Raw genomic sequence first — 568,947 nt, 5'->3', positions numbered from 1 at the left:
TATTTACTCTTTTATTAGACTTTTAGTGATTACTATAATTATTATGACATTTGTGATTTATCAAAATGTGATATATATTTGTACTTTCACCATCTTTCTAGAAAATGTTAAACTCTTAGGACACTGTAACAATATTTTATCTTTCCTAAATACTATTATTCTTTACTTTCTCCATATTTTAAAGACCAAAAGTCATTATTATTGTTTATGCAGTAAATATTCATTTAGATTTACTCAAATGTTTAAATCCCATTGCTTTCTCTGCTATATACATCTCCAGTTGGGATCATTTTTTTCTACCTAAAGAATACCCAATAGTATCCCCTTTAGTGGAGATATGCATGTGACTAATTCTTTCAGTTTTTGTTTGTATAAACATGTCTTTATTTCCCTTCATTATTGAAGAATATTTTCACTGCATGAATTTCTGGTTTTGTTATTTTCTTTCAGTGCTCTGAAGTTATTGTACCATTGTCTTCTGGCTTTGATTGTTTCTGTTGAGAAGTTAGTTGAGAACTCTTACTCTAATTATTGCTCCTTTGACAGCTATCAGTCTTCTTTTTCTCTGGCTGCTTCCTCCAAATCCTTGATGGATTTGTTTTCCTCTTTATCTTTTCACACATTTGTCTGTGATAAACCTAGGTATGAATTTCTTCTGGTTTATCCTATTTAGTGTTGATAGGAAATCTTGAATTTTAAACTTAATCTTTCATAAATTTTGGGACAATTCTCAGCTATCATCTCTTTAGATCTGTCTCTTCTTAGTCTCTCTCTTCTTCTTAGATTCAATTATATCTATGTTTGCTTTTTACAATTTATCCTCTATGACTCTTACACTTTTGCGTATAATTTTCACCCTTTTGACTCTTGGTACTTCATCCTCAATATACTTTTTGTTCTGATGTGTCTAGACTGAGTTTTAATTCCAGTTATTAAATTCTTTTTATTTCTTGGATTCTATTTGAAACATTTTCAAGTATTTTATTTTCTATATCTCCCAAAACTTTTCATCTTACCTTCTTAAAGATGGTAAATATAGTTATTTTAAAGTTTATTTCTGATAACTATAATGGATCCTGAGGACCCAATTCTGTTGTCTATTATTTCTGCCAGTTCTGAATTATGTTGTCACATCCTTTGGGGTACCTGGTTATTTTTTATTGTATGCTAGATATTGTATTTGAAAATGCTTATACCAATAATTTGATGCTTACAATAATATTATTGTACTGCATAGTAAATTTGTTTTTCTTCTGCCAAGCTCTGGGATACTAGCAATCTTAAATAGTCTTAATCAAATTCTAGGGATTAAGATAACACAAAACCTAGTCCCTGAGAACTGATCTATATTCTCTTCATTAGTTTTCCCAGGGTTTAGCCTTTGAGATTCCAGCCCAAACATGGAGAGTGGTTTACCATGGCTACTCCTCCCTTGCAGATCCTTCCAGATCTTGGACTCCAACTTTTGTCATCCCAGGTCCATGAGGCTAATAAAAGTACTGATCAGACTCTTGATTTGTCTTCTTTAATTGGCAAATGTTTCCAGGGAGAAAGTAACTATGCATAACAAACTTACCCTGGATTTTCAGCTTTTCTCAGATATTGTCCTTAAAGTCTTTATTTGAATTTGATGTTTCCAAACAAATTTATTCTGAAGTTTTGTTTTATTTATTTATTTTGTTTGGTTTCATTTTAAGCATTTTCCTAGCATTTTAAGTTATCCTCAGTGGGAGAACTGGTACGAATTACTTAGTTTCTAATTACTGCAGGCAGAACTTAATCTCGTAGTTAGGCATTTTAGACACAATCAGCTAAAGACAAATATGGAAATTTTAAGTCCACCAATCATCACCTCATTCTCAATCTAACATATTTTCCTAGAGACTCCTAGTTACTTAGGAATGCAAGTTGATTTAAGACCAATCAACAACTTTGGTTTTGCTCTAGAATTTACACATTGTAGGTAGAATGTCAGATCTTATGATCACTGTAGAATGATCACTACTTATGATCACTGTAGGACATCCAAAACATTGGATGTTTTGAAATGTCTATCTATGTGTTTGGTGTCCTCTGTGTTAAAACTGTCTGCAAGAAATGTATATAGACTTTGCCCTATGGGTTTGCCTCATAAAATTGAAGTCTAAGTTGATTATATATTTACACAGGGGTTTCTCTGATAAATAAATGAACTCAAAATAAGTCAAAGACCTAAATGCAATAGCTAAAATAATAAAAATTTAGAAGATAGAAGTAAATCTTCATGACCTTGGATTTGGTAATGTTGTCTTAGATATGACACCCAAAGCATAGGCAGCAACAATAACAAAATAGGTAAATTTAACTTTATCAAAATTAAGAACATTTGTGTGTCAAACCAAACTATCAAATATGTGCAACAACAGCTCACAGAATGGGAGGTATATTAGCAATTCATATATTGGACAAGGACTTTTATAAAGTACACCTACCACTCAATAACAAAAAGCCAAATAACCCTGTGGGTTGTGCATTGTCTCATAGACCAAAAGGTCACCGGTTCAGTTCCTAGTCAGGGCACATGCTTGGGTTATGGGCTGGGTCCCCAGTTCGGGGCATGCAGGAGGCAAGTGATTGATGTTTCTCTCACACATCAATGTTTCTCTCCCTCTCCCTCCCTCCTTTCCCCTCTAAGAATAAATAAATAAAATCTCTTAAAAATTGGGCAAATGATATGAATAATTATGTCTCTGAAGAAGATAAGAAGTACATAAAAAGATGCTCAACGTCATTAGTCATCAGAGAAATGCAAATTAAAACCACAAAGAGATATCACTTCACACCCATTAGAATGGCTATAATAAAAAATACAGATAATGAAAAGTGTTGGTAAAGATATGAAGAAATCAGAACCCTTTACAGCTGATAACAATGCATAGTGATACAGTTACTTTGAAAACAGTCTGACAATTCCTCAAAAGTTAAACATGGAGATGCATCTTGAGTCTGGCCAAGATGAAGGCCTAGGTAGATAAACTTCACTTCCTTGCACAGCCAAAAGAAGGATATCTACCAATTTGAAAACAAAAAACAACCAGAACTGCTAGAAAATTGAACTGTATAGAAGTCTGAAAACCAAGGAATTAAAGAAGAAACATTCAATCAGACTGGTAGGCAGGGTGGAGACAGGCAGCCATGCAAAGAGGATACATGTGAGGCAGCATCTGGAGGACCAAGATGTCCCACATTCATGTGGAGATAAAAATCAGAAGGAACAACTGGGCAGTGAGCAATATTAGCCCAGGAGAGACAGAGCAACCCAGGGTTCTAGTGCCAGGAAAATAAAGCCTCATAACCTCTGACTGTAAAAAGCTGTGGGGGCCACAGAGGTAGAAGACACTGCCAGTCTCTCAAGAGAGTCTGTTTCAGGGGCCCACGGGGTCCTAGAACACACACAAGCCCACCTACTCAGGGAATCAGCATCAGGGCAGAAATTGGAAGGGTGCCAGTCACTTGCAGAAGTAGGGCAAGTGACTGAAACTTGAGTGAGAGCCGAGCAAGCAGCATTGTTCCCTCTCTGACCCCTCCCCCACATACAGCGCCACAATACAGCTGCCTGGGTTGCCCTGCCCTGGTGAATATCTAAGGCTCTGCCCCTTACAATGTAACAGGTGCTCTGAGACAAAGAAATATGAAGGAACATATCAAAACTTCAGAAAAAGAACTAAGTGACAAGGAGATAGCCAACCTATCAGATGCAGAGTTCAAAACACTGGCAACCAGGATGCTCACAAAAATGATGAGTATGGGTGTAAAATAAAGGAAGAAGTGAAGGCTATGCAAAGTGAAATAAAGGAAAATGTACAGGGAACCAACAGTGAAGGGAAAGAAACCAAGACTCAAATCAACGATTTGGAACAAAAGGACAAAATAAACATTCAACCAGAACAGAATGAAGAAATAAGAATTCAAAAAAAATGAGGAGGTTTAGGAACCTCTAGGATGACTTTATATGTACCAACATCCAAATCATAGCGGTGCCAGAAAGAGAGGAGGAAGAGCAAGAAATTGAAAACTTATTTGAAAAAATAATGAGAGAAAAGTTCCCCAGTCTGGCAAAGGAAATAGACATACAAGTCCAGGAAGCTCAGAGTCCCAAACAAGTTGGACCCACAGAGGACCACACCAAGACACATCATAATTAAAATGCCAAATGTCAAAGATAAAGAGAATCTTAAAAGCAGCAGAGAAAAGAAGAGACTTACCTACAAAGGAGTTCCCATAAGACTGTCAGCTGATTTCTCAAAAGAAACCTTACAGGCAAGAAGGGGCTGAAAAGAAGTATTTGAAGTCATGAAAGGCAAGGACCTCCATCCAAGATTACTGTATCCAGCAAAGCTATCATTTAAAATGGAAGGGCAGATAAAGTGCTTCCCAGACAAGGTAAAGCTAAAGGAGTTCATCATCACCAAGCCCTTAGTATATGAAATGTTAAAGGGATTTATCTAAGAAAAAAAAGAAGATCAAAGCTATGAACAGGAAATGACAACAAACTCACAACTATCAACAACTGAACCTAAAGAAACAAACTAAGCAAACGACTAGAAGAGGAACAGAATCACAGAAATGGAGATCACATGGAGGATTATCAGTGGGGCGGGGCAGAGGGGAGAATAGGGGAAAAGGTACAGGGAATAAGAAGCATAAATATTAGGTACAAAATAGACCAGGGGAGGGTAAGTATAGGAAATGTGAAGCCAAAGAACTTATATGTACCATCCATGGACATAAACTAAGGGGGGGAATGCTGGAGAGACTGGGGGTACCGGGTGGAGGGCAACAAAGGGGAGAATAAAAATGGGATAACTATAATAGCATAATCAATAAAATATACTTTAAATTAAAAAATTTTTTGCATTTTTTGTTTTGAATGCAAGGTAAAAATGAATTTGAATGCTTCTATGAACATGACAGATGGTTTAACTTTGAGTCATTTAAGTATATTATAAAACAAATACAGTACTTTTTGTAAGATTCTGATCTGATTTTTCACATCCAGCTGTTGATGTTGGTTTGATATTTTAAACAAAATTGTAAAGTGGAGATACGTAAATTCACCCATCACATGGAAAACATAAGTGTGTATGAAGAAAGTGACTTCTTCAGGAGTCAGAAGAGCAGCCTGCACAGGGACGTGGAGGCTGTAATCGGGATTCCTTGATCTACCAGAAATAATCTCTTTCGAGGGATCCGAGCCAAGGTTCTTTTTTAAGGCCTTGGTGTATCATCATGTGGGCACATCACTGCAGTCATTGTCTAGTATCCAAAAGTATTTCCTGCTTTATCCTGAGTGCTTCATATTAGAAGATTTATTCATAGAAGAAAATTTAGATAATTTTTGGCTAATAAAGACCAGGAATTGTTTTCACTGAGGACACTGGTAGGATACAAGACTAAACATAAAATGTTATCAAAATTTTGCAAACTAATAGTGCTGGAGATTCCTGTATGTATCCTGGCAACCCATATCTATTTTCATAAATGAAGTTACCACTTAAATGTAACTGATTTCATCTGGAATTTTTTCAGGGTGATTATTAGGAGAGACAACGTGGAGCCTGAAAACAGGATTTGACGGGACGGCTCAGCACATGGTGAAGCCTGTGCTCTGCTGTGGTTTCCACACTTAACTTTCCCATTCCCGTTCTCTCCTTTTATTGCCTAAGTATCCTTTCCCTGGTGTCCGATTTAGACTCCATGCTGCCCTTTGTTTCTGTTTCTGTTTTGGGGGAGAATCTCTAATAAAAGAATTCACTTTAAGATGCCAACAACCTGAAATTGTCCCTCTGGAAATCTCTGTATGTTCGAAAACGCAGTCCCCTCCCAAGGAAAAAAATATGAGTTCAGACTTATGTGGGGAACATAATTCAAGCAAAATCTTGGCATATAATTTCTTTCTGCTTAAGAAGTCAATTGGTTCGTTGCCCAGCATAGTAAAAGAATCACAATTCATTAATATATCTAACTTTATGAAATGCTTATTTTGATATTTAAGTTATTAAGTGGTTAAATAAGAAAATACCATCAGCCTAGAAATAAATACACCACAGAGATAGGTTAAAAGTAGAAAGAAAAGGGTAACAATGGTGCATTGGCCACACTTTCCTCCATGTGGCAATCAAAAGCAGGATAAAGACAGGAAAAGTAGCATATTCATTATGTATGGTGACTTTCTTCCCACTTGTTTATGAGGAAGGGAATTGAAGACATTGTTGAATTACTAGTGAAAACCAAAGGGGTAGACTCATAGGAGTAGATCTGAGGAGGAAATAAATTGGGTTAGTGACCTGTGTTTTCCAATCGGGTATGTGAAGTTCTTTCATGCTCTGATTTCATTTTGAATGTCTGCAATTACCAAGAAAAGTTTGAACACTTTTTCATATGTTTATGAACCATTTCTGCTTCATCTTAACAAAATTTCTGGCCATTTCTATTAACCATCTTTCTATGCAAGCATCTGTATCTTTCTTATTGAGTCACAGAAATTCTTTGTACATTTTGGACTAATTATTTGTTGCTTGTATGAGTTTCAACTGATCTTTTCATTCTCCTCATAGTGTCTTTTGATGAACAGAACTTCTAAACTTTAATGTAGTTGGTCCATTATTTCTTCTGTGATTATTGGCATTATTTTTTTTTAGCTGAATATGATTTGCTAATGGTTTGCTTAGGGTTTCTGCATTTTAAGTAATGAGTGTCATTGGCCTGACTGGAGATCGAACCCGCAACCTTTTGGTGTACAGGACGATGCTCCAAGCAAATGAGCCACCCCTCCCGGGTAAACGTAGTTAATTTTGGTATTTTGTTATCTGGCTGTGCAACAGTAGAAAATTGTATCCCACCCCACCATTCTTTTGAGGTTGTTTCTATAAGTGCTGACTGTGACTCATAATGTAGCTTGTAGATGAGCACGTTTGTATAAGAATCCTAGGACTAGCTTCAAAAGATAGAGGCTCAGACCTTCAGGCATCCCAGCTCCAGGAGATTTGCTGAGTTTCAACCGTGGAGCCAGGATGACGTGAAACCAGAATGTGGTGGAGTCAGGATGACATGAACAAGACCACCACTTGCCTTACCGAAATGGACTGTGCTCGTCTGCACAGAGGGAACTTTTCAACCCCCTCCATTGATCTCTGCTCTGTTCCCCTCTCCCTCCTTATAAACACCTCTGCCTCCACTGAGAGGTGGAGATGGGCTTGGAGTCATGAGTCCCCCATCCTCCAAGTGGCTGGCACCTGAAAATAAACCACTGTCCTTTACATCAGCACCTGCCTGTTCAGTATTGGCTTTCGTAGCAGCAGGCAGCCGGACCTGTGTGCGGTTACAGTTAGAGTTTCAGTCTGCTGGGAGTTTATGCTGGGAAAGAAATTTTTCCATATCTTAAGCTACAAAATCATGTTTTAAGAAGCAATGTTAGCTAAGTAGACACTTAAAATCTAGTGACAATTGAGGGGAGTAAAATAAGCCCTGAAACTACTCGTTTATTGATGAGAGAGGAGAAGTGCTTTTGCCCATTCTTGCAGCAATGCCACAGCGGGCCACCCTACTCACAGGCTCTTTAGGGTTGTTCCTAGAGGCAAGAGAGACTACGAATAAGCTGGGTTAATCCTATCGTAAGCCTTTCAGACGTCTGTCACAGCATGGCTTATTGTAAATCGCTGGCCTTCAGCATGGAGAGCTAACCCCTCTGAGGCAGCTCACAACTTCTGGCTTTCTCATGGTCATTGCAGTCACCAGTGGGTTAGTAATGTTGCAGCAACAATTTCCCAGAGCAGACATCACTTTAATAGTGCTTTCTGGGTGGCAGAGGTCATTTACTTCAGAGACATTTTGAAAGCATTCATTACTGTATTTTTGTTTTGAAGGGTGGAAGGGCGAACTGCCTGAAGGCTGTACAAATCACTGTGGTTAACGAGCAGAGGGATAGCCAAGGCCCCCAGGAGAACTAACAGCATGTTAGAGGCATCTAATGATATACTGTATGGGATGTTGGACATACATAAGTACTAAACTTGTCATAAACATTAGTTTTTCATTGTTCCCATGTTTACTAAGGAAATAATCTCCATAAAACTTGACAAGTGTAGGAACAGGACTTCTGGTTGGGACAGAGGTGTAGGGAAACACAGCTCGTCTCCTCACACAACCACAGCAAAAATTACAACTGGACTACAAAACAACTATCACCCAGGATCATCAGAAAACTCAGCTATATGGAAGTCCGACAACCAAGGAAATAAAGAAACCACATTCATCCAGACAGGTAGGAGAGGGGGAGATTCCGAGAGGAGCAGAGGCACGGAGATGTGGAATGGGCAGTCCCACACCCATGTGTGGTGGTTAAAAATTGAGCAGAAGCAAGGGATCCCAGTCCCACACCAAACTATCCAGCCCAGGGTTCTAGCACCAGGAAAATAAGTCCCCATAACTTCTGGCTGTAAAAACTAGTGGGGGGGTGGGGCAGTGGAAGAAACTGCGAGACTCTCAGGATTCTTCTCTTAAAGGACCCACAATGGACTTAGGACTTTCATAGACTCACTCACTCTAGGCTTCAGTACCAGGGCAACAGCTGCAAGGGCACCAATGGCATATGGGGAGATACTAAAGTGTCTGGCATCAGGGCGAGTGCTGGGAGACAGCTTCCTCCCAGACAAAACTCCAGAGGCCAGGTGAGCGGCATTGTTCCTTCTCTGAGCCCTCCCCACACAGGGCCACAGAGCTACAACAAGCTTACCCCACCCTGGCAATTAACTAAGGTTCAGCTCCACCCAACTTACCAGTGGGTTCTTCTACATAGGCCGTACTACTAAGACAGGGAATCAAGCAGCTCTACCTAATACATAGAAAGAAACACAGGGAGGCTGCCAAGTTGAGGAAACAAAGAAATATGGCTCAGATGAAGGAAAAGAACAAAACTCCAGAAAAAGAACTAAATAAAATGGAGATAAGCAATCTATCAGATGCAGAGTTCAAAACACTGGTTATTAGGATGCTCAAGGAACTCACTGTGTACTTCAACAGCATAAAAAAGACCTAGGCATAAATGAAGGTACTAAGGGCACCAAGTTAAATAAAGAAAAATTTACAAGGAATCAAAGTGGAGTGAGTGCATAAAGCTTAGAATCAAATCAATGATTTGGAACATAAGAAAGAAAAAAACATTCAATCAGAACAGCAAGAAGAAAAAAGAATTAAATAAAATGAAGATAGTATAAGTAGCCTCTGGGACATCTTCAAATGTATGAACATTCAAATCATAGGGGTGCTGGAAGGAGAAGAAAAAGGGCAAGAAAGTGAAAATTTATTTGAAAAAATAATGAAAGAAAACTTCTTTAATTTGGTGAGTGAAATAGACATACAAGTCCAGGAAGCTGGGAGAGTCCCAAACAAGATGGACCCAAAGAGGGCCACACCAAGACACATCATAATTAAAATGCCAAAGATTAAAGATAAGGACAGAATCTTAAAGAAGCAAGAGCAAAGCAGGGAATTACCTACAGGGGAGTTTCCATAAGACTGTCAGCTTATTTTTCAAAAGAAACTTAGCAGACAAGAATGGACTAGCAAGAAGTATTCAAAGTGATGAAAAGCAAGGACCTACATCTTAAATCACTCTATCCAGGAAAGCTATCATTTAGAAGTGAAAGGCAAATAAAGTGCTTCCTAGACAAGGTAAAGCTAAAGGAGTTCATCATCATCAAGTCATTATTATATGAAATGTTAAAGGGACCTATTTAAGAAAAGGAAGATCAAAACTATGAACATTGAATGGCAATAAATTCACAACTATCAACAATTAAATCTAAAAACCAAAGTAGGCAAACAAGCAGAACAGGAAATGAATCATGGATATGGACATCATTTGGAGGGTTATAGCTGGGAGGGGAAAGGGAGAAAATAGGGGAAAAGGTACAGGAAATAAGTAGCATAATTGGTAGGTACAGAATAGACAGGAGGATATGAAGAACAGTAGAGGAAATGAAGTAGCCAAAGAACTTATATGCATGACCATGGACATGAACTAAGGGGAGGGGGATGCTGGAGGGATTGGGGAGTACCTAGTGGAGGGGGGCAAAGGAGGAAAATTGGGACAGCTGTAATAGCATAATCAATAAAACATATTTTTAAAAACTTGGCAAGTAAAAATGTTCCAAGATCCTTAAGTGGGCCTGTACTTATAATGATAGTTACGGGTAAAAGACAATGCTGATGATCGAGAGAGAAGGTTATGCCCTTTGGATTTCAGATCTCATGTGTGTGTTTTAATAGGCAATTTTATGTCATGTTTCAGTATTTTAAAGCAGTGTTTCTCAAGATGTGGCCCAGTGATATCCTGCATTAAAATCTCTTGTAGTATTGCTAAAATAATGCATACTCCTAACCTTGCCTCATTCCTAGAGAATTAAAATCGCACGTAGGAGGGTAGGAGAGGGAGAACCCTTCCTTTTGCTTTGTCAGGTCCCCCAGGTGAGCCCATGCTCATGGAAGAGCTACACAGGCATGCCTCAGCTTTATTGTGCTTCACTTTGTTGTGCTTCACAGGTGGTGTTTTTTACAAACTAAAGGCAAGACCTTCCCCTAGCAAACGAGATTACAACTCACTTTATTGCCGTACTCACTTTATTAGGGTGGCCAGGAACCAAACCCACGATATCTCTGAGGTATGCCTGTATTAGATTCTCAGGAAGGTATTCTTTAGCATAAAGAGGACTGTAAAATGATTTAACAAATTCTGAGATTTTTTCTTTTTATTTAATGCATTTACTGTATATATTGAAAGTGCAGAACAGCATACTAAGTGCTGGTGGGACATACAGCGTGGAAGTTCCAGTACTGAAGGCGATTCTTCTAAGGCAGGGGTGTCAAACTCATTTGTTAAGTTTGCTGTTATGCAAGACAGTTAACTGTAACTTAACTGTAACTGCTCCTTAATTGTGAAGCTAGAACTTGGCACTGCTGCCGGGTAGAAACAAGGTGGAGGGCCAGATTCGGCCTGTGGGCCTTGTGTTTGCCACACAAGTTCTAAGGTGAGAATTGAGTGTCCCTAATAGCTTGATTAGAAAAAAAATCACTGAAGGTTCTAATTGGAGTTGTGATTTGGAATGAATGTATCTCAGGTCCAAATGTTTAATGGGTTTCTTGAGGTATCTGATGTCAGAAAAAAAAAAAGTTAATGAGAGACTATATTATAGATCCATCTCAGAGGTATGTATAATATCTGAGACCCACAAAAAGAATAGAATTCTAAAAGAGGCACTGGCCAGGTAGCTCAGTTGGTTAGAGCATTGTCCTGGTACACCAAGGTTGTGGGTTCAATCCCCGGTCAGGGCACATACAATAATCAACCAGTGAATGCATCAATAAGTGAAACAACAAATTGATATTTCTCTCTTGTGCTCCCTAAAAAAACCAAAAAATAATTTTAAAAAACTGTTTAAAAAAAGGATTCCAAAAGATATTTTAAAATAAATTTTCTATGTGTCGATTGGGTTCCTAGAAGCAGAGCCTAAGACAGAGATTCATGTACAACTGGTTTACTGAGAGAGTCCTTTCTTGAGACTGAAAGGGAGCGAGGGCAGCAGGAGAGGACAGGAAAAGAAGCCAGACTAAGGTGTATTTCAGAAAGGGGTCTAGTCTCAGCTTTGCCTGAGTCTACAGGGAATATTCAAGCAAGCTGGGAGCGAGAGTGAAACACTTGCCACACAGGCCTTCATTCACACCCACACAGCCACTGATCGGCTATGAGCCGCCTCCAGCCTCCTGTCAGCCAAGGGCAAGGCTCCCCCAAAGGGTGCGTGCAGCTGTGAGCCAATAGCAGCCAATATTCACGGTGGCTGGGATGGATACACTGCCCACTAAGGGTATCAGGGAGGACACTGAAGGCATCTGTCCCATTCACCCAATGCCTGAAATGGTTCTTCCTTTATGCTGCACTGATTCTTCTACTCAGGATGTTTAGGAAGAGCCCCTGGGTTCAAACCTCAGCTTCATCCCTCACTGGCCATCCTACATTACTTTGTAGGACAAAGCCTCTTTGAACTTCAGCATTCTCACCTTTTAAACGTAATTTATGAAGTTAACTATAAGAAGACTACAGAGAAGATAATCGGATAATTCACACCAAGTTGTCTGCACAGTGCCTGGCAAATAGTAAGCACTCAATGTATTTTAGCAAATAGTAGCTATTATTTTCATTCCCTTACTATACTCCTGATTAAGACCTTGATTAATCTGTGTCTAGGATTTTCCATGAGCCTCCTGCCTGGTTTCTCTGCCTCAGACGCTGCTCCCTGTCCACCAAAACACACTAAATAGACATACATCTTTTTCAAACTGTCCTACATACATAAGCATATATACCAGAGTTCACTTCTTAAATTTCCTTTCATCATATTATCTCTCTGCTCAAGACTTCATTGCCTCTATGAAAAAAATCCTCATTTTAGCCAGCAATCCAAGTAGCTCCAAAGGGCGGCTGTCATTGCTTTTCCAGTTTTTCCCATGTCTATTCTTTTATATACCAATGGTTCTCAAAATGTTGGTCTCGTGACCTCTTTTTGTTTTTAAGAACAGTTTCTATCTTTTGATATTTATCATATTATAAATTACAACGGAAAAACATGGAAAAGATTCATTGATTGATTCATTTAAAAATAACAATAATAATGGTTTTATGAAAAATAAAACCAGTTTCCAAATTAAACAGATTTAGTGAAAAGAGTATCACTCTCACTTTTTCCAATCTATTTAAGAACTGGCTTAATAGAAGACAGCTGCATTCTGAGCCCTGTTTCTGCATTCAATATGTTGTTTTGGTTCAAGTGTATGAAGAAAACCTGGCCTCACGCAGACATGTAGTTGGAAAAGGGATAGGTATTTTAAAAGCTTTCCAGATAACTGTCGATATTCTTCTAAGATACAATACCAATATTCAGGAAGTGGTAGGTAGTCTCAAAGATCAGCTACAACGAGCGGTCTGACATCACATCAATGGCCTTCTCCTTGTTACCTTAAAAGCCACTGGGCTATGGCACTCTGAGAGGGCCTTTTTCTCAAGCATAATTTTTTTTACATGACTTTTATCTCATTCTGAGATCAACTTCTTTATATACCCTTTGCATTCTGCATCTTTTGTTTTTAAAATGTACCTGGGAGTTTGTTTTCACTCAGGTATGGTGAGGCCAACTGATCAGCAGACAACTGCCGTTCAAAAGAGTTGGTAACTCGCAGTTCCTGGGAAGAGGGCCTGCCACGCCATGCAGGGCTGCAGGAGCACCCGGGTCCGCCAGGAGGCAGAACTAGCGAGGGCCAAGGGTGGGCTAAAGTCTTTGTGGTGGTTTTCATGGGAAGGAATGCATGAGGCAGGGTAAACTGCGGAGCATGTTTAGGATCAGGTGGTTTGAATAATTTCTCTGGGCTCCAGGCTCCAGGGGTGGTCGTTAGCTGTCCAATGCCTGACCCTGGGATGATTTAGAGCAGGGCGGTAATGTCCTGGGCTTCAGGAGGCCGATAAAAGGAAACGGAAAGGGGTGTGGACAAGAGGTTTGTTGGTTTGAGTGTGAAAGGTGTGCTTGTGCTGCAAGGCAAGCTCTGTGCCATCTCTAAGAATGAGCCGCTCCTGCCAGGGGCTGTCCTTCTTTCACACAGCTAATGCGTCTTATCTGAAAGATCATTAGGAAACAAATATTAACCCCTCATAAATGTCGTATAACTAAAGACCACAATATTATGATGGAGTATTAGGAACTATATTTTCCTTTCTTCAGTTCTGACTTGATATCACAGCTTAATTTGTAGTACAGGTAGGCTGGATGTAGTCAATAAACAACAACAACAACAACAAATTAACAGGGATTTTGAGACTAGCTAAAACAAAAGATACATTTTTCATTTGTCTCTGCTTAAACCTCCAGATCATTTTATGAACATACAAAGAGCATGAACATTTTATTTTCTAGTTGGGGCAAGATTAGGGAACACATGTATTGAGTATAGAAGTGGTGAAATTACTCATTAATTACACGTAGGGCAGGGGTATCAAACTCATTTTCACCGGGGGCCACATCAGCCTTGTGGTTGCCTTCAAAGGGCCAAAATAATTTTAGGACTGTATCAATGTGACTACTCCTTAACTGTTAAGGAGTGGAAATTACATATGGCCCTTTGAAGGCAACCATGAGGCTGATGTGGCCCTGGGTGGAAATGAGTTTGGCGCCCCGACTTAGGGTTTCATTTCGCCATTTCTCTAATAACTGCTATGCCTGGATGCTGCTAGTGTGCTAATGAGTTTGGGAAGCAAAGATCACTTCATTTTAAGTGGAATATGGAAGATGTTCATCTTATGACCAAAGTTAGTCCTAGAAGAGTAATTTGGTACTGGATTAAGACTCCCATACAAGATATTTAGAAAAATACAGCAATTTATTTGGATTCATGCGAGAGTTGTTTTTAGCATCTAAGATTTCACTCGGACTGTGGGGATGCTTTGTGGAAGAATATTGTCCTCTATTTTCTTCTAAGACCTCATTTTGGATATATCATCTACAAGTTGATCTTAGTCTTCTTTAGAACCACTTAACTTTGAGGACTTAACCTTACTGAGTTTAAAAACATGTTTCAAGTTTATCGTCCACTATATAATGTTTTACGGTCATTATGCTCATTGTCTTAAATGGCTGTCTTACAAACTACAAAGAAATGTCCCCACTTATAATACATTAATATTCAGTTAAGAGGTATATTATCATTTACCAATTCCCTTCATAGTTTTACATGCTGTTTATTTTTATTTGATCTTTGTTGTATTTTTTCCATTACCATTTAGTCCTCTTATACCCCCTCCCCCCAGCAATCACCACACTGTGTCCATGTCCATGAGTCCTTTTTCCTTTTTGCTCAGTCCCTCCACCCCCAACCCATCCAACTAGCTGTCATCTGCTCTCCATCTATGACTCTGTCTCTGTTTTGCTTGTTAGTTCAGTTTGTTCATTAGATTCCACATATGAGTGAAATCATATGGTGTTTGTATTTCTGACTGGCTTATTTCCTTACCACAATGTTTTCCAGGTCGGTCCACACTGTTGCAAAGGGTGAAATTTTCTTCTTTTTTACAGCTGAGTAGAACCCCATTGTGTAAATGTTCCAAAGTTTTTATCCACTCATCTATTGATGGACACTTGGGCTCCTTCCATATCTTGGTGATTGTAAATAATGCTGCAGTAAACATAGGGATGCTTATGTTCGAACTAGTGTTTTGGGTTCCTTTGGATATATTCCCAGAGGTGGGATCCCTGGGTCAAAAGGCAGATCCATTTTTAATTTTTTGAGGTATCTCCATACTGCTTTCCACAGTGGCTGCACCAGTTACTTTACCCTCAACAATGTAAAAGGATTCCCCTTTGTCCGCACCCTCACCAGCACTTGTTTTTTGTTGATTTATTGATGATAGCCATTCTGACAGGTGTGAGATGGTTTCTTATTGTGGTTTTAATGTTCATTTCTCTGATGATTAGTGATGTTGAGCATCTTTTCATATTTCTATTGGCCATTTGTACGTCCTCCTTGGAGAAGTGTCTACTCAGGTCCTTTATCCATTTTTTAATTGGGTTGCTTGTTCTTTAGGTATTGAGTTTTGTAAGTACTTTATAAATTTTGGATATTAATGCCTTGTCAGATGTATCAGCGAATGTGTTCTCCCATTCTGTGGCTTGTCTTTTTATTTTGCTGTGCAAAAACTTTTTAGTTTAATATCATCCCATTTGTTTATTTTTTTCTTTTGTTTCCCTTGCCAGGGGAGATCTATCTCATAAAAAGTTTCTACAAGCACTGTCTGAGACTTTGCTGCCTATGTTTTCTTCTAGGATTCTTTTGGTTTCAGCTCTAACATTTAAGTATTTGATCCATTTTAAATATATTCTTGTGTGTGGTGTAAGAAGGTGGTCTAGTTTCATTTTTCTGCACATATCTGTCCTGTATTTCCAATACCATTTATTGAATAAACTATCTTTAGTCCATTGTATGTGCTTGCTCCCTCTGTTGAATATTAATTGACTATTAATGTGTGTGTTTATCTCTATTCTGTTAATTGATCCACATGTCTGTTTTTATGCCAGTACCCTGCTGTTTTGATTACTATGGCCTTACAGTATAGTTTAATATTAGGTAGCATGATTCCTCCAACTTTGTTCTTCTTTCTCAGGATTATTGTTGCTATGTGGGGTCGTTTTGGTTCCATACAAACTTCTGAAATATTTATTTCAGTTCTTTGAAATAGGTCATTGGAATCAGGGTAGGAATTACATGAATCTCTCAATTGCTTTGGGTAGTATAGACGTTCTAATTATGTTAATTCTTTCTATCTGTGAACACGGTATATGCTTCCATGTATTTGTATCTTCCTCAATTTCTTTCTTCAGTATCTTATAATTTTCTGAGTACAGGTCTTTTACATCCTTGGTTAGGTTTATTCCTAGGTATTCTATTCTTTTTGAAGCAATCGTGAAAGAGATTGTTTCTTAATTTCCCTTTCTGTTAGTTTATTATTGGTATATAAAAATGCAACTGATTTTTGGATATGTATTTTGTATCCTGCTATTTTGCTGAATTCATTTATCAGTTCTAGTAGTTTCTTGGTGGAGTCTTTGGGGTTCTCTATGTACATAATCATGTCATCTGCAAATAAATACAATTTTACTTCTTCCTTTCCAATTTGGATGCCTTTTATTTCTTCTTGTCTGATCGCTGCGGCTAGGGCTTCCAGTACTATGTTGAAGAAGAGAGGTGAAAGTAGACATCCTTGTCTTGTTCCTGATCTTAAGGGGAATGCTTATGGTTTTTGCCTGTTGAGTGTGATGCTGGCAGTGCGTTTGTCATATATGGCCTTTATTATGTTTAGGTATGTTCCCTCTATTCCAACTTTGCTGAGAGTTTTTATCATACATGGGTGCTGGATTTTATTAAATACTTTTTCTGTATCTATTGATATGATCATTTGGTTTTTATCTTTCAACTTGTTTATGTGGTGCATCACATTTATTGATTTGTGAATGTTGTACCAACCTTGCATTCCCACAATAAATCCCCCTTGATCATGGCATATAATCTTTTTGATGTATTGCTGTATTCAATTTGCTAATGTTTTGTTGATGATTTTGGCATCTATATTCATCAGGGATATTGGCCTATAATTTATTTTTATGTAGTGTCTTTGTCTGGTTTTAGAATTAGGATAATGCTGGCCTCATAAAATGAGTTTGGAAGCCTTCCATCCTCTTGAATTTTATGAAATAGTCTGAGAAGGAGAGGTGTTAGTTCTTCTCGGAGTGTTTGGAAAAATTCAGCTGTGAAGCTATCCAGTCCAGGGCTTTTGTTTGTTTGGAGTTTTTTGATTACTGCTTCAATTTTATTAGGTGTAATCTGTCCATTCAAATTATCTTATTCTTCCTAATTTATTTTTGGAAGACTGTATGTTTCTAGTAATTTATCCATTTCATCCACATTGTCCAGTTTGTTGGCATATGATTGTTCATAATATTCTTTTTACAATCCTTTGTATTTCTTTTGTGTTAGTTGTTATTTCTCCTCTTTCATTTCTGATTTTATTTACTTGTGTCCTTTCTCTTTTTTTCTTGATGAGTCTGGTTAATGGTTTGTCAATCTTGTTTATCTTTTAAAGGACCAACTCTTGGATTCATTGATCATATTTTTAGACTCTATTTCATTTATTTGTGTTATAATCTTTATTATTTCCTTCCTTCTGCTCACTTTGGTCTTCATTTCTTGTTCTTTTTCAAGTTCCTTTAAGTGTGAAGTTAGATTGTTTGTTTGAGTTTTATCTTGTTTTTGTAGGACAGGCCTCTATAATGCTATAAATTTCCTCTTAGGATTGCTTTCCCAGTGTCCCAAAGATTTGGGATTATTTCTGTGCTCATTTTCATTTGTTTCAAGGTATCTTTTGATTTGCTCCTTGATTTCATTGTTAACCCATTCATTGTTTAATAACATATTATTTAGCTTCCATGTCTTTGTATGTTTTTCAGTGTTCTTCTTGTGATTGATTTCTAGTTTCATAGCATTGTGATCAGAGAAGATGCTTGATATGATTTCAATCTTCTTAAATGTATTGAGATTTGTTTTGTGTCCTAACATGTGGTCTATCCTAGAAAATATTCCATGTGTACTTGAAAAGTCTGTATGTTCTGCTTTAGGGTGAAGTGCTCTGAAGATACCAATTAAATCCATTTGATCTATTGTGTCATTTAAGGCTGTTGTCTCCTTATTGATTTTCTGCTTGGATGACCTATTCATTGAAGTAAATGGGGTGTTAAAATCCCCAACTATGACTGTGTTTCTGTCCATCTCTCCCTTTATGTCCATCAGGATTTGCTTCACATATTTAGGTGCTCTTGGATGCATAAATGTCTTCTAGGGTTATATCCTCTTGTTGGATTGTTCACTTTACCATTATGTAGTGTCTTTCTTTGTCTCTTACTATAGCCTTGGTTTTAAAGTCTATTTTGTTGGCTATAAGTACTGCTAATCCAGCTTTTTTGTCTTTTCCATTTTTATGAAACATCTTTTTAGTCTGTGTTTATCTTTCAATCTGAGACAGGTCTTTCTCTTGGAGGCAGCACATATATAGTTCTTGTTTTTTTAATTCATTTCAGCTACCCTCTGTCTTTTGGTAGGAGCATTTAAGCCTTTTACTTTTCAGGTGATAATTGATAGATTCATATGTAGTGATATTTTATTGTTAGACTGTTGTCCTTTCTGTTTTCTTCTTCTCCATCTCCTCTTTCCCCTCCTTCTCTCCTCCTCCTCCCCCTCCTTCTCCTTCTTCTCTTTCTCCTTCTCCTTCTCCTTCTCCTTCTCCCTCTCCTTCTCCTTCCAGCAAGCTATTTAACATTTGTTGTAGTACTGGTTTGGTGTTAACAAACTCCTTTAGCTTTTTCTTGCCTGGGAAGTTCCTTATTTCTCCTTCAATTTTAAATGATAGCCTTCCTCAGTAAAGTAGCCTTGGTTGTAGGTCCTTGCTTTTCATCACCTTGAATATTTCATGCCACTCATTTCTGGACTGAAATGTTTCTGTTGAGAAATCAGATGTCAGTCTAATTGGTGTTCCCTTGTAGGTAACTCGCTGATTTTCTCTTGTGGCTTTTAGGATTCTCTCCTTGTTTTTAAGCCTTGTTATTTTAACCATGGTGTGTCTTGGTGTAGGCCTCTTTGGTTCCAACTTGCTAGGGACTCTCTGAGCTTCCTGGACTTGTGTGACTTTTTCCTTCACCAGATTAGGGAAATTTTTGGTCATTATTTCTTCAAATAGGTTCTCGATCCCCTGCTCACTCTCTTCTCCTTTGGGTATTCCCATGATGCAGATGTTATTATGCTTCGTGTTGTCCAAAATGTGCCTTAAGCTGTCCTCATTTTTAAAAATTCTTTTTTCTTTTTGCTGCTCTACCTCAGTATTTTTTCTACTTTGTCTTCCAAATCACTGATTTGATCCTCTGTTTCATCTAACCTACTGTTTATTCTTTCCAGTGTATTATTTATTTCAGATATTGCATTCTTTATTTCTGACTGGTCCTTTTTAATAGTTCCTATGTCTTTTTTCATGAACTTGAGTATCCTTGTAATCATTACACTAAACTCCTTGTCTAATAAATTGCTTGCCTCCATTTCATCTAGTTCTTCTGGAAAAATCACTTGTTCTTTCATTTGGGGTCTGATTCTTTGTCTTCCCAGTTTGGCTGTTTTGTATTTTCCACCTTAGCTGTTAAACTAATCAGCCGCCAAGCTAAGCAGCTGTTAATCTAATCATGCTGTGATCGGCAACCTAGCTTAAGCTCCACAGGGTGGGGCATAGTAATTTCTGCAGGTGGGGGTATTGTTTCCCCTCGGGCTGATGCCATTCAGACAGGAGTGCTCTGCCTAAGAGTAATTACTCCTACAGTATAGGGAATGACTCAGCATAAGGATGCTGGTGGCTGTTCCTTCAATTTTCTCCTCAGAGCCACCAACCCTGGACTCTCCTCAGGTGTCTCTAGTCCCCTCTGCCCTCCCTTTGGTGGAGCTCAGGGTAAGTGGTTGCAAATAGAATATTGTGCTTTGGCCTTTTAAGAGGATCTCTGAGTCTCCAGCCATCTCTCCCTGGCAGCCCGAAACCCTACTGCTTTTTACAGCTGGATGTTATCTGGGTTCCCTTCTGTCTCTGGTGCTGTAGGGAGCCCAGCTTGTGGTTTAGACCCCACTCTCAGGGGGAATCCTTTTGGCTGCTAAAATATCCCTGTGGCACTTCAGCAGCTGCCCATGGGAGCCCAGCCAGGCTCTCGTGCTTCCTCACACTCTTTACCAGTCTTGTTGTGGTGAAGTGGTTTCTTCTGTCTGTCCGTGGTTCCAAGCTTCTCATGAGCTAGTTAGTGTTCAATTGGTTATTCAGGATGATTTCTTTACAGTTTAGTTGTAATTCCAGATTGGTCATGGGAGGAGGTTAGCGTAGCTTCCACTTCCTCCTCCACCCTCTTGGATGCAATCCACATGTTGTTTATTTTTAAAATGAAGATCATAATGCTTAATTTTTACTAAATTTTTGTAAGCAAATGAAATAATGTGTGACAGTGTTTTGAAAAATAGTGCCATATATGTGTGAGCTATAGTTTAAAAACTCCGATCATGCACCTTAACATCTGTCTTTCTTAATCATTTGGCTTGTTTTCAGAGGGGAGGCCCCAATATAATTTATCATTCTGATGATGCCTTTCTGGATTTTTTTTGAAAGTTATTATATTCTTCAGGTATCATATAACAGGAACATAAAAGATATTTCCACAGCATAGAAAAGTACAATGTTTTCTGCATTACTCTGAATGTCTTCTCTATTTAAAAAATCTTAAATATTTCAAAAATTCTTAAATATTTTACCGTGGAGAGTGATCCACCACTTTATTTTCTTGTCTTGCAGTTCAGCAGTGTGACCTGTTACTTCTGGGAATCCAATCATATTTAAATTAATTTATTTTTCAACTTATTGAATAAAGCAATTTAACCTTGTATAGTGATAAATAAAAATAGTACAATGTCCCCCTCCTTCCTAAAAAAACTTATAATTCTTGCCCTCATCTTTTCCTAGAGCAACTGCACTTTCATCTCAGGATTGCACTGTTATCTCTTCGATGTGCCCTCCTTTATTATGTTGGCCTTATGATAATTCCAAGTTCTTCCCTTATTGTTTTTTAAATTAGGTCTGTCATCATTATAGATTTCCCTTCTATATCTAGTGTAATTATTTCAACTACTGAAGTCATTAATAATCTATAATACATTGTTAAAAATGTTGTAGTTTATTTTTGCATTTACACATTTTCCCTGAATTTTCTTGAGTTCCCCAAGAAGGGGCTTGGTGAGCTAGGGCTGAGTTACTGTGTGAGGGTAAGAGCATTGGATGTCCAGGGAGATAGAAAACAAACCTGACAGCAAAGCTGGAACAAGCCTGGCAGAAAGTCAAACTGATGAGAATGTTGAATTTGGTTTTTTACCAACTGAAGCAGCAATTAGAAGGGGCACAGCAGAAAAGAGGATGCTGGGAATAATGTGTAGGCTGGGAATCAGAGACACTGAGCAGAATACGAGAAAGCAGGAGGAAGACGCCCAGAAAGATTCCACATGGGGCTTGAGGATAGCCACGGGGACTTGGAATAGGGCATCGGAGGCCTGCCTATTGATGGAACTGTAGTAGTTCAGGACACCAAGACTGTTCAGGTGCATCCATTCATTAATTCAACCAACAATTTGCACATCCACAAGCCAGGCGCAGGTAATATAAAGAATACTAAGTCATAGCTTTTGGTACATTATTTGAGAGTTATTATTTGATATTATGTGTAACTTTTTTTTGACACAAAGAAAACTTAATCCTCCTTTAGGATGTCCTCTTCATGTTTAATCTGAGACCTACACAATATCCTATTAAAAGCATGAATGTACTTGTGGAGAATATAATGAATCCCTGCAACAAATGTGGTTTCTTATTTGTATAATTCTTTAACATGTTTTTCAAACTGACAATTGCCCTTAACTAGAAAAAAATAGATAAACTTCAACTAATGTTAACAGTAAGATAAGACATTTGGGGAAAAACAACCTAAGCTGCATGAATGCTGGGTTAGAAGGCATGTATTATTATGAATTAGAAATTTGAAATTGGTTTCCTAAAGGAATTAATTAGTTCATGCTCAGTATCTTCGAGAAATTGTTGGAAACCAGGAATGGAAATTTAATACTGCCTGGTATGAAACCCTGTTACGTCTCCACTTGGAGTGTTCCACTTCAAGTAAACACTGCAGTGACTGTGAAAAGAACCAAAACAGGAAACCCAAACTGGACAGGAGATAAAGACAGCTATTTTTTAAAATAATTCTGTATTTCAGAAAAAGAAAGATTTTAAAAGATAAGATCTTAGGAGGATATAGCTGTGTGCAAATATTGAGTAAATCCTGATTCCTAAATTTAGGCTGTACCCTTTAAAGCTAAAAGAGGTAAATTTTAGGACGACTAAAAGTAACTACTCCATAGCATGTGTAAGTATGTCCACATATTGCCTTAAAGCAACATTTTCAATCTCAAATATATGTCGAGATTTCACCTGTTTCAGTGCCCTGCCCAGAAAACTGCTCTCCTGATTGTACCTTTGCAGAATTCATGGAGTTCTGGTCATCATAAGCATAACAAACATTGTTATCATGAATGACCAGCACACAGGAATTATGTAGAAATAAATACTATATTTACATTAAAACTTTAAAGGAGACAATTTATTAAATTCTCATGATAAAAATCAAGTAAATATTAATTTTAAAATAGCACACGCTGGTTTATTGACATTCATTGGTAAAATGAATTACTCAACAAATACTATACTATAATATTGATGTAGAAATGTAAAAACTTTGTATATATTTTTTTGAGAAAGTTTAATTAGAAAGTCACAGAAATAGCCCTGACTGGTGTGGCTCATCCCCCAGACCGAAAAGGTCACGGGTTTGATTCTGGATTAGGGCACATGCCCCAGTTGTGTGCCAGGTCCCCACGTGGGGGCATGTGAGAGGCAACTGATTGACGTTTCTCTTGCACATTGATCTTTCTTTCCCTCTCTTTCTCCCTCCCTTCCTCTCTCTCTGAAAATGAATAAAATAAATAAAGTCTAAAAAAAGAAAGGAAAATCACAGAAGTAGAAGTGAGCCATAGAAGAAACGGGCTTCAGGAAACAGGTTACAGCAAAAGAAGGGTCCTTGGAGCTGAGGAGAAAGAAGAGAGGCAAGGAAAGTCGCCAGGGGAGAAGGGGATGGGGAAAAGCACCATTGCTCCCTAGAGAGAGCTGCCAAATTTGGTAGACTATTATGAGATATTATTCATATGACTGTTTAAGGTAGATAGAAAGGACAATGTTTTTAATTTTGGCCAAATTAGGTCCCCAAAATTTGTTTCAGAGTTTGCCTGCATGTTTCACAGTTAAGGCCGCGCCAGTTGATTCCAGGAGTGAAGCAATGGCGCCACCTACTGTGAATAGCATGGCAATGACGACGATAAAGGGAAAAATAATTCTGTTCTAAATAAATTACAAAGTAAAAATTAAGCTAATTTTTAGTGTAATTACATTACACCATTTTTCAGTTGTATTTCCAGTCAACAGAGTTACTGAACAGAGTTAGCTAATTCCTCTAGGAGTCCTATCAAGTGAGATTTTTAGTTGTGGGCTTTTAAGAACCTTCATCTCAATTTTTTTTTAAAGCACACACACGTGTGCACGCACACAATTTCCTGAATTTGTGCATTTTTTTCTTTTACAATATGGCCTTTTAACATTATTATTACTCCTGTTTATCCTTTACTTTTCCATGTTATCTTTTTCATGAGTTGATTTCCAAAATGATTTTTTGTCCGCACTGTCCATACATAGTTTCCCTTTTCGTTTGGCTAAGGATCAAATCTATTCAATTTATTAGAGTTCAGATTTTACATTACAAGAAGAAGCATTTCTAACACCAAATTTGTTGGGCTAACTATTCTCAACTGGGCAACTAAAATATTTTGAATGGGTGCATACCGATACACCATTGCTCTTCATTCAGCGAGCGCTTGGACTTCCCTTTCTCCTAACCTTCAATGAGTCGTTTGCCTCAGTTCCTCCATCTGAATATAACTCATTAGAGGGCAGCTGTTATGTAATTTCCATGCCCACCACCATCAACCCATGCCTTTACCACGAGTCTTTTGCAAATAGCAAGCACCCAATGCTTACTAAATGGAACAGGAAAAGTACAGTGTACCTGAAAAGTATTTTTATTCATGTACAGGAGTAGGGAAGATAAAGTAACGCAAAGGAAGAAAAAGGAAAAAATAATAAGTATTTTATTGGTTATTTGGACACTTGTTCTTTGTAACCAACATTTGGAGGCTGGTGTTGGAGACCGAAAGGCAAGAGGAATGAATCAGAGAGATAAAGGACAGGTAATCAATCCAACGTAGGATTGTTCAGTGTGTCTTCATTCACACTGCTACAATCAAGTACCATAGACTGGGTGGTTATAAACAACAGAAATTTACTTCTCACCATTCTGGAGACCGCAAGTCTGAGATCAAGGTGCTAGCGCGGTCAGGTTTGGGTAAGATCATTTTCTGGGTTAGAGACTGACAACCTCTGGTATTTCACAGGGCAGGGAGAGAGTGAACTAGCTCTGGCCTCTTCTTATTAAGGACACTAATCTCATTAATGAAGTCTGTGCTCTCATGACATAACTACCTCCCCATGGCCCCACATCCAAATATCATTTACATTGAGGGTCAGATTTCAGCAAATGAGTTTGGGGGGGAAACAAATATTCAGTCTATCATGTAGTGTTTGCAGTGTTCTAAGTAATAGGTGAAATGCTTGGGAGGGGCATGAAATGACAAAACCACACAGATCCTGGTGCTGTGCTCTTGGGGAGTTAGAACAATCACACAAGGTAAGTCACAGGAATATTAAGGACTGAGGAGTGCGATGTTGACTATCTGTTCAATAAAAGTTTCAGAGAAGTGGAAGACAGATTGGGATCACTGAGGAACATTTCTGGAGAATATGGGTGTTGAATTGAATCTTAAATTTGCAGCTGTGAAAAGTAAGAAGAGGTAAAAGAAGAAGATAGGTGGGAGAGGAAAGCATGTGTGTTTGGAAAGTGAAATATCATTGAGACACAAGTGATGCAGACAAGACACTTCTACTTCTCCTTCAGCTGATTTTTTGCAATGATTTTTGCAATGTTGTCTGATTTTGCAATTAGTGCTGCACCAGTATGCTAGCCACTGGCCTCCTGTGGCTATTTAAGTTTAAATCAATTACAATGCAGTAAAATTAAAAGTTCAGTTCTTTATTTTCACTAGCCAGATTTCAAGTGATCAATAGCCACAGGTGGCCAGTGGCTACTGTACTGAGCAGTACAAATATAAAACACACTCATCACTGCAAAAAGCTCTTTTATAAGTGCTGTTAAGCCCTACAGGGCACTTACTGTATGAAAAGCTCTCATGATCCTACTTCATCTTCATGGCAAACTTATGAAGCATATACTTGCAGATAAGAAAACTGAGGTTCCTAGAACTTAACAATTTTCCCAGTCACAGAGTCAGTGGCAGGGCTGTGATTTGAAATTTCATCTGAATTCAAAAATTGATGCTGCAAACCATGGAAAATAAGGTTACTGGACAGGGACAAATGAGTTATTTACCAAGACAATGACATCCCAGATTGAACTTCTTTGGGCAGACAAATTCCAGTAGGTTCTTGAGTAAGGGAACAAAACCATGAAGGTGGCGTTTCAGGAAAATTGTTGTGCATGTGTATAGGACTATGCTAGCCCGTATGATATCTGCAGAATAAAAAGACTCTCTGAGATAAGTGCAGCCTCATGGACTCGTGACCCAGTTAGTGGAGCATGTAGGTCCCGGCCCCTTCTCACTCCTACATGGGTGCCCCTTTCTTGTGTGTGATATTTATTTATTTTCTCACCGTTTTAATAGGTGTGTCATGTTACCTCATTGTGGTTTTTAAAAACACTTAATTTTTTTATTACAGTTGACACGCAATATGTTAGTGTCAGTCACACAGCGTGGTGGGCACCCTTTGGCAAAGGGAAGAGTGGGAAGGTGTGGAGAAAACTAGAACCTGGCACACACTGGAGGCGATGCCCTGGGAAGGGAGGAGGGGAGAGGAGCAGAAAGAGTGTTTGAACAAAGAAGTAAAAAAATTGTTTTAAAGAAATTGGAAAATTAGAAGCAGAGTTAGAGCCTATTCCAAGGTTTCTGGCACATGGGCCCAAACCATTTGGTATTTATGATAGAAAAGAGGCCAAGAAAGCCAACTTCTGGTTTCTGGTGCAGCACCTAAGGAGTTTGGAAGTTGTCCCTTCTATCCACACAACAAGAATAGAGTGCTGAACTGAAAACCAACAACTCTTCATAGATGCATCAGAGAAGGGAGTTCACAGGGCAAACAGCGGCCCCCACACTGGAGAGACAGACGGGCAGACATAGAGAACCACAACGTACTGGAGCAGAAATCGCCACTGTAATCGACAAATTGCTTGAGGCTCAGTGAGTACAAATCTGAGTTTAACATTTCAGAGGGACCCGGACATAGGCAGGCCCCCCAATTTTTGGGAGTTTTACCTCTAGAAGCCCCACCAGATTCTCACAGTGAAGGTCTAGAGAAAATCCCCTTATGCTTCCTGCAGGGGGAGGGGGAAGCAGCCATTAAGGCCAGAGAATTCTGTTCTTAATGAGGCCTGACCTCAGGAGAAATATGTTACTACAGCCTAATTGACTAGGGTTTTACCAGAGCCTAACCAACCTGGGGGAAGGAAAATACCCAAACGCATCCCCCTCTAGCCTTCCTGTCTCACCTAAGAAGGGAAGGGGTAAGACTGCAAAGCACTCGTGAATGGTGCCAAATTTTGAGAACTACTTCTGTAGCATCACCATTACTAAGACCGTGGTAAATTGGAGTTGGGTATAGGTAGAAGGGCATGCTCTGGCTTCTATAACAGCTCTGGCACTTGAGAAAGATAAAGACAATTACAAGGACTGTGAGGTTGGTTGGTTGATTACTAGTAATGTACTGCAGGAAGGAAATGACAAGCTCAGGTTAGCCAGTACACTCAAGGCACATCATAAAAGCTAGAAATCTTCTATGGTAGCCTTTAAAGAGACCTTCAGAATGAGGGTTCTTTGGAGAAATGGTTGATTCAAAGACCGGGGCAGAGAATATATGAGATGAGGCTAGACCATCTTGTAATATAAGAAAGTAAAGCTATGCCCCCCAAAAGAAAAAAAGGGTAGAGATGCATCAAAGGGACATAGAAGTCAACTGAAAGAGCTTCCAGCTACCAAAGCTGGAACAATTTGAGCAACAAACCGATGATAACAATAAATGCATTATTGGATTACAGCCCAAATTATAAAATATGAGTTCATACTGTTAAAAATAATTGAACAAGTAAATAGAAGAGATAAATTTTCCTTACAGAATTGCAATAATATATTTTGATACTCCCCTCTATAGGTAGAACTTAATTCCCTTGATGATGGGCTAGACCCAATGATCTGCTTCCTAAGAACAGAGTGAGGAAAGGGAAAAATACTAACTTTAAAGTGGAGGAACTTGGCAAATGTTACATTTACTAAGTGTGGAAAGCTACCCTCACCAGATATCAGGTAAATATTCTGTATACCCCCTACAATGATGTTATAAGGACACTGCATCTCTGTGGAATTCTTTCTAAAACCCTGTAACACCCGCCCAAGCACGAGAAAGCTGTAAGGCCAACCTAGATTCAGGGACAGTATACAAGATATGTGGTCTGCCCTTCTCCTTGAGATTGTCAAGGACATGAAAAACCAGGGGGACTAAGAAACGGTTACAACCAGAGGAGACTTGGGAAACATAACTAAGTGGAATGTGGTACCCTGGTGTGCAAAAAAGAGTTAACGTAGCAGGTGGGTTGCCAGCTTGGCTCTTGACTGGCGTCTGGGAACTTAGATTTTAAGAGTTCCCATAATTCCCTGATACGAAGAGCTCATGGTGCCTAAACTATTTGTACAAAGTATGTAGGTTGTGCTGAACACCAGCTTTTCTTTCCAGAGTCTGTACATTAGGTGCATGTTAGGGGAAGGGTGCCTGGGTGACCAGCCCTCAATAAAACCTTGGGCACTGAATCTGCAAAAAGCTTCCCTGGTAGACAATGCTTCACGTGTGTTGTCACAACTTATTGCCTGAAGAATTAAGCATGTCCCGTATGACTCCACTAAGAACTCGTGGAAGCTTGTGCTTCCAGATTTTACCCCCATGTGTCACTTCCCTTTGCTGATTTTGTCTTGTTTCCTTTTGTTGTAATAAATCATAGTCATAAGGATACTATGTGCTGAGTTCGGTTGAGTGCTAGCAAATCATTAAACCTGGGACTGACTGGTCTTGGGGACCCCGACACACCTGGATTGGATCCTGGGGACAAAAGATGACATTAATGTAAACACTGGTAAAATTCAAGTTAATAACAAAGAATTGATGTTTATTCCTTACTTTTGATAAATGTAGCACGGGAATATAAGATTTTAACAATGGGAGAAAAAGGGTGAAGGGTAAATGAGAACTGTCCATAGTGTCTGTAAACCTAAGATTATTCCAAAATAAGAAGTTTATTACAAACACGCAAACCAAATGTTTTGGAAACTCATGAAAAATAACATAACACTCGTCCTAAAGAGAGAAACTATCCAAACTGAAACATAATGAGAAAAATGAGAAGGCAAGAAAGCAAGAGAGAGCGTACTTTATTTTCCGTAGCCGGAGGGGCATTGATTGTGGTTAAAAAAAAAAAAAAAATCAGACTCAAGACCTGATTGTGAGAGTAGCAGAATTTAAAAGAAGGTTTAATCAATAACCCATAACATATCTAATAAGTCAGGGCCCTGAAAGGGGAAGAATAAGACCAAGATCTAGAGTGTGGATATCTGGGTGGATCCTCTTGAGAACTTCGAGCTGATAAGATTTGCTGCGATCCTCCGGACCAAGAGAAGTGGAGCACTTCCCTTGCTATAGCATAGTGGCCTGCCTTTGCCTGAAGACCAGGCAGAAATCTCACCCGAGGAAGATGCCTTCAAGATGCTACTTTCTCTTCTCAAGATTTGCCACAACTGCCTCCAGTGTTTCTAGAAAAATAACTAGGGTCAATTGTCATTTGCACTGGCAGCATTGAAAGAACATACCTGGGGATGGATCTTGGTCTAGGTTTGGTCTGAAGTAAAGATACCAGATTTGTTGAGTGTAAACCCCAAACCAAGAAAACCCTAAAGGGACAAAATTTAACTAAATTTAAGATTATTTTCTGCCCTGGCTGGTGTGGCTCAGTGGATTGAGGGCTGGCGTGTGAACCAAAGGGTCACCGGTTCAATTCCCAGTCAGGGCACATAACTGGTTTGGAGGCCAGGTCCCCAGTGGGGGGTGCACGAGAGGCAACCACACATTGACATTTCTCTTCTTTCTTCCTCCCTTCCCCTCTCTCTAAAAATAAAAACGATTCTTAAAAGTTATTTTCTGTTATCAGGGAGACAGGGGTTCAAAAGAGATTATATGACAACATGGAAAAAGTTGCATTTCTTTGCACACTAGAATTTGTGGACTGCCACTGACATATCTTTTAACTTTTCAATAACTTCATTAGATCAAGTAATAATCTTTGCATCCTCTTGTTTCTAACACAAGGTCTGGCCCTTAGTGACTTAAAATTTTTTGTTAATGGGAGGACCTCACCAAGAGACTGAGTACACACACGGAAAGGGAAACACCTACAGGTTTTTGAGTATGCTTGACATTAAAGATGAGGAAGAGCTAACTAAAGCAGTGTCTTCAAAATGTGAATGCTTTCCAAAGGGCAAAGGGCTAATCCTCAGCCCTTTGCCCTTATCTCAGTACAGGCTCCTGTACATGACTCCTTCTTATGGCTTTCAAGTGAAGCAATAGCCTCCTAAACTGTTCTGCCTGGGTCTGCTTCCTCAAATACATCATGACTCTAATGTCAGATTAGTATCTGCAAACTTTTTTTTATTGTTGTTCAAGAACAGTTGTCTCCATTTTCATCCCACCATGGCCCCCCACCAGACACATCCCCACGGAAACTTTTAAGAAAACTATTCTGCTGCTGAAAATCTTTAAATGATTTAGCCTTATATGCTAAAGTTTGTTAAAAAATAGCTTGCTCTTAGGGTTCTTCCCTAAGAACAATCTGCATCCTCTTATCTCTATCTAGCCTTGTTTTCCGTTCCAGCACTAAGCCTTGATCCTAGACACATCCATCCAGTCTCCAAACCTATTTTGAACATCCTAGGTTCAATTTTTTAAATTTAGTCTTTATTATATTTTTTCCCATTACCATTTAGTCCTCTTATAATCCCCTCCCCCAGCAATTACCACTGTTGTCTTTTTTTTTTCAAATCAGCTCCTTTCACCTGCAATATTTATTTGTGCATCTATCTATATAGTATAAAATGCAGCCACCTTCCTGATCTATACCTGGTGTAAGGATTCTCTCCACTGTATCGTCTTCGTACCAGAGGTTGTAAAATGATGTTGTCTGATTCACTGTTAAAATGTTAAAGTAATTCTTAACATTTAAAAGTCATCTTAAAATTGGAAGCCCTAGTATGGCCCACACTTCAACAAATAAGGTTCCAGTAACCTTTATTTTACTTCCTCATGGACTGAAAGCCATTGCGATACCTTTGATTACAGTATATTACAATAACTTCAATTTTGTTAATGATCTCTTACTGTGCCTATGATAGTTTAATTTATGAATTAAACTTTATCATAGGTATGTATGTGTAGGAAAAAACATCAGTAACCTCCAAGCCTTCAGGAATCCAATGGAGGTCTGGGACTGCATGCCCTCCGATAAGGGGGGACTACAGTATATCAGGATCGTTACATACTGTCCTGTCTATGCTATCGTCAGCAACTTGAAGGCAGGGAGTGTGCCCCATTCCTCTCCCGACTCCCAGAGTACAGACAGCAATGAGACTGACGGTAGCAAAACGTTAGGAGTCCCCAGAGGCAAAGTTACGTTGACCACCGCATCCCACAGTGGTTATTCATGTGGGGTTTAAGCACTAAGGAAAGTGCAACACCATGAGCCCCCGAGAGAAGAGCCAACCTCTTGGCCACTTTTAAAGCCATCTCTATGACGAGGCTCGATCCGTTTCCAGGGCAACAGGATTTTCCCGAGAATCCAACGGCGGGTCCACAGCCACTCGGAGGAACCAGCCTGCCGCTTAGTAACCAACTATTTATCTGTTTGAAGTCGCAGCCCCACACAGGAAACCCCTGACAACCCCGTCCCCTACAGCACCGCTGCCGGCACCGCAGCCTCCGGCAGCTGGCCTCGCCCTGGTCTGGGCGTGACAACTTCCGGCCTCGAAGGCCCCCGCACCCCGTGGCTTGGTGGTGTCCTACAGCAATGGAAAGGTGCCCGCGGCGAACGCCTGACCCACACAAGGGCCTTGAACAAGGGCTGTCTCTTCCTCCTGGCAGGCGGCAGTGACAGAGGCACTGAGAGGATGTCCCCCCGGATGGTGGGACCTTGGCACTGGGGCACAGTCGTGGGCGGAGCTCAGGCTCGGAGCCGGGGCGTCAGGCGGGATTCGGGCTGGTGCGGTGGCGGAAGTAGCCGAGGGACCTGAGCCATCTAGGAAGGCGCGGCCGCGGGTCACCTAATTTGGAGCAGCTACCTGTCTCAGCCAGTCCGCAGCCACTAGGGCTCCCCTGTCGGCGAAATGCCTCTGTTCGCCGCCAACCCCTTCGAACAAGACGTGGGTAAGTGCTGGCTCGGGGGCCAGGCTGCTGTTTGTGGCACTGGAAGGTGGGCAGTGGCGACTCCCGGGGCTGGAATGCCAAAGCAGAGGGAGAGCGAAAGGGGGCGGCGCCGCTGTCTCGCAGCCGGAAGGGTCACTTCACCCTGGAGAGTGCTTTCTGTCCACCCCCCCCCCCCCCGCCCCCGTCCCCCGCAAGGTTGGGGATCCCGAAAGAGGACCATTCCCCTCGCCAAACTCAGGCGAGGGAAGAAAAACCTGGGGCTTGCTGGAGACAGGGCTAACTAAACAATTAGGAAGTTGACAGTATAAACTTTCTGCTCCCCCTAGAGCTGGTTAAGCAACCCCTACCCTTTTAAGAGATGATGCAAAAGTGGAGATTCTGCTGTCTAGGGCAGTCCAACCCTAGAGACCTTGCCCACATTCAGTAGGAGGAACCTATTTCACCTCGCTTACATGCAAATTTATCCAAGCTCTGATAGCATAGATTCAGGATTTATTTACACGGGATGGAGATGTTATTCTCTTATTAGTGGATGGAGCAAGTGCTATGAAATGTTGTTTTGAACTATGAAAAGGAAAACAGTACGGAACAACTAATATCTCTTTGTTGGGGGTTATAAGAGTGCCTTTGTCTCAGTGACTATGAAGTGAGAAAAAATGGACGGGATAAGAGAACTTGTTTTTTACTTTGGGTACTAGAATAATAGTAAAACAAACTGGCTAAGTAAGATTTTTGTAGCAGTTGTTAACAGAACCCCAGGTAGAGTTTTAGGACTTAGTGGAATGAAAAAACACATGGCTGAAAACCACCAGAGTCACACAGATACTTCACATTACAGCAGTGAAAGCCACCTGTTTCATAGTTACAATTTTCTAATTATAAGGAGACTAGAAAGGGCCCAATTTTGATATATTATGTGATTCCAAAAGTGTGCTCAAAAGTCAAATACAATGTATAAGTAGCTTCCATTCCCAGAGAGCGAAAAACTTTTATAACATCTTGATCCTAGAGTCTTCAAATATGTATTTCCATAATTTTGTTCAACTTCTTTTTCTTAGTAGCTTAATGCAGATGACTGGCATTAATCTAGGAAGCTTCTGCTTTCAGAACACCTAATGACGTTTTCCTTAATTGCAGTGAGACTTGTATTTTTTATTGCTGGTGGGAAGACTTTCATTTTGTCCTAGTGAAATAAAACAGAAAGGGCAAGATAGAAAAGACAAATGATTTTCAAATTTAAAAACTGTGGGACTCTTTCTTCAAGAGAAATCTTTCCTGGAAACTTATTTTTTTATTGAAAACTTCTAGAAGTAGGTTGAGTTACTCTGCCTGTTTAGCTTCCCTAACCCTTCAGTGGCTTCTGAGGTCCCCATCCGGTGTAGTGGGTCACAGTTTAGGACCAATGTAGTAAAAAAAGAGGCAGTGCTGTTCAGATATATAAATACCACTGTGTATATATTATTTCATGGGCAACGTCATTAAACAGAGCATCAAGTACTTATTTGTTAACTATGACTAAGGCAGTATCCAAAAGGCAGTTTAAAGGTGAAAGAGCAAATCTGATTGAGGCCCATCTGTAACAACTCTTAAAGTGAATGGAATTAATAGGAAACGTGGAATGAAATACTCAGGAGTTCAAATTATCCTTAGACCTTTATCATAGGAGGAGAATTATATGACGCATTTTTTATAACTTAAAGCTCCTTTCTTTATTTATTTCTTTACTTATTTAAAGCTCCTTTTAAAAAAAAGAATTTATTTATTTTTAGAGAGAGGGGAAGGGAAGGAAAAAAAGGGAGAGAAACATCAGTGTGTGTTTGCTTCTGGCACACCTGCCAGCAACCCAGGCATGTGCCCTGACTGAAAATCAAACCGGTGACCCTTTGTTTCCAGGCCGGCACTCAATTCACTGAGCCACACCAGCCAGGGCTAAAGCTCCTTTAAATTTGAAATAGTTAAGTAATGCAAGCAAGTCATTATTTAACTTTTGATGTCTACAGAAATGTTCCTATGCCATGTCATTGCCTGTCGGGGAGCTTTAACGCAGCCCCCGGTCCTCCACGGATGAAGAATAAGACTACCAAGACATGATCTGCTTGGGGAGGAGAGGTGGCCAATCTGTCAAAGGAGAAGGGTCTGGAGCCTTTCCCTCCATGGGCTTTTATTAGGTTCATTCGCATAGGAATACAGATAAAGCTCATCAATCATTGTCAGCCAGTAAGGGTTAAACAATACAGGATTTACAGAGAACTTTGAGGGCTTATTCTGAGTTACAGCCAATTAGTTAGAGGGCCATACAACTTTAGGCGCCAGACTCATCTCAGGTCTGGACCCTTATCTTTTAAGCTGAGGGTACAGATTAAGTAGATTTCACAGGAATCTACTTAATTTTCCTTAGTATTTCCTTAGTATGTAGTATTTTCCTTAGGCCTGATTCCCCAGGGAATCCGCCCCTCCTAGCACAGGACTGCACTGCCCTCTGTTATTGCTTCAGGCTTAAATCAGGCAAGGGAAGTAAGGCAGCCAAGAGATTAGGACACTTCTTGCAGACAGAATGAGGACTCAGGCTATTTCAAAGCCAAGGGGCAAGGGTCCATCACCCCCTTTTTCCACAGCCCCCCAAGTCCTTCCCTGTGAGTTTATTCCTGGTGACCAGAGCCTGTCATAGGTTGATCCTCCCTTGAGGATTCTTACCCGTCATTGGCTAACTGGTCAAGCTCAGGGCCAAGCAGGGTGAAGTGGGCAGAGGTGGCACTTCTGCCAGGGAGATAAGCTTTGTCTCCTTAGTGGCTTATGGTCCCAACTCTGTCTGACTCAGCCTTAACCATGAGGGGTTACAGCCTCTGAAACCAGGCAGGGCGGTTCCCAACAATTGCCTTTCACCTACTCTCTTTGATTCAGTCGGATTTTTACTGTTGCTTCTTTTTTGTCATATCTTTGTTCACCTTTCATTCCACAAACATGCATTGAATGATTACTGTGTGTCAGACATTGTATTAAGTTCTGGGGGCACAACAATTTAATAAATGGACTGCATTCCTGCCCTCAGGGAAGTCAGTCCAATGGAAGACACATATGCACATAAAAAGGCAATTGCCATATAGTGTGATTATTATAGTACTAGAAATACATTGACATGCTTTGTTTACGTGCTCCCTTTGTTTAAAAGTCATTGTCCCTGAAAAGAAGACAAGAACCTCAGGGCAGACTCATTCTCTGTAAAGGTGTTGACACTGTCCTCTCTTTCTCCCCCACTTTTCTGAGAGTACTTCTACCTGCAGGAAGTAACTTTACCTTTTACTGTATGTATGATATGGCCATTTTACAGTTAAAGGCCTTTAAAGATGAAACTGCGTTCCTTTGGTCCATGCAGTCTCACCAGAGGGTGAGCAGCCGTTCTGACATTTATTTAGGGAAGAAACCCTTTACTCAGATTCAGAGAAAAGGCTGTAGTAGGTCAGAATGTCTAAGAAGGCATTCCTGAGTTGATTATGTATAAGCCCTGTCAAATGGAAGCAGGCCAGAGGCTAGGAAGTTCTTACTTTTTTCAGAGTCAGAACCTAAAACCCAGATAGGTATGCTAGGAATGGTAGCGCTAGAACACTTTAAATATTTATTGGATTTGTTTAAGTCTGGATTGATTTATTTTTTGTTCAATAACATTCCTTTGAAGCTCTGCTGAGGAAAAAATAAAAATAGCACATACCCCAGCATCTTAAAGGGAAATGTAGGGCTCGTGATGTGGAGCCTGGTTGGTGCCGCCTTCGTAGGCCCTTCCATGGGGAAAGTGAAACAAGGGAGAGAACCATAGTAGGAAGGTTTAGAGGTTAGTGTGAAAAGGGATGTCATTTCCTTATATTCTGGATCAGCCTTTCTAGTTTCACTACATTGATTCCTCACTCATGACTTGTCTGTTCTGCTCCCTAACTCCAGTTCTTATTTGCGTATCTTTTTTCTGCGTATCTTTTTTCTCCTTACCTGGTCCATGTGATCTTTCTTGCCAGGTTCTGCCTCTGCCATTTAATATTCACTGATAGACTTGCTTTTCCCAACAACCTTGGTATCTCCTTCCTTAAAGATATATTTCCTGTGTCCTCAAATTCTACCTCTGTAAAATTCTGGCACAGTGGATTGAAGTGTGAACTTTTATCTGAAAAGGAGACTTTCCAAATGAAATTTGATTCTGTGTATTACTGTGTCTTTGTTATGTTAGAACTTGACAATGAGGTAGCTTGGGGCTTTTATTTTATTTTATATTATTTATTTTACTTTATAAGAAACCTTAACATAAAAATAGGTTTTGATAGCACTTCAGTAATACAAATTTGTTTTATATGTTCAAATTTATAACATTTATGTACCAAAGTCAATTCTTGAACACAGTGAGTTTCTATCCTATTTATTTGCCTCCCTTCTCAGATTTAAACTCTCCAAAAGTTAGAAACTCTATAATATATAATAAACCCTATTTTATAATATACTGTTGACCATTGAATAACATGGGGGTTAGGAAAACTGACCCGTTGCACAGTCAAAAATCCTCGTATGACTCCCCCCAAACTTAACTACTACTAATCTACTGTTGATTCGAAGCTTGATAATAACATAGTCAGTTAACACATTTTGTATATGTATTACATATTATATTTTTACAGTAAAATAGAGGAAAAATGTTATTAAGACAATTATAAGGAGCCATGACTGGTGTGGCTCAGTCGGTTGGGCATTGTCCTGCCAAGCAAAAGGTGGTCAGATTGATTCCTGGTCAGGCCCATGCCTGGGTTGTGGGCCAGGTCCCTGATTGGGGGCGCATGAGAGGCAGCAGAGGGATGTGTCTCTCTCTTCGTCCCTTCTCCTCTTTCTAAAAATAAATAAAATCTTTAACAAAAAAAACCATAAAGAAGAGAAAATACATTTACAGTGCTGTACTGTATTAGTACTGTTTATGTCATGTTTTAAGTTTTGTGGTTCATGTGCAAGTTTTTTCAAATTGTCAATGGAAAAAAAATCTGTATATGAATGGACCCATGCAGTTCAGACTGATACTGATTGAGGGTCAACTGAATGTACTCTGCATATAAGTATACTGTATTGTTATGACTTTTTGCATGTTTTTAAACTTCATAAAAAGTGTTAATTGTTTGCATTTCATTTGCAACTTGTCATTCAGCATTTTTTGATAGTTTTAGCTCTAGTTCATTAATTTTAAGACCTATGTGGTGTTCCACTGTATGAATATACCATATTTTTTATCTATGCTACTATTAATGGACACGAAACTTTTTCCAGTGTTTTGCTATTACAGACAGGTATTGCAGTGAAAATTCTTATCCATGTTTTCTTGTTCACATGACTGAGAGATTCTCCAGGGATTGTACCTTGCAGAGGAATTTCTTACTAAAAGTGTGGATAGTGCAGAGTTGCAAAATACTGATTTTTCAATAGCAGAATTACCCTTTTAAGTGTTTTGGGGAGATTTTACTCCCACCAGCAGTGGAAGTAAAGTCCCTGTTTATTTGACATTCTCATTAACACTGGGTGTTGTCAGATTTTTAAATTTATGCCAGTGTGATGGGTGTGAAATAGGGTATTGTCTTCATTTTATTTCAACCTCATTGCTAGTGAAGTTTAGCATCTTTTCATATATTTCTTGGTCATTCCATTTTCTTTTTCTACAAAAAAATGTTTATGGCAGCTATTACTGTTCCATTGTCCACTACTTTTACTTACTCTGTAGGATTATTTTTTCTTCATTTTTAGTGTACCATATACGTTCTCTACTAATCTTTCATTGGTTATAAAAATTGCAAATATATATCCCAGTTTGTTGTTTCTTTTTAAAGTTTCTGATGTCTTTTATTGTTAAGAAAATTTGTTTTAATTTAGTGATACCATCTTTCTCCCTTGTTTTTATTTTTCTTGTTTAGGAATTCTTTCTCTAACCTGAGTTTATAAGGATTTTGTCATATTTTCTTCTGAAAGTTTCATTAAAGTTTTGATTTTCACAGTTAGGTCTTTAATCCACCAGGACTCAGTATTCATGGAAGGTCCAAGGAAGGATTTGATTGGATAGTCAATTGACAATAGACACTGATCAGTTTATCTAATCACTACTTACTGATTGTCTATTTTTTCTCCACTACTTTGGAGAACTCTCTCCTTCATACAGTATTTCCTTTTATGAGGCCCGTATCTGTGCTTCAGTTCTACACTGTTCTCTTTAGCTGCTGTGCCCCAATACCACATTCTAATCTCAGTGACCTTTATAAGTGGTAGAGTAAGTCCCCTGTCTTATTGTCTATCATTCTGATAGTCTTACCTGTTTTTTGCCTTTGTTCTTTCATATCAGTTTTTGATCAGATTGGTCAAATCATAAAAGGGAATTTCTTGTAGGCTCTTTTAGGATTTAAGAGAAAAAACATTGTAATTGATATTTTGTTTCATATGAACTGATGTTATTTAAAACATTCCCTTTTATTCCTTAGTAGTAACATTTAATTCTAAGTTTACTTAGATTATAGTTGGAAAGTAAGGCAAGAGGGCAAGAGGATGATTTTTCTACAAGAGAATAAGTATACGATATAATAGTACTGTAGCAGTGTACTTAGGTGGATATGTCTCTGTGTTGCTTTTTTGTTTGTTTGTTCGAATGAAAGGACCTGAGAGATGTTCTTAATGTTAAAAGACTACATCTTGTTTATAAGTGTGTCAACAAGACTATCAAACACCTGTCATTGACAGCTGATAGTTCTAACCATCTATCATCCAGGTATCAAAACAAAACTTAAGGATATATCATTTACCTCCTGTTTTTTTTTCCCCCTTGGTTGTCTTGTGTGTCCAAATCTAACCTCCCTCCCCTACCTTGGTTTTTTTACTTTTCATTTTTTACAAAATTTTTAAAAGTATTTTTTCTTGCAGGTTTTTCCTGTTTTAAATAGCCAGTCAGCGACATTGGTGAGAATATTGTTTCTAGAAACCTGAGATATTTTGGCATTGTCCAAGTATTCATTTCCCTTACCCTTCCTTTTTAGCACTGAATTTCACACTGGCTTGTTGGCATTTCCAGGTCTTCCTTCGGAGTCATAAACATTGCTCCCACCTTCTAGACTTCCCTCATGTTATTTTCTTAATGGACCTATACCTGGCTGTGCTTAAGGGATAAGCTCGTCTCTGTTTCTGTGACGCCCTGCAGAACACTTAAGGGTTTTTACTCTTGAGACCTGTTTGTGACAGCTATTACTGTTCCACTCAAAAAGGACTTTTTAAAATTTCTTCTAGTTAAGGAATGTTGAAAATTGAAGATCCCGGGGAGTAACAATTCTGGCTGACTTTGAATGAACCTCAGAAGTTGTACTTTTAGGTCTCCTATAAAAGCATGAAGGGAAATAAATGATTTTGAAATTTTGTTATGCATAATATCCCTGTTGTTTAGTATAATTTTTAAATGGTAGCATATAGAATAAAATATTGTTACAGAAATTTTTTTGTAATTGAAAACTCGCAAACTGTCTTTCTTAGTCAATGCACTCATATGAAGCACTTGTTTACCAGTTTTCATTTGCATTGTGAAAAATGTAGTGACTCAATTTCAGTTCATTTAAACTAAAAGGGACTTTTATTGTTATCTGGAGCAGCTTCTTTTGCTTTTATATGTCATAAGATGAATGATCTTAACATCCTTTTCTAAAAGCTATGCTTAAATACTTAAAAGAGATGTAGCACGCTCAGTGTTTTGTTTTTCCTACTAGTACTAAGCACTTGAGGTGGAGGGTTGAAGGTTGACAGGGGAGACCTTTTTTTTTTTTTTTAACGTTATTGCCTTATTAGGCTGTTACTTTACTTGAGTTAAAAAAAATTCAGCTGAGTAAATTTGAATATCTAATTGGCCTTATTAAACAATTCATCAGTCAGGCAGCATCTCATCTAGCAAGCACAGAGATACTCAGACAAGTTATACAAAATGGAAGGCTTTTATAGGAAAGAGGAGCAAGGAAGTCATAAGAAAAAGAAAAGTGAAAGTTCATTGGTGGAAAATAGGAGGTCAGGGTGATGATGGCTTCTGATTGGCTGAATTGTGGTGTTTTCCATTGGCCAGGCTTGTTGCTGGGCTTGAAGAAAATCTCCTGCCAGGGTAGTCAAGTAGAGACGACTTCCTGTTGGAGGTGGACTGCTTGTTCGGGGTAATCAACACAAATGATGGGGTGTGAGAGCTCCCTCTAAAGGCCTTCCCAACCCCAACTTCAGTTGAGATTTCATTTATTACAACATTTTGCTCTGTGTAGTGGGGTTTTTTTGCCCAAATTTTTTAGGGAAAATAAGGATGGGCTTTATACATGGGTATAATAATCACATACCATGGGTATAATAATGGGCATAATAATCCCATGTATGGTGTGCATTATATGTGGGAGCGTATTAATTTTCACACTTGATAATGAATGCATATTTGTATTTAGTATAGGGATTGAACCTAAGAACGGCAGTGTATCAAATATCAGACATTGCCCCCTGAAGATTATTGGCATTCTGAACTTATTTTTAGCTCGTATTACTTTAGTTTCATATCAGAAATTTGTCAGTACATGGTGGTATAGTTTTAAGAATTTTAGCCATTTTAGTGGTATCTCATTGTGGTTTTAAAATGTATTTATCTGGTTACTGTTGCTGTTGGATACCACCTTTAAATATATTTATTCACCAAATGATTGTCCTCTCTTTTGAAATATCTATTTAGTCTTTCATCCCTTTCTCTTTTCATTTAATTTCTACAACACTTTTAAGCCTGGCAGCCATCGTGGCCTTCATTTTACAAATGAGAACATGGATTCAGATACGATTCAGAGCTGAGGTGAATTCACTCCCTAGAGACCTTAAGCTAGTAAGTAAGTCTCAGCGCTGGGTGTGGAGAAGGCAGGCCTTCCTTGCTCAGTGGGTGATGTGTGCACTCTGCATGTGCGCACAGAGTGCGCATAATGGTTTCCTCAACCCGCAGAGGTCATGTGATCACCTGCCCAGTCCACAGCTTCTGATTTTCCATCTGTGACATTTGGGCATGGCTACGGGTACTTTGTTGACTCATTTTTCCCCAGCTATGGGTAAGTGTCTTATGCATGAAGCTTCCTGAGTCTGTTTCAGTACAAATTATCCTTACTGCATTTATGCTTCTGCCTTGTTGTCCAAGGTAAGGGTGGTGTGGAAATGGGGATCTGGTTTTTGAGGGAGTTGGGAGGGGCGTGGCTCTCACCTGACAGGATTACAGCAGGCATCTTGGAAGTATTAGCCAAGAAGAAAGTGAACTTGCAGGAATATAAGGCTGGCCCTAGACCTTTTGCTTTTTTAATACATGATTTACAGTATTAAGAGGCAATAACAGGTAATTTCGATGTGTTTTTTTTATCCTCCTCCTCCCTACCTGCCCTATACGCCCAACTCTCCCAAAATGGTGGTGACATGTGAAATGAAAAAAGAGCTGCAGTCACTATTCTGTATTCAACCAGAACCAAAGGCTCTTAAATATATGTATTTTTAGATGATGTAATAAATGAAGTTAATCTTGGCATCCTGGTTGGTTCTTTCCTTATAAACAAGAGTTGAACTTGCATTTGTCTTATTTGCCCTATTCAGCATGTTTAAAATGTTTGGGAAACTGAAAACTAACTTGTTGGCAAGCGTTAATTTAGCCGTTTTGAACAAAAATTGCATTCAAGAGGCAGTTTGATATAGTTTTTAAACTTAGAGAATACACACTGAGGCAGACTGCTTCTATTGAAATTATCGTTTTACTACTTACTAGCTGTATCGCTGACCTTGTGTTAGTTACTCTCTGTGTCTCAGTTTCCCGATGTTTAGAATGAGGAATTCTTACTTTATTGGATTGAAGTGGAATCCACTTAGCATATGTACAGTGCTTTGAAGCTGTTAGTTGTTGTTGTTTTAAATTAAATTGTTATTTATAATTCAGTACTCAGAACTGTAGGTAGGTTTTCATTGTAGGAGATAATGAACAGCATAGTTTAAAGTAGAATTTATGTTTCTGCTTTCCCCAAGAGAAAACTGAAGATTTGCATCGATAAAAATGTACCCACACAAATCAGAACATTAAATGAGGAGGAGGATTGAAGGAGAATATGTGTGTGAAACCCAGGCAGTCTAGAATGCTAACCATGGTTTTTGTCATTGGACTCAGAGAAGCAAGTGAAAAATATTTTTAATCTATCAGGGTGAGGTAGTGGGCATTTCAATATTTTAATCTAAATTTAACTACACAAGATTTATATGGTGTAGAAATTTAATAAGTGTATCATTATTTTAATAATGTAAACATATAAATTATTTATAAACTAGAAAAATAGGCTCACCTACATTTTCAAGTAATTTTTTAATTTATAATAAATTGGTCCAAAGAACGAACATTTTTATATTTTTAATAAAAGCTGTCAGCTGTGATTTCCAATATGATTTCTACTCATTTACTTGCTTTTCATTTTCTAGCTTATTTTTGCTCTAAAAATTTCTTTTTGCCAGTTTTCCCAGTTCTTCTATAATTTTAAGGTATAAAAATAGTTGTTTTCTTCCTATTAATACATAAAAATGATTTTTCCTTTAAGATCTAAGCATTGCTTTAGTTACATACCAAGATAGTAATATGTAGTATCCTAATTATAATAAATTTTTATATTGCTTTCTATTATACTCTTAATTATCTATATCCTGATCATTAATTTCTAGGTGATTATGTTTTACATTTGGTCTAATAAATGTGTATTGTATTCAGAGAATATAGTGTGTATATTGTCCTAAATTATTTCTAGTTCTAGGTAGCTCCATGCACATTTGAAGAAAGATTTAACCTCTACTTTAATGTACAGGAAGTCTTCACATAATTCCAATGTGCATGAATTTAGTTACAGTGTTTTAGTTAAATAACATCAAATCCCCCCCCCCCAAAACAAGCCTTGTAATATCTTAAGCAAAGAACCCAGGCAAGATTTTGAAATACAGAACTATGAACTAATAGCAGGTGGTATTCTAAACCACTTAATTGGCAATAATTTGTTACATAGCAAGTTTAAAAAACAAATAGGCTGATACTCTGTTCAGGTTTTTAATCTTTATTCTCTTTTTCAAATTTGATTACTTTTATTGACTTTTCTTCATGTTCACTGTTTCTGTAGTCTTTAATCTGCTTGTAAGCTCATCCAGTGAATATTTTTAGCTGAGATCCTGTCCTTTTCATTTCTATAAATTCCATTTCTCTTCTGAACACTCACCACCTGCTCAATTATTATGACCATCTTTTCCTTTAAGTTCTTCAGAGAATATATAATACCAGCTTTAAAGTACATTTCTACTAATAATAACATTTGGGTAACAGTTATTGGTTTTTATCTTGATTGTGGTACACTTTTGTGTATTAGTAATTTTTTATATTATATTGGTCATTGTAATTATTCTTTGAAAGGAGGCTAGATTATGTTGTCTTCCTTTAAAGAGTGTTGAGTTTTGTCAGGTAGTTATATTATTGGAGAATCTTTCAGGCTTTTGTCAGGCTTAGTTTTCTTTGTGAGGCCGGCCTATTTTGATATTGAACTTAAGGGGCCTTTACTCTTAAGGTGTGGCCTTTTGGGGGTTTCAATGGATGCCTGAAATTTTCTCTCTGTTCTAGTTGGGTGGAGTATTGGTCTGTTTGGCCTGCCATAACTAAATATACCAGGTGGCTTAAACAACAGAAATTTGCTTTCTCACAGTTCTAGAAACTGGAAGTTCAAGATCAAGGTCCCAGCAGGGTTGGTTTCTGGGTTGCAGATGGCTGCCTTGTCACTGTGTGCTCACAGGACCTCTTTGTGTGTGTGAGGAGAGAGAGCCTTCTGGTGTCTCTTCCAAGGACACTTAGTGCTGCTGAATTAGGGTCCCATTCTTACGATCTCATTTTACCTTAATTACTTTACTTGAGGCGCAGTCTCCAAATACAGCTACACTGGGGATTCGTTGCATATGAATTTTGTGGGGACACAGACATTTAGTTCATAACAGGCAGGAATTCCAGAGACTCTCGGCACTGTACTACCTGTGAACCCCATAGTAGGTGATCTGTGCTAGTCCTCATAGAGCCTCACTCTGTGTGTGTGTGTGTGTGTGTGTGTGTGTTTCCCAAAGAGGTGGGACAGCCCTTGATCACCAAGGGATATGTGCTCAGGAATCTGGTGTCTGTCCCCCAGCTGCTCCACTAGGGCTGGGTCTTCCTTATGTTTGGACAGAAAACTGTTTCTAGGTAGAAAGCTGGGGCCATCGTGAGGGTCATTTCATATTTACTTTCCCTTAAAGACCTCAGACCTGCACTGTTATTAATTTTTTGAACACAGTTGCCGCATATATTTTGGCCTCTTTCATACATGTTTTTTTGTAGAGTAGCAAATCGGGTACCAGATACTCTGTTATGGTTGGAAGCAGATCAATTATGAGTTTTTATTTCCAAACATAGTTGGAGAAGCTTTAAAGATCTCTTGTGGGCATTCTTGTTTTATATAGTTCATTTTTTTATTACTTACAGAGCCTATTTTATTAAAAGTTTTATAGGTAGACTTGAATTCCTTTTAAAGCTATATGTTGAACATAATGGACTGTGTGGAGTGGGAGCCTTTTTTGATGGGCTGCTGCTTTATGATATTGTTAGAATCTCTGAAGTATTTCACTGGGTATATGAGGCTCTCTATATGCAGTAATCAAAACCTGGTGATGACTTACACCCACCAAACCCTGGAAATTTAGCATGTAGGCCCCAGGAGAGCTCGTTTAGCTCTCTTACTTTCGGTGCATTAGACATAGGATAATGTGAGATACGGCTCCAACGCTGGGCAAAGTGACATGCTGTAAAAGAATGGTTCCTTAATTATAATATTTAAAATTTTTCCAGGAGTTTAAAATACTCGTAAGTACATAATTTAACTGTTATTTTGTTCACTTGAAAAATGAAATCCTTTTTGGCAGGCTATTATAAAGTGTTCGGATTTTATACTTTTTATAAAGAGTAATCATGAGCCCTATATTTGTAGGGAGTAATAGTCTATTGGATAAAGTATTCAAATCAGGACTTTTAATTTTCTACAAAATTAAATCAAGTAAAAATATTCTGTTTAGTTTTGAAATGACTGGAAGGGGTTTGGGGGGCATTGCATAGGCTTCACATTTAATTGTGTATCACATGGCCAAAATTGTGTGTCAGAATTTGGTCATTTATGATTCTGGTTTCTCAGATCAAAGAGGAAAGGATAAATTCTTAGATATTAGGACTACTGAAAATATTTTATAGAAATAGTTCTCCTGCCTCACACCATGTGCCGAATGAAATTCCAGAGTAGACTAAGGATTTACCCATAAAAGAGAAATGATATCTACACAAAAGAGAATATGAGTGAATATTTAATCTTAATGTAGTTCTAAACACTGTGCTGAAAGATACTATTTTAAAAAAGAATGAGAGATCTGTACAGCAAAAACAAAACTTTGTAAGCAAAGAGCAAAGATGAGCATGAAGTTGGAAGTCATATGTAATATATGTGATTTGCTCTTTAGATTCCAGATAGAAAATTAGTGACTTATGTATCACTGTACAAGAAGTCCTTTGCCTCTCTCTTTAAAAAAAATAAGCAACAGGTATTTATTTCTCACGGTCTCTAGGCTGGGAAGTCCAAGATCAATGTGCGGGCAGATTCGATGTCTGGTGAGAACCAGCTTTCTGACTCATAGATGGTCGTCTTCCTGCTGTGTCCTCACATGGCTCAGGTGGTTCTGAGGTGGCTCTCTGGGGCTCTCTTTTATTTTCTTAAATTAAATTTGTTGGGGTAGTATTAGTTAATAATACAATGTCAGTTTTAGGTATACAACTTTATAATACAGTATTTATATACTCTGTTGCAGTGATTTTTCAACTGGTGCGGCACAGCACATGGGTGTGTCGCAAGAATTTGTAAAACATGCAGTACTTGACTGGTTAGTCAGGGGCACTGACCTCTTTTTCCCTTAGATTGTCAAATTTAAAAATGACAGCAGCCAACACAATAGCATTCCCATGTGTATGAATCAAAATGATTCCTATTTTTTGTCAGATCAGCAAAAAATGTAATATATTTTTTGGTGTGCCACAGAATTGTAGTAATTAGTTTATGTGTGCCATGAGATGAAAAACATTGATTGGTATGGCCAGGGACTTCCAGTACTGTGTTGAGTAAGAGAGCTGAAAGTGGACACTCTGTCTTGTTATGATCTTAAGAGGGAGTAGAGGGAACATACCTAAACATAATAAAGGCCTTATATGACAGACCCACTGCCAGCATCACACTCTACTGGAAGAAGGTTGAACGTTGCTGCTCTATTGTGTTCCCACCACCCAAAGTCTGGTCTCTTTCCGTCACCTTGTATTTGACCCCCTTTACCCCCTGTGTCCTCCACTCGCCACCCTCTCCTCTGCTAATCACCATTCTGTTGTCTGTGTCTCTGAGTTTGTTTTTGTTTAAAATTTTATTTGTTCATTTGTTGCCTTTTGTTTTATATTGCACATATGGGTGAAATCAATTCTTGTCCTTTTTCATCTGACTTACTCACTTAGCATAATACTCTTAAGGTCCATCCATGTTGTCACAAATGGCAGCATTGGTCTTTTTTATGGCTGAGTAGTACTCCATTGTATGTATGGAGCACATCTTTATCCAGAGTTGTTTCCATGTCTTGTTTCGCCTTTGAAGGCATTTCCTTCTACCCTATTTACCCTATCTCCCTGTGAGACCCCCAGAGGTATTGTCATTCCTTTTTAGTAAAACAAGAAGAGGACTGGGATCTCGGAAGCCCACTGGTGCTGTTGCCTTTTGTTGTCACATGGGGTTGCTGTTGCAGCTTGTTCCCGCGCAGTACCTTGGATGTGTGTCTGCTCAGGGGTGAAGCTCTTGCTGCTCCAGAGCTTTGCACAGACTTCACTGGGGCCACACTGGGCATCATAAAAGCTCTTACAGTTCACATACTTAGAAGCTCTGTTATTGTTTTCCAGATTACAATACTGTGCCACAGTGATAGGATATGGAGGAGTGACCAGCATCATTCATTCATTGAACAAATACTTACTGAGCACTTTGTGCCCAGATACTGTTTTGTTCACTTGAAGTAAAAATAATGAATAAAATGAAACAAAAAATTCCTGCCATAATGGAGTACATTCATTCCAAGGGTTGGAGGGAGGGAGAGAAGTGGTGGCAGAGATAGACAATAGACAAGGTAAAGTATTTATTCTATGAAACATCTATAGAAAGGCCTGTGCATGAAATCCTGACATTTTAAAATTATTTTGTATTTGTTCCATGTGAAGCATCAATACAATTCTACTGAATATAACAAAGAAGAGAGTCTGGGTACCTGATAGATTTAAAACCACAGTTTGCTGATACCTTCTTACTAGATTGTATAAGCACTGTGGCCACTGTATGTACTGGTACATCATGTGGCTATTCAAATATTGGTATAGACATGTATTTATGAACATGGAGATATGTTCATGGTAAGTGGAAATGCAGGTTGGGAGATGATACATTTAATGTGATTACACTATTAGTGGGAAATACTTTTTCTCTACCCCTGAGGTTTCCTTCCTGAAGAGGGAGTTCCATGAGTGTCACCTGACTTCCCCTGCTCCTGTATTCTCTCCCATTTATGGTGTAATGATGTTTCTGATTGGTAAACTTGCAGTTAATTGGCCCTGTTGATGCTCTTTGTCCATGTAGGAGCTAGCTAGTCTTTCCATAGCCATTGAGTGATTTTTCATCTATTTCTTGTTGGAATAAGTTGCACAGGGGCTCCGCCCTGCAGGGGGAGGTCTGCCCCTGTGTAGTGCTAAGGCATGCCCACCTCTGGGGTTCACTATTAGCAAGCCCATTTGTCCAGAATACCTAGACCTCCATTAGTAATAACAGCAGTATTTTATTTTTTTTGTTTTGTTTCTCAACATATTTGTAATTGGCAGGGAAGGGGTTATAGTTTTGGGGTGCAGTCTTTGGACATCTCATACCTGTGGACCTATTTTATTTAGTTGTATTGATATTTTTATTTTTCTATTTATGTATATAGAAGAAAGTCTAGAAATATATGTGTCATAATTTTCAGAGGTTGGTAGAATTACAAGATTTTTTCTTGTTTTTCTTGTACTTTTGAATTCACTAAATTTCTTAGATATGTTATTAAATGGTTAAACATTTTAAACCTCTGGGAAAAAATACATCCTGGTCTGACTTTACAGGTAGAAGAATTAGTCATCTCTGTACAAGGGAAGAAGCTGGACCTGGGTAAGCTATATTCAAAGCTTGGTGCTTGAATATAGAACTTAATGCAAGGCAAAAAATCTGTTACTTTTCTACAACGTCTGGCTTGTCATTTCTTCACACGTGTGAGAATAATTACTTTCTATCCATAGTGTTAGGCAATTCCCATGGTTTTATAAAGTGAGTTCCAGCATTTAACTGAGGTTAACTGGATTCTTTGTTTTTCTTTCTACTTGCCAAATATAGCTGTTTACTTAAGCCTGTTTATTTTTTGGCTTTTATTATTTATTGCCTTTAAAAAAAAAGAACTACTTTAGATTCTTACCACTGTGATAAGATTGTATGTATCTAATGTCTTGCTTTGGCTATATTTGCAATTATAGGAGATAAAGGGGAAAAGACATAAAAAGTTCCTAAAGTATAATTTTTATAACCTCACTTCCTATACTAGCAGAAAAGAGTTGTATCTCTTGATATTGAAACTTTGAAAAAGAGTAAAAATATTACTAAATTCAGTCGTTAGATTCTGGTCATGCTCTTCAAAAATTTACTTTAAAATTTTTATTTTGATCATAAATTATTTCAGACCACAAAAAGATAGTAAGAATAAGAATAATTTCTGGATACTTACTTTAGAACTTAAAAAAACAAAACTTTATATATAATTAGGTCCTTGTTTACCCCATTTTGATTCTCCATCTTGTTTGATGTTTTTCATTTTCATGCATATGGTAATGTTTTTAGTACTTACATCTCAAAATATAGTGTATTTTTTGAGTGTTTTATAACTGTGTGTGAAACATTCATGTATTGCTGGTGGAATGTAAAATGGTACAGATGCTTTGGAAAACTGCCAGATTCTAAAAAAAAAAAATAGAGCTGCTGTGAGACTCAGTGGTTCTCCTAGGTATATACCAAAGAGGTGTGAAAACGTACATCACGCAGAAATTTGTGTGCAAGTGTTCATAACAGCATTGAATTATTAATTTTAACCAAAAAGTTAAAAAAATACCCAAATGTTCATCAGCTGGTGGAGAAATAAAATGATGCTTATCTGTACAGTGGAATAATACTTAGCAATGAGAAGAAGTGAAGTACTGAAACGTGCTTCATCATGGATGAACCTTCAAAACATTGTACTACATAAAAGAAGCTAGGTCATGACATGCCATATGTTGTATGATTCTGTTGATATGAAAAGTCCAGAACAGGAATGTATAGAGAGACACAAAGTAGATCAGTGGTTGTCTAGGGTGGGAAGTAGGGAGGGAGAGTGGACTGTGACTGCCAATGGGTATAGATTTCTTTTTAGGTTAATGAAAATGTTCTAAAATTAGATAGCAGTGATAGTTGCACAGGTCTTTAATTATACTAAAAACATTGAGTCGTGTACTTTAAGTGGGCGAATTGTATTGGAATGTGAATTATATTTCAATAAAGCTGTTTAAAAAGTTCACATAAATGTTATATATTCTACTATGAGCTTTTTAATATAAGCCAAAACAAATCATTGTATTTTGAGATTTACACATTTTTGTACATTTAGCTCTGTAGAACTCATTTTTACATTTCATCGTATGAACTTTTTATATTTTATCAATCCATTTTTCTTTTTGCTCTTAAAAGCAATGACTCAGTGAACAGTTTAGTTCATATTTCCTTATATGATGACACATTTTAAAGGCTTTCTTCCAAATTGGAATTTGATGGGATTGATAGTTTGTAATTTATTTATTATTAACTAAATTTAGAAGATATTTTATTGGTGTAACTTAGAACATTTAATTCATTTAAGTATACAGTTTAAAGTTGAAATGAGCTAAAGTACTCTATCTTCTGATGTTTTTTCATAGTTCTTTTATATTTGGCAAAAGCAAAGGTAGGGCTTCTTCCGTGCCTTTCTTGTTATGTCAGTGTTACATAAGGTATGTCCTAATTTGGGGGTATGCTAATATCTTTTAGAAAAAGCCACAAATGAGTACAACACCGCGGAAGACTGGAGTCTTATCATGGACATATGTGACAAAGTTGGAAGCACTCCTAATGGGTAAGATGCCCGTCATGCTCAGTAAATGTCCAAGGACACGATAACTGGTGTCTCTTTTCTTGATGTCACTTTGAAAAGTTACTGGTTACTTTGAGGGGAATAAAAACAAAGAGATCACGGTGGGGGATTTATGGGATTAACCTTGCCCTGAAAGAACAGATGGGAAAAGTTCAACTGAAAGTCTGAGATAGATGAAAATACATAAAGCCTTGACACGATAGAAACGCATATTAACAATGAGTAGACTAGATGTTGAGAAAATTCTCTTGTAACTTAGACACTTATGGGAGTCTTTTAATAATGAGATAAATAAATATAATAATTTAATAGGTAACATGCTGAAAAAGCCTTTCAGTAATCAATAGGTAAATATAATAGCATCATAATGAAAAAAGTGAATATAAACAGGAGGCTTTGGGGGGTAGATGCAGTAGTTAAGCTGAACTGATTATACTTTAGAAGTTGAGAAGACTGAAGAAAGCATTTGTTTTAACATTATAGCTTCTCAAAGTGCATTCATGCATGTTTATACTTAAACCTTTTAAGACTATATATCCTGCTCTTTTTTTTTCAAGATAAGAATTTGCTGTCTGAAAGCTAAGTCTCTCTTGAACAAATGAAAAGATATTTTTTATATGATATAGTTCTCTTGTTTTGACTGACCTTTTACGTTTTGATTTTGGAATATACAACCTTCGGAATAAGCTTTTTTTTAAAACTTCTACAAGTCTGTGAACAAAAAGATTGTGTAAAATCATTTTAGGTAGTGAAATAAAGTTTGCAGGATTTTATTTTTTAATTTAAAGTTATTTAGTAGTAGTATAACTCATATTTTTAACATTTGATTTGAAATTCTGAATACTTAACCTTCTTTATTTTTTTCTCAGAGCAAAAGATTGCCTAAAAGCCATAATGAAAAGGGTAAATCATAAGGTTCCTCATGTTGCTCTGCAGGCGTTAACTGTAAGTAAAAGTCATGTTGTTATTTGATCCAAATTTTATGTGTATGTTTGTTTTAGTGAGTTATTATCTCAACATATGTATATTGATTTTTATTTTAATTAATAGCTTCTTGGGGCTTGTGTGGCAAACTGTGGAAAGATATTTCATTTAGAAGTATGTTCCCGTGATTTTGCAACAGAAGTACGTGCTCTGATAAAAAATAAGGTAAATTTTTAAAAGAGAAGAAATTTAAGTTATTAAAAAAATTCATGCACTCTATGTCATTTTAACTATACATAGCATTAATAAAGTATTATAAATGAAATCATTTTTAGATAAATTTGAAATGAAATAAAACTTCCTGTTCTAAAATTTGATGTTTTTATTTGTAGCACCAAAATCTGTTTTCCTCCCCAAGGCATATAAGCTAGTGATAATAGCTAATCTTTACTGATGGTTAGTTACCAGTCAGTGCTTTAAGCATTTTACTTCGACTCTCTTGTTTAATGCTCTTAACACTTAGAAGTTAGATTCTCTTGTCATTCTTATTTTATAGATGCAGAAACTGATGTTTAGATGTTAAGTAACTTGTCCAGGGTGATGCCAGCTAGTAAGTAGCAGAGCTGAGGTTCAGATGCAGGTTTCTGTGACTCCAGGGTCCAAAATAACCACCATTCTGTACTGATTTCCCATTGGAGATGAAGAGCAAAGGTGGAGCAGGGCGGAGGGGGCTTCACCATAGGGGTGTTGTTACTGATTTCTTTTAAGATGGAAACTCCAAAGCACCATTCTCATGCTACTAGTGGCAGAAATCCCAGAATTGTAGTTTAGTTGACACAAAAAGCTTATAAGAAAACATTGAAGAAATAACCTCTGGATATAAAAGACTTGTTGTTATAGAAAGACTTAGAAATTGATGTTCAAAAAGGGTAATTTTGCAAGAAGTAACTATTTTAAAACGTAAATAGGCATTATCAAGTACTTGCCTAGGCTAGGTGTTGCTGGACTTCTGTCGATGTTCATGTGATTAAAGAAAATTTGCATGATAATTCTCTTTGTTATTACATAATTCAAGTACTTTTAACCACAGTGTTTTTTTTCTTTGCCTTTTCTTTGAAAGGCTCATCCTAAAGTATGTGAAAAACTGAAATCTTTAATGGTGGAGTGGTCAGAAGAATTTCAGAAGGACCCCCAGTTTAGTCTGATATCTGCAACTATTAAATCTATGAAAGAAGAAGGGATTACTTTCCCTCCAGCAGGTTCTCAGGTAAGAAAGTCAGTTAAACTCATGGTTGACCCTGTATGATTTTGAGGGTATGTATCTTATGTGAAATCTGGGCCAGGTCTATTTTAATTGTCACCTACCTCCACTGTCCACGCACCTATCTGGCACACTGTCTTATATTTAGTAGTTATGCTAATTGTAGTGAATTTCCTCTGCATATCAGAACTTTGAGAAGTGACTCAGCCATAAATAATCTGTTTAATGCTACTCTGGAGTCACGCAGAAGGCATAGGTGGATGAGAGAGCCTTATGTTCAAGAAATTTATAGTAAATTTGAAGGGTAGCTATGTACATGTGAAAAATAACTAAATTATAAGTGACAAATATGGATGAGGGGTACAAATGCTATGTGCCAGGACAGAGAGGTAACTACAGACTGGGCTGGTGAAAATGAAGAGGTAGAATTTGGGGATTGGAATGTATTCAAGAGGTAGAGAAAGCTCAAGACCTGTTTGTTAAGGAGTGAATGTGCCTGAAAGGAATGGTTTATATATAAGATGGGTGGAACTATAAGATGAAGTTTCTTTGGGGAGGTAGGGGATAGCTTTAGTAGGACAGAGTGGAGGCAGGAGAGATGAGTCACTGTATGGACTGTTCAAGTCTGTGGGAGAAAAACATTATATCTTGGGTTTTACACTCAGTACTTCTTGCCCTCCAATTAATATATGGGTTAGGGAAAGAGACTAGGAAGAAGACTGTATATCCATCTATCTCTATATGTATATCTATCTCTATATCTCTATATCTATATAATTTTATTGTAGACTCTAAACTACAGAGACAAAAAGAATCTTTACAACTGACCAGGTCTAAGGATTCTAGGTGGATTTGGGGGATAGAAGTCTTATAAGTAACAAAAAGCAAGCATTTTCCTGCTCTGTCTGTTATGCACATCATTCTCAGAAATCTCTGTTAAAGAACTGGTTGATGATTCAGAATCCTGGACATCTCTGTCTTCCATGCCTTCAAATTTAAGCCTGACCTTCCTTAATCCTCTGCTGTGCCTGAAGAGCCACCACCATTCAAACACAATGAGTAGTAAAAGAGGGCTTAACAGGCATTCCTAGACCACACCCTTTGAGTTTGTCCTCCCTCCTCTTCAGTAGTCATCATGGCTTCTGGCTGCCACTTCCCTTGGAGCTGTACGCCTATAAGGATATAGCACCTCTCACTGAGTTAAGAGACCTTGGACAATATAGATCAGGAAGTGCAATCAGGAAAGACTCTTATTTAAGTACCTTCTGTATGCCAAGTTCTGCGTTGGATACTAAGATTTATGCAATGTATAAGCCAGTTCGTGTCCTTTTTGAGTTGATAATATTTTCTTAAAAATTCTGATGTTTTATTTTAGTATTTGAAAACAACTACTTAAAATTATCATAAAGAACTTCACTTTCAAATGAAACTCATTAGTTATCATCAGTTTTATTTTAAGTTAGCATGTGTGAGTAATTATAGAACTTGTGTTTTCCTTGAAAGGGTAGTTGTGTTTATTTTATTTGTACACTTACAGACTGTCTCAGCTGCTGCCAAGAATGGTACATCATCGAACAAAACCAAAGAAGATGAAGACATAGCTAAAGGTAAATCATGAAACGTGTAATTTAGTGTTAACTGGAAACATCCTTGCCGGAACAATTTATTGAAAAAAAAGTTATAATAAAATTGAGTATACTTTTAGTATTTTACCTTAAATATAGGCACTAATAGGGTCTGAAAATTAAGTAAAACAATTGACATGATCATAAGATTAATTCATTATCTTTGTCAATAACATGTATTTAATGTCCTACCTTTGGAAAGCTTACATTTCACCTTTTCTTTAATGCCAAAGTTATGAGTCAACCACAGAAATATATGTTCCCAGCTTGTCCTATATGGAAAGCTACCCATATTAAAATGTCACAATCTGTTTGCTATAAAAATAATAGCTGCTGTATATGACAGACTGTTATAATCAGGAATGAGCAAAAACTATTTAAAAAATGTCATGATTCTCTGCCCCTCTAGAAAGTTAACTGCTTAGTGTTTATTTGGACAAATAAAATACTCACTTGATTTACCTTATTGAATATAACGTTAATGTCTCTTTTTAAACTTTAAAAAAAATCAGAATTAATTCTGGTTACATTTTTTTTTTTGCATTTTAATTTTTCAACTAGCTATTGAATTATCCTTGCAAGAGCAGAAGCAGCAGCACACAGAAACAAAGTCCTTATATCCATCTGCAGACGTTCAGTTAAATAATAAAGTTGCAAGAAAAGTGAGAGCTTTATATGATTTTGAAGCTGTTGAGGACAATGAACTTACCTTTAAACATGGTGAAATTATTATTGTTTTGGATGACAGGTATGTTTTCAATCTTTATTTCTGGAATATTTTGAAGTTAAAGATAATACCCTTAATTTAGAATCCTGGATGTCAGCTCTTTGACTTTGTGTATCATAGAACCTTTTCATATCTTAATTACTTTTTTCTAAAATAAAATTTATAAAAGAGACTAGGTAATGTGATTTTCTTAATTATTATATTGAATTTGGTTTTTCTTTTTATCTTGGATAAAAGATGTATTAAATGATTGATTATGACAATCAAGAAACATAAATATTCAGTCAGCCGAATATTTACTTTAGCAATTTTGTATACCAAAATTACTAACAAATAAACTTTAGTAAGAAATATAGCTGTGTTATCTTTGATCAAAGCAACCAAAAGGTATGCTCAGCTCCATAATTCTAATTTGTTACTCAACTCTCTCTCACAATTTCTCTATCATTTAAACTTGTAATACAGACTGCATCCGTCTATATTGGGCATAATTCCAGCCTCTAGTTTGCTTTTAAATGAAGTTGATGAAATGTAACAAGAGTGAGACCTAACAGCTTGTTGCTATGAACAAAGATTGTAAATGTATCCGGTATCCATTATAAATAGCTTACTAAAGATACATTAGTGTAGCATATTTTTATTTACTTATTTAAATATATTTTATTGATTATACTATTAAAGTTGTCCCATTTTTTTCCTCCTTTATTCCCCTCCACCACCCTCCCAGCAGCATTCCCCCACCTTAGTTCATGTTCATGGGTCGTACATATAAGTACTTTGGCTTCTCCATTTCTCTTACTATTCTTAAGCTCCCCCTGTGTATTTTTGTACCTACCATTTATGCTTCTTATTCCCTGTACCTTTCCCCCATTCTCCCCTCTGCCCCACCCCACTGATAACCCTCCATGTGATCTCCATTTCTGTGATTCTGTTCCTATTGTAGTTGTTTGCTTACTTTGTTTTTGTTTTATGTTCAATTGTTAATTGTTGTGAGTTGTCATTTTACTGTTCATATTTTTGATCTTATTTTTCTTAGATAAGTCGCTTTCACATTGCATATAATAAGGTCTTAGTGATGATGAACTCCTTTAACTTGACCTTATCTGGGAAGCACTTTATCTGCCCTCCCATTCTAAATGATAATTTTGTTGGATAGAGTAATTTTGGATGTAGGTCCTAGCCTTTCATGACTCTGAATATTTCTCCCCTTTGTGCCTGCAAGGGTTGTTTTGAGAAATCAGTTGATAGTCTTATGGGAACTCCTTTGTATGCAACTCTCTCCTTTTCTCTTGCTGCTTTTAAGATTCTCTCCTTATCTTTAATCTTGGGTAATGTAATTATGATGTGCCTTGGTTTGTGTTTCCTTGGGTCCAACTTCTTTGGGACTCTCTGAGCTTCCTGGACTTCCTGGAAGTCTATTTCCTTTGCCAGATTGGGGAAGTTCTCCTTCATTATTTTTTCAAATAAGTTTTCTATTTCTTGCTCTTCCTCTTCTCCTTCTGGCACGCCTATGATTCAGATGTTGGAATGTTTAAAGTTGTTCCAGAGGTTCCTAAGCCTCTCCTAGTTTTTTTGAATTATTGTTTCTTCATTCTGTTCTGGTTGAATGTTTCTTCCTTCTCCAAATCGTTGATTTGAGTCCTGGTTTCCTTCCCTTCACTGTTGTTACCCTGTCCATTTTCCTTTATTTCACTTTACATAACCTTTGCTTCTTCCTCTCTTTTGCGACCATACTCAGTCATTTCTGTGAGCATCCTGATTACCAGCATTTTGAACTCTGCACCTGAGATGTTGGTCATCTCTTCATAGCTTTGATCTGTTATTTCATTTGGGCCCTTTTTTTTTTTTTTTTTTTTTTGTCTTGGTGCTCCCGTTACATAGTATGGCATGGAGCCTTAGGTATTTGCCAGGGTAGGGCAACTCACATCACTGCATTGTGGTGCTGTATATAGGGGAGGGATCCAAGAGGGAACAGTGTTGCTTGGTCAGCTCTTGGTGGGCTTTCAGTCACTTCCCCCACTACCCATAAGCAAATGGGGCCCTTTTGGTGCTGATTCCCGGGTGGGTGGGTTTGTGGACGTTCTAAGACCCTGTGGGTCTCTCCAACAAACTCTTCTGTGAGGCTGGGAGTTTCTCCTGCTGCTGCAGTGCCCACAGATTTTTACAGTCAGAGTATTGAGGCTTTATTTCCCCATGCTGGAACCCTAGGTTGTGTGATCTGTCTTGCTCCCCAGTTGTTCCTCCCAGTTTATCTGTACACAAATGTGGGACCACCCAGTCTGCCAGCCGCTGCCTTGCCACGCATCCTCTTCATCCCAGCTGCCTGACCCCGCCCCTCCTGTTGGTCTGGATGAATGTTTCTTCTTTAACTCCTTGGTTGTCGAACTTCCATACAGTTTGATTTTCTGTCAGTTCTGGTTGTTTTTTGTTTTTAAATTTGTTGTTGGCCTTTTTTTGGTTGTGCGAGTAGGCAAAGTGTATCTACCTACGCCTCCATCTTGGCCGGAAGCTTAGTGTAGCGTATTTTTTAAATGGATAGTACACAAAAATGGTTTTACTGTGTCGTGGTAAATATTGAGAAACTGTTATGTAATAGGTTCTGTTTAGTTCTGCCATCTGAAACCTAGAATAAAGTGTGGGAGTTAAAATTACTGTACAGGCGATTGTATGGAATGCAGAATGTGAATGGCATAAAAGAAGTCATGTTGGGGTCCAAAGGGAGCAGATTAGCCTGTGGTGTGAGCACCTGGGAAAGAAGGCCTATCCAGGGTCCATTTCAGGTGAACTTTGATTGATTTTGACAGGACAGGAAAGATTTTGCAATAACCCAGAATATGAAAACAAAGGTCTCCTAGGCAGTCATATAACACTATGTTCACAGAAGTTTTTTGCTTTTTTAAAAATAACCATTTGTGATGAAGCACATGATCCTTGAAGGAGAGTAAACAGATACGAAGATAAAGAGGTAGTGTGGGCCTTGAACACTGACAGTCTGAACGCTCAGGCTTCTGAGTGTAGTTTTAGTTAGAATATGTACAAAATCACTTACATTTACACTTCTGTTACTCTTAAATTTTAACACATTTGTAAAATAGAAACAAAACTAAAACGGAGTAGTTTTTGCTCTGAGATTCAAATTTTGAGCATTGTTTTAATAACAGATTTTTCTAAAATTAATTGCTCCTGTAGTAAGTAAATTACTAATAAATGGCCCAGTACCTCATCACTCTCTGTAGCAGGTCTTGTATTGCCCTGCGTTGTGATAACTGCATCTCTGAGTTTTTCTTTTGTAACTGTGTGACTCCTTCATACGTATGGTATCCCTTGATGTCACTTGGTGTTGGCGCAGCATTGTGTACCTGTTGCAGGCTATGGGCTCGCAGTGAGTAAAGGGTTATGTTACTGTGCTGCATGTGTTATTTTCACTGATGTCTAAGTAAAGCACAAATTCATTAAATAACTTAGACTCATGCAAAACAATTTTCAGTTGATACTATACCGAAGAACTTTATTCTTTGTAATTGCTGAGAGAGTGCAACATGAATATGATGGAATGTGTAAGTTGATTGCCCTCATTTTGAGGATAGGATACCCAGTCTTAAAATTGCCATAGACATATGTATCAACATGTATAGGTTAAGTGTTGTCATTCTGGGTGGTTGGTTATCATTGCAAGATTTTAAACGGAAAGACAAACTTGGTTACTAAAGTTAAGTGGCAGGCTTAGGTTAAATGGAGGTAATCTAGATGATCTAGAATATGACTATGTTCCTTGTATTTACATTGCCATGGAAATGAAAATACAAAATTAAAAATTTCACATGTAGAACTTGAAAAAAGTCCTTGAAAATGCAGCGTTCTTGGACTTCACCTTAAGAAACGTGGAGCTGATAGAAAAGGCGCACATTTCTTAACAGTGTGCCAATAAAGCTTTTTACTCTCTCCATTTTTAGCTTTATCTCGCCACTCCTTGTTTGTTCTGTATGTACCATTTCAAATAATTAAGTGGAATTCTTGCAGCTCCAAAAATGTCATGTTGTGATTAGACTTTTGTGGCATTGTACATTTGGTTCTCTCTGCCCAGAAAGCCCTGTCAAAGAAGCAAACGCATTTAGAAAAGAAAAGGAACTTTACTTGCAAGGAAGGTTTGCAAGGGAGTCCAGGCCAAGCATTCGTTCCCCAAAATAAAAAATAAAACAGATAATTTGAGGAAAAGACCCCCACAAGATTACCTAGTGTCCAGGTTTACTATATGCATGTTTGTGGTAGAAATAGCACTGTTCTCACATGATTGTCAAATCTGTAAAGGACATCACTTGTCTTCAGCCGTTGTCATTGTAAGAGTCAGCAAGTAAGTTGTTTTGGTGAAGAAGTCAGAGGCTAGATTTTCATTTATGTTGAGACCTAAAATGAGACAAGATAACTTTGTTTTGTGTTTACCTCAGTGGGTAAAGTATTTTATTTCTTAATATTTTTTATTTTCTTGCTTATCCATAATGGAGAGGGGCATTTTTATGTCCGCAGCCCTCATTTCCTTTTCCTCCTGATGAGTGCCTACTAAACCTTCAAAACCCATGTCAGATTTTTTATCCACTGAGAAGCCTTTAAACCCTTCCCTGCCTTTACCTGTAAATTAGGAGTTCTGTCTTGGTGCTGCTCCAGCTCCCTGAATGTAACTGATAGCATTTCTCATATTGTACTATAATTACTTTTTCACATGTGTCTCTCCTGCTAGATGAATTGATTCTGCAGAGGGTCAGCACTTCCCTGGGTGGGAGGAAGGGGGAAGGAGAAAACAAATCCCAGAAGGTAAAGCAAGATAACATGTCTTAGTTGGTAGGGAGGGTTGAAAAGTATAGTACTAAATTTTAAATTTCTTGAGGGCAGAAACTGTTTCTTAATTATCCTTGTAACTCCAGTGTTTAGTCCGGTGTCTGGCCCCTCTTTGGTGGGCTTTCATAAATGTTAGCTGACTAGTCAATTTGTCGAAGGTAAAATTTATGTCTCTTATATTTGCATCATTTTTCACTCAACTGTGACTGACTTTCTTAACATAAACATCTGTAAATATAAATGCTGCAATTTTCCTTAATTATCAAATGGTTTATGTGAAACTACAGTGCCAAATTACCCTAATTTAGGAATTTACATACTTTGTGCCATTAACATTCCATACAATCAACTGATTGTCAATGGAGAGCATATAGAGCTGGATTAGGGCTGGGAAGGAGTCGTCATGCTTTCACATGGCATTTGGGTGTCTTGACTACTTTTATATTTCATCAAGGTGTTTGCAGTAGAGGTCGGGAGGGAAATTATCCTGCAGTAGTAGAACCACTAAGGAATGCTACACATAAAATTGTTGATAGGTTCGAGTAAAATCCATGCATCAGTTTCACAGGTTTGGGTTCTCTGGTTTTATCTAAAAATTCCTTTAAGTTCAACTTCCCTTTTTAAAATGGAAAGTTCACCTTAAGAAAGTATGTGAGCATAAGGGAGAGTTTCTCATCCTATAGATACAATACCTTAGAACTGTCAGTATGTCAGTTATTTTCTGGCTTTAAGAATTTGGGCAATACATAGCTCTTTCGTATTTTTGTAGCACTTCTTTTTTACATCAGTGCTAAATTTTATTAAAATCACAGTACTAGTGGGCCCCCAAAAATGAAAGAAACAAAGCCTTTGTTGCACGTCTCCTTCACAACAAGCGCAACCTTCATGGAAAGAGACACCTGTGATCCGACCGACGAGCATCATTCTCAGGGGCACGAGCCATCAGCATGTGAATGATGCCTTAGTAAATTCTCCTTGTACTTTTTAATGAAATCATGTTTCGGAGTCATAGAAGTTAATTAATCTTTAAGTTTCATTTTTAAGAATGCTTGCTCAATAAGTCAAATTTTAGATAAATTACCATTATTTCTAGATTTTATGATTACCTGTAGAGAAAGTTCAAGAGAATCAATGGGCAAACTATTAAAACTGGTAAGAGTTCATTGAGGTTGTTGGGTATGAGCTCAACATACAAAATCAGTGGTATACTTTACTGTAATTACAACTACTTAGAAAATGTAATTGAAATATTCCATTCTCAGTAGTAACAAAAATTAAAAATAATCAAGAAAAAATAAATCTAACAAAGATGTATAAAGCCTTTATGGAAAAAGAATATGTAAAATTCTTTGAAAGATATAAAGGAATGTAAATATATATGACATATACATAAATATAAATGGAGGGAGATACTGGTTTCATGGTAAAGAAATAATATTGTTTCTTTACCATGAAGCCAGTATCTCCCAATGTAGATTTAATTTTTCCCATATGAATGCATAAATTCAGTGCATTTCCAATTAAAGTCTCAACACAGTTTTTTAGAGAGAACTTGAAAACACTTTAATATTAATGTAGAAATGTGAAGGTGCACAATGACAGAGAGGGTCCTTGCCTTGCCAGGAATCAAGGCATATTAATAAGCTCTAGTAATAAATATATAGACTTGCAACAGAATAGAATCCAGAAATAGGTTCATGAATGGATAGCAGCTTGCTGTTTGAAAGATAGGAAATGATAAATCAGTAAAAAAGGAATGCTGTTATTCAGTAAATTTTGCTGGGGTGAATGGCTCTTTATACAATCCAAATAAAATTTGATTCAGATTCACACAGTACATAAAATTTCATTCCAGAAGACTTAAAAGATCTAAACATGGAATGGAATGAAAAAGAAAACTGGAACTATTACAAACAAGTATATAGAAAAGATTTAAGAATTCAAGGATAGAGAAAGATTTCTTTAAAAAGTTGTAAGTCGTAAAAAAAAAAGATTGTTAAATTTGATAGCAGTGAACAAAAAACACGGAATAAAAAACCCCAAAACATGTTAAAAGACAAGTTTGAGAGAAGGCATTTTCATAATGAAGCTCAGACAAACAGTTGCTATCCAGGACACAGAAAGAACTCCTACAGGTCCATGAAAAAGACAGAAGACCCCGTAGGGGCAAAAGTGGACAGAAGACGTGAATGAGGCAGTTTACAGAGGAGGCCTTCCGAGAGGCCAACAGTCACATGGCTACTTGGGAGTGCAAATGAGACGATTTCTCTCCTCTCTGATACCAAGTGTTGCTTGGACAGTTGACACACATGAGGGGAAATGACATTCTGAATTGCTGCTTAGGGAAGGAGGGTAGTGAATTGCCTTGACCCCTTTAGGGAACATTTGACAATATCTAGTAAAATCAGAAATGCTTATATCTTGTGACCCAGCAAGTCCATGTTTGTGCATAAGCCTAGAGAGTTGTTGCATGTGTGCCCCAGAATCTGGAGTGATCATTACCCCAATCTCTATAATGGTGAAAGGCTGGAAATTCCTAAATGTCCATGTGTATGGGAATAGATAAATCAAATATGCCCTGTTTGTGTGATGGAACTTTGATTTAAAAAGGATAAACCTCTGAATCAAAGATCTGAAAGTATTAATGTATAAAATTAAAAAGATCTATAATGATTAACATCTAAATCCATAGAGTTAGGCTTAAAGATACTTATAAGTGAATAAAAAATGCACTGGCAGGAAAGCTACATACTAGCATGGTGTGGTGGTTGATAGAGGGGACTTCAGTGTTATCTATAATCTTATTATTTTAAAAGCCTAGAATAAAATGTGACCAGTTACTAATTGGTTCTAAATGTAAGTATGGGAATATGGATTTGTTTTATTTGTGCTTTTCTATACCTTTTATTAAATTAAGAACTACTTTTAAATATAGTTGCATGTGAACTAATATTTTTCAAAGTAGGCTAAATTTCATTTTTATTTTAATTCATCTTGACATAAATGCACTAAAATGTATAGAAACAAATGACATTTTTGCACTGTATTTGCAGTGATGCCAACTGGTGGAAAGGAGAAAATCACAGAGGAGTAGGACTCTTCCCATCTAATTTTGTAACAACAAATTTAAACATGGAGTCTGAGGCAGGTAAGTTAAATCTTAGGAAAGGTTAAGTTTATTAAAGCTTTTTGTACTTGAATTTATAGTTTAATTTTGACTGTAAAGTAAATTAGCATTTAACTCTTGTTCAAAAACATTTATAGGCAATACAATTTAACCTACTTTATTTTAAAGATCTTATTTATCTTTTAGAGAGAAGGGAGGGAAAGAGAGGGAAATATCAGTGTATGGTTGCCTTACTTCTACTGGGGACCTGGCCCACAACCCAAGCATTTCCCCTAGACTGGGAGTCGAACTAGTGACCTTTTGATTCGCAGGCTGGCACTCAACCACTGAGCCATACCAGCCAGAGCAACTTTAACTTACTTCTTAACCAGATTAAGGGGTTAATTTAACCAGGTCAATCCCAAGAATTATTTCCTTAATATTTTAAATCCTTTGACAACTAACATATGTAGTTACGTGTAAGACATAAAATAATCTGTGATCAAGTAAACATTTAAATCAACCTAATTACAATTTAAGAGGCCATTTGTGTCTGTTCATTACAAAGAATGCTGGTTTTATTCATCACTGAACCACAGTGTGGAAGGAGGGGCTGTGGGGGGAGGGGCTGGTTGACAATTGCTGTGCCAAGTGTGATTACCGGGGTTAGAAGTACTCCTAAGTTTTAGACTTCTCTCTACCTTGATTTGGTCCTAGGGTGCTCCAGACAATATTAAAGTAATGTACTCAAGATAGTAGGTTCCCTCACTCAGTTTCGTAACTACAGACAGGTCCCCTCAGCTGCTGTCAACCGTGCAGAGAAAGTTTTTATTTTTTATGCCAGCGGGGAGGTGACCAGAGCTGAATGTAAAGGTCAGGTAATAATAATATGAATAATGGTGGTGATCAGAAATAAAAGAGCTCAGTGGTGTTTGAGCCGTCATGTATCATGCATTTTGCTAACTCCTTTGCTTTCACTGTTAATATAATCCTCACAAGTCTGTGAGAAGAGGTACTTTTGTTACTCCATTTACAGGTAAGGAAACTGAGGCTCAGAGGTCATGTGGCTACTAGGTGAAGTAGCTGGGATTCTGAAGTCAGCCAGTCTGTCTCTATAACGACTCCTTGTGGGACACGTTGGTCCTTACCAGTTCTGGAAGACTCCAGTCGAAAGCTCTGTGCATTGTATATAACAGTGATTTTCAACCTTTTTCATCTCATGGCTCACATAAACTAATTAAAATTCTGTGGCACACACAGAATACACTTTTTGCCAATCTGACCAAAAAACAATTGGTGTGATTTTTTTATTTATTTTTTAATTTTTAAAAAACATTTATTGATTTTTTTTTATTATAGTTCCTCTTTTTCCCCCTTTACCCCACTCCATCGAGCAAACCCCACTCCCTCGGGCAATCCCCACACCATTGTTCATGTCCATGGGTCATGCACGTAAGTTCTTTGACTACATTTTCTATATGGTACTTTACATCCCCATGGCTATTCTGTAGTTACCTATTTGTACTTTTTTAAAAAAGATTTTATTTACTTATTTATTTTTAGGGGAAGGGAGAGAGAAAGAGAGGGAGAGAAACATCAGTGTATGGTTGCCTCTTGCATGTCCCCTACTGGGGATGAGGCCTGCAACCCAGGTGTGTGCCCTGGACTTGGAATCAAACCAGTGACCCTTTGGTTCGCAGGCCAGTGCTCAGTCCACTGAGCCACACCATCCAGGGCCCTATCTGTGCTTCTTAATCCCCTCACCACTTCACTGGTTCCCCTACAGCCCCTTCCCATCTGGCAGCCATCAAAATACTCTCCTTATCTATGATTCTGTCTCTATTCTTATTTGCTTAGTTTGTTTTTTAGATTTGTTGATAGATACATATTTGTTGCCATTTTATTGTTCATAGTTTCGATCTTCTTTTTCGTAAATCCCTTTAATATTTCATACAATAATGGTTTGGTGATGAAGAACTTTAGTTTTTTCTTGCCCAGGAAGCTCTTTATTTCCACTCGAGTTCTAAATGATATCTTTCATGGGTAAAGCAGTCTTGGCTGTAGGTCCCTATTTTTCATGACTTCGGATATTTCTTGCGCTTCTAGCCTGCAAAGTTTCTTTTGAGAAATGAGCTGACAGTCTAATGGGAACTTCCCTGTAGGTAACTAACTACTTTTCTCTTGCTGCTTTTAAGATTTTTTCTTGCCCTGGCTGGTGTGGCTCAGTGGTTGAGTGTTAGCCTGCAAAGCAAAAGGTCACTGATTCAATTCCCAATCTAGGGCACATGCCTGGGTTGTGGGCCAGCTTCCCATTAGGGGGCATGCAAGAGGCAACCACAGGTTGATGTTTGTGTCCTTCTCTTTCTCCCTCCCTTCCCCTCTCTAAAAATAAATAAATAAAATCTTTAAAAAAAAAAAGATTCTCTATCTTTAACCTATGATGTGTCTTGGAATGGGCCTCTTTGTATCCATCTTGTTTGGGATTATGTGCTTCCTGGACTTGTATTCTATGTCCTTCCCCAAATTAGGAGAGTTTTCTTCATTGTGTTTTCAAATAGATTTCCAACTTTTTGCTCTTTCTCTTCTCCTTCTGGCACCCCTGTGATACAAATTGTGGAATGCTTGAAGTTGTCCCAGAGGCAACTTATTCTACCCTCATTTCTTTAGATTCTTTTTTCTTCTTGTTTTGCTTGGTTGCTTTTTGTTTTCCCATGTTTCAAGTCATTGATTAGATTCTGGGCTTCATCCATTCTACTGTTGTTTCCCTGTAAATTGCTCTTATTTCAGTTAGTGAATCCTTCGTATCTGATTGGATCTTTTTATGCTGTTGAGGTCCTGAGTTCCTTGAGCATCTTTATAACCATTGTTTTGAACTCTGCATCTGATAGGTTGCTTATCTTTACTTCGTATAGCTCTTTTTCTGGAGTTTTGATCTGTTCTTTCATTTAGGCAATATTTCTTCGTCTATTCATTTTGTCAGCCTCCCTGTGTTTCTATGTATTAGGTAAGAGCTGCGAAGACTCCCTGTCTTGGTAGCATGGCCTAATGTAGTAGGTGTCCTATAGGGTCCAGTGCCACAGCCTCCCCTATCACCCAAGCTAGGTACTCAAGGTGTACCCTTCGTGTGGACTGAGTACACCCTCTTCTTATAGTTGAGACTTGTTTGCTGTTGTCAGGTCAATGGGAGGGACTTACCCAGGTCAGTCAGCTGCAAGGACTGGCTGTGAACACCGCCCACCAACCTCCGCCCACCGTGGAGGATCAAATGAGGGGCAGGGTGATGGTGCTCTGATGTGATCTGTAGCTGTCCACTTGGAGCTCAGGCTCTGGGGTTTCCTGGGTGTTGCAGGCCAAGGTCAGCCCCCACCTGTGTTCTGCCTGTGGCTACCCTGTCCAAGTTATAAAGCAATCTGAGATGGCTGCTACTTGTGCTGGGCTTGGAGGTTCTCAGGCAAAGCCAAGCTGTGAACCTAGACTGGCTGCTGCTAATGTCAGGCCTGTGGCCACTTAGCAAGAGGTATGGGGGTCTGAAGGCTCACTGAGGCCGTCTGTTGCTGGTTTGAAGGATTTAGGAAGTTGTGAGGCATGAGCCAAGACCAGACATTCATATGGAAAAGTCACTGTTAATAGTTTGGGTGGACCCATAAGTTGGGTGGGATGGAGCCTCTGGATCTTTTGGGTAGGGCAAACAGTGTTAACCAGGTTGATGGAGTCTCAGATAGGGCTCCCACTTACCAACTCTGTGGCTCTGTGTAGGACAGGATCAGAAACGGGATGGTGGCCTTTTTCTTTCTTTCTCGGAGAAAGCGGTCCTTTAGCTCTCTTCTTGATGCCAGACACTTTAGTTTCTCCCTGTATGCCACTGGTGCCTGGTCCTGGAGCTTGGAGGGAGAGAGTTTGAGTAAGTCTGTATGTGGGTTCTTTAAGAGGAACTGCTTGGGGCCCCAGCTATTTCTTCCACCAACTGAATCCTCCCTGGTTTGTGCAGCCAGAAGTTATGGGGACCTGTCTTGCTGCCACTGGAACCCTGGGCAGGAAGCCTTGGTGTGGGTCACCCTGGTGTGGGTCACCCTGGTGTGGGTCACCCTGGTGTGGGTCTGGGACTCCTCATTCCCGAGATATCCCTCCCCATTTTTACCCACTATGCGTGGGTATGAGACAAGCTCATTCTGCCTCTCCATCCCTCCTACCAGTGTGGATGGATGTGTTTTCTTTAACTCCACAGTTGTTGCATTTCCATTCAACTTGATTTCTGATGGTTCTGAGTGATGGTGGTTCTATAGTTTAGTTGTAATTTTGATGTGGTTGTGAGGAGGCGAGCTGTGTTTACCTACACCTTCATCTTGACCAGAAGTTGCCATTTATGTCTTTAACCAGGTTTCTGGTAATGACATTTGGGGCAGGACACCTTTTGGAACCTGCAGCACAGCACTAGAAAGCACCCTCCTGCCTGGTATTTGAAACATTAGTAGGCATCTTATGATTGTTCTGACACTTGTGAATCCGTCTAACTATCCCACAGTCTGTATTTTTCCCTCTTGTGACTCACTCTGTCAAATGGCTTGATGAATTCTACCTAGAATTTTTTTTTTGTAGTCACAACAGAAGAGAAGAACATTGAAACCAGGGTGGATACCTTACTGTCCACCATCCATGCCATGCTCAGGGTCACTTTTTGGTTTCCTTTTTTATTCTTTCTCCATGAAAGCTCGCTCACACACGCGCTCTCTCTCTCTCTCTCTCTCCCCCTCACCTTTTACTTATATTCCTGGTACTCTTTCATGGCCAGAACAGTTCTTCCTCCTCCAAGAAGCCAGCACCCATCTTGTCCCCATTAATTCCAGGCATTCATAGCTGCTGTATAAGGCACTTTAGCCCCCAACCTTCAGGTGCGTGGTGTATTACCTGTACACCCAGAATGAAACACACACTTGAGAAATATTAGCTGGAGGATTGAAGGTTAGTCTTCATCTTGATCAGGCCGTAACCATAAGGTTCTTGAGGGGAGCTGCTAGTCTAACAATCACTCCCTTTTTTATTGAGGTAGAACTCATACCATATAAAATGAACCTCTTTAAGGTGAACATATCAGTGCTTACAGCTCCTTTAAACGCTCACACAGTGCATGGCGCACAACTGGGCACACAGGAAGGCTCAAATAGGCATTTGCTAACGATCCCTGATGTAATAATCGATCTGTTTCCTCCATAATCATGCTGTGACTGATGACCACTTACCCAGATCCTTTGAAATGGGTTTATAAACATAGCCAGTGTTTTATTTTTGGAAACTCTAAGTTGTGGACTAAAGGAAGTTTTATTCTGAAAATATTAGACTCTTCCATGCTGTTATTTAAGAGATAAAGAATTCTTCTGGATGAGCAAGTAGCACTTAGAAAGTAGATTTCAGCTTTCTCTGTGTGCAGAGGTTTTTTGTGTTGCTTTAACTATTATCAAAGTTAGGTTTTGATCAACTATTTTTTTTGTTCATATAGAAAATACATTTTTATAGCAAAGGTAGACTGTTGAAAGAACTCATAGGTTTAACTGGAATTAGCTAACTAGATAATGCCCTACTCTCTTCTGTATTTGTTCACTCTAATGGAAATACTCCGTTCTCCAGAAAATGCCTGTGATAACTGTTGTTAATACTGCCTGCTTGTCCGCCAGAATGTAAGTTCTGTCAGGGCAGGTGTGGTCTGTTTCACTCACTGTTGTAGTTCCCGTGCCTGGAACAACACTTGGCACATTGTAAGGACTAAATGAATGTTTGTGACGTGAATGATCGAACATGTGTAATGTTACTGATATGAAATTGTGATGACTATACTATTTGAAGAGTTTCCTTTTTTTCTTATGGATGATCATGGACTACTTATGAATTAGTGACTAAAATACCAAAGTGAATGCCGAGGAACTTAAAGTTGACTTTGTTTTCATAGCAGCTGTGGACAATTTGAATGTAATTGATGAGGAGGAGGAAGAAATTAAGAAATCAGAGCCTGAGCCTGTTTATATAGATGAGGTAGAGTCCTTCTTTTGTTTTATAGTTAAATTATCAAGACTTTATAATGTATTATCCTTAAATGCTTGGAAAGAGTCATTTCTGTAGTCACCAAATTAAAACTAGTGAGTTTTTAATGTGTTCCATCGCTTTTTCAGGAGAAGATGGATAGAGCCCTGCGGGTGCTCCAGGGTATAGATCCAACTGACTCAAAACCGGACTCCCAAGACCTTTTGGACTTGGAAGGTACTTAGTGAATAGTAGGGATTACTTGAAAGTCCTTTAATATTTTAGCTGTCTATAATGTCTTAAGCTTTCTTCTACCTTGTGTTTGCTTGTAGAGATTAGAAATCTCTGGTGGGAAACAGACTAGTATAGTTAGGTAGTAAACACACTATTTGGAAATTGTTGTTACAGGCCTGCCTATCCCGTTCAAGAAGGAAGTCTTTGTATGTCATTAGTGGGCTAATGAAATTTGCAATCCAAAAAAGGACAGAGAATATTAGACTATTAGTCTAATATTTCTAATAGGCTATTAGAAATAATAGCCTATTAAATTAATTGAGTCAAAATGTTAGAAATTCTTATTCCTCTTTTAATTTCTTGTATCATAGTTTTAAAGGTCAAAATAATACATGATCTGTGTTAACTTAGTAATATGGTCATTAGATGCGTGCTGGTGTGTTGTCTTAGCTCCCAAGATATTTGAAACAAATAAAACAAATGTTTTTATGCCTGTTTAAAAAAAGTCCTTTGGTAGAAAAATCTGTGATAAATGGACAAATCTTAAATCTTTTATTAGAAGAAAGTTTAGTTATGAACATGGAATATTGTAGTGTTCATTATATCAGTGCATTTGAAAATACACATGTTTAATTTTGAAATGGCTTCAGTAAATGAAAATGTTCGTATCTCATCTGTACATAATTACATATTTTACACAGTGACGCAAGTCCATTTGACTTAGCTAATAAGATTTTGTGGTGACTCCAAATTTCACAGTCTATAAAACTTAGTACTTTCAGAGAACACAGTGAGATTTCTGTTTGTTGACTTCGGTCACATACTAATATTGGTGCTGAATAGTATTAAAATTAGGTGCTTTATAGTCCTCTCTCTAGCATAATGTTAATTCTCTTTGTATCCATGGTATTACATAATGGTGCTCTGTTCTCAAAAATTGTTGAAATTTACTTAAACTGGTTTAAGTTTAAAGATTTTAAAGTATTTTTATATTTACAGATACCTGCCAACAGATGGGTCCAATGATAGATGAAAAACTTGAAGAGATTGACAGGTGAAGTTTTTTTGTGCAGGAAATAAAAAGTATAGTTTTCCTATGTTTACTTTTTTTGGATAGAATTTTAAACTAGGAAGTGTTTATGAATCTGTTCAATCTGTTGAAATTATTTATCAGGTTCCCAAACTCTTACAAACTAATAGGAAGGTGGTACTTTTTATTTTGGTAACATGTTTTGGTTTTTTTTGAGGGGCAGTAGATTATATGTAGAACCGTGGACCCTTGCTCTTAGGGTGTCCTCATTTTCTACCTTGGGCTGGAATCGAGGGGTAATGAGTAATGAAGAATAAATTTGTATAGAGTACGAAATGAGAACAGAGATCTTAGGCAAGCATTGTCTTGTTATGTGGTGAGAATTAGTATTTGTAAAACTTTCAAATGAAATTTGCCTTTTATTTTTGAAGCAAAATCCAAAGTGCACACCTTGTTTTTCTTCCTTCCATTTCTGTTGGGCTTTTAATTTCATTATCCCACCTAGTCTTACTCTTCCTTAGAATTGGTAACAGCACCAAAGGATAGACTAACAGGGTTCTGAGCTCTTAGTTTTGCTCCTTCTCCTGTTCCTCAGAACTGTCTGTCCAACGTCAGAAAGAAGCCATAGTGAATGGAAGACTAGGATCAGGCTTTAGTGTTCTGTAGCCACCCCTTTCTAGTTGCTGTTTACTGAACCACTGTGTGCAACAGCACAAGCAGAACAGGAACTACTTACCTGCCTTTACCAGAGAAGGGTAGTGGCAGCATTTTTTCTAGTCACTTAAGATTATAATTTTTGTTCCATTGGGTATTTTAAGTAAATTCTTTGTATTTTCTACAGAAATGAAAAATAAATCTGTTGCACTTAAATGGTGGTGGTAGTCTCATTACACTTTATTGTTCTTATTTTGGAGAAGGCGTTAACTATCTACTTAAACATCTGCTTTGGTTTTAGTGCAGGGATGATAATGGTCAATGAATAATCAAACTGGGATCAGTAATAATGAATAATCAATAAAATACATGCATATGGTTATTCTTAGTCAAACTTTTGTTAGCATGGACACTCGTTTCTGAAGCTTCCTGTATGTTTGACTGATATTTCTGAAAACAGTTTGACCTCATGCAGTCACACATACAAGAGGGGAAACAGCATGTTTTTTTTTCCCCCCAGACATAACATTCTAATAGAGGAGAGGTGACAAGTCCCAACAGGTCTCAGAGCAGGTCATTTGTTTGATAGTCCTGTGTATAGTTGCCTACCTCTGCCTCATGTCTCTTGAGCTTCTTGCATATAGAGAGAAAGAGCTACATTTAGTAAACAGGCTTGTTGGGTGCCCTAGGCCAGAAAAAGTGGCCATTTAGGTTTTATGAACTGGTCAGCTGCAAAGGGCATTCTTTATCACTCCCAGAGAAACAGACAAAAGTGTGCCAGGTCAGAGGGATTTGCTCTGGAGTTCCTTGGGCAAATTTGAAAATACTCTTATTTACACTTGTTCTTACCCAATAAAGTATCTGGTTTTACCCACTTTCTCAAAACAAATCAACCAGTAAAAGCAGTAGGTAATAATTTATATAGACATTTTCATTTTCAAGGATAATTATTAAACATATTTTTCAGTTGATCTTTTCATGAATATAACCAAATGAAAGTAAGTATGATTTTGTTCTGAATGTGTTTTTATTTGTCATATTGTATTTCACAGCAGGTTCTGGGCCTGAGTATTTTCTTCTACTAAGATGTTTAATTAAGGCCTGGACTCTTCCTAAATTGAGAATTTTTTCTTAAATTGAGTTTCCAACAGAAATCTATAACATATGGAACAAAATTCTCCTAGCACCAAAGTTATGAATTTGATTATATTTTGATTATATTTGATTATATTTTTGTGAGGTGTGGAAAGGACTTTCCCTAATTTTATGAAGTCATATTATCTAGTTATTATAAGAATTAAATAATTCTGCCCTGGCTGGTGGCCCAGTAGATTGAGTGCCAGCCTGCGAACCAAAGAGTTGCTGGTTCAATTCTCTGTCAGGGTGCACGCCTGGGTTGCGGGCCAGGTTCCTAGTTGAGGGCATGCAAGAGGCAACCACACACTGATGTTTCTCTCCCTTACTCTCTCCCTTCCTTCCCCTTTCTCTAAAAATAAATAAAATCTTAAAAAATAAAAAATATAGAATTAAATAATTACTCCTCCACTTTTCCCTTTGTGAATATTCTTTCATCATACAAGGTGGGGGAAAAGGAGGTTTACGATTGTGAGTATATGAAATATAGCTTACTATTGTATTAATAATTATTAATTATTGTATTATTTTTCCATATGAACAACTGTAAACCTACTTTGTCCTACCTTGTATATAAAGAACCATTTAAAATATGAATAGAAAATGTGTTAAATCTAAAAAATAATTTATGTTGCTAAATACAAACTTAAAAACTTTAAAGAGTATTTAAGTGCTTTTCTTCTGTATCAGGAAGTATTCAGAATTGTCTGAATTGAATGTAAAAGTCTTGGAAGCTCTGGAATTATATAACAAATTGGTGAATGAAGCACCAGTATATTCAGTTTATTCAAAAGTCCATCCTCCAGCACATTACCCACCTTCATCAGTTGGGGTTCCAATGCAGGTGAGCATGTTTTCTGAGAACATTTTTCAAAATTAGAAAAAATTAATTACCAGTAAACAGTTTTAAAGTATAGTATTAAAATTGCTACTTTAAATGGTTCTAAAACTCATTTTTGATAGAAAAATAGTGTCTAGTCCTGGCCCATGTGGCTCAGTTGGTTGGAGCGTTGCCCTATAAACTGAAAGGTTGCAGGTTCGATCCCTGGCCAGGACACATACTGAGGTTGTGGACTTGGTCCCCAGACGGGGCATGTACAAGAAATAGCTGATTGATGTTTCTCTCTCTCTATCCCTCCCTTCCCCTTTCTCTAGATATCAATAAGCATGTCCTCAGGTGAGGATATATACATATACATATACATATACATATATATGGTAAATGATTAGTGGTCACCAGGACAAATTAGATACTGGTATTGCCCAAATACATTTTAGTTCATTTTTAACATTAATAAAGTGACCACTAAATATACTTGGGGACTTCTGGTTCTTTATATGTGCTTTTGTAAATATAAAGCATAAGTCCTTTAGGTAAATAGAAAAAATAAATATACTTTTTATTAGTATAAATCCATTGATTTAGGATGCTGTGACATAGCTGATGCTGTTCCTATTGTTCAAGAAGGAAGATTGAACATTTCTGTTGAGTGTAGTTATTAAAAGGCTTAGTTAACGAGCTTCATTTGTTCTCAGATCGTGTTGTCTGTTTTCTTAGATGCATGACTTCAGTTGGTAAAAATCCAGGTACGATAAGGTTATGTTGCAAGCCCATTGATGCAGGTTCAGTAAGCTGTTCATGAACCCCATCTTTCCCCAAGACTTTACACCGTATCTGTTATTTCCAGCAGAAATACTTACTTACCAGTGTCCCATATTCTGAGGCCTTTTTCAAATTTCAGCCAGTTAGTGATTGAATTTAGAATGAGCTCTGATGAGCAGAATTTATGTTAACTTATGAAAACTGGTATGTAAAGGAGTGTGTGAAGGAGCTACCAAGGCGAGAAGATAGAATGTGGGTGCATAATCTTGACGACTTGACATAACATAACATAATTGTTAAGTAGAAAAAGAATAGTTACCATGGTAACTGTCACATCAGACAAGATGCATTTATCAAATATGCTATGCCCTGAACTTTTGAAAACACTAAAGGAGTCATTACAACTGAGGGTAGAAAGGGTTTCTGGGTGCAAAAGACATCTTGAGTTTTTTCAATATTGCTTCTTTTTTCAAAGAGTTCTTTGCTGCTGCTCTGAGAACAGAACAAAGTAGAAGTGTTTGTACCATTGTATGATAGAATTGTATGCTATATTTGCTGCTTTGTGTGTCTGTAAAGGGCTGTCGTCTTATGTCAGGTTTTTGTGTTTAGTTGCATACTATTTACAGTCTATTGTGCTCAGCACAACTCATTTACTGAAAACACTAGCTTTCTGTCATTTTGATTTCTCACTTCTTTCTACACCATTCATAACAGCATTTGAAATATTCAAAGTTTCTATTCTAATTTGGAAAAAAAAAGCTTCTGTACTACAAAAAACTTGTAGTAACGTACCATTAGTTGTGTTGGTGAAGGCCACTAGAAACCGTCACTGCAAAAGAGCTCCATTCGCAAGGTCTCAGCCTGCTGCAGTGAGTCCTTACATGTCTGCTCAGGAAGTGATATGATCGCACTTACTGTGGCTGATGTGGCATTTGTAGCATTCTGAATTTCCATGTCACTGTTTTTTGCTTAAAAAATCTTTGTTTAAAACTGGAGTGATGATAGTTACGAGATATGATATTTATTAAATGTACATTGTTTTGAATGCTGCATTTGGTAGACAGGTAGTAGGTCCTGTCCTTAAGGAGATGTTACCCTGAACATTAAGTAGGGCACATATAAATATCCAAAGAGACTTAGACCATTTTGCTATTTTGTGAAGATATATCTTCTCCTTTACCCCCCAAATTATTCTTTACTTTTGTCCGGTCTATCCTAAAGGCAGGAAGTAAAGGAGACACTGCCAGAAAGGACCCGCACCCCACCAAATACCATTTATTCTTCCCCTGATTGTCCTACACATCATTCTTAGGCAGGATTTGAATAAGTCATCCTGGGATGAGGGCAAAGAAGGTCATTGCTCTGATGGCTGCCTTTCAAGGGAGTTAGTTTTCTGTGGTTCTATAGCTACACACGTCACTGAGTAATGGACAACCTGGATGGACTCCAATCTGCTACTTAAAAATACACTACCTCCCTTCCTTTCAACCCCCTGCAAAATAAAAGAACCACCGACTAAATAACAAATTTCCACAGATTTGGTACTACGATTTGGAAGCTCTCTACTTTTTATACTAGGTCAAATGGATTGGTGAAACCAGATTGTTCTCCCAAGAAGTATAACATTTTACTTTATTTAAGTCCTTTAAAGTTTTCAATACATTGTTAGGCAGATGTTTGGGAGTTCAGTGAGTCACCTTTTTCTCTTTGGTTGATAGACATATCCAGTTCAATCACATGGTGGAAATTATATGGGTCAAAACATTCACCAGGTTACTGTTGCCCAAAGCTACAGCCTAGGACCAGATCACATTGGTCCACTGAGGTCTCTGCCTCCAAATGTGAATTCCTCAGTGACAACCCAGCCTGCTCAAGCTCCATATTTAAGGTAAGGTTTTGGCAATTGTAACTGAATAAAAATTTTAAAAAATAAATAAAAATTTAAAAAAAATGAAAACTAACAACTGCCCATAACTTTTCTTTTTATAGAAAACTTTTTTTTGCTAAAACATATTCCAGGGCATATTTAAAATTAAAAGTATACATCTTAGTCATTATCAAAAAAAAAAAAAGTAAGTTTTTGGGAGCTGTGTTAATTTTGTAATTCCATACATTAAATATTCACAGACTTTCACAATGAGAATAAATAGACCCTTCTCTTTGTAATATTGCTGTCTTTTACTCTTGGCTGAAGTTTATAGCGCTGCCCATTTATAATCCTGTGAAGTAAGAATTGTGCTGCTCTTAGCTTTGCTCCCATACTGGTTATCCCTGGCTTACAGTCTGGGTCCCTGGAACGGAATAAAGGTAACTGTCCCTTACTGGAACCTAGCCCTTGATCTATTCTAACATACATGTACCGAAGCATTGTGCTGTGATCAGCCTAGCAAAGTAGTCCCAGACATATTTATCAGTATGCACACCGAAAAGTCAGAAAACTTGTTATTTTGACTCTTAAAAGAAGTGTGTTTGAATTGTGGAATTTGTGGTCTAATTTTTTATACTAACACTTCTATTCTGAAAATCGTATTTAAACCATGCCTTCTGTTACCTTTGTTAGCCACACAAAATGTTCATTCAGTACAGTCACATGTAGATGATCTGTAAGATCTCTCCCCACTCTTAAATTCCATCAGTATAACTTTCAGATATCTGAAAATTAAATAAACCTGTTCATATTGGTATTCAGTTAAAATGTAAAGTTTTATCTTGGAGGAGACTTAGGAATTCTGGAGAAGAAACGGTAATGTAAACATTAGTCCTCCTATACTGTAAGCAGGGTATTTGATATAATATAAGATTATATGTCTTTTAAAATAAATGTATGTAGTTACAGGAACAAACAGAAGTCCTACAATTTGGTGTGATTTTTCAGCTTGTGTTTTTTTTTTAAAACATTGTTAATAAGTAAACTCTAGGTCAGGACTGTCTTGCAGGTAGATTAAGGATCTTATGTGGAGTACACCATTCTCCTTGCCGTCACTGATTTTATGTAGGTATTTAGATTAGGCTATTAGGGCAGCTTTGAGAGTTCCCTGCCAAAGGAAGGTGTAAGGACTGTGAGGAGAAGAGGTGGATTGAGAGGGGCAGGGAGAGTATAGGCTGACGGCGTACTTGAGCTGGGGTTTGTTCTCATTGAAGTTGGCCTAAGATACCACTATCAGAAATAACCAGCATCTCTTAAAAGATTTTTAAATGATTTCAGATTAAATGGGTTTTATAGTCTTAAATTTTTTACTTTTTAACACTTCCTTCTTACCAGGTGTAAAAATTACATTAACAGTGTTGGATAGGTGGAGTAAATCATTATCAGAATAGCACAGCTGGTAAACTTAAAAAGAAAGAAAAGGCATTTCTTATTTTCTCAGGATGATTTGATCTCTGACCATAACCTAGATAATGCAAAGTAAACGTGATTTTCTTTTTAAAATTTTGTTTGTAGCACTGGACAGGACACTCTTTCCAATCCTGCTTACATGGACCAGAACTCTACCCTTCACGCAGCTGCTGGCGCAGCTGCCTACACACAGCAGAGGGGGCTGGCTGTGGGCCTGCCCTCTTACCCGAACACCGCGTCCAGTCTGCCACAGCTGGCAGGCTTTCCGGTGGCGGTTCCAGCTCATGCAGTTGCACAGCAGCAGACAAATTACCATCAGCAGCCTCTCCTTTAGAAATGAACCAAGCATTTCGTTCGAAGCCTTCATATGTGTATTCGACCATTATGATTCTAATGTGAAAATACTGAAAGAAATTTTTTTCATAATTCAAAAGGACAGACCATGAATAAATAAAGCACAAAATCTTCTTACTCTACTAGGCCATCAAAAGGTTTTTTTCCCACTCGTTTGTTTGAAGTCAGACTTTTGAACAGAGGCGGCTTCAAGTTGTTTCCCGTTGGTTTTGTCTTAATTCAAATTTCCCTACACAGATCTGGACACTTGTGGGTAGCCTTATGACACTAAGCAGCATGAGATACGTACATTTTATAAAGAACCCACCCTGTACCCCCAAACATCGTGTTCATGTGGAGAGCACTGAAACCCTTAAATATATTTTGTATGCAAACTTTTTTCAGTTTCCTACACACCATTATTTTAAAAGGTGGCCATCTTTTTTGTGCATTTAGCTCCCAGCATATTTCCTTATGGCTCCTTAAATTGCAGTTATAGTTGCAATACTTTCAGTTTTGCTCTCAGTGTATGTTGAGTAATAATTAGCGTGGTGTTGTCTGCAGAAGAGCATTTGGAAGGAACACAAATGTTTTATTAACAGTGAAGACCATGTCAGTGCAGATGTGTGACAAAACGTTTAGCTAGTCCCCCAGTCATGCCAGCAGTGGGCTAAGAAGTGGCCGTAAACCACTTCCATTACCTGCAGAACAACATTTATTTTCCTACAAGGGTCCCTGGTATTTAGAATTGCCACTGCATTGACCTTTTCAAATGACTTAGGTCATTCTGTAATGAAAATAGGGTCTGTTTGTGTTCCCTCATGCCGTGTGGTGTGCAGAGATGCTGCATTTCCTTTTTACGGATGACATGGGAATTTGAGCCATGAGACAAGCCTAATGATTTGACGTGATGTAGGCCAAGTGTGGATGTAAAGTGTGTTTTTATTGATGCATTGCTTCTTTACAGAGGTGATTCGAGTACCATTGCTCTGCCAGGCTGTCAAAAAAAATTGGCCATTCTTTTCAGGAGTAATTCTGAGTGTGGAATAACAGCCGGCAATGGATTGACAGGGAAGCTATCCAGACAGATTTTCTGAAGCCTACATGTTAAATTAGTTCATAGTGCTAATAGATTCCACTCCAGAAGTCAGTAACTCAGTAGGGACTATCTTCTCTCCTAAACATTTGCACACTACTGTATCATCTGGCACTTTCTAAATAACCCAGAATAGAAAACACGCCGTAGTGGAGCAGTAGCTGTACGTTACAGAGACACCAACAGGCCCCCCGATGTTATTGCAGGAACAGTTGATGGTAAAACTATATTCAGATTACGATTTAAGAATTTTTGGGATGTATTCAAACTACCCAAGTTTCTTTGTATAAAAGAGGCAGCATCAAGAGTTCTAACTTTCTTGATATAGAAGACTATTAAATTTACATCTGAAAAAAAATGCAAATACATATGCTTACAAATATATAACTGGAAATAACCATGGACATAAGTTTATTTTTTTTAATGATAATTATATGGAAACAAGATTTTTGTATGTTTTTTTTATCGAACTCTGTATTAGAAAGATTACCCTTAATCTTTTGTCATTTACTATTTAAAGAAATTTGATTCTGAATATATTGTTTTTTTCTCAAAGAAACTGTATCCTAGAAGAAGATAGTCTATATACTACTTGGTCTACATTTAAAGGGAAAAACAAGCAGTATTGGGAAGCCCAATTTCTGTCATTCTTATTTCAGGTACAGGGAACAGGAAAGAAAGTTTTAACCTTTAATGCTTCGTGTTCCTGTTTTTCATCCCATATTTCTTTTCCTTCTATGTGAATTCAATTATATACTTACAAAAAATTCTAAAATGGCACCTTACTTTTTGGAAACAAGTCTATGCTTTTTTAAAGACTACAAAGCATAAAAAACACTTACAAAGCTGCTCTTGATAATAATGTTTGCATATATATGGAAAATCCTTTTTCTCCCAAACAATATTTAATAAACAGTTATTTTAATATTTGTGTAAATATTTCATGTATAATTTTGGTTGGAATTGTAAAAGCTTAATTTTGCATAAGTCTTGAGCTAGTATGGATACTGCACACTCACTAAATCGGGATCAGTCCGTTGAGTTCACCTAATGTAGTTTTGGAATAATGTAATATGCAACATGTATATAAATAGTATATATTGGCATTTATCTGTGAAATTTTATATATTCAGAAGTTTCTTCTCCCTCTTAAATTAAAAATAATTTTATTTTTGTCATACTGTAATGAAGTTTGTGTTGCAGGCTGTTGATAGTATAAAAATGTTATTAAATCAGTGTAGTGAGATATTTTTAGTGTTAAGAAATACAGGGTTGTTATTTTTCCTTCTTTTCCATAATCTAATGGATTGTATTTATTTTCAAACCTGTTTATAATTAAATGTTTTCTGCCAAAGGAACTGTCTAACATCCGATTTCTACACTGGGTTCATACTTACTGTTTTTATATAAAAATAAAAATAACTTCTGCTTTTTCACATGAAATCTTGGTACATGAGAAGGAATTCCTGAAAATTAAAATAAAGTTTTCATTAATGTAGAAATTCCCCTGGTGTTAAAGTATGTGAGGTGGGTGGGATGTGCGCTCACAGAGTGGAAATGCAGTCTACCAGCACTTTCTTGGGGTTTGGTGACTTATTTATAAATTTACCTGAACATGAAATAATTATAACATTAATCAGTTAGGATTTGAAATTATTTGCAGATACATTGTCATCATATGCTACTTCAATAGTTGATTTTTGACCACATAAATTTCACTTACATTTTGAAGATTTGATGATTACTTGTAAAACTTTGCCTTCAAGATTGTAAAATACTTGATTTTAAATGTTTAAAATATTATGGCATAGAGATTTTTTAAAAAGTCTTTCCTAGTACAATAAAAATTGTATGCCAAGGCTCCTAACTTCTAAGAGAGGATGAATTTATTGAATTGTTACAATGACAAAGCTGAAGTTATTTTTGTAGGTAACAGGTTATAAAGAATATAGTACCAATTTGTCTGTGATGCTTAGTTTCTGTCAAAAGACATTTTTCTTATTTGCTTACATCAGTTTTAGTGAACAAATAAAGGGAGGACTCAATTCTAAGGATTTGATTTTTTTCTGATTAGTTTGATTTAGCTTCTTTTGAATATTACAGATTTATTTTTTAAAGTTTTTCCAGAAGAACTACTCAAATTTTACGAAGCTAAATTTGAATTAGACCTTTTAAAAAACATTACTGTGTCAGAAAGAAATCATGTTGCTTATTACGTAGTCTAATGGGATGAACAGTGTCCCTCCAAAATTCATGTTTACCTAGAATGTCAGAATGGGACCTTATTTGGAAAAAAGAGTCTTTGTAGGTGTAATTAGTCAAGGATCTCGAGTTGACATCATCCTGGATTTATGGTGGCCCCTACATACTGATGTCCTTATAAAAAGAGGACACGCAGACACAACGAGTAAGGCAATGAAGAGGGTGGCGGAAAGTGGAGTTATGCCGCCACAAGCCAAGGACTGCCTGGGGAGACCAGCAATCTGGGGAAGAGGAAGTAGGAGTCTTCCCTAGGGCCCTAGAGGGGGTGCGGTCCTCCTGACACCTTCAGCTCTGATTTGTAGCCTCTGGAACTAAGATAAGAAATTTATGTCATTTGAAGCTGCACTTGAGGTGCTTTGTCATGGCAGCCCTAGGAAACTAATAAACATAGATAAAAGTGTACAGCAAAATCTGAGTACCAAGCTTTCCAACCCTTTATAAGATTGGTTAAAATCGTCACAAGAGTTCTGAGAAATGTCCAGTAACAGTTACTATGTTTTGTAAACTATAATCAAATTGCATGGATAAATGAAACCAAACCCTGGGTTACTCCCATAATCCCATTTTTACTAATTTTTTAATATCTCATCTGCATTTCAGTAATTGATTTCCTTATGCCAGAGGTGTTAACAAATTACAATTTACACATTTACTACCCACTCTTTTGCCCATCTTGAGTAGTGGGTGTTGCAGGGAGGCGTTCGAGGGCAAGCAGAGGAACAGAAGGACTGGATGAATGTTCCTCAGAAAGCCTATTGAAGAACGGAGTTGACTTTGTTTTAATTTTACACCATTTGATATAAAGAGGGAAATAAAGGCCTTTCAGTATCTTAACAGCAAGTCAGTGACCACTACTGATTACATTTTGGTCAAGAGAGCCAGCTAACTTTTTTTAAAAATTGAGGTGACATCATATGACATAAAAGTAGCCATTTTAAAGTGAGCATGATTCAGGCGTTTAGTACATTCGCAGTGTTGTGTAACCACCACCTCTAGTTCCAGAATTAGATCTGCGTGTGTCTTTTTTTCACTTAGCCTAATGTCTTTGATGTTCATCTCCACATAGACCACATTAGATGAGGTTTGCATACCACAGTTTGTATATCCATTCATAGGGTGGTGGCTACTGGGGCAGTTTCTGTGATTTGGCTGTTGTGCATAGTGCTGCTATGAGTGTGTGTACATGTATTTGAATACCACTTTTCAGTTCTTTGGGATATGTGCTTAAGTGGAATTACTGGGTCATATAGTAATTCTGTTTAATTTTTTGAGGAACTGCCAAACTTGCACAGCTGAACCATTTTACATTTCTACCAGCAATGACGAATGTTCTGATTTCTCTACATCCTCACCAAGACTTCCTTTTTTCTTTTTTTTCTTACTTCCCCCCTCTTTATTACCCTCTGCCCTGCATACTCCCTTCCACCCACATTCCCCCCCTTTAGTTCATGTCCATGGGTCGTACATATAAGATCTTTGGCTTCTACATTTCCTATACTATTCTTATCCTCCCCCTATTTTCCACCTACCATTTATGCTTCTTATTCTCGGTAGCTTTTTCCCCCTCTCTCCCTCTTCTGCTCACCCACTGATAACCCTCTATGTGATGTCCATTTCTGTGAATCTGTTCCTGTTCTAGTTGTTTGCTTTTTTTTTTTTTTTTTTAAGGTTTGGTTGTTAATAGCTGTGAGTTTGCTGTCCTTTTACTGTTCATATTTTTTATCTTCTTTTTCTTAGATAAGTCCCTTTAACATTTCATATAATAATGGTTTGGTGATGATGAACTCTAACTTAACCTTATCTGGGAAGCACTTTATCTGCCCTTCCATTCTAAATGATAGCTTTGCTGGATAGAGCAATCTTGGATGTAGGTCCTTTCCTTTCATGACTTGGAATACTTCTTTCTAGCCCCTTCTTGCCTGTAAGGTTTCTTTTGAGAAATAAACTGATAGCCTAATGGGCACTCCTTTGTAGGTAACTGTCTTCTTTTGCTGCTTTTCAAATTCTCTCCTTATCTTTAATCTTGGCTAATCTTGGGTAATTACTATGTGCCTTGGTTTGTTCCCCCTTGGGTCCAACCTCTTTGGGACTCTTCTGAGCTTCCTGGACTTCCTGAAAGTCTATTTACCTTGCCATATTGGGGAAGTTCTTCATTATTTTTTCAAATGAGTTTTCAATTTCTTGGTCTTCCTATTCTCCTTCTGGCACCCCTATGATTCAGATGTTGGAATGTTTAAAGATGTCAAGATGTCCCGGAGGTTCCTAAGCCTCTCCTAGATTTTTTGAATTCTTGTTTCCTCATTCTGTTCTGGTTGGATGTTTCTTTGTTCATTCTACTCCAAACCATTGATTTGAGTCCTGGTTTCCTTCCTGTCACTGTTGGTTCCCTGTAGATTTTTCTTTATTTCACATAATGCAACCTTCATTGCTGCCTGGGTCTTTTTTATGCTGTTGAAGGACCCAGTGAGTTCCTGGAGCATCCTGATAACCAGTGTTTTGAACTCTGCATCTGATAGGTTGGCTATCTCTTTGTTGCTTAGTTGTATTTTTTCTGGAGCCTTGAACTGTTCTTTCATTTGGGGCATTTTATTTATTTATTTATTTATTTATTTATTTTTGTCTCAGTGCATCTGTTATGTAGTAAGGGGTGGAGCCTTAGGTGTTCACCAGGGTGGGGCAGCTCACATTGCTTCATTGCTTTGTTGTGATGCTGTATGTGGGGGAGGGGTCCAAGAGGGAACAATGCCACTTGCTCTGCTCTCTGCCGGTTTTCAGTCACTTTCCCTGCTAACCACAATAAAATGGGGCCTTTCTGGTGCTGAGTCCTGTGTTGGTGGGTTTATGTATGTTCTAGGATCCTGTGAGTCTTCCTTTTTTTTTTTTTTTTAATCCTCATCTGAGGACATTTTTTCATTGCTTTTAGAGAGATAGGAAGGGGGCAGGGGGAGAGAGAATGTGAGAGAAACATGACTGGTTGCCCTCTTGTACATGTCCCAATTGGGGGTTGAACCTGCAACCTGGGCATGCACCCTGACCAGGAATCAACCCTGCAACTTTTCAGTCTACAAGACAATGCTCCAACCAAGTGAGCCACACTGGCCAGGGTGTTATTTTCTATGTTTTAAAATTATAGCCATCCTAGTAGATGTTGAAGTGGTACTTCATTGTCATTTTAATTTGCATTTTCCTAATGACTAGTAATGTTGACCATCTTTTCCCATATTTGTTTGGCAATTTGTATATGAGGGGGGACCTAAAAATTACCTGAACTATCTTTTGGAGGGCAGGCCCATTGTAGTTAGGCTTCTCCCATTAGTTGAGTGTACTAGGAACCCATCTATATCAGTGCACCAGCTGGCGTTGTTGTGAGAGGCTGAGTTTAGCTTCAGTGAATTTTTTTGGAAGACTTTCCGTGTGCTTGCCTGTTACATGATGGGTGATTTACAAGTGTACCTGCCCACACTGCACTGAGTGTTCAGCAGTTTTTGACCAAAACCAGCATGACCACCCCCTGCCCGTGCCCCAGCCTCCCTATTCACCTGATCTCACCCCGAGTGACTTTTGTTTCCCTGGATGAAAAAAGTCCTCAAAGGGAAACTTTGCCAATGTGGAAGAGGTGAAACCAAAAACAGAAGCACTAAAAGGCATCAAAATCGACGAGTTCAAAAACTGTTTTCAGCAATGGACAAAACATCTAGATAGGTGTCCTGAGTCAAACGGAGAGTACTTTGAAGGTGACAGAAGTTTAAACATGTAAGAATAAATACAGAATTTTTAATAAATACATTCCAGTTTTTTGGGGTCCCCCCTTGTATCTTTGGAGAAATATCTCTGTAAGGTCCTTTGCAGTTGTTTGTCTTTTTGTTGTTGTCTTTGTTCTTTATATATTCGGAATACTAGACCTGGACTAGATACATGATTTGCAAATATTTTCTTCCATTCTGCAGGTTGTCTTTTTCTTGATGATGTTCTTTTATACACACAAGTTGTTGATTTTGATGAAGTCCATCTATTTTTTTCTTTTGTTGCTTATGTTTTTGGTATATCTAAGAGTCCATTGTCAAATCCAGGGTCATGAAGATTTTCTCATTTTCTTCTAAGAGTTTTATGGCTTTAGCTCTTATAATTAGGTCTTTGATCCATTTTGAGTTCATTTTTATACATGGTATGAGGGAGGAATCCAGCTGCATTCTTTTGCAGGAGATAGTTATCCCAACAGCATTTGTTTTTTTTTTGTTTTTTTGTTTTTAAAAAAATTTTTTTTGTTATTCAATTACAGTTGTATGCCTTTTCTCCCCATCCCTCCCCCCCAACCCCAGCTGAACCCACCTCCCTCCCCCACCTCCACCCTCCCCCTTGATTTTGTCCATGTGTCCTTTATAGTAGTTCCTGTAATCCCCTCTTCCCACTGTCCCCACCCCACTCCCCCCTGGCTATTGTTAGATTGTTCTTAACTTCAATGTCTCTGGTTATATTTTGTTTGCTTTTTTCTTCTATTGCTTATGTTCCAGGTAAAGGTGAGATCATATGGTATTTGTCCCTCACCGCCTGGCTTATTTCACTTAGCATAATGCTCTCCAGTTTCATCCATGCTGTTGCAAAGGGTATAAGCTCCTTCTTTCTCTCTGCTGCGTAGAATTCCATTGTGTAAATATACCATAGTTTTTGGATCCACTCGTTTGCTGATGGGCACTTCGGTTGCTTCCAGTACTTGGCTATTGTAAATTGTGCTGCTATGAACATTGGGGTGCACAGGCTCTTTTGAATTGGTGTTTCAGGGTTCTTAGGGTATAATCCCAGCAGCAGAATTGCTGGGTCAAAGGGCAGTTCCATTTTTAGTTTTCTGAGGAAATCCCATACTGTTTTCCACAGTGGCCTCACCAGTCTGCATTCCCACCAACAGTGCACTAGGGTTCCCTTTTCTCCGCATCCTCTCCAACATTTGTTTGTGGATTTGTTTATGTTGGCCACTCTGACTGGTGTGAGATGGTACCTCATTGTGGTTTTCATTTGCATCTCCCTGATGGCTAGTGATGCTGAGCATCTTTTCTTATGTCTTTGGACCCTCTGTATGTCTTCCTTGGAGAAGTGTTTGTTCAAGTCCTTTGCCCATTTTTTAATTGGGTTGTTTGTCTTCCTGGAGTGGAGTCGTGTGAGTTCTTTATATATTTTGGAGATTGGGCCCTTGTCTGAGGTATCATTAGCAAATATGTTTTCCCATACTGTTGGTTCTCTTTGTAATTTGGTGCTGTTTTCTTTAGCCCTGCAGAACCAACAGCATTTGTTGAAGAGACTGTTTTTCCACCTGCCACTTTTGGACACTGCTATAATATACCCGAATGGTAGTCCGTTCTGAGTTTTACAGCTGCGGTGGATCAGCCCCGTAGCTGTATAGTTTGCAGCTTTAGACAGTCTTGTCCTCATCCGATCATTTCAGTCACATATCTAAAGTGGGGGTCAGTACTATCTTGTTAGGATGTAGCTCGCAGTGGTGAAAATCTCATGAATAGATGCCTTAGGTATCAATATAGAGATGGTTTTTAGCTGTTTTTTGTCCCTCCAAGGAACTTCAGACAAATATTTTGAAAAATGCATTGTTTAAAAAGAAAAATCAGACTGAAAACCCCAGCCCCAAATAATCATATTTCTTTCCTGGGAACCCCCCCAGGGATTTTTACCTGCATGTCATTGGTCAGAACCAGGCCAAAAGGCTACTTACTTAGTGGCAAGTGAGTCTGGGAAAGTGAGTATTTTGCTTACCAGCCTGTGAACAGAAGGCAGAGGAGAAGATTGGGAAGGAAAACAGAGTTCCATTAGGTAGCATCTGTCCTGTCCAAGCATGTTTCCAGTGTGGTCAATACAAAGTCAGGTTGCTCTGTTGCTATTCCACAGTCAAATAAGCTCTTGTTAAGATTCTCTGTAGCATAAGCATACCATCGCTTTTAGTCAATAAAGACTAGAATTAATATAATTGCATATGACCTGATTGTTACAACAGGGGCATTTTTAAAAATTGGATTAATTTATTCTAACAAAAGTACAAAGTATGGAAAATTAGTGTGTTTGAATCACTTCAGAGAGTAGAGAAAATTTCACGCCAGCAGACTGGACTTTCAGCACCTTTGAGCGGGGAGACTCAGAGTCGAGACAAGTGGCGGTCCAGGCCTTCGGCGGCCCAAGGACAACGAGTCCTCCGACGGAGGGTGTGCTGATCGCAGAAATGTGTGGTCATTTGGGTTTCTTCTCTACAGTTTTAGTGCCACATAAAACACAAAGAGAATAGGAAGGTGTTCACTGAGTTCAGGGCTGGTGGCTAACAAAGATGGAAGAGAAATGCTGAGACAAAAGGAGGAGGAGCCTGGGCAGATAGGGAGGTCAGGTGGACAGTCCACAGGCGCTGAGGGTGCAGCGCATGGCCGCCTCCTGCCAGCACCGGTGCAGCTCCCGCAGCACAGCTGTCCCAGAAGCAAGAACTGGCCTGTGTAACCTTGTTCTTCTGCATAATTACACAGGTCACAATGTACTTAAATGGTTTTCCCAGCTTCGTGAGTTGGCTTAAAGTCTGTTCTACCAGATTTGTGGTCCACTGATTGACTTAGCTGTGCTGATAGGTATGGTATCACCATCCATGTCCCTTTCTGTAGCCTCTTTTACAACGTGGCTCACTTCATCAACAACAAAAGCAGTCTCTTCCGCAGCCTGGAAGTCTCCCATCTTTTCTCTGGCACGTCGCCTCCCTAAAACAGACCTATTTTTAAAAAACCTTCTCAAGAGAGACACAAAGTAGGCCCTATAAGTGGAGATGGGGATAAAAGTTTCAAACTGCTGTCTCTCCTATTTTGAAACAGATGAAGAAGTTAAAGATTTATTAGCAGTCATTAATTCATTCAACAACACTATTATATGCTGGGAATACCAAGAACTTGAGTTTCCAAGCCTGAGTTGTATTTGGATAACGGTAGCAACTGCACTTTGACTTGATGGAAAACCACTTTCATGCACCCTGTCATTGCATTCTCATAGCACTTGTTAGGGAGAGAGGCCCACAAAGAGAGGAATCGTCACAAACTGTAAGTGGCAAAGCTGGGGTTCGACACCAGGCTCTGTCTGATGTGCTAGTATGTGCTTTGACTCACTATACCAGTGTGACTATTACGTAGAAATACTTGTGTAATAAGCTGTCAAGTAATGTCTGTAACAGCTTCCTTCCCCACAAAACCCTGAGGCGAACGGGGTCCCGACGGGCTCCCCGGGGTGGAAAATGCCCGCAGTGGTGAGCGGACTCCTGTAGGAAGAGCACAACGGTGGCTGGCACTGCTTAATGTGTAGTGCAGTGCAAATAGCTGTCACACACGTGGGCTGACGGGACCAGAGCTTGATGTAAACAGACGGGCTCTGCGAGTCTGTGAGGAGGAGGGGGTCAAACATCAGAGAAAGCAACTAAAGGAAGCTTAGAGAGTTCTGTATTTGGTGAATAGAAAAGAGCAAACTTCGAGGAATTGCTCTGAAGAAAAACCCAGTGATAACTACATGAGGCTGTTTTGAAAAGGAGAGTGTTCTGACTTGAAGCGATGGGACCCGGGCTGACACACACAGCCCGGTTTCTCCTGCATCAGAGTTGCTGAGAAAAGCACCCAGCCTGAGCTCGGGGTTCTGTTAGGCTCTGGATTGGATCCAAACTCTTCAGAATCACGTATTAGTTAGGATCTTCATGATCCCACCATTGGCAGCCCTTCTAACCCCTCCAGTTTCCTGCATACAGCTAGATTCCAGTCCACAAACCTAAAATTCCTCAGGTGCCAATTTTGCTTTTTCACACCTATGCTTGGCCCTGTTATTTTTCCCTGCCTGAAATTCTTTCGTCCATCAAACAAATTGTCTTTTTAAGTGTCAGCCCAAATTTCCCTGATTCTGGCTCCTAGTAACCATGCTGCACTTCTGTGGCATCTTTTGACTAAAACTTTGCAGGAAAAGGCATTTGGTGCTTTCCCCTTCTCCTGGCTTAGAAGGCAGGTGCAATATTAGGAAATAAAGCAATTGTTTTGTGACCATGAGGAAGAAAGTTATGATGGCTCAGGAAGATTAAAAGTACCTGGCTACTTTTGGGGGAGGGTTAGAACTAGCTTATTTATTTATTTATTATTTTAAAAAATTTTATTGTTGTTCAAGTACAGTTGTCTGCATTTCCCCCCCACCACTGCCCCCGCAACCCAGCCATCCCCTGCTCCCTCCCCTGATTCCAACCCCCCTTGGTTTTGTCCATGTGTCCTTTACAGTTGTTCCTGAAACCCTTTCCCTCTTTCACCCCCATTATCCCCTCCCCTCTCCCCTCTGGTTACTGTCAGATTGTTCTTAACTTCAATGTCTCTGGTTATATTTTGTTTGCTTGTTTGTTTTGTTGATTAGGTTCCAGTTAAAGGTGAGATCATATGGTATTTGTCTTTCACCACCTGGCTTATTTCTCTCCAGTTCCATCCACACTGTTGCAAAGGGTAGGAGCTCCTTTCTTTCTGCTGCATAGTATTCCATCATGTAAATGTACCATGGTTTGGCTCCTTGGTGACAATTTTGATAGTTGATGGTCAGTTGTAGACTATCTTCCTCTGGACTTCTTATGTGAAAAAAAAACAAACCCTTGATCTGTTACCCCTGTTTGTCTAGACTACTGTTGGTAGGGTTCTGCTATTTGTATCTGAAAGCATTCCTACCCCCACTAGGTCTGTAAAATTGTTTAGAATTTGGAGCTGTGCTTATTCATTGGTGTGTCCCTAGGGCCCAGCTTAGGCACATGAAATGTTTGTGAGATGAAAAATAAAAATGGATTTAGCAGAAAGCTGCATAGCCCCTTACAGTGCCCGGCGTTCAATAAATGTAAGTTTTGTTTGACCCGTTTTTATCCTTGCACTTGTTGTTTATCATCGTCATTCCATTGTAATGCGTAACATCAGGGTGTATTTTACAGTGGATCGGCATGTATTGTGAGATTTCATTTTATTCCCTTAAAGCTATTCAATCAATGATGCATCTTAAACTTAAAGTTGTCTTAGAACTCAGGGAATATGGCATTATTTTAACTAACAAGAGACAAGGGAACTAAGGTCCAGTCTAAGTGTCAAAAAGGCCAATGGCTCTGGTTAAAAAAAAAATCTTAGTGTCTCCAGTGCTCACCAAATGATATTCCTGGATGCTTTCCAGAACAGGGTGCCACTTCTCCACTCTGAGGCCAGGGTTGCCGCAGAAGCAGAAGCACACTGAACATTTCTTTCTGACTCGTGGCAGGAAACTACACCGACCCTTGCTGTGGGCTGGGGGATTTGAAAAACACTCAAAAAGGAGTCACCTAGAAGGTTGAAAGGTCATAGATACTCAGGCAGGTGATGTTAGCAAGAGGCATTGAAAGAGGACATGGGGATTAAGGGCAAAGCAAATTCTATACAATGGTCCTGACAATGCTGGATAGATAGCTCAACTTTGACATCCCACCTGTTTATTATTCTGGTTGCAAACCACTAGTATGGATTAATTCAAGTCCTCCAACTTTGCATTTGTATAAGCCTGTGTTCTTCACTGGGCACAGAGGAAGAGAAAAACTAGAATTTGAACATTACTTGGAGTTTATTTACATCATTTGGCATCTTAATGTGAACTTTTAGAAGAATACTTTAAACTTTGTAGGAAGCATTAACATAATTTATGACAACCACGAAAAATGGCAGAGCGAAGGTGAAGGACAGAGGTGATCAGATTGTATAACTGCCTACATAGGAAAGCTATCCTTCATGTGCAGGACTGTATTGTATTTTTTTACTCTCCTTTCCTCTGAGAGGATTATACACATCTGCCCGTGCCCCTGACCCTGGAGTGGCATGCTCCCATTCAGGGATTTTGGTACTGGTTGCACGTCATGCATTGCCGATGGATATGAGCAGATGCAACAGAGAGGCCCACAGCTAAGCAGAGGCTTAAAGAGGCCGCATGAAATCCTGAGCAATTTGGTTTCTTCCTCTCCAGAGATGGCATGTCTCAGACCAGGGCTGCTGTTTCAACCTAGGCCTGGGAGTGGAAAGAACTGAGCAACAGCCTGGACCAGAACCAAGGGCTTAGCTGATGCTGTAATCCACTAAGATTTTAGGATTGTTTGTTGCCAAAGATGACAAATATGCCAGATAAAAGAAAGAAAGTATAAAAAATTTAAATTAGTTACTAGGTAGCATCTCAATACAATTCTCTATTTACAATATGTGTATGAGTCGTCTTAATAGTGATCGTGCCTAATACTTAGATTTTTAAAATTTACTTCCATCGCCATCTGAATCATTGGTACCCTTTAAAATTGTACCCTTTTCACTAGGTTTTATATTATATAATTTTTTAAAAATTTCTTAAAGACTTATTTATTCTTAGAGAGGGGAAGGGAGGGAGAAAGGGAGAGAAACATCAATGTGTGGTTGTCTTTCACACGCCCTCCAATGGGGACCTGGCCCACAACCCAGGCCTGTGCCCTGACTGGCAATCGAACCAGCGACCCTTTGGTTTGCAGGCCAGCACTCCATCCACCGAGCTACACCAGCCAGGGCTATAGAATACACATGTTTTTTAGGCTCAGAAAGTAAACACTTTTTGAATCTGATTTCTAAAAATATTACAATAGTCTTTAATATCCCAAAGGTGCATGGTTTATGTGCCTTTTGAACAGATTTTCAATCAATACTTGAACCAGAGCATTGGGAGACAACGGAAGGGGGAGAGATAATTCTGGAAAAACTCTTTAGAAATGGAGAAAGTAGATCCCCCAAGAAAATAACTCATAAACTTGTACCAGGGTTGTCTGAGCATAAATGCAAAAGGTTGCTTCCACAAACCCGTAATGTGCAGTTGCGCACACATGCCACTGTGGTGATTTTGTATGCTCCTAGCTGAAAAGTACAAACAGTGTTCTCCTAGATGCATAGACTCCAGACAAAGTGTATTATGATTTGACTTTTAAATATGAAATGCACTGCCATCTTACGATCATGAGCTCTGAGAGTTCTGTAAATCACGTCTTTTTTTTTTTTTAAACAGCACCTTGGACAGGACTTCATCTGTAGGAAGCACTTAACAAAATGTTTATTAAGCGACAGAATAAAGTGTATGAAGAGAGCATTTGTTGCCGGCAACGTGATCCAACACTGTTCACTGTTTTGGGGAAGAAAGCGGAGTATAATAGTGGTCACCTGCTCCTGAGCAGTTCAGTCTCTTGAGAGCAGAGTCCTAATTTGCTAAATGTGGGGTTTGTTCTAGGTCTAGATGGTTACTGAATTCCCTTCCAGGTATAAAATTTTTTAAATGTTTAAAAATAAAAATATAAAATAAAATTTTATTTGGGGGTACTTTTAGATTTACAAAAAAATTGTGAAGATAGTACAGAAGTGTACATTTAGTTTCCCCTATTGTAAATATTTTTGGTACATTTGCCACAGATTTTAAAAGATTTTATTTACTTAGTTTTACAGGGAGGGGAAGAGAGGGAGAAGGAGCAGGAGGGAAACAGGGATTGGGATCGGTTGCCTCTGGCACGTTGCCCAACCCAGTGGCAGAACCACAACCCAGGGATGTGTCCTGACTGGGAATTGAACTGGCAACTTCTCGTTTTGCTCAATGGTGCCCAGCCAACTGAGCCATTTGTCAATATTTTGACATCAGTCAGGGCCATTTGTCACAATTTTTAAACCAATTTTAATATTTTACTAAAGTCCATACTTTATTCAACTTCCTTAGTTTTTACCTCATGCCCTTTTTCTGTTCCAGGATCCCATCCAGGATACCACATGTTTAATTGTCAGGTTCCCTTAGGCTCCTTTTGCCTGGGACGGTTTCCCAGACTTTCCTCGTTTTTGATGACTTTCACAGTTTGGAGGATTAAGTAATCCCCTGTGCTTCACCTAGTCAACCCTCCTCCTGAATCGACTTTGTACAGTCTTTATAGCTTTGCCTCTTCCAGAAACTCATGTAATTGTATAGTATATATCCGCAGACTGGCTTTCCTTCACTTAGCAATATGCTTTAAGGTTTATCCATGTCTTTTTACAGCTTTTAGCTCATTCCCTTTTATCAATGAATAGTATTCCATTGTATGCTTTTACCATTTGTTTCTCCACTTACTTATTGTAGGACATCTTGGTTGCTTCCAGGTTGGGGCAATTATGAATAAAGCTATTATAAATATTTGTGTGCTGTTTTTGAGTGGACTCGAGTTTTCAAATCAACTGCTTAGATACCTAGGAGCAGCCTGATTGCTGTATTGGATGGTAAGACTGTGCTTAACTTACTAAGAAGCCAGTGAACTATCTCCTAGAGGGGCTGTACCATATAGCATTCCCATCACCGATGAATACTAATTCCTCAGTTAGGAAAAAAGGTAGCCATTGTGATAGGTGTATAATGGTATTACATTATCACTTTAAATTGCATTTCCCTAATGACAAGTGATGTTGAGCATCTTTTCATATGCTTATTTGCTACCTATGGATCTTCTTTGGTAAGGTGTCTGCACAATTTTGGTCTATTTTAAACATTGGGTTGTTTTCTTATTGTTGAGTTTTGACAGTTATTTTTATATATACATTTTTTTAAAGATTTTATTTATTTATCTTTAGACAGAGGGGAAGGGAGGGAGAAAGAGAGGGAGAGAAACATCAGTGTGTGGTTGCCTCTCACACCCCCACAACTGGGGACCCAGCCCGCAACCCAGGCATGTGCCCTGACTGGGAATCGAACCAGCAACTCTTTGGTTCACAGGCTGGTGCTCAGTCCACTGAGCCACTCCAACCAGGACTGAGTTATTTAAATATTTTGTTTATGAGTTCTTTATGATATTTGTTTCATTTCTATGAAAACATTGTGTCTTGCCAATATTTTCTCTCAGTCTATAACCTGTCTTTTCAATCATTTAACAGAGTCTTTTACAGAACAGAAATTTTTAATTTTAATAAAGTCCAATATATCGATTTTTACTTTCTTGGATCATGCTGTTCATGGTGGTGTTTATCTAAAACTCCATTACCAAACCCAAAGTCTTGAATATTTGCTCCTAGAAGTTTTGTAATTTTGCATTTCACACTAGGATCTATAATCCATTTTGAGTTAAATTTTATGAGGTCTGAAGATTGTTTTAAAATAACAGCTTTACTGAGATAATTCACATACCATGCAATTCATCTATAATATTTAAAGTGCAGAATTCAGTGGTTTTTACTGTGTTCACAGGAACATACAACAATCACTACCATCAATTTTAAAACATTTCCTTCACCTCCCAAAGCAGCCCTGCCCTGTTCGCTGTCACCGGACCACCCCAGCCTCCCAGCCCTGGGCAACCACTCATCTGTTGTTAGTCTTTATAGATTTCCCTATTCAGGACATTTCATCTAAACGGAATCATACAATATGTGACCTTCCATGATTAATTTCTTTAACTTAGCATAATATTTTCAAGGCTCATCCATGCTGTAGCATTGCAATATCAGTACCTCATTCATATTTAATGCAGTAGGGTGTTCCACTGTACAGATATACCACATTTTATTCACCCATTCTTCAGTCGATGGACACTGAGGTGGTTTCCACTTTGCCTGCTATGCACATTCTTGTACACATTTTTACATGGACATATGCTTTCATTTATCTTGTTTATATACCTAGGAATGGAATTGCTGGGTCATATGGTAACTCTGTGTTTAACTTGAGGAACTGCCAAAATGTTTTCTACATCAGCTGTATGGTTTTACAGTCCCGTCAGCAGTGTATCATGGTTCCAATTTCTCCACATCCTTATCAACACTTGTTCTTATCCGACTTTTTGAGTATAGCTATCTCATTGCGGTTTTGATTTGCATTCCTCTGATGACTAATGATGTCAAACATCTTTTTCATAGATTTATTGACCATTTGTGTATCTTTTTTTTTTTGAGAAATGTCTATTTAGACTCTTTGTCTAACTTTATTTTTAAAAATCTTTTAAGGGTTTTATTTATTTATTTTTAGAGAGAGGAATGGAGGGAGAAAGAGAGAGAGAGAAACATCAGATTCTGGCACGCCCCAACTTGGGGCCTGGACCACAACCCAGGCATGTGTCCCAACTGGGAATCAAACCTGCCCGACCTCTCAGTTTGCAGGTGGGCACTCAATCCACCAAGGCACACTGGCCAGGGCTCCTTGTCTAACTTTAAAATTGGGTTGTCTTTTTATTATTACTGAGCTGTAAGATTTCTATATATATACACATACATACATTGTAGCTAGGACTTCCTTATTAGATATATATATATATATGCTTTGCAAATATCTTCTCCCTTTCTGTGGGTTGTGTTTTCACTTTCTTGATAGTGCCCTTTGAAGTACAAAGTTTATAATTTTGATAAAGTCCAATATGGGGTTTTTTTTGTTGCTTATACTTTTGGTGTCATATCTAAGAATCCATTGCCAATGTTTTCCTCTAATAGTTTTACATTGTTAGCTTGTTCACTTAGATCTTTGGTCTATTTTAACTTTTGTATGGATCCCAGTTCATTCTTTGAGTTCTGGTGCTGGATGCAGTGACAGCTCTCTCTGAGTGCCAGCCCTAATGCAGGAGCTGAGTGCTTGGTAGAGAGGGGCAGGAGTCTCAAGGTCCTCTGCCATGCCTCTCTAGGGGCAGATGGGACCCCGGTATTCTCAGAGGCGCTGTGCCCACTCTAGTGCCTCCATCCCATGAGTGGGTGGGGCTGGGCTAAAGAAGGCAGCCCCCACCTCTCTGCTCATTTGATGGGAACTTAGCCTCAGCAACAGGGGTGTTGGAGCAGGATGCTCAGTGCTGATGTCCTTTACCTCCCAGGAAGATGACCCTCCCAATGGGAGCTGAGGGCAGAGGGAGGCCTGTGCTGTAGGCTGCAGCAGTGTGGTGTGGCATTTCCTTCTCGCTGAGCTGACTTTGGAAGCAGGGAGGGAGGTATTTGTCTCAAATACCACAGACTCTCACTTATCTTATTGACCTTTAGTGAACAGCCTAGAATAAACGTTTCTTCATTTGCTGAGTATCCTTTGGACCACTTCGGAGATTTAAACAATTAAAAATAATAATTTTCAGCAATTTTGCCATAGGGTGGGTACAGAGAGGGCCTCACTGTCATGCTGCTATAGACTCTTTTTTGATAACTTCAAGTCAGTGAGACTGTGGGCAGTGGAAACCCAGAAAACGCAACTTCCAGTGCCCACATAACAATTCATTCTATAGATATTGATTAAGAAATATAGATATTGACCTATGAAAATGGCTCAGAACTAAAAATGGATTGAGCTGACCATAACCAAAGCAGAGTTCTGTATTGGCAGACACACCATTAGCCATAAACTTCATGATATATCTACTATATGTGAGGTAGAAGAATAGACGATGAAAAGCTAAAAATCCATTTTAGAAACTAGGAGATTTTTACAAAAAGGGAACAAACCAAGGCAGCCTATATTTAATGCCCAGAAAATAAATGCGTCTGGTTTTCAGGGGCACAAGAAGCTCTCCAGGACTAGAGGGGTCAGTCTTGGAGGAAGAATGAGTTCAGCCAGGTTTGGAGGAGGAGGAGGATCCAGCTGTGCGTGTGTGTGTGTCCTGGTAGTGGGTGTATTCCAGGGCAGAGCTGCTGAAACGGGATGGTGTTTGGTACCCTGGAGCAATGATGTGCAGACCTGCCTGCTTGCCAAAAGGTCTGTGTAGACTAGAGATCAAGTTGGAGAAATGAGGTGGTGACCAGAAAAGCAGAGGAGAGGAGGGCTTGGGTGCTGGGACCGCGGAGTTTGGTCCCTATCGTGTGGGCTGTTAAGAGCAATAAGTGCTTTTTAGAGAAGAGTGACTTAGAGAAGTTTTAGGAAAATAGCTTTGCCTGTAGGAATGAAGTGTGTGTGGTGGGTCTGTGCAGGCACAAGCACACACGCAGGCATGCTTGTGCCTGGAGGCGAACGAAGAGACCAGTTATCAGCCTGTTAGAAAGAAATGAAGGTCTGGGTTAAGTGAACGGGGTAGGAATGGAAATGAGTGGTGAATGGTATGGTATAGTCAGGACTTCGATAATGCCAACCAATTTTTAAAACAAACAGGGCAGTTTCCATTAAAAAAAAATCCTGGAATGCAATGTGATTTAGAGACTTAAGGTTAGCGTTTTAAGATACTATGCATATTTTAAAGATGGATTTCTCATGCAGTAACTATAGTTAACGGTTCTTTTTATTTTTTCAATTAGAATGTATTTTTATTCTCTTTTATTACTTTAAATTCCACCACTCCACAATTTGCTTAATTTGATCCCAAATTAATCTCTTGTATGTATTTGCAGAAGGAAACCCAGAATTACAAAAACGGCAAAGGTTTCATGGATGAGTTTCCTTCCTTGAAAACAGCTATCCACGTAGAAATGGGAGGCACGTGGCCAACTCTTGCTTTTTTAGCAGGTCTAACGTGACCTTCAAAACTCCTTAGGACAAGCTGCTCTCCTGCGGGGCTGCATCTCCCATCAGACTCGGGCTGGCACTGTCTCCGGTGCCGCCTGGATGTCTGTGGCTCGTGGTTCTGAGGCCAGAGTTGGCAAAAACAATACAAAAACACGGACAAAAAACCAAACCACAAAACCCCTTGCCTTACCACAGCTGGCTGCTGAGTGAAGTCGCGGAAGGTTCTGCTCTTGCCCTTTTAAAATTCCAGTGCAGCAAACACACGCGCGCGCGCGTGCACACACACACACACACACACACTCGCCGGTCGGCTCGCCCCACTCTCTGCCACGCTGCACCAGCGGCCCTCCCCAAGTCCTGATTCATGAACCGTGCCACCTTTGTCTCATTTTAAACTGTGCAGACTATTTTAATCCTTCCACCCCCACCGCAGATTTCCCCCTCCCTTCATCCTCTGGAAAGCTCTGCCGCAAGGCGCTCGCTAGGTGAGAGCGCGCTTCTCCCCATCGGCTCCGGTGGGCGACCTCCGGAGAAGCCCCTCCGCAGGACTCCGCCTGCGGGGCCGCGGCCCCGAGCCGCTGCGGGCGCGGAGGAAGCGCCTCGGGCCCTTTAAGGGGTCGCGCTCCGAGAAGTGCAGGCAGGGAGCGGCCGGGTGGGGAAGTCCTGCCGCCCTCCCCGCCCCCGCTTCCGAGCCCTCGGGGGCCCGTGGGCCCCGCGCCCCCCCGCGCCGGACAGGCCATGCACCTGTGAACCATGTCCTCCTCCTACGGCAAGAACGGGACCGCGGACGGGCCGCACTCGCCCACCTCGCAGGTACCGCCCCTCCTCCGCCTCCCGCCTCCTCAGCAGCCCCGGAGCGCCCCGCCCTCGTGCCCGGCGCTCGGGGCCGCCAGTCCCGGGAGTCGGGGGCCTCTCTCCCGCACCCTCCTCCGCGGCCCTTTCTCCTCCCGCTCCTCCTCCTTCTCCTCCTCCTCTTTTCCCTCCTCCTCACCTCGTCCGGTCTCTGCGCTCCCGCTCCGGAGCCCGCAGCCTTCCCCAGCAGAAGCCAGGGACTCGGACCGCGCGCCCCGAGAGTCTTTGTTAATGGATGTGGTGGGTGCTCGCGGGCTGCTCCTTTCGGGCATCTTTTCAGCTGTCGAGGATTGGAGTGGGTGGGTGGGGGTGGGGGCTGGATCTGGGGGACCCCCGGGAGCTGGTCGGGGAGCGGACGGTAGCCGGGGGTGGCCGCCCGGGTCCACGCTGCGGTCCTCACCCGACTCCCTTTGGCCCCCGTGTATCGAGTGCAGGTGGCCCGAGGCACCACGACCCGGAGGAGCAGGTTGAAAAGATCCGATGGCAGCACCACTTCGACCAGCTTCATCCTCAGACAGGTAGGAGGCAGGTGCGGGACAGAAGCGGGGGAGCAGTGTCGGCGGGAGGCCGAGCGCAGCCTCCACGTGCGGGATCCGCGGGTCGTGTCTCCGCGCGCGCCTCTTTCCCACCCGGGCAGGCGCCTCGGCTGCGTGCTTTTCGCTCTGCCCTCCGCTCGCGGAGTCTTCGGTCCCGGCGCCTCAGATCCGCCCAAGGAAGTTAGTTTGTGCGTGTGGGCGCAAGTCAGCGGGGACCCGGTTTAGCGCTGGGACTCTGAATTTAAGACTGGAGTGTTTCTGGTTGCGTTTTCCGTGCGTGGGGAAACGTTTTTAAGTAGTGTCACTTGACTTTGGATAACCAAAGCTCGTGGGGCCCGGCACCTGGCTTGATTCGGCGGAGAGTTGGGGTCTCTTCTATTTTGAATACTCTTCTTTGTCTAGGTCTTGCGAGGAGATCTGCGAGCCCTAGTGAAAAGAAGGACACTTTGAGCAGAAAGTTTGGTCTCCCTTTGGGACCGCTTCCTTGGTTCTCTAAATTAGGGAAGGAGCGCGAGATCAGTTTAAGTCGAAATAAGCAAAGGTTGGTACTCAGTTCCCGGGGTCTGGGTGGTGATACACTTAGTGTTTGCTCCTTAGTGGTTGTTTTTCTTCTGCATGGTTCCTGGGCGCGCTGTGTGTGCTGAAGATCGCAGGTTATGCGGGATACTTAGGTGCATTTATCCTGACCCAGGAAATTAGTCCTTAATTGTCGTTCCGTCCATGTGTTGTAAATGACACTGCCCCTACAAAGCTGCTGGGTGCTGGGAACATCATGCCAAAAAAAAAAAAAAAAAAGTGAGTCACCTTGGTCTCTTTTTGGAACAGAAACGGTCAAGGTGTGTGTGTTAGGGGTGACCTGGGGAGGACGTTGGTCATTGCACCAAGATGCTATTGTCCCAGGCTCCACTGTGGACTGCTGGAGTGACCTTGGCAAGTTTTTTTTTCTCTAGGTCTAGGTCACTCGGAGCACCGAGCATTGTGTAATCTGCTTCTAACCTATGATGACAGCTTTGCTGTGTTTCCTTAGAGATTATCTCATCAACTTGAATAGGTTATGCACGACGAATGGGCGTTAGACTCAAATTGGACTCGAACCCTTCCTAAACGGTCCATAAAGCGTAATTAGATAGTATGTAGACATTAATTTTCTACATTGACAAAAATTGTTACTACTTCTCTTTAATTCATTGAGCAATAAGATGTACATTATTAAAATAAATATATTTTGGGTTCTGAATTAATTCTAAAAGTACTACTCTCCATTCCCTTTGCTGTGCTTAGATTTCTCATGTGTTTGATGAGGCAAAGATACTCTTCATCTTTAAAAAAGATTTTTTTAGTTATGTGACAGATCTTATTCTTGTTTATTTGGTAGGTACCTATTTTTGGTAGTGTTTTATTGTTGCAAAATCCTTAGAAATACCAATTATACAGCAGCGTTTGACTAAATGCTTTTGAATTCATCTACACCATCACTTCACTGATGCTTTATTTTACTGAGTACAAACAAAATAATCAATATTCTTTCTAATCTTATTCTGTCCTCAATTTGCTCCAATAAATGATTGAGATAATACATGTATACGTTCTTGCTTAATATGCTGGTATGTGTTGCCATAAAAATATGAAAAGTATTGCATGGTGCAGTAAATAATTTTGGGAGTAATTTAAACCAATGCAGAGTTTTAGCACAAACATTATTTCATAAGTCTTTCTGATACTGGGATTTGTTAGTTTGATAAAATGGTCCCATTTAAGTTGAGGAATTGGTTCTAATTATATCACATACACAATCTTCCCATATTTTCTTCTGTAAAAATACATAATTTTTAAGTACTTACAGTTCAATAAATCTCTCACACACGATCTCATCTCAATGGCATAACACAGATTTCTATAATGGCTACAATAAAAATAACTGAGGGATTTTCATTTCTTTGAGAAGATTTAAAAATGACTGCAAATAATATTTAACACTGTATTTTTGAAATAAAATTGAACAGTTTTTACCCAAATGTCAAAACAAATTTAAAGCACAACAGCTCTTTATGTTATTAGAGCTTCATTATTTGTGAAATGACCAGTGATTTATTATTTTTGAATTCTTGATGCATTGGAGTGCTGGAATTTCTTGGTGATATATCCCAGGCTGTGCGATGCTTTTGCACGTGAAGAAGATAGTGACAATACCAATAAAAATAGTGCTGCTAATTTCTCTGTCATATTATTTACAAATATATGGGAAGGAAACTTTCACCACAAGAAAAAAATTGATTTGTCAAATCAGGCTGGTAAGACTGGGCTGGTGGTAAAGAGCAGAGGACAGTTGGCAAACTCACTTAGTAAAACAATGTCTATTCTTTGAGCTGGTGAAAATGTCTGTTTTGTGTGTATACATGCACAGCTGTGTGTCGGTGCACATACCTACACATGCACACATGTGAGTTGGCCTGAAAACAAGCAGAGTGAGAAGGAGAGCCTGCCTCCGAGGACTGTCCTCAAAGTCCCTCAGGCATTCTTGACCTTGTTTCCTGATTTACTAGATTGCTGGCCTCCACAATTTAGGAGAGATGGAGGTTTTGGAATGAATCCAGAAGCAACTAAGTGGTTTCTTTGAGGAAAGGTGAGAAGATTTAGTATTTTGCCAGTGAAAGGAGAGAGGTGCAGGTGACCCAGTAATGATCCTCAAACCAAGGCCTTCTTTGGAAGTGATGTGGGTTGCTCTCCGTGCTCACTGAGGATGGAACTCAGGAACGGGCTCCAATTAGAAAGAAATGAGGTTTTACAGTAAGACTCTCTAAGAGTGCTGCTGTCATTGGAATGGCTTCCCAAGGGAGGCTGTAAAATTTTCTCCCAGGAGGTTACTTCTGACAGGCTGTTTAAGAATGGATTGTTTATTCATGTTTTACGGTTTAAGGAAACACTTAGTAAACATTTGCTATGTGCCCAGCAGTCTGCTAGATACTATGAAGGAGGAATGAAAAAGATGAATGAGACATAGCCCCCATACTCAAAGGATTTTATAAACTAGTTATGGAGACACAGATGTATAGAAAGAAACTATGTGTAGCGTAGTGTATAGCAGCGATATTGCGAGGAATGAGGGCGTGTCCAAAATGCCTCTGTGCGCTGACTCTTGAGGCGCCCGCGGATGTCACTCACTGCACATACAGTTTGTATGGTGGAGCAGTCCAGGTTGCTCTCACTGGGGTTACTGCCAGTTTTCTCCCCACTGGGGTTTAAAGAGAAAATCTGGTCAGAGTGGGATTGGTTTGGTGACCTCTCCTTGTTAAGTCTGCCCTTATGGGGACTGCAAAGTTTCAGAAAACCTGACCCCTACCGGCCTCATCTTGAGCCCAGAGCTCTCAGTTCTGAACACACCACCCTCCCACCTGCCCCAGGCCTTTTGCACATGCTGAGACCTCTCTGTGGAGGGTTCTTGCTCTTCCCTCTGCCTACTTAACTTTTCGTCTTCCTTGCGGTGTAACTTCAGTCATCACCCTGTTCTGACCTCTTTGATGAGGTCAGCTCCCTAATCATGCACCTCATCCGAGAGTGCATTACGCCTGTGCTCAGTAGTCCCACCACTATTATAATTTAACATGTACTTAGATGTCTCTGTTAATGTCATCCTCCCTGTCCAGATAATAACTTCCACTTGGGCAGGGACATTTTTGTGTTTGGTCTCCTTTGCATCCGCAGCATTTAGCGTAGTAGATATTCAATAAATACAGGGGTAGCCACGGTCGTCTGGAAAAATAATACAATAATTAATACATAATAATACAAGAATAAACTCTGTGTTTTACATTCTCACAACTGTAACCTAACTTTTGCCCACCTCTCTATTCATTGGCATGAATGAAGGAACAGATGGATAGAGAACTAGTGTGATATATTTTAGGCATGGAGTTATGCTTCCACATTAAACTCTTTGTTTCATGGTGAGAAATGGCTTCCTAACAAACCTTTGCAAAGTCTGCAGGGGTGTGCGACCTTTTGGTGTCTCTGGGCCACACTGGAAGAAGAAGAGTTGTCTTGGGCCACACATTAAATATATTGTGCCATGTAGTCACACAAAAAAATCTCGTAATGTTTTAAGTAAATTTACAATTTTGTGTTGGGCCACATTTGTGGCCATCCTGGGCCACATGTGGCCCGTGGGTTGGACACCCCTGGTAGTGGCTTAAAACAACAACACTTAAAAAAAAAAGTTTCTGTATGCTGACTAGACAGTTCTGCTTTATGTGATTTTCTCGGGGCACTGGCATGGCTGATAGGTCTAAAATATTAATTGCTCATGTGGTGGGGCAGCTGGTGCTGGCTGCTGGCTGAGAGCTGATCTACAGCTTTCGGCAGGGGGCTCAGTTTTCCTCTACCTGTGTGTTTGCTTAAGTTCCAAGGTGGCTGGATTCCTAGAAGGACCATCCCCAGAAGTGAAGGCTGAAGCTGCAGATTTGGTAAGACCTAGCATCAAAAGCTATCCGACACTACTTCTGTTCCAATCGCTAAGTCAGAACAGACCAGAGGGCCCGCCTAGTTTCGAAAGGAGGGTAAATTGACTCTATATTTGGATAGGGTAGAGAAAGGTCACCTTACAGAAGAGCATGTAGAGTGGAAGGTACTGCTGCAGACATCTTTGGAGCCATCTATCTTGAGCAAGGCACCTTGTTTTTTTAAGGTATGCTAATCCAATGATCATTACAATAATTCAGGGAACCCACACTGTACTTAGACATCTACTAAGTTGATACTATAACAAAACAGGTTGGCAAAAAAATTCTTTGGGTTGTAATTTGAGCACCAATTATAGACACCTTTTTCTGATGAAATGCAAAGTTTTCCCCAATGAAATGCAAATTCATCAAGACAAGGTGGATATACTTTGTGCCTAGCTCTAAGAATAATCATCTGCGTAGAGGCATATATATGCAAAATTTGTCCATAAACTTAGACTCGCAGAATTTTAGAACAGGAGGAGATTGCAGAGGGAAAGTGCTTCAATTTCCTGTTTTCAGAAAAATAAAACAGAAACCAAAGGACATGAAGGCCTTACCAAAGTCACACCAATTGATGGTGAGACGGTCTCAGATGTTACAGTTTTTCCACCACAACACTTTCATCCCTGAAGAATCAAGGCAGACATACAAACACACAGCCATGTGGACGCAGGAAAGGACATACGGAGCTTCTTCCTCTTAGGTCCTAGAGCTATTCTTAATTTATATGGTTACTGTGAGGAACAAAGCAACAACTGGAGGATCTGGAGGCAAGAGTTTGTTTTCACAATTTTATCACGGGAGGGAATTTTTGTTTGCGTTGTTCATGGTTACACGGAGGCTTTTTTGTTTGCTTGTCCTGGTGTATTTATTTGCTAGCCACTGTTTTACCCAGAGTCTAACCAAGAAGCAAAACTACTTGAGTTTTTACAGCTGAGGGACTTGACTGAAGAGACTTGGTTAAACAGTTGATGGGATAGAGAGGCTAAACCTAGATGTGGGCAATAGTGAGAAGCCACTATCACCTCTAGGCTGGAAGGACAAGGAGAGGAAACTGTTATAGGGGCCCAGGGGCCAGAATCACCTGGCAGATGCTGGAATCACTGGGGTACTGTTTTGCAGCAGCAAGAGACACACAGGGTATTACCTCACACCTGTCAGGATGGCTGTTATCAAAAAGACAAGAAATAACAAGTGTTGGTGAGCATGTGGAGAAAAGGGAACCCTTGTACACCGCTGGTGGGAATGTACATTGGTACAGCCATTGTGGAAAACAGTGTGGAGGTGCCTCAGGAAATTAAAAAAAGAACTGCCATGTGATCCAGCAATTACACTTCTGGAAACAAAACTACTACTAACTCAAAAAGATGTCAGGGAATTAAGAAGTACAAATAGCTAGTTATAGAACAGCCGTGAGAATATAAAGTACAGTATAGGAAATGGAGTAGACAAAGGACCTACCTACCCATGACCCATGGACATGAACAATGGTGTGGGGACTGCCTGAGGGAGTGGGGGGTGCTGGGTGCAGGGGGGGAAAAGGGGGAAAATTGGGACAACTGTAATAGTATAATCAATCAAATACTTTTTAAAAAGAAAAGATCCATGCATGCTTATGTTCACTGCAGCGTTATTTACAATAGCCAACATAAGGAAACAACCAAAGTGTGTATGGATGGATGGGCGGGTGAGGAAATCGTGGTGCATGTGTTATGGTACATTAGCCGTAAGAGGAGGGAAACCTTGCCATTTGCAACGACAATGTGGATGGACCTCGAGGGCATTTCACTAAGTGAAATAAGTCAGAGAAAGACAAATACCATATGATCTCACGTTTATGTGGAACCTAAACATAAAAACAAACACCCCCTCCCCTCCCCCCGCCACCCCCAAGCTCATAGATGCAGAGATCTGATTGGTGGTTCCCAGAGGCAGGGATGGGCGAAATGGGTAAAGTGGATCAGAGGGAACAAACTTCAGCCAATTATAAAATAAATAAATCCTGAGGATGTAACATACAGTTAGTAAATAATACTGTTTCGAATATTTGCAACTTGCAAATAGAGTTCATCTTAAAAGTTCTCACCACAAGAAAAAAATTGTATCTGTGAATGTTGATGGATGTTAACTAGACTTGTGGTGATCATTTTGCAATATATACAAATACCAAGTCATTATGTTGTACACCTGATAAGGATATTGGTCAATTATATCTCACTTAAAAGACAGAGAGAGAGACACAGAGGAAATGCAGCCTCTGCCAAAGAAGCCACTTGAGATGGAGAGAATGGGAGGGAGACGCTCCGGCTTCTTGCTTTTTTCCACCCTCAACCCACACCCTCACTCCCCCAGCCCCCCAGAGCGCCTCCCAGTGGCTGAGCATAGGTACGTGGAAGCCAGCTAACATGGGAGCCTGGGAAATAGCCCGTAGGCCTAGGACCCCCTGAGATAGAAAGCACAGCAGGGAAAGGTGAGGAATAAATCTAAGGGAAACAGGCCAGGACTGGCACAACCATTTATTATATTTTAGTTGCATGGAAGACAATAATGAATCATTTTTCATCAGCAAAATTGAAAGGTTTTTTTTGACCTGTAAGTAGAACTTTCTAGCTAAGTGGTATAATCCAATTACAACTAACTTTAAGGAAAAGTTTATGCCTGTTTCTGAATTTCTCTGTAATGCATCTTCCCAAATTGAGACCTGACAGAGTAAGAAAGAACTCTGCCTCTCATGGCAAATTCTTGCTGTTGGCTTTGAATAAATGGAACTGAATTGATCAAGCTCCTGATTGACAAATCTAATTATTGGGCAGTGAACCTGTTAACCAGTAATTTTTGCCTTTCTACAAGTCTCTGTTTTTGGCACACAGAGTTCCCTAAATGTTATTTTTATAGAAGAAAGGACTCCTTCCATTTAGGATGGTAACATTTTATTGAAACTTAGATAAATTCTGATTCAAATCTTGATCTCTCTAGAAAGTCATAGGGTGCTGTGTGGAAACATAAGGTGAGAATGCCCTTGGCTTTGCTGTGCTCGCCCCTTAATGCTGCATGTGCAGACGGTGTGGCCCCTGGGCATCAAGGAGCAGAGACTGCTCCTTGTCGAGGGACAGAGCAAAGATGGAGCTGAGAGAATGTAGTTTAGTCAAACCGCGTGCAGTAGTTGCAGAAACTGGTCTCCCCAGTCCCGGTGAGTCTACTAACTCAGTGGGGTTAGCTGGGCCCAGCAAATCTAGATCTGACCCATCTTTTCTGGCTGAGGCCGTGACATCGTCCAAGCTCACCATTGTCCTCTGAGCTTGGACTGTTCTTGGTCTCATTTCTGCAGTTCAGACTCAGAAGAAAGCATAAACCCTAACCAGGGCAAGCAGGCTTGCAAGTCACCCAGATTCACCGACAAGTGAGGGAACCATCCACAGACATGTGGGGAGTGGGCATGAGGCCCCATTTCTCTCTGTAGCTCTCCGTGTTTGGCCTCTGCATGCTTTTTAAGCAACATTTTGAAATGAAGTTCTTCCTAGGACCACAAGCTGTGCCACTCTCTGCTTGCTCCCTCTTCACTGGAGCTTCCTTCCCAGGAGCAGTGTGTTTACTCAGAAACATAGATCCTCTGAGCCCTTGCAGGCAGAGCCCGTGGATATTTTCACTTGCTTGGAACCCAGGTGTTGACCAGCATTCCCTCTGTGGGCTAAGCAGAGCACTTCCGTAACCATCTGCAATCAGCTCTTTAGAATAACTCTCCAGATGACAAACTATGAAGTCAGTAAGTCTCAAAAAGAGTTAGGTTTTTATTTCCAAAGAGCCCCCTCATTCTCATTCTCTGACTTAAACACTCATTCTCTGACTTAAGCAGCCGGTATTGTCCTGCCTTCACAGTTACAGGCTCTGGTACTTCATGAACCAGGAACACGTTGAGGTAGAATTCAGCACTCTGTCCTAGAAAGAAGGTAAGTTACAGACTACAGAGCAAAACATCCTGAAGTTTACATGGATGTAACCATGTGAACTGGGCAAGGAGAGAGTGTAGGATTAGAACTAGAAGCCTGAATTAATGAAAGGGCTAAATCAGAGATTCAGTTTTAAGGAAATACTTTCATTGCTTTCAAGTAACAATAGTGATGAGCTGTGTGCTACGGCAGCCAGTTTTCCGAAATACATGAGGCTGGTGTGCGATCAACACCTGGCCTGTGCGTAGGTCGAGATTGGCAATTCCTTGAAGGTGGTTCTTATTCTAACCAGCGTAAACATGGCCCTCTGCAAACTTCCCTATTTTCTTGGACGTATCCTTTCTTATTACATAGAGCAGAGGTAAATCAACTTGATTCTGAAGGGATGGCATTCAGCACGGGCACTTCAGCTACAAAAAGCATTACGAGAGAGGGGCTATAAAACTTAGGCTACGTGACTGGGTCTTTCTGATCATTTCACTGCAATCGTTTGGATGACAAACCATTCCTGTTTTATTCTTCATTTTATGTTTTTTTCTGTTGCTGGAGTATCTTTGTCCAGGGTCGCAATTTACTTGCTATAGTACACAGGTGGCAAACACAAGGCCCACGGGCGGAATCCAGCCCTCCACCTTGTTTTATCTGGCTGGCACCTTGTGTCTACCCGACGGCAGTGCCGAGCTCTCGCTTAACTGCTAAGGAGCAGTTACATTTATACCGTCCTAAAATTACATTCGGCCCTTTGAAGGCAACTGCGAGGCTGATGTGGCCCCCGGTGAAAATGAGTTTGACACCCCTGCTATAGTAGTTATCTTGAAAAGAATCTGCATTTTTCCTGGTTATCAGAATCATTAGAAATGGTAAAGTTTTTCAGTGTTCACTGGGTTTGAATATTATATTAATTGTTTTTAAATTTGGAAAAAATATTTAGGAATTTCTTTTTTAATACAGGAAAGACCAGCGGTAATGGAAATGCGTAGTAATTTATGAAGATGAATTTATCATACTCTCCTACTTTCTGCTCAAATGGCCCAGTGCCAGTGTTAGCAACTCAAATGCCGATTGTGTTTCCAGGTCAGACAGGTGGGTAAAACGATCACTGTGGAGGTTGGAGTGCTCTGCAGGCACGACTTCTTATTTGGCCTCATTGTGTGCGTGTGTGTAGCAGAAAGCGGGAAGTCATTCAGGAATTCTGAGGCTGTATTTTGTTACCACTGTGATCCAATTTTAGACCACTTTCATCCCCCCAAAAGAAAGCTGGTACCCATTAGCAGTCATTTCCCATCCTCCTCCCTGCCCCAGCCCCAGGCAACCCTTAATCTACTTAGTCTCTGTGACTATAGATTTGCCTGTTCTGGACATTTCCTGTAACTGGCGTCATACAATAATTTAAGTACTTTGTGACTGCCTTCATATTTTTTCATTAGCATATTCTCTACACCAGCCGAGGGTTCCCAGTTGTAGCCCCTGGCCGAGATGTGCAGATGTTGGCCTGTGGGTGGAGAGGAACTTGCATCGAGCCCACGTCCCAGATGGCTTTTCAAGAGTCGTGTTGAATGGGGTGTCTCATGTTTACATTTATTTTGGAGCTATAGCCTTAGATAGTTTTTAGCAGAATTTTTTAACCTGCATGGAAATCACGCCCCTGACGTTGTCCTCCTTGTTCTCAGAGAGCCACTCTGTGAAAACAGAACTGAGTGGCTCTCATCTATAGGAAAGGACATTATGGGGCGAGAGCAGCGGGATTCCTGCAAACTGTCAGAGCAACATGAGTGGCTACTGCCATCATTTTCAGTAGCTTTTAGTAATAGAAATGTCTTGGGTCCTAGACATAATTCAAAATATTTCTTTTCTTTTATCTAGATCTTCATAACTCAGCTTTGGTAATTATAATATTTCTTCCTTGAGAGATACAGTTCAGAAGAAAGCAGAGTGTTTGAGTCTTAAGCCAAGTGCAACATTTATGGGAATTATTGGGCGCATAGAACTGCACTCTCTGTGTGGCAGGTGCCGCTCAATTATGTTTGAGCACCTCCCTGGGGGACAAAAGTCAATTATGAACACAGGCGTGTGGCAGAGAAATAGGTCAGCTGCAAACATTCTCCGCTAATTTTAGGAAGATTGAGGAGCGATTTAGTTTGCAGGATATGTTTTATTCTGTTTGTCCCGTGTTGTGTGGAGACCTTGCAGTAGTGAAGGCTCAGTGTTTCATTGGTCTTGGTTGTTACGCTCACTTACTTTCATATAATGTAAGTGTTTCTTTTGATCTGTAGTACAGAAACTAAAACAAATAATATCTTTTTTAAAACTATGTAAATTGCTTCTCGGCCTTTTGGCTAAGATCAAGTGAAGTATCTGTTCTTATCAGTTTGATAAAACTGTGTCAAATATCCATTGTAGGAGTAATAATGTGTACTGTGGTTATTGTTATTATTTTATTGCTCTTTCTACATGAATAGTGATGCTCAAGGTTTAAACTAACCCAATAAAATGCAAATTTCATGTTTCTAAGTATTTTGTTTACCTACCACTTCTACATACAAAGAATTAATTGTAAAAAAATGGAAGGACAACGGTGTTTTTTAAAAATTATGCTTTTTTACATTGTGATAAAATACACATGTTAATTTTACCATTTTAATCATTTTAAGTGTATAATTTACTGACATTAAGTATATTCACTGATGTTTTTATTTTTTTAAATGAGTGTGGCAGGTTATTTAAAAAGTACAAGCAGACAAAACTTAAATATATCCGTCTTACAAATACGCTAAAAATATCCACCATTATCCAGGCCTCCTACCCCAACTGTGGCCTTGTTTAAAGCAACAGAAACGACAGAAAACAGGCCTCGGAGTGTTCTCCAAGCAATGGGCCCCCAAGCTGAGAAGAACCAGGACACACTGTGGAAGCTGCTCAGACCCTCAGGGTGGGCCTCATGGGAAGTTAGGGCTGGGGGGACCCTGCGCAGGGTGGTGCCCTGCCCCAGAATTCCTGCTTTCCCACCCTGAACGCGTTTCTTCTTCCTCCACTGTCTGAAATCCGAACAGTTTGAAGATGATTTGGGTTACTGAGCAGTCTATTTTTAAAATGTGAGCGCTCCCAGGAGTCTTCAGGGGTGCTAGTCATTCATACATTACTGTCATTTGACTCACCGCTCACAGATATGCTCATCTTATCGTCTTACAAAAGCCCAGCACAACAAAGCAGAGGTGCTTCCCAGCAATGAAGACCCCGGGTCCCTGGGGCAGTTTGTCCTTCCACACAGTGTCCTCCCCTCACTTCTCTAACCAAGCCCGTACTCCCTCCCCTCCATTCTTCTCCCCGCCCTCTCTGTCATGCCACTCTTCCTTGAAGAGGTCTCACCATTTCCACCTGATGACGATCTTTCCATCTGTCAAACCCTTCTAGCATCTTCTCCTCCGTGAATCTCTGTAATATGGCTCCAAATCTTTTTCTCTGGCACTCCCTGACGTCCTGTTTTGACTGTTAATCTATTACATTCTCCTTGGTGTAACTGGAGGTCCCCATGACTCATCAGCCGGTGGGTGTACATGGACATTGTCCCTAACGCATCATGTGGGACAAGAGCAAAGAGGAGCAGAAGAAGTGGTAAGGGATTGACGTTAACAATCCACAGTTTGCTTGTTCATCTTTCTTCACTGTCGTCATAGGAACGCAACACCTTCCCTACTTTCTGTGAGTCCAAGGGGTGCTCATTACTCTGTCCCCCATTGACATCTGCTGCCACAAGCCTTTGGAGAAGGCTTCTCCCACTCCAGTTGCTCTGCCTTCGTGAGAACACCGCTTCCCTCTAACTGTGGGGCTGTTTCTCAGTCAAAACCTAGAAGGTGGCAAAGGGCCCCATATTGTCAGCTTCTCCGTGCAAGCTGTATTCCAGACATTCTCAACTCTGGGTCACTTTCTGTCGCCCAGGCCCTTGAATGGCACCTCCTGCGTCCTGCATCTCGCAGATTCCCTCAATAAGCCAGACTTGCGTGCCTTCAGCCAGCACCTCTCTTTGTAGGGTTGCACTGGGGGACAGACCTCATTCTGCCTCTGCCCTGAGACTGTCCACAAGACTCGCTTCTAGCAGTGACTCGAATACAAGTTGACCTACACGAGCTGATGTAGACAAACTTTGAATCCCTTTTGCCTCAGCTGCAACATACTCTTAATAATTTATGCTTTTTTTTTGATTTTTGCTTTATGAATTTGCATGGGGGTCCATGGTGTTGAAGGAAGAGGAAAGGGAAAGGCGATGTTGGGGCCGAAGCGCTTTGGGAGTTAGTGTGGGCCTGGGGAGGGTGTCAGAATGGAGACCTTGGGACAGACGGAGGGCACTGGATGCCCGGGGACAAAAGACAGTGGCGGGTGGGAGTTGGTTTCAGAAAAGGTGGGTGAGGGTCAAACTTGGTCTTTTTCAGACTTTGTTCTGGGACTGTGTTTGTTGGGAATCTTTCACTGGCAAATAAACAGAAACTCAACACCAAGTCGCTAAGGCAAAATACTGAATTATTGGCTGGTGCAAGTGAAAAGTCCCGGAGCAGGTCTGGCTGACTTCAGATGTGGCTTATTCCATGAGTTCATGACTTCATTGGGGTTTCTGCTCTCCCTCTCTGCCCACCTCTCTCTCTCTGCTGTTCTTTCAGCATTGCCTGCTCTTCCGTGCTCAGTTCTGTGTGCTGGCTAGGCCTCGGGTTAGCACCTGTCATGGCGGCAGCAGTGGCCACGCTGGTTCAGGATCTCCCATTCATCTATTGTCCTGTCCTTAGGAGGAGATACCGTGTCTCGGGGTGGCTCCAGCAGAACAAACAGGGTTTTCGTTTTGTAGATATGCTCTCCTCCCTCTGCAACACACACACACACACACACACACACACACACACACACTCACATCCTTCTTGAACCTTATTGGCCTGAAATGGCTCATGTATCAACACTGTGCCAGCCAGGGGACTGCCTGAAGCCAGTAGGTGGCCACCCCTAGAGAAGAGATCGGGGTCCGTGCTGCCAAGGCTGAGAATGGGGAGGACCAGTTCCCTGAGGGAATTTTGGGAGCTAGTGGTAGATGGAGGGGAATATGGTTATTGTAGAGGGAGTTAGCCAGACATTGACTGGGAGAAGACCCCACAAGCAGAGCCAGGCACGGTAGTGGGGATTTCTTCCTTCTCTTGCTCTTTCTTCCTCATGTACCATGTTTCAACTGCTTTGTGGGTTAAGTAGGAATTTTCAAAAAACTGTGGTAAAATACACATAAGACAAATTTTACCATTTTAACCATTTTTTAGTGAATAGTTCAGTGACACTAAACACATTTATGTTGTGCTCTCGTCACTACCACATATCCTAGGTATAATTTTATAGGCTCATCTGGAGTCTGACTTTCTATTGTAATATCGTTTCTTAGTAAGAAAATATGTATCAAGTCTCAAATAACTGCCTGAACAGTGGATTTCTGGTATTCTACGCAAGTATTAATACAGGAGTGACTACCTGAATTAATATTTCTCTGTTTACCTGCCTGCAAAATGGGGGTTTGAGTGGGGTGGGCTCAGTGACCTCTGAGGTTCATTCAAGTTCTGGTATTACAGAACTTTATGTCTGTGTCCACAGTTGTGTGTGGTCAACGCATTTGTCTTAGAAAATGCTGTTCTGTAGTTTTCGTGGAAATCCTGGGACACTTAGCTGCTGAAATGAACTCATACAACACAGAGTTATCAAAAATTGTTGGAAGTATTAGATGAAGGCATTCTTTTAAGAATGTAACCAAGAGCTGATGTGGAGAATTTCACAAGAGGAAAGATAATTTGGATGGAGCGTGAAGTTACAACTCTCTCAAGCATATGCATGCAGAATGAAAGGATATGCAAAGAATAGAGTGGGCTGTCAAGAATGAAGTATTTGTGAAATGTGAGGAGACGGTTCTCAGACGTGCATCCTGGAAGCTATTAAGAGGAAGTCAGCTGAGGAGTAGTGTGGCTCCTGCTGTTAAGATTATTAAAGCCACCAGGAAGAGCAAGGAGCTAATGGGGCTTTACATCTATAATAAGAATAACAAAGGTTGCCAGATTGAAACTTTGCTCTAGGTGAGTAGACCCACAAGATTGATTTTCATCATTTGAAAGCACTGCATTAAAAGCTTTCAGTACTGACTCTTCTGCTTATCCCTGGTTTCTTGGAACGTGATATTTTGCGTAGGTATTTCAGCACGGCTTCCTGTATTCCAGTAAGTGAGGCAGGAATTTCTGTTTGTAAGTGAAATTAAGTAGTGGGCTCTGGGGCGTCTGTTTACAACAGACCTTGTGTGTTCAGGTTGTCTTGGGTAAGCTGGTGCAATTTGACTGTTTTTCTTCACACTCCTCTTACATTCAGTGGCACATGCTCCTTACTTATTATTTACAAACACATTTATATACGGCTTTGTTCTGGACATGGTTTAAGTTACCTTGTGTGTTATCACAAATTAATAAAATGAACCAAGGAGAAAATAAGGGTAAGTAAGACAGTGTACTGAGTGGACAAAGTGTGTGCCAATGAAATCCTAGCCACTTGCTCATTGGGGGCCTCAAGTTTATCCCTGAAGCTTCGAGGAACTACCCAGAGAGGACAGCGAGAGCATCTACAGGCTTTGCAAAGTCCAGTGGTAAAAGGAAAATCACAAATACTTCCCACACTGAGACTAGACAGAAGTTTCTCTCATGTTCTCATAAAGTTGACACTGTGTAAGGCAGTAAATTAAACCTTATCATAATTCTGGAGTTATTTCTTACAATATCATTCAGCATATAGATGATATCCATCATCATGGTGGAGTACAGTGCAATAAAAGCAATTATTGGGAGTCATTGCAATATGGTCCACAGACATCCGTGATTCTTAACCTTGCCTGCATATTAGAATCACTGGGGCAGTATATAAAAGTCCCCACGCCCAGGCCACATTGCAGCGTAATTAAATCAAAATTTATGGGGGATGAGGGAGACTCAGGCATCAGTATTTCCCAAACTCCCCAGGTGATGGATGTGGTGCTCTGGTGTCATGTAATCCAGAGGGAGATTTTAGAACAGCTGTTTTCAACCAGGACATATTAATTAGGATAGGTTAGGTGATGGTTAGGATAGGCTAGGAATCAAACTTCCTCAAAACAATAGCAATAACAACAGCCTATTTTGTACTCACACTTCAAGTATCTCCTGAATTAGCTGGGGGCTTGTCCTCTGTTATCCTCATTCCAATAGATCAGCCGCTCTCTGGAACATTTCTGCTTGCTGCAGAAAAGGGAGCGAGACCCATGGTGGATCATACTTTGGCTGTGAAGCTGCATGAGTATATGCTGAGCTGCTGTAACACTGAAAGTAAAAGATTCAGTGTGTATTTCTGACACTTAACAGCCCAGAGGTAGGTGGGCAGTTCAAAGTGGGTAGATGGCTCTTTGAGTTCCAAGAGTTCGGTGGTCCAAGGTGGGTAGGCTCTGCCATTCTTGATATTTAGCTTCCAGTTTGGAGTCCATTGTGGCTGTTACAGTCGTCACCATTTCCTAGGCAGGTCAAGGGGGAAAGAGGAGAATAAGTAGCTTCATTTTTAAGGGGAAGACCTGGAAGTTAACCATGTTTCTTCTGCTCACAACCTATTGGCCTGAACTTTGTTATGAGGCCACATCTGGCTTCAGACGAGCCTGAGAATGTGGTATCTAGGTGAGTAGCCATGTGAAGGCTGAAAAATGTGAGGGCTTTATTTCTGGAAGGAAGGGAAGAATGGATATTGGGGCCAGTTAAGCAGATTCTGCCTTATTACAATAGTGGTTTTCAAAGTTTGGTTTTATCATGGAAACCCCTTCTTCACATGAAATTGAAGACACCATTCTTGGTAATCAGCATATTTGGAGACTCTGACTGGTGAGGGGTGCTACATCTGGAGCCCTCCCAGTTTCCTCCTCCTGCTCTCCACAGCAGCCCTAGTGGGATCTTAAAGGATCATGAAAATCATTGATGTAGATGAACTGGTGGTTTCATAGACCACTCCCCCAAAAATACTGTTCTTCTTCTTTTTTAAATCCTCACCCGAGGACATTTTCTCATTGCTTTTAGAGAAAGGAGGAGGAGGAGAAGAGAGAGAAACATCGATATGGGAGAGAAAGAAACATCGACGTGAGAGAGAAACATTGATAGGTTCCCTTCCACACACACCTGGTCCAGGGATTGAACCCACAACCTAGGTATGTTCCCTGACCAGGAATCGAACCCGCAACCTTTTGGCTATGGGATGATGCTCCAGCCAACTGAGCCACACTGGCCAGGGCCCCAAATACTGTTCTTCATAGCAGAACTTTGGAATGGTACTGAAAGGATGGATCTGAATAATTCTTCCAGCTAGTTGTATCTCAAAAAGCCATCTCAAATCCACACATTTCTCTCCATCTCTCCTGTTGCCTTCTTACTTCCTGCTCTGATCCACCACCATCTCTCTTTTGGTCTACTGGGTTTCCCTGCCTCCATTCACCACTAGGTCCACACAACTTCTTTTATTTCTATTTTCTTTTTTTTTTTTCCTTAATTTTTATGGAATTTATTGGGGTGACATTGGTTAATAGAATTATATAGGTTTCAGGTGTACAGTTCTATAACACATCATCTGTATATTGTATTGCATGTTAACTTCCCCAAGTCATGTCTCCTTTCATCACCTTTCATCCTACCTTTACCCTCTTCTACTACCCACACCCCCTTTCCCTTTAGTAATCACCACACTGTTGTCTGTGTCTAGGAAGATTTTTTTTGTTAAACCCTTTTTCATCCAGACCCCCCCAAACCACTCCCCTCTGATGCTGTCAGTCTGTTTTCTGTATTTGAGTCTGTTTCTATTTTGTTTATCTTATTTTGTTCATTAGATTCCATGTATAAGTGAAATCGTATGGTATTTGTCTTTCTCTGACTGGCTTGTTTCACCTACTGTTATACTCTCTGGGTCCATCCATGCTGTTGCAGAAGGTAAGATTTCCTTCTTTTTCAGGGCCTAGCAGTATTCCATTGTGTAAAGGTACCAGAGCTTTTTTATCCACTCATCTACTGATGGGCATTTAAGCTGCTTCCAAATCTTGGCTATTGTAAATAACACTGCAGTGAACATAGGGGTGCATATGTTCTTTTGAATCAGTGTTTTAAACTTCTTCAGATATATTCCCAGAAGTGGGATTGCTGGGTCATAAGGCATTTCCATTTTTAATTTTTGAGGAAACTCCATACTGCACCAAAGTGGCTGCATTTCCACCAACAGTGCATGAGGGCTCCCTTTTCTCTACATCCTTGACAACACATTGTTAGTTGATCTGTTGATGACAGCCATTCTGACAGGTGTGAGATGATATTTCATTGTGGTTTTAATGTTTGTTTCTCTGATGATTAGTGACATTGAGCATCTTTTCATATATCTATTGGCCATCTATGTGTCTTCTTTGGAGAAGTGTCTAAGTTTACTCATTTTTAAATTGGATTGTTTGTTTTATTGGTGTTAAGTTGTGTAAGTTCTTTCTAAATTTTGACTGCTAACCACTTATCAGAGGTATCATTGGCAAATATCTTCTCCCAATCGGTATGTTGTCTTTTCATTTTGTTGATAGTTTCCTTTGTTTCCTTTGCTGTACAAAAACTTTTTAGTTTGATATAATTCCATTTGTTTATTTTTTCTTTTGTTTCTCTTGCCTGAAGAGATAATCAGGAAAAAATATTGCTACAAGAAACATCTGAGGTTTTATTGCCTATGTCTTCTAGGACTTTTATGGATTCAAGTTTTATATTTAAGTCTTTCATCCATTTTGAGTTTATTCTTGTGTATGGTGGAAGAAGGTGGTCGAATTTCATTTTTTTGCATGTATCAGTTCAATTTTCCCAATTCCACTTATTGAATAGACTGTCTCTACCCCATTGTATGTTCTTGACTCCTGTGTCAAATGTTAATTGACCGTAAAGTCATGGGTTTATTTCTAGGCTCTCCATCCTGTTCCATTGATCTATATGTCTATTTTTGTGCTGGTACTATGCTGTTTTGATTACTATGGCCTTGTTGTATAGTTTGATATCCAGTAGTGAGACTCCTCCTCCTTTGTTCTTCTTCCTCAATATTGCTGTGACTATTTCAGGTCTTTTATGGTTCCACATAAATTTTTGGAATATTTGTTCTAGTTCTGTGAAATATGCCATTGGTATCTTGATAGGAATTACATTGAATCTATAGAATTATTTGGGTTGTATGGATATGTAAATGATGTTAATTCTTCCTATGCATGAACATAGTATATGCTTCCACTTATTTGTATCTTATTCAATTTATTTCTTCAGTATCTTACAATTTTCTGAGTGTAGGTCTTTTACATCCTTTGTTAAATTTATTCGTAGGTAATTTTTTTATTCAATAGTAAGTGGGATTTTTTTTTTTTTTAGTGTTTCTGATAGTGCATTCTTGGAATTTAAAAATGCCAATGTTTATTTTGTATCATGCTACTTTACTGTATTCATTTATCAGTTCTAGGAGTTTTTTGATGCAATCTTTAGATTCTTTATAATACAGTATCATGCCATCTGCAAATAATGACAGTTTTACCTCTTCCTTTTTGATTTGGATACATTTTATCTCTTCGTTTTGTCTGATTGCTGTGGCTAGGACTTCCAGTACTATGTTGAATAAGAGAGGTGAAAGCAGACATCCCTGTCTTGTTCCTGATCTAAGGGAAACACTTTTAGTTTCTGCCCATTAGTGTGATGTTGACTGTGGGCTTGTCATATGTGGCCTTTATTATGTTCTGTCTATTTCCACTTTGCCGAGAGTTTTTATCATAAATGAGTGCTAGGTTTTATTAAATGCTTTTTCTGCATCTATTGATATGATCATGTGATTTTATCCTTTATTTTATGTGGTATATCACATTGATTTGTGGATATTGTATCAACCTTGCATCCCCAGAATAAATCCCACTTGATCATGATGTATGATCATCTTAATGTTTTGCTGAATCCAAGTTGTTAATATTTTGTTGAGGATTTCAGCATCAATGTTCATCAGTGTTATTGGCCTATACTTTTCTTTCTTTCTGGTGTCTTTATCTGATTTTGGAATTAGGATACAGCTAACCTTGTACAATGAGCTTGGGAGTCTTCCTTCCTCTTGAATTTTTTGGTAAAATTCACCTCTAAAGCCATCTGGTCCAGGACTTTTGTTTGTTAGGAGTTGTTTGTTTACTGCTTCAATTTCATTAGTTGCAGTCTGTTTATTCAGACTTTCTAATTCTTTCTGATTCAGTTTTTAAAGATTGTATGTTTCTCAGAATTTATCCATTTTGCCCAGATTGTCTAATTTTTTGGCATATAGTTGTTTGTAATATTTTGTTACAATCCTTTGTATTTCTGTGGCATCAGTTGTTTCTCCTCTTTCATTTCTGGTTATACTTATTTGGGTCCTCTCTTTTTGATCTTGAATCTGGTTAAGGGTTTATCAGTCTTGTTTACCTTTAAAAAAAAACAGCTTTTGGTTTAATTGACCTTTTGTCTTTCTAGACTCCATTTCATTTATTTCTACTCTGATCTTTATTATTTATTTTCTTCTACTCACTTTGGGCTTTGTTTATTGTTCTTTTTCCAATTCCTTTAAATGAAAAGTTAGGTTGTTCATTTGAGATTTTTCTCATTTCTTGAGGTAGGCCTGTAATGCTATGAATTTTCCTCTTAGGACTGCTTTTGCTGTGTCCTATAATTTTGGGTTGTTGTGTTCTCATTTTCATTTGTTTCAAGGTATCTTTTGACTTCTTCCTTGGTCTCATTGTTCACCTATTCATTTTTTAGTAACATGTTGTTTAGCCTCCATTTCTTGTGTGTTTTTCAGTTTTTTTCATGTAATTGATTTCTATTTTTATAGCATTGTGGTCAGAGAAGATGCCTGATATGATTTCAATCTTCTTAATTTATCAGACTTGTTTTTTGTTCTAACATGCCGTCTGTTCTTGAAAAGAATATATAGTCTGCTGCTTTGAGGTGAAATACTCTGACGATATCAATTAAACCCATCTGATCAGGTGTGTCATCTAATCCCCTGTTTCCTTGTTGATTTTCTGTCTGGAAGATCTATCCATTGATGTCAGTGGGGTGTTAAAATCTCCTACTATGACTATGTTACTGTTTATCTCTGTCTTTATGCCCAAGACTTGCTTTATGGTTTAGGTGGTCTTATCTTGAGTAAATAAATATGTACAAGGGTTGTATCCTCTTGTTGGATTGATCTCTTTAGCATTTTGTAATGTCTTTCTTTGTCTTTTTTATGGCCTTTGTTCTGAAGTCTGTTTTGTCTGATATAAGTATTGCTACCCTAGCTTCTCTTTTCATTTCCATTTGCATGAAATATCTTTTTTTCATCTGTTTACTTTTAGTCTGTGTGTAACTTTCATTCTGAGGTGTGTCTCTTACAGACAGCATATATATGGTACTTGTTTTCTTATCCATTCTGCTACCCTATGTCTTTTGATTGGAGCATTTAAGCCATTTACATTTAACATGATTAGTAATAGGTACATGTTTACTGCCATTTTATTCTTTATAACTATGTTCTGCTGCTGTTTATTTTTCTTTGTCATCATTGTCATCATTGTCTTCATCTTCATCTTCATCTTCTCTGTCTTCTAAGAGTCTTTAACATTTCTTGGTGGTAATGAACTCCTTTGGCTTTTTCTCATCTGGAAGCTCCTTATTTCCCCTTCAATTTTAAATGATAGCCTTGCTGGATAAAGTAGCCTTGGTTGTAGTGGAGTTACCTTTTTACAAAGGAAATCGTATGTCATTTTTCTGTTTAGAACCCTCCAATAAATCTTAATTTCTTATTGTGGTCTACAAGGCTCTGTAATGATCCAGCTACTGCCAAACTCTTATATTTCTTCTTTAACTCTTCTGTTTACTGCTCTGTGGTCTTTCTCCCACCCCATCCCTATATCTCTGGCCTTCTTTATGTTCTTTGAATCAGCCAAGATTAATTTGGTCTCCAGGCCTTTGTACTTCTCTTCTCTCATCCTGGAATGCTCTTTTCCCAGCTCTTTACATGGCTGGGCTCCTTCTCATTCTTCTTATCTTAGCCCAAACATCTCTTTCTTAGAGAGACCTCCTCCAGCTGCCCATTTAAGGTAGACTTCTCTCTTCCCATATTGCTAGTACATTCCTTTACTGTGAGAAGTCATCTTATTTATGTAGTTTTCTTTTTACTTATTCATCTTATCAATCCTCACTGGCATGTAAGCTTCAAAAAGGCAATGAACTGGTATATCCTTGTCACTGAACATTCCAGGAGAACAGAATAGGCATCTGACACCTTAATGAGTGTTTAATATTGATTGATAAATGAATAGAAATGACAGCGATTTTGTGATTCAGTAGCTGGCTAAGAGTCTGGGTATGATCTAGACTTTGTTGTCACTTAAGTGAGAAATCATGCTAAGGATAGACTTGATGTTCTCCTTTAAGAACTGAGGTATCTAAGAAGGAAAGTTTCCTGAAAAGAAGGCTTAGAGGTGATCCAAGCCCTGAGGCACCTCCTTGAAAGTAAGTTTGGAGTTTACTCAAAAAACACACGAATAGATGTTCATGGACCCATAGTTTCAAGCTCAAAGACATAGCTGCAGTGATTTTGGCTTGGGAAGACTATTAAAGCAGCTGTGGTCACATGACACCTTAGCCCCTACCATGGCACATCTAGGTTTAAGCAATTCCCTTCCTACTTTCCAAAAAGACCTCATGACAAACTATATACCACAGCATGGCCTTACAGGGTTGACGTTAGGGACATGAGCTACAATTTGGTAAAGTACAGGTGAGCACTCTGTTTCATTTGGGTGTTCCATTCTGGATTTGCATCAGGACAGTTTCTGCCTTAATGGAGGTCATCTGAGGGGCCTCTTGGTCATCAGCAACTAACCAGCACTCAGCCTCAGCTCTTAATCTCCTTGTAGCTGATGCTTTGGTCTGGTGCCCAGTGTTGGGCACCTGAATTCCTGCAGATGAGAACCTTTTGTCCCAGATTCCCTTTGGAGGCAGCAGGACTCTTGGACTCTGGAACTTGAGCCAGAGTTAAGACAGGGTGAGATGAATGTCTGTGTGTATGGCTGAGGTGTGTACAGCCCCCTAGGAGTAAAGAAACAAGCAGATAGTTTGACCAGATCAGAGGGGAGCTGTCACAGTCAGGCCAGAGGCCAAATTGGGAAAATCAGCACAGCCAGTGGAAGTAAGTAAACACCGCCTGTGTCCTCCTCATCTTCTCTTCTCACACTCCACCGCAGTGCTTCTCCCTCCACTGCTTTTTCTGGAGAACTCCTACTCCTTTTCCTCACGACTGCATAAACGTCATATCCTCTGTAAAGTCTTCTCCAGCACTGGTGGGCAGAAGTAGTCTCCTCCTCCCTTAGTATATTTGGAGCACTTTCACATTGTTTAGAAATTATCTGTTGACAGGTCTCTCCCATTACCAGTGGACACCTCAAGCACTTGGCTCACTCTTAATCTTCTTCAGAGAGGCCATGCAGCAGAGCTGTTAATGGAATCAGCTCTGACTCGGGTGGACAGGAGTGTGAGGACCGGCTCCATCGCTCTCTACTTGTGTGACCTTGGGCGAGTAACATCATCCCTGAGTCCCATTCTCCTCCCCCACAGAGTGGGGGTAACAATACCTGCCTCATGGAGTGCTATGGGAATTTTGAGAAATAAGATATGTACTTCCTGGATGAAAGTTATTTTATTTAAAACCATAACCTGCTGTTGCTGTTCTGCTTTTTAAGCAGGTCAGTGGCCACAAATCGTATCGGGACTGCTGCCTTCCATTTTTAGAGACTGGTGGGGAAGGCTGACATCTCAAAGCCTCTGCCAGTTCCTCTGTGCTTGTGAAGGGGACATTCTAGAGGGATGCTGGTCAAATTGGTGATAATGATGGTGGCTGTGCTGATGGTGGGGTGGGAATGTTCGCAGTACCAGTGGTGGTGCTAGTGACGGTGGGGGTGTGGACGGGGTGGCGATGCTGAAGGTGGCTGGAAGTGGTGGTGAGACGACAGGGTGGTGCTGTGGGGGTGGAGATGATGGTGCTGATGGTGATGGTGGTGGCGGTGGTGGTGGAGATGATAGTCATGTTGGTGATGGTGACAGTGAGGACAGAAGGTGGGGATGACAGCTGTGGTAGATCTGGCGGTGGTAGCATTGGTAGTTCTGAATGTTTTGGGGAAAAGGTGGTTTCTGACACTTATTCTGGGTTCTTCGCCTGTTGCTCAGCCTGCCAATTGGAATTCATGATCCAGCCCTTGGAGTGATGACCATGCAGCTTTGTGGTTTTTTTTTTTTTTTTTTTTTTTTTTTTGTCCTCTGTCTATTTGCTTTATTCTGAACTCAATGCCCTCTACATGGGCTTACCTGGGGCTCTTCACCTGGCTCCCGGCCCTTGACTCTACCTGGATGCTAGTTTTGGAGGCAGTTTCCTGAATCTAGCATAGACTTCTAGGCAATCTGTGCCCACCCTGTAGTCCTAGAGCCCTGCCTCTTCTGGTCCCAGGTCCCTGCTCGTCACCTGGGAGCCAGGGACATGTCCCCAGTAAACTTGTCCTTTGAGTTGCTTGTCAAGTGAGAGATTTTAATGCGAGAGGAAGGCATTTCTTGCTGAAGGGAGTGCTCCAAGTTCTGAGAGCCCCACTCTGGAAGCTGTTTTGAAGCTGTGTTTCTTCAAGCTGTTTTCTTGAGGGAAACAGCTGGGAGTAATGGAGATCGGGCTTTCTTTTCAGCAATGACAGCAGATTGACATAAATGCCCACAATGATCTGTTTTTTGTTTTCAAAATCTATCCTTATTTTCATACAGTTTTTGTTATCCTACACTGTGTTCCAATCTCTTAACATCACCTCATTATTTGTTTGTTTATTTGTATATTTAGCACCTCATTTGTTTACATTTCTATCTCAGCTTCTTCAAAATTCATAATAATTCCATTCTCCTGCCAACTTACACCAGGCTTGGTGATGGCACTGGAATCTGAGGGCGGTGGCTACATTCTCATGTAAACATAGTGAAAACATGATTGCCAGCTTACTACACAGGGGAAACAGCATTGAGCTACGAAGCAGCCACTTCAAGGGGGAGGACACTTCCAGGTGTGCTGAATTTGGTGCAAGGCTGAGGGGTGGAAGGTGGGATAGGAGACTTTTTTGGGCCTTTGATAATGAGGAAGAAGGTCTCTTCCTTAAGGAAATCACTGTTTTGACATTGTGACATTTGCATTTTCTGACAGCTGACTATCCTCTCAGCTCTCTGGACCTTATTGATTCTTTGCCAGTTGCACAAAGCAGGTATGTATAGATTTCTTCCAAAGACCAATAGCGTTTGTGATAAATCGCCCTGTGAGAGCATGTCTCTGTTGTTGCATTAAAAAAACCACATTAAATTGGCACTAAATTCTGGTCTATTGGAAAGAGCATAATAGTTACAGCAAAAACTCAAGTTCAAGGTGTAGCTTTACCATTTCCTACACCTGGAGTAAGTTGCATCACTTCTTTGAGTTTAGTTGCATCTTTGTAATATGGAGCTAATAACTGTACTGCCTTTATTGTAAGATTTTTATAAGCCTGACTGAGATATCATCTGTGGAAAAGGTTTATAATATTAAGAGTTTACTATTTTACTTTTATATTTAACTTACAACACTTACCTTGAGGAAGGAATGCTCTTTAACTGGGAAGTTTGCTGCTTAGGAAAATTAATACAAATAGCACAGATATTTGTGAAAATCATTACACTTTAAAACCACTTTGCATATAAAATTATCCTAACATTTAACATTTATTAAGCCGTTCTAGCCATGTTGACTTTCTCAAGTTGTCTTAGAGCTGTGAACTAAGACACTGGAGGCAGACATTCTCCAGATTTTTGCCTCCACACTGTGCTCTCATAGCCTGGAATGACTGTCCCCATTCCTGCCTGTCGTGTGCCTACTCTTCTTTCAAGGCCCAGCTCAAAAGTCACCCTTCTGGAATGTAACTGCTCTTGGCAGGAGTCATTTTTGTCATTTTAGGGCTCCCCATAAACTGCCCCTCTCAGTTCCTGTCATCTAATTGTAGATGACACCTGAATGTAAGCTCCAGGAGGTCAGGGATTTTTGTTGCTTTTGATACCTGTGCACCTCCCAGTGCCTACAAACGTGCCTGGCTCACAGCGTGGGTGCATAGTGAACCTGTACGGAATGAACAGATGGGTGACTGAAGCAGATAAGTCAAGCCTTCAGTTTCTTAAGGGCACGAACTGGCTTACACAGATGTTTTTTGTGCCTTCATCTTAGTCAGGGTTTAGTGCCAACTAAGTTGGCGTATTTGTTGAATGAAGAAATTTCTGGATTAGGGACTCATATATCTAAAAAACAGAAGAGAAAGGCTAAATATTACAAGGTGCTAAAAATGTCATTGTACTTTCACTCCATAGTTGTTTAAAATGTTTTTAGCTTATCAATGACATTACTGCTATTTTTATAAGAATCTGTGATAAACATCTGGAGCAGTTTTTAAAACCAAACAAACTGAATAGTTAGGCTTCCCTGGACTTGTTTTTAATAAAATTTTTTAATTTTTCCCCTAAAAATAATGTAAACATCATTAGCATAGAACATACCAAAATATGTTTTCAATCTTTAGTATCCTAATATACAGATAATAATAGTTGCCTCTAAATAAGAATTATTGCAAATTCATAGTTAGTATCAAAATAATAAGAGCCAGATTTTTGCAGATGGGCACTTGCCAGATTTTTTGTAACTTCCTCCCCCCTACTGTGTTTGAGGAAGTCTTTCTCATAGTAAGGTTTTTAGAATTATACTTACAAAATTTTATATCCTTTTCAGCAGATGAGCTGACCGACTTATAGTCTCCATGGTAACAAGGTTTCTGCATCTCCCCCAACTCTTTTTAAAATAGCCTAAAGTCACAGAAGGGAACTTAGATATTAATAGCCTATGAAATTTCAGCATGAACAACAGTTATTAAATATGCAGCTTTTGATTATTTATTTCTTGATCCAGAATTATCATGATATATAGCAACTATGACTAAGCATATATGAATGTAATTTTAATACTCATGCAGATTAGGATGTTGGTTTGCTGAAATGATTAACTGTGGGCAACCGGTTTAAATTAGCCTTCACTTCCCAACTTCCTTTTCGCTAGTCAAGTCAGATTGGGTGCTGTCCTCCATTTAGGAGAGAATAGCATAGTAATAATGCTTTAAGTTACTTTAACATCTATGTGAAAGACAAAAACAGGGCTCTTTTGTTGCTATGCAATTTCTGTGAGCACCCATTTATGTTAGGCGTAAGTGTGGTGTTTGTGCTAAATAAAGAAAAAGCAAGGATGATTTCTTGGGGCTGCAGACTCTGTTGACTTGTTTGGGTTCTTTGACACCCATAAAAAATTTCAACCTCAAGCCCAGCTTGTGCATAAATGATTCTCTAAGCCTAGTACCCTAGCAAATCATGACAAGATATTTTGAAAGAGGGTTGTATTTAGTTTCTTCAAATTTTGTTTTTTTCCCCCCAGAAGTACCCTATTTTTGATACAGCATGAGCTGGGCATCACACAGAAAAAAAACCTGATTTTTATTTTTGGGCCTACTTCTAAATATTTATTTTTGAGAAGTCATAACATATTCTTGCTTGTTAGCTGTAAACATTGACATACATTGTTATTCCATCAAAGATCTAGAGTAAAGGATACATTTTTCTTTAAAACAGTGGAAATTTATTAAGAATATCTGGACTTCCTGACATTTTGAAGGGCTTTTAAAAATGTTATTGGAGCTAAAATCCTGTTACAAGATTGTTTGAGATTCATACCTATAAAGCCACTAACACTATTTCTGCCTCTCTTTCCACTGTCATACCTCCAGGTAGTCACCTGATCAGGTAGAGCTGTGTAGGACTGAGTGTGGAGGGCATGTGTGAAAGTAGCATCTGATTCTGCTAAAAAAAGAAAAAGGTGTTGCTTATATGCTTGTGACTGAGCTTTGTTTGGGGTTGGTGTCTGCTGATGAGGCTGTTGTCATCATTGCAACTCCTGTTGTGGGACCAATCTCCTAGGAGCCTGAGGGCCTCCTCTACTCCCTGCCTGCAATGATTGGTCTTTGTTTTATCCAGGGTTCCTCTTTACACTTTTGTGAAGGTGGTTTTTTGGGGAAGTGATCTCAGAGAGCAGGAGTGGAGAGAGTGCAAGGCCAAGACCAGAATGTGTTAACAAGTTGGCTGGTACTGGGAGCAACTAGTGGTTGATGACCCCACCCCTCCCTAAGGAGCCTTATGAACTGCATGTCAGAACTGTCCACCTGGACCACAAAAGGGGGAAGCATTTCTCCATGGACATCTGTCCCCCACTGGTCAAGGGTGGCCCCACAGGGTTGGCTCCCTCACACTACCAGGTTGCGCATGCGTGAGTATCAAGTATCCTGCCCCTCCTGGTCAGAGAAGCCGGGACTGGAAGCCAAAGGCCCAGGGCGCAGGCAAGGCCGGGCGCTGTCGGATCACACTCGTGTGGAGCTGGCGGAAGGCTGGGTGGCACTGATCACTGCAGTAGTGACAGCAGTAAGAGGTGGAATCTAGAAGACGTGGAGTGGCTCCTGAAAGGTACAAGTGTGCATCTCAAAGACACCAGTGCCTCCCTCATCAGTTCATGGCTCATTACCTTGTGGAGGGAGAATTCTCTGCATCCTTCCAGGAAACAAAGGTGGTGGATTCTTCAGTCACATGTGACAGATCCGTGCTTACAGTCCCAGTGCCGGATCCTTCTGATCCCTTCCTCAGCCTGGCACCTCCACCTCAGTGAGAGGAAACCATCATCATGTCCAAGCTTCATGGAGCCATTCCAGCTGGATGTTAGGACAGTCTCAGGTGTCCTTGACAGGACTTTGAAACCAGAGTCACAGGAGAACGCTCCCATGGCAATGTTACTCTTTACCCAGATTTGTATTTTCCACCTTCCAGTCTGAAGCCCTTGGGATCCGTTCAAACAATCTTCTTCTGGCTCTTGCTGATATACATTCCTTTGATGCTTCGATGAATAAACAGTTTATTTCCATTTAAAAAGTTTTTTATTGATTGATTTGAGAGAGAGACATCAATTTGCTGTTCCATCCATTTACGCATTCACTGGTTGCCTCTTATATGTGCCCTGACTAGGGGTCAAACTCACAACTTTGGTGTGTGGGGATGACACGCTAACAAACTGAGCTGAAAAGAAGTTTACGTCTGAATAAGCAGTTTGCTTCTGAAGAAGGAACTGTATTTCCCTGTTTGGGCTGTGCCAATATTTGACTCTAGTTATCAGCTCAGAAGCAATGAGATGAGGTAGCAGCAGATTTTAAAAGGACAGGAATTACCTTGTTAGGCACCTACCTTGTGTGAAGACTTTGCAGGGTCTCTGGGAAAGGGGAGGCTGCTCTCCTCCAGCAAGAAGGAGAGAGCCGCTGTTACTGGCTGGGAGGATTCAGGGATTTAACATTCTTAGGCCCATCCACCCAAACGTCCAGATTGCAGGTCAAATAATCACCTGACTGGGTGATTTCCTATCAGGGCCCTGACTTCAGCCAAGGAGACAGGTTGAGACTGCAGTCAGCCTCTTTGCAGGCCTTTTGGCGGTACAGTTAGCTCCTGAGCCTGATTTTCCGCACTCTGCCTGGTGGCTGCAGGAGATGAAGGTCAGCCTGATGGCTGTCAGAGAGGCCTTTCACAATGTGCCTTGTGTTACTAGCTGACGGACCTGGACGTGTAATTTTAATGTTACCTCTTCAAGCCTCCCAAAGCAGTTAACAAAAGCCAGACGACTCTGTGATTCTTACAATCACCGTTGACCCCCATGTCATTCAAGTACCACAGCTACCACTTAATTCAGTATTTCATGTTCCAATTGCGCCTCATCCTAATCCACCGAAGTTAAGAGCAGTACTAAGTGTGATGATACTGCATGGCGGGGAGTCACCATCCTATTACTACCAGCAAAGGGGTGAGCGATTCAGCTCCATTATCCAGAGGGTCTGCTTTTCAAGCCCACTTCCTTAGCTTGGGTCCACAAGGAAGCAGAGCCTGAGATAAACACTTGCATGCAGGTAGTTTATTTGCAATGTGACCCCAGTTGGAGCAGAGGACCTAGGAAGAGAAAAGGGGAGGAGGGAAAGCCAAAACATGCATACATTATCAAACTGACCACTGCTGAGGGCAGTGGGTATCCCTGTACCTTTGGCTCCTGTCCCTGCTGGTCAAGAGTGACCCACAGGTGATGACTTCCCTGCACTTATGGGTTGGAGTGGATACCTGTGGGTGCCTAAGCCTTAGTTGGCATGAGGAAACTGGAGCAGGAGGTAAAGGATATGTAGAGGGGAAAAAGAGAGTCAGAGGTGAGGTGCTGTCAGATTATACCTGCACGAATCTGGTTGAAGCCTGTTTGGATAGCCTTGCCTCCGCAGGGCTGGAGTGGGATGTGGGGCTCAGAGGTTGCGAAGTGATGGGTGAGGGATGTCTAACAAGGCTTCATTGGTTAATTGGATTCATTTGTTATACTCACTAATGGTATGCATTTTCTCTTGATTCTCTTTTTCTAATGTGAAAATAGTTAACTTTTGTAATCAAGAATAATGTTAGGGGAGTGGGGAGAGGGGTTTTCAGGAACTACTATAAAGGACACAGGGAGAAAACCAAGGAGGAGGGTGGGGGCAGGGGAGGGAGGTGGGCTTGGCTGGGGTGAGGTGGAGGGGTGGGGAGAAAATGCAGACAATTGTAATTGAACAACAATAAAAAAAATAAAAACAAATAAAAATAAGGACACATTCTTTATAGGCAAAAAAAAAAGAATAATGTTATTAAAAATATTATCCCATTCCTTAAAAAAAATAAATAGTGTAGTCTTAAAGTGAGGTTATGTAGGACTGCCTGGGGGAAAGGACAAGTGAAGAATGTAGAGAAGCAAATAACTTGGGAAATTAGATTACTGCTTGCTGTTGCTTTGCCAGTGGAGTGTGGGGAAGTTACACACGATAGCAAAGAGCCTGCACTTACACTGTGTGAAGTCCTTGAACTGCTGGTCAGAATGGCTCGTTGCTAAGAACTCCTCTTTCTAGTACTTCCCTTACCTCTTAGGAGGATTATCTGTGCGTCGTTAGCAGATCTAATAACTAAGTCTTCAAAATAGATGTTACCAGCTAGTGAACTTGCCAGAAGTGAAACTCCATGGAAGAAAGCTCATTACTTCTCTTCAAATTGGCACTATCCTATGGGTCAGGGTTGGAGGACGACACATACGCAAGTAAATAAAATCTACTACTCAAGCAAGGATATACATTAAGTGCCTGCTCTTGCTGCTGGTGGAAATTATGTTCTTTTACAGGCTCTCGAGGAAAGCATTCTGAGAGACCCACCAGTGGGGTTGTGGTGTGGTAAGAATAGAAGGCTGCCCCTGGGTGCCCAGTGTTTCATCTCCATCCATCCTGTCATGGAAAAAGTCCAGCCTCGTCTTCATCAAGACCAAAACAAAGGCCAGTGTCCAAAGATTCTGTGCCATTAGTCCGGCATCAGCAGTCTCCTTTGTCATCCGGGCTGCTTAGCGCTGTTCCTGGCTGTGATTGATTGCTGTGCTGCTGTACCCAGGCTCCCCCATGGGGCTTGCATTTGGAGTCTGTGTGACTGCTAAGGCCACATGGTTGCTAAGGAGACAGACCGCACTGAGTGAACAGGGTGAGCACGTGTTACTCAGTGAGAGAGAGAGAAGGTACAAGGTCTTTGCTAGCTGTAATTATATTATCTTGGCCAGTCTCCCTTTTCAAACTAACCAATCAATTTCCCAAGATTTCATGGGCTTCTGATGGGTCCATCCCCTAACCAATCTATTTCCTAAATCTTCCAGGGTTGTGTCTCTTACCTGATTTGATTCTTTTCTCAGGTTAGACTAACAGGCCTCTATGATCACCACCTTGGTTCCTATTACACATGTGCTTCCCTCCCCCTTTATTGTTCCATCCCTTCCCATTGTGATCTGTGGGAAGTGGACTGGTGGGAAGTTGTAACTTCCCAGGGAAGCAAGCAGGCTTATGCTCCCTATTGTATTATGTTTAATAATGTCTGATTTCCTTTGGTCCCTGCCTTTATTAATAACTAGCTAAGTACCTACACCAACACTCTGTGCTAGGCACCTGGCACAAGAATGTAAATAAGAATCATCCCTTGCTCTTAAGAGCCATTCCTTCTGCTATTCCTGATTTCACAGGAGCACTACTGAGTAGCAGTCAACTGGGGACTGATGTGTTTTGGTTTAATGCTGAATTGTTGGTGAATTCTCTATGTGACTTGCAGAGAGAGGATATCTTGGATTTCATGACTATATAGATAGGATGTTTCGGATTTTATGATCTAATTTCTCTGCCTGAGTACATTTTGATGCCGGTGTGGGTGTAATTATCATAGCCAACCATTTTGAAGAAGTTTGTTTTCTTTTTAATGTATATCTGTCATTTGAAGAATGTATGCATGGGGTTCTTGAAAATATATAGACATTATGATGCACATATAAAAATACAAATTTAAAAGAATAAAAAATAGAAATATAACTTTGACTATTTTCTTTCTGCACCCTAGTGGATGTTCTCGCCCACCACTTGGAGTGCCTGACATCCACTTTGGAGGGGCTTGACTCAGATGGCCACGACTACTTCCATATATGACAACAGGGGTGAACCTTGGAAGATGTTAAAACTCATGTACTTGCCATCCAGACCTAAGCCAACCTCTCTGATACTTGCATATTGAAGACCGTCTTCCTAACATTTCAGAATTTTTACCAATTTCCAGTTCTCTGCCATTTGGAAGGCCATATTGCATTGTCTGCTAGAATCTAGAGCAGAGGGGGCAGCCTGTGTTTGCAGATAGATTTTGTTGGCTCGTCATTCACAGAAAAATAATTTTGAGTGAGTGCCAAGACTTGAAGATGGGGGGAGTTTTGCACAAGGTACTGAATTTTTACCTTGTCTTTAAAAACAGAAGTTACAAAACTTAGTTCCGCATTCGTCTACGGAGACAATTGTCTGGAGATAAATGCTTTAGATAGGCATTTCCTCTCTCTGTCCTTACTGGCTCCCATCCCCCGCCTCTCATCGTCTCCTACCCAGCATGCTTCCCTCAGTCATGCTATCTGTGTGTCTTCTGTGGAATCTGAGCTGTCTCCTTTGATCCAAATTTTGAAAATGATTAATGTTTAAAAACGTTTCTTGAAATTATGGAGTGTGCAGAAAATCTATTCAAGCCTTATTCTGCAAGGAAAACTGTTTGCCTAGTTTATTCACTCAAAGCCCCAGAATCTACATTACGTAGGCAGGTTGGAGTTTGCTCGGTATAGTGTGGTTATTATAGTCTAGTGGTAACAGCACAGCCTCTAGACCGAGATTACCAGGTCCAGATTCTGTCTGCCGTTTCCTAACTGGGACCTCAGGCATATTACTTAGCCAAGTCCTGCCTCAGTTTCCTCATCTGCAAAATGGAGATAATAACAAATGGAGAGATATAAAATAACTGTCAAATAACATTGCTTAGCATGTAGTAAGCAAGCGTTGGCTGTTATCTTATCTTGAATTTACCAATTCCTTTAATTTAGTATTTAATGATGATATTTCACAATCTGTAACTGGATGAGAATAAAGTAAACCCACAATGTGGAATGATCTACATGCAGTTTATTGAACATAAATATTCGTACAATAGATTCCCATTAGCATTCTGATATGTCTGATATTAAATCCAATAGTCTCCACTAAGGAATTAGTAAATTCCTTAGTGTGAGGCAGCCATGGGCATTGTCTGTGACCTGGTCCATATGGATACTTCTCAACTCATCTGCTGCTCCTCTCCTTTGTGGCTTACTGGCCCAATCCCTAAGGCCCACTGGAGTTTGTTCACAGGGACACTTTTCATCCCCAAAGCAGAAACGCTAATTTCAGAGAAGTGCCAGCCTTTCTGTCTAAAACTGCTCATAGTTCACACCTCATATCCTGCCTTCTGCTCGTTTCCTTTCTAATTCGTCATTACACAGGTCTGAGGAAAGTTAGACTTCAGGGAAGTTCTCTCCTCTCCTGTGTCGTCTGCCACATGCCTGCAATCTGCTTTGCCGTGCTGCTTCAAGCTCAGTGCTCCTTGACCAGCCTCCTTCACTGCTCAGAGATGAAGAGATGACCGCTTCTGTGGCACTTCCAGTCTGGCTCAGACACAAGGGTTTCCTGTTTGAATTTCATGCCCATACCGGGAGTATGCCACTTTCGTTTGCTTTAGGGATGCATGTGTCTTTCAAGAATGCTGTTTTGTGAGTTCTTTATTGCGGTGTTTAAAGCAAACTCACCTATACAAATGCACGGATGTGAAAGGAGTGAATCAAGGCTAGAATGAAGTGACTTAGGAGAGTGGCCAATGAAACGTCCCGTCAGTGTCTGTCTCAACTCTGCAGAGTGGTCAAGACCCCGGGCTGGGGGAGCGGGGACTTTGGTGTGTGCTGTGCGGCGTTTCCACTCCCTGAATCGTTTTTCTTAAACTCTCCGTCTGTTCTTTTTAGGTCTACTTGTTTTGGTGCATTAGGAGTTCTATACGTTGATGGGCCTGTGCTTATTTGTAGGACTGATAAAAGAATAGTGAACCAAAATTTTCAGAAACTTTTCCAAATAAGACAACTTGAAAAATGAATGTATCCATTAATCTTCAGTATTTGCTAAAAAAGAATTACTCAGGATATTAAAGTATCCATAAACTATTCTTAATCATTATTTTTATAACTATTTTTATTTTGCTATTTGAAATGACCAGCTGCATCTGGAAACATTCCTAACATTGTCTTCCCTGCTTTGGGAGTCAGAAGCCATAGCCTGTGCATCTGGCTTTTTTACTTTTCCATGTGTGACTTGAGCAAGTCATTTACTACCTGTAAATATACTTAATAAGCTCTTTCTACTTCACAGTTTTGGGAGGCCCCGATAAGCCTACTTATTTAAAGTTGCTTTTAAAAGTAAAATGTGATAATGTTAGGTGCTTTCACATTCCAGATAGTAATTTAGTACATCTTCAGTGGGCAGTCCATGTTTGCTAATTTAATACTAATTAATTCTAACTAGTAGTAATAAAACTAATTAATTCTTTTCTCTATTTTTAAACAGTTTTAACATTTTCGATTAAAAAGAAGCACATGGTCATTGCAAAACATCAGAGAAATATAGAAAAATATAAAGATCACCTATAATGTGATAACTGCTATCTGTTAGCATTTTGGTGTGCAGCCTTCTACGTTTTTCCGTGCATCTGTATGCAGAGATACAGGCAAGTGCACTGTTACCAACATTTACACATTGCTTTGTTACTTGCTCTTTTCATGTAAGACTGTATCGTAGACCTCTCTCTCAGTTAATAAGTGAGAGCTAGTTTATTGCCTTGGGTGCATATACCATGATTTACTTAACTTACCTCTATTGCCGGATATTTGGTTTCCCAATTTTTTACTTTAAAAAATAATGCTGATGTTTTATTCTTTTATGATAAATTCCTAGAATGGGAATTCCCAAGCAGTTGTTTTCTAAGCCCCAAAATCTAACATACCGCCACCCTGAGTTACAGAAAATCTAGTAACATGGAACACTCGCCTTTAAAACAGTGTTTAGTACAGTTTGGGTCTCACAGCGTGCTCCAGAGTCAGATTTATCAGAGCAGTAGTTTGTCTTTCACGTGTTTAAAGGAGTCACACAGCAGCTATTCGAAGTAGCTGAGGATCTTATTATAGGATAGCTTTACTTGTAGCCCAGTACAGTGGTTCTCCTGTGCATTCATAATGTATTAATAATTATTTTTAAAAGTAGTTATTTTAGTGTAACGATGTGTAATGCATACACATTTAGCAAACATTTACTGATTCCTGAGTGTTTAATTAACTTTTTGTCACACACTGGGGATATAAAGTTGAATGAATTCCAGTTACTTTTCTTGAAAAACTCAGTCTAGTGGGGGAGACAGACATCTAAACAAATAAACATCATAAGTTGTATTATATTTATGCTAAGTCCTTGGAAAAATAAAAGTCCATCTCCCCGCTGCCTGCCCTAGACAGAGATTAGAGAGAAGAATGGTCCCCCTTCTGTCTCTATATTTTATATATAATATATATTAATACATATTTTTATATATTTTATATATTATACATTTTTTCAGAGTTTTACCCTAAGATAGAAGGTGTCATGCAGGAGGAAGGAGAGAAGAGCGAGAGAGGCTGAATAACACAGTGGAGTAGCCAAGGGGTTCTTACAGACTAAATGTCCAGTATTCAGCTTTATGTTTTTAGGATTTTTGTGCTATAAAGCCTCTCTGTTTCCTAAACCATGCATAAAGTCTCCTGTACACACAGAATTCCCAAGTGAATGGGGATCTTTGTTTATTTGTTAGGTTTTTGTATTAGTCATCCATTGTTGCATGAACGAACCCCATTTATTATCTCACAGTATCTGTGGGTCAGGAATCTGAGCCTGGCTTAGCTGGGGCCTCACCTGCAGTCTCAAGGCTGCAGTCAAGGTGTCAGACAGGCTGGGGTCTCATCTGAAGTGTCCGCTTCTGAACTCACCTACATGATGGTGGCCGGATTCAGTTCCTTAAGGTCTGTTGTACTGAGGGTCTCAGTGCTTGGCTGGCTGTTGACCGGGGACCACCCTCCGTTCCTTGCTACGTGGGCCTCTCCAATCCATGAAAGGGAGTCTGCTAAGAAGGCAAGAATCATCTTTTGTCATCTGATCATGAAAGTAGCATTGCTCAGTGCTGCCAGATTCTATTGGTTAGAAGGAAGTTACTCAGGGGGAGGGAATTGTACAAGACCAGGAATACCAGGAGGTCGGGATCATTAGGGGCCATCTTACAGGATGCTAACCATTGTTTTCAGTAGAATTCAGAATAAGGAATTGATGAACTCCTTATGCTGAAGCAAGGTTTAGCCACAAGGCACAGAGCAGAAAACAAGAACTGGGTGGAGGTAGAAAATCAGAGGCAACGGTAGCCACAAGGATGGAGCACCATTTCCCCTTCATCCTCTAGGAATTTCAGAAATCTTAGATGGGTATTGAATTTTCCCCAGGATGGAATTATAGGATAGGCTAGTCATAGCTAGAACAGAAAGGGCAGGGTGATTCCAGTTGCTCCCTTCTGTTATAATAATAACAGAACTATGGAGAAAATGCTGAGGATGTCGAAAAGGTAGAATATATTAATTACCTGGCGGAGTTAGGCAGACTTCACCAGGAAGCAACACTTCTGGGTCTTCATGCATGCGTAGGAGTCTGCTCTGTGCAGAAGGAGAGCACATTTGAGAGCAAAGGCAATTTTAGGTGTCCAGTGGTTTTTGGATAAACAGAGAAATTTGAGAAGCCTTGAGTGTGGGAAACATGGGAGATAATCGTGTCAAATAAGACAGAGAAGCATGTGTGGACCTGAAATTTCTGATTTCTGAGAATTTCTGATGTCAGAAAAATCTCTCAGGTATGATGTGCCGATTGATACGATCAGATTTCAGATAAGCTTCCTCTGGCTGGGGCGTGGTGGGCGGTCAAGTGCGCGGTGGTGGGAGTGAGTGGGGACACAGAAGAGGAAGCTCCGAGTGCCCTGACTTGCAGAGCTCCTTGACTTCATGGTCACATCTTGCCCGGTTTCTCTTTCCCTCCTCCTTTCTAGTCAGAGTTAGAGAATTTCAGAGGTTAGAGTTTCTCTGAAGAAAGTTACTTGTCTTTGTAACAACTTCTTAATTATCTTCTCTTTGAATGGGGTGGTGGGAGAATCACAGCTATAAGTATTAATTAATTCCGAAAGCCTCTAGAAGCCGAAAGCCTAATGTGGATGTGTGAGGGCTCAGTAATAATCACAGTCACAATCAGAGAGCAGCAGGACTCGGTGGGTGTGGAATCCACTCACGTTTCACGCCACCTGCGGGCTGTGCGGTCTGCTGGGTCTGCCTGTGTGAGGGAGTCAGGCCGAGGGGAGGCCCTGCTGCTAAAATGGAGTGGAATCACTGCCTGAGGCCGAGAGACACAAACTGAAAAAAGCTTGTTAGAAAGAAGTTCATCTTAACATATGACACCAAAGTACAAATAACCCATAAAAAACAGATGATTTGGATTTCACTACAATTTTTTAAAACTTTTGTGCTTCAAAGGACACTACCAAGAAAGTGAGAAGACACTCCAAAGAATGGAAGAAAATATTTGCAAATTATATATCTGATAAGGGACTTGTCTCTAAAATATATAAAGAACTCTTACAACTAAAAAAAACCCCAAATAACTCAATTAAAAAATATGCCAAAAAATGTCTGAAAAACATTTCTCCAAAGAAGATATACCAGTGGCCAGTGATCACATGAAAAGATGCTCAATGTTGTTAGTCGTCAGGAAAACGCAAATCAAAACCAAAATGAGATGCTTCTTTATGCCCACTGGAATGGTTATAATCAGAAGACAGAAAATTTTTTCTAAGGATGTGGAAATAATGTCGTGTGAGAATGTGAACTGTGCTGGTAGGAATGTAAAATGGCCAGGAGGCCTTGGGAAATAGTTTGGTAGTCCTTCAAAGGTTAAACATAATGAGTTACCTTAGCAATTCCATTCCTCAGTATATACCCAAGAGAAATAAAAGGCTATGTCCACATAAAGAAATTCTATAAAGAATGTTTATTGCAGCATTATTCAAAATAGCCCAAATGTGGAAACAACCCAAGTATCCATCAGAGAAGAGGGAGAGAGAGGCTGGGGAAATGAGGAAGTAAAATACGGTATAGCCATACAGTGGAATATTATTTGGCAATTAAAAGGAATTAACTACTGATATCTGCTATAATATGAATGAATCTTGAAAACATTATGCTAAATGAAAGAAGCCAGACCAAAAAATAAACCTCCACATATTATCCGAGCCCTTTACATAAAAAGTCCAGAATAGGCAAATCTCCACAGACACAAAGGAGATTAGTGGTCGCCCAGGGCTAGAAGGGGCGGGGAGCCTGGGGAGTGACTGCTGAGGGGAAGGGACTTCTTTCTGGGGTGATGGAAGTATTCTGAAATTGTGACAGTTGCACGGGTCTGTGATTATACTAAAAAAACATTGAATTGGACACTGAAATGGCTAACTTGAGTGATATATGAATTGTATTTCAAAAAAGCTGTAACAAAAAATAAAAAAAAAAGAAGTTAATAGTAGAAGGCCAGAAGGGAAGCTGGGTACCTCAGTAGGAATGGGGGAAGGTCAAGAAAAAGGACTTTATTAGACAAACTTCAGCAGTCACCTGTCTTTACGTCGTCATTCTGTGTGTGTGTGTGTGTGTTTGTTGTTTTTGTTTTGTTTTTAGAAAAAATGGATATACCTACATTTTCTTTCCCACCCTAGATTAGGCCTGGCCCCATTTGCTTGTTAAAAAAGCAGTGAACATTGTTGGAATGTTAATGGTCTGAACTACATAAACTTTCCATCTGGCTGGTACTCTCCAGGAAGTGTCTTTTTATTTTATTGTGACGGACTGATTAGGCGGTTTGTTCATGTTTCATGTGCTGATTTGGCTCATTTAGAGTAAGTCTAGTTTGTGATTTGCCCTCCTCCCTTTGCCCAATATTCCCAAAAGCCTTCATTTAGAGACTGTGTTCTTTTCGTAAATAGAAAGTGATGATATTTCTCACCAGCCAGTGTGAGAAAAGGATTGAGGGGACAGTGAGGGTTGGAGCTGTGTGTGGGAGAGCCCAGACACTCTCTTCCCTGGTCTCTCTAAAGGACAGGCAGCAGGCTCAGCACAGGGCATTACTTTGGGAAGCCCTTTCCCTGGCTCACAGCATTTCACTGGGGAACCTGTGGCCCTCCCCCACCTTGTTGCCTCCTGGAGCAGCAGCAGCTCCGCCAAGATATGTCCACATGGCACAGGCGGGCTCACACTGGGGCACTCCAGGCAAAGTACGACGTTTGGGTACCCCACTCTATCTTGTGGCCTGGTTGTTTTAAGCAGGTCGACACATTTGGCCTTCACTAGGAGTTCCTCGCCTGAGGTTAATGATGGTCATTTGCAAACATAGCCTTAACTGGAGTCCTACAAAAGAATAAAATGCTTCCCTGTTTATCATTCATGTGTTACAGCAGGAACTTAGCATGTGGAAACCTCATCCTTCAGGATGCAATTTGGCTTTCTTTCTGTAGATCTAAATCTTTTGAGGAGGTGGAATGTAGGGCTGTGGCTGGTAACCTACTTCCCTCTTATGATGAAGGTCAGGGAGAAAGGGAGAAAGAATGAAAGAGGGAGGGAGTGGAAGGAACCGAAGGCAGAGGGGAAGAGAGGGAGAGAGCAAGCAAGAGCGCCACAGAGAATCACAGAAGGAAAAGATGTGAAGGGATCTGAGTAAACGGGGAGAAAGGAGGAGGTGTGAGCTTGTGAGACAAGAGGGAAGAATGCACGTGGAGGAGAGTGGTATCAGAACATGAACTAGACCAAAGAATGACTTAGGAAGGGTAAAGCTGCAGGCAGTGCTGAAAAATATATAAGTAAAGTGCTACTTATTATTGATTCTTCCTTCTTTATGTTCTAGAAATTGCATTCAATTGTTCCTGGCCTTAATTCTCCGACTCTGAAAACCTTAGCTCAATGCCCCCTCGTGCACACCATACAGCCACCTCCGAGTTTTCCATCATTTCTTTGGTTCCTTTGCCTCCTCTTCTCTCTACTTCTTTCCTGTACCTTCCCCAAGCACTTGGCCCCTAAAATAGTAGCACTTTAAATCTAGAAGTCACCTCAAGGAAAGTCTAAGAGATTTAGCTCTTTCACTTAACAGAACAAGAAATCCAGAAAAGTTAAATAACTTGCCCAAGGTCTTATAACCAGCGGGTTGCAAAGCTGGACTAGCTTTCACTCCAAGGACACCTGGCAGATCCAGGTGTCTCCATTTGGCTCAAGCCCTGCAGTGATGATGTCATGGATAGATCTGGTGTCAGAGGGGAGGGTGGGAGAGAGGGCCAGCCAGTGAAGTGCTAGCCTTGTCAGCTTCTTTTATAGTTGGAGGGTGGGTGGGTACTTCTTATTTTCTTCTTCACTTCATTTAGCTTGGGGATTGAGGTGGAGGCCAGTTGGTTTCCACTTGGACAAATTGTCATCCTTTCTAACCTGGGTCTAGCTGGGCTGCCTGGAGATGTGCCTTCCCAGATCTATCCCTTGGTCTCTGGAGGGGTGGAGAGTGGAAGTGGGTGGGGAGTGGAAGTGGGGAGGAGCATTCACTTTGAAATCTGTGATGGTAGTGGGAGTGGGGCAGTAGGATGGAATCTCATTTTACCCCAGTGGTTCTCAGTTGGGGTGGTTTTGCCCCCAGGAAGACTTTTAGCAATGCCTGGGGACATCCTGGAGACATTTTTGGTTGCCCTTTCTTGTAATGGTTAGAGACCAGGGATGCAATGAAGGTCGAGTAATGACAGCGAGAGCGAGAGGGTTGCGGGGGGTGCGTAGAGAGAGAGAGACAGAGGAAGAAGCACTGACTGGTCGCCTCACCCCCACACGCACCCAAATGTGACATTCGAACCTGAAATCCGGGTATGTGCCCTGACGGGATCAAACCCACAAGTTTTCAGTGTATGGATGACACTTTAATCAACTGAGCCACCCAGCTAGGGCTGACCTAATCTCTGCATAACAGAAGCTCAGTGGTGCCCACGGCCCAGGACAGAGACTCTTTTTCCTAACTGGGTGGAAGTACCTGGGGACAGTTTAGTCCAGATACCTGGGGCTCAGGCAAGCTGCTTGAGATGATAAGCTGACTAGAATTTCTGGGTTAATTAACTTAATTAAAAAAGCTGAGGTTTGATGAAAAGCAGGCAGAATTCTCATCTCCTTTTGAGATGCTTACAGCCCAGCAGGCATAGCTCAGCTGCTCTCATCGAAGGCCTCTTGCCCAGGGTGACATCTTAAAAAGGCAGAAATAAGGGCTCTCTCAGATGTAGCCTCCAGTGGTCCAAGTGTGGCGTTGAAGAGATTTAACTGCCAGTCTTGGAGAATTAAATGGGAAAGGAAGTGAACGTGAGACCGAAGGGTGAGGGACAGATTTTAAAAAGGGCAAAATACCCGTATTTTGCCATGTGTAATGCACGCCCACATTTTTGGTTCAATCTTTCAGGAAAAAAATCTTTTGTTTCAATTTTTTAATTAATTAATTAATCTTTAGATATTTGGTTTTTTGTATTATAAAGGAATTTTAGCATTTATTTTTGAACATATTATGGTACAAGAAATTTTATGTAACAAATAATTGCAAAACACAGGAACAGATACAAGAAATTGTATGTACTGGTAGCAAATTTACGATATTTATGCATCATAGAAGACCAAGAACTCTTTGTCACTGTCAGTATCAGAAGTATCGTCTTCTTCAATTTCTACATAACCTATGTCTTCTGAAGTCACTTTCCTCATCCCGTAAATTTCATCGTCCGCAGTTCCATCCATAGCGTTGCTGAAGCCGCAGTTTTCAAACAATTTCACAACCACTTCCTTCTTGACACCGTTCCATGATCTTAGGATTCGATCACAAATCTGGGTGATGGATGCTTTCTTGGTCCTGCCTGTAGGTGTGAAATCATTACCAGCTGACTGGATCCACGACATCCACTCTTCATTAGGGCCTTAACAGGCTTGTTTACTGACATGTCAAGAGGTTGCAGTTGGCTGGTTAGCCCACCAGGTATCACAGCAAGTTGGGTTTTCAAGTCCGCTGTGATTGCTTTTGCACTTTGTCTAACAGGAGCTTTGAAGTGATCAAAAACAAGCAAAGCTGGTTTTTAAAGTACCGGTAGATTGTGCTGTTCGCTGCAGGCAAGTTGAAACCAGCCACTGCTGCGGGGAATTTCATCATCTTAGGGCTTGTTCTAGGCCAAAGGTGTTTGATTTAACACACTTATAACTTAACCTCGTTTTACCTTGTTGAGCCCCAGAGTGTGTTTGTATCCCTACCATACCTTCTTTCCCCAGGGAAAAGTTGTTTCTTCCTGTGGTTGCATCTGAGAAAGTGGGTACTCTGTGCTTTGGGACGTTCTAGTCTCTGCTCAATGGACAGTCCACAGAATATAAAACTATATATACTCTTGTGTAATCAGAGTTTCCAGTTGAAAAGTTGCCATTTTCTTCTGATAACTCATTTCTCTATTTTATTAAAAAAGCTAACTCAGGTTGACCACCTGTGACTTGATTTCTTCTTTCCCCATTATTATAGTTGTTGTTACAGAAAATGTGTCCCACCTTTTCAGTGGCTCTCGGTTACTCTGAAGACTTGCTGATTTTTAATCTTTCGTTGAATGTTTTAATCCCTCTATTCCAGTCTCTGTTCCAAAAAAAAGGGAAAAAGAATTCTTTTAATTGTTCATTACCGGTGGGATTTTTTTCCTCTTCAACGAATCTGCAAAATTTTAACAAATCCCTGCTCGCTTCAAGTCTGTTTGGAGTTGTGGGCTCTACAGTTACGGAACCAGGAGAGGGAATTCACAGGAATGGGCTTTTCCTGCCCATGGGTGTGAGCTCACGGGGCAAGGCCGGGGGGGGGGGGGCAGCCCGTGTTGGAAGGATGGGAGGGGAGGCTACTTGTAAACCTGTAGACTGTACACTGCATCCTCTCCCAATCCTTTTTTTAAATTGATAGAAATGTACCGTTGAAACCATTTTTCAATGGTAAAGTACAATGGTGTATTGTAAAGTGGTGTTAAGTGCATTCACACGTTTGTGCAACCATCCCCACCATCCGTCCCCAGAACGCATGCTTCATTCCACATTCTGTGTCCGTGAAACAGCAGCTCCCGACACCTGCCTCCGGCCGCCGGTAACCTCTGCTTGGTTTCTGTCTTTGTGAATTGACTGTGCTAGGTGCTTTATGTCAGTGGAATTACCCAGTATGTGTCCTTTTGTGCCTGGCTTATTTCACTTAGTGTAATGTTTTCGCGTTCACCCCTGTTGTAACATATATCAGGATTTCATCCCCTTTTCAGGCTGAGCAGTATTCCACGTATGTAGGATCACGTTTAGTTTATTCATTCATCTGCGGATGGGCATTTGGGCTGTTTCCACCTTTTGGGCCCTGCGAATAATGCTGCTGTGAACATAGTTGTACTCCCAATCCTTTTCTTTTAAAGCATATTCAGAACTCACCTGCCTTGTTAAAGCGCTGTAATGATAGCCGTCTTCCCAGATCTATACATATAACACCTATATTTGTGTATTTATCCATACGTATGTCGGGGAAGAGTTACATAGTGGAAATGGATTTTCTGGCCTGAAGTCCTGAACCAGAACAGTATCCTTTCATACTCTTGCTTTGTGTCTCCCTTCATGTCACCCTGTCTGTGTCTCCTTCTCCCACTCACTATTACCGCCTCTTTCCTAACTCTCCTTTCTCTCAGTTCAATTTAATTTAATCAGCATCCTTTTATTGTTGAAAACTTTTTGGGTACAAGGTGCTCTGGGAATTTCGAAGAATAAAATTGCCCTTGAGTTCTCCTGGCCTGGCGGCTCAGGTGGTCGGAGTGTCGTCCCATACACCAAAACGTTGCAGGTTTGCTTCCTGGTCATTCCTAGGTTGTGGGCACATATGGGAGGGAACCGGTTGATACTTCTCTCTCTCTCGCTCTCTCTCCCTTCCTCTCCCTCTAGAAAAATAAAAACAAAACAAGGTAATATCTTCAGGTGAGAATTAAAAAACAACTGTCCTTGAGTTGAGTTGTTTATAGTCTCTGGTTGGAGACTAGACCCGTGATACCAGTGGCATGAACCTGCCGCAACGCGGGGCTTTCTGAGGGACGGCAGAGATGGGGAAACGCGTTTCGGCCAGAGGAAGTGACCCTGGTGGAGGCCGAGCAGTGGGAAATGCTGGGAATGTTTCGTTTTACGTGGGTTTTCTTGGTAATCTACTTGAAACTTTTCTTTAAACGTCTTTCATTACTCTACCTGGGAGCAATAGTGATTTCTAAACTCTGTACGGTAGATTTTATGTGGGGAGTTTCTCATTCATAATTTTGTTTTGAAAGAAGTGCTTTGGTGTGTTTGTTTGATATAATCTTAACAGACACTCTCCATGGTTCCAGTTGAGGAGCGAGTCATGTTTTTAGTATATTTTACATCGGTCATTTATTTTGACTTTTTTCAGATAATTTTATTTTTTATTAAATTCATCTGATTGAATCAAATGTTTGCGAAGCCTCTCAATTTAGTTGAATATTTGAAGAATGGGTGTTGCTCAGTTGAATGGTTTATATTTGGAGAAAGAAGGCATTTATGTTGATTTATTTAACAAAAGAAATGAATTCTAGATATTTTTCCACAAATTCATAAAAAACTCAAGTATGTGACTTTACAGAGGTATGTGTATATGTGGTCTGTCTGGAAAACGTCCAGCAGTTGCTAATATAATGAGAATGGTTTGTGCAACAACTATGTAACCTGGCAGCCAAGGAGAGTGGACTGGAACGCACATGTGTGAACAACGGCGACTTCACTGTACTAGTCAGTGGGGCCAGTAGACACCCTTGAGTGAGTGTGTGAGTACTGTGGTATCTACTGTGAGTACTGGAGTACTGTGTGACTGTCACATTCGAAATGACTGAGCGAGTAGAGCAATAAATCTGCATCAAATTTTGCATTAAGCTTGAACAGCTTAAACATTCCTCCACAGAAACTATTCAGATGATTCAGAAGGCCGCAGCTCTGGGCAACTGCTGATTGGCATCTTTATCATGACAACACACCAGCTCATGTATCACGTCTCGTGCAGAGTTTTTTGGCAAAACATCAAATCACCCAGGTGACTCAGCCCCACTACAGCCCAGATTTGGTGCCCTGTGACTTCTGGCTTTTCCCAAAACTAAATTACCTTTGAAAGGGAAGAGATTTCAGACTGTTTGATGAGATTCAGGAAAACATATCATGGTAGATGATGGCAACTGGGAGAACTGTGTGAAGTCCCAAGGTGCCCACTATGAAGGGGACTGAGGTGTCATTGTCCTATGTACAATATTTCTTGTACTTTGCATCTTTTTAAATAGTTGTCTCTATTTTTTTAATATTAGATGGCTGGATACCTTTCAGACAGACCTCGTATGTATATGTTTATGTATATTCTCTCTCTCTTTTAATTCTAAGTGTAAAGGTAAAAAACATTAATACTTTCAGCCAAAAGGGAAAACCTAAGATATACCATTTTCCTTTCCCTTAATCATCTTGTAATGATTAGCTGCTATTAGCAGATGGCCACACAATAGGAGCAGTAAATAATGTAGTAAATTTAGCTGGTGTTTCTGGCCAATGGTACTGCCAGTCTAGCTCCTTGGATATCAGCCGGACTTTGAAGAGTAAGTCTAGTCTGTGGGTCTCACTCAGGAAACCTCAGAGGCTTGAGAGGTCCAGGCCTCTTCTTCATCAGGAGCCTGAGAAATACAGTCCAATCCAATGCACTGGACAGCCACAGACAGATGAGAATAGGGCCTGGGAAGGGAGCAGGTAGAGGAAAGGAAATGAAATTGGACAGCATTCCCAGGGTCAGAAGGGAACAGGAGCAGGGTGCTGCTACTTGAGACTGTGCTGGTGACCCCAGATTAGGTGGTAGGACGACCCAAAAAGGCATTCTTACCATTGTAGCAGCAAGTAGTTTGGAGCTTCTGGGAGCTTGGCCCTTAGAAAGTCATTGCCCTGGCCCTGGGTGCTGGGGACAGAATACTGCTTCAGAAGCAGGACTTGGCCCATTCCAGCCCTGTGTTGCGGTGAGGTTCGCCTAGAAGAGGGGTGGGCTGAACAGATTACAGTTTACTCATCCGTTCACACATCCCACTAATATTTATTGAGCACCTACCATGTGCCAGGTGTTATTCCAAATGCTGGTGATGATGAAGTGAACAAGGCAAAGGCCCTGCATGTGACTTATATTCTGACGGAAATGTTTTATTTGATACATGTGAAGTGATTACCACAATGAGGTTAGTTAACATACCCTTCACCTCACATAGTTACAACTTTTTTCTGTGGTTATAACACTTAAGAAGTACTCTCTTATCAACTTTCAAGTATGTAACTCAGTACTAATTATTGTCACCATGCTGCACATTATTAGAGCCTCAGAAATTGTTCCGTCAGGCCAAGGTTGGGGTCACAGTTGTCACTCTGCTGCCATGGACATTGAGGGCTTCCCTGAGATGGTCAACAAGGGGATTTGATCACAGTGCAATTTTGTTCATGTGGACATTTTCCACTAGGTAATTGTCCTGAAGATACCAATTCATTTCACAGAAAATACCAACTAGTGGCAAATTACCACTGCTTGGCACAGGGAGTGTACGTATTTGGGCATGAACTAAGGGCCAGATTTTTAGGTAAGGCCTACATTTCTCTGATATTGAAAAATTCTTTGTGAACTTAATGATTTGAAAGAAATGGTAGTGAAATATGAGAGCTGGAGTAGGCATGGAATCATTTGTTTTGATTCCATCTTTTTCTGAGCTAGACTTGATAATAGGAATTTATACATTTGAAGGTTCTAGATGTTACTGAATTCTTTTTAAAATGTTGGAGTTAAATATCATGACAAAGAAGAATTAAGAACTTTCTGATACAGAAGGTGTGTGAAATTCTACACTTTAATTAGTATATGGGTTATACCTCTTGGTATTTTGGATACTTAAAAAAACAATCTCCCAGCTAATTCATTCAGAATAACCCTTAAATGAGACATTCCCATGTAGCTGCAGAGAAAGTAGGGGGCTATTGTTTATCAGCCAGGGTTGTTTTTGCAGAAATAGAATGTGGAATTAGAATTCAAATTCTGTTTGGACATAAAATGTATTCATTTCCCTAATACAATGAAGGAACTTTGATATTTGCCAACTGCCCAAAGTGTGCACAGGATACATAGTGTCATAAACACCTTCTTCTTATTTCCTGTTCAAATAGATGCTATTTTATATATGTTCAGGTTCAGTGACTACTCTGTGTCTACAATTTTGTTGCTAAGGCCTTAGTTTTCTCAGAGCTTCGCTCTGCTTGTCCAGTGTCGAAAAGGAATTCCCGCATTTCTCTGAGCAACACTGGTCCCACCCTCCTTCTTTGCCCTAAGCACCCTGCCGGAGGCAGAATTATCAGTCACGTATTTTCACTGAGAGATGGAAAGCAGTGTGAAACAAGACTGCTCTCAAAGAGCGGTAGTATGGTTGGGAAGGTCTGTGAAGACGATTGTGAACATTCTAGGGCTCCATATGCTGTTTGGCAAGTGAATAGAGTAAGAATACTGTAGGCTTTCCGCCACAGGCTGGTCAAGGAAAGGTTTGGGTTCAGCATTGGGAGATAAAAGTTTTTTAAATAGGTAGAGTGATTGGAAAGCTTTATTTCTTGATTTTCTTTTTAGTACAAGAAAATATTAGCTCATATAGCTAAACCTTTTTTAAAAAAATGCTGTTTAATTACCCCCATATAAACTAACCTTCAGTTTTGGATTAGTTTCTTATCTTTCCCCTGTGCTGGTCCAGGGCTTTTACAAAGGGCTGACGGGGAGTCATCTCTGGGTGGAGACCTCTTCAGGAGGGGACGCACAGACCTGGGAAGACAGTGGGAGTTTCTCTTCAGCCCAGGAAGTGCCTGGGCTGCCGTCCCTCTGCACCACTAACTTACTGTGTGACCTCAGCCAAGTCACAGCACCTCGCAGGGCCTGTGTCTACCTGTGTGGCAGCAACTTCTCGGTGTCCCACTCCTGGAGTCCCTCAAATGTCTGAGTTTGTAGCTGGTCCTGCCTTTTATTGCCCGTGTCTTTCATGGAGAGATTCAGAAGGAAAGGAAAGCCCCGGCCTCTGCTGTTAATTTGGTCTAGAAGATGCTGGGCTGTGGTGAGGGGCCTGGCTGAGGCAAGGCCTGCCTTCCCCTGCTGTGCCTCCCAGCTCCCTCACACCTCTCCACTGAAGTCAGTCAGGGCCCCGGGTGAAGTCCAAAGTGCTCTCTCTGCTGAGCGCACTCATTATGTGCAATCAGGCCGCACATACCAGCCAAACCCCTGTTGTCTGCAGTATAAGTCGCGTGGGGGATTTGCAGTCTGAATTCACCCCATTAGGCCAATGCAGACAGCAGAGGCATGAGATCAGCAAAATCCAGTATTCCAAAATCACCAACCTCTTGCCTTATAAGGTTATTTATTATGTTCCCATTGCAGGAGAGCATCCTTGATTCTTTAAAGTGTTTAGGAACATTGCCATCAGCAGGATTTACGAAAGCAGCCAGCACTCCCAGTTCCTGCTCCCAAGTACAGTATGGTAGGTCACAGGTTCCTGACATGCATTTGTGTGGGGACTCCTCTGATCATCCCCAGTTTTCCCTGCTACTATGAACCCTGAACAGATTCCCTGGGGCCTGCATTTTGTCACAACATCTTTGGGGGTCCTTGCCTTTCCCATCCAGCTGCTGGAGCCTGGCTCCATCTTCCTTATAGTTTGGGGTGCTGCCAGGTCCCTGCTGTAGCACTGGGCAGGCAGCTCTGAGGATGGGGGAGCAGGTGGCTCTGAGGATGGGGGCAGGCAGCAGTACTGCAGGCCTGCTGATGTCTTGACTGCAGGTTGGCCAAGCTGGCTGACTTTCAACCAACTGGGAGAAGAAAATTCTGTCTGGCAAAGTACCCCCTCCCTTTGGGTCTCAGAGGTAAGGTGTGGCTGCCCTGTAGCAGTTCTTCCTCCCTGCTATCTCTAGGAAAAGACTGGTGTCATCCTCAGTGCTGTGCCTTCACCTGGGAGGGGTTAGGTGCTTTCGGAGAAAGCAAGAAGGAGAGAAACGTAGCTCCAGTCAGGGTCGGAATGTGTTAGATACGTTTCTTGCCTTACCACATATTCCCTGCTTCTTTTTTTGCTTTGAAATGCCTAAATCAAGATGTCAGATGTGCAGGCACTTGCAGAACTGGGCTTACGTAAACTCCACAACAGCGTGATTCCTCTGTCATGTCTGTAGATGCATTTCTTTAGCAAAGACTGAGGTTTGGGCCCGAGCAGGATTTATTGTTTTTGGAACACCTCAGCTTGTAAATCAGTGGGATGCAGATTGCCACACAAGCACTGATTCTTACTCAAAGGAGGAGAGTCTTGTTACAGTATTAGGAATAGTAAGTGTGTTATTATAACATCTGCTTTAGAACTTTCATCAAAGGGGGGTAAAATGGGAGGTTAGCATTATTTCTGCCTAGACCAAGACTCTCAGATATGACTCATTGAGAAGGTACCAAAACAGAAGGCCAGGATAAAGACCACAAGGAAACCCTTGGGAACCTATTGCTATTTGCTCCCAAGAATTACTGGTGGCACTATCAGCAGGTTGCAGTATGTTCTAACAGCGCCCTCTTGTGGCGTAGGTCATCATAAATATTTTGAGATAGAAACATCCAAATAAGGATTCTGTCTAGGTTTGTTGCCCTTTTGTGCTTTCCAGGGTCTAGTGCAGTTGTGGCATATTCAGTATTTGTGAAACTAAACTTTGTGGAGGGACCTCATGTTGTGGCAGAGGACGCTTGTTCTGTGTTAAACTAGAAAGCATAGCCAAGACTTTGACATTTTGTCTTTCAGCCGTCGTTCCTAGGCCGTGGGGTCCGTAGTGAGACGGAAACTCTGCATCTAGTCTGGACGGCCCAGGGTGTCCCCGGGCCTCACTTCCCACGGTCTGGGAACTACCTCCGCAGGTTGACCTCCTCATTGAAATCCACCCTTCCTTCCACTTAATTCTTCGATTTTCATTCATTGAAATCCACCCTTCCTTCCACTTAATTCTTCGATTTTCATTAATGTGATGAGGTTTAAAAATCTTCTGGAGAATTTAACTTATTTTTGAAGTTTTAAACTCAAAAGAATGCTTGAGGGAACAAGCTTGAGGGAAATTTTTATTGATTAATCTGAGTGAAGTAATCCTGTGATTTGTCAACAGAGACAGTCTGAATCCACGTTAGATCCCTTCTAATACTCTAATATTTCAAAAGTTATCTTAAGTAATTTTTGGAGCAAGGAAGGGAATAAGCATGCAAACAATGGCGCATTTAAGAAAGTCTTCTCCTCCCAGGAGGTGTTTGGATACTGCCTGTCATGTAGTGGAGACGGTGTCAGGCATTGTCTCTAGCTGGGAATCCAGACCGTCCATCTCCTTCTCGGAGATTTCGGATTGTGCCGGGCGCTGGATTATAACGAGGACCAACCCGTTTGTGGTTAGGACAGGCCGTTGGAAATTCATTCATTCAACAAGTGGGACCCGTCATTAACAACTGACGACACTTTGCCGCAGCCTTTCGGGACTACCACCTACCCACGTGGTTCCTTTGGTCACCTTGTCTGCCTCGACCCTGCTGTTGGTTCACCTTAGGATAGAAAATGGAAACAAGGTAGCCCCATTGAAGCAGCACCACACAGTGCTCAGTGAAAATGAAAGGGCCAGGGACACTCTTATCCCCAGAACATTTTTTTCCTTATTCAAAGGTTAGCTGTGTCTGCACACATGTTGCTGTGGGGATGCCACTGCTGCAGAAAGCAGCAGCTCCGCAGAATGCCACCCCCACACTCCGAGAGAGGGCGCTGGGCCAAGAGAGAGCCCCCGGGAGAGACTGAGCCCTGGCCACAGAGGCTCCAGTGGCTGCCCCTGGCTCCTGCCCTGGGGCCTGGACTTGCTGGCTCCAGCCCAGGTTCACCAAAGATGAATGCCTTTCACAGATACCAAGGACAGGAGGCCGCCGATTCCCTCACGGAGAAGGGGGCGCGAGCAATAGGTGATGAGGGCAAAGCAGTCACACTATATTTTAGGATGGCTTAGCACAGACTTTAGGGATTTGAAGTCGCTCAGTCAACGTTCACCGTCTCAGGACAGGGTACCGGAGTTTCAGCCAAAGTCAGAGAGTTGGCCGCCTAGGCATAGGGCCGGCCTGACTCCCCATGGGAGAACCCAACCATAGGCTTGGGTCCCGCCCAACCAAATCAACTCCACCAGGTGCCAACACTGGCCGGACCCCGTCCGGCTACAGGTATCTAGTTCAACCCTGGGCACACTGCCTGTGCAGGGATGGGACACATGCTCGGATGTGTGGTCTCCGGGAAAACACACCGTCCTCTGGACTGTGGGGAAAGCCTCATGTTCCACGGAGAGGACCGTAGGGACCATATGAACCTGGTCTCAGATCTCAAGAGTGGGGCAAGTTGCCCCGAGGGAGACTTCTGGTGGGGGGGGGGCCGACCCGGCCCCTACCGGGCCCCCGGTCTTAGCCCGAAAGCAGCCAGCCGCGGCTCGGACAAAAGCCATCTACTGGGGGGCTCCACCCTCTTCTTCCATCCGTAAAGGGGGTCCCCTTTATGGATGAAAGAACAGGGGGATCTTCGTAGTGGGCTTGACGGGACGGAGGGGTCTGTGGGTTTGCCGCCACTTACGCCAGTTGCTCACACCGCGGCCGCTGGGGTCTGAGCCCCATGGAGGCAGAGGGCCGCTTATCGCGGGATGCAGGTGTCCTGCGGGGGTCAAGGGACGGCGTGGGCACTCCCCGGGCGAGAGAGGGGGCCTGGGCCCCGAGAGATCCCCGGCAAAATCCCCAGCCCCGGCCCCCGTGGCTCCAGTGGCCTCCCCAGGCTCCTGCCATGGGGCCTGGTCCTGCCAACCCGGGCCCAGGTTTGCCGCAGGTGAATGCCTTTTGCGGACACCAAGGGCAAGAGGCCGCCCCGGCATTCACAGATAGGGGGGTTGGAGCTCTGGGAGACCGAGGTTGCAGGGGTCACAGTCCCGTCTCGCGTAGGTAGCACAGACGATAGAGTGGAAGCCTCCCGGGCCAAGATTGCCACCTCGGGGCAGGGCGGGCTGTGTGAGCCAAAGCAAGACTCTTAGCCGCCAGGGCTGGGCCCAGGCCTGAGACACCACAGAAGAACGGGTCCGAGGGCGATGGTCCTGCCCGCCCAGACCCGCTCCACCTGGCGTGGAACCTTGGCAGGCCCCCCGCCCAGGCCCCACGTCCGCAGGTCTTCCCTGGGCACTCTGCCTGTGCGGGGGTGGCAGAGCTGCTGGATAGTGTGGTCCACGGGAAAACGCACGGTCCTCTGGGTGGCAGGGAAGACTTCCGTTTCCCCGAACACGACCCCAGGGATCCTGTGAACCTGGCCTGAAGTCTCAAGGGTGGGGCCCGTTGCCCGGAGGGGGCTTGTGGTGGGGGGGCCTGCGTGCGCGTGCGCGGCCCCGCGTCTGGACCCGATACTAACCAGCCGCGGCTCGGACAAAAGCCATCTCCTGGGGGGCTCCCCCCTGTTCTTCCATCCGTAAAGGGGGACCCCTTTACGGATGGAATAACAGGGGGATCTTCGCAGTGGTGGGGACTTGACGGAGGGGTCTGCGGGTTTGCCGCCACGTAGGCCCGTTGCTCGCCCCACGGCCCCTTGTGTCCCAGCCCCGTGGAGGCAGAGGGCCGCTTATCGCGGGATGCAGGTGTCCTGCGGGGGTCAAGGGACGGCGTGGGCACTCCCCGGGCGAGAGAGGGGGCCTGGGCCCCGAGAGATCCCCCGGCAAAATCCCCATCCCCGGCCCCCGTGGCTCCAGTGGCCTCCCCAGGCTCCTGCCATGGGGCCTGGTCCTGCTCACCCGGGCCCAGGTTCGCCGCAGGTGAATGCCTTTTGCCGACACGAAGGACCGGAGGCCGCGCTTGCCTTCACTGCGAGGGGGGTTGGAGCTCTGGGGGACCGAGGTCTCAGCGGTCACAGTCGCTTCTGGCGGAGTTTAGGCCAGACTTTAGAGAGTGGAAGTGGCCAGGTCCATGTTTGCCGCCTGGGGGCAGGGTGGGGCAGTTTGAGCCAAAGCAAGAGTCTTAACAGCCCAGGCAGGGCTCAGGCCTGAGTCCCCCCGGCAGAACCTGTCAGTGGGCGTGTGTTCCGCCCACCCGGGCCGGATCCACTGGCGCTGAACAGGGAATGCCCCCCGCCCGGCCCTAGGTCCCCAGGTGTTCCCTGGGCACTCTGCCTCTGCGGGGGTGGCAGAGATGCTGGGAAGTGTGGTCCACGGGAAAACGCGCGGTCCTCTGGGTGGCAGGGAAGGCTTCCGTTTCCCCGGACACGACCCCAGGGATCCTGTGACCTGGCCTGAAGTCTCAAGGGTGGGGCCCCTTGCCGGAGGGACGCTTGTGGTGGGGGGGCCTGCCTGCGCATGCGCGGCCCCGCGTCTGAGCCCGAAACTAACCAGGCGCGGCTCGGACAAAAGCCATCTCCTGGGGGGCTCCCCCCTGTTCTTCCATCCGTAAAGGGGGACCCCTTTACGGATGGAAGAACAGGGGGATCTTCGCAGTGGTGGGGACGTGACGGAGGGGTCTGCGGGTTTGCCGCCACGTAGGCCCGTTGCTCGCCCCACGGCCCCTTGTGTCCCAGCCCCGTGGAGGCAGAGGGCCGCTTATCGCGGGATGCAGGTGTCCTGCGGGGGTCAAGGGACGGCGTGGGCAACCCCCGGGCGAGAGAGGGGACCTGGGCCCCGAGAGATCCCCCGGCAAAATCCCCAGCCCCGGCCCCCGTGGCTCCAATGGCCTCCCCAGGCTCCTGCCATGGGGCCTGGTCCTGCCAACCCGGGCCCAGGTTTGCCGCAGGTGAATGCCTTTTGCGGACACCAAGGGCAAGAGGCCGCCCCGGCATTCACAGATAGGGGGGTTGGAGCTCTGGGAGACCGAGGTTGCAGGGGTCACAGTCCCGTCTCGCGTAGGTAGCACAGACGTTAGAGTGGAAGCCTCCCGGGCCAAGATTGCCACCTCGGGGCAGGGCGGGCTGTGTGAGCCAAAGCAAGACTCTGAGCCGCCAGGGCTGGGCCCAGGCCTGAGACACCACAGAAGAACGGGTCCGAGGGCGATGGTCCTGCCCGCCCAGACCCGCTCCACCTGGCGTGGAACCTTGGCAGGCCCCCCGCCCAGGCCCCACGTCCGCAGGTCTTCCCTGGGCACTCTGCCTGTGCGGGGGTGGCAGAGCTGCTGGATAGTGTGGTCCACGGGAAAACGCACGGTCCTCTGGGTGGCAGGGAAGACTTCCGTTTCCCCGAACACGACCCCAGGGATCCTGTGAACCTGGCCTGAAGTCTCAAGGGTGGGGCCCGTTGCCCGGAGGGGGCTTGTGGTGGGGGGGCCTGCGTGCGCATGCGCGGCCCCGCGTCTGGGCCCGAAACTAACCAGCCGCGGCTCGGACAAAAGCCATCTCCTGGGGGGCTCCCCCCTGTTCTTCCATCCGTAAAGGGGGACCCCTTTACGGATCGAAGAACAGGGGGATCTTCGCAGTGGTGGGGACGTGACGGAGGGGTCTGCGGGTTTGCCGCCACGTAGGCCCGTTGCTCGCCCCACGGCCCCTTGTGTCCCAGCCCCGTGGAGGCAGAGGGCCGCTTATCGCGGGATGCAGGTGTCCTGCGGGGGTCAAGGGACGGCGTGGGCACTCCCCGGGCGAGAGAGGGGGCCTGGGCCCCGAGAGATCCCCCGGCAAAATCCCCAGCCCCGGCCCCCGTGGCTCCAGTGGCCTCCCCAGGCTCCTGCCATGGGGCCTTGTCCTGCTCACCCGGGCCCAGGTTCGCCGCAGGTGAATGCCTTTTGCCGACACGAAGGACCGGAGGCCGCGCTTGCCTTCACTGGGAGGGGGGTTGGAGCTCTGGGGGACCGAGGTCTCAGCGGTCACAGTCGCTTCTGGAGGAGTGTAGGCCAGACTTTAGAGAGTGGAAGTGGCCAGGTCCATGTTTGCCGCCTGGGGGCAGGGTGGGGCAGTTTGAGCCAAAGCAAGAGTCTTAACAGCCCAGGTAGGGCTCAGGCCTGAGTCCCCCCGGCAGAACCCGTCAGTGGGCGTGTGTTCCGCCCACCCGGGCCGGATCCACTGGCGCTGAACAGGGGAATGCCCCCCGCCCGGCCCTAGGTCCCCAGGTGTTCCCTGGGCACTCTGCCTCTGCGGGGGTGGCAGAGATGCTGGGAAGTGTGGTCCACGGGAAAACGCGCGGTCCTCTGGGTGGCAGGGAAGGCTTCCGTTTCCCCGGACACGACCCCAGGGATCCTGTGAACCTGGCCTGAAGTCTCAAGGGTGGGGCCCCTTGCCCGGAGGGGCGCTTGTGGTGGGGGGGACTGCCTGCGCATGCGCGGCCCCTCCGTCTGGGCCCGAAACTAACCAGGCGCGGCTCGGACAAAAGCCATCTCCTGGGGGGCTCCCCCCTGTTCTTCCATCCGTAAAGGGGGACCCCTTTACGGATGGAAGAACAGGGGGATCTTCGCAGTGGTGGGGACGTGACGGAGGGGTCTGCGGGTTTGCCGCCACGTAGGCCCGTTGCTCGCCCCACGGCCCCTTGTGTCCCAGCCCCGTGGAGGCAGAGGGCCGCTTATCGCGGGATGCAGGTGTCCTGCGGGGGTCAAGGGACGGCGTGGGCAACCCCCGGGCGAGAGAGGGGACCTGGGCCCCGAGAGATCCCCCGGCAAAATCCCCAGCCCCGGCCCCCGTGGCTCCAATGGCCTCCCCAGGCTCCTGCCATGGGGCCTGGTCCTGCCAACCCGGGCCCAGGTTTGCCGCAGGTGAATGCCTTTTGCGGACACCAAGGGCAAGAGGCCGCCCCGGCATTCACAGATAGGGGGGTTGGAGCTCTGGGAGACCGAGGTTGCAGGGGTCACAGTCCCGTCTCGCGTAGGTAGCACAGACGTTAGAGTGGAAGCCTCCCGGGCCAAGATTGCCACCTCGGGGCAGGGCGGGCTGTGTGAGCCAAAGCAAGACTCTTAGCCGCCAGGGCTGGGCCCAGGCCTGAGACACCACAGAAGAACGGGTCCGAGGGCGATGGTCCTGCCCGCCCAGACCCGCTCCACCTGGCGTGGAACCTTGGCAGGCCCCCCGCCCAGGCCCCACGTCCGCAGGTCTTCCCTGGGCACTCTGCCTGTGCGGGGGTGGCAGAGCTGCTGGATAGTGTGGTCCACGGGAAAACGCACGGTCCTCTGGGTGGCAGGGAAGACTTCCGTTTCCCCGAACACGACCCCAGGGATCCTGTGAACCTGGCCTGAAGTCTCAAGGGTGGGGCCCGTTGCCCGGAGGGGGCTTGTGGTGGGGGGGCCTGCGTGCGCATGCGCGGCCCCGCGTCTGGGCCCGAAACTAACCAGCCGCGGCTCGGACAAAAGCCATCTCCTGGGGGGCTCCCCCCTGTTCTTCCATCCGTAAAGGGGGACCCCTTTACGGATCGAAGAACAGGGGGATCTTCGCAGTGGTGGGGACGTGACGGAGGGGTCTGCGGGTTTGCCGCCACGTAGGCCCGTTGCTCGCCCCACGGCCCCTTGTGTCCCAGCCCCGTGGAGGCAGAGGGCCGCTTATCGCGGGATGCAGGTGTCCTGCGGGGGTCAAGGGACGGCGTGGGCACTCCCCGGGCGAGAGAGGGGGCCTGGGCCCCGAGAGATCCCCCGGCAAAATCCCCAGCCCCGGCCCCCGTGGCTCCAGTGGCCTCCCCAGGCTCCTGCCATGGGGCCTTGTCCTGCTCACCCGGGCCCAGGTTCGCCGCAGGTGAATGCCTTTTGCCGACACGAAGGACCGGAGGCCGCGCTTGCCTTCACTGGGAGGGGGGTTGGAGCTCTGGGGGACCGAGGTCTCAGCGGTCACAGTCGCTTCTGGAGGAGTGTAGGCCAGACTTTAGAGAGTGGAAGTGGCCAGGTCCATGTTTGCCGCCTGGGGGCAGGGTGGGGCAGTTTGAGCCAAAGCAAGAGTCTTAACAGCCCAGGTAGGGCTCAGGCCTGAGTCCCCCCGGCAGAACCCGTCAGTGGGCGTGTGTTCCGCCCACCCGGGCCGGATCCACTGGCGCTGAACAGGGGAATGCCCCCCGCCCGGCCCTAGGTCCCCAGGTGTTCCCTGGGCACTCTGCCTCTGCGGGGGTGGCAGAGATGCTGGGAAGTGTGGTCCACGGGAAAACGCGCGGTCCTCTGGGTGGCAGGGAAGGCTTCCGTTTCCCCGGACACGACCCCAGGGATCCTGTGAACCTGGCCTGAAGTCTCAAGGGTGGGGCCCCTTGCCCGGAGGGGCGCTTGTGGTGGGGGGGACTGCCTGCGCATGCGCGGCCCCTCCGTCTGGGCCCGAAACTAACCAGGCGCGGCTCGGACAAAAGCCATCTCCTGGGGGGCTCCCCCCTGTTCTTCCATCCGTAAAGGGGGACCCCTTTACGGATGGAAGAACAGGGGGATCTTCGCAGTGGTGGGGACGTGACGGAGGGGTCTGCGGGTTTGCCGCCACGTAGGCCCGTTGCTCGCCCCACGGCCCCTTGTGTCCCAGCCCCGTGGAGGCAGAGGGCCGCTTATCGCGGGATGCAGGTGTCCTGCGGGGGTCAAGGGACGGCGTGGGCAACCCCCGGGCGAGAGAGGGGACCTGGGCCCCGAGAGATCCCCCGGCAAAATCCCCAGCCCCGGCCCCCGTGGCTCCAATGGCCTCCCCAGGCTCCTGCCATGGGGCCTGGTCCTGCCAACCCGGGCCCAGGTTTGCCGCAGGTGAATGCCTTTTGCGGACACCAAGGGCAAGAGGCCGCCCCGGCATTCACAGATAGGGGGGTTGGAGCTCTGGGAGACCGAGGTTGCAGGGGTCACAGTCCCGTCTCGCGTAGGTAGCACAGACGTTAGAGTGGAAGCCTCCCGGGCCAAGATTGCCACCTCGGGGCAGGGCGGGCTGTTTGAGCCAAAGCAAGACTCTTAGCCGCCAGGGCTGGGCCCAGACCTGAGACACCAGAGAAGAACGGGTCCGAGGGCGATGGTCCTGCCTGCCCAGACCCGCTCCACCTGGCGAGGAACCTTGGCAGGCCCCCCGCCCAGGCCCTACGTCCGCCGGTCTTCCCTGGGCACTCTGCCTGTGCGGGGGTGGCAGAGCTGCTGGATAGTGTGGTCCACGGGAAAACGCGGGGTCCTCTGGGTGGCAGGGAAGGCTCCCGTTTCCCCGGACACGACCCCAGGGATCCTGTGAACCTGGCCTGATGTCTCAAGGGTGGGGCCCGTTGCCCGGAGGGAGGCATGTGGTGGGGGGGCCTGCCTGCGCGTGCGCGGCCCCGCGTCTGGGCCCGAAACTAACCAGCCGCGGCTCGGACAAAAGCCATCTCCTGGGGGGCTCCCCCCTGTTCTTCCATCCGTAAAGGGGGACCCCTTTACGGATGGAAGAACAGGGGGATCTTCGCAGTGGTGGGGACGTGACGGAGGGGTCTGCGGGTTTGCCGCCACGTAGGCCCGTTGCTCGCCCCACGGCCCCTTGTGTCCCAGCCCCGTGGAGGCAGAGGGCCGCTTATCGCGGGATGCAGGTGTCCTGCGGGGGTCAAGGGACGGCATGGGCACTCCCCGGGCGAGAGAGGGGGCCTGGGCCCCGAGAGATCCCCCGGCAAAATCCCCAGCCCCGGCCCCCGTGGCTCCAGTGGCCTCCCCAGGCTCCTGCCATGGGTCCTGGTCCTGCCAACCCGGGCCCAGGTTTGCCGCAGGTGAATGCCTTTTGCGGACACCAAGGGCAAGAGGCCGCCCCGGCATTCACAGATAGGGGGGTTGGAGCTCTGGGAGACCGAGGTTGCAGGGGTCACAGTCCCGTCTCGCCTAGGTAGCACAGACTTTAGAGTGGAAGCCTCCCGGGCCAAGATTGCCACCTCGGGGCAGGGCGGGCTGTGTGAGCCAAAGCAAGACTCTTAGCCGCCAGGGCTGGGCCCAGGCCTGAGACACCACAGAAGAACGGGTCCGAGGGCGATGGTCCTGCCCGCCCAGACCCGCTCCACCTGGCGTGGAACCTTGGCAGGCCCCCCGCCCAGGCCCCACGTCCGCAGGTCTTCCCTGGGCACTCTGCCTGTGCGGGGGTGGCAGAGCTGCTGGATAGTGTGGTCCACGGGAAAACGCGCGGTCCTCTGGGTGGCAGGGAAGGCTTCCGTTTCCCCGGACACGACCCCAGGGATCCTGTGAACCTGGCCTGATGTCTCAAGGGTGGGGCCCGTTGCCCGGAGGGAGGCATGTGGTGGGGGGGCCTGCCTGCGCGTGCGCGGCCCCGCGTCGGGGCCCGAAACGAACCCGCCGCGGCTCGGACAAAAGCCATCTCCTGGGGGGCTCCCCCCTGTTCTTCCATCCGTAAAGGGGGACCCCTTTACGGATGGAAGAACAGGGGGATCTTCGCAGTGGTGGGGACGTGACGGAGGGGTCTGCGGGTTTGCCGCCACGTAGGCCCGTTGCTCGCCCCACGGCCCCTTGTGTCCCAGCCCCGTGGAGGCAGAGGGCCGCTTATCGCGGGATGCAGGTGTCCTGCGGGGTTCAAGGGACGGCGTGGGCACTCCCTGGGCGAGAGAGGGGGCCTGGGCCCCGAGAGATCCCCCGGTAAAATCCCCAGCCCCGGCCCCCGTGGCTCCAGTGGCCTCCCCAGGCTCCTGCCATGGGGCCTGGTCCTGCTCACCCGGGCCCAGGTTCGCCGCAGGTGAATGCCTTTTGCCGACACGAAGGACCGGAGGCCGCGCTTGCCTTCACTGGGAGGGGGGTTGGAGCTCTGGGGGACCGAGGTCTCAGCGGTCACAGTCGCTTCTGGAGGAGTTTAGGCCAGACTTTAGACAGTGGAAGTGGCCAGGTCCATGTTTGCCGCCTGGGGGCAGGGTGGGGCAGTTTGAGCCAAAGCAAGAGTCTTAACAGCCCAGGCAGGGCTCAGGCCTGAGTCCCCCCCGGCAGAACCCGTCAGTGGGCGTGTGTTCCGCCCACCCGGGCCGGATCCACTGGCGCTGAACAGGGGAATGCCCCCAGCCCGGCCCTAGGTCCCCAGGTGTTCCCTGGACACTCTGCCTCTGCGGGGGTGGCAGAGATGCTGGGAAGTGTGGTCCACGGGAAAACACGCGGTCCTCTGGGTGGCAGGGAAGGCTTCCGTTTCCCCGGACACGACCCCAGGGATCCTGTGAACCTGGCCTGAAGTCTCAAGGGTGGGGCCCCTTGCCGGAGGGACGCTTGTGGTGTGGGGGCCTGCCTGCGCATGCGCTGCCCCACGTCTGAGCCCGAAACTAACCAGGCGCCGCTCGGACAAAAGCCATCTCCTGGGGGGCTCCCCCCTGTTCTTCCATCCGTAAAGGGGGACCCCTTTACGGATGGAAGAACAGGGGGATCTTCGCAGTGGTGGGGACGTGACGGAGGGGTCTGCGGGTTTGCCGCCACGTAGGCCCGTTGCTCGCCCCACGGCCCCTTGTGTCCCAGCCCCGTGGAGGCAGAGGGCCGCTTATCGCGGGATGCAGGTGTCCTGCGGGGGTCAAGGGACGGCGTGGACACTCCCCGGGCGAGAGAGGGTGCCTGGGTCCCGAGAGATCCCCCGGCAAAATCCCCAGCCCCGGCCCCCGTGGCTCCAATGGCCTCCCCAGGCTCCTGCCATGGGGCCTGGTCCTGCCAACCCGGGCCCAGGTTTGCCGCAGGTGAATGCCTTTTGCGGACACCAAGGGCAAGAGGCCGCCCCGGCATTCACAGATAGGGGGGTTGGAGCTCTGGGAGACCGAGGTTGCAGGGGTCACAGTCCCGTCTCGCCTAGGTAGCACAGACTTTAGAGTGGAAGCCTCCCGGGCCAAGATTGCCACCTCGGGGCAGGGCGGGCTGTGTGAGCCAAAGCAAGACTCTTAGCCGCCAGGGCTGGGCCCAGGCCTGAGACACCACAGAAGAACGGGTCCGAGGGCGATGGTCCTGCCCGCCCAGACCCGCTCCACCTGGCGAGGAACCTTGGCAGGCCCCCCGCCCAGGCCCCACGTCCGCAGGTCTTCCCTGGGCACTCTGCCTGTGCGGGGGTGGCAGAGCTGCTGGATAGTGTGGTCCACGGGAAAACGCGCGGTCCTCTGGGTGGCAGGGAAGGCTTCCGTTTCCCTGGACACGACCCCAGGGATCCTGTGAACCTGGCCTGAAGTATCAAGGGTGGGGCCCCTTGCCCGGAGGGGCGCTCGTGTTGGGGGGGCCTGCCTGCGCATGCGCGGCCCCGCGTCTGGGCCCGAAACTAACCAGCCGCGGCTCGGACAAAAGCCATCTCCAGGGGGGCTGCCCCCTGTTCTTCCATCCGTAAAGGGGGACCCCTTTACGGATCGAAGAACAGGGGGATCTTCGCAGTGGTGGGGACGTGACGGAGGGGTCTGCGGGTTTGCCGCCACGTAGGCCCGTTGCTCGCCCCACGGCCCCTTGTGTCCCAGCCCCGTGGAGGCAGAGGGCCGCTTATCGCGGGATGCAGGTGTCCTGCGGGGGTCAAGGGACGGCGTGAGCACTCCCCGGGCGAGAGTGGGGGCCTGGGCCCCGAGAGATCCCCTGGCAAAATCCCCATCCCCGGCCCCCGTGGCTCCAGTGGCCTCCCCAGGCTCCTGCCTAGGGGCCGGGTCCTGCTCACCAGGGCCCAGGTTCGCCGCAGGTGAATGCCTTTTGCCGACACGAAGGACCGGAGGCCGCGCTTGCCTTCACTGGGAGGGGGTTTGAGCTCTGGGGGACCGAGGTTGCAGGGGTCACAGTCCCGTCTCGCGTAGGTAGCACAGACGTTAGAGTGGAAGCCTCCCGGGCCAAGATTGCCACCTCGGGGCAGGGTGGGCTGTTTGAGCCAAAGCAAGACTCTTAGCCGCCAGGGCTGGGCCCAGGCCTGAGACACCACAGAAGAACGGGTCCGAGGGCGATGGTCCTGCCCGCCCAGACCCGCTCCACCTGGCGTGGAACCTTGGCAGGCCCCCCGCCCAGGCCCCACGTCCGCAGGTCTTCCCTGGGCACTCTGCCTGTGCGGGGGTGGCAGAGCTGCTGGATAGTGTGGTCCACGGGAAAACGCGGGGACCTCTGGGTGGCAGGGAAGGCTTCCGTTTCCCCGGACACGACCCCAGGGATCCTGTGAACCTGGCCTGATGTCTCAAGGGTGGGGCCCGTTGCCCGGAGGGAGGCATGTGGTGGGGGGGCCTGCCTGCGCGTGCGCGGCCCCGCGTCTGGGCCCGAAACTAACCCGCCGCGGCTCGGACAAAAGCCATCTCCTGGGGGGCTCCCCCCTGTTCTTCCATCCGTAAAGGGGGACCCCTTTACGGATGGAAGAACAGGGGGATCTTCGCAGTGGTGGGGACGTGACGGAGGGGTCTGCGGGTTTGCCGCCACGTAGGCCCGTTGCTCGCCCCACGGCCCCTTGTGTCCCAGCCCCGTGGAGGCAGAGGGCCGCTTATCGCGGGATGCAGGTGTCCTGCGGGGGTCAAGGGACGGCGTGGGCAATCCCCGGGCGAGAGAGGGGACCTGGGCCCCGAGAGATACCCCGGCAAAATCCCCAGCCCCGGCCCCCGTGGCTCCAATGGCCTCCCCAGGCTCCTGCCATGGGGCCTGGTCCTGCCAACCCGGGCCCAGGTTTGCCGCAGGTGAATGCCTTTTGCGGACACCAAGGGCAAGAGGCCGCCCCGGCATTCACAGATAGGGGGGTTGGAGCTCTGGGAGACCGAGGTTGCAGGGGTCACAGTCCCGTCTCGCCTAGGTAGCACAGACGTTAGAGTGGAAGCCTCCCGGGCCAAGATTGCCACCTCGGGGCAGGGTGGGCTGTTTGAGCCAAAGCAAGACTCTTAGCCGCCAGGGCTGGGCCCAGACGTGAGACACCAGAGAAGAACGGTTCCGAGGGCGATGGTCCTGCCTGCCCAGACCCGCTCCACCTGGCGAGGAACCTTGGCAGGCCCCCCGCCCAGGCCCTACGTCCGCAGGTCTTCCCTGGGCACTCTGCCTGTGCGGGGGTGGCAGAGCTGCTGGATAGTGTGGTCCACGGGAAAACGCGGGGTCCTCTGGGTGGCAGGGAAGGCTTCCGTTTCCCCGGACACGACCCCAGGGATCCTGTGAACCTGGCCTGATGTCTCAAGGGTGGGGCCCGTTGCCCGGAGGGAGGCATGTGGTGGGGGGGCCAGCCTGCGCGTGCGCGGCCCCGCGTCTGGGCCCGAAACTAACCAGCCGCGGCTCGGACAAAAGCCATCTCCTGGGGGGCTCCCCCCTGTTCTTCCATCCGTAAAGGGGGACCCCTTTACGGATGGAAGAACAGGGTGATCTTCGCAGTGGTGGGGACGTGACGGAGGGGTCTGTGGGTTTGCCGCCACGTAGGCCCGTTGCTCGCCCCACGGCCCCTTGTGTCCCAGCCCCGTGGAGGCAGAGGGCCGCTTATCGCAGGATGCAGGTGTCCTGCGGGGGTCAAGGGACGGCGTGGGCACTCCCCGGGCGAGAGAGGGGGCCTGGGCCCCGAGAGATCCCCCGGCAAAATCCCCAGCCCCGGCCCCCGTGGCTCCAGTGGCCTCCCCAGGCTCCTGCCATGGGGCCTGGTCCTGCTCACCCGGGCCCAGGTTCGCCGCAGGTGAATGCCTTTTGCCGACACGAAGGACCGGAGGCCGCGCTTGCCTTCACTGGGAGGGGGGTTGGAGCTCTGGGGGACCGAGGTCTCAGCGGTCACAGTCGCTTCTGGAGGAGTGTAGGCCAGACTTTAGAGAGTGGAAGTGGCCAGGTCCATGTTTGCCGCCTGGGGGCAGGGTGGGGCAGTTTGAGCCAAAGCAAGAGTCTGAACAGCCCAGGAAGGGCTCAGGCCTGAGTCCCCCCGGCAGAACCCGTCAGTGGGCGTGTGTTCCGGCCACCCGGGCCGGATCCACTGGCGCTGAACAGGGGAATGCCCCCCGCCCGGCCCTAGGTCCCCAGGTGTTCCCTGGGCACTCTGCCTCTGCGGGGGTGGCAGAGATGCTGGGAAGTGTGGTCCACGGGAAAACGCGCGGTCCTCTGGGTGGCAGGGAAGGCTTCCGTTTCCCCGGACACGACCCCAGGGATCCTGTGAACCTGGCCTGAAGTCTCAAGGGTGGGGCCCCTTGCCCTGAGGGGCGCTTGTGGTGGGGGGGACTGGCTGCGCATGCGCGGCCCCGCGTCTGGGCCCGAAACTAACCAGCCGCGGCTCGGACAAAAGCCATCTCCTGGGGGGCTCCCCCCTGTTCTTCCATCCGTAAAGGGGCACCCCTTTACGGATGGAAGAACAGGGGGATCTTCGCAGTGGTGGGGACATGACGGAGGGGTCTGCGGGTTTAGCGCCACGTAGGCCCGTTGCTCGCCCCACGGCCCCTTGTGTCCCAGCCCCGTAGAGGCAGAGGGCCGCTTATCGCGGGATGCAGGTGTCCTGCGGGGGTCAAGGGACGGCGTGGGCACTCCCCGGGCGAGAGAGGGGGCCTGGGCCCCGAGAGATCCCCCGGCAAAATCCCCAGCCCCGGCCCCCGTGGCTCCAATGGCCTCCCCAGGCTCCTGCCATGGGGCCTGGTCCTGCCAACCCGGGCCCAGGTTTGCCGCAGGTGAATGCCTTTTGCGGACACCAAGGGCAAGAGGCCGCCCCGGCATTCACAGATAGGGGGGTTGGAGCTCTGGGAGACCGAGGTTGCAGGGGTCACAGTCCCGTCTCGCGTAGGTAGCACAGACTTTAGAGTGGAAGCCTCCCGGGCCAAGATTGCCACCTCGGGGCAGGGCGGGCTGTGTGAGCCAAAGCAAGACTCTTAGCCGCCAGGGCTGGGCCCAGGCCTGAGACACCACAGAAGAACGGGTCCGAGGGCGATGGTCCTGCCCGCCCAGACCCGCTCCACCTGGCGAGGAACCTTGGCAGGCCCCCCGCCCAGGCCCCACGTCCGCAGGTCTTCCCTGGGCACTCTGCCTGTGCGGGGGTGGCAGAGCTGCTGGATAGTGTGGTCCACGGGAAAACGCGCGGTCCTCTGGGTGGCAGGGAAGGCTTCCGTTTCCCTGGACACGACCCCAGGGATCCTGTGAACCGGGCCTGAAGTATCAAGGGTTGGGCCCCTTGCCCGGAGGGGCGCTCGTGTTGGGGGGGCCTGCCTGCGCATGCGCGGCCCCGCGTCTGGGCCCGAAACTAACCAGCCGCGGCTCGGACAAAAGCCATCTCCTGGGGGGCTGCCCCCTGTTCTTCCATCCGTAAAGGGGGACCCCTTTACGGATCGAAGAACAGGGGGATCTTCGCAGTGGTGGGGACGTGACGGAGGGGTCTGCGGGTTTGCCGCCACGTAGGCCCGTTGCTCGCCCCACGGCCCCTTGTGTCCCAGCCCCGTGGAGGCAGAGGGCCCCTTATCGCAGGATGCAGGTGTCCTGCGGGGGTCAAGGGACGGCGTGGGCACTCCCCGGGCGAGAGTGGGGGCCTGGGCCCCGAGAGATCCCCTGGCAAAATCCCCATCCCCGGCCCCCGTGGCTCCAGTGGCCTCCCCAGGCTCCTGCCTAGGGGCCGGGTCCTGCTCACCAGGGCCCAGGTTCGCCGCAGGTGAATGCCTTTTGCCGACACGAAGGACCGGAGGCCGCGCTTGCCTTCACTGGGAGGGGGTTTGAGCTCTGGGGGACCGAGGTTGCAGGGGTCACAGTCCCGTCTCGCGTAGGTAGCACAGACGTTAGAGTGGAAGCCTCCCGGGCCAAGATTGCCACCTCGGGGCAGGGTGGGCTGTTTGAGCCAAAGCAAGACTCTTAGCCGCCAGGGCTGGGCCCAGGCCTGAGACACCACAGAAGAACGGGTCCGAGGGCGATGGTCCTGCCCGCCCAGACCCGCTCCACCTGGCGTGGAACCTTGGCAGGCCCCCCGCCCAGGCCCCACGTCCGCAGGTCTTCCCTGGGCACTCTGCCTGTGCGGGGGTGGCAGAGCTGCTGGATAGTGTGGTCCACGGGAAAACGCGGGGACCTCTGGGTGGCAGGGAAGGCTTCCGTTTCCCCGGACACGACCCCAGGGATCCTGTGAACCTGGCCTGATGTCTCAAGGGTGGGGCCCGTTGCCCGGAGGGAGGCATGTGGTGGGGGGGCCTGCCTGCGCGTGCGCGGCCCCGCGTCTGGGCCCGAAACTAACCCGCCGCGGCTCGGACAAAAGCCATCTCCTGGGGGGCTCCCCCCTGTTCTTCCATCCGTAAAGGGGGACCCCTTTACGGATGGAAGAACAGGGGGATCTTCGCAGTGGTGGGGACGTGACGGAGGGGTCTGCGGGTTTGCCGCCACGTAGGCCCGTTGCTCGCCCCACGGCCCCTTGTGTCCCAGCCCCGTGGAGGCAGAGGGCCGCTTATCGCGGGATGCAGGTGTCCTGCGGGGGTCAAGGGACGGCGTGGGCAATCCCCGGGCGAGAGAGGGGACCTGGGCCCCGAGAGATACCCCGGCAAAATCCCCAGCCCCGGCCCCCGTGGCTCCAATGGCCTCCCCAGGCTCCTGCCATGGGGCCTGGTCCTGCCAACCCGGGCCCAGGTTTGCCGCAGGTGAATGCCTTTTGCGGACACCAAGGGCAAGAGGCCGCCCCGGCATTCACAGATAGGGGGGTTGGAGCTCTGGGAGACCGAGGTTGCAGGGGTCACAGTCCCGTCTCGCCTAGGTAGCACAGACGTTAGAGTGGAAGCCTCCCGGGCCAAGATTGCCACCTCGGGGCAGGGTGGGCTGTTTGAGCCAAAGCAAGACTCTTAGCCGCCAGGGCTGGGCCCAGACGTGAGACACCAGAGAAGAACGGTTCCGAGGGCGATGGTCCTGCCTGCCCAGACCCGCTCCACCTGGCGAGGAACCTTGGCAGGCCCCCCGCCCAGGCCCTACGTCCGCAGGTCTTCCCTGGGCACTCTGCCTGTGCGGGGGTGGCAGAGCTGCTGGATAGTGTGGTCCACGGGAAAACGCGGGGTCCTCTGGGTGGCAGGGAAGGCTTCCGTTTCCCCGGACACGACCCCAGGGATCCTGTGAACCTGGCCTGATGTCTCAAGGGTGGGGCCCGTTGCCCGGAGGGAGGCATGTGGTGGGGGGGCCAGCCTGCGCGTGCGCGGCCCCGCGTCTGGGCCCGAAACTAACCAGCCGCGGCTCGGACAAAAGCCATCTCCTGGGGGGCTCCCCCCTGTTCTTCCATCCGTAAAGGGGGACCCCTTTACGGATGGAAGAACAGGGTGATCTTCGCAGTGGTGGGGACGTGACGGAGGGGTCTGTGGGTTTGCCGCCACGTAGGCCCGTTGCTCGCCCCACGGCCCCTTGTGTCCCAGCCCCGTGGAGGCAGAGGGCCGCTTATCGCAGGATGCAGGTGTCCTGCGGGGGTCAAGGGACGGCGTGGGCACTCCCCGGGCGAGAGAGGGGGCCTGGGCCCCGAGAGATCCCCCGGCAAAATCCCCAGCCCCGGCCCCCGTGGCTCCAGTGGCCTCCCCAGGCTCCTGCCATGGGGCCTGGTCCTGCTCACCCGGGCCCAGGTTCGCCGCAGGTGAATGCCTTTTGCCGACACGAAGGACCGGAGGCCGCGCTTGCCTTCACTGGGAGGGGGGTTGGAGCTCTGGGGGACCGAGGTCTCAGCGGTCACAGTCGCTTCTGGAGGAGTGTAGGCCAGACTTTAGAGAGTGGAAGTGGCCAGGTCCATGTTTGCCGCCTGGGGGCAGGGTGGGGCAGTTTGAGCCAAAGCAAGAGTCTGAACAGCCCAGGAAGGGCTCAGGCCTGAGTCCCCCCGGCAGAACCCGTCAGTGGGCGTGTGTTCCGGCCACCCGGGCCGGATCCACTGGCGCTGAACAGGGGAATGCCCCCCGCCCGGCCCTAGGTCCCCAGGTGTTCCCTGGGCACTCTGCCTCTGCGGGGGTGGCAGAGATGCTGGGAAGTGTGGTCCACGGGAAAACGCGCGGTCCTCTGGGTGGCAGGGAAGGCTTCCGTTTCCCCGGACACGACCCCAGGGATCCTGTGAACCTGGCCTGAAGTCTCAAGGGTGGGGCCCCTTGCCCTGAGGGGCGCTTGTGGTGGGGGGGACTGGCTGCGCATGCGCGGCCCCGCGTCTGGGCCCGAAACTAACCAGCCGCGGCTCGGACAAAAGCCATCTCCTGGGGGGCTCCCCCCTGTTCTTCCATCCGTAAAGGGGCACCCCTTTACGGATGGAAGAACAGGGGGATCTTCGCAGTGGTGGGGACATGACGGAGGGGTCTGCGGGTTTAGCGCCACGTAGGCCCGTTGCTCGCCCCACGGCCCCTTGTGTCCCAGCCCCGTAGAGGCAGAGGGCCGCTTATCGCGGGATGCAGGTGTCCTGCGGGGGTCAAGGGACGGCGTGGGCACTCCCCGGGCGAGAGAGGGGGCCTGGGCCCCGAGAGATCCCCCGGCAAAATCCCCAGCCCCGGCCCCCGTGGCTCCAATGGCCTCCCCAGGCTCCTGCCATGGGGCCTGGTCCTGCCAACCCGGGCCCAGGTTTGCCGCAGGTGAATGCCTTTTGCGGACACCAAGGGCAAGAGGCCGCCCCGGCATTCACAGATAGGGGGGTTGGAGCTCTGGGAGACCGAGGTTGCAGGGGTCACAGTCCCGTCTCGCGTAGGTAGCACAGACTTTAGAGTGGAAGCCTCCCGGGCCAAGATTGCCACCTCGGGGCAGGGCGGGCTGTGTGAGCCAAAGCAAGACTCTTAGCCGCCAGGGCTGGGCCCAGGCCTGAGACACCACAGAAGAACGGGTCCGAGGGCGATGGTCCTGCCCGCCCAGACCCGCTCCACCTGGCGAGGAACCTTGGCAGGCCCCCCGCCCAGGCCCCACGTCCGCAGGTCTTCCCTGGGCACTCTGCCTGTGCGGGGGTGGCAGAGCTGCTGGATAGTGTGGTCCACGGGAAAACGCGCGGTCCTCTGGGTGGCAGGGAAGGCTTCCGTTTCCCTGGACACGACCCCAGGGATCCTGTGAACCGGGCCTGAAGTATCAAGGGTTGGGCCCCTTGCCCGGAGGGGCGCTCGTGTTGGGGGGGCCTGCCTGCGCATGCGCGGCCCCGCGTCTGGGCCCGAAACTAACCAGCCGCGGCTCGGACAAAAGCCATCTCCTGGGGGGCTGCCCCCTGTTCTTCCATCCGTAAAGGGGGACCCCTTTACGGATCGAAGAACAGGGGGATCTTCGCAGTGGTGGGGACGTGACGGAGGGGTCTGCGGGTTTGCCGCCACGTAGGCCCGTTGCTCGCCCCACGGCCCCTTGTGTCCCAGCCCCGTGGAGGCAGAGGGCCCCTTATCGCAGGATGCAGGTGTCCTGCGGGGGTCAAGGGACGGCGTGGGCACTCCCCGGGCGAGAGTGGGGGCCTGGGCCCCGAGAGATCCCCTGGCAAAATCCCCATCCCCGGCCCCCGTGGCTCCAGTGGCCTCCCCAGGCTCCTGCCTAGGGGCCTGGTCCTGCTCACCCGGGCCCAGGTTCGCCGCAGGTGAATGCCTTTTGCCGACACGAAGGACCGGAGGCCGCGCTTGCCTTCACTGGGAGGGGGGTTGGAGCTCTGGGGGACCGAGGTTGTAGGGGTCACAGTCCCGTCTCGCGTAGGTAGCACAGACGTTAGAGTGGAAGCCTCCCGGGCCAAGATTGCCACCTCGGGGCAGGGTGGGCTGTTTGAGCCAAAGCAAGACTCTTAGCCGCCAGGGCTGGGCCCAGGCCTGAGACACCACAGAAGAACGGGTCCGAGGGCGATGGTCCTGCCCGCCCAGACCCGCTCCACCTGGCGTGGAACCTTGGCAGGCCCCCCGCCCAGGCCCCACGTCCGCAGGTCTTCCCTGGGCACTCTGCCTGTGCGGGGGTGGCAGAGCTGCTGGATAGTGTGGTCCACGGGAAAACGCGCGGTCCTCTGGGTGGCAGGGAAGGCTTCCGTTTCCCCGGACACGACCCCAGGGATCCTGTGAACCTGGCCTGATGTCTCAAGGGTGGGGCCCGTTGCCCGGAGGGAGGCATGTGGTGGGGGGGCCTGCCTGCGCGTGCGCGGCCCCGCGTCTGGGCCCGAAACTAACCCGCCGTGGCTCGGACAAAAGCCATCTCCTGGGGGGCTCCCCCTGTTCTTCCATCCGTAAAGGGGGACCCCTTTACGGATGGAAGAACAGGGGGATCTTCGCAGTGGTGGGGACGTGACGGAGGGGTCTGCGGGTTTGCCGCCACGTAGGCCCGTTGCTCGCCCCACGGCCCCTTGTGTCCCAGCCCCGTGGAGGCAGAGGGCCGCTTATCGCGGGATGCAGGTGTCCTGCGGGGGTCAAGGGACGGCATGGGCACTCCCCGGGCGAGAGAGGGGGCCTGGGCCCCGAGAGATCCCCCGGCAAAATCCCCAGCCCCGGCCCCCGTGGCTCCAGTGGCCTCCCCAGGCTCCTGCCATGGGGCCTTGTCCTGCTCACCCGGGCCCAGGTTCGCCGCAGGTGAATGCCTTTTGCCGACACGAAGGACCGGAGGCCGCGCTTGCCTTCACTGGGAGGGGGGTTGGAGCTCTGGGGGACCGAGGTCTCAGCGGTCACAGTCGCTTCTGGAGGAGTGTAGGCCAGACTTTAGAGAGTGGAAGTGGCCAGGTCCATGTTTGCCGCCTGGGGGCAGGGTGGGGCAGTTTGAGCCAAAGCAAGAGTCTTAACAGCCCAGGTAGGGCTCAGGCCTGAGTCCCCCCGGCAGAACCCGTCAGTGGGCGTGTGTTCCGCCCACCCGGGCCGGATCCACTGGCGCTGAACAGGGGAATGCCCCCCGCCCGGCCCTAGGTCCCCAGGTGTTCCCTGGGCACTCTGCCTCTGCGGGGGTGGCAGAGATGCTGGGAAGTGTGGTCCACGGGAAAACGCGCGGTCCTCTGGGTGGCAGGGAAGGCTTCCGTTTCCCCGGACACGACCCCAGGGATCCTGTGAACGTGGCCTGAAGTCTCAAGGGTGGGGCCCCTTGCCGGAGGGACGCTTGTGGTGTGGGGGCCTGCCTGTGCATGCGCGGCCCTACGTCTGAGCCCGAAACTAACCAGCCGCGGCTCGGACAAAAGCCATCTCCTGGGGGGCTCCCCCCTGTTCTTCCATCCGTAAAGGGGGACCCCTTTACGGATGGAAGAACAGGGGGATCTTCGCAGTGGTGGGGACGTGACGGAGGGGTCTGCGGGTTTGCCGCCACGTAGGCCCGTTGCTCGCCCCACGGCCCCTTGTGTCCCAGCCCCGTGGAGGCAGAGGGCCGCTTATCGCGGGATGCAGGTGTCCTGCGGGGGTCAAGGGACGGCATGGGCACTCCCCGGGCGAGAGAGGGGGCCTGGGCCCCGAGAGATCCCCCGGCAAAATCCCCAGCCCCGGCCCCCGTGGCTCCAGTGGCCTCCCCAGGCTCCTGCCATGGGGCCTTGTCCTGCTCACCCGGGCCCAGGTTCGCCGCAGGTGAATGCCTTTTGCCGACACGAAGGACCGGAGGCCGCGCTTGCCTTCACTGGGAGGGGGGTTGGAGCTCTGGGGGACCGAGGTCTCAGCGGTCACAGTCGCTTCTGGAGGAGTGTAGGCCAGACTTTAGAGAGTGGAAGTGGCCAGGTCCATGTTTGCCGCCTGGGGGCAGGGTGGGGCAGTTTGAGCCAAAGCAAGAGTCTTAACAGCCCAGGTAGGGCTCAGGCCTGAGTCCCCCCGGCAGAACCCGTCAGTGGGCGTGTGTTCCGCCCACCCGGGCCGGATCCACTGGCGCTGAACAGGGTAATGCCCCCCGCCCGGCCCTAGGTCCCCAGGTGTTCCCTGGTCATTCTGCCTCTGCGGGGGTGGCAGAGATGCTGGGAAGTGTGGTCCACGGGAAACGCGCGGTCCTCTGGGTGGCAGGGAAGGCTTCCGTTTCCCTGGACACGACCCCAGGGATCCTGTGAACCTGGCCTGAAGTATCAAGGGTGGGGCCCCTTGCCCGGAGGGGCGCTTGTGGTGGGGGGGACTGCCTGCGCATGCGCGGCCCCGCGTCTGGGCCCGAAACTAACCAGCCGCGGCTCGGACAAAAGCCATCTCCTGGGGGGCTCCCCCCTGTTCTTCCATCCGTAAAGGGGGACCCCTTTACGGATGGAAGAACAGGGGGATCTTCGCAGTGGTGGGGACGTGACGGAGGGGTCTGCGGGTTTGCCGCCACGTAGGCCCGTTGCTCGCCCCACGGCCCCTTGTGTCCCAGCCCCGTGGAGGCAGAGGGCCGCTTATCGCGGGATGCAGGTGTCCTGCGGGGGTCAAGGGACGGCGTGGGCAACCCCCGGGCGAGAGAGGGGGCCTGGGCCCCGAGAGATCCCCCGGCAAAATCCCCAGCCCCGGCCCCCGTGGCTCCACTGGCCTCCCCAGGCTCCTGCCATGGGGCCTGGTCCTGCCAACCCGGGCCCAGGTTTGCCGCAGGTGAATGCCTTTTGCGGACACCAAGGGCAAGAGGCCGCCCCGGCATTCACAGATAGGGGGGTTGGAGCTCTGGGAGACCGAGGTTGCAGGGGTCAAAGTGCCGTCTCGCGTAGGTAGCACAGACGTTAGAGTGGAAGCCTCCCGGGCCAAGATTGCCACCTCGGGGCAGGGCGGGCTGTTTGAGCCAAAGCAAGACTCTTAGCCGCCAGGGCTGGGCCCAGACCTGAGACACCAGAGAAGAACGGGTCCGAGGGCGATGGTCCTGCCTGCCCAGACCCGCTCCACCTGGCGAGGAACCTTGGCAGGCCCCCCGCCCAGGCCCTACGTCCGCCGGTGTTCCCTGGGCACTCTGCCTGTGCGGGGGTGGCAGAGCTGCTGGATAGTGTGGTCCACGGGAAAACGCGGGGTCCTCTGGGTGGCAGGGAAGGCTCCCGTTTCCCCGGACACTACCCCAGGGATCCTGTGAACCTGGCCTGATGTCTCAAGGGTGGGGCCCGTTGCCCGGAGGGAGGCATGTGGTGGGGGGGCCTGCCTGCGCGTGCGCGGCCCCGCGTCTGGGCCCGAAACTAACCCGCCGCGGCTCGGACAAAAGCCATCTCCTGGGGGGCTCCCCCCTGTTCTTCCATCCGTAAAGGGGGACCCCTTTACGGATGGAAGAACAGGGGGATCTTCGCAGTGGTGGGGACGTGACGGAGGGGTCTGCGGGTTTGCCGCCACGTAGGCCCGTTGCTCGCCCCACGGCCCCTTGTGTCCCAGCCCCGTGGAGGCAGAGGGCCGCTTATCGCGGGATGCAGGTGTCCTGCGGGGGTCAAGGGACGGCATGGGCACTCCCCGGGCGAGAGAGGGGGACTGGGCCCCGAGAGATCCCCCGGCAAAATCCCCAGCCCCGGCCCCCGTGGCTCCAGTGGCCTCCCCAGGCTCCTGCCATGGGGCCTTGTCCTGCTCACCCGGGCCCAGGTTCGCCGCAGGTGAATGCCTTTTGCCGACACGAAGGACCGGAGGCCGCGCTTGCCTTCACTGGGAGGGGGGTTGGAGCTCTGGGGGACCGAGGTCTCAGCGGTCACAGTCGCTTCTGGAGGAGTGTAGGCCAGACTTTAGAGAGTGGAAGTGGCCAGGTCCATGTTTGCCGCCTGGGGGCAGGGTGGGGCAGTTTGAGCCAAAGCAAGAGTCTTAACAGCCCAGGTAGGGCTCAGGCCTGAGTCCCCCCGGCAGAACCCGTCAGTGGGCGTGTGTTCCGCCCACCCGGGCCGGATCCACTGGCGCTGAACAGGGTAATGCCCCCCGCCCGGCCCTAGGTCCCCAGGTGTTCCCTGGTCATTCTGCCTCTGCGGGGGTGGCAGAGATGCTGGGAAGTGTGGTCCACGGGAAACGCGCGGTCCTCTGGGTGGCAGGGAAGGCTTCCGTTTCCCTGGACACGACCCCAGGGATCCTGTGAACCTGGCCTGAAGTATCAAGGGTGGGGCCCCTTGCCCGGAGGGGCGCTTGTGGTGGGGGGGACTGCCTGCGCATGCGCGGCCCCGCGTCTGGGCCCGAAACTAACCAGCCGCGGCTCGGACAAAAGCCATCTCCTGGGGGGCTCCCCCCTGTTCTTCCATCCGTAAAGGGGGACCCCTTTACGGATGGAAGAACAGGGGGATCTTCGCAGTGGTGGGGACGTGACGGAGGGGTCTGCGGGTTTGCCGCCACGTAGGCCCGTTGCTCGCCCCACGGCCCCTTGTGTCCCAGCCCCGTGGAGGCAGAGGGCCGCTTATCGCGGGATGCAGGTGTCCTGCGGGGGTCAAGGGATGGCGTGGGCAACCCCCGGGCGAGAGAGGGGGCCTGGGCCCCGAGAGATCCCCCGGCAAAATCCCCAGCCCCGGCCCCCGTGGCTCCACTGGCCTCCCCAGGCTCCTGCCATGGGGCCTGGTCCTGCCAACCCGGGCCCAGGTTTGCCGCAGGTGAATGCCTTTTGCGGACACCAAGGGCAAGAGGCCGCCCCGGCATTCACAGATAGGGGGGTTGGAGCTCTGGGAGACCGAGGTTGCAGGGGTCACAGTCCCGTCTCGCGTAGGTAGCACAGACTTTAGAGTGGAAGCCTCCCGGGCCAAGATTGCCACCTCGGGGCAGGGTGGGCTGTTTGAGCCAAAGCAAGACTCTTAGCCGCCAGGGCTGGGCCCAGGCCTGAGACACCACAGAAGAACGGGTCCGAGGGCGATGGTCCTGCCCGCCCAGACCCGCTCCACCTGGCGTGGAACCTTGGCAGGCCCCCCGCCCAGGCCCCACGTCCGCAGGTCTTCCCTGGGCACTCTGCCTGTGCGGGGGTGGCAGAGCTGCTGGATAGTGTGGTCCACGGGAAAACGCGGGGTCCTCTGGGTGGCAGGGAAGGCTTCCGTTTCCCCGGACACGAACCCAGGGATCCTGTGAACCTGGCCTGATGTCTCAAGGGTGGGGCCCGTTGCCCGGAGGGAGGCATGTGGTGGGGGGGCCTGCCTGCGCGTGCGCGGCCCCGCGTCTGGGCCCGAAACTAACCCGCCCCGGCTCGGACAAAAGCCATCTCCTGGGGGGCTCCCCCCTGTTCTTCCATCCGTAAAGGGGCACCCCTTTACGGATGGAAGAACAGGGGGATCTTCGCAGTGGTGGGGACGTGACGGAGGGGTCTGCGGGTTTGCCGCCACGTAGGCCCGTTTCTCGCCCCACGGCCCCTTGTGTCCCAGCCCCGTGGAGGCAGAGGGCCGCTTATCGCGGGATGCAGGTGTCCTGCGGGGGTCAAGGGACGGCGTGGGCACTCCCCGGGCGAGAGAGGGGGCCTGGGCCCCGAGAGATCCCCCGGCAAAATCCCCAGCCCCGGCCCCCGTGGCTCCAGTGGCCTCCCCAGGCTCCTGCCATGGGGCCTTGTCCTGCTCACCCGGGCCCAGGTTCGCCGCAGGTGAATGCCTTTTGCCGACACGAAGGACCGGAGGCCGCGCTTGCCTTCACTGGGAGGGGGGTTGGAGCTCTGGGGGACCGAGGTCTCAGCGGTCACAGTCGCTTCTGGAGGAGTGTAGGCCAGACTTTAGAGAGTGGAAGTGGCCAGGTCCATGTTTGCCGCCTGGGGGCAGGGTGGGGCAGTTTGAGCCAAAGCAAGAGTCTTAACAGCCCAGGTAGGGCTCAGGCCTGAGTCCCCCCGGCAGAACCCGTCAGTGGGCGTGTGTTCCGCCCACCCGGGCCGGATCCACTGGCGCTGAACAGGGTAATGCCCCCCGCCCGGCCCTAGGTCCCCAGGTGTTCCCTGGTCATTCTGCCTCTGCGGGGGTGGCAGAGATGCTGGGAAGTGTGGTCCACGGGAAACGCGCGGTCCTCTGGGTGGCAGGGAAGGCTTCCGTTTCCCTGGACACGACCCCAGGGATCCTGTGAACCTGGCCTGAAGTATCAAGGGTGGGGCCCCTTGCCCGGAGGGGCGCTTGTGGTGGGGGGGACTGCCTGCGCATGCGCGGCCCCGCGTCTGGGCCCGAAACTAACCAGCCGCGGCTCGGACAAAAGCCATCTCCTGGGGGGCTCCCCCCTGTTCTTCCATCCGTAAAGGGGGACCCCTTTACGGATGGAAGAACAGGGGGATCTTCGCAGTGGTGGGGACGTGACGGAGGGGTCTGCGGGTTTGCCGCCACGTAGGCCCGTTGCTCGCCCCACGGCCCCTTGTGTCCCAGCCCCGTGGAGGCAGAGGGCCGCTTATCGCGGGATGCAGGTGTCCTGCGGGGGTCAAGGGATGGCGTGGGCAACCCCCGGGCGAGAGAGGGGGCCTGGGCCCCGAGAGATCCCCCGGCAAAATCCCCAGCCCCGGCCCCCGTGGCTCCACTGGCCTCCCCAGGCTCCTGCCATGGGGCCTGGTCCTGCCAACCCGGGCCCAGGTTTGCCGCAGGTGAATGCCTTTTGCGGACACCAAGGGCAAGAGGCCGCCCCGGCATTCACAGATAGGGGGGTTGGAGCTCTGGGAGACCGAGGTTGCAGGGGTCACAGTCCCGTCTCGCGTAGGTAGCACAGACTTTAGAGTGGAAGCCTCCCGGGCCAAGATTGCCACCTCGGGGCAGGGTGGGCTGTTTGAGCCAAAGCAAGACTCTTAGCCGCCAGGGCTGGGCCCAGGCCTGAGACACCACAGAAGAACGGGTCCGAGGGCGATGGTCCTGCCCGCCCAGACCCGCTCCACCTGGCGTGGAACCTTGGCAGGCCCCCCGCCCAGGCCCCACGTCCGCAGGTCTTCCCTGGGCACTCTGCCTGTGCGGGGGTGGCAGAGCTGCTGGATAGTGTGGTCCACGGGAAAACGCGGGGTCCTCTGGGTGGCAGGGAAGGCTTCCGTTTCCCCGGACACGAACCCAGGGATCCTGTGAACCTGGCCTGATGTCTCAAGGGTGGGGCCCGTTGCCCGGAGGGAGGCATGTGGTGGGGGGGCCTGCCTGCGCGTGCGCGGCCCCGCGTCTGGGCCCGAAACTAACCCGCCCCGGCTCGGACAAAAGCCATCTCCTGGGGGGCTCCCCCCTGTTCTTCCATCCGTAAAGGGGCACCCCTTTACGGATGGAAGAACAGGGGGATCTTCGCAGTGGTGGGGACGTGACGGAGGGGTCTGCGGGTTTGCCGCCACGTAGGCCCGTTTCTCGCCCCACGGCCCCTTGTGTCCCAGCCCCGTGGAGGCAGAGGGCCGCTTATCGCGGGATGCAGGTGTCCTGCGGGGGTCAAGGGACGGCGTGGGCACTCCCCGGGCGAGAGAGGGGGCCTGGGCCCCGAGAGATCCCCCGGCAAAATCCCCAGCCCCGGCCCCCGTGGCTCCAGTGGCCTCCCCAGGCTCCTGCCATGGGGCCTGGTCCTGCTCACCCGGGCCCAGGTTCGCCGCTGGTGAATGCCTTTTGCCGACACGAAGGACCGGAGGCCGCGCTTGCCTTCACTGGGAGGGGGGTTGAAGCTCTGGGGGACCGAGGTCTCAGCGGTCACAGTCGCTTCTGGAGGAGTTTAGGCCAGACTTTAGAGAGTGGAAGTGGCCAGGTCCCTGTTTGCCGCCTGGGGGCAGGGTGGGGCAGTTTGAGCCAAAGCAAGAGTCTTAACAGCCCAGGCAGGGCTCAGGCCTGAGTCCCCCCGGCAGAACCCGTCAGTGGGCGTGTGTTCCGCCCACCCGGGCCGGATCCACTGGCCCTGAACAGGGTAATGCCCCCCGCCCGGCCCTAGGTCCCCAGGTGTTCCCTGGGCATTCTGCCTCTGCGGGGGTGGCAGAGATGCTGGGAAGTGTGGTCCACGGGAAACGCGCGGTCCTCTGGGTGGCAGGGAAGGCTTCCGTTTCCCCGGACACGACCCCAGGGATCCTGTGAACCTGGCCTGAAGTCTCAAGGGTGGGGCCCCTTGCCGGAGGGACGCTTGTGGTGGGGGGGCCTGCCTGCGCATGCGCGGCCCCGCGTCTGAGCCCGAAACTAACCAGGCGCGGCTCGGACAAAAGCCATCTCCTGGGGGGCTCCCCCCTGTTCTTCCATCCGTAAAGGGGGACCCCTTTACGGATGGAAGAACAGGGGGATCTTCGCAGTGGTGGGGACGTGACGGAGGGGTCTGCGGGTTTGCCGCCACGTAGGCCCGTTGCTCGCCCCACGGCCCCTTGTGTCCCAGCCCCGTGGAGGCAGAGGGCCGCTTATCGCGGGATGCAGGTGTCCTGCGGGGGTCAAGGGACGGCGTGGGCAACCCCCGGGCGAGAGAGGGGACCTGGGCCCCGAGAGATCCCCCGGCAAAATCCCCAGCCCCGGCCCCCGTGGCTCCAATGGCCTCCCCAGGCTCCTGCCATGTGGCCTGGTCCTGCCAACCCGGGCCCAGGTTTGCCGCAGGTGAATGCCTTTTGCGGACACCAAGGGCAAGAGGCCGCCCCGGCATTCACAGATAGGGGGGTTGGAGCTCTGGGAGACCGAGGTTGCAGGGGTCACAGTCCCGTCTCGCGTAGGTAGCACAGACGTTAGAGTGGAAGCCTCCCGGGCCAAGATTGCCACCTCGGGGCAGGGCGGGCTGTTTGAGCCAAAGCAAGACTCTTAGCCGCCAGGGCTGGGCCCAGACCTGAGACACCAGAGAAGAACGGGTCCGAGGGCGATGGTCCTGCCTGCCCAGACCCGCTCCACCTGGCGAGGAACCTTGGCAGGCCCCCCGCCCAGGCCCTACGTCCGCCGGTCTTCCCTGGGCACTCTGCCTGTGCGGGGGTGGCAGAGCTGCTGGATAGTGTGGTCCACGGGAAAACTCGGGGTCCTCTGGGTGGCAGGGAAGGCTCCCGTTTCCCCGGACACGACCCCAGGGATCCTGTGAACCTGGCCTGATGTCTCAAGGGTGGGGCCCGTTGCCCGGAGGGAGGCATGTGGTGGGGGGGCCTGCCTGCGCGTGCGCGGCCCCGCGTCTGGGCCCGAAACTAACCAGCCGCGGCTCGGACAAAAGCCATCTCCTGGGGGGCTCCCCCCTGTTCTTCCATCCGTAAAGGGGGACCCCTTTACGGATCGAAGAACAGGGGGATCTTCGCAGTGGTGGGGACGTGACGGAGGGGTCTGCGGGTTTGCCGCCACGTAGGCCCGTTGCTCGCCCCACGGCCCCTTGTGTCCCAGCCCCGTGGAGGCAGAGGGCCGCTTATCGCGGGATGCAGGTGTCCTGCGGGGGTCAAGGGACGGCATGGGCACTCCCCGGGCGAGAGAGGGGGCCTGGGCCCCGAGAGATCCCCCGGCAAAATCCCCAGCCCCGGCCCCCGTGGCTCCAGTGGCCTCCCCAGGCTCCTGCCATGGGGCCTTGTCCTGCTCACCCGGGCCCAGGTTCGCCGCAGGTGAATGCCTTTTGCCGACACGAAGGACCGGAGGCCGCGCTTGCCTTCACTGGGAGGGGGGTTGGAGCTCTGGGGGACCGAGGTCTCAGCGGTCACAGTCGCTTCTGGAGGAGTGTAGGCCAGACTTTAGAGAGTGGAAGTGGCCAGGTCCATTTTTGCCGCCTGGGGGCAGGGTGGGGCAGTTTGAGCCAAAGCAAGAGTCTTAACAGCCCAGGTAGGGCTCAGGCCTGAGTCCCCCCGGCAGAACCCGTCAGTGGGCGTGTGTTCCGCCCACCCGGGCCGGATCCACTGGCGCTGAACAGGGGAATGCCCCCCGCCCGGCCCTAGGTCCCCAGGTGTTCCCTGGGCACTCTGCCTCTGCGGGGGTGGCAGAGATGCTGGGAAGTGTGGTCCACGGGAAAACGCGCGGTCCTCTGGGTGGCAGGGAAGGCTTCCGTTTCCCCGGACACGACCCCAGGGATCCTGTGAACCTGGCCTGAAGTCTCAAGGGTGGGGCCCCTTGCCCGGAGGGGCGCTTGTGGTGGGGGGGACTGCCTGCGCATGCGCGGCCCCGCGTCTGGGCCCGAAACTAACCAGCCGCGGCTCGGACAAAAGCCATCTCCTGGGGGGCTCCCCCCTGTTCTTCCATCCGTAAAGGGGGACCCCTTTACGGATGGAAGAACAGGGGGATCTTCGCAGTGGTGGGGACGTGACGGAGGGGTCTGCGGGTTTGCCGCCACGTAGGCCCGTTGCTCGCCCCACGGCCCCTTGTGTCCCAGCCCCGTGGAGGCAGAGGGCCGCTTATCGCGGGATGCAGGTGTCCTGCGGGGGTCAAGGGATGGCGTGGGCAACCCCCGGGCGAGAGAGGGGGCCTGGGCCCCGAGAGATCCCCCGGCAAAATCCCCAGCCCCGGCCCCCGTGGCTCCACTGGCCTCCCCAGGCTCCTGCCATGGGGCCTGGTCCTGCCAACCCGGGCCCAGGTTTGCCGCAGGTGAATGCCTTTTGCGGACACCAAGGGCAAGAGGCCGCCCCGGCATTCACAGATAGGGGGGTTGGAGCTCTGGGAGACCGAGGTTGCAGGGGTCACAGTCCCGTCTCGCGTAGGTAGCACAGACTTTAGAGTGGAAGCCTCCCGGGCCAAGATTGCCACCTCGGGGCAGGGTGGGCTGTTTGAGCCAAAGCAAGACTCTTAGCCGCCAGGGCTGGGCCCAGGCCTGAGACACCACAGAAGAACGGGTCCGAGGGCGATGGTCCTGCCCGCCCAGACCCGCTCCACCTGGCGTGGAACCTTGGCAGGCCCCCCGCCCAGGCCCCACGTCCGCAGGTCTTCCCTGGGCACTCTGCCTGTGCGGGGGTGGCAGAGCTGCTGGATAGTGTGGTCCACGGGAAAACGCGGGGTCCTCTGGGTGGCAGGGAAGGCTTCCGTTTCCCCGGACACGAACCCAGGGATCCTGTGAACCTGGCCTGATGTCTCAAGGGTGGGGCCCGTTGCCCGGAGGGAGGCATGTGGTGGGGGGGCCTGCCTGCGCGTGCGCGGCCCCGCGTCTGGGCCCGAAACTAACCCGCCCCGGCTCGGACAAAAGCCATCTCCTGGGGGGCTCCCCCCTGTTCTTCCATCCGTAAAGGGGGACCCCTTTACGGATGGAAGAACAGGGGGATCTTCGCAGTGGTGGGGACGTGACGGAGGGGTCTGCGGGTTTGCCGCCACGTAGGCCCGTTTCTCGCCCCACGGCCCCTTGTGTCCCAGCCCCGTGGAGGCAGAGGGCCGCTTATCGCGGGATGCAGGTGTCCTGCGGGGGTCAAGGGACGGCGTGGGCACTCCCCGGGCGAGAGAGGGGGCCTGGGCCCCGAGAGATCCCCCGGCAAAATCCCCAGCCCCGGCCCCCGTGGCTCCAGTGGCCTCCCCAGGCTCCTGCCATGGGGCCTTGTCCTGCTCACCCGGGCCCAGGTTCGCCGCAGGTGAATGCCTTTTGCCGACACGAAGGACCGGAGGCCGCGCTTGCCTTCACTGGGAGGGGGGTTGGAGCTCTGGGGGACCGAGGTCTCAGCGGTCACAGTCGCTTCTGGAGGAGTGTAGGCCAGACTTTAGAGAGTGGAAGTGGCCAGGTCCATGTTTGCCGCCTGGGGGCAGGGTGGGGCAGTTTGAGCCAAAGCAAGAGTCTTAACAGCCCAGGTAGGGCTCAGGCCTGAGTCCCCCCGGCAGAACCCGTCAGTGGGCGTGTGTTCCGCCCACCCGGGCCGGATCCACTGGCGCTGAACAGGGTAATGCCCCCCGCCCGGCCCTAGGTCCCCAGGTGTTCCCTGGTCATTCTGCCTCTGCGGGGGTGGCAGAGATGCTGGGAAGTGTGGTCCACGGGAAACGCGCGGTCCTCTGGGTGGCAGGGAAGGCTTCCGTTTCCCTGGACACGACCCCAGGGATCCTGTGAACCTGGCCTGAAGTATCAAGGGTGGGGCCCCTTGCCCGGAGGGGCGCTTGTGGTGGGGGGGACTGCCTGCGCATGCGCGGCCCCGCGTCTGGGCCCGAAACTAACCAGGCGCGGCTCGGACAAAAGCCATCTCCTGGGGGGCTCCCCCCTGTTCTTCCATCCGTAAAGGGGGACCCCTTTACGGATGGAAGAACAGGGGGATCTTCGCAGTGGTGGGGACGTGACGGAGGGGTCTGCGGGTTTGCCGCCACGTAGGCCCGTTGCTCGCCCCACGGCCCCTTGTGTCCCAGCCCCGTGGAGGCAGAGGGCCGCTTATCGCGGGATGCAGGTGTCCTGCGGGGGTCAAGGGATGGCGTGGGCAACCCCCGGGCGAGAGAGGGGGCCTGGGCCCCGAGAGATCCCCCGGCAAAATCCCCAGCCCCGGCCCCCGTGGCTCCACTGGCCTCCCCAGGCTCCTGCCATGGGGCCTGGTCCTGCCAACCCGGGCCCAGGTTTGCCGCAGGTGAATGCCTTTTGCGGACACCAAGGGCAAGAGGCCGCCCCGGCATTCACAGATAGGGGGGTTGGAGCTCTGGGAGACCGAGGTTGCAGGGGTCACAGTCCCGTCTCGCGTAGGTAGCACAGACTTTAGAGTGGAAGCCTCCCGGGCCAAGATTGCCACCTCGGGGCAGGGTGGGCTGTTTGAGCCAAAGCAAGACTCTTAGCCGCCAGGGCTGGGCCCAGGCCTGAGACACCACAGAAGAACGGGTCCGAGGGCGATGGTCCTGCCCGCCCAGACCCGCTCCACCTGGCGTGGAACCTTGGCAGGCCCCCCGCCCAGGCCCCACGTCCGCAGGTCTTCCCTGGGCACTCTGCCTGTGCGGGGGTGGCAGAGCTGCTGGATAGTGTGGTCCACGGGAAAACGCGGGGTCCTCTGGGTGGCAGGGAAGGCTTCCGTTTCCCCGGACACGAACCCAGGGATCCTGTGAACCTGGCCTGATGTCTCAAGGGTGGGGCCCGTTGCCCGGAGGGAGGCATGTGGTGGGGGGGCCTGCCTGCGCGTGCGCGGCCCCGCGTCTGGGCCCGAAACTAACCCGCCCCGGCTCGGACAAAAGCCATCTCCTGGGGGGCTCCCCCCTGTTCTTCCATCCGTAAAGGGGCACCCCTTTACGGATGGAAGAACAGGGGGATCTTCGCAGTGGTGGGGACGTGACGGAGGGGTCTGCGGGTTTGCCGCCACGTAGGCCCGTTTCTCGCCCCACGGCCCCTTGTGTCCCAGCCCCGTGGAGGCAGAGGGCCGCTTATCGCGGGATGCAGGTGTCCTGCGGGGGTCAAGGGACGGCGTGGGCACTCCCCGGGCGAGAGAGGGGGCCTGGGCCCCGAGAGATCCCCCGGCAAAATCCCCAGCCCCGGCCCCCGTGGCTCCAGTGGCCTCCCCAGGCTCCTGCCATGGGGCCTGGTCCTGCTCACCCGGGCCCAGGTTCGCCGCTGGTGAATGCCTTTTGCCGACACGAAGGACCGGAGGCCGCGCTTGCCTTCACTGGGAGGGGGGTTGAAGCTCTGGGGGACCGAGGTCTCAGCGGTCACAGTCGCTTCTGGAGGAGTTTAGGCCAGACTTTAGAGAGTGGAAGTGGCCAGGTCCCTGTTTGCCGCCTGGGGGCAGGGTGGGGCAGTTTGAGCCAAAGCAAGAGTCTTAACAGCCCAGGCAGGGCTCAGGCCTGAGTCCCCCCGGCAGAACCCGTCAGTGGGCGTGTGTTCCGCCCACCCGGGCCGGATCCACTGGCCCTGAACAGGGTAATGCCCCCCGCCCGGCCCTAGGTCCCCAGGTGTTCCCTGGGCATTCTGCCTCTGCGGGGGTGGCAGAGATGCTGGGAAGTGTGGTCCACGGGAAACGCGCGGTCCTCTGGGTGGCAGGGAAGGCTTCCGTTTCCCCGGACACGACCCCAGGGATCCTGTGAACCTGGCCTGAAGTCTCAAGGGTGGGGCCCCTTGCCGGAGGGACGCTTGTGGTGGGGGGGCCTGCCTGCGCATGCGCGGCCCCGCGTCTGAGCCCGAAACTAACCAGGCGCGGCTCGGACAAAAGCCATCTCCTGGGGGGCTCCCCCCTGTTCTTCCATCCGTAAAGGGGGACCCCTTTACGGATGGAAGAACAGGGGGATCTTCGCAGTGGTGGGGACGTGACGGAGGGGTCTGCGGGTTTGCCGCCACGTAGGCCCGTTGCTCGCCCCACGGCCCCTTGTGTCCCAGCCCCGTGGAGGCAGAGGGCCGCTTATCGCGGGATGCAGGTGTCCTGCGGGGGTCAAGGGACGGCGTGGGCAACCCCCGGGCGAGAGAGGGGACCTGGGCCCCGAGAGATCCCCCGGCAAAATCCCCAGCCCCGGCCCCCGTGGCTCCAATGGCCTCCCCAGGCTCCTGCCATGTGGCCTGGTCCTGCCAACCCGGGCCCAGGTTTGCCGCAGGTGAATGCCTTTTGCGGACACCAAGGGCAAGAGGCCGCCCCGGCATTCACAGATAGGGGGGTTGGAGCTCTGGGAGACCGAGGTTGCAGGGGTCACAGTCCCGTCTCGCGTAGGTAGCACAGACGTTAGAGTGGAAGCCTCCCGGGCCAAGATTGCCACCTCGGGGCAGGGCGGGCTGTTTGAGCCAAAGCAAGACTCTTAGCCGCCAGGGCTGGGCCCAGACCTGAGACACCAGAGAAGAACGGGTCCGAGGGCGATGGTCCTGCCTGCCCAGACCCGCTCCACCTGGCGAGGAACCTTGGCAGGCCCCCCGCCCAGGCCCTACGTCCGCCGGTCTTCCCTGGGCACTCTGCCTGTGCGGGGGTGGCAGAGCTGCTGGATAGTGTGGTCCACGGGAAAACTCGGGGTCCTCTGGGTGGCAGGGAAGGCTCCCGTTTCCCCGGACACGACCCCAGGGATCCTGTGAACCTGGCCTGATGTCTCAAGGGTGGGGCCCGTTGCCCGGAGGGAGGCATGTGGTGGGGGGGCCTGCCTGCGCGTGCGCGGCCCCGCGTCTGGGCCCGAAACTAACCAGCCGCGGCTCGGACAAAAGCCATCTCCTGGGGGGCTCCCCCCTGTTCTTCCATCCGTAAAGGGGGACCCCTTTACGGATCGAAGAACAGGGGGATCTTCGCAGTGGTGGGGACGTGACGGAGGGGTCTGCGGGTTTGCCGCCACGTAGGCCCGTTGCTCGCCCCACGGCCCCTTGTGTCCCAGCCCCGTGGAGGCAGAGGGCCGCTTATCGCGGGATGCAGGTGTCCTGCGGGGGTCAAGGGACGGCATGGGCACTCCCCGGGCGAGAGAGGGGGCCTGGGCCCCGAGAGATCCCCCGGCAAAATCCCCAGCCCCGGCCCCCGTGGCTCCAGTGGCCTCCCCAGGCTCCTGCCATGGGGCCTTGTCCTGCTCACCCGGGCCCAGGTTCGCCGCAGGTGAATGCCTTTTGCCGACACGAAGGACCGGAGGCCGCGCTTGCCTTCACTGGGAGGGGGGTTGGAGCTCTGGGGGACCGAGGTCTCAGCGGTCACAGTCGCTTCTGGAGGAGTGTAGGCCAGACTTTAGAGAGTGGAAGTGGCCAGGTCCATTTTTGCCGCCTGGGGGCAGGGTGGGGCAGTTTGAGCCAAAGCAAGAGTCTTAACAGCCCAGGTAGGGCTCAGGCCTGAGTCCCCCCGGCAGAACCCGTCAGTGGGCGTGTGTTCCGCCCACCCGGGCCGGATCCACTGGCGCTGAACAGGGGAATGCCCCCCGCCCGGCCCTAGGTCCCCAGGTGTTCCCTGGGCACTCTGCCTCTGCGGGGGTGGCAGAGATGCTGGGAAGTGTGGTCCACGGGAAAACGCGCGGTCCTCTGGGTGGCAGGGAAGGCTTCCGTTTCCCCGGACACGACCCCAGGGATCCTGTGAACCTGGCCTGAAGTCTCAAGGGTGGGGCCCCTTGCCCGGAGGGGCGCTTGTGGTGGGGGGGACTGCCTGCGCATGCGCGGCCCCGCGTCTGAGCCCGAAACTAACCAGGCGCGGCTCGGACAAAAGCCATCTCCTGGGGGGCTCCCCCCTGTTCTTCCATCCGTAAAGGGGGACCCCTTTACGGATGGAAGAACAGGGGGATCTTCGCAGTGGTGGGGACGTGACGGAGGCGTCTGCGGATTTGCCGCCACGTAGGCCCGTTGCTCGCCCCACGGCCCCTTGTGTCCCAGCCCCGTGGAGGCAGAGGGCCGCTTATCGCGGGATGCAGGTGTCCTGCGGGGGTCAAGGGACGGCGTGGGCACTCCCCGGGCGAGAGAGGGGGCCTGGGCCCCGAGAGATCCCCCGGCAAAATCCCCAGCCCCGGTCCCCATGGCTCCAGTGGCCTCCCCAGGCTCCTGCCATGGGGCCTGGTCCTGCCAACCCGGGCCCAGGTTTGCCGCAGGTGAATGCCTTTTGCGGACACCAAGGGCAAGAGGCCGCCCCGGCATTCACAGATAGGGGGGTTGGAGCTCTGGGAGACCGAGGTTGCAGGGGTCACAGTCCCGTCTCGCCTAGGTAGCACAGACTTTAGAGTGGAAGCCTCCCGGGCCAAGATTGCCACCTCGGGGCAGGGCGGGCTGTTTGAGCCAAAGCAAGACTCTTAGCCGCCAGGGCTGGGCCCAGGCCTGAGACAGCACAGAAGAACGGGTCCGAGGGCGATGGTCCTTCCCGCCCAGACCCGCTCCACCTGGCGTGGAACCTTGGCAGGCCCCCCGCCCAGGCCCCACGTCCGCAGGTCTTCCCTGGGCACTCTGCCTGTGCGGGGGTGGCAGAGCTGCTGGATAGTGTGGTCCACGGGAAAACGCGGGGTCCTCTGGGTGGCAGGGAAGACTTCCGTTTCCCCGAACACGACCCCAGGGATCCTGTGAACCTGGCCTGAAGTCTCAAGGGTGGGGCCCGTTGCCCGGAGGGGGCTTGTGGTGGGGGGGCCTGCGTGCGCATGCGCGGCCCCGCGTCTGGACCCGATACTAACCAGCCGCGGCTCGGACAAAAGCCATCTCCTGGGGGGCTCCCCCCTGTTCTTCCATCCGTAAAGGGGGACCCCTTTACGGATGGAAGAACAGGGGGATCTTCGCAGTGGTGGGGACGTGACGGAGGGGTCTGCGGGTTTGCCGCCACGTAGGCCCGTTGCTCGCCCCACGGCCCCTTGTGTCCCAGCCCCGTGGAGGCAGAGGGCCGCTTATCGCGGGATGCAGGTGTCCTGCGGGGGTCAAGGGACGGCGTGGGCACTCCCCGGGCGAGAGAGGGGGCCTGGGCCCCGAGAGATCCCCCGGCAAAATCCCCAGCCCCGGCCCCCGTGGCTCCAGTGGCCTCCCCAGGCTCCTGCCATGGGGCCTGGTCCTGCTCACCCGGGCCCAGGTTCGCCGCAGGTGAATGCCTTTTGCCGACACGAAGGACCGGAGGCCGCGCTTGCCTTCACTGCGAGGGGGGTTGGAGCTCTGGGGGACCGAGGTCTCAGCGGTCACAGTCGCTTCTGGCGGAGTTTAGGCCAGACTTTAGAGAGTGGAAGTGGCCAGGTCCATGTTTGCCGCCTGGGGGCAGGGTGGGGCAGTTTGAGCCAAAGCAAGAGTCTTAACAGCCCAGGCAGGGCTCAGGCCTGAGTCCCCCCGGCAGAACCCGTCAGTGGGCGTGTGTTCGGCCCACCCGGGCCGGATCCACTGGCGCTGAACAGGGGAATGCCCCCCGCCCGGCCCTAGGTCCCCAGGTGTTCCCTGGGCACTCTGCCTCTGCGGGGGTGGCAGAGATGCTGGGAAGTGTGGTCCACGGGAAAACGCGCGGTCCTCTGGGTGGCAGGGAAGGCTTCCGTTTCCCCGGACACGACCCCAGGGATCCTGTGAACCTGGCCTGAAGTCTCAAGGGTGGGGCCCCTTGCCGGAGGGACGCTTGTGGTGGGGGGGCCTGCCTGCGCATGCGCGGCCCCGCGTCTGAGCCCGAAACTAACCAGGCGCGGCTCGGACAAAAGCCATCTCCTGGGGGGCTCCCCCCTGTTCTTCCATCCGTAAAGGGGGACCCCTTTACGGATGGAAGAACAGGGGGATCTTCGCAGTGGTGGGGACGTGACGGAGGGGTCTGCGGGTTTGCCGCCACGTAGGCCCGTTGCTCGCCCCACGGCCCCTTGTGTCCCAGCCCCGTGGAGGCAGAGGGCCGCTTATCGCGGGATGCAGGTGTCCTGCGGGGGTCAAGGGACGGCGTGGGCAACACCCGGGCGAGAGAGGGGACCTGGGCCCCGAGAGATCCCCCGGCAAAATCCCCAGCCCCGGCCCCCGTGGCTCCAATGGCCTCCCCAGGCTCCTGCCATGGGGCCTGGTCCTGCCAACCCGGGCCCAGGTTTGCCGCAGGTGAATGCCTTTTGCGGACAACAAGGGCAAGAGGCCGCCCCGGCATTCACAGATAGGGGGGTTGGAGCTCTGGGAGACCGAGGTTGCAGGGGTCACAGTCCCGTCTCGCGTAGGTAGCACAGACGTTAGAGTGGAAGCCTCCCGGGCCAAGATTGCCACCTCGGGGCAGGGCGGGCTGTTTGAGCCAAAGCAAGACTCTTAGCCGCCAGGGCTGGGCCCAGACCTGAGACACCAGAGAAGAACGGGTCCGAGGGCGATGGTCCTGCCTGCCCAGACCCGCTCCACCTGGCGAGGAACCTTGGCAGGCCCCCCGCCCAGGCCCTACGTCCGCCGGTCTTCCCTGGGCACTCTGCCTGTGCGGGGGTGGCAGAGCTGCTGGATAGTGTGGTCCACGGGAAAACGCGGGGTCCTCTGGGTGGCAAGGAAGGCTCCCGTTTCCCCGGACACGACCCCAGGGATCCTGTGAACCTGGCCTGATGTCTCAAGGGTGGGGCCCGTTGCCCGGAGGGAGGCATGTGGTGGGGGGGCCTGCCTGCGCGTGCGCGGCCCCGCGTCTGGGCCCGAAACTAACCCGCCGCGGCTCGGACAAAAGCCATCTCCTGGGGGGCTCCCCCCTGTTCTTCCATCCGTAAAGGGGGACCCCTTTACGGATGGAAGAACAGGGGGATCTTCGCAGTGGTGGGGACGTGACGGAGGGGTCTGTGGGTTTGCCGCCACGTAGGCCCGTTGCTCGCCCCACGGCCCCTTGTGTCCCAGCCCCGTGGAGGCAGAGGGCCGCTTATCGCGGGATGCAGGTGTCCTGCGGGGGTCAAGGGACGGCATGGGCACTCCCCGGGCGAGAGAGGGGGCCTGGGCCCCGAGAGATCCCCCGGCAAAATCCCCAGCCCCGGCCCCCGTGGCTCCAGTGGCCTCCCCAGGCTCCTGCCATGGGGCCTTGTCCTGCTCACCCGGGCCCAGGTTCGCCGCAGGTGAATGCCTTTTGCCGACACGAAGGACCGGAGGCCGCGCTTGCCTTCACTGGGAGGGGGGTTGGAGCTCTGGGGGACCGAGGTCTCAGCGGTCACAGTCGCTTCTGGAGGAGTGTAGGCCAGACTTTAGAGAGTGGAAGTGGCCAGGTCCATGTTTGCCGCCTGGGGGCAGGGTGGGGCAGTTTGAGCCAAAGCAAGAGTCTTAACAGCCCAGGTAGGGCTCAGGCCTGAGTCCCCCCGGCAGAACCCGTCAGTGGGCGTGTGTTCGGCCCACCCGGGCCGGATCCACTGGCGCTGAACAGGGGAATGCCCCCCGCCCGGCCCTAGGTCCCCAGGTGTTCCCTGGGCACTCTGCCTCTGCGGGGGTGGCAGAGATGCTGGGAAGTGTGGTCCACGGGAAAACGCGCGGTCCTCTGGGTGGCAGGGAAGGCTTCCGTTTCCCCGGACACGACCCCAGGGATCCTGTGAACCTGGCCTGAAGTCTCAAGGGTGGGGCCCCTTGCCCGGAGGGGCGCTTGTGGTGGGGGGGACTGCCTGCGCATGCGCGGCCCCGCGTCTGGGCCCGAAACTAACCAGGCGCGGCTCGGACAAAAGCCATCTCCTGGGGGGCTCCCCCCTGTTCTTCCATCCGTAAAGGGGGACCCCTTTACGGATGGAAGAACAGGGGGATCTTCGCAGTGGTGGGGACGTGACGGAGGCGTCTGCGGATTTGCCGCCACGTAGGCCCGTTGCTCGCCCCACGGCCCCTTGTGTCCCAGCCCCGTGGAGGCAGAGGGCCGCTTATCGCGGGATGCAGGTGTCCTGCGGGGGTCAAGGGACGGCGTGGGCACTCCCCGGGCGAGAGAGGGGGCCTGGGCCCCGAGAGATCCCCCGGCAAAATCCCCAGCCCCGGTCCCCATGGCTCCAGTGGCCTCCCCAGGCTCCTGCCATGGGGCCTGGTCCTGCCAACCCGGGCCCAGGTTTGCCGCAGGTGAATGCCTTTTGCGGACACCAAGGGCAAGAGGCCGCCCCGGCATTCACAGATAGGGGGGTTGGAGCTCTGGGAGACCGAGGTTGCAGGGGTCACAGTCCCGTCTCGCCTAGGTAGCACAGACTTTAGAGTGGAAGCCTCCCGGGCCAAAATTGCCACCTCGGGGCAGGGCGGGCTGTTTGAGCCAAAGCAAGACTCTTAGCCGCCAGGGCTGGGCCCAGGCCTGAGACAGCACAGAAGAACGGGTCCGAGGGCGATGGTCCTTCCCGCCCAGACCCGCTCCACCTGGCGTGGAACCTTGGCAGGCCCCCCGCCCAGGCCCCACGTCCGCAGGTCTTCCCTGGGCACTCTGCCTGTGCGGGGGTGGCAGAGCTGCTGGATAGTGTGGTCCACGGGAAAACGCGGGGTCCTCTGGGTGGCAGGGAAGACTTCCGTTTCCCCGAACACGACCCCAGGGATCCTGTGAACCTGGCCTGAAGTCTCAAGGGTGGGGCCCGTTGCCCGGAGGGGGCTTGTGGTGGGGGGGCCTGCGTGCGCATGCGCGGCCCCGCGTCTGGACCCGATACTAACCAGCCGCGGCTCGGACAAAAGCCATCTCCTGGGGGGCTCCCCCCTGTTCTTCCATCCGTAAAGGGGGACCCCTTTACGGATGGAAGAACAGGGGGATCTTCGCAGTGGTGGGGACGTGACGGAGGGGTCTGCGGGTTTGCCGCCACGTAGGCCCGTTGCTCGCCCCACGGCCCCTTGTGTCTCAGCCCCGTGGAGGCAGAGGGCCGCTTATCGCGGGATGCAGGTGTCCTGCGGGGGTCAAGGGACGGCGTGGGCACTCCCCGGGCGAGAGAGGGGGCCTGGGCCCCGAGAGATCCCCCGGCAAAATCCCCAGCCCCGGCCCCCGTGGCTCCAGTGGCCTCCCCAGGCTCCTGCCATGGGGCCTGGTCCTGCTCACCCGGGCCCAGGTTCGCCGCAGGTGAATGCCTTTTGCCGACACGAAGGACCGGAGGCCGCGCTTGCCTTCACTGCGAGGGGGGTTGGAGCTCTGGGGGACCGAGGTCTCAGCGGTCACAGTCGCTTCTGGCGGAGTTTAGGCCAGACTTTAGAGAGTGGAAGTGGCCAGGTCCATGTTTGCCGCCTGGGGGCAGGGTGGGGCAGTTTGAGCCAAAGCAAGAGTCTTAACAGCCCAGGCAGGGCTCAGGCCTGAGTCCCCCCGGCAGAACCCGTCAGTGGGCGTGTGTTCGGCCCACCCGGGCCGGATCCACTGGCGCTGAACAGGGGAATGCCCCCCGCCCGGCCCTAGGTCCCCAGGTGTTCCCTGGGCACTCTGCCTCTGCGGGGGTGGCAGAGATGCTGGGAAGTGTGGTCCACGGGAAAACGCGCGGTCCTCTGGGTGGCAGGGAAGGCTTCCGTTTCCCCGGACACGACCCCAGGGATCCTGTGAACCTGGCCTGAAGTCTCAAGGGTGGGGCCCCTTGCCGGAGGGACGCTTGTGGTGGGGGGGCCTGCCTGCGCATGCGCGGCCCCGCGTCTGAGCCCGAAACTAACCAGGCGCGGCTCGGACAAAAGCCATCTCCTGGGGGGCTCCCCCCTGTTCTTCCATCCGTAAAGGGGGACCCCTTTACGGATGGAAGAACAGGGGGATCTTCGCAGTGGTGGGGACGTGACGGAGGGGTCTGCGGGTTTGCCGCCACGTAGGCCCGTTGCTCGCCCCACGGCCCCTTGTGTCCCAGCCCCGTGGAGGCAGAGGGCCGCTTATCGCGGGATGCAGGTGTCCTGCGGGGGTCAAGGGACGGCGTGGGCAACACCCGGGCGAGAGAGGGGACCTGGGCCCCGAGAGATCCCCCGGCAAAATCCCCAGCCCCGGCCCCCGTGGCTCCAATGGCCTCCCCAGGCTCCTGCCATGGGGCCTGGTCCTGCCAACCCGGGCCCAGGTTTGCCGCAGGTGAATGCCTTTTGCGGACAACAAGGGCAAGAGGCCGCCCCGGCATTCACAGATAGGGGGGTTGGAGCTCTGGGAGACCGAGGTTGCAGGGGTCACAGTCCCGTCTCGCGTAGGTAGCACAGACGTTAGAGTGGAAGCCTCCCGGGCCAAGATTGCCACCTCGGGGCAGGGCGGGCTGTTTGAGCCAAAGCAAGACTCTTAGCCGCCAGGGCTGGGCCCAGACCTGAGACACCAGAGAAGAACGGGTCCGAGGGCGATGGTCCTGCCTGCCCAGACCCGCTCCACCTGGCGAGGAACCTTGGCAGGCCCCCCGCCCAGGCCCTACGTCCGCCGGTCTTCCCTGGGCACTCTGCCTGTGCGGGGGTGGCAGAGCTGCTGGATAGTGTGGTCCACGGGAAAACGCGGGGTCCTCTGGGTGGCAAGGAAGGCTCCCGTTTCCCCGGACACGACCCCAGGGATCCTGTGAACCTGGCCTGATGTCTCAAGGGTGGGGCCCGTTGCCCGGAGGGAGGCATGTGGTGGGGGGGCCTGCCTGCGCGTGCGCGGCCCCGCGTCTGGGCCCGAAACTAACCCGCCGCGGCTCGGACAAAAGCCATCTCCTGGGGGGCTCCCCCCTGTTCTTCCATCCGTAAAGGGGGACCCCTTTACGGATGGAAGAACAGGGGGATCTTCGCAGTGGTGGGGACGTGACGGAGGGGTCTGTGGGTTTGCCGCCACGTAGGCCCGTTGCTCGCCCCACGGCCCCTTGTGTCCCAGCCCCGTGGAGGCAGAGGGCCGCTTATCGCGGGATGCAGGTGTCCTGCGGGGGTCAAGGGACGGCATGGGCACTCCCCGGGCGAGAGAGGGGGCCTGGGCCCCGAGAGATCCCCCGGCAAAATCCCCAGCCCCGGCCCCCGTGGCTCCAGTGGCCTCCCCAGGCTCCTGCCATGGGGCCTTGTCCTGCTCACCCGGGCCCAGGTTCGCCGCAGGTGAATGCCTTTTGCCGACACGAAGGACCGGAGGCCGCGCTTGCCTTCACTGGGAGGGGGGTTGGAGCTCTGGGGGACCGAGGTCTCAGCGGTCACAGTCGCTTCTGGAGGAGTGTAGGCCAGACTTTAGAGAGTGGAAGTGGCCAGGTCCATGTTTGCCGCCTGGGGGCAGGGTGGGGCAGTTTGAGCCAAAGCAAGAGTCTTAACAGCCCAGGTAGGGCTCAGGCCTGAGTCCCCCCGGCAGAACCCGTCAGTGGGCGTGTGTTCCGCCCACCCGGGCCGGATCCACTGGCGCTGAACAGGGGAATGCCCCCCGCCCGGCCCTAGGTCCCCAGGTGTTCCCTGGGCACTCTGCCTCTGCGGGGGTGGCAGAGATGCTGGGAAGTGTGGTCCACGGGAAAACGCGCGGTCCTCTGGGTGGCAGGGAAGGCTTCCGTTTCCCCGGACACGACCCCAGGGATCCTGTGAACCTGGCCTGAAGTCTCAAGGGTGGGGCCCCTTGCCCGGAGGGGCGCTTGTGGTGGGGGGGACTGCCTGCGCATGCGCGGCCCCGCGTCTGGGCCCGAAACTAACCAGGCGCGGCTCGGACAAAAGCCATCTCCTGGGGGGCTCCCCCCTGTTCTTCCATCCGTAAAGGGGGACCCCTTTACGGATGGAAGAACAGGGGGATCTTCGCAGTGGTGGGGACGTGACGGAGGCGTCTGCGGATTTGCCGCCACGTAGGCCCGTTGCTCGCCCCACGGCCCCTTGTGTCCCAGCCCCGTGGAGGCAGAGGGCCGCTTATCGCGGGATGCAGGTGTCCTGCGGGGGTCAAGGGACGGCGTGGGCACTCCCCGGGCGAGAGAGGGGGCCTGGGCCCCGAGAGATCCCCCGGCAAAATCCCCAGCCCCGGTCCCCATGGCTCCAGTGGCCTCCCCAGGCTCCTGCCATGGGGCCTGGTCCTGCCAACCCGGGCCCAGGTTTGCCGCAGGTGAATGCCTTTTGCGGACACCAAGGGCAAGAGGCCGCCCCGGCATTCACAGATAGGGGGGTTGGAGCTCTGGGAGACCGAGGTTGCAGGGGTCACAGTCCCGTCTCGCCTAGGTAGCACAGACTTTAGAGTGGAAGCCTCCCGGGCCAAGATTGCCACCTCGGGGCAGGGCGGGCTGTTTGAGCCAAAGCAAGACTCTTAGCCGCCAGGGCTGGGCCCAGGCCTGAGACAGCACAGAAGAACGGGTCCGAGGGCGATGGTCCTTCCCGCCCAGACCCGCTCCACCTGGCGTGGAACCTTGGCAGGCCCCCCGCCCAGGCCCCACGTCCGCAGGTCTTCCCTGGGCACTCTGCCTGTGCGGGGGTGGCCGAGCTGCTGGATAGTGTGGTCCACGGGAAAACGCGGGGTCCTCTGGGTGGCAGGGAAGACTTCCGTTTCCCCGAACACGACCCCAGGGATCCTGTGAACCTGGCCTGAAGTCTCAAGGGTGGGGCCCGTTGCCCGGAGGGGGCTTGTGGTGGGGGGGCCTGCGTGCGCATGCGCGGCCCCGCGTCTGGACCCGATACTAACCAGCCGCGGCTAGGACAAAAGCCATCTCCTGGGGGGCTCCCCCCTGTTCTTCCATCCGTAAAGGGGGACCCCTTTACGGATGGAAGAACAGGGGGATCTTCGCAGTGGTGGGGACGTGACGGAGGGGTCTGCGGGTTTGCCGCCACGTAGGCCCGTTGCTCGCCCCACGGCCCCTTGTGTCCCAGCCCCGTGGAGGCAGAGGGCCGCTTATCGCGGGATGCAGGTGTCCTGCGGGGGTCAAGGGACGGCGTGGGCACTCCCCGGGCGAGAGAGGGGGCCTGGGCCCCGAGAGATCCCCCGGCAAAATCCCCAGCCCCGGCCCCCGTGGCTCCAGTGGCCTCCCCAGGCTCCTGCCATGGGGCCTGGTCCTGCTCACCCGGGCCCAGGTTCGCCGCAGGTGAATGCCTTTTGCGGACACGAAGGACCGGAGGCCGCGCTTGCCTTCACTGCGAGGGGGGTTGGAGCTCTGGGGGACCGAGGTCTCAGCGGTCACAGTCGCTTCTGGCGGAGTTTAGGCCAGACTTTAGAGAGTGGAAGTGGCCAGGTCCATGTTTGCCGCCTGGGGGCAGTGTGGGGCAGTTTGAGCCAAAGCAAGAGTCTTAACAGCCCAGGCAGGGCTCAGGCCTGAGTCCCCCCGGCAGAACCCGTCAGTGGGCGTGTGTTCGGCCCACCCGGGCCGGATCCACTGGCGCTGAACAGGGGAATGCCCCCCGCCCGGCCCTAGGTCCCCAGGTGTTCCCTGGGCACTCTGCCTCTGCGGGGGTGGCAGAGATGCTGGGAAGTGTGGTCCACGGGAAAACGCGCGGTCCTCTGGGTGGCAGGGAAGGCTTCCGTTTCCCCGGACACGACCCCAGGGATCCTGTGAACCTGGCCTGAAGTCTCAAGGGTGGGGCCCCTTGCCGGAGGGACGCTTGTGGTGGGGGGGCCTGCCTGCGCATGCGCGGCCCCGCGTCTGAGCCCGAAACTAACCAGGCGCGGCTCGGACAAAAGCCATCTCCTGGGGGGCTCCCCCCTGTTCTTCCATCCGTAAAGGGGGACCCCTTTACGGATGGAAGAACAGGGGGATCTTCGCAGTGGTGGGGACGTGACGGAGGGGTCTGCGGGTTTGCCGCCACGTAGGCCCGTTGCTCGCCCCACGGCCCCTTGTGTCCCAGCCCCGTGGAGGCAGAGGGCCGCTTATCGCGGGATGCAGGTGTCCTGCGGGGGTCAAGGGACGGCGTGGGCAACACCCGGGCGAGAGAGGGGACCTGGGCCCCGAGAGATCCCCCGGCAAAATCCCCAGCCCCGGCCCCCGTGGCTCCAATGGCCTCCCCAGGCTCCTGCCATGGGGCCTGGTCCTGCCAACCCGGGCCCAGGTTTGCCGCAGGTGAATGCCTTTTGCGGACAACAAGGGCAAGAGGCCGCCCCGGCATTCACAGATAGGGGGGTTGGAGCTCTGGGAGACCGAGGTTGCAGGGGTCACAGTCCCGTCTCGCGTAGGTAGCACAGACGTTAGAGTGGAAGCCTCCCGGGCCAAGATTGCCACCTCGGGGCAGGGCGGGCTGTTTGAGCCAAAGCAAGACTCTTAGCCGCCAGGGCTGGGCCCAGACCTGAGACACCAGAGAAGAACGGGTCCGAGGGCGATGGTCCTGCCTGCCCAGACCCGCTCCACCTGGCGAGGAACCTTGGCAGGCCCCCCGCCCAGGCCCTACGTCCGCCGGTCTTCCCTGGGCACTCTGCCTGTGCGGGGGTGGCAGAGCTGCTGGATAGTGTGGTCCACGGGAAAACGCGGGGTCCTCTGGGTGGCAAGGAAGGCTCCCGTTTCCCCGGACACGACCCCAGGGATCCTGTGAACCTGGCCTGATGTCTCAAGGGTGGGGCCCGTTGCCCGGAGGGAGGCATGTGGTGGGGGGGCCTGCCTGCGCGTGCGCGGCCCCGCGTCTGGGCCCGAAACTAACCCGCCGCGGCTCGGACAAAAGCCATCTCCTGGGGGGCTCCCCCCTGTTCTTCCATCCGTAAAGGGGGACCCCTTTACGGATGGAAGAACAGGGGGATCTTCGCAGTGGTGGGGACGTGACGGAGGGGTCTGTGGGTTTGCCGCCACGTAGGCCCGTTGCTCGCCCCACGGCCCCTTGTGTCCCAGCCCCGTGGAGGCAGAGGGCCGCTTATCGCGGGATGCAGGTGTCCTGCGGGGGTCAAGGGACGGCATGGGCACTCCCCGGGCGAGAGAGGGGGCCTGGGCCCCGAGAGATCCCCCGGCAAAATCCCCAGCCCCGGCCCCCGTGGCTCCAGTGGCCTCCCCAGGCTCCTGCCATGGGGCCTTGTCCTGCTCACCCGGGCCCAGGTTCGCCGCAGGTGAATGCCTTTTGCCGACACGAAGGACCGGAGGCCGCGCTTGCCTTCACTGGGAGGGGGGTTGGAGCTCTGGGGGACCGAGGTCTCAGCGGTCACAGTCGCTTCTGGAGGAGTGTAGGCCAGACTTTAGAGAGTGGAAGTGGCCAGGTCCATGTTTGCCGCCTGGGGGCAGGGTGGGGCAGTTTGAGCCAAAGCAAGAGTCTTAACAGCCCAGGTAGGGCTCAGGCCTGAGTCCCCCCGGCAGAACCCGTCAGTGGGCGTGTGTTCCGCCCACCCGGGCCGGATCCACTGGCGCTGAACAGGGGAATGCCCCCCGCCCGGCCCTAGGTCCCCAGGTGTTCCCTGGGCACTCTGCCTCTGCGGGGGTGGCAGAGATGCTGGGAAGTGTGGTCCACGGGAAAACGCGCGGTCCTCTGGGTGGCAGGGAAGGCTTCCGTTTCCCCGGACACGACCCCAGGGATCCTGTGAACCTGGCCTGAAGTCTCAAGGGTGGGGCCCCTTGCCCGGAGGGGCGCTTGTGGTGGGGGGGACTGCCTGCGCATGCGCGGCCCCGCGTCTGGGCCCGAAACTAACCAGGCGCGGCTCGGACAAAAGCCATCTCCTGGGGGGCTCCCCCCTGTTCTTCCATCCGTAAAGGGGGACCCCTTTACGGATGGAAGAACAGGGGGATCTTCGCAGTGGTGGGGACGTGACGGAGGCGTCTGCGGATTTGCCGCCACGTAGGCCCGTTGCTCGCCCCACGGCCCCTTGTGTCCCAGCCCCGTGGAGGCAGAGGGCCGCTTATCGCGGGATGCAGGTGTCCTGCGGGGGTCAAGGGACGGCGTGGGCACTCCCCGGGCGAGAGAGGGGGCCTGGGCCCCGAGAGATCCCCCGGCAAAATCCCCAGCCCCGGTCCCCATGGCTCCAGTGGCCTCCCCAGGCTCCTGCCATGGGGCCTGGTCCTGCCAACCCGGGCCCAGGTTTGCCGCAGGTGAATGCCTTTTGCGGACACCAAGGGCAAGAGACCGCCCCGGCATTCACAGATAGGGGGGTTGGAGCTCTGGGAGACCGAGGTTGCAGGGGTCACAGTCCCGTCTCGCCTAGGTAGCACAGACTTTAGAGTGGAAGCCTCCCGGGCCAAGATTGCCACCTCGGGGCAGGGCGGGCTGTTTGAGCCAAAGCAAGACTCTTAGCCGCCAGGGCTGGGCCCAGGCCTGAGACAGCACAGAAGAACGGGTCCGAGGGCGATGGTCCTTCCCGCCCAGACCCGCTCCACCTGGCGTGGAACCTTGGCAGGCCCCCCGCCCAGGCCCCACGTCCGCAGGTCTTCCCTGGGCACTCTGCCTGTGCGGGGGTGGCAGAGCTGCTGGATAGTGTGGTCCACGGGAAAACGCGGGGTCCTCTGGGTGGCAGGGAAGACTTCCGTTTCCCCGAACACGACCCCAGGGATCCTGTGAACCTGGCCTGAAGTCTCAAGGGTGGGGCCCGTTGCCCGGAGGGGGCTTGTGGTGGGGGGGCCTGCGTGCGCATGCGCGGCCCCGCGTCTGGACCCGATACTAACCAGCCGCGGCTCGGACAAAAGCCATCTCCTGGGGGGCTCCCCCCTGTTCTTCCATCCGTAAAGGGGGACCCCTTTACGGATGGAAGAACAGGGGGATCTTCGCAGTGGTGGGGACGTGACGGAGGGGTCTGCGGGTTTGCCGCCACGTAGGCCCGTTGCTCGCCCCACGGCCCCTTGTGTCCCAGCCCCGTGGAGGCAGAGGGCCGCTTATCGCGGGATGCAGGTGTCCTGCGGGGGTCAAGGGACGGCGTGGGCACTCCCCGGGCGAGAGAGGGGGCCTGGGCCCCGAGAGATCCCCCGGCAAAATCCCCAGCCCCGGCCCCCGTGGCTCCAGTGGCCTCCCCAGGCTCCTGCCATGGGGCCTGGTCCTGCTCACCCGGGCCCAGGTTCGCCGCAGGTGAATGCCTTTTGCCGACACGAAGGACCGGAGGCCGCGCTTGCCTTCACTGCGAGGGGGGTTGGAGCTCTGGGGGACCGAGGTCTCAGCGGTCACAGTCGCTTCTGGCGGAGTTTAGGCCAGACTTTAGAGAGTGGAAGTGGCCAGGTCCATGTTTGCCGCCTGGGGGCAGGGTGGGGCAGTTTGAGCCAAAGCAAGAGTCTTAACAGCCCAGGCAGGGCTCAGGCCTGAGTCCCCCCGGCAGAACCGGTCAGTGGGCATGTGTTCCGGCCACCCGGGCCGGATCCACTGGCGCTGAACAGGGGAATGCCCCCCGCCCGGCCCTAGGTCCCCAGGTGTTCCCTGGGCACTCTGCCTCTGCGGGGGTGGCAGAGATGCTGGGAAGTGTGGTCCACGGGAAAACGCGCGGTCCTCTGGGTGGCAGGGAAGGCTTCCGTTTCCCCGGACACGACCCCAGGGATCCTGTGAACCTGGCCTGAAGTCTCAAGGGTGGGGCCCCTTGCCGGAGGGACGCTTGTGGTGGGGGGGCCTGCCTGCGCATGCGCGGCCCCGCGTCTGAGCCCGAAACTAACCAGGCGCGGCTCGGACAAAAGCCATCTCCTGGGGGGCTCCCCCCTGTTCTTCCATCCGTAAAGGGGGACCCCTTTACGGATGGAAGAACAGGGGGATCTTCGCAGTGGTGGGGACGTGACGGAGGGGTCTGCGGGTTTGCCGCCACGTAGGCCCGTTGCTCGCCCCACGGCCCCTTGTGTCCCAGCCCCGTGGAGGCAGAGGGCCGCTTATCGCGGGATGCAGGTGTCCTGCGGGGGTCAAGGGACGGCGTGGGCAACCCCCGGGCGAGAGAGGGGACCTGGGCCCCGAGAGATCCCCCGGCAAAATCCCCAGCCCCGGCCCCCGTGGCTCCAATGGCCTCCCCAGGCTCCTGCCATGGGGCCTGGTCCTGCCAACCCGGGCCCAGGTTTGCCGCAGGTGAATGCCTTTTGCGGACACCAAGGGCAAGAGGCCGCCCCGGCATTCACAGATAGGGGGGTTGGAGCTCTGGGAGACCGAGGTTGCAGGGGTCACAGTCCCGTCTCGCGTAGGTAGCACAGACGTTAGAGTGGAAGCCTCCCGGGCCAAGATTGCCACCTCGGGGCAGGGCGGGCTGTTTGAGCCAAAGCAAGACTCTTAGCCGCCAGGGCTGGGCCCAGACCTGAGACACCAGAGAAGAACGGGTCCGAGGGCGATGGTCCTGCCTGCCCAGACCCGCTCCACCTGGCGAGGAACCTTGGCAGGCCCCCCGCCCAGGCCCTACGTCCGCCGGTGTTCCCTGGGCACTCTGCCTGTGCGGGGGTGGCAGAGCTGCTGGATAGTGTGGTCCACGGGAAAACGCGGGGTCCTCTGGGTGGCAGGGAAGGCTCCCGTTTCCCCGGACACGACCCCAGGGATCCTGTGAACCTGGCCTGATGTCTCAAGGGTGGGGCCCGTTGCCCGGAGGGAGGCATGTGGTGGGGGGGCCTGCCTGCGCGTGCGCGGCCCCGCGTCTGGGCCCGAAACTAACCCGCCGCGGCTCGGACAAAAGCCATCTCCTGGGGGGCTCCCCCCTGTTCTTCCATCCGTAAAGGGGGACCCCTTTACGGATGGAAGAACAGGGGGATCTTCGCAGTGGTGGGGACGTGACGGAGGGGTCTGCGGGTTTGCCGCCACGTAGGCCCGTTGCTCGCCCCACGGCCCCTTGTGTCCCAGCCCCGTGGAGGCAGAGGGCCGCTTATCGCGGGATGCAGGTGTCCTGCGGGGGTCAAGGGACGGCATGGGCACTCCCCGGGCGAGAGAGGGGGCCTGGGCCCCGAGAGATCCCCCGGCAAAATCCCCAGCCCCGGCCCCCGTGGCTCCAGTGGCCTCCCCAGGCTCCTGCCATGGGGCCTTGTCCTGCTCACCCGGGCCCAGGTTCGCCGCAGGTGAATGCCTTTTGCCGACACGAAGGACCGGAGGCCGCGCTTGCCTTCACTGGGAGGGGGGTTGGAGCTCTGGGGGACCGAGGTCTCAGCGGTCACAGTCGCTTCTGGAGGAGTGTAGGCCAGACTTTAGAGAGTGGAAGTGGCCAGGTCCATGTTTGCCGCCTGGGGGCAGGGTGGGGCAGTTTGAGCCAAAGCAAGAGTCTTAACAGCCCAGGTAGGGCTCAGGCCTGAGTCCCCCCGGCAGAACCCGTCAGTGGGCGTGTGTTCCGCCCACCCGGGCCGGATCCACTGGCGCTGAACAGGGGAATGCCCCCCGCCCGGCCCTAGGTCCCCAGGTGTTCCCTGGGCACTCTGCCTCTGCGGGGGTGGCAGAGATGCTGGGAAGTGTGGTCCACGGGAAAACGCGCGGTCCTCTGGGTGGCAGGGAAGGCTTCCGTTTCCCCGGACACGACCCCAGGGATCCTGTGAACCTGGCCTGAAGTCTCAAGGGTGGGGCCCCTTGCCCGGAGGGGCGCTTGTGGTGGGGGGGACTGCCTGCGCATGCGCGGCCCCGCGTCTGGGCCCGAAACTAACCAGGCGCGGCTCGGACAAAAGCCATCTCCTGGGGGGCTCCCGCCTGTTCTTCCATCCGTAAAGGGGGACCCCTTTACGGATGGAAGAACAGGGGGATCTTCGCAGTGGTGGGGACGTGACGGAGGGGTCTGCGGGTTTGCCGCCACGTAGGCCCGTTGCTCGCCCCACGGCCCCTTGTGTCCCAGCCCCGTGGAGGCAGAGGGCCGCTTATCGCGGGATGCAGGTGTCCTGCGGGGGTCAAGGGACGGCGTGGGCACTCCCCGGGCGAGAGAGGGGGCCTGGGCCCCGAGAGATCCCCCGGCAAAATACCCATCCCCGGCCCCCGTGGCTCCAGTGGCCTCCCCAGGCTCCTGCCATGGGGCCTGGTCCTGCTCACCCGGGCCCAGGTTCGCCGCAGGTGAATGCCTTTTGCGGACAACAAGGGCAAGAGGCCGCCCCGGCATTCACAGATAGGGGGGTTGGAGCTCTGGGAGACCGAGGTTGCAGGGGTCACAGTCCCGTCTCGCGTAGGTAGCACAGACGTTAGAGTGGAAGCCTCCCGGGCCAAGATTGCCACCTCGGGGCAGGGCGGGCTGTTTGAGCCAAAGCAAGACTCTTAGCCGCCAGGGCAGGGCCCAGACCTGAGACACCAGAGAAGAACGGGTCCGAGGGCGATGGTCCTGCCTGCCCAGACCCGCTCCACCTGGCGAGGAACCTTGGCAGGCCCCCCGCCCAAGCCCTACGTCCGCCGGTCTTCCCTGGGCACTCTGCCTGTGCGGGGGTGGCAGAGCTGCTGGATAGTGTGGTCCACGGGAAAACGCGGGGTCCTCTGGGTGGCAAGGAAGGCTCCCGTTTCCCCGGACACGACCCCAGGGATCCTGTGAACCTGGCCTGATGTCTCAAGGGTGGGGCCCGTTGCCCGGAGGGAGGCATGTGGTGGGGGGGCCTGCCTGCGCGTGCGCGGCCCCGCGTCTGGGCCCGAAACTAACCAGCCGCGGCTCGGACAAAAGCCATCTCCTGGGGGGCTCCCCCCTGTTCTTCCATCCGTAAAGGGGGACCCCTTTACGGATGGAAGAACAGGGGGATCTTCGCAGTGGTGGGGACGTGACGGAGGGGTCTGCGGGTTTGCCGCCACGTAGGCCCGTTGCTCGCCCCACGGCCCCTTGTGTCCCAGCCCCGTGGAGGCAGAGGGCCGCTTATCGCGGGATGCAGGTGTCCTGCGGGGGTCAAGGGACGGCATGGGCACTCCCCGGGCGAGAGAGGGGGCCTGGGCCCCGAGAGATCCCCCGGCAAAATCCCCAGCCCCGGCCCCCGTGGCTCCAGTGGCCTCCCCAGGCTCCTGCCATGGGGCCTTGTCCTGCTCACCCGGGCCCAGGTTCGCCGCAGGTGAATGCCTTTTGCCGACACGAAGGACCGGAGGCCGCGCTTGCCTTCACTGGGAGGGGGGTTGGAGCTCTGGGGGACCGAGGTCTCAGCGGTCACAGTCGCTTCTGGAGGAGTGTAGGCCAGACTTTAGAGAGTGGAAGTGGCCAGGTCCATGTTTGCCGCCTGGGGGCAGGGTGGGGCAGTTTGAGCCAAAGCAAGAGTCTTAACAGCCCAGGTAGGGCTCAGGCCTGAGTCCCCCCGGCAGAACCCGTCAGTGGGCGTGTGTTCCGCCCACCCGGGCCGGATCCACTGGCGCTGAACAGGGGAATGCCCCCCGCCCGGCCCTAGGTCCCCAGGTGTTCCCTGGGCACTCTGCCTCTGCGGGGGTGGCAGAGATGCTGGGAAGTGTGGTCCACGGGAAAACGCGCGGTCCTCTGGGTGGCAGGGAAGGCTTCCGTTTCCCCGGACACGACCCCAGGGATCCTGTGAACCTGGCCTGAAGTCTCAAGGGTGGGGCCCCTTGCCCGGAGGGGCGCTTGTGGTGGGGGGGACTGCCTGCGCGTGCGCGGCCCCGCGTCTGGGCCCGAAACTAACCAGGCGCGGCTCGGACAAAAGCCATCTCCTGGGGGGCTCCCCCCTGTTCTTCCATCCGTAAAGGGGGACCCCTTTACGGATGGAAGAACAGGGGGATCTTCGCAGTGGTGGGGACGTGACGGAGGCGTCTGCGGATTTGCCGCCACGTAGGCCCGTTGCTCGCCCCACGGCCCCTTGTGTCCCAGCCCCGTGGAGGCAGAGGGCCGCTTATCGCGGGATGCAGGTGTCCTGCGGGGGTCAAGGGACGGCGTGGGCAACCCCCGGGCGAGAGAGGGGACCTGGGCCCCGAGAGATCCCCCGGCAAAATCCCCAGCCCCGGCCCCCGTGGCTCCACTGGCCTCCCCAGGCTCCTGCCATGGGGCCTGGTCCTGCCAACCCGGGCCCAGGTTTGCCGCAGGTGAATGCCTTTTGCGGACACCAAGGGCAAGAGGCCGCCCCGGCATTCACAGATAGGGGGGTTGGAGCTCTGGGAGACCGAGGTTGCAGGGGTCACAGTCCCGTCTCGCGTAGGTAGCACAGACGTTAGAGTGGAAGCCTCCCGGGCCAAGATTGCCACCTCGGGGCAGGGCGGGCTGTTTGAGCCAAAGCAAGACTCTTAGCCGCCAGGGCTGGGCCCAGACCTGAGACACCAGAGAAGAACGGGTCCGAGGGCGATGGTCCTGCCTGCCCAGACCCGCTCCACCTGGCGAGGAACCTTGGCAGGCCCCCCGCCCAGGCCCTACGTCCGCCGGTGTTCCCTGGGCACTCTGCCTGTGCGGGGGTGGCAGAGCTGCTGGATAGTGTGGTCCACGGGAAAACGCGGGGTCCTCTGGGTGGCAGGGAAGGCTCCCGTTTCCCCGGACACGACCCCAGGGATCCTGTGAACCTGGCCTGATGTCTCAAGGGTGGGGCCCGTTGCCCGGAGGGAGGCATGTGGTGGGGGGGCCTGCCTGCGCGTGCGCGGCCCCGCGTCTGGGCCCGAAACTAACCCGCCGCGGCTCGGACAAAAGCCATCTCCTGGGGGGCTCCCCCCTGTTCTTCCATCCGTAAAGGGGGACCCCTTTACGGATGGAAGAACAGGGGGATCTTCGCAGTGGTGGGGACGTGACGGAGGGGTCTGCGGGTTTGCCGCCACGTAGGCCCGTTGCTCGCCCCACGGCCCCTTGTGTCCCAGCCCCGTGGAGGCAGAGGGCCGCTTATCGCGGGATGCAGGTGTCCTGCGGGGGTCAAGGGACGGCATGGGCACTCCCCGGGCGAGAGAGGGGGCCTGGGCCCCGAGAGATCCCCCGGCAAAATCCCCAGCCCCGGCCCCCGTGGCTCCAGTGGCCTCCCCAGGCTCCTGCCATGGGGCCTTGTCCTGCTCACCCGGGCCCAGGTTCGCCGCAGGTGAATGCCTTTTGCCGACACGAAGGACCGGAGGCCGCGCTTGCCTTCACTGGGAGGGGGGTTGGAGCTCTGGGGGACCGAGGTCTCAGCGGTCACAGTCGCTTCTGGAGGAGTGTAGGCCAGACTTTAGAGAGTGGAAGTGGCCAGGTCCATGTTTGCCGCCTGGGGGCAGGGTGGGGCAGTTTGAGCCAAAGCAAGAGTCTTAACAGCCCAGGTAGGGCTCAGGCCTGAGTCCCCCCGGCAGAACCCGTCAGTGGGCGTGTGTTCCGCCCACCCGGGCCGGATCCACTGGCGCTGAACAGGGGAATGCCCCCCGCCCGGCCCTAGGTCCCCAGGTGTTCCCTGGGCACTCTGCCTCTGCGGGGGTGGCAGAGATGCTGGGAAGTGTGGTCCACGGGAAAACGCGCGGTCCTCTGGGTGGCAGGGAAGGCTTCCGTTTCCCCGGACACGACCCCAGGGATCCTGTGAACCTGGCCTGAAGTCTCAAGGGTGGGGCCCCTTGCCCGGAGGGGCGCTTGTGGTGGGGGGGACTGCCTGCGCATGCGCGGCCCCGCGTCTGGGCCCGAAACTAACCAGGCGCGGCTCGGACAAAAGCCATCTCCTGGGGGGCTCCCGCCTGTTCTTCCATCCGTAAAGGGGGACCCCTTTACGGATGGAAGAACAGGGGGATCTTCGCAGTGGTGGGGACGTGACGGAGGGGTCTGCGGGTTTGCCGCCACGTAGGCCCGTTGCTCGCCCCACGGCCCCTTGTGTCCCAGCCCCGTGGAGGCAGAGGGCCGCTTATCGCGGGATGCAGGTGTCCTGCGGGGGTCAAGGGACGGCGTGGGCACTCCCCGGGCGAGAGAGGGGGCCTGGGCCCCGAGAGATCCCCCGGCAAAATACCCATCCCCGGCCCCCGTGGCTCCAGTGGCCTCCCCAGGCTCCTGCCATGGGGCCTGGTCCTGCTCACCCGGGCCCAGGTTCGCCGCAGGTGAATGCCTTTTGCGGACAACAAGGGCAAGAGGCCGCCCCGGCATTCACAGATAGGGGGGTTGGAGCTCTGGGAGACCGAGGTTGCAGGGGTCACAGTCCCGTCTCGCGTAGGTAGCACAGACGTTAGAGTGGAAGCCTCCCGGGCCAAGATTGCCACCTCGGGGCAGGGCGGGCTGTTTGAGCCAAAGCAAGACTCTTAGCCGCCAGGGCAGGGCCCAGACCTGAGACACCAGAGAAGAACGGGTCCGAGGGCGATGGTCCTGCCTGCCCAGACCCGCTCCACCTGGCGAGGAACCTTGGCAGGCCCCCCGCCCAAGCCCTACGTCCGCCGGTCTTCCCTGGGCACTCTGCCTGTGCGGGGGTGGCAGAGCTGCTGGATAGTGTGGTCCACGGGAAAACGCGGGGTCCTCTGGGTGGCAAGGAAGGCTCCCGTTTCCCCGGACACGACCCCAGGGATCCTGTGAACCTGGCCTGATGTCTCAAGGGTGGGGCCCGTTGCCCGGAGGGAGGCATGTGGTGGGGGGGCCTGCCTGCGCGTGCGCGGCCCCGCGTCTGGGCCCGAAACTAACCAGCCGCGGCTCGGACAAAAGCCATCTCCTGGGGGGCTCCCCCCTGTTCTTCCATCCGTAAAGGGGGACCCCTTTACGGATGGAAGAACAGGGGGATCTTCGCAGTGGTGGGGACGTGACGGAGGGGTCTGCGGGTTTGCCGCCACGTAGGCCCGTTGCTCGCCCCACGGCCCCTTGTGTCCCAGCCCCGTGGAGGCAGAGGGCCGCTTATCGCGGGATGCAGGTGTCCTGCGGGGGTCAAGGGACGGCATGGGCACTCCCCGGGCGAGAGAGGGGGCCTGGGCCCCGAGAGATCCCCCGGCAAAATCCCCAGCCCCGGCCCCCGTGGCTCCAGTGGCCTCCCCAGGCTCCTGCCATGGGGCCTTGTCCTGCTCACCCGGGCCCAGGTTCGCCGCAGGTGAATGCCTTTTGCCGACACGAAGGACCGGAGGCCGCGCTTGCCTTCACTGGGAGGGGGGTTGGAGCTCTGGGGGACCGAGGTCTCAGCGGTCACAGTCGCTTCTGGAGGAGTGTAGGCCAGACTTTAGAGAGTGGAAGTGGCCAGGTCCATGTTTGCCGCCTGGGGGCAGGGTGGGGCAGTTTGAGCCAAAGCAAGAGTCTTAACAGCCCAGGTAGGGCTCAGGCCTGAGTCCCCCCGGCAGAACCCGTCAGTGGGCGTGTGTTCCGCCCACCCGGGCCGGATCCACTGGCGCTGAACAGGGGAATGCCCCCCGCCCGGCCCTAGGTCCCCAGGTGTTCCCTGGGCACTCTGCCTCTGCGGGGGTGGCAGAGATGCTGGGAAGTGTGGTCCACGGGAAAACGCGCGGTCCTCTGGGTGGCAGGGAAGGCTTCCGTTTCCCCGGACACGACCCCAGGGATCCTGTGAACCTGGCCTGAAGTCTCAAGGGTGGGGCCCCTTGCCCGGAGGGGCGCTTGTGGTGGGGGGGACTGCCTGCGCGTGCGCGGCCCCGCGTCTGGGCCCGAAACTAACCAGGCGCGGCTCGGACAAAAGCCATCTCCTGGGGGGCTCCCCCCTGTTCTTCCATCCGTAAAGGGGGACCCCTTTACGGATGGAAGAACAGGGGGATCTTCGCAGTGGTGGGGACGTGACGGAGGCGTCTGCGGATTTGCCGCCACGTAGGCCCGTTGCTCGCCCCACGGCCCCTTGTGTCCCAGCCCCGTGGAGGCAGAGGGCCGCTTATCGCGGGATGCAGGTGTCCTGCGGGGGTCAAGGGACGGCGTGGGCAACCCCCGGGCGAGAGAGGGGACCTGGGCCCCGAGAGATCCCCCGGCAAAATCCCCAGCCCCGGCCCCCGTGGCTCCAATGGCCTCCCCAGGCTCCTGCCATGGGGCCTGGTCCTGCCAACCCGGGCCCAGGTTTGCCGCAGGTGAATGCCTTTTGCGGACACCAAGGGCAAGAGGCCGCCCCGGCATTCACAGATAGGGGGGTTGGAGCTCTGGGAGACCGAGGTTGCAGGGGTCACAGTCCCGTCTCGCGTAGGTAGCACAGACGTTAGAGTGGAAGCCTCCCGGGCCAAGATTGCCACCTCGGGGCAGGGCGGGCTGTTTGAGCCAAAGCAAGACTCTTAGCCGCCAGGGCTGGGCCCAGACCTGAGACACCAGAGAAGAACGGGTCCGAGGGCGATGGTCCTGCCTGCCCAGACCCGCTCCACCTGGCGAGGAACCTTGGCAGGCCCCCCGCCCAGGCCCTACGTCCGCCGGTGTTCCCTGGGCACTCTGCCTGTGCGGGGGTGGCAGAGCTGCTGGATAGTGTGGTCCACGGGAAAACGCGGGGTCCTCTGGGTGGCAGGGAAGGCTCCCGTTTCCCCGGACACGACCCCAGGGATCCTGTGAACCTGGCCTGATGTCTCAAGGGTGGGGCCCGTTGCCCGGAGGGAGGCATGTGGTGGGGGGGCCTGCCTGCGCGTGCGCGGCCCCGCGTCTGGGCCCGAAACTAACCAGCCGCGGCTCGGACAAAAGCCATCTCCTGGGGGGCTCCCCCCTGTTCTTCCATCCGTAAAGGGGGACCCCTTTACGGATCGAAGAACAGGGGGATCTTCGCAGTGGTGGGGACGTGACGGAGGGGTCTGCGGGTTTGCCGCCACGTAGGCCCGTTGCTCGCCCCACGGCCCCTTGTGTCCCAGCCCCGTGGAGGCAGAGGGCCGCTTATCGCGGGATGCAGGTGTCCTGCGGGGGTCAAGGGACGGCATGGGCACTCCCCGGGCGAGAGAGGGGGCCTGGGCCCCGAGAGATCCCCCGGCAAAATCCCCAGCCCCGGCCCCCGTGGCTCCAGTGGCCTCCCCAGGCTCCTGCCATGGGGCCTTGTTCTGCTCACCCGGGCCCAGGTTCGCCGCAGGTGAATGCCTTTTGCCGACACGAAGGACCGGAGGCCGCGCTTGCCTTCACTGGGAGGGGGGTTGGAGCTCTGGGGGACCGAGGTCTCAGCGGTCACAGTCGCTTCTGGAGGAGTGTAGGCCAGACTTTAGAGAGTGGAAGTGGCCAGGTCCATGTTTGCCGCCTGGGGGCAGGGTGGGGCAGTTTGAGCCAAAGCAAGAGTCTTAACAGCCCAGGTAGGGCTCAGGCCTGAGTCCCCCCGGCAGAACCCGTCAGTGGGCGTGTGTTCCGCCCACCCGGGCCGGATCCACTGGCGCTGAACAGGGGAATGCCCCCCGCCCGGCCCTAGGTCCCCAGGTGTTCCCTGGGCACTCTGCCTCTGCGGGGGTGGCAGAGATGCTGGGAAGTGTGGTCCACGGGAAAACGCGCGGTCCTCTGGGTGGCAGGGAAGGCTTCCGTTTCCCCGGACACGACCCCAGGGATCCTGTGAACCTGGCCTGAAGTCTCAAGGGTGGGGCCCCTTGCCCGGAGGGGCGCTTGTGGTGGGGGGGACTGCCTGCGCATGCGCGGCCCCGCGTCTGGGCCCGAAACTAACCAGGCGTGGCTCGGACAAAAGCCATCTCCTGGGGGGCTCCCCCCTGTTCTTCCATCCGTAAAGGGGGACCCCTTTACGGATCGAAGAACAGGGGGATCTTCGCAGTGGTGGGGACGTGACGGAGGCGTCTGCGGATTTGCCGCCACGTAGGCCCGTTGCTCGCCCCACGGCCCCTTGTGTCCCAGCCCCGTGGAGGCAGAGGGCCGCTTATCGCGGGATGCAGGTGTCCTGCGGGGGTCAAGGGACGGCGTGGGCAACCCCCGGGCGAGAGAGGGGACCTGGGCCCCGAGAGATCCCCCGGCAAAATCCCCAGCCCCGGCCCCCGTGGCTCCAATGGCCTCCCCAGGCTCCTGCCATGGGGCCTGGTCCTGCCAACCCGGGCCCAGGTTTGCCGCAGGTGAATGCCTTTTGCGGACACCAAGGGCAAGAGGCCGCCCCGGCATTCACAGATAGGGGGGTTGGAGCTCTGGGAGACCGAGGTTGCAGGGGTCACAGTCCCGTCTCGCGTAGGTAGCACAGACGTTAGAGTGGAAGCCTCCCTGGCCAAGATTGCCACCTCGGGGCAGGGCGGGCTGTTTGAGCCAAAGCAAGACTCTTAGCCGCCAGGGCTGGGCCCAGACCTGAGACACCAGAGAAGAACGGGTCCGAGGGCGATGGTCCTGCCTGCCCAGACCCGCTCCACCTGGCGAGGAACCTTGGCAGGCCCCCCGCCCAGGCCCTACGTCCGCCGGTCTTCCCTGGGCACTCTGCCTGTGCGGGGGTGGCAGAGCTGCTGGATAGTGTGGTCCACGGGAAAACGCGGGGTCCTCTGGGTGGCAGGGAAGGCTCCCGTTTCCCCGGACACGACCCCAGGGATCCTGTGAACCTGGCCTGAAGTCTCAAGGGTGGGGCCCGTTGCCAGGAGGGAGGCATGTGGTGGGGGGGCCTGCCTGCGCGTGCGCGGCCCCCGGTCTAGGCCCGAAACTAACCAGCCGCGGCTCGGACAAAAGCCATCTCCTGGGGGGCTCCCCCCTGTTCTTCCATCGGTAAAGGGGGACCCCTTTACGGATCGAAGAACAGGGGGATCTTCGCAGTGGTGGGGACGTGACGGAGGGGTCTGCGGGTTTGCCGCCACGTAGGCCCGTTGCTCGCCCCACGGCCCCTTGTGTCCCAGCCCCGTGGAGGCAGAGGGCCTCTTATCGCGGGATGCAGGTGTCCTGCGGGGGTCAAGGGACGGCATGGGCACTCCCCGGGCGAGAGAGGGGGCCTGGGCCCCGAGAGATCCCCCGGCAAAATCCCCAGCCCCGGCCCCCGTGGCTCCAGTGGCCTACCCAGGCTCCTGCCATGGGGCCTTGTCCTGCTCACCCGGGCCCAGGTTCGCCGCAGGTGAATGCCTTTTGCCGACACGAAGGACCGGAGGCCGCGCTTGCCTTCACTGGGAGGGGGGTTGGAGCTCTGGGCGACCGAGGTCTCAGCGGTCACAGTCGCTTCTGGAGGAGTGTAGGCCAGACTTTAGAGAGTGGAAGTGGCCAGGTCCCTGTTTGCCGCCTGGGGGCAGGGTGGGGCAGTTTGAGCCAAAGCAAGAGTCTTAACAGCCCAGGCAGGGCTCAGGACTGAGTCCCCCCCGGCAGAACCCGTCAGTGGGCGGGTGTTCCGCCCACCCGGGCCGGATCCACTGGCGCTGAACAGGGGAATGCCCCCCGCCCGGCCCTAGGTCCCCAGGTGTTCCCTGGGCACTCTGCCTCTGCGGGGGTGGCAGAGATGCTGGGAAGTGTGGTCCACGGGAAAACGCGCGGTCCTCTGGGTGGCAGGGAAGGCTTCCGTTTCCCCGGACACGACCCCAGGGATCCTGTGAACCTGGCCTGAAGTCTCAAGGGTGGGGCCCCTTGCCCGGAGGGGCGCTTGTGGTGGGGGGGACTGCCTGCGCATGCGCGGCCCCGCGTCTGGGCCCGAAACTAACCAGGCGCGGCTCGGACAAAAGCCATCTCCTGGGGGGCTCCGCCCTGTTCTTCCATCCGTAAAGGGGGACCCCTTTACGGATGGAAGAACAGGGGGATCTTCGCAGTGGTGGGGACGTGACGGAGGCGTCTGCGGGTTTGCCGCCACGTAGGCCCGTTGCTCGCCCCACGGCCCCTTGTGTCCCAGCCCCGTGGAGGCAGAGGGCCGCTTATCGCGGGATGCAGGTGTCCTGCGGGGGTCAAGGGACGGCGTGGGCAACCCCCGGGCGAGAGAGGGGACCTGGGCCCCGAGAGATCCCCCGGCAAAATCCCCAGCCCCGGCCCCCGTGGCTCCAATGGCCTCCCCAGGCTCCTGCCATGGGGCCTGGTCCTGCCAACCCGGGCCCAGGTTTGCCGCAGGTGAATGCCTTTTGCGGACAACAAGGGCAAGAGGCCGCCCCGGCATTCACAGATAGGGGGGTTGGAGCTCTGGGAGACCGAGGTTGCAGGGGTCACAGTCCCGTCTCGCGTAGGTAGCACAGACGTTAGAGTGGAAGCCTCCCGGGCCAAGATTGCCACCTCGGGGCAGGGCGGGCTGTTTGAGCCAAAGCAAGACTCTTAGCCGCCAGGGCAGGGCCCAGACCTGAGACACCAGAGAAGAACGGGTCCGAGGGCGATGGTCCTGCCTGCCCAGACCCGCTCCACCTGGCGAGGAACCTTGGCAGGCCCCCCGCCCAGGCCCTACGTCCGCCGGTCTTCCCTGGGCACTCTGCCTGTGCGGGGGTGGCAGAGCTGCTGGATAGTGTGGTCCACGGGAAAACGCGGGGTCCTCTGGGTGGCAAGGAAGGCTCCCGTTTCCCCGGACACGACCCCAGGGATCCTGTGAACCTGGCCTGATGTCTCAAGGGTGGGGCCCGTTGCCCGGAGGGAGGCATGTGGTGGGGGGGCCTGCCTGCGCGTGCGCGGCCCCGCGTCTGGGCCCGAAACTAACCAGCCGCGGCTCGGACAAAAGCCATCTCCTGGGGGGCTCCCCCCTGTTCTTCCATCCGTAAAGGGGGACCCCTTTACGGATGGAAGAACAGGGGGATCTTCGCAGTGGTGGGGACGTGACGGAGGGGTCTGCGGGTTTGCCGCCACGTAGGCCCGTTGCTCGCCCCACGGCCCCTTGTGTCCCAGCCCCGTGGAGGCAGAGGGCCGCTTATCGCGGGATGCAGGTGTCCTGCGGGGGTCAAGGGACGGCATGGGCACTCCCCGGGCGAGAGAGGGGGCCTGGGCCCCGAGAGATCCCCCGGCAAAATCCCCAGTCCCGGCCCCCGTGGCTCCAGTGGCCTCCCCAGGCTCCTGCCATGGGGCCTTGTCCTGCTCACCCGGGCCCAGGTTCGCCGCAGGTGAATGCCTTTTGCCGACACGAAGGACCGGAGGCCGCGCTTGCCTTCACTGGGAGGGGGGTTGGAGCTCTGGGGGACCGAGGTCTCAGCGGTCACAGTCGCTTCTGGCGGAGTGTAGGCCAGACTTTAGAGAGTGGAAGTGGCCAGGTCCATGTTTGCCGCCTGGGGGCAGGGTGGGGCAGTTTGAGCCAAAGCAAGAGTCTTAACAGCCCAGGCAGGGCTCAGGCCTGAGTCCCCCCGGCAGAACCCGTCAGTGGGCGTGTGTTCCGCCCACCCGGGCCGGATCCACTGGCGCTGAACAGGGGAATGCCCCCCGCCCGGCCCTAGGTCCCCAGGTGTTCCCTGGGCACTCTGCCTCTGCGGGGGTGGCAGAGATGCTGGGAAGTGTGGTCCACGGGAAAACGCGCGGTCCTCTGGGTGGCAGGGAAGGCTTCCGTTTCCCCGGACACGACCCCAGGGATCCTGTGAACCTGGCCTGAAGTCTCAAGGGTGGGGCCCCTTGCCGGAGGGACGCTTGTGGTGGGGGGGCCTGCCTGCGCATGCGCGGCCCCGCGTCTGAGCCCGAAACTAACCAGGCGCGGCTCGGACAAAAGCCATCTCCTGGGGGGCTCCCCCCTGTTCTTCCATCCGTAAAGGGGGACCCCTTTACGGATGGAAGAACAGGGGGATCTTCGCAGTGGTGGGGACGTGACGGAGGGGTCTGCGGGTTTGCCGCCACGTAGGCCCGTTGCTCGCCCCACGGCCCCTTGTGTCCCAGCCCCGTGGAGGCAGAGGGCCGCTTATCGCGGGATGCAGGTGTCCTGCGGGGGTCAAGGGACGGCGTGGGCAACCCCCGGGCGAGAGAGGGGACCTGGGCCCCGAGAGATCCCCCGGCAAAATCCCCAGCCCCGGCCCCCGTGGCTCCAATGGCCTCCCCAGGCTCCTGCCATGGGGCCTGGTCCTGCCAACCCGGGCCCAGGTTTGCCGCAGGTGAATGCCTTTTGCGGACACCAAGGGCAAGAGGCCGCCCCGGCATTCACAGATAGGGGGGTTGGAGCTCTGGGAGACCGAGGTTGCAGGGGTCACAGTCCCGTCTCGCGTAGGTAGCACAGACGTTAGAGTGGAAGCCTCCCGGGCCAAGATTGCCACCTCGGGGCAGGGCGGGCTGTTTGAGCCAAAGCAAGACTCTTAGCCGCCAGGGCTGGGCCCAGACCTGAGACACCAGAGAAGAACGGGTCCGAGGGCGATGGTCCTGCCTGCCCAGACCCGCTCCACCTGGCGAGGAACCTTGGCAGGCCCCCCGCCCAGGCCCTACGTCCGCCGGTCTTCCCTGGGCACTCTGCCTGTGCGGGGGTGGCAGAGCTGCTGGATAGTGTGGTCCACGGGAAAACGCGGGGTCCTCTGGGTGGCAAGGAAGGCTCCCGTTTCCCCGGACACGACCCCAGGGATCCTGTGAACCTGGCCTGATGTCTCAAGGGTGGGGCCCGTTGCCCGGAGGGAGGCATGTGGTGGGGGGGCCTGCCTGCGCGTGCGCGGCCCCGCGTCTGGGCCCGAAACTAACCCGCCGCGGCTCGGACAAAAGCCATCTCCTGGGGGGCTCCCCCCTGTTCTTCCATCCGTAAAGGGGGACCCCTTTACGGATGGAAGAACAGGGGGATCTTCGCAGTGGTGGGGACGTGACGGAGGGGTCTGTGGGTTTGCCGCCACGTAGGCCCGTTGCTCGCCCCACGGCCCCTTGTGTCCCAGCCCCGTGGAGGCAGAGGGCCGCTTATCGCGGGATGCAGGTGTCCTGCGGGGGTCAAGGGACGGCATGGGCACTCCCCGGGCGAGAGAGGGGGCCTGGGCCCCGAGAGATCCCCCGGCAAAATCCCCAGCCCCGGCCCCCGTGGCTCCAGTGGCCTCCCCAGGCTCCTGCCATGGGGCCTTGTCCTGCTCACCCGGGCCCAGGTTCGCCGCAGGTGAATGCCTTTTGCCGACACGAAGGACCGGAGGCCGCGCTTGCCTTCACTGGGAGGGGGGTTGGAGCTCTGGGGGACCGAGGTCTCAGCGGTCACAGTCGCTTCTGGAGGAGTGTAGGCCAGACTTTAGAGAGTGGAAGTGGCCAGGTCCATGTTTGCCGCCTGGGGGCAGGGTGGGGCAGTTTGAGCCAAAGCAAGAGTCTTAACAGCCCAGGTAGGGCTCAGGCCTGAGTCCCCCCGGCAGAACCCGTCAGTGGGCGTGTGTTCCGCCCACCCGGGCCGGATCCACTGGCGCTGAACAGGGGAATGCCCCCCGCCCGGCCCTAGGTCCCCAGGTGTTCCCTGGGCACTCTGCCTCTGCGGGGGTGGCAGAGATGCTGGGAAGTGTGGTCCACGGGAAAACGCGCGGTCCTCTGGGTGGCAGGGAAGGCTTCCGTTTCCCCGGACACGACCCCAGGGATCCTGTGAACCTGGCCTGAAGTCTCAAGGGTGGGGCCCCTTGCCCGGAGGGGCGCTTGCGGTGGGGGGGACTGCCTGCGCATGCGCGGCCCCGCGTCTGGGCCCGAAACTAACCAGGCGCGGCTCGGACAAAAGCCATCTCCTGGGGGGCTCCCCCCTGTTCTTCCATCCGTAAAGGGGGACCCCTTTACGGATGGAAGAACAGGGGGATCTTCGCAGTGGTGGGGACGTGACGGAGGGGTCTGCGGGTTTGCCGCCACGTAGGCCCGTTGCTCGCCCCACGGCCCCTTGTGTCCCAGCCCCGTGGAGGCAGAGGGCCGCTTATCGCGGGATGCAGGTGTCCTGCGGGGGTCAAGGGACGGCGTGGGCACTCCCCGGGCGAGAGAGGGGGCCTGGGCCCCGAGAGATCCCCCGGCAAAATCCCCATCCCCGGCCCCCGTGGCTCCAGTGGCCTCCCCAGGCTCCTGCCATGGGGCCTGGTCCTGCTCACCCGGGCCCAGGTTCGCCGCAGGTGAATGCCTTTTGCGGACAACAAGGGCAAGAGGCCGCCCCGGCATTCACAGATAGGGGGGTTGGAGCTCTGGGAGACCGAGGTTGCAGGGGTCACAGTCCCGTCTCGCGTAGGTAGCACAGACGTTAGAGTGGAAGCCTCCCGGGCCAAGATTGCCACCTCGGGGCAGGGCGGGCTGTTTGAGCCAAAGCAAGACTCTTAGCCGCCAGGGCAGGGCCCAGACCTGAGACACCAGAGAAGAACGGGTCCGAGGGCGATGGTCCTGCCTGCCCAGACCCGCTCCACCTGGCGAGGAACCTTGGCAGGCCCCCCGCCCAAGCCCTACGTCCGCCGGTCTTCCCTGGGCACTCTGCCTGTGCGGGGGTGGCAGAGCTGCTGGATAGTGTGGTCCACGGGAAAACGCGGGGTCCTCTGGGTGGCAAGGAAGGCTCCCGTTTCCCCGGACACGACCCCAGGGATCCTGTGAACCTGGCCTGATGTCTCAAGGGTGGGGCCCGTTGCCCGGAGGGAGGCATGTGGTGGGGGGGCCTGCCTGCGCGTGCGCGGCCCCGCGTCTGGGCCCGAAACTAACCAGCCGCGGCTCGGACAAAAGCCATCTCCTGGGGGGCTCCCCCCTGTTCTTCCATCCGTAAAGGGGGACCCCTTTACGGATGGAAGAACAGGGGGATCTTCGCAGTGGTGGGGACGTGACGGAGGGGTCTGCGGGTTTGCCGCCACGTAGGCCCGTTGCTCGCCCCACGGCCCCTTGTGTCCCAGCCCCGTGGAGGCAGAGGGCCGCTTATCGCGGGATGCAGGTGTCCTGCGGGGGTCAAGGGACGGCATGGGCACTCCCCGGGCGAGAGAGGGGGCCTGGGCCCCGAGAGATCCCCCGGCAAAATCCCCAGCCCCGGCCCCCGTGGCTCCAGTGGCCTCCCCAGGCTCCTGCCATGGGGCCTTGTCCTGCTCACCCGGGCCCAGGTTCGCCGCAGGTGAATGCCTTTTGCCGACACGAAGGACCGGAGGCCGCGCTTGCCTTCACTGGGAGGGGGGTTGGAGCTCTGGGGGACCGAGGTCTCAGCGGTCACAGTCGCTTCTGGAGGAGTGTAGGCCAGACTTTAGAGAGTGGAAGTGGCCAGGTCCATGTTTGCCGCCTGGGGGCAGGGTGGGGCAGTTTGAGCGAAAGCAAGAGTCTTAACAGCCCAGGTAGGGCTCAGGCCTGAGTCCCCCCGGCAGAACCCGTCAGTGGGCGTGTGTTCCGCCCACCCGGGCCGGATCCACTGGCGCTGAACAGGGGAATGCCCCCCGCCCGGCCCTAGGTCCCCAGGTGTTCCCTGGGCACTCTGCCTCTGCGGGGGTGGCAGAGATGCTGGGAAGTGTGGTCCACGGGAAAACGCGCGGTCCTCTGGGTGGCAGGGAAGGCTTCCGTTTCCCCGGACACGACCCCAGGGATCCTGTGAACCTGGCCTGAAGTCTCAAGGGTGGGGCCCCTTGCCCGGAGGGGCGCTTGTGGTGGGGGGGACTGCCTGCGCATGCGCGGCCCCGCGTCTGGGCCCGAAACTAACCAGGCGTGGCTCGGACAAAAGACATCTCCTGGGGGGCTCCCCCCTGTTCTTCCATCCGTAAAGGGGGACCCCTTTACGGATCGAAGAACAGGGGGATCTTCGCAGTGGTGGGGACGTGACGGAGGCGTCTGCGGATTTGCCGCCACGTAGGCCCGTTGCTCGCCCCACGGCCCCTTGTGTCCCAGCCCCGTGGAGGCAGAGGGCCGCTTATCGCGGGATGCAGGTGTCCTGCGGGGGTCAAGGGACGGCGTGGGCAACCCCCGGGCGAGAGAGGGGACCTGGGCCCCGAGAGATCCCCCGGCAAAATCCCCAGCCCCGGCCCCCGTGGCTCCAATGGCCTCCCCAGGCTCCTGCCATGGGGCCTGGTCCTGCCAACCCGGGCCCAGGTTTGCCGCAGGTGAATGCCTTTTGCGGACACCAAGGGCAAGAGGCCGCCCCGGCATTCACAGATAGGGGGGTTGGAGCTCTGGGAGACCGAGGTTGCAGGGGTCACAGTCCCGTCTCGCGTAGGTAGCACAGACGTTAGAGTGGAAGCCTCCCGGGCCAAGATTGCCACCTCGGGGCAGGGCGGGCTGTTTGAGCCAAAGCAAGACTCTTAGCCGCCAGGGCTGGGCCCAGACCTGAGACACCAGAGAAGAACGGGTCCGAGGGCGATGGTCCTGCCTGCCCAGACCCGCTCCACCTGGCGAGGAACCTTGGCAGGCCCCCCGCCCAGGCCCTACGTCCGCCGGTCTTCCCTGGGCACTCTGCCTGTGCGGGGGTGGCAGAGCTGCTGGATAGTGTGGTCCACGGGAAAACGCGGGGTCCTCTGGGTGGCAGGGAAGGCTCCCGTTTCCCCGGACACGACCCCAGGGATCCTGTGAACCTGGCCTGAAGTCTCAAGGGTGGGGCCCGTTGCCAGGAGGGAGGCATGTGGTAGGGGGGCTGCCTGCGCGTGCGCGGCCCCCGGTCTAGGCCCGAAACTAACCAGCCGCGGCTCGGACAAAAGCCATCTCCTGGGGGGCTCCCCCCTGTTCTTCCATCGGTAAAGGGGGACCCCTTTACGGATCGAAGAACAGGGGGATCTTCGCAGTGGTGGGGACGTGATGGAGGGGTCTGCGGGTTTGCCGCCACGTAGGCCCGTTGCTCGCCCCACGGCCCCTTGTGTCCCAGCCCCGTGGAGGCAGAGGGCCTCTTATCGCGGGATGCAGGTGTCCTGCGGGGGTCAAGGGACGGCATGGGCACTCCCCGGGCGAGAGAGGGGGCCTGGGCCCCGAGAGATCCCCCGGCAAAATCCCCAGCCCCGGCCCCCGTGGCTCCAGTGGCCTCCCCAGGCTCCTGCCATGGGGCCTTGTCCTGCTCACCCGGGCCCAGGTTCGCCGCAGGTGAATGCCTTTTGCCGACACGAAGGACCGGAGGCCGCGCTTGCCTTCACTGGGAGGGGGGTTGGAGCTCTGGGCGACCGAGGTCTCAGCGGTCACAGTCGCTTCTGGAGGAGTGTAGGCCAGACTTTAGAGAGTGGAAGTGGCCAGGTCCCTGTTTGCCGCCTGGGGGCAGGGTGGGGCAGTTTGAGCCAAAGCAAGAGTCTTAACAGCCCAGGCAGGGCTCAGGACTGAGTCCCCCCCGGCAGAACCCGTCAGTGGGCGGGTGTTCCGCCCACCCGGGCCGGATCCACTGGCGCTGAACAGGGGAATGCCCCCCGCCCGGCCCTAGGTCCCCAGGTGTTCCCTGGGCACTCTGCCTCTGCGGGGGTGGCAGAGATGCTGGGAAGTGTGGTCCACGGGAAAACGCGCGGTCCTCTGGGTGGCAGGGAAGGCTTCCGTTTCCCCGGACACGACCCCAGGGATCCTGTGAACCTGGCCTGAAGTCTCAAGGGTGGGGCCCCTTGCCCGGAGGGGCGCTTGTGGTGGGGGGGACTGCCTGCGCATGCGCGGCCCCGCGTCTGGGCCCGAAACTAACCAGGCGCGGCTCGGACAAAAGCCATCTCCTGGGGGGCTCCGCCCTGTTCTTCCATCCGTAAAGGGGGACCCCTTTACGGATGGAAGAACAGGGGGATCTTCGCAGTGGTGGGGACGTGACGGAGGCGTCTGCGGGTTTGCCGCCACGTAGGCCGGTTGCTCGCCCCACGGCCCCTTGTGTCCCAGCCCCGTGGAGGCAGAGGGCCGCTTATCGCGGGATGCAGGTGTCCTGCGGGGGTCAAGGGACGGCGTGGGCAACCCCCGGGCGAGAGAGGGGACCTGGGCCCCGAGAGATCCCCCGGCAAAATCCCCAGCCCCGGCCCCCGTGGCTCCAATGGCCTCCCCAGGCTCCTGCCATGGGGCCTGGTCCTGCCAACCCGGGCCCAGGTTTGCCGCAGGTGAATGCCTTTTGCGGACAACAAGGGCAAGAGGCCGCCCCGGCATTCACAGATAGGGGGGTTGGAGCTCTGGGAGACCGAGGTTGCAGGGGTCACAGTCCCGTCTCGCGTAGGTAGCACAGACGTTAGAGTGGAAGCCTCCCGGGCCAAGATTGCCACCTCGGGGCAGGGCGGGCTGTTTGAGCCAAAGCAAGACTCTTAGCCGCCAGGGCAGGGCCCAGACCTGAGACACCAGAGAAGAACGGGTCCGAGGGCGATGGTCCTGCCTGCCCAGACCCGCTCCACCTGGCGAGGAACCTTGGCAGGCCCCCCGCCCAGGCCCTACGTCCGCCGGTCTTCCCTGGGCACTCTGCCTGTGCGGGGGTGGCAGAGCTGCTGGATAGTGTGGTCCACGGGAAAACGCGGGGTCCTCTGGGTGGCAAGGAAGGCTCCCGTTTCCCCGGACACGACCCCAGGGATCCTGTGAACCTGGCCTGATGTCTCAAGGGTGGGGCCCGTTGCCCGGAGGGAGGCATGTGGTGGGGGGGCCTGCCTGCGCGTGCGCGGCCCCGCGTCTGGGCCCGAAACTAACCAGCCGCGGCTCGGACAAAAGCCATCTCCTGGGGGGCTCCCCCCTGTTCTTCCATCCGTAAAGGGGGACCCCTTTACGGATGGAAGAACAGGGGGATCTTCGCAGTGGTGGGGACGTGACGGAGGGGTCTGCGGGTTTGCCGCCACGTAGGCCCGTTGCTCGCCCCACGGCCCCTTGTGTCCCAGCCCCGTGGAGGCAGAGGGCCGCTTATCGCGGGATGCAGGTGTCCTGCGGGGGTCAAGGGACGGCATGGGCACTCCCCGGGCGAGAGAGGGGGCCTGGGCCCCGAGAGATCCCCCGGCAAAATCCCCAGCCCCGGCCCCCGTGGCTCCAGTGGCCTCCCCAGGCTCCTGCCATGGGGCCTTGTCCTGCTCACCCGGGCCCAGGTTCGCCGCAGGTGAATGCCTTTTGCCGACACGAAGGACCGGAGGCCGCGCTTGCCTTCACTGGGAGGGGGGTTGGAGCTCTGGGGGACCGAGGTCTCAGCGGTCACAGTCGCTTCTGGAGGAGTGTAGGCCAGACTTTAGAGAGTGGAAGTGGCCAGGTCCATGTTTGCCGCCTGGGGGCAGGGTGGGGCAGTTTGAGCCAAAGCAAGAGTCTTAACAGCCCAGGTAGGGCTCAGGCCTGAGTCCCCCCGGCAGAACCCGTCAGTGGGCGTGTGTTCCGCCCACCCGGGCCGGATCCACTGGCGCTGAACAGGGGAATGCCCCCCGCCCGGCCCTAGGTCCCCAGGTGTTCCCTGGGCACTCTGCCTCTGCGGGGGTGGCAGAGATGCTGGGAAGTGTGGTCCACGGGAAAACGCGCGGTCCTCTGGGTGGCAGGGAAGGCTTCCGTTTCCCCGGACACGACCCCAGGGATCCTGTGAACCTGGCCTGAAGTCTCAAGGGTGGGGCCCCTTGCCCGGAGGGGCGCTTGTGGTGGGGGGGACTGCCTGCGCGTGCGCGGCCCCGCGTCTGGGCCCGAAACTAACCAGGCGCGGCTCGGACAAAAGCCATCTCCTGGGGGGCTCCCCCCTGTTCTTCCATCCGTAAAGGGGGACCCCTTTACGGATGGAAGAACAGGGGGATCTTCGCAGTGGTGGGGACGTGACGGAGGCGTCTGCGGATTTGCCGCCACGTAGGCCCGTTGCTCGCCCCACGGCCCCTTGTGTCCCAGCCCCGTGGAGGCAGAGGGCCGCTTATCGCGGGATGCAGGTGTCCTGCGGGGGTCAAGGGACGGCGTGGGCAACCCCCGGGCGAGAGAGGGGACCTGGGCCCCGAGAGATCCCCCGGCAAAATCCCCAGCCCCGGCCCCCGTGGCTCCAATGGCCTCCCCAGGCTCCTGCCATGGGGCCTGGTCCTGCCAACCCGGGCCCAGGTTTGCCGCAGGTGAATGCCTTTTGCGGACACCAAGGGCAAGAGGCCGCCCCGGCATTCACAGATAGGGGGGTTGGAGCTCTGGGAGACCGAGGTTGCAGGGGTCACAGTCCCGTCTCGCGTAGGTAGCACAGACGTTAGAGTGGAAGCCTCCCGGGCCAAGATTGCCACCTCGGGGCAGGGCGGGCTGTTTGAGCCAAAGCAAGACTCTTAGCCGCCAGGGCTGGGCCCAGACCTGAGACACCAGAGAAGAACGGGTCCGAGGGCGATGGTCCTGCCTGCCCAGACCCGCTCCACCTGGCGAGGAACCTTGGCAGGCCCCCCGCCCAGGCCCTACGTCCGCCGGTCTTCCCTGGGCACTCTGCCTGTGCGGGGGTGGCAGAGCTGCTGGATAGTGTGGTCCACGGGAAAACGCGGGGTCCTCTGGGTGGCAGGGAAGGCTCCCGTTTCCCCGGACACGACCCCAGGGATCCTGTGAACCTGGCCTGAAGTCTCAAGGGTGGGGCCCGTTGCCAGGAGGGAGGCATGTGGTGGGGGGGCCTGCCTGCGCGTGCGCGGCCCCCGGTCTAGGCCCGAAACTAACCAGCCGCGGCTCGGACAAAAGCCATCTCCTGGGGGGCTCCCCCCTGTTCTTCCATCGGTAAAGGGGGACCCCTTTACGGATCGAAGAACAGGGGGATCTTCGCAGTGGTGGGGACGTGACGGAGGGGTCTGCGGGTTTGCCGCCACGTAGGCCCGTTGCTCGCCCCACGGCCCCTTGTGTCCCAGCCCCGTGGAGGCAGAGGGCCTCTTATCGCGGGATGCAGGTGTCCTGCGGGGGTCAAGGGACGGCATGGGCACTCCCCGGGCGAGAGAGGGGGCCTGGGCCCCGAGAGATCCCCCGGCAAAATCCCCAGCCCCGGCCCCCGTGGCTCCAGTGGCCTCCCCAGGCTCCTGCCATGGGGCCTTGTCCTGCTCACCCGGGCCCAGGTTCGCCGCAGGTGAATGCCTTTTGCCGACACGAAGGACCGGAGGCCGCGCTTGCCTTCACTGGGAGGGGGGTTGGAGCTCTGGGCGACCGAGGTCTCAGCGGTCACAGTCGCTTCTGGAGGAGTGTAGGCCAGACTTTAGAGAGTGGAAGTGGCCAGGTCCCTGTTTGCCGCCTGGGGGCAGGGTGGGGCAGTTTGAGCCAAAGCAAGAGTCTTAACAGCCCAGGCAGGGCTCAGGACTGAGTCCCCCCCGGCAGAACCCGTCAGTGGGCGGGTGTTCCGCCCACCCGGGCCGGATCCACTGGCGCTGAACAGGGGAATGCCCCCCGCCCGGCCCTAGGTCCCCAGGTGTTCCCTGGGCACTCTGCCTCTGCGGGGGTGGCAGAGATGCTGGGAAGTGTGGTCCACGGGAAAACGCGCGGTCCTCTGGGTGGCAGGGAAGGCTTCCGTTTCCCCGGACACGACCCCAGGGATCCTGTGAACCTGGCCTGAAGTCTCAAGGGTGGGGCCCCTTGCCCGGAGGGGCGCTTGTGGTGGGGGGGACTGCCTGCGCATGCGCGGCCCCGCGTCTGGACCCGAAACTAACCAGGCGCGGCTCGGACAAAAGCCATCTCCTGGGGGGCTCCGCCCTGTTCTTCCATCCGTAAAGGGGGACCCCTTTACGGATGGAAGAACAGGGGGATCTTCGCAGTGGTGGGGACGTGACGGAGGCGTCTGCGGATTTGCCGCCACGTAGGCCCGTTGCTCGCCCCACGGCCCCTTGTGTCCCAGCCCCGTGGAGGCAGAGGGCCGCTTATCGCGGGATGCAGGTGTCCTGCGGGGGTCAAGGGACGGCGTGGGCAACCCCCGGGCGAGAGAGGGGACCTGGGCCCCGAGAGATCCCCCGGCAAAATCCCCAGCCCCGGCCCCCGTGGCTCCAATGGCCTCCCCAGGCTCCTGCCATGGGGCCTGGTCCTGCCAACCCGGGCCCAGGTTTGCCGCAGGTGAATGCCTTTTGCGGACACCAAGGGCAAGAGGCCGCCCCGGCATTCACAGATAGGGGGGTTGGAGCTCTGGGAGACCGAGGTTGCAGGGGTCACAGTCCCGTCTCGCGTAGGTAGCACAGACGTTAGAGTGGAAGCCTCCCGGGCCAAGATTGCCACCTCGGGGCAGGGCGGGCTGTTTGAGCCAAAGCAAGACTCTTAGCCGCCAGGGCTGGGCCCAGGCCTGAGACACCACAGAAGAACGGGTCCGAGGGCGATGGTCCTGCCCGCCCAGACCCGCTCCACCTGGCGTGGAACCTTGGCAGGCCCCCCGCCCAGGCCCCACGTCCGCAGGTCTTCCCTGGGCACTCTGCCTGTGCGGGGGTGGCAGAGCTGCTGGATAGTGTGGTCCACGGGAAAACGCGCGGTCCTCTGGGTGGCAGGGAAGACTTCCGTTTCCCCGAACACGACCCCAGGGATCCTGTGAACCTGGCCTGAAGTCTCAAGGGTGGGGCCCGTTGCCCGGAGGGGGCTTGTGGTGGGGGGGCCTGCGAGCGCATGCGCGGCCCCGCGTCTGGACCCGATACTAACCAGCCGCGGCTCGGACAAAAGCCATCTCCTGGGGGGCTCCCCCCTGTTCTTCCATCCGTAAAGGGGGACCCCTTTACGGATGGAAGAACAGGGGGATCTTCGCAGTGGTGGGGACGTGACGGAGGGGTCTGCGGGTTTGCCGCCACGTAGGCCCGTTGCTCGCCCCACGGCCCCTTGTGTCCCAGCCCCGTGGAGGCAGAGGGCCGCTTATCGCAGGATGCAGGTGTCCTGCGGGGGTCAAGGGACGGCGTGGGCTCTCCCCGGGCGAGAGTGGGGGCCTGGGCCCCGAGAGATCCCCTGGCAAAATCCCCATCCCCGGCCCCCGTGGCTCCAGTGGCCTCCCCAGGCTCCTGCCTAGGGGCCGGGTCCTGCTCACCCGGGCCCAGGTTCGCCGCAGGTGAATGCCTTTTGCCGACACGAAGGACCGGAGGCCGCGCTTGCCTTCACTGGGAGGGGGGTTGGAGCTCTGGGGGACCGAGGTTGCAGGGGTCACAGTCCCGTCTCGCGTAGGTAGCACAGACGTTAGAGTGGAAGCCTCCCGGGCCAAGATTGCCACCTCGGGGCAGGGTGGGCTGTTTGAGCCAAAGCAAGACTCTTAGCCGCCAGGGCTGGGCCCAGGCCTGAGACACCACAGAAGAACGGGTCCGAGGGCGATGGTCCTGCCCGCCCAGACCCGCTCCACCTGGTGTGGAACCTTGGCAGGCCCCCCGCCCAGGCCCCACGTCCGCAGGTCTTCCCTGGGCACTCTGCCTGTGCGGGGGTGGCAGAGCTGCTGGATAGTGTGGTCCACGGGAAAACGCGGGGTCCTCTGGGTGGCAGGGAAGGCTCCCGTTTCCCCGGACACGACCCCAGGGATCCTGTGAACCTGGCCTGATGTCTCAAGGGTGGGGCCCGTTGCCCGGAGGGAGGCATGTGGTGGGGGGGCCAGCCTGCGCGTGCGCGGCCCCGCGTCTGGGCCCGAAACTAACCAGCCGCGGCTCGGACAAAAGCCATCTCCTGGGGGGCTCCCCCCTGTTCTTCCATCCGTAAAGGGGGACCCCTTTACGGATGGAAGAACAGGGGGATCTTCGCAGTGGTGGGGACGTGACGGAGGGGTCTGCGGGTTTGCCGCCACGTAGGCCCGTTGCTCGCCCCACGGCCCCTTGTGTCCCAGCCCCGTGGAGGCAGAGGGCCGCTTATCGCAGGATGCAGGTGTCCTGCGGGGGTCAAGGGACGGCGTGGGCACTCCCCGGGCGAGAGAGGGGGCCTGGGCCCCGAGAGATCCCCCGGCAAAATCCTCAGCCCCGGCCCCCGTGGCTCCAGTGGCCTCCCCAGGCTCCTGCCATGGGGCCTGGTCCTGCCAACCCGGGCCCAGGTTCGCCGCAGGTGAATGCCTTTTGCCGACACGAAGGACCGGAGGCCGCGCTTGCCTTCACTGGGAGGGGGGTTGGAGCTCTGGGGGACCGAGGTCTCAGCGGTCACAGTCGCTTCTGGCGGAGTTTAGGCCAGACTTTAGAGAGTGGAAGTGGCCAGGTCCATGTTTGCCGCCTGGGGGCAGGGTGGGGCAGTTTGAGCCAAAGCAAGAGTCTTAACAGCCCAGGCAGGGCTCAGGCCTGAGTCCCCCCGGCAGAACCCGTCAGTGGGCGTGTGTTCCGCCCACCCGGGCCGGATCCACTGGCGCTGAACAGGGGAATGCCCCCCGCCCGGCCCTAGGTCCCCAGGTGTTCCCTGGGCACTCTGCCTCTGCGGGGGTGGCAGAGATGCTGGGAAGTGTGGTCCACGGGAAAACGCAGCGTCCTCTGGGTGGCAGGAAAGGCTTCCGTTTCCCCGGACACGACCCCAGGGATCCTGTGAACCTGGCCTGAAGTCTCAAGGGTGGGGCCCCTTGCCCGGAGGGGCGCTTGTGGTGGGGGGGACTGCCTGCGCGTGCGCGGCCCCGCGTCTGGGCCCGAAACTAACCAGCCGCGGCTCGGACAAAAGCCATCTCCTGGGGGGCTCCCCCCTGTTCTTCCATCCGTAAAGGGGTCCCCCTTTACGGATGGAAGAACAGGGGGATCTTCGCAGTGGTGGGGACGTGACGGAGGGGTCTGCGGGTTTGCCGCCACGTAGGCCCGTTGCTCGCCCCACGGCCCCTTGTGTCCCAGCCCCGTGGAGGCAGAGGGCCGCTTATCGCGGGATGCAGGTGTCCTGCGGGGGTCAAGGGACCGCGTGGGCACTCCCCGGGCGAGAAAGGGGGCCTGGGCCCCGAGAGATTCCCCGGCAAAATCCCCAGCCCCGGCCCCCGTGGCTCCAGTGGCCTCCCCAGGCTCCTGCCATGGGGCCTGGTCCTGCCAACCCGGGCCCAGGTTTGCCGCAGGTGAATGCCTTTTGCGGACACCAAGGGCAAGAGGCCGCCCCGGCATTCACAGATAGGGGGGTTGGAGCTCTGGGAGACCGAGGTTGCAGGGGTCACAGTCCCGTCTCACGTAGGTAGCACAGACTTTAGAGTGGAAGCCTCCCGGGCCAAGATTGCCACCTCGGGGCAGGGCGGGCTGTTTGAGCCAAAGCAAGACTCTTAGCCGCCAGGGCTGGGCCCAGACCTGAGACACCAGAGAAGAACGGGTCCGAGGGCGATGGTCCTGCCTGCCCAGACCCGCTCCACCTGGCGAAGAACCTTGGCAGGCCCCCCGCCCAGGCCCTACGTCCGCCGGTCTTCCCTGGGCACTCTGCCTGTGCGGGGGTGGCAGAGCTGCTGGATAGTGTGGTCCACGGGAAAACGCGGGGTCCTCTGGGTGGCAGGGAAGGCTCCCGTTTCCCCGGACACGACCCCAGGGATCCTGTGAACCTGGCCTGATGTCTCAAGGGTGGGGCCCGTTGCCCGGAGGGAGGCATGTGGTGGGGGGGCCTGCCTGCGCGTGCGCGGCCCCGCGTCTGGGCCCGAAACTAACCCGCCGCGGCTCGGACAAAAGCCATCTCCTGGGGGGCTCCCCCCTGTTCTTCCATCCGTAAAGGGGGACCCCTTTACGGATGGAAGAACAGGGGGATCTTCGCAGTGGTGGGGACGTGACGGAGGGGTCTGCGGGTTTGCCGCCACGTAGGCCCGTTGCTCGCCCCACGGCCCCTTGTGTCCCAGCCCCGTGGAGGCAGAGGGCCGCTTATCGCGGGATGCAGGTGTCCTGCGGGGGTCAAGGGACGGCATGGGCACTCCCCGGGCGAGAGAGGGGGCCTGGGCCCCGAGAGATCCCCCGGCAAAATCCCCAGCCCCGGCCCCCGTGGCTCCAGTGGCCTCCCCAGGCTCCTGCCATGGGGCCTTGTCCTGCTCACCCGGGCCCAGGTTCGCCGCAGGTGAATGCCTTTTGCCGACACGAAGGACCGGAGGCCGCGCTTGCCTTCACTGGGAGGGGGGTTGGAGCTCTGGGGGACCGAGGTCTCAGCGGTCACAGTCGCTTCTGGAGGAGTGTAGGCCAGACTTTAGAGAGTGGAAGTGGCCAGGTCCATGTTTGCCGCCTGGGGGCAGGGTGGGGCAGTTTGAGCCAAAGCAAGAGTCTTAACAGCCCAGGTAGGGCTCAGGCATGAGTCCCCCCGGCAGAACCCGTCAGTGGGCGTGTGTTCCGCCCACCCGGGCCGGATCCACTGGCGCTGAACAGGGGAATGCCCCCCGCCCGGCCCTAGGTCCCCAGGTTTTCCCTGGGCACTCTGCCTCTGCGGGGGTGGCAGAGATGCTGGGAAGTGTGGTCCACCGGAAAACGCGCGGTCCTCTGGGTGGCAGGGAAGGCTTCCGTTTCCCCGGACACGACCCCAGGGATCCTGTGAACCTGGCCTGAAGTCTCAAGGGTGGGGCCCCTTGCCCGGAGGGGCGCTTGTGGTGGGGGGGACTGCCTGCGCATGCGCGGCCCCGCGTCTGGGCCCGAAACTAACCAGGCGCGGCTCGGACAAAAGCCATCTCCTGGGGGGCTCCCCCCTGTTCTTCCATCCGTAAAGGGGGACCCCTTTACGGATGGAAGAACAGGGGGATCTTCGCAGTGGTGGGGACGTGACGGAGGCGTCTGCGGATTTGCCGCCACGTAGGCCCGTTGCTCGCCCCACGGCCCCTTGTGTCCCAGCCCCGTGGAGGCAGAGGGCCGCTTATCGCGGGATGCAGGTGTCCTGCGGGGGTCAAGGGACGGCGTGGGCACTCCCCGGGCGAGAGAGGGGGCCTGGGCCCCGAGAGATCCCCCGGCAAAATCCCCAGCCCCGGTCCCCATGGCTCCAGTGGCCTCCCCAGGCTCCTGCCATGGGGCCTGGTCCTGCCAACCCGGGCCCAGGTTTGCCGCAGGTGAATACCTTTTGCGGACACCAAGGGCAAGAGGCCGCCCCGGCATTCACAGATAGGGGGGTTGGAGCTCTGGGAGACCGAGGTTGCAGGGGTCACAGTCCCGTCTCGCCTAGGTAGCACAGACTTTAGAGTGGAAGCCTCCCGGGCCAAGATTGCCACCTCGGGGCAGGGCGGGCTGTTTGAGCCAAAGCAAGACTCTTAGCCGCCAGGGCTGGGCCCAGACCTGAGACACCAGAGAAGAACGGGTCCGAGGGCGATGGTCCTGCCTGCCCAGACCTGCTCCACCTGGCGAGGAACCTTGGCAGGCCCCCCGCCCAGGCCCTACGTCCGCCGGTCTTCCCTGGGCACTCTGCCTGTGCGGGGGTGGCAGAGCTGCTGGATAGTGTGGTCCACGGGAAAACTCGGGGTCCTCTGGGTGGCAGGGAAGGCTCCCGTTTCCCCGGACACGACCCCAGGGATCCTGTGAACCTGGCCTGATGTCTCAAGGGTGGGGCCCGTTGCCCGGAGGGAGGCATGTGTTGGGGGGGCCTGCCTGCGAGTGCGCGGCCCCGCGTCTGGGCCCGAAACTAACCAGCCGCGGCTCGGACAAAAGCCATCTCCTGGGGGGCTCCCCCCTGTTCTTCCATCCGTAAAGGGGGACCCCTTTACGGATCGAAGAACAGGGGGATCTTCGCAGTGGTGGGGACGTGATGGAGGGGTCTGCGGGTTTGCCGCCACGTAGGCCCGTTGCTCGCCCCACGGCCCCTTGTGTCCCAGCCCCGTGGAGGCAGAGGGCCGCTTATCGCGGGATGCAGGTGTCCTGCGGGGGTCAAGGGACGGCATGGGCACTCCCCGGGCGAGAGAGGGGGCCTGGGCCCCGAGAGATCCCCCGGCAAAATCCCCAGCCCCGGCCCCCGTGGCTCCAGTGGCCTCCCCAGGCTCCTGCCATGGGGCCTTGTCCTGCTCACCCGGGCCCAGGTTCGCCGCAGGTGAATGCCTTTTGCCGACACGAAGGACCGGAGGCCGCGCTTGCCTTCACTGGGAGGGGGGTTGGAGCTCTGGGGGACCGAGGTCTCAGCGGTCACAGTCGCTTCTGGAGGAGTGTAGGCCAGACTTTAGAGAGTGGAAGTGGCCAGGTCCATTTTTGCCGCCTGGGGGCAGGGTGGGGCAGTTTGAGCCAAAGCAAGAGTCTTAACAGCCCAGGTAGGGCTCAGGCCTGAGTCCCCCCGGCAGAACCCGTCAGTGGGCGTGTGTTCCGCCCACCCGGGCCGGATCCACTGGCGCTGAACAGGGGAATGCCCCCCGCCCGGCCCTAGGTCCCCAGGTGTTCCCTGGGCACTCTGCCTCTGCGGGGGTGGCAGAGATGCTGGGAAGTATGGTCCACGGGAAAACGCGCGGTCCTCTGGGTGGCAGGGAAGGCTTCCGTTTCCCCGGACACGACCCCAGGGATCCTGTGAACCTGGCCTGAAGTCTCAAGGGTGGGGCCCCTTGCCCGGAGGGGCGCTTGTGGTGGGGGGGACTGCCTGCGCGTGCGCGGCCCCGCGTCTGGGCCCGAAACTAACCAGGCGCGGCTCGGACAAAAGCCATCTCCTGGGGGGCTCCCCCCTGTTCTTCCATCCGTAAAGGGGGACCCCTTTACGGATGGAAGAACAGGGGGATCTTCGCAGTGGTGGGGACGTGACGGAGGCGTCTGCGGATTTGCCGCCACGTAGGCCCGTTGCTCGCCCCACGGCCCCTTGTGTCCCAGCCCCGTGGAGGCAGAGGGCCGCTTATCGCGGGATGCAGGTGTCCTGCGGGGGTCAAGGGACGGCGTGGGCAACCCCCGGGCGAGAGAGGGGACCTGGGCCCCGAGAGATCCCCCGGCAAAATCCCCAGCCCCGGCCCCCGTGGCTCCAATGGCCTCCCCAGGCTCCTGCCATGGGGCCTGGTCCTGCCAACCCGGGCCCAGGTTTGCCGCAGGTGAATGCCTTTTGCGGACACCAAGGGCAAGAGGCCGCCCCGGCATTCACAGATAGGGGGGTTGGAGCTCTGGGAGACCGAGGTTGCAGGGGTCACAGTCCCGTCTCGCGTAGGTAGCACAGACGTTAGAGTGGAAGCCTCCCGGGCCAAGATTGCCACCTCGGGGCAGGGTGGGCTGTTTGAGCCAAAGCAAGACTCTTAGCCGCCAGGGCTGGGCCCAGGCCTGAGACACCACAGAAGAACGGGTCCGAGGGCGATGGTCCTGCCCGCCCAGACCCGCTCCACCTGGTGTGGAACCTTGGCAGGCCCCCCGCCCAGGCCCCACGTCCGCAGGTCTTCCCTGGGCACTCTGCCTGTGCGGGGGTGGCAGAGCTGCTGGATAGTGTGGTCCACGGGAAAACGCGGGGTCCTCTGGGTGGCAGGGAAGGCTCCCGTTTCCCCGGACACGACCCCAGGGATCCTGTGAACCTGGCCTGATGTCTCAAGGGTGGGGCCCGTTGCCCGGAGGGAGGCATGTGGTGGGGGGGCCAGCCTGCGCGTGCGCGGCCCCGCGTCTGGGCCCGAAACTAACCAGCCGCGGCTCGGACAAAAGCCATCTCCTGGGGGGCTCCCCCCTGTTCTTCCATCCGTAAATGGGGACCCCTTTACGGATGGAAGAACAGGGGGATCTTCGCAGTGGTGGGGACGTGACGGAGGGGTCTGCGGGTTTGCCGCCACGTAGGCCCGTTGCTCGCCCCACGGCCCCTTGTGTCCCAGCCCCGTGGAGGCAGAGGGCAGCTTATCGCAGGATGCAGGTGTCCTGCGGGGGTCAAGGGACGGCGTGGGCACTCCCCGGGCGAGAGAGGGGGCCTGGGCCCCGAGAGATCCCCCGGCAAAATCCTCAGCCCCGGCCCCCGTGGCTCCAGTGGCCTCCCCAGGCTCCTGCCATGGGGCCTGGTCCTGCCAACCCGGGCCCAGGTTCGCCGCAGGTGAATGCCTTTTGCCGACACGAAGGACCGGAGGCCGCGCTTGCCTTCACTGCGAGGGGGGTTGGAGCTCTGGGGGACCGAGGTCTCAGCGGTCACAGTCGCTTCTGGCGGAGTTTAGGCCAGACTTTAGAGAGTGGAAGTGGCCAGGTCCATGTTTGCCGCCTGGGGGCAGGGTGGGGCAGTTTGAGCCAAAGCAAGAGTCTTAACAGCCCAGGCAGGGCTCAGGCCTGAGTCCCCCCGGCAGAACCCGTCAGTGGGCGTGTGTTCCGCCCACCCGGGCCGGATCCACTGGCGCTGAACAGGGGAATGCCCCCCGCCCGGCCCTAGGTCCCCAGGTGTTCCCTGGGCACTCTGCCTCTGCGGGGGTGGCAGAGATGCTGGGAAGTGTGGTCCACGGGAAAACGCAGCGTCCTCTGGGTGGCAGGAAAGGCTTCCGTTTCCCCGGACACGACCCCAGGGATCCTGTGAACCTGGCCTGAAGTCTCAAGGGTGGGGCCCCTTGCCCGGAGGGGCGCTTGTGGTGGGGGGGACTGCCTGCGCGTGCGCGGCCCCGCGTCTGGGCCCGAAACTAACCAGCCGCGGCTCGGACAAAAGCCATCTCCTGGGGGGCTCCCCCCTGTTCTTCCATCCGTAAAGGGGTCCCCCTTTACGGATGGAAGAACAGGGGGATCTTCGCAGTGGTGGGGACGTGACGGAGGGGTCTGCGGGTTTGCCGCCACGTAGGCCCGTTGCTCGCCCCACGGCCCCTTGTGTCCCAGCCCCGTGGAGGCAGAGGGCCGCTTATCGCGGGATGCAGGTGTCCTGCGGGGGTCAAGGGACCGCGTGGGCACTCCCCGGGCGAGAAAGGGGGCCTGGGCCCCGAGAGATTCCCCGGCAAAATCCCCAGCCCCGGCCCCCGTGGCTCCAGTGGCCTCCCCAGGCTCCTGCCATGGGGCCTGGTCCTGCCAACCCGGGCCCAGGTTTGCCGCAGGTGAATGCCTTTTGCGGACACCAAGGGCAAGAGGCCGCCCCGGCATTCACAGATAGGGGGGTTGGAGCTCTGGGAGACCGAGGTTGCAGGGGTCACAGTCCCGTCTCGCGTAGGTAGCACAGACTTTAGAGTGGAAGCCTGCCGGGCCAAGATTGCCACCTCGGGGCAGGGCGGGCTGTTTGAGCCAAAGCAAGACTCTTAGCCGCCAGGGCTGGGCCCAGACCTGAGACACCAGAGAAGAACGGGTCCGAGGGCGATGGTCCTGCCTGCCCAGACCCGCTCCACCTGGCGAAGAACCTTGGCAGGCCCCCCGCCCAGGCCCTACGTCCGCCGGTCTTCCCTGGGCACTCTGCCTGTGCGGGGGTGGCAGAGCTGCTGGATAGTGTGGTCCACGGGAAAACGCGGGGTCCTCTGGGTGGCAGGGAAGGCTCCCGTTTCCCCGGACACGACCCCAGGGATCCTGTGAACCTGGCCTGATGTCTCAAGGGTGGGGCCCGTTGCCCGGAGGGAGGCATGTGGTGGGGGGGCCTGCCTGCGCGTGCGCGGCCCCGCGTCTGGGCCCGAAACTAACCCGCCGCGGCTCGGACAAAAGCCATCTCCTGGGGGGCTCCCCCCTGTTCTTCCATCCGTAAAGGGGGACCCCTTTACGGATGGAAGAACAGGGGGATCTTCGCAGTGGTGGGGACGTGACGGAGGGGTCTGCGGGTTTGCCGCCACGTAGGCCCGTTGCTCGCCCCACGGCCCCTTGTGTCCCAGCCCCGTGGAGGCAGAGGGCCGCTTATCGCGGGATGCAGGTGTCCTGCGGGGGTCAAGGGACGGCATGGGCACTCCCCGGGCGAGAGAGGGGGCCTGGGCCCCGAGAGATCCCCCGGCAAAATCCCCAGCCCCGGCCCCCGTGGCTCCAGTGGCCTCCCCAGGCTCCTGCCATGGGGCCTTGTCCTGCTCACCCGGGCCCAGGTTCGCCGCAGGTGAATGCCTTTTGCCGACACGAAGGACCGGAGGCCGCGCTTGCCTTCACTGGGAGGGGGGTTGGAGCTCTGGGGGACCGAGGTCTCAGCGGTCACAGTCGCTTCTGGAGGAGTGTAGGCCAGACTTTAGAGAGTGGAAGTGGCCAGGTCCATGTTTGCCGCCTGGGGGCAGGGTGGGGCAGTTTGAGCCAAAGCAAGAGTCTTAACAGCCCAGGTAGGGCTCAGGCCTGAGTCCCCCCGGCAGAACCCGTCAGTGGGCGTGTGTTCCGCCCACCCGGGCCGGATCCACTGGCGCTGAACAGGGGAATGCCCCCCGCCCGGCCCTAGGTCCCCAGGTTTTCCCTGGGCACTCTTCCTCTGCGGGGGTGGCAGAGATGCTGGGAAGTGTGGTCCACGGGAAAACGCGCGGTCCTCTGGGTGGCAGGGAAGGCTTCCGTTTCCCCGGACACGACCCCAGGGATCCTGTGAACCTGGCCTGAAGTCTCAAGGGTGGGGCCCCTTGCCCGGAGGGGCGCTTGTGGTGGGGGGGACTGCCTGCGCATGCGCGGCCCCCGCGTCTGGGCCCGAAACTAACCAGGCGCGGCTCGGACAAAAGCTATCTCCTGGGGGGCTCCCCCCTGTTCTTCCATCCGTAAAGGGGGACCCCTTTACGGATGGAAGAACAGGGGGATCTTCGCAGTGGTGGGGACGTGACGGAGGCGTCTGCGGATTTGCCGCCACGTAGGCCCGTTGCTCGCCCCACGGCCCCTTGTGTCCCAGCCCCGTGGAGGCAGAGGGCCGCTTATCGCGGGATGCAGGTGTCCTGCGGGGGTCAAGGGACGGCGTGGGCACTCCCCGGGCGAGAGAGGGGGCCTGGGCCCCGAGAGATCCCCCGGCAAAATCCCCAGCCCCGGTCCCCATGGCTCCAGTGGCCTCCCCAGGCTCCTGCCATGGGGCCTGGTCCTGCCAACCCGGGCCCAGGTTTGCCGCAGGTGAATGCCTTTTGCGGACACCAAGGGCAAGAGGCCGCCCCGGCATTCACAGATAGGGGGGTTGGAGCTCTGGGAGACCGAGGTTGCAGGGGTCACAGTCCCGTCTCGCGTAGGTAGCACAGACGTTAGAGTGGAAGCCTCCCGGGCCAAGATTGCCACCTCGGGGCAGGGCGGGCTGTTTGAGCCAAAGCAAGACTCTTAGCCGCCAGGGCTGGGCCCAGACCTGAGACACCAGAGAAGAACGGGTCCGAGGGCGATGGTCCTGCCTGCCCAGACCCGCTCCACCTGGCGAGGAACCTTGGCAGGCCCCCCGCCCAGGCCCTACGTCCGCCGGTCTTCCCTGGGCACTCTGCCTGTGCGGGGGTGGCAGAGCTGCTGGATAGTGTGGTCCACGGGAAAACTCGGGGTCCTCTGGGTGGCAGGGAAGGCTCCCGTTTCCCCGGACACGACCCCAGGGATCCTGTGAACCTGGCCTGATGTCTCAAGGGTGGGGCCCGTTGCCCGGAGGGAGGCATGTGGTGGGGGGGCCTGCCTGCGCGTGCGCGGCCCCCGCGTCTGGGCCCGAAACTAACCAGCCGCGGCTCGGACAAAAGCCATCTCCTGGGGGGCTCCCCCCTGTTCTTCCATCCGTAAAGGGGGACCCCTTTACGGATCGAAGAACAGGGGGATCTTCGCAGTGGTGGGGACGTGACGGAGGGGTCTGCGGGTTTGCCGCCACGTAGGCCCGTTGCTCGCCCCACGGCCCCTTGTGTCCCAGCCCCGTGGAGGCAGAGGGCCGCTTATCGCGGGATGCAGGTGTCCTGCGGGGGTCAAGGGACGGCATGGGCACTCCCCGGGCGAGAGAGGGGGCCTGGGCCCCGAGAGATCCCCCGGCAAAATCCCCAGCCCCGGCCCCCGTGGCTCCAGTGGCCTCCCCAGGCTCCTGCCATGGGGCCTTGTCCTGCTCACCCGGGCCCAGGTTCGCCGCAGGTGAATGCCTTTTGCCGACACGAAGGACCGGAGGCCGCGCTTGCCTTCACTGGGAGGGGGGTTGGAGCTCTGGGGGACCGAGGTCTCAGCGGTCACAGTCGCTTCTGGAGGAGTGTAGGCCAGACTTTAGAGAGTGGAAGTGGCCAGGTCCATTTTTGCCGCCTGGGGGCAGGGTGGGGCAGTTTGAGCCAAAGCAAGAGTCTTAACAGCCCAGGTAGGGCTCAGGCCTGAGTCCCCCCGGCAGAACCCGTCAGTGGGCGTGTGTTCCGCCCACCCGGGCCGGATCCACTGGCGCTGAACAGGGGAATGCCCCCCGCCCGGCCCTAGGTCCCCAGGTGTTCCCTGGGCACTCTGCCTCTGCGGGGGTGGCAGAGATGCTGGGAAGTGTGGTCCACGGGAAAACGCGCGGTCCTCTGGGTGGCAGGGAAGGCTTCCGTTTCCCCGGACACGACCCCAGGGATCCTGTGAACCTGGCCTGAAGTCTCAAGGGTGGGGCCCCTTGCCCGGAGGGGCGCTTGTGGTGGGGGGGACTGCCTGCGCGTGCGCGGCCCCGCGTCTGGGCCCGAAACTAACCAGGCGCGGCTCGGACAAAAGCCATCTCCTGGGGGGCTCCCCCCTGTTCTTCCATCCGTAAAGGGGGACCCCTTTACGGATGGAAGAACAGGGGGATCTTCGCAGTGGTGGGGACGTGACGGAGGCGTCTGCGGATTTGCCGCCACGTAGGCCCGTTGCTCGCCCCACGGCCCCTTGTGTCCCAGCCCCGTGGAGGCAGAGGGCCGCTTATCGCGGGATGCAGGTGTCCTGCGGGGGTCAAGGGACGGCGTGGGCAACCCCCGGGCGAGAGAGGGGACCTGGGCCCCGAGAGATCCCCCGGCAAAATCCCCAGCCCCGGCCCCCGTGGCTCCAATGGCCTCCCCAGGCTCCTGCCATGGGGCCTGGTCCTGCCAACCCGGGCCCAGGTTTGCCGCAGGTGAATGCCTTTTGCGGACACCAAGGGCAAGAGGCCGCCCCGGCATTCACAGATAGGGGGGTTGGAGCTCTGGGAGACCGAGGTTGCAGGGGTCACAGTCCCGTCTCGCGTAGGTAGCACAGACGTTAGAGTGGAAGCCTCCCGGGCCAAGATTGCCACCTCGGGGCAGGGCGGGCTGTTTGAGCCAAAGCAAGACTCTTAGCCGCCAGGGCTGGGCCCAGACCTGAGACACCAGAGAAGAACGGGTCCGAGGGCGATGGTCCTGCCTGCCCAGACCCGCTCCACCTGGCGAGGAACCTTGGCAGGCCCCCCGCCCAGGCCCTACGTCCGCCGGTCTTCCCTGGGCACTCTGCCTGTGCGGGGGTGGCAGAGCTGCTGGATAGTGTGGTCCACGGGAAAACGCGGGGTCCTCTGGGTGGCAGGGAAGGCTCCCGTTTCCCCGGACACGACCCCAGGGATCCTGTGAACCTGGCCTGATGTCTCAAGGGTGGGGCCCGTTGCCCGGAGGGAGGCATGTGGTGGGGGGGCCTGCCTGCGCGTGCGCGGCCCCGCGTCTGGGCCCGAAACTAACCAGCCGCGGCTCGGACAAAAGCCATCTCCTGGGGGGCTCCCCCCTGTTCTTCCATCCGTAAAGGGGGACCCCTTTACGGATCGAAGAACAGGGGGATCTTCGCAGTGGTGGGGACGTGACGGAGGGGTCTGCGGGTTTGCCGCCACGTAGGCCCGTTGCTCGCCCCACGGCCCCTTGTGTCCCAGCCCCGTGGAGGCAGAGGGCCGCTTATCGCGGGATGCAGGTGTCCTGCGGGGGTCAAGGGACGGCATGGGCACTCCCCGGGCGAGAGAGGGGGCCTGGGCCCCGAGAGATCCCCCGGCAAAATCCCCAGCCCCGGCCCCCGTGGCTCCAGTGGCCTCCCCAGGCTCCTGCCATGGGGCCTTGTTCTGCTCACCCGGGCCCAGGTTCGCCGCAGGTGAATGCCTTTTGCCGACACGAAGGACCGGAGGCCGCGCTTGCCTTCACTGGGAGGGGGGTTGGAGCTCTGGGGGACCGAGGTCTCAGCGGTCACAGTCGCTTCTGGAGGAGTGTAGGCCAGACTTTAGAGAGTGGAAGTGGCCAGGTCCATGTTTGCCGCCTGGGGGCAGGGTGGGGCAGTTTGAGCCAAAGCAAGAGTCTTAACAGCCCAGGCAGGGCTCAGGCCTGAGTCCCCCCGGCAGAACCCGTCAGTGGGCGTGTGTTCCGCCCACCCGGGCCGGATCCACTGGCGCTGAACAGGGGAATGCCCCCCGCCCGGCCCTAGGTCCCCAGGTGTTCCCTGGGCACTCTGCCTCTGCGGGGGTGGCAGAGATGCTGGGAAGTGTGGTCCACGGGAAAACGCAGCGTCCTCTGGGTGGCAGGAAAGGCTTCCGTTTCCCCGGACACGACCCCAGGGATCCTGTGAACCTGGCCTGAAGTCTCAAGGGTGGGGCCCCTTGCCCGGAGGGGCGCTTGTGGTGGGGGGGACTGCCTGCGCGTGCGCGGCCCCGCGTCTGGGCCCGAAACTAACCAGCCGCGGCTCGGACAAAAGCCATCTCCTGGGGGGCTCCCCCCTGTTCTTCCATCCGTAAAGGGGTCCCCCTTTACGGATGGAAGAACAGGGGGATCTTCGCAGTGGTGGGGACGTGACGGAGGGGTCTGCGGGTTTGCCGCCACGTAGGCCCGTTGCTCGCCCCACGGCCCCTTGTGTCCCAGCCCCGTGGAGGCAGAGGGCCGCTTATCGCGGGATGCAGGTGTCCTGCGGGGGTCAAGGGACCGCGTGGGCACTCCCCGGGCGAGAAAGGGGGCCTGGGCCCCGAGAGATTCCCCGGCAAAATCCCCAGCCCCGGCCCCCGTGGCTCCAGTGGCCTCCCCAGGCTCCTGCCATGGGGCCTGGTCCTGCCAACCCGGGCCCAGGTTTGCCGCAGGTGAATGCCTTTTGCGGACACCAAGGGCAAGAGGCCGCCCCGGCATTCACAGATAGGGGGGTTGGAGCTCTGGGAGACCGAGGTTGCAGGGGTCACAGTCCCGTCTCGCGTAGGTAGCACAGACTTTAGAGTGGAAGCCTCCCGGGCCAAGATTGCCACCTCGGGGCAGGGCGGGCTGTTTGAGCCAAAGCAAGACTCTTAGCCGCCAGGGCTGGGCCCAGACCTGAGACACCAGAGAAGAACGGGTCCGAGGGCGATGGTCCTGCCTGCCCAGACCCGCTCCACCTGGCGAAGAACCTTGGCAGGCCCCCCGCCCAGGCCCTACGTCCGCCGGTCTTCCCTGGGCACTCTGCCTGTGCGGGGGTGGCAGAGCTGCTGGATAGTGTGGTCCACGGGAAAACGCGGGGTCCTCTGGGTGGCAGGGAAGGCTCCCGTTTCCCCGGACACGACCCCAGGGATCCTGTGAACCTGGCCTGATGTCTCAAGGGTGGGGCCCGTTGCCCGGAGGGAGGCATGTGGTGGGGGGGCCTGCCTGCGCGTGCGCGGCCCCGCGTCTGGGCCCGAAACTAACCCGCCGCGGCTCGGACAAAAGCCATCTCCTGGGGGGCTCCCCCCTGTTCTTCCATCCGTAAAGGGGGACCCCTTTACGGATGGAAGAACAGGGGGATCTTCGCAGTGGTGGGGACGTGACGGAGGGGTCTGCGGGTTTGCCGCCACGTAGGCCCGTTGCTCGCCCCACGGCCCCTTGTGTCCCAGCCCCGTGGAGGCAGAGGGCCGCTTATCGCGGGATGCAGGTGTCCTGCGGGGGTCAAGGGACGGCATGGGCACTCCCCGGGCGAGAGAGGGGGCCTGGGCCCCGAGAGATCCCCCGGCAAAATCCCCAGCCCCGGCCCCCGTGGCTCCAGTGGCCTCCCCAGGCTCCTGCCATGGGGCCTTGTCCTGCTCACCCGGGCCCAGGTTCGCCGCAGGTGAATGCCTTTTGCCGACACGAAGGACCGGAGGCCGCGCTTGCCTTCACTGGGAGGGGGGTTGGAGCTCTGGGGGACCGAGGTCTCAGCGGTCACAGTCGCTTCTGGAGGAGTGTAGGCCAGACTTTAGAGAGTGGAAGTGGCCAGGTCCATGTTTGCCGCCTGGGGGCAGGGTGGGGCAGTTTGAGCCAAAGCAAGAGTCTTAACAGCCCAGGTAGGGCTCAGGCCTGAGTCCCCCCGGCAGAACCCGTCAGTGGGCGTGTGTTCCGCCCACCGGGCCGGATCCACTGGCGCTGAACAGGGGAATGCCCCCCGCCCGGCCCTAGGTCCCCAGGTTTTCCCTGGGCACTCTTCCTCTGCGGGGGTGGCAGAGATGCTGGGAAGTGTGGTCCACGGGAAAACGCGCGGTCCTCTGGGTGGCAGGGAAGGCTTCCGTTTCCCCGGACACGACCCCAGGGATCCTGTGAACCTGGCCTGAAGTCTCAAGGGTGGGGCCCCTTGCCCGGAGGGGCGCTTGTGGTGGGGGGGACTGCCTGCGCATGCGCGGCCCCGCGTCTGGGCCCGAAACTAACCAGGCGCGGCTCGGACAAAAGCTATCTCCTGGGGGGCTCCCCCCTGTTCTTCCATCCGTAAAGGGGGACCCCTTTACGGATGGAAGAACAGGGGGATCTTCGCAGTGGTGGGGACGTGACGGAGGCGTCTGCGGATTTGCCGCCACGTAGGCCCGTTGCTCGCCCCACGGCCCCTTGTGTCCCAGCCCCGTGGAGGCAGAGGGCCGCTTATCGCGGGATGCAGGTGTCCTGCGGGGGTCAAGGGACGGCGTGGGCACTCCCCGGGCGAGAGAGGGGGCCTGGGCCCCGAGAGATCCCCCGGCAAAATCCCCAGCCCCGGTCCCCATGGCTCCAGTGGCCTCCCCAGGCTCCTGCCATGGGGCCTGGTCCTGCCAACCCGGGCCCAGGTTTGCCGCAGGTGAATGCCTTTTGCGGACACCAAGGGCAAGAGGCCGCCCCGGCATTCACAGATAGGGGGGTTGGAGCTCTGGGAGACCGAGGTTGCAGGGGTCACAGTCCCGTCTCGCCTAGGTAGCACAGACTTTAGAGTGGAAGCCTCCCGGGCCAAGATTGCCACCTCGGGGCAGGGCGGGCTGTTTGAGCCAAAGCAAGACTCTTAGCCGCCAGGGCTGGGCCCAGACCTGAGACACCAGAGAAGAACGGGTCCGAGGGCGATGGTCCTGCCTGCCCAGACCCGCTCCACCTGGCGAGGAACCTTGGCAGGCCCCCCGCCCAGGCCCTACGTCCGCCGGTCTTCCCTGGGCACTCTGCCTGTGCGGGGGTGGCAGAGCTGCTGGATAGTGTGGTCCACGGGAAAACTCGGGGTCCTCTGGGTGGCAGGGAAGGCTCCCGTTTCCCCGGACACGACCCCAGGGATCCTGTGAACCTGGCCTGATGTCTCAAGGGTGGGGCCCGTTGCCCGGAGGGAGGCATGTGGTGGGGGGGCCTGCCTGCGCGTGCGCGGCCCCGCGTCTGGGCCCGAAACTAACCAGCCGCGGCTCGGACAAAAGCCATCTCCTGGGGGGCTCCCCCCTGTTCTTCCATCCGTAAAGGGGGACCCCTTTACGGATCGAAGAACAGGGGGATCTTCGCAGTGGTGGGGACGTGACGGAGGGGTCTGCGGGTTTGCCGCCACGTAGGCCCGTTGCTCGCCCCACGGCCCCTTGTGTCCCAGCCCCGTGGAGGCAGAGGGCCGCTTATCGCGGGATGCAGGTGTCCTGCGGGGGTCAAGGGACGGCATGGGCACTCCCCGGGCGAGAGAGGGGGCCTGGGCCCCGAGAGATCCCCCGGCAAAATCCCCAGCCCCGGCCCCCGTGGCTCCAGTGGCCTCCCCAGGCTCCTGCCATGGGGCCTTGTCCTGCTCACCCGGGCCCAGGTTCGCCGCAGGTGAATGCCTTTTGCCGACACGAAGGACCGGAGGCCGCGCTTGCCTTCACTGGGAGGGGGGTTGGAGCTCTGGGGGACCGAGGTCTCAGCGGTCACAGTCGCTTCTGGAGGAGTGTAGGCCAGACTTTAGAGAGTGGAAGTGGCCAGGTCCATTTTTGCCGCCTGGGGGCAGGGTGGGGCAGTTTGAGCCAAAGCAAGAGTCTTAACAGCCCAGGTAGGGCTCAGGCCTGAGTCCCCCCGGCAGAACCCGTCAGTGGGCGTGTGTTCCGCCCACCCGGGCCGGATCCACTGGCGCTGAACAGGGGAATGCCCCCCGCCCGGCCCTAGGTCCCCAGGTGTTCCCTGGGCACTCTGCCTCTGCGGGGGTGGCAGAGATGCTGGGAAGTGTGGTCCACGGGAAAACGCGCGGTCCTCTGGGTGGCAGGGAAGGCTTCCGTTTCCCCGGACACGACCCCAGGGATCCTGTGAACCTGGCCTGAAGTCTCAAGGGTGGGGCCCCTTGCCCGGAGGGGCGCTTGTGGTGGGGGGGACTGCCTGCGCGTGCGCGGCCCCGCGTCTGGGCCCGAAACTAACCAGGCGCGGCTCGGACAAAAGCCATCTCCTGGGGGGCTCCCCCCTGTTCTTCCATCCGTAAAGGGGGACCCCTTTACGGATGGAAGAACAGGGGGATCTTCGCAGTGGTGGGGACGTGACGGAGGCGTCTGCGGATTTGCCGCCACGTAGGCCCGTTGCTCGCCCCACGGCCCCTTGTGTCCCAGCCCCGTGGAGGCAGAGGGCCGCTTATCGCGGGATGCAGGTGTCCTGCGGGGGTCAAGGGACGGCGTGGGCAACCCCCGGGCGAGAGAGGGGACCTGGGCCCCGAGAGATCCCCCGGCAAAATCCCCAGCCCCGGCCCCCGTGGCTCCAATGGCCTCCCCAGGCTCCTGCCATGGGGCCTGGTCCTGCCAACCCGGGCCCAGGTTTGCCGCAGGTGAATGCCTTTTGCGGACACCAAGGGCAAGAGGCCGCCCCGGCATTCACAGATAGGGGGGTTGGAGCTCTGGGAGACCGAGGTTGCAGGGGTCACAGTCCCGTCTCGCGTAGGTAGCACAGACGTTAGAGTGGAAGCCTCCCGGGCCAAGATTGCCACCTCGGGGCAGGGCGGGCTGTTTGAGCCAAAGCAAGACTCTTAGCCGCCAGGGCTGGGCCCAGACCTGAGACACCAGAGAAGAACGGGTCCGAGGGCGATGGTCCTGCCTGCCCAGACCCGCTCCACCTGGCGAGGAACCTTGGCAGGCCCCCCGCCCAGGCCCTACGTCCGCCGGTCTTCCCTGGGCACTCTGCCTGTGCGGGGGTGGCAGAGCTGCTGGATAGTGTGGTCCACGGGAAAACGCGGGGTCCTCTGGGTGGCAGGGAAGGCTCCCGTTTCCCCGGACACGACCCCAGGGATCCTGTGAACCTGGCCTGATGTCTCAAGGGTGGGGCCCGTTGCCCGGAGGGAGGCATGTGGTGGGGGGGCCTGCCTGCGCGTGCGCGGCCCCGCGTCTGGGCCCGAAACTAACCAGCCGCGGCTCGGACAAAAGCCATCTCCTGGGGGGCTCCCCCCTGTTCTTCCATCCGTAAAGGGGGACCCCTTTACGGATCGAAGAACAGGGGGATCTTCGCAGTGGTGGGGACGTGACGGAGGGGTCTGCGGGTTTGCCGCCACGTAGGCCCGTTGCTCGCCCCACGGCCCCTTGTGTCCCAGCCCCGTGGAGGCAGAGGGCCTCTTATCGCGGGATGCAGGTGTCCCGCGGGGGTCAAGGGACGGCGTTGGCAACCCCCGGGCGAGAGAGGGGACCTGGGCCCCGAGAGATCCCCCGGCAAAATCCCCAGCCCCGGCCCCCGTGGCTCCAATGGCCTCCCCAGGCTCCTGCCATGGGGCCTGGTCCTGCCAACCCGGGCCCAGGTTTGCCGCAGGTGAATGCCTTTTGCGGACAACAAGGGCAAGAGGCCGCCCCGGCATTCACAGATAGGGGGGTTGGAGCTCTGGGAGACCGAGGTTGCAGGGGTCACAGTCCCGTCTCGCGTAGGTAGCACAGACGTTAGAGTGGAAGCCTCCCGGGCCAAGATTGCCACCTCGGGGCAGGGCGGGCTGTTTGAGCCAAAGCAAGACTCTTAGCCGCCAGGGCAGGGCCCAGACCTGAGACACCAGAGAAGAACGGGTCCGAGGGCGATGGTCCTGCCTGCCCAGACCCGCTCCACCTGGCGAGGAACCTTGGCAGGCCCCCCGCCCAGGCCCTACGTCCGCCGGTCTTCCCTGGGCACTCTGCCTGTGCGGGGGTGGCAGAGCTGCTGGATAGTGTGGTCCACGGGAAAACGCGGGGTCCTCTGGGTGGCAAGGAAGGCTCCCGTTTCCCCGGACACGACCCCAGGGATCCTGTGAACCTGGCCTGATGTCTCAAGGGTGGGGCCCGTTGCCCGGAGGGAGGCATGTGGTGGGGGGGCCTGCCTGCGCGTGCGCGGCCCCGCGTCTGGGCCCGAAACTAACCAGCCGCGGCTCGGACAAAAGCCATCTCCTGGGGGGCTCCCCCCTGTTCTTCCATCCGTAAAGGGGGACCCCTTTACGGATGGAAGAACAGGGGGATCTTCGCAGTGGTGGGGACGTGACGGAGGGGTCTGCGGGTTTGCCGCCACGTAGGCCCGTTGCTCGCCCCACGGCCCCTTGTGTCCCAGCCCCGTGGAGGCAGAGGGCCGCTTATCGCGGGATGCAGGTGTCCTGCGGGGGTCAAGGGACGGCATGGGCACTCCCCGGGCGAGAGAGGGGGCCTGGGCCCCGAGAGATCCCCCGGCAAAATCCCCAGCCCCGGCCCCCGTGGCTCCAGTGGCCTCCCCAGGCTCCTGCCAGGGGGCCTTGTCCTGCTCACCCGGGCCCAGGTTCGCCGCAGGTGAATGCCTTTTGCCGACACGAAGGACCGGAGGCCGCGCTTGCCTTCACTGGGAGGGGGGTTGGAGCTCTGGGGGACCGAGGTCTCAGCGGTCACAGTCGCTTCTGGAGGAGTGTAGGCCAGACTTTAGAGAGTGGAAGTGGCCAGGTCCATGTTTGCCGCCTGGGGGCAGGGTGGGGCAGTTTGAGCCAAAGCAAGAGTCTTAACAGCCCAGGTAGGGCTCAGGCCTGAGTCCCCCCGGCAGAACCCGTCAGTGGGCGTGTGTTCCGCCCACCCGGGCCGGATCCACTGGCGCTGAACAGGGGAATGCCCCCCGCCCGGCCCTAGGTCCCCAGGTGTTCCCTGGGCACTCTGCCTCTGCGGGGGTGGCAGAGATGCTGGGAAGTGTGGTCCACGGGAAAACGCGCGGTCCTCTGGGTGGCAGGGAAGGCTTCCGTTTCCCCGGACACGACCCCAGGGATCCTGTGAACCTGGCCTGAAGTCTCAAGGGTGGGGCCCCTTGCCCGGAGGGGCGCTTGTGGTGGGGGGGACTGCCTGCGCGTGCGCGGCCCCGCGTCTGGGCCCGAAACTAACCAGGCGCGGCTCGGACAAAAGCCATCTCCTGGGGGGCTCCCCCCTGTTCTTCCATCCGTAAAGGGGGACCCCTTTACGGATGGAAGAACAGGGGGATCTTCTCAGTGGTGGGGACGTGACGGAGGCGTCTGCGGATTTGCCGCCACGTAGGCCCGTTGCTCGCCCCACGGCCCCTTGTGTCCCAGCCCCGTGGAGGCAGAGGGCCGCTTATCGCGGGATGCAGGTGTCCTGCGGGGGTCAAGGGACGGCGTGGGCAACCCCCGGGCGAGAGAGGGGACCTGGGCCCCGAGAGATCCCCCGGCAAAATCCCCAGCCCCGGCCCCCGTGGCTCCAATGGCCTCCCCAGGCTCCTGCCATGGGGCCTGGTCCTGCCAACCCGGGCCCAGGTTTGCCGCAGGTGAATGCCTTTTGCGGACACCAAGGGCAAGAGGCCGCCCCGGCATTCACAGATAGGGGGGTTGGAGCTCTGGGAGACCGAGGTTGCAGGGGTCACAGTCCCGTCTCGCGTAGGTAGCACAGACGTTAGAGTGGAAGCCTCCCGGGCCAAGATTGCCACCTCGGGGCAGGGCGGGCTGTTTGAGCCAAAGCAAGACTCTTAGCCGCCAGGGCTGGGCCCAGACCTGAGACACCAGAGAAGAACGGGTCCGAGGGCGATGGTCCTGCCTGCCCAGACCCGCTCCACCTGGCGAGGAACCTTGGCAGGCCCCCCGCCCAGGCCCTACGTCCGCCGGTCTTCCCTGGGTACTCTGCCTGTGCGGGGGTGGCAGAGCTGCTGGATAGTGTGGTCCACGGGAAAACGCGGGGTCCTCTGGGTGGCAGGGAAGGCTCCCGTTTCCCCGGACACGACCCCAGGGATCCTGTGAACCTGGCCTGAAGTCTCAAGGGTGGGGCCCGTTGCCAGGAGGGAGGCATGTGGTGGGGGGGCCTGCCTGCGCGTGCGCGGCCCCCGGTCTAGGCCCGAAACTAACCAGCCGCGGCTCGGACAAAAGCCATCTCCTGGGGGGCTCCCCCCTGTTCTTCCATCGGTAAAGGGGGACCCCTTTACGGATCGAAGAACAGGGGGATCTTCGCAGTGGTGGGGACGTGACGGAGGGGTCTGCGGGTTTGCCGCCACGTAGGCCCGTTGCTCGCCCCACGGCCCCTTGTGTCCCAGCCCCGTGGAGGCAGAGGGCCTCTTATCGCGGGATGCAGGTGTCCTGCGGGGGTCAAGGGACGGCATGGGCACTCCCCGGGCGAGAGAGGGGGCCTGGGCCCCGAGAGATCCCCCGGCAAAATCCCCAGCCCCGGCCCCCGTGGCTCAGTGGCCTCCCCAGGCTCCTGCCATGGGGCCTTGTCCTGCTCACCCGGGCCCAGGTTCGCCGCAGGTGAATGCCTTTTGCCGACACGAAGGACCGGAGGCCGCGCTTGCCTTCACTGGGAGGGGGGTTGGAGCTCTGGGCGACCGAGGTCTCAGCGGTCACAGTCGCTTCTGGAGGAGTGTAGGCCAGACTTTAGAGAGTGGAAGTGGCCAGGTCCCTGTTTGCCGCCTGGGGGCAGGGTGGGGCAGTTTGAGCCAAAGCAAGAGTCTTAACAGCCCAGGCAGGGCTCAGGACTGAGTCCCCCCCGGCAGAACCCGTCAGTGGGCGGGTGTTCCGCCCACCCGGGCCGGATCCACTGGCGCTGAACAGGGGAATGCCCCCCGCCCGGCCCTAGGTCCCCAGGTGTTCCCTGGGCACTCTGCCTCTGCGGGGGTGGCAGAGATGCTGGGAAGTGTGGTCCACGGGAAAACGCGCGGTCCTCTGGGTGGCAGGGAAGGCTTCCGTTTCCCCGGACACGACCCCAGGGATCCTGTGAACCTGGCCTGAAGTCTCAAGGGTGGGGCCCCTTGCCCGGAGGGGCGCTTGTGGTGGGGGGGACTGCCTGCGCATGCGCGGCCCCGCGTCTGGGCCCGAAACTAACCAGGCGCGGCTCGGACAAAAGCCATCTCCTGGGGGGCTCCGCCCTGTTCTTCCATCCGTAAAGGGGGACCCCTTTACGGATGGAAGAACAGGGGGATCTTCGCAGTGGTGGGGACGTGACGGAGGCGTCTGCGGATTTGCCGCCACGTAGGCCCGTTGCTCGCCCCACGGCCCCTTGTGTCCCAGCCCCGTGGAGGCAGAGGGCCGCTTATCGCGGGATGCAGGTGTCCTGCGGGGGTCAAGGGACGGCGTGGGCAACCCCCGGGCGAGAGAGGGGACCTGGGCCCCGAGAGATCCCCCGGCAAAATCCCCAGCCCCGGCCCCCGTGGCTCCAATGGCCTCCCCAGGCTCCTGCCATGGGGCCTGGTCCTGCCAACCCGGGCCCAGGTTTGCCGCAGGTGAATGCCTTTTGCGGACACCAAGGGCAAGAGGCCGCCCCGGCATTCACAGATAGGGGGGTTGGAGCTCTGGGAGACCGAGGTTGCAGGGGTCACAGTCCCGTCTCGCGTAGGTAGCACAGACGTTAGAGTGGAAGCCTCCCGGGCCAAGATTGCCACCTCGGGGCAGGGCGGGCTGTTTGAGCCAAAGCAAGACTCTTAGCCGCCAGGGCTGGGCCCAGGCCTGAGACACCACAGAAGAACGGGTCCGAGGGCGATGGTCCTGCCCGCCCAGACCCGCTCCACCTGGCGTGGAACCTTGGCAGGCCCCCCGCCCAGGCCCCACGTCCGCAGGTCTTCCCTGGGCACTCTGCCTGTGCGGGGGTGGCAGAGCTGCTGGATAGTGTGGTCCACGGGAAAACGCGCGGTCCTCTGGGTGGCAGGGAAGACTTCCGTTTCCCCGAACACGACCCCAGGGATCCTGTGAACCTGGCCTGAAGTCTCAAGGGTGGGGCCCGTTGCCCGGAGGGGGCTTGTGGTGGGGGGGCCTGCGAGCGCATGCGCGGCCCCGCGTCTGGACCCGATACTAACCAGCCGCGGCTCGGACAAAAGCCATCTCCTGGGGGGCTCCCCCCTGTTCTTCCATCCGTAAAGGGGGACCCCTTTACGGATGGAAGAACAGGGGGATCTTCGCAGTGGTGGGGACGTGACGGAGGGGTCTGCGGGTTTGCCGCCACGTAGGCCCGTTGCTCGCCCCACGGCCCCTTGTGTCCCAGCCCCGTGGAGGCAGAGGGCCGCTTATCGCAGGATGCAGGTGTCCTGCGGGGGTCAAGGGACGGCGTGGGCTCTCCCCGGGCGAGAGTGGGGGCCTGGGCCCCGAGAGATCCCCTGGCAAAATCCCCATCCCCGGCCCCCGTGGCTCCAGTGGCCTCCCCAGGCTCCTGCCTAGGGGCCGGGTCCTGCTCACCCGGGCCCAGGTTCGCCGCAGGTGAATGCCTTTTGCCGACACGAAGGACCGGAGGCCGCGCTTGCCTTCACTGGGAGGGGGGTTGGAGCTCTGGGGGACCGAGGTTGCAGGGGTCACAGTCCCGTCTCGCGTAGGTAGCACAGACGTTAGAGTGGAAGCCTCCCGGGCCAAGATTGCCACCTCGGGGCAGGGTGGGCTGTTTGAGCCAAAGCAAGACTCTTAGCCGCCAGGGCTGGGCCCAGGCCTGAGACACCACAGAAGAACGGGTCCGAGGGCGATGGTCCTGCCCGCCCAGACCCGCTCCACCTGGTGTGGAACCTTGGCAGGCCCCCCGCCCAGGCCCCACGTCCGCAGGTCTTCCCTGGGCACTCTGCCTGTGCGGGGGTGGCAGAGCTGCTGGATAGTGTGGTCCACGGGAAAACGCGGGGTCCTCTGGGTGGCAGGGAAGGCTCCCGTTTCCCCGGACACGACCCCAGGGATCCTGTGAACCTGGCCTGATGTCTCAAGGGTGGGGCCCGTTGCCCGGAGGGAGGCATGTGGTGGGGGGGCCAGCCTGAGCGTGCGCGGCCCCGCGTCTGGGCCCGAAACTAACCAGCCGCGGCTCGGACAAAAGCCATCTCCTGGGGGGCTCCCCCCTGTTCTTCCATCCGTAAAGGGGTCCCCCTTTACGGATGGAAGAACAGGGGGATCTTCGCAGTGGTGGGGACGTGACGGAGGGGTCTGCGGGTTTGCCGCCACGTAGGCCCGTTGCTCGCCCCACGGCCCCTTGTGTCCCAGCCCCGTGGAGGCAGAGGGCCGCTTATCGCGGGATGCAGGTGTCCTGCGGGGGTCAAGGGACCGCGTGGGCACTCCCCGGGCGAGAAAGGGGGCCTGGGCCCCGAGAGATTCCCCGGCAAAATCCCCAGCCCCGGCCCCCGTGGCTCCAGTGGCCTCCCCAGGCTCCTGCCATGGGGCCTGGTCCTGCCAACCCGGGCCCAGGTTTGCCGCAGGTGAATGCCTTTTGCGGACACCAAGGGCAAGAGGCCGCCCCGGCATTCACAGATAGGGGGGTTGGAGCTCTGGGAGACCGAGGTTGCAGGGGTCACAGTCCCGTCTCGCGTAGGTAGCACAGACTTTAGAGTGGAAGCCTCCCGGGCCAAGATTGCCACCTCGGGGCAGGGCGGGCTGTTTGAGCCAAAGCAAGACTCTTAGCCGCCAGGGCTGGGCCCAGACCTGAGACACCAGAGAAGAACGGGTCCGAGGGCGATGGTCCTGCCTGCCCAGACCCGCTCCACCTGGCGAAGAACCTTGGCAGGCCCCCCGCCCAGGCCCTACGTCCGCCGGTCTTCCCTGGGCACTCTGCCTGTGCGGGGGTGGCAGAGCTGCTGGATAGTGTGGTCCACGGGAAAACGCGGGGTCCTCTGGGTGGCAGGGAAGGCTCCCGTTTCCCCGGACACGACCCCAGGGATCCTGTGAACCTGGCCTGATGTCTCAAGGGTGGGGCCCGTTGCCCGGAGGGAGGCATGTGGTGGGGGGGCCTGCCTGCGCGTGCGCGGCCCCGCGTCTGGGCCCGAAACTAACCCGCCGCGGCTCGGACAAAAGCCATCTCCTGGGGGGCTCCCCCCTGTTCTTCCATCCGTAAAGGGGGACCCCTTTACGGATGGAAGAACAGGGGGATCTTCGCAGTGGTGGGGACGTGACGGAGGGGTCTGCGGGTTTGCCGCCACGTAGGCCCGTTGCTCGCCCCACGGCCCCTTGTGTCCCAGCCCCGTGGAGGCAGAGGGCCGCTTATCGCGGGATGCAGGTGTCCTGCGGGGGTCAAGGGACGGCATGGGCACTCCCCGGGCGAGAGAGGGGGCCTGGGCCCCGAGAGATCCCCCGGCAAAATCCCCAGCCCCGGCCCCCGTGGCTCCAGTGGCCTCCCCAGGCTCCTGCCATGGGGCCTTGTCCTGCTCACCCGGGCCCAGGTTCGCCGCAGGTGAATGCCTTTTGCCGACACGAAGGACCGGAGGCCGCGCTTGCCTTCACTGGGAGGGGGGTTGGAGCTCTGGGGGACCGAGGTCTCAGCGGTCACAGTCGCTTCTGGAGGAGTGTAGGCCAGACTTTAGAGAGTGGAAGTGGCCAGGTCCATTTTTGCCGCCTGGGGGCAGGGTGGGGCAGTTTGAGCCAAAGCAAGAGTCTTAACAGCCCAGGTAGGGCTCAGGCCTGAGTCCCCCCGGCAGAACCCGTCAGTGGGCGTGTGTTCCGCCCACCCGGGCCGGATCCACTGGCGCTGAACAGGGGAATGCCCCCCGCCCGGCCCTAGGTCCCCAGGTGTTCCCTGGGCACTCTGCCTCTGCGGGGGTGGCAGAGATGCTGGGAAGTGTGGTCCACGGGAAAACGCGCGGTCCTCTGGGTGGCAGGGAAGGCTTCCGTTTCCCCGGACACGACCCCAGGGATCCTGTGAACCTGGCCTGAAGTCTCAAGGGTGGGGCCCCTTGCCCGGAGGGGCGCTTGTGGTGGGGGGGACTGCCTGCGCGTGCGCGGCCCCGCGTCTGGGCCCGAAACTAACCAGGCGCGGCTCGGACAAAAGCCATCTCCTGGGGGGCTCCCCCCTGTTCTTCCATCCGTAAAGGGGGACCCCTTTACGGATGGAAGAACAGGGGGATCTTCGCAGTGGTGGGGACGTGACGGAGGCGTCTGCGGATTTGCCGCCACGTAGGCCCGTTGCTCGCCCCACGGCCCCTTGTGTCCCAGCCCCGTGGAGGCAGAGGGCCGCTTATCGCGGGATGCAGGTGTCCTGCGGGGGTCAAGGGACGGCGTGGGCAACCCCCGGGCGAGAGAGGGGACCTGGGCCCCGAAAGATCCCCCGGCAAAATCCCCAGCCCCGGCCCCCGTGGCTCCAATGGCCTCCCCAGGCTCCTGCCATGGGGCCTGGTCCTGCCAACCCGGGCCCAGGTTTGCCGCAGGTGAATGCCTTTTGCGGACACCAAGGGCAAGAGGCCGCCCCGGCATTCACAGATAGGGGGGTTGGAGCTCTGGGAGACCGAGGTTGCAGGGGTCACAGTCCCGTCTCGCGTAGGTAGCACAGACGTTAGAGTGGAAGCCTCCCGGGCCAAGATTGCCACCTCGGGGCAGGGTGGGCTGTTTGAGCCAAAGCAAGACTCTTAGCCGCCAGGGCTGGGCCCAGGCCTGAGACACCACAGAAGAACGGGTCCGAGGGCGATGGTCCTGCCCGCCCAGACCCGCTCCACCTGGTGTGGAACCTTGGCAGGCCCCCCGCCCAGGCCCCACGTCCGCAGGTCTTCCCTGGGCACTCTGCCTGTGCGGGGGTGGCAGAGCTGCTGGATAGTGTGGTCCACGGGAAAACGCGGGGTCCTCTGGGTGGCAGGGAAGGCTCCCGTTTCCCCGGACACGACCCCAGGGATCCTGTGAACCTGGCCTGATGTCTCAAGGGTGGGGCCCGTTGCCCGGAGGGAGGCATGTGGTGGGGGGGCCAGCCTGCGCGTGCGCGGCCCCGCGTCTGGGCCCGAAACTAACCAGCCGCGGCTCGGACAAAAGCCATCTCCTGGGGGGCTCCCCCCTGTTCTTCCATCCGTAAAGGGGGACCCCTTTACGGATGGAAGAACAGGCGGATCTTCGCAGTGGTGGGGACGTGACGGAGGGGTCTGCGGGTTTGCCGCCACGTAGGCCCGTTGCTCGCCCCACGGCCCCTTGTGTCCCAGCCCCGTGGAGGCAGAGGGCAGCTTATCGCAGGATGCAGGTGTCCTGCGGGGGTCAAGGGACGGCGTGGGCACTCCCCGGGCGAGAGAGGGGGCCTGGGCCCCGAGAGATCCCCCGGCAAAATCCTCAGCCCCGGCCCCCGTGGCTCCAGTGGCCTCCCCAGGCTCCTGCCATGGGGCCTGGTCCTGCCAACCCGGGCCCAGGTTCGCCGCAGGTGAATGCCTTTTGCCGACACGAAGGACCGGAGGCCGCGCTTGCCTTCACTGCGAGGGGGGTTGGAGCTCTGGGGGACCGAGGTCTCAGCGGTCACAGTCGCTTCTGGCGGAGTTTAGGCCAGACTTTAGAGAGTGGAAGTGGCCAGGTCCATGTTTGCCGCCTGGGGGCAGGGTGGGGCAGTTTGAGCCAAAGCAAGAGTCTTAACAGCCCAGGCAGGGCTCAGGCCTGAGTCCCCCCGGCAGAACCCGTCAGTGGGCGTGTGTTCCGCCCACCCGGGCCGGATCCACTGGCGCTGAACAGGGGAATGCCCCCCGCCCGGCCCTAGGTCCCCAGGTTTTCCCTGGGCACTCTTCCTCTGCGGGGGTGGCAGAGATGCTGGGAAGTGTGGTCCACGGGAAAACGCGCGGTCCTCTGGGTGGCAGGGAAGGCTTCCGTTTCCCCGGACACGACCCCAGGGATCCTGTGAACCTGGCCTGAAGTCTCAAGGGTGGGGCCCCTTGCCCGGAGGGGCGCTTGTGGTGGGGGGGACTGCCTGCGCATGCGCGGCCCCGCGTCTGGGCCCGAAACTAACCAGGCGCGGCTCGGACAAAAGCCATCTCCTGGGGGGCTCCCCCCTGTTCTTCCATCCGTAAAGGGGGACCCCTTTACGGATGGAAGAACAGGGGGATCTTCGCAGTGGTGGGGACGTGACGGAGGCGTCTGCGGATTTGCCGCCACGTAGGCCCGTTGCTCGCCCCACGGCCCCTTGTGTCCCAGCCCCGTGGAGGCAGAGGGCCGCTTATCGCGGGATGCAGGTGTCCTGCGGGGGTCAAGGGACGGCGTGGGCACTCCCCGGGCGAGAGAGGGGGCCTGGGCCCCGAGAGATCCCCCGGCAAAATCCCCAGCCCCGGTCCCCATGGCTCCAGTGGCCTCCCCAGGCTCCTGCCATGGGGCCTGGTCCTGCCAACCCGGGCCCAGGTTTGCCGCAGGTGAATGCCTTTTGCGGACACCAAGGGCAAGAGGCCGCCCCGGCATTCACAGATAGGGGGGTTGGAGCTCTGGGAGACCGAGGTTGCAGGGGTCACAGTCCCGTCTCGCCTAGGTAGCACAGACTTTAGAGTGGAAGCCTCCCGGGCCAAGATTGCCACCTCGGGGCAGGGCGGGCTGTGTGAGCCAAAGCAAGACTCTTAGCCGCCAGGGCTGGGCCCAGGCCTGAGACACCACAGAAGAACGGGTCCGAGGGCGATGGTCCTGCCCGCCCAGACCCGCTCCACCTGGCGAGGAACCTTGGCAGGCCCCCCGCCCAGGCCCCACGTCCGCAGGTCTTCCCTGGGCACTCTGCCTGTGCGGGGGTGGCAGAGCTGCTGGATAGTGTGGTCCACGGGAAAACGCGCGGTCCTCTGGGTGGCAGGGAAGGCTTCCGTTTCCCTGGACACGACCCCAGGGATCCTGTGAACCTGGCCTGAAGTCTCAAGGGTGGGGCCCGTTGCCAGGAGGGAGGCATGTGGTGGGGGGGCCTGCCTGCGCGTGCGCGGCCCCCGGTCTAGGCCCGAAACTAACCAGCCGCGGCTCGGACAAAAGCCATCTCCTGGGGGGCTCCCCCCTGTTCTTCCATCCGTAAAGGGGGACCCCTTTACGGATCGAAGAACAGGGGGATCTTCGCAGTGGTGGGGACGTGACGGAGGGGTCTGTGGGTTTGCCGCCACGTAGGCCCGTTGCTCGCCCCACGGCCCCTTGTGTCCCAGCCCCGTGGAGGCAGAGGGCCGCTTATCGCAGGATGCAGGTGTCCTGCGGGGGTCAAGGGACGGCGTGGGCACTCCCCGGGCGAGAGAGGGGGCCTGGGCCCCGAGAGATCCCCCGGCAAAATCCTCAGCCCCGGCCCCCGTGGCTCCAGTGGCCTCCCCAGGCTCCTGCCATGGGGCCTGGTCCTGCTCACCCGGGCCCAGGTTCGCCGCAGGTGAATGCCTTTTGCCGACACGAAGGACCGGAGGCCGCGCTTGCCTTCACTGGGAGGGGGGTTGGAGCTCTGGGGGACCGAGGTCTCAGCGGTCACAGTCGCTTCTGGAGGAGTGTAGGCCAGACTTTAGAGAGTGGAAGTGGCCAGGTCCCTGTTTGCCGCCTGGGGGCAGGGTGGGGCAGTTTGAGCCAAAGCAAGAGTCTTAACAGCCCAGGCAGGGCTCAGGCCTGAGTCCCACCGGCAGAACCCGTCAGTGGGCGTGTGTTCCGCCCACCCGGGCCGGATCCACTGGCGCTGAACAGGGGAATGCCCCCCGCCCGGCCCTAGGTCCCCAGGTGTTCCCTGGGCACTCTGCCTCTGCGGGGGTGGCAGAGATGCTGGGAAGTGTGGTCCACGGGAAAACGCAGCGTCCTCTGGGTGGCAGGAAAGGCTTCCGTTTCCCCGGACACGACCCCAGGGATCCTGTGAACCTGGCCTGAAGTCTCAAGGGTGGGGCCCCTTGCCCGGAGGGGCGCTTGTGGTGGGGGGGACTGCCTGCGCGTGCGCGGCCCCGCGTCTGGGCCCGAAACTAACCAGCCGCGGCTCGGACAAAAGCCATCTCCTGGGGGGCTCCCCCCTGTTCTTCCATCCGTAAAGGGGTCCCCCTTTACGGATGGAAGAACAGGGGGATCTTCGCAGTGGTGGGGACGTGACGGAGGGGTCTGCGGGTTTGCCGCCACGTAGGCCCGTTGCTCGCCCCACGGCCCCTTGTGTCCCAGCCCCGTGGAGGCAGAGGGCCGCTTATCGCGGGATGCAGGTGTCCTGCGGGGGTCAAGGGACCGCGTGGGCACTCCCCGGGCGAGAAAGGGGGCCTGGGCCCCGAGAGATTCCCCGGCAAAATCCCCAGCCCCGGCCCCCGTGGCTCCAGTGGCCTCCCCAGGCTCCTGCCATGGGGCCTGGTCCTGCCAACCCGGGCCCAGGTTTGCCGCAGGTGAATGCCTTTTGCGGACACCAAGGGCAAGAGGCCGCCCCGGCATTCACAGATAGGGGGGTTGGAGCTCTGGGAGACCGAGGTTGCAGGGGTCACAGTCCCGTCTCGCGTAGGTAGCACAGACTTTAGAGTGGAAGCCTCCCGGGCCAAGATTGCCACCTCGGGGCAGGGCGGGCTGTTTGAGCCAAAGCAAGACTCTTAGCCGCCAGGGCTGGGCCCAGACCTGAGACACCAGAGAAGAACGGGTCCGAGGGCGATGGTCCTGCCTGCCCAGACCCGCTCCACCTGGCGAAGAACCTTGGCAGGCCCCCCGCCCAGGCCCTACGTCCGCCGGTCTTCCCTGGGCACTCTGCCTGTGCGGGGGTGGCAGAGCTGCTGGATAGTGTGGTCCACGGGAAAACGCGGGGTCCTCTGGGTGGCAGGGAAGGCTCCCGTTTCCCCGGACACGACCCCAGGGATCCTGTGAACCTGGCCTGATGTCTCAAGGGTGGGGCCCGTTGCCCGGAGGGAGGCATGTGGTGGGGGGGCCTGCCTGCGCGTGCGCGGCCCCGCGTCTGGGCCCGAAACTAACCCGCCGCGGCTCGGACAAAAGCCATCTCCTGGGGGGCTCCCCCCTGTTCTTCCATCCGTAAAGGGGGACCCCTTTACGGATGGAAGAACAGGGGGATCTTCGCAGTGGTGGGGACGTGACGGAGGGGTCTGCGGGTTTGCCGCCACGTAGGCCCGTTGCTCGCCCCACGGCCCCTTGTGTCCCAGCCCCGTGGAGGCAGAGGGCCGCTTATCGCGGGATGCAGGTGTCCTGCGGGGGTCAAGGGACGGCATGGGCACTCCCCGGGCGAGAGAGGGGGCCTGGGCCCCGAGAGATCCCCCGGCAAAATCCCCAGCCCCGGCCCCCGTGGCTCCAGTGGCCTCCCCAGGCTCCTGCCATGGGGCCTTGTCCTGCTCACCCGGGCCCAGGTTCGCCGCAGGTGAATGCCTTTTGCCGACACGAAGGACCGGAGGCCGCGCTTGCCTTCACTGGGAGGGGGGTTGGAGCTCTGGGGGACCGAGGTCTCAGCGGTCACAGTCGCTTCTGGAGGAGTGTAGGCCAGACTTTAGAGAGTGGAAGTGGCCAGGTCCATGTTTGCCGCCTGGGGGCAGGGTGGGGCAGTTTGAGCCAAAGCAAGAGTCTTAACAGCCCAGGTAGGGCTCAGGCCTGAGTCCCCCCGGCAGAACCCGTCAGTGGGCGTGTGTTCCGCCCACCCGGGCCGGATCCACTGGCGCTGAACAGGGGAATGCCCCCCGCCCGGCCCTAGGTCCCCAGGTTTTCCCTGGGCACTCTTCCTCTGCGGGGGTGGCAGAGATGCTGGGAAGTGTGGTCCACGGGAAAACGCGCGGTCCTCTGGGTGGCAGGGAAGGCTTCCGTTTCCCCGGACACGACCCCAGGGATCCTGTGAACCTGGCCTGAAGTCTCAAGGGTGGGGCCCCTTGCCCGGAGGGGCGCTTGTGGTGGGGGGGACTGCCTGCGCATGCGCGGCCCCGCGTCTGGGCCCGAAACTAACCAGGCGCGGCTCGGACAAAAGCCATCTCCTGGGGGGCTCCCCCCTGTTCTTCCATCCGTAAAGGGGGACCCCTTTACGGATGGAAGAACAGGGGGATCTTCGCAGTGGTGGGGACGTGACGGAGGCGTCTGCGGATTTGCCGCCACGTAGGCCCGTTGCTCGCCCCACGGCCCCTTGTGTCCCAGCCCCGTGGAGGCAGAGGGCCGCTTATCGCGGGATGCAGGTGTCCTGCGGGGGTCAAGGGACGGCGTGGGCACTCCCCGGGCGAGAGAGGGGGCCTGGGCCCCGAGAGATCCCCCGGCAAAATCCCCAGCCCCGGTCCCCATGGCTCCAGTGGCCTCCCCAGGCTCCTGCCATGGGGCCTGGTCCTGCCAACCCGGGCCCAGGTTTGCCGCAGGTGAATGCCTTTTGCGGACACCAAGGGCAAGAGGCCGCCCCGGCATTCACAGATAGGGGGGTTGGAGCTCTGGGAGACCGAGGTTGCAGGGGTCACAGTCCCGTCTCGCCTAGGTAGCACAGACTTTAGAGTGGAAGCCTCCCGGGCCAAGATTGCCACCTCGGGGCAGGGCGGGCTGTGTGAGCCAAAGCAAGACTCTTAGCCGCCAGGGCTGGGCCCAGGCCTGAGACACCACAGAAGAACGGGTCCGAGGGCGATGGTCCTGCCCGCCCAGACCCGCTCCACCTGGCGAGGAACCTTGGCAGGCCCCCCGCCCAGGCCCCACGTCCGCAGGTCTTCCCTGGGCACTCTGCCTGTGCGGGGGTGGCAGAGCTGCTGGATAGTGTGGTCCACGGGAAAACGCGCGGTCCTCTGGGTGGCAGGGAAGGCTTCCGTTTCCCTGGACACGACCCCAGGGATCCTGTGAACCTGGCCTGAAGTCTCAAGGGTGGGGCCCGTTGCCAGGAGGGAGGCATGTGGTGGGGGGGCCTGCCTGCGCGTGCGCGGCCCCCGGTCTAGGCCCGAAACTAACCAGCCGCGGCTCGGACAAAAGCCATCTCCTGGGGGGCTCCCCCCTGTTCTTCCATCCGTAAAGGGGGACCCCTTTACGGATCGAAGAACAGGGGGATCTTCGCAGTGGTGGGGACGTGACGGAGGGGTCTGTGGGTTTGCCGCCACGTAGGCCCGTTGCTCGCCCCACGGCCCCTTGTGTCCCAGCCCCGTGGAGGCAGAGGGCCGCTTATCGCAGGATGCAGGTGTCCTGCGGGGGTCAAGGGACGGCGTGGGCACTCCCCGGGCGAGAGAGGGGGCCTGGGCCCCGAGAGATCCCCCGGCAAAATCCCCAGCCCCGGCCCCCGTGGCTCCAGTGGCCTCCCCAGGCTCCTGCCATGGGGCCTGGTCCTGCTCACCCGGGCCCAGGTTCGCCGCAGGTGAATGCCTTTTGCCGACACGAAGGACCGGAGGCCGCGCTTGCCTTCACTGGGAGGGGGGTTGGAGCTCTGGGGGACCGAGGTCTCAGCGGTCACAGTCGCTTCTGGAGGAGTGTAGGCCAGACTTTAGAGAGTGGAAGTGGCCAGGTCCCTGTTTGCCGCCTGGGGGCAGGGTGGGGCAGTTTGAGCCAAAGCAAGAGTCTTAACAGCCCAGGCAGGGCTCAGGACTGAGTCCCCCCCGGCAGAACCCGTCAGTGGGCGGGTGTTCCGCCCACCCGGGCCGGATCCACTGGCGCTGAACAGGGGAATGCCCCCCGCCCGGCCCTAGGTCCCCAGGTGTTCCCTGGGCACTCTGCCTCTGCGGGGGTGGCAGAGATGCTGGGAAGTGTGGTCCACGGGAAAACGCGCGGTCCTCTGGGTGGCAGGGAAGGCTTCCGTTTCCCCGGACACGACCCCAGGGATCCTGTGAACCTGGCCTGAAGTCTCAAGGGTGGGGCCCCTTGCCCGGAGGGGCGCTTGTGGTGGGGGGGACTGCCTGCGCATGCGCGGCCCCGCGTCTGGGCCCGAAACTAACCAGGCGCGGCTCGGACAAAAGCCATCTCCTGGGGGGCTCCGCCCTGTTCTTCCATCCGTAAAGGGGGACCCCTTTACGGATGGAAGAACAGGGGGATCTTCGCAGTGGTGGGGACGTGACGGAGGCGTCTGCGGATTTGCCGCCACGTAGGCCCGTTGCTCGCCCCACGGCCCCTTGTGTCCCAGCCCCGTGGAGGCAGAGGGCCGCTTATCGCGGGATGCAGGTGTCCTGCGGGGGTCAAGGGACGGCGTGGGCAACCCCCGGGCGAGAGAGGGGGCCAGGGCCCCGAGAGATTCCCCGGCAAAATCCCCAGCCCCGGCCCCCGTGGCTCCAGTGGCCTCCCCAGGCTCCTGCCATGGGGCCTGGTCCTGCCAACCCGGGCCCAGGTTTGCCGCAGGTGAATGCCTTTTGCGGACACCAAGGGCAAGAGGCCGCCCCGGCATTCACAGATAGGGGGGTTGGAGCTCTGGGAGACCGAGGTTGCAGGGGTCACAGTCCCGTCTCGCGTAGGTAGCACAGACTTTAGAGTGGAAGCCTCCCGGGCCAAGATTGCCACCTCGGGGCAGGGTGGGCTGTTTGAGCCAAAGCAAGACTCTTAGCCGCCAGGGCTGGGCCCAGGCCTGAGACACCACAGAAGAACGGGTCCGAGAGCGATGGTCCTGCCCGCCCAGACCCGCTCCACCTGGCGTGGAACCTTGGCAGGCCCCCCGCCCAGGCCCCACGTCCGCAGGTCTTCCCTGGGCACTCTGCCTGTGCGGGGGTGGCAGAGCTGCTGGATAGTGTGGTCCACGGGAAAACGCGCGGTCCTCTGGGTGGCAGGGAAGGCTTCCGTTTCCCCGGACACGACCCCAGGGATCCTGTGAACCTGGCCTGAAGTCTCAAGGGTGGGGCCCGTTGCCCGGAGGGACGCTTGTGGTGGGGGGGCCTGCCTGCGCATGCGCGGCCCCGCGTCTGGGCCCGAAACTAACCAGCCGCGGCTCGGACAAAAGCCATCTCCTGGGGGGCTCCCCCCTGTTCTTCCATCCGTAAAGGGGTCCCCCTTTACGGATGGAAGAACAGGGGGATCTTCGCAGTGGTGGGGACGTGACGGAGGGGTCCGCGGGTTTGCTGCCACGTAGGCCCGTTGCTCGCCCCACGGCCCCTTGAGTCCCAGCCCCGTGGAGGCAGAGGGCCGCTTATCGCGGGATGCAGGTGTCCTGCGGGGGTCAAGGGACGGCGTGGGCACTCCCCGGGCGAGAGAGGGGGCCTGGGCCCCGAGAGATCCCCCGGCAAAATCCCCAGCCCCGGTCCCCATGGCTCCAGTGGCCTCCCCAGGCTCCTGCCATGGGGCCTGGTCCTGCCAACCCGGGCCCAGGTTCGCCGCAGGTGAATGCCTTTTGCCGACACGAAGGACCGGAGGCCGCGCTTGCCTTCAGTGCGAGGGGGGTTGGAGCTCTGGGGGACCGAGGTCTCAGCGGTCACAGTCGCTTCTGGCGGAGTTTAGGCCAGACTTTAGAGAGTGGAAGTGGCCAGGTCCATGTTTGCCGCCTGGGGGCAGGGTGGGGCAGTTTGAGCCAAAGCAAGAGTCTTAACAGCCCAGGCATGGCTCAGGCCTGAGTCCCCCCGGCAGAACCCGTCAGTGGGCGTGTGTTCCGCCCACCCGCGCCGGATCCACTGGCGCTGAACAGGGGAATGCCCCCCGCCCGGCCCTAGGTCCCCAGGTGTTCCCTGGGCACTCTGCCTCTGCGGGGGTGGCAGAGATGCTGGGAAGTGTGGTCCACGGGAAAACTCGCGGTCCTCTGGGTGGCAGGGAAGGCTTCCGTTTCCCCGGACACGACCCCAGGGATCCAGTGAACCTGGCCTGAAGTCTCAAGGGTGGGGCCCGTTGCCCGGAGGGACGCTTGTGGTGGGGGGAGGGCCTGCCTGCGCAAGCGCGGTCCCGCGTCTGGGCCCGAAACTAACCAGCCGCGGCTCGGACAAAAGCCATCTCCTGGGGGGCTCCCCCCTGTTCTTCCATCCGTAAAGGGGTCCCCCTTTACGGATGGAAGAACAGGGGGATCTTCGCAGTGGTGGGGACGTGACGGAGGGGTCTGCGGGTTTGCCGCCACGTAGGCCCGTTGCTCGCCCCACGGCCCCTTGTGTCCCAGCCCCGTGGAGGCAGAGGGCCGCTTATCGCGGGATGCAGGTGTCCTGCGGGGGTCAAGGGACGGCGTGGGCACTCCCTGGGCGAGAGAGGGGGCCTGGGCCCCGAGAGAACCCCCGGCAAAATTCCCAGCCCTGGCCCCCGTGGCTCCAGTGGCCTCCCCAGGCTCCTGCCATGGGGCCTGGTCCTGCCAACCCGGGCCCAGGTTTGCCGCAGGTGAATGCCTTTTGCGGACACCAAGGGCAAGAGGCCGCCCCGGCATTCACAGATAGGGGGGTTGGAGCTCTGTGGGACCGAGGTTGCAGGTGTCACAGTCCCGTCTCGCGTAGGTAGCACAGACGTTAGAGTGGAAGCCTCCCGGGCCAAGATTGCCACCTCGGGGCAGGGTGGGCTGTTTGAGCCAAAGCAAGACTCTTAGCCGCCCGTGCTGGGCCCAGGCCTGAGACACCACAGAAGAACGGGTCCGAGGGCGATGGTCCTGCCCGCCCAGACCCGCTCCACCTGGCGTGGAACCTTGGCAGGCCCCCCGCCCAGGCCCCACGTCCGCAGGTCTTCCCCGGGCACTCTGCCTGTGCGGGGGTGGCAGAGCTGCTGGATAGTGTGGTCCACGGGAAAACGCGGGGTCCTCTGGGTGGCAGGGAAGGCTTCCGTTTCCCCGGACACGACCCCAGGGATCCTGTGAACCTGGCCTGAAGTCTCAAGGGTGGGGCCCGTTGCTCGGAGGGACGCTTGTGGTTGGGGGGCCAGCCTGCGCATGCGCGGCCCCGCGTCTGGGCCCGAAACTAACCAGCCGCGGCTCGGACAAAAGCCATCTCCTGGGGGGCTCCCCCCTGTTCTTCCATCCGTAAAGGGGGACCCCTTTACGGATGGAAGAACAGGGGGATCTTCGCAGTGGTAGGGACGTGACGGAGGGGTCTGCGTGTTTGCAGCCACGTAGGCCCGTTGCTCGCCCCACGGCCCCTTGTGTCCCAGCCCCGTGGAGGCAGAGGGCCGCTTATCGCGGGATGCAGGTGTCCTGCGGGGGTCAAGGGACGGCGTGGGCACTCCCCGGGCGAGAGAGGGGGCCTGGGCCCCGAGAGATCCCCCGGCAAACTCCCCAGCCCCGGCCCCCGTGGCTCCAATGGCCTCCCCAGGCTCCTGCCATGGGGCCTGGTCCTGCCAACCCGGGCCCAGGTTTGCCGCAGGTGAATGCCTTTTGCGGACACCAAGGGCAAGAGGTCGCCCCGGCATTCACAGATAGGGGTTTGGAGCTCTGGGAGACCGAGGTTGCAGGGGTCACAGTCCCGTCTCGCGTAGGTAGCACAGACTTTAGAGTGGAAGCCTCCCAGGCCAAGATTGCCACCTCGGGGCAGGGTGGGCTGTTTGAGCCAAAGCAAGACTCTTAGCCGCCAGGGCTGGGCCCAGGCCTGAGACACCACAGAAGAACGGGTCCGAGGGCGATGGTCCTGCCCGCCCAGACCCGCTCCACCTGGCGTGGAACCTTGGCAGGTCCTCCGCCCAGGCCCCACGTCCGCAGGTCTTCCCTGGGCACTCTGCCTGTGCGGGGGTGGCAGAGCTGCTGGATAGTGTGGTCCACGGGAAAACGCGCGGTCCTCTGGGTGGCAGGGAAGGCTTCCGTTTCCCCGGACACGACCCCAGGGATCCTGTGAACCTGGCCTGAAGTCTCAAGGGTGGGGCCCGTTGCTCGGAGGGACGCTTGTGGTGGGGGGGCCTGCCTGCGCATGCGCGGCCCCGCGTCTGGGCCCGAAACTAACCAGCCGCGGCTCGGACAAAAGCCATCTCCTGGGGGGCTCCCCCCTGTTCTTCCATCCGTAAAGGGGGACCCGTTTACGGATGGAAGAACAGGGGGATCTTCGCAGTGGTAGGGACGTGACGGAGGGGTCTGCGTGTTTGCCGCCACGTAGGCCCGTTGCTCGCCCCACGGCCCCTTGTGTCCCAGCCCCGTGGAGGCAGAGGGCCGCTTATCGCGGGATGCAGGTGACCTGCGGGGGTCAAGGGACGGCGTGGGCACTCCCCGGGCGAGAGAGGGGGCCTGGGCCCCGAGAGATCCCCCGGCAAAATCCCCAGCCCCGGTCCCCATGGCTCCAGTGGCCTCCCCAGGCTCCTGCCATGGGGCCTGGTCCTGCCAACCCGGGCCCAGGTTCGCCGCAGGTGAATGCCTTTTGCCGACACGAAGGACCGGAGGCCGCGCTTGCCTTCACTGCGAGGGGGGTTGGAGCTCTGGGGGACCGAGGTCTCAGCGGTCACAGTCGCTTTGGCGGAGTTTAGGCCAGACTTTAGAGAGTGGAAGTGGCCAGGTCCATGTTTGCCGCCTGGGGGCAGGGTGGGGCAGTTTGAGCCAAAGCAAGAGTCTTAACAGCCCAGGCAGGGCTCAGGCCGGGGTCCCCCCGGCAGAACCCGTCAGTGGGCGTGTGTTCCGCCCACCCGCGCCGGATCCACTGGCGCTGAACAGGGGAATGCCCCCCGCCCGGCCCTAGGTCCCCAGGTGTTCCCTGGGCACTCTGCCTCTGCGGGGGTGGCAGAGATGCTGGGAAGTGTGGTCCACGGGAAAACGCGCGGTCCTCTGGGTGGCAGGGAAGGCTTCCGTTTCCCCGGACACGACCCCAGGGATCCTGTGAACCTGGCCTGAAGTCTCAAGGGTGGGGCCCCTTGCCCGGAGGGGCGCTTGTGGTGGGGGGGACTGCCTGCGCATGCGCGGCCCCGCGTCTGGGCCCGAAACTAACCAGGCGCGGCTCGGACAAAAGCCATCTCCTGGGGGGCTCCCGCCTGTTCTTCCATCCGTAAAGGGGGACCCCTTTACGGATGGAAGAACAGGGGGATCTTCGCAGTGGTGGGGACGTGACGGAGGGGTCTGCGTGTTTGCCGCCACGAAGGCCCGTTGCTCGCCCCACGGCCCCTTGTGTCCCAGCCCCGTGGAGGCAGAGGGCCGCTTATCGCGGGATGCAGGTGTCCTGCGGGGGTCAAGGGACGGCGTGGGCACTCCCCGGGCGAGAGAGGGGGCCTGGGCCCCGAGAGATCCCCCGGCAAAATCCCCATCCCCGGCCCCCGTGGCTCCAGTGGCCTCCCCAGGCTCCTGCCATGGGGCCTGGTCCTGCTCACCCGGGCCCAGGTTCGCCGCAGGTGAATGCCTTTTGCCGACACGAAGGACCGGAGGCCGCGCTTGCCTTCACTGCGAGGGGGGTTGGAGCTCTGGGGGACCGAGGTCTCAGCGGTCACAGTCGCTTCTGGCGGAGTTTAGGCCAGACTTTAGAGAGTGGAAGTGGCCAGGTCCATGTTTGCCGCCTGGGGGCAGGGTGGGGCAGTTTGAGCCAAAGCAAGAGTCTTAACAGCCCAGGCAGGGCTCAGGACTGAGTCCCCCCCGGCAGAACCCGTCAGTGGGCGGGTGTTCCGCCCACCCGGGCCGGATCCACTGGCGCTGAACAGGGGAATGCCCCCCGCCCGGCCCTAGGTCCCCAGGTGTTCCCTGGGCACTCTGCCTCTGCGGGGGTGGCAGAGATGCTGGGAAGTGTGGTCCACGGGAAAACGCGCGGTCCTCTGGGTGGCAGGGAAGGCTTCCGTTTCCCCGGACACGACCCCAGGGATCCTGTGAACCTGGCCTGAAGTCTCAAGGGTGGGGCCCCTTGCCCGGAGGGGCGCTTGTGGTGGGGGGGACTGCCTGCGCATGCGCGGCCCCGCGTCTGGGCCCGAAACTAACCAGGCGCGGCTCGGACAAAAGCCATCTCCTGGGGGGCTCCGCCCTGTTCTTCCATCCGTAAAGGGGGACCCCTTTACGGATGGAAGAACAGGGGGATCTTCGCAGTGGTGGGGACGTGACGGAGGCGTCTGCGGATTTGCCGCCACGTAGGCCCGTTGCTCGCCCCACGGCCCCTTGTGTCCCAGCCCCGTGGAGGCAGAGGGCCGCTTATCGCGGGATGCAGGTGTCCTGCGGGGGTCAAGGGACGGCGTGGGCAACCCCCGGGCGAGAGAGGGGGCCAGGGCCCCGAGAGATTCCCCGGCAAAATCCCCAGCCCCGGCCCCCGTGGCTCCAGTGGCCTCCCCAGGCTCCTGCCATGGGGCCTGGTCCTGCCAACCCGGGCCCAGGTTTGCCGCAGGTGAATGCCTTTTGCGGACACCAAGGGCAAGAGGCCGCCCCGGCATTCACAGATAGGGGGGTTGGAGCTCTGGGAGACCGAGGTTGCAGGGGTCACAGTCCCGTCTCGCGTAGGTAGCACAGACTTTAGAGTGGAAGCCTCCCGGGCCAAGATTGCCACCTCGGGGCAGGGTGGGCTGTTTGAGCCAAAGCAAGACTCTTAGCCGCCAGGGCTGGGCCCAGGCCTGAGACACCACAGAAGAACGGGTCCGAGAGCGATGGTCCTGCCCGCCCAGACCCGCTCCACCTGGCGTGGAACCTTGGCAGGCCCCCCGCCCAGGCCCCACGTCCGCAGGTCTTCCCTGGGCACTCTGCCTGTGCGGGGGTGGCAGAGCTGCTGGATAGTGTGGTCCACGGGAAAACGCGCGGTCCTCTGGGTGGCAGGGAAGGCTTCCGTTTCCCCGGACACGACCCCAGGGATCCTGTGAACCTGGCCTGAAGTCTCAAGGGTGGGGCCCGTTGCCCGGAGGGACGCTTGTGGTGGGGGGGCCTGCCTGCGCAAGCGCGGTCCCGCGTCTGGGCCCGAAACTAACCAGCCGCGGCTCGGACAAAAGCCATCTCCTGGGGGGCTCCCCCCTGTTCTTCCATCCGTAAAGGGGTCCCCCTTTACGGATGGAAGAACAGGGGGATCTTCGCAGTGGTGGGGACGTGACGGAGGGGTCTGCGGGTTTGCCGCCACGTAGGCCCGTTGCTCGCCCCACGGCCCCTTGTGTCCCAGCCCCGTGGAGGCAGAGGGCCGCTTATCGCGGGATGCAGGTGTCCTGCGGGGGTCAAGGGACGGCGTGGGCACTCCCTGGGCGAGAGAGGGGGCCTGGGCCCCGAGAGAACCCCCGGGAAAATTCCCAGCCCTGGCCCCCGTGGCTCCAGTGGCCTCCCCAGGCTCCTGCCATGGGGCCTGGTCCTGCCAACCCGGGCCCAGGTTTGCCGCAGGTGAATGCCTTTTGCGGACACCAAGGGCAAGAGGCCGCCCCGGCATTCACAGATAGGGGGGTTGGAGCTCTGTGGGACCGAGGTTGCAGGTGTCACAGTCCCGTCTCGCGTAGGTAGCACAGACGTTAGAGTGGAAGCCTCCCGAGCCAAGATTGCCACCTCGGGGCAGGGTGGGCTGTTTGAGCCAAAGCAAGACTCTTAGCCGCCCGTGCTGGGCCCAGGCCTGAGACACCACAGAAGAACGGGTCCGAGGGCGATGGTCCTGCCCGCCCAGACCCGCTCCACCTGGCGTGGAACCTTGGCAGGCCCCCCGCCCAGGCCCCACGTCCGCAGGTCTTCCCCGGGCACTCTGCCTGTGCGGGGGTGGCAGAGCTGCTGGATAGTGTGGTCCACGGGAAAACGCGGGGTCCTCTGGGTGGCAGGGAAGGCTTCCGTTTCCCCGGACACGACCCCAGGGATCCTGTGAACCTGGCCTGAAGTCTCAAGGGTGGGGCCCGTTGCTCGGAGGGACGCTTGTGGTTGGGGGGCCTGCCTGCACATGCGCGGCCCCGCGTCTGGGCCCGAAACTAACCAGCCGCGGCTCCGACAAAAGCCATCTCCTGGGGGGCTCCCCCCTGTTCTTCCATCCGTAAAGGGGGACCCCTTTACGGATGGAAGAACAGGGGGATCTTCGCAGTGGTAGGGACGTGACGGAGGGGTCTGCGTGTTTGCAGCCACGTAGGCCCGTTGCTCGCCCCTCGGCCCCTTGTGTCCCAGCCCCGTGGAGGCAGAGGGCCGCTTATCGCGGGATGCAGGTGTCCTGCGGGGGTCAAGGGACGGCGTGGGCACTCCCCGGGCGAGAGAGGGGGCCTGGGCCCCGAGAGATCCCCCGGCAAACTCCCCAGCCCCGGCCCCCGTGGCTCCAATGGCCTCCCCAGGCTCCTGCCATGGGGCCTGGTCCTGCCAACCCGGGCCCAGGTTTGCCGCAGGTGAATGCCTTTTGCGGACACCAAGGGCAAGAGGTCGCCCCGGCATTCACAGATAGGGGTTTGGAGCTCTGGGAGACCGAGGTTGCAGGGGTCACAGTCCCGTCTCGCGTAGGTAGCACAGACTTTAGAGTGGAAGCCTCCCAGGCCAAGATTGCCACCTCGGGGCAGGGTGGGCTGTTTGAGCCAAAGCAAGACTCTTAGCCGCCAGGGCTGGGCCCAGGCCTGAGACACCACAGAAGAACGGGTCCGAGGGCGATGGTCCTGCCCGCCCAGACCCGCTCCACCTGGCGTGGAACCTTGGCAGGTCCTCCGCCCAGGCCCCACGTCCGCAGGTCTTCCCTGGGCACTCTGCCTGTGCGGGGGTGGCAGAGCTGCTGGATAGTGTGGTCCACGGGAAAACGCGCGGTCCTCTGGGTGGCAGGGAAGGCTTCCGTTTCCCCGGACACGACCCCAGGGATCCTGTGAACCTGGCCTGAAGTCTCAAGGGTGGGGCCCGTTGCTCGGAGGGACGCTTGTGGTGGGGGGGCCTGCCTGCGCATGCGCGGCCCCGCGTCTGGGCCCGAAACTAACCAGCCGCGGCTCGGACAAAAGCCATCTCCTGGGGGGCTCCCCCCTGTTCTTCCATCCGTAAAGGGGGACCCGTTTACGGATGGAAGAACAGGGGGATCTTCGCAGTGGTAGGGACGTGACGGAGGGGTCTGCGTGTTTGCCGCCACGTAGGCCCGTTGCTCGCCCCACGGCCCCTTGAGTCCCAGCCCCGTGGAGGCAGAGGGCCGCTTATCGCGGGATGCAGGTGACCTGCGGGGGTCAAGGGACGGCGTGGGCACTCCCCGGGCGAGAGAGGGGGCCTGGGCCCCGAGAGATCCCCCGGCAAAATCCCCAGCCCCGGTCCCCATGGCTCCAGTGGCCTCCCCAGGCTCCTGCCATGGGGCCTGGTCCTGCCAACCCGGGCCCAGGTTCGCCGCAGGTGAATGCCTTTTGCCGACACGAAGGACCGGAGGCCGCGCTTGCCTTCACTGCGAGGGGGGTTGGAGCTCTGGGGGACCGAGGTCTCAGCGGTCACAGTCGCTTTGGCGGAGTTTAGGCCAGACTTTAGAGAGTGGAAGTGGCCAGGTCCATGTTTGCCGCCTGGGAGCAGGGTGGGGCAGTTTGAGCCAAAGCAAGAGTCTTAACAGCCCAGGCAGGGCTCAGGCCGGGGTCCCCCCGGCAGAACCCGTCAGTGGGCGTGTGTTCCGCCCACCCGCGCCGGATCCACTGGCGCTGAACAGGGGAATGCCCCCCGCCCGGCCCTAGGTCCCCAGGTGTTCCCTGGGCACTCTGCCTCTGCGGGGGTGGCAGAGATGCTGGGAAGTGTGGTCCACGGGAAAACGCGCGGTCCTCTGGGTGGCAGGGAAGGCTTCCGTTTCCCCGGACACGACCCCAGGGATCCTGTGAACCTGGCCTGAAGTCTCAAGGGTGGGGCCCCTTGCCCGGAGGGGCGCTTGTGGTGGGGGGGACTGCCTGCGCATGCGCGGCCCCGCGTCTGGGCCCGAAACTAACCAGGCGCGGCTCGGACAAAAGCCATCTCCTGGGGGGCTCCCGCCTGTTCTTCCATCCGTAAAGGGGGACCCCTTTACGGATGGAAGAACAGGGGGATCTTCGCAGTGGTGGGGACGTGACGGAGGGGTCTGCGGGTTTGCCGCCACGTAGGCCCGTTGCTCGCCCCACGGCCCCTTGTGTCCCAGCCCCGTGGAGGCAGAGGGCCGCTTATCGCGGGATGCAGGTGTCCTGCGGGGGTCAAGGGACGGCGTGGGCACTCCCCGGGCGAGAGAGGGGGCCTGGGCCCCGAGAGATCCCCCGGCAAAATCCCCATCCCCGGCCCCCGTGGCTCCAGTGGCCTCCCCAGGCTCCTGCCATGGGGCCTGGTCCTGCTCACCCGGGCCCAGGTTCGCCGCAGGTGAATGCCTTTTGCCGACACGAAGGACCGGAGGCCGCGCTTGCCTTCACTGCGAGGGGGGTTGGAGCTCTGGGGGACCGAGGTCTCAGCGGTCACAGTCGCTTCTGGCGGAGTTTAGGCCAGACTTTAGAGAGTGGAAGTGGCCAGGTCCATGTTTGCCGCCTGGGGGCAGGGTGGGGCAGTTTGAGCCAAAGCAAGAGTCTTAACAGCCCAGGCAGGGCTCAGGACTGAGTCCCCCCCGGCAGAACCCGTCAGTGGGCGGGTGTTCCGCCCACCCGGGCCGGATCCACTGGCGCTGAACAGGGGAATGCCCCCCGCCCGGCCCTAGGTCCCCAGGTGTTCCCTGGGCACTCTGCCTCTGCGGGGGTGGCAGAGATGCTGGGAAGTGTGGTCCACGGGAAAACGCGCGGTCCTCTGGGTGGCAGGGAAGGCTTCCGTTTCCCCGGACACGACCCCAGGGATCCTGTGAACCTGGCCTGAAGTCTCAAGGGTGGGGCCCCTTGCCCGGAGGGGCGCTTGTGGTGGGGGGGACTGCCTGCGCATGCGCGGCCCCGCGTCTGGGCCCGAAACTAACCAGGCGCGGCTCGGACAAAAGCCATCTCCTGGGGGGCTCCGCCCTGTTCTTCCATCCGTAAAGGGGGACCCCTTTACGGATGGAAGAACAGGGGGATCTTCGCAGTGGTGGGGACGTGACGGAGGCGTCTGCGGATTTGCCGCCACGTAGGCCCGTTGCTCGCCCCACGGCCCCTTGTGTCCCAGCCCCGTGGAGGCAGAGGGCCGCTTATCGCGGGATGCAGGTGTCCTGCGGGGGTCAAGGGACGGCGTGGGCAACCCCCGGGCGAGAGAGGGGGCCTGGGCCCCGAGAGATTCCCCGGCAAAATCCCCAGCCCCGGCCCCCGTGGCTCCAGTGGCCTCCCCAGGCTCCTGCCATGGGGCCTGGTCCTGCCAACCCGGGCCCAGGTTTGCCGCAGGTGAATGCCTTTTGCGGACACCAAGGGCAAGAGGCCGCCCCGGCATTCACAGATAGGGGGGTTGGAGCTCTGGGAGACCGAGGTTGCAGGGGTCACAGTCCCGTCTCGCGTAGGTAGCACAGACTTTAGAGTGGAAGCCTCCCGGGCCAAGATTGCCACCTCGGGGCAGGGTGGGCTGTTTGAGCCAAAGCAAGACTCTTAGCCGCCAGGGCTGGGCCCAGGCCTGAGACACCACAGAAGAACGGGTCCGAGAGCGATGGTCCTGCCCGCCCAGACCCGCTCCACCTGGCGTGGAACCTTGGCAGGCCCCCCGCCCAGGCCCCACGTCCGCAGGTCTTCCCTGGGCACTCTGCCTGTGCGGGGGTGGCAGAGCTGCTGGATAGTGTGGTCCACGGGAAAACGCGCGGTCCTCTGGGTGGCAGGGAAGGCTTCCGTTTCCCCGGACACGACCCCAGGGATCCTGTGAACCTGGCCTGAAGTCTCAAGGGTGGGGCCCGTTGCCCGGAGGGACGCTTGTGGTGGGGGGGCCTGCCTGCGCAAGCGCGGTCCCGCGTCTGGGCCCGAAACTAACCAGCCGCGGCTCGGACAAAAGCCATCTCCTGGGGGGCTCCCCCCTGTTCTTCCATCCGTAAAGGGGTCCCCCTTTACGGATGGAAGAACAGGGGGATCTTCGCAGTGGTGGGGACGTGACGGAGGGGTCTGCGGGTTTGCCGCCACGTAGGCCCGTTGCTCGCCCCACGGCCCCTTGTGTCCCAGCCCCGTGGAGGCAGAGGGCCGCTTATCGCGGGATGCAGGTGTCCTGCGGGGGTCAAGGGACAGCGTGGGCACTCCCTGGGCGAGAGAGGGGGCCTGGGCCCCGAGAGAACCCCCGGCAAAATTCCCAGCCCTGGCCCCCGTGGCTCCAGTGGCCTCCCCAGGCTCCTGCCATGGGGCCTGGTCCTGCCAACCCGGGCCCAGGTTTGCCGCAGGTGAATGCCTTTTGCGGACACCAAGGGCAAGAGGCCGCCCCGGCATTCACAGATAGGGGGGTTGGAGCTCTGTGGGACCGAGGTTGCAGGTGTCACAGTCCCGTCTCGCGTAGGTAGCACAGACGTTAGAGTGGAAGCCTCCCGGGCCAAGATTGCCACCTCGGGGCAGGGTGGGCTGTTTGAGCCAAAGCAAGACTCTTAGCCGCCCGTGCTGGGCCCAGGCCTGAGACACCACAGAAGAACGGGTCCGAGGGCGATGGTCCTGCCCGCCCAGACCCGCTCCACCTGGCGTGGAACCTTGGCAGGCCCCCCGCCCAGGCCCCACGTCCGCAGGTCTTCCCTGGGCACTCTGCCTGTGCGGGGGTGGCAGAGCTGCTGGATAGTGTGGTCCACGGGAAAACGCGGGGTCCTCTGGGTGGCAGGGAAGGCTTCCGTTTCCCCGGACACGACCCCAGGGATCCTGTGAACCTGGCCTGAAGTCTCAAGGGTGGGGCCCGTTGCTCGGAGGGACGCTTGTGTTTGGGGGGCCTGCCTGCGCATGCGCGGCCCCGCGTCTGGGCCCGAAACTAACCAGCCGCGGCTCCGACAAAAGTCATCTCCTGGGGGGCTCCCCCCTGTTCTTCCATCCGTAAAGGGGGACCCCTTTACGGATGGAAGAACAGGGGGATCTTCGCAGTGGTAGGGACGTGACGGAGGGGTCTGCGTGTTTGCAGCCACGTAGGCCCGTTGCTCGCCCCACGGCCCCTTGTGTCCCAGCCCCGTGGAGGCAGAGGGCCGCTTATCGCGGGATGCAGGTGTCCTGCGGGGGTCAAGGGACGGCGTGGGCACTCCCCGGGCGAGAGAGGGGGCCTGGGCCCCGAGAGATCCCCCGGCAAACTCCCCAGCCCCGGCCCCCGTGGCTCCAATGGCCTCCCCAGGCTCCTGCCATGGGGCCTGGTCCTGCCAACCCGGGCCCAGGTTTGCCGCAGGTGAATGCCTTTTGCGGACACCAAGGGCAAGAGGTCGCCCCGGCATTCACAGATAGGGGTTTGGAGCTCTGGGAGACCGAGGTTGCAGGGGTCACAGTCCCGTCTCGCGTAGGTAGCACAGTCGTTAGAGTGGAAGCCTCCCGGGCCAAGATTGCCACCTCGGGGCAGGGTGGGCTGTTTGAGCCAAAGCAAGACTCTTAGCCGCCAGGGCTGGGCCCAGGCCAGAGACACCACAGAAGAACGGGTCCGAGGGCGATGGTCCTGCCCGCCCAGATCCGCTCCACCTGGCGTGGAACCTTGGCAGGTCCTCCGCCCAGGCCCCACGTCCGCAGGTCTTCCCTGGGCACTCTGCCTGTGCGGGGGTGGCAGAGCTGCTGGATAGTGTGGTCCACGGGAAAACGCGCGGTCCTCTGGGTGGCAGGGAAGGCTTCCGTTTCCCCGGACACGACCCCAGGGATCCTGTGAACCTGGCCTGAAGTCTCAAGGGTGGGGCCCGTTGCTCGGAGGGACGCTTGTGGTGGGGGGGCCTGCCTGCGCATGCGCGGCCCCGCGTCTGGGCCCGAAACTAACCAGCCGCGGCTCGGACAAAAGCCATCTCCTGGGGGGCTCCCCCCTGTTCTTCCATCCGTAAAGGGGGACCCGTTTACGGATGGAAGAACAGGGGGATCTTCGCAGTGGTAGGGACGTGACGGAGGGGTCTGCGTGTTTGCCGCCACGTAGGCCCGTTGCTCGCCCCACGGCCCCTTGTGTCCCAGCCCCGTGGAGGCAGAGGGCCGCTTATCGCGGGATGCAGGTGACCTGCGGGGGTCAAGGGACGGCGTGGGCACTCCCCGGGCGAGAGAGGGGGCCTGGGCCCCGAGAGATCCCCCGGCAAAATCCCCAGCCCCGGTCCCCATGGCTCCAGTGGCCTCCCCAGGCTCCTGCCATGGGGCCTGGTCCTGCCAACCCGGGCCCAGGTTCGCCGCAGGTGAATGCCTTTTGCCGACACGAAGGACCGGAGGCCGCGCTTGCCTTCACTGCGAGGGGGGTTGGAGCTCTGGGGGACCGAGGTCTCAGCGGTCACAGTCGCTTTGGCGGAGTTTAGGCCAGACTTTAGAGAGTGGAAGTGGCCAGGTCCATGTTTGCCGCCTGGGGGCAGGGTGGGGCAGTTTGAGCCAAAGCAAGAGTCTTAACAGCCCAGGCAGGGCTCAGGCCGGGGTCCCCCCGGCAGAACCCGTCAGTGGGCGTGTGTTCCGCCCACCCGCGCCGGATCCACTGGCGCTGAACAGGGGAATGCCCCCCGCCCGGCCCTAGGTCCCCAGGTGTTCCCTGGGCACTCTGCCTCTGCGGGGGTGGCAGAGATGCTGGGAAGTGTGGTCCACGGGAAAACTCGCGGTCCTCTGGGTGGCAGGGAAGGCTTCCGTTTCCCCGGACACGACCCCAGGGATCCTGTGAACCTGGCCTGAAGTCTCAAGGGTGGGGCCCGTTGCCCGGAGGGACCCTTGTGGTGGGGGGGCCGGCCTGCGCATGCGCAGTCCCGCGTCTGGGCCCGAAAGTAACCAGCCGCGGCTCGGACAAAAGCCATCTCCTGGGGGGCTCCCCCCTGTTCTTCCATCCGTAAAGGGGGACCCCTTTACGGATGGAAGAACAGGGGGATCTTCGCAGTGGTGGGGACGTGACGGAGGGGTCTGCGGGTTTGCCGCCACGTAGGCCCGTTGCTCGCCCCACGGCCCCTTGTGTCCCAGCCCCGTGGAGGCAGAGGGCCGCTTATCGCGGGATGCAGGTGTCCTGTGGGGGTCAAGGGATGGCGTGGGCAACCCCCGGGCGAGAGATGGGGCCTGGGCTCGAGAGATCCCCCGGCAAACTCCCCAGCCCCGGCCCCCGTGGCTCCAATGGCCTCCAAAGGCTCCTGCCATGGGGCCTGGTCCTGCCAACCCGGTCCCAGGTTTGCCACAGGTGAATGCCTTTTGCGGACACCAAGGGCAAGAGGCCGCCCCGGCATTCACAGATAGGGGGGTTGGAGCTCTGGGAGACCGAGGTTGCAGGGGTCACAGTCCCGTCTCGCGTAGGTAGCACAGACTTTAGAGTGGAAGCCTCCCGGGCCAAGATTGCCACCTCGGGGCAGGGTGGGCTGTTTGAGCCAAAGCAAGATTCTTAGCCGCCAGGGCTGGGCCCAGGCCTGAGACACCACAGAAGAACGGGTCCGAGGGCGATGGTCCTGCCCGCCCAGACCCGCTCCACCTGGCGTGGAACCTTGGCAGGCCCCCCGCCCAGGCCCCACGTCCGCAGGTCTTCCCTGGGCACTCTGCCTGTGCGGGGGTGGCAGAGCTGCTGGATAGTGTGGTCCACGGGAAAACGCGCGGTCCTCTTGGTGGCAGGGAAGGCTTCCATTTCCCCGGACACGACCCCAGGGATCCTGTGAACCTGGCCTGATGTCTCAAGGGTGGTGCCCGTTGCCCGGAGGTACACTTGTGTTGGGGGGGCCTGCCTGCGCATGCGCGGTCCCGCGTCTGGGCCCCAAACTAACCAGCCGCGGCTCGGACAAAAGCCATCTCCTGGGGGGCTCCCCCCTGTTCTTCCATCCGTAAAGGGGGACCCCTTTACGGATGGAAGAACAGGGGGATCTTCGCAGTGGTGGGGACGTGACGGAGGGGTCTGCGGGTTTGCCGCCACGTAGGCCCGTTGCTCGCCCCACGGCCCCTTGTGTCCCAGCCCCGTGGAGGCAGAGGGCCCCTTATCGCGGGATGCAGGTGTCCTGCGGGGGTCAAGGGACGGCGTGGGCACTCCCCGGGCGAGAGTGGGGGCCTGGGCCCCAGAGATCCCCCGGAAAAATCCCCATCCCCGGCCCCCGTGGCTCCAGTGGCCTCCCCAGGCTCCTGCCATGGGGCCTGGTCCTGCTCACCCGGGCCCAGTTTCGCCGCAGGTGAATGCCTTTTGCCGACACGAAGGACCGGAGGCCGCGCTTGCCTTCACTGCGAGGGGGGTTGGAGCTCTGGGGGACCGAGGTCTCAGCGGTCACAGTCGCTTCTGGCGGAGTTTAGGCCAGACTTTAGAGAGTGGAAGTGGCCAGGTCCATGTTTGCCGCCTGGGGGCAGGGTGGGGCAGTTTGAGCCAAAGCAAGAGTCTTAACAGCCCAGGCAGGGCTCAGGCCTGAGTCCCCCCTGCAGAACCCGTCAGTGGGCGTGTGTTCCGCCCACCCGCGCCGGATCCACTGGCGCTGAACAGGGGAATGCCCCCCGCCCGGCCCTAGGTCCCCAGGTGTCCCCTGGGCACTCTGCCTCTGCGGGGGTGGCAGAGATGCTGGGAAGTGTTGTCCACGGGAAAACTCGCGGTCCTCTGGGTGGCAGGGAAGGCTTCCGTTTCCCCGGACACGACCCCAGGGATCCTGTGAACCTGGCCTGAAGTCTCAAGGGTGGGGCCCGTTGCCCGGAGAGACGCTTGTGGTGGGGGGGCCTGCCTGCGCATGCGCGGTCCCGCGTCTGGGCCCGAAACTAACCAGCCGCGGCTCGGACAAAAGCCATCTCTGGGGGGCTCCCCCCTGTTCTTCCATCCGTAAAGGGGGACCCCTTTACGGATGGAAGAACAGGGGGATCTTCGCAGTGGTGGGGACGTGACTGAGGGGTCTGCGGGTTTGCCGCCACGTAGGCCCGTTGCTCGCCCCACGGCCCCTTGTGTCCCAGCCCCGTGGAGGCAGAGGGCCGCTTATCGCGGGATGCAGGTGTCCTGCGGGGGTCAAGGGATGGCGTGGGCAACCCCCGGGCGAGAGAGGGGGCCTGGGCCCCGAGAGATCCCCCGGCAAACTCCCCAGCCCCGGCCCCCGTGGCTCCAATGGCCTCCCCAGGCTCCTGCCATGGGGCCTGGTCCTGCCAACCCGGGCCCAGGATTGCCGCAGGTGAATGCCTTTTGCGGACACCAAGGGCAAGAGGCCGCCCCGGCATTCACACATAGGGGGGTTGGAGCTCTGTGAGACCGAGGTTGCAGGTGTCACAGTCCCGTCTCGCGTAGGTAGCACAGACGTTAGAGTGGAAGCCTCCCGGGCCAAGCTTGCCACCTCGGGGCAGGGTGGGCTGTTTGAGCCAAAGCAAGACTCTTAGCCGCCAGTGCTGGGCCCAGGCCTGAGACACCACAGAAGAACGGGTCCGAGGGCGATGGTCCTGCCCGCCCAGACCCGCTCCACCTGGCGTGGAACCTTGGCAGGCCCCCCGCCCAGGCCCCACGTCCGCAGGTATTCCCTGGGCACTCTGCCTGTGCGGGGGTGGCAGAGCTGCTGGATAGTGTGGTCCACGGGAAAACGCGGGGTCCTCTGGGTGGCAGGGAAGGCTTCCGTTTCCCCGGACACGACCCCAGGGATCCTGTGAACCTGGCCTGGTGTCTCAAGGGTGGGGCCCGTTGCCGGGAGGGAGGCATGTGGTGGGGGGGCCTGCCTGGGCATGCGCGGCCACGCGTCTGGGCCCGAAACTAACCAGCCGCGGCTCGGACAAAAGCCATCTTCTGGGGGGCTCCACCCTGTTCTTCCATCCGTAAAGGGGGACCCCTTTACGGATGAGAGAACAGGGGGATCTTCGCAGTGGTGGGGACTTGACGGAGGGGTCTGCGGGTTTTCCGCCACGTAGGCCCATTGCTCGCCCCAAGGCCCCTTGTGTCCCAGCCCCGTGGAGGCAGAGGGCCGCTTATCGCGGGATGCAGGTGTCCTGCGGGGGTCAAGGGACGGCGTGGGCACTCCCCGGGCGAGAGAGGGGGCCTGGGCCCCGAGAGATCCCCCGGCAAAATCCCCAATCCCGGCCCCCGTGGCTCCAGTGGCCTCCCCAGGCTCCTGCCATGGGGCTTGGTCCTGCTCACCCGGGCCCAGGTTCGCCGCAGGTGAATGCCTTTTGCCGATACGAAGGACCGGAGGCCGCTCTTGCCTTCACTGGGAGGGGGGTTGGAGCTCTGGGGGACCGAGGTCTCAGCGGTCACAGTCGCTTCTGGCGGAGTTTAGGCCAGACTTTAGAGAGTGGAAGTGGCCAGGTCCATGTTTGCCGCCTGGGGGCAGGGTGGGGCAGTTTGAGCCAAAGCAAGAGTCTTAACAGCCCAGGCAGGGCTCAGGCCTGAGTCTCCCCGGCAGAACCTGTCAGTGGGCGTGTGTTCCGCCCACCCGCGCCGGATCCACTGGCGCTGAACAGGGGAATGCCCCCCGCCCGGCCCTAGGTCCCCAGGTGTTCCCTGGGCACTCTGCCTCTGCGGGGGTGGCAGAGATGCTGGGAAGTGTGGTCCACGGGAAAACTCGCGGTCCTCTGGGTGGCAGGGAAGGCTTCCGTTTCCCCGGACACGACCCCAGGGATCCTGTGAACCTGGCCTGAAGTCTCAAGGGTGGGGCCCGTTGCCCGGAGGGACGCTTGTGGTGGGGGGGCCTGCCTGCGCATGTGCGGTCCCGCGTCTGGGCCCGAAACTAACCAGCCGCGGCTCGGACAAAAGCCATCTCCTGGGGGGCTCCCCCCTGTTCTTCCATCCGTAAAGGGGGACTCCTTTACGGATGGAAGAACAGGGGGATCTTCGCAGTGGTGGGGACGTGACGGAGGGGTCTGCGGGTTTGCCGCCACGTAGGCCCGTTGCTCGCCCTACGGCCCCTTGTGTCCCAGCCCCGTGGAGGCAGAGGGCCGCTTATCGCGGGATGCAGGTGTCCTGCGGGGGTCAAGGGACGGCGTGGGCACTCCCCGGGCGAGAGAGGGGGCCTGGGCCCCGAGAGATCCCCCGGCAAAATCCCCAGCCCCGGTCCCCATGGCTCCAGTGGCCTCCCCAGGCTCCTGCCATGGGTCCTGGTCCTGCCAACCCGGGCCCAGGTTTGCCGCAGGTGAATGCCTTTTGCGGACACCAAGGGCAAGAGGCCGCCCCGGCATTCACAGATAGGGGGGTTGGAGCTCTGGGAGACCGAGGTTGCAGGGGTCACAGTCCCGTCTCGCGTAGGTAGCACAGACTTTAGAGTGGAAGCCTCCCGGCCAAGATTGCCACCTCGGGGCAGGGCGGGCTGTTTGACCCAAAGCAAGACTCTTAGCCGCCAGGGCTGGGCCCAGGCCTGAGACACCACAGAAGAACGGGTCCGAGGGCGATGGTCCTGCCCGCCCTGGCCCGCTCCACCTGGCGTGGAACCTTGGCAGGCCCCCCACCCAGGCCCCACGTCCGCAGGTCTTCCCTGGGCACTCTGCCTGTGCGGGGGTGGCAGAGCTGCTGGATTGTGTGGTCCACGGGAAAACGCGGGGTCCTCTGGGTGGCAGGGAAGGCTTCCGTTTCCCCGGACACGACCCCAGGGATCCTGTGAACCTGGGCTGGTGTCTCAAGGGTGGGGCCCGTTGCCGGGAGGGAGGCATGTGGTGGGGGGGCCTGCCTGGGCATGCGCGGCCCCGCGTCTGGGCCCGAAACTAACCAGCTGCGGCTCGGACAAAAGCCATCTCCTGGGGGGCTCCCCCCTGTTCTTCCATCCGTAAAGGGGGACCCCTTTACGGATGGAAGAACAGGGGGATCTTCGCAGTGGTGGGGACGTGACGGAGGGGTCTGCGGGTTTGCCGCCACGTAGGCCCGTTGCTCGCCCCACGACCCCTTGCGTCCCAGCCCCGTGGAGGCAGAGGGCCGCTTATCGCGGGATGCAGGTGTCCTGCGGGGGTCAAGGGACGGCGTGGGCACTCCCCGGGCGAGAGAGGGGGCCTGGGCCCCGAGAGATCCCCCGGCAAAATCCCCAGCCCCGGCCCCCGTGGCTCCAGTGGCCTCCCCAGGCTCCTGCCATGGGGCTTGGTCCTGCTCACCCGGGCCCAGGTTCGCCGCAGGTGAATGCCTATTGCGGATACGAAGGACCGGAGGCCGCGCTTGCCTTCACTGGGAGGGGGGTTGGAGCTCTGGGGGACCGAGGTCTCAGCGGTCACAGTCGCTTCTGGCGGAGTTTAGGCCAGACTTTAGAGAGTGGAAGTGGCCAGGTCCATGTTTGCCGCCTGGGGGCAGGGTGGGGCAGTTTGAGCCAAAGTAAGAGTCTTAACAGCCCAGGCAGGCCTCAGGCCTGAGTCCCCCCGGCAGAACCCGTCAGTGGGCGTGTGTTCCGCCCACCCGCACCGGATCCACTGGCGCTGAACAGGGGAATGCCCGCCGCCCGGCCCTAGGTCCCCAGGTGTTCCCTGGGCACTCTGCCTCTGCGGGGGTGGCAGAGATGCTGGGAAGTGTGGTCCACGGGAAAACTCGCGGTCCTCTGGGTGGCAGGGAAGGCTTCCGTTTCCCCGGACACGACCCCAGGGATCCTGTGAACCTGGCCTGAAGTCTCAAGGGTGGGGCCCCTTGCCGGAGGGACGCTTGTGGTGGGGGGGCCTGCCTGCGCATGCGCGGCCCCGCGTCTGAGCCCGAAACTAACCAGGCGCGGCTCGGACAAAAGCCATCTCCTGGGGGGCTCCCCCCTGTTCTTCCATCCGTAAAGGGGGACCCCTTTACGGATGGAAGAACAGGGGGATCTTCGCAGTGGTGGGGACGTGACGGAGGGGTCTGCGGGTTTGCCGCCACGTAGGCCCGTTGCTCGCCCCACGGCCCCTTGTGTCCCAGCCCCGTGGAGGCAGAGGGCCGCTTATCGCGGGATGCAGGTGTCCAGCGGGGGTCAAGGGACGGCGTGGGCAACCCCCGGGCGAGAGAGGGGACCTGGGCCCCGAGAGATCCCCCGGCAAAATCCCCAGCCCCGGCCCCCGTGGCTCCAATGGCCTCCCCAGGCTCCTGCCATGTGGCCTGGTCCTGCCAACCCGGGCCCAGGTTTGCCGCAGGTGAATGCCTTTTGCGGACACCAAGGGCAAGAGGCCGCCCCGGCATTCACAGATAGGGGGGTTGGAGCTCTGGGAGACCGAGGTTGCAGGGGTCACAGTCCCGTCTCGCTTAGGTAGCACAGACGTTAGAGTGGAAGCATCCCGGGCCAAGATTGCCACCTCGGGGCAGGGCGGGCTGTTTGAGCCAAAGCAAGACTCTTAGCCGCCAGGGCTGGGCCCAGACCTGAGACACCAGAGAAGAACGGGTCCGAGGGCGATGGTCCTGCCTGCCCAGACCCGCTCCACCTGGCGAGGAACCTTGGCAGGCCCCCCGCCCAGGCCCTACGTCCGCCGGTCTTCCCTGGGCACTCTGCCTGTGCGGGGGTGGCAGAGCTGCTGGATAGTGTGGTCCACGGGAAAACGCGGGGTCCTCTGGGTGGCAGGGAAGGCTCCCGTTTCCCCGGACACGACCCCAGGGAAATTGTGAACCTGGCCTGATGTCTCAAGGGTGGGGCCCGTTGCCCGGAGGGAGGCATGTGGTGGGGGGGCCTGCCTGCGCGTGCGCGGCCCCGCGTCTGGGCCCGAAACTAACCCGCCGCGGCTCGGACAAAAGCCATCTCCTGGGGGGCTCCCCCCTGTTCTTCCATCCGTAAAGGGGGACCCCTTTACGGATCGAAGAACAGGGGGATCTTCGCAGTGGTAGGGACGTGATGGAGGGGTCTGCGGGTTTGCCGCCACGTAGGCCCGTTGCTCGCCCCACGGCCCCTTGTGTCCCAGCCCCGTGGAGGCAGAGGGCCGCTTATCGCGGGATGCAGGTGTCCTGCGGGGGTCAAGGGACGGCATGGGCACTCCCCGGGCGAGAGAGGGGGCCTGGGCCCCGAGAGATCCCCCGGCAAAATCCCCAGCCCCGGCCCCCGTGGCTCCAGTGGCCTCCCCAGGCTCCTGCCATGGGGCCTTGTCCTGCTCACCCGGGCCCAGGTTCGCCGCAGGTGAATGCCTTTTGCCGACACGAAGGACCGGAGGCCGCGCTTGCCTTCACTGGGAGGGGGGTTGGAGCTCTGGGGGACCGAGGTCTCAGCGGTCACAGTCGCTTCTGGAGGAGTGTAGGCCAGACTTTAGAGAGTGGAAGTGGCCAGGTCCATTTTTGTCGCCTGGGGGCAGGGTGGGGCAGTTTGAGCCAAAGCAAGAGTCTTAACAGCCCAGGTAGGGCTCAGGCCTGAGTCCCCCCGGCAGAACCCGTCAGTGGGCGTGTGTTCCGCCCACCCGGGCCGGATCCACTGGCGCTGAACAGGGGAATGCCCCCCGCCCGGCCCTAGGTCCCCAGGTGTTCCCTGGGCACTCTGCCTCTGCGGGGGTGGCAGAGATGCTGGGAAGTGTGGTCCACGGGAAAACGCGCGGTCCTCTGGGTGGCAGGGAAGGCTTCCGTTTCCCGGACACGACCCCAGGGATCCTGTGAACCTGGCCTGAAGTCTCAAGGGTGGGGCCCCTTGCCCGGAGGGGCGCTTGTGGTGGGGGGGACTGCCTGCGCATGCGCGGCCCCGCGTCTGGGCCCGAAACTAACCAGGCGCGGCTCGGACAAAAGCCATCTCCTGGGGGGCTCCCCCCTGTTCTTCCATCCGTAAAGGGGGACCCCTTTACGGATGGAAGAACAGGGGGATCTTCACAGTGGTGGGGACGTGACGGAGGCGTCTGCGGATTTGCCGCCACGTAGGCCCGTTGCTCGCCCCACGGCCCCTTGTGTCCCAGCCCCGTGGAGGCAGAGGGCCGCTTATCGCGGGATGCAGGTGTCCTGCGGGGGTCAAGGGACGGCGTGGGCACTCCCCGGGCGAGAGAGGGGGCCTGGGCCCCGAGAGATCCCCCGGCAAAATCCCCAGCCCCGGTCCCCATGGCTCCAGTGGCCTCCCCAGGCTCCTGCCATGGGGCCTGGTCCTGCCAACCCGGGCCCAGGTTTGCCGCAGGTGAATGCCTTTTGCGGACACCAAGGGCAAGAGGCCGCCCCGGCATTCACAGATAGGGGGGTTGGAGCTCTGGGAGACCGAGGTTGCAGGGGTCACAGTCCCGTCTCGCCTAGGTAGCACAGACTTTAGAGTGGAAGCCTCCCGGGCCAAGATTGCCACCTCGGGGCAGGGCGGGCTGTTTGAGCCAAAGCAAGACTCTTAGCCGCCAGGGCTGGGCCCAGGCCTGAGACCGCACAGAAGAACGGGTCCGAGGGCGATGGTCCTTCCCGCCCAGACCCGCTCCACCTGGCGTGGAACCTTGGCAGGCCCCCCGCCCAGGCCCCACGTCCGCAGGTCTTCCCTGGGCACTCTGCCTGTGCGGGGGTGGCAGAGCTGCTGGATAGTGTGGTCCACGGGAAAACGCGGGGTCCTCTGGGTGGCAGGGAAGACTTCCGTTTCCCCGAACACGACCCCAGGGATCCTGTGAACCTGGCCTGAAGTCTCAAGGGTGGGGCCCGTTGCCCGGAGGGGGCTTGTGGTGGGGGGGCCTGCGTGCGCATGCGCGGCCCCGCGTCTGGACCCGATACTAACCATCCGCGGCTCGGACAAAAACCATCTCCTGGGGGGCTCCCCCCTGTTCTTCCATCCGTAAAGGGGGACCCCTTTACGGATTGAAGAACAGGGGGATCTTCGCAGTGGTGGGGACGTGACGGAGGGGTCTGCGGGTTTGCCGCCACGTAGGCCCGTTGCTCGCCCCACGGCCCCTTGTGTCCCAGCCCCGTGGAGGCAGAGGGCCGCTTATCGCGGGATGCAGGTGTCCTGCGGGGGTCAAGGGACGGCGTGGGCACTCCCCGGGCGAGAGAGGGGGCCTGGGCCCCGAGAGATCCCCCGGCAAAATCCCCAGCCCCGGCCCCCTTGGCTCCAGTGGCCTCCCCAGGCTCCTGCCATGGGGCCTGGTCCTGCTCACCCGGGCCCAGGTTCGCCGCAGGTGAATGCCTTTTGCCGACACGAAGGACCGGAGGCCGCGCTTGCCTTCACTGCGAGGGGGGTTGGAGCTCTGGGGGACCGAGGTCTCAGCGGTCACAGTCGCTTCTGGCGGAGTTTAGGCCAGACTTTAGAGAGTGGAAGTGGCCAGGTCCATGTTTGCCGCCTGGGGGCAGGGTGGGGCAGTTTGAGCCAAAGCAAGAGTCTTAACAGCCCAGGCAGGGCTCAGGCCTGAGTCCCCCCGGCAGAACCTGTCAGTGGGCGTGTGTTCCGCCCACCCGGGCCGGATCCACTGGCGCTGAACAGGGGAATGCCCCCCGCCCGGCCCTAGGTCCCCAGGTGTTCCCTGGGCACTCTGCCTCTGCGGGGGTGGCAGAGATGCTGGGAAGTGTGGTCCACGGGAAAACGCGCGGTCCTCTGGGTGGCAGGGAAGGCTTCCGTTTCCCCGGACTCGACCCCAGGGATCCTGTGAACCTGGCCTGAAGTCTCAAGGGTGGGGCCCCTTGCCGGAGGGACGCTTGTGGTGGGGGGGCCTGCCTGCGCATGCGCGGCCCCGCGTCTGGGCCCGAAACTAACCAGGCGCGGCTCGGACAAAAGCCATCTCCTGGGGGGCTCCCCCCTGTTCTTCCATCCGTAAAGGGGGACCCCTTTACGGATGGAAGAACAGGGGGATCTTCGCAGTGGTGGGGACGTGACGGAGGGGTCTGCGGGTTTGCCGCCACGTAGGCCCGTTGCTCGCCCCACGGCCCCTTGTGTCCCAGCCCCGTGGAGGCAGAGGGCCGCTTATCGCGGGATGCAGGTGTCCTGCGGGGGTCAAGGGACGGCGTGGGCAACCCCCGGGCGAGAGAGGGGACCTGGGCCCCGAGAGATCCCCCGGCAAAATCCCCAGCCCCGGCCCCCGTGGCTCCAATGGCCTCCCCAGGCTCCTGCCATGGGGCCTGGTCCTGCCAACCCGGGCCCAGGTTTGCCGCAGGTGAATGCCTTTTGCGGACACCAAGGGCAAGAGGCCGCCCCGGCATTCACAGATAGGGGGGTTGGAGCTCTGGGAGACCGAGGTTGCAGGGGTCACAGTCCCGTCTCGCGTAGGTAGCACAGACGTTAGAGTGGAAGCCTCCCGGGCCAAGATTGCCACCTCGGGGCAGGGCGGGCTGTTTGAGCCAAAGCAAGACTCTTAGCCGCCAGGGCTGGGCCCAGACCTGAGACACCAGAGAAGAACGGGTCCGAGGGCGATGGTCCTGCCTGCCCAGACCCGCTCCACCTGGCGAGGAACCTTGGCAGGCCCCCCGCCCAGGCCCTACGTCCGCCGGTCTTCCCTGGGCACTCTGCCTGTGCGGGGGTGGCAGAGCTGCTGGATAGTGTGGTCCACGGGAAAACGCGGGGTCCTCTGGGTGGCAGGGAAGGCTCCTGTTTCCCCGGACACGACCCCAGGGATCCTGTGAACCTGGCCTGGTGTCTCAAGGGTGGGGCCCGTTGCCCGGAGGGAGGCATGTGGTGGGGGGGCCTGCCTGCGCGTGCGCGGCCCCGCGTCTGGGCCCGAAACTAACCCGCCGCGGCTCGGACAAAATCCATCTCCTGGGGGGCTCCCCCCTGTTCTTCCATCCGTAAAGGGCGACCCCTTTACGGATGGAAGAACAGGGGGATCTTCGCAGTGGTGGGGACGTGACGGAGGGGTCTGCGGGTTTGCCGCCACGTAGGCCCGTTGCTCGCCCCACGGCCCCTTGTGTCCCAGCCCCGTGGAGGCAGAGGGCCGCTTATCGCGGGATGCAGGTGTCCTGCGGGGGTCAAGGGACGGCATGGGCACTCCCCGGGCGAGAGAGGGGGCCTGGGCCCCGAGAGATCCCCCGGCAAAATCCCCAGCCCCGGCCCCCGTGGCTCCAGTGGCCTCCCCAGGCTCCTGCCATGGGGCCTTGTCCTGCTCACCCGGGCCCAGGTTCGCCGCAGGTGAATGCCTTTTGCCGACACGAAGGACCGGAGGCCGCGCTTGCCTTCACTGGGAGGGGGGTTGGAGCTCTGGGGGACCGAGGTCTCAGCGGTCACAGTCGCTTCTGGAGGAGTGTAGGCCAGACTTTAGAGAGTGGAAGTGGCCAGGTCCATGTTTGCCGCCTGGGGGCAGGGTGGGGCAGTTTGAGCCAAAGCAAGAGTCTTAACAGCCCAGGTAGGGCTCAGGCCTGAGTCCCCCCGGCAGAACCCGTCAGTGGGCGTGTGTTCCGCCCACCCGGGCCGGATCCACTGGCGCTGAACAGGGGAATGCCCCCCGCCCGGCCCTAGGTCCCCAGGTGTTCCCTGGGCACTCTGCCTCTGCGGGGGTGGCAGAGATGCTGGGAAGTGTGGTCCACGGGAAAACGCGCGGTCCTCTGGGTGGCAGGGAAGGCTTCCGTTTCCCCGGACACGACCCCAGGGATCCTGTGAACCTGGCCTGAAGTCTCAAGGGTGGGGCCCCTTGCCCGGAGGGGCGCTTGTGGTGGGGGGGACTGCCTGCGCATGCGCGGCCCCGCGTCTGGGCCCGAAACGAACCAGGCGCGGCTCGGACAAAAGCCATCTCCTGGGGGGCTCCCCCCTGTTCTTCCATCCGTAAAGGGGGACCCCTTTACGGATGGAAGAACAGGGGGATCTTCGCAGTGGTGGGGACGTGACGGAGGCGTCTGCGGATTTGCCGCCACGTAGGCCCGTTGCTCGCCCCACGGCCCCTTGTGTCCCAGCCCCGTGGAGGCAGAGGGCCGCTTATCGCGGGATGCAGGTGTCCTGCGGGGGTCAAGGGACGGCGTGGGCAACCCCCGGGCGAGAGAGGGGACCTGGGCCCCGAGAGATCCCCCGGCAAAATCCCCAGCCCCGGCCCCCGTGGCTCCAATGGCCTCCCCAGGCTCCTGCCATGGGGCCTGGTCCTGCCAACCCGGGCCCAGGTTTGCCGCAGGTGAATGCCTTTTGTGGACACCAAGGGCAAGAGGCCGCCCCGGCATTCACAGATAGGGGGGTTGGAGCTCTGGGATACCGAGGTTGCAGGGGTCACAGTCCCGTCTCGCGTAGGTAGCACAGTCGTTAGAGTGGAAGCCTCCCGGGCCAAGATTGCCACCTCGGGGCAGGGCGGGCTGTTTGAGCCAAAGCAAGACTCTTAGCCGCCAGGGCTGGGCCCAGGTGAGACACCAGAGAAGAACGGGTCCGAGGGCGATGGTCCTGCCCGCCCAGACCCGCTCCACCTGGCGTGGTACCTTGGCAGGCCCCCCGCCCAGGCCCCACGTCCGCAGGTCTTCCCTGGGCACTCTGCCTGTGCGGGGGTGGCAGAGCTGCTGGATAGTGTGGTCCACGGGAAAACGCGCGGTCCTCTGGGTGGCAGGGAAGACTTCCGTTTCCCCGAACACGACCCCAGGGATCCTGTGAACCTGGCCTGAAGTCTCAAGGGTGGGGCCCGTTGCCCGGAGGGGGCTTGTGGTGGGGGGTCCTGCGTGCGCATGCGCGGCCCCGCGTCTGGACCCGATACTAACCAGCCGCGGCTCGGACAAAAGCCATCTCCTGGGGGGCTCCCGCCTGTTCTTCCATCCGTAAAGGGGGACCCCTTTACGGATGGAAGAACAGGGGGATCTTCGCAGTGGTGGGGACGTGACGGAGGGGTCTGCGGGTTTGCCGCCACGTAGGCCCGTTGCTCGCCCCACGGCCCCTTGTGTCCCAGCCCCGTGGAGGCAGAGGGCCGCTTATCGCGGGATGCAGGTGTCCTGCGGGGGTCAAGGGACGGCGTGGGCACTCCCCGGGCGAGAGAGGGGGCCTGGGCCCCGAGAGATCCCCCGGCAAAATCCCCATCCCCGGCCCCCGTGGCTCCAGTGGCCTCCCCAGGCTCCTGCCATGGGGCCTGGTCCTGCTCACCCGGGCCCAGGTTCGCCGCAGGTGAATGCCTTTTGCCGACACGAAGGACCGGAGGCCGCGCTTGCCTTCACTGCGAGGGGGGTTGGAGCTCTGGGGGACCGAGGTCTCAGCGGTCACAGTCGCTTCTGGCGGAGTTTAGGCCAGACTTTAGAGAGTGGAAGTGGCCAGGTCCATGTTTGCCGCCTGGGGGCAGGGTGTGGCAGTTTGAGCCAAAGCAAGAGTCTTAACAGCCCAGGCAGGGCTCAGGCCTGAGTCCCCCCGGCAGAACCCGTCAGTGGGCGTGTGTTCCGCCCACCCGGGCCGGATCCACTGGCGCTGAACAGGGGAATGCCCCCCGCCCGGCCCTAGGTCCCCAGGTGTTCCCTGGGCACTCTGCCTCTGCGGGGGTGGCAGAGATGCTGGGAAGTGTGGTCCACGGGAAAACGCGCGGTCCTCTGGGTGGCAGGGAAGGCTTCCGTTTCCCCGGACACGACCCCAGGGATCCTGTGAACCTGGCCTGAAGTCTCAAGGGTGGGGCCCCTTGCCGGAGGGACGCTTGTGGTGGGGGGGCCTGCCTGCGCATGCGCGGCCCCGCGTCTGAGCCCGAAACTAACCAGGCGCGGCTCGGACAAAAGCCATCTCCTGGGGGGCTCCCCCCTGTTCTTCCATCCGTAAAGGGGGACCCCTTTACGGATGGAAGAACAGGGGGATCTTCGCAGTGGTGGGGACGTGACGGAGGGGTCTGCGGGTTTGCCGCCACGTAGGCCCGTTGCTCGCCCCACGGCCCCTTGTGTCCCAGCCCCGTGGAGGCAGAGGGCCGCTTATCGCGGGATGCAGGTGTCCTGCGGGGGTCAAGGGACGGCATGGGCACTCCCCGGGCGAGAGAGGGGGCCTGGGCCCCGAGAGATCCCCCGGCAAAATCCCCAGCCCCGGCCCCCGTGGCTCCAGTGGCCTCCCCAGGCTCCTGCCATGGGGCCTGGTCCTGCCAACCCGGGCCCAGGTTTGCCGCAGGTGAATGCCTTTTGCCGACACGAAGGACCGGAGGCCGCGCTTGCCTTCACTGGGAGGGGGGTTGGAGCTCTGGGGGACCGAGGTCTCAGCGGTCACAGTCGCTTCTGGAGGAGTGTAGGCCAGACTTTAGAGAGTGGAAGTGGCCAGGTCCATGTTTGCCGCCTGGGGGCAGGGTGGGGCAGTTTGAGCCAAAGCAAGAGTCTTAACAGCCCAGGTAGGGCTCAGGCCTGAGTCCCCCCGGCAGAACCCGTCAGTGGGCGTGTGTTCCGCCCACCCGGGCCGGATCCACTGGCGCTGAACAGGGGAATGCCCCCCGCCCGGCCCTAGGTCCCCAGGTGTTCCCTGGGCACTCTGCCTCTGCGGGGGTGGCAGAGATGCTGGGAAGTGTGGTCCACGGGAAAACGCGCGGTCCTCTGGGTGGCAGGGAAGGCTTCCGTTTCCCCGGACACGACCCCAGGGATCCTGTGAACCTGGCCTGAAGTCTCAAGGGTGGGGCCCCTTGCCCGGAGGGGCGCTTGTGGTGGGGGGGACTGCCTGCGCATGCGCGGCCCCGCGTCTGGGCCCGAAACGAACCAGGCGCGGCTCGGACAAAAGCCATCTCCTGGGGGGCTCCCCCCTGTTCTTCCATCCGTAAAGGGGGACCCCTTTACGGATGGAAGAACAGGGGGATCTTCGCAGTGGTGGGGACGTGACGGAGGCGTCTGCGGATTTGCCGCCACGTAGGCCCGTTGCTCGCCCCACGGCCCCTTGTGTCCCAGCCCCGTGGAGGCAGAGGGCCGCTTATCGCGGGAAGCAGGTGTCCTGCGGGGGTCAAGGGACGGCGTGGGCAACCCCCGGGCGAGAGAGGGGACCTGGGCCCCGAGAGATCCCCCGGCAAAATCCCCAGCCCCGGCCCCCGTGGCTCCAATGGCCTCCCCAGGCTCCTGCCATGGGGCCTGGTCCTGCCAACCCGGGCCCAGGTTTGCCGCAGGTGAATGCCTTTTGCGGACACCAAGGGCAAGAGGCCGCCCCGGCATTCACAGACAGGGGGGTTGGAGCTCTGGGAGACCGAGGTTGCAGGGGTCACAGTCCCGTCTCGCGTAGGTAGCACAGACGTTAGAGTGGAAGCCTCCCGGGCCAAGATTGCCACCTCGGGGCAGGGCGGGCTGTTTGAGCCAAAGCAAGACTCTTAGCCGCCAGGGCTGGGCCCAGGTGAGACACCACAGAAGAACGGGTCCGAGGGCGATGGTCCTGCCCGCCCAGACCCGCTCCACCTGGCGTGGTACCTTGGCAGGCCCCCCGCCCAGGCCCCACGTCCGCAGGTCTTCCCTGGGCACTCTGCCTGTGCGGGGGTGGCAGAGCTGCTGGATAGTGTGGTCCACGGGAAAACCCGCGGTCCTCTGGGTGGCAGGGAAGACTTCCGTTTCCCCGAACACGACCCCAGGGATCCTGTGAACCTGGCCTGAAGTCTCAAGGGTGGGGCCCGTTGCCCGGAGGGGGCTTGTGGTGCGGGGTCCTGCGTGCGCATGCGCGGCCCCGCGTCTGGACCCGATACTAACCAGCCGCGGCTCGGACAAAAGCCATCTCCTGGGGGGCTCCCGCCTGTTCTTCCATCCGTAAAGGGGGACCCCTTTACGAATGGAAGAACAGGGGGATCTTCGCAGTGGTGGGGACGTGACGGAGGGGTCTGCGGGTTTGCCGCCACGTAGGCCCGTTGCTCGCCCCACGGCCCCTTGTGTCCCAGCCCCGTGGAGGCAGAGGGCCGCTTATCGCGGGATGCAGGTGTCCTGCGGGGGTCAAGGGACGGCGTGGGCACTCCCCGGGCGAGAGAGGGGGCCTGGGCCCCGAGAGATCCCCCGGCAAAATCCCCATCCCCGGCCCCCGTGGCTCCAGTGGCCTCCCCAGGCTCCTGCCTAGGGGCCGGGTCCTGCTCACCCGGGCCCAGGTTCGCCGCAGGTGAATGCCTTTTGCCGACACGAAGGACCGGAGGCCGCGCTTGCCTTCACTGGGAGGGGGGTTGGAGCTCTGGGGGACCGAGGTTGCAGGGGTCACAGTCCCGTCTCGCGTAGGTAGCACAGACTTTAGAGTGGAAGCCTCCCGGGCCAAGATTGCCACCTCGGGGCAGGGCGGGCTGTTTGAGCCAAAGCAAGACTCTTAGCCGCCAGGGCTGGGCCCAGACCTGAGACACCAGAGAAGAACGGGTCCGAGGGCGATGGTCCTGCCTGCCCAGACCCGCTCCACCTGGCGAAGAACCTTGGCAGGCCCCCCGCCCAGGCCCTACGTCCGCCGGTCTTCCCTGGGCACTCTGCCTGTGCGGGGGTGGCAGAGCTGCTGGATAGTGTGGTCCACGGGAAAACGCGGGGTCCTCTGGGTGGCAGGGAAGGCTCCCGTTTCCCCGGACACGACCCCAGGGATCCTGTGAACCTGGCCTGATGTCTCAAGGGTGGGGCCCGTTGCCCGGAGGGAGGCATGTGGTGGGGGGGCCTGCCTGCGCGTGCGCGGCCCCGCGTCTGGGCCCGAAACTAACCAGCCGCGGCTCGGACAAAAGCCATCTCCTGGGGGGCTCCCCCCTGTTCTTCCATCCGTAAAGGGGGACCCCTTTACGGATGGAAGAACAGGGGGATCTTCGCAGTGGTGGGGACGTGACGGAGGGGTCTGCGGGTTTGCCGCCACGTAGGCCCGTTGCTCGCCCCACGGCCCCTTGTGTCCCAGCCCCGTGGAGGCAGAGGGCCGCTTATCGCGGGATGCAGGTGTCCTGCGGGGGTCAAGGGACGGCATGGGCACTCCCCGGGCGAGAGAGGGGGCCTGGGCCCCGAGAGATCCCCCGGCAAAATCCCCAGCCCCGGCCCCCGTGGCTCCAGTGGCCTCCCCAGGCTCCTGCCATGGGGCCTTGTCCTGCTCACCCGGGCCCAGGTTCGCCGCAGGTGAATGCCTTTTGCCGACACGAAGGACCGGAGGCCGCGCTTGCCTTCACTGGGAGGGGGGTTGGAGCTCTGGGGGACCGAGGTCTCAGCGGTCACAGTCGCTTCTGGAGGAGTGTAGGCCAGACTTTAGAGAGTGGAAGTGGCCAGGTCCATGTTTGCCGCCTGGGGGCAGGGTGGGGCAGTTTGAGCCAAAGCAAGAGTCTTAACAGCCCAGGTAGGGCTCAGGCCTGAGTCCCCCCGGCAGAACCCGTCAGTGGGCGTGTGTTCCGCCCACCCGGGCCGGATCCACTGGCGCTGAACAGGGGAATGCCCCCCGCCCGGCCCTAGGTCCCCAGGTTTTCCCTGGGCACTCTGCCTCTGCGGGGGTGGCAGAGATGCTGGGAAGTGTGGTCCACGGGAAAACGCGCGGTCCTCTGGGTGGCAGGGAAGGCTTCCGTTTCCCCGGACACGACCCCAGGGATCCTGTGAACCTGGCCTGAAGTCTCAAGGGTGGGGCCCCTTGCCCGGAGGGGCGCTTGTGGTGGGGGGGACTGCCTGCGCATGCGCGGCCCCGCGTCTGGGCCCGAAACTAACCAGGCGCGGCTCGGACAAAAGCCATCTCCTGGGGGGCTCCCCCCTGTTCTTCCATCCGTAAAGGGGGACCCCTTTACGGATGGAAGAACAGGGGGATCTTCGCAGTGGTGGGGACGTGACGGAGGCGTCTGCGGATTTGCCGCCACGTAGGCCCGTTGCTCGCCCCACGGCCCCTTGTGTCCCAGCCCCGTGGAGGCAGAGGGCCGCTTATCGCGGGATGCAGGTGTCCTGCGGGGGTCAAGGGACGGCGTGGGCACTCCCCGGGCGAGAGAGGGGGCCTGGGCCCCGAGAGATCCCCCGGCAAAATCCCCAGCCCCGGTCCCCATGGCTCCAGTGGCCTCCCCAGGCTCCTGCCATGGGGCCTGGTCCTGCCAACCCGGGCCCAGGTTTGCCGCAGGTGAATGCCTTTTGCGGACACCAAGGGCAAGAGGCCGCCCCGGCATTCACAGATAGGGGGGTTGGAGCTCTGGGAGACCGAGGTTGCAGGGGTCACAGTCCCGTCTCGCCTAGGTAGCACAGACTTTAGAGTGGAAGCCTCCCGGGCCAAGATTGCCACCTCGGGGCAGGGCGGGCTGTTTGAGCCAAAGCAAGACTCTTAGCCGCCAGGGCTGGGCCCAGACCTGAGACACCAGAGAAGAACGGGTCCGAGGGCGATGGTCCTGCCTGCCCAGACCCGCTCCACCTGGCGAGGAACCTTGGCAGGCCCCCCGCCCAGGCCCTACGTCCGCCGGTCTTCCCTGGGCACTCTGCCTGTGCGGGGGTGGCAGAGCTGCTGGATAGTGTGGTCCACGGGAAAACGCGGGGTCCTCTGGGTGGCAGGGAAGGCTCCCGTTTCCCCGGACACGACCCCAGGGATCCTGTGAACCTGGCCTGATGTCTCAAGGGTGGGGCCCGTTGCCCGGAGGGAGGCATGTGGTGGGGGGGCCTGCCTGCGCGTGCGCGGCCCCGCGTCTGGGCCCGAAACTAACCCGCCGCGGCTCGGACAAAAGCCATCTCCTGGGGGGCTCCCCCCTGTTCTTCCATCCGTAAAGGGGGACCCCTTTACGGATCGAAGAACAGGGGGATCTTCGCAGTGGTGGGGACGTGACGGAGGGGTCTGCGGGTTTGCCGCCACGTAGGCCCGTTGCTCGCCCCACGGCCCCTTGTGTCCCAGCCCCGTGGAGGCAGAGGGCCGCTTATCGCGGGATGCAGGTGTCCTGCGGGGGTCAAGGGACGGCATGGGCACTCCCCGGGCGAGAGAGGGGGCCTGGGCCCCGAGAGATCCCCCGGCAAAATCCCCAGCCCCGGCCCCCGTGGCTCCAGTGGCCTCCCCAGGCTCCTGCCATGGGGCCTTGTCCTGCTCACCCGGGCCCAGGTTCGCCGCAGGTGAATGCCTTTTGCCGACACGAAGGACCGGAGGCCGCGCTTGCCTTCACTGGGAGGGGGGTTGGAGCTCTGGGGGACCGAGGTCTCAGCGGTCACAGTCGCTTCTGGAGGAGTGTAGGCCAGACTTTAGAGAGTGGAAGTGGCCAGTTCCATGTTTGCCGCCTGGGGGCAGGGTGGGGCAGTTTGAGCCAAAGCAAGAGTCTTAACAGCCCAGGTAGGGCTCAGGCCTGAGTCCCCCCGGCAGAACCCGTCAGTGGGCGTGTGTTCCGCCCACCCGGGCCGGATCCACTGGCGCTGAACAGGGGAATGCCCCCCGCCCGGCCCTAGGTCCCCAGGTGTTCCCTGGGCACTCTGCCTCTGCGGGGGTGGCAGAGATGCTGGGAAGTGTGGTCCACGGGAAAACGCGCGGTCCTCTGGGTGGCAGGGAAGGCTTCCGTTTCCCCGGACACGACCCCAGGGATCCTGTGAACCTGGCCTGAAGTCTCAAGGGTGGGGCCCCTTGCCCGGAGGGGCGCTTGTGGTGGGGGGGACTGCCTGCGCATGCGCGGCCCCGCGTCTGGGCCCGAAACTAACCAGGCGCGGCTCGGACAAAAGCCATCTCCTGGGGGGCTCCCGCCTGTTCTTCCATCCGTAAAGGGGGACCCCTTTACGGATGGAAGAACAGGGGGATCTTCGCAGTGGTGGGGACGTGACGGAGGGGTCTGCGGGTTTGCCGCCACGTAGGCCCGTTGCTCGCCCCACGGCCCCTTGTGTCCCAGCCCCGTGGAGGCAGAGGGCCGCTTATCGCGGGATGCAGGTGTCCTGCGGGGGTCAAGGGACGGCGTGGGCACTCCCCGGGCGAGAGAGGGGGCCTGGGCCCCGAGAGATCCCCCGGCAAAATCCCCATCCCCGGCCCCCGTGGCTCCAGTGGCCTCCCCAGGCTCCTGCCATGGGGCCTGGTCCTGCTCACCCGGGCCCAGGTTCGCCGCAGGTGAATGCCTTTTGCCCACACGAAGGACCGGAGGCCGCGCTTGCCTTCACTGCGAGGGGGGTTGGAGCTCTGGGGGACCGAGGTCTCAGCGGTCACAGTCGCTTCTGGCGGAGTTTAGGCCAGACTTTAGAGAGTGGAAGTGGCCAGGTCCATGTTTGCCGCCTGGGGGCAGGGTGGGGCAGTTTGAGCCAAAGCAAGAGTCTTAACAGCCCAGGCAGGGCTCAGGTGAGTCCCCCCGGCAGAACCCGTCAGTGGGCGTGTGTTCGGCCCACCCGGGCCGGATCCACTGGCGCTGAACAGGGGAATGCCCCCCGCCCGGCCCTAGGTCCCCAGGTGTTCCCTGGGCACTCTGCCTCTGCGGGGGTGGCAGAGATGCTGGGAAGTGTGGTCCACGGGAAAACGCGCGGTCCTCTGGGTGGCAGGGAAGGCTTCCGTTTCCCTGGACACGACCCCAGGGATCCTGTGAACCTGGCCTGAAGTCTCAAGGGTGGGGCCCCTTGCCGGAGGGACGCTTGTGGTGGGGGGGCCTGCCTGCGCATGCGCGGCCCCGCGTCTGAGCCCGAAACTAACCAGGCGCGGCTCGGACAAAAGCCATCTCCTGGGGGGCTCCCCCCTGTTCTTCCATCCGTAAAGGGGGACCCCTTTACGGATGGAAGAACAGGGGGATCTTCGCAGTGGTGGGGACGTGACGGAGGGGTCTGCGGGTTTGCCGCCACGTAGGCCCGTTGCTCGCCCCACGGCCCCTTGTGTCCCAGCCCCGTGGAGGCAGAGGGCCGCTTATCGCGGGATGCAGGTGTCCTGCGGGGGTCAAGGGACGGCGTGGGCAACCCCCGGGCGAGAGAGGGGACCTGGGCCCCGAGAGATCCCCCGGCAAAATCCCCAGCCCCGGCCCCCGTGGCTCCAATGGCCTCCCCAGGCTCCTGCCATGGGGCCTGGTCCTGCCAACCCGGGCCCAGGTTTGCCGCAGGTGAATGCCTTTTGCGGACACCAAGGGCAAGAGGCCGCCCCGGCATTCACAGATAGGGGGGTTGGAGCTCTGGGAGACCGAGGTTGCAGGGGTCACAGTCCCGTCTCGCGTAGGTAGCACAGACGTTAGAGTGGAAGCCTCCCGGGCCAAGATTGCCACCTCGGGGCAGGGCGGGCTGTTTGAGCCAAAGCAAGACTCTTAGCCGCCAGGGCTGGGCCCAGACCTGAGACACCAGAGAAGAACGGGTCCGAGGGCGATGGTCCTGCCTGCCCAGACCCGCTCCACCTGGCGAGGAACCTTGGCAGGCCCCCCACCCAGGCCCTACGTCCGCCGGTCTTCCCTGGGCACTCTGCCTGTGCGGGGGTGGCAGAGCTGCTGGATAGTGTGGTCCACGGGAAAACGCGGGGTCCTCTGGGTGGCAGGGAAGGCTCCCGTTTCCCCGGACACGACCCCAGGGATCCTGTGAACCTGGCCTGATGTCTCAAGGGTGGGGCCCGTTGCCCGGAGGGAGGCATGTGGTGGGGGGGCCTGCCTGCGCGTGCGCGGCCCCGCGTCTGGGCCCGAAACTAACCAGCCGCGGCTCGGACAAAAGCCATCTCCTGGGGGGCTCCCCCCTGTTCTTCCATCCGTAAAGGGGGACCCCTTTACGGATCGAAGAACAGGGGGATCTTCGCAGTGGTGGGGACGTGACGGAGGGGTCTGCGGGTTTGCCGCCACGTAGGCCCGTTGCTCGCCCCACGGCCCCTTGTGTCCCAGCCCCGTGGAGGCAGAGGGCCGCTTATCGCGGGATGCAGGTGTCCTGCGGGGGTCAAGGGACGGCATGGGCACTCCCCGGGCGAGAGAGGGGGCCTGGGCCCCGAGAGATCCCCCGGCAAAATCCCCAGCCCCGGCCCCCGTGGCTCCAGTGGCCTCCCCAGGCTCCTGCCATGGGGCCTTGTCCTGCTCACCCGGGCCCAGGTTCGCCGCAGGTGAATGCCTTTTGCCGACACGAAGGACCGGAGGCCGCGCTTGCCTTCACTGGGAGGGGGGTTGGAGCTCTGGGGGACCGAGGTCTCAGCGGTCACAGTCGCTTCTGGAGGAGTGTAGGCCAGACTTTACAGAGTGGAAGTGGCCAGTTCCATGTTTGCCGCCTGGGGGCACGGTGGGGCAGTTTGAGCCAAAGCAAGAGTCTTAACAGCCCAGGTAGGGCTCAGGCCTGAGTCCCCCCGGCAGAACCCGTCAGTGGGCGTGTGTTCGGCCCACCCGGGCCGGATCCACTGGCGCTGAACAGGGGAATGCCCCCCGCCCGGCCCTAGGTCCCCAGGTGTTCCCTGGGCACTCTGCCTCTGCGGGGGTGGCAGAGATGCTGGGAAGTGTGGTCCACGGGAAAACGCGCGGTCCTCTGGGTGGCAGGGAAGGCTTCCGTTTCCCTGGACACGACCCCAGGGATCCTGTGAACCTGGCCTGAAGTCTCAAGGGTGGGGCCCCTTGCCGGAGGGACGCTTGTGGTGGGGGGGCCTGCCTGCGCATGCGCGGCCCCGCGTCTGAGCCCGAAACTAACCAGGCGCGGCTCGGACAAAAGCCATCTCCTGGGGGGCTCCCCCCTGTTCTTCCATCCGTAAAGGGGGACCCCTTTACGGATGGAAGAACAGGGGGATCTTCGCAGTGGTGGGGACGTGACGGAGGGGTCTGCGGGTTTGCCGCCACGTAGGCCCGTTGCTCGCCCCACGGCCCCTTGTGTCCCAGCCCCGTGGAGGCAGAGGGCCGCTTATCGCGGGATGCAGGTGTCCTGCGGGGGTCAAGGGACGGCGTGGGCAACCCCCGGGCGAGAGAGGGGACCTGGGCCCCGAGAGATCCCCCGGCAAAATCCCCAGCCCCGGCCCCCGTGGCTCCAATGGCCTCCCCAGGCTCCTGCCATGGGGCCTGGTCCTGCCAACCCGGGCCCAGGTTTGCCGCAGGTGAATGCCTTTTGCGGACACCAAGGGCAAGAGGCCGCCCCGGCATTCACAGATAGGGGGGTTGGAGCTCTGGGAGACCGAGGTTGCAGGGGTCACAGTCCCGTCTCGCGTAGGTAGCACAGACGTTAGAGTGGAAGCCTCCCGGGCCAAGATTGCCACCTCGGGGCAGGGCGGGCTGTTTGAGCCAAAGCAAGACTCTTAGCCGCCAGGGCTGGGCCCAGACCTGAGACACCAGAGAAGAACGGGTCCGAGGGCGATGGTCCTGCCTGCCCAGACCCGCTCCACCTGGCGAGGAACCTTGGCAGGCCCCCCACCCAGGCCCTACGTCCGCCGGTCTTCCCTGGGCACTCTGCCTGTGCGGGGGTGGCAGAGCTGCTGGATAGTGTGGTCCACGGGAAAACGCGGGGTCCTCTGGGTGGCAGGGAAGGCTCCCGTTTCCCCGGACACGACCCCAGGGATCCTGTGAACCTGGCCTGATGTCTCAAGGGTGGGGCCCGTTGCCCGGAGGGAGGCATGTGGTGGGGGGGCCTGCCTGCGCGTGCGCGGCCCCGCGTCTGGGCCCGAAACTAACCAGCCGCGGCTCGGACAAAAGCCATCTCCTGGGGGGCTCCCCCCTGTTCTTCCATCCGTAAAGGGGGACCCCTTTACGGATCGAAGAACAGGGGGATCTTCGCAGTGGTGGGGACGTGACGGAGGGGTCTGCGGGTTTGCCGCCACGTAGGCCCGTTGCTCGCCCCACGGCCCCTTGTGTCCCAGCCCCGTGGAGGCAGAGGGCCGCTTATCGCGGGATGCAGGTGTCCTGCGGTGGTCAAGGGACGGCATGGGCACTCCCCGGGCGAGAGAGGGGGCCTGGGCCCCGAGAGATCCCCCGGCAAAATCCCCAGCCCCGGCCCCCGTGGCTCCAGTGGCCTCCCCAGGCTCCTGCCATGGGGCCTTGTCCTGCTCACCCGGGCCCAGGTTCGCCGCAGGTGAATGCCTTTTGCCGACACGAAGGACCGGAGGCCGCGCTTGCCTTCACTGGCAGGGGGGTTGGAGCTCTGGGGGACCGAGGTCTCAGCGGTCACAGTCGCTTCTGGAGGAGTGTAGGCCAGACTTTAGAGAGTGGAAGTGGCCAGGTCCATGTTTGCCGCCTGGGGGCAGGGTGGGGCAGTTTGAGCCAAAGCAAGAGTCTTAACAGCACAGGTAGGGCTCAGGCCTGAGTCCCCCCGGCAGAACCCGTCAGTGGGCGTGTGTTCCGCCCACCCGGGCCGGATCCACTGGCGCTGAACAGGGGAATGCCCCCCGCCCGGCCCTAGGTCCCCAGGTGTTCCCTGGGCACTCTGCCTCTGCGGGGGTGGCAGAGATGCTGGGAAGTGTGGTCCACGGGAAAACGCGCGGTCCTCTGGGTGGCAGGGAAGGCTTCCGTTTCCCCGGACACGACCCCAGGGATCCTGTGAACCTGGCCTGAAGTCTCAAGGGTGGGGCCCCTTGCCCGGAGGGGCGCTTGTGGTGGGGGGGACTGCCTGCGCATGCGCGGCCCCGCGTCTGGGCCCGAAACTAACCAGGCGCGGCTCGGACAAAAGCCATCTCCTGGGGGGCTCCCCCCTGTTCTTCCATCCGTAAAGGGGGACCCCTTTACGGATGGAAGAACAGGGGGATCTTCGCAGTGGTGGGGACGTGACGGAGGCGTCTGCGGATTTGCCGCCACGTAGGCCCGTTGCTCGCCCCACGGCCCCTTGTGTCCCAGCCCCGTGGAGGCAGAGGGCCGCTTATCGCGGGATGCAGGTGTCCTGCGGGGGTCAAGGGACGGCGTGGGCAACCCCCGGGCGAGAGAGGGGACCTGGGCCCCGAGAGATCCCCCGGCAAAATCCCCAGCCCCGGCCCCCGTGGCTCCAATGGCCTCCCCAGGCTCCTGCCATGGGGCCTGGTCCTGCCAACCCGGGCCCAGGTTTGCCGCAGGTGAATGCCTTTTGCGGACACCAAGGGCAAGAGGCCGCCCCGGCATTCACAGATAGGGGGGTTGGAGCTCTGGGAGACCGAGGTTGCAGGGGTCACAGTCCCGTCTCGCGTAGGTAGCACAGACGTTAGAGTGGAAGCCTCCCGGGCCAAGATTGCCACCTCGGGGCAGGGCGGGCTGTTTGAGCCAAAGCAAGACTCTTAGCCGCCAGGGCTGGGCCCAGACCTGAGACACCAGAGAAGAACGGGTCCGAGGGCGATGGTCCTGCCTGCCCAGACCCGCTCCACCTGGCGAGGAACCTTGGCAGGCCCCCCGCCCAGGCCCTACGTCCGCCGGTCTTCCCTGGGCACTCTGCCTGTGCGGGGGTGGCAGAGCTGCTGGATAGTGTGGTCCACGGGAAAACGCGGGGTCCTCTGGGTGGCAGGGAAGGCTCCCGTTTCCCCGGACACGACCCCAGGGATCCTGTGAACCTGGCCTGATGTCTCAAGGGTGGGGCCCGTTGCCCGGAGGGAGGCATGTGGTGGGGGGGCCTGCCTGCGCGTGCGCGGCCCCGCGTCTGGGCCCGAAACTAACCAGCCGCGGCTCGGACAAAAGCCATCTCCTGGGGGGCTCCCCCCTGTTCTTCCATCCGTAAAGGGGGACCCCTTTACGGATCGAAGAACAGGGGGATCTTCGCAGTGGTGGGGACGTGACGGAGGGGTCTGCGGGTTTGCCGCCACGTAGGCCCGTTGCTCGCCCCACGGCCCCTTGTGTCCCAGCCCCGTGGAGGCAGAGGGCCGCTTATCGCGGGATGCAGGTGTCCTGCGGGGGTCAAGGGACGGCATGGGCACTCCCCGGGCGAGAGAGGGGGCCTGGGCCCCGAGAGATCCCCCGGCAAAATCCCCAGCCCCGGCCCCCGTGGCTCCAGTGGCCTCCCCAGGCTCCTGCCATGGGGCCTTGTCCTGCTCACCCGGGCCCAGGTTCGCCGCAGGTGAATGCCTTTTGCCGACACGAAGGACCGGAGGCCGCTCTTGCCTTCAATGGGAGGGGGGTTGGAGCTCTGGGGGACCGAGGTCTCAGCGGTCACAGTCGCTTCTGGAGGAGTGTAGGACAGACTTTAGAGAGTGGAAGTGGCCAGGTCCATGTTTGCCGCCTGGGGGCAGGGTGGGGCAGTTTGAGCCAAAGCAAGAGTCTTAACAGCCCAGGTAAGGCTCAGGCCTGAGTCCCCCCGGCAGAACCCGTCAGTGGGCGTGTGTTCCGCCCACCCGGGCCGGATCCACTGGCGCTGAACAGGGGAATGCCCCCCGCCCGGCCCTAGGTCCCCAGGTGTTCCCTGGGCACTCTGCCTCTGCGGGGGTGGCAGAGATGCTGGGAAGTGTGGTCCACGGGAAAACGCGCGGTCCTCTGGGTGGCAGGGAAGGCTTCCGTTTCCCCGGACACGACCCCAGGGATCCTGTGAACCTGGCCTGAAGTCTCAAGGGTGGGGCCCCTTGCCCGGAGGGGCGCTTGTGGTGGGGGGGACTGCCTGCGCATGCGCGGCCCCGCGTCTGGGCCCGAAACTAACCAGGCGCGGCTCGGACAAAAGCCATCTCCTGGGGGGCTCCCCCCTGTTCTTCCATCCGTAAAGGGGGACCCCTTTACGGATGGAAGAACAGGGGGATCTTCGCAGTGGTGGGGACGTGACGGAGGCGTCTGCGGATTTGCCGCCACGTAGGCCCGTTGCTCGCCCCACGGCCCCTTGTGTCCCAGCCCCGTGGAGGCAGAGGGCCGCTTATCGCGGGATGCAGGTGTCCTGCGGGGGTCAAGGGACGGCGTGGGCACTCCCCGGGCGAGAGAGGGGGCCTGGGCCCCGAGAGATCCCCCGGCAAAATCCCCAGCCCCGGTCCCCATGGCTCCAGTGGCCTCTCCAGGCTCCTGCCATGGGGCCTGGTCCTGCCAACCCGGGCCCAGGTTTGCCGCAGGTGAATGCCTTTTGCGGACACCAAGGGCAAGAGGCCGCCCCGGCATTCACAGATAGGGGGGTTGGAGCTCTGGGAGACCGAGGTTGCAGGGGTCACAGTCCCGTCTCGCCTAGGTAGCACAGACTTTAGAGTGGAAGCCTCCCGGGCCAAGATTGCCACCTCGGGGCAGGGCGGGCTGTGTGAGCCAAAGCAAGACTCTTAGCCGCCAGGGCTGGGCCCAGGCCTGAGACACCACAGAAGAACGGGTCCGAGGGCGATGGTCCTGCCCGCCCAGACCCGCTCCACCTGGCGAGGAACCTTGGCAGGCCCCCCGCCCAGGCCCCACGTCCGCAGGTCTTCCCTGGGCACTCTGCCTGTGCGGGGGTGGCAGAGCTGCTGGATAGTGTGGTCCACGGGAAAACGCGCGGTCCTCTGGGTGGCAGGGAAGGCTTCCGTTTCCCTGGACACGACCCCAGGGATCCTGTGAACCTGGCCTGAAGTCTCAAGGGTGGGGCCCGTTGCCAGGAGGGAGGCATGTGGTGGGGGGGCCTGCCTGCGCGTGCGCGGCCCCCGGTCTAGGCCCGAAACTAACCAGCCGCGGCTCGGACAAAAGCCATCTCCTGGGGGGCTCCCCCCAGTTCTTCCATCCGTAAAGGGGGACCCCTTTACGGATCGAAGAACAGGGGGATCTTCGCAGTGGTGGGGACGTGACGGAGGGGTCTGTGGGTTTGCCGCCACGTAGGCCCGTTGCTCGCCCCACGGCCCCTTGTGTCCCAGCCCCGTGGAGGCAGAGGGCCGCTTATCGCAGGATGCAGGTGTCCTGCGGGGGTCAAGGGACGGCGTGGGCAACCCCCGGGCGAGAGAGGGGACCTGGGCCCCGAGAGATCCCCCGGCAAAATCCCCAGCCCCGGCCCCCGTGGCTCCAATGGCCTCCCCAGGCTCCTGCCATGGGGCCTGGTCCTGCCAACCCGGGCCCAGGTTTGCCGCAGGTGAATGCCTTTTGCGGACACCAAGGGCAAGAGGCCGCCCCGGCATTCACAGATAGGGGGGTTGGAGCTCTGGGAGACCGAGGTTGCAGGGGTCACAGTCCCGTCTCGCGTAGGTAGCACAGACGTTAGAGTGGAAGCCTCCCGGGCCAAGATTGCCACCTCGGGGCAGGGCGGGCTGTTTGAGCCAAAGCAAGACTCTTAGCCGCCAGGGCTGGGCCCAGACCTGAGACACCAGAGAAGAACGGGTCCGAGGGCGATGGTCCTGCCTGCCCAGACCCGCTCCACCTGGCGAGGAACCTTGGCAGGCCCCCCGCCCAGGCCCTACGTCCGCCGGTCTTCCCTGGGCACTCTGCCTGTGCGGGGGTGGCAGAGCTGCTGGATAGTGTGGTCCACGGGAAAACGCGGGGTCCTCTGGGTGGCAGGGAAGGCTCCCGTTTCCCCGGACACGACCCCAGGGATCCTGTGAACCTGGCCTGATGTCTCAAGGGTGGGGCCCGTTGCCCGGAGGGAGGCATGTGGTGGGGGGGCCTGCCTGCGCGTGCGCGGCCCCGCGTCTGGGCCCGAAACTAACCAGCCGCGGCTCGGACAAAAGCCATCTCCTGGGGGGCTCCCCCCTGTTCTTCCATCCGTAAAGGGGGACCCCTTTACGGATCGAAGAACAGGGGGATCTTCCCAGTGGTGGGGACGTGACGGAGGGGTCTGCGGGTTTGCCGCCACGTAGGCCCGTTGCTCGCCCCACGGCCCCTTGTGTCCCAGCCCCGTGGAGGCAGAGGGCCGCTTATCGCGGGATGCAGGTGTCCTGCGGGGGTCAAGGGACGGCATGGGCACTCCCCGGGCGAGAGAGGGGGCCTGGGCCCCGAGAGATCCCCCGGCAAAATCCCCAGCCCCGGCCCCCGTGGCTCCAGTGGCCTCCCCAGGCTCCTGCCATGGGGCCTTGTCCTGCTCACCCGGGCCCAGGTTCGCCGCAGGTGAATGCCTTTTGCCGACACGAAGGACCGGAGGCCGCTCTTGCCTTCAATGGGAGGGGGGTTGGAGCTCTGGGGGACCGAGGTCTCAGCGGTCACAGTCGCTTCTGGAGGAGTGTAGGACAGACTTTAGAGAGTGGAAGTGGCCAGGTCCATGTTTGCCGCCTGGGGGCAGGGTGGGGCAGTTTGAGCCAAAGCAAGAGTCTTAACAGCCCAGGTAAGGCTCAGGCCTGAGTCCCCCCGGCAGAACCCGTCAGTGGGCGTGTGTTCCGCCCACCCGGGCCGGATCCACTGGCGCTGAACAGGGGAATGCCCCCCGCCCGGCCCTAGGTCCCCAGGTGTTCCCTGGGCACTCTGCCTCTGCGGGGGTGGCAGAGATGCTGGGAAGTGTGGTCCACGGGAAAACGCGCGGTCCTCTGGGTGGCAGGGAAGGCTTCCGTTTCCCCGGACACGACCCCAGGGATCCTGTGAACCTGGCCTGAAGTCTCAAGGGTGGGGCCCCTTGCCCGGAGGGGCGCTTGTGGTGGGGGGGACTGCCTGCGCATGCGCGGCCCCGCGTCTGGGCCCGAAACTAACCAGGCGCGGCTCGGACAAAAGCCATCTCCTGGGGGGCTCCCCCCTGTTCTTCCATCCGTAAAGGGGGACCCCTTTACGGATGGAAGAACAGGGGGATCTTCGCAGTGGTGGGGACGTGACGGAGGCGTCTGCGGATTTGCCGCCACGTAGGCCCGTTGCTCGCCCCACGGCCCCTTGTGTCCCAGCCCCGTGGAGGCAGAGGGCCGCTTATCGCGGGATGCAGGTGTCCTGCGGGGGTCAAGGGACGGCGTGGGCACTCCCCGGGCGAGAGAGGGGGCCTGGGCCCCGAGAGATCCCCCGGCAAAATCCCCAGCCCCGGTCCCCATGGCTCCAGTGGCCTCCCCAGGCTCCTGCCATGGGGCCTGGTCCTGCCAACCCGGGCCCAGGTTTGCCGCAGGTGAATGCCTTTTGCGGACACCAAGGGCAAGAGGCCGCCCCGGCATTCACAGATAGGGGGGTTGGAGCTCTGGGAGACCGAGGTTGCAGGGGTCACAGTCCCGTCTCGCCTAGGTAGCACAGACTTTAGAGTGGAAGCCTCCCGGGCCAAGATTGCCACCTCGGGGCAGGGCGGGCTGTGTGAGCCAAAGCAAGACTCTTAGCCGCCAGGGCTGGGCCCAGGCCTGAGACACCACTGAAGAACGGGTCCGAGGGCGATGGTCCTGCCCGCCCAGACCCGCTCCACCTGGCGAGGAACCCTGGCAGGCCCCCCGCCCAGGCCCCACGTCCGCAGGTCTTCCCTGGGCACTCTGCCTGTGCGGGGGTGGCAGAGCTGCTGGATAGTGTGGTCCACGGGAAAACGCGCGGTCCTCTGGGTGGCAGGGAAGGCTTCCGTTTCCCTGGACACGACCCCAGGGATCCTGTGAACCTGGCCTGAAGTCTCAAGTGTGGGGCCCGTTGCCAGGAGGGAGGCATGTGGTGGGGGGGCCTGCCTGCGCGTGCGCGGCCCCCGGTCTAGGCCCGAAACTAACCAGCCGCGGCTCGGACAAAAGCCATCTCCTGGGGGGCTCCCCCCTGTTCTTCCATCCGTAAAGGGGGACCCCTTTACGGATCGAAGAACAGGGGGATCTTCGCAGTGGTGGGGACGTGACGGAGGGGTCTGTGGGTTTGCCGCCACGTAGGCCCGTTGCTCGCCCCACGGCCCCTTGTGTCCCAGCCCCGTGGAGGCAGAGGGCCGCTTATCGCAGGATGCAGGTGTCCTGCGGGGGTCAAGGGACGGCGTGGGCACTCCCCGGGCGAGAGAGGGGGCCTGGGCCCCGAGAGATCCCCCGGCAAAATCCCCAGCCCCGGCCCCCGTGGCTCCAGTGGCCTCCCCAGGCTCCTGCCATGGGGCCTGGTCCTGCTCACCCGGGCCCAGGTTCGCCGCAGGTGAATGCCTTTTGCCGACACGAAGGACCGGAGGCCGCGCTTGCCTTCACTGGGAGGGGGGTTGGAGCTCTGGGGGACCGAGGTCTCAGCGGTCACAGTCGCTTCTGGAGGAGTGTAGGCCAGACTTTAGAGAGTGGAAGTGGCCAGGTCCCTGTTTGCCGCCTGGGGGCAGGGTGGGGCAGTTTGAGCCAAAGCAAGAGTCTTAACAGCCCAGGCAGGGCTCAGGACTGAGTCCCCCCCGGCAGAACCCGTCAGTGGGCGGGTGTTCCGCCCACCCGGGCCGGATCCACTGGCGCTGAACAGGGGAATGCCCCCCGCCCGGCCCTAGGTCCCCAGGTGTTCCCTGGGCACTCTGCCTCTGCGGGGGTGGCAGAGATGCTGGGAAGTGTGGTCCACGGGAAAACGCGCGGTCCTCTGGGTGGCAGGGAAGGCTTCCGTTTCCCCGGACACGACCCCAGGGATCCTGTGAACCTGGCCTGAAGTCTCAAGGGTGGGGCCCCTTGCCCGGAGGGGCGCTTGTGGTGGGGGGGACTGCCTGCGCATGCGCGGCCCCGCGTCTGGGCCCGAAACTAACCAGGCGCGGCTCGGACAAAAGCCATCTCCTGGGGGGCTCCGCCCTGTTCTTCCATCCGTAAAGGGGGACCCCTTTACGGATGGAAGAACAGGGGGATCTTCGCAGTGGTGGGGACGTGACGGAGGCGTCTGCGGATTTGCCGCCACGTAGGCCCGTTGCTCGCCCCACGGCCCCTTGTGTCCCAGCCCCGTGGAGGCAGAGGGCCGCTTATCGCGGGATGCAGGTGTCCTGCGGGGGTCAAGGGACGGCGTGGGCAACCCCCGGGCGAGAGAGGGGGCCAGGGCCCCGAGAGATTCCCCGGCAAAATCCCCAGCCCCGGCCCCCGTGGCTCCAGTGGCCTCCCCAGGCTCCTGCCATGGGGCCTGGTCCTGCCAACCCGGGCCCAGGTTTGCCGCAGGTGAATGCCTTTTGCGGACACCAAGGGCAAGAGGCCGCCCCGGCATTCACAGATAGGGGGGTTGGAGCTCTGGGAGACCGAGGTTGCAGGGGTCACAGTCCCGTCTCGCGTAGGTAGCACAGACTTTAGAGTGGAAGCCTCCCGGGCCAAGATTGCCACCTCGGGGCAGGGTGGGCTGTTTGAGCCAAAGCAAGACTCTTAGCCGCCAGGGCTGGGCCCAGGCCTGAGACACCACAGAAGAACGGGTCCGAGAGCGATGGTCCTGCCCGCCCAGACCCGCTCCACCTGGCGTGGAACCTTGGCAGGCCCCCCGCCCAGGCCCCACGTCCGCAGGTCTTCCCTGGGCACTCTGCCTGTGCGGGGGTGGCAGAGCTGCTGGATAGTGTGGTCCACGGGAAAACGCGCGGTCCTCTGGGTGGCAGGGAAGGCTTCCGTTTCCCCGGACACGACCCCAGGGATCCTGTGAACCTGGCCTGAAGTCTCAAGGGTGGGGCCCGTTGCCCGGAGGGACGCTTGTGGTGGGGGGGCCTGCCTGCGCATGCGCGGCCCCGCGTCTGGGCCCGAAACTAACCAGGCGCGGCTCGGACAAAAGCCATCTCCTGGGGGGCTCCCCCCTGTTCTTCCATCCGTAAAGGGGTCCCCCTTTACGGATGGAAGAACAGGGGGATCTTCGCAGTGGTGGGGACGTGACGGAGGGGTCCGCGGGTTTGCTGCCACGTAGGCCCGTTGCTCGCCCCACGGCCCCTTGAGTCCCAGCCCCGTGGAGGCAGAGGGCCGCTTATCGCGGGATGCAGGTGTCCTGCGGGGGTCAAGGGACGGCGTGGGCACTCCCCGGGCGAGAGAGGGGGCCTGGGCCCCGAGAGATCCCCCGGCAAAATCCCCAGCCCCGGTCCCCATGGCTCCAGTGGCCTCCCCAGGCTCCTGCCATGGGGCCTGGTCCTGCCAACCCGGGCCCAGGTTCGCCGCAGGTGAATGCCTTTTGCCGACACGAAGGACCGGAGGCCGCGCTTGCCTTCAGTGCGAGGGGGGTTGGAGCTCTGGGGGACCGAGGTCTCAGCGGTCACAGTCGCTTCTGGCGGAGTTTAGGCCAGACTTTAGAGAGTGGAAGTGGCCAGGTCCATGTTTGCCGCCTGGGGGCAGGGTGGGGCAGTTTGAGCCAAAGCAAGAGTCTTAACAGCCCAGGCATGGCTCAGGCCTGAGTCCCCCCGGCAGAACCCGTCAGTGGGCGTGTGTTCCGCCCACCCGCGCCGGATCCACTGGCGCTGAACAGGGGAATGCCCCCCGCCCGGCCCTAGGTCCCCAGGTGTTCCCTGGGCACTCTGCCTCTGCGGGGGTGGCAGAGATGCTGGGAAGTGTGGTCCACGGGAAAACTCGCGGTCCTCTGGGTGGCAGGGAAGGCTTCCGTTTCCCCGGACACGACCCCAGGGATCCAGTGAACCTGGCCTGAAGTCTCAAGGGTGGGGCCCGTTGCCCGGAGGGACGCTTGTGGTGGGGGGAGGGCCTGCCTGCGCAAGCGCGGTCCCGCGTCTGGGCCCGAAACTAACCAGCCGCGGCTCGGACAAAAGCCATCTATTGGGGGGCTCCCCCCTGTTCTTCCATCCGTAAAGGGGTCCCCCTTTACGGATGGAAGAACAGGGGGATCTTCGCAGTGGTGGGGACGTGACGGAGGGGTCTGCGGGTTTGCCGCCACGTAGGCCCGTTGCTCGCCCCACGGCCCCTTGTGTCCCAGCCCCGTGGAGGCAGAGGGCCGCTTATCGCGGGATGCAGGTGTCCTGCGGGGGTCAAGGGACGGCGTGGGCACTCCCTGGGCGAGAGAGGGGGCCTGGGCCCCGAGAGAACCCCCGGCAAAATTCCCAGCCCTGGCCCCCGTGGCTCCAGTGGCCTCCCCAGGCTCCTGCCATGGGGCCTGGTCCTGCCAACCCGGGCCCAGGTTTGCCGCAGGTGAATGCCTTTTGCGGACACCAAGGGCAAGAGGCCGCCCCGGCATTCACAGATAGGGGGGTTGGAGCTCTGTGGGACCGAGGTTGCAGGTGTCACAGTCCCGTCTCGCGTAGGTAGCACAGACGTTAGAGTGGAAGCCTCCCGGGCCAAGATTGCCACCTCGGGGCAGGGTGGGCTGTTTGAGCCAAAGCAAGACTCTTAGCCGCCCGTGCTGGGCCCAGGCCTGAGACACCACAGAAGAACGGGTCCGAGGGCGATGGTCCTGCCCGCCCAGACCCGCTCCACCTGGCGTGGAACCTTGGCAGGCCCCCCGCCCAGGCCCCACGTCCGCAGGTCTTCCCCGGGCACTCTGCCTGTGCGGGGGTGGCAGAGCTGCTGGATAGTGTGGTCCACGGGAAAACGCGGGGTCCTCTGGGTGGCAGGGAAGGCTTCCCTTTCCCCGGACACGACCCCAGGGATCCTGTGAACCTGGCCTGAAGTCTCAAGGGTGGGGCCCGTTGCTCGGAGGGACGCTTGTGGTTGGGGGGCCTGCCTGCGCATGCGCGGCCCCGCGTCTGGGCCCGAAACTAACCAGCCGCGGCTCCGACAAAAGCCATCTCCTGGGGGGCTCCCCCCTGTTCTTCCATCCGTAAAGGGGGACCCCTTTACGGATGGTAGAACAGGGGGATCTTCGCAGTGGTAGGGACGTGACGGAGGGGTCTGCGTGTTTGCAGCCACGTAGGCCCGTTGCTCGCCCCACGGCCCCTTGTGTCCCAGCCCCGTGGAGGCAGAGGGCCGCTTATCGCGGGATGCAGGTGTCCTGCGGGGGTCAAGGGACGGCGTGGGCACTCCCCGGGCGAGAGAGGGGGCCTGGGCCCCGAGAGATCCCCCGGCAAACTCCCCAGCCCCGGCCCCCGTGGCTCCAATGGCCTCCCCAGGCTCCTGCCATGGGGCCTGGTCCTGCCAACCCGGGCCCAGGTTTGCCGCAGGCGAATGCCTTTTGCGGACACCAAGGGCAAGAGGTCGCCCCGGCATTCACAGATAGGGGTTTGGAGCTCTGGGAGACCGAGGTTGCAGGGGTCACAGTCCCGTCTCGCGTAGGTAGCACAGACTTTAGAGTGGAAGCCTCCCAGGCCAAGATTGCCACCTCGGGGCAGGGTGGGCTGTTTGAGCCAAAGCAAGACTCTTAGCCGCCAGGGCTGGGCCCAGGCCTGAGACACCACAGAAGAACGGGTCCGAGGGCGATGGTCCTGCCCGCCCAGACCCGCTCCACCTGGCGTGGAACCTTGGCAGGTCCTCCGCCCAGGCCCCACGTCCGCAGGTCTTCCCTGGGCACTCTGCCTGTGCGGGGGTGGCAGAGCTGCTGGATAGTGTGGTCCACGGGAAAACGCGCGGTCCTCTGGGTGGCAGGGAAGGCTTCCGTTTCCCCGGACACGACCCCAGGGATCCTGTGAACCTGGCCTGAAGTCTCAAGGGTGGGGCCCGTTGCTCGGAGGGACGCTTGTGGTGGGGGGGCCTGCCTGCGCATGCGCGGCCCCGCGTCTGGGCCCGAAACTAACCAGCCGCGGCTCGGACAAAAGCCATCTCCTGGGGGGCTCCCCCCTGTTCTTCCATCCGTAAAGGGGGACCCGTTTACGGATGGAAGAACAGGGGGATCTTCGCAGTGGTAGGGACGTGACGGAGGGGTCTGCGTGTTTGCCGCCACGTAGGCCCGTTGCTCGCCCCACGGCCCCTTGTGTCCCAGCCCCGTGGAGGCAGAGGGCCGCTTATCGCGGGATGCAGGTGACCTGCGGGGGTCAAGGGACGGCGTGGGCACTCCCCGGGCGAGAGAGGGGGCCTGGGCCCCGAGAGATCCCCCGGCAAAATCCCCAGCCCCGGTCCCCATGGCTCCAGTGGCCTCCCCAGGCTCCTGCCATGGGGCCTGGTCCTGCCAACCCGGGCCCAGGTTCGCCGCAGGTGAATGCCTTTTGCCGACACGAAGGACCGGAGGCCGCGCTTGCCTTCACTGCGAGGGGGGTTGGAGCTCTGGGGGACCGAGGTCTCAGCGGTCACAGTCGCTTTGGCGGAGTTTAGGCCAGACTTTAGAGAGTGGAAGTGGCCAGGTCCATGTTTGCCGCCTGGGGGCAGGGTGGGGCAGTTTGAGCCAAAGCAAGAGTCTTAACAGCCCAGGCAGGGCTCAGGCCGGGGTCCCCCCGGCAGAACCCGTCAGTGGGCGTGTGTTCCGCCCACCCGCGCCGGATCCACTGGCGCTGAACAGGGGAATGCCCCCCGCCCGGCCCTAGGTCCCCAGGTGTTCCCTGGGCACTCTGCCTCTGCGGGGGTGGCAGAGATGCTGGGAAGTGTGGTCCACGGGAAAACGCGCGGTCCTCTGGGTGGCAGGGAAGGCTTCCGTTTCCCCGGACACGACCCCAGGGATCCTGTGAACCTGGCCTGAAGTCTCAAGGGTGGGGCCCCTTGCCCGGAGGGGCGCTTGTGGTGGGGGGGACTGCCTGCGCATGCGCGGCCCCGCGTCTGGGCCCGAAACTAACCAGGCGCGGCTCGGACAAAAGCCATCTCCTGGGGGGCTCCCGCCTGTTCTTCCATCCGTAAAGGGGGACCCCTTTACGGATGGAAGAACAGGGGGATCTTCGCAGTGGTGGGGACGTGACGGAGGGGTCTGCGGGTTTGCCGCCACGTAGGCCCGTTGCTCGCCCCACGGCCCCTTGTGTCCCAGCCCCGTGGAGGCAGAGGGCCGCTTATCGCGGGATGCAGGTGTCCTGCGGGGGTCAAGGGACGGCGTGGGCACTCCCCGGGCGAGAGAGGGGGCCTGGGCCCCGAGAGATCCCCCGGCAAAATCCCCATCCCCGGCCCCCGTGGCTCCAGTGGCCTCCCCAGGCTCCTGCCATGGGGCCTGGTCCTGCTCACCCGGGCCCAGGTTCGCCGCAGGTGAATGCCTTTTGCCGACACGAAGGACCGGAGGCCGCGCTTGCCTTCACTGCGAGGGGGTTGGAGCTCTGGGGGACCGAGGTCTCAGCGGTCACAGTCGCTTCTGGCGGAGTTTAGGCCAGACTTTAGAGAGTGGAAGTGGCCAGGTCCATGTTTGCCGCCTGGGGGCAGGGTGGGGCAGTTTGAGCCAAAGCAAGAGTCTTAACAGCCCAGGCAGGGCTCAGGCCTGAGTCCCCCCGGCAGAACCCGTCAGTGGGCGTGTGTTCGGCCCACCCGGGCCGGATCCACTGGCGCTGAACAGGGGAATGCCCCCCGCCCGGCCCTAGGTCCCCAGGTGTTCCCTGGGCACTCTGCCTCTGCGGGGGTGGCAGAGATGCTGGGAAGTGTGGTCCACGGGAAAACGCGCGGTCCTCTGGGTGGCAGGGAAGGCTTCCGTTTCCCCGGACACGACCCCAGGGATCCTGTGAACCTGGCCTGAAGTCTCAAGGGTGGGGCCCCTTGCCCGGAGGGGCGCTTGTGGTGGGGGGGACTGCCTGCGCATGCGCGGCCCCGCGTCCGGGCCCGAAACTAACCAGGCGCGGCTCGGACAAAAGCCATCTCCTGGGGGGCTCCCCCCTGTTCTTCCATCCGTAAAGGGGGACCCCTTTACGGATGGAAGAACAGGGGGATCTTCGCAGTGGTGGGGACGTGACGGAGGGGTCTGCGGGTTTGCCGCCACGTAGGCCCGTTGCTCGCCCCACGGCCCCTTGTGTCCCAGCCCCGTGGAGGCAGAGGGCCGCTTATCGCGGGATGCAGGTGTCCAGCGGGGGTCAAGGGACGGCGTGGGCAACCCCCGGGCGAGAGAGGGGACCTGGGCCCCGAGAGATCCCCCGGCAAAATCCCCAGCCCCGGCCCCCGTGGCTCCAATGGCCTCCCCAGGCTCCTGCCATGTGGCCTGGTCCTGCCAACCCGGGCCCAGGTTTGCCGCAGGTGAATGCCTTTTGCGGACACCAAGGGCAAGAGGCCGCCCCGGCATTCACAGATAGGGGGGTTGGAGCTCTGGGAGACCAAGGTTGCAGGGGTCACAGTCCCGTCTCGCTTAGGTAGCACAGACGTTAGAGTGGAAGCCTCCCGGGCCAAGATTGCCACCTCGGGGCAGGGCGGGCTGTTTGAGCCAAAGCAAGACTCTTAGCCGCCAGGGCTGGGCCCAGACCTGAGACACCAGAGAAGAACGGGTCCGAGGGCGATGGTCCTGCCTGCCCAGACCCGCTCCACCTGGCGAGGAACCTTGGCAGGCCCCCCGCCCAGGCCCTACGTCCGCCGGTCTTCCCTGGGCACTCTGCCTGTGCGGGGGTGGCAGAGCTGCTGGATAGTGTGGTCCACGGGAAAACGCGGGGTCCTCTGGGTGGCAGGGAAGGCTCCCGTTTCCCCGGACACGACCCCAGGGAAATTGTGAACCTGGCCTGATGTCTCAAGGGTGGGGCCCGTTGCCCGGAGGGAGGCATGTGGTGGGGGGGCCTGCCTGCGCGTGCGCGGCCCCGCGTCTGGGCCCGAAACTAACCCGCCGCGGCTCGGACAAAAGCCATCTCCTGGGGGGCTCCCCCCTGTTCTTCCATCCGTAAAGGGGGACCCCTTTACGGATCGAAGAACAGGGGGATCTTCGCAGTGGTAGGGACGTGATGGAGGGGTCTGCGGGTTTGCCGCCACGTAGGCCCGTTGCTCGCCCCACGGCCCCTTGTGTCCCAGCCCCGTGGAGGCAGAGGGCCGCTTATCGCGGGATGCAGGTGTCCTGCGGGGGTCAAGGGACGGCGTGGGCACTCCCCGGGCGAGAGAGGGGGCCTGGGCCCCGAGAGATCCCCCGGCAAAATCCCCAGCCCCGGTCCCCATGGCTCCAGTGGCCTCCCCAGGCTCCTGCCATGGGGCCTGGTCCTGCCAACCCGGGCCCAGGTTTGCCGCAGGTGAATGCCTTTTGCGGACACCAAGGGCAAGAGGCCGCCCCGGCATTCACAGATAGGGGGGTTGGAGCTCTGGGAGACCGAGGTTGCAGGGGTCACAGTCCCGTCTCGCCTAGGTAGCACAGACTTTAGAGTGGAAGCCTCCCGGGCCAAGATTGCCACCTCGGGGCAGGGCGGGCTGTTTGAGCCAAAGCAAGACTCTTAGCCGCCAGGGCTGGGCCCAGGCCTGAGACCGCACAGAAGAACGGGTCCGAGGGCGATGGTCCTTCCCGCCCAGACCCGCTCCACCTGGCGTGGAACCTTGGCAGGCCCCCCGCCCAGGCCCCACGTCCGCAGGTCTTCCCTGGGCACTCTGCCTGTGCGGGGGTGGCAGAGCTGCTGGATAGTGTGGTCCACGGGAAAACGCGGGGTCCTCTGGGTGGCAGGGAAGACTTCCGTTTCCCCGAACACGACCCCAGGGATCCTGTGAACCTGGCCTGAAGTCTCAAGGGTGGGGCCCGTTGCCCGGAGGGGGCTTGTGGTGGGAGGGCCTGCGTGCGCATGCGCGGCCCCGCGTCTGGACCCGATACTAACCAGCCGCGGCTCGGACAAAAACCATCTCCTGGGGGGCTCCCCCCTGTTCTTCCATCCGTAAAGGGGGACCCCTTTACGGATGGAAGAACAGGGGGATCTTCGCAGTGGTGGGGACGTGACGGAGGGGTCTGCGGGTTTGCCGCCACGTAGGCCCGTTGCTCGCCCCACGGCCCCTTGTGTCCCAGCCCCGTGGAGGCAGAGGGCCGCTTATCGCGGGATGCAGGTGTCCTGCGGGGGTCAAGGGACGGCGTGGGCACTCCCCGGGCGAGAGAGGGGGCCTGGGCCCCGAGAGATCCCCCGGCAAAATCCCCAGCCCCGGCCCCCTTGGCTCCAGTGGCCTCCCCAGGCTCCTGCCATGGGGCCTGGTCCTGCTCACCCGGGCCCAGGTTCGCCGCAGGTGAATGCCTTTTGCCGACACGAAGGACCGGAGGCCGCGCTTGCCTTCACTGCGAGGGGGGTTGGAGCTCTGGGGGACCGAGGTCTCAGCGGTCACAGTCGCTTCTGGCGGAGTTTAGGCCAGACTTTAGAGAGTGGAAGTGGCCAGGTCCATGTTTGCCGCCTGGGGGCAGGGTGGGGCAGTTTGAGCCAAAGCAAGAGTCTTAACAGCCCAGGCAGGGCTCAGGCCTGAGTCCCCCCGGCAGAACCTGTCAGTGGGCGTGTGTTCCGCCCACCCGGGCCGGATCCACTGGCGCTGAACAGGGGAATGCCCCCCGCCCGGCCCTAGGTCCCCAGGTGTTCCCTGGGCACTCTGCCTCTGCGGGGGTGGCAGAGATGCTGGGAAGTGTGGTCCACGGGAAAACGCGCGGTCCTCTGGGTGGCAGGGAAGGCTTCCGTTTCCCCGGACTCGACCCCAGGGATCCTGTGAACCTGGCCTGAAGTCTCAAGGGTGGGGCCCCTTGCCGGAGGGACGCTTGTGGTGGGGGGGCCTGCCTGCGCATGCGCGGCCCCGCGTCTGGGCCCGAAACTAACCAGGCGCGGCTCGGACAAAAGCCATCTCCTGGGGGGCTCCCCCCTGTTCTTCCATCCGTAAAGGGGGACCCCTTTACGGATGGAAGAACAGGGGGATCTTCGCAGTGGTGGGGACGTGACGGAGGGGTCTGCGGGTTTGCCGCCACGTAGGCCCGTTGCTCGCCCCACGGCCCCTTGTGTCCCAGCCCCGTGGAGGCAGAGGGCCGCTTATCGCGGGATGCAGGTGTCCTGCGGGGGTCAAGGGACGGCGTGGGCAACCCCCGGGCGAGAGAGGGGACCTGGGCCCCGAGAGATCCCCCGGCAAAATCCCCAGCCCCGGCCCCCGTGGCTCCAATGGCCTCCCCAGGCTCCTGCCATGGGGCCTGGTCCTGCCAACCCGGGCCCAGGTTTGCCGCAGGTGAATGCCTTTTGCGGACACCAAGGGCAAGAGGCCGCCCCGGCATTCACAGATAGGGGGGTTGGAGCTCTGGGAGACCGAGGTTGCAGGGGTCACAGTCCCGTCTCGCGTAGGTAGCACAGACGTTAGAGTGGAAGCCTCCCGGGCCAAGATTGCCACCTCGGGGCAGGGCGGGCTGTTTGAGCCAAAGCAAGACTCTTAGCCGCCAGGGCTGGGCCCAGACCTGAGACACCAGAGAAGAACGGGTCCGAGGGCGATGGTCCTGCCTGCCCAGACCCGCTCCACCTGGCGAGGAACCTTGGCAGGCCCCCCGCCCAGGCCCTACGTCCGCCGGTCTTCCCTGGGCACTCTGCCTGTGCGGGGGTGGCAGAGCTGCTGGATAGTGTGGTCCACGGGAAAACGCGGGGTCCTCTGGGTGGCAGGGAAGGCTCCTGTTTCCCCGGACACGACCCCAGGGATCCTGTGAACCTGGCCTGGTGTCTCAAGGGTGGGGCCCGTTGCCCGGAGGGAGGCATGTGGTGGGGGGGCCTGCCTGCGCGTGCGCGGCCCCGCGTCTGGGCCCGAAACTAACCCGCCGCGGCTCGGACAAAATCCATCTCCTGGGGGGCTCCCCCCTGTTCTTCCATCCGTAAAGGGCGACCCCTTTACGGATGGAAGAACAGGGGGATCTTCGCAGTGGTGGGGACGTGACGGAGGGGTCTGCGGGTTTGCCGCCACGTAGGCCCGTTGCTCGCCCCACGGCCCCTTGTGTCCCAGCCCCGTGGAGGCAGAGGGCCGCTTATCGCGGGATGCAGGTGTCCTGCTGGGGTCAAGGGACGGCATGGGCACTCCCCGGGCGAGAGAGGGGGCCTGGGCCCCGAGAGATCCCCCGGCAAAATCCCCAGCCCCGGCCCCCGTGGCTCCAGTGGCCTCCCCAGGCTCCTGCCATGGGGCCTTGTCCTGCTCACCCGGGCCCAGGTTCGCCGCAGGTGAATGCCTTTTGCCGACACGAAGGACCGGAGGCCGCGCTTGCCTTCACTGGGAGGGGGGTTGGAGCTCTGGGGGACCGAGGTCTCAGCGGTCACAGTCGCTTCTGGAGGAGTGTAGGCCAGACTTTAGAGAGTGGAAGTGGCCAGGTCCATGTTTGCCGCCTGGGGGCAGGGTGGGGCAGTTTGAGCCAAAGCAAGAGTCTTAACAGCCCAGGTAGGGCTCAGGCCTGAGTCCCCCCGGCAGAACCCGTCAGTGGGCGTGTGTTCCGCCCACCCGGGCCGGATCCACTGGCGCTGAACAGGGGAATGCCCCCCGCCCGGCCCTAGGTCCCCAGGTGTTCCCTGGGCACTCTGCCTCTGCGGGGGTGGCAGAGATGCTGGGAAGTGTGGTCCACGGGAAAACGCGCGGTCCTCTGGGTGGCAGGGAAGGCTTCCGTTTCCCCGGACACGACCCCAGGGATCCTGTGAACCTGGCCTGAAGTCTCAAGGGTGGGGCCCCTTGCCCGGAGGGGCGCTTGTGGTGGGGGGGACTGCCTGCGCATGCGCGGCCCCGCGTCTGGGCCCGAAACGAACCAGGCGCGGCTCGGACAAAAGCCATCTCCTGGGGGGCTCCCCCCTGTTCTTCCATCCGTAAAGGGGGACCCCTTTACGGATGGAAGAACAGGGGGATCTTCGCAGTGGTGGGGACGTGACGGAGGCGTCTGCGGATTTGCCGCCACGTAGGCCCGTTGCTCGCCCCACGGCCCCTTGTGTCCCAGCCCCGTGGAGGCAGAGGGCCGCTTATCGCGGGATGCAGGTGTCCTGCGGGGGTCAAGGGACGGCGTGGGCAACCCCCGGGCGAGAGAGGGGACCTGGGCCCCGAGAGATCCCCCGGCAAAATCCCCAGCCCCGGCCCCCGTGGCTCCAATGGCCTCCCCAGGCTCCTGCCATGGGGCCTGGTCCTGCCAACCCGGGCCCAGGTTTGCCGCAGGTGAATGCCTTTTGTGGACACCAAGGGCAAGAGGCCGCCCCGGCATTCACAGATAGGGGGGTTGGAGCTCTGGGATACCGAGGTTGCAGGGGTCACAGTCCCGTCTCGCGTAGGTAGCACAGTCGTTAGAGTGGAAGCCTCCCGGGCCAAGATTGCCACCTCGGGGCAGGGCGGGCTGTTTGAGCCAAAGCAAGACTCTTAGCCGCCAGGGCTGGGCCCAGGTGAGACACCACAGAAGAACGGGTCCGAGGGCGATGGTCCTGCCCGCCCAGACCCGCTCCACCTGGCATGGTACCTTGGCAGGCCCCCCGCCCAGGCCCCACGTCCGCAGGTCTTCCCTGGGCACTCTGCCTGTGCGGGGGTGGCAGAGCTGCTGGATAGTGTGGTCCACGGGAAAACGCGCGGTCCTCTGGGTGGCAGGGAAGACTTCCGTTTCCCCGAACACGACCCCAGGGATCCTGTGAACCTGGCCTGAAGTCTCAAGGGTGGGGCCCGTTGCCCGGAGGGGGCTTGTGGTGGGGGGTCCTGCGTGCGCATGCGCGGCCCCGCGTCTGGACCCGATACTAACCAGCCGCGGCTCGGACAAAAGCCATCTCCTGGGGGGCTCCCCCCTGTTCTTCCATCCGTAAAGGGGGACCCCTTTACGGATGGAAGAACAGGGGGATCTTCGCAGTGGTGGGGACGTGACGGAGGGGTCTGCGGGTTTGCCGCCACGTAGGCCCGTTGCTCGCCCCACGGCCCCTTGTGTCCCAGCCCCGTGGAGGCAGAGGGCCGCTTATCGCGGGATGCAGGTGTCCTGCGGGGGTCAAGGGACGGCGTGGGCACTCCCCGGGCGAGAGAGGGGGCCTGGGCCCCGAGAGATCCCCCGGCAAAATCCCCATCCCCGGCCCCCGTGGCTCCAGTGGCCTCCCCAGGCTCCTGCCATGGGGCCTGGTCCTGCTCACCCGGGCCCAGGTTCGCCGCAGGTGAATGCCTTTTGCCGACACGAAGGACCGGAGGCCGCGCTTGCCTTCACTGCGAGGGGGGTTGGAGCTCTGGGGGACCGAGGTCTCAGCGGTCACAGTCGCTTCTGGCGGAGTTTAGGCCAGACTTTAGAGAGTGGAAGTGGCCAGGTCCATGTTTGCCGCCTGGGGGCAGGGTGTGGCAGTTTGAGCCAAAGCAAGAGTCTTAACAGCCCAGGCAGGGCTCAGGCCTGAGTCCCCCCGGCAGAACCCGTCAGTGGGCGTGTGTTCCGCCCACCCGGGCCGGATCCACTGGCGCTGAACAGGGGAATGCCCCCCGCCCGGCCCTAGGTCCCCAGGTGTTCCCTGGGCACTCTGCCTCTGCGGGGGTGGCAGAGATGCTGGGAAGTGTGGTCCACGGGAAAACGCGCGGTCCTCTGGGTGGCAGGGAAGGCTTCCGTTTCCCCGGACACGACCCCAGGGATCCTGTGAACCTGGCCTGAAGTCTCAAGGGTGGGGCCCCTTGCCGGAGGGACGCTTGTGGTGGGGGGGCCTGCCTGCGCATGCGCGGCCCCGCGTCTGAGCCCGAAACTAACCAGGCGCGGCTCGGACAAAAGCCATCTCCTGGGGGGCTCCCCCCTGTTCTTCCATCCGTAAAGGGGGACCCCTTTACGGATGGAAGAACAGGGGGATCTTCGCAGTGGTGGGGACGTGACGGAGGGGTCTGCGGGTTTGCCGCCACGTAGGCCCGTTGCTCGCCCCACGGCCCCTTGTGTCCCAGCCCCGTGGAGGCAGAGGGCCGCTTATCGCGGGATGCAGGTGTCCTGCGGGGGTCAAGGGACGGCATGGGCACTCCCCGGGCGAGAGAGGGGGCCTGGGCCCCGAGAGATCCCCCGGCAAAATCCCCAGCCCCGGCCCCCGTGGCTCCAGTGGCCTCCCCAGGCTCCTGCCATGGGGCCTTGTCCTGCTCACCCGGGCCCAGGTTCGCCGCAGGTGAATGCCTTTTGCCGACACGAAGGACCGGAGGCCGCGCTTGCCTTCACTGGGAGGGGGGTTGGAGCTCTGGGGGACCGAGGTCTCAGCGGTCACAGTCGCTTCTGGAGGAGTGTAGGCCAGACTTTAGAGAGTGGAAGTGGCCAGGTCCATGTTTGCCGCCTGGGGGCAGGGTGGGGCAGTTTGAGCCAAAGCAAGAGTCTTAACAGCCCAGGTAGGGCTCAGGCCTGAGTCCCCCCGGCAGAACCCGTCAGTGGGCGTGTGTTCCGCCCACCCGGGCCGGATCCACTGGCGCTGAACAGGGGAATGCCCCCCGCCCGGCCCTAGGTCCCCAGGTGTTCCCTGGGCACTCTGCCTCTGCGGGGGTGGCAGAGATGCTGGGAAGTGTGGTCCACGGGAAAACGCGCGGTCCTCTGGGTGGCAGGGAAGGCTTCCGTTTCCCCGGACACGACCCCAGGGATCCTGTGAACCTGGCCTGAAGTCTCAAGGGTGGGGCCCCTTGCCCGGAGGGGCGCTTGTGGTGGGGGGGACTGCCTGCGCATGCGCGGCCCCGCGTCTGGGCCCGAAACGAACCAGGCGCGGCTCGGACAAAAGCCATCTCCTGGGGGGCTCCCCCCTGTTCTTCCATCCGTAAAGGGGGACCCCTTTACGGATGGAAGAACAGGGGGATCTTCGCAGTGGTGGGGACGTGACGGAGGCGTCTGCGGATTTGCCGCCACGTAGGCCCGTTGCTCGCCCCACGGCCCCTTGTGTCCCAGCCCCGTGGAGGCAGAGGGCCGCTTATCGCGGGATGCAGGTGTCCTGCGGGGGTCAAGGGACGGCGTGGGCAACCCCCGGGCGAGAGAGGGGACCTGGGCCCCGAGAGATCCCCCGGCAAAATCCCCAGCCCCGGCCCCCGTGGCTCCAATGGCCTCCCCAGGCTCCTGCCATGGGGCCTGGTCCTGCCAACCCGGGCCCAGGTTTGCCGCAGGTGAATGCCTTTTGTGGACACCAAGGGCAAGAGGCCGCCCCGGCATTCACAGATAGGGGGGTTGGAGCTCTGGGATACCGAGGTTGCAGGGGTCACAGTCCCGTCTCGCGTAGGTAGCACAGTCGTTAGAGTGGAAGCCTCCCGGGCCAAGATTGCCACCTCGGGGCAGGGCGGGCTGTTTGAGCCAAAGCAAGACTCTTAGCCGCCAGGGCTGGGCCCAGGTGAGACACCACAGAAGAACGGGTCCGAGGGCGATGGTCCTGCCCGCCCAGACCCGCTCCACCTGGCGTGGTACCTTGGCAGGCCCCCCGCCCAGGCCCCACGTCCGCAGGTCTTCCCTGGGCACTCTGCCTGTGCGGGGGTGGCAGAGCTGCTGGATAGTGTGGTCCACGGGAAAACGCGCGGTCCTCTGGGTGGCAGGGAAGACTTCCGTTTCCCCGAACACGACCCCAGGGATCCTGTGAACCTGGCCTGAAGTCTCAAGGGTGGGGCCCGTTGCCCGGAGGGGGCTTGTGGTGGGGGGTCCTGCGTGCGCATGCGCGGCCCCGCGTCTGGACCCGATACTAACCAGCCGCGGCTCGGACAAAAGCCATCTCCTGTGGGGCTCCCGCCTGTTCTTCCATCCGTAAAGGGGGACCCCTTTACGGATGGAAGAACAGGGGGATCTTCGCAGTGGTGGGGACGTGACGGAGGGGTCTGCGGGTTTGCCGCCACGTAGGCCCGTTGCTCGCCCCACGGCCCCTTGTGTCCCAGCCCCGTGGAGGCAGAGGGCCGCTTATCGCGGGATGCAGGTGTCCTGCGGGGGTCAAGGGACGGCGTGGGCACTCCCCGGGCGAGAGAGGGGGCCTGGGCCCCGAGAGATCCCCCGGCAAAATCCCCATCCCCGGCCCCCGTGGCTCCAGTGGCCTCCCCAGGCTCCTGCCATGGGGCCTGGTCCTGCTCACCCGGGCCCAGGTTCGCCGCAGGTGAATGCCTTTTGCCGACACGAAGGACCGGAGGCCGCGCTTGCCTTCACTGCGAGGGGGGTTGGAGCTCTGGGGGACCGAGGTCTCAGCGGTCACAGTCGCTTCTGGCGGAGTTTAGGCCAGACTTTAGAGAGTGGAAGTGGCCAGGTCCATGTTTGCCGCCTGGGGGCAGGGTGTGGCAGTTTGAGCCAAAGCAAGAGTCTTAACAGCCCAGGCAGGGCTCAGGCCTGAGTCCCCCCGGCAGAACCCGTCAGTGGGCGTGTGTTCCGCCCACCCGGGCCGGATCCACTGGCGCTGAACAGGGGAATGCCCCCCCGCCCGGCCCTAGGTCCCCAGGTGTTCCCTGGGCACTCTGCCTCTGCGGGGGTGGCAGAGATGCTGGGAAGTGTGGTCCACGGGAAAACGCGCGGTCCTCTGGGTGGCAGGGAAGGCTTCCGTTTCCCCGGACACGACCCCAGGGATCCTGTGAACCTGGCCTGAAGTCTCAAGGGTGGGGCCCCTTGCCGGAGGGACGCTTGTGGTGGGGGGGCCTGCCTGCGCATGCGCGGCCCCGCGTCTGAGCCCGAAACTAACCAGGCGCGGCTCGGACAAAAGCCATCTCCTGGGGGGCTCCCCCCTGTTCTTCCATCCGTAAAGGGGGACCCCTTTACGGATGGAAGAACAGGGGGATCTTCGCAGTGGTGGGGACGTGACGGAGGGGTCTGCGGGTTTGCCGCCACGTAGGCCCGTTGCTCGCCCCACGGCCCCTTGTGTCCCAGCCCCGTGGAGGCAGAGGGCCGCTTATCGCGGGATGCAGGTGTCCTGCGGGGGTCAAGGGACGGCGTGGGCAACCCCCGGGCGAGAGAGGGGACCTGGGCCCCGAGAGATCCCCCGGCAAAATCCCCAGCCCCGGCCCCCGTGGCTCCAATGGCCTCCCCAGGCTCCTGCCATGGGGCCTGGTCCTGCCAACCCGGGCCCAGGTTTGCCGCAGGTGAATGCCTTTTGCGGACACCAAGGGCAAGAGGCCGCCCCGGCATTCACAGACAGGGGGGTTGGAGCTCTGGGAGACCGAGGTTGCAGGGGTCACAGTCCCGTCTCGCGTAGGTAGCACAGACGTTAGAGTGGAAGCCTCCCGGGCCAAGATTGCCACCTCGGGGCAGGGCGGGCTGTTTGAGCCAAAGCAAGACTCTTAGCCGCCAGGGCTGGGCCCAGACCTGAGACACCAGAGAAGAACGGGTCCGAGGGCGATGGTCCTGCCTGCCCAGACCCGCTCCACCTGGCGAGGAACCTTGGCAGGCCCCCCGCCCAGGCCCTACGTCCGCCGGTCTTCCCTGGGCACTCTGCCTGTGCGGGGGTGGCAGAGCTGCTGGATAGTGTGGTCCACGGGAAAACGCGGGGTCCTCTGGGTGGCAGGGAAGGCTCCTGTTTCCCCGGACACGACCCCAGGGATCCTGTGAACCTGGCCTGGTGTCTCAAGGGTGGGGCCCGTTGCCCGGAGGGAGGCATGTGGTGGGGGGGCCTGCCTGCGCGTGCGCGGCCCCGCGTCTGGGCCCGAAACTAACCCGCCGCGGCTCGGACAAAATCCATCTCCTGGGGGGCTCCCCCCTGTTCTTCCATCCGTAAAGGGCGACCCCTTTACGGATGGAAGAACAGGGGGATCTTCGCAGTGGTGGGGACGTGACGGAGGGGTCTGCGGGTTTGCCGCCACGTAGGCCCGTTGCTCGCCCCACGGCCCCTTGTGTCCCAGCCCCGTGGAGGCAGAGGGCCGCTTATCGCGGGATGCAGGTGTCCTGCGGGGGTCAAGGGACGGCATGGGCACTCCCCGGGCGAGAGAGGGGGCCTGGGCCCCGAGAGATCCCCCGGCAAAATCCCCAGCCCCGGCCCCCGTGGCTCCAGTGGCCTCCCCAGGCTCCTGCCATGGGGCCTTGTCCTGCTCACCCGGGCCCAGGTTCGCCGCAGGTGAATGCCTTTTGCCGACACGAAGGACCGGAGGCCGCGCTTGCCTTCACTGGGAGGGGGGTTGGAGCTCTGGGGGACCGAGGTCTCAGCGGTCACAGTCGCTTCTGGAGGAGTGTAGGCCAGACTTTAGAGAGTGGAAGTGGCCAGGTCCATGTTTGCCGCCTGGGGGCAGGGTGGGGCAGTTTGAGCCAAAGCAAGAGTCTTAACAGCCCAGGTAGGGCTCAGGCCTGAGTCCCCCCGGCAGAACCCGTCAGTGGGCGTGTGTTCCGCCCACCCGGGCCGGATCCACTGGCGCTGAACAGGGGAATGCCCCCCGCCCGGCCCTAGGTCCCCAGGTGTTCCCTGGGCACTCTGCCTCTGCGGGGGTGGCAGAGATGCTGGGAAGTGTGGTCCACGGGAAAACGCGCGGTCCTCTGGGTGGCAGGGAAGGCTTCCGTTTCCCCGGACACGACCCCAGGGATCCTGTGAACCTGGCCTGAAGTCTCAAGGGTGGGGCCCCTTGCCCGGAGGGGCGCTTGTGGTGGGGGGGACTGCCTGCGCATGCGCGGCCCCGCGTCTGGGCCCGAAACGAACCAGGCGCGGCTCGGACAAAAGCCATCTCCTGGGGGGCTCCCCCCTGTTCTTCCATCCGTAAAGGGGGACCCCTTTACGGATGGAAGAACAGGGGGATCTTCGCAGTGGTGGGGACGTGACGGAGGCGTCTGCGGATTTGCCGCCACGTAGGCCCGTTGCTCGCCCCACGGCCCCTTGTGTCCCAGCCCCGTGGAGGCAGAGGGCCGCTTATCGCGGGATGCAGGTGTCCTGCGGGGGTCAAGGGACGGCGTGGGCAACCCCCGGGCGAGAGAGGGGACCTGGGCCCCGAGAGATCCCCCGGCAAAATCCCCAGCCCCGGCCCCCGTGGCTCCAATGGCCTCCCCAGGCTCCTGCCATGGGGCCTGGTCCTGCCAACCCGGGCCCAGGTTTGCCGCAGGTGAATGCCTTTTGTGGACACCAAGGGCAAGAGGCCGCCCCGGCATTCACAGATAGGGGGGTTGGAGCTCTGGGATACCGAGGTTGCAGGGGTCACAGTCCCGTCTCGCGTAGGTAGCACAGTCGTTAGAGTGGAAGCCTCCCGGGCCAAGATTGCCACCTCGGGGCAGGGCGGGCTGTTTGAGCCAAAGCAAGACTCTTAGCCGCCAGGGCTGGGCCCAGGTGAGACACCACAGAAGAACGGGTCCGAGGGCGATGGTCCTGCCCGCCCAGACCCGCTCCACCTGGCGTGGTACCTTGGCAGGCCCCCCGCCCAGGCCCCACGTCCGCAGGTCTTCCCTGGGCACTCTGCCTGTGCGGGGGTGGCAGAGCTGCTGGATAGTGTGGTCCACGGGAAAACGCGCGGTCCTCTGGGTGGCAGGGAAGACTTCCGTTTCCCCGAACACGACCCCAGGGATCCTGTGAACCTGGCCTGAAGTCTCAAGGGTGGGGCCCGTTGCCCGGAGGGGGCTTGTGGTGGGGGGTCCTGCGTGCGCATGCGCGGCCCCGCGTCTGGACCCGATACTAACCAGCCGCGGCTCGGACAAAAGCCATCTCCTGGGGGGCTCCCGCCTGTTCTTCCATCCGTAAAGGGGGACCCCTTTACGGATGGAAGAACAGGGGGATCTTCGCAGTGGTGGGGACGTGACGGAGGGGTCTGCGGGTTTGCCGCCACGTAGGCCCGTTGCTCACCCCACGGCCCCTTGTGTCCCAGCCCCGTGGAGGCAGAGGGCCGCTTATCGCGGGATGCAGGTGTCCTGCGGGGGTCAAGGGACGGCGTGGGCACTCCCCGGGCGAGAGAGGGGGCCTGGGCCCCGAGAGATCCCCCGGCAAAATCCCCATCCCCGGCCCCCGTGGCTCCAGTGGCCTCCCCAGGCTCCTGCCATGGGGCCTGGTCCTGCTCACCCGGGCCCAGGTTCGCCGCAGGTGAATGCCTTTTGCCGACACGAAGGACCGGAGGCCGCGCTTGCCTTCACTGCGAGGGGGGTTGGAGCTCTGGGGGACCGAGGTCTCAGCGGTCACAGTCGCTTCTGGCGGAGTTTAGGCCAGACTTTAGAGAGTGGAAGTGGCCAGGTCCATGTTTGCCGCCTGGGGGCAGGGTGTGGCAGTTTGAGCCAAAGCAAGAGTCTTAACAGCCCAGGCAGGGCTCAGGCCTGAGTCCCCCCGGCAGAACCCGTCAGTGGGCGTGTGTTCCGCCCACCCGGGCCGGATCCACTGGCGCTGAACAGGGGAATGCCCCCCGCCCGGCCCTAGGTCCCCAGGTGTTCCCTGGGCACTCTGCCTCTGCGGGGGTGGCAGAGATGCTGGGAAGTGTGGTCCACGGGAAAACGCGCGGTCCTCTGGGTGGCAGGGAAGGCTTCCGTTTCCCCGGACACGACCCCAGGGATCCTGTGAACCTGGCCTGAAGTCTCAAGGGTGGGGCCCCTTGCCGGAGGGACGCTTGTGGTGGGGGGGCCTGCCTGCGCATGCGCGGCCCCGCGTCTGAGCCCGAAACTAACCAGGCGCGGCTCGGACAAAAGCCATCTCCTGGGGGGCTCCCCCCTGTTCTTCCATCCGTAAAGGGGGACCCCTTTACGGATGGAAGAACAGGGGGATCTTCGCAGTGGTGGGGACGTGACGGAGGGGTCTGCGGGTTTGCCGCCACGTAGGCCCGTTGCTCGCCCCACGGCCCCTTGTGTCCCAGCCCCGTGGAGGCAGAGGGCCGCTTATCGCGGGATGCAGGTGTCCTGCGGGGGTCAAGGGACGGCATGGGCACTCCCCGGGCGAGAGAGGGGGCCTGGGCCCCGAGAGATCCCCCGGCAAAATCCCCAGCCCCGGCCCCCGTGGCTCCAGTGGCCTCCCCAGGCTCCTGCCATGGGGCCTTGTCCTGCTCACCCGGGCCCAGGTTCGCCGCAGGTGAATGCCTTTTGCCGACACGAAGGACCGGAGGCCGCGCTTGCCTTCACTGGGAGGGGGGTTGGAGCTCTGGGGGACCGAGGTCTCAGCGGTCACAGTCGCTTCTGGAGGAGTGTAGGCCAGACTTTAGAGAGTGGAAGTGGCCAGGTCCATGTTTGCCGCCTGGGGGCAGGGTGGGGCAGTTTGAGCCAAAGCAAGAGTCTTAACAGCCCAGGTAGGGCTCAGGCCTGAGTCCCCCCGGCAGAACCCGTCAGTGGGCGTGTGTTCCGCCCACCCGGGCCGGATCCACTGGCGCTGAACAGGGGAATGCCCCCCGCCCGGCCCTAGGTCCCCAGGTGTTCCCTGGGCACTCTGCCTCTGCGGGGGTGGCAGAGATGCTGGGAAGTGTGGTCCACGGGAAAACGCGCGGTCCTCTGGGTGGCAGGGAAGGCTTCCGTTTCCCCGGACACGACCCCAGGGATCCTGTGAACCTGGCCTGAAGTCTCAAGGGTGGGGCCCCTTGCCCGGAGGGGCGCTTGTGGTGGGGGGGACTGCCTGCGCATGCGCGGCCCCGCGTCTGGGCCCGAAACGAACCAGGCGCGGCTCGGACAAAAGCCATCTCCTGGGGGGCTCCCCCCTGTTCTTCCATCCGTAAAGGGGGACCCCTTTACGGATGGAAGAACAGGGGGATCTTCGCAGTGGTGGGGACGTGACGGAGGCGTCTGCGGATTTGCCGCCACGTAGGCCCGTTGCTCGCCCCACGGCCCCTTGTGTCCCAGCCCCGTGGAGGCAGAGGGCCGCTTATCGCGGGATGCAGGTGTCCTGCGGGGGTCAAGGGACGGCGTGGGCAACCCCCGGGCGAGAGAGGGGACCTGGGCCCCGAGAGATCCCCCGGCAAAATCCCCAGCCCCGGCCCCCGTGGCTCCAATGGCCTCCCCAGGCTCCTGCCATGGGGCCTGGTCCTGCCAACCCGGGCCCAGGTTTGCCGCAGGTGAATGCCTTTTGTGGACACCAAGGGCAAGAGGCCGCCCCGGCATTCACAGATAGGGGGGTTGGAGCTCTGGGATACCGAGGTTGCAGGGGTCACAGTCCCGTCTCGCGTAGGTAGCACAGTCGTTAGAGTGGAAGCCTCCCGGGCCAAGATTGCCACCTCGGGGCAGGGCGGGCTGTTTGAGCCAAAGCAAGACTCTTAGCCGCCAGGGCTGGGCCCAGGTGAGACACCACAGAAGAACGGGTCCGAGGGCGATGGTCCTGCCCGCCCAGACCCGCTCCACCTGGCGTGGTACCTTGGCAGGCCCCCCGCCCAGGCCCCACGTCCGCAGGTCTTCCCTGGGCACTCTGCCTGTGCGGGGGTGGCAGAGCTGCTGGATAGTGTGGTCCACGGGAAAACGCGCGGTCCTCTGGGTGGCAGGGAAGACTTCCGTTTCCCCGAACACGACCCCAGGGATCCTGTGAACCTGGCCTGAAGTCTCAAGGGTGGGGCCCGTTGCCCGGAGGGGGCTTGTGGTGGGGGGTCCTGCGTGCGCATGCGCGGCCCCGCGTCTGGACCCGATACTAACCAGCCGCGGCTCGGACAAAAGCCATCTCCTGGGGGGCTCCCGCCTGTTCTTCCATCCGTAAAGGGGGACCCCTTTACGGATGGAAGAACAGGGGGATCTTCGCAGTGGTGGGGACGTGACGGAGGGGTCTGCGGGTTTGCCGCCACGTAGGCCCGTTGCTCACCCCACGGCCCCTTGTGTCCCAGCCCCGTGGAGGCAGAGGGCCGCTTATCGCGGGATGCAGGTGTCCTGCGGGGGTCAAGGGACGGCGTGGGCACTCCCCGGGCGAGAGAGGGGGCCTGGGCCCCGAGAGATCCCCCGGCAAAATCCCCATCCCCGGCCCCCGTGGCTCCAGTGGCCTCCCCAGGCTCCTGCCATGGGGCCTGGTCCTGCTCACCCGGGCCCAGGTTCGCCGCAGGTGAATGCCTTTTGCCGACACGAAGGACCGGAGGCCGCGCTTGCCTTCACTGCGAGGGGGGTTGGAGCTCTGGGGGACCGAGGTCTCAGCGGTCACAGTCGCTTCTGGCGGAGTTTAGGCCAGACTTTAGAGAGTGGAAGTGGCCAGGTCCATGTTTGCCGCCTGGGGGCAGGGTGTGGCAGTTTGAGCCAAAGCAAGAGTCTTAACAGCCCAGGCAGGGCTCAGGCCTGAGTCCCCCCGGCAGAACCCGTCAGTGGGCGTGTGTTCCGCCCACCCGGGCCGGATCCACTGGCGCTGAACAGGGGAATGCCCCCCGCCCGGCCCTAGGTCCCCAGGTGTTCCCTGGGCACTCTGCCTCTGCGGGGGTGGCAGAGATGCTGGGAAGTGTGGTCCACGGGAAAACGCGCGGTCCTCTGGGTGGCAGGGAAGGCTTCCGTTTCCCCGGACACGACCCCAGGGATCCTGTGAACCTGGCCTGAAGTCTCAAGGGTGGGGCCCCTTGCCGGAGGGACGCTTGTGGTGGGGGGGCCTGCCTGCGCATGCGCGGCCCCGCGTCTGAGCCCGAAACTAACCAGGCGCGGCTCGGACAAAAGCCATCTCCTGGGGGGCTCCCCCCTGTTCTTCCATCCGTAAAGGGGGACCCCTTTACGGATGGAAGAACAGGGGGATCTTCGCAGTGGTGGGGACGTGACGGAGGGGTCTGCGGGTTTGCCGCCACGTAGGCCCGTTGCTCGCCCCACGGCCCCTTGTGTCCCAGCCCCGTGGAGGCAGAGGGCCGCTTATCGCGGGATGCAGGTGTCCTGCGGGGGTCAAGGGACGGCATGGGCACTCCCCGGGCGAGAGAGGGGGCCTGGGCCCCGAGAGATCCCCCGGCAAAATCCCCAGCCCCGGCCCCCGTGGCTCCAGTGGCCTCCCCAGGCTCCTGCCATGGGGCCTTGTCCTGCTCACCCGGGCCCAGGTTCGCCGCAGGTGAATGCCTTTTGCCGACACGAAGGACCGGAGGCCGCGCTTGCCTTCACTGGGAGGGGGGTTGGAGCTCTGGGGGACCGAGGTCTCAGCGGTCACAGTCGCTTCTGGAGGAGTGTAGGCCAGACTTTAGAGAGTGGAAGTGGCCAGGTCCATGTTTGCCGCCTGGGGGCAGGGTGGGGCAGTTTGAGCCAAAGCAAGAGTCTTAACAGCCCAGGTAGGGCTCAGGCCTGAGTCCCCCCGGCAGAACCCGTCAGTGGGCGTGTGTTCCGCCCACCCGGGCCGGATCCACTGGCGCTGAACAGGGGAATGCCCCCCGCCCGGCCCTAGGTCCCCAGGTGTTCCCTGGGCACTCTGCCTCTGCGGGGGTGGCAGAGATGCTGGGAAGTGTGGTCCACGGGAAAACGCGCGGTCCTCTGGGTGGCAGGGAAGGCTTCCGTTTCCCCGGACACGACCCCAGGGATCCTGTGAACCTGGCCTGAAGTCTCAAGGGTGGGGCCCCTTGCCCGGAGGGGCGCTTGTGGTGGGGGGGACTGCCTGCGCATGCGCGGCCCCGCGTCTGGGCCCGAAACGAACCAGGCGCGGCTCGGACAAAAGCCATCTCCTGGGGGGCTCCCCCCTGTTCTTCCATCCGTAAAGGGGGACCCCTTTACGGATGGAAGAACAGGGGGATCTTCGCAGTGGTGGGGACGTGACGGAGGCGTCTGCGGATTTGCCGCCACGTAGGCCCGTTGCTCGCCCCACGGCCCCTTGTGTCCCAGCCCCGTGGAGGCAGAGGGCCGCTTATCGCGGGATGCAGGTGTCCTGCGGGGGTCAAGGGACGGCGTGGGCAACCCCCGGGCGAGAGAGGGGACCTGGGCCCCGAGAGATCCCCCGGCAAAATCCCCAGCCCCGGCCCCCGTGGCTCCAATGGCCTCCCCAGGCTCCTGCCATGGGGCCTGGTCCTGCCAACCCGGGCCCAGGTTTGCCGCAGGTGAATGCCTTTTGTGGACACCAAGGGCAAGAGGCCGCCCCGGCATTCACAGATAGGGGGGTTGGAGCTCTGGGATACCGAGGTTGCAGGGGTCACAGTCCCGTCTCGCGTAGGTAGCACAGTCGTTAGAGTGGAAGCCTCCCGGGCCAAGATTGCCACCTCGGGGCAGGGCGGGCTGTTTGAGCCAAAGCAAGACTCTTAGCCGCCAGGGCTGGGCCCAGGTGAGACACCACAGAAGAACGGGTCCGAGGGCGATGGTCCTGCCCGCCCAGACCCGCTCCACCTGGCGTGGTACCTTGGCAGGCCCCCCGCCCAGGCCCCACGTCCGCAGGTCTTCCCTGGGCACTCTGCCTGTGCGGGGGTGGCAGAGCTGCTGGATAGTGTGGTCCACGGGAAAACGCGCGGTCCTCTGGGTGGCAGGGAAGACTTCCGTTTCCCCGAACACGACCCCAGGGATCCTGTGAACCTGGCCTGAAGTCTCAAGGGTGGGGCCCGTTGCCCGGAGGGGGCTTGTGGTGGGGGGTCCTGCGTGCGCATGCGCGGCCCCGCGTCTGGACCCGATACTAACCAGCCGCGGCTCGGACAAAAGCCATCTCCTGGGGGGCTCCCGCCTGTTCTTCCATCCGTAAAGGGGGACCCCTTTACGGATGGAAGAACAGGGGGATCTTCGCAGTGGTGGGGACGTGACGGAGGGGTCTGCGGGTTTGCCGCCACGTAGGCCCGTTGCTCGCCCCACGGCCCCTTGTGTCCCAGCCCCGTGGAGGCAGAGGGCCGCTTATCGCGGGATGCAGGTGTCCTGCGGGGGTCAAGGGACGGCGTGGGCACTCCCCGGGCGAGAGAGGGGGCCTGGGCCCCGAGAGATCCCCCGGCAAAATCCCCATCCCCGGCCCCCGTGGCTCCAGTGGCCTCCCCAGGCTCCTGCCATGGGGCCTGGTCCTGCTCACCCGGGCCCAGGTTCGCCGCAGGTGAATGCCTTTTGCCGACACGAAGGACCGGAGGCCGCGCTTGCCTTCACTGCGAGGGGGGTTGGAGCTCTGGGGGACCGAGGTCTCAGCGGTCACAGTCGCTTCTGGCGGAGTTTAGGCCAGACTTTAGAGAGTGGAAGTGGCCAGGTCCATGTTTGCCGCCTGGGGGCAGGGTGTGGCAGTTTGAGCCAAAGCAAGAGTCTTAACAGCCCAGGCAGGGCTCAGGCCTGAGTCCCCCCGGCAGAACCCGTCAGTGGGCGTGTGTTCCGCCCACCCGGGCCGGATCCACTGGCGCTGAACAGGGGAATGCCCCCCGCCCGGCCCTAGGTCCCCAGGTGTTCCCTGGGCACTCTGCCTCTGCGGGGGTGGCAGAGATGCTGGGAAGTGTGGTCCACGGGAAAACGCGCGGTCCTCTGGGTGGCAGGGAAGGCTTCCGTTTCCCCGGACACGACCCCAGGGATCCTGTGAACCTGGCCTGAAGTCTCAAGGGTGGGGCCCCTTGCCGGAGGGACGCTTGTGGTGGGGGGGCCTGCCTGCGCATGCGCGGCCCCGCGTCTGAGCCCGAAACTAACCAGGCGCGGCTCGGACAAAAGCCATCTCCTGGGGGGCTCCCCCCTGTTCTTCCATCCGTAAAGGGGGACCCCTTTACGGATGGAAGAACAGGGGGATCTTCGCAGTGGTGGGGACGTGACGGAGGGGTCTGCGGGTTTGCCGCCACATAGGCCCGTTGCTCGCCCCACGGCCCCTTGTGTCCCAGCCCCGTGGAGGCAGAGGGCCGCTTATCGCGGGATGCAGGTGTCCTGCGGGGGTCAAGGGACGGCATGGGCACTCCCCGGGCGAGAGAGGGGGCCTGGGCCCCGAGAGATCCCCCGGCAAAATCCCCAGCCCCGGCCCCCGTGGCTCCAGTGGCCTCCCCAGGCTCCTGCCATGGGGCCTTGTCCTGCTCACCCGGGCCCAGGTTCGCCGCAGGTGAATGCCTTTTGCCGACACGAAGGACCGGAGGCCGCGCTTGCCTTCACTGGGAGGGGGGTTGGAGCTCTGGGGGACCGAGGTCTCAGCGGTCACAGTCGCTTCTGGAGGAGTGTAGGCCAGACTTTAGAGAGTGGAAGTGGCCAGGTCCATGTTTGCCGCCTGGGGGCAGGGTGGGGCAGTTTGAGCCAAAGCAAGAGTCTTAACAGCCCAGGTAGGGCTCAGGCCTGAGTCCCCCCGGCAGAACCCGTCAGTGGGCGTGTGTTCCGCCCACCCGGGCCGGATCCACTGGCGCTGAACAGGGGAATGCCCCCCGCCCGGCCCTAGGTCCCCAGGTGTTCCCTGGGCACTCTGCCTCTGCGGGGGTGGCAGAGATGCTGGGAAGTGTGGTCCACGGGAAAACGCGCGGTCCTCTGGGTGGCAGGGAAGGCTTCCGTTTCCCCGGACACGACCCCAGGGATCCTGTGAACCTGGCCTGAAGTCTCAAGGGTGGGGCCCCTTGCCCGGAGGGGCGCTTGTGGTGGGGGGGACTGCCTGCGCATGCGCGGCCCCGCGTCTGGGCCCGAAACGAACCAGGCGCGGCTCGGACAAAAGCCATCTCCTGGGGGGCTCCCCCCTGTTCTTCCATCCGTAAAGGGGGACCCCTTTACGGATGGAAGAACAGGGGGATCTTCGCAGTGGTGGGGACGTGACGGAGGCGTCTGCGGATTTGCCGCCACGTAGGCCCGTTGCTCGCCCCACGGCCCCTTGTGTCCCAGCCCCGTGGAGGCAGAGGGCCGCTTATCGCGGGATGCAGGTGTCCTGCGGGGGTCAAGGGACGGCGTGGGCAACCCCCGGGCGAGAGAGGGGACCTGGGCCCCGAGAGATCCCCCGGCAAAATCCCCAGCCCCGGCCCCCGTGGCTCCAATGGCCTCCCCAGGCTCCTGCCATGGGGCCTGGTCCTGCCAACCCGGGCCCAGGTTTGCCGCAGGTGAATGCCTTTTGTGGACACCAAGGGCAAGAGGCCGCCCCGGCATTCACAGATAGGGGGGTTGGAGCTCTGGGATACCGAGGTTGCAGGGGTCACAGTCCCGTCTCGCGTAGGTAGCACAGTCGTTAGAGTGGAAGCCTCCCGGGCCAAGATTGCCACCTCGGGGCAGGGCGGGCTGTTTGAGCCAAAGCAAGACTCTTAGCCGCCAGGGCTGGGCCCAGGTGAGACACCACAGAAGAACGGGTCCGAGGGCGATGGTCCTGCCCGCCCAGACCCGCTCCACCTGGCGTGGTACCTTGGCAGGCCCCCCGCCCAGGCCCCACGTCCGCAGGTCTTCCCTGGGCACTCTGCCTGTGCGGGGGTGGCAGAGCTGCTGGATAGTGTGGTCCACGGGAAAACGCGCGGTCCTCTGGGTGGCAGGGAAGACTTCCGTTTCCCCGAACACGACCCCAGGGATCCTGTGAACCTGGCCTGAAGTCTCAAGGGTGGGGCCCGTTGCCCGGAGGGGGCTTGTGGTGGGGGGTCCTGCGTGCGCATGCGCGGCCCCGCGTCTGGACCCGATACTAACCAGCCGCGGCTCGGACAAAAGCCATCTCCTGGGGGGCTCCCGCCTGTTCTTCCATCCGTAAAGGGGCCCCCCTTTACGGATGGAAGAACAGGGGGATCTTCGCAGTGGTGGGGACGTGACGGAGCGGTCTGCGGGTTTGCCGCCACGTAGGCCCGTTGCTCGCCCCCCGGCCCCTTGTGTCCCAGCCCCGTGGAGGCAGAGGGCCGCTTATCGCGGGATGCAGGTGTCCTGCGGGGGTCAAGGGACGGCGTGGGCACTCCCCGGGCGAGAGAGGGGGCCTGGGCCCCGAGAGATCCCCCGGCAAAATCCCCATCCCCGGCCCCCGTGGCTCCAGTGGCCTCCCCAGGCTCCTGCCATGGGGCCTGGTCCTGCTCACCCGGGCCCAGGTTCGCCGCAGGTGAATGCCTTTTGCCGACACGAAGGACCGGAGGCCGCGCTTGCCTTCACTGCGAGGGGGGTTGGAGCTCTGGGGGACCGAGGTCTCAGCGGTCACAGTCGCTTCTGGCGGAGTTTAGGCCAGACTTTAGAGAGTGGAAGTGGCCAGGTCCATGTTTGCCGCCTGGGGGCAGGGTGTGGCAGTTTGAGCCAAAGCAAGAGTCTTAACAGCCCAGGCAGGGCTCAGGCCTGAGTCCCCCCGGCAGAACCCGTCAGTGGGCGTGTGTTCCGCCCACCCGGGCCGGATCCACTGGCGCTGAACAGGGGAATGCCCCCCGCCCGGCCCTAGGTCCCCAGGTGTTCCCTGGGCACTCTGCCTCTGCGGGGGTGGCAGAGATGCTGGGAAGTGTGGTCCACGGGAAAACGCGCGGTCCTCTGGGTGGCAGGGAAGGCTTCCGTTTCCCCGGACACGACCCCAGGGATCCTGTGAACCTGGCCTGAAGTCTCAAGGGTGGGGCCCCTTGCCGGAGGGACGCTTGTGGTGGGGGGGCCTGCCTGCGCATGCGCGGCCCCGCGTCTGAGCCCGAAACTAACCAGGCGCGGCTCGGACAAAAGCCATCTCCTGGGGGGCTCCCCCCTGTTCTTCCATCCGTAAAGGGGGACCCCTTTACGGATGGAAGAACAGGGGGATCTTCGCAGTGGTGGGGACGTGACGGAGGGGTCTGCGGGTTTGCCGCCACGTAGGCCCGTTGCTCGCCCCACGGCCCCTTGTGTCCCAGCCCCGTGGAGGCAGAGGGCCGCTTATCGCGGGATGCAGGTGTCCTGCGGGGGTCAAGGGACGGCGTGGGCAACCCCCGGGCGAGAGAGGGGACCTGGGCCCCGAGAGATCCCCCGGCAAAATCCCCAGCCCCGGCCCCCGTGGCTCCAATGGCCTCCCCAGGCTCCTGCCATGGGGCCTGGTCCTGCCAACCCGGGCCCAGGTTTGCCGCAGGTGAATGCCTTTTGCGGACACCAAGGGCAAGAGGCCGCCCCGGCATTCACAGACAGGGGGGTTGGAGCTCTGGGAGACCGAGGTTGCAGGGGTCACAGTCCCGTCTCGCGTAGGTAGCACAGACGTTAGAGTGGAAGCCTCCCGGGCCAAGATTGCCACCTCGGGGCAGGGCGGGCTGTTTGAGCCAAAGCAAGACTCTTAGCCGCCAGGGCTGGGCCCAGGTGAGACACCACAGAAGAACGGGTCCGAGGGCGATGGTCCTGCCCGCCCAGACCCGCTCCACCTGGCGTGGTACCTTGGCAGGCCCCCCGCCCAGGCCCCACGTCCGCAGGTCTTCCCTGGGCACTCTGCCTGTGCGGGGGTGGCAGAGCTGCTGGATAGTGTGGTCCACGGGAAAACGCGCGGTCCTCTGGGTGGCAGGGAAGACTTCCGTTTCCCCGAACACGACCCCAGGGATCCTGTGAACCTGGCCTGAAGTCTCAAGGGTGGGGCCCGTTGCCCGGAGGGGGCTTGTGGTGGGGGGTCCTGCGTGCGCATGCGCGGCCCCGCGTCTGGACCCGATACTAACCAGCCGCGGCTCGGACAAAAGCCATCTCCTGGGGGGCTCCCGCCTGTTCTTCCATCCGTAAAGGGGCCCCCCTTTACGGATGGAAGAACAGGGGGATCTTCGCAGTGGTGGGGACGTGACGGAGCGGTCTGCGGGTTTGCCGCCACGTAGGCCCGTTGCTCGCCCCCCGGCCCCTTGTGTCCCAGCCCCGTGGAGGCAGAGGGCCGCTTATCGCGGGATGCAGGTGTCCTGCGGGGGTCAAGGGACGGCGTGGGCACTCCCCGGGCGAGAGAGGGGGCCTGGGCCCCGAGAGATCCCCCGGCAAAATCCCCATCCCCGGCCCCCGTGGCTCCAGTGGCCTCCCCAGGCTCCTGCCATGGGGCCTGGTCCTGCTCACCCGGGCCCAGGTTCGCCGCAGGTGAATGCCTTTTGCCGACACGAAGGACCGGAGGCCGCGCTTGCCTTCACTGCGAGGGGGGTTGGAGCTCTGGGGGACCGAGGTCTCAGCGGTCACAGTCGCTTCTGGCGGAGTTTAGGCCAGACTTTAGAGAGTGGAAGTGGCCAGGTCCATGTTTGCCGCCTGGGGGCAGGGTGGGGCAGTTTGAGCCAAAGCAAGAGTCTTAACAGCCCAGGCAGGGCTCAGGCCTGAGTCCCCCCGGCAGAACCCGTCAGTGGGCGTGTGTTCCGCCCACCCGGGCCGGATCCACTGGCGCTGAACAGGGGAATGCCCCCCGCCCGGCCCTAGGTCCCCAGGTGTTCCCTGGGCACTCTGCCTCTGCGGGGGTGGCAGAGATGCTGGGAAGTGTGGTCCACGGGAAAACGCGCGGTCCTCTGGGTGGCAGGGAAGGCTTCCGTTTCCCCGGACACGACCCCAGGGATCCTGTGAACCTGGCCTGAAGTCTCAAGGGTGGGGCCCCTTGCCGGAGGGACGCTTGTGGTGGGGGGGCCTGCCTGCGCATGCGCGGCCCCGCGTCTGAGCCCGAAACTAACCAGGCGCGGCTCGGACAAAAGCCATCTCCTGGGGGGCTCCCCCCTGTTCTTCCATCCGTAAAGGGGGACCCCTTTACGGATGGAAGAACAGGGGGATCTTCGCAGTGGTGGGGACGTGACGGAGGGGTCTGCGGGTTTGCCGCCACGTAGGCCCGTTGCTCGCCCCACGGCCCCTTGTGTCCCAGCCCCGTGGAGGCAGAGGGCCGCTTATCGCGGGATGCAGGTGTCCTGCGGGGGTCAAGGGACGGCGTGGGCAACCCCCGGGCGAGAGAGGGGACCTGGGCCCCGAGAGATCCCCCGGCAAAATCCCCAGCCCCGGCCCCCGTGGCTCCAATGGCCTCCCCAGGCTCCTGCCATGGGGCCTGGTCCTGCCAACCCGGGCCCAGGTTTGCCGCAGGTGAATGCCTTTTGCGGACACCAAGGGCAAGAGGCCGCCCCGGCATTCACAGACAGGGGGGTTGGAGCTCTGGGAGACCGAGGTTGCAGGGGTCACAGTCCCGTCTCGCGTAGGTAGCACAGACGTTAGAGTGGAAGCCTCCCGGGCCAAGATTGCCACCTCGGGGCAGGGCGGGCTGTTTGAGCCAAAGCAAGACTCTTAGCCGCCAGGGCTGGGCCCAGGTGAGACACCACAGAAGAACGGGTCCGAGGGCGATGGTCCTGCCCGCCCAGACCCGCTCCACCTGGCGTGGTACCTTGGCAGGCCCCCCGCCCAGGCCCCACGTCCGCAGGTCTTCCCTGGGCACTCTGCCTGTGCGGGGGTGGCAGAGCTGCTGGATAGTGTGGTCCACGGGAAAACCCGCGGTCCTCTGGGTGGCAGGGAAGACTTCCGTTTCCCCGAACACGACCACAGGGATCCTGTGAACCTGGCCTGAAGTCTCAAGGGTGGGGCCCGTTGCCCGGAGGGGGCTTGTGGTGGGGGGTCCTGCGTGCGCAAGCGCGGCCCCGCGTCTGGACCCGATACTAACCAGCCGCGGCTCAGACAAAAGCCATCTCCTGGGGGGCTCCCGCCTGTTCTTCCATCCGTAAAGGGGGACCCCTTTACGAATGGAAGAACAGGGGGATCTTCGCAGTGGTGGGGACGTGACGGAGGGGTCTGCGGGTTTGCCGCCACGTAGGCCCGTTGCTCGCCCCACGGTCCCTTGTGTCCCAGCCCCGTGGAGGCAGAGGGCCGCTTATCGCGGGATGCAGGTGTCCTGCGGGGGTCAAGGGACGGCGTGGGCACTCCCCGGGCGAGAGAGGGGGCCTGGGCCCCGAGAGATCCCCCGGCAAAATCCCCATCCCCGGCCCCCGTGGCTCCAGTGGCCTCCCCAGGCTCCTGCCATGGGGCCTGGTCCTGCTCACCCGGGCCCAGGTTCGCCGCAGGTGAATGCCTTTTGCCGACAGGAAGGACCGGAGGCCGCGCTTGCCTTCACTGCGAGGGGGGTTGGAGCTCTGGGGGACCGAGGTCTCAGCGGTCACAGTCGCTTCTGGCGGAGTTTAGGCCAGACTTTAGAGAGTGGAAGTGGCCAGGTCCATGTTTGCCGCCTGGGGGCAGGGTGGGGCAGTTTGAGCCAAAGCAAGAGTCTTAACAGCCCAGGCAGGGCTCAGGCCTGAGTCCCCCCGGCAGAACCCGTCAGTGGGCGTGTGTTCCGCCCACCCGGGCCGGATCCACTGGCGCTGAACAGGGGAATGCCCCCCGCCCGGCCCTAGGTCCCCAGGTGTTCCCTGGGCACTCTGCCTCTGCGGGGGTGGCAGAGATGCTGGGAAGTGTGGTCCACGGGAAAACGCGCGGTCCTCTGGGTGGCAGGGAAGGCTTCCGTTTCCCCGGACACGACCCCAGGGATCCTGTGAACCTGGCCTGAAGTCTCAAGGGTGGGGCCCCTTGCCGGAGGGACGCTTGTGGTGGGGGGGCCTGCCTGCGCATGCGCGGCCCCGCGTCTGAGCCCGAAACTAACCAGGCGCGGCTCGGACAAAAGCCATCTCCTGGGGGGCTCCCCCCTGTTCTTCCATCCGTAAAGGGGGACCCCTTTACGGATGGAAGAACAGGGGGATCTTCGCAGTGGTGGGGACGTGACGGAGGGGTCTGCGGGTTTGCCGCCACGTAGGCTCGTTGCTCGCCCCACGGCCCCTTGTGTCCCAGCCCCGTGGAGGCAGAGGGCCGCTTATCGCGGGATGCAGGTGTCCTGCGGGGGTCAAGGGACGGCGTGGGCAACCCCCGGGCGAGAGAGGGGACCTGGGCCCCGAGAGATCCCCCGGCAAAATCCCCAGCCCCGGCCCCCGTGGCTCCAATGGCCTCCCCAGGCTCCTGCCATGGGGCCTGGTCCTGCCAACCCGGGCCCAGGTTTGCCGCAGGTGAATGCCTTTTGCGGACACCAAGGGCAAGAGGCCGCCCCGGCATTCACAGACAGGGGGGTTGGAGCTCTGGGAGACCGAGGTTGCAGGGGTCACAGTCCCGTCTCGCGTAGGTAGCACAGACGTTAGAGTGTAAGCCTCCCGGGCCAAGATTGCCACCTCGGGGCAGGGCGGGCTGTTTGAGCCAAAGCAAGACTCTTAGCCGCCAGGGCTGGGCCCAGACCTGAGACACCAGAGAAGAACGGGTCCGAGGGCGATGGTCCTGCCTGCCCAGACCCGCTCCACCTGGCGAGGAACCTTGGCAGGCCCCCCGCCCAGGCCCTACGTCCGCCGGTCTTCCCTGGGCACTCTGCCTGTGCGGGGGTGGCAGAGCTGCTGGATAGTGTGGTCCACGGGAAAACGCGGGGTCCTCTGGGTGGCAGGGAAGGCTCCCGTTTCCCCGGACACGACCCCAGGGATCCTGTGAACCTGGCCTGATGTCTCAAGGGTGGGGCCCGTTGCCCGGAGGGAGGCATGTGGTGGGGGGGCCTGCCTGCGCGTGCGCGGCCCCGCGTCTGGGCCCGAAACTAACCAGCCGCGGCTCGGATAAAAGCCATCTCCTGGGGGGCTCCCCCCTGTTCTTCCATCCGTAAAGGGGGACCCCTTTACGGATCGAAGAACAGGGGGATCTTCGCAGTGGTGGGGACGTGACGGAGGGGTCTGCGGGTTTGCCGCCACGTAGGCCCGTTGCTCGCCCCACGGCCCCTTGTGTCCCAGCCCCGTGGAGGCAGAGGGCCGCTTATCGCGGGATGCAGGTGTCCTGCGGGGGTCAAGGGACGGCGTGGGCACTCCCCGGGCGAGAGAGGGGGCCTGGGCCCCGAGAGATCCCCCGGCAAAATCCCCAGCCCCGGCCCCCGTGGCTCCAGTGGCCTCCCCAGGCTCCTGCCATGGGGCCTTGTCCTGCTCACCCGGGCCCAGGTTCGCCGCAGGTGAATGCCTTTTGCCGACACGAAGGACCGGAGGCCGCGCTTGCCTTCACTGGGAGGGGGGTTGGAGCTCTGGGGGACCGAGGTCTCAGCGGTCACAGTCGCTTCTGGAGGAGTGTAGGCCAGACTTTAGAGAGTGGAAGTGGCCAGGTCCATGTTTGCCGCCTGGGGGCAGGGTGGGGCAGTTTGAGCCAAAGCAAGAGTCTTAACAGCCCAGGTAGGGCTCAGGCCTGAGTCCCCCCGGCAGAACCCGTCAGTGGGCGTGTGTTCCGCCCACCCGGGCCGGATCCACTGGCGCTGAACAGGGGAATGCCCCCCGCCCGGCCCTAGGTCCCCAGGTGTTCCCTGGGCACTCTGCCTCTGCGGGGGTGGCAGAGATGCTGGGAAGTGTGGTCCACGGGAAAACGCGCGGTCCTCTGGGTGGCAGGGAAGGCTTCCGTTTCCCCGGACACGACCCCAGGGATCCTGTGAACCTGGCCTGAAGTCTCAAGGGTGGGGCCCCTTGCCCGGAGGGGCGCTTGTGGTGGGGGGGACTGCCTGCGCATGCGCGGCCCCGCGTCTGGGCCCGAAACTAACCAGGCGCGGCTCGGACAAAAGCCATCTCCTGGGGGGCTCCCCCCTGTTCTTCCATCCGTAAAGGGGGACCCCTTTACGGATGGAAGAACAGGGGGATCTTCGCAGTGGTGGGGACGTGACAGAGGCGTCTGCGGATTTGCCGCCACGTAGGCCCGTTGCTCGCCCCACGGCCCCTTGTGTCCCAGCCCCGTGGAGGCAGAGGGCCGCTTATCGCGGGATGCAGGTGTCCTGCGGGGGTCAAGGGACGGCGTGGGCAACCCCCGGGCGAGAGAGGGGACCTGGGCCCCGAGAGATCCCCCGGCAAAATCCCCAGCCCCGGCCCCCGTGGCTCCAATGGCCTCCCCAGGCTCCTGCCATGGGGCCTGGTCCTGCCAACCCGGGCCCAGGTTTGCCGCAGGTGAATGCCTTTTGCGGACACCAAGGGCAAGAGGCCGCCCCGGCATTCACAGATAGGGGGGTTGGAGCTCTGGGAGACCGAGGTTGCAGGGGTCACAGTCCCGTCTCGCCTAGGTAGCACAGACTTTAGAGTGGAAGCCTCCCGGGCCAAGATTGCCACCTCGGGGCAGGGCGGGCTGTGTGAGCCAAAGCAAGACTCTTAGCCGCCAGGGCTGGGCCCAGGCCTGAGACACCACAGAAGAACGGGTCCGAGGGCGATGGTCCTGCCCGCCCAGACCCGCTCCACCTGGCGAGGAACCTTGGCAGGCCCCCCGCCCAGGCCCCACGTCCGCAGGTCTTCCCTGGGCACTCTGCCTGTGCGGGGGTGGCAGAGCTGCTGGATAGTGTGGTACACGGGAAAACGCGCGGTCCTCTGGGTGGCAGGGAAGGCTTCCGTTTCCCTGGACACGACCCCAGGGATCCTGTGAACCTGGCCTGAAGTCTCAAGGGTGGGGCCCGTTGCCAGGAGGGAGGCATGTGGTGGGGGGGCCTGCCTGCGCGTGCGCGGCCCCCGGTCTGAGCCCGAAACTAACCAGCCGCGGCTCGGACAAAAGCCATCTCCTGGGGGGCTCCCCCCTGTTCTTCCATCCGTAAAGGGGGACCCCTTTACGGATCGAAGAACAGGGGGATCTTCGCAGTGGTGGGGACGTGACGGAGGGGTCTGCGGGTTTGCCGCCACGTAGGCCCGTTGCTCGCCCCACGGCCCCTTGTGTCCCAGCCCCGTGGAGGCAGAGGGCCTCTTATCGCGGGATGCAGGTGTCCTGCGGGGGTCAAGGGACGGCATGGGCACTTCCCGGGCGAGAGAGGGGGCCTGGGCCCCGAGAGATCCCCCGGCAAAATCCCCAGCCCCGGCCCCCGTGGCTCCAGTGGCCTCCCCAGGCTCCTGCCATGGGGCCTTGTCCTGCTCACCCGGGCCCAGGTTCGCCGCAGGTGAATGCCTTTTGCCGACACGAAGGACCGGAGGCCGCGCTTGCCTTCACTGGGAGGGGGGTTGGAGCTCTGGGGGACCGAGGTCTCAGCGGTCACAGTCGCTTCTGGAGGAGTGTAGGCCAGACTTTAGAGAGTGGAAGTGGCCAGGTCCATGTTTGCCGCCTGGGGGCAGGGTGGGGCAGTTTGAGCCAAAGCAAGAGTCTTAACAGCCCAGGTAGGGCTCAGGCCTGAGTCCCCCCGGCAGAACCCGTCAGTGGGCGTGTGTTCCGCCCACCCGGGCCGGATCCACTGGCGCTGAACAGGGGAATGCCCCCCGCCCGGCCCTAGGTCCCCAGGTGTTCCCTGGGCACTCTGCCTCTGCGGGGGTGGCAGAGATGCTGGGAAGTGTGGTCCACGGGAAAACGCGCGGTCCTCTGGGTGGCAGGGAAGGCTTCCGTTTCCCCGGACACGACCCCAGGGATCCTGTGAACCTGGCCTGAAGTCTCAAGGGTGGGGCCCCTTGCCCGGAGGGGCGCTTGTGGTGGGGGGGACTGCCTGCGCATGCGCGGCCCCGCGTCTGGGCCCGAAACTAACCAGGCGCGGCTCGGACAAAAGCCATCTCCTGGGGGGCTCCCCCCTGTTCTTCCATCCGTAAAGGGGGACCCCTTTACGGATGGAAGAACAGGGGGATCTTCGCAGTGTTGGGGACGTGAGGGAGGCGTCTGCGGATTTGCCGCCACGTAGGCCCGTTGCTCGCCCCACGGCCCCTTGTGTCCCAGCCCCGTGGAGGCAGAGGGCCGCTTATCGCGGGATGCAGGTGTCCTGCGGGGGTCAAGGGACGGCGTGGGCACTCCCCGGGCGAGAGAGGGGGCCTGGGCCCCGAGAGATCCCCCGGCAAAATCCCCAGCCCCGGTCCCCATGGCTCCAGTGGCCTCCCTAGGCTCCTGCCATGGGGCCTGGTCCTGCCAACCCGGGCCCAAGTTTGCCGCAGGTGAATGCCTTTTGCGGACACCAAGGGCAAGAGGCCGCCACGGCATTCACAGATAGGGGGGTTGGAGCTCTGGGAGACCGAGGTTGCAGGGGTCACAGTCCCGTCTCGCGTAGGTAGCACAGACTTTAGAGTGGAAGCCTCCCGGGCCAAGATTGCCACCTCGGGGCAGGGCGGGCTGTGTGAGCCAAAGCAAGACTCTTAGCCGCCAGGGCTGGGCCCAGGCCTGAGACACCACAGAAGAACGGGTCCAGGGCGATGGTCCTGCCCGCCCAGACCCGCTCCACCTGGCGAGGAACCTTGGCAGGCCCCCCGCCCAGGCCCCACGTCCGCAGGTCTTCCCTGGGCACTCTGCCTGTGCGGGGGTGGCAGAGCTGCTGGATAGTGTGGTCCACGGGAAAACGCGCGGTCCTCTGGGTGGCAGGGAAGGCTTCCGTTTCCCTGGACACGACCCCAGGGATCCTGTGAACCTGGCCTGAAGTCTCAAGGGTGGGACCCGTTGCCAGGAGGGAGGCATGTGGTGGGGGTCCTGCCTGCGCGTGCGCGGCCCCGCGTCTGGGCCCGAAACTAACCAGCCGCGGCTCGGACAAAAGCCATCTCCTGGGGGGCTCCCCCCTGTTCTTCCATCCGTAAAGGGGGACCCCTTTACGGATCGAAGAACAGGGGGATCTTCGCAGTGGTGGGGACGTGACGGAGGGGTCTGTGGGTTTGCCGCCACGTAGGCCCGTTGCTCGCCCCACGGCCCCTTGTGTCCCAGCCCCGTGGAGGCAGAGGGCCGCTTATCGCAGGATGCAGGTGTCCTGCGGGGGTCAAGGGACGGCGTGGGCACTCCCCGGGCGAGAGAGGGGGCCTGGGCCCCGAGAGATCCCCCGGCAAAATCCCCAGCCCCGGCCCCCGTGGCTCCAGTGGCCTCCCCAGGCTCCTGCCATGGGGCCTGGTCCTGCTCACCCGGGCCCAGGTTCGCCGCAGGTGAATGCCTTTTGCCGACACGAAGGACCGGAGGCCGCGCTTGCCTTCACTGGGAGGGGGGTTGGAGCTCTGGGGGACCGAGGTCTCAGCGGTCACAGTCGCTTCTGGAGCAGTGTAGGCCAGACTTTAGAGAGTGGAAGTGGCCAGGTCCATGTTTGCCGCCTGGGGGCAGGGTGGGGCAGTTTGAGCCAAAGCAAGAGTCTTAACAGCCCAGGAAGGGCTCAGGCCTGAGTCCCCCCGGCAGAACCCGTCAGTGGGCGTGTGTTCCGCCCACCCGGGCCGGATCCACTGGCGCTGAACAGGGGAATGCCCCCCGCCCGGCCCTAGGTCCCCAGGTGTTCCCTGGGCACTCTGCCTCTGCGGGGGTGGCAGAGATGCTGGGAAGTGTGGTCCACGGGAAAACGCGCGGTCCTCTGGGTGGCAGGGAAGGCTTCCGTTTCCCCGGACACGACCCCAGGGATCCTGTGAACCTGGCCTGAAGTCTCAAGGGTGGGGCCCCTTGCCGGAGGGACGCTTGTGGTGGGGGGGCCTGCCTGCGCATGCGCGGCCCCGCGTCTGAGCCCGAAACTAACCAGGCGCGGCTCGGACAAAAGCCATCTCCTGGGGGGCTCCCCCCTGTTCTTCCATCCGTAAAGGGGGACCCCTTTACGGATGGAAGAACAGGGGGATCTTCGCAGTGGTGGGGACGTGACGGAGGGGTCTGCGGGTTTGCCGCCACGTAGGTCCGTTGCTCGCCCCACGGCCCCTTGTGTCCCAGCCCCGTGGAGGCAGAGGGCCGCTTATCGCGGGATGCAGGTGTCCTGCGGGGGTCAAGGGACGGCGTGGGCAATCCCCGGGCGAGAGAGGGGACCTGGGCCCCGAGAGATCCCCCGGCAAAATCCCCAGCCCCGGCCCCCGTGGCTCCAATGGCCTCCCCAGGCTCCTGCCATGGGGCCTGGTCCTGCCAACCCGGGCCCAGGTTTGCCGCAGGTGAATGCCTTTTGCGGACACCAAGGGCAAGAGGCCGCCCCGGCATTCACAGATAGGGGGGTTGGAGCTCTGGGAGACCGAGGTTGCAGGGGTCACAGTCCCGTCTCGCGTAGGTAGCACAGACGTTAGAGTGGAAGCCTCCCGGGCCAAGATTGCCACCTCGGGGCAGGGCGGGCTGTTTGAGCCAAAGCAAGACTCTTAGCCGCCAGGGCTGGGCCCAGACCTGAGACACCAGAGAAGAACGGGTCCGAGGGCGATGGTCCTGCCTGCCCAGACCCGCTCCACCTGGCGAGGAACCTTGGCAGGCCCCCCGCCCAGGCCCTACGTCCGCCGGTGTTCCCTGGGCACTCTGCCTGTGCGGGGGTGGCAGAGCTGCTGGATAGTGTGGTCCACGGGAAAACGCGGGGTCCTCTGGGTGGCAGGGAAGGCTCCCGTTTCCCCGGACACGACCCCAGGGATCCTGTGAACCTGGCCTGATGTCTCAAGGGTGGGGCCCGTTGCCCGGAGGGAGGCATGTGGTGGGGGGGCCTGCCTGCGCGTGCGCGGCCCCGCGTCTGGGCCCGAAACTAACCCGCCGCGGCTCGGACAAAAGCCATCTCCTGGGGGGCTCCCCCCTGTTCTTCCATCCGTAAAGGGGGACCCCTTTACGGATGGAAGAACAGGGGGATCTTCGCAGTGGTGGGGACGTGACGGAGGGGTCTGCGGGTTTGCCGCCACGTAGGCCCGTTGCTCGCCCCACGGCCCCTTGTGTCCCAGCCCCGTGGAGGCAGAGGGCCGCTTATCGCGGGATGCAGGTGTCCTGCGGGGGTCAAGGGACGGCATGGGCACTCCCCGGGCGAGAGAGGGGGCCTGGGCCCCGAGAGATCCCCCGGCAAAATCCCCAGCCCCGGCCCCCGTGGCTCCAGTGGCCTCCCCAGGCTCCTGCCATGGGGCCTTGTCCTGCTCACCCGGGCCCAGGTTCGCCGCAGGTGAATGCCTTTTGCCGACACGAAGGACCGGAGGCCGCGCTTGCCTTCACTGGGAGGGGGGTTGGAGCTCTGGGGGACCGAGGTCTCAGCGGTCACAGTCGCTTCTGGAGGAGTGTAGGCCAGACTTTAGAGAGTGGAAGTGGCCAGGTCCATGTTTGCCGCCTGGGGGCAGGGTGGGGCAGTTTGAGCCAAAGCAAGAGTCTTAACAGCCCAGGTAGGGCTCAGGCCTGAGTCCCCCCGGCAGAACCCGTCAGTGGGCGTGTGTTCCGCCCACCCGGGCCGGATCCACTGGCGCTGAACAGGGGAATGCCCCCCGCCCGGCCCTAGGTCCCCAGGTGTTCCCTGGGCACTCTGCCTCTGCGGGGGTGGCAGAGATGCTGGGAAGTGTGGTCCACGGGAAAACGCGCGGTCCTCTGGGTGGCAGGGAAGGCTTCCGTTTCCCCGGACACGACCCCAGGGATCCTGTGAACCTGGCCTGAAGTCTCAAGGGTGGGGCCCGTTGCCCGGAGGGGGCTTGTGGTGGGGGGGCCTGCGTGCGCATGCGCGGCCCCGCGTCTGGACCCGATACTAACCAGCCGCGGCTCGGACAAAAGCCATCTCCTGGGGGGCTCCCGCCTGTTCTTCCATCCGTAAAGGGGGACCCCTTTACGGATGGAAGAACAGGGGGATCTTCGCAGTGGTGGGGACGTGACGGAGGGGTCTGCGGGTTTGCCGCCACGTAGGCCCGTTGCTCGCCCCACGGCCCCTTGTGTCCCAGCCCCGTGGAGGCAGAGGGCCGCTTATCGCGGGATGCAGGTGTCCTGCGGGGGTCAAGGGACGGCGTGGGCACTCCCCGGGCGAGAGAGGGGGCCTGGGCCCCGAGAGATCCCCCGGCAAAATCCCCATCCCCGGCCCCCGTGGCTCCAGTGGCCTCCCCAGGCTCCTGCCATGGGGCCTGGTCCTGCTCACCCGGGCCCAGGTTCGCCGCAGGTGAATGCCTTTTGCCGACACGAAGGACCGGAGGCCGCGCTTGCCTTCACTGCGAGGGGGGTTGGAGCTCTGGGGGACCGAGGTCTCAGCGGTCACAGTCGCTTCTGGCGGAGTTTAGGCCAGACTTTAGAGAGTGGAAGTGGCCAGGTCCATGTTTGCCGCCTGGGGGCAGGGTGGGGCAGTTTGAGCCAAAGCAAGAGTCTTAACAGCCCAGGCAGGGCTCAGGCCTGAGTCCCCCCGGCAGAACCCGTCAGTGGGCGTGTGTTCGGCCCACCCGGGCCGGATCCACTGGCGCTGAACAGGGGAATGCCCCCGGCCCGGCCCTAGGTCCCCAGGTGTTCCCTGGGCACTCTGCCTCTGCGGGGGTGGCAGAGATGCTGGGAAGTGTGGTCCACGGGAAAACGCGCGGTCCTCTGGGTGGCAGGGAAGGCTTCCGTTTCCCCGGACACGACCCCAGGGATCCTGTGAACCTGGCCTGAAGTCTCAAGGGTGGGGCCCCTTGCCCGGAGGGGCGCTTGTGGTGGGGGGGACTGCCTGCGCATGCGCGGCCCCGCGTCCGGGCCCGAAACTAACCAGGCGCGGCTCGGACAAAAGCCATCTCCTGGGGGGCTCCCCCCTGTTCTTCCATCCGTAAAGGGGGCCCCCTTTACGGATGGAAGAACAGGGGGATCTTCGCAGTGGTGGGGACGTGACGGAGGCGTCTGCGGATTTGCCGCCACGTAGGCCCGTTGCTCGCCCCACGGCCCCTTGTGTCCCAGCCCCGTGGAGGCAGAGGGCCGCTTATCGCGGGATGCAGGTGTCCTGCGGGGGTCAAGGGACGGCGTGGGCAACCCCCGGGCGAGAGAGGGGACCTGGGCCCCGAGAGATCCCCCGGCAAAATCCCCAGCCCCGGCCCCCGTGGCTCCAATGGCCTCCCCAGGCTCCTGCCATGGGGCCTGGTCCTGCCAACCCGGGCCCAGGTTTGCCGCAGGTGAATGCCTTTTGCGGACACCAAGGGCAAGAGGCCGCCCCGGCATTCACAGATAGGGGGGTTGGAGCTCTGGGAGACCGAGGTTGCAGGGGTCACAGTCCCGTCTCGCCTAGGTAGCACAGACGTTAGAGTGGAAGCCTCCCGGGCCAAGATTGCCACCTCGGGGCAGGGCGGGCTGTTTGAGCCCAAGCAAGACTCTTAGCCGCCAGGGCTGGGCCCAGGCTTGAGACACCACAGAAGAACGGGTCCGAGGGCGATGGTCCTGCCCGCCCAGACCCGCTCCACCTGGCGTGGAACCTTGGCAGGCCCCCCGCCCAGGCCCCACGTCCGCAGGTCTTCCCTGGGCACTCTGCCTGTGCGGGGGTGGCAGAGCTGCTGGATAGTGTGGTCCACGGGAAAACGCGCGGTCCTCTGGGTGGCAGGGAAGACTTCCGTTTCCCCGGACACGACCCCAGGGATCCTGTGAACCTGGCCTGATGTCTCAAGGGTGGGGCCCGTTGCCCGGAGGGAGGCATGTGGTGGGGGGGCCTGCCTGCGCGTGCGCGGCCCCGCGTCTGGGCCCGAAACTAACCCGCCGCGGCTCGGACAAAAGCCATCTCCTGGGGGGCTCCCCCCTGTTCTTCCATCCGTAAAGGGGGACCCCTTTACGGATGGAAGAACAGGGGGATCTTCGCAGTGGTGGGGACGTGACGGAGGGGTCTGCGGGTTTGCCGCCACGTAGGCCCGTTGCTCGCCCCACGGCCCCTTGTGTCCCAGCCCCGTGGAGGCAGAGGGACGCTTATCGCGGGATGCAGGTGTCCTGCGGGGGTCAAGGGACGGCATGGGCACTCCCCGGGCGAGAGAGGGGGCCTGGGCCCCGAGAGATCCCCCGGCAAAATCCCCAGCCCCGGCCCCCGTGGCTCCAGTGGCCTCCCCAGGCTCCTGCCATGGGGCCTTGTCCTGCTCACCCGGGCCCAGGTTCGCCGCAGGTGAATGCCTTTTGCCGACACGAAGGACCGGAGGCCGCGCTTGCCTTCACTGGGAGGGGGGTTGGAGCTCTGGGGACCGAGGTCTCAGCGGTCACAGTCGCTTCTGGAGGAGTGTAGGCCAGACTTTAGAGAGTGGAAGTGGCCAGGTCCATGTTTGCCGCCTGGGGGCAGGGTGTGGCAGTTTGAGCCAAAGCAAGAGTCTTAACAGCCCAGGTAGGGCTCAGGCCTGAGTCCCCCCGGCAGAACCCGTCAGTGGGCGTGTGTTCCGCCCACCCGGGCCGGATCCACTGGCGCTGAACAGGGGAATGCCCCCCGCCCGGCCCTAGGTCCCCAGGTGTTCCCTGGGCACTCTGCCTCTGCGGGGGTGGCAGAGATGCTGGGAAGTGTGGTCCACGGGAAAACGCGCGGTCCTCTGGGTGGCAGGGAAGGCTTCCGTTTCCCCGGACACGACCCCAGGGATCCTGTGAACCTGGCCTGAAGTCTCAAGGGTGGGGCCCGTTGCCCGGAGGGGGCTTGTGGTGGGGGGGCCTGCGTGCGCATGCGCGGCCCCGCGTCTGGACCCGATACTAACCAGCCGCGGCTCGGACAAAAGCCATCTCCTGGGGGGCTCCCGCCTGTTCTTCCATCCGTAAAGGGGGACCCCTTTACGGATGGAAGAACAGGGGGATCTTCGCAGTGGTGGGGACGTGACGGAGGGGTCTGCGGGTTTGCCGCCACGTAGGCCCGTTGCTCGCCCCACGGCCCCTTGTGTCCCAGCCCCGTGGAGGCAGAGGGCCGCTTATCGCGGGATGCAGGTGTCCTGCGGGGGTCAAGGGACGGCGTGGGCACTCCCCGGGCGAGAGAGGGGGCCTGGGCCCCGAGAGATCCCCCGGCAAAATCCCCAGCCCCGGCCCCCGTGGCTCCAGTGGCCTCCCCAGGCTCCTGCCATGGGGCCTGGTCCTGCTCACCCGGGCCCAGGTTCGCCGCAGGTGAATGCCTTTTGCCGACACGAAGGACCGGAGGCCGCGCTTGCCTTCACTGCGAGGGGGGTTGGAGCTCTGGGGGACCGAGGTCTCAGCGGTCACAGTCGCTTCTGGCGGAGTTTAGGCCAGACTTTAGAGAGTGGAAGTGGCCAGGTCCATGTTTGCCGCCTGGGGGCAGGGTGGGGCAGTTTGAGCCAAAGCAAGAGTCTTAACAGCCCAGGCAGGGCTCAGGCCTGAGTCCCCCCGGCAGAACCCGTCAGTGGGCGTGTGTTCGGCCCACCCGGGCCGGATCCACTGGCGCTGAACAGGGGAATGCCCCCCGCCCGGCCCTAGGTCCCCAGGTGTTCCCTGGGCACTCTGCCTCTGCGGGGGTGGCAGAGATGCTGGGAAGTGTGGTCCACGGGAAAACGCGCGGTCCTCTGGGTGGCAGGGAAGGCTTCCGTTTCCCCGGACACGACCCCAGGGATCCTGTGAACCTGGCCTGAAGTCTCAAGGGTGGGGCCCCTTGCCCGGAGGGGCGCTTGTGGTGGGGGGGACTGCCTGCGCATGCGCGGCCCCGCGTCCGGGCCCGAAACTAACCAGGCGCGGCTCGGACAAAAGCCATCTCCTGGGGGGCTCCCCCCTGTTCTTCCATCCGTAAAGGGGGACCCCTTTACGGATGGAAGAACAGGGGGATCTTCGCAGTGGTGGGGACGTGACGGAGGCGTCTGCGGATTTGCCGCCACGTAGGCCCGTTGCTCGCCCCACGGCCCCTTGTGTCCCAGCCCCGTGGAGGCAGAGGGCCGCTTATCGCGGGATGCAGGTGTCCTGCGGGGGTCAAGGGACGGCGTGGGCAACCCCCGGGCGAGAGAGGGGACCTGGGCCCCGAGAGATCCCCCGGCAAAATCCCCAGCCCCGGCCCCCGTGGCTCCAATGGCCTCCCCAGGCTCCTGCCATGGGGCCTGGTCCTGCCAACCCGGGCCCAGGTTTGCCGCAGGTGAATGCCTTTTGCGGACACCAAGGGCAAGAGGCCGCCCCGGCATTCACAGATAGGGGGGTTGGAGCTCTGGGAGACCGAGGTTGCAGGGGTCACAGTCCCGTCTCGCGTAGGTAGCACAGACGTTAGAGTGGAAGCCTCCCGGGCCAAGATTGCCACCTCGGGGCAGGGCGGGCTGTTTGAGCCCAAGCAAGACTCTTAGCCGCCAGGGCTGGGCCCAGGCCTGAGACACCACAGAAGAACGGGTCCGAGGGCGATGGTCCTGCCCGCCCAGACCCGCTCCACCTGGCGTGGAACCTTGGCAGGCCCCCCGCCCAGGCCCCACGTCCGCAGGTCTTCCCTGGGCACTCTGCCTGTGCGGGGGTGGCAGAGCTGCTGGATAGTGTGGTCCACGGGAAAACGCGCGGTCCTCTGGGTGGCAGGGAAGACTTCCGTTTCCCCGGACACGACCCCAGGGATCCTGTGAACCTGGCCTGAAGTCTCAAGGGTGGGGCCCGTTGCCCGGAGGGAGGCATGTGGTGGGGGGGCCTGCCTGCGCGTGCGCGGCCCCGCGTCTGGGCCCGAAACTAACCCGCCGCGGCTCGGACAAAAGCCATCTCCTGGGGGGCTCCCCCCTGTTCTTCCATCCGTAAAGGGGGACCCCTTTACGGATGGAAGAACAGGGGGATCTTCGCAGTGGTGGGGACGTGACGGAGGGGTCTGCGGGTTTGCCGCCACGTAGGCCCGTTGCTCGCCCCACGGCCCCTTGTGTCCCAGCCCCGTGGAGGCAGAGGGCCGCTTATCGCGGGATGCAGGTGTCCTGCGGGGGTCAAGGGACGGCATGGGCACTCCCCGGGCGAGAGAGGGGGCCTGGGCCCCGAGAGATCCCCCGGCAAAATCCCCAGCCCCGGCCCCCGTGGCTCCAGTGGCCTCCCCAGGCTCCTGCCATGGGGCCTTGTCCTGCTCACCCGGGCCCAGGTTCGCCGCAGGTGAATGCCTTTTGCCGACACGAAGGACCGGAGGCCGCGCTTGCCTTCACTGGGAGGGGGGTTGGAGCTCTGGGGGACCGAGGTCTCAGCGGTCACAGTCGCTTCTGGAGGAGTGTAGGCCAGACTTTAGAGAGTGGAAGTGGCCAGGTCCATGTTTGCCGCCTGGGGGCAGGGTGGGGCAGTTTGAGCCAAAGCAAGAGTCTTAACAGCCCAGGTAGGGCTCAGGCCTGAGTCCCCCCGGCAGAACCCGTCAGTGGGCGTGTGTTCCGCCCACCCGGGCCGGATCCACTGGCGCTGAACAGGGGAATGCCCCCCGCCCGGCCCTAGGTCCCCAGGTGTTCCCTGGGCACTCTGCCTCTGCGGGGGTGGCAGAGATGCTGGGAAGTGTGGTCCACGGGAAAACGCGCGGTCCTCTGGGTGGCAGGGAAGGCTTCCGTTTCCCCGGACACGACCCCAGGGATCCTGTGAACCTGGCCTGAAGTCTCAAGGGTGGGGCCCGTTGCCCGGAGGGGGCTTGTGGTGGGGGGGCCTGCGTGCGCATGCGCGGCCCCGCGTCTGGACCCGATACTAACCAGCCGCGGCTCGGACAAAAGCCATCTCCTGGGGGGCTCCCGCCTGTTCTTCCATCCGTAAAGGGGGACCCCTTTACGGATGGAAGAACAGGGGGATCTTCGCAGTGGTGGGGACGTGACGGAGGGGTCTGCGGGTTTGCCGCCACGTAGGCCCGTTGCTCGCCCCACGGCCCTTGTGTCCCAGCCCCGTGGAGGCAGAGGGCCGCTTATCGCGGGATGCAGGTGTCCTGCGGGGGTCAAGGGACGGCGTGGGCAACCCCCGGGCGAGAGAGGGGACCTGGGCCCCGAGAGATCCCCCGGCAAAATCCCCAGCCCCGGCCCCCGTGGCTCCAATGGCCTCCCCAGGCTCCTGCCATGGGGCCTGGTCCTGCCAACCCGGGCCCAGGTTTGCCGCAGGTGAATGCCTTTTGCGGACACCAAGGGCAAGAGGCCGCCCCGGCATTCACAGATAGGGGGGTTGGAGCTCTGGGAGACCGAGGTTGCAGGGGTCACAGTCCCGTCTCGCGTAGGTAGCACAGACGTTAGAGTGGAAGCCTCCCGGGCCAAGATTGCCACCTCGGGGCAGGGCGGGCTGTTTGAGCCAAAGCAAGACTCTTAGCCGCCAGGGCTGGGCCCAGACCTGAGACACCAGAGAAGAACGGGTCCGAGGGCGATGGTCCTGCCTGCCCAGACCCGCTCCACCTGGCGAGGAACCTTGGCAGGCCCCCCGCCCAGGCCCTACGTCCGCCGGTCTTCCCTGGGCACTCTGCCTGTGCGGGGGTGGCAGAGCTGCTGGATAGTGTGGTCCACGGGAAAACGCGGGGTCCTCTGGGTGGCAGGGAAGGCTCCCGTTTCCCCGGACACGACCCCAGGGATCCTGTGAACCTGGCCTGATGTCTCAAGGGTGGGGCCCGTTGCCCGGAGGGAGGCATGTGGTGGGGGGGCCTGCCTGCGCGTGCGCGGCCCCGCGTCTGGGCCCGAAACTAACCCGCCGCGGCTCGGACAAAAGCCATCTCCTGGGGGGCTCCCCCCTGTTCTTCCATCCGTAAAGGGGGACCCCTTTACGGATGGAAGAACAGGGGGATCTTCGCAGTGGTGGGGACGTGACGGAGGGGTCTGCGGGTTTGCCGCCACGTAGGCCCGTTGCTCGCCCCACGGCCCCTTGTGTCCCAGCCCCGTGGAGGCAGAGGGCCGCTTATCGCGGGATGCAGGTGTCCTGCGGGGGTCAAGGGACGGCATGGGCACTCCCCGGGCGAGAGAGGGGGCCTGGGCCCCGAGAGATCCCCCGGCAAAATCCCCAGCCCCGGCCCCCGTGGCTCCAGTGGCCTCCCCAGGCTCCTGCCATGGGGCCTTGTCCTGCTCACCCGGGCCCAGGTTCGCCGCAGGTGAATGCCTTTTGCCGACACGAAGGACCGGAGGCCGCGCTTGCCTTCACTGGGAGGGGGGTTGGAGCTCTGGGGGACCGAGGTCTCAGCGGTCACAGTCGCTTCTGGAGGAGTGTAGGCCAGACTTTAGAGAGTGGAAGTGGCCAGGTCCATGTTTGCCGCCTGGGGGCAGGGTGGGGCAGTTTGAGCCAAAGCAAGAGTCTTAACAGCCCAGGTAGGGCTCAGGCCTGAGTCCCCCCGGCAGAACCCGTCAGTGGGCGTGTGTTCCGCCCACCCGGGCCGGATCCACTGGCGCTGAACAGGGGAATGCCCCCCGCCCGGCCCTAGGTCCCCAGGTGTTCCCTGGGCACTCTGCCTCTGCGGGGGTGGCAGAGATGCTGGGAAGTGTGGTCCACGGGAAAACGCGCGGTCCTCTGGGTGGCAGGGAAGGCTTCCGTTTCCCCGGACACGACCCCAGGGATCCTGTGAACCTGGCCTGAAGTCTCAAGGGTGGGGCCCGTTGCCCGGAGGGGGCTTGTGGTGGGGGGGCCTGCGTGCGCATGCGCGGCCCCGCGTCTGGACCCGATACTAACCAGCCGCGGCTCGGACAAAAGCCATCTCCTGGGGGGCTCCCGCCTGTTCTTCCATCCGTAAAGGGGGACCCCTTTACGGATGGAAGAACAGGGGGATCTTCGCAGTGGTGGGGACGTGACGGAGGGGTCTGCGGGTTTGCCGCCACGTAGGCCCGTTGCTCGCCCCACGGCCCCTTGTGTCCCAGCCCCGTGGAGGCAGAGGGCCGCTTATCGCGGGATGCAGGTGTCCTGCGGGGGTCAAGGGACGGCGTGGGCACTCCCCGGGCGAGAGAGGGGGCCTGGGCCCCGAGAGATCCCCCGGCAAAATCCCCATCCCCGGCCCCCGTGGCTCCAGTGGCCTCCCCAGGCTCCTGCCATGGGGCCTGGTCCTGCTCACCCGGGCCCAGGTTCGCCGCAGGTGAATGCCTTTTGCCGACACGAAGGACCGGAGGCCGCGCTTGCCTTCACTGCGAGGGGGGTTGGAGCTCTGGGGGACCGAGGTCTCAGCGGTCACAGTCGCTTCTGGCGGAGTTTAGGCCAGACTTTAGAGAGTGGAAGTGGCCAGGTCCATGTTTGCCGCCTGGGGGCAGGGTGGGGCAGTTTGAGCCAAAGCAAGAGTCTTAACAGCCCAGGCAGGGCTCAGGCCTGAGTCCCCCCGGCAGAACCCGTCAGTGGGCGTGTGTTCGGCCCACCCGGGCCGGATCCACTGGCGCTGAACAGGGGAATGCCCCCCGCCCGGCCCTAGGTCCCCAGGTGTTCCCTGGGCACTCTGCCTCTGCGGGGGTGGCAGAGATGCTGGGAAGTGTGGTCCACGGGAAAACGCGCGGTCCTCTGGGTGGCAGGGAAGGCTTCCGTTTCCCCGGACACGACCCCAGGGATCCTGTGAACCTGGCCTGAAGTCTCAAGGGTGGGGCCCCTTGACGGAGGGACGCTTGTGGTGGGGGGGCCTGCCTGCGCATGCGCGGCCCCGCGTCTGAGCCCGAAACTAACCAGGCGCGGCTCAGACAAAAGCCATCTCCTGGGGGGCTCCCCCCTGTTCTTCCATCCGTAAAGGGGGACCCCTTTACGGATGGAAGAACAGGGGGATCTTCGCAGTGGTGGGGACGTGACGGAGGGGTCTGCGGGTTTGCCGCCACGTAGGCCCGTTGCTCGCCCCACGGCCCCTTGTGTCCCAGCCCCGTGGAGGCAGAGGGCCGCTTATCGCGGGATGCAGGTGTCCTGCGGGGGTCAAGGGACGGCGTGGGCAACCCCCGGGCGAGAGAGGGGACCTGGGCCCCGAGAGATCCCCCGGCAAAATCCCCAGCCCCGGCCCCCGTGGCTCCAATGGCCTCCCCAGGCTCCTGCCATGGGGCCTGGTCCTGCCAACCCGGGCCCAGGTTTGCCGCAGGTGAATGCCTTTTGCGGACACCAAGGGCAAGAGGCCGCCCCGGCATTCACAGATAGGGGGGTTGGAGCTCTGGGAGACCGAGGTTGCAGGGGTCACAGTCCCGTCTCGCGTAGGTAGCACAGACGTTAGAGTGGAAGCCTCCCGGGCCAAGATTGCCACCTCGGGGCAGGGCGGGCTGTTTGAGCCAAAGCAAGACTCTTAGCCGCCAGGGCTGGGCCCAGACCTGAGACACCAGAGAAGAACGGGTCCGAGGGCGATGGTCCTGCCTGCCCAGACCCGCTCCACCTGGCGAGGAACCTTGGCAGGCCCCCCGCCCAGGCCCTACGTCCGCCGGTCTTCCCTGGGCACTCTGCCTGTGCGGGGGTGGCAGAGCTGCTGGATAGTGTGGTCCACGGGAAAACGCGGGGTCCTCTGGGTGGCAGGGAAGGCTCCCGTTTCCCCGGACACGACCCCAGGGATCCTGTGAACCTGGCCTGATGTCTCAAGGGTGGGGCCCGTTGCCCGGAGGGAGGCATGTGGTGGGGGGGCCTGCCTGCGCGTGCGCGGCCCCGCGTCTGGGCCCGAAACTAACCCGCCGCGGCTCGGACAAAAGCCATCTCCTGGGGGGCTCCCCCCTGTTCTTCCATCCGTAAAGGGGGACCCCTTTACGGATCGAAGAACAGGGGGATCTTCGCAGTGGTGGGGACGTGACGGAGGGGTCTGCGGGTTTGCCGCCACGTAGGCCCGTTGCTCGCCCCACGGCCCCTTGTGTCCCAGCCCCGTGGAGGCAGAGGGCCGCTTATCGCGGGATGCAGGTGTCCTGCGGGGGTCAAGGGACGGCATGGGCACTCCCCGGGCGAGAGAGGGGGCCTGGGCCCCGAGAGATCCCCCGGCAAAATCCCCAGCCCCGGCCCCCGTGGCTCCAGTGGCCTCCCCAGGCTCCTGCCATGGGGCCTTGTCCTGCTCACCCGGGCCCAGGTTCGCCGCAGGTGAATGCCTTTTGCTGACACGAAGGACCGGAGGCCGCGCTTGCCTTCACTGGGAGGGGGGTTGGAGCTCTGGGGGACCGAGGTCTCAGCGGTCACAGTCGCTTCTGGAGGAGTGTAGGCCAGACTTTAGAGAGTGGAAGTGGCCAGGTCCATGTTTGCCGCCTGGGGGCAGGGTGGGGCAGTTTGAGCCAAAGCAAGAGTCTTAACAGCCCAGGTAGGGCTCAGGCCTGAGTCCCCCCGGCAGAACCCGTCAGTGGGCGTGTGTTCCGCCCACCCGGGCCGGATCCACTGGCGCTGAACAGGGGAATGCCCCCCGCCCGGCCCTAGGTCCCCAGGTGTTCCCTGGGCACTCTGCCTCTGCGGGGGTGGCAGAGATGCTGGGAAGTGTGGTCCACGGGAAAACGCGCGGTCCTCTGGGTGGCAGGGAAGGCTTCCGTTTCCCCGGACACGACCCCAGGGATCCTGTGAACCTGGCCTGAAGTCTCAAGGGTGGGGCCCGTTGCCCGGAGGGGGCTTGTGGTGGGGGGGCCTGCGTGCGCATGCGCGGCCCCGCGTCTGGACCCGATACTAACCAGCCGCGGCTCGGACAAAAGCCATCTCCTGGGGGGATCTTCGCAGTGGTTGGGACGTGACGGAGGCGTCTGCGGATTTGCCGCCACGTAGGCCCGTTGCTCGCCCCACGGCCCCTTGTGTCCCAGCCCCGTGGAGGCAGAGGGCCGCTTATCGCGGGATGCAGGTGTCCTGCGGGGGTCAAGGGACGGCGTGGGCAACCCCCGGGCGAGAGAGGGGACCTGGGCCCCGAGAGATCCCCCGGCAAAATCCCCAGCCCCGGCCCCCGTGGCTCCAATGGCCTCCCCAGGCTCCTGCCATGGGGCCTGGTCCTGCCAACCCGGGCCCAGGTTTGCCGCAGGTGAATGCTTTTTGCGGACACCAAGGGCAAGAGGCCGCCCCGGCATTCACAGATAGGGGGGTTGGAGCTCTGGAAGACCGAGGTTGCAGGGGTCACAGTCCCGTCTCGCGTAGGTAGCACAGACGTTAGAGTGGAAGCCTCCCGGGCCAAGTATGCCACCTCGGGGCAGGGTGGGCTGTTTGAGCCAAAGCAAGACTCTTAGCCGCCAGGGCTGGGCCCAGGCCTGAGACACCACAGAAGAACGGGTCCGAGGGCGATGGTCCTGCCCGCCCAGACCCGCTCCACCTGGCGTGGAACCTTGGCAGGCCCCCCGCCCAGGCCCCACGTCCGCAGGTCTTCCCTGGGCACTCTGCCTGTGCGGGGGTGGCAGAGCTGCTGGATAGTGTGGTCCACGGGAAAACGCGCGGTCCTCTGGGTGGCAGGGAAGACTTCCGTTTCCCCGAACACGACCCCAGGGATCCTGTGAACCTGGCCTGAAGTCTCAAGGGTGGGGCCCGTTGCCCGGAGGGGGCTTGTGGTGGGGGGTCCTGCGTGCGCATGCGCGGCCCCGCGTCTGGACCCGATACTAACCAGCCGCGGCTCGGACAAAAGCCATCTCCTGGGGGGCTCCCCCTGTTCTTCCATCCGTAAAGGGGGACCCCTTTACGGATGGAAGAACAGGGGGATCTTCGCAGTGGTGGGGACGTGACGGAGGGGTCTGCGGGTTTGCCGCCACGTAGGCCCGTTGCTCGCCCCACGGCCCCTTGTGTCCCAGCCCCGTGGAGGCAGAGGGCCGCTTATCGCGGGATGCAGGTGTCCTGCGGTGGTCAAGGGACGGCGTGGGCACTCCCCGGGCGAGAGAGGGGGCCTTGGTCCCGAGAGATCCCCCGGCAAAATCCCCATCCCCGGCCCCCGTGGCTCCAGTGGCCTCCCCAGGCTCCTGCCATGGGGCCTGGTCCTGCTCACCCGGGCCCAGGTTCGCCGCAGGTGAATGCCTTTTGCCGACACGAAGGACCGGAGGCCGCGCTTGCCTTCACTGCGAGGGGGGTTGGAGCTCTGGGGGACCGAGGTCTCAGCGGTCACAGTCGCTTCTGGCGGAGTTTAGGCCAGACTTTAGAGAGTGGAAGTGGCCAGGTCCATGTTCGCCGCCTGGGGGCAGGGTGGGGCAGTTTGAGCCAAAGCAAGAGTCTTAACAGCCCAGGCAGGGCTCAGGCCTGAGTCCCCCCGGCAGAACCCGTCAGTGGGCGTGTGTTCCGCCCACCCGGGCCGGATCCACTGGCGCTGAACAGGGGAATGCCCCCCGCCCGGCCCTAGGTCCCCAGGTGTTCCCTGGGCACTCTGCCTCTGCGGGGGTGGCAGAGATGCTGGGAAGTGTGGTCCACGGGAAAACGCGCGGTCCTCTGGGTGGCAGGGAAGGCTTCCGTTTCCCCGGACACGACCCCAGGGATCCTGTGAACCTGGCCTGAAGTCTCAAGGGTGGGGCCCCTTGCCGGAGGGACGCTTGTGGTGGGGGGGCCTGCCTGCGCATGCGCGGCCCCGCGTCTGAGCCCGAAACTAACCAGGCGCGGCTCGGACAAAAGCCATCTCCTGGGGGGCTCCCCCCTGTTCTTCCATCCGTAAAGGGGGACCCCTTTACGGATGGAAGAACAGGGGGATCTTCGCAGTGGTGGGGACGTGACGGAGGGGTCTGCGGGTTTGCCGCCACGTAGGCCCGTTGCTCGCCCCACGGCCCCTTGTGTCCCAGCCCCGTGGAGGCAGAGGGCCGCTTATCGCGGGATGCAGGTGTCCTGCGGGGGTCAAGGGACGGCGTGGGCAACCCCCGGGCGAGAGAGGGGACCTGGGCCCCGAGAGATCCCCCGGCAAAATCCCCAGCCCCGGCCCCCGTGGCTCCAATGGCCTCCCCAGGCTCCTGCCATGGGGCCTGGTCCTGCCAACCCGGGCCCAGGTTTGCCGCAGGTGAATGCCTTTTGCGGACACCAAGGGCAAGAGGCCGCCCCGGCATTCACAGATAGGGGGGTTGGAGCTCTGGGAGACCGAGGTTGCAGGGGTCACAGTCCCGTCTCGCGTAGGTAGCACAGACGTTAGAGTGGAAGCCTCCCGGGCCAAGATTGCCACCTCGGGGCAGGGCGGGCTGTTTGAGCCAAAGCAAGACTCTTAGCCGCCAGGGCTGGGCCCAGACCTGAGACACCAGAGAAGAACGGGTCCGAGGGCGATGGTCCTGCCTGCCCAGACCCGCTCCACCTGGCGAGGAACCTTGGCAGGCCCCCCGCCCAGGCCCTACGTCCGCCGGTCTTCCCTGGGCACTCTGCCTGTGCGGGGGTGGCAGAGCTGCTGGATAGTGTGGTCCACGGGAAAACGCGGGGTCCTCTGGGTGGCAGGGAAGGCTCCCGTTTCCCCGGACACGACCCCAGGGATCCTGTGAACCTGGCCTGATGTCTCAAGGGTGGGGCCCGTTGCCCGGAGGGAGGCATGTGGTGGGGGGGCCTGCCTGCGCGTGCGCGGCCCCGCGTCTGGGCCCGAAACTAACCAGCCGCGGCTCGGACAAAAGCCATCTCCTGGGGGGCTCCCCCCTGTTCTTCCATCCGTAAAGGGGGACCCCTTTACGGATCGAAGAACAGGGGGATCTTCGCAGTGGTGGGGACGTGACGGAGGGGTCTGCGGGTTTGCCGCCACGTAGGCCCGTTGCTCGCCCCACGGCCCCTTGTGTCCCAGCCCCGTGGAGGCAGAGGGCCGCTTATCGCGGGATGCAGGTGTCCTGCGGGGGTCAAGGGACGGCATGGGCACTCCCCGGGCGAGAGAGGGGGCCTGGGCCCCGAGAGATCCCCCGGCAAAATCCCCATCCCCGGCCCCCGTGGCTCCAGTGGCCTCCCCAGGCTCCTGCCATGGGGCCTGGTCCTGCTCACCCGGGCCCAGGTTCGCCGCAGGTGAATGCCTTTTGCCGACAGGAAGGACCGGAGGCCGCGCTTGCCTTCACTGCGAGGGGGGTTGGAGCTCTGGGGGACCGAGGTCTCAGCGGTCACAGTCGCTTCTGGCGGAGTTTAGGCCAGACTTTAGAGAGTGGAAGTGGCCAGGTCCATGTTTGCCGCCTGGGGGCAGGGTGGGGCAGTTTGAGCCAAAGCAAGAGTCTTAACAGCCCAGGCAGGGCTCAGGCCTGAGTCCCCCCGGCAGAACCCGTCAGTGGGCGTGTGTTCGGCCCACCCGGGCCGGATCCACTGGCGCTGAACAGGGGAATGCCCCCCGCCCGGCCCTAGGTCCCCAGGTGTTCCCTGGGCACTCTGCCTCTGCGGGGGTGGCAGAGATGCTGGGAAGTGTGGTCCACGGGAAAACGCGCGGTCCTCTGGGTGGCAGGGAAGGCTTCCGTTTCCCCGGACACGACCCCAGGGATCCTGTGAACCTGGCCTGAAGTCTCAAGGGTGGGGCCCCTTGCCGGAGGGACGCTTGTGGTGGGGGGGCCTGCCTGCGCATGCGCGGCCCCACGTCTGAGCCCGAAACTAACCAGGCGCGGCTCGGACAAAAGCCATCTCCTGGGGGGCTCCCCCCTGTTCTTCCATCCGTAAAGGGGGACCCCTTTACGGATGGAAGAACAGGGGGATCTTCGCAGTGGTGGGGACGTGACGGAGGGGTCTGCGGGTTTGCCGCCACGTAGGCCCGTTGCTCGCCCCACGGCCCCTTGTGTCCCAGCCCCGTGGAGGCAGAGGGCCGCTTATCGCGGGATGCAGGTGTCCTGCGGGGGTCAAGGGACGGCGTGGGCAACCCCCGGGCGAGAGAGGGGACCTGGGCCCCGAGAGATCCCCCGGCAAAATCCCCAGCCCCGGCCCCCGTGGCTCCAATGGCCTCCCCAGGCTCCTGCCATGGGGCCTGGTCCTGCCAACCCGGGCCCAGGTTTGCCGCAGGTGAATGCCTTTTGCGGACACCAAGGGCAAGAGGCCGCCCCGGCATTCACAGATAGGGGGGTTGGAGCTCTGGGAGACCGAGGTTGCAGGGGTCACAGTCCCGTCTCGCGTAGGTAGCACAGACGTTAGAGTGGAAGCCTCCCGGGCCAAGATTGCCACCTCGGGGCAGGGCGGGCTGTTTGAGCCAAAGCAAGACTCTTAGCCGCCAGGGCTGGGCCCAGACCTGAGACACCAGAGAAGAACGGGTCCGAGGGCGATGGTCCTGCCTGCCCAGACCCGCTCCACCTGGCGAGGAACCTTGGCAGGCCCCCCGCCCAGGCCCTACGTCCGCCGGTCTTCCCTGGGCACTCTGCCTGTGCGGGGGTGGCAGAGCTGCTGGATAGTGTGGTCCACGGGAAAACGCGGGGTCCTCTGGGTGGCAGGGAAGGCTCCCGTTTCCCCGGACACGACCCCAGGGATCCTGTGAACCTGGCCTGATGTCTCAAGGGTGGGGCCCGTTGCCCGGAGGGAGGCATGTGGTGGGGGGGCCTGCCTGCGCGTGCGCGGCCCCGCGTCTGGGCCCGAAACTAACCAGCCGCGGCTCGGACAAAAGCCATCTCCTGGGGGGCTCCCCCCTGTTCTTCCATCCGTAAAGGGGGACCCCTTTACGGATCGAAGAACAGGGGGATCTTCGCAGTGGTGGGGACGTGACGGAGGGGTCTGCGGGTTTGCCGCCACGTAGGCCCGTTGCTCGCCCCACGGCCCCTTGTGTCCCAGCCCCGTGGAGGCAGAGGGCCGCTTATCGCGGGATGCAGGTGTCCTGCGGGGGTCAAGGGACGGCATGGGCACTCCCCGGGCGAGAGAGGGGGCCTGGGCCCCGAGAGATCCCCCGGCAAAATCCCCAGCCCCGGCCCCCGTGGCTCCAGTGGCCTCCCCAGGCTCCTGCCATGGGGCCTGGTCCTGCTCACCCGGGCCCAGGTTCGCCGCAGGTGAATGCCTTTTGCCGACACGAAGGACCGGAGGCCGCGCTTGCCTTCACTGCGAGGGGGGTTGGAGCTCTGGGGGACCGAGGTCTCAGCGGTCACAGTCGCTTCTGGCGGAGTTTAGGCCAGACTTTAGAGAGTGGAAGTGGCCAGGTCCATGTTCGCCGCCTGGGGGCAGGGTGGGGCAGTTTGAGCCAAAGCAAGAGTCTTAACAGCCCAGGCAGGGCTCAGGCCTGAGTCCCCCCGGCAGAACCCGTCAGTGGGCGTGTGTTCCGCCCACCCGGGCCGGATCCACTGGCGCTGAACAGGGGAATGCCCCCCGCCCGGCCCTAGGTCCCCAGGTGTTCCCTGGGCACTCTGCCTCTGCGGGGGTGGCAGAGATGCTGGGAAGTGTGGTCCACGGGAAAACGCGCGGTCCTCTGGGTGGCAGGGAAGGCTTCCGTTTCCCCGGACACGACCCCAGGGATCCTGTGAACCTGGCCTGAAGTCTCAAGGGTGGGGCCCCTTGCCGGAGGGACGCTTGTGGTGGGGGGGCCTGCCTGCGCATGCGCGGCCCCCGCGTCTGAGCCCGAAACTAACCAGGCGCGGCTCGGACAAAAGCCATCTCCTGGGGGGCTCCCCCCTGTTCTTCCATCCGTAAAGGGGGACCCCTTTACGGATGGAAGAACAGGGGGATCTTCGCAGTGGTGGGGACGTGACGGAGGGGTCTGCGGGTTTGCCGCCACGTAGGCCCGTTGCTCGCCCCACGGCCCCTTGTGTCCCAGCCCCGTGGAGGCAGAGGGCCGCTTATCGCGGGATGCAGGTGTCCTGCGGGGGTCAAGGGACGGCGTGGGCAACCCCCGGGCGAGAGAGGGGACCTGGGCCCCGAGAGATCCCCCGGCAAAATCCCCAGCCCCGGCCCCCGTGGCTCCAATGGCCTCCCCAGGCTCCTGCCATGGGGCCTGGTCCTGCCAACCCGGGCCCAGGTTTGCCGCAGGTGAATGCCTTTTGCGGACACCAAGGGCAAGAGGCCGCCCCGGCATTCACAGATAGGGGGGTTGGAGCTCTGGGAGACCGAGGTTGCAGGGGTCACAGTCCCGTCTCGCGTAGGTAGCACAGACGTTAGAGTGGAAGCCTCCCGGGCCAAGATTGCCACCTCGGGGCAGGGCGGGCTGTTTGAGCCAAAGCAAGACTCTTAGCCGCCAGGGCTGGGCCCAGACCTGAGACACCAGAGAAGAACGGGTCCGAGGGCGATGGTCCTGCCTGCCCAGACCCGCTCCACCTGGCGAGGAACCTTGGCAGGCCCCCCGCCCAGGCCCTACGTCCGCCGGTCTTCCCTGGGCACTCTGCCTGTGCGGGGGTGGCAGAGCTGCTGGATAGTGTGGTCCACGGGAAAACGCGGGGTCCTCTGGGTGGCAGGGAAGGCTCCCGTTTCCCCGGACACGACCCCAGGGATCCTGTGAACCTGGCCTGATGTCTCAAGGGTGGGGCCCGTTGCCCGGAGGGAGGCATGTGGTGGGGGGGCCTGCCTGCGCGTGCGCGGCCCCGCGTCTGGGCCCGAAACTAACCAGCCGCGGCTCGGACAAAAGCCATCTCCTGGGGGGCTCCCCCCTGTTCTTCCATCCGTAAAGGGGGACCCCTTTACGGATCGAAGAACAGGGGGATCTTCGCAGTGGTGGGGACGTGACGGAGGGGTCTGCGGGTTTGCCGCCACGTAGGCCCGTTGCTCGCCCCACGGCCCCTTGTGTCCCAGCCCCGTGGAGGCAGAGGGCCGCTTATCGCGGGATGCAGGTGTCCTGCGGGGGTCAAGGGACGGCATGGGCACTCCCCGGGCGAGAGAGGGGGCCTGGGCCCCGAGAGATCCCCCGGCAAAATCCCCATCCCCGGCCCCCGTGGCTCCAGTGGCCTCCCCAGGCTCCTGCCATGGGGCCTGGTCCTGCTCACCCGGGCCCAGGTTCGCCGCAGGTGAATGCCTTTTGCCGACAGGAAGGACCGGAGGCCGCGCTTGCCTTCACTGCGAGGGGGGTTGGAGCTCTGGGGGACCGAGGTCTCAGCGGTCACAGTCGCTTCTGGCGGAGTTTAGGCCAGACTTTAGAGAGTGGAAGTGGCCAGGTCCATGTTTGCCGCCTGGGGGCAGGGTGGGGCAGTTTGAGCCAAAGCAAGAGTCTTAACAGCCCAGGCAGGGCTCAGGCCTGAGTCCCCCCGGCAGAACCCGTCAGTGGGCGTGTGTTCGGCCCACCCGGGCCGGATCCACTGGCGCTGAACAGGGGAATGCCCCCCGCCCGGCCCTAGGTCCCCAGGTGTTCCCTGGGCACTCTGCCTCTGCGGGGGTGGCAGAGATGCTGGGAAGTGTGGTCCACGGGAAAACGCGCGGTCCTCTGGGTGGCAGGGAAGGCTTCCGTTTCCCCGGACACGACCCCAGGGATCCTGTGAACCTGGCCTGAAGTCTCAAGGGTGGGGCCCCTTGCCGGAGGGACGCTTGTGGTGGGGGGGCCTGCCTGCGCATGCGCGGCCCCGCGTCTGAGCCCGAAACTAACCAGGCGCGGCTCGGACAAAAGCCATCTCCTGGGGGGCTCCCCCCTGTTCTTCCATCCGTAAAGGGGGACCCCTTTACGGATGGAAGAACAGGGGGATCTTCGCAGTGGTGGGGACGTGACGGAGGGGTCTGCGGGTTTGCCGCCACGTAGGCCCGTTGCTCGCCCCACGGCCCCTTGTGTCCCAGCCCCGTGGAGGCAGAGGGCCGCTTATCGCGGGATGCAGGTGTCCTGCGGGGGTCAAGGGACGGCGTGGGCAACCCCCGGGCGAGAGAGGGGACCTGGGCCCCGAGAGATCCCCCGGCAAAATCCCCAGCCCCGGCCCCCGTGGCTCCAATGGCCTCCCCAGGCTCCTGCCATGGGGCCTGGTCCTGCCAACCCGGGCCCAGGTTTGCCGCAGGTGAATGCCTTTTGCGGACACCAAGGGCAAGAGGCCGCCCCGGCATTCACAGATAGGGGGGTTGGAGCTCTGGGAGACCGAGGTTGCAGGGGTCACAGTCCCGTCTCGCGTAGGTAGCACAGACGTTAGAGTGGAAGCCTCCCGGGCCAAGATTGCCACCTCGGGGCAGGGCGGGCTGTTTGAGCCAAAGCAAGACTCTTAGCCGCCAGGGCTGGGCCCAGACCTGAGACACCAGAGAAGAACGGGTCCGAGGGCGATGGTCCTGCCTGCCCAGACCCGCTCCACCTGGCGAGGAACCTTGGCAGGCCCCCCGCCCAGGCCCTACGTCCGCCGGTCTTCCCTGGGCACTCTGCCTGTGCGGGGGTGGCAGAGCTGCTGGATAGTGTGGTCCACGGGAAAACGCGGGGTCCTCTGGGTGGCAGGGAAGGCTCCCGTTTCCCCGGACACGACCCCAGGGATCCTGTGAACCTGGCCTGATGTCTCAAGGGTGGGGCCCGTTGCCCGGAGGGAGGCATGTGGTGGGGGGGCCTGCCTGCGCGTGCGCGGCCCCGCGTCTGGGCCCGAAACTAACCAGCCGCGGCTCGGACAAAAGCCATCTCCTGGGGGGCTCCCCCCTGTTCTTCCATCCGTAAAGGGGGACCCCTTTACGGATCGAAGAACAGGGGGATCTTCGCAGTGGTGGGGACGTGACGGAGGGGTCTGCGGGTTTGCCGCCACGTAGGCCCGTTGCTCGCCCCACGGCCCCTTGTGTCCCAGCCCCGTGGAGGCAGAGGGCCGCTTATCGCGGGATGCAGGTGTCCTGCGGGGGTCAAGGGACGGCATGGGCACTCCCCGGGCGAGAGAGGGGGCCTGGGCCCCGAGAGATCCCCCGGCAAAATCCCCAGCCCCGGCCCCCGTGGCTCCAGTGGCCTCCCCAGGCTCCTGCCATGGGGCCTTGTCCTGCTCACCCGGGCCCAGGTTCGCCGCAGGTGAATGCCTTTTGCCGACACGAAGGACCGGAGGCCGCGCTTGCCTTCACTGGGAGGGGGGTTGGAGCTCTGGGGGACCGAGGTCTCAGCGGTCACAGTCGCTTCTGGAGGAGTGTAGGCCAGACTTTAGAGAGTGGAAGTGGCCAGGTCCATGTTTGCCGCCTGGGGGCAGGGTGGGGCAGTTTGAGCCAAAGCAAGAGTCTTAACAGCCCAGGCAGGGCTCAGGCCTGAGTCCCCCCGGCAGAACCCGTCAGTGGGCGTGTGTTCCGCCCACCCGGGCCGGATCCACTGGCGCTGAACAGGGGAATGCCCCCCGCCCGGCCCTAGGTCCCCAGGTGTTCCCTGGGCACTCTGCCTCTGCGGGGGTGGCAGAGATGCTGGGAAGTGTGGTCCACGGGAAAACGCGCGGTCCTCTGGGTGGCAGGGAAGGCTTCCGTTTCCCCGGACACGACCCCAGGGATCCTGTGAACCTGGCCTGAAGTCTCAAGGGTGGGGCCCCTTGCCCGGAGGGGCGCTTGTGGTGGGGGGGACTGCCTGCGCATGCGCGGCCCCGCGTCTGGGCCCGAAACTAACCAGGCGCGGCTCGGACAAAAGCCATCTCCTGGGGGGCTCCCCCCTGTTCTTCCATCCGTAAAGGGGGACCCCTTTACGGATGGAAGAACAGGGGGATCTTCGCAGTGGTGGGGACGTGACGGAGGCGTCTGCGGATTTGCCGCCACGTAGGCCCGTTGCTCGCCCCACGGCCCCTTGTGTACCAGCCCCGTGGAGGCAGAGGGCCGCTTATCGCGGGATGCAGGTGTCCTGCGGGGGTCAAGGGACGGCGTGGGCAACCCCCGGGCGAGAGAGGGGACCTGGGCCCCGAGAGATCCCCCGGCAAAATCCCCAGCCCCGGCCCCCGTGGCTCCAATGGCCTCCCCAGGCTCCTGCCATGGGGCCTGGTCCTGCCAACCCGGGCCCAGGTTTGCCGCAGGTGAATGCCTTTTGCGGACACCAAGGGCAAGAGGCCGCCCCGGCATTCACAGATAGGGGGGTTGGAGCTCTGGGAGACCGAGGTTGCAGGGGTCACAGTCCCGTCTCGCCTAGGTAGCACAGACTTTAGAGTGGAAGCCTCCCGGGCCAAGATTGCCACCTCGGGGCAGGGCGGGCTGTTTGAGCCAAAGCAAGACTCTTAGCCGCCAGGGCTGGGCCCAGGCCTGAGACACCACAGAAGAACGGGTCCGAGGGCGATGGTCCTTCCCGCCCAGACCCGCTCCACCTGGCGTGGAACCTTGGCAGGCCCCCCGCCCAGGCCCCACGTCCGCAGGTCTTCCCTGGGCACTCTGCCTGTGCGGGGGTGGCAGAGCTGCTGGATAGTGTGGTCCACGGGAAAACGCGCGGTCCTCTGGGTGGCAGGGAAGACTTCCGTTTCCCCGAACACGACCCCAGGGATCCTGTGAACCTGGCCTGAAGTCTCAAGGGTGGGGCCCGTTGCCCGGAGGGGGCTTGTGGTGGGGGGCCTGCGTGCGCATGCGCGGCCCCGCGTCTGGACCCGATACTAACCAGCCGCGGCTCGGACAAAAGCCATCTCCTGGGGGGCTCCCCCCTGTTCTTCCATCCGTAAAGGGGGACCCCTTTACGGATGGAAGAACAGGGGGATCTTCGCAGTGGTGGGGACGTGACGGAGGGGTCTGCGGGTTTGCCGCCACGTAGGCCCGTTGCTCGCCCCACGGCCCCTTGTGTCCCAGCCCCGTGGAGGCAGAGGGCCGCTTATCGCGGGATGCAGGTGTCCTGCGGGGGTCAAGGGACGGCGTGGGCACTCCCCGGGCGAGAGAGGGGGCCTGGGCCCCGAGAGATCCCCCGGCAAAATCCCCATCCCCGGCCCCCGTGGCTCCAGTGGCCTCCCCAGGCTCCTGCCATGGGGCCTGGTCCTGCTCACCCGGGCCCAGGTTCGCCGCAGGTGAATGCCTTTTGCCGACACGAAGGACCGGAGGCCGCGCTTGCCTTCACTGCGAGGGGGGTTGGAGCTCTGGGGGACCGAGGTCTCAGCGGTCACAGTCGCTTCTGGCGGAGTTTAGGCCAGACTTTAGAGAGTGGAAGTGGCCAGGTCCATGTTCGCCGCCTGGGGGCAGGGTGGGGCAGTTTGAGCCAAAGCAAGAGTCTTAACAGCCCAGGCAGGGCTCAGGCCTGAGTCCCCCCGGCAGAACCCGTCAGTGGGCGTGTGTTCCGCCCACCCGGGCCGGATCCACTGGCGCTGAACAGGGGAATGCCCCCCGCCCGGCCCTAGGTCCCCAGGTGTTCCCTGGGCACTCTGCCTCTGCGGGGGTGGCAGAGATGCTGGGAAGTGTGGTCCACGGGAAAACGCGCGGTCCTCTGGGTGGCAGGGAAGGCTTCCGTTTCCCCGGACACGACCCCAGGGATCCTGTGAACCTGGCCTGAAGTCTCAAGGGTGGGGCCCCTTGCCGGAGGGACGCTTGTGGTGGGGGGGCCTGCCTGCGCATGCGCGGCCCCGCGTCTGAGCCCGAAACTAACCAGGCGCGGCTCGGACAAAAGCCATCTCCTGGGGGGCTCCCCCCTGTTCTTCCATCCGTAAAGGGGGACCCCTTTACGGATGGAAGAACAGGGGGATCTTCGCAGTGGTGGGGACGTGACGGAGGGGTCTGCGGGTTTGCCGCCACGTAGGCCCGTTGCTCGCCCCACGGCCCCTTGTGTCCCAGCCCCGTGGAGGCAGAGGGCCGCTTATCGCGGGATGCAGGTGTCCTGCGGGGGTCAAGGGACGGCGTGGGCAACCCCCGGGCGAGAGAGGGGACCTGGGCCCCGAGAGATCCCCCGGCAAAATCCCCCGCCCCGGCCCCCGTGGCTCCAATGGCCTCCCCAGGCTCCTGCCATGGGGCCTGGTCCTGCCAACCCGGGCCCAGGTTTGCCGCAGGTGAATGCCTTTTGCGGACACCAAGGGCAAGAGGCCGCCCCGGCATTCACAGATAGGGGGGTTGGAGCTCTGGGAGACCGAGGTTGCAGGGGTCACAGTCCCGTCTCGCGTAGGTAGCACAGACGTTAGAGTGGAAGCCTCCCGGGCCAAGATTGCCACCTCGGGGCAGGGCGGGCTGTTTGAGCCAAAGCAAGACTCTTAGCCGCCAGGGCTGGGCCCAGACCTGAGACACCAGAGAAGAACGGGTCCGAGGGCGATGGTCCTGCCTGCCCAGACCCGCTCCACCTGGCGAGGAACCTTGGCAGGCCCCCCGCCCAGGCCCTACGTCCGCCGGTCTTCCCTGGGCACTCTGCCTGTGCGGGGGTGGCAGAGCTGCTGGATAGTGTGGTCCACGGGAAAACGCGGGGTCCTCTGGGTGGCAGGGAAGGCTCCCGTTTCCCCGGACACGACCCCAGGGATCCTGTGAACCTGGCCTGATGTCTCAAGGGTGGGGCCCGTTGCCCGGAGGGAGGCATGTGGTGGGGGGGCCTGCCTGCGCGTGCGCGGCCCCGCGTCTGGGCCCGAAACTAACCCGCCGCGGCTCGGACAAAAGCCATCTCCTGGGGGGCTCCCCCCTGTTCTTCCATCCGTAAAGGGGGACCCCTTTACGGATGGAAGAACAGGGGGATCTTCGCAGTGGTGGGGACGTGACGGAGGGGTCTGCGGGTTTGCCGCCACGTAGGCCCGTTGCTCGCCCCACGGCCCCTTGTGTCCCAGCCCCGTGGAGGCAGAGGGCCGCTTATCGCGGGATGCAGGTGTCCTGCGGGGGTCAAGGGACGGCATGGGCACTCCCCGGGCGAGAGAGGGGGCCTGGGCCCCGAGAGATCCCCCGGCAAAATCCCCAGCCCCGGCCCCCGTGGCTCCAGTGGCCTCCCCAGGCTCCTGCCATGGGGCCTTGTCCTGCTCACCCGGGCCCAGGTTCGCCGCAGGTGAATGCCTTTTACCGACACGAAGGACCGGAGGCCGCGCTTGCCTTCACTGGGAGGGGGATTGGAGCTCTGGGGGACCGAGGTCTCAGCGGTCACAGTCGCTTCTGGAGGAGTGTAGGCCAGACTTTAGAGAGTGGAAGTGGCCAGGTCCATGTTTGCCGCCTGGGGGCAGGGTGGGGCAGTTTGAGCCAAAGCAAGAGTCTTAACAGCCCAGGCAGGGCTCAGGCCTGAGTCCCCCCGGCAGAACCCGTCAGTGGGCGTGTGTTCGGCCCACCCGGGCCGGATCCACTGGCGCTGAACAGGGGAATGCCCCCCGCCCGGCCCTAGGTCCCCAGGTGTTCCCTGGGCACTCTGCCTCTGCGGGGGTGGCAGAGATGCTGGGAAGTGTGGTCCACGGGAAAACGCGCGGTCCTCTGGGTGGCAGGGAAGGCTTCCGTTTCCCCGGACACGACCCCAGGGATCCTGTGAACCTGGCCTGAAGTCTCAAGGGTGGGGCCCGTTGCCCGGAGGGGGCTTGTGGTGGGGGGGCCTGCCTGCGCATGCGCGGCCCCGCGTCTGAGCCCGAAACTAACCAGGCGCGGCTCGGACAAAAGCCATCTCCTGGGGGGCTCCCCCCTGTTCTTCCATCCGTAAAGGGGGACCCCTTTACGGATGGAAGAACAGGGGGATCTTCGCAGTGGTGGGGACGTGACGGAGGGGTCTGCGGGTTTGCCGCCACGTAGGCCCGTTGCTCGCCCCACGGCCCCTTGTGTCCCAGCCCCGTGGAGGCAGAGGGCCGCTTATCGCGGGATGCAGGTGTCCTGCGGGGTCAAGGGACGGCGTGGGCAACCCCCGGGCGAGAGAGGGGACCTGGGCCCCGAGAGATCCCCCGGCAAAATCCCCAGCCCCGGCCCCCGTGGCTCCAATGGCCTCCCCAGGCTCCTGCCATGGGGCCTGGTCCTGCCAACCCGGGCCCAGGTTTGCCGCAGGTGAATGCCTTTTGCGGACACCAAGGGCAAGAGGCCGCCCCGGCATTCACAGATAGGGGGGTTGGAGCTCTGGGAGACCGAGGTTGCAGGGGTCACAGTCCCGTCTCGCGTAGGTAGCACAGACGTTAGAGTGGAAGCCTCCCGGGCCAAGATTGCCACCTCGGGGCAGGGCGGGCTGTTTGAGCCAAAGCAAGACTCTTAGCCGCCAGGGCTGGGCCCAGACCTGAGACACCAGAGAAGAACGGGTCCGAGGGCGATGGTCCTGCCTGCCCAGACCCGCTCCACCTGGCGAGGAACCTTGGCAGGCCCCCCGCCCAGGCCCTACGTCCGCCGGTCTTCCCTGGGCACTCTGCCTGTGCGGGGGTGGCAGAGCTGCTGGATAGTGTGGTCCACGGGAAAACGCGGGGTCCTCTGGGTGGCAGGGAAGGCTCCTGTTTCCCCGGACACGACCCCAGGGATCCTGTGAACCTGGCCTGGTGTCTCAAGGGTGGGGCCCGTTGCCCGGAGGGAGGCATGTGGTGGGGGGGCCTGCCTGCGCGTGCGCGGCCCCGCGTCTGGGCCCGAAACTAACCAGCCGCGGCTCGGACAAAAGCCATCTCCTGGGGGGCTCCCCCCTGTTCTTCCATCCGTAAAGGGGGACCCCTTTACGGATCGAAGAACAGGGGGATCTTCGCAGTGGTGGGGACGTGACGGAGGGGTCTGCGGGTTTGCCGCCACGTAGGCCCGTTGCTCGCCCCACGGCCCCTTGTGTCCCAGCCCCGTGGAGGCAGAGGGCCGCTTATCGCGGGATGCAGGTGTCCTGCGGGGGTCAAGGGACGGCATGGGCACTCCCCGGGCGAGAGAGGGGGCCTGGGCCCCGAGAGATCCCCCGGCAAAATCCCCATCCCCGGCCCCCGTGGCTCCAGTGGCCTCCCCAGGCTCCTGCCATGGGGCCTGGTCCTGCTCACCCGGGCCCAGGTTCGCCGCAGGTGAATGCCTTTTGCCGACACGAAGGACCGGAGGCCGCGCTTGCCTTCACTGCGAGGGGGGTTGGAGCTCTGGGGGACCGAGGTCTCAGCGGTCACAGTCGCTTCTGGCGGAGTTTAGGCCAGACTTTAGAGAGTGGAAGTGGCCAGGTCCATGTTCGCCGCCTGGGGGCAGGGTGGGGCAGTTTGAGCCAAAGCAAGAGTCTTAACAGCCCAGGCAGGGCTCAGGCCTGAGTCCCCCCGGCAGAACCCGTCAGTGGGCGTGTGTTCCGCCCACCCGGGCCGGATCCACTGGCGCTGAACAGGGGAATGCCCCCCGCCCGGCCCTAGGTCCCCAGGTGTTCCCTGGGCACTCTGCCTCTGCGGGGGTGGCAGAGATGCTGGGAAGTGTGGTCCACGGGAAAACGCGCGGTCCTCTGGGTGGCAGGGAAGGCTTCCGTTTCCCCGGACACGACCCCAGGGATCCTGTGAACCTGGCCTGAAGTCTCAAGGGTGGGGCCCCTTGCCGGAGGGACGCTTGTGGTGGGGGGGCCTGCCTGCGCATGCGCGGCCCCGCGTCTGAGCCCGAAACTAACCAGGCGCGGCTCGGACAAAAGCCATCTCCTGGGGGGCTCCCCCCTGTTCTTCCATCCGTAAAGGGGGACCCCTTTACGGATGGAAGAACAGGGGGATCTTCGCCGTGGTGGGGACGTGACGGAGGGGTCTGCGGGTTTGCCGCCACGTAGGCCCGTTGCTCGCCCCACGGCCCCTTGTGTCCCAACCCCGTGGAGGCAGAGGGCCGCTTATCGCGGGATGCAGGTGTCCTGCGGGGGTCAAGGGACGGCGTGGGCAACCCCCGGGCGAGAGAGGGGACCTGGGCCCCGAGAGATCCCCCGGCAAAATCCCCAGCCCCGGCCCCCGTGGCTCCAGTGGCCTCCCCAGGCTCCTGCCATGGGGCCTGGTCCTGCCAACCCGGGCCCAGGTTTGCCGCAGGTGAATGCCTTTTGCGGACACCAAGGGCAAGAGGCCGCCCCGGCATTCACAGATAGGGGGGTTGGAGCTCTGGGAGACCGAGGTTGCAGGGGTCACAGTCCCGTCTCGCGTAGGTAGCACAGACGTTAGAGTGGAAGCCTCCCGGGCCAAGATTGCCACCTCGGGGCAGGGCGGGCTGTTTGAGCCAAAGCAAGACTCTTAGCCGCCAGGGCTGGGCCCAGACCTGAGACACCAGAGAAGAACGGGTCCGAGGGCGATGGTCCTGCCTGCCCAGACCCGCTCCACCTGGCGAGGAACCTTGGCAGGCCCCCCGCCCAGGCCCTACGTCCGCCGGTCTTCCCTGGGCACTCTGCCTGTGCGGGGGTGGCAGAGCTGCTGGATAGTGTGGTCCACGGGAAAACGCGGGGTCCTCTGGGTGGCAGGGAAGGCTCCCGTTTCCCCGGACACGACCCCAGGGATCCTGTGAACCTGGCCTGATGTCTCAAGGGTGGGGCCCGTTGCCCGGAGGGAGGCATGTGGTGGGGGGGCCTGCCTGCGCGTGCGCGGCCCCGCGTCTGGGCCCGAAACTAACCCGCCGCGGCTCGGACAAAAGCCATCTCCTGGGGGGCTCCCCCCTGTTCTTCCATCCGTAAAGGGGGACCCCTTTACGGATGGAAGAACAGGGGGATCTTCGCAGTGGTGGGGACGTGACGGAGGGGTCTGCGGGTTTGCCGCCACGTAGGCCCGTTGCTCGCCCCACGGCCCCTTGTGTCCCAGCCCCGTGGAGGCAGAGGGCCGCTTATCGCGGGATGCAGGTGTCCTGCGGGGGTCAAGGGACGGCATGGGCACTCCCCGGGCGAGAGAGGGGGCCTGGGCCCCGAGAGATCCCCCGGCAAAATCCCCAGCCCCGGCCCCCGTGGCTCCAGTGGCCTCCCCAGGCTCCTGCCATGGGGCCTTGTCCTGCTCACCCGGGCCCAGGTTCGCCGCAGGTGAATGCCTTTTGCCGACACGAAGGACCGGAGGCCGCGCTTGCCTTCACTGGGAGGGGGGTTGGAGCTCTGGGGGACCGAGGTCTCAGCGGTCACAGTCGCTTCTGGAGGAGTGTAGGCCAGACTTTAGAGAGTGGAAGTGGCCAGGTCCATGTTTGCCGCCTGGGGGCAGGGTGGGGCAGTTTGAGCCAAAGCAAGAGTCTTAACAGCCCAGGTAGGGCTCAGGCCTGAGTCCCCCCGGCAGAACCCGTCAGTGGGCGTGTGTTCCGCCCACCCGGGCCGGATCCACTGGCGCTGAACAGGGGAATGCCCCCCGCCCGGCCCTAGGTCCCCAGGTGTTCCCTGGGCACTCTGCCTCTGCGGGGGTGGCAGAGATGCTGGGAAGTGTGGTCCACGGGAAAACGCGCGGTCCTCTGGGTGGCAGGGAAGGCTTCCGTTTCCCCGGACACGACCCCAGGGATCCTGTGAACCTGGCCTGAAGTCTCAAGGGTGGGGCCCGTTGCCCGGAGGGGGCTTGTGGTGGGGGGGCCTGCGTGCGCATGCGCGGCCCCGCGTCTGGACCCGATACTAACCAGCCGCGGCTCGGACAAAAGCCATCTCCTGGGGGGCTCCCGCCTGTTCTTCCATCCGTAAAGGGGGACCCCTTTACGGATGGAAGAACAGGGGGATCTTCGCAGTGGTGGGGACGTGACGGAGGGGTCTGCGGGTTTGCCGCCACGTAGGCCCGTTGCTCGCCCCACGGCCCCTTGTGTCCCAGCCCCGTGGAGGCAGAGGGCCGCTTATCGCGGGATGCAGGTGTCCTGCGGGGGTCAAGGGACGGCGTGGGCACTCCCCGGGCGAGAGAGGGGGCCTGGGCCCCGAGAGATCCCCCGGCAAAATCCCCATCCCCGGCCCCCGTGGCTCCAGTGGCCTCCCCAGGCTCCTGCCATGGGGCCTGGTCCTGCTCACCCGGGCCCAGGTTCGCCGCAGGTGAATGCCTTTTGCCCACACGAAGGACCGGAGGCCGCGCTTGCCTTCACTGCGAGGGGGGTTGGAGCTCTGGGGGACCGAGGTCTCAGCGGTCACAGTCGCTTCTGGCGGAGTTTAGGCCAGACTTTAGAGAGTGGAAGTGGCCAGGTCCATGTTTGCCGCCTGGGGGCAGGGTGGGGCAGTTTGAGCCAAAGCAAGAGTCTTAACAGCCCAGGCAGGGCTCAGGCCTGAGTCCCCCCGGCAGAACCCGTCAGTGGGCGTGTGTTCCGCCCACCCGGGCCGGATCCACTGGCGCTGAACAGGGGAATGCCCCCCGCCCGGCCCTAGGTCCCCAGGTGTTCCCTGGGCACTCTGCCTCTGCGGGGGTGGCAGAGATGCTGGGAAGTGTGGTCCACGGGAAAACGCGTGGTCCTCTGGGTGGCAGGGAAGGCTTCCGTTTCCCCGGACACGACCCCAGGGATCCTGTGAACCTGGCCTGAAGTCTCAAGGGTGGGGCCCCTTGCCGGAGGGACGCTTGTGGTGGGGGGGCCTGCCTGCGCATGCGCGGCCCCGCGTCTGAGCCCGAAACTAACCAGGCGCGGCTCGGACAAAAGCCATCTCCTGGGGGGCTCCCCCCTGTTCTTCCATCCGTAAAGGGGGACCCCTTTACGGATGGAAGAACAGGGGGATCTTCGCAGTGGTGGGGACGTGACGGAGGGGTCTGCGGGTTTGCCGCCACGTAGGCCCGTTGCTCGCCCCACGGCCCCTTGTGTCCCAGCCCCGTGGAGGCAGAGGGCCGCTTATCGCGGGATGCAGGTGTCCTGCGGGGGTCAAGGGACGGCGTGGGCAACCCCCGGGCGAGAGAGGGGACCTGGGCCCCGAGAGATCCCCCGGCAAAATCCCCAGCCCCGGCCCCCGTGGCTCCAATGGCCTCCCCAGGCTCCTGCCATGGGGCCTGGTCCTGCCAACCCGGGCCCAGGTTTGCCGCAGGTGAATGCCTTTTGCGGACACCAAGGGCAAGAGGCCGCCCCGGCATTCACAGATAGGGGGGTTGGAGCTCTGGGAGACCGAGGTTGCAGGGGTCACAGTCCCGTCTCGCGTAGGTAGCACAGACGTTAGAGTGGAAGCCTCCCGGGCCAAGATTGCCACCTCGGGGCAGGGCGGGCTGTTTGAGCCAAAGCAAGACTCTTAGCCGCCAGGGCTGGGCCCAGACCTGAGACACCAGAGAAGAACGGGTCCGAGGGCGATGGTCCTGCCTGCCCAGACCCGCTCCACCTGGCGAGGAACCTTGGCAGGCCCCCCGCCCAGGCCCTACGTCCGCCGGTCTTCCCTGGGCACTCTGCCTGTGCGGGGGTGGCAGAGCTGCTGGATAGTGTGGTCCACGGGAAAACGCGGGGTCCTCTGGGTGGCAGGGAAGGCTCCCGTTTCCCCGGACACGACCCCAGGGATCCTGTGAACCTGGCCTGATGTCTCAAGGGTGGGGCCCGTTGCCCGGAGGGAGGCATGTGGTGGGGGGGCCTGCCTGCGCGTGCGCGGCCCCGCGTCTGGGCCCGAAACTAACCCGCCGCGGCTCGGACAAAAGCCATCTCCTGGGGGGCTCCCCCTGTTCTTCCATCCGTAAAGGGGGACCCCTTTACGGATGGAAGAACAGGGGGATCTTCGCAGTGGTGGGGACGTGACGGAGGGGTCTGCGGGTTTGCCGCCACGTAGGCCCGTTGCTCGCCCCACGGCCCCTTGTGTCCCAGCCCCGTGGAGGCAGAGGGCCGCTTATCGCGGGATGCAGGTGTCCTGCGGGGGTCAAGGGACGGCATGGGCACTCCCCGGGCGAGAGAGGGGGCCTGGGCCCCGAGAGATCCCCCGGCAAAATCCCCAGCCCCGGCCCCCGTGGCTCCAGTGGCCTCCCCAGGCTCCTGCCATGGGGCCTTGTCCTGCTCACCCGGGCCCAGGTTCGCCGCAGGTGAATGCCTTTTGCTGACACGAAGGACCGGAGGCCGCGCTTGCCTTCACTGGGAGGGGGGTTGGAGCTCTGGGGGACCGAGGTCTCAGCGGTCACAGTCGCTTCTGGAGGAGTGTAGGCCAGACTTTAGAGAGTGGAAGTGGCCAGGTCCATGTTTGCCGCCTGGGGGCAGGGTGGGGCAGTTTGAGCCAAAGCAAGAGTCTTAACAGCCCAGGTAGGGCTCAGGCCTGAGTCCCCCCGGCAGAACCCGTCAGTGGGCGTGTGTTCCGCCCACCCGGGCCGGATCCACTGGCGCTGAACAGGGGAATGCCCCCCGCCCGGCCCTAGGTCCCCAGGTGTTCCCTGGGCACTCTGCCTCTGCGGGGGTGGCAGAGATGCTGGGAAGTGTGGTCCACGGGAAAACGCGCGGTCCTCTGGGTGGCAGGGAAGGCTTCCGTTTCCCCGGACACGACCCCAGGGATCCTGTGAACCTGGCCTGAAGTCTCAAGGGTGGGGCCCGTTGCCCGGAGGGGGCTTGTGGTGGGGGGGCCTGCGTGCGCATGCGCGGCCCCGCGTCTGGACCCGATACTAACCAGCCGCGGCTCGGACAAAAGCCATCTCCTGGGGGGATCTTCGCAGTGGTTGGGACGTGACGGAGGCGTCTGCGGATTTGCCGCCACGTAGGCCCGTTGCTCGCCCCACGGCCCCTTGTGTCCCAGCCCCGTGGAGGCAGAGGGCCGCTTATCGCGGGATGCAGGTGTCCTGCGGGGGTCAAGGGACGGCGTGGGCAACCCCCGGGCGAGAGAGGGGACCTGGGCCCCGAGAGATCCCCCGGCAAAATCCCCAGCCCCGGCCCCCGTGGCTCCAATGGCCTCCCCAGGCTCCTGCCATGGGGCCTGGTCCTGCCAACCCGGGCCCAGGTTTGCCGCAGGTGAATGCTTTTTGCGGACACCAAGGGCAAGAGGCCGCCCCGGCATTCACAGATAGGGGGGTTGGAGCTCTGGAAGACCGAGGTTGCAGGGGTCACAGTCCCGTCTCGCGTAGGTAGCACAGACGTTAGAGTGGAAGCCTCCCGGGCCAAGATTGCCACCTCGGGGCAGGGCGGGCTGTTTGAGCCAAAGCAAGACTCTTAGCCGCCAGGGCTGGGCCCAGACCTGAGACACCAGAGAAGAACGGGTCCGAGGGCGATGGTCCTGCCTGCCCAGACCCGCTCCACCTGGCGAGGAACCTTGGCAGGCCCCCCGCCCAGGCCCTACGTCCGCCGGTCTTCCCTGGGCACTCTGCCTGTGCGGGGGTGGCAGAGCTGCTGGATAGTGTGGTCCACGGGAAAACGCGGGGTCCTCTGGGTGGCAGGGAAGGCTCCCGTTTCCCCGGACACGACCCCAGGGATCCTGTGAACCTGGCCTGATGTCTCAAGGGTGGGGCCCGTTGCCCGGAGGGAGGCATGTGGTGGGGGGGCCTGCCTGCGCGTGCGCGGCCCCGCGTCTGGGCCCGAAACTAACCCGCCGCGGCTCGGACAAAAGCCATCTCCTGGGGGGCTCCCCCCTGTTCTTCCATCCGTAAAGGGGGACCCCTTTACGGATGGAAGAACAGGGGGATCTTCGCAGTGGTGGGGACGTGACGGAGGGGTCTGCGGGTTTGCCGCCACGTAGGCCCGTTGCTCGCCCCACGGCCCCTTGTGTCCCAGCCCCGTGGAGGCAGAGGGCCGCTTATCGCGGGATGCAGGTGTCCTGCGGGGGTCAAGGGACGGCATGGGCACTCCCCGGGCGAGAGAGGGGGCCTGGGCCCCGAGAGATCCCCCGGCAAAATCCCCAGCCCCGGCCCCCGTGGCTCCAGTGGCCTCCCCAGGCTCCTGCCATGGGGCCTTGTCCTGCTCACCCGGGCCCAGGTTCGCCGCAGGTGAATGCCTTTTGCCGACACGAAGGACCGGAGGCCGCGCTTGCCTTCACTGGGAGGGGGGTTGGAGCTCTGGGGGACCGAGGTCTCAGCGGTCACAGTCGCTTCTGGAGGAGTGTAGGCCAGACTTTAGAGAGTGGAAGTGGCCAGGTCCATGTTTGCCGCCTGGGGGCAGGGTGGGGCAGTTTGAGCCAAAGCAAGAGTCTTAACAGCCCAGGTAGGGCTCAGGCCTGAGTCCCCCCGGCAGAACCCGTCAGTGGGCGTGTGTTCCGCCCACCCGGGCCGGATCCACTGGCGCTGAACAGGGGAATGCCCCCCGCCCGGCCCTAGGTCCCCAGGTGTTCCCTGGGCACTCTGCCTCTGCGGGGGTGGCAGAGATGCTGGGAAGTGTGGTCCACGGGAAAACGCGCGGTCCTCTGGGTGGCAGGGAAGGCTTCCGTTTCCCCGGACACGACCCCAGGGATCCTGTGAACCTGGCCTGAAGTCTCAAGGGTGGGGCCCGTTGCCCGGAGGGGGCTTGTGGTGGGGGGGCCTGCGTGCGCATGCGCGGCCCCGCGTCTGGACCCGATACTAACCAGCCGCGGCTCGGACAAAAGCCATCTCCTGGGGGGCTCCCGCCTGTTCTTCCATCCGTAAAGGGGGACCCCTTTACGGATGGAAGAACAGGGGGATCTTCGCAGTGGTGGGGACGTGACGGAGGGGTCTGCGGGTTTGCCGCCACGTAGGCCCGTTGCTCGCCCCACGGCCCCTTGTGTCCCAGCCCCGTGGAGGCAGAGGGCCGCTTATCGCGGGATGCAGGTGTCCTGCGGGGGTCAAGGGACGGCGTGGGCACTCCCCGGGCGAGAGAGGGGGCCTGGGCCCCGAGAGATCCCCCGGCAAAATCCCCATCCCCGGCCCCCGTGGCTCCAGTGGCCTCCCCAGGCTCCTGCCATGGGGCCTGGTCCTGCTCACCCGGGCCCAGGTTCGCCGCAGGTGAATGCCTTTTGCCCACACGAAGGACCGGAGGCCGCGCTTGCCTTCACTGCGAGGGGGGTTGGAGCTCTGGGGGACCGAGGTCTCAGCGGTCACAGTCGCTTCTGGCGGAGTTTAGGCCAGACTTTAGAGAGTGGAAGTGGCCAGGTCCATGTTTGCCGCCTGGGGGCAGGGTGGGGCAGTTTGAGCCAAAGCAAGAGTCTTAACAGCCCAGGCAGGGCTCAGGCCTGAGTCCCCCCGGCAGAACCCGTCAGTGGGCGTGTGTTCGGCCCACCCGGGCCGGATCCACTGGCGCTGAACAGGGGAATGCCCCCCGCCCGGCCCTAGGTCCCCAGGTGTTCCCTGGGCACTCTGCCTCTGCGGGGGTGGCAGAGATGCTGGGAAGTGTGGTCCACGGGAAAACGCGCGGTCCTCTGGGTGGCAGGGAAGGCTTCCGTTTCCCCGGACACGACCCCAGGGATCCTGTGAACCTGGCCTGAAGTCTCAAGGGTGGGGCCCCTTGCCGGAGGGACGCTTGTGGTGGGGGGGCCTGCCTGCGCATGCGCGGCCCCGCGTCTGAGCCCGAAACTAACCAGGCGCGGCTCGGACAAAAGCCATCTCCTGGGGGGCTCCCCCCTGTTCTTCCATCCGTAAAGGGGGACCCCTTTACGGATGGAAGAACAGGGGGATCTTCGCAGTGGTGGGGACGTGACGGAGGGGTCTGCGGGTTTGCCGCCACGTAGGCCCGTTGCTCGCCCCACGGCCCCTTGTGTCCCAGCCCCGTGGAGGCAGAGGGCCGCTTATCGCGGGATGCAGGTGTCCTGCGGGGGTCAAGGGACGGCGTGGGCAACCCCCGGGCGAGAGAGGGGACCTGGGCCCCGAGAGATCCCCCGGCAAAATCCCCCGCCCCGGCCCCCGTGGCTCCAATGGCCTCCCCAGGCTCCTGCCATGGGGCCTGGTCCTGCCAACCCGGGCCCAGGTTTGCCGCAGGTGAATGCCTTTTGCGGACACCAAGGGCAAGAGGCCGCCCCGGCATTCACAGATAGGGGGGTTGGAGCTCTGGGAGACCGAGGTTGCAGGGGTCACAGTCCCGTCTCGCGTAGGTAGCACAGACGTTAGAGTGGAAGCCTCCCGGGCCAAGATTGCCACCTCGGGGCAGGGCGGGCTGTTTGAGCCAAAGCAAGACTCTTAGCCGCCAGGGCTGGGCCCAGACCTGAGACACCAGAGAAGAACGGGTCCGAGGGCGATGGTCCTGCCTGCCCAGACCCGCTCCACCTGGCGAGGAACCTTGGCAGGCCCCCCGCCCAGGCCCTACGTCCGCCGGTCTTCCCTGGGCACTCTGCCTGTGCGGGGGTGGCAGAGCTGCTGGATAGTGTGGTCCACGGGAAAACGCGGGGTCCTCTGGGTGGCAGGGAAGGCTCCCGTTTCCCCGGACACGACCCCAGGGATCCTGTGAACCTGGCCTGATGTCTCAAGGGTGGGGCCCGTTGCCCGGAGGGAGGCATGTGGTGGGGGGGCCTGCCTGCGCGTGCGCGGCCCCGCGTCTGGGCCCGAAACTAACCCGCCGCGGCTCGGACAAAAGCCATCTCCTGGGGGGCTCCCCCCTGTTCTTCCATCCGTAAAGGGGGACCCCTTTACGGATGGAAGAACAGGGGGATCTTCGCAGTGGTGGGGACGTGACGGAGGGGTCTGCGGGTTTGCCGCCACGTAGGCCCGTTGCTCGCCCCACGGCCCCTTGTGTCCCAGCCCCGTGGAGGCAGAGGGCCGCTTATCGCGGGATGCAGGTGTCCTGCGGGGGTCAAGGGACGGCATGGGCACTCCCCGGGCGAGAGAGGGGGCCTGGGCCCCGAGAGATCCCCCGGCAAAATCCCCAGCCCCGGCCCCCGTGGCTCCAGTGGCCTCCCCAGGCTCCTGCCATGGGGCCTTGTCCTGCTCACCCGGGCCCAGGTTCGCCGCAGGTGAATGCCTTTTACCGACACGAAGGACCGGAGGCCGCGCTTGCCTTCACTGGGAGGGGGGTTGGAGCTCTGGGGGACCGAGGTCTCAGCGGTCACAGTCGCTTCTGGAGGAGTGTAGGCCAGACTTTAGAGAGTGGAAGTGGCCAGGTCCATGTTTGCCGCCTGGGGGCAGGGTGGGGCAGTTTGAGCCAAAGCAAGAGTCTTAACAGCCCAGGCAGGGCTCAGGCCTGAGTCCCCCCGGCAGAACCCGTCAGTGGGCGTGTGTTCGGCCCACCCGGGCCGGATCCACTGGCGCTGAACAGGGGAATGCCCCCCGCCCGGCCCTAGGTCCCCAGGTGTTCCCTGGGCACTCTGCCTCTGCGGGGGTGGCAGAGATGCTGGGAAGTGTGGTCCACGGGAAAACGCGCGGTCCTCTGGGTGGCAGGGAAGGCTTCCGTTTCCCCGGACACGACCCCAGGGATCCTGTGAACCTGGCCTGAAGTCTCAAGGGTGGGGCCCGTTGCCCGGAGGGGGCTTGTGGTGGGGGGGCCTGCCTGCGCATGCGCGGCCCCACGTCTGAGCCCGAAACTAACCAGGCGCGGCTCGGACAAAAGCCATCTCCTGGGGGGCTCCCCCCTGTTCTTCCATCCGTAAAGGGGGACCCCTTTACGGATGGAAGAACAGGGGGATCTTCGCAGTGGTGGGGACGTGACGGAGGGGTCTGCGGGTTTGCCGCCACGTAGGCCCGTTGCTCGCCCCACGGCCCCTTGTGTCCCAGCCCCGTGGAGGCAGAGGGCCGCTTATCGCGGGATGCAGGTGTCCTGCGGGGGTCAAGGGACGGCGTGGGCAACCCCCGGGCGAGAGAGGGGACCTGGGCCCCGAGAGATCCCCCGGCAAAATCCCCAGCCCCGGCCCCCGTGGCTCCAATGGCCTCCCCAGGCTCCTGCCATGGGGCCTGGTCCTGCCAACCCGGGCCCAGGTTTGCCGCAGGTGAATGCCTTTTGCGGACACCAAGGGCAAGAGGCCGCCCCGGCATTCACAGATAGGGGGGTTGGAGCTCTGGGAGACCGAGGTTGCAGGGGTCACAGTCCCGTCTCGCGTAGGTAGCACAGACGTTAGAGTGGAAGCCTCCCGGGCCAAGATTGCCACCTCGGGGCAGGGCGGGCTGTTTGAGCCAAAGCAAGACTCTTAGCCGCCAGGGCTGGGCCCAGACCTGAGACACCAGAGAAGAACGGGTCCGAGGGCGATGGTCCTGCCTGCCCAGACCCGCTCCACCTGGCGAGGAACCTTGGCAGGCCCCCCGCCCAGGCCCTACGTCCGCCGGTCTTCCCTGGGCACTCTGCCTGTGCGGGGGTGGCAGAGCTGCTGGATAGTGTGGTCCACGGGAAAACGCGGGGTCCTCTGGGTGGCAGGGAAGGCTCCTGTTTCCCCGGACACGACCCCAGGGATCCTGTGAACCTGGCCTGGTGTCTCAAGGGTGGGGCCCGTTGCCCGGAGGGAGGCATGTGGTGGGGGGGCCTGCCTGCGCGTGCGCGGCCCCGCGTCTGGGCCCGAAACTAACCAGCCGCGGCTCGGACAAAAGCCATCTCCTGGGGGGCTCCCCCCTGTTCTTCCATCCGTAAAGGGGGACCCCTTTACGGATCGAAGAACAGGGGGATCTTCGCAGTGGTGGGGACGTGACGGAGGGGTCTGCGGGTTTGCCGCCACGTAGGCCCGTTGCTCGCCCCACGGCCCCTTGTGTCCCAGCCCCGTGGAGGCAGAGGGCCGCTTATCGCGGGATGCAGGTGTCCTGCGGGGGTCAAGGGACGGCATGGGCACTCCCCGGGCGAGAGAGGGGGCCTGGGCCCCGAGAGATCCCCCGGCAAAATCCCCATCCCCGGCCCCCGTGGCTCCAGTGGCCTCCCCAGGCTCCTGCCATGGGGCCTGGTCCTGCTCACCCGGGCCCAGGTTCGCCGCAGGTGAATGCCTTTTGCCGACACGAAGGACCGGAGGCCGCGCTTGCCTTCACTGCGAGGGGGGTTGGAGCTCTGGGGGACCGAGGTCTCAGCGGTCACAGTCGCTTCTGGCGGAGTTTAGGCCAGACTTTAGAGAGTGGAAGTGGCCAGGTCCATGTTCGCCGCCTGGGGGCAGGGTGGGGCAGTTTGAGCCAAAGCAAGAGTCTTAACAGCCCAGGCAGGGCTCAGGCCTGAGTCCCCCCGGCAGAACCCGTCAGTGGGCGTGTGTTCCGCCCACCCGGGCCGGATCCACTGGCGCTGAACAGGGGAATGCCCCCCGCCCGGCCCTAGGTCCCCAGGTGTTCCCTGGGCACTCTGCCTCTGCGGGGGTGGCAGAGATGCTGGGAAGTGTGGTCCACGGGAAAACGCGCGGTCCTCTGGGTGGCAGGGAAGGCTTCCGTTTCCCCGGACACGACCCCAGGGATCCTGTGAACCTGGCCTGAAGTCTCAAGGGTGGGGCCCCTTGCCGGAGGGACGCTTGTGGTGGGGGGGCCTGCCTGCGCATGCGCGGCCCCCGCGTCTGAGCCCGAAACTAACCAGGCGCGGCTCGGACAAAAGCCATCTCCTGGGGGGCTCCCCCCTGTTCTTCCATCCGTAAAGGGGGACCCCTTTACGGATGGAAGAACAGGGGGATCTTCGCCGTGGTGGGGACGTGACGGAGGGGTCTGCGGGTTTGCCGCCACGTAGGCCCGTTGCTCGCCCCACGGCCCCTTGTGTCCCAACCCCGTGGAGGCAGAGGGCCGCTTATCGCGGGATGCAGGTGTCCTGCGGGGGTCAAGGGACGGCGTGGGCAACCCCCGGGCGAGAGAGGGGACCTGGGCCCCGAGAGATCCCCCGGCAAAATCCCCAGCCCCGGCCCCCGTGGCTCCAGTGGCCTCCCCAGGCTCCTGCCATGGGGCCTGGTCCTGCCAACCCGGGCCCAGGTTTGCCGCAGGTGAATGCCTTTTGCGGACACCAAGGGCAAGAGGCCGCCCCGGCATTCACAGATAGGGGGGTTGGAGCTCTGGGAGACCGAGGTTGCAGGGGTCACAGTCCCGTCTCGCGTAGGTAGCACAGACGTTAGAGTGGAAGCCTCCCGGGCCAAGATTGCCACCTCGGGGCAGGGCGGGCTGTTTGAGCCAAAGCAAGACTCTTAGCCGCCAGGGCTGGGCCCAGACCTGAGACACCAGAGAAGAACGGGTCCGAGGGCGATGGTCCTGCCTGCCCAGACCCGCTCCACCTGGCGAGGAACCTTGGCAGGCCCCCCGCCCAGGCCCTACGTCCGCCGGTCTTCCCTGGGCACTCTGCCTGTGCGGGGGTGGCAGAGCTGCTGGATAGTGTGGTCCACGGGAAAACGCGGGGTCCTCTGGGTGGCAGGGAAGGCTCCCGTTTCCCCGGACACGACCCCAGGGATCCTGTGAACCTGGCCTGATGTCTCAAGGGTGGGGCCCGTTGCCCGGAGGGAGGCATGTGGTGGGGGGGCCTGCCTGCGCGTGCGCGGCCCCGCGTCTGGGCCCGAAACTAACCCGCCGCGGCTCGGACAAAAGCCATCTCCTGGGGGGCTCCCCCCTGTTCTTCCATCCGTAAAGGGGGACCCCTTTACGGATGGAAGAACAGGGGGATCTTCGCAGTGGTGGGGACGTGACGGAGGGGTCTGCGGGTTTGCCGCCACGTAGGCCCGTTGCTCGCCCCACGGCCCCTTGTGTCCCAGCCCCGTGGAGGCAGAGGGCCGCTTATCGCGGGATGCAGGTGTCCTGCGGGGGTCAAGGGACGGCATGGGCACTCCCCGGGCGAGAGAGGGGGCCTGGGCCCCGAGAGATCCCCCGGCAAAATCCCCAGCCCCGGCCCCCGTGGCTCCAGTGGCCTCCCCAGGCTCCTGCCATGGGGCCTTGTCCTGCTCACCCGGGCCCAGGTTCGCCGCAGGTGAATGCCTTTTGCCGACACGAAGGACCGGAGGCCGCGCTTGCCTTCACTGGGAGGGGGGTTGGAGCTCTGGGGGACCGAGGTCTCAGTGGTCACAGTCGCTTCTGGAGGAGTGTAGGCCAGACTTTAGAGAGTGGAAGTGGCCAGGTCCATGTTTGCCGCCTGGGGGCAGGGTGGGGCAGTTTGAGCCAAAGCAAGAGTCTTAACAGCCCAGGTAGGGCTCAGGCCTGAGTCCCCCCGGCAGAACCCGTCAGTGGGCGTGTGTTCCGCCCACCCGGGCCGGATCCACTGGCGCTGAACAGGGGAATGCCCCCCGCCCGGCCCTAGGTCCCCAGGTGTTCCCTGGGCACTCTGCCTCTGCGGGGGTGGCAGAGATGCTGGGAAGTGTGGTCCACGGGAAAACGCGCGGTCCTCTGGGTGGCAGGGAAGGCTTCCGTTTCCCCGGACACGACCCCAGGGATCCTGTGAACCTGGCCTGAAGTCTCAAGGGTGGGGCCCGTTGCCCGGAGGGGGCTTGTGGTGGGGGGGCCTGCGTGCGCATGCGCGGCCCCGCGTCTGGACCCGATACTAACCAGCCGCGGCTCGGACAAAAGCCATCTCCTGGGGGGCTCCCGCCTGTTCTTCCATCCGTAAAGGGGGACCCCTTTACGGATGGAAGAACAGGGGGATCTTCGCAGTGGTGGGGACGTGACGGAGGGGTCTGCGGGTTTGCCGCCACGTAGGCCCGTTGCTCGCCCCACGGCCCCTTGTGTCCCAGCCCCGTGGAGGCAGAGGGCCGCTTATCGCGGGATGCAGGTGTCCTGCGGGGGTCAAGGGACGGCGTGGGCACTCCCCGGGCGAGAGAGGGGGCCTGGGCCCCGAGAGATCCCCCGGCAAAATCCCCATCCCCGGCCCCCGTGGCTCCAGTGGCCTCCCCAGGCTCCTGCCATGGGGCCTGGTCCTGCTCACCCGGGCCCAGGTTCGCCGCAGGTGAATGCCTTTTGCCCACACGAAGGACCGGAGGCCGCGCTTGCCTTCACTGCGAGGGGGGTTGGAGCTCTGGGGGACCGAGGTCTCAGCGGTCACAGTCGCTTCTGGCGGAGTTTAGGCCAGACTTTAGAGAGTGGAAGTGGCCAGGTCCATGTTTGCCGCCTGGGGGCAGGGTGGGGCAGTTTGAGCCAAAGCAAGAGTCTTAACAGCCCAGGCAGGGCTCAGGCCTGAGTCCCCCCGGCAGAACCCGTCAGTGGGCGTGTGTTCCGCCCACCCGGGCCGGATCCACTGGCGCTGAACAGGGGAATGCCCCCCGCCCGGCCCTAGGTCCCCAGGTGTTCCCTGGGCACTCTGCCTCTGCGGGGGTGGCAGAGATGCTGGGAAGTGTGGTCCACGGGAAAACGCGCGGTCCTCTGGGTGGCAGGGAAGGCTTCCGTTTCCCCGGACACGACCCCAGGGATCCTGTGAACCTGGCCTGAAGTCTCAAGGGTGGGGCCCCTTGCCGGAGGGACGCTTGTGGTGGGGGGGCCTGCCTGCGCATGCGCGGCCCCGCGTCTGAGCCCGAAACTAACCAGGCGCGGCTCGGACAAAAGCCATCTCCTGGGGGGCTCCCCCCTGTTCTTCCATCCGTAAAGGGGGACCCCTTTACGGATGGAAGAACAGGGGGATCTTCGCAGTGGTGGGGACGTGACGGAGGGGTCTGCGGGTTTGCCGCCACGTAGGCCCGTTGCTCGCCCCACGGCCCCTTGTGTCCCAGCCCCGTGGAGGCAGAGGGCCGCTTATCGCGGGATGCAGGTGTCCTGCGGGGGTCAAGGGACGGCGTGGGCAACACCCGGGCGAGAGAGGGGACCTGGGCCCCGAGAGATCCCCCGGCAAAATCCCCAGCCCCGGCCCCCGTGGCTCCAATGGCCTCCCCAGGCTCCTGCCATGGGGCCTGGTCCTGCCAACCCGGGCCCAGGTTTGCCGCAGGTGAATGCCTTTTGCGGACACCAAGGGCAAGAGGCCGCCCCGGCATTCACAGATAGGGGGGTTGGAGCTCTGGGAGACCGAGGTTGCAGGGGTCACAGTCCCGTCTCGCGTAGGTAGCACAGACGTTAGAGTGGAAGCCTCCCGGGCCAAGATTGCCACCTCGGGGCAGGGCGGGCTGTTTGAGCCAAAGCAAGACTCTTAGCCGCCAGGGCTGGGCCCAGACCTGAGACACCAGAGAAGAACGGGTCCGAGGGCGATGGTCCTGCCTGCCCAGACCCGCTCCACCTGGCGAGGAACCTTGGCAGGCCCCCCGCCCAGGCCCTACGTCCGCCGGTCTTCCCTGGGCACTCTGCCTGTGCGGGGGTGGCAGAGCTGCTGGATAGTGTGGTCCACGGGAAAACGCGGGGTCCTCTGGGTGGCAGGGAAGGCTCCCGTTTCCCCGGACACGACCCCAGGGATCCTGTGAACCTGGCCTGATGTCTCAAGGGTGGGGCCCGTTGCCCGGAGGGAGGCATGTGGTGGGGGGGCCTGCCTGCGCGTGCGCGGCCCCGCGTCTGGGCCCGAAACTAACCCGCCGCGGCTCGGACAAAAGCCATCTCCTGGGGGGCTCCCCCCTGTTCTTCCATCCGTAAAGGGGGACCCCTTTACGGATGGAAGAACAGGGGGATCTTCGCAGTGGTGGGGACGTGACGGAGGGGTCTGCGGGTTTGCCGCCACGTAGGCCCGTTGCTCGCCCCACGGCCCCTTGTGTCCCAGCCCCGTGGAGGCAGAGGGCCGCTTATCGCGGGATGCAGGTGTCCTGCGGGGGTCAAGGGACGGCATGGGCACTCCCCGGGCGAGAGAGGGGGCCTGGGCCCCGAGAGATCCCCCGGCAAAATCCCCAGCCCCGGCCCCCGTGGCTCCAGTGGCCTCCCCAGGCTCCTGCCATGGGGCCTTGTCCTGCTCACCCGGGCCCAGGTTCGCCGCAGGTGAATGCCTTTTGCTGACACGAAGGACCGGAGGCCGCGCTTGCCTTCACTGGGAGGGGGGTTGGAGCTCTGGGGGACCGAGGTCTCAGCGGTCACAGTCGCTTCTGGAGGAGTGTAGGCCAGACTTTAGAGAGTGGAAGTGGCCAGGTCCATGTTTGCCGCCTGGGGGCAGGGTGGGGCAGTTTGAGCCAAAGCAAGAGTCTTAACAGCCCAGGTAGGGCTCAGGCCTGAGTCCCCCCGGCAGAACCCGTCAGTGGGCGTGTGTTCCGCCCACCCGGGCCGGATCCACTGGCGCTGAACAGGGGAATGCCCCCCGCCCGGCCCTAGGTCCCCAGGTGTTCCCTGGGCACTCTGCCTCTGCGGGGGTGGCAGAGATGCTGGGAAGTGTGGTCCACGGGAAAACGCGCGGTCCTCTGGGTGGCAGGGAAGGCTTCCGTTTCCCCGGACACGACCCCAGGGATCCTGTGAACCTGGCCTGAAGTCTCAAGGGTGGGGCCCGTTGCCCGGAGGGGGCTTGTGGTGGGGGGGCCTGCGTGCGCATGCGCGGCCCCGCGTCTGGACCCGATACTAACCAGCCGCGGCTCGGACAAAAGCCATCTCCTGGGGGGATCTTCGCAGTGGTTGGGACGTGACGGAGGCGTCTGCGGATTTGCCGCCACGTAGGCCCGTTGCTCGCCCCACGGCCCCTTGTGTCCCAGCCCCGTGGAGGCAGAGGGCCGCTTATCGCGGGATGCAGGTGTCCTGCGGGGGTCAAGGGACGGCGTGGGCAACCCCCGGGCGAGAGAGGGGACCTGGGCCCCGAGAGATCCCCCGGCAAAATCCCCAGCCCCGGCCCCCGTGGCTCCAATGGCCTCCCCAGGCTCCTGCCATGGGGCCTGGTCCTGCCAACCCGGGCCCAGGTTTGCCGCAGGTGAATGCTTTTTGCGGACACCAAGGGCAAGAGGCCGCCCCGGCATTCACAGATAGGGGGGTTGGAGCTCTGGAAGACCGAGGTTGCAGGGGTCACAGTCCCGTCTCGCGTAGGTAGCACAGACGTTAGAGTGGAAGCCTCCCGGGCCAAGATTGCCACCTCGGGGCAGGGCGGGCTGTTTGAGCCAAAGCAAGCCTCTTAGCCGCCAGGGCTGGGCCCAGACCTGAGACACCAGAGAAGAACGGGTCCGAGGGCGATGGTCCTGCCTGCCCAGACCCGCTCCACCTGGCGAGGAACCTTGGCAGGCCCCCCGCCCAGGCCCTACGTCCGCCGGTCTTCCCTGGGCACTCTGCCTGTGCGGGGGTGGCAGAGCTGCTGGATAGTGTGGTCCACGGGAAAACGCGGGGTCCTCTGGGTGGCAGGGAAGGCTCCCGTTTCCCCGGACACGACCCCAGGGATCCTGTGAACCTGGCCTGATGTCTCAAGGGTGGGGCCCGTTGCCCGGAGGGAGGCATGTGGTGGGGGGGCCTGCCTGCGAGTGCGCGGCCCCGCGTCTGGGCCCGAAACTAACCCGCCGCGGCTCGGACAAAAGCCATCTCCTGGGGGGCTCCCCCCTGTTCTTCCATCCGTAAAGGGGGACCCCTTTACGGATGGAAGAACAGGGGGATCTTCGCAGTGGTGGGGACGTGACGGAGGGGTCTGCGGGTTTGCCGCCACGTAGGCCCGTTGCTCGCCCCACGGCCCCTTGTGTCCCAGCCCCGTGGAGGCAGAGGGCCGCTTATCGCGGGATGCAGGTGTCCTGCGGGGGTCAAGGGACGGCATGGGCACTCCCCGGGCGAGAGAGGGGGCCTGGGCCCCGAGAGATCCCCCGGCAAAATCCCCAGCCCCGGCCCCCGTGGCTCCAGTGGCCTCCCCAGGCTCCTGCCATGGGGCCTTGTCCTGCTCACCCGGGCCCAGGTTCGCCGCAGGTGAATGCCTTTTGCCGACACGAAGGACCGGAGGCCGCGCTTGCCTTCACTGGGAGGGGGGTTGGAGCTCTGGGGGACCGAGGTCTCAGCGGTCACAGTCGCTTCTGGAGGAGTGTAGGCCAGACTTTAGAGAGTGGAAGTGGCCAGGTCCATGTTTGCCGCCTGGGGGCAGGGTGGGGCAGTTTGAGCCAAAGCAAGAGTCTTAACAGCCCAGGTAGGGCTCAGGCCTGAGTCCCCCCGGCAGAACCCGTCAGTGGGCGTGTGTTCCGCCCACCCGGGCCGGATCCACTGGCGCTGAACAGGGGAATGCCCCCCGCCCGGCCCTAGGTCCCCAGGTGTTCCCTGGGCACTCTGCCTCTGCGGGGGTGGCAGAGATGCTGGGAAGTGTGGTCCACGGGAAAACGCGCGGTCCTCTGGGTGGCAGGGAAGGCTTCCGTTTCCCCGGACACGACCCCAGGGATCCTGTGAACCTGGCCTGAAGTCTCAAGGGTGGGGCCCGTTGCCCGGAGGGGGCTTGTGGTGGGGGGGCCTGCGTGCGCATGCGCGGCCCCGCGTCTGGACCCGATACTAACCAGCCGCGGCTCGGACAAAAGCCATCTCCTGGGGGGCTCCCGCCTGTTCTTCCATCCGTAAAGGGGGACCCCTTTACGGATGGAAGAACAGGGGGATCTTCGCAGTGGTGGGGACGTGACGGAGGGGTCTGCGGGTTTGCCGCCACGTAGGCCCGTTGCTCGCCCCACGGCCCCTTGTGTCCCAGCCCCGTGGAGGCAGAGGGCCGCTTATCGCGGGATGCAGGTGTCCTGCGGGGGTCAAGGGACGGCGTGGGCACTCCCCGGGCGAGAGAGGGGGCCTGGGCCCCGAGAGATCCCCCGGCAAAATCCCCATCCCCGGCCCCCGTGGCTCCAGTGGCCTCCCCAGGCTCCTGCCATGGGGCCTGGTCCTGCTCACCCGGGCCCAGGTTCGCCGCAGGTGAATGCCTTTTGCCCACACGAAGGACCGGAGGCCGCGCTTGCCTTCACTGCGAGGGGGGTTGGAGCTCTGGGGGACCGAGGTCTCAGCGGTCACAGTCGCTTCTGGCGGAGTTTAGGCCAGACTTTAGAGAGTGGAAGTGGCCAGGTCCATGTTTGCCGCCTGGGGGCAGGGTGGGGCAGTTTGAGCCAAAGCAAGAGTCTTAACAGCCCAGGCAGGGCTCAGGCCTGAGTCCCCCCGGCAGAACCCGTCAGTGGGCGTGTGTTCGGCCCACCCGGGCCGGATCCACTGGCGCTGAACAGGGGAATGCCCCCCGCCCGGCCCTAGGTCCCCAGGTGTTCCCTGGGCACTCTGCCTCTGCGGGGGTGGCAGAGATGCTGGGAAGTGTGGTCCACGGGAAAACGCGCGGTCCTCTGGGTGGCAGGGAAGGCTTCCGTTTCCCCGGACACGACCCCAGGGATCCTGTGAACCTGGCCTGAAGTCTCAAGGGTGGGGCCCCTTGCCGGAGGGACGCTTGTGGTGGGGGGGCCTGCCTGCGCATGCGCGGCCCCGCGTCTGAGCCCGAAACTAACCAGGCGCGGCTCGGACAAAAGCCATCTCCTGGGGGGCTCCCCCCTGTTCTTCCATCCGTAAAGGGGGACCCCTTTACGGATGGAAGAACAGGGGGATCTTCGCAGTGGTGGGGACGTGACGGAGGGGTCTGCGGGTTTGCCGCCACGTAGGCCCGTTGCTCGCCCCACGGCCCCTTGTGTCCCAGCCCCGTGGAGGCAGAGGGCCGCTTATCGCGGGATGCAGGTGTCCTGCGGGGGTCAAGGGACGGCGTGGGCAACCCCCGGGCGAGAGAGGGGACCTGGGCCCCGAGAGATCCCCCGGCAAAATCCCCAGCCCCGGCCCCCGTGTCTCCAATGGCCTCCCCAGGCTCCTGCCATGGGGCCTGGTCCTGCCAACCCGGGCCCAGGTTTGCCGCAGGTGAATGCCTTTTGCGGACACCAAGGGCAAGAGGCCGCCCCGGCATTCACAGATAGGGGGGTTGGAGCTCTGGGAGACCGAGGTTGCAGGGGTCACAGTCCCGTCTCGCGTAGGTAGCACAGACGTTAGAGTGGAAGCCTCCCGGGCCAAGATTGCCACCTCGGGGCAGGGCGGGCTGTTTGAGCCAAAGCAAGACTCTTAGCCGCCAGGGCTGGGCCCAGACCTGAGACACCAGAGAAGAACGGGTCCGAGGGCGATGGTCCTGCCTGCCCAGACCCGCTCCACCTGGCGAGGAACCTTGGCAGGCCCCCCGCCCAGGCCCTACGTCCGCCGGTCTTCCCTGGGCACTCTGCCTGTGCGGGGGTGGCAGAGCTGCTGGATAGTGTGGTCCACGGGAAAACGCGGGGTCCTCTGGGTGGCAGGGAAGGCTCCCGTTTCCCCGGACACGACCCCAGGGATCCTGTGAACCTGGCCTGATGTCTCAAGGGTGGGGCCCGTTGCCCGGAGGGAGGCATGTGGTGGGGGGGCCTGCCTGCGCGTGCGCGGCCCCGCGTCTGGGCCCGAAACTAACCCGCCGCGGCTCGGACAAAAGCCATCTCCTGGGGGGCTCCCCCCTGTTCTTCCATCCGTAAAGGGGGACCCCTTTACGGATGGAAGAACAGGGGGATCTTCGCAGTGGTGGGGACGTGACGGAGGGGTCTGCGGGTTTGCCGCCACGTAGGCCCGTTGCTCGCCCCACGGCCCCTTGTGTCCCAGCCCCGTGGAGGCAGAGGGCCGCTTATCGCGGGATGCAGGTGTCCTGCGGGGGTCAAGGGACGGCATGGGCACTCCCCGGGCGAGAGAGGGGGCCTGGGCCCCGAGAGATCCCCCGGCAAAATCCCCAGCCCCGGCCCCCGTGGCTCCAGTGGCCTCCCCAGGCTCCTGCCATGGGGCCTTGTCCTGCTCACCCGGGCCCAGGTTCGCCGCAGGTGAATGCCTTTTGCCGACACGAAGGACCGGAGGCCGCGCTTGCCTTCACTGGGAGGGGGGTTGGAGCTCTGGGGGACCGAGGTCTCAGCGGTCACAGTCGCTTCTGGAGGAGTGTAGGCCAGACTTTAGAGAGTGGAAGTGGCCAGGTCCATGTTTGCCGCCTGGGGGCAGGGTGGGGCAGTTTGAGCCAAAGCAAGAGTCTTAACAGCCCAGGTAGGGCTCAGGCCTGAGTCCCCCCGGCAGAACCCGTCAGTGGGCGTGTGTTCCGCCCACCCGGGCCGGATCCACTGGCGCTGAACAGGGGAATGCCCCCCGCCCGGCCCTAGGTCCCCAGGTGTTCCCTGGGCACTCTGCCTCTGCGGGGGTGGCAGAGATGCTGGGAAGTGTGGTCCACGGGAAAACGCGCGGTCCTCTGGGTGGCAGGGAAGGCTTCCGTTTCCCCGGACACGACCCCAGGGATCCTGTGAACCTGGCCTGAAGTCTCAAGGGTGGGGCCCGTTGCCCGGAGGGGGCTTGTGGTGGGGGGGCCTGCGTGCGCATGCGCGGCCCCGCGTCTGGACCCGATACTAACCAGCCGCGGCTCGGACAAAAGCCATCTCCTGGGGGGATCTTCGCAGTGGTTGGGACGTGACGGAGGCGTCTGCGGATTTGCCGCCACGTAGGCCCGTTGCTCGCCCCACGGCCCCTTGTGTCCCAGCCCCGTGGAGGCAGAGGGCCGCTTATCGCGGGATGCAGGTGTCCTGCGGGGGTCAAGGGACGGCGTGGGCAACCCCCGGGCGAGAGAGGGGACCTGGGCCCCGAGAGATCCCCCGGCAAAATCCCCAGCCCCGGCCCCCGTGGCTCCAATGGCCTCCCCAGGCTCCTGCCATGGGGCCTGGTCCTGCCAACCCGGGCCCAGGTTTGCCGCAGGTGAATGCTTTTTGCGGACACCAAGGGCAAGAGGCCGCCCCGGCATTCACAGATAGGGGGGTTGGAGCTCTGGAAGACCGAGGTTGCAGGGGTCACAGTCCCGTCTCGCGTAGGTAGCACAGACGTTAGAGTGGAAGCCTCCCGGGCCAAGATTGCCACCTCGGGGCAGGGCGGGCTGTTTGAGCCAAAGCAAGACTCTTAGCCGCCAGGGCTGGGCCCAGGCCTGAGACACCACAGAAGAACGGGTCCGAGGGCGATGGTCCTGCCCGCCCAGACCCGCTCCACCTGGCGTGGAACCTTGGCAGGCCCCCCGCCCAGGCCCCACGTCCGCAGGTCTTCCCTGGGCACTCTGCCTGTGCGGGGGTGGCAGAGCTGCTGGATAGCTTGGTCCACGGGAAAACGCGCGGTCCTCTGGGTGGCAGGGAAGACTTCCGTTTCCCCGAACACGACCCCAGGGATCCTGTGAACCTGGCCTGAAGTCTCAAGGGTGGGGCCCGTTGCCCGGAGGGGGCTTGTGGTGGGGGGTCCTGCGTGCGCATGCGCGGCCCCGCGTCTGGACCCGATACTAACCAGCCGCGGCTCGGACAAAAGCCATCTCCTGGGGGGCTCCCCCTGTTCTTCCATCCGTAAAGGGGGACCCCTTTACGGATGGAAGAACAGGGGGATCTTCGCAGTGGTGGGGACGTGACGGAGGGGTCTGCGGGTTTGCCGCCACGTAGGCCCGTTGCTCGCCCCACGGCCCCTTGTGTCCCAGCCCCGTGGAGGCAGAGGGCCGCTTATCGCGGGATGCAGGTGTCCTGCGGGGGTCAAGGGACGGCGTGGGCAACCCCCGGGCGAGAGAGGGGACCTGGGCCCCGAGAGATCCCCCGGCAAAATCCCCAGCCCCGGCCCCCGTGGCTCCAATGGCCTCCCCAGGCTCCTGCCATGGGGCCTGGTCCTGCCAACCCGGGCCCAGGTTTGCCGCAGGTGAATGCCTTTTGCGGACACCAAGGGCAAGAGGCCGCCCCGGCATTCACAGATAGGGGGGTTGGAGCTCTGGGAGACCGAGGTTGCAGGGGTCACAGTCCCGTCTCGCGTAGGTAGCACAGACTTCAGAGTGGAAGCCTCCCGGGCCAAGATTGCCACCTCGGGGCAGGGCGGGCTGTTTGAGCCAAAGCAAGACTCTTAGCCGCCATGGCTGGGCCCAGGCCTGAGACACCACAGAAGAACGGGTCCGAGGGCGATGGTCCTGCCCGCCCAGGCCCGCTCCACCTGGCGTGGAACCTTGGCAGGCCCCCCGCCCAGGCCCCACGTCCGCAGGTCTTCCCTGGGCACTCTGCCTGTGCGGGGGTGGCAGAGCTGCTAGATAGTGTGGTCCACGGGAAAACGCGCGGTCCTCTGGGTGGCAGGGAAGGCTTCCGTTTCCCCGGACACGACCCCAGGGATCCTGTGAACCTGGCCTGATGTCTCAAGGTTGGGGCCCGTTGCCGGGAGGGAGGCATGTGGTGGGGGGGCCTGCCTGCGCGTGCGCGGCCCCCCGTCTGGGCCCGAAACTAACCAGCCGCGGCTCGGACAAAAGCCATCTCCTGGGGGGCTCCCCCCTGTTCTTCCATCCGTAAAGGGGGACCCCTTTAAGGATGGAAGAACAGGGGGATCTTCGCAGTGGTGGGGACGTGACGGAGGGGTCTGCGGGTTTGCCGCCACGTAGGCCCGTTGCTCGCCCCACGGCCCCTTGTGTCCCAGCCCCGTGGAGGCAGAGGGCCGCTTATCGCGGGATGCAGGTGTCCTGCGGGGGTCAAGGGACGGCGTGGGCACTCCCCGGGCGAGAGAGGGGGCCTGGGCCCCGAGAGATCCCCCGGCAAAATCCCCAGCCCCGGCCCCCGTGGCTCCAGTGGCCTCCCCAGGCTCCTGCCATGGGGCCTGGTCCTGCTCACCCGGGCCCAGGTTCGCCGCAGGTGAATGCCTTTTGCCGACACTAAGGACCGGAGGCCGCGCTTGCCTTCACTGCGAGGGGGGTTGGAGCTCTGGGGGACCGAGGTCTCAGCGGACACAGTCGCTTCTGGCGGAGTTTAGGCCAGACTTTAGAGAGTGGAAGTGGCCAGTCCATATTTGCCGCCTGGGGGCAGAGTGGGGCAGTTTGAGCCAAAGCAAGAGTCTTAACAGCCCAGGCAGGGCTCAGGCCTGAGTCCCCCCGGCAGAACCCGTCAGTGGGCGTGTGTTCCGCCCACCCGGGCCGGATCCACTGGCGCTGAACAGGGGAATGCCCCCCGCCCGGCCCTAGGTCCCCAGGTGTTCCCTGGGCACTCTGCCTGTGCGGGGGTGGCAGAGCTGCTGGATAGTGTGGTCCACGGGAAAACGCGCGGTCCTCTGGGTGGCAGGGAAGGCTTCCGTTTCCCCGGACACGACCCCAGGGATCCTGTGAACCTGGCCCGATATCTCAAGGGTGGGACCCGTTGCCCGGAGGGAGGCATGTGGTGGGGGGGCCTGCCTGCGCGTGCGCGGCCCCGCGTCTGGGCCCGAAACTAACCAGCCGCGGCTCGGACAAAAGCCATCTCCTGGGGGGCTCCCCCCTGTTCTTCCATCCGTAAAGGGGGACCCCTTTATGGATGGAAGAACAGGGGGATCTTCTCAGTGGTGGGGACGTGACGGAGGGGTCTGCGGGTTTGCCGCCACGTAGGCCCGTTGCTCGCCCCACGGCCCCTTGTGTCCCAGCCCCGTGGAGGCAGAGGGCCGCTTATCGCGGGATGCAGGTGTCCTGCGGGGGTCAAGGGACGGCGTGGGCACTCCCCGGGCGAGAGAGAGGGCCTGGGCCCCGAGAGATCCCCCGGCAAAATCCCCAGCCCCGGCCCCCGTGGCTCCAGTGGCCTCCCCAGGCTCCTGCCATGGGGCCTGGTCCTGCCAACCCGGGCCCAGGTTTGCCGCAGGTGAATGCCTTTTGCGGACACCAAGGGCAAGAGGCCGCCCCGGCATTCACAGATAGGGGAGTTGGAGCTCTGGGAGACCGAGGTTGCAGGGGTCACAGTCCCGACTCGCGTAGGTAGCACAGACTTTAGAGTGGAAGCCTCCCGGGCAAAGATTGCCACCTCGGGGCAGGGTGGGCTGTGTGAGCCAAAGCAAGACTCTTAGCCGCCAGGGCTGGGCCCAGGCCTGTGACACCAGAGAAGAACGGGTCCGAGGGCGATGGTCCTGCCCGCCCAGACCCGCTCCACCTGGCGTGGAACCTTGGCAGGCCCCCCGCCCAGGCCCCACGTCCGCAGGTCTTCCCTGGGCACTCTGCCTGTGCGGGGGTGGCAGAGCTGCTGGATAGTGTGGTCCACGGGAAAACGCGCGGTCCTCTGGGTGGCAGGGAAGGCTTCCGTTTCCCCGGACACGACCCCAGGGATCCTGTGAACCTGGCCTGAAGTCTCAAGGGTGGGGCCCGTTGCCCGGAGGGACGCTTGTGGTGGGGGGGCCTGCCTGCGCGTGCGCGGCCCCGCGTCTGGGCCCGAAACTAACCAGCCGCGGCTCGGACAAAAGCCATCTCCTGGGGGGCTCCCCCCTGTTCTTCCATCCGTAAAGGGGGACCCCTTTACGGATCGAAGAACAGGGGGATCTTCGCAGTGGTGGGGACGTGACGGAGGGGTCTGTGGTTTTGCCGCCACGTAGGCCCGTTGATCGCCCCACAGCCCCTTGTTTCCCAGCCCCGTGGAGGCAGAGGGCCGCTTATCGCGGGATTCAGGTGTCCTACGGGGGTCAAGGTTCGGCGTCGGCACTCTCCAGGTGACAGAGGGCGCCTAGTCCCCACAAGAGTCCCCGGGAAACCCCATCCCTGGCTGCACAGGCTCCTGTTGCCTGCCTGCGATGCTTACATGGTTCCTGGTCCTGCTTTCCCAGGCCCAGGTTCACCGCAGTTAAATGCCTTTTGCGGAGAAGGAGGACAGCATTCCGCCGATTTTTTCACGGAGAAGGGTATTCGAGCTCTGGGCGGACTCTTCAGCATCTGTTGGGAGTGGTTTTCGTGAGTTCCCTCCTCATAGCCTGGTCTTTACCAAGCACAGAGGTAGATGGAGCAACACCTCCTGCTGTAAATGCAGTTCTTCCTTTGTACATTTCTTTTTCTACAATGATCTAAGGTCAGCTAAAGTCACATTTAAAACGAAACGTAAACAAAATTGCCCCCAGGGGAAAATGCACTGTTTTATGGTATAACAAGAGACGTTGAACATTTTCTGAAGTCTTGTGAAAAACCACCTGGGGGCGCTATTCCCTTAAAACTGCAGTTTATCCCATTTTAATGATTGAAGGAGTGACTTCTTTGAAGTTCAGATTCCAGAAGTTCATTTTCTATGAAATGAGGAGCTCTTGTGTCACAATAAAAATATATTTTCTACACCTCATGGGGCATTTGACATGTTCCAGAGACCTGGGTTTTTAATTTAATCTGCCTCTTGAGCAATTATTATTTTATTTCTATTGCCACTTCCTTTGCACTTAAAGCACAGTGCCTATTTTTTTTTTATTGTTATTCAAGTACAGTTGTATGCCTTTTCTCCCCTTCCCTCCCCCCACCCCGGCTGAACCCACCTCCCTCCCCTACCCCCACCATCCCCCCCGATTTTGTCCATGTGTCCTTTATAATAGTTCCTGCAATCCCCTCTTCCCACTGTCCCCACCTCACTCCCCCCTGGCCACTGCTAGACAGTTCCCCCCTTCAATGTCTCTGGTGGTATTTTGTTTGCTTTTTTCTTTTGTTGATTATGTTCCAGTTAAAGGTGAGATCATATGGTATTTGTCCCTCACCGCCTGGCTTATTTCACTTAGCATAATGCTCTCCAGTTTCATCCATGCTGTTGCAAAGGGTATAAGCTCCTTCTTTCTCTCTGCTGCTTAGAATTCCATTGTGTAAATATACCATAGTTTTTGGATCCACTCATTTGCTGATGGCACTTAGGTTGCTTCCAGTACTTGGCTATTGTAAATTGTGCTGCTATGAACATTGGGGTGCACAGGCTCTTTTGGATTGGTGTTTCAGGGTTCTTAGGGTATAATCCCAGCAGCGGAATTGCTGGGTCAAAGGGCAGTTCCATTTTTAGTTTTCTGAGGAAATTCCATACTGTTTTCCACAGTGGCCTCACCAGTCTGCATTCCCACCAACAGTGCCCTAGGGTTCCCTTTTCTCCGCATCCTCTCCAAAATTTGTTTGTGGATTTGTTTATGCTGGCCACTCTGACTGGTGTGAGATGGTAACTCATTGTGGTTTTAATTTGCATCTCTCTGATGGCTAGTGATGCTGAGCATCTTTTCATATGTCTCTGGGCCCTCTGTATGTCTTCCTTGGAGAAGTGTCTGTTCAAGTCCTTTGCCCATTTTTTAATTGGGTTGTTTGTCTTCCTGGAGTGGAGTCGTGTGAGTTCTTATATATTTTGGAGATCAAGCCCTTGTCTGAGGTATCATTGGCAAATATGTTTTCCCATACTGTTGGTTCTCTTTGTAATTTGGTGCTATTTTCTTTAGCCTTGCAGAAGCTTTTTATTTTGATGAGGTCCCATTTGTTTATTCTTTCCTTTATGTCCCTTGCTTTAGGGGACATGTCTGTGAGGATGTTGCTGCGTGGAATGTCTGAGATTTTCCTGCCAATGTTTTCCTCGAGGACTTTTATGGTGTTACAACTTATATTTAAGTCTTTTATCCATCTTGAGTTTATTTTTGTGTGTGGCGTAAGTTGGTGATCAAGTTTCATTTTTTTGCACGTAGCTGTCCAGATCTCCCAACACCATCTGTTGAAGAGGCTGTTTTTGCTCCATTTTATGCTCCTGCCTCCTTTGTCAAATATTAATTGACCATAAAGACTTGAGTTTATTTCTGGGCTCTCTGTTCTGTTCCATTGGTCTATGTGCCTGTTTTTATGCCAGTACCAGGCTGTTTTGATGACAGTGGCCTTGTAATACAGTTTGATATCAGGTATTGTGATCCCTCCTGCTTTGTTCTTCTTTCTCAAAATTGCTGCAGCTATTCGGGGTCATTTATGGTTCCATATAAATTTCTGAAATGTTCGTTCTATATCTGTGAAATATGTCATGGGTACTCTAATAGGGATTGCATTGAATCTATAATTCGCTTTGGGTAGTATGGCCATTTTGATGATGTTAATTCTTCCAATCCATGAGCATGGTACATGCTTCCATTTGTTTGTGTCTTCCTTAATTTCTTTCTTCAATGTTGTGTAGTTTTCCGAGTACAGGTCTTTTACCTCCTTGGTTAGGTTTATTCCTAGGTACTTTATTTTTCTTGTTGTTATATCAAATGGGATTTTTTTTCCTGATTTCTGTTTCTGCAGTTTCGTTGTTGGTGTACAGGAATGCCTTTGATTTCTGAGTATTGACTTTGTATCCAGCTGTTTTGCCAAATTCATTTATTAGGTCGAGTAGTTTTTTGGTGGAGTCTATAGGATTTTCCATGTATACTATCATGTCATCTGCAAAAAGTGACAGTTTCATTTCCTCCTTTCCAATGTGGATGCCTTTTATTGCTTTTTCTTGTCTGATTGCTGTGGCTAGGACTTCCAATACTATGTTGAATAGGAGTGGTGAGAGAGGGCATCCTTGTCTAGTTCCTGATCTTAGTGGGAAAGCTCTAAGTTTTTGTCCGTTGAGTATGATGTTGGCTGTAGGTCTCTCATATATGGCCTTTATTATGTTGAGGAATGCTCCCTTTATTCCCACTTTGCTGAGTGTTTTTATCAGAAATGGGTGCTGTATCTTATCAAAGGCTTTTTCTGCATCTATTGATATGATCATGTGATTTTTGTCTTTGCTGTTGTATATGTGATGTATTATGTTTATTGATTTGCGAATATTGTACCATCCTTGCATCCCTGGGATGAATCCCACTTGGTCATGGTGGATGATCTTTTTAATGTATTGCTGGATGCGGTTTGCCAATATTTTGTTGAGAATTATTTTTTTCTTATTTCTACTTTTTCATCTGCTTTACAGGCTGAAGGCTAGCCAGGTATCCAGTTTGTGTGCACACCTTGACTCAGGTAGACTGAAGTAGGCAGTTTGGGAGAATTTGGAGAAGGTCCTTGTCTTTCTTGATTCCCACTGCCCTGTTCCCAGACTCTCGGCTGTGAAGCTTGCTCTGTTGCATTTTGTATGGTGTGAAAGAGAAACTTCTTTTGGACCATTTCTTGTTGGCAGTAAATCATAATTCCTAATTTATACAGATGAAAATAAAGGTTTGGAGGTGGGGTAGGACTGGAAGAACAGTAACATTCAGAATTTCCTCACCAGTCCAGCACTAGAGAAGCTAGCAGTTGCAAATGAGTTCGCCACAATGGCCAGTAGGTCTGAGGTTGGTACTGGGTTTTAGATTTCTGGTTTCGCCTTTTTAAATGAGTGCTGCCTACCATATTGCTACACTGTCAGGTCACTCTCAATGACATAATGGTGTGCTTGGGGGTAAGATTCAACAGTGGCCATCAGAGCTGGTGTGCTACATCAACAAGCAACAATTGAGGTAAGCATTTCTCTCCTCTTTATTTCACAGTTCAAAGCTAAAGTAGCATAGAATCTTTTAATGCCATTTTTAGGACTATCCACTTAGAAAATTACAATGTCCCTTATGTAAAGGCTTTTTGGAAGCTGCTTAAATATGAAAGAAATATACAAGCACAATACAAGCAAAAGTGATGAAGAGAAGCCATCGCAAGCTAAATAATTACACAACCATGGGCTACAAACATTCATTTTTAACCACTTTATGTTTTTCTCAATTTAACTTTGACTTGTAAACAAGTGGTCCTTAAACTAGACACATTAGTGTCTTCTTGACATTTGATGTACCTCTGTCTTTTTTTTTTTTTTCCGGTGGAAAAGGAAATCGGTTTATTTAAATGCTGGCCACCTGAGAAGATGGGGGACTCTCGTCCCACAGCCTATCTTAACATCTCAGTGCAGGCTTAGGTGTTTAGAAGGAGGGAGATTTACCTCTGTCTTGATCCATTCGTTGTGATCCATCTGAAACATCGGTCGTCACCATGGCGCCCAGGTGCATGTGTCCCCAGGGCACAGTTCTGATTTGTCTGTGTTTGCAGAGGTTCTCTTTTTGGCTTTGTGATAACAGAAATGCTTTCAATTCTCTAAGTTGTACCCTTCAGTTGTTTTTCAAAATAGACCATCTACCACTTTGCTGGGGGAAAGCTATTTAAAGTTAATCCCAAGATTAAGATTAAATGTGAGTACTATGCCCATTCCATCCCCATTGTGGCCTTGATCCTGAGTTTATTCTCTTTTGATATTTTTTTGTACAAACCTATTTCAGTCTTTCTGTTCTTGAACCTCCTCAAATTTTCCAAATGCAAGCATTGTCGGGAAGTAGCAACTCAAGCAACCTCAAAACAGCCCCCAAATCACTAGGAAGATTACAGTTGTGAGGTCTGTGCACCATCTGCTAGGTGAGCTGTGGCAGCAACGTCATAGGTTATGGGGTGCTGTGGGTCCCAGCAGAACATTAAGCTCTCTAGTTGTTTTGACTTCATGTCATTTCATTAAGGAAAAATCACACCGAACATCTAATCACGTATCTTTGCAGGGAGGACTGAAACAAATGTAGAGGTTACATCATTAAAATGAAGTCCATGCTTTCACACACACAAGTCGAGCATATTGGAGAGAGAGAGCTATGACATGCCAGCACCTCTTTGAGAAGGGATATTGAACTTCTTGTTCAACATAAAACCGGAGATTTTAGAAAACTTGTAGCAATAGATACAATTCTTGATTATTCTTCAGATTTTTATGTTGTACTTGGGATGAATCTGTTGCTTTTGCACTCTGAAGCACCTTGCTTTTGTATGAGCTGAGCCATCGATGGAGTTCTTTGTAAACTTGGTGATGGTTTCTCATTTCCTCCACCGCTTGTCTTGAATGGTTATGGACTGTGTGGTCGTCTCTGCCCTTCACTCAGTATATAATGAAGATTGAAAACTAAACAAACTGGGCTTACTTGCAAGAGTTAAAGCGAGAGTGGTGTACATTTGGATGGAGAGGATGCAGGTGTGTTTGGAGGGGAGAGACGCAAGTAATAAGCAGAGTGCTGAAGAGTGGAGCTGAGTGGAGCCCCGTGGATCCCTGTGTGGTGGCTCACATGCCGTCACTCCAGTTTTGAGGGAACTTGTTGTAACTTTTGATGACAAGGGGCTTACAATTCTTGAACATACATAGCCTTAACGTTAAATATATATTATACCAGAGAAAACCTTTTTAGGAAGACCAGATGTAAAAACCCCATGCCCACTAAGGTGAAGAAGAAGCTGTACCCCTTCTGAAGAGGAGGGAATTGAAGGAAGAAAGTGAAAAAGAAACACTGGGCTACTTTCAGCTTTTTTGTTTTCTTCCTTTCAAGGCTCTGTGTATATAGTTCCATGCATGTGGTCTCTAATTCTGTGAAGTCTTTAATCAAATGATATTTTTGCACTTGATAAATGTGCACTTTTTACACTTGACATTTTACACTTAATAAACATCACTGATTCACAAATAAAAGTGCAAAAAGGAAAAAGGGCACTGTTTTAATATTTATTTATTTATTTTTATAATGAATTATCATAAAGAAATGTCTACAGAGAAAGAATATTTCTTTAAAGATTTTATTTATTTTTAGAGAGGGGAAGGGAAGGAGAAAGACGGGGAGAGAAATATCAGTGTGTGGTTGCCTCTTGCACGTCCGTTGTTGGGAACCTGGCACACAACCCAGGCATGTGCCCTGACTGGGAATCGAGCCAGCGACCCTTTGGTTTGCAGCCCGTGCTCAACCCACTGAGCTACACCAGCCAGGGTGTTTTAATATTTAGAAAGGGTGTCAAATATTCTTTTAAATTTTGACAATATTCTCAAAATGAAAACATTTTCATGTTAAGAAACTTTTCATCTCCCTTTTCCTAATAGCCTACTGACATTTCTAGGTGAATCAAATGGTAAGGGAGGATGGGTTGATGGGTTGATGCAAATGATACCCCTGTTTTCATTAAGTCAAACTTCGGCTGTCAGAAGTGTGACATTTCCTCTCTCTCCCTCTCCCTTCTTTCCCTCCCTCCTTCCCTCCCTCACTTCCTTCCTTCCTTCTATTTAATCTTTATTGTATTTTTTCCATTACCATTTAGTCCCCTTACACCCCTCCCCCCAGCAATCACCCCACTGTTGGAGTGACATTTTTCCTTGCTTGAAGTTTTAACTCTGTATGTGCTGATTTACAACTTTATTTTATTGGACATTCTCAACTGGATTGTGTATCTTTCTGCTTACTGAAACAGGTGGTACAGAACTAAATTTGGAAAAAATTGTTTTAATGTCTCAGGGTGCTGTGTATTTTGAGGGCAAGTCACAGATGCACATGGCAGGTTAAATGTATGTATTTATGTACAGCACATTCTAGGTGCCCTGGTTTGAGCTCTTCTCCTTCCCGTACTCCCACTTTGTTTCAGAGAGGAAATACCTGAGCTTTCCTTTCTAGGGCTTCCTCCTCCAGGTGTGTTCTTGTTGTGTTTTGTTTTGTTTTGTTTTGTTTTTGAAAGATTTTATTTAGTTATTTTTAGAGAGAGAAGAAGGGAGGGAGGGAGAGACAGAGAGAAACATCGATGTGTGAAACACTGATTGGTTACCTCTCGCATGCACCCCAATTGGAGACTGGGCCCACTACCTAGGCATGTGCCCTGAAAGGGAATCAAACCAGCCACCTTTCACTTTGCTGGGTGACGCCCAACCAATGGAGCCACAGTGGCCAGGGCTCCAGGTGCGTTCTTGATCCTCCAACCCCATCACCTGTCTCGTCATCTGTTAATTACCACTTTGATTATGCTCTTGAACTTCAGTCTCCACCCCCACCTCACCCTCTGAGAACTCCTTTGGCTGCAGTGGTACTTAAGTATACCCTGTTTTGAGGGCAAAGCAAGAATAAAAACGAAAACTAGCAACTCCTTACAATTTCCCCAGGATACTGTTGGATCTCTCTCTCATTCCTTTGCTGTCAGAGGTCTTGGAAGAGCAACATTTTATTCACTGCCTTTATTTCCTCATTGCCAATTTACCTCTCAGACAGAAACATTTGGCTTCTTGCCCCTTCGCTCCATTCTGAAACGCTCTCTGAAAAGCCACCAAGACTTCACTGCCAATTCCCAAGCCTTCGTGGAATACTTCCTATCATCTCCAGAACATTTCACCTCTCTGAAAACTCTCCTTACCCTTGACTTCTGGGACACACCTCTGTCTCTAGACTGTAGTGCCACCCTCCTTGCGCATGTCCTGTTTCCTTAGCGGGCTTCTCTTTACTACTCGACTTTTATTTGTTAGAGCTCTCCAGAGAGAGTCCTGACTTAATCATAGTCTCAGCCTTCATTTCTTTGACAGACGTATCCAACCGTCTTCTGAATATTCCCCAATGATTTTACTGTCCCCAAATAGTCTTCACGAGAAGGAAGACAAAATGGTCTTTTGATTCCACCACCCAAGTAATCCCAGCTCACTGCTCACTTGGAAATGCCCTTGCAGACAAGACCCTTCTCCTCGTTGAAAAGGCTCTTGTCCAGCAGGCAGCCGTGCCTGGCGTTGGAAGGCGGTCACTGCACGTCAGGCGTTGTCGTGGCTCAGACGTGTGTCACTGGGTGTTGCTGAGACAGTTCATTGGTCAGATTTCATCTGTACACCTTGCTTCTCTTTTTCATGTCATGTCCAAATGGTTTTTTTCCTTAAGTTTAACTGATATTCTTACTTTCCTACCCTTATTCGTAGATGAAGTTTAGAGTTCCATTTTTTTTTTAATTTTTTATTGTTATTCAATTACAGTTGTATGCCTTTTCTCCCCAGCCCTCCACCCCACCCCAGCCAAACCCCCCTCCCTCCCCCACCTCCACCCTCCCCCTTGATTTGGTCCATGTGTCCTTTAAAGTAGTTCCTGTAATCCCCTGAGTTCCATTTTTATATTGAGTGTTTTAATATCTGTTTCCTTATTGCTGCTTGGTTAGACCTGTTGTACAAGCTTCTGTTTTCTGTCATATGGTGTGTATCTCACAGCTTAACCTATTTCTTTACTATTACACACAAAGAGAGGTACTCTGCTTTCTCCTTGCCTTTGGAACCAGCGGGAATATCCACCAGAGGCAGCCAGAATACTTATAACATTACAAGGTTACAGTCACAAGGACAGCCTCTCTTTCTTTTAACTTGTCAGAGCAATGGGGACATAGCTCCCTCTCTGTTCCTGAGCCCTGATTAGTTCTTACCCAGGAGCCCCAAACAATAGACACCCTAGAAGGGTAAGGAGAAGAATGCCGTCCATCACCTGATCCCACCAAAGCCCAGATGGAAGTAGAAATGCCTGACACTCTCTCTCAGTTCAGCTATTGTGACCCTAGCACCTCCCATGGACTGTCTCAGGTAACTCTCAGCCTGAGAAGGACCCCCTTTTCCAAAGAGAGTAGGGCTCATAGTAAACAGAACCAGGACCCGTAAACTCTGAGGACTTTGACTTGGGGATGGACATGAGTCAGCACTGCAGGCCACAGGATTACAAGCCTTGAGCTGGAGACAAAATCGAAGCACAGTAACTTTTTCCTGAGTTTTTTAGAGCTTGACCTAGTGCCTGGGCCCTCTTTACCCACTCAGCTCCCACACCAACTGCCGCTCAGTCTGAAGGTCTCTCCTGCGCCTTTGGGCAGACACATGTCCTGCTGGCTTGGCCCCTACTTCCGTGACAGGGTCCTCCTGTTGGTCTCGGAGCATCTGTGTGAGTTGTTTGAGTTTTCCGGGACGGTGAAAGAGGGAGAACACCAACTCTACTGGGGAGCACCTCCATGCTCTCTCCTTGACACTAAGTGCCTACACACGTGACCACAGGCACACACACATACATATGTGGTGGCTGGCTGACCGTATTTCGTCCATGTCTCATTTTAACACCGTTTAAGCATTATTCCTGATATTCTTTTGCTGGGGAGATAACCATCTTCTGTATTATCAGAAAAGCCCATAATTCATGTATACAACACTTTCCCCCACTCCTTCTTTTGGTAACCCACGTGTTCATTTACTCATCTACCCATACGCCCTCCTGCCCACCTACCCAACCATTGAAAATGCACCGAGCAACTACGTTGTGCCATTGCTGCTTGATAGAGGGAACTCAAAAACTGAGAGTAATCCCCCTTTATTTTACTATCTCTCTTGTCTTATACATACATACATCTAACTTTTTGAATCAATTCTAACTGTCCATGAGGAGTAGAAGTAGGATGGAAAAGATGCTGGTATACAGAATGATATTCCCAAGGCAGAGCGGTAACCGGAAGTGATCTGAAATGACTTCTGTCCTCCAGTTTTACTGATGGAAAAGAGTCTGGGTGAAAATGACCGTGGGCAGACGTGTCCTCGAATGCCTGCACGGTAATCACAAATCCTCCCCAGGTGCAAGCGCCGATGCAGTGCTGATCTTCGTTCACCATGAGAGTCTGGTCACTGTGCCAAGGTCAGTGCAACGCACGGCTCCCAGGCAGCGCAGGACAAGCCACACTATGGCGGGTTACATCCCTCTTCCAAACCCAGGTCCCAGTCGCCAGTCAGGCCTTTTCCCCTTGACTTCACCCACCCTCACCAGTAAACTGGCTTGCGTCTCTCTGGCCCAAGAGAGAGAATGGTCGCATACCAACTGGTTATAAGCACTCACATTTTTATAACTTCAACGGTTTTCAGTGGAAAATTTCCTTAAATATTTGATATCATTGTCTTTTGAAAATAGTATACAGAATAGTATAAATCACGAACTACCCCTCCTTTTTGTTTTTGGCTCAACATTAAAAACATTTTTTTTTACTGTGTTTTGAAAAACCGTGCCTTCTGCAGATGTGTGGAGGGGTCATGGTCTCAACGCTGATGCTCGCAGGCTCGGTGCTTCTTTGAACGTTTGTGTTTGAACACTTCTCTGTGCTGCCTTCTTCCTTGCTCCTGGTGTACCTGCCTTTGCTGCTGTCGGTGTTTCCAGCTGAGGTCCCGTTTCCCCTGTTATCTTTGTTCCTAATCTTCGGTGATCTTGAAGACTAGATCACTCTGCTTCTTAGAGCTGTGGGCAGAACTAGAAGAAATTGACTGTGATCGAAGGTCCAAGGAGAAGTCCAAGGATTAAAGTACAAGAGATTTATTGTTTTAAGACTTTTAGTTTCTGCTTTTCTGTCCTCTCAGGTTTTTAAAAGGCTATCTTCTGTGTCTCAGCCTTCTTTTGCATAGGGAAAGTTGCCCCATCTATCTGCAGCTGTTCATCAGCCGATTTGGGATAGGATAGGTCTGTATCTTCCAAAGTGTAACCTGCAGATCACCTGCATCAGAATCACTAGAGGTGCTGTTAAAATGCAGGTGCCTGGGTCCCACCCCTGACTCGTTGAATCAGAATTTCTGGGTAAAGGGCCTGAGAACATGCATTTCCATTAAGCAGCCCCAGCTACTTTTTTGCCCTAGAGCTTGAGAACTATTGGAATAGGTGCAATGCCTGTGTTTTTAATCTGAGCTAAGCCTATTTTATATTTGTAGTTGCAAATTTCTGAGATGCTCAAAGAGGTAGAAAAGCCTAGTGGTTAAAAGTGAAGGCTCTGGAGTCAGTCTGCCCAGGTTTAAATCCCAGTTCTACCTCTAACTGCTACATTTTATTGAGCAACCTGTGTAAACGCAATGTGCCCCCATTTCCCCATCTGTAAAATGGAGATAATAGTACCTACCTCATAAGATTGTTGCATGAATGTAGAAACAGTTAAAAACAGCACACAATAAATGTTAGCTGTTACTGCAATCATATTTTTGCATAGTGGCTGTGTCACAGCTTTTGTGGTTTATCCAAAGCACAGTGATCGCTACTATACGTAAGAAAATCTTCCCCAACCACTCTCATGCCTGAGTATACATACAGAGACACGCGTACCTGGTCCCGAATGAATGACAAGTCATCACTTGGCTTCAGGTAGCACAAGTGTAGGTCATCCGCTCCTTTGAAAGCTATTTCCGTCCCTTGGACAGCCAGGTATCTAAGTCTGAAGGAGCATCGCTATGATGAGCCTGAATTTTCTATAGATACTTAAGCCTCAAATTGTGAGACTCATCGAGGGATTCAAGCCAGAGTTATGACTTTGGTTTAAGTTGAGACAGTGAGGTAGGTTCGTTCTGTGTGCACCAAATTGTGCAGCAATTATGATGGAATCCCATCCAGAATTATACTGGTTTCTATGGAAACCAAATTCCAAATAGGATCTTAGAAGCCTCTTCAACTAGAAAAAGCAAGTTTTATTCCTCCTATATTTATGGAATATATAGTTTATGCAAAGCATTTTCTAAATTGAACTTTAGTTTTTTTACTTATCTTGCCATTAATAATTTTAATGTTGTTGTAGTACTACATTTCTAAATTTTCTCTGAATCTCTGACTGAGAATCTTGGGCCTCCCTTAAGTACGCATTTTGCCACGAATAGCTAGTGTTTTGCTTTGTTGCTCATGACAGATGCACTAGGTATTTTTGCCTTTCTGAGTAATTCCATAGTAATTAGTAAGAGGAGAGAGCAGCTGCTACAGAATTTCCAGGTTAGCAAGTCAACTTATTTTTAGTGGTAATTTAAATAAAAAGCTTTTGAGTAAATGCTTAATTTGTGTAAAAGACGTATTTTAGCATGTATGTGTCTGAGACAGTTCCAAAATTGGAGCCTGTGATCACGCAGACCACGTCTTTTGCAGATACTGACTAAGTGATTTGGCGATTGCAGGTATAGTGGTGAGTGAGGGTAGGCTAGGTTTTGCTGTGCTAAGAAGCACACCCAGAGTCTCACAACTTGTGGCAACAAAAGTTTATTTCTCGTTTGTGCTTCCTGCTCGTGTTCTGTAGCTCCTCTCCCTGCCATCTCGTCCTGGGACTTGGGTTGACCGCCAGCTCCTATCGGAACATTGCTGGTCCTATGGAGTAAAGAGAATGGAGACCGTGGCGAGGGGACTGCCGACTCCTAAAGCTTCTGTCCAGAAGTGACACATGCAGTGTATTGTCTGCTCACCATTTTTTGTCCATAGCTAATCTCATGTTTGGGCCTGAGTCCACAGGTTCGGGGCATGTCGTTCTCCACAAGGCCGTGAACGCGGTACCCCCAAGGTAGTGAAGTCTACCACTGCAGGGACGTCAGACCTTGGAGATGATAGGTTTCTTTAAGGGGTGTTGGTGGTGGGGAGTAATGGCAGAATTACAGAATTTTTGAGAGCTTGGGAAAATGGTCTGTGAGGGTTTTGTGACTTCCGAAAGTCCCTGCAGCCGTTTAGTAGCAGAGTAGCACTAAAACCAGGTCCCTTAGCACCAAACCTAGCCTTCTTTTCTCTGTAAAATTGGGAAGCTTGGTCTCATGGCTTTGACGAATGAGCTCCTTGTACAAGACAGCAGACTATTCAGCCTTGGGTTAAAGTGCTTTCTCTTCCATTTGTTTTTGTCCTTTTGATTAATGTTACTTTGGATAATTAAATTAAATTAAGCATTTTAATTTCTGATAGTGGAACAGAGCGACTGCATAAATGCTTTTCTAATTGGTTCTCTGAGCACAGGAACTTGAAGAAATGCAAATGGCCCAACAAGACATTTTCCCAATGGTAGTTTTTTTCATATTGATGGGAATTATAATTTTTTAGATTGCACTCAAGTTATCAGAAAGAAGAAAGCTCTAGAAAGAGACCTGTACTGGACCAAGAAGGACGTTTTTGAATTGTAAGGTATCGTCTGTTGGCCTGGACTAAATGCAGGACTGCAGCTGGGGTTGGGCCAGTGCCAGGCGTGCGGGGCCATCGTCCTCCTGGCCTGGGTGGACTGGTCCTAGTGGGCGGAGCACCAGCGTGGCCATCGGAAGCACCTGGGCTCAGAGTCCAGCTCTGCCACGTGCTGGTCGTGTGACCTATGTGTCGTTTTCTAAGCTTGGAGTCTCAAGTGTTTTCATCTTGTAAAACGGGGACAACAGCCCTTCATCCAAGAGGTATCGTGAGCAATAAAAGGACGACACGTGTGAAGCGTGTGGCGTGTAAGCTGTTCACAGTTGGTTTGTTTTCCCGTTGTTTTGAGTATTAAACTTTTAGTAATTCAGGGTAATGGTATTTCAGCTGTTTAGTAGCCATTTCACTCTTCGCCCTCTGAACTGGAAATGATCTCAGGTCCCCAAGTCTCCCTCAGGTGCTGTGGTTGAACTTGTCTCTCCTGTCCTCCTGAAGGTCTGCAACAAGCGTCTCATGGAGAGACCAGCGCTTGCCGCTCAGGACTGGGCAAATTTTAATCTCAAAAATATACATCTCAACCCAGGGAAGGCAGGCAGCATAGCGCTGGAACATTTCTTAGTGTTCTGTGTCCTTAACCCCAAATTCTCGGCACCCTTTTAGCAGGCGGCTCCACTCAAGGAGAAAGATGAGGAGCCGTTTAGATTGCGGGGGCCCCTTTCAGGCCCAGCAGAAGGAGGCTGGACTGATGTCAGGGTCAGGGGCAGCCAGCTGCTGGCCATCTTTCCTCCAGCCTCAAAGGTGTCACTTGGGTTACACAGGTGTCCGGGAGGCACCAACCTGCGCCCCAGCGGGAAGTTAGTGACGCAAACGCTACGTCCCACACATCGGCGCTGTCATTCTGATGCTCTGTCTATTCTCTGCCTCCTTTTTAAAAATAAACTTTTTTTATTTTAGAGTAGTTTTAGATTAGCAGTAAAATTGGGAGGGTAGTTCAGAGAGTTCCCGCAGCCCGTTCTCCCTGTTATGAGCACCCTCCATTTGTATGCTGCATTCGTCACAGCTCATACGCCCTTGTTCATTCGCCGTTATGCACTGAAGTCACACTTCATTCAGATCTCTCAATGTTTGCGTGGTGACCCTCTTCTGCCAGGTCCCGTCCAGGACACCTGTGCCCTTCAGTCATCGTGTGTCCTCAGGCCATGATGGTTTCCTCTGCCCTGTCTTTCAGCCTGATTTGAGCTAATTTTTAAGAGATGCTTTTTCATATTTTTGACAAATGCTGGATAGTGGGTGTTAACTTTCAATCACCAAACACATATAGAGCACACCCAGAACAGGAGGCGGCAGAACCTAATGACAGAACGAAGGTAAGTTGCTTTCCCGATCCCAGTGCCACTCACTCTTAAAGTGCCCGCACATTATTGTGCGCAAACCACCCCCCCAACACCCGCCGCCTGAGGTCTTATTAAAATACAGATTCTGGTTCAGTAGTTCTAGGGCAGGGCCTGAGAACCTGCATTTTCAACAAGCTCCCAGGTGTGCTTATGTCGCAAGGGGCCACACTGTGAGGATCGAGACCCTGTACTTGTGCAGAGTTCCATGGCAGGGGCCGGTGCGAGCCGGGGAGGGGGAGGGAGAGTCACACAGATTGTCTATGGCAATCTCTGTCATCAAGAAGTTTGTGATTGTGTTAGGAAAGAGAAGACAAGGCAACAAGGGAGCAAAAAGCAAAGTGCAGAATAGAAGTTCGGGTAGTGGACATTTTACACCATTCAGGATGGCTATTATTAAAGGCCCCAGAAAATAATGTGTTCGACATGGCTGGTGGGAGTGTAAAATGGTGCATTTTCTACGGAAATTTATGTAATGGTTCCTCAAAAAATTGATCATGGAATTACCATATCCAGAAATTTCATTTCTGAGTATGTACCCAAAAAAATTAAAAGCAGGGTCTTAGGTATTTGTACAGTCATAATCATAGCAGCATTATTCACAATTCACGTTCATATTATTCGCAAAAGTTGGAAGAAGCTCAAGTGTCCATCCATAATGAATGGATAAACAAAATGTGGTGTGTGTGTGTGTGTATACATATGTACATACACACACACACTGGAATAATCAGCCTTATAAAGAAGGAGATTCCAACACATAACTATAACTTGGATGAACCTTGAAGACATTATGGTAAGTGACATATGCCAGTCACAAAAGGACAAATACCATTTATGAGGTAGTTAAGACTAGGCAAATTCAGAGACAGAGTAGAAGGGTGGCCTCCAGGGCCTGGGGGCGGAGGGAGTGGGCATCAGTGTGTGGGCGCCGAGTTTCAGTTCTGGGAGAAGTTCTGCGGGTGGCTGGTGGTCGTGGTTGCGCAGCAGCACGAACATGTCTGACCCCACTGAACTGTACACTTAGAAATGGTCAAAGTGGTGAATTTTATGTTATGCGTATTGCACCATAATTTTTAAATTATTTGTAAAGAGACATGCACAAAAAGTACAATAGGTGACAGAGCTATCAGGTGAGGAGGATAAGATGACGAAAGTAAGGCACAGGTGTGACGTACTGGGTACCAAGTGCCTGTGGAGTCATTAGCCTCCCACAACTGTCCGTGGAGCTTGTCAGCCCCACATGTCAATGATAGAACCATGAGAGGGAAGGCATCGCGGAGGGCTGTAACAGCCAGGGGTCAGTGTCCACGGTGGAATTTAAAGTGGACCTGGGAGAGGGACAGGAGTTTGGTGGAAAGACGCTGGGGGGCATTCCAGATGGATGGTGGAGACTGGCTAGGGAAAGATACGGGGGCTGGATGGGAACCGCTGTTCAGCCCCCTGACTGCACTTTGAGTGGTGACTAGAAGGGGAGACTGTGAAAGACCCTCAATTCCAGGGACTTTGACAGGGTCTGTATCTTGAGGTGTCTAAGCAGGGAGTGTCAGAGCCAGAAGGTGGCTTTAATGGGAGAAGTGGCCTAGTGCAAGGTGACAGGGAGTGGTGGGGACTATGGCAACTGAATAGAACACATCCCACCTAAGACGTTCAAATATTATGCATAAGCCTGGAGTAGCATGGGCCACTGTTGGGCTCCTGTGCAGCAGGCATCAGATAGTACTGAACTCAGTGTGAAGTCCCCGAGTCCCTGGAGGTGTGCAGAGGGATGCGGAGGGCATGTAAGACCACGTGCTGCACAAGGCACGTCTTCCTGGCCGTGTCAGCAGTCCTCGAAGATCGTGGGTGAAAATTAATGCAGTTTCACTAAGTACTTAAAATGTTACTTTTATGTTATGACAAAGATAAATGGAGAATACTAATGTAGCTAACCAATTGTTAGCACCTATATTTATGTTCCAGTGCATCATATCAATGAAAATAACACAAAGCTAATGCTAATTGAACACTCACTACATGCCAGGTGCCATTCTGAACACTTTGCATGTGCTGTCTGCTTCGATTCCTCTCACAGCCCAGCATGCTCAGTGCCATTATTCCCGGTTTACAGCAAAGGGGACAGAGGTGCTGTGGGGGAAAGTCGCTAACCCAGGCGATTGTGGCAGAAATCTAACGTGCAATGGTTGTCACGGATGCACTTAAAATTAACTCTAAGTTTCATTTCTTTTTTCATGGCACCGCAGTCCAAGAGTAATTTAAATAGGGACCACTAGATGTCACTACCTGGTGCTCCCTAAGAAAGCAGAGGGCCCCTGTGACTCCACCCTGAAGAAAACAAAAAACCCGTGTAACCAGTGGTATTTACTGGTTTCTTGTTGGAAAATGCTGATGTGACTTGGTTCCCACAGCATCTCTGTCTCCTTTCCTCCCACCTAAGGTCCAGCCCAGCTAGCTGGGTGCTATTGGACCTCTGCCTCCACCCCCCACGTCTGCTGGTGGATTCTATATTCGGGAAAGCAAGGCACTGTCACTTCCTAAGTCAGTGTCCTCCCAGATAGACTGCCACCCCCTCCACTGAAGGTAGGGGGCAGGGCTGATCAGAGGTGTGTGTGTGAGGGAGTGTGTGTGTGTGTATGAGAGAGAGAGAGAGAGAGAGAGAGAGAGAGAGAGAGAGAGAGAGAGAGAGAGTCTGAGTTGTGTTTGTTCCAAGTTTGAGTAACTGAATAACCTGGAACACGTCCTTGCAAATTGGACTGGTGCTTTCAAGTAAGACCTCTTCCAACACAGTGCTTCTGTAGGGTAGCAGTGTGCAAACACCTGCGGTTAAATTGCACAAAGGGCCAGAGTGGGGCCTGTGCACAGGATGCCAGCAAATAAGAGGCGGATCTGGAAAGGGAATAGGGAGGGCCCTGGGCCCCTCAGGGACAGTGGGTGTTGGAGGAGGGGAGGAGAATGTGTCAGGGGCTCATCAGAGGGAAAAGAAGGGCCAGCACAAGGGGCCCTGTGCCTCTCTACTGGTACCGGACCAACATTGATTCAGGACATAATAGAATGTACATGTTCTACTTCAAGTGTGTACAAAAATGTGTCAAAAATGAGCAAATTAGCCCTGGCCCTGACTGGTGTGACTTGGTTGGGTAACATCCTGCAAACCGAAAGGTCACCGGTTCAATTCCCGATCAGGATACATATCTGGGTTGCAGGTTTGGTCCCCAGTTGGGGTGAGTACAAGAGTCAACCAATTGATGTTTTTCTCTTGCATTGATGTTGCTCTCTCTCTCTCTTCCTCCCTCACTTCCCCTCCCTCTAAAAATAAATAAATAAAATCTTCAAAAAAAGAAAAAACGAGCAAATCAAACATGTAAGATTTTAAGAACATTTTTTCTTCCTTGATTCCAGCATTCTCCAATTAGTTTTGAAATCTTCCTTCTTTAATGACTTCTTGAGAGTTCTGTACTTATATCTAAACACAGTCAATGGAATGATGGATTACATTTTTATTCTAGTTCACTTGAATGTGAACAGAAATTCACATTCAGCAAATTGAACAGAGGGCTCTCCGAAACATGGTGCTCCTACAAAAGGGGAGCAGAGAAGGGGGAAAAACTGCTGGAAAAAAAGGAAAGTTTTTACTGAGGCAGGTCTCCTTTCTGTTAGAGTGGAGTCAGCATATCAATAGACGCATCAGGAGCTGTTTTGAAAAATGGGGCTAAGTTATGAGGACAACCACAGAGATTGTTTTTAAAAAATCCGGACAATAAAGCAAACAGTGCAGGGGAACGTCTTCACATTACGGGAGGAACTGTCAGCATCAGGCAGAACTTTGTGCTTTCTGTGGCCCCGGAGACGGGAACCCGCTCGCACTGGCTTCGTTGACAGCCTGTGTTTTCACCGTTTGGAACACAATAACTGGTGCTGTCAAGAAACTTTCTACTTTTATTATTTTAGATGGAAACTTTCTGCTAAACACTCAAAATGCAAATGCTGATTTATTTCAAATAGGGATACTGTTGACACTGACCTCTTTGCTGTAGGTAACTACACATGCTGCTTTCATTTGAGTCCCGAGTCACCACCAACACCACACAGAAGAGCAGCAAGCTCATCTGGATGCTGCTGAATTTGTTTGATAAGAGTAACAATAGCCATAGCACACATCTGACTCCCACTTTATCATGTGTGATTGCATGTAGTTCTTACAGCAGCTGGTGTGGTGTAAGGCACACACTGGCAAGTATATTTGGCAGATGACAGATAGATGAACAAACCAGGACTCAGAGAGGTTAACTTTCTCAAGACTACAAGTACTTACTTGCCTAAGTTCATATTTTGATCATGGAAAAAAATCTTATTAAAATTAATTAGATCCCATTAATCAACATTTTGCTTTGGGGAAGTATCTGCAAAATATTGCACTGCAGAAATTTGGTCTCTCAATAGAATTTGTTATATGTATGTGCAGAGAAAAGGCCAAGAAGATACATCTTTGATTTCTGTTAGCTCCATATTATTCAGTATTTAAAAAAGCATCTTTCTGAAAAATTCATGTTCCTAGTTTGTTGAAACAAAACGCACCATCATCAGCAAAAGAAACCATCAACAAAACTAAAAGACAACCTACTGATTGGAAGAAGAAATTGGCCAATGATATATCTGATAAGAGTTTAATATCCAAAATTTATGAAGAACTTGTACAATTTAACACCACCCCCCCAAAAAAGGGCAGAGGGCTTGATTAGAAATTTCTCCAAAGAGGACATATAGATGGCCAGTAGGCATATGAAAAATTGCTCAATATCATTAATTCTCAGGGAGATGAAAACTAAAAAACCACAGTGACATATCACATAACAACTGTCAGAATGAGTAAATCAACAAGTGCAGGTGAGGACGTGGAGAGAAGGAAGCTGTCCTGCCTTGTTATGGGATTACTAGTTGGTTTAGCCACTGTGGAAAACAGTATGGAGGTTCCTCCAAAAATTTAAAATAGAACTACCTCATGGCCCAGCAATTCTCTGGGCATTTACCTGAAGACACCCAAAACACTGACTGGAAAAGCTATATGCAGTCCTACGTTCACTGCAGCACTCTTTACAATAGCCAAGATATGGAAGCAGCCTACGTGAGCATCAATAGACAACTAGATAAAGAAGTGGTAACACGCATATGTATGACGGAATATTACTTGGCCATAAAAAATGAAATCTTACTATTTTCAACAACATGGGTGGACCTAGAGGGTATTATGCAAAGTGAAATAAGTCATGCAGAAAATACCATATGATCTCACTTATACGTGGAATCTAAAGAAAAATAAAACAGAAACTCATAGATAGAACAAACTGACAGCTGTCAGAGGGGCGGGGGCTGGGAGGATGAGGGAAAAAAGTGAAGGGATTAAGGAGTACAGAGTGGGAGTCACAAAATAGTCACCGGAATCTAAAGTACGGCGCAGGGGATATAGTCGCTAATACTGTGATGACTGTGTGTGGTGCCAGGTGGGCACTGACTGACCGGGAGAATCACTTCATAACTTATATACATGTCTAACCACTATGTGTATGCCTGAAACTAAGGTAAAATAATACTGAATGTCAGCTGTAGTTAAAAACCAAAATAAAAATGTGTTATAGAACTGTACACTTGAAACCTATATCATTTTATTAACCAATGTCTCCCCAATAAATTTAAAAAAAATTAAATAAAAATAAATAAAAAGAAGCGCCAGCGTGTTTGTTTTGTTTTTGTTTTTGTTTTTAAGCAAGAGGAAGTGGGAGGAAGGTGGAACCCCCCTCCCCAAATCTTCACTGTAAGAATGTGGCTACAGTGGAGGTCAGACAGTCATCAGACTCTGAAACCATCTTTGTTTAAAAAGATTCCTGGTGCTTGCTGATAGCGCAGGTGCAGGCTCATCTGCGGTCGTGTCTGGAGCAAGCGGGGGAAGGCGGATGCAGCCCTTTTGCGGGGGCGCAGGCTTTGGGAGGGCTTTGGTGTGCCACAGACCACTCCCCGGAGAGCTGGTCATTGTCAGTGTCTTTGGGTCTAGGCCTGGCAGGATGGCAGAAGCCAGCGCTCTAAAACCACCTCTCACAGGTCCCTGGCATCTTTTGCATTGTCATCTCACCTCATTTGAAAAGCTCTCACTGACCCCCACATCGACTGGCATTGTCTTCGGCGGCCCATCAGAACAGGCCTGCCACACCCCTTCCCTGAAATCCAGCCTGATGGAAACTTCATCCTCTGAAAGCATTTATACCAGTATGACTCATTTTTTAAAATTTTTATTGTATCTACCATTACCATCTAACCCCCTTATACAGCCCTCACAACTCATTTTTTTTTTAACTGAATGGGCAGTGCCTTGCCTGGTGGTGGTTTTGTTCAGGAACGTACAGCTTTCACCTCCCTGGCTTGAGTATGAACTTGAGGAGGCCAGGAGTTGGTCTTAGGTCACATTTTTGCTACCCACCCTTCCAGCTCCCCTCAGCACCCAGCCCTAGGCCAGGCCCCGTGTGCTGGGAGGTGGTGGCTGTGGTCGTTAAGAACCTGTACTCTGGGCCTGATTTCCTGGGTTTGAATCCTGGCTGCTACTTATTGGCCATGACCTTTGGCAACTCACCCTCTTAATCTGTAAAATGGTCAATGGTAATAGTACCTGCCTCGCAGGGTTGTTGAGAAGATTCAGTGAGATACAGGGTGAAAAGTGCTTAGAACAGTATCAGGTGCTCAGGAAACATGATAGAAGCCTTAGCTATTGATTTTCTTCAAGAAATTTCTGCAGGCGAGAGGCTGGAGGCCTGTGAAGAGGCCGGTGGGGCAGTGAGGGTGGAAGAGATAGCTCAGTGCCTTTCTCCACACTGCCTGGGCCCCAGCCCAGGCCCCTTTGCCAACTGGGGCTTATGCTTCCTAGGAGTGGACGGTAGGTGCAGTGCCCCTGCTGAGAGAGAATTCTGAGGTCGAATAGACAGGATTTGGTACCTGTCGGAGTGGATGCAGGGGACGTACATGTGGATTTAATGATGTCTTCCAGCTTGGGTGACTAGGTTGAGAGGGATGACGTTAACTGAGTGGACCAGGTGAGGGGGGCAAGTAACGAGTTCAGTTACGGACACGCTGAGTCTGCGGTGTGTGGGGTGCATCCAGATGGAGCGCCCAGGAGTGGTGACACCACGTGACACGTACTGAAAGATGATCACATCCGGTAACTATTCCAACCACCCTATGAAGGAGGCACTGTCGTTATTCCCATTTTACAGATGAGAAAACTAGGTGCGGGGTGGTTACGCCATTTGCGGCAGGCCTCACTGCTGATGAGGGATGGCATGATGCTGGGACTCAGACAGCCTGGGGCTGGAGCTCCCGCATTTAGCCCCACTCTCTGCGAAGACTTTGTGTCTGAGGTTTCAGAGGGAGAGGGGCCCGAACACGTAGATGTATGTGGTGAAGCCGTGGTAGTGAGACCCGGCTGTCAGTGAGACTGCCGGGTGTAGTGGGTGTTGGCAGAAAGACACTCATTTGCTGATACAAGTGAACATCATTGTGGGAGATACAGGTTCCATATAATGACTGGGACGAAGGGTCAGGTAACAGGGTAAAACTTTCAATGGACTGAACGCTTGTGTCCCGGAAAATCCATGTGTTGCAGTCCTGATACCCCACCTGACGGGGTTTGGACGTGGAGCCTTGGGGAGGTAGTTAGGTCAGAGGGTAGAGTCCTCAAGGTGGGGCAAGCTCTCTCAGCGCAGTGAGCACACAGCAGGAAGGCCGCTGCGAGTGTAAGCCAGAAGAGGGTCACCCCCAGACCTGAGCATGCTGGCTCCCGGTCTTGGACTTCAGAACAGTGAGAAATAAATGTTTGTTGTCTAAGCCACTCAGTCTGTGGTGTTTTGTTATGGCAGCTCAATATGACTAATACAATAATACTCTTTTTAAAATCTCCAAAAAAAGGTTATGGGCTTGATGACAGTAATTTGATACAAGTTTGATACAACATTTCTATCGCCCATCTCAGTCAACAAGGTTTGTTTAAATTGTTTTCAATTTCCATAAATTAGCCCTCTTGTGAGGTAAGTAGGTAGAAAGTGTTATTATGGAGGGTACAGGAAGAAATGAATATGGGGGCAGAATCCTACACCAATCCCTGCCCCCCAAGCCTTTATTTAACAAAGCACCATTGAGAGAGGGTTTAAACTTAAAGTAATAGTTCTGTCCTGAAGTGGAATGAGAAATTGTCGATGAACTTTTGGCCTGGTACTGAACAAAAGGAGGTGGCTGCTACTGACTTATTTTGTGGTCTACACGTGCCTTTATCATACGAAGGGGTTTAATGCTCTCAGCTCTGGCTGCACATCAGAATCAAAAGCACCCCAGGAGCTTTAAGAAGCTGAGTACTGAGGTCCCACCCCTGTGAATTTCAGTTCAGTAAATCAGGGTGGGGGTAGGCTAGTGCCTTTTTTTTTTTTTTAGTAATGCATTTTTTAAATGGGTGCACTTTTTGTCAAGATGATAGAATGATATAGTAGTTATTTCTTTTTCACTCCACGAGTTCATTGAATTGATTTCCTCAAAAGGTATGAGAAAGAAAAAAATCCATAATCGAGCTGGCAAACAGGAAAAAGTACAATCACCTGATAGGAACTTTTGAGGACTTTCTGGAACATATCGGGAGATGAGATGGGAATTAAACAGGTAAAGCAGAAACTCTAAAGGATCTGGCCTGACCTGCTTGAGGTGAGCGCTGTCCTTTGGGCAGCAGCTGGGAAGAAACGCTATGGCGCCATCTCGTGGAGGTCAGGAGTAGGCCTTGGAATGCTTGATTACCAGTCTAATTAATTAAAAGGTTACCTTGTTCCCACCTGCTTCCTCGTGCCCAGCAGCTGGTGGCAGCGCTCATTCCCAGACTAGAGCTGCAAGAACGGTTCTTTAAATAAAATTCGGGCCCTGTCGTGGGGTGAGATTTCCCAGCCTTGGCACCCAGGTGTCAGAGGGAAGCAGAAGAAAACTGGAATTTGAAGGGAGGGAAGCTCACCATGCTTGTCCTACTTTCGTGGAGGGGTTGGTCACTTACTTGTGGCGCCCCCTCCACCCCCACCCCTCCCGCCCCTACTCACACAGACAATGAGATAAGCCTGGCTGCCGACTGTCGGCCCACCAATGTGCTGATTCTCACAGACTCCCCTAGACAGCTCTGAATTCACGCGTACAAATGGCACTTTTGGGGAGTGTGCTGAATAAAACAACATCCTGACCCAGATTTGACAGAGCAGCCAATTAGCCGTATCCGTCGTGGAGTCTCCGACATGGGTTACTCAGTGCCTCTGTGCCCGTTTGCAGAGGGGCGATGGAACAGAACAAGAATAACAAGCACTGTTGGTTTCTGTACAGTCCCCGGTCAGGTTCCCATCTCTGATCTGAGCATTGGAATAAAACTCTGTGAGGTGTTGCTACTTTTATTTCCACTTCACAACTAAGACAGCTGAGGGTCAGAGATATTAAGGGACTTATTCACACTCATACAGGTAATAAATACATGTGAGTGTTTGGATATAAAACTAGGTTTGGGGACATCAGATTATGTTCTCTTACTTACATAGTTTCCAATTTAATTTTAACTACTTGATAAGCACTTGTTTCTAGATGATAGAATGGACTCGGGGCTCTTTAGATAGCATTTGTTATATGTGCCAACGCAATAGACTAATGAAGCCACAAAATATCGAGACATCTTCATATATGCTGGCTGTTCTGGGAGTGAGATGGCAGTGTGAAAGGGACAGTGTAGTGTATTAGAAACGGGTTAATTTAGGGCTTGGATCGCAGGTGGAGAGGGTTTATATTTGTTTCCTGAAACTGCTGTAACAAATTACCACCAATTTGGTGGCATAAACCAAGAGACATTTATTTTTCTCACAGTTCTGGAGGCCAGAAGTCCACAATCAGGGAGTCAGCAGGGTCATCTTCCTCTGAAGGCCCTGGGTGGGGATTCTGTTCTTTGCCTCTTCCAGCTTGGCTGTTGTCATTCCTTGACTCCCTGGCTTGTGGCTACATCACTCTGATTTCTGCCTTGGTTTTCACATTATCTTTTCCTCTGCATCTCTGTGTCTTCCCCTCCTCCGTCTCTTATAAGGACCCTTGTCATTGGATTTAGGGCCCACCCAGATAATCCAGGATGATCTCATCTCTACATTCTTAACTTAATTGCATCTGCAAAGATCCTTTTTCCAAATGAGGCCACTTCTGGAGGGCCCAGAGATCAGGGTGTGGACATATCTTTGGGGGTGGGGGCACCATTCGGAATCTAAGTATTTAATTTATTTTTTCACAGTGAAATAAAAAGCTCTTGGCCCTCATACCCTGTGGTATATATTTGTAGGACAATCATCACCCTTCATCTCTAGGGACTAGATCCATGTTATATTTTCTTAAACACCAACAGGTAGCAGCTCTTATTTGGAAAACAAGAGCTTTTCTTGAGCCTTTCCCATGCCCGTGCGTGATGACGTTTCTTTTGCCTCCTTCTGTCCCTCCTTTTTTAGCTCCCTAAGCAAGATATTTGGATTTCCAGTCTTGGAAACTGCTTTTCAGAAGAGAGGCAATCAAGCAAAAGAAAATCAGAAAACTGTTCTGTGGCTTCTGTATTCTTCAGTTGTGGAAAGGAGTGGCAGGTTTACTCAGCTCCAGATGGGAAAGAAAGATAAAAGTCTTAGGAAGGGAGTGGAGACTGGGGTATCTGAGTCACTCACATTCCTCATTTTGCAGATGGAAAGCACTGAAAGCTGTAAGGCTTATATAAGATCACTTGGCAAGTTGTAGGCTGACCCAGGATTAACACTCGGAGCTTCTGAGTTCTCCACTTCTATTCCCCAAATCACAGTGTGTCTCGGGGGTTCTTACCCTGTTAGTCTTTGGTCGTCTGGGCAGTACAGGAGGGTGTTGACACTCACAGTCAAACACACACACGGGGGAAGTTAAGACTCGGATGTGTCGTGCTCGAGCCTCATTCACTGAAGGAGTAAAACGAAACAGCACACGAACGCTGCGACTGTATTGTGCAGGCTCTCTAGGCTGGCTAGTGCGGTGGGGTCTGCAAGCAAACGGATTTTTAAAAATACCATACTGCTATCTACCACTGGCAGTGCCTTTCTTGAATCTGACTACGTTGTCTGCAGGACTACGATGGCTGGAGCCATTGTGTGTATGAGAGAAACAACAAAACCGAAGACAGCCTTTGCCCTTAATAAGGACCTGCGGCACCCATTCGTCTAAGAGCAGATTTTCCCCTTGCAGACTTTGAACTGCTTTGATCTCCTTTGCAAGGTCAGCCCTCCAAGATTTCAGTAGCAGCAAAGGGGTCTGGGGAGCTGGAGCAAATGTTTAAGTAAACTGGGCCAAGGAAAACTTCGCTCCATCTCAGGAGCAGCTGAGAGCTCTAACAGGTACTGTGGGCGGTGTTACGACACCTGGCCCGAGAGCCAGGCTGGGTGGCCAGGTTCCCAGGGCTTCTCAGTGACGAGCAGGCTTTCACGAAGCACGTTTGTTAGTGGTGTTATGCTTTGGATCATTTTGTCTATAAATGTAATGCCTTTGTTTGGCTAATGTACCAAGTTTCCTTTTGTGGTAAGCACATGACTGAACAATTACAAGCCACACATCTTAAACTCAGAGAGTTCACATATGATGTTTTTTCATTTGACCTTATAACTGCATGGGCCTTGTGGTTCTTTGTCCCTGCCAGGGGGAGTGTTCAAGGCACATTTTTACTTTTGTCATCTAAAGGACTTGTGTTGATCTAAGGGGAGAGTCACATTGGTAGTTATGTTGGCATTTAAGCTTGCCAACCTCTTAGAGGTACTCAGCGGGCCAGTGATAACTTGGAATATGTCTTCTTGAGAATAAACATCTGAAAAGCTTAAAATCCAAGGGTTCTGCAAATGTATCAAGTTCCTGATTTGATCAGCATATGGGCCTCAGTTCTAAGTTTGTTTTCTATTTTTGCTGGGACACAAAAGTCATTGCCAGATAAGGTCATCTGACCCTGACCTTATGCCAGAATTTGCAAGGCTAGTAGGAATCAGTGGACTCAGATGAACCTGGCCTAAATGATGTCATCTACTAGATGTAGGCTAGGCAGGCAGGAATGCTAGCTTAAGGAGCACACGAGGCGTCCGATGGAAAAGGGACCCTTTTCCAGAGTGCTCATGGTAGAATTTAAACCTTAGTATGAGGATGTTTGGTACATTGGACTGATTTTCTCCAAATGTGTTTCTTTGGGTTTATCCATTTCACCTTTAGAAGTAGTCCCCAGCCTCTGCCCCTTTGTGAGAGAGGTAGCCTCTGGAAGTAGCCTACTTCTCTGATTACTTATCTGGCACTCACTGCAGTCTGTTAGCCTCCCCTGTCCCACGGATTTCTCACTGCCGTGTTGTCTCATCCTTGTATTGTCACTTTTGCCCTATGCTCCTCTGGTCTGACTCAACTGTCATTGGCTCCCACGAATATCATCTCTCCTGGGCCCTAGGCTCCTAGTTCCTGTCCCCGAAAGTAGGTCTGGGCTTCCTGGGTCACACAAAAATGGTATCTACAAATTACTTTGTCTCACAGAATGTTTCTAGTTATAGTCAGTGATCAAAAAATGTGTTAAGAAAACAGGGTTCAACATCTCTGACCCTGACCTTATCCAAGATGTTTTCTTGTCCTTTCTTCCCACACCTGCCAAAAAAGGCACCAGAGTTGAGAACCTTGTGAGATCCACTCAATTTCAGCCCTGTCAGTGGGTGTGAGGAAAATAATAATTACTGAATTTGGAAGCCTGTGAAGGTGTCATTTTGACAGTACCGAGAAATAAAGTTTTCTGTTTGCAAAACTTACAAAACCATTTGCAATTTAGGAAATGGAATATTCCCGAAGCTTCTTCAGTGACATGGCGTGGCTTGGATTTTGCAGGAGTAATGGTCAGTCAAAGGGTGCGAAATGCTCAGCTTGCAATGGCCAAGTGGCCAGAGCATCACCCTTTCCTAGGGGTGACAAACTCGGTCCCAGTTGGAGTAAGGGAAGAAATGGCACTGAGAGTTGCATCTTTGATTGACAGAGTGGCTGCGGTCTGGTCGCAGCTTCCCAGAATCTTAAATTTGCTCCCACGGTGGCGGTTTGCATTCACACCTGTCAGGAACTATTATAGTGACATGTGAAATAGCTATGCTGTTTACAGAAAAGGCTGGCACCTTGTGTGGGTAACTAAAAGCCCTCCAGAGTAGGTATCCACTTAGTGGTTCCTACCAGTGCTTATTGTATTTATTTTCTTTCCATGGTTAAGTACTTAACAACCTCCCCAAGCCATACTTGCCTTTACATTTCATTCTTAATTACTTGAAAGATAAACTAATAATGCGGGGAGTGAATGTGCACCGTTATTAATTAAAATCCCCAGGAAATGGGACAAACTGAAGAGAAAAGTGTTTTTTAAAAATAGTAAGTGTACCTTGGCGTGCTGCATAGAGAATCTTGTACCCACATAGAGCTATAGCTGCTACTCTCTGGGCCCCACCCAACATCTCCTGGGAGCACCTGGGATTTCAGGTGCAGCTGTGGTGGACAGTTCTCAGGCCGGAACCTGCTTCCCTTGTCTCTTTTTTTGCCTGAGGGTTTTGTCCTGAAGCTTCTGGAGTTTACTCAGACCTGGCTAAAGCCAGTTCCAAATGCGGGGGAGTTAACATCCTCTCAGCCAATGGGTCAGGAGCATGGAGGATAATTGCCCTCACCTGCCATCCCTCAGAGGGGCAATTCCAAGGGCATCTCACGCTGAGGCTCAGAAGTCCTCAGGAGGATTGAGCTCTGAAATGGCAAATCAGAAAAGCATTCTTCATGGGCTTTTTCTTCTTCCCTAATTCTGTCTGTTGTCTCCCTGAGGTCCCCTTCTAAAGTCCATTGTCTTAGCTTCTGCTTTGGGGGAAGCCTGATTAAGACAACTACCATGATGGAATGAAGACACCATTGGGACATTGCTTTCATCATCTCCTTTTAACTCCCTGTAGATGAAGTTAACAGTTTCACATTTAAAAAAGAAACAACGGGAAGCCAGAAAAATGGAAAGATGAAGAAAAGGATTCTTTGTTTCTTATGGTCATGTCAAAAAAAAAAAGTTAATAAGTAAAAGAGACTTTCAGAAGCCCTGCATTGATGTAGTTATGGCTTTAGACAGAAGTACATCCTTCACACCCCACTTTTAATTATGGGCATGTGATTTGACACATGTGCAGAGTTCGGCACTGAATGGCGGCTCCCAGTTCAGAACCAGATATGTTGAATTGTCAGATGAGACAAGGAAAAGTCATGAGGTTGACGCCTCTGGCTTCTGACAGGGCAGGACTGATACTCAGTGTCTTGTTAGGGAAGAACATGGAAAAATATCCCACACTGAGCTTAACAATTATTAATACCAAGTCTGGGAAGATGGTTCCCTGGGCTGGGCTCCATTCACTCTGAAACTTTGGTCTTAAGTGCTGTAGATCAATAAGAGCTAATTTAGGTCTCCCAAATGGAGCTCCTGTGCTCAGAGTCCTAAACCCAACCTGAGCCGAACTCTGAGTCAGAAGGTGATGAGCCACTTAATTCCATTGTTCAGAGCAGTACCAAAGCCCTCTTTCTAAAGAGATGCACCGGGTGCTATTTTGACAGGAGCATGTTAGAGATAATCTAAGCTTCATCATGAGTCAGATATTTTCTGATGTAACCAAAGGTCTAAAGATAAATAGGATTTTGACATGCAGTGCTTGAAAGAACTTTAGGGTAATTTGTATTCCATGTGTAACTCATTGCAAATTTATTCCCACTAGATTATGCCATTTTCTATAGCTATATAATTCACCAGCTCCCACGTGGGAAACAACATTGTAAAGTGACATTTTAAACAAATTATTAGCAAGATTGTAAATGGACTTATTTGTCATTTTATTAAATGAATTTTGGAAAATTCTCACATCTCTTTTGTGTCTCTGCGCATGGTAACCCCTTTCTGATGTGGTCGGCTAACTACTTCCTTTTTCTCTTTGCTTGCTCAGTTGAAATTGTGGTGTTGTCAGGATCGATGACGTGACATTGGCGTGTTAGACAGAATCAGAGAGCAAAAGGGATCAGAATGTGCCACATGGAGACTGCTTCCCCGAGGAGGAGGTTTATCCCAGAATCTGTAGAACTCTTTCAAGTGTTAAACAAATCGGAGGGCACGCTCGTGTAACAGGCCCTGCAGCAGTTATTGAGGAATCAGCAAGGTCCAGTCCCTCTTCCTCCCAGAGCTCCCATTCTCATCTGAGTGTGGAGAGTGCAGTGCGACGAGGTCGGTGATGCGGTGGCACCCAGAACTGGGAGACCTGGGAGACCTGGCAGCAGGGGCGTGTGATCTCTGACCGGAGAGGGATGTGCCTAGGCTGACTTTTGAATGAGAAAGTAAGGTAAATGAGGACTCTTGTAGTGAAGCAATTTTTTTGAGGGAGAGGGTTCAAAAAACACAGGGAGGAAGAGCACGTACTTCAGGAACTACAATAGCGAGTGGCTGGAGCATATGGTGTGAGGAAGTCACGCAGAAGACGAGGCTGGTCACATCAGGAAGTGGTTTGTATTGTACTTTATCCATGAAAGAATTTGAATTTTATCACAGAGGAAGGGGGGTGCTCTTGCTGTGGTTTAATCAGAATCGTAAGATAAGATATGCAGAATATTTTGGTATTGAATCGAAAGGTGTGTGGGATCTGAGAGGAGGGCATAGGTGGAGGCAGGAGGACCAGTTAGGAGGCTATCACAGCCATGCAGGGAGAAAACTGGGAGAGCCTACACTCCCAGGGATTGAGGAAAGAGAAAGCATTTAAAAGGTGGGCAAATTTATGCAAATGTATAAATGCTCAAGAATGGACACCAGGAAATGATGCATATGACTGAAATATTGTCATGAGAAATGAAAATATACAAAAGGAAAGATTTAGATTGGTGGATCTTGTAGAAACTGTGATGGGCTCTCTTTGTGCATAGGTACTAAGATGTCTGAGTTAACAGCATTTATAATGGCACTAAATTTGAAAAATAAAAAAAATATGAAGACGAGAGAAAGTGCTAGCGTGGTGATTTGCAGTGACACACAGCTAAGTGGCTAGCTGTGAATGTGTGACCTTGTGATTACACTTTCGTATGTGTGTCCTGGTTTGCTAATTCCAGTCACCAAGTTTGCTGTACTTGTTAATGCTTTTTTCTCTCACTTGGTTCAAAACATCAACAAGGTCCCCCCCCATTTTTTTAATGCATCATCATGACTTATGGTCAGTGGGTCCAAGCTTTCCTGTCCCAAGACTTTTTTGAGGATGGGTCCATGACAGAAACAATCCAAAGGCAGGCAGAGTGGCCTCTGGAAACAGATGGACAGAGTGAAACACAGTGTTCACTTTGCTGCCCTGAACTCAGCCAAGCCCAGAGATTGAAGCGCCCGCCCTGAGCTGCAGCAGTAAACCATAAAGAATATTCACTGCCATATAAAGATTTAATTTTTGAAGTTCAAATAGCCTTTCCATCATTGTCAATTAATTTGTACCAAGAGCCCAAGGTAACAGTTGTCATGGTAATGTTGATACTTCGGGAAGGAATGGGTCTACAGACCAGATAAAGTAATTCGTTTGAACTCATGTTCATCCTAATTTTGAAAATCTGTCCCTTCCTTTTCTTGTTGGAAAATTGGAGTGAGTTTTCCACTTATGGATTTGTCAAGGACATGAATTTACTCATTCCATCCTGACCTGACATTGTAGGTACTGGCTCTTAGCACTTAAGTTGGGGCCCTCCTTCCATTCCCCCTTTCTCTGTAGTGGTAGGGGATGACCACTTCTAGCACCTGATGGGAAAGAAACGATCTCTGAAACAACTGTGGCAGACCTCCTCGTGCCGATGACGTGTACCTTTCCAAACTGTGATCGCCAGTGGGGAGTAGGCCAAAGGGGGCACTCGGAGCCAGGCAATGTGGAGGGGGTCTGACCGGACCCAGGCTGTCCCTACGCTCCTGTATTCCAGCCAAGTGATTTGATGTGGCAGGAACTTGTCTTTCTCACATCAGATCTCCTTTTGTTTCCCTTCACATCTTCCCCCATTATGGTGTTAGCTCTGATTGGGAGACGAGGGCACTTCATAAGTCCACATTACGTCAGGTTGACAAGTGTGCTAAGCCATGTGACAACCTTATCAACAGCTGTTAACTTCCAGTATGATGTTTAGTAGGGTGCGAGGGGAGTAATTGGTTGTTTAGAGATGGGAGAGGGATTGGGGGTGGGCCCAAGAGTTAGCTGGGATTTCATATTTTGGTAAACATCACCATAACTCAGTAAATAATATGAATATTTATCTCTGGCCCATAGAATACAGGCAGAAGCTGTCTCTGAGTTGGAAGAGATGCCATTTTGAAAATTCACACCAGATACTTTTCTACTGTGTAAATACTTATGCCAAATGCTGAGTATATAGACAAAAGGTACATCAGTATTTAGATTACTTTCTTTTCATGTGAAACACGATCATCCTTAGAAATGAGACTAAGAGGTATGGGCAATGTTATGTCACCTGGTAAAAGTAGATTTCACAGGGTGAGTAGGTTGCTTTATGGATATAAGGTCAGCACCATAGAACAACATGAAGGCTTAGGACATAACGCCCTTCATCATATGCCTAAGGAATTGCATGCAGTAGCCTATTCGCCGAACAGCTGAGATATGTAGCTGTCGCAGTCTTAGCCCAGTGGTCTTCTCATTCAGTCGCCTACTGAAAAGGCAATGGAATTTTTAGAAAATAAAGATGGTAGAACCTCTACTGAGCTTGACTTTTCGAGGGTAAATAGGTTGTACACAGAGCAGGTGATGCCGATCTCCTGCCACTGTGGACAGCTATAGCCTTGGATGTCATCTTCACGAGACTTTCCCCCAAGAGACGAAACAAGAGCAGCGCAGTCTCTGTTACTTAGATGTGAAAATTCCTCATGCAGAGCCAGTAGATTTGCCATGCCTGTGAAGAAGGCAGTGTCTTATGTGTACACATAGCTTTTCACATGTATGTTCATCAGCAAATTAAGGCAGCAGTGAGATGCCACTTTTTGCATATCAAATTAACAGACGAAAAAATTAGACCTTTAGGTCCCCCCTTGCCTTATTACTGGTGATAGGGCTAAGAATTAGAACTTCACATCACACTAATAGGAATATAAATTGGTAGACTCATTCTGTATAGCATGTGGCAATGCAATCAAGAGGCTTAAAATGTTCATATGTGTGACCCCAAATTATCTGGAGTCTAGCCCCCAGAATCATCTGAATTGCTGACTAATATAATTCCAGCATTATTTATAAGAGCAAAACGATGGGAACTGCATATTATATTTATATGATGAAATATGTAATTGCAATAAATTATTTTTATGAGGAGTTGTAGTAGTGTGAGGAAAGGCTTGTGTTGTTGTTATGAGAACACAGAAGTTTATATGGAGCGTGCTCTAAACGTGAGACAAGATGCGCACAGAGAAAGACACCGAAGTATTAACAGCAATCATACTGTTAAAAAATAGGTCTACAGTTGTTCATGTGGAAAATAATGCAATCATTAACAGATAATAATACAAGAATAAACTCCATTTTGCGTACTCATAACTGTAGACCTACTTTGGCCCCGCCGTATGTTTCAGCAGCTTTTTATTCTTATTTTTACACTTTTCTTAATTTGTCAAGTTTTCTTCAATAGTACTTTCTTAAAAAATTATTTTTATAATTAGAAAAATAAATATACTCATTGGAAATGCTTTGACAAATTTGTAGAATTGGCAGTGGAAGATCTAATTACAGAGAGTTGACCTGTGAAGGGAAGAGTCAAGGAAAATTTCAGTAGATCAGGAAAATGCTGAAGCTGGTTTCAAGCAGCAGCAGCAGCAGGAAGCTGGATTATAAACACATACGTGTTTGGGGGAAAGTGTAATGAGTGGATGAAATGGGAATGAAGTGAGAAAGATGTAAAGTAGAGATGGCAGTAGTCAAGTAGATGGAGGATGAATATGATGAAAAATGTACTTTATTCTCTTCTTTTATTGTTTCAGAATTGTGTGATGTTAGGAAACTTTCCCATGATTTCTAACCCTTCAGATTTTTCTGTTTTTTTTTTATGTTCCTGAAGTATATGATTTAAATGAAGTCAACACAACCAACAAGAGCTGAGCGTGAAGGGAAATCAATGTCTCTACTGGCTATAAAGTTACCTTGGTCATCCCTTCTCCTACTGGACCTTTTCTTTTTCTCCCAAAATGCTTGGTAGTCAATTTGCTTGACTGAAGGTAGGATAATGATTCCAAAAGTGAATCATTATTCACTTTGTGCTGGTTAATATCTTACTGTTCTGGTAGATAATCTTTTAAAAGGGTAAGCCTTTTTTCGTTGAGGCCCGCAAACCATCTGCCTGACATTGTCTTTTTAGTTCAAGGCTTTGATGGAAAGCTTTCAAGGTACTTGGTAGGGAAAGCTCATAATTTCTCATTAATTTAGGAAAATCTGAACATTGACTAATAATGTTCCTTCTCCTAGTGCCTTCTGATTATACTCTGGGAGCAATGTGTTTATGAATTTACCCCGTGTTTCTGTAATGGAGTATCGGTGTGTTCTATCTCTTTCATTGTGTGTACACATACCCAAATTATATTAAGACATTTGCTCCATATTCATGGGATCCATAAGTTTAAATGGACAGGTAGAGGAGCCCGAGAAACCTAGGGAACATCAGGATTTGACTTTACTTCCAGACTGACGAGTTACTAGTTTGCTGTCTTCTCGTGTTTTATATGTATTTAGAGCTAATTTGATGTTGAAAGAGTAGTTTAGAAGGACTGCTAGAAATAATTTGTTTTAAACTACTGTTTTTGAAAATTATGATACTATTGGCTTTCCCAGTTTAAAAGAAAATAGATTTTTAATGTACACAGAAACGGGGGATCAAGTAGTATTTATACCTTTCCATCCTACATGAGGCTCAGAAGTGCCGTGAGTTTGGGGTGCTGTAAGGGACATGGCACCTAAATATTTACTTGGATGTTGGTACTTTAATTTTCAATCTTTCTTAAATATTTGAGGAGGACTTCTTGTTATGAAGAAAATGCATTGCCAAACACCTTTGCAAAGCCGTGTGTGTTGCCAAAGTCTCCATTCTGTGTTTATGCTTTTCGATTTTGAGACACATCGCCAGATACAAGAAATTATTGATAACTTTTTACATTCTCCTCTGTTTTCTATCAGCATTCATGTATAGTATTCATATTATTTATCCCCAAATGTATATTGTTTTTAGGTGATAATTGCTATTTTCTTTGAATACTGAATGCAAGAATCACTTCTGAGAATTAGAATTTAGATCAAGTAATGCAGCCTGTTTCTGTCTGTGCCTCTTGGGGAAAGGCTTTGGACTTGGTGCTCCAACTGAGTTTCCATCCACTGTTGCAAAGGAAAGGACCAGACAGATTGGGAACTAAGAGAAATTATTTTGAAGATACAAAATTCATGAGCAAATCCTTGTGGACTTTACTAAAAGGTGCTGTATATTTTCCTTTTTTATAGTGGTCTAGTTTAATTCTAAAACTGAATAGGGTTAAAGATTTTCTTTGAATTCATTTGGGCTTTGAAAAAAATGATATAAAAAATTGGCAATTTATGTTGTGTTTAGCTTACCAACATTTTGTTTTTGTTCCAAATCTTTGATTTCAGAAAATAAACATGCTTATTGAGGATTAACAATTGCATAGTAATGTTCTGATTTTATTGGGGATTTGCTAGAACTGAACACCACCTTGCTTTTGTGACCATTTTGTAAAAGAATGAGAAGAAGCGACAAACCAGTGAGGTGCACTTTTCTGAGTCCAGTATCTACCTTCTGGACATATTTTTCTGGTTGCCTTGTTCCTGCTCTAATGAACTCTATATTTCAGTTACTTTTGCAGCTGGTATCAGTTAGCATAAGCTGCTTCAACAAAGACATTCCCAAGTAAAAATGCCTAAATAAGATGGAAGAGTCTTTCTCTTTCACCTACAGGAGAGCATTCCAGAACAGCAGAGTAGCCCTCTCTCTACATGTCATTTACTGACTCATTTTTCTTTAGCCTAATTGCTCTGCATCATTCACATATATGGTGGAAATTAGTTCATTAGCACCACATGCAAAGGACTGGGTAAAAGAGTATGTGCTGGGCAATCAGTATTCTTTCAAGAATACGAAATGTAACTTGGACACATTACTTTCACTCATTCTGTTGGCAAGAACTGGATCACATCTAGCTGCAAAGGATGCTGTAAAATGTAGCTCCTAGTTGAGATGCATATTCCTTGCTAAAATTGGGTGTGGAATGGGGTTTATTGCTACAATGAGGAAGTGGAGAATGGATACGAGGGCTTTTAGTCATTTTGGCCACATGGAATAATAGAGAAATCAAAGCTCAGCAGTGTGCACCCCAACTGCCGTTCTCGCATGACTGTCCACTGAGCTGCAGAAACCAAGAACTAGCCATTGCTTGAGATGGCCCTACTCAAGTCCTACAGCCCTTTAAAAGGCTCTAGGTCTACTTGTAGGTGGGACCTAGAATGAGTATTGCTACGTTAAGCTCAGTATTTTGGGGTAAGTCAGATGTCCCTGCTCCGCCATTGAGTTTCTGGTGTGTGTGGTGCCTGAGGCCACCTGAGATACTCTAGAACTGGAGACCCGCGGTGCACTCAGTGCTGTGTTGTCTTGTGGGGTCATCCACATCATGCCAGCTTGTTCGGCTTTTTCCAGTGTAGTTATTGAGCTCCTGTTTTCCAGCTGTTGTGAAAGACACTGGCTTAGAAAGGGGCGTATTGACAAGATAAGAGGTAGTTCCTGGCCTAAAACGGTACACAGCCTGGCACTCTTTTCCAAGGGGAAATAGGCGTTTCTCCGAAAACATGCTCTAAGGCAAGAAAATTTTGGGAAACATGCCAGAACTCTAATGCTACTGTCCATTCACCATCTAGCAGTATCTCCTCTGCCCATAGATCTCACCCAAGAAAAGTCTCTAACACTGACCAAGGTCCAGCTCACATCTGACTTTCTGACACCCCTGTTCATTTTGTAGCTTGTTTTCTAAACCTGCAGCAGCCCTAAAACTGGCCTCACGCATTTCCGGCTCATTACCTTCTCTGTCGCCCCACGGGGAGGTCTCCAACATCTGCTGGAGAAGACCGCGTGGATTATGGTGGGGGCAACACCATCAGGGCTCAAAGCGTGGGTTTCTTTCTATGTTCATCGTTTAGTTCCTGTAGCCGGTATTCATCGAGGATTTCCTATGGAATGGAGCATTTGGGGTACACAGCTGAGTACGACATGGTTCTTACTTGAGTTGTTCATCTTGTAGTGGAGGAAACAGGCCTACTGGAGGAATGACACTGTTGTGTGGTAGGCCCATGAGTAGAGAGAAGTGCGGGAGAATAGAGTGCGATGGGAGTATAGAAAGAGTGCCTGATGTTTGCGGGAGTTGGGGAAGGTCTTACTGACATTTACACGGGGCCTTAAGGAGGGAACGAACTCACCAAATAGAAGCAGTTGAGGGTGGGGCATGGCAGAGTGGAGCTGGCCTCTCAGACAGAGAAACATTGTGTTCAAAAGTAATGAAGGTATGAAAGATCACGGGCTCTTTGCTCCAGCACCAAAATCGATCAATCAAACAAACAAACAAAAACTCATCCACACACTATACACTACGTTTTCATTGAAATAGGGGCATTGTGAAAACAACACCTGGGTTAGTTGATATGTAAGAATCTGACTCTGAACAGGACCCCTCTCTCCTAGTCAGGCCATGAGGACAATTTGGTGAGGACCCTCTAGGAATGTTCATGCTCTGGGTTTTCTTAGCTCCAAAAAATATCCAAATTTCATTTTGGGAGCATTTAAAAAATGTTTCTTTTAGTCACGGCCCTGTTTTGGCAGCCTCAGTGCAGAAGTAGCCAGGGAGTTCAGGGCCATTGTGAGTTATTCACATATTTATTGAAAACTATGTATGTGCAAGGCTCTGTGGTAGGCGGGGGGGGGGGGGGTGGGATATAATGGTGATTCCTGTTTCCACAGAACTCACACTCTGGGGATGGATATTAATTCATCGACCTCACTAATGCATGTTCGTGGGGACGGGGTTGGGGGAAGTGTGGGGTTTAGGCAAAGGGCTCAGAATAGACAGAGTTTGGTCATGGAAGGGAGTGTGATGTGTCCAGGAAGGCCAGATGGGCTATAGGGGAGAGGGTAAAAGGGACAGAGGTGCAAAATGAGAGATGCAACTGTTCTGTAACTACCAATTTGTACTTCTTAATCCCTTCACCTTTTCCAGCCATCCCCTCTACCCACTTCCATCTAGCAACCATCAAAATGTTCTCTGTATTGAGGGTGGGGGGAGGTAGAAGAGCGTAAAGGGGGAGTAAATGGTGATGGAAGGAGAATTGACTTGGGGTGGTGAACACACAGTACAATATAGTTGGTATATTACAGAACTGTACACCTGAAACCTATAGAATTTTATTAATCAATGTCACCCCAATAAATTCAATAAAGTTTTTTTTAAATGTTCTCTATATCTATGATTCTCCTTCTGTTCTGCTTGTTCATTTATTTTGTAGATTTCACATATAAGTGAAATCATCTGGCATTTGTCTTTTTCTGTCTGACTTATTTCACTCAGCATGACAAATGCAGAACAGAGAATATAGTCAATAATATTGCAATGATCGTATATGGTGTCAGATGGGCACTGGACTTATCAGGGTGATCACTTCATGAGTTGTATACATGTCTAATCACAGTGTTGTACACCTGAAACTAATTTAACATTGTAGGTCAACTGTAATTGAAAAATAAAAAAAATTACTTAAAAATAAAAATCAAAGAGAGACATGAGAAGAGAAATGTTGAGACTGTGGCTAGACCATGTTAAAGATTTGGGTCTTTATCTTAAGAGCAATGGGGAAGCCTTGAAGCAGGAGCCGACACAATCTGATTTTGGTTTGGAGGTGATATTAGGGACTCAACTAACATTTAGGGATGTTTATTAGGTGAATGAATGCATCTTTCTGTAAACTGTGTTACCAAATCATGGAGAAAAACTCCCCCTAGGAAAGAAAAACATGAATTTCTACCTAAAAGCAGTAGCAAAATAGAAAATAAAATAAAATTTTACATAAAAAACAAACTGACCTGTTTCTTCTTCATAGCAGATTTGGGATCATGGGAAGTGGGCTGCCCCAGGCCAGGGTAGGAAGTTGGTGGCTGACTCATTTCTGCCCTGTTCATAAATGAAACCTATGCCTTCCTTCTCGATTTCCTGCTTCCCACCCCTGCTGAAGCTGTGCAGATAAAGGAATCAAATTACTCTCTTAGCTCTCACTGGAGATTCTCAAATTCAGAGCTTTGATTGTACCCATCACCTTGGTTCAGCTTCTGTCCTAAGGATACCTAGTATTGCTACCACACCATCCCTCTGTTGGCTTCCAGGGGGATGCAGTCATGTCTTGCTGATCTTTAAGTTCCCAGCCTGGAAAATAGTGCAGAGCAGCCGGCAATCGAAAGCTGTAATTGTTAAATTAGCACTGACAATGTTAGCTGAACGATGTAGAGGCAGCAGGGAGGAGACCAGCTGGACCAGTCTCCTCACTTCATTTTGGAGCAGAGTGGAAAATAGAGCGGCATAGCATTAATGAAAATTGTGGCTGTATGGATTGTTTTTGCCAAGAGATTGGCATTTTTTTTTAACAGAAATTTCAGAAAGCGAGAGAATACTGAGTAATACGTCAATCATGGGGTGGGATCTGTCATTTTCTGGCAAGTTGAATAGGCCATGGGAATTTTTACCTCACCTACGCTCACTCTTTTATGAATTATGAAGTATTATTTTTTCCTGGAGCCATCGAGAATAGCAGAGAGGAGGGGAGCTAGTCCATATAGTCATTCTTCTTTTGAATGTCTAGGGCTTTCTGTCTGCCTCTTTATCCCTATCTGTCTGTGTTTCTGTCTGTCCTTCTCACCCGCTTCTTGCCTCCTTGGTGAGAACCAGTATTTGCATGTGTCACAGGATTTTCATGGGGGTGTTTTCTTGGCAGTGGCTTGTGACAGGTCGGGGAAGTTCAGGAGAGGTTGGTGGGGGTGATGGAGGTAAGAACTCTATTTTGGCAAGACACCAGGCCATTGGGAAGGCCAGTGTTGGGGTGGTTGGTGCCCAGGGCACACAGGAAAGATGCAGAGTTCAGCAGGGTGGCTGAAGAAGGGTCAGGGTATTATCAGGCCACGGTGGCCTGGCTCGCATGCCAGCTTCAGCATAAGGAATAATCAGTCTGGCCAGATGAACAGGTAGGCAGCCCGGAGGAGGCTGGCACAAAGCTAAGTAGGGCAATAAGAGGCAGGATACTTGTCTCAGCTCTGCTGGTGGAGACTGGGGTCCCAGGTGGGGTTTGAGAGGATCAGGCCAACACCAGGGGCAAGTATTAGGGATCCCAGCCCAGGGGCACAGGGAACCAGGGCTTCAGGCCAGACCCAAAGGAAGAAGCAGCTGATGCTTGTACAGCATTGAGTTGTGCCAGGCACCGTTCTGAGCACTTTCTTCTATCAGGGCTTTTGTCTGCAGAACAATCTTGGGATAGTCCTCATTTTATAAGTAAGGAAATGAAGGCAGAGGAAAGCAGAGGAGCTTGCTAAGTGCTATCCAGCTGGGAAGTGGCACAGCAGGGATTTGTGGGCAGTCTGGCTCCAGAGCCCCTGCTCTTAACCACCCTGCTGCATAGTGCTCCTGTCTCACTGCCCAGGGATACTGTGCACACAAACCGCAGTGTGGGGGCTCCTTGGAGCTGGGCTATGTAGGCGGTCCTGATTCCATACGACTTCCCTTAAAAAAAAGCCGATTCTTCTCTCTGCCTTCTGTGCACCAGGAAATTCCTATGCACCTTTCATTTATTAACTCATTAAGTCCGGAACTATTTTTATCTCAGTGTTACAGATGAGGCCCAGAGACACTCAAGGACATGCCTGCCTAAGTGGTGAGGTTTAAATTAAAACTCGGAGGACGAGTGAGAGGGGAATCAGTCGTCTGCGATGCTTTGTTATGTTTTGTTTTCATTCCTTTGCCGGCCCCACCGACACCTGTCTGAAGCACATTATTAAGGAAACGGGGTTACAATATATATGCTCTCTGTGCCACAGACTTCTAGATGAAAACGAGGGAGTGGATTAGCTCTTGCGGAGCCAAAGAGGGAGAAAACTATCTAGCCCACTGTGGTCACTTCACAAAATTTAAATAAAACAAAAAGCAAAATAACGCCTATAGCTGAATTGCCAACTAATGACGTTGTTGTGGGCTTGTGTTCTAATTCACAGAGCCAGCGGGAGTCCAAACACGATCCCTTTGTCCCCTCCCTGGCCTCTCAGAGTCCTCCTGTAGAACTCGTAACTACACGGCTTAGGAAAGTTACATTCCGGAAAAACCTGGGTGGAAATCGGGCAGCAGAATTTCTGGTAGCTTCCACTTCTACCCCTCTCATCTTAGTCATGGCTGTCTAAAACTCAGAGCGGATCAGCTGCCTCTTGGTTTTTCTCTCCCTCTTCTCCCTCTTTCCAAACACATGGAAAAGAGAAGTAAATGCTTGCCCTTTGCATTCCACCGCCATTCCCTTTGTTTGCTGTGCCATGAAGCTCAGCCTGGGTAAGAGAAAGGGACTCCATGTCCCTACATTTGAAGCCAACAAAGACTAACTCCAAGTAATGTTCTCTTGAGATACGGAAGAGAGCTTTCCTGACTTGTTGAGGACCATACCACTTCCTCTGCTGAACTGAGCTCAGTTGAGGCATTTGTCAAATTGCAAGAACAACTTCTCTACCAAGAATCATATGGAATTTACGGGGTAGGGGGGAGTAGTGGGCGGTAAATGCAGACAACTGTGCTTGAACAACAATAAAATAATTTTTAAAAAAGATGTTCTCCATTACTATTTTAAATCTAAAAAATAACAAAACTATAGGTAAAGTCCTGACTTACAGAAAAAAAAAACCCATCAGTGGAATTTATAGCCGTATCACACGAGCAGGCCTTGTTATAGGGTCTTTTTTGACTCTGAACTGTTATTACTGATCCTTGTGAGAGATGACTTGAAAGGAAGTGGGTCAGAAACAGGCAGCAAGCAATCTCAAAGTGGGAAAGAGTCTTTTTGGGTATGAGACTTTGGAGGCTACTCAGTGTTGAGAGGTAGGGGGTTACTGGCAAACACCAACACAGGGCGAGCCGCAAGGACGCCACACTTGTTCTCACTGTAACCTCAGGTAGGAGAAGCGGACCATCCTCTCCACCAATCACTTCACCAGAGAACTCTTGAAGTCAAACCAAGAGACTACCAATTTCTTAGTTACTTTTCACCTCTTGCTGCAGTTCAGTGTGATACCCTTGAAATTGGGCTCTTGGGACTTAGACCTGCTGGAATCCCGAAGCCCTTTGACCAAAAGCTGGTGACTTGGGACCTGAAACAGGCCCAGAATGCTCCCAGGGCCTCTCACGGCTTTTCAGCCAGCTCTTAGTTCAGAGCATCTTGGGATAGAGATGCTCAGTTCCAAGATCCTCCTGGAGCTTTGAGTTCATTTTCCTGGGAACTCCTCAGGGTTCCTTTGGGGAAGTCCGGTCTGAGTCTCTCACTGGGGTCCCTCTGGAACGCTGGGATCGGCCTGCACATGGAGTTGAATCTTCCCTGACTTGTAGGTGCAGTGCTCATTCTAAGTACATCCAAATGCTAGGGGCTTCCCTAATCTACTAAACTGATTTTCAGTTGGCAGCTTGTGGAGGACCAAATGCCTTGTGACTAGACAATTTTTAGAGGGAAAGGAGTGGTAATAAAAAAATTGCCCCCCCCAAAGTGGCCTCCTTCTGTTTTACCAAATTCCTTCTGGGAACATGTCCACTGTCCCTCATCCTGAAAACCCCCTCAAGAAGGGAGTGGGGAGGAACACTCAACGCTAGAAAATTATGGCTTTGAATACAGCAATTTAACCATTCTGGGTATTACAATGAGGGCTGGGTTAGGTGACTCCGGGGTTCTCCCACCTCTAAAAATTTGTGATTCTGAGTCCAGTGTTTTTCTAAGCTCCTGAGGAGCAGGCTGAGTGAGGCTGCCCCTGTTTTACATCTGCTCTTAGTCCTTGAGGGGTTGGAGGAAGGGTGGCAGGGAGTAACCACAGGCTGCTGTGCTTGGTCAAGTGCCGTCCTCCTGACATCCCACCCTGAGTCAGACTCGCTTGCTGCATGAATTAGTCTACCACAAAGTGAGCCTCTGAGCTTTAAACACTTCCTTTAGACCCTCACGTTAGCTGTGGGGAGCACTCCGAGGCAGGGAAACACAAGGAATTGAGTCATGTACGGTGTTCCCGTTAGGGGGCAGTTCCTCTCATTTGGATGAATAATGGAAGTGGACTGCCTCTGCTGCCCCCTCTTCCACCCCCCTCCTTACCTTAGATTTCCATTTAAGATACTCAGGGAATATTTATACTCTCAACTGAGGTGGTAAAGTAAGGAAATGATCTGGAAAATCTAAAGAGAAAAAAAGACCCTCTTGCCTCAATTTTCTGTGGATTCTGGCTAAACTATCACAACTCTCTATAGTTACAGAGTTCATTAAAATGACAGAATCTGATACAAGGATTTGAGCTTACAAATCCTTCGACTCAATCCTCTTGCATCATGGAGAGGAGAGCTGAGGGGCAGCCTGGGAAGTGACTTCCTCCAGGACACAGTCGTTGACAGGTAGAGCCGGCACCAGGTGTTTTCCTGTGGTATCCTGCCAGTCCCGCCCTTTCTCTTTTGCCCTTCTCCCTCTGTGTCGGCACAGATGGCACCCTCTGTGAACCCTCCGATTCTGGGGCTCTGAAGGACAGACGAGTCCCCTTGCTATTGTTTGTATTTGAAAGTGACTAAGTACTGGTGCCCTTCCGAAGGTGCACAGCTGTGACTGAAAGACATTAAGGGGTCATTGCAGACTCGCAAGAACTGCGCTCTGCTGGACAGTTGTAGTTCTGGTGTTGCTTTTTGTGACTCAGGTTTGTTTCTTTAAGAGTTACACTTTTCAGAGATAGCGGCTAGAAGGACGGACCTCATTTCCTAGGTCCAGGGCCAGCCAGTTAGTCCCGTGCTGAGCTCCATGAACAGCAGCCAGTGCCTTCCAGCTGACAAAGCAGGGTTGTCATTGATAAGTGTTTATGTTGCACTTTAGATTTTGAAAGTTCTTCCTCTGAGTTACCTCTAACCTCAATTTGGTAGGTGAAAAAACTAAAATCCATAGGATGGTGACTGGTCCACAATCGTCTGACCGATTCATGGTGAAGCTGATACTGGACTCAGCGCCTCTGAGTTTCTGGGTCATCGCTTACCCCAATCAGTCATTCGGCTTCTCTAGATTCTGTTTGTTGCCCCTCACCAACGTCTTCCCCCCCACCCCCAAACAAAGCTGGATTCTTTTAGAGTGCACTGTGGAGCTCTCCTGTTTTAAACCTGCAGCACGTATTGGTGGACCAGAAAACCCTTTTAAGTGTTTAGGTGAGCTCCAGGGTGGGACCCGTCTTAGGTCACATGGGGCCGTGGTGTGGTGGCAGCCAGGGGAGGGAGTGGGACTTGTCTGTTTGAGTTTTTGGGAAAAGGTACAGGGTGTTTGAGGAATATTAAAGGTCTAAACATTGGAAATGGGATAAAGGATTTAAGCTAAAGCATTGGCTGTTACTTAAAGGCAGTTAAAAAAATTAAACTGGAGAGGCATTAAAATTTTTACATGAAAATGAAGACTTTTGAGAGCTTTTGGTTTCTTTTTTCACATTTCACTAGTTGGGTTAAAGAGGTATTTTCCTGCCAGTGAGGCAGAGAATATTGAAAACTTTTCAGTGAGAATATTGAAAACTTTTACAGTACAAAGTCCCACAAGAAATCTTACCATCTGTTTTTCTACCCATTTTTTTTACCTTATTCCTTTAAAAAAAAAAACTATTAAGTGACTATTTGCCCGTTTGATTGAAATTGCATCTGTTAAGTACAGATGTTGGATGGAGATTAGTATCTGTTTGCCTGTCTTTACAGAGTATTCTCTGAGAATAAAATTTTCCCTTTGCTCCCCTACCTCCCTTCAATTGTGAATTTAATTAAGAAGATGAGCAGTTGTGTTGAGAGTATCCAATAGTTTGCCTCTCCAAACATTCCAAGCAGCCTCTTAGATATCGATGTGTTTATAGCAGAACTATACAGTGCAGGCGAAACAGGAAGCAGCTCTTTGCTGGGGAGGATGCTCCAGTCGCCCTCCACTCTCCCAGGGAACGCTCTTCAGCTGACTGAAGCAGGCAAGCCGAGCCAATCAGAGGCCGCTTTCCTAGCTCAGTCACCAGTCTGTGGTTGAGAGAGGGTTTTGCTTTTTTTATGCTCTGTATTGGGAAGGCAGATAAAATGCCAGGTCTGAACTGCCTCTGGTGATAACCTCACCCTGTGTGATGTGAATGAATAGCATCTTGCCTGGCAAATCCACAGGAATTGATAAGGCAGGTGCAGTTCTCCACACAGGCCTTTTCTATCTTTTAGCTCTAGCTGTGGCTTCTGTAGCAGTTTTGCTTTTTGCCTTGAAAGAGGTGCTCTGGATTATCAGACCTCCATGTATGACAATTTGTACCTGCATGGAATTGAAGACTCGGAGGCTGTAAGTATTTTCATGGATAGCTGATTCCCTCTCCCCTCCTCTTCCTCCTCCCACTAAACTCACCCCCTCCCCCATTTCTTAGGCAACGCAGGGAACATGGAGCTGAAAGCTAACATCTTTCGGGTGCTTGCTGGCTGCTGTGCAATGTTCTCTGTATACTTTAGAGTTAACTGAAATAATTCTTTATTATATAATTTCTTGTCTAGCAAAAAAGAAATTAGGATGATAGGAGAGGCAGCTAAGGGAGTATACGCTGTTTGGATTTGTACACTACTTGGTCCACGTTTGATCTCACCAGGGGTAACTGCTCCTTGTAGACTGGCTTAAACTCTGCAGAAAGTGACTGTGTTTTCCAACAGCAGGGTTCATAGAAAAGGCTCATTCATTATATAATACACATTGTTTATTGAGCAAACATGAATGGAAGTTCCTCAGCTGTAGCTGTATTATGTGCTTTCTGGCCAAACAAGCGGTACGGATCTACTGCTTTGTTAAGGAAATCAGATGCAAAGGTTGTAGTCATACAACACCCCGGTGCAGAGGCAGCGGGGGTAGCGTGCCTGTACGCTACCCTGGGGAACCGGAGTATGCTCACGTGTGTGCTGGCTTAGAGAGCTGGGCTCCTTTCCCTCCACAGGTCAGGCTCATGTCATCTATTAAAATCGGGATGAAAATGGTTTTCTGAAATTCCTGAACTCGTACCATCAGAACGCTAGCTTTTGAATATAGGGTAAAGCTGATTACTGAATATTTCTTTTACTATTGCTCGTGGCAATTCTTTCTTTTAAATCAATTATGTAGAAACCAACCTTGCAAGGTAAAATGATTCGAGGTGGCTAATGGGCACTGCTGTGGGGAGTCGGAACTGTGCATGAGCGTGATGCCATACATGTTGCTACCTTTGAAGCAGGACCGTGTTATGTAAGGTTCTCTGGCTCAATCACCAAGTAAACAGACTATAACACAAAAACTCCTCTGTGATATACGTCAGTGCAGACGCATGTGTCAAATGATGTGCTATCCATGAAAGATAGAAATCCTCTGTTCTGGTCAGGCATTTCGTTTTTCCTCCCTGTCTGTGTGTTAGCTCTAACTCTAACTCTGTTTCCGCAAAGTCTCTCTGCATGTTGCCCAGTGTGCTCGTAAATTATCAGACTCCCAGTTTACTGCAAGGGACCGTAGGCTGGAACAGTGCTGGCTGAAATAGCCAAGGTCCACACTTACAGGCGGGATGGGAGAACATAAAATGCAACTACAGGAGTTCAGTAAACCAGCTTCCCCAGCTGGGTTCCTCAGGAGGCCTGATTATTTCTCACCCCTTCTTTCCACGGCAAGTTATGAAACGTGTAATGTATTATTGAATTGTAACTTTTTATTTTCGGCAATTGGTTGTTGTATTGCACTTAAGTGGATTGATTGGAGTTATTTTAGAAGCCAGCAGCTGTGAACACAGTCGGCTAGGAACTAAAGTATCCAGCACCTCGTTCTCCAGACCTGTGTAAATTTCTGATGCACTGGTTCAGAGGGGAGCCATTATAACTATGAAAACATTTTTCTTTCCTCTTGGTCCAGCCTCGCGGGACGGCCGAGTTTTTCTGTAGGGTGGGGAGCGCAGAGCACAGCGACTTGCCTCGGCGGCAGCAGTTGATGGCGGGTAGTGCTAGGTGCTGCAGTGCTGTGCTCCCGGTGACTCAGTGGCAGCTTGCAGGCTGAGAGCCTCAGAGCTGTGCACATCTGCGGGGGTGAGGAAGGTGGGAACCCCAAGGAATGAAGAAAGGCATCGGGCCACTCCTGGGTGAAAGTATGGGAGGGTTTCGGAAGGGTGGGATTGAAAGTGTGCCACATAAATCAGAGGGAAAGGCAGAGGTGTTCGAAGGGGGTGAACTGACTCTGAATGCTTATTTGAGTTTATTTGTTTTTATAAGGACGAATAATGTGATGTGTTACCCAAGATGGTGTGAACAAAGCTTCAAGCCAATGGAGAAGACTAGGCCTAAATAGCTGACCCGGTGAAGTGAAAAATAAAGCCACACCTGGAGTGCCACATCCTCAGCAGCCTTTCTCAGTGCCAATGCATTTATGGCTGTAAGTGTGGGGGTCTGCTCAGGTGGAAGCAAAGCTCTCGGAACAGGTCTGATGGATAGGTGTGGAGAGGCTTTTCTCAGAGGGCCAGCTGCAGTCCAAGAATATACAGGCACTAAAAGCTGAGTACGGCCCTTCCTTTGGGGTTGGGGAGACATCCGCATCTGTCCTGCCACTCCGTGCTGTTGCAGGCATCTTTGTGGGGTGCGTGGGGTTTAACATGTGACAAGTGCTTACGTTTAGTGTGTGCACATGCTAAGTAAGTCTGTAATAAGATCATCTTGCCTAGGGACTATTGTATTCTGCATAAGAATGAAGCAGTATTATCCACTGCTAGCCCCTTCGTACATCCCTGCAGTATGAGAAGGATTTGGGTACTGTGGTGTGAGGGTTTTCTTAGAAGTCTGGTGGAGAGGAAGATATTACACTTATTGCACTCTAGATTTTTGTTTGTAACCTCTGTGTTTCATGAATTGTACATTTAAAGAGAGGGATACAAGAGCCATGCTGAAACATACTTGAGTCTGGCATTTTAGATTCTTGGGTCCTATGGGACCTTTTGGGCCAGTCCATTCTGCTCTGGATTCTAGGAAGGTAGTTAAGTGTCAGCACCATTCAGAATTACAAGTATACAAGATCCTTCAGTGCCCCCCACAGCAAGGTCCTGTGCGGGAACAGGAGATTTCACGTGTTACATCACTCCTCTGGTTACCTCGACACGGGTAATGGAGTGTGTGCTCCTGAATGAATCCGTGTGGAGAACAGGCCGGTCATGATGGATCACACACACAGAATCCCACTACTCTGTCCTCTGGGAGGGTTGCCCCATTCCACCTTCACTGCCCACGCTGGGTCTTCATACAGATCTTGGTGGCCAAGACGTTTGCTCCTGAATGAGCCCCTCAAATACATTATGTATTTTTTTTAATCTGAGTCACAATAGATTTTGGTAGACCTGCTCCCTGGTATACATGTTTTATAAATGGAGTCAATGTGTATTTTGACATTTGTGGAATCACTATCAAAACAGACTTCTTTTTTCATTTAGTAGGTTTATTATACAAACTATAGGAGGGATGTTCTTGGATCAATGGAAGAAGCGGATAAGTAGAAAAAGTCACCTACCTAAAATCCTCCCAGACATAATCACACTTAACATATTGCTATGTATGCTCTCAGGCTCTCCATGCACATAAATGTCAATATGCCATTTTAAACCTGCTTAAATCAGGTTTATTGCATTTCTGCGAAGTGCTGTTTTCACTTGATAAAATATTGAACACACTAGTACTAGTACTAGACTAGCCTGTGCTGGGGGTGCTTTGCAAAATTTAAAGCTTCTACATGGACCTTCTGGAATTTTGAGCAGTTTCAATGAAATACAAATTTTTACAGTACACTGTATTTTGTAAAGTAAAGCCAAGGCTATCTTCACAGAGAATTGATAGCTGATTTCTCTGATACAATGGCATCTACTTCCTAATGCTTAAATTCTAAAGTATTTGGAGGGAGAAACCTGGTCTATTTCAATGGAAAAGACATATAGTTCAAAATTTTTGGCATTTACTAGAGAGGAAAAAATACATTTTTAAGTGTTTTCAATCTTAGAAAAGGGGCCATAATATATTAAACCATTAGAAATCTTATAGAAATTGCCCTGGCCAGGCAGCCTGTTGGTTGGAGTGTTGTTCTGTGACCCAAAAGGCTGTGTGTTCCATTACTAGTCAGGGTACAAACCTAGGTTGCGGGTTCGATCCTGGGTCAGAGCACGTACGGGGTGCAGCTGATCGATGTCTCCCCCTCTCTCTCTTTCTGTCTCTCTTTCCTTCTTCCTCTCTCTCTAAAGTCAGTAAAAAACACATATCTTTGGGTGAGGATTAAAAAAATTCCCATTAGCCTTTAAAAAAAAAGAAGCCTTATAGATATAAAAGTGAAAGCAAAGGTAAATATTACAAACTATAGTGTGTATACAAAAGCAAATATTTAGATTTGTATGTAACTCTATTTTAAGGACAAATATGTTGACTATTTCAACTAGTCATTTTCTATAAGCCGTGTGTGTTAGCCTAAATGTCTGTACGCCCATAGGCATGTACACACTATACATACACCCTCCCACATTCACACACATTCATGTCTAGACGCACTCCATGCTTTGCTAATTGGTAGTTAATGCTAAGTGGGAGATTTCTACCATAGAGCTTTTGGAGAAGGAAAATTAACTGTGTTTGATGTAAAGAAAGATACCCAAGAGGGTTGAAAGGCAACATATCCGCAAGAGAATAAGGGATTGCTACTTTCAAAGGTATAATAAAGTTATTTTAAATATGGAGATATGTTCTCGTGCTTACTAGGGAGGATGAGCTACAAACAGAAGGCTTGGTATGCTTAGGGACCTTCGGAAAAACACTCTAGGGACAGTAAGGATTAGATTTCTTTAGGAAAAGAAGTGTGTTTGTGACAGATCAGAGGACCCCTTCTGGGGTCAGGGTTTTTTTCTGGCCTATTTCTAGAGAATGAGGCCTGTCTGTAAAAGAATCCAAGCGTTGGCATCACTGACCAGAGAGGAAAACCAAATGCTGCTCGTGGTCTCTGCAAGAAATTTGACTGAGAAAATCAACTTGTTTTACTCAGCTGAATGATTTTGGAGTTTGTCCAGAGTCTAGGTAAATGATGAACAGAAAATTCTCTTCAATCAAACAGTTCTTAGCAGTAGTGATGGTTTTCTAACAAACACATTGAAATGATTTCTAGATGTAAATGTCATAGAGCTAAGGAGAGAAATTCCTCAAATCAGACCAGAGCCCATGAACTGGCCTCTCCGAGGTCCTCAGTCTTGTCACTTTCTTTGTAATTTCCATCATCAAGTGAAGGAGGGCAGAGCTAGGCTCTATCCCCGCCTTTCCTCAGGGCCACCCGACTCTCCTTTCCTGCTGGGGTTCTTTTTCCTGTAAGATTATGATGTCAGTCAGGATTTTAGAGTTTGGTCCTATGACCCCATAGATCAGGTCCTGTGACTCAGTGAGCAAGGTCCTGTGATGCAAGACAGTCTGTAGGAAGGTCAGCAATAACTATGAAAAAAATTCTTTTAAGGGTGAAGGCGGGGAGGCATCTCATTGCCTTAACTGTTCTTTTCTATCAGAGTTCAGCTTGAGTCTTATTTCTATGTGGAGCATATTATTCCATCCAGTCTCCCTGTAATATCCCTTACTTAGGTAAAGAAAGCCACCTGAGGAGGACAGAGACATAAATGGATTGGTTATCATTTTTTGTTCTCTCCCTTTCTTTTCCCACTAACCTTTTACAATAATTATCAAGGCATGAACTCAGATATTCATGAAGCTAAGTTAAAAATTACACCAAGAAAGCTGTATAGATATAGAGTCCGTATTCTGATCTAAATCAGGTGGAGTTAGGTGCCTTTAATGTGTTTGCATCAGGCCACGCGGACTTTGAAAACAGCAGCAACTCTAAAAGACCGGACTGGCAGACACTTCAGGTAAGACCCATGTGATCTCACCTATGGAGGACAGGGCTCCAGTAGGCCGCTGCTTGGTGTGTAAGCTCCAGGGAGTTTACAGTTCATATAACGTAATGGCAAGCAGACTGGGGGCTATAGATTTTTACGCCGTGGATTTTGAACTTTTCAAGACTTTGACTACAGTGAGTCTGAGACAAACCTGTGTGGCCATTTTTACAGTGCTTATGGCTTTGCCCAAAGGAAGATGGCCTACATGTCTCACGTGGTCATGTTTGAGGTCTAAATAGACCAATACTCATCCTTACTCTGCATTTATGTATTCTTTTAAAACATAATTATGTTGTTTCAATAATAAATATTTTTCATCTTAAATCATGCCACAATGTTAGTACTTCCTACATCCTATTTTTTTCTTGTCTTAAATCTAAAACAGGATGTTTTGAATTTGCTTTCAATCTTTTTGTTCAGAGGACATGGTCTAAGGGACACATCCTAACATGGATATGGGCAACACTCCGAGCTTGATTTCATAGTTTGTATATGACTTAGTTCTGTTATTTTGCCTTTTTTTAAATCCTATTACTCCTTAATGTCTCTCTTCTTTTTAGCTTGAGCATCATATAGTAAAAAGATTCTGATCTTCACTGTTATTACTCACTCTATCAGCAGATTTGTTGAGGAGTTCGGTGAGTGATAAGGTGTTTCTGAATCTTTTTTAATCTCCATAAAACTTTTATCTTCTATTGGCCATGTCTATCAACCAGGAAAATAGTGTTTGTTTTTTGTACTTTGTATTTTGAAACAATAATGTGTAACAGTTTTGTGATTAAAAGTAGAGACTCAGTGGAAGATTGCTAGGCATGAAGTCCCAGCTTCCCACTTCCTAACTGGTGGCCCTGGGTACATTTCTTAAATGTTCGGTGCCTTGGTTCCACAGCCCTGAAGTGTCAGTAATAATGCAACCATCTTCTCGGGTGGTTTGGAAGATTAAATGAGTTAACACATGTAAAACCCTCAAAGACAGAAAAGTGTTTTCCGCTATGATTATTATACGTATAATGAACATACTTATTAGAACTAAACGTGCCCCTTCCTCTGTAGGTTTTGATGTTCCTACCAAATTCTTTGGTTTATTTTCAGAGCACTTGTGTGATTTTTGACAGTGATTTCCAAAAATATTATAGATATTGACAAGTAAAAGAAAGCACTAATCTCCTGAGGCCTTGTCAATAGTTTGTTGAGTTTTGTTTCAGTAGAGTGTAACTTACAGAACACTAGGAGTGGAAAGTCTTGGTCTTTAGCACTTATTAGCAGTTATTTTGCCCAGGTCATTTAATGGATTTAATCCCTTATTTTTCCTCCTGTAAAACAAAGAGGTTTGATTTAGATAATTTCTGAGGTTTTTTTTTTATACCAAATTCTGTTCTATTTGCTGATAAGCAATTTCTTCAGTTGGGAGGCAAGTGCTACCATGTGACATTTGCTTCCTGAAATGATCAATTATCATGGTGTCTTGTGCATTTTAAGTGAGTTGTTAGTATTTGGGCCATGAACCTGGATGTTTGGCCTTTTAAGAATCTTTGAAGGAGGAAAGTGTGTGTGATGCACATCTTTAAGAGGACTAGATGTTTGAAAAGGGAGACATTTTATTTAAGATTTTTAACTCTAGAAGCCAAGAAGGATGCTTTGTCTATTGCTCATTTGCTTGCCAATACTCACGATATCCTTCTAGCCCACAGCGATTTGAGTTGGAAACACTTGAGTCTCATCTCTCAGAAGAAAAAAAAATCAAAGGCAAATGCTTGATGAGACGTCAGCTTCTAACTCTTGTCACGGCAGGATAATTGAGGAGAGATATGTCTGCTTTAAATGCTATCTTTTCTTCTTGGCTAAGGTACAAGAAGATGTCTTAGCTATACAGTAGGAGAGTGTTGGAGTGTTGGCCAAAAAAAAAAGAAAAAAGAAAAAAAGCCTAAATAATTGTTTTATAGTTGTTGTGATGCTTAATCATTAAGAATGTTTATTGGTTGGGTTTTTATTTTTATTTTTTTTAGCTTTACAGTTTATCTTCAGCTCATTATTATCTCTTTGGATATACTAAAACAATAATCAATTAGAAAATATAGGAATATAATAAATTCTAAGAGACATTCATTATTTTCTAAAACTCATATATAACATTTAAAAGGAGTAACTGTGCCTAATCTGTTCAATTTTTCTCCATGATAAAGTGAAAGGCCACAAAGATGAGAGAAGCCATCTTTACTTTAGCCCAATTTCTCAAATATCCCCCTTAAATATTGCTTGAATGTAGTAAGAGTTGGAGGTGAATATTTATCATCAAGCTAGAAAAATATGGTGAATGTCATGCCAAAATAATTAGACGGTAAATAAATTCATTCCCCAGTTTATTTCCAGAATCATTACTGAAACCTTAATATTGTTTAATTTCAAATGATGTCCAGAGATTAATGTCTTGAGCCTTATTTGATTCACTGGCTCTATTGATCCAAATGATAGAATTAAGAACTCATTTATCAGATTTTCAAGTTATCTCACATTTGATCATGTTCTTAATGCCCAGAATATAGGAGTGGAATTCAGGCGATTTGAGAAAGAAGGGAAGCACAGAACATTTCCTAATTATCACGATGCGCGGGGCCCTTGGTGAAGTGCTAGGATACCGCAGAGTAGGGTGAGCAGTAACACCGCACAGATGTAAAATGGCTAGGTTGATTTTAGCGTTTAAAAAGAAAAGACCATGTTGGTTGCATTTAATTATTAACTGAAGTCCACAAATTTGTTGCATAAAACATCATGAATCTTCCTACAGTGCCAGTGCTAATTTTTCTAAGTTGTGAAAATTTGTGAAGACATAGACTGTATTTTATTGATCCTAAAGCATACTCCCCCCCATTCTAATATATGTGCATCTTAAAACTAGTGATGTCTCATAGTTTTATTGACAGTTTTCTTCCCTTAGGGGTATATAATCTAAGGTTGAGTCTTAAAATAATTGGTATCTTAAATTTGGTGAAATGAGGTTTTTGGGAAAAAATTGTCTAAATGATACAAAACTGGATAGTGTGAGAAGTTAGTCTTTCTTTACAACCTCCCAACCTATTTACGTCCCCACAGGTAGCTGTCTTAACAATGCATTGGGTGTCCATTCTGACCTTTTTCTGTACATTGACAAACTTGGATATTTAGAAAACATACTTAAAAACACATATATCTTATTTGTAGTTTTTACAAATATAAATAAGATCATAATAAATATTCTGTGACTTGGTTTTTTTTTTACCTAAAAATGTACCATGGCTATTTTTCCATATCAATTTATTCTTTTTAATAAACTGAATGACACTGGTCTTACAGGGTAGACTTACCATGATGAATTTAGCCCACTGATAGTTTTAGAATATTTCCCATTTTTCAATTCTGCACATAATTGCTACAGTTACTATTCCTACATGTGAATCTTTGTATACACATGGAGCCATTTCTCCAAAATCACTTCCTAGAATCGCCGGATTAAAGGGTTAGTTCATTTTTAAGATTTATGTACGTTGGTGAGTACTGTAAAACATTTTCATATTAAAAGAAACATAAACTTTTTTTCACTGAGAATTAATTAGTTCAAAATTTTAATCTGAAATATTAGACTTCAAAGAAGTTTTTGACTGTGGGAAGCAGCTTTAGGCTATTGCCTCCAGCTTCCATAAGAAGAATTTATTTACTCTCTGTCATAAAAATTTGGTGACAAAAAGTTGAGAAGTTGCATCCACCAGCCTTCCTTTCATAAATGAGAAAAACTGAGGCCCAAAGAAGCTTGGCCACTGTGTAGAATGACCCTGACAATTTGTAGTAGAACTGGGCCTAGAAACCTGCTCACATACCTTTCTAGACCTCTGTTCTTTTCGTGATGCCAAATCCAAGGGTTAGTAAAATTAAAAACTAGAATAAACCACTGAAGGGTGATATAATCATCTTATTTGTATGGTTCTTGCTCAATAGCTTATAAAGCAGTTGGGTGTTGAGGGGAATCTCCAAAAGAGAGACAGATTGATCTTTGACCCTAATGGGGAGACCTTTATCTACTCGGACTCCAGATTAGAGTCTCACTTTCTTTCGAGCTTTCTTGTTTGCTGTTGCTTTCTGATATGGTGTGAATGCCTGAGCCACTGATAAATTAAAATGATAATACATCCACAAAACTTCAATGTACATAAAAGCTAGGGAATGTCAGGAAGAGGTTTTGTGTTTTAGGGAATTGTTCTCATTATTTGTACGCAGATCTTAATGACAGTTGCGCATTGGTGCCATGTTTGGCCTTAGTCGGAAGTACCGAAGTTTCTTTTTATTCCATCTTTCTCATTTTTGATTCATCTCCATGAGCTTCCAATTCAGGAAAACATTTGCATGATTCAGTAGTGATACTATTAAAAATAAAAAGGGTAGCAATATTTGATAAAAGTAAAAGGAACTGTAAGTTCTGAGTAGAGAGGGTTGTTGTACCAATCAGAATCCCTACAGAAAACAGATACAATCCTTAAAGTAGGACAATTGTAGAAGGTTTAGTAAATTTAAAAGATGTTGGCAAAGCGTAAGGAAACCAGAAGGGATAATGCAATGGTGGTCACTGCAGAGCTGTTCCCACCTCTGAGCCCAATGGGACCAGGAAAGGGCATGACTACAGGAACCTGGAAGGGCAGACCCTTGAGGAGGACGCATCCTTTCCCATGAAGAGATACAGCCCTCCTCCCTGGGGAAGAAGCCAAGGAATAAACTCCCCAATCTCATTTCCCTCCTTCACTCTGATCTCTGCTGGGGCCCCTATTGGCTAAAGCTAACCAGAAGCCAAAGAGCAGAGCTTATTGGTCAACCACACCGTAGAAGAACAGAATGGAGAAGGGTGGAAGGTGATCTGGAGAGGCAGATGCGTGCTGGTTTCATCCACACTGTTGATGGGCCCTGTGAGTATGCTGGTGTCAGTAGATGAAACCATGCATTCTGAAGACTTTCCTAAATCACACCTCTGATGATGCTAGTACAGCTTTGAAGGAGTTGCTATTGGTCCTTTCGCACTGGAGATCTGTGTTGGCTTTTCATATGTGAAAATAGTTCCACTGCAAATAGTGACTTGGATTTTAATTCCTGTACTGTTCTTGTTAATTAAGATTTGGAGTACTTAAAAAAGTTCTTGAAATGGGAGAAAGTAAAAGATTTAAATGTTAGTCTTTTGGAGAAAACTTGAGGAGATCAACTATGTGGGCTTCTGGGACTGCCTGAAAATACACAAGGCTCTCTGCAGATAATGAGCGGATATAGGAAAGCATGGGTCAAACCAACCTGTGGCTGTGCTGTACTTCACTGTCCTGACCAGACCCGAAGAATTCTCCTCCAAATGCCGTCCTGTCACGATTCCCACCACATAAAACAGGGAGAGGACTGCTGGAAGTAAGGGATAGCTTCGTGAGATCTTACAGTTCTGCTGACAGCCTCCTTACTAAAAAATATATTGACTGAGTGTGGGGTGGAGAGGAATGCTAAGAGAGTGTCTCTTTACAGTGTTGAAGGCAGACTTGTGTTGGAAGGTATAGGAAGCCCATGGAAAGTAGTAGCCTGGAAAAATGACAGGCCTTGTCATTTTAAATAAAGCTAAACAGACCTTATGTGTCTCTATTAAAAAGTCAATTTTGACTGGTTGCTGTTTACACAGTGTGTAAAATTTGTGAAAATCTATTGAACTGTACAGATATATGTGCAAGTTTTTGTATGTGCATTATGCTTCAGTTAGGAAGTTTGGGTTTCTTTTGGGAAAACAAGTATAACTCATGGGATTCGGGAAACTGGGATTGAGATTGGGAAGGATGTAATACAGGCCCTTACTTCCCATTGTTAGTGCCTGTGAAATATTAGAAGGGAGTGGATTTATATACTAACTAGATGCCAGAGTCCTGCATTCAGAACGAGCCCTATCCTTGACTGGTGGACCTGTTGGCCAAGGGTAGGACACATGATTTATACCTGGGAGATAGGAAGACTGTCTCTTCCAGTGCCTGGAGCAGAAGGCTCTCTCATTAGCTGATGCTCAGCTTGGCCTCTTGCTTGCTTCAGTGTGCTCCTGGGACAAATCTCTCTAGTGGTGTTCATGTGCCATTTATGGCAGATGTTTCACCTCCCTGAAAACTGCAGTTTTTACAGTAAGGAGGACTCTGGGGAGTAGATGCTCTCCCTGCCTCCAGCATTTTCTGCAGGGTCAGAGCCAGGCTGTTCTCAGTGATGAGAGCTGGTCCCGCTGCTTAGAGAACCGTGCCTGTGGCCCAGCGGAGAGCCAGTCCTGGTGATAAGGGATGAAACGATGATTGCCCTGAGTCTCAGTTTGGATTTACTTTAATAAAGTTGTAAGGTTCAGAAGTTTACTTCTGGAAATGGGTGTGTGCTTGGTACATGGGTGTACACAAACACTCAGTAGAGAGGTCCTGCATAAGGCTTTCCATGTACAGAGCTGTGTTAAAGCTCAACTAGCCTACATATGATGTGAACACAACTTAAATGTTTTCATTTGCAAAATATACATGTAAAATATTTTTCAGAGATTGGTTTTTTAATATTATTTTTATTGCTCTAATTCTTAAATTGTTACTAGTGCAGAGGGCCGTGCTGTAAGAAGGCCGTGGTAGATCTTATAATTGAAGTACCCAATTACCATTTGTTATTATAGATGCTTTCTTCACCTGTGGCATTTTGAATGGCATGTGTGTGTATGTGTGTATCAAAGCTATACATAAAGAACTATGCAAACTATGCAAGATATTGTAATAATCAGGATTTTATTAGGACTATATAGTATGTTTATAAATACAGTATTATTTTGTCTTGGTTTTGAAATACACACTGGTATAAAGGTAACTATAAAAAAAAAGTTGTTTATGCCACATCCCAAACTTAGAGTGGGTGAATCACCCAAAAAATTTTACGGAAAAGAAAAAGAGAAGAATATAAATAAGGTAGAACAAGGACAAGGAAACGCATAACTTAGCTTCTATGAATGTTTGATTCATATTCCTTTTAACTACAACATATTCTGGCTGTAAGATGTGCAACTAGTTGTTAAATTTTTCATTTGAGTGTTGCATTTACATAGAGAAGTTGGCTTTCAAAGTGCCGGCCAGCCGCCAATTCAAATACTGAAGATTTGTCTGACGTAGTGACTAGTTTGGGAAGGAGATATTTTGAGGACGTTGGGGAGGGCACACATCAAATGCCTTGCACTGGAAACTCAGCCAGAATTCCTTCAGTTGTGATCTACCTGATTCTTGGGTTATTTGAATTTTCAGTTCTTAATCTAGGACTTAAAATCCATGTGAAGTCTCACTTCCATGTACTTAATGGAAGACGGATAGTTCTGAAGTTCCAGATTGCCTTCCTGGAGGAAACTGGAGGGTATTCAGCACACTCTGGCTATAAACTGTACCATCTCTTTAGAAGTATAAAAAGTACCCATTCTCCCATCAGCATTTGTGTTTTAAGTGAATTTTGAGATCCCCTAGCCAAGGACATGGATAGACTCTGAAATCCTTTCCCAATTTTTTTTTTATGGGGCCTTCCTCTGGGTCCCGAGTCTCCAAGGAATTATTGGACCTTTCTGCTCTACTGGGGGACAGACCAGACACTGAGAGGTGGTCCTCTTCATTGTACCTGCACGTAAAGACACCCAGCCTCCAATTTCAAAAGAGCCCTCCACCCCCGGTTTTCGATCATGCAGTGTATTAGTGTTCTGCAGAACTTACTGTGAGGGAAATTGTTTGCTGTGGGTAACTGAGAGCTATTGAAGGGTTCTTCAACTGGAAAGCAGTAGGATCAGATATGCATGGGTCAGAGTGGAAGATGGATTTGAGGAGAGGGAGAATTCAGGCAGGAAGTCTGATTAGAAAGCTGTTGAAATTGTACAGGTTATCAGATGATAGAGACCTCAACTAGGACAGTAGCAGTGGGAATAGAGAGGAGGAGGTGGAGTGAGAAATATTTGTCATAAGTGCAGCAGGTTTTATAACTAATTAGCTTGGGAAGGGAGCAGAGTCTGGGCTGAACACCTCCACTCTGGCTTGGGTGCCTGACTGGTTGGGTGGTGCAGCTGCTGAGATTGGGAAAGTAGGCCATTTCTTTTGATGCATTTTGAACTGACTCAGGGGAGCACAGGTTAGAAGCAGGTCCAGGTTTAGAAGGCCTCAGTCCTCTAGCTGTTGATCTTGATTCCAGCTAAGAAAATGACTGGCTTCATCCCAAGGTGTGAAATAGTTTTATTCTGGAGAGCCAGGACCCCCAGTGACCAGGAATCAGCTGCAGAATAATTATGTTCTCTCTCTCTCCCTCTGGGCCCTGTGCTCATCCTCATATTATGTCAGATCTGGAAACCATGGAGGGAATGTGCTGTGCTCCCCTAGCCTCTGTCCTGAGGAACTTCTCAGTAAAGAAGTCTTCTTGTTGATTTTTAAACTTCCCCTGGCTCAGTAAATGAGTGTTACTCCAAGTGACAGCTAGGCTACAAAAATGGGTGTTTGGAATATTGCTCAGATAGTAACCAGAAAGAAAACTATTTTTAAATTTTTATTCATATATATGAGAATTTTTACTTATAAAAAGTAAAAGATCATAACATTTTCCAGAGTATCTCCTAATTTTGATAGATAAGTTTCTAGCCATTAATTTAGTATGCCCATTGACATCTGTGGGAAAAAAATGGGCCCTTAGTCAAATAAGTTTGGTAACGACCGCCTCTGCCCCTTCTCAAAGATTCAGAGCACACAGTAGGCCACTAAAATCTCTTAGCATTCTGTAACGTAGAAACCAATTACATTTTGTTTAACCCAAAGTTAGCCCAAACTTATTTGACATCAGAAACTTTTTCCCCCCTAAGGAATGCCTATTAACTACTGGACAAACTAGCATTTTGCAGAATGTGTTGTGGGAAATGCTGGCCTACTTTTTTGTACCAGATTTATTTACTGCAGACAATCTTGTTGTCTTGAGTCGGTTGCATTTTGTGGGATGGGATGGGGTTAACATTAAATAGATATATATGTTCCTGGGGCCTTCCTGTCAGAGACTTTCATTCAGCTAGTTTGGGATGGAGCTTAGGGCTTACGCTGCTGGCAAACACTCCCAAGATGATTTTCAGGTAGATGACTTTGAGAAGTACCAGGTCAAATTATTGTCCTCATCAGCCAGAGTTTGTGACAATGCACAGCACTTACCGGGTCCCTTTTGTTTCAGGTCCCTGTCTTTTGTCCTATCTCCCTCTGCAGTGGTAAGCACTTTGAAGTAGGAATGTCTTTCTTAGTCCTCTCCCACCCCTTGCATAGCCTTGCTTACCTTGTGTGCTTCCCCAGGCAGGACTCAGTAAATTGTTGCTGGAATGGATCGCCATTCAATAACCTTAATTCCTCCAGAAGTCAAGAGGGACTTCAGGAATGGTCAGAAATGATTGAATGTTATATATTTGTCAGGGATTCCCAAGGGACACACATATATATATCCATGACCAGCAACACTGCCATTATTCTTTTTGAAAAATTAAAATAAACTTTAAAATGGAGGTTAGCAGGTTTAGGAAATTGAAAGGCCTATATTTTTAAAAGAGTCAGGGTGTGATAAGGGAAATTCGGTCTTCTCTCCTTGTATTTCCAGCTGGGCTATATTGACTATAAACAAATTAGTGACAATATAAGTCTCCTTCCCCCCTCCCCCACCCCCACCCCCACCCCTACTCTCTAAAGGCCATCTCTCTTAACAATTTGTGTTTTTAAATAACAGCTTTACTGGGCTGTAATTCACATACCATGGAATTCACCCTTCTAAAGTGTACAGGTCAGTGGCTGTAGTGCATTCAGCACTGTGTGACCCTTCCACAGTCAATTTTAGAGTGTTTTAATCACCCCAGAAAGAAATCCTGTACCCAGCAACAGCCACTCCCATTTCCCCCTAGCCTTCCCGTCTGTGCATTTGCCTGTTCCAGACACCTCGCTCACAGGGAATTGTGCAGTATGCGGCCCTTTGTGACTGGCTTCTTTCAGCTAACATGATGTTTTCAGGCTTCATCTGTGTACATGTCAGCATTTCATTTCTTTTTTCCTCCATCATGGTCCATTGTATCAATATCACACAGTTTGTTTACTTGTGCACAAACATTTGGGTTGTTTCTACTTTTTGGCTGCTATGAATAATGCTGCTATGAACATTTGTGTGCAAGTTTGTGTGTGTATATGGAACTTAACAGTTTTTGACCAATCATATCAAAACATGGGCCATTTTTAATATTTTGAGATATACTAAAGATACATGGAAAATTGAAGGTATTTTTGCATCTCACTCCAGCGTCCTGTATGGCCCTGCCTTAGCTATTTCCATATAACCCTGCTCTGGTCAGCGAGGCCCTCCCACAGGTGCGAGTGGGCAGTGCTGCACCTCAAGTACAAGAATTTTGGACACCATTACTGCCTCTTCCTGCTCCGCTTTTCAACTCCTATTCCGCTTCTTCCATGAGGCTCTTTCCAGTGTTTTCCTAACTCTTCTGAATTCACATAGTGGCATCCTGCCCCAGCCCTCACCTGGGCATTAACCACCCGAGCTTCATATGGCTTCTTCGATTATTTCATATGCCTGTGTCTCCTCTCTGCAAATATAAGATTCTGAAGGACAAGGATCAAGTGCCGCCATTCTTTTGTGCCTCCCTTCCCTCAACCCCAGCTACCAAGGGTAAGAGAAAGGAATGAGAAAGGCCCGTAGCACAACGACACAGATTAACATTCAGCGAGTGAGTAGATGCTATAGCTCAAAGCCTCCGCGGCATTAATGTTCTCAGTGCATCGTAAAGTGGGACTGGTTTGCACCGCTCCCTGAGGAAATGATGAGCGTCATCAGTTAACCAGGTGCAGCTCTGAGACTGCAAGGGGCTCATTTACAGAGTTGCTGGCTTCTCACAGAACGTGCTGGAAGGCATGCTGTTTGAAACAATCCTGTATGAACATCATATTTTCTCTTCATTTCTTTTTACTTGTTCTCATTTGCAAGGACACGTTCAGGGACATTGTCTTGGAAGAAATAGGATCTTTGCAACTTCCTCTCCTTTATTTACCAGCTTGGATCATCATTTAGCAAGTCTGTCATTATCAGAGCCGTTATGTCTGTGAGGGTCATACCCGAAATTTTCGTGACTTCACGAGCGTGGTTGGTTCTTTGCATAACAGCCCCACCCCCCAACACACACACCTCCTCACGTCAATCTCTGAAGCCAAATGGAAGCAACAACAACAACAAAATTGTAGAAAATCACAAAAAAGTGTAATAATTGAAGCAGAATAAAGATATTTTAGTTTTCCTGGTGCCTGGCAATGAAACTTTCAACCATTTTTCTATAAAACCTACTCTTTAGATATTTCTCTGTGGATGAGACTATTAAATAAATCATCCCAGTTCTTTATGATGTAGTTATGAAGAATTCCATAGAAATAATTCCGCTTAAATGAAATTACTCTATTAATTCATAGCCTTAATTTTTTTGTGATGATGAAAATAACTGCGGACTAGGATAGTAGCCCTTGGTCACCGCTGCCCAGATTTAGAACGAGGGCTGGTCGAGGGTCGTAGGGGAAGATCGTACATTGTAGTGAAGCTGCCGCTGTCACATGTTATTCAGGGCCATGGTGATTTCCCTGGTCACACTTGTAATAATAGGTAGAACAGGGGTAGAGCCCGTCAATAAGAATGTGTCCTTGCATCTCCCCGAGGTCATGCATGTAAAGACAGGGTCCGCTGGACGACTTCCTTAAGTTTTTACTGTACAAAAATACTAGTGTATTTGTTCCACGAACAGGTGGAATATTATTGTGAAAACATCAGCTTTATAAATTATTTCTAGATCTATCTATTGGTGGCCTTTGTACAGGGCTAATAAATAAGAAAAAATGTCTTCAAAGAATTGTTTACAGAAGTATTTTTTCTAAGCATCTAAATGATCAGTTAGCCTGTACCTGTGGCATATCCAACACTGTGCGTGGGGTAGTAGCTTTTATAAGAGTAATAGAAATAGATGTTCCCAAAATGAATTAAATCAAGAGGACCAGACCCATTCCTATGAAACAACCAGGAGGAGGTGTAGAATAATGGGATGGGCTTTATTTTGCAAAAAGCATTGGATTCATCCCAGTGCTTGACATTTACTGTTTGGATTTTGACAAATTACTTGCCTTTCTGAGTCTACTTCCTTGTCAGTAAAATGGGAGTAATAATATCCTTACATGGCTATTGTGGTGGTGAGTCAATTTAGGTAACATATATAAAGAGCTAACTACAGTTCCTGACCCACAGTTTAATAAAGTTTAGATATTATTGTCAATTGGAAGAGAGCTTTGGGTGACTAAAAAAAAGATTCAAGAGGTTTCGTATAGAATATATACATAGGAACAAAGGAATTGGAATCATAAAAGACTTTGGAGACATGGAAAAAGTCAGTATAATTTCAAAAGAGTAATAATATTTAATCCAGACCACTGTGACTATGATAGACATTACAATGGCTGTGGGCCAAGGTTGCTCGAAGGGGTCTACATGGATTCTTTCTCTTAATTTTCACAACAACCTTATGATACACATCTGTCATCCACTTTCTAGGTATTGAAAATGTGAAGTGATATGGCCAACGTCATGTAATTAGTAAATGGTGGGACTAGGATTCGAATCCAAGCATATGACTTAGAGCCTCTTCCTAGAACAGAGAAGTGAACGGTTTGGGTAGCTAGAAAGGAGGGCATGGCAGACCAAATGAAGAAACAATAGCAAGAGAAGGGATAAGCACAGTAGCCGTAGACTAGTAAGGATGGAGGCCTGCTGGAGATGGGACACGGCTATGGGACTGAAGTGTTTGGACTGATGATCAGTAGGCAGAAGGAAGCCACTGCCTCTCAAGGTGGAGCTTCCTTTGCACCTGGAGGAATTTTGGGAGCCTGGTGGTCTCTCATTATTGCATATGCTCCCTTTTTGAGTTCCTGCTGATGGTGACTGAGACTCAAAATGCCCATTTCCTGTATCACCGTGGGCTCTCATCTCATCTGAGTCGTCCCTACTTTTCTTAAGTTGAGGGCAGAAATTGCATTACAGTAGATAACCGAATATTTAGTTTTTCTCTACACTTACCCTGTCCTCTTGTCACGAGCCATTGGCTCACTCATGCAGCTCTTCATTCAGCCAGGTCTGAACACTTGAAGATTGTGTTAGCAAAATGATGAGCAAAGCCAGAAACATTTTTTCATCCTTCTCACACGATTCCCTGAAATTTACCCGCTATTCCCAGGAACATAAATGCTTCAAATAATTTTGAGAAACAAGGCCGGAATGTGAACCCACTACGTCACTAAACATGCTGTTAGTTCAGCTGACATTTTCCATCACCCTCGACTCCTGTAGTAATCCTTTTTCCAGGAAGGAATCAGGGCGCTGATTTGCATTCTGGTGCACGTTCCTATCCCCCTTGGGGTAGCTCTTCAAGTCCTAGACTAGCTGTTCTGAGGTCTCTCTAGATTTCTCAGGCAGATTATTGGCCAGTTTTAAATATACCTCATGCATATTTACATTTCCTTTGTGCTTTCAAGTTTTTGGCAAATAGGATCTATTTTACCACCCTCTGTGGATAGCACCTGTCTACAGAAGTGGGGTGTGAGAACAAGGAGGCTCCCAGGTAAGGGGGACCTTCAGAAATCTTTCCTAGCCTGTGTTTGCCTTTATCTTGTACTTAGAGTTATCCATGAGTAGTCTGTGTGTTACAGAAACAATGACCCCCGGAATCCTATTTCTAGCTGCCTCTTCCAATTCACAGGCGGGTTCCACGGAAGGCTTATTAAGAACCATGGACTATTTCAGGGCTGAGCGGTATGTTATTTATGTGGCACACAGGTGGGACATGGCTGGTGTCCATTCTGATCGGGACACTTATTTTGGCGTTTATTCTGATTTGTTAGTATCACACCAGTTATCAAACAATCGAATATTATCCTGCACTTTTAGAATGCCCTACAAGACATATATCATTTAATTCTCACAAGAGCGTATGACATAGGTGTTATTACCTCTATTTCAGAGATGAAGAAACTGAGAACTAGATAGGATAAATAACCTCCCATGCTGACCCAGTCTGTGTCGGAATCCACCTTTACACCCAGAGCCTCCAGGCCTGTCTAGTGTGCTTTGCTACTTTCCAAGCCTTAGAAACTTCTTGCTCATTTCTTAGTGTGCCTAAGTAATGTCTTGCTGCCTTGTTTACTAGATGAACTCTCTGAGAATGCCTCGTTCACAAAGACTGGGGGAGTGAGGTTTAATCGGTTTCCTAGTGCACAGCACACCAGCTTTCTCGTAAGTCTCTTCTATTGGGAAGAAACAGAGTCCCAGCTGTGGCAGAAACCAAACACTGCAGTCTGCAAGCATCTCTCAAGCTACTTCCACTGAACCCTCTTGCACTTGCTTCTGCAATGGGACCTAAGCTTTCTTCCCATGCAAGTGTCTCATCTTATTGTTACCCCGATTTATGGTATATCTCATTTCACACGAAGGAGCAAACTGAAAGTGGTTCTCACTGACCCTCCCTGATTCTGCGGGCCCCTCTTAGCATCCTTAAGACAAACTGAAAAGTGTGATCCTCTGTGGTGTCTGCCCGCGCCGGAGGTCTTGCTCTGGTCCACTCCAGCCTTGCGGCGCTTCAGTCATCAGGAGGTTGATTATCAGGGAAGAGGGCTGGAGAAGGAGAAGAGTGAAATGATGCCACTGGGTTTAAAACAATTTTTTTAATTAAGATGAAATTTACATACCATAAAATTAACTATGTTCAAGTGAACATTTCACTTGCATTTAGTATGTTCATAATGTTGTACAACCACTACCTCTATTTGGTTTCAAAACATTTTCATCACTCCAGGATAAAACCCAGTTAACTACCCTTTAAGCAGTTACTATAGACCTAGTCCCCTGTCCTCCCACCCTTGGCATCCACCAACCTGCTTTCTATTTCTATGAATTTACCTATTCTGGATATTTCATATGAATGGAATCATATAATGTATGGCCTTTTTTGTGTGGCTTCTTTCACTCAGCATGTTTTTGAGAGTCATCCATATGTATCTATCAGTACTTCATTTTCATGGCTGAATAGTATTCCGTTATGTGGATAAGCCACATCCATCCATTGATAGACCCCTTGCACCTTTTGCTGCCTGTAACATTTTTGTTTAAGTATTTATTTGAGTAGCTATTTTCAATTCTTTGGGGTATATACCTAAGAGTGGAATTCCTAGGTCATATGGTTATTCCACAATATGTTTAACCATTTGAGGAACTGCCCAGCTGGATTCCACAGGGACTGAAGCATGGATCATCAGTTCCGATACAGATTTTTAGGGCAAACATCATGAAGACAGGAAAGGACATATGCCTCTGTCTCTACAGAAAGTTTACACATCTTGAAATAAGACTAAAAATGTACATTTAGATGTCTTCTGTGGACCAGTGTGGAGCAATAAAAAAAGTATGGGTATATATGTACCCGAGCAGAGATTTTTCTTATCTCCCACTGGGATTATTGAGATAACCTCTTCAGTGGTTGCTCTCCCTTTGCTCTGACATTGTGTCTTTCAATCCTTCCCTTTGAAGTGGCTTGCTCTCAGAATTATTTTCTTAAATGCCAGTCTCCCCTTATTACTCACCTATTTAAAATTCTGAAATGGCCCTCCATGGCCTGCAGAGTACATGGCAGATTCCGTCTTTTTTTCGGAACATCAGGACCTTTAGCCCTGGCCCTTGCTTCCGCTTCTCTCTCTCAGGCATCCTTACACTTGGACCACATCACCTACTTGTAGGTCCCCAAGAGGGTCATATTCTTACATAACTTCTTGCCTTTGCACACGTTCCCTCCTTTGCCCACAAGCTAACTGTTACATCTCTTTCAAGGCTTGACTCAAACACCATCCTTCCAGAAGTCTCCCATGACCCCTCCGTCTGAACTCTAGGTACTATCCCCGGTACTTTAATTACTTCTCTATATCTTTTACTAGGCTCCAAGAGGCCAGGGACCATTACTCTGTTTAGTTCACCTTGCGTCTCAAACACTAGCAATAGTGCTTGGAACAAAGGAGCTCTTAAAAGAGGTGTTAACTGAATGAGTGGCATCCCTTTCAGGTGGGGCTGAAATTTTTCATTTTGTTTTTCTACTATCTGACAGGTCGTAAGTATCAAATAAATGTTAGTTGAATGAAAGAAAGGGTGGAAAGGAAGAGGAAGGTGCAAACAAGGGAGAAAGAGATAGGAGAAGGTGAGAAAGACAGAGGTAGAAGAAAAAGCAGTAGAGGCAAACAAGACAAAAACAGATTAAAACAATGTCTCTGGTTATATTTTGTTTGCTTTTTTCTTCTGTTGATTATGTTCCAGTTAAAGGTGAGATCATATGGTATTTGTCCCTCACTGTCTGGCTTATTTCACTTAGCATAATGCTCTCCAGTTCCATCCATGCTGTTGCAAAGGGTATAAGCTCCTTCTTTCTCTCTGCTGCATAGAATTCTGTTGTGTAAATATACCATAGTTTTTGGATCCACTCATTTGCTGATGGGCACTTAGGTTGCTTCCAGTACTTGGCCATTGTAAATTGTGCTGCTATGAACATTGGGGTGCATAGGTTCTTTTGGATTGGTGTCTTGGGGTTCTTAGGGTATAATCCCAGCAGCAGAATTGCTGGGTCAAAGGGCAGTTCCATTTTTAGTTTTCTGAGGAAATTCCATACTGTTTTCCACAGTGGCCTCACCAGTCTGCATTCCCACCAACAGTGCACTAGGGTTCCCTTTTCTCCGCATCCTCTCCAACATTTGTTTGTTGATTTGCTTATGTTGGCCACTCTGACTGGTGTGAGATGGTACCTCATTATGGTTTTAATTTGCATCTCTCTGATGGCTAGTGATGCTGAGCATCTTTTCATGTGTCTCTAGGCCCTCTGTATATCTTCCTTGGAGAAGTGTCTGTTTAAGTCCTTTGCCCATTTTTTAATTGGGTTGTTTGTCTTCCTGGAGTGCAGTCATGTGAGTTCTCTATATATTTTGGAGACATTGAAGTTAAGAACAATCTAACAATAGCCAGGGGGGAGTGGGGAGGGGACAGTGAGGAGAGGGGATTTTAGGAACTACTATAAAGGACACATGGACAAAATCAAGGGGGAGGGTGGAAGTAGGGGAGGGAGGTGGGTTCAGGTGGGGTGGGGTGGAGGGATGGGGAGAAAAGGCACACAACTGTAATTGAATAACAATAAAAATTAAAAAAAACAAAAACAAATAAAGAGATTATGGGGAAAAAAGATTAAAACAGAGCAGTGGAAAAAAAGAGGTATGAGAATGAATGAAACTGAGGAGGGCAGGGTATAGTTAGGCCAGTGATGCCTAGCTTCAAAAAAATTTTAGCCATTTCTTCCACAAATTTAAACTTACATTAAAATGTGTGCTTGCATATTAGAGGGGCAGAGAGAGAAAGACTGAAGGAGTGGACTTCAAGTCTTGGAAGGAGTGCCTCCCAATCCCGTGCCATTCTACCCCATTTCAAGTACATTCTGCACTGTGACCAGGGGCAGGAGAACTAGCATTTTTTAAATCTCAGAGGGGATAAGGCACTTGACAGGAATAGCTGCTTCCACTAGTCCATCATTCTTAATCTGTTTTGGGGAACTCTAGGTCAGAGCGCAGAAAGAGACGCTGGAGATCGCAGTGGAAGTGGCTGTCTTCTGCCCAGCCTAAACTGCCTTTTGCTTACACAGCACATATTACATAATTTACACTTTGCAAGCATCTGCTAGGTGATGCCACTACCTTCTGGCTCTGCAGCTGAACAGAAAAGGCACACTTAGGAAATGCTGGTGTGGGGCTAGAGGGCTTCTTAAATTCAGGTCTCTACAGAGAAGTGACACCAGGTTCATTCCTAGTTTCTTGTAAGGGATTTTTTAGCAGCCAATTGAAATGTGATAAGTGCACTAATGACTCTTTCATTCAAACCCCCATTGCTTTTCGCATGCCAAAAACTGAAGGCCTCGAGTGAGTCATTGGTCTCCTAGAGGCATGAACTCTAAGTGGAGTATCAGGATTCCCTCACCTACCTCGGGCAGCCCCAGTCAAGAATAGACCCCTCAATATATGACTTCTGTACTGTCCTTCAGTGGCCTTTTCTTCCCCTTTGAAGGCTACTGCTGCTTGTTTCTGTAAACCAGGCACTAGCCAGCCAGCAAATTGGCATTCTCATAGTAGTGATTAAACCCGAACTCATAGATCTCTCTGCTGGGCCCCGCTGGGGCAGGCTCAGAGAAAGGAGGTGAGTGTTGCTGGCAGCTCTCCCTCCCAATCAGCAGCCTCTGCTGCCACAGCCAGAAGACCTCGCAGCTTTTTGCAAATCAAAGAACTTTCTCCTTACAAAGGGAGCCCTGCAGTAAATGTTTCCAGAAGCAACTTTGGTCCTTCAGGAGTCATCTCTAAATTTGTTTAGTCGATGCGTGAGCCAGAACCCCTACTGCTGTGATTCTCAAGAATAGGCCACAGGCCACTGCGGTAGAGTCACCTGGCAAGCTGGTTCAGAATGTGATTTCTGGAGCCCTATTCAGGATCTGCCAGCGGAAGCAAGGAGCACTATCTTTAAAAAGCACCCTGGGGGGTTCTTTGCTCACTCAAGTGCCAGAATCACAGTCTTGCAGGTTGACAGAGCAGTGTATCTTGAAAGGCAAGCCCCTGGCATCTGCTCTTTACATACATGCAGAGCTCCTTCCCTGTTGTCTCCCCTAGGAGACCCTGTGGTCCAGATGACACGACCAGCTAGGCGTTATCTGCAGAGGCCTGGTCTGAAAATCTGATTTAATTCATTCTTTTCAGCTGGGTTGCTTTTTCTGATGATTGCTCTTTTCTTCACATTGGCCACATATGCAATGTTTTTCATCCGGTGTCTCTCCTTGGGGGATTGGACTGAAATCAAGTCTCAGGCTGTGAGCACATGTCACACCAGGATTTGTGGCACAGGGCACCAGGATTTACTCGGATTTTGTTTTCTACAGGACTCAGAACTGCCACAGTCATTCAGGGTCATACTGTCACTTCTATAATGATCTAGAGAAGAGATCCTTATAACTCTGATAAAGTACTCTTCAGCTAGGAATGGTTTCTGCTAAGATCGTGTGGGAGAAATAGCATATATCTGGGACTGTTGTTTCTTTCCTTCTCCCCGCGCCCCCCCCACCCCCGACAATCCGCACACCTTTGTTCATGTCCATGGCTTATGCGTATGAGTTCTTTGGTTCCATTTCCTATGCTGTACTTTTCATCTCCATGGCTATTTTATAACTACCTATTTGTACTTCTTAACCCCTCACTTCCTCACCCATTCCCCCACACTCCTCTCCCGGCAGGCAACCTTCAAAACGCTCTTCGTATTCATAATCCTGGTTCTGCTCTTCTTGTTTGCTTAGTTATTTTTTTTTAGGTTCAGTTTTTGATAGATATGTATTTGTTGCCATTTTATTGTTCACAGTCTTGATCTTCTTTTTCTTAATTAAGTCCCTTTAACATTTCATATAATAATGATTTGTTGAGGATAAAGTTTTTTAGTTTTTTCCTTGTCTGGGAAGCATTTTATCTGCTCTTTAATTCTAAATGATAGCTTTTTTGGGTAGAGCAATGTTGGCTGTAGGTCCCTGTTTTTCATGACTTTGAATATTTCTTGCCAATGCCTTCTAGCCTGCAGAGTTTCTTTTGAGAAATCAGCTGACAATCATATGGGAACTCCCCTGTGGGTAACTGAATGCTTTTCTCTTGCTGCATTTAAGATTCTGTCTTTATCTTTGACCTTTGGCATTTTAATTATGATGTGTCTTGGAGTGGGCCTCTTTGCATCCATGTTGTTTGGGACTCTCTGTGCTTCCTGGACTTGCATGTCTATTACCTTCACCAAATTAAGGAAGCTTTCTTTCATTATTTTTTCAAATAGATTTCCAATTTCTTGCTCTGGCATGCCTATGATGCAAACGTTAGAACACTTGAAGTCCCAGAGGCTCCTTACACTCTCCTCATATTTTTGGATTCTTTTTTTTCTTGTGGTTCTGATGGCTTGTTTTTTGCTTCCTTATGTTCCAGTCATTGATTTGATTCTCAGCTTCATCCACTCTACTGTTGTTTCCCTGTAAATTGTTCTTTATTTTAATTAGTGTATCCTTCATTATGATGGGATCTTTTTTTATGTTATTGAGGTCCTCACTAAGTTCCTTAAGCATCCTTATAAGTAGTGTCTTATACTCTGCATCTGATAGATTGCTTATCTCTATTTTGTTTAGCTCTTTTCTGGAGTTTTGATCTGTTGATTCATTTGGGCCATGTCTCTTTGTCTCCTCATTTTGGCCACCTCCCTATGTTTATTTCTATGTATTAGGTAGAGCTGCTATGACTCCCTGTCTTGGTAGCATGGCCTAATGTAGTAGGTGTCCTGTAGGGTCAGTGGCACAGTCTCCCCTATCACCCACACTGGGTACTCAAATTGTGCCCTTCACATGGGTAGAGTACACCCTCCTCTTGTAGTTGAAACTTGATTGCTGTTGGCAGGTCAATGGGAGGGATTTAGCCAGGCCAGTCAGCTGCAAGGACTGGCTGTGACTGCTGACCACCAGTCTCCACCCTCTGTGGAGGATCAGCTGTGCAGGGGCAGTGTGGTGGTGCTCTGATGTGGACTGTAGGTCTGTAGCTCTCCACTGGGTGCCCAGGCTCTGGGGTTTCCCAGGTGGTACAGGCCAAGGTCAGCCTCCAACTGCTTCTGCCTGGGGCCACCTTGCCTGAGCTATAAAGCAATATGAGATGGCTACTCTTGTTCTGGGCTTGGAGATTCCCAGGCAAGGCCAAGCTGAATCTAGACTGGCTGCTGCTAGTGCCAGTTCTGGGACCACTTAGCAAGAGGCACAGGGGCTGGGGCCTCACTGAGGCCAGTTGTTGCTTGTTTGAGAAGATTTAGGAAGTTGAGAAGAATGTGCCAAGTCCAGCCATTCATGTGGAAAAGGCACTGTTAACAACTTGCATGGGAAAGTAAGTTGGGTGGGGGAAAAGTCACTGGGGATCTCCAGGGCAGGGCAAACAGTGTTAGCCAGGTTGATGGAGCCTCAGTAATGGCACCCACCTCCTGGCTCTGTGGGTGGAGGGATCAGAAAAAGGACAGTGGCCTCTGCTTGCCTTTTTGTCTGAGAGGAAGCTGTCCCCCAGATCTTGCCTTGATGCCAGACACTTTAGTTCCTCCCTGTATGCCACTGGTGCCTTTCAAGTTGCTACCCTTGTTCTGGAGCTCAGAGGGAGTGAGTCTGAGTAAGTCCATGTGTGGGATTTTTAAGAGGAACTGCTTGGACTCCAGAAGTTTCTTCCACTGACTCAATCCCTGCTGGTTTTTGCAGCCAGAAGTTATGGGGACCTATGTTGCTGCCACTGGAACCCTGGGCTGGGGTGTTACGTGTGGGGCAGGAACTCCTCACTCCCAAGATTTCCATCCCAATTTTTATCGACTATGTGTGGGTATGGGGTAGGCCTGTTCTGCATCTCCACACCTCCTACCAGTTGGATGGATGTGTTTTCTTTAACTCCACAGTTGTTGCATTTCCATTCAATTCAATCTCTGATGGTTTCTGAATGGTGTTTATTCTATAGTTTAGTTGTAATTTTGATGTGGTTGTGAGGAGGCGAGCTGTGTTTACCTACACCTTCATCTTGACCAGAAGTTGCCATTTATGTCTTTAACCAGGTTTCTGGTAATGATATTTGGGGCAGGACACCTTTTGGAACCTGTAGCACAGCACTAGAAAGCACCCTCCTGCCTGGTATTTGAAACATTAACTGGTGTCTTATGATTGTTCTGACACTTGTGAATCCGTCTAACTATCCCACAGTCTGTATTTTTCCATCTTGTGACTAACTCTGTCAAATGGCTTGATGAATTCTACCTAGTGGGTATTTTTTTCATAGTCACAACAGAAAAGAAGAACATTGAAATCAGGGTGGATACCTTACTGTCCACCATGCTCAGGGTCACTTTTTGGTTTCCTTTTTTATTCTTTCTCCGTGAAAGCTTCCTCGCACACGCTCTCTCTCTCTCTCTCTCTCTCTCTCTCTCTCTCTCTCTCCCTCTCCCTCCCTCCCTCCCCCTCACCTTTTACTTATATTCCTAGTACTCTTTCATGGCCAGAACAGTTCTTCCTCCTCCGAGAAGCCAGCACCCATCTTGTCCCCATTAATTCCAGGCATTCATAGCTGCTGTATAAGGCACTTTAGCCCCTAACCTTCAGGTGCATGGTGTATTACCTGTACAGCCAGAATGAAACACACACTTGGGAAATATTAGCTGGAGGACTGAAGGTTAGTCTTCATCTTGATCAGGCCGTAACCATAAGGTTCTTGAGGGGAGCTGCTAGTCTAACAATCGCTCCCTTTTTTATTGAGGTAGAACTCATACCGTATAAAATGAGCCTCTCTAAAGTGAACATATCAGTGCTTACAGCTCCTTTAAACGCTCACACAGTGCGTGGCGCACAACTGGGCACACAGGAAGGCTCAAGTAGGCATTTGCTAATGATCCCTGATGTAATAATTGATCTGTTTCCTCCATAATCATGCTGTGACTGATGACCACTTACCCAGATCCTTTAAAATGGGTTTATAAACATAGCCAGTGTTTTATTTTTGGAAACTCTAAGTTGTGGACTAAAGGAAGTTTTATTCTGAAAATATTAGACTCTTTCATGCTGTTATTTAGGAGACAAAGAATTCTTCTGGATGAGCAAGTAGCACTTAAAAAGTAGATTTCTATTTAGCACCTCCAAGGAGATATATCAATTGAACCCAGACAGACCAAGGGTGATTTGGAAAGAGAGACACTGCTCCAGCAGCCTTCCTAGTCCATTTGGACTGCCCAAAATAAAAGTGTCATAGGTATGGGGACGGTAATGAAATAATTTATTTATACATCTCTCTCCTAAGATCCTTTATCATAATGCCACCATTAGGAACACAAGCGTTTGGCATAGTTATTTTATCCCCAATTCAATTGTTAATACCACATAACCCTCTTTTGTCTTCTTTAATACTTTACAGTTGACAAAGGACTTCCCCCTCAAGAATTCACTGAGTTAGGTGGCAGTATATTTTGCCTACTTTACAGATGAAGTCCAGACTCAGATAGGATAAATATCTTGCCTGAAGCCCAGCAGTTAGTAAATGCTGAGTCTGAGAGCTTCAATTCCAGCCTGTGCCTCCCAAGTCTTCGGATGCCCCAAAGGCACTCCAGCACGCAGATTTGCCCCAAGTCATAAGGAGTCCTATTCCAGAATCCTGTTTTGGAAAAGCGATTTAGCTGAAACTTTCCTCAGCTCTAATACCTTTTGACCTTTGTCTATGCTATTTCTCTCTTCTGGTGCCACTTTCTGTCCAAATCCTACTCAAACGCAGAGGCTTCTTTTGGGGGAGGTTCTTGAGATCTTATATCCTGCTTGGTTGTAATTTGACCAGTGTCATGCTGTAAGGTTTGAGGTCAGCACCTTGGGCTTCACATCTGGCATGTGTAGAGTGAGGACTGAGGGCAATATTTGTTCACAAATGTCACAGGAGCCAGTAAGAACCGTTCCTCCTGGCGGCAAGCTGGACTCCTTTGCTTATTAACTTGCTTGTGCATGTACGTCCCCATGAACACTGCCAATTATGTAGAAAAGTTAGGGATCCTTACTTGGTCAAATTTGATTAGGCAGGAACAATTTTTTTGTTGGACTGATTTTTAAAACCAGCAAGAGTGTAATTTATGTGTAGAACAAATTATCTGATACAAAAATTGATGTTGTTCTCAGCCAGTCCTATCTGAGAGGCTAGGCTTTTTTACTTTAACAAGTGAATTGAATGAAATCAGTGAAAGATTTTTTTTTCTTATTTGCTTCTTAAATCTTTACATTTTATAGTATTTTTTTTCTTTCACCAAAACTTGTTATGTCATAACTGGGTGAGATTCACCATTGTCTAGCCCCATGAGTATTTTTTGGTAGTGGAGCCTGCTCGTCAGTGCCCTGGGTCACTGAGAAGAGGGTTACTCACCTGGAACCATTGGGAAGGGGCTCAGCACATCGGGGCATGGGCAGTTACTTTGGTTGGCTGACTCCCGGGGGAGGTGCCCTGGGAGTGGCAGTTCCTCACCTGCCAGGGAGAAGAGTTCAGCCTAAGGGACCCACAGTGACCACATAAATGGTAATGGATGATGCTTCATATGGAGGCTTCCAGACTTTTTCATTTGTTCAAGAAGAGTCCTCGGCCATTTCCATTTATTTCTCATGGATCCTCAGGCCAGATCCCCTTATCTTAGGGCCCTTGCAAACCTCCTCGCAGGTCAGGCCCCATGTATCCCAGCCCTCCTTTCTACCCTCAAATCTAGGTGACCATCTGGGTCCTTTGGCCTTCTCCCTGAAGAGTTTCCCTTTAATTCTCAAGGGTACTTTCTTCCCTCAAGCAAACCCACTACTTTGAAAAAAGCATTTTGACTTTCAAAACTGTTATTTTTCATGAAAGTTTTAAAAATATATATATTTTGGAATCCAAAACTGAGAATAGGCTAATTTTTCTCACTGTATTCATGCTCTTTGGATGCCAGTCTTAATTCCCCTTGAGACAACATGGATGCTGCTGACTGAGGAGAAAGGGCTCTGACAAGGAAGGGCATTAAAAAAAAAAAAGTTAATCTCTTGCAACAGTATATGCTAGTTGTTTGGTTTTTTGTTTGTTTTTTAATTCTCTTAGGAGTAACCTGGGAAAGTATTATGTCTACTTTATAGACAAAGAGATGAGCTATAAGGAGACCCACTAAGGATCTCAAAGCAGAGCTTAGCAAGCATCTAGGTGTCCTGGCTCGCGATTCTGCTCTCACCAGAAAACACGGCCAGTTCTCATCTTTGATTCCGTCCATTGTTTTTACCAGCAATCGGCATCTGAGGCTGTGTTTACTATGTTCCTGTCCCTTCCCTCAGATACTTCCAATGCAGAACGAAATCCCGATTATGCTCAATTATGTGTGGAGGAGAAGAAGAGTTATGGTTCAACCCCACTCATACTTAAGATTTTTTTGTAATCTTTTTTATCTCACTGACATTCTGACATCCAGATAAAACTCTGAAATGATAGGAAAGGTCTCAACGTACAGAAACCTAACTTAAAGTAAATGTAAAAATGGCTGAATTTCTAAGCACCAGTAAATGATACCCTGCGCCCATGCACACCCAAGGGAGCAGATTCCACTCCTTGTCAGCCTCGCCTCTTCACTCAGACACAGCGCCATTCTGGGGGGACACAGATGAGAAACTTTGACTGGGGAGGGGTTTTTTTATCACCAGTCAGAGGCTACTTATTTGGGTACAAGATTTCAAAATGCTCTATCTTATTGTCCTTCTAAAAAGAAGGTAAAAATATATAGCTATAAAAGAAGTAATAAACAGTTAAGAATGGTTTGAATAGTCTTCCATCACCTGCTGGAAAAACTCAGCAGACATGGACATCTCTGTACATCCATGTCTGCCGAACAAAGCTGACATGGTTGTCCAGGAGGCCACATCAGCACATCCATATACTTTGAGAGAGAACCTCAGCCAAGACCTTTACTCTCTTTATTTACTCACATTTGCTGAGAACGTGCTAGAATTTCTTTAAATCAAAGGCAGTGTGTTTATTCCCATTTCTGGAACAAAAAGATTGTCTTCCGATAGTTGAGTGACTGTCATGTATGTCTAGCTTGCCCTGTGGGAGCTCAGGGTATTGGAATAGAACCCATGGATAGAAGTCTCAGGGGGGCAGATTTTTATAAAACATAAGAATAAAATGTTAGAACTTTCTGAACATTGAATGGGTAAATTCTCCCGATCTACAGATGTTTAAGCAGAGACTGGAAGACCACTTGGCATTTATTTTTACATGGCTTCAATATTTAAATTGGCAAATGAACTAGATCCTCCGTAAGAAGTCTTCCAACTTTGAAATGAGGTGATCCTGTTTTTCAGCTGTAAGTCAGACTTTGGAATTTGACCATTACATCGGTGGCCATTTAGCAGTCACCAAATATGGCACCGTGACGTAAGATCCATTGCTCATGGCAAATTCTACAGGTCCCTGTATGTCCACTCTCTACAGAACAGGGGGCCATGAACGATCCCTGGGATAACATGCCAAGCCTACAGAGGTGAAGATGATGCATTGATTCCTTAGAAGACCTTCAAGTTTTTATTCTGACTTCTGAGCTGGTACCATTCTGGAATATCCTGTTATTTTCTCCATGCTATGCAAAAGTACATAGAAAATTGCAATAAACTCAGAAAGCTTTCCTTCCTTTTGGGGGACCCTGGTATCTCAGATCCCTTTTCTTCCATCTCCAGGCTTTTCACTAACTCTTTGGTAGCTGGAAACTAATCTCCGAGTTGATAGCTGAAAAATGCTTAATATAGTTGGTGCCCCTCCCAGAGGTCTCTGCATTTTCCTCAGAAGTTCTGGATGATCAGGGCAAAATAAAACAAAACTCGAACACTAATGGTATAACTTGATCCTGGGACTGGCAGAAAGGGATTTTTAATTGGAGTGGAGATAAGGTGGAAGAAAAAGAGCCTTCCTGGCATATAGGTCATTATCTAACCTAGCCACTTACAAGGCCTGCTCTGATAGGAATTTACTAAAATGTGTTAATTTTGGTGGTTTCCAAATAGGAAACTATGAGTATGGAATGGAATTCATTCATTGCTGAAATTGGGATGAAAGTTAACTTGGGCCCTTCCCATGTCTACCACATGTCTCCTCTGATAAGGCCTCCCTCCATCCCCACAAAGAAAACCTTATTCGATGAGACATATAAAGATACCAAATGAACTCTCATGAAATGACCTCCATAAATCAACTAAAGCATCTTTAGTGATTTATGCTGTGAGGGCCCAGGGACCTTTATAATCTTGAAACAGGAGGGCTTTTAGAGGTCTTTAGTGGCGTTTTTTCTGGTTCATATTAGATCAAGGCATATTAATCTGCAGGAAGAGAATCTCATTTATACCTGTAACAGGCATCTCATTTCCCTAATGAGAGGTGGAGCATGGCCTGGGGCCTTCCCAACCGCCATGACCGAGAGAGAAAGTTGAAAGGAGCAGGGAACGTTCCCCTTCTAGTGCCAGACGTGCTCCCCGGAAGGCTGCTTCTCATTCCTGAAGGAGGCAGTCGATTCATAAATGACCAAGGAATCTAATACCACAGAACGTCTAATCCAATACCACAGGCACAGAATATGTTAGCTAATTCACAGAGCTGAAATTAAGCAACATGATTCTTTTGTTTTAACAATCATTTTCCACAACAGAACCCAGAGCCTTTTACTGTTCTTTGTGGAATGGGAACTATGTAAGCAAAGTTATTTGCATGAAATTTCTTTGGTGATCTAACTCCTGTTTTGTGCTTTTTTGGCCAAGGTCTTTGGCTAAGATTCCCTGAAGAAGTGGGCAGAAGCAGAATGCACTGTGATCCCCGAATGTCCTCTAGAGCCTGAATGTGACTTTTCATTGCAGAAAAGCTGTAGTCTTCTGTGTAATGAACAGAGTTGGCTGCTCCCCAGAACTCGTCAGTCAAGGATTACTTACTCACTGCGTGCTGTTTGAGCTTCCACTTCTTGCACAATTAACGTGGGCTCTCAGGCATTCTGCAAAGCTGTTTACATTTGTGTTTCAAATAGCACAGAGAAGTTCGGGCATTGTACTTTACCTCACCACTTCAATGTATTATAGACCATACTGCTTAGTTGACCAAATCTTGGCAGTCTTAAGTGAAAGCTGAAATAGTTTTGGATGTTTGTTCCGTCCTGTTTTCAGAGCTGGTGTAAGAGTTCCTACATGCATTAGCACCTATGAATCGATTCACACTGGTTTGGAAATTTGAAAAATGGGTAAATTCACTTACCCCAAAAAATATAGCAGAAGGAAAAATAATAGTCTTTCAGAAAGCAATCCATATCTCCTTTTTCTAGGTATTTCATACCTTTTTAAAAGGAAACCTTTTTGAAAAGTTGATATTTCAGTTGAATAAATGAATACCCAACAGCTTAATAAATACTGTTTCTTCAAATGTAACAATTTTATGTCTATTGGCATCACATATTTTGATAATTTATAATGAGATGTTGTAAATACAAAGTAATCAATTTTCTTGAGTTCAGCCTCTGCATTCAGTTACAGGGGGTTATATCCACATGTGGGTCCATCTATAGTGATGTGCTGTAACTACCACAGTGGTTGTTTCCAAAAGCTTATTAATACTCATACAGCTTACTTCACTAGGTTCAAATAACCAGGTCTTATTTAAGCCATTCTTACGTTAAAATAGGAGTCTACACAAACCCAAAATAACAGCATAAAGGTCACATGTTCGGAGGTGTTGCATCACAGACCATATGATAACTGCCACTGACTCAGCCCCGTGCCACGTACACGATGCGTCCTCTCACTCCCACTGCAGAAACTGTGGGAGACGCGCTCAGACACGCATCTAGTGGGAGTCACAGTGTTACAAGTGAAGGCAAGGAGAAAGAGAGAACTCGTCATCTGACCAGAGGCACAGCTGATACATGGGAGGGCCAAGGATTTAAACCGAAGTCTCTGATTCTAAAACCTTTCAATTAATCTCTTTAATCTGAGAACTTCCTCTCTGTCTACACAAGAGGCCTTGTTTCACACTGTACTATACTGTGCAAATGAAGACAATATTTTGAAGTTCTAATGGTTCTAAGAGTTCTACCTTAGTTAGTCAGCCAATCAACAAATATTTAATTTTCACTTACTCATGCTGTTCCAGGTGAGTTCTGGAAAGGAACAAAGAACTCTGCTAACTACACAAAGAAGAGTATCACTAGCACCTTTACTTTGAAAACATGGAGCAAGTATGTGCATATTTGGCAAGTCATAGTGGATATATGTGTTTAGTTATATATTAACACTCAATGTGAAATATTATTGAATTTCTATATGTAATGTGGTATCATAGAAAGAGTAAATATGGATTTTGGTTGAGTTCTATATCTAGTGCTCCAAGTTCTTTATGTCTTTGAACCTTTGCAACGTGGGAATGATAATAGCCACTATATCATATTAAATGAGACAATGCCTGTTAGGCATACTACCCGGTATGTGGTTCACTGAGAAACAAAGCACTCTGCCATATTTTGCTCACTTCATCCTTCCAAAAACCTGTGTCTCCAACTGAATGCATATTACGTATACACATAGCCTCTCCCCAACGCCCGCTGGCCTCCAAATCTGACCAAGTGGCCGCACTCCCTTCTGTGGCCATTTTTCCATTCTCCAAATTTACAAAATTGACATAACACAGGAAGAGAGCAGGCTGGTATTGGTCTACATAGGAAACATTATTTTTCCTTGTGTTTCTATGAACACACTGGTGGGGGACAGTGACCCCAAGTTCTGATTGTTCTTTCCCTAATGGGCAGAAATCTTTTTTCTCTCTGCATCTTACAAAGTTCATATAGTTTATCTGTTCCTTCCTCCTCAAGCACCTCCTAATTCTCTTTAGAGTAGGGGTGGAAGAATCTGCAGCCCTCAGAATATTGTTCTTCTCAGGGCCAAAGGCCCAACTTTAAATTTTGCGTGGGGAGACTGCAGGTTTCATATTCCAAGTTAATTCCTACATCAGGTCTGACAACTGCGATCCATGGATTTGGTTGCTATGTTTTAGGGACAACTGTCCTGGTAATCTTATCCATAATTTAAAAAAAAAAACCCTGAAGAAAGTTATTTTAATGGTGACCCCATAATTTAAAAAGAGCCTCAAAATATATAGAGTTGAATTCAAGTGTAACTACAACTTAATTGAAACGTCCAAATGTAGCAAGCTTGTCCGTTACTCAACACAGTGCCACACTCTGGGGCGGACGCCTGAGTAGAGGCAGTGGGGTTAGCAGCCCAAAGTGTGGACTTGGAGTTTCTCAGCCCCAGGTTTGAGTCCAGGCTTCTGATGTGTGCTCTTGAGTATATTGCTAAATCTCTTTCAGCTGCAGTTTCTCTATCTGTAAAAAGGGAATGATGATAACAATGACACTAACAACCTCAAGGATTGGGGGGGCAGTTATATAAAGTTATACATGCAAAGCACAATGTTTAATGCACAGTATGTAACCAGAAGTACTAGCTGTCATTATACAGCTAGTACTAGGTGTACTAGTGGTCAAGGTGTTTTCCCACCTTGTTAAAGAGATAGCATGTGTCCACAGAACAATCAGATAATGTAATTCTGTTAATAGCATAGTAAATTGTGTGAAATGGGTACTAATGCTAGCACTGAGACACGGAGATTTTTCATTTACCTTGTTAGTTTCTTGGGTCTTCCCTATCAAAGTACCACAAATTGGGTGGCTTAAAACAACAGAAATTGATCGTCTCACAGTTCTGGAGGCAATGCTCCCTCTGAAACTGCAGGGGAAAGGTCCTTCCTTGCCTGTTCCAGCTTGCAGTAGCCTCAGATGTTCCTTGGCTTGTGGCAGCATAATCACGTTCTCCCTGTGTCTCTCCATGACATCTTCTCTCTCTATGTGTCAGCTTTTGTGTCCCATTTCCCCTTTTTATAGGGACAACAGTCATATTGGATTGGGGCCCACTATAATGACTTCATTTTAATTTGATTACCTCTGTAAAGACCAAATTGCCAAAAGAAAGATCACATTCTCATCTACTGGGGGGTAGGACCATAACATATCTTTTTGGGAGGATACAATTCAACTTATATTGGATACATAGTTTCTAGTGTTGTCTATAACCTGAAGCTCCACTGGTGACTGTCCTTTACTTACGGTGTTTCTGGACCACCCTGCATTAGATATTTCTGAATTTGTGGTTCATATCTCACGTGTAGCTTTCAGGTAGGGTAGAAATTGGTCATACTGGCACAGATTCGTCTTCTTAGGATGTACACTTGTTCGGTGGCCTATTTGACTTTCTTTTAGAATGTCTTCCTTTTTTATTTTATAATTTTAAAATTGCAAAAGTAATACATGCCTATTGTAACAACTCAGTGATGTATAAAAGTAAAAGTTAGCCATCTCTCCCTAGCTTTCTTCCATTTTCATCTTCAGTGGTGAAGTCAGTAATAATAACCTAGTCTGTTTTTCTTTTTACTTCTTTTTGTTCAATCATGTACAAATGTACCTTGTCATTTTTCAGGGGGTTGCTTATTTTTCCAGATAATTAGGTACCCAAGGCACTAGATAGAGAGCTGTATCTCTTTTTAGTAGTTGCATAATATATGACTGTACTACACTTTTTAAATATTTGTATAAAGGTTATTATTTGTGTACAGAAAAACTATTGTTTTCTATATGTTAATATAGTAACCAACAATTAACTCAATTTTATTCTTATTAATAATTGTCTTGTAGTTGATTCTCTTGAGGTTTCTAGGTGTACAATCATATTATCTGCAAATAATGGTAATTGTTGCCTCTTCCTTTCATCTATGGATATTTATTTTCTATCTTGATAAAAAATTATTCGTATGCTATTACAGAGCAAAGACAATCATGTCTTTTGTTTCCTAATTCACAAAAATTATTTAATACTTTTCGACTGCAGGTCATGGCCCACTTGTGGGTCATTAAATGCATTTAGTATATTATTATCAGAAGTACAATTAAATAAAAATAGAATAGAAGACTGTCAGAGAACATTACATATGTAAGGGTTATGAATGTGTCAGTCGCATGTGGGTGCATGCGTGCACGTTTATCACAGGGAAAAATTAACGTCTTACTGTGGGTTGTGGCAAAAGAAAAGTTTTAAATATATTTATATGAGTGATTTCATTTCTGGAAGTTACAAATACTTTTCCTTTTCCTCTGGCATTGGGAGGATACCCACCCACCTTGACTGCATCAGTCCTTCACTCCCCGTGAGTAACAGGAGCACTGCCGGGGGTGATGTAAGCAATTTCGGAGCCTGTCAGCCTTTTGATGGAATGACAGTGGGCAGCAGCAGCTCTGGGGTGGAATGTGATACCTTCAGCAGAACATCCAGGAGATGGAGACTAGAACCAGGTTGCTAAGTAGAAGCAAAAGGTGAAGGAATGATTTGTTGAGTTCAGACAGAATAGTGAGTCTATCTATATTACCTTTTGGGGAAAATGATGAATTATTTGCCAAATAAAGTGCACGGTTTGTAAATCCACACTTGATTTTTCAGCGACCTTTCCACCTACTTAGGCAACTCAGTTTCTTAAGGAGGAAGAAACAGGTGAGATATAATCAGGGCGTAATCCCTGCAGAGTCTTCACGTCTGTGCATTTGGGGCCAGCCCCTCAAGCACAAAGGGATGTCCTAAGAGCCACAGAATAAATGAGGTGAGGTTCTTGCCTTCACAGGACTGCTTTTGGTTCTGTTACATTATAGTTATTCAGATGCTTATATTTTGCCTAGTATTTAAATATCTATGATTTAACATAAAATGTAAAAAGTGCTATTAAAGGGGGCATCAGGCAAGTGAAAAGCTCCTATTTGTAAATTGGAAGTCATTCAATAATAAAAAGGTATTTAAAAAATTAGGTAACCAATGGCTCTCATTTGCTTGTATACCCTTTGATCCAGATAGCCCTGTGTACTCAGAGTCTGAAGCAGCTCCAGGCACCGGTTCCGAACAGGTCATGGCCTGAGCAGCAGGAGCTGATAGATCCTCACTCCAGTGCTCAGCTGTTCACCTGACCAAGTCTTCCACTACCTTGTACTCAACCCTCATTTCTGCTCACTTAAGACTTATACTTCCTCACAGCCTCCATGCCTCTCGTGTCTCCAGCCTTTCAGCTTCTGCTTCTGCGGCCATGTGCCTGATGATTTTGCTCTCTCTCATGTTTGACTCTCCAAAAAGCAGGAGACACGAAAGGGCAGAAAGAGAAAATGAATCTGACTGGTCACTTCTCTTTGTATAAGAGCTCTTTATTTTCCACCCGTTGGCCACCCTCAGCAAGCTTGCCTTTCTCTTGCTTCTCCACTTGCACAAGCCTGGTTGTAGCCACTTCTCCGCCTACTCAGCACCTGCACTGCGGCAGCTGGATAAGGTTGGAGTAAAGCACACATCCTGCTGACTCACTTGGAGTTTGTGATCATTAACCTCAAGTGAGTCTCCGGTACTGTTATCCAGTCCCCCTGCATTTCCCTAGTCCATTCACTCTCCTGCTGTCTGGACGACCACTCCATTCATACCTTCTGCTCTCTCCTCAAAGCTTTAGCACCAGCTCTCCTATCCTCACTCTCAGCTGATGTCTTTGCTTCTTATTTTAGTGAAATGATGGGAGCAATCAGAAGAGAACTGCCGTAGAGGTCCCGACAGCACCTCCTCCCACCTCCCTGCCTCTCTGCGCGTATTCTCTGCCTTCTCTAACTGTGCAAAAATGGCACCATGTTAGGCCAGCTCTCCCACTTGTGCATTAGACCCATCTCCTCTTGCTTACACAAGAGCACTTTAGTAACTCTCCCTATTTCTACATCACCATTTCCACCCTCTCTACAGAATTACTCTTATCTGCAATACGTGTATCTCTTTATCTCTCCCATGGTAAAACATTCTGTTTCCTCCTCCTCCTGTTAGCATTTCTCCCTTCCTCTTTTAGCAGGCGTTCTCACCTTCTTTGTGTCGTGAATGCCTTTAGTGGTGCAGTGAAGTCTGTGGACTGCACAGAACAATGATTTTAAATGCTTAAAATAAAACAGAGACTTGCAAAAGAAATTATATTGGAATATAGTTATCAAAATAACTTCCAACTGTTGTGATATGGTAACATGCTATTCTTTATTAATGCGTTAAATAATACACCAAAAATATAGGCAAGCTAACGTTAAATTTTGTTTTTTAAAGATGTATTGCTGCACAGGTTCTCTTCAGTCATAGCTCCCGCGCCTATCCCTCTTACAAAAGGTTGTGGCATCTAATGAGAATTAAATTTTTGTTCGATGTCAAGTTTTGTAAAATTTGAACAATGAAAATCAGTCACCTGTTTTCCTGTATCGATAACATAGAAAGGGGACACGGGAAAGCAACAAAGATGTCTGGGTTACCACTGTGAGGACAGGCACCTTCACCTCCAAGCAGCTGGGTGACTTCTGGGCATGCTGGCCTGGTGGCCGAGCCTCTGCCAGCCTCGTTTGTGTGAGCACCTGTGCAGCGGGGGTGGCGGTCACGTGAGAGCTAGTGCCTGGTCTGATAGTCACTGTCGATTTGAACTGCAGAGGATCATGATGTTTTGAGATATCTGTAACAACTTCATTGCGATGTGAAGATGGCAAGGAAATAGACACTGATGATTTTACATTAATAGCAAAATATCAAAGAGGATATCAGATTAGCTCGAAAGTAAAGAAAATTAAGATGTAATCCTTTTTTCATCTAAATGCATGAGCTCTGTGAATTCTACTCACAGGTTCTTTGGGGGCCCTGCTTTTATTCACAGAGGCCCTGTTTTGATAGCAAACTCCATATGAGTTAGATTCTCTGCTTTCTACTTCTCTTTCCCCTTTCACCAGGGAGTCCATGACAGACAGGCATTTGTCCTCTTAATTCACTCTAACTGTTTCTTATCAAGGTCACCAGGGACTTCTGTATTGTTATAGCCAGTGGTCCTGCTCACCTTATCAGTGTTTGAGACAATCGGTTATTCTTTCTTGTTGATATACTTTTCTCCACTTGGCTTCAAGGATACACACTACCGTTGTTTTCCTCCTGCCTTTCTGGCCACGAGTTCTCAGATCCCTTTACTATTCCTCATCCTTAGCCTGCTAAATCTTGGAGTGATGCAGAACTCAATCCGTAGACATCTGTGTCTATCAGTTCGCATTCTCTTATTCATCTCATCCAGCCCCGAGGCCTTAAGTACTCATTGTATTCTGACATTACCACCCCTCCAACGCAATGATTATAACTCCCGCTGTGACCTCTCCACTGAATTCCACACTACTACCTCCTACTGCCTGCGCAATATCTCCACCTAGTTGCCTAATAGGCAAACAGATTCATCACATCCAAATCTAGGTCCCTGATGTCCTCCCCAAACCTGCTTTTCTGGCCATCTTTCTTACCTGAGCAAGTGGCAGCTCCATTCTTTCAGCCGTTTCGGTCAAAACCCGTGGAGTCAGGTTTAACCCTTCTTTCTCTCACACCCCACCTCCAGTCCATCAGCAGAACTTGTCAGGTCTCTCTGGGAAGTATATCCTCAGTGTCACCATTTTCCAGCACCTCCCTGTCGCAGCCCTGACACAGTCCTCCGAGGCCTTTCCCCTGGAAATGCTGCAGCCTCCTCACCATTCTCCCTGTTCCTTTTTTCTATCCCGAAAGTTGGAAGTTCACAAATCTTACAACCGACCCGCCCACTCCACTCCTCTGAACTCAGAAGAAATATGTACAGTGGCCTAATAACTCTATTCAAAACTCTTCTAAGTGCCTCATACTGCTAATATACGTGATTCCAGAATGGTAGATACTTTCCCGTGAGTGACTTACGGAATTCATTCAGCAGCAAAATCATTAACCTGATAGGATTTTAAATGTAGCCTGCAGGTTTAACACCCCTATTAAGACAGTTTAAAAAGCATAGTGCCTCAACCGTAGGAGCTTATTTTTAAAGGATGCTCAGAAATTGTTTCAAATGTTCAAATGAAATTATGATCTACATTCCCAAAATATTATGTTACTTCTGTCATGTGACTGCCAAAAACACACAATGTGTTAGCAGAGAGCTGCATTCTTCTCCTGTTCATTCGCTGCCACGGAATCAGAAAATATTAGAAATGCCTCAAGTAGCTGCCGGTAACCTTTCTTCGCAATTATTTATGTCATTCATTCAATAAATACTATTGAATGGCTTTTATGCGCAAGGCGCTCCCGTGGGTGCTGGAGATGCAAAGAAGCACAAAATCCAGCGAGCATCTTCAGAGAGATCACAGACAAAGGGAGGAGGCAGAGGAGTAAGTAACTAACTGGGTGTAATGCAATGTGATGTGCATCACAATAGAGGTGGTTGGTAGTAGGTACAACAATAGCACAAAGAATGGAATGATCAGCTCTGCTTAAATGCCTCGGGAAGTTTCGTCCTGAGGCATCATGGGGGATTTCTTGAAAAATAATATGATCTTGGTTACCATGTATAAAGGGTACCTGTCTCTACCACACCCCAACTCTGTTCCAGTACTTGAAATTCTAAAGGATGAAGGATGGATGTCATCAGTGATGTAAACACTCTAGGGTGGAAAAATGCTGGCCTGAAATGTTCCAGCAAGTGCGCTCTATTCCGAAACTTCCTAAAGTAAATATATTCCAGAACCTCTCTTGTTCCTTCCTGGATTGAGAAAGTTTCTTAGGGATTCTTACCTTATAAATGAATTACAGGGGTGGGCAAAGCAGGTTTACAGTTGTGAGTTTGTGAAACACAGTTTATTCTTGTATTAGTGTTTCTTAATTACTGTACTATTTATTCATATTGCAACTGTAAACCTAGTTTTGCCCACCCAACCGTGTATATAATATCAAATACCAGCTGTGCTGAGTGCAGATGAGATGAAAACTCCTGGAAAGTTATTAGAAAATTCAGAATTATAACAGACTACCTAAGTGTGTCAAAATATCATCTCGCTCCCATCTCACTATACTATTGTAATAATAGAGTGTGAGCCAGGAAGTAAGCCTGCGACCCTCTTCATGTCACCCGTGAGAAAACTGAGAGCAGTCTGGGGCTGAGGCACCTCCCGGTTGCCCTGCCGATCTGTAAGAGTATTGGGAGTGGACCCCGAGTTTCCTGCCTCAGTGTAGTCCTGCTGCCGCTGCTTCCGCTGTGTTTATGTGATTTCACCCGTTGATACACAGAAACAACTTTTGCCTTCAGGATCCTGCAGGCTAATCTGAGATTATTTAGCCACGAATAAATTTGGGGGGGGGCGGATATCAGCTAGAATTCATCCAATGGCCTCCGCCCAGGCCCCCCCTCCCCTAGTGGCTACAACTGAAAGGCCCCATGAATAGCTCCAGCCGTCCTAGAGCAAGGGGCCACGTGGGATCCGCGGGCCTAATGCCAACACTGAGGAGCACCGCGCAGGAGAGGTTCAGGGGCTGGAGAGCAATGCACTGAAACCCCGACTACCCGTGAGTGATCCCGTACCTACACAGAAAAGCAAGACGGGATGTCAGAGCCTTTAAGAACAAGAAGGACTTGAGGGGCAAAGTGAGGTAAAGCTCTAAGGGCAGAGTCGTAATAACGGGTCCTCTGGAACTGTAGGCGCTGGAGCCAGGTGCAGAGTGGATATAACCTCTAGCAGGGGTAGCAGATTCAGAGCCTGGGAGCCAAATTTGACCTTCAGTTGTATTTGGTTGAGAAGAGTTATTGTTTTTTTAATTGCTTTAAATGCTTTTAGGCAGGTCACATGCTGTCCATTTCAGCACAGTCCCGCCTGTGGTCTCACACCCACTCAGACAGGCCCTTAATGAGCCCAGGCGGCTGTTTCCGAAGGGGTCCAGGAGTAGCACAGCTGGAGAGGGAGCAAGCCCCGCTCCCTAACACAGCCTGGCATTCCTCACAAGCTCACAGGTCTGAATGCGGATGAATTCCAACGGGAAGTCCTTTTACAGTAGGCAAAATCAACAAGTCGTGGGCAGTGACCAGATCTGGTCTTTAAAAATCAGCTCAGTATTTTTTATGAAACTGACTTATGGAGTTCAAAAGGTTTCAAAATAATGGTAAGAAAATAGCATTTGTGAGTTTCAACCGACTTGTATTTTTTTTTTTAAAGTTCTGATTGTCAGGAGAGTCTAGACTATACATACCAAAAACCCAGCACTTCAAATGGGATGGATCTTATAGACCCTGCCTCACCCAGGGCAAATTTCATGATGAATTCCTTGTGGTAGACAGAGAGCTGGCCTCCCAGAGATTCCCACATGCTAATCCTCAGAAGCCATGAATATGCTAGGGTCCCTGGCAAAGGAGAAGTAAGTTGTTTATCAGCTGGCCCTGAGATGACATTATCGTGGATGATCCCAATAGACCCAGTGTTGTCACTAGTGGAAGAGGGGGCCAGAAGAGAGATAGCCAGAGATGTGGCAGCATGAGGAGTCAACCAGACATCACTTGCTTTGAATACTGAGGAAGCTGTCTGTGAGCCAAGGAATACTGTGGCCTCTGGAAGCTGGAAAAGGCAAGAAAACAGATTCTCCCCCAGAGCCTCCTGAGAGAATACATTCCTGCTAATACCTTGGCTTTCGACCAGCGTGACTGATTTTGGAATTCTGACCAGCAGAACTGTAAGATAATAAATTCGTGTGGGCTTAAGCCACTGACTTGGTGATCACCTTTTACAGAAGGAGTATAAATCGAATACACTCCTGGATGAGGCAAGGGAAGGGTGAAGGAGGTGTGACGAGGTTAGTGGGGCTCGCTGACTACCACTCATGTTGCTTCAAACCGGATTCGCCATCTGACGTGTCTCATTTGGCCTTTACAACAACCATTCCTTCTGGATGATGAAACCATGACTTATTTCCAAAAGATAATATTTGTGAGGTTCTTTCAACTTCTTGAACCCACTGTGTCAGTTTTAAAATGGCAAAAGCTAAGGATCCAAGAGTAGCCCTCAAAATCTTGAAGCCCCATCATAACGCTCCACTTAGCACTGTTTCAGTTATCAGTGATAATAGTTGCATGTTCAGGTGGAATTTCTTTGTTTGTAAGTAGAGAACCAAATTTTAAATCACACTGGACTGATACACGTCTGAGGTTACTACAAAGACTCTAGATTCGTAAAGTAAAAAGATGAACATAAAACAAAGGCTTTTACAGTTGTTCTATTTCTATTAATTTGTATTCACAAAGGAAAAACACACCCTGACACCTAATAATTTCTAAAGTGCTGTGACACTTAATAGGTTGCCATAATAGGATTACCAAACATATAGGAGGAGCTAATTAAAAGGTATTTAATTTGGAAATCATAACCATTGCAAAATGGCTTTAAAGCTGGATTTTTGGGGGGTGTTCCTCATGGACAGGAAGAAAAATGAGTTAGTTAGAAATTCAATTCTGTCTTGTCTAAATTTTCCAAGCTGTATTCTTGTTTTTAATTTTATGAGGGAAAAGAATCAGTCTGGGTAGTTTTTGTTCTTAAAACTTTCACTTAAGATATGCTTCTGTGATGGTGGGTGTGGTCTTCATGTTTCCTCTCTGCGTTGCTAGATCCTGGTTCTCCAAAGAGAGCATAGAAGACTGATGTCCAAGGTAAAGGGGGCACCAAGTGGAAGGAGGAGGAAGGGGAAAGGTGAGTGACAAGGCAAGTGAGGAGCCTAGCCTATAAAACTTAAGGAGGTGCTCACTCTCTGGAGTATGCAAATGCCAGCCTATATACTTGCATGGCCCTGAGGGCGGTGCCTCTGTAAGAGGAGGCACTTGCTTGCTGGCTCTCAGGGCCACCCACATGCTGAGTAGGCGCTTGGTCCACCCTGAGGGTGGGTGCCTCCTTACATTGTGCACTTAGGGCAACTCATTTGTCTCAGTAGCCTCACCCTGGAGATAAGAGCATGACCAATGATTACTGTAATGATGAACATAAGCCTCTCTCTAGCTTTGAAGTCATTTTCTGTCCAGGGCCTTCTCATGCGTTCCAGACCACCCCGCTTTGCCAAATCCAGGGCCAATAGAGAGACTGTACAGAAGGATTACCTTGTATGGCTCCAGATCAGTCCAGAATTGGGCAGGTCCCCCTCTGAACCGTACCTCCAGAGGCTACCCTGGTCAAGGTTCTAGACTCGCCTCTCAGGGCTTGACTCTACAGTCAGCTTCGATCTAAAACACACCTGTGTGTGAACAGAACTTCAGGGAACAGGATGAATGCGACTCTCCTAGATGCCTTTGATTTCAAAAAACTCTTTAGTCAGTGATTATCTGAATCTATTTTGTACAAACAGAAACATTTAAAATTTTAGAAAATCTCTCCAAAGTCAGATTGGTTAACTATAGATGTAGTTAACATGATATTTGCATCTCTGGACATGCTGGCATTTCTAATTCTGCCTTTTATGCAAGGGGTCCCTTGCATGGAATGCCAATGCCACATAGTGCAGATATAATATGAGTTTTATTTGGAGAACAATTAGTAAGCAGACACGTAGCAGCGTGCACGCAGTCATTTGAACTCTCCTCCCACAGCTTAGGCCCAGCGTGGATGTCTGTATGCTCCATACAGAGCCACTGCTCTGGTATGCACCATATACAGCCACCGCAACACTGCAATTATAGGGTCAGCGGTCAGGGCACACCTCTGTGATTGTGCAATAATGGAAGTGCTCTGGTCAGGGAAGTGGCCTTACTAGAAGAAGGCCTCTGAAGTTCAACAGTTGGTATCAGCTCATTTTCCATTGAGCTGAGCCAGCTTTCTGCTCAGCTAGTGAAAGAGGGAAGGAAACAGATCTCAGGACCCATCCATATTTGTCTCTTGCTAACAAAAGTCTATTGTTCTCTTTATTGTGAGCAATTTGAGGAAAGACAAAATCATATGGATTTTTGCAACTCCCACGGTCCCCTGCCAGTGGTTGAGTGCTTACTGCGTACTTGCTGATTGAATGAATGAAATAATAAACTTCAATCACTGTTGCGTGAATGCTGTATCAAAAAAAGAAATACATGCTTCCGTGGCAACTTGAAAACATTGGCGACGCCTCCACAATGGCAAAGCACTTGAATTGGCAGGGAGCAAACCAATATGGGTGATCGAGGGCGACTGTTCGTGTTCTTACTGTGGAAACTGGTAGCGCCCTCTCCCCCAAGCCCTCCTCACTTTTGTTTCACAGCATTTCTTCCTGCCGTGTTGCGAGAAGTTAAGACGAGGCCTCCTTTAGCTGTCAGTGTACTGAAGTTTACAGCCAGCTTTCTCTTTAACGTCTTTCTAGTTGTGCATAGACAGTGTCTGAGGGGAGACATTTGAGGTTAAACAATAGTGTTTATTTCTTTGAAATATTTTTTCAAATATTAAAAACATCCTTTTTGTATAGATTTGGTATTCATAATAACAACGGCAGTCATCATCCTTCCTTTTATTATGGCCAGTATATTTTTGAACATTTGCTCTGTGTCTTGCAGTGTACTGAGCTCTTCGTGTCACTTAGTCCTCAGTCCTTCACTAAACCCATTACCAGCTCATTCCCAGACCGAAGCTCACCTTGGGGTCCTTACATTTCCTAATGCTACAGCCGCTGCCACAAGCAGGGCACTCGCTGAGACCCAGTCCAGCAGGTCTTGTTGGGTCTTCCCACAGCCTTTCACGTTGACAGTCATCTTCTCATCCACGCGGTTTCATTCTTCCACAGGAGGAAGCTGCATCCTACTCTGGATTTTCAAAGGGTGTGTGATCAAATTATTTATATTATAAACTATTTATAAATATGAACATCGTATTTGTGTCTCTACATACTAGTTATCTTCCTATCAAAATATGTTGAAAACTAAAGCTTGGTTTCCTAACAGTTGGTTTCCTGTTAATCAGAAAAACATAAACATATATCCACTTAATTAAATGTATCCACTTAATTAAAAAATACCCTGGTCATTAGGACAGATGATTGTAAGCCAGGATTTTTTTTTAAGTGTACATAGTTTGATCAATTTGGACATAAGCATATACCCATGAAACAGTCACCACACTCAGGGCAATAGAAATACTCATCACTCCAAAAGTTTCCTTGTGTTCCTTTGTGGTATTTTTTTCCCTGTGGTAATGCACGATTTACCCTCTTAACAATTTGTCAAGTGCACAATCCAGTATTATTTTAAACATAGGCGTTATGTAATAAAGCAGGTCTCTGTGACTTAGTCACGTCACAAAACTGAAACGCTGTAGCCACTGAACAACAGCTCCTCTTTGTCCCTCCCCACCGGCCCCGCCAGCACCAACCTACTGTCTGCATTTAGGAGTTTGACTATTTAAAGACCTCAGGTGAGTGGAATCATGCAGTGTTTGCCCTTCTGTGACTGGCTTACTTCACTTAGCATGGTGTCCTCCAGGTTTATCCATGTTGTTGTAAAGAGCAGGATTTTCTTCTTTTCTAAGGATAAGGAATGTTCTACTGCATGCACACAACGCGTGTTCTTTATCCATTCACCTGTGGACGGACACTTGAGTTGTGTACACATCTTGACTATTATAAATGGGTCCTTGACTATTATGAATGGGAATGGGTGACTATTATGCAATGAACATGAAGATGTCTCTTTGAAAGCCCAACTTCAGTTCTCCTGGAAATGTACTCGGAAGTGGGACTGCTGGATGATGCAGCAGCTCAAGGTTTAATTTCTGGGTAACGACCATACTGGATTCCATAGCATAGGCCAGAGTTTCTGAACCTCAGCACCACTGCCATCCTGGACCAGGTAATTCGTTGTCATGGGAGCCTGTCCAGTGCCTCCTAGGATGTTTTGCAGCATCCCTGGCCTCTACCCACTGGATGTCAGTAGCATCCCCTACCCCCCTAGTGTGACAGTCAAAATTATCTCTGGACACTGCTAAATGTCCTGTGGGGGGTACAGCCCCCCTAACTGGGAGTCATTATTCTAAGCCCATGGTCTAAAAAGCTCGACCTTGCACCACAACAGAAATTGCTGTTCCCTCTCGTGGCTCTGAAGGCAGTACGCACTTTCACTATTTGGTCTTTGCTTTTGTTGTGGTTGTGTGTTAAGAATTATTATTAAGTACTTTACAGTCCTTAGGTAAATATAAATATGCATAATTCCATCCCTTCAACAACTTAAAATCAAGATTTAAGAGTTTTTTTAGTTGACTAGTTTAAAACCAGTAATAGATTCTTATGTTGAATGTTTTACTCCACAACAGGTCTTTTTCAATCGAAAGCTTTTTAAATAAGCATGAGTAATTTTATGCCTTGAGCACTTTTATTTTTTAAGTGTTCATATAAATATAGAGTAAGCTGGTTTACTTTATATCTTTCTTGATCTCTCATGCATTTCTGTTTGTTTTTCTCTATAGCAAATAGGGGGTATATCAGGAAATCATTCAGTAGGGGGCCTTCTGTGCTTTCAAAGGGACGTAAGAGAATGTAATCATAGTTAGAGACCTGTAAACATTAAAAAAGGACCCAGGAATAACTAAGTCAAGGGTACAACTTACTTAAAGTATTTTTCCCTAAATTTGTTATCATTTTTCAAGTATAATTCCTGAATTCCTGTCCCCCATTTTTTTGATCTTCACTTGAGGATATGTTTATTGATTTTAGAGAGAGAGGAAAAGAGAGAAAGAGAAAGAAAGAGAGAAAAAAACATTGGCATCAGAGAGAAACATCAATCTGTTGTGCCCCAACAGGGGATCGAACCTGCAGCCTAGGTACATGCCCTGACTGGGAATCAAACACGGTACCATTTTTTGTTCTTCTTTTTTTTCTTTTTGTTGGGAGGAGAGGCGGGGAGTGTACTAGACTACGTTTCAACCAACTGAGCCATCTGGCCAGGGCCCTGTTCCCCTTTTTCAAAACCATCAAGTTTCACAAAATTCAGAAATCCTTTATGTTAGCACATTTGCTTTTGACTTCATGAAAAAAAATAGGAAACTATCTGAAATACCAACTTATATTCATTTAAGTAAACTCTCAGAACTATGAGGGAACTTAAGAAAATTGGCATGGGATTTTATATCCTATGTTAGAAACCTAGTCCTGTGCCTAATAATTCTCAGTGACTTGGTCAAAAAAAACGTATCCTCATGCTGCAGGGAGGCGTGTTTTCTCTCACCCTGTCCTCACTGCAAAATTACTTTTCCCCAGCCCTTGAGTTCAAGCCATTCAGATTCTTAAAGCACCTTATTTAAAACCTTCCCTGGGCTTTCTTGCTCCACATTGGTTGATCCAAAGTTCTTTGTCATGATCTGTCATCATCTGCAACCCTCACGTGCTTCCTTCAGGATCTTTGCTTCCTTCCCTTCGCAGCGCAGACCACTGAAATTAGGCAGAGTTCAGCCTGCTAAGGTAGCCTGATTGGCTTTAACCTGCTGTCTAACTGGAATAGAATCCTCTCTTCTTTGTCATCAAGCAAAAAGTTTAGCTTCCCTTTGCCTTAAAATAGTCCCTGCATGGTGTCTGCTTTCAAACTTTCCAAAGTGCTCAAGTTCACCACCTCTCCCTAAATATAATGGTCTGTATCTTATAGAACTGGGAACACGGAAATTAGCAGCAAACGAGTTCCTTATTTTCCAGCTGTTAATGCCATATGGACCTTGAAAGGCCCCTTTGCTGAAGTCTGGCGCCTTTGTTCCTTTTCCCACTGTGTCCTTCCTCACCAGCCTCCCTGCCTGTTTTTTTTTTTTTTTTTTTTTAACAGTAGCAAAGGCCCATCCCATCCCCATATTTTCCTCCTGCAGCTCTTTTTTCTAACTCACCACACCAAGCTAAGCTTCCAGACAAAAGCCTCTTGAAGAATATTTGAGAACTTTTGATCCACATGTGATCCCTTTGTAAAACCAACTCAGGATGCTCTTTGATCCTGGTGTCTTCTCTGCTATCATCTCTACTCTACCTCAGTTTCTTTTATTTAGAAGCTGTGTGCTGACCTGATTGAAGTATTCTTAGCCCGCACAAGTGAACAGCTGTGCCCGGCAGTTGAAGCAGGACAGCACCTGCCACTCTTCCTGGCTGAGACCAGGCAAGGAGGCCGCCAGCCGGCCGGCCCTCCACCACACGACAGATGGAAGAAACCAGAAGAATGGCTGAGAACTTTAATCAATCTTTGAAACAGTTTTTCTTATTCGCAATCAAGTCAATATTTGACTTTGAAAAGCATATTGTACTAAATACAATATGGTGTCCTGAACTGGATACTGGAACAGAAAAAAGGATGTTAATGGAAAACTGGGGAAATCTGATATTTCATTAATGGTAACATACCAATGTTAGTTTCTTCGTTTGGACAAATGATCGTGGCTACGTAAGATGTTCACGTTAGGGGAAACTGAGTGAAGGGAATGTGAGACCTCTGTGTACTGCCTTTGCAACTTTTCTATAATCTAATATTACTCCAAAATAAAGAGTTTATCTTAGATGGCCACAGCTCTGCCCCAGGCCCCTCTCACACCCACACAGGCATTTTCAGGTGCACTGGATGGAGTCAGGTACCCTGAGGCAAAATTGCCACACTGAAGGAGAAATCACAGCCGTCTCCACGGCCCCTTGGTGCTCCTTCTCTGCCAAGGCCACTTCTACTTTTTGAGCTGCCCATAAATTTAAAATAAAGAAATGGACAATTATTGTAAAATGTTTATTTTAAAAGATAGCATAGTTTTGTCTAGAAAAATTTGTGTTATTTACATCTATTTCATAGATGGCCAATATATTAAGGACCTGATTCAAGGAAAAAATATTAACATAAAATACAACTACTTTAATTGTTTAATTGTTGGGGCTATAACTCATCTATATACCTAGTGACAGTATTTGGTATTTATCTGATGTTAGTTCCCTTACTTGTGCTGTTTTTCTTACCTTCTGTTCTTGGCTTATCTCTACATTATTTACCCATGTGTGTGTTCCCTCATTTGCTAAACATTTATAAAACCAGTTAGTGAGCTTAACTGAGGGCAGAAATAGAATTGAATAAAGCATGGTTTTTGCCTTTAAGGAGAGCACAAACTAGTGGGGAATAAACATGTAGAGAGAGAATTATTTCTAAAAATCGAAGTGCAGTGTTAACAAACAAACACAGCAATTTTAATGAAAGGTAAGGGAGTCCACAGAGGGTTATCAGAAAAGCATCTGAAGGTAGCACACCTCTTCTTCCAGGATGAGTAGGAATGAAGGATGAGTGTATTAAAGAGACGCATCAGGGTAGGAGTCTCCATGATGTATTCAGGGAACTGGAGAGGTACGAGCTCGTAGCATAGCATGGGGGAGACAGCAGGGAGTGGTGAGACAGGAAGCTGGAGGAACAGACAGGAACCTGTCTTAGAGCCGTCACAAGTAGGCCTTCTGTTGTGGGACAAGACTGTAGATGAAATAGTAAGATGGCAAAAGGTAAGGACCAGACAATTTTATCTTCCCCTTATTGACCATCAATTACAGTGGCTCACGTGTTTCTTGAAAATATGGCTGACCCCTGGAGAAGCAGTTCTCACCATGAAAGGAGTTGGTGGCTTTCTAGATGGAATGATCACGCTTAGGCTTGTACCCTCTGCCCTAGAAACTGGAAACAGCAGTTTATTTTTAGTGTTATATAGTTGCTAATGCTTAATAATGAGTATCACTTGAACAAATAATATATAATTATTTTTACCTCAGCAAAAGTGTAAAAAGTAAATCTTTGACTTTTATTCATAGAGCAATCAATGTCTTTAATTACTTCTCATTTTAAAAAAGTTGTGATAAGCCTGGTCAGAGCACTTGCCTAGGTTGTGGGTTCAGTCCCTGGTCCAGGCAGGGCGAGGGCGTGTGGGAGAGGCAACCAGGTGATGCTTCTCTTGCGTCAATGTTTCTCTCCCTCTCTCTCTTTCCCTCCCTTCCCTTCTCTCTAAAATCACTGAGCATGTCCTCCAGTGAGGATAAAAAAAAGAAGGAAAAACTCATGATTAAAGCAAGAAGTTCTTACTTAAAGAAGATAAGTTGCTTCTTTTTAATGTTTTTACACTATTGATCACATTTGAATAGAGGATTTCCAAGAATGAAAGTGCATCTGAGTAGTTTTTTTATATATATATAACAAGGTCCCTAAACTTTCTGCAGAGAAGAGCCAATTCTTTCCATTCCCGGAGGCTTTTGAGTGTGTAGCCGGTAGCATGGTGTGTGTGTGTGTATAGAAAGAGAGGAGATAGCTGCTGCTTATGCAGAGCCAGAAGGAAACAAAATAGAGTTTTGGTTAAACACCTTTTTACTTAAAGATGATGTGGCTATATTAGTGTTTATGCCCATTGAGTTGAATATGAACTGCATGTGAGAAATTGAGTATTCTTGCAGTTTGTGAACAGTTTCATTAAGAAATTACTTCACACAGTAAATGATACATTTCCATTTCTGGCCAGTGAGTGATTTTTGACATCTAGCTCTCCTTGCTCTGGTTTCTCTGGTTGAGTTTCTTCAGATCCCAACCTGTCTTGGTCATCTTCCCCTTGCTGAGGCTGGTGATGTTCTCTGAGATGTGAAGAATAACTGTTTGTTAGCTAAAGACCTGGCTCTGATATAAGCAAACTGAACCTGATCCCCACTCTATACTGTAAGGCATTACACACACACACACACACACATATACATACACACACATTTATGTCCATTCTGTAATATTATTAATTTCTTTAGGGACCTAAATTAAAGAGAGTGGATCGTCTACCCAAGGTCTGAAAACACGTGGCTTTGACAATCAAATTATTCTTTCTTAAGCTTATGAATTGTTCTTTTTTGCTGCCGACAGAGTTGGATTTTTTGCTTGAAAGATGAGTGCACATACGGAAAACGTGCATTAGATGGGACTAATGTGCAGTGCACATTATCTGTAGCATATAAGAAGTTGTAAACTGATAATACCATGTATTACCAAATGGAGTGACAATGAGTGACAAGCAGCTGGCTGGTGAGAACTCCAGTTTTAGAGAAGGAAACGTCTGGGTATGGTGGCCGAGCTGTTTCTTTCCTTCTTTGGAGAATGGGTTGAATAGTTGAGGCTCATCTGCAGGCCTGCATTATACTCAATAGCACAGTACCCTGACACGCACTTGAACCATGCTGAGAGGCTGACGGCCAAAATGAGCTGGATCGTGTTCCCACTTCATTATTTGATTGCAGACTATGGGGGGAAATGATAATATTCTAGTTCTTCTTTTGGGGAAAGTCTGCATTACATTTTAGAATGTTTCATCTCCAGATACTGCATAGCTTTCAAGTGTAGTTCCTCTCTTTCAACCCAGCAAAATAAACCTTTCCGAAAGCCGAAGAAAGGCTTTCAATTTCATTTTCAGTCATTAAGATGTCTTTATGTTGAGTGTCTCAGGGTTCACTGATTTATGGGATGTGTCTGGATTTTTTTGAACCCTGTTAGTAGAAGAAAACGGGAGATCACAGGAGATTGAATGGCATCATATTTATATGACAGTAGCCAACAGGGCAACTAGAGTTAGCCTCCTTGGAGCTTTTGTAACTTACTCAGTGTTCGTCATCAATGGCAGAGTTCATTACTCGATTGTGATTGGCTAAGGAGTACCAGTGGCTCCATTTCAGCAGATAAATACTGAGGATTTGAATCTTCAGTAAAAATTAATGACAGCTGGAGGAATCCCCAGCTGCACATGTTATTGTAAGTGACTAACTGCCCAATTAATCATAAATGGATAGAGTCAGTGGGACATGAAATTCAGTCTGCTTTTGTAGGGGTGGTTTTGAAAAATTGGAGGCAAGCATTTTTCTCTACTGAATGCAACTCAGCAGTTGAGTGGCTAGTAACACACCATACATTCTTTTTTAAAGAGCAATGCAAAGAAATGTTTGTCCTTCCCTTCCTCTCTGGCTCCCACCCTTCCTCTTTGCCTACCTACCTACTTACCTACTACCTACCTACCGACCTACCAATATTTATCATACACCAACATGGGCCAAGCCCATGTTTGGGGCACCAAGATGAAAAGATGCAGTACCTGCCCTGAGGGGTTATTATCAGAAAGGTAGAACAACTACACATACAAATTATAACACAGTGGATGGATGGAATGGAGTGTGCCAGGTGGACAGGAGAAAAGAGGCTTTCCAAATAAGGGTCCACACCCTGGCCAAGGGCAGGGAGGCATCAGAGCATCCCTCTCCTATCCAACAAGTGTTCCCTGAGTGCCTGCTATGTGCCACACACTGAGACTTGAACATGCTTGGAAAAACATGAGACGCATATTATGACCTGAGCGTGTTGGAGAACGATGAAAGAGGAGCCTGGATGTTGTCAGGAACAGTTTAAAATATAATTTAAAAATGTTGCTCCCAGTTTTGTTCTTCTTTTCAAAGTAAATGAACAGACATTTTCCTATTTTTGTTCTAGCTTGATGTTGATTAAATAAAGAATACATTAATGGGACAAAGGTTTTGGGTTGATTCAGTACATGTTTTTACCCAATCGTAGTAAATGATACAAAGAAACATACTGAATAAATCACAAACTCAGTGTTCAAGGGAAGAACCAGGCTAACGAGTGGCACAGTAAACTACTTAATTTCTTATTTGGAAACCTCCAAGTGGCTGGCAGGGACCTGGGCAGACAGCAAGAGAGGGATTGAAAACCTCCTGTCTGAAAAAAGAGACTATTAATTTTTTTTAACCAGATAGCAGCAGCCAAGGGCTCAGAAGAACTATCTGCATACATCTCTGAAGAAAACGGGGGAAAGTTTCACTCATCACACATGGTAAAATGTATTGTTTGTTTTTTTTAAATTTCTACTTGCATCTCATCCAGCAGGGATTTTGAGGTGATTTCAAAGACTATATATAGCTCCCTGAAAAGGTTAGTAACAAGCAAAAGATCAGAGTCATGGAAAATATAAATTAAGATAAGACTTCTATACCAAGAGGAAAGTTAGAACTTAGCTCTGAGCTTCCTGGTGGCTGAAGCAAACACCAAAATATAATCAGTTATAGGCTTCTCGTTGTCCATAGGGAGGACATGTCTCAGGACAGGCAGTGACTTAGTTTTTATTATCTAGAGCACAAGGCTCCAACATTTGTGAAGAACCCTTCTTCATCTAGTCATCCGAGGTAGCAGTTGATTGTAGCCAGCCGTCCGTGTGTTGTTGAGAAGCGTTGTGGGACTGGGGGGCTTGGCCCCGGCATCCATGGGGCGTTCCGGTTGCAGTTCTCATGTGAGCTTAATTGGCTTTCCATTAACAGGCCAGTGATACTGTTACCCACCAAGAAGAGTGTTGCCAACTTCAGCTGCCTCTCCTGTATTCTCATGGGGACTGCTTACAACAATATGTGTAGTGATTTGTTTTTTGGTAAAGTCTGGGTGTTGTCTCAGTGTAAGCTTCATTTCCTCTTCATGTTCAGCATCTTTATGGCATTTCACGCTAAATGCTGATACGTTCTATTGTAGTTTCAGTTTTGTAATGGAGTAATAGAATTTGCAATAAAACCAAGTTCCCTGGAATTTGTTCAGTAAAGCAGTGATTGCTTAAAATGAGAAATGTTTGTTTCTCAGGTTCTTTTCTCAAAATCAGTACAGGCCCCAGACCCTGTGCAGTGAGGCATTTTGCTTGCCTGTCATTGTCAGGTCTTATGCTGTCTTTGGTTATAAATAATTTCTGGAACGAGTACCAGACCACATTTTAATGGCAATGTTCAAAATTCAATCCACAGTCCTTTTTTAAATCCTTTGTGATCTCTCCTAGTAGGAAGGATTATTGACTAATTTTGATTTTGCAGTATTGTAGATAGTATTGCCTTCAAGCGGCGGAGCTTAAGTTGGTGAAGAACCTTTTCACAAAATGTGAAGTTAATACTGAGGATTTACTGGACTTGTTAAAGAACTCAGAGATGTTGAAACTTTCCCGGCTTTACTACATTGTCTCTCTTACCATCTTTTGATTTTTATTTCTCCTCACCTCTGCCGAACAGAAGACAGATAAAATGCCGAGAGTTTGTTGATAGATTTCACATATAAAAAAAACCCCCTGAAAACTACTTGTCTTCAGGTTGAAAATGATTCAACTAAGGGATCCTTTTTACCTCCTATATCGCATTTAGTTAGCCTTTAATACAATATCTAGCACGTACTAAACAGTCAATAAATTGTCTGTATCTCCGGTGTCCTGTCAATCATTTTTAGAATATGTTCTTTGAAATGTGTTTCTGGTTTGCCTCTGCCTCCCTCTCCTCACTGTCATTAGCCTTTCTGTCTCCCCGACCACGCTCTTTCACTCCCTGACAGATGCTCTTCACGCTGCCTCTGCTGTCTGAAACTCCCCACAGCCAGAGGGCTGCGGACCCTCCTCCTCAACAAGCTTTCCCGGCTCTGCATTTACCCCACTCTATGATTTTATTTCCAGCTCCTTCTCAGTGTGAACCTCTGGACTTCTCATTCCCCAACATGTCAGGCAAGGCACTGCTTTCGTGCCTGTCTGTGTTCACACTGCCCCTGCCTTTTCTTGAAATGCCTGGCAACATCTTTCTGACCCCAGCCAGTTATCCAGATGAAGTTCTAACACTGCCTGCTCGGTGTGGCTCACGGGGCTCAGCCACTTCAGACGGACCTCCGCCTTGTTGCAACTCCAAAGGCACTAGCCCTAATCGCTTTCTTTTTAAATAACGTAGCTCTAGCGCTGAAACACTGTGTTTCACGAGCACGTTTCACCTGTTCAACTTCAGTGCAAACCTTTAAAGGCAACGCCCATGCCTTTTCCGTTTTTCGTGCCCGCCGCAGCTCCCACCCCAACAGTGACTGCAGAGTCACCAAACTCCATAATTCTCCAAACTCCTCCATTGTCCTGCCCTGTGGCCTTGCTGTCCTGTCCTGATGCCTTCGGCTGTGCAGCCTATTGCTGAGGACCCTGCCTAGCGCCCACTTCCATCTTCTCCCAGAGATCTTGTGCCCCCCCAGACAGAATCACCAGACAGGTAATCTGTTCTCTCCTATTCATAAATGGACTTGTATTTTTGTTGCAGCGCTTCCCATGCTCTTCATAATGTGGCAATTTGCATAACTGTGTGCCTTATCAGATTTGAGCCCCTGTTAACGCAGTAACCACGTCTTACTCATTTTTGTGCCTACTGTTGCACTTACAACAGGTCTCATACATTCTCAACACGTGTTTGTCATTTCGAATCCCATATTGGGCAGTAGACACCCAGACGTGACTGGCATTGTTGGGCACCTACGACCGTGGTTTGTGTATGGAGGCCACTTACCCACTCAGTCCTCTTGGGCTACGCAGAACCTGGTAATCGCTTCAGTTAGAGTCACCTGGTTCATATATATACGGAACTTCATAAAGACAGTAAAGTGCTTAATATGAATAACTAAAACCGAACTGTGGAGTGAGGACCAAGCAGCTAAGCATAACTTCACATCGTGCATGCAGCAAGCCGCACAGACTCGGCAAGGCTGTTGAATATTAACTTCTGGTCCCCGTCGTTGGGTGCTGGCGGCGCCCTCGCCCTGCGGAACATGAGGAAAATGTCCCTGGGCCCCCATCTTTCCAGGGCCCTTGTGCAGCATTGTTTACTGAGCTGGTGCTGTTTCTCAGGCCACCTCCACTGTACTGTCCCTTCCTCACATGAAGCCTTTTAATTCTGTGCCTGTTGTTAGGCGGAGAAATCTTAGTGTTTGTGTCTATATTTGCCCTGAATTTCCTATTAAAGTGCCGACTCTCCCTTAGCTGAATTTCTTGGGCTTGTCTCTCCTGTTCCTACAACCCAGAGCGCAGTTGCACGCAGCCCTGGAGAGCTGGGGGCACCCGGTGCCGGCTGTGCTTCTCAGGGTGGCCCAGTTCTGCACTGCGGGTCTCCCTGAGCTTTGTTGCGGCAGCATGGAGGGAGTTTTATATCCCCTGAAATACTGGGCGGTGGGGGGGGGGGGGGAGGAGAAGAGCTTTCAGGGTGAGCCCAGTGAGGAAGAAGCTTTCCCACTGAATGGACATCATGTCTCTAATGTGATGGTGTGAACTCCTCCTTTCTCCTCTCAGGCTCTTGCCTTCGCCTGGACTTAGGTTTGCCCTACAACCATCATCATACCTAACAGTGAGGACTGTGGGACCATGGTCTCAAACATTTGTTACTTTATTTCAGATCCAGCCATTTGAATTACCTGTGTATATGGTTTGTGAATTTTTTCTTATCTATCAAGATGCAGAGTTATAACAAAATCTACTTTAATAAATTCACCAGAGCTTTAAAGTGGGAGTTAAAAGAAAAAAGTTTTTAAGCATGTATTTCAAGGAAGCAAAAAGAGCAAGAAAATGGGCAGGGGGAACTTAGCTAAGTAAAGCAACTGCTATCTTATTTTCCTCATTGAAATGACACAGGGCATACTCTGTGGCCAGAGAGCTCCTGTTCTGCTTTTGGAAGAGAAAAGAGAATCTCGTCTCTCGGATGTGACTGAACCCATTTAGGAATCCAGAAGCCTTGGATGGATTGGCTGGTTTTATTATCAGGGACGGCCCGGAAGCCCGGGAAGGGAGTTGAGTAGGAGAGGACATGACAGTGCTGTGTGACTGGTGACCCCGCAAGCCCTGGCCACTTTGACACGGCTCCTGGACCCTTAGACAGGAGGCTCCCACATCAGTCTGGGCGAATGGGCATGTGACTTGGAGCTGCCACGCAGTTCAGAGAGTGAGTCAGCAGCGCTGGCAAAGGACAGCAGTTTTATTTATGCTGCTCTCTGAAAAAACCAAAACTGATCATCTCCAGGTTACTCCCGGAGAAGGAATGCCTCCTGAGTAAACACAGCTCTTGCAGGCAGAAACAGCATGAAGGAATAATGCCAATCTGATTTATAAATTTCATTTTAGCGAATACCTTTAACTGTTCGTATCAAAGTTCTTAGTAGAGCCTTTAATTCCTCTTCACCTTGATTAATTCAAGGTTTACATCCTATCCATTTTCAAAAGATTTATTTATTTATTTATTTATTTATTTATTTATTCTTAGAGAGAGGGGAGGGAGGAGGGAAACATCGATGTGAGAGAGAAACATAGATCAGTTGCCTCTTGTACATGCTCAAACCAGTGACCAAACCCACCACCCAGGTATGTACCCTGTCAGGGAATTGAACCAGCCACCATTTGCTTTGTGGGATGATGCCCAGTCAACTGAGCTACACCAATCAGGGCCACATTCTATCCATTTTTAAGGGAGGGGTTAAAAACAGCAAACTGGGCTCATCCAAGAAGCAAGGGGCCAGGATAAATCCATCAAGTGAAGTGTACTTGCTAAGTATACTGCGTAACTCCACTGCTGAGTGCTTACACTGTTTGCCCTGAGTACCTAATCTTCATAGCAGTTTCATACGTTAATATGCTCCTTTTCAGAAAAGAAACCAAGCATAGAAAGATTGCCCTGTCCAAAAGCAAACATCTAGTGAGTGGCAGCCTTAGCATCGCAACCTAGCCATTCTAGCTTCAAAGCCCAACTCTGAACTGAGTATTTGGCTCCAGATCTCAAATGATTAATCATTCTTCCTCCTTATATTTCCTAATGAAAAATAAAGATTAGAATAAGTCATAGTATCTCTCCCAGACACATTCTAATCAATAATTTTATATCTTTTTTGTTTGTTTGGTCCAAAACTTTCTAACAACAACCACCACAACAAAAAAAAGAGCAGATGTGGATTTCCTGTCTGGCCACTTAGGATTAATGAGCTGATGGATAGACCTGAAGGAATGAAGAAAAATCTGCAAGTTTGATAGTCACATCCTTAGTAATAGTTGACTGTATGTATTTTCGTGTCAGTTCAAGTACATCACCAAGTACTTGAAGACCTAATTTCTGGCACTATGAAGACATCTTTAAGAATCTTTGATATCATTCAGGAGATGCTCTTGCCACAAACACAAATCTTGGCTTCATCAGTTTGTGGCTGGGTGACTTAGGGCATGCAGCTTGACCTATCTGTAAGGTCTGAAAAGAGCTTTGGAGAGAAATCAAATGAGTGTACTGGAGAGAATACAGCATGCTCAATAATTGTCAGTTCAAACTAAATGCAAAGAGGGAGAGAGATGGTGTTGGGGGGGCGGGGGTGGATCAGGGAGAGAGGTTGATACTACTTTCTTTATGCCTCCAGCCTTTGTCATTTGCTCATCCAGAATTGCCTTGCCAGCACCTCTTCTGGGCTAAGTTATTAGCTGTTAGCATGGGCTTTAGAGTCACTCAGGTCATATGAGTTCACCACATTTCACTCACATTTGAGCATATTATTTGTGTCTTTAAGCCTCGTTTACTTCAGTGTGGATAGCAAACACTGCTTCTTAAAGTTTTTATGGTGGCTAAATTAGATAACGTCTGTAAAGTACTGTTTTATTCCAGTTAAAGGGTGACCTAAGAGTAAGTTCTTTTCCTCTAACCTAGTGAGTTCTAACACAGAATTATTAAAAGGGAGTCAAAAAACAAGCCTCGGTTTCAGCTCCTCCCACTTTGGAACCCACCTGGGAGGAAAGCGCACTGCCTCAGGTCAGGGGGTGGGCTCTGGCCATTCCAACTACAAACCCGTGGTCTATGCTGATGGGGAGGGCTGGGTCCTGTGCAGTTGGAATCAAGGCCCTAAAGAGCTGAGGAGGGATAGCGAATGTGTAAGGGACACAACAGCCTGAAGACAGGTTTGGTGACATTAAGCTGCAGGGAATTCCTTCTTCTTTGGAGATAGCTAGGGGCAGGCATGGCTCTTACCTAGAGAGCAAGCATTCTGTGTGTGTGTAAGATGCAAAGCTTTGTTCTCAGTGAAAGTTGGTAAGATGTTATCTCCGCCTGGGATGCAGTAGATGCTCCACTCAGGCTTCCATTATCTCTGCAGCTGTCTCTGGGGAAGCGTTTCTGTTCTTGATGACACCTGGACCCTCTGAGCTGTCAACACGCATCCCCACAATGAGAAACTTTAAATAAAATTTTTTTCCAAAGAATTAAAGATGATGTTTCATCAGCTTTTGAGGCTACGGAAATGATACAGGGGCAGTTCAAGCCCTTTCCATACTTTCTTTTTCTCTTTTAAACCAACCTATGTAACTCTTCCTTTTATATGCCAGACGGAAAAGTCTTTTTTTATTTTTTTAAGGTAAAGCGATTGCTTGAAATTATATTTAGGAGAAACATATTTACTATTATCGTATCTCCACTACGACTCTCAGGAAAAAGGACCACAACGTAAAAGCAGTGTTTTGTGGGCTACTTTGTAAGCCAGCCCGGGGGAGTGAGACGGGAGCACTTCTCAGTCAGTTACTTTTCCTGAAGGTCATCAAAGTTCACATTTACAACAAACTGTTAGCTGCCTCATCTTTAGGCAGCCTTGCATCTACCAGCAGCACATTCAAGATTTCCTGAGCACATACTGTCATTTCCTTTTTAACATCCCTGCTGAGCCCAGAATCAGTGCGGCCGGAGCTGCCACCCTTGAAAGAAGACCTTGTTCTGTGGCTGATGCTTACACGGCACCAACCAGGGCTGCCCAGGCACTCACCTGTGTCACATGGATTGGTCAGAAGCGCTCATTGAGTTTCAGCCAGGTAGCGCTGGTTCCCTGGGTGGCTGCTCAGTGTCCCGTGATGTTATTCTATGGCCCGTGCAGAGCAAAGCTCGAGTGCTTGAGGCCACCTTCTCCCAGAAAGTGGTCACTTTTCCTTTCCCGGTAGGAGAGTGAGCTCCAGGATCGCACCATTCTTACAAAGAGGATAAAGTTCCTACTACATGCAAAAATGCTGTTAGCCTTTAGTCTCACAGAAGGGTTCTGACTTATTGCTAATTGTGTTCGTTGATGTAGCCCTCCTTACATACTCGTTCGATGTGATGCACTGATTGTCAAAGTAGTTTTGCCAGGTAGCATCTATATAAAGTAATCTTTGTGTGCTGTTCGCCCCCAGTGTTGTGAAATGGCAGTTCTTATAGTAACCGGGTGGAAAAGGGATCTGCCCTCGGTCACCACTATCACCACTGATGTCACTGCAAACCCGCTGTCGCCTCCATTTCCACTTCTGTTTCCCAGGGGCCTAAGTGGCCATGGCTGATCCGGATTTCCCTTCCATCTCCGTGTGGGCCGTTCCCTCTCTCTTTTTAAAAAGCATAGTTGGTATACAGTGTTCATTAGTTATATTAGTTTTAGGTGTAGTGATTTAGGGGCTGTGAAAAGTTCAGTCACTATATTGTGATCACCTTACAATGTGATCGCCCCCACTAATTCTAGCAAACGTCTGTCACCATGCAAATGACACCTCCCTCTTTGTACTGTGAGGTCCACTGAGATTCTTCTGCTGTTATTGTAACTCCCTTAATGGGTCTCCTTTAAAGACCCATTAATGGAGATACAGCTGGAAAGAAATAGCTGTCTGAAATCAGGCCGTTACAGCAATTGCTAACCTAGTCACCATAACAAGAGAGGTAAGGTTGGCTAAGTTTTCTAAATGAAGACTACTCCCCTTGAAATAAATCCTGTAAAACAGTTATAAAGGAACCCATTAATTTGGATTCCACTAGTGACATAATGCAGATAAGCCCATAGTCTGTTTTAAACTATATTTTTCTACATATTTATTATTTGATTATGAAAAATAACCTGTATGTAAGTAGTATAAACACCATTCGAGGAGTTATCACTTAAGAGAAAAAGAAAACTCTCCAAGGTACCTTAGAATATCCTACCAATAACTAAAAGGCTGAGTAAAATCTTACCATTAAAGCAGAAGCTCAAAGAAATCTGCAAACTAAAACCTTGATAATCTGGAGATACCATTTGGAGTCAGAATCAGAACAAGTCTTGTAATTTTTTTTAAATCTCCACTCAAGGATATGTTGATCAATTCTAGAGAAAGAGAAAGAGGGAGAGAGAGAGAGAAACACCAATGGGTTGCTTTCTGTATGCGTCCCACCTGGGAATTGAACCCACAACCTTTTGGTGCACAGGATGATACTCCCACCAGCTGGGCCGTCCATCCAGAGCTGAAAACAGGTCCTTCGAAAAGTAGTCTGCAAGTCACTTTCCATGATGTCAGAGTTCCAGTTCTTTCCCTCAACCCATCATTCCAAATTAGTGAAATGCTGGTGTCTGAGCAATGTTAACAAAATATTGCAGAATGTCATGTTGTTTTACTGAAGGCAGGTAAGATGTTTGACATTTTCATGTTTTTGTATCAGATTTTGTAGAGGAATTTTTTTAAAAGACTCTAGCTGTACTGCTGCCCCTGTAGAACGCGCCAGGATAGTGGCACACAGAAGTTCTTACCTGCCTGAGCCTCAGATGCTTCATCTGTAAAATGGGGACAATCGTAACCCACCTCACAGGGTTGATGTGATAATGAGTGATTGGCAAAAAGCAGGCGATGAGCAAGCATTCATTCTCTTCCCCCTCCCTTTACGACCTTTTCTGAACATACTCCTTTGCTGCCCTTGACTGTTCTTTGAAGCCTAACAACAAAGCTTAGTTCAATTGGTGCCTGAGGATGAACTTTAGGTCTTCTGTCCAATAAAAGGGGGCTGCAGAGCTTGCCTTATTCCTTCAACCAACATTTTTGAAAACCTCCTACTTAAACGGTACAAAACACCTTAGGGTAAAGTTAAATTGTTGTCTCTTAGGAATAATTTCCAAAGTGCCCTGTTCTGCCTAAATGCTGGGAATGTGCTCATCATCCAGGGCTATGGATTAAGGCATTGAAAACCATAATTCTTAAAAAAAAAATCTCATATTATAGGGTTGGGATTGCTAACAATTAACATCACACCCAGGAAGCGTAAACCTTGGTCACTTAACCAACCATCAAAGAAGAACTTAAAGTCATGGAACAAACAGTACGTAGATTTTGATGGGAATGAGGCTATCTGTCTTTCAACAAGCTGTGATGCTCCTGTGTGCCGGACACTGCCCAAGCCTGTGAACTTGGAGACACAGCCTGGACCCTGCTAGCCTGGGTGCCCTGGCAAAGAGCTCTGGACAAGTTTGGTGAAGGGGAGTGAAGGAGAAAAAAGCATCAGCAAGAAAGCAAGGGACTGGCCTGTCAAAATAAATATTGCCTAAGAGACGTTTTTGCCTAGGGCAGCCTTGTGACTGGACTCTTTACCTGCCTACCCTGCGGAAAATCTGCTCCTTCTGCCGTGTGGAAAAAGTGCATTGTCAAGTCATCACCAGCTCGGCGGAGAGAAACAAGCTCAGACCCTTTGGGAGTGACAGGTTTCTGTGGACATTCGGCTGCTATCTAGTCCACTTAGTGCAATCATCAGAATACCAAACTGACACCAAGCTTCACATTCACTTGTCCGCTCTGGAAGCAAAACTGACATTTGGAGTGTCTACTACTGCACAGCCCAATATGGCAGCCACTAGTTACTTGTAGGTATTTACATTTAAATTAGTTAACATGAAATGAAATTCTACACATTTAAAAATTAAATGAACAATTCAGTTATTCAGTCTCACTAGTCACATTGCTAGCACTCTATCACCCCGTGTGGCTAGTGGCTGCCATATTGAACGGCACCCATAGGGAGCTTTCCCATCACTGCAGAAAGTTCCCTTGGACAGCAGTGGTTTAAGAGGCGTCATTATTACACTGTACACCATTGTCCTGTGGTGTCTACTAGTTCTCCAAAGCAACCCTGAAGGGTTTCATTCCCGTTTTGCGGATGAGGAAAGAGTCTCAGAAAAGTTAATCGGCCCTCTGCTCACGTAGCAACCATCGCAGAACCTAACAGATGGTCAGTGGCTGGTGATTGCTCAGCTGAGCTAGGAGGTGAGAGTCCCGGACTGTTTGACCATGCGGCCCAAAAGTCCAACAAAAACAAGGTTCTGTTCCAGTAGTTATGCATTTTGAAACTACATATATATATGTAAACCCTCCCTTCTGCTCAAATTTAATGACAAATCTAAATTCTAAAAATACTCATAAAAAGAGGAAGTGTATTTTAGTTTAAAAGGACAAGGTAAGTAAGTGGATACCTGGGTTGAGCAGTGGGATTGGAGAGTGGCTACAAGTGGGTACAAGGTTTCTCATGAGGTGATACAATATTCTAATATTAGACTGTGGTGTGAATTGTGTTTTGTAAAGTTATTAAAAATCATTGAAAATGTGTGAATTTTATGGTATGTAAATTATACCTCAATAAAGCCATTTAAGGGAAAAAAGATATAAATCCTAAAATTCTAGGACAACCAAAAATTTAATGTTGAAAAGCTGCCCAAAACTTTAATTAGTGAGTCAAAGATTAACTGCTGGCATTTCCTAATTTCCCTCATGATGGTAAAAGAAATGATGTTCTGTCTCAAATCAAACACTGGGAAACTCTACAAGGTTCATATTGTTATTCTCATTTCGCACAGGAGGAAATTGAGACTTAAAGTTAGAATAAGTTGCCAAAGACCCACAGCCAGCCAGAACTGGCAGTGTCACGCCCGAACTGCCGGCTGCAAAGCCCAGAGCTGCCCTGCAGCCCACAGTGTGCCCCTGCCCTTTCGGTGTGAGAAGAAACCCTTCCGCTGTTTGACTTGAGATCACTTTCCGTCTTCCAGGGCAGCAGCAAAATGATTTTCCCATGTTTCTATCAACTTTTTAAAAACTTTATAATTAAGACAATTCATGAAGGGAATAGGCTGGAATCTATTTTCAGTGTTAAATAAAAGGGAAAAGCAGAGTCTGGGCCGCATGTGAATGGAGAGATATGTGTTAATTTTGACGTTTACTAGGATACATTAGTTTACGGCTTTAAAAATTATGTATGTGTGTATGTATGTAATGTATGTTACGTTGTTTCCATTTTCCTCCTGATTTGGTTGGTTCCAAGGTATTGGAGACTCCAGGATGTGACTTGCCATGGAGGCTGCTTAGTAACTTTTGAGGGAATAGCCTCTCTACCCGTGTGCAGACAGCCCAGGACTGGCTCACTCAGCTCACGCTGGTAATCTCTGCATCTTCAGGCCTATCTTCTTAGCATCCAACATTATTTCCTTGTTGGCCATTTCCCTGTTCCTGGTCATAACCAGTTAACCAGACCTCGGCCTGGGCAACCCCCCTCCAACCCTCCACTCCAGTTCATGAAGCCTGCGTAGCCCCTCTCCTCCCCGTCCTTCCTGTAGCCCAGCCTGGGCAGCTCCACGGGCCTCTCTGGGGCTCTGTTGCTCTCTCTGTGCCTTTGTAATAACAACCTGGGGCCTTTTCTTTTTCTTTTTCTTCCTTTCTCCTGGAATACGTCTATGATCTCATTAAACCAGTTGAAACAAAACAAAATAAAAAAATAAAAACAAGAAACCAGTTCTGTGCCAAGCCAGCAGAACACGTCCACAGGCCAAATGTGGGCTTTTGGGTTGGCTCTCTGCGTTCTCTCAGATCGTGAGTGGCAGCGGCAGTGATTCCCATACTCGAAGAAATGTAGATGTCACCGGAAAAACAGGAAAACACAGTAAATGCAGTGACGATCTAACACTGTAATTATGAAAATGGATATCATGGTGCTTTATTTTTCCCTCTACCAACATTCTTAGAAACAGGGAAGTCACCAGAAGCTTTTGCTTTTACGTATTTGGCAATAGTAGAGGTAATTAAGTAATTTTGAAATTCTTACAATTTTGTTCACATTTCAAGATAAAGTTTATTTGCAAGAGTCCTTGAATCACTTCTTGTCCTCTCGGAGATGGTTGAATGCCAGGATTTGAAATGTCATTAAGGTAGTTTCAGGAAATTAGCCATCTCCTAGTGTCAACAGTAGGTTGTGTATTTTAGCTGTTTGACTCACTGCTTCAGTGGGCAGCCTGCTTTCCGGAGAACTGTAGCCGTTAACCTTCCCCAGCACATGTTTCCAAAACAAGGCAAGTGCCTCCTTCCTGACCGCCTGCATCATAATCCCTTTATGGTCCAGACACTTTCGCGCAGCCACTGGGCTGCTGCACTCATTGTACCTCACCAAAGTGTCACCTGGGACTAGCTCAGAACTGGTCTCATATACATACATGTGTGTACAAATTTATATATATTAATGTGATTTATATATATATATATATATAAGTTTGGACAAAAGATGTTCTGAGAGAACTCTATTCTAAAGGATTTCGAGGTAGTGCTTTTGAAAGCAATGAATGCACCTATAAAACTGTCACTGTGTATTTATTCATTTCATAGGTCCAGGCTTGTCCCCAGTAGATTTGCACAGAAGGATTTGGTTAACAGATGCACGTCTCTGTACAGGGCACTTCCACGAGCACTGCATACAGCGCCTGGATTTAGACACACTGCAGTTGTTAAACATAGAGCGTATCATTTTGCAATGTGTTAGTGTGTCAAATCAACAGGTACACAATGTTATCCATCAATTATATCCAAAGAAAAATGGGGGGAAACAGTGTTTTCAGCAAATACTATAAGAAAAAAATGGATACATTTCAAGATGGGCTGTTGTGCATAATTGTTATGAGGGAGTTGATACATGATTAGACTCTGCGATTTCTTTTTTTTTAAATCAGTGTAGAGATATCAGCACTGGGAAGGGGACAAGAGTGGCTACCGTGCCTACTATGGGCCAGGTCCCGGAGTAAATATTTTCATATCCAGTGCAGCTCCGTGTAGGGTTTGGAACAGCTGGCTCTAAGGTTGGACGGCCCGAGTTTGAATCCCAGCTTCCACGCTGCAGTCAGGGTTCTGTGGTATAAGGTATGCAAAGAATCTAGCCCCGTGCTGATGTAATAGCGGGGGATTAATAAATATTAGCTGTTCGTTGTATTTTATCCCATTTAATCCTTTGATGTAGTCAATGTCCCCATTGTACAGATTGGAGACTGAGTCTGGAGTGACCTAAGTAACTTGCATAAAGTTTCAAAATTAGGTTGTAGAGGCAGGATTCAGACCCAGGGTTCTACGGGCACTCTCATAAAACCTCTGACCAAGAGTTACTGTTCTAGGCTGCCAGGATAATCTGTGTTGGGACTATTTTTTTTTCTTTTTTTAATGGTGGGAAAACACACCCCAGCCAGAATAACACCCCCTGCTGAGAGGCAAAGCTGTCCTTACAGGCAGCAAATTCAGAAATGATGTATAAACAAACAAACCTTGATATTTCTAAGTTTAGAAAAACTTTCAAAGGGCCCATTTCAGCAGTCTACCATTCTTAGAATTGTTTTTCCACTTTGAATAGCAAATTTTAACTATATGGATAGGTCTATGCTTTTCATAATCTGTGCATCATTTATGAAATATGCCAAATACACCAACTCTATTAATACCTCTGCCGTGTAAATGTCATCATCTATGCAAATATCAACTTGTAATGCCAGCTAAGGAAATTGTAAGGATGTTCCTTCAGCAACAGGAAGGCCAACGTCCGGGACGTGAGGCAGGAAGTCACTTTCTGACTGGCTGCTGCAGATTTCATCTCTTTCCACGTCCCGAGCGGCCAGCGGTGCTGGGCGCCCTCAGTACCTTGGCCACGTCACTCGGGCTGGGCTTCAGTGTCGTCCAAATAGCCTTTCTAGATGTGGGCTTCAACTGAGGACATCCTTGTTTTCATCCTCAAGATGCATGGCTTAGTGGCCATAGTGACCAAGTATGGCCACTGTAGGACAATGATTGAAGTTTTGTTAGTGAGAGAGTTCAGTGGTGTTGACATTGGAACTGGAAAATCATTTTACTAATGTAAGATTCTTCTTGGCTCTGTTGAAAACCTAGGCAAGTAAGTCATCTGCAACCCAAGATACAGATAGGATTTAGCTCTTGTAATAGGCTGACTCTCTTTCTTCTTTAGAGGTATATATATACAAGAGAATGGAATTAAACTTCAGTTTCACAAATGAATGTGAGCTTAATATAAGATAGCAGAAAACAAGAGGAATTTGGGCTGAATATCACATAATTTTCATTGCAGTTTACTTCCTAGTACTTAATCTAGTCAAAATATTTTCTTCACAGCCTTGCTACCTTCGGAGTTATTCAGATGCTTAACTGTGTTCCGCCATCTAAATTTGTATCCACAAGCAGGCACAGAGTGTATGCATCAAAATCCATGCAAATGAACAGAACCAGCTTCTGGATGGTGTTATGAGTGAGACAGTTTTAGGAAGCTTCTCCTCGCCTGGGTTAACCACTCTGGGTTTCCCTTTCCAGGGTTCAGCGGATTCCTACACGAGCAGGCCGTCCGACTCCGATGTCTCTTTGGAAGAAGACAGGGAAGCGATTCGGCAGGAGAGAGAGCAGCAAGCGGCTATCCAGCTCGAGAGAGCAAAGGTGACTTTCTTACCCCTGTTTGGTTCCAAAGTGGAATGTCAATCAGCTCTCTTCCCTGCCTCAGATTTCTCTGACCAAAAAACCAAAAAAAAGATCACTTTGTAATCATCCTGAGAAGGGACCAGATTGCAAGGCTTTCGGATCCATTCACCCCTGAGAGAGGTTTATTGACATCCCCAGGGGGCCATTACCCAAGACACTGACACCTTACCCTTTTGTGTTTGGTTTGGGGTTGAGTTTTTTGGTCATCTTCCAACCTAGCAGTTGTCACCAATATCAAGCTGGCCACACCCAGTGTTGATAGGAGCCTCCTAAGGTTCGAGCTCGCTCCACCTCTTCCATAACATTAGCCTTCACCGCAGGCCACACTGGCACTATTGTTCTGTGGGTCTCCCTGTTGTCCTCTCTGCTCTTCACTCTTGGTTTCAGTCTCCCACCTCAAGTTCAGCATGAAGTTCAGAACTTTGAACCAGTACTGGCATTGCGGCAAAGAGGAGCAATAAGGGCGTTGCCAAAACAGACCTCCAGACACTCCACAGGGAGAGAGCCCCCAGTAGTCCCTGCAGCTGCAGGAGGCGACAAATTGCCTTTTTGAATGCCAGAGTGAGAAGGGTCACTAGAGCTCTCCCATTCTGTGTCTTTTCAACTACTTCTTTATTTTTTAGCACAGACTCCTTTTGACCAATGAAATCTTATGCATGACAGCAAATTTTTAAAAGAGGAGAATGAAGCAGGTATCTTCTTTTGCTCCAACACCTGCCATGCCTGTGTTAGGGGGGCAGAAGGGGGTTTGGGGCAGTGCCTGCGAAGAGTCATCAGTGGGACTCGAACTTGGGTCCTGTCTCAAATGTTGCTCCCCAGCCATGTTCACAGCATGAATAAATGAGCCCATGACAAATCAGCCTGGGACTGCACGAACCCTGTGTACTCACTTGTGGCTAATTTTTTTTCTAGTTTTCTTTCAGAGTCTGTTTTTGGGCCATTGTGGTCACACAAAAGTCAGTTCAGTACCATTAGCGTAGGCTGGTGGTTTGCTGAACCTTGGCCAGGCTGCACCCGCCCAGGAACATTTGGTCCAAAAAGAGTTTCAGAACCAACTTCTGTTAGGTAGGGAGTAGGTGATGTGTGAGCCGCTCTGCCCTTCCTGTCTACCCCTGGCAGGCCTTTTTTTCCCAGGCAAGATAAGGTATTCTATTGAATGGGATCCCGCAGGTTTCAGATCCAGCTCACCACCCACACCACCACAATAATCTTTTTATTTAAGACCCAGCACACATTTCCTGTATCAGGAGGGTGGGATTGTCTGTTATCATTTAAAATAACAAACAAGTTTTATGACTAGAGGGCAAAGCAGGCAGCCCCTCCCACCTTTGCATTCATTCTCAGTCCTTCAAGGCACAGTTCTTGTGTGGGGTGTTGGAAAGCACCGCAGTCCTTTTCAGTGTCTAGTCTGCAGGTGTCTCAGTGCTACCTGAGGACATGAAACCTGTTTGAGGTCACCCTTTGGAGAGTGACTTCCCCCCCGCCTGGTACTACCAGTTATCTTATTATAACACTACATGTCAGTATGAAAAACCCTCCTCTGTCTTCCTCCCTCCACCCTAATGCCTCGACTCTGGGCCCAGTCCAAGCCTGTAGCCTTTGCTGTGAAGACGAACGTGAGCTACTGTGGTGCCCTGGACGAGGATGTGCCTGTCCCAAGCACAGCCATCTCCTTCGACGCCAAGGACTTTCTACACATTAAAGAGGTAAATGTAGCCACTCTGCGGCCCTTAGCCTGCCCCCAGGCCAAAGCCAGGGACCGGCTCTGAGCCAGATTACCGGGAGAGAGGCCCTGAGGAGCTGCCGATGTGTTACCTCATTTGATTTCCTGGGACTTCCAAATCCGTTCTTTCTCGCCAAGATTTAGAAGCCTGAGACCATTGCTTGCATTACCACACATTTAAAATGTTGGATGACAGTCATCATAGGATAGACGTAGTACAGACCTGTGGTCTTCCGGTCGCCTTTTAATCACCTTGTGTGACCACAAAGCCATAGATCTAGGGGTGCACTTTAGGGAAACATGGTTTTGGTGGCATGGTACCTACCTATGGGGGGCCATTTGCAAGGGATGTTGTAATTATAAACACCTGGGCTATAATCCTATGGACTTTGACCTTGATATCAGCACTCTCCAGTGTAATAATTAAAGTGTTAAAACTAAAAAGAGGACAGAGGTCTTTGGGGAAAAAGAAAGCTTAAGGGATTGAGCAATACTAGGAGGACTTGAAGCCTACCAACCCAAGAGGGTGAAATAGTGACATCCAAAACTTTTATTCACATGACCCAGGTATATTGAAGTCCTGCTTCGTGTCAGACATTGTGCTGGGCAGTGGGAGGTCAGAGATGAAGGCTCAGTTTCCCCACTGCCTGGGAGCTCTGCCTGTGGTGGAAGAGACTGACAATTACAGTTTCTGCATGGTTGACAAGTTCCATCACAGTGCTATTGAATGGGTATTGTGGGAAGCCAAATGAAGAGCAGGGGGGCCACCAGGCTGAGGAGTAGGAGGATCAGGGAGCTGAAAAGCTCTACAGAAGTGGTGAAGCCTGAGGGAGTTCACACTGGGGTGGGGGTGGCAGCAGGTGGAAGGGGCAGCTAGGAGCAATGCAGCGTGGCTGGGGGGCAGTGAGTAGGGAGTGGTACATAGGATGGGCCAGGGAAGAGAGGCAGGAGCCTGATTAAAACAAGGGCCTCTTAGGCCATGGCAGGAAGCCTGGACTTGATCACCAAGCAATGGGCTGGAGAGGAATTTTAAATAAAGGACGGATGGAGCCAGCCTCTCCTGACCAACTCTGATGGCCAGGAGAGTATTACAGAGGCTGGGAGACACCGGAGGGGGGGGAGGTGGCTGGAGAGTGGCTGTAGCAGGCAGGATGGAGAGAGGCAGCAGCTTGGAGAGAGAGGTAAGGGGCAAATGGACGGGAAGATTTCACCTGGGCGGGAATATTGGGGAAAGTGAGATAAAGGAGAAATGAAGGGTGGAGGCCAGTTACTTACTTGAAAGGGTGGAGGATGGGGTCGGCTATCAACATAAAGAAGGCAGAGAAGGGAGAAGACTTGTGATGGGGGTGGGCATGGTTATAAATTTGCTTTTAGACACACTATGTCAGGGGTGCTGTGAAACTCCCATGAGGATACTTAGTAGACCTTTATCCATCTAATCGGGAGGATAGAGAGAGGAACTGCAATTTTCTCTGCCTAGATGCTAAGAGTTGGAAAGGAGACTGGGCTCTAGTCAGGAGAAGATAAAGAGCTGAAGCATTGTTTTTAAATTTTGCTTTGCGTTTGTGTGTGTGTGTGTGTGTGTGTTTTAAGATGGGAAAGATTCAAACACGTTTTCCATGCTGAGTTGTTGGACCCAGTGAAATATTTTGGAAGGAAAAGGCATTGCTGATAGAAGGAGACGAGGGAATAGAGGGGGGAAGACGGCATCTGGAAAATGGGTACAAGAATTAGGCTGAGTCAGGAGGATAGTCTTGCCTCCCTTGAACTTCTCTGTTGCGCACGGAGTTTTCTGATGGGGCTGGGGGCGTACGCTGGAGGACAGCCTGCTCGATAGTCTCCATCGGCTCTGCTAGAAAGGAGGCATTGGCAATTAGATCTTAGGAAACGGGGAGTATAGGTGGAGCAATGAAGTGAAAACTGAGGAGCCTGAAGAATGTGATCGACATAAACATATCATTTAATGCCACTGAGACACCTGCTTGGTAAATGTGTAACAGGTGTGAAAATCATTGCCTTTGAAACTCTGCACTCTGCAGTGGCATTAGTGACACCAGGACATACGCATAGCTTTAACATTTTAATTATTTGACACCAAGTAAGGTCAAACATCTGGATGTCTGCAGATGTCTCACTATCTTTCCATTGCACCCGTGTGACCTGCATTTGTATAGTCACTCACCTGAGACACAGCTCTGGAGTATTTGGTGTGTGCCAGGCTCTGGCAGGTTCCCGACAGCTGTAAACAAAACAGACAGAGTCCCTTTCCTCATAGAATTCAATTCTAATGAGGAGACAGGTCATGAACAAATGAATAATTCCAAACTGTGAATGCTTTGGGGGGGGAAGTGAATTAAATGCTGACATTTTTAAAATATAAGGATGAGGGGTTGCATACTTGTACATAAAGGGTGATCAGAGAAGGCCCTTGCGAGAGTGGGACCTTTAAGCAGAGACCTGGAGGATGAGGAGGAGCCAGCCTTACAAAGAGCAAGGGGAACCCTCTCGGATGAAGAGTCTGCACCTGCAAAGGACCCGAGGTGGGAAAACAGCATGGCACAGTCAGTTAACCGGAAGAAAGGCACTGGGCTGGAGCCTCAGGTGATGGTGAGACTTCAGGTTTTTATCTAAATGTAATGAGAAGCCATTGAAAACTTTAAATGGCTTCTCAGGAAGAGAACTTTAAATCTTTAAAACTTTAAAACTTTAAATCTCAGGGAGAGGAGATGAATTTTTTTTAAGTTTTCTGATTGTAGAGACAATGGATGGGAATGGGACAGGTGTGGAGTCAGGAAGACCATTAGAGCCCTTCTAGGTGAGAGAACCTGGGATTGAGCCAGTGTGGTGACTGGTGACATGCAGAGAAGGAGGCGGATTAGAGATCTGTTGTAGGCATTCAGTGAAGCGCACAGGTGAGGGACTCAGGGGAGTGACTAAACTGGGATGGACGTTACTTGTGCGGGGAGAGGACAGATGGGGAGAGAGGCTGGGGAGTGGACATTTGGAAGTAGATATCAAGTAGGAAGTTTGCTATAAGAATCTGGAGCACAGACGAAGGGGTTGGGCCAATGATATAAATTTGGGTCACTTGGTTATGCATGGCATTTAAAGCTGTAGTAGTCAAGGAAGTCACCTACTGCTAAAGAGAGAGTAGAGGGAGGAGAGAAGGCAGCTCTGGATCAAATCCAAAGGAATTCCATGCTGCAGAGGTGGGGTGCATGAAATGCTTTGACAAATAAGGAAGCTGGAAAGGAGAAGTATGAGACAGAGGAGGAAAACCAGGAGAGAGCAGTGTGCGGACCGGGCGAGAAGAGTGTATCCACCAGGAGGAAGCAGTCGGCTGTGGCAAATGTTGTGACGTGCCCCCTGCGATGAGGAGCGAGGAGTGGACAGTGGATTGGCAGCGTGGTGGTCAGCAGCATTGAAGTCCCTAGGACCTCTGTCTGGAGTTGTGGAGACGGAAGCCCGATGGAATGGGATGAGGAGAAAAGGGACTACATGTAGCAAGGGGAGACCATGCTTTCAAGGAACTTGACACTGACCAGGCAGTACACTGAGGAGGGTATGAAATCAAAAGAAGTTTCTGTTTCAGACAGGAGCTATTGGAGCACCCACATATGCTGTTATTAACAAACAGAGAGAGAGAGAGAGAGAGAGGTGAGAAAGGAGAGAGAGGAAAAGGAGTAAAGTTTTTGAGTAGGCAAGAAGGGTGGGATCCATGCCCCGAGTGGCGGGACAGCCTTTTGATAGGAAGGGGAACACTTCGTTATATTGAATGTGCAGGGAAAATGCGTGCAGACAAAGACTGCCTTGGTAATGGGAAGCCGACAAAGCATCAGCTTGATGGCGTGTGCTTCCTCCATGGTGTGTGAGGAGGGCATCCACATTTGCCTGGAGGACAAGGGCCCTGGACCTCAAACCTGTGCCCTGGCATCTGAGTGGTTAAGTTCATTTTGTCTCATCATTACCCCCCAGAATGACCAACCATATTCTTTAGTTGCTAATACTCTGCTCCCAAGGAAAAGCAGAACTTCAGAGACGTGCTCACATATTCCATGCACACTCACGCACACCAGCCTTCCCACCTTGAGGTATTTTATTGCTTCCCTCCATTCCATCCACATTTTCCAGCTTGTCCTGTTGGTTGCTTTTTGGTCTATGTGCTCCTTGATCGATGACTTTGTCTTCAGTCTGGCAGTCTGATGTGTGTGGTATTGAGTTGCTAGTCCTGTGTGGGTTAGAGCCACTTGTTTCAGACCTTGAAATATCAGATGGGAAAACATCTTAGAAAGGGAAAGCACTACTAATCATTTTAGGGAAATCAAAATGAGAATGATTGGAACAACACTAGGGTGGCCTTGCCAGAAAGCTGGCCCATGCTCTTGGAACACCAACACAAATGAACACATTTCTGTAATTAAGTTGCAGCCTTTCCTCTCATCCATTTCCTAGGAGGCCATCTATCATGCACTGTTTTAAGTACTTTCTCAGTAATGAAAAAGTTCAAAAGCCGAGAAAAGCTACAGCTCTCCTTATCACATATACTAAATTATAAGCAAATTATACTCTTGATTGTATATAGCGACTTTCTCCCAAGTAGCTCAAAGAACTTTTATGTATGTGAGTCAGGTTCTCAGTGTGCTCTGTCTATGGTTTCGTAGAACTAAGTGAAAACATATTGGGGAGCTGCAGTAGCCATGTCAGGAAGCCCTTTAAGGTCACTTGGGTACCATTTAATAAATTAGTGTTCCAGTGGACTAACTTAATTTCAGGAAATAACTTAAGCCCCAGGAAACTATGACTCAGGGCCTGGTTTGTCCCCACCACGGTCAAATTTAAATACCAGGCTGTGCAGCAAAGACTCTAAAAGGTCCCCCTTGCCTCTTGTTAATCCCCAAATAAATAGACCGATTATTTCAGGTCTATTATCCCGAAATAAAGATAGGAAGATGGGAAAAACTAAAACCAAGATTGTTCATGATTTTACATTGACTCAACTCTCATTTCTCCAGTGTTGTCTCATCTACATGCCATGCATGACTTGTGTGGAAGCTGTGGGCATCATAAAGGCCAAATCCCTAAACCATGTTTTTGCTTTTGAGCGTTAAGGCAGAACTTCACGATGTGATGAGGCAATTAAACTGCCCATTCTTCCTTCACATGTACCAGTGTTTTATGCAGGTAAATTCTCCTTTTTTCTAAGCTAGGCAAACTGTACTACATGAAGTTGTTACATTTTGGAAAAAATAGATATTTTTGGATCAAGCTCGAGAGTTATCTTGTCTACCACCCATCAAAACAATAAAGGAAGTTCTGGGAATTGGCTCTGAGGGTGTAAATAGTAGGACTGATAAATCTACTCTCTGGACATCACTAGCCGAAACCCTCCCTTGAGGCAGGTGGGTTGGATTAAATGAGTCTTTTACCCTGGGATTCAGTAAGTCCGTAATCGTGCACGCAGTTTTCCTGCCCCATCCAATGGCCACGCTGACAGACTCTCACCCTGTACTGACCGAGGCCTTCGCATGGGCCTTTCAAGTTTCTGTGTCGTGGAACTTTATTTAAGTGGAAATTCTGGTGTTGCTGTTGGGCTTTTGGCCATCTGCAGATTATTTCCAAAAAATTCCACACACAAATACATAGTATGTTTAGTCTTTGTAAGGTTAGGCTTCTTTTTCTTCAGGTGGTAAAGTTGACCTTAATTTGCAAACCTGTATTTGGAGGTATGAGGGAGGAAAAATAATTTTTCTTCTATTCTTCCAAATTGTTCTGGCTAGTCTTATAACCACATTTACACGAGGCAGGTTAACAGGAGAGAATACCCAAATTTATTACGTATGTACGTACAGGAGTTCCCCAAGAATATGAGACCCAAGAACACATTGGGCAGCTAAGATTTGTATGTCATTTGGGAGCTAAGGAGACAGTGTGTGTGTGTGTGTGTGTGTGTGTGTGTGTGTGTGGTTTGACACTTCAAAGGGCAGGAGGGCAATTCGCAAGGAGACGAAAAAGCCCATGATTGGTAAATTAAGTGTTGGCTGGGCCATCTTTAGCAATGGGGTGCAGAGAGGACTTCGAGCAAATGGGCCTCATTAGGATTTCCCTCTCACACTTAGCTCATATTAAATTACCATTATCTAATATAAACTAATAAACTATCGTTATCTGTGATGATATCTCCCTTCCTGAAACAGGTCTTCTAAATTCTTTCAGGCAGTTGGGGGAAAGGTCAGCAGTTTTTCCTGAGTCTTTCATTTCTTGAAAATAATCAGCTTAAAGCAATTAATATTCGGGGTGACATATTTGGGGATGCTAAACTCTGCTTCCCCTCAGAAGATTAGAATTCGCCCTCAGTGAGAGTAGATTGCAGACACTCTCATGGATTTTTACCGAAAAGCTTTTGGCAAATACCCGACTATTGAATGTATTTCATTTCAGACTTGCCTATCTTCAAGAATTTCAATTACACTGGTGTGTATTTATCCTTATACAATGTATTCTTTAAGAATGGCTAAGGAGTTTTAACAAGGACCAAAGGAATCCAAGGGTTAGGACCTGACTTTAGACCAGAGATTGGCAAACGGTGGCCCCTGTGCTGTTTCTGGAAAGAAAGGGTTTACTGAAAGACGGCTCTGCTTACTGGTGTACGGCGTGTCTGCGGGTGCTTCCGCACTGCGACTGCAGGTTTCAGCAGTCGCACCAGAGAGGGCAGGGACAGCAGAGCCTAAATGTTTACTATCTGGGCCTTCAGGTAAAAAGTCTGTAGACCTCCACTCTGGTGTTTATACAAAGCCTGTCCAGAAGGTATCCAGCCACGTACTATGAAAAATAGAGACATTTATTGAAGAAGATACAAGATACAAGAAACATTGTACGTAGGATAGTGACACCTCAGTCCCCTTCAAATGAGGTACCATGGACCTCACACAGTTCTCCCAATTGCCATCAGCTGCCTGGTCATATTTTCCTGAATCTCATCGAAGGTCTGAAATCTCTTTCCTTTCAAAGGTGACTGTAGTTTGGGGAAAAGCCAGAAGTTGCAGGCTGCCAAATCTGGGCTGGAGTGGGGGTGTGTGGCTGAGTCACCTGGGTGATTTGATGTTTCGCCAAAAAACTGCACAAGATGTGATGCAGAGCAGGTGGATGTTGTGATGAAGCTGCCCGTCACCAGTGGCCCACAGCTGCAGCTTCTGAATCATCTGACTAGTTTCCATGGAGGAATGTTCAAGCTTAATACAAAATTTGGAATAGATTCATTGCTTTACTCCCTCAGTCACTTTGAATGTGATGGCCACACGGGACACATGCGCACTGAAGGGCGTCTACCGCCCCCACTGACTAGTACAGTGAAGTCATCATTGTTCACGCATGTGCATTCCAGTCCACTCTCCTTGGCTGCCAGGGTTACATCGATGTCTACAAACCGTTCTCATTATATTAACAATGGCTAGACTTTTTCTGGACAGACCTCATATGCGTACTATAGTACAATATATAATATGAATGGTGTTTTGTTCTTCTGGTCCCCTGAAATTAATTAGTGGAATGTGAAGATACGTGAATTACTGTTGGTAACAGTTTTATTTCTGCATTCCAGAAATATAACAATGATTGGTGGATAGGAAGGCTGGTGAAAGAGGGCTGTGAGATTGGCTTCATCCCAAGTCCACTTAGACTGGAGAACATACGGATTCAGCAAGAGCAAAAGCGAGGACGTTTTCACGGAGGGTAAGGCTCCTTTCTTCCTGTAAACTTTGGGGGTGGGTACAGGTAGGAACATTAAGTGACATATTCCAGCTTGCTTATTAGGTTCAAACTGTATGCTTTCAAAGTAAAAGATACTTTTTTGCGTATGGGGTGTTTCTGATCGACACAAAAGTGTTTCAGACATGCATTCTCCCTGAAGCCTGGCATCACTGGAACCCACGTGGATTTCCACAGCCTCAGCAAACGCTCCTTGGAACCTACTCCTCCCTTCATTAGAGTCATGGAGGGCACCTTTCTCAGTGCAGGACGTGGGCGCCTGGCCTGAGCCAGCATCACGGCTCTTCCTGGTTAGCTCTCAGAGACTTTCTCAGGTCATCACGGAATGCTGTGGCATGTGCAGGTCCAGGCACCAGCAGCTTCTTCCCCACCAAGGGCTCTTTGTGGCATCTGCCATCTCTTGGTAATAAAGTATCGACTCTGTCTAGCTTCGGATGAATCGGCGTCTAGTGGACTAATGAAGTAGCCACATAGGTTGCAGCACGCAGGTCCCTGGAATGCACCAAAGCTCGAGAGAAATCAGAATCATCCTGAACCTGCATGTGTGAGCCTACCTTGAAGCATTGATTTTAGGTGTTACCATTTCTTCTAAGGCCTAAAATAGAAGCAGTTCTTTCTCTTCACTCTCAACCTCCTTTTTCTGTTGGATCCTTTTCTATTTCAAAAATGCCTGTGTTTGTTAGGGGCCCTGTTGCCTTTGTCATATGGGAACCTCTGAAACAGTGACAGGAGATCACAAAAGTACAGTCAGCCCCACTCTTAGTTATCAATCTCATGGAGTATATGGCATGCCTATAATGTTAATTATTAATTCCTCTTGTTCCCTCCAGTCTCAACTGTCTTTGCTGATGCTCTTTAAACATGTTGGTAATACAGGTTTCCACCTCAGGACCTTTGTACTTGCTGTCTCCTCTCACTGGAACCCTTTACCTCCCTTTTCCACCAGATAACTCCATCATCTGCTTCAGGTCTTTGTTAAATAGTGCATGGTCAGGGGCCCCTTTCCTGCCCCTGTATTTAAAATTGTACCCACTTCCCATCTCTACCCTGACTTAGTTTTCTCTGTTGCATCTATTACTGTCAGAAATACTATATATTTACCTACTCACCCATTTGAAACCGATATCGCCCACTAGAGTCTGTCGCTATATGTGACGGGATTTTGCATTTCTCCCCCCACTGTTGTACGCCTAACTTTGGGAACAGTGGATACTCAATAAAAATATTTGCTGAATGAGATAATTAATGCATTATTATCATCATTTCTAAAGTTGTTAGTTTATCATTATTATTTTTCCATAATATCATTATATAGTTATATAATTTTGGACTAAAAGCTTACAACGCAGAAGGTGTGAGAGTAAAGCCAAGAGCTACAGACACGACCTTATTTTCTTTATGCCAACCCTGGGAGGTGTACCCTCTCCTCCTGCAGATGAGGAAGCTGAGGCTGAAAGGTGTGAGATGTGCCAAGGTCCCACGACTAGTGAGTGGCACAGCCAGGACGAGAAATCAGATTGTTCTGACTCGGGGGACCATACTCATAAGCACTGAAATGGAGGGTCACTGGAGAAGTCGGGGGGTGGGCTCTAAGGGCCCCTGTGGGCGCCAGGGAGGCTTCCGGAGCCCCGTGAAGAGACCAGTGCTGACGATCTTCCACTATGGGCCACACACTGTCAGTTTCTAATTCTGATCGCACATAATTGCTTCTCGGAACAAATGCTTCTTCCTGGTCTTCCTGCTTGTTTTGAGCTGTGTTTGACATCTGAGTGGTGCCCTGGGGGCCATGTCTGTAGAAATCCAGCTGTTCACAAGAACATTCCTGTCACTGATTCTGCTGCCTCATTTCTGTGTTGAATAACTAGGGGAGAAATTTTTGCAAAGTATTTCCAGATCCCAGTTAGTTCCTCATTTTCTCTGAGAAATGAGGTCGAAGAAAACATTTGGACAGATTCTTAAAGTTCTTCTCTAAAGCAGGACGTGGTGTGTTTTGAATTATCTAGGAGGATTAAGGCCAAAGAAAGCTTTGTGCTCTCAAGTTCCATTTTCAAGGGATCTGGAGAAGGACTCATGTTCCTGCTCTATATCCTAGGAAATCCAGTGGAAATTCTTCTTCAAGTCTTGGAGAAATGGTATCAGGGACATTTCGAGCAACACCCACATCAACAGGTGAGGGTTTTAGTTAAATTCTTTTTAATGTAATGTATTCCTTGCTTAATATTTGAACGTGCAAGTATTCTTATTAATTTGGAAACAACTAAAAGGACTTGATTTAAAGATTCTTCTACTTAATATTTTTTTACTCATTTGCCTTTCATAGTGATTTGATTTGATTTAAAGGGTATTTGTGGTACTAAAATTTTAAATATTTGTGTAATATTGAAAAATCTTATTTATTCATGATTGTGTAAACCAGTTTGAGGCAAGTTTGTTATTCCATTCATAAACTCAACAGTCTTGAAGATGGTGAGGGCCAATTAAAGAGAAAAAAAAGTTGTAGACTCTCAAGAAAATACTGTTTCAGTCTCCATGGGCAACTGTAGGATGTTTTGGTACAGCCTGGGCTGTGGATATCGGGAGGGTTGAAACAGAGAATGAGGTTGGGCCTAGATGACCTCAGTTTTCTTTGGCTACCAGACAGCTAAGCTCCGAAATTAATGGTAATGAAGAGAGAGTGGTGGCCCAATCAAGAGTTGTGCATTTGGAAACTGTGGAGGATTTCTCTTCCATCACGTTTTCTGACAACTTAGGCTAATTTCATTCTGGCCCAGAACTGATGCTGCCGTCGGGCACGGCATATCACCAATCCGGAAGGACAAGTGCACGGTCTCTCTGGCCTGCCATAGGTGCAGGACGCCGCATCAGTTCTGAGACAGTTCTGAGCATACGCGTCCTTGTTCGTGTGAATCCTTCTTGATTTCAGGGCTCTGAACTCAGCGAGGCCTCTGGGTTCCCCCACACAGACCGGGCCTGCTTGGATGGCCACAAAAACACTTTAATCGGATACTGAGTATATTCTGCCTCATCCCCATTTATTGGACATTTAGGGCATTAAGGCTTTTCACTATTACAAACAAACAAAAAAAACCCAACAGGAGTAACTGGTTACAAACTTAATTGTAATCAAGAGCAGCGTAGTAGGAAAATGTGTCACTATCCTAGAAAGTGTGCGGAAAGACTTAAGAATGCATGAAGGACTGCAAACCCCCAAAACAACAAGTGATGGAGGTGCTGATTATTTTTACCCAAATTGTTATTCTAAGTTTCTCTTTACCACATTTGCTTTGTCCACGATGTTCGCAGCCACACTGTGTGCTGTGTTCAGCAGGAAGCCACCTGTGGTCTGTGCTGGCCCAGAACCCCCAGTGTTGTTATGACACCCACCCTCCCCACCCAACAGGAAGTCGGGATGTAAGGTCCCTCCTACGTGGAGGAAGTTGTCTGTTATTTCATGTCTCCAAAAGGGGCCTGTGCTGAGTGAGATGACGGAACTGTGTCTGCAGAGTGGGTGGAAGTGAGGTGATGAGAGTCACAGGGACGAGGCGGACGTTCTTCCCTCTTTTAAAATCATGTGCTATCATTTACAGAGGTGACGTATTTTGATATGGCTCTCATTGTTGTCTTTTAGCAAAACAGAAGCAAAAAGTGGTAAGTTTGTATTTCCTTTTTAAATCTACTGTTCAGGTTTCTCTCCATGTGTGCCTGCCATGCTCCATTTCAGTGACTTGAGTGGCTGTAAGATAAGGGGTGAGCCTCATCTGCGGGGCCTGTGGTAATCATTTTTTGTTTGACCTGACAATGATGAATGTTGTGGCTGTTGAGGAGGTATACTTCACCTTGTCACGAGTGTCAAATCATCTCTTTCAGACGGAGCACATTCCTCCTTACGATGTTGTGCCATCCATGCGTCCAGTGGTGTTAGTGGGGCCGTCACTGAAGGGTTATGAGGTACAAATACCAGCCTGTTACGCTTCAGTTCTTGGTCAGGAATCTAGGACACAGCCATTTGGAGCTGGCTCTTCGGGCCGGCTTACAAATGGGTACCGATGGAAGCCACCTCGCAGCATGTGAAGGCAGCTGGTGCAGCGTGGGGCTTCTCATCTACTACATATTGCATTGTTTAGAAATCAATGATCTCCCTCAAAACATTCATAATGGGAAGTTCTGTTAAAAGGTTTGCTCTGCATTACGTTCACAGAGATGGACTTTGTCTGTCTCGGCTGTTCCCGTCACTGTTGGAAGTAACAGACTATGAGCAGCACAGGGGAACATATGGGCAATCTGCCAGCAAACCTAAACCCTCAGAGCACCGACACACTCATCCTTCTGGTGCTCGAGTTGACGGCACAGTCCACCAAAAATGTTTCTCTGCTTATTTATTTCAAAGGACATATAGAAGGAAAAAAATCACTGAAAATATTAGTGAACTTCTTCACAGATTAATTAAGCAGTACCATGTGAGAAGGAAAGAGTAAAGACTTAGACGTACTACATTACAGATGTCGCAGGTTTGACCTCGTTCTAGCCTAGGTAGTAAGTGGGACGTTAAAGTCGAAGATGGGCAACTCCCAGAGCACCATTACCGCGGAGCTAGGACAATGTCTAGCGCCTAGTAGGCACTCAGTACTCATTTGTGGAATGAATTAATCAATTTCTTTGAGGCAGATCTGAGAATCCCATCTCCTTCCTGCCTCTTTTTCTCCTTCTCCCCTCCCTCTCTGTCCCTTTTCTTTCCTTCTCCCCTCCCCCTCTCAATGGGGACCTCCACAAAAGAGCAGGAAGAGTGATCCGCAGCAACCCAGCCCTGGGCACAGAGAATTTCTGCCAACACAGACAGACTAGCAGGACCGCAGGGCCCAGGGCTGGTCTGCAGGGGTCTAGCTGCTCCTCACTGGAGGCCAGCACCACTCAGGTTGTGGCAAGAACAGGCAGCACCGGCGTGCAAAGCCAGCCTGTGGTGGGCCCCTGAAGGTAGTTCAGAACCTATAAGGGAAGAGGGTTTGCCTTGGGTCAAATGAATATTGCTGGTTTATCCCTTAACACCCTGGAGGCAAATCAAGGGAAAAATTTAGTAACTGCAGGTGGTTAAGAATGAAAAACACCTTCCACGGGAATCTGCCCCTTGTAGAGGACTGGCTGTGAGAAGGTCTTTGCTCAATCCCAGTGCCCTTCCCTTCCACTTCTCTTACTTTTGACTTCTCTCTCTCTCTCTCTGCATGTGTTTGCCTCATTCTCTTTTTCTCACCTCTGCAAAGGTAACAGACATGATGCAGAAAGCCCTCTTTGATTTCCTGAAGCACAGGTTTGATGGGAGGTGAGAATATAGATATTTTTGTATTTTTATTTTCCTTTAATCAAACATGTATGATGGATTTTTTTTTTGTGGATCTATGTTTCCAGCAATTGCAGAAGATCTGTAATTAAAAGTTAGCTCAGTCAGGGAAGGATACAATGACAAAGTTCTAAAAATATGAAGTTATGAAGTATAGCATTGAATCCCCAAGGGAAAAAGGGCCTTGAGAAGGAAAATAATACATTTGTTTTATTTACCATATTTTGCCATGTATAACATGCTCCTGTGTATAATGCATGCCCATGTTTTTGGCCCAAACTTTCAGGGAAAAAAAATCTTTCATTTTGATTTTTTAATTCAATTTTTTATTTATATTTAGAAACAAAACCGATTATCGTATTCCAGGGTATTATTGTGCATATGGGTATCATTATTGCTAACTACAGTTACATTTTTAATGCATAAGCATAAATAAAAAAATTTAAAACATTTACATAGACATGGAATTAGTACTACCCATATATAATACACACCCTTATTTTTCCCTAAAAAGTTTGTCAAAAAAGTGAGCATTATACGTGGCATAATATGGTAAATGGATGTGTTTGTCTTTATCTTCTCACTGGTTGGTGAATTCTTACCAAACTTGTTTTATGAAAATTATTAATTTAAAATATAGAATAATTATGACAAGGATGGTGGCCCGCTGATCAAGCTGGGTAATCTTCAGGAGTTACACGTGTGTATGTGTGTGTATCATATAAAGAGATAAGTGTAAAGTACTCAACTTGCTCAAAGAAACGGTGGAAGAAATGTTTTCCTCATAAGCCTCTCAAAGTGACTATTTTGTAGGGAACAGTACTTTGGATGTTTAGCTCAGGGTTTTTTTCCAGAAATTACCTTGTTATTTTATTGGCCTATTTTATATGCATCCTACTATGACCCATTATCAACATGGCTCAGTCTTTAGCTATCAGATAATTTCACGATTTAAGTTTTGTGAAAAATGTCTAGAAAGAGTTTCTGTGTTTTGCAGAGAAAAGGTAAAAAGTTCACATCGACTCAATACAAAGGACTAAGCTCTTTCACAGTGCATTGTGAATAAAATAACCACCTGTAGATACCTGAAAACTTATTAGAAACAAAAAACCTAAACAGCATCTTGTAAAAAGTATGGTTACATGCATCCAACATACCAAATATTTTAATAAATATGGCATTTTAAGAAAAAAGGAAACATGATAATGCTTTAAATACAAATTGCACATACTTCTCAAAAGAAAAAGTTTCTGGATAATTGTGTTAAAAACAGTCATTCATTTCTGGGACTATATACAAAGAAAATAAACTGAGGTTTTAGTTCCAGTAATTGAGATTTTAGTTCAAGAAATCAGAATACCTCAGTGCAATTATTTGAATTGCCAAGCACGTTAGTGGAGGCCAGGGTGCCTTAATGAATACCTCCCACAATGTATCATGATTCCAACACAATGAAAGCTTACTGTTGCTCATTTAACAGTCTCAGGCAGATGTTCCTCAGCTAGAAGACAGAGTGGAGCAAGGGGAGGATTGGGCAGGAAGTGTGTTCTGCCCATCATTTGGGGCCCTTGGCCTGAGGGTGGTCTCTCTAGTCATCTGATGGGGACAGGAGCACGCCAGCCTGGAAGTGACACCCATTGATTTTCGCATTTCATTGGTTAAACTTGGTCACGTGACCACACTTAATTGTAAAGGAGGCTGGGAAGTAATGAACTATAGAAATGAACCCTGAAAGTATAATCTTGAGGCTAGGAATATAGTCTAGCTATGTGCCCAGGAGGAAGAGGATGGAGATACTGTTGGACAAATAATAGTGTCTGCCACATTCATCAAGTGGACCCAAAGAGCTATAAGCAAACCAGGAGTTTATCCTGCCACCCTCTTTTTAAAAAAAGGCAGGCAAAGAGTAAAGTAGTTACAAAAGAACCAAGTGAATAACACTGAATACTAGAATATTGGAGTTGGAGGAAAATGTATAAGTTATTTTATTCTAATCTCTTTAACAACCACTAACCTGCTTCTGTTTGGAAACTGTTGGCTATTGGGAATCCATTTCTTAAGAAAGCATTACAAAGAAACAGCGGAGCTCTGACTCTTTAACTTAAATAGTGTTAGTTTTGGTCCTGCCCTCTGATGATCTCAGCCTGAACCTTTACCCTGATGCAGCTCTCTGTGGATGGAGGCAGCTGACATGTGTGGCTCTGTCTTCTGTGTTCTTGGTTGCACACACACGCGTCCTTCAGCTATGCTTGGAGTCACATGGTTTGAAACTCTGGTGCCTTTACCTAAGGAAGCTCTGAGGGGTGCCTCTTCCTAGGGCCCTGTAACAGCCCTTGAGCTGGACAAATTCCACCCCATAACACAGCCTTACTTTGTGTTAGATGGCTTTGGTCCCCACACAGCATCCTTCTAAACAACAGTGTTAAAGGTTTGAAATGCAGGACCTATGGAAAAAAGAAAAAAATTATGATAATTTGGCAAAGCGAAAATGAGTGACTTTATCGCTTGAACGAGTGAAGAATCTGAGGTTCTGCCCCGGGCCCAGAAAGAGGAAATGTATTTAACTGCACCAGCAGCGATTTGTTTTGAATCAAGGGGAATCGTCTGCATCAAGCAATTACACACACTATTGAAAATGATGTTAGTGGAAATAGAATTAAAATGCCCCTGCCAAGTGCTCCATGGGGTCTGATGACACAGCAGAGGAGCTGAAGACCTGAGGATGAATCCAACAGCAGCAAGCGTAACAGCTGGAGAAAGTGACTCAGCCCCAGAGAGCTCTCAAGTACGGCCGAGTAGGAGGAAGATAGATGTTAAAGGTGGAAGTAGGTGAGTGGACTTGCTCTCAGGTAATAAGAGGCCAGTGCAGCAGAAAACCGAACACTGAATCTACTGCTTGAGTGCATTTGGAGACTCTGATAAGGACAGACTCTGACATGTCTGTCCTTACATTTTGAACTATGACAGTTTGCTGCATTATGTTTTACCAGTTAATAAAAGGAGAGAATTCAACAGTCTTTAATTGAAGCCAGCCAAGAGAACAATTGCACAGAAGGCATTACCCAGTGATACAGCATACACAATATGTTCTCCTGGAAACCCGCTGTTTCATTGGCCATGGATGCAGTAGGCTACACAAAATTGTCAGGGCAGTCTTACTTTTTAGAAAGGGCAAAAGGGGATCCACTTACTGAGAAGATTCCTTCTTCAATACTGTTTTTCAAATCTTCGTTAGAAAATAATTCAACACCTTGGGTTAAAGTCCAACAGCTTGATTATTACACAATCATATGCTTACCTTTTTTGATACCTTAGAAACTGAGTCAGTCTAGAGCTACGTACACAATTTCTTTTTGCTATAACTTCTGTTGTAGGGTCTAATAGTAACACATGTAAGAAAAATGAAAAGCCCAAATGAAACAGTTCCTGAGGGATCCCTGGATGTGTGGCTGTCCCCACATGGTGACCATTCCTGTGCACAGATCACAAACTAAGTGAGCCTGACACGCTGCTACGATGGCACCAGCCCCGTGAGGACCAACTGGCTGCACAAGAGTGTGGAGCTTTTCTCCTCGTCTCCCACTGCACATGTGCGCCCAGGACCGGCCTTCGGGATGAGGCTTGTTCAGCTGGTGGAATCTACCATTCACAGGCTGAACAGCCAGCAGTCAAACTAGTTGCAATTTGTTGACTTACGCTAGTTATTTCAAATCTCGATAAAGTTGATACTTTAAGCTTCTTGACACCTGGATCAGATAAACTCTGTGGCAGTCATTGGAGACTTTGTAACTGACGTGACCATGGGAAAAACCCTAAATGAACATCATGTTTAACTTACACAGATTGGATCTAAAGGGAAAGGAAATTATTAGTCAAACACTTAAAGAAAAAAAAGGACTTGAGAAAGAATTTGAAGAAAAGAGGCCAAGAAAACAACTTAGGGAGATTCAAGACATAGTGTCTATTTATAAAGGAAATGGGAACAATTGAGGCCATCCCAAAGCCGCCAAGCCATGGGAGAGTGAAGACAACTTGTCATCACAGGCAGCAAGTGGAGGAGAACAGCACAGTGCCTTCTGTGCCATAATCAATACCCTTCCTTTATCACCTCCTCCTTCCATTCTCTGTTCAAATGCAGGCTTGTCGGTGGACAAACACCAGAGATAGTTAATTGAACACTCTAATGCCAAACATGAACATTTAAGTCAGCAAGTTTTAACTACGTGCCACCCTGATTCTCCCACCCTCCAAGTATAGCAAATATCACAGACTCTGGAGATGGGAGAGTTCATGGTAGACTAACTTTTAAGGACAGGATATAAAGAAACTGTCTTTTCCAAGTCTTTAAATATCCAATAATTGTCTTGTATACATTATATATGTACCTGTCGACACAGGGCACTATGAATAGTTATTTAAGAATGCTCTTTTCACATATTACCTGGTTTTCTCCCAACAACAATCCCATGAGATAGTTCGGCAAAGCTACCATCACCATCTCACTGACCACCGTACCGACGCTCCCCATGCGGTGCAACTTGTTCACAGTCCCGCAACCAGCAAGAGAGACATCCAGGAGGGTCCTCAGGCCTCGGGCACCTTCATCCCTGTTGTCTGGGTGGCGCCCTGTCTGTTCTTTGGGACACTTTTCTCCATGAATATGAGGATGTAAAAAATATTAGCATCCTAAGACGGCTGCATATTAGGTATAGCAAGGATATAGAAGGATCTTACAGCTGTTCCATTCCCAACATAGAAATAATAATTTTTTAAATGAATATGCCATCGCCAAAAGCCGTATCTTTCCATAGAAAATCACAGGAAACTGATCCTCGCAGGTCATGATGGATTGCAGCAACTACGGTGAATTCTGACACAGAAATAAGTAACAGTTGGGGTTCAGACTTGCTGGATTTTGAGAATGATTTTGCTGGTTTCTGGTGACATTTGCTAGTACACTCAGTCTGCCGAGGAACTGAAATCCTCTTAGTCTTTTATCTACAGACCAGCAACTACTGACACTACGTCACAGAAAAGTTTCCCAGGGAACTTTTCAGAGACATGTGTCCAACAAGATGCGTGGAAGTGCTGAGACACGAGATGGTAGAGTATAGCAAAGAAAAAAGTAGAAAGGATATCACTTTAAGTTTAAAAAAATAAGTATGTAAACTATGTAACATTTAATGGTGAATGTAATCACATTGCTGGGGAGCCTTTTACCAAAAAAAACCCCCCAAAACAGGTTTGGATTTGGTTTCTGATTTTGATAATAGCAAACATCTTTGCCCGGGGGAGAAAACTCTTGCTTTGTCTCATTACAGGGTTCCTGGGGCTGTGTCTGTCTTCTCCCGAGCCCTTGCATGCATGTGTACTTGTATTACCCAGTAGCTTGTATGAACAAGTCAGCTGGTTTTTTATTAACAAGCAAGACAAGAAAAAGAACCCTCTATTGTCCATACATTTTCCTGTTTTGGGAATACATGGAACATTTTTCTCTGTTTGTGTGTGTGGCAAAACTTCAGATGTGTTTGAAAATGGCTTTGTAAAAATGTTTATAACCCAGAAAAAATAAAAGTGTGCGTCTGTTGATAATCCCTTGAACTGTTAAGAACCAAGGGTCACTAGCTGGCTTGTGTGGAACCATAACATTTGACTTTCACCTAGGCAGAATAGACTCTGTGGGCCCTTCAAAAGCAATTATTCTAGAAAGTTGAATTGCTCTGGAACTTCACTCTGTGCTTCTAACCAGCAACTTCATTTGTAAAACAACAAACAAAGGAACAAAAAGCAGAAACAAAAGAAATAAACAAGCAAGCTCAATCCTGTAAATAAAAGGAGTTATGGCCACAGGACTGCCTATGAGATTTCACAGTTGCAGTGGCCAACTGAGAAACGGAGACTCAGATGTGACTTTAACCTGAATGAATCGTGACCATCTCTCAGCACATAGCCAAGACTGACTGGGCTTCTGCACTGTGATGATTCAGCTTCTGACTGGGGAACTAGGGTTGCTGGAGAAGAAAACTGAAACTCTTAAGAGAATTACAAGGCAGATGACTAAGAACTGGCCTCGTGCTTGGGGGCCTGTGGTTTACCCCTTCTTAGCCTCTAACTAACCGCGTGGAACTTCCTGTCTGTGTCTCAGTTTTTCTTCTTGGTCAAATGAAGAGAGATTACTTGACCAGTGTTTCCCAGTGTCTTCTGGCAGTTGAAAAACTTTTTACATGAAATCATATAGAAAGCCCCAACGTAGAAAACAGAAATGCAGGGGCGCTTGCCTGTGGTGGTCCGTGCGAAAGCTGGAGGCCGGCCCACTCAGTCTCCCTGTAGCGTTCTCACATTCTCACCTGGAGGTGTTTCAGAAAACTCCGGCTTCTGCAGAAGACTGGGTGAAGATGTTTCAAGTAATTTATGAGGGCCTCAAAATTCTAAAAGTTCAAAAATTTGAAACTTCCTGACCATCTACAGCTTATAAATACAAAGACACAAGCAAGGGGTACTTTGCTTTAAAATGGCACCAGAATTTTTGCACAGTCTGTTACTTTAAAGAACCAATTTTCAATGATTTGTTAAATGAAATAGTTTTAATTCTCCCCAAGGCTTCTGGTCCCTGAGGCCAGGTGAACCATCTCCTGAGAGTGCTGATAATGTTGTCCCAAAACAGGTGTGAGGTGACTTGCGACTTAATGATTATTAATAACTACACCTCTTCCCTGCTCCAAATCCCGAAGGAGTGTGCAAATGAGGGACAATGGACGCACCAACTGAGTATGAAGAGAAGGGAGGGCTACCCCCCTTGCCTCCTTTTTGGAACTCTGCCAAGTTGGCCCGGGGTGGCAGTAAATGGCTTAGAGAGTTGTTCTTTGCATTCTACAGGCAGATAATAGTCTGACATTGGGCACAATCCTGGGTTAAATGAAGAATTTTAAAATTGAAGTTCTGGAGATTCTCATTTGATAATCATAGGCAAGTAGACCCCTCTCACCACTCATTTGCAGTGCCTTTAATCCTCACTGTGGCCCTGTGAGTCAGGCACTGCACTCGGTGTTGGGAGAACTGTGTTCATTTGCATGCCTTTGCTTTATTCTCTTTGATGATGGCAAGAGACTTTCTAACTTAAAACATCCTGGCACAAACCTCACACTGCCTTCTTATGACTGCCCACCATCCATATTCAAAGTCACATGCAAATATGCTGAAGAATCTTGTGCCTGAAAAAAAGAAATCATATTTTTCATATTCTTAGAAATAAAACCTTCCTTTGAACTGGTGGAGACATGCTTCATGTATTATAAATTAACTGTTGAGCACCAGGAATGCAACATAGCTACCGACTGGTTAATTGTCTTTGATGATCAAAATAAAGAGGGTTTCCCCCTTTGACCAGCAGCATTAATGTGCCAGGGCATCTGTAGTTTTTGAAGGTCTCGTTTAAGAGCAACTCAACTGTGAATTGTAGGGAAAGTGAATTGCTGCTTCCTAGAAAGGGCATGGTTTACTCACATGTTTTCATTCCCTCCTGGTATGGTGTGCATTAATGACAATCCAGCAAGGCACACAACAGTGGAGGGAGAGCTGCAATTCTGCAGCAGTGATTTTTTTGTTAAATAGCCAAAACCTACCTCTATTCTGCTCTGCTTGTGTTTTAGTACTGGCCAAAGCCTATTTAAAATAATCATGGTCAATGTTTATTATTCTGTGGTGGCACTATAGTATGTAAAGTGGTTATTAAATATGGTGGTTATAACTCACTTGAAGACCCCTAAACCATTTTTACTGGTGTGTTTTGTTCTGTGTTCCTATTCATAGGATATCAATAACGAGAGTGACAGCTGACATTTCTCTTGCTAAGAGGTCTGTCCTAAATAATCCCAGCAAGAGAGCAATCATTGAACGTTCGAACACTCGGTCCAGCCTAGGTAAGATGTTCAAAAGTGGTACTTCTTCAAGCTATGCTTTCAGACTGATATGACATGTGTTGCATTTGGGGTGGCTTTTCCAGTTTGCTCCCCATTCTGAATGGGGAAGCGCTGGTTACCAGAAGAGAATGCTGTCCATGGAAAAGAAGAGAGCAGAGTCCTACGGGAGCCAGAGCCTCTTCTATCTCAGCTCTAGTCAATTAGCTAATTAGTAGTCTGGTGGGAAGAATCTTCAGTGGGATCTCCAGCCTGTCATTGCCTAACCATGTGAAGCCACTCATCTCCACTTTGCCCCAGCTTCTCCATGTGGTTAATGATGTCTGTCATACCTGAGTCACAGCTGGCATGAAAGGAAATGAGATGTTCGGCCCTCTCGGGTCTTTAGAAGAAAGCTAGATCTTGGGGTTCTTAGTGTTGCTTCTGCTGCTAACTGGTAGTACCCAGAAGAGTCACATCTTAAGTGGAAATAGTAACCACCATTAATAACATGCAGGTTGTTTAAACATGTCTTTCCTAGAACACCAGTTAGAAAACATCTTGAAATTTCCCATGATGCAGAAGAAGAAAACGCTGGATAGGGTTAGCTCTATCAAGCCCTATATGAGCAGGACTGGAGGCTGGATTCACCATCCGCAGAAGCAAGTCCATGCTGCTGGTGAATCACAGCCTTCATATCAAAAGGCTCCTTTCTACGACTGCCAAGAGCAGTGCAGTCCACTCACAACTTTCTGGGAGTCTCCTTTGCATTCACATTCTAAAGGCAACTTGTTTGACTGCCATCTTCCTCATGGGCAGATAGGGTTCTTCTGTGCCATTCCTTTTTTTTTTTTTTCAACTACTGAAATGAGTTTAAACACGTCGTCAAGAATTCATTGAAGACTGTGCCAAAAATTGAGCAGGTTGGAAATAGGCTACAAAGTATCCGTTCTATATCCCTGGCAGGGAATTGGCACATGGCAATTGATTGGTGAATGTTTGATGGATGCTTTGTGAAAGAATGCTAAACTTACCAAATGAAATAGGTGTCAGAGCTTGTCGGGGCAGGATCCCAGGCATCAGTGGGGTTTTTGGTCCTGTATTTAGAACCTTCCACATACAGAATGAAACACTTTTAAAGGCACAATATATTCACCTTCAGGAGGTGATGATAGCAGAGCTGCTGCTGCCAAATCAGATTAGGTAACTGACTAAAATCAAATATCCTGGGTGACAAGGATGCCAAATTAGATGAAAGATTTCTCAAATAAGCATCTGGTCTCTACTCTCCTATCTTTTCCTCTCCTCTCCTCACAGTGCCTTTGCCTTCCTCTGATAGATCACAAGACGCTAACGGACCCTTAAAAGCATAAGCTAGGTTGCTTGACTCTAACCATATGCACCAGCCAAGGGTTTCATGAATATTCTTTGAAGTCATTGGCATAATCTAGTCACCTGTTGTCAGAGTCAGTGGAGTGGGTGGGGTGGAGTTAGTGTAAATATTGAGGAAGAAACAAGGTAGATGTCACTTCACTGCTTTTTCCCTTTACTCTGAAAACTCACATACCACAAGTTGGAGTTAATGGAATGGCAATCTATCCTAATAATCACTGTGTGAGCCACTTCTGTCCATTTGCCTGCTCGTTCACGCACATTTGCAGATTCCTTCATCAAATGTTTATCAAACACTTGTTACATTCCATGTGTTATGCCAGACTTGGGAAGTCCGAACGTGGCTAAGACAAAGTATCTTACCCATAAGCAAACAGAAAGAAAAAACAGGTGGTTACCACACTGTTTGAAAAGGGAATTATGAGCAAAGAGCTAAGTGTATAAAGAAAGAAAGACAGGAAGTAAGAAGTGTCTGAGAAGACATCCTGGAAGTTATATTTGAGCTGGTTCTTCAAGGCAGACAAGAATGTGCAAAGGCATCAGCATATATACATAGAAAACATTGTGTGGTTGAGAAACAACTAGTTTTGCACAGAGCACACCTAGAAAATGGGAGTGATGACATGTTTGAGGGTGACAGAAGACTGAAAAAAAAGTAGATTGAGGCCAGTAGATTAGGGCTCTATCTGCCTCGCTAAAGAGATCTCCTAAACAGAGCCCATGAAATGTTAATTTTAAAAGATACTGAGCAGTTGTTACACCCAAAATGTTTTCTATGGTCAAATAGATTTGGAAATTGTGGATTAAACAATGGGCAAGTTTCCTCATTGGAACACCTCTTATAGCTGTAACAGATACAAAGGGTAATGCGTGTTTGAAATTCCAAAAGAAACTATTATAATATGCAATATTTCTCTTACAAAAAACCTCCTTCTTCCCATAGGATATCTTAGGGGAATATTCTTCCAGGGCACTCACTTGGGGAAATGTTGCTTTGAGCATAGGGAGCCGTTGAAGTAGTTAAAGCATTGGGATGGAAAAAAGATCACAGGTGGTAGAAAAGCTGGAGAGAGATGGGCCCAGATCAGTCATGGTCAAGTTTGGAAGTGTTTGTTCACATTCCTCCAGCACCATCCTCCATGACTTCTCAGAGCTCCATTTATCTGAACAAAAATCACAATGACACTTCCATTGGAAGCCTTCTGAGAAATCAGCCTGAGGAGTCAAGGTTGTTGGGTTTGGTTAAAGTTTTGCTTTAAGAAAATTAGCTATGTAGATAAACATGCCTTTCTCTTCCTCACACATACAATTTATTTACTGCTTTAGGTGTACATATTATCCAGATATTGGACCGAATCCAGCATATAGTGTGGCTCTCTGCAGCCTCCTGGCTAGCTCTGCCCAAGTACCTCTCTGTTCATGCCAGAATGCCCATTGCCCACAAATTTTGTGCTGGTTAAGCAGGAGGTGTGCCTGCCCTCAGCGCCTGTCAAAATCCACACTTTTCTCCTTGCTGGTGCAGAGGAAATAAGGCCCAGGATTTCTGAGTTACTTACCTGGAGACTCACAGTGCCTCAAAGATTCTTTATACCAGAGCAGTCTGGTTTGTCACTGTCTTTTTGCTACTTCAGAAAATATTGTGTTTGGATTTGAAGCTTAAAGCAATATAGACTTGTTGTAGCTTGGTCCAGGCCAGGAGTTACATTAAACCACTGGCAGCTGATTAAAAACAATAAATGGAGAACATACCCCAACAGCCTGAGGCTGAAATTTACTAATAAATTTTTTATAATTTATTTTTTAAACTTCTCTCATAAGAAAAATCCTTTTTTAAAACTGTTTCTGACATGAGAAAAAAACTAGTGTGCTATTATTACTAACAAATATAGAATGTAATTTTAAAAAATTTTTCAAGTAAGCCTGATTGTCCAAATTTTTTACATTGCCATCCTCAAAGCTAGTCACCTTTCAAAGCAACATGAAATCTTTCAGTCCATTGGTATTAGATAATATGTAAACAGTATATATATTGACTCTTTAAATTCATCCTTCTAATACAATGATTTTGTGGAAAATAAGAGGTTTATACTATTAGGCAAAGCCCCAGAAAATAAAGTTACGTGATAGTTTTGAGCATTCATGCTCCCACATACTCTGTCAATACATTTGATTATCGAAGGAAGGGGACGTGAACTTGAGTTTAACTGGAAAGCAAAACAAACCATGGGATTCTGGTACATGCCCTTTCCAGGGAGGATATTTGAGCAACACTGCCTTTTCCTAGGCCGTCTTTGAAGTAATTTAAATTAGGTAACTTTGGCTACTCCTTGTAATTTGGATAAGATTACATTGTTAGTTCATACCGGTAGCTGAAAATAAAAAGTAAAAAGCAAACCAAGATCATCTCTCTGAAAATTGTTTCATTCCAACTTTGAACATGACCCAGTAAGTCAGGTGATTTGTTATATATATATATTTAAACCTTTTTTTATATTTCAGAAAGCCATATTAGGTTTTATGGATAATCTGTTTTGCTTTTAAAAGTAGCTGGATTGCTTTAGACATTGACAATAACTAGATTTTTTGTTTGACCGGATTCACTCATAGATTCAAATATCTTGGCTATCACAGCCACCGAATAGATTTGCATCTAGATACATTACAACATTTTAATATAATTGGTCTTAGTTTTATTTCAAATAAAACTGAAGTTAATTAGGCCTCAGAACAGTCCACTGGTCCTAATACTTAAGTAAAGACTTAGCAGTATGCTAGTTATAAGATTAGACCCAGAATGTTTAACCAAGGCTCCAAAAACATGCACATCAGTCAAAACAGGTGAATTGTGAGATTTTTTTAAATGATACCCATAAAATATTAATATATAAGTTGTTCATTGGTAGAAATATTTTTCCTAAATGTGGTTTCGGCTTCTATAGCCAAAATAAAAGTTCTTGAGACAAAGCAACAATAAAAAATAACATAGCTATGTCAGTAGCTAAATATTAGGGTGAATGTGAGAAGCAATCAAGAAAGCCATCTCAAATTTTCTAACAACTGGTTTTATACAAAATTCATCCCATTTCTCTCTTTAGAAAAGATATCTTAAGTTAGATCAGAATGTGTAAATTTTACACGTTCTGTGTTATAATGTAGACAAACATCTGAAAGGGGTACTATATTTTTTAAATATAAGAACTACTTAATGAAAGTAACCATTACTTGTTATTTATTATTTCTCCTTTTAGCGGAAGTACAAAGTGAAATTGAAAGAATATTTGAGTTGGCAAGATCTTTGCAACTGGTTGTTCTCGACGCGGACACCATCAATCACCCAGCACAGCTTATAAAGACTTCCTTAGCACCGATTATCGTTCATGTAAAAGTCTCGTCTCCCAAGGTAATGAGCTCATCTCTAGCTTAAGAATTAACCACTCTTTTTTTTTTTGCTCTGCTTTTATACTAGTGGGCAAGGAGAATGTCTTGTTTAGACCCCTTCTAATGAGCACAGCGTTTAATTCCCACAGTTTGTAAAGATGCTAGAAATTCTGACATAGCAAATTAAATTCCTTCAAAAAGCTCAGTCTATTGTGGTTCCCTAACCAGGCAGTTTTGTAAGAATATAAGAGAAACAACAAATTGAGGGAGGTGAAGAAAAGTAATCTCTGGCTTTTCGGAGGCTTTGGGTTTAATTTTGGTAAATTTCTTGGGTAATGTTGATTCTTGTATCATCTATATTTTCTCCCCAGTTGAGAGAGAATGTAGTTCAAAAAAAGGTATCTAGATTTATCACATATGAAGTCATACATCACTGAATAAAATCTCTTATGGAAACATTATAGACCCTTACATTTGTAGTTAGGTTGGGTTCTTTGAGGAATATAGTTATTCTGTGATTAAGCACATGTGATATTTGCCAGGTGTCTTCATGCCACCAGGGGAGAGAAAAATAAAAGTGAGACAGCCTCAGACTGGTCATTTTCGATTTGAGTTTTCTTTAATTTTTAAAAACTATTGATGTTGTAAAAAGTTCATATGAAATACGAGGTCTGTCCAGAAAGTATCCTGCGTGTGCCATGAAAAATAGAGACATTTATTGAAGACTATTCGAGATACAAAAAACAGTATATACATAGGACAGTGACACCTCAGTCCCCTTCAATGTAGGCACCTTGGGACCTCACACAGTTCTACCAGTCGCCAGCAGCTGTGCCATGGTGTTTTCCTGAATCTCATCAATGATCTGAAATCTCTTCCCTAGCAAAAGTGATTTCAGTTTTGGGAAAAGCCAGAAGTCCAGGGCACCAAATCTGGACTGTAGGGGAGCTGAGTCATCTGGGTGATTTGATGTTTCTCCAAAAAACTCTGCACGAGACGTGATGCATGAGTGGGCGCGTTGTCCTAATGAAGCTGCCAATGGTCAGTTCCCATAGCCGTGGCCTTCTAAGTCATCTGAATAGTTCTCACAGAGCAATGTTCAAGTCTAATGCAAAATTTGATGCAGATTTGTTGCTCTATTTGCTCAGTCATTTTGATACAATGGCCACACAATACACATACTCATTCAATCGGGTCTACCGCCCCCACTGACTAGTACAGTGAAGTCATCACTGTTCACACATGTGCATTCCAGTCCACTCTCCTTGGCTGCCAGGTTACATCAGTGTCAACCAAACCATTCTCATTATATTAACAATGGCTGGACTTTTTTTGGACAGACTTCGTATATACCTTTGGGAGATACTACCTTAATAATCAATGCTTTTCAGTGGCTCCAACAGTGCATTTTAATACTTAAATGCCAATTCAACTTCCAACCAGAACAGTAGTCTCCTCTTATGGGTGGAGAATGCCTACAGAAGCTGTGCCTCCCCAGCCCCTCTGTCGTCCTCGACCTTCCATTCTGGCACTGGTTCTGTGAAGGACGAGCTTGGGAATCCTGACCAAACCAGGACCTTTTGGGAATCATTAGAATGGATAGAAGTTACTTTAACTACCTGGAGATCTCGTTGAAGGGGACTGAAGGGGATTCAAACACCCTTCACTGCAATGATTTCAACCCCTCTCACCCTCTGCCCCAGTCACTGTAGGGTTCATAAGTATAAGAACTGGGGTTCTCATTGGCATATGTGCTGAGGTATCATAGAGCCTCATACACTAGTGCTGTTTTGGGGAGAGGGTGCTGTTCCAGCTAAAACGAACAAACAAACTAAGGGAAAGGGCAGTGTATGGCAAAATGCAGTTACAACAGTGCCCAAAACACAGCTGTATCACTGGTTTATGTGTGGCGATATACCAGTACAAATGTTTTGCTTAGATTTCTATCATGAGATCATCTTATTAATGTAAAAGTAGACTGGAATGCCCCAGTAATTATCAGTGACAAAAGGACCAGATATATAATTGATTCTGATATTTATCTGACATTGAGGTAGTGAACCAAAATATTACTCCTGAACAACTGAATTTGGACATAAATGACCTGGTATAGTTTAGTTCCCCCATTTTTGCAGGGCTGTCTTTGAAATCTCTGGGTAAAATGTAGGGGGTGGGGGGACTAGATCTCACCAAGAACTCACATGGAGTGAGAATAGGGAGAACACACCGAACCCACTCTAAATGAAAGCCAGTATAAGTAGATGATGTCATCACGGAGTTTATATATGATTTGTCACATTGCGTTTTCTCGCTATTAATATTCAGTGCTAAAGAGACTGTAAAAGGGGCCTTGGTTTATCTGGCTTTCTTCAGCTCATTGGCAGTGTCTCAGATTCATGTCTTCCTCTGTCAGGTTTTACAGCGGTTGATTAAATCCAGAGGAAAGTCCCAAAGTAAACACTTAAACGTGCAACTGGTGGCAGCTGACAAACTCGCACAATGCCCCCCAGTGAGTACAATCATTTTTGTCTTGATTGTTCTTGACTCGTTAGGAGAGGGGGTATTTTTCTTTTCCTATTAGCATTGTCATTTTTATTCCAGAATGATGGTGAAGATGATATGCTGTCATACACCTAATGGATTTCTTGAAATAAATGGATTCAGTCATGTTGGCTATCCGCAGGCATCCGGAACTGGTGGTGTCTGCCGTGTAATACAAACTGAAGTTAGTTAATCCAGTCATGTGGGACTTTTATGAAAAGAAAAGAAAACATATTGACTTGACTTTCCTTGACTTTTCTGCTTGAAAGTCCTGATAGGTGTAAAAGATTGCCTATACCTTTGGTGGTTGAGAATTATTGGAACTAGAAGAGTCCTGTGGAGAGAGCAGGTGAAGAGGTCAGGGTTAAGTAAAGTGAAAAAATATATTATAGCAACTTTTTTTCCCAGTGCCATCGCCAGAAAATAGCTGCTGAGTTGGAAGCCAAGCAAAGGATGGGAGGTGGGGGGGCGGGTAGCCACTATCATGTGGGTGGGTCACCAGTGGCTGATCAGTATCTACACCTGCCCAGCTGACTTACTATTTCTGCCTGTGTTTCTCTAAAGGAAATAACTGTTTTTTTCTACTGATTTGAACACTAGATTTATACTTGTGTAAGGATTATTTATGCTCTGTGAAAGCATAAAATTCAATTCAGATGTTTACAAAGACAATACAGCATAGCTGTTAAAAAGTAGACTCTGGAGCCAGACTGCCTGAGTTCAAGTCCATGCTAGGGGTTACATCCCTACTCATGTAATCCTCAGCATGTACCTACCGCGTTGGGTTTGTGTAGACTCAATGCGTGAATATGTGCTAAAGCTCTTAGAACAGTGTCTGGCACGTAGTAAGTACCATCTAAGTGTTTCTGCTGTAATAACTAGATGTACTTGTGTTGTGTCGTACCTAACCTGTCAGGCTCCCTAAGGATCTGTGTCTGTCTGGTTTACTGTTGTATCTCAAACTCCTATCACAGTAGACCCATAATAAGTATTTAGTGAATGAATGAAAGGATGTACAGGCAATGAGTAATAATGCATCCTTTTACTAGATGCTTACAATGGGCCAGACACCATGCTAGATGTTTCATATAGATTATCTCTAATCCTCACAGTTACCTAGTAAGGTAAGTAGTATCGTCCCCATTATATGGTTGAGACAACTGAAGGCAAGAGGTGAAATGATTCCCCTAAGGTCAAAGCAAATAAGGATTAGATTTATGATTCATCTGGCTCTAAAACCAGTTTCCTCCCCTCAAAACCCCACCCTGCTACACACACACACAACTTATTACCTGCCTGCAGATAGATAATTTGGATGCTTGGAGTCCGGAGTGCCGTGTTAAGAAGTCTGACTTCACATTGTCTACCAGTGAAGTCCCCTCATACAATGGATTGTGTGATTGAAGCACTGGGCAAATACGGAAGAACGTCTTACCCAGTTGAAGGACACTAACCTTTATTGATCAGCTACCAAGAGCCAGGAACCATTATTGTTTTCAATTTTTAGAACAGTCTTCTAAGGATAGTTATGTCAGTTAGCGTCTTCTGGGAAGCAGAGACCTAAATGAAATTAGAAGTGCAGATTTAATGGAAAAAATACCAGTGAGAGATAAACGAGAACTAGCAGGGGGAGAAACCTTCAGACCTGCTGCAGGCCTGACCCTGTGAAAGGAGTGGGGCAAGGAGGGAGAATGAGTAGGAGGAGCCTCAGACTATAATGCAACCTAGAGAAAATCTCAGTTGCTTACATGGGGATCCCCAGAGAAAAGATTGCCCATTCAAGGAGTCTCATGTTGGGCAGAAATGTCCAGGCTCCAATCCCAGTAATGTGCTCAGGCATTGACAGGGAGCAGTCTGGGGAGGCGTGGCCTCAGCTTGAATGCTGTGCTGGACACTGAGGGTGCAGCAACCCAAGTCTGTCTGCTGCCTACACTCATCACAGCAGACTCTCACCCAAGGGGACATCTGAGCACTCACTTCTATGACTGCCCTAGTAAATAACAGTATCCTTCCTTTCTAGAGGAGAAAGGAAATCCCTGGTCAAGAACCTGCTGGAGGTAGGAATTAGCAAATGTGCACGAGGATTCAACCCTAGATCTATCTGACGCCAGCAAACCTCTGCCCACTATGCCACCCCACCACCTCTACACAGAGTTGTGTAGTGTAAATGAATCTCTGGTCCCAAACTTGGCCGTGCAAGAAATAGTACATTTTACATTTTGACCCCCCACTCCACCAGGCAGGCAGGATCTTTAGCTATGCTTACAGCCACATTTACCCTAACCAAGAGCAGAACAAAGACCCCAAGTTGTAAGGGTAGGACTGGTGAGGAAATTGAGGGAGTGAGGGGAAGAGTTCCAATTCAGAAAACCATTCACCAGGTCCATGTGATTCTTAAGGGTGGATGTGCTGCTGTATCAAGCTTCATGGAACAGGGGATCTTTGTAAGGCAGGGAGGTACATAGCCCTCATCTCTCGAACATTGCAAGGGAGCTCTCTTCTCTGTCTGAGGGAGGGGAGGTGTCTTCCTCTTTTCCCCTCTTGTTGCTATTAAAGGAACTTCCTCTCAGCTTTGATTGTACTAAAAGCATCCTCACTTTCATTTCCAGAGGTAGTTAGTAAAATCTCTCCAGCCAATTTAGGCTTTTGGGAAACAAAACCCAGGAGGGGAAATGGAGAGCTGGCAATTTCCTGCTACAATCTCCATCCCCCAGCTTCCACCTCTTCCTCTGCTACTTCCCAGACAAGGGAGAACAGACCCTGCCACCTATTTGAATGGTGGACAAGAACAGGGAAAATGGTAGACAAGAACAGGAAAAACACAGGGTGGTTTCTCAAAACTTGTTTGCCATGTGTGTCTTCACAAATGTAGAAAGGTCAACACTACGAAGGCAGTGGATTCTGTGAGGTCCCAGAAGTGGTGCTAAGATCAGTGAGAGGGACTTGCAGTCAAAATGGCAGCATAGGTAAACACGGCTCGCCTCCTCACAAACCACATCAAAATTATAACTGAAATACAGAACAACCATCACTCAAAACCATCAGAAATCGAGTTCAGTGGAAGTCTGATAACTATGGATTTAAAGAAACCACATCCATCCAGACTGGTAGGAGAGGTGGAGTCTTGGATCTGCTGGTCCCTTGCCCATGTATGGTGGATAAAAATTTGGGAGAGATCTCTCAGAGGCAAGGGGTCACAGCCCCACACCAGGCCCCCTAGGTCAGGGTTCCAGTGCCAGGAAGATAAGTCCCCATAACTTCTGGCTGCAAAAACCAGCAGGGATTTAGTTGGTAGAAGACACTTCTGGAGTCCCAAGCAGTTCCCCTTAAAGAACCCACATAAAGACTTATTCAGACTCACTTCCTCTGAGCTCCAGCACTGGGGTAGCAGCTTGAAAGGCACCAGTGGCATACAGGGAGGAACTGAAGTATCTGGCATCAAGGCGAGAGCTGGGGGACAGCTTTTTCCTAGGGAGAAAGGCAGGCAGAGGCCATTTTCCATTTTCTGAACCCTATCCCCACAGAGCCACAGAGCCAGCGGGTGGGAGCCATATCTGAGACTCATCTTGGCTGACACTGTTTGCCCTGCCTGGGAGATTCCCTGAGACTCTGTCCCACCTAATTTGCGGGCTCACTCAAACTGTAATGGTGATTTTTCCATGTGAATGGCTGGTCTTGGCTCATGTTTCATAACTTCCTAAATCCTATCAAGCAACAGCCAGCCTCAGTAAGCCCCCAGCTCCTGTACCTCTTGGCAGGTGGGCACAGGCCTGGCACTAGTAGCTGCCAGCTTAGATTCACAGTTTGACTTTGCCTGGGAATCTCCCAGCCCAGCACAAGGAGCAGTCATCTCAGATTGCTTTATAGCTCAGGCAGGGTGGCCCCAGGCAGAACTTAGGTAGGGGGTAACCTTGGCCTGCACCACCCATAAAACCCCAGGGCCTGCACACACAGTGGACAACTACTGACCACATTGGAACACCACCACCCTGCCCCTGCACAGCTGATCCTCCACAAAGGGTGGGGATTTTTGGTCAGAGGTAACAGCCAGTGCTTGAAGCTAACTGGCCTGGCAAATCCTTCCCATTGAACTGTGAACAGCAATAAAGGCTCAACTACAAGGGGAGGGCATACTCAGCCCACATGAAAGGTGCACCTCAAGTACTCAGCTTGGATGGTAGGGGAGGCTGTGCCACTGGACCCTATAGGACATCTATATTAGGCCAAACTACCATGACAGGGAGTCATAGCAGCTCTACCTAATACATAGAAACAAACACAGGGAGTCTGCCAAAATGAGGAAACAAAGAAACATGACCTAAATGAAAGAACAGAACAAAACTCCAGAAAAAGAACTAAACAAAATGGAGATAAACAACCTATCAGATGCAGAGTTCAAAATACTGGTTATAAGGATGCTCAAGGAACTTAGTGAGGACCTCAACAGCATAAAAAAGATCCAGTCAAAAATGACAATACACTAATTAAAATAAGGAACAATTTACAGGGAAACAACAGTAGAATGGATGAAGCCAAGAATCAAATAAATGATTTGGAACATAAGGAAGCAAAAAACAATCAATCAGAACAAGAGGAAGAAAAGAGAATCCAAAAAAATGAGGATAGTATAAGCAGCCTCTGGAACAACTTCAAGAGGTCCAACATTCACATCATTGGGGTTCCAGAAGGAGAAGAGAAAGAGCAAGAAATTGGAAATGTATTTGAAAAAATAATGAAAGAAAACTTCTCCAATTTGGTGAAGGAAATAGACAGGCAAGTCCAGGAAGCACTGAGAGTCCCAGACAAGATGGATGCAAAGAAGCCCACTCCAAGACACATCATAACTAAAGCGCCAAAGGTTAAAGATAAAAAGAGAATCTTAAAAGCAGCAAGAGAAAAGCAGTTAGTTACTTACACAGGAGCTCCCATAAGACTGTCCGCTGATTTCTCAAAAGACACTTTGCAGGCTAGAAAGCATTGGCAAGAAATATTCCAAGTTATGAAAAGCAGGGATGTACAGCCAAGATTGCTCTACCCAGCAAAGATATCATTTAGAATTGAAGGGCAGATAAAGAGCTTCCCAGACAAGAACAGACTAAAGGAGTTCATCATCACCCCACCATTATTATATGAAATTTTAAAGGGACTTAATTAAGAAAACAAACAAGTTCAAAACTATGAACAGTAAAATGACAATAAATACTTATCTATGAACAATTGAATCTAAAAAAGAAACTAAGCAAACAAGAAGAACAGAGACAGATTCATGGACATGGAGAGTGTTTTAGTGGTTGCCAGATGGGAGGGAGGTGTGGGGGAGTGGGTGTGACGTGTGAGGGGCTTAAGAAGAACAAGTAGGTAGTTTTAGGATAGCCATGCGGATGTAAAGTACAGTATAAGAAAAGGGCCAAAGAACTTAAACACATGACTGATGGACGTGAACAGTGGTGTGGAGATTTCCTCATGGAGTGGGGGTGCCTGGTGGAGGGGGGCAAAGGTGGTAAAATTGAGATAACTGTAATTGCATAATCAATAAAGTATAATTAAAAGTAAAAAATAACACTTCCATAAGTTAAGCTACCTCAAAAAATAAAAATAAAAAAGATTAGTGGGAGTTTCCAGGAGCAGGTCTGAGTGGACTTAAGAGCTGGTGGGACTGTCTAGTTTCATTAGTCTGAGTGGTCAGACTGACCCCCCAGGAGAAAATCATTTCACAAGTCTGTCCAAATGGAAATGCCAAAAACAATGGGCTGGCTTTCTAAGTAGTGAGTCCTTGTTTCAGGACTATGGGTGGAGTAGGCTCTGTGAACGGATGGCAGATATATTGTGAAATGAACCTCCTCTGGTTAAGGCTGTGGGTGTGGTAAGCTAGCTAAGATATGAATATGGTATCTAAGATTCCTTCTTGGCCCTAAGACTCTGATTCTGTCTAGATTTTGGGAGTGATCAGCATAGACATATTATTGAATCCCTGTGGGTTGTGGAGCCCAGGGAATAGGAGAATGTAAAAATAAGATACATCAAGTCAAATGATATCTCCATTGTTTCAAAACATCAAGATCAGATACTTCTACAGATCCCCAGTAGGCGTGTCTGAGGACATGACATCCATGTCTCCATATATTTGAACCAGACAGACTTCAAATATTTAGTCATCTCAGTCCCATGTGGCTCTCTTGCAATTAACCTTCTTGGCAAGTATTAAAACACACTCAGCAAACATTATTTAAGTATTAGGCCTGGTACCTCTCTAGGGTAAGGGATACAAAGGCATGTCCCTGCCTTCAAGGAGTATATGGACTAATAAGATTACAGTTTGTTAAATCAACTCTTGGCGAACAATTTGGTAGGTCATAAATCTCATAGATTGAAAGAGTGGTTTAGATCAGTGTTCCTTAACTCAGCACTATTGACATTTTAGTCCGGATAATTTTTTGTTGGCAGTCCTCTGCATTGAAGGATGTTTGGTAGCATCTCTGGCCATTAGCTATGCTCAAGTATGACAACCAGCAACATTTCTAGACATTGCCAAATACCCCCTTCCCCCATCTCTCCCCCCTGCAAGGGGAAAAATCACTTCAGGTTGAGAACCACTGGATTAGATTAATAAATGCACAAGTTTTGGTAATCATGTTATAAGAAGTCTCAGTAAGTAATTCCTTGAGATACATTTTAGGTGAATTTAACCTGTTTCTTGTTAATTTGATCTTTTTATGAGATTGAGTTTATTAACATTGTTTCCTAATAATACTAGAGAAAATACTTGTGTCCTATTAAAATGAGGAATCATACTGCTGAGAGAGTTGTATATAATGCAACGTGTTACTGCTAATGAGTGCATAGAATGCAACGTGTTAGGTCTGAAAGAGCTGGAAGCAAGAAAAGATATGTGCATGTTAAATGCAAATAATACTGTCAGCTGCCTTAGTGTTACCGAGCGGAGTGATATTTGGGTGTCTGATGCTGAACACAAACATAAAACAAAAGTTGGTGGAGAAGAGAAAAGGTATTTATTGAAATGTTGCCCAATTTAGGGGAGCAGGAGACCCCCTAACTCCAGGCCAATCTCTTCCACAAAACACAGAAAGAACCCAGCTGCCCCCAGAACCAGAGACAGGGTCTAGAAACCCTGCTCCATCCTTATCTGTCCTTCTGGGGCACAAGGATGCTACGTGGACATCTCTCTGGCTTCATGCTCCCTTCCTGGAGTTATGCTTGTGGGGCGGATGCCACCATTGCCTCACCGCAGCTTCCCATGTTATGGCCTGGGCCCTGCCAACCTCTGCACCTGGTCATCAGCGGATCCATCCGCGGGGCCCAGCATTCAAGGCTGCTCGCATCCCCAGGGCTGGCAAAGTCTCTGGCCACTGATCTCATAGCAAGAGAAGGGTCGCAGCCTGGCACTGTCCGTTGAGCACCCAAGATGTCGCAGCATCCCATAGGCGGCCGCCAGAGCAGGCTCCCCTGGGGTGCAGCCCAGCTCACTGGGCTCGGCCTCTGCCAGCCGGTCCTCAACCACGTGAGTGACAGGCAGGAGAAGGGCCGCAACTCTGCCTACCCTCCATTTGAATCTTTAGCCCCAAAGTTCCATGCACGCTGGAAACAAGTGGGTCTTTTCCTCAGTCCAAACATTTCACTCTGCTGGCGCAAGCTCCCTGCGCTCTTCCTCCTGCCATATTATGTGACAGTTTTGTTTACTCTTTACCCACAGGTGTGGAAATCTATCAGGACACTGCCCTGCAATTTCAGTCCCACAGCCTCTGGCGTTTCCTTCTGCCCCTCCCTTTTCTGGGGAACACAGGCTCTCACACATTGCTTCAGGGGTCCCTTTCTGCTCCCCAGTGACCTCTCCAGATCCTCCTAGGACGTGTCCCCATGTCAGACATGTCAGACAGCCTCATACAGTGGGAAGAGGGCCTTGCCCTAGCACTGTCTCTCAGTAGGATAAAAATTCCATGTTTTACAGCATTGGTCAGATAACCTGGAATTTTATCTTATTTTAAAAATATATTTCTGTTGATTATGCTATTACAGTTGTCCCAATATTCCTCCATTGCCACCTCCACCCAATTGCCTCCAGCAATCCCCCCCTTAGTTCATGTCCATGGATCATGCAAGTAAGTTCTTTAGCCCCTCCATTTCCTATACTCTTCTTAACATCCCCTTGTCTATTTTGTTCCTACCAATTTGTACTTCATAATCCCTGCACCTTTTCCCCCATTCTCCCTCTTCCCCCTCCCAACTGATAAACCTCCAATTGAACTCCATATCTGTGGTCTCCATTCTGTTCTGTTCTGTTTGTTTGCTTAGTTTGTTTTTTAGATTCAATTATTGATAGTTGTGAATTTATTGCCATGTTAATATTCATAGTTTCGATCTTCTATTTCTTAAATAATTCCTTTTAACATTTCATATCATAATGGCTTGGTGATGATGAACTCCTTTAGTTTTACCTTGTCTGGGAAACACTTTGTCTGCCCTTCAATTCTAAATGATATTTTTTCTGGATAGAGTAATCTAGGTTGTAGGTCCTTGCTTTTCATCACTTTGAATACTTTTTGCTAGTCCCTTCTAGCCTGCAAAGTCACTTTTGAGAAATCAGCTGACAGTTTTATGGGAACTCCTTTGTAGGTAACTTTTGGCTTTTCTTTTGCTGCTTTTAAGATTCTCTCTTTATCTTTAACCTTTGGCATTTTAACTGTGATGTGTCTTGGTGTGGTCCTCTTTGCATCCATCTTGTTTGGGACTCTGAGCTTCCTGGACTTATATGTTTATTTCCTTCACCAAATTAAGGAAGTTTTCTTTCAATATTTTTTCAAATAAGTTTTCAATTTCTTGCTCTTTCGTTTCTCTATTTCAGCTACTGTAACCTTCATTTCTGCTGGGTGTTTTTATGCTGTTGAAACACCCAATGAGTTCCTTGAGCATCCTAATAACCAGTGTTTTGAACTCTGCATCTGATAAATTGCTTATGTCCATTTTGTTTAGTTCTTTTCCTGGAGTTTTGTTCTGTTCTTTCATTTGGGTCATGTTCCTTTGTTTCCTCATTTTGGCAGCCTCCCTGTGTTTGTTTCTGTGTATTCGGTAGAGCTGCTTTGACTCCCTGTCTTAATAGTGTGACCTATTGTAGAAAAGCATACCTGTAGATTAGATGGTGCAGAGCTTTAGGTAATCACCAGGGTCAGGAAACCTGTGTGAACCAGATTGATGGAGTCTCAGTATGGTGTCCCCACTCTGTGGCCCTGGGTGGGGAGGGCTCAGAAAGTGGACTGTGGCCTCTAGAGTTTTCTCTGGGAGGAAGCTGTCCCCCAGCACTCACCCTGATACCAGACACTGCAATTTCTCCCCGTGTGCCTCTGATGCCCTTCCAGCTGCTGCCCCCAGTGCTACAGCCCAGAGGAAGTGAGTCTGCATAAGTCATAAGACCATTCTAGGCCCTTTAAGAGGAGAAACCTGAGAATCCTGCAGTTCCCTTCGCTGCCCCAACCCCCACTGACTTTCATAGCCAGAAGTTATGGGGACTTGTCTTCCTGGCACTGGAACCCTGGGCTGGGTAGCCTGGTGTGGGGCTGGGATCCCTTACTCCTGAAGTTTCCCTCCTGATTTTTATCCATCCCACATAGATGTGGGACTACTTGTTCTGCCTTTCCGTGTCTCCACATCCCCCTGTCTCTGTGTCTCCACATTTATGGCCCCCTTCCCTTCTTGATGAATGTGAATTCTTTAACTCCTGGCTGTCAGATTTCCATACAGCTCGATTTTATGACAATTCTGGGTGATAGTTGTTTTGTAGTTTAGTTGTAATTTTTGCTGTGGTTGTGCAAGGAGGCGAGCTGTGGCTACCTGTGCCTTCATCTTGACTGGAAGTCTCTGATAACCTGGAATTTTAAGCAAGCAGTCTGGATAAACAAGGTTACCTTGTATTTAATATTTTAAAATACTGTTTACATTATGAAACATGTTAATTTGTTAGTTTGTGAATAAGGAATTGTACACTCAATGTTGACATGCCTGAAGAAGTCTCTGGATTATTAAAAGCTAGGAGTAGTCTAAAACTGTGTCTGATTTTCCCTGCTTTATTTCAAGACCATAATTGCAATTGTCTTCCAAAATTGGCAATCACTGTGTCATTTCAGTTCCTCTAGGAGAATTTGCAACTTGCTTAATTGGCCACTGCATCCTCAATCTCTAATGTCAGCGAATTACACAAAGTCTCACATTGCTAGGAAAGTAAAGGCAGCAGTCTTTGCAAAGGGAAGTCTAGAAGAGTACTGAAAGCACTCTGTTACCAGAACAATGAATCCTAGACTCCGGGACTGTGGAAGCAAAAAGGGACCTTTAGGAGAACCCAGTGTGGTATTTCCTGAGATGTGTTCTTCCTCATATGGGTACTACACCGTGTCAACAGGTGTGATGAAGAAATGGCTCCAACAGCAAGAATGTTTGAGAAAACACTTGTATAAATAAAGGTAGACTGCAGAAGCCTTAATATTGAGCATTTTGTATCTCCATTCAGTCAAATAGTGTGCAGTGCTTCCCCCAAATTTTGACTATACAACCATTTTCCCATAGAGCATCCTATAGGTCTAGTGTTTCACGGAATGCTTTAGAGAAGGGCTGATCTAGTCCAACCTGCTTGTTTTACTAATAAGGGAACTAGGACCAAGAGAGGTGAACCAGCTTTCAAAGTTCCACTTACCTTGGCTACAGTCAGCGTAAGATCACTGCCTTCTTTAGCAGCAATTTAGATAGTAAATGGCAACAAGGTGGTTATCACATATTCTCCTGGAGAGAAATGATGAGTTTTGGGGGGAGGGGGAAATTTCCCCCCTTTTTTTTCTCTTAGTTTGGCTGGTCTAATAACCAAATTGACATTAGACAGATTAGCAGGAGAAAATAACTAAATTTAGTTATGTATGTATATCAGGGGTTCCATAAAAATATAGGACCCAAGGACAAATCTGGCAGTTAAATCTTACATGCCATTTTAAGCTTAGGAGAAAGTGGAGTGTGGTTTGGGACTTCAAAGAGCAGGAAGGCAATTCATATGGAGATGAAGAAGCAAATGTTTGGTAAACAGATGTTTGCTGGACCATCTTTAACAATGGGCCGCAGAGAGGACTTTGTTCAAGTGGGCCTTACTGAGTTCCTCCCTGCCCCTCACACCTAATTCATATTAAACTTTCGTTATCTGTGATGACATCTCCCTTCCTGGAGCAGGTCCAGGTGCTCTGTCTACATTCTGTTTAAGCAGTTAGGGGTCAGATCATAGGTTATTCCTGAGACCTTCATTTCTTAAAAATAACCAGCTTAAAATAATAAATATCCCCCCAAACTACATATTTTGCGGTGGCAAACTCCGCTTCCCCTGGGTTTCATGGGTGAGGCTCCTTCTGAAACTTTTTCAGTAAAGGATCAAATAGTAAATATCTCAGGCTTTGTGGGCCATTTGGTCTTCTCAAGACTACTCATCTCGGCCTTTGCAGCAGGCGAGCCCGCAGCCGTAGACAATATGTAAATGAGTCAGAGAGTTCCAGTCAAACTTTGTCTGTGGGAAGGGGAGGCAGGCTCAGTGCTATCAGCGCACCAGTGTGGCCACCTTTGTTCTATCCAGGACAAGATTCTGGTTACCTATTACTCTGCAAAAAACTAGTTATTTGTTCTGTCTTGTTACCTATTACTGTTCTATTTATCTATTACCGTGTAAAAAACTACCCCCAAACCAGTTGAGTTGGTGGGATCCAGCTGACAGCTGGCCGGATCTCTCAGTAGGCGTGGCTGGAAGGCTGGGCCCAGTCAGCTCCTCTGCTCTGTGCAGTGTCAGGGCCTTTGCATGGGATCTCTCCAACAGGGATACATGCTTCGTACGTGGCAGCCCCCTGGGCACCGAGAGCAAGTATTCCACACTCTTAGGCTCAGATCCTGGGCTTAGATAGTGACACAGCATCGCTTCCACAGATTTCTGCTAGTCAGAGGGGTCACAGAGGCTGTCATCCAGCTTCCAGGAGAGGGGACACACCCTCCATCTGGACTCAGAATGTGTCAAAAAATTGGTGGCCATTTTTGATCTGCCACAGACAGAAAGATGAGTCAGGGGGACTGGGCTTCTGAATACTTCTGCTCTGGAAGAGAGAGGCCTTTCCTTCCTTGCCCACTCTGGAGTCACAGAAGAAAAGGTGGGGTACAGACAGCAAAGGGCCTATGAGATTAGGACCCACAAGCCCTTTTCACATACACCTTTGTATATGACTAGCCTGAATTTGTGTTTATAATGTACAACTGTACAGTATATTGTTAGATTTCATTTGGTTTCTACCCATTTACTTTTCAGAGAATTTGAAAATAGTACATTTTAAAGAAGCCGAAGTTCAAATTGCCCCAGTACTATGGTAATAGAAGCTACATAATTCATGGTGAGAAAAGCAGATAGGCAGACAATTGAATCTATAAATGAAATACAATCCTTTAATCCTACTTAGTTACAAGCTGGCTTGTGTTACCAAAAGCTGACCCAGAGGCTCTTTGAGCTATGTAATTTTCTGTGTGTGCTGGTAAAATGACATTGATCGCTCTCTCTGCAAGAGGGGAGCTCATCTCTTCCGAAGAGTCTGGCAAATGTCTAATGTTACAGTAACCGTAGTAGTTCTTGTCTATCACCCTTTCTTTTCCATTGCTGAATGGACTCAGATTTATTCTATTAAACACAAGAACTCTGAAGTGAATGATAGGGCCCAGTGTCCTTGATCATATTCCTATCACAGTAGTCATTTTCCATGGCCCTTTGACAGTCATTTTATTTAAATTATTTAGAGCGTGTGGACTCACCCATCTGTTTGAAATGCCGTCCCCACTGGTGCATTCGTTATTACAGAGCCTCTGGGTGTTTGTGGCTTAATTCATAACAGTGCTTTTGAAAAAAAGAGTCGTCAATTCCAGAGGTTTCCTTCATGAAACAAGGTCACATAGGATCTTATTTCTCTCTGTCCAAAGGATACTACTCTTGCTGCCAGGACTAGGCCACGCACCTTGCATATAGGGAGTTAGGGATAGCTCACTCCCACCCACCCATGCTGACTTACCGGTTGCATTAACAGGAATTTAAAAGCACTGGGTGCCTTTTCTACAGACAATAAGTAGATCTTGTTATACTCTCTGAAGGGCAAGGCTGGAGGGAGTACGGTGGACGGGATGGAGCGGCGTAGGGAGGAAAACGTGGCTGGGGTCACAGTGACTGGCACAGATTGTTAAAAGGAAGAAACTAGCAGGGGTCAAATCACTGATGTTCTTTGCCTTCACATTTTCCCCTCCACTTAGTGGCAAGGATTCTGATTATCTTCCCAGGTTAGCTCACTGACGTGGAAACTGTGCCAGAGACTAACAGCTGGAGCCCCATAACGTTGGTGGGCTTTCCGCTGTGCCCGCCACACCTCCCAGATCTGGGACAATCCCTCTGACTTAATCGTCCTGTTCCCTATCACTAGTTGACCAGCAGTGAGTTAAGTGCTCAGGATTTCAAAAGCTTCAGTAATATAAAGAATGCAGATTTGATGTAAACACTGGGTGGCTATGTTAGAATTGGCATTACCTGTTTGCCGTTCAGCCGTTTTGCTTTACTGAATAGTATTTTCCAGTCATTGTTTTTAATGGTGTCAGATTTAGGGGTTTTATATTCCAATAGAAATAAACAAAAGGATCCTCACCCCTGTTATTTCTTTTTCCACTTAGAAACAGGAAAGTTGCCCCTCATGAGGTTTATGGATGCACAACAAATTCATGTCAAGCGATGTCGACACCATGAGTGTGTATATTTAATCTCCCAGGTAGCTAATACTCAGTAAGGCACCAACCTAAAAAAGTGCAAAATTACTTTCTAAGTTTTATAAACTTTTTATTTAAAATATTCAATAGCAACTTCCTAGATAACATTAGTTTTAGTGACATTCTCCTTCTATTCTAGGAAATATGTATTTCATAGTTATAAAGAATTATAAAGAAACACTTGCCCACTCTCTGTATCTGTCTTCCCTCCCAAAAGAATGTAAAAGAAATAAGTAGAACCTGTTTCAGTTCTCAGTGTAGGAAGTGCTCTGTCTTCTGTAAAATGTAGGATGACCAGCTCGTCCAGGTCTTCCCTAATTTTCCGGATTTTGACACTAACAGCCCCAAGTCCCCACTCAGCCCCTGACAGACGGAGACAGTCGGCTGCCCTAATTCAGGCGCCTTCCTCGAGGACAGTTGGGATGCTCTGTGCCTACAGAACTGGACAGATCGCTGAGTGCGCGTACTTACAGTTTTAAAGGGACTTTGCAGATCTTCATTTCCACTTTGTTCAGCTTCAGTCTTTCGCCTGCTTTCTTCCCGCCGTTTTCATTCTCTGAACCACTGGGTGAGCCAGTGGCATGTTTTTCAGTCTTGCCATTTAAAATGCTTTAGTTTTTAATTTTCCTGAAAGAGCTCATCCAGAAAAGGGGTTGGTTTTCTAGTGGTTTGTTTGGACCCCGCTGTTCACTGTAGTTCTGGGGCCACAGTATTTCCGCCCACCTCTGCTGAAGAGCCTTTGCTGTCCTAGAAGGGCAGGGGCACTCGCTGCGGCGGTGCTTTGAAAACAGCTCAGTGTCACCCCGTCTCCAGCAGGCCCTGAGGGAGTGATACCAGGCACTGGCTGACTGCTCACAGCCCTGACTGGCTGGCTACTCATACCCTCTTCTGCTGATGAGGTAGCCATCTGAGCCCACAGCCCATGCTGGAGGCCTCGCGGTCTGCACAGTAAGCTGCTAACTGAACTTGAACCTTTGAAGTTTATGAAAAATAAGCAAAGCTGGCTTGCATAATTCATTGAGCTGCTTCTCTTTGAATTTCATGTATAATTAAAATTTTTTCTCCTTACACTCACTTTCTAACACTCTGGTTAATCAGCTGTGTTATTTCCTAAACAGTTCAAAAGAAAAACTGTCACCGATATACAAGCTGTAAAATCCTTAGTTGAAAGTAAGTTGCAGTATTTCATTCAGATGCTGAAATTTGCTCTCCTCTGTGCTTTTGAAAGCTTAAAAGCAGTTTCAAATCATCTTCCACCATGGAGCTGTTGTTTTTGGCACACCGCACACACATCGTTTCCTGGAAATGCTGAGCCTTGAGCAAACAGACCTGTGAAACATCAGAAAATGTCGGTCTATTAGCATGGAGACATGCTTTATTAAAATTATTTGTAACTAAGTATGTGTTTAATTGTGCCTGCGGCCATCACAATGCAACCTGTGGACAGTCAGGTAGACACGAGCCTCAAATCCTTTCTGCAACAGGTGCCGAGGACCCAGTTTTGCCCGGTCTGGGCTTTGCAATCCTGGCTGTGAGTGTGAGGACCCTCGCTGCAGGGGTCCTTGGAGGGTTCTGTAACTTGAAGCTTTAAGAAAGCACGAAAATGACTTACTGAAATTACACATAGGGGAGGACCCGCATTATAGAGTGAGGCCTATGTAATTGAGTTATACAGTTAGCATAAATAAAATTACGTAAACAGCTGACACCACACAACATACAGTCTAGAATCTGCTCACAGCTCTAACCTGGAGTGGCTGACAGAGTGGCCTTTGCACCTGTGCTGGCCAGTTTCCTCTTCTTCCTGTGTCCTCTGTCTCAGTCTGGGTCTGTGCATGCTCTTCGGGGAAGGACCGTTCTGGGCCTACTCAAGCTAGCACTGCAGTGCTGTCGGGAAGGCCGTGTTTGTGTCAGAGCACTATGGTCAATTCGCAGGTTCTATATTTGTAAAGTAACTGTTGAAACTTCAATAGCAGAGGGGGCTTTTAATTGCAAGAGATAGAAAGTCTCTTGAGTTAGTTTAGTGGAAAAGGGGATTTGTTGAAGAAATATGTGTTCATGGACCTGTAACAACTAGCTCTTTTCCCAGTCTCTCATGGGCCATATGGTCTCTTTCTTCCATTGTGTCCTTGCTTCTCTTTATCTGCTTTATTCCCTGATTTCCACAGATAGAATTCTTTGACTTACTCATAATCTCCCCTCCCTCATAAATTCAACTTTTACGTGTCGCTCTGGGCCTTCTTTGAAGTCTAGAACTTTAAACTGCAGCTCCAAGCATTAACCAACTCAGTCTCTTTATTGTTCTGAATTAAAGTTCCCGTGTGACATAGCTCATTAAGGATTTTCATGCTTGTCTCTCCCACCATGCTGTATGTGCTTGGACATGTGTTTCTTTGCCACTGTATGCCCACAATGCTTAGCACAAAATACGTACTGAGTAAATACTTGATGAATTAATAAGATATGCAGAAAACCACCTGAAATCTACTAATTGATGTTCTTCTCGTGGGGGAAAGGTTTCCATGAGCTGAATTGGATGAGTCTTCTCAAACACCAGTCGGTTTGGACTGGTCATCTTATTCAGGGTCAGTAAAGAATAATGTGATGTAAAGAATAATATGATGTGCCCTGGCTGGTGTGGCTCAGTAGACTGAGTACCAGCCTGTGAACCAAAGGGTCACCAGTTCGATTCCCAGTCAGGGCACATGCCTGGGTTTTGGGCCAGGTCCCCAGTAGGGTGCATGTGAGAGGCAACCACACCTTGATATTTCTCTGCCTCTCTTTCTCCCTCCCTTCCCCTCTGTCTAGAAATAAATAAATAAAATCTTTTTTTAAAAACGAATAATATGGAAAGATTCAAATAGTAAATGTTGGGGGACAGATTGTTTCCATGGTGACTTTTGCCTCAGAAAGCCCTCACAGTAATGAGTGAGTCTGTTGACTCACCACCAACTCAAAGTCATCCAGTTGACATTGACCTACAATCCAGACATAGTATTAGTGCTGACGCAGTAATCCAGTTTGATTCATTAATGGGAGGTTCTTATTTTGATTAAAAAGAAAACTTATAAAAGCAGGTGGGTGGTGGTGGAGGTGGTGGGAGAGAGAAGGTGCACATCAGCTGTTTATAGTTGGGGTGTGCTTTCTCTCACCTGTGGAATGGCTTTTCTCTTTGCTGTGGTTTCTGACTGTCCCTCTAGGGTATCTGTGTCCCAGCTGTATTCTGTCTGTGTTCCCGATCACACTGCAGTGACAGAGGGGCCACTCTGCTCCTCTAGCGCAGAAGAACGCTTCTTGATTATAAGATTATAAGTGAGGTTGTTACTGCTAGAAACATGGGCACCAGTTCCTTCTTGTGTGACACCCCTCCCCTCCCACACTAAACACTCCTGGTTCTTGTCCTTCCTTAACCATTTCACAGATTTCATACAGTGATCTTCTGTTAGCAGAAATCACTGTAATATGATTTTTAGCATTAATCCTAAACCTTCTTTCCATATTGTTTTATCATGAGACAGATAACATCATTTTCACAAACATTCTGAAAATTATCTAAGTAAATGTTATTCCCTTCAACAGAGTTACTTGGGGAGCTGAAATCTGTATTCCAATGATATTGTCATTACCCAAAACATTTTAGAACTCCTCTTTCAGTACCAATAATTGCTTCTCTCACATACAGAACTAAGTATAATTCAACTCTATAGGAAGATACGGATAAAGGTAAGAATACATTATCTTTTCACTATATTCTACTTATAACACCTTTGTGCTTACCTCATCTTTTTCTTCTAAATAATGACAGTTCTAAATATTTAATGAGCAGTCCCATTTTTACATCAACGCCCAAGTTTGCCCACGTGGTTACCTCTGCAGCTCTTCATTTGACTTTGACTTCAGAAACCGCCAGTACAGCCCCTTGCATCTGATATTTGCTACTGGACGTGAGACACACTATAATCTGCATTAAGTAGTATTTTAGGTTTCATTGCCTAACACGTGAAGTGTAAATAAAATGGATTTTTCTTGCAGGAAATGTTTGACGTCATATTGGATGAGAACCAGCTGGAGGATGCGTGTGAACACCTGGGAGAGTACCTGGAGGCATACTGGCGTGCCACCCACACGACCAGTAGCACGCCCATGACCCCGCTGCTCGGAAGGAATTTGGGCTCCACGGCACTCTCCCCATACCCCACGGCAATTTCTGGGTTGCAGGTACTGTCACTTTTCACTCGTGCTCTTACCTCCTTCCTTGGGGATTCGGTAGGGAACAGGATTGGGATAGAGGCTGGGTTGTCCTTAATCTGAAGAGGGAAACGTGTGTGGGCATTGTATTAAAAAATCTGAAATATTATTAAATCATGGTCTGCCCTTCACAACGTGAGCCAGAAAGTGACCCTGCATTTAGAACTTTGCTCTCTGTTAATTTACAATGGCTTTCACTTAGCTAACTGAACCCCTCTGTGTCTAGACTCTGCCTGCACACTAACACCTACGCAGTGCAACTGTCCACTGTTTCTCTGTGTCACCTCTCAAGGACTCTATGGTAGTGACAAGCTAAGTAAAATATTCTGGGACAGATGAACCTTTTGACTGCCCTTAACTAATCCCGTCCCACAGGCTGCTGGGCCCTCCAGCTTGCCCAATCTATACAGAATGTGCCACAAGTAAAACCACTCTGTTCGGAAACAGGGACAGATCCCTGAGTTTTCTCGGAGGTGTGGGGGGACCCCCCTTGGTCAGCAGCTATGGCAGATGTCCTCTAGGGAAGCTGGGGACGAGTCCAGGCTCTTTCCCTTGTTGCTCTGGTGCTACACTCAGAGCTAGATGTGGGGAGCCAGAGGCATTATGATGCAGAATGAGTCTTGCCTTTCTACACCAATTATTATTTACCATTTATCAAGCAGCTGCTGGAATGTGGCCAAATCCCCAGCTGACTGAGGAACAGGTAGTCAATTGAACCCTCTTGCATCATGATAGTTTTGTATTAATTGGTTATAATGATAGTTATAATTGAAGATCATGTAGAGTTAACTCTGAGATAAATGACACTCTCTGAAATGCTATTATAACTTTATTACTCTGCTACAAAATGGCATCTTTGTAAGCAGAAAAACTGCCATATAAATGAATAGCTTTTCAGGCTGGAAATGAACATGGGAAATGTGCTACTGTACAATATACATATATACTGTATACAATATACAATAGCATATACAGTACACAGTACATATGTATGCACCAGGACTACTCCTTGCCTTGTTTCATTGCCTGTGTACTGCTCTGAGTGTGGCATCTCCACTGACTCATTTGGGTTGGCTCCAAAGTGTACACTGTGGGATGAGAAAGGGATGCATGAGACCATGTGCTTCTGAAATGCACATGGAAATGAAATGTTGTACTTTGCCTATAAATACAACGCTCTTGACTCATCATCTCTAAAACATCCACCAAGAGTGGTTTTCCCAGCTTCACTTGTACCCTGTGACCTATCTCGCCTAGTAACCATGGCATTTAATTGTTAGACCCTGGAGAGGTTAAAGGCACAGGCTGTGGCTGTTGACTGAGTTTCCTTCTGTGTGAAGTTGCGTGTCTTTTAGAGGAAATGTACCTGGATCTTTGGCTTTATCACCATCCCCTTTCTCAACTGAGGTGACCCATTTAAGCAGGTAGACACAGCTGTGATACATGTTTTCCCATGATTTGAAGAAAAATGTTGAGTAACATTTTCTGAGCCATTAAATAAGTGTCTGGAGGTAATTTCAATCAATGGTATTAGAGGAATTTAGTTTAAGGATTATTTTTGCAGGACATTTCAGTTGAGGAAGCAAGATTTGTAAATGTGTCAACTAGTTGACTACATAATTGCTGTATACTCCTTCAGAAAGAATATTACATTTATGTAGGACGTAGGAACAAAGGCATTATTTTATGAGCACAAATCATAGTTGCATTAAAATACTTTTAAATGGTATAAGGAACATTCAGATAGTTAAAGGTAAAGTGCATGACTATAGCAGAGAAAGACTTTATCAGTTAAAGAGAGAAATATAATAATAGATGCTATTCTGAACTTTATTTGCCAATAGTAGAATACTGCTCATTTTTGCAACAGAAATGGAATATTAGGCCTTCCTAAATAAGTTAAGTTCTATTCAGCAGTTAACTTTCAATTCTGTATTTTAATAGGAAGCATAATCATGCAACATTATGTAATTAAATTCATAAACTATCAGCATTTTGGCATATTTGCATGTTATGTCCCAAATAAATAAGATCATATATTTTGAGCAGACCATTTGTGCATCAAAATGCTTTATTACGTAGGATATTCAGCATCTTATTGTACAGATCCTACTGTTTGCACACACTTGTACATGTTCTACATGAATGAAGTTGACATTATTTAATCAATGAACTATCTGATATTTTTAGAGTCAGCGTGTGAGGCACAGCAACCATTCCACAGAGAACTCTCCAATTGAAAGACGAAGTCTAATGACCTCTGATGAAAATTATCACAATGAAAGGGCTCGGAAGAGTAGGAATCGCTTGTCTTCCAGTTCCCAACATAGCCGAGATCATTACCCTCTCGTGGAAGAAGATTACCCTGACTCATACCAGGACACTTACAAACCCCACAGGAACCGAGGATCGCCGGGGGGATATAGTCATGACTCCCGACACAGGCTTTGAGTCTGCAGAAACAAACAAAAAATTCATTTGTTGACAATTTGCCATAGCACTGCTAGGATAAACCCATCATCTTAACTTGGCAAGTTCGGCACAGTACTTACTGTGTTTATGGGCTGCTGTCATTGGATGCTAAGTAAGGGGCAAAAAAAAAATGTACATTATGCCCTTGAGTCTGGATGGATATTAGATGCCCAATCATATAGATATTTTAAGTGCAACATTTACATAACAGTACCTTTATTTTCTTCATTAGATTTAGACACATCGATTTGTAATTTAGGGTACTTATTGAGGCACATACAAAATAATTTCCCATGCTGGAAATTCCAAATGACCAGTTCCAGTTGGAACCAATTTATAAACCAATTCCTGTTGGAATTTGGGTGAATCGACTAGAAAGTCTACTTTAGCATGTTGCGATCCCTTTAAAAAATCTGAAAAAAACTAATGAGGATATCAAAATACCAATAGAAGCCAAAACCAGCTATGGCATTTATTTGCTGAAAGTTAAATTTAACCTTAAAGTTGAAACATACATACATTTTAATACATGTTAATGTTGCCAGAATGGCTTTTCTAACTTACCAAATATATTGATAGTGCCAAAAAAATCTCAAATTAATGCAGAAATTATACAGTCTCCTCAAGATTTTAATATTTTTCTTTCCTGGCACAGCTGTTGTTTCAAAGTGTTTTGCTTTTTGTTTAGTCACTACCGTTAGCTCTTTTGAAGTTGGCAAAAAATCTCAAAATTTCTTTTGCAGTGAGAAAGAAGAGGCAAGGGAAGCCCAGTCGTAGCTGGGGATGTGAAAGGGAGGATGGGGCGTTGTTTCCATTTTAACCAATCCGAGCACAACTAAACACATCCAGGAATCTGCGGTCAGGAAGTGAGGGTGGACACAGGTCCTCCTGAGTGCAAAGGTGAACATCTCCAGGTGGGAGTTTATCCATCTGCTTCCTACAGACATGGGTTCCATAATTCCCACCAGTCACAATTGAGTGTTTTCTCATTGCTCCACTAAGCCTCTGTCTTTGAATATCTGAATGCTCTAGCCCTTCACCAAATTCTTGATAATTATGCTAAAGATGTTAGTTTTATATAGACACATTCAATTTTGATATTGAAAGATGTGTTTATACAAAACAATTAATTGAAAATGTGAAAAAAATGAATTTAAAGGCTTACAAAAATATAAACTCATAGATTCAGAATATATTTGCTCACTAAACATAGCATTTTTATTGCAAAGAATTATAAAGAATTTGGAGATTGAGCCATCTTGTTTCTAATCAATACTCCTCTTCACATATTAAGTCTTCACAGTTTTTCCAGTGGCTATAATTATGGAATTGGTGACCTTCTGTCCTATATTTTTAAGGAAGACTTAGATTCACTATGATCTGAGAAATTATTGAAATTGACCGTTTTATACAGTACGTAAGTGTCTTAGGAAAAGGCTCTTGTTTCTGAAAGTCTACAACGCATGTGGTTTTCTAAAGCCCCAACTGGACCTCGCATAAAAGTCCTTTTGTACTGGTACATGTCACAAAACCTGTTTTTTGAAAACAATAATAATTCATTTTCTATTATCTGATTCCCCCCACCAAACCTTTCAATATTTAGAATCTCGAAGCATGCACCAGTTAAATAATTTTCCTTATCGTGAAAATACGTTCCAGATTCTTTGTGAATTACACATATCTTCAACCCCATTCTGACGTCCCACCTCTCCTGCCCTCATGTTCACTGTGCGTACTCCATTATGAACCTGTGTCACTGATAATGAGGATGCCTATCATTAAGTTATCACAATATTTGATACAATTCAAAAATAGGGGCTCAGTAAATTCTAAAAGTTAACATGTGATGTTGGCTTATGAGGCTCTTTTGTCATCTAGGGAAGCCTACGGAACTTTCAGTTAAGACATTTAAAAGAGCTACATCCATTAGGCACTTTAATAAACATGTAAACTGCCATTACTGAATATTTTGTTAGAGCACAGAAGAGCATTCTCCAGCAAACAAAATATATTTATTACATGTACAGCACATATCTGCATGAGAAAGAAAACATTAGCCAAAACATTTTTCTAGATGCTTTACTGGTTTCTTGTTTGTGCTCATTAAAGTATTTAATTGCAAAGAGTGCGCCAAAGTGTATAAATTTAGACTAGACAGCTGTTCTGCTTTTTCTGTAGTAGCATTAGCAATCCGGTCCTTTAACTACTTTAAGATATTTACATTTTATGACAGGTAGCTATAACAGCATTTACATATATTTCCTAGTCAGCAAGATTACCATATTCTTTCAACTTTAAAAAATCACTTGTTTTAAGAGGCCTCTCAAAGCCTCGTCTCTAAGTCTTCCGTGTCATGCCGATAGAGAGAGGTCCGTTCAATACTTGCGCAAACCAACCTGTCATTCACCACACAGTGTCCCCATCTGTCTTGCTTTGCATCTTATTCAAAAGCTACCAATCTTGGAAAGGGTATAATGTATATTTTCTTGATAGATATATTTAAAAATTTACTTTGATATGGCATATTTTTCCCATTCCTTTTGTAATGTTTATCTTCGCCAAATGAATAATAGATGCATTTTCCTTTTTTTAAGTCTTAGAGTTTATTGTGTAAAATGATACTAAAATACAGATATATACTAAATGAAAAGTTTTATTTTTGCCAAGCACATCAAGCACCTTTGGAAAATACATATTCTACAAATAATTTGTTTTTAACTGATTTCATTTGAAAATAGCAAATGATAAACCGGAGAAAGAAGTCTTATACTATTTTGAGGCTGTTTTGACTTGTAGTATAAACCACATATTTTGAAATTTCAGTATATGGAATTTCAGAATATGTAAATTATATATTCTGTACTTTCAGTCATTGAACATGTAACAGTGCAGACTCATGTGACAATGTGGAAATGTAGTCCTGGAAAAAAAGGAGTGTATTTTGTCAATACTGGTATTAATTCTCAAGGCTATAATGTGACTTCAGTATTATAATCAATAATGTGATCTTGTTTACTCCAATATTTAAAGCAACACTTAGAAATGTTTATAAATAATGACTAATGATTCTCTCTTATCTTTATACAGTTCTATTGGAAAGAAAATTGAAATTAATAATTTAGATTGATAGTCTTTCCTAATAAGAGAATCTTAATTATGTGACAATATTTCATTGCACTTAGTCCTTAAGGAAATGGGTTTTTTAAACATAAAACAAATTCTGAGCAAATTATTTGTTCCCTTTAAATAATTTGTGAGTCACTTTATTTATTATTGTTGTTGTTTGCAAATTGTATTTTTGGAATGTTAACCTCTTTTCATACCTGCATACTTGAACTTGTCTTTTGTGTGGGGCCTTAAAATTCATATTAGGAGCTAGGACAGTAGAAGGGGGGGAGAAAAGAATATCATGCCAAGAGTTGGTTTGCAAATTTCAATTTTTTGAATGAACATATCATAAAATGTTGTTGAGACCCAGGATGTCAGTTAAGAATATCTCTAGATAACCTTAATTTGCATGCTAGTGTATTTTCTTAATTATACAATTTTATTTTGGTATTTGTTAAAAATAAAAACAATGTAATACCACCATAGAAATTGCCCTATACATTGATATTTATACTACCTCTTCTCTAGAGAAGACAAGCTGTCTTTAAAGAGAAAAACACTTTTCAATAAGTAGTGATCAAATTTATCACTATTACTGCTAACCTTGCTGCAAAGCTAAATACATAAATTGTTAAAATATACCTTCCCTTTAAATTTAAACTGTCTCCAAAATGCTCTTGATACCCTTTCGTTTCTTCCATGTTAGTGAAGTGTTCTTCAAATTGGTTCACTATTTATTGGAAGGCAAGGTTAATTTAGTAAGTCATTCACCGCAGGGAGCGAATCCCGCTGCAGGGGACCTGCCTCTGTGTGTAGCTTGTTATAAAATCTCGCTCTAAGTCGGCAAGGGAGCAGATCCGGGTACTTGCTGCTCAAGTGCAGCTGGCGTGTGAATTCCAGTCTTGTCGAACCTTGACTTCTCCTGTGGATACTTAGGCATTTCCTGGGTAAGACTACACATTTCCTTGGACTCCCATGTCATTGAAAAAACCTTTATAAAATATTTCAAATAAATGGGAATGTACCCCTCGTTTCTTTTCTAGTTCTGCCTTTGTCTTTCGTGACAAGGTTGCATGTTGTTTTCTGTTTAATTACATAAAACTCCTCTTTGAATGACTATATGAATGAAAACATTACAGGAAATTATATAATAAAATTCATTTGCTTAGCTGCACATATCTTTACATACTGTTCATACTCTAACTGTTACTAAGTTGCTCACTCGAGCTGTGTCTACGGGTCAGAGAACAGTGAGGCTCTCGTGAAGGACAGCTGGGGTCAAACCAGTCACACGACAGCGGGCGGACGACAGGGACAGCTGTCCAGTCACTCACTTAAACAGTCAAGTGAGTCAAGTAACAGAACCGCCTTACACGCACAGAGAGCTAGAGCATTCCAAATTACCTTCTAAAGGTTTCTTCTTTTCTAAAAACATCCTCAGAGGAAATACATCCTCATACAGCAACTGTCTCTGTCTGCTTGTAGACGATTTAATCCCAAATGCTTCACACAATCGAGGGACATTATCAGAAGACTAGAAAATATTTCATCAGAAAATCTCCACTAAGGGCTGTAACTCCTACTCACTATGAAAAAATGTGTAAATGAGTGAAGGGCAATTAGTTTTGGGGAGTCATAGTTACATATGAAACTTTCCCTTGTTTCTTTTAATGTATGGAAAATGTTTGCAGAAAATTATTAAAAATGTTTCTAATGAATTCAGAGTGGTTTGGAAAATACACTGATGCTTCCTCTTTGAAAATTATGAGTTACAATGAGAACTATTTAAGAACCAAAAGTAGCTGGCCTCTACCTTTGCAATACTTGGTAAGTGTTCTTGGTTATGTTTTGAACACTTAAATTTCTCAACAAATGGCTATGTCTATGTTTATGTAGGGGCCACTCCTACCCTACTTGCATGCCACCCTCACACACTTTTAACTGAAATCAGTGTGAATTCTGTATGCATAAGGGATGTATTAAAAATACAGGACCATTAATGCTATATTGTTGCATACTGTTTTTCATATGCCTTACAATATTTTCTGGGATGTTATTAAAATGAAAGCATTTTATTGCCAAAATAAATCTATGTTGTTACTTCTAATCTGCATTAGCAGTAGAAAAATAATGTAGCAAAAACATATATTGTACAGTACAAAGTTATAAAGATATATATATTTTGCCAATAATATGAAAATAGATTGAGGAGAAAGAAGCACATTTGTTATAGCACAAACTTGCAACAAATTCACTGTTAAAATTGGAAGTTGTGTTTTTTAAAAGGATAGCACTTTAGTTCTAAGTTTTATCATATATATTTCACTTACCATCTTTCTAACTTGCTGCAGAATACTTTTCCAGCAACTTGCTTCATAACCCTGCAGTCTGTGGATGTAACTTATTTTACTTTCTTCCCTTCCATAAAATGTATTAAATTTTATTTTGTGATAAGACTCATACTATATTTACTGTTCTTATTTCTTCTTCAATCACAACTACAGAAAAGTAACAGCGAGTAAGCCTGTAGAGTTCCTCTGAATTTCAGACACGTTTGAAATGCTTTGTATTTTTCACAGCCTGAAGTCAGAATGATAAATAAAAAGTGTCCCAACAACAAAAAAGTAGTTAGGGATTCTTCAATTTGTCTGTACTGAATACTATTTTGAAACATAAAACCATTATTAGCTTTTTTTATTTTGAAGGGGTAGTGGGAGGGGAAAAAAGAAACTTACTAATAATAAAAATTAATGTGGCCATTTGATGTAGAAAGTTTTCCCTACTATCCTGAGGGCTGTTGGTATCCCAAGCTATTGCTATATTGCCGGCTACCGAGTGCAGGGAAAAATCACCTTTGTCACGTAATTTTTTCTTTCTTTAAACTTTAGTTATTATTTTGATAATTTACCCCCCTTTTATTTTTCTTACATAGGAAAATGTGTAGCATTCTACAAGGCATGCTGGGTAAAATATACTATGCAAATGTGTACAGTGCTGCATGTTTTGTTCCCCCTCTGCTTTAGTGGCTTTAAAGGGAAAAATGTGTTGTTATTTTTGTGAACTACAACATTTAGCAAAGAAAATGCAGAGTGCATGCATATAGTATACTAATTTCTATGGACTTGTTTTATGGAATTTCAATGTGTACAAACCAACTGCATTAATTTTTTCTTTTATATAATAAATGAGAAAAAAACACTGAAACCAGCATTATACCTCTCCTTTATATTATTTATTGTAGAAAAAAGAAAAAGTCTAAACATTTACCCTCAAAACACAATTTCAATTCAGTGGCTGTTTCCTGCCTACACTGTTAGGTGCTGTGAGAGGTCCCAAAAGAAGGAGTTAGTATTAGGAAGAGCTGGTGGGTTAAATACATACTTACGTGACATAGAGTAATTTATACTATGCGTGTGAGGTAGGGATTGAGTACAATATAGGGAAATAAACTAGATAAACTATATTGTTCACAAGAAGTCCCTAAGTGATTAGTTTAATGTAGCAGTTATCAGGTGTCCCCAGAGGCATGCTGCACCTTTGGCGAATGACAAATGTCATGCGCTCGGGGTCAGTTGTCCATGCTGTGCCTTGATCGGCATCTGACTTTTCTCCCATTGTGGTGACCAAGAAGGTGGAAAGAAACGTGTGCTGTGTTGATGATTATCACTGCATTAGAGTTATACAGTGATTTATTGCAGCCCAGTTATTTCACAAGGTTTATCACATTTCATCCATCTGACTGCCCTAGAAAATAGGGACAGCAGAGTATTAGACCTAACTTCAAGTAAAGAAACCAAATTTCATTGTAATTTTTCTCTCTAAAGTACTTTTATCTAAAAATACATATGTTAAATGCTTTTAAGATGATCATCATCTGAAGCATACAAGACAAAGCCTAGAATGCGATAGATATTGACTGAGTGAATGGTCCCTCAGTTATTAAAACACTGTGTGAGGCTGCCCCGATGGCCAAGGCACGGCGCCCAACATCTGAAACTCCGAGCTGGGGAATTGCTGCTCGCCGCAATCACTCCTTCTGCCCGGCCATACGCCTGAAGCCACCTCTCTTGTCATCAGCGCACCTCCACTAACAAGATGGACTGTGGAAACATCTTGTTTGTCCTGCCATACGACATGCAGGTTAGCACGGTGGTTCCAGCGTGGGCGCTAACTCTTGCCTGGATCCGTAAGTAACGAGCTTTGAGTTTGGGGCAATTGCTTACCTTTCCTGTGCCCGGGTCTATTTCTGTTCAGTGATTTTTCTTTTGGTGATGGATCACAGTCTCCTGTTTTCTTAACTAATTAAAGACCTGATTAAGGGGACATAAAAGACAGAAATTATTTTGATGAAGCAGAATCTTTGCTTTCTCGACAGAAAAATTTCATAATATTGACAGCGGACCAATCATCTAAGAAAACTTGTGCTTTTAACAGGTGAAAGAATATTAGATTTAGTACAATATTGATATTAAAGCTTATTTTTAAAAAACCCTTGTAACAAATTTATTCAAACATCCAGTTTTATCTCATATAAAATTTCTTTCCCAAGGCAACTTTTTATGAATCTTTCCTCAAAAATGCATTTCTATACTTTATATCTTCTTTCCTGAAAATACATATTATTTCCTTCCACATTAATTAAAAGTCTTAACCCTTAAAAACCTTAATTTCTAATGACAACTGAAAGGTAAGCAATGAGCATTCTTTAGATTGGAAAATTTATGAATACATCTCATAACCTCTGGAAATAGAACCAGATCTTCATATTTATATTTATGTATGTGTGTATATATGTGTGTGTGTGTGTGACTTAACCACATTATTTTTCTTGAATAAAGTTATGTGGTGGCCACAGCTGGAGCCTGGGTCCTCTGCAGGGAAACTCTGGGGGGGGCCTTTGCAAGGTGGTCAGTGAGCTCCTGTGGGGAGGCTGGTGAACACAGTCTCTTTCCAGAGGTGGGGGTGAGAGAGCTGAAGGTGACATCAGGGGTGGCCCTGGTGAAGTTGCTCAAGGTGGCAGTTCCACCCCTGGTGGAGGTGTAGCAGTTGTCAATACTGACTGTCATCAACAGCTTCCTGGGCACAGGGGCGGAGACAATGCCCGTGCCCCTGGGGGTGGAGGGAGCGCACCAGCACAGAGCCACAGCGGCCAGTCACCTCGCAAGGGACAGTGTGGGGCTTGTTGATCTTGTTCCCCCAGTAGCTTCGCCACACAGGGACAACAGAGAGCTTGACCAGAGTGATGACCTGACAGATGGCAGAGGCTACTTCCTTGGAGCACTTAACACCCAGACTGACTTGTCCATTGTAGTCCCCAGTGGTGACAAATGCCTTGAACGTCTTCTGGCCAGGGTGTGTCTGCTTTTGCCAGAGCATAATCTTCAAAACCTCTTCTGGAGTGATGCCCCAGGAAAAAGTAAATGATCTCAGATTCTTCGATGGGCATGGAGAAGAAGTAGACCTCTTCAAGAGGCTTAATCTTCATGTCCTTGATCAAGTGGCCCAGCTTGGTGACCCGGATCCACTCCTCGTTCTCTACCTCGCCTCTGCAAGCTCCACAGCTCCACCCCAGCTGATCCTCTTCTCAACCTTGGCCTTGGATACTGCTCCCAAATCCACAGAGGCCGCAGCCTCCCACTTGAGGGCACTTGCGCCTGCCAGCGTCGTCCGCCGCGTGGTGTTTCCTCGGAGAAGGAATACTGGCAGACAGTTCATAATGTTTAGAAACGTGTGCTTTCTTAACAAAGCACAAAACGCACTACAAGTCCAAGTTCATCCTTTAGTTTCTCTGTAATAAGGAGTCAAACATAGACAAACTTCTTTAACAATTAATGTTTCAATATTTTATCTTATTTAGAAATGATCTAGATATTCTATGATTTTAATTTGATTTATCATTTAACTTAACTTGTCAAAACTCTATGGTTTCAAGTTACCAAAAGATTTTGGGAAACTAAATAGACATACCATAAAACATAAATAATGCTGAAAAGTTCACCTAAAAACTTATTCGATCTACATCTATTTATTTTACTTGTTCTCAATAATTACGTTTGGGTTACTTATAAAAATTCCATCATCCTAAATTATTTTTCTTGCTGACAAGTTCTGCGACCAAGATAACAAAATATGCACATATATAAGCAGATGCAACCAGAGAGCTGACATCTTTATTTTAAAATTTTGGCATTGACCCCTGGCTGATGTAGCTCAGTGGATTGAGTGCCAGCGTGAGAACCAAAGGGTTGCTGATTCGAGTCCCAGTCAGGGCACATGCCTGGGTTGCAGGCAAGGTCCTCAGTTGTGGGTGTGCGAGAGGCAACTGATTGATGTATCTCTTGCACATCGATATTTCTCTCCCTCTCTTTCTCCCTCCCTTCCCCTCTCTCTAGAAATACATAAAATCTTTAAAAACAAAAAGTAAAATAAAATTTCATCATTGAAACAGGTATGGTAAGGTCAAAAAACCCCCTACCAACTCATTAATAGTAGGACTAAGGTAAGTTTATTTATTCACTTGGCTAATCCTACTTCTTATTAATACTTGTGGTAAAGACAATTAAGATTTGTATTGTTCCTTGGCGAGGAGCCTTGGAGCCAAAGCATCAGTTTGTGCTTTAAACGACCCTTCTTTCCAATTTTTTCTTCAATCTTAGGAATTGAGGATGGTAAAGATAAGCGGAATTTGAACTATATCTAGAGTCGCATTTCTGGTTTTGAAAACATTTGTGAGATAAAGACAGTTGCTCTCCCTTCCTCCAAATTAGGTTGCAATTTAAGTGACACCACAGGTTGATCTACCCATCCAACTGCATCATTCCTAACTTCCTTCTTTCCCTCTGGGTACATAGTTTTATCTTTAGGGGAGAAGGCCTTAAAAGCATTCCTTTCAGGCTCTGAATCTTTAGCTTCCAATTTTGCCAATTTTCTAACCCCCAAGTTATCAAATCCTTTCAAATATCATGTCATATTTCAGGCAGGAGAAGCAGTAAGAGATTTTAAAACACCTGCTCAGGTGGCCAAAATTTCTTTCTGACTCCTTTTAGAACCTGTGTCTTGAAGTCATTTTGTTTTTGAGATGCTTCTGATTATCAAAGGATAAATTCCATTTTCTTCAAAGAGGTTTGGAATTCTCTCTTTAAGGGAGGCCCTTTGAGGTGGGCTTAAAGTTTTCCCTTAATGGCCATTAGAATTTTAAATTATTTTGGCTACATTGGTTCATTTTATTAAAAAAGACACAAGAGGAGACACCAAAATGTTTGTATATACAAGTAGCTAGATTTCGTGGGAAGGAAGTTTTGACTTTTTTTTAAAATCTTCACCCAAGGACATTCTTTCATTGCTTTTTAGAGAGAGGAAGGGAGAGAGAAATATCAGTGCAAAAGGGGAACATGAATCAGTTGCCTCTGGTAGGTACCGGGGATCCCACAACCTATATGCCCTGACCTGGAATCAAACCCGAAACCTTTCTGTTAGGGGACTATGCTCCAATCAATGGAGCAACACTGGCCAGGGCTTCAGGGAACTTTTCTGAAGTTTCCATGTTAAAGAAAAATATCCCTGAAAGCTGCATGGCCAGACAAAAAGACAAAAGACATGTTGTCTATCTTTGAATCTTTCAGTTTCTTAGAGGCCTCTAAATACCGACTGAAAAATGCTTCTCTTCATTTAACTTGTTTAACATTTCTAAGATTCTCTAATTGTGCCGATAAACATACTGATTTCAGAATCCAGAAGGGCCACTGTACCTCCAAATTGTCCTTCATATCAAAGTACACCTAGACAAATACTTAGCAGACGATGGACCATAAATCCAGCTGGCATTCCAGAATAGGATTGATTGTCCATTTGTAACAGAATTAAAAATAGGGCACCCGGTATCAGAGGACCAAGAATAAAGGTCTGAACCTCAACCAAGGCAGAGAGGTTCAAAACCAAGAGAGTTCAAAAATGGAATCCCAGAGCCGTCAGGGATGATGGAGTACAGGGGGTGTAAACAGTGACCTTGCTCAAACCCAGAGGTGGCACTGGAACCGAAGTGGCGCATCTGTGGATCCCATGATGCTGACACCATATATGTCAAAGGAGCTCAAAAAGACTCTGGAGGCTTTGCTAGAAATAAATGATTATGATTTATTCAAGGGTCTTAGAGGTTGCAACCAGAAACACAACTAGGCAATACCCAGGGTGTGTCAAAGAAAAAAGAAAAGCTGAGGGTTCTTGTAGTAGAAAGTACATTCTTTTTTTTTTTTTTAAGGTTTT

General features: G+C 52.7%; 2 protein-coding genes and 3 pseudogenes across 10 annotated transcripts; 3 read left to right on the top strand and 2 right to left on the bottom strand.

Moving 5' to 3' along the window:
• Window positions 1-31,713: 31,713 nt before the first annotated feature.
• Window positions 31,714-92,255, top strand: STAM2 (signal transducing adaptor molecule 2). Of its 6 annotated transcripts, none has more exons than XM_045187403.3 (15): window positions 31,716-31,933; window positions 48,216-48,261; window positions 50,200-50,284; window positions 51,172-51,247; window positions 51,353-51,451; window positions 52,347-52,493; window positions 54,025-54,094; window positions 54,674-54,860; window positions 62,726-62,820; window positions 68,720-68,802; window positions 68,940-69,027; window positions 70,024-70,078; window positions 72,533-72,686; window positions 75,164-75,333; window positions 76,888-79,713. In XM_045187403.3, exons 3-15 carry the CDS (start codon window positions 50,247-50,249, stop codon window positions 77,114-77,116), a joined length of 1,491 nt encoding a protein of 496 aa, XP_045043338.1. In that variant the 5' UTR covers window positions 31,716-31,933; window positions 48,216-48,261; window positions 50,200-50,246; the 3' UTR covers window positions 77,117-79,713. The 6 variants fall into 6 exon arrangements, with proteins under 6 accessions (XP_053774652.1, XP_045043338.1, XP_045043337.1 ...); XM_045187402.3 differs by lacking the exon at window positions 48,216-48,261 and adding an exon at window positions 46,977-47,200; XM_024579837.4 differs by lacking the exon at window positions 48,216-48,261 and having other exon boundaries at window positions 68,723-68,802.
• A 5,432-nt stretch (window positions 92,256-97,687) lies between these two features.
• On the top strand, window positions 97,688-563,839 carry CACNB4 (calcium voltage-gated channel auxiliary subunit beta 4). Of its 4 annotated transcripts, none has more exons than XM_053918676.1 (14): window positions 97,688-97,747; window positions 98,221-98,304; window positions 506,853-506,972; window positions 508,598-508,720; window positions 516,335-516,465; window positions 518,594-518,670; window positions 520,130-520,149; window positions 520,369-520,449; window positions 521,757-521,815; window positions 529,643-529,752; window positions 534,369-534,520; window positions 536,912-537,007; window positions 554,890-555,075; window positions 557,296-563,839. In XM_053918676.1, the coding sequence occupies exons 1-14, from the start codon at window positions 97,688-97,690 to the stop codon at window positions 557,554-557,556; spliced, it is 1,560 nt and encodes a 519-aa protein (XP_053774651.1). In that variant the 3' UTR covers window positions 557,557-563,839. The 4 variants fall into 4 exon arrangements, with proteins under 4 accessions (XP_053774651.1, XP_053774649.1, XP_053774650.1 ...); XM_053918674.1 differs by lacking the exon at window positions 97,688-97,747 and adding an exon at window positions 97,900-98,026; XM_053918675.1 differs by lacking the exons at window positions 97,688-97,747; window positions 98,221-98,304 and adding an exon at window positions 437,111-437,398.
• On the top strand, window positions 109,085-109,237 carry LOC112322317 (U2 spliceosomal RNA; annotated as a pseudogene).
• LOC112312994 (small nucleolar RNA U3) lies at window positions 523,496-523,577 on the bottom strand (annotated as a pseudogene).
• A 1,684-nt stretch (window positions 563,840-565,523) lies between the features above and the next one.
• Window positions 565,524-566,400, bottom strand: LOC112312993 (small ribosomal subunit protein uS5 pseudogene; annotated as a pseudogene).
• Window positions 566,401-568,947: the final 2,547 nt, after the last annotated feature.

Source organism: Desmodus rotundus, chromosome 2 (genome assembly GCF_022682495.2).
Source record: "Desmodus rotundus isolate HL8 chromosome 2, HLdesRot8A.1, whole genome shotgun sequence".
NCBI classification, from domain to species: Eukaryota; Metazoa; Chordata; class Mammalia; order Chiroptera; family Phyllostomidae; genus Desmodus; species Desmodus rotundus.
Note: the sequence above shows the minus strand (reverse complement) of the source record. Positions and strands in the feature narration are given on the sequence as shown.

Coding starts and splice junctions, on each gene's coding strand:
- STAM2 (XM_024579836.4), top strand. CDS start 31,894: ATGCCTCTGTTCGCCGCCAACCCCTTCGAACAAGACGTGG. Junction 31,934..50,199: donor CCCCTTCGAACAAGACGTGG/GTAAGTGCTGGC, acceptor AATATCTTTTAG/AAAAAGCCACAAATGAGTAC. Junction 52,494..54,024: donor TCCCTCCAGCAGGTTCTCAG/GTAAGAAAGTCA, acceptor GTACACTTACAG/ACTGTCTCAGCTGCTGCCAA.
- CACNB4 (XM_053918676.1), top strand. CDS start 97,688: ATGTCCTCCTCCTACGGCAAGAACGGGACCGCGGACGGGCCGCACTCG. Junction 529,753..534,368: donor GAACACTCGGTCCAGCCTAG/GTAAGATGTTCA, acceptor TTCTCCTTTTAG/CGGAAGTACAAAGTGAAATT. Junction 555,076..557,295: donor CGGCAATTTCTGGGTTGCAG/GTACTGTCACTT, acceptor TGATATTTTTAG/AGTCAGCGTGTGAGGCACAG.